This window comes from Rousettus aegyptiacus, unplaced genomic scaffold, assembly GCF_014176215.1.
Source record: "Rousettus aegyptiacus isolate mRouAeg1 unplaced genomic scaffold, mRouAeg1.p scaffold_m13_p_1, whole genome shotgun sequence".
NCBI classification, from domain to species: domain Eukaryota; kingdom Metazoa; phylum Chordata; class Mammalia; order Chiroptera; family Pteropodidae; genus Rousettus; species Rousettus aegyptiacus.
In genome coordinates, this window is record NW_023416284.1 from 2,613,729 (window position 1) to 3,087,319 (window position 473,591).

At 61.4% G+C, this 473,591-nt stretch overlaps 10 protein-coding genes, 1 long non-coding RNA gene and 1 other non-coding gene across 39 annotated transcripts; 5 read left to right on the forward strand and 7 right to left on the reverse strand.

The window, feature by feature from the left end:
• Positions 1 to 112,780: 112,780 nt before the first annotated feature.
• NPHP4 (nephrocystin 4) lies at positions 112,781 to 198,391 on the reverse strand. Of its 12 annotated transcripts, none has more exons than XM_036228021.1 (31): positions 198,198 to 198,307; positions 195,905 to 196,031; positions 193,477 to 193,649; positions 189,756 to 189,908; positions 182,111 to 182,283; positions 181,173 to 181,237; positions 178,641 to 178,796; positions 175,219 to 175,355; positions 173,260 to 173,438; positions 172,435 to 172,561; positions 164,769 to 164,951; positions 157,666 to 157,804; positions 144,763 to 144,824; positions 142,666 to 142,773; positions 141,307 to 141,458; positions 140,979 to 141,170; positions 140,372 to 140,559; positions 133,994 to 134,154; positions 131,268 to 131,448; positions 125,939 to 126,064; positions 123,908 to 124,119; positions 121,239 to 121,465; positions 120,915 to 121,083; positions 120,121 to 120,201; positions 116,929 to 117,085; positions 116,443 to 116,528; positions 115,792 to 115,877; positions 114,658 to 114,829; positions 113,941 to 114,120; positions 113,563 to 113,706; positions 112,781 to 113,278 (listed from the first exon to the last, which is right to left on the reverse strand). In XM_036228021.1, the coding sequence occupies exons 2-31, from the start codon at positions 195,909 to 195,911 to the stop codon at positions 113,138 to 113,140; spliced, it is 4,317 nt and encodes a 1,438-aa protein (XP_036083914.1). In that variant the 5' UTR covers positions 195,912 to 196,031; positions 198,198 to 198,307; the 3' UTR covers positions 112,781 to 113,137. The 12 variants fall into 12 exon arrangements, with proteins under 12 accessions (XP_036083914.1, XP_036083874.1, XP_036083904.1 ...); XM_036227981.1 differs by lacking the exon at positions 198,198 to 198,307 and adding an exon at positions 196,989 to 197,199; XM_036228011.1 differs by lacking the exon at positions 195,905 to 196,031 and having other exon boundaries at positions 198,198 to 198,391.
• Positions 197,383 to 271,054, forward strand: KCNAB2 (potassium voltage-gated channel subfamily A regulatory beta subunit 2). 5 transcript variants are annotated; one of them, XM_016165324.2, is made up of 16 exons: positions 197,383 to 197,527; positions 225,427 to 225,555; positions 226,724 to 226,765; positions 248,173 to 248,216; positions 248,720 to 248,757; positions 253,964 to 254,043; positions 256,837 to 256,881; positions 258,744 to 258,788; positions 259,611 to 259,654; positions 260,640 to 260,726; positions 264,439 to 264,524; positions 265,526 to 265,646; positions 265,765 to 265,859; positions 266,810 to 266,930; positions 267,285 to 267,373; positions 268,407 to 271,054. In XM_016165324.2, the coding sequence occupies exons 2-16, from the start codon at positions 225,479 to 225,481 to the stop codon at positions 268,494 to 268,496; spliced, it is 1,104 nt and encodes a 367-aa protein (XP_016020810.1). In that variant the 5' UTR covers positions 197,383 to 197,527; positions 225,427 to 225,478; the 3' UTR covers positions 268,497 to 271,054. The 5 variants fall into 5 exon arrangements, with proteins under 5 accessions (XP_016020810.1, XP_016020814.1, XP_016020811.1 ...); XM_016165325.2 differs by lacking the exon at positions 197,383 to 197,527 and adding an exon at positions 218,752 to 218,954; XM_016165328.2 differs by lacking the exon at positions 226,724 to 226,765.
• Positions 271,055 to 271,617: 563 nt separating this feature from the next.
• CHD5 (chromodomain helicase DNA binding protein 5) lies at positions 271,618 to 328,823 on the reverse strand. 3 transcript variants are annotated; one of them, XM_016165322.2, is made up of 42 exons: positions 328,448 to 328,823; positions 320,888 to 321,015; positions 315,616 to 315,795; positions 313,353 to 313,471; positions 312,563 to 312,801; positions 310,968 to 311,092; positions 309,377 to 309,500; positions 308,671 to 308,837; positions 308,296 to 308,517; positions 307,072 to 307,278; positions 306,671 to 306,882; positions 304,519 to 304,650; positions 304,325 to 304,433; positions 302,980 to 303,171; positions 302,618 to 302,818; positions 299,883 to 300,020; positions 299,679 to 299,800; positions 298,707 to 298,880; positions 298,158 to 298,299; positions 296,895 to 297,026; positions 294,485 to 294,602; positions 293,144 to 293,268; positions 291,961 to 292,192; positions 291,699 to 291,809; positions 291,321 to 291,493; positions 290,558 to 290,732; positions 290,024 to 290,116; positions 289,744 to 289,832; positions 289,342 to 289,475; positions 288,746 to 288,890; positions 288,209 to 288,368; positions 286,453 to 286,532; positions 286,093 to 286,225; positions 280,836 to 280,925; positions 280,092 to 280,229; positions 279,715 to 279,823; positions 277,998 to 278,130; positions 277,466 to 277,661; positions 276,216 to 276,379; positions 275,976 to 276,090; positions 275,821 to 275,874; positions 271,618 to 275,018 (listed from the first exon to the last, which is right to left on the reverse strand). In XM_016165322.2, exons 1-41 carry the CDS (start codon positions 328,524 to 328,526, stop codon positions 275,867 to 275,869), a joined length of 5,865 nt encoding a protein of 1,954 aa, XP_016020808.2. In that variant the 5' UTR covers positions 328,527 to 328,823; the 3' UTR covers positions 271,618 to 275,018; positions 275,821 to 275,866. The 3 variants fall into 3 exon arrangements, with proteins under 3 accessions (XP_016020808.2, XP_036083863.1, XP_036083865.1); XM_036227970.1 differs by having other exon boundaries at positions 274,837 to 275,018; positions 304,301 to 304,433; positions 328,448 to 328,625; XM_036227972.1 differs by lacking the exons at positions 310,968 to 311,092; positions 312,563 to 312,801; positions 313,353 to 313,471; ... (1 more) ...; positions 320,888 to 321,015; positions 328,448 to 328,823 and having other exon boundaries at positions 274,837 to 275,018; positions 304,301 to 304,433; positions 308,322 to 308,517; positions 309,377 to 309,495.
• Positions 328,824 to 334,723: 5,900 nt separating this feature from the next.
• On the reverse strand, positions 334,724 to 340,854 carry RPL22 (ribosomal protein L22). Its single transcript, XM_016165355.2, has 4 exons — positions 340,764 to 340,854; positions 338,832 to 338,936; positions 336,897 to 337,021; positions 334,724 to 334,926 (listed from the first exon to the last, which is right to left on the reverse strand). Exons 1-4 carry the CDS (start codon positions 340,773 to 340,775, stop codon positions 334,782 to 334,784), a joined length of 387 nt encoding a protein of 128 aa, XP_016020841.1. The 5' UTR covers positions 340,776 to 340,854; the 3' UTR covers positions 334,724 to 334,781.
• A 4,895-nt stretch (positions 340,855 to 345,749) lies between these two features.
• On the forward strand, positions 345,750 to 357,779 carry RNF207 (ring finger protein 207). 3 transcript variants are annotated; one of them, XM_016165350.2, is made up of 17 exons: positions 345,750 to 346,150; positions 346,836 to 346,968; positions 348,094 to 348,238; positions 348,324 to 348,405; positions 348,482 to 348,557; positions 348,645 to 348,770; positions 349,199 to 349,245; positions 349,498 to 349,570; positions 349,665 to 349,733; positions 350,144 to 350,212; positions 350,289 to 350,383; positions 351,024 to 351,210; positions 351,353 to 351,538; positions 351,812 to 351,863; positions 352,191 to 352,308; positions 355,738 to 355,818; positions 356,685 to 357,779. In XM_016165350.2, the coding sequence occupies exons 1-17, from the start codon at positions 345,816 to 345,818 to the stop codon at positions 356,812 to 356,814; spliced, it is 2,004 nt and encodes a 667-aa protein (XP_016020836.2). In that variant the 5' UTR covers positions 345,750 to 345,815; the 3' UTR covers positions 356,815 to 357,779. The 3 variants fall into 3 exon arrangements, with proteins under 3 accessions (XP_016020836.2, XP_016020834.2, XP_016020835.2); XM_016165348.2 differs by having other exon boundaries at positions 356,984 to 357,779; XM_016165349.2 differs by lacking the exons at positions 355,738 to 355,818; positions 356,685 to 357,779 and having other exon boundaries at positions 351,812 to 351,932; positions 352,191 to 352,285.
• Positions 357,780 to 358,017: 238 nt separating this feature from the next.
• ICMT (isoprenylcysteine carboxyl methyltransferase) lies at positions 358,018 to 366,409 on the reverse strand. 2 transcript variants are annotated; one of them, XM_016165351.2, is made up of 5 exons: positions 366,156 to 366,404; positions 365,291 to 365,379; positions 364,198 to 364,367; positions 363,216 to 363,433; positions 358,018 to 361,264 (listed from the first exon to the last, which is right to left on the reverse strand). In XM_016165351.2, the coding sequence occupies exons 1-5, from the start codon at positions 366,348 to 366,350 to the stop codon at positions 361,082 to 361,084; spliced, it is 855 nt and encodes a 284-aa protein (XP_016020837.1). In that variant the 5' UTR covers positions 366,351 to 366,404; the 3' UTR covers positions 358,018 to 361,081. The 2 variants fall into 2 exon arrangements, with proteins under 2 accessions (XP_016020837.1, XP_036083973.1); XM_036228080.1 differs by lacking the exon at positions 358,018 to 361,264 and adding an exon at positions 361,287 to 361,519 and having other exon boundaries at positions 366,156 to 366,409.
• Positions 366,410 to 369,201: 2,792 nt separating this feature from the next.
• Positions 369,202 to 369,305, forward strand: LOC118606453. Its single transcript, XR_004952405.1, has one exon. It is a non-coding gene; the product is annotated as a U6 spliceosomal RNA (small nuclear RNA).
• Positions 369,306 to 373,713: 4,408 nt separating this feature from the next.
• On the forward strand, positions 373,714 to 374,750 carry HES3 (hes family bHLH transcription factor 3). Its single transcript, XM_016165321.2, has 3 exons — positions 373,714 to 373,794; positions 373,898 to 373,979; positions 374,377 to 374,750. The coding sequence occupies exons 1-3, from the start codon at positions 373,714 to 373,716 to the stop codon at positions 374,748 to 374,750; spliced, it is 537 nt and encodes a 178-aa protein (XP_016020807.2).
• A 1,858-nt stretch (positions 374,751 to 376,608) lies between these two features.
• On the reverse strand, positions 376,609 to 387,260 carry GPR153 (G protein-coupled receptor 153). 8 transcript variants are annotated; one of them, XM_036228102.1, is made up of 7 exons: positions 386,988 to 387,260; positions 383,062 to 383,529; positions 382,232 to 382,661; positions 380,394 to 380,586; positions 379,604 to 379,785; positions 379,312 to 379,462; positions 376,609 to 379,171 (listed from the first exon to the last, which is right to left on the reverse strand). In XM_036228102.1, exons 2-7 carry the CDS (start codon positions 383,415 to 383,417, stop codon positions 378,531 to 378,533), a joined length of 1,953 nt encoding a protein of 650 aa, XP_036083995.1. In that variant the 5' UTR covers positions 383,418 to 383,529; positions 386,988 to 387,260; the 3' UTR covers positions 376,609 to 378,530. The 8 variants fall into 8 exon arrangements, with proteins under 8 accessions (XP_036083995.1, XP_036083980.1, XP_036083989.1 ...); XM_036228087.1 differs by having other exon boundaries at positions 380,358 to 380,586; positions 386,988 to 387,201; XM_036228096.1 differs by having other exon boundaries at positions 382,220 to 382,661; positions 386,988 to 387,201.
• A 2,829-nt stretch (positions 387,261 to 390,089) lies between these two features.
• ACOT7 (acyl-CoA thioesterase 7) lies at positions 390,090 to 467,282 on the reverse strand. The gene is given in 10 exon segments (XM_016165338.2): positions 390,090 to 390,468; positions 401,369 to 401,553; positions 410,703 to 410,819; positions 424,399 to 424,485; positions 430,599 to 430,713; positions 432,579 to 432,670; positions 436,684 to 436,840; positions 442,769 to 442,886; positions 467,120 to 467,249; positions 467,252 to 467,282. Coding segments are annotated over 10 exon segments (1,125 nt in total). The 5' UTR covers positions 467,277 to 467,282; the 3' UTR covers positions 390,090 to 390,369.
• Positions 424,494 to 430,486, reverse strand: LOC107521001 (cleavage and polyadenylation specificity factor subunit 6-like). Its single transcript, XM_036228111.1, is given in 2 exon segments — positions 424,494 to 429,575; positions 429,577 to 430,486. Coding segments are annotated over 2 exon segments (1,047 nt in total). The 5' UTR covers positions 430,359 to 430,486; the 3' UTR covers positions 424,494 to 429,310.
• On the forward strand, positions 442,794 to 445,945 carry LOC118608697. The gene is made up of 2 exons (XR_004953143.1): positions 442,794 to 442,912; positions 443,216 to 445,945. It is a non-coding gene; the product is annotated as an uncharacterized LOC118608697 (long non-coding RNA).
• Positions 467,283 to 473,591: the final 6,309 nt, after the last annotated feature.

Genomic DNA, 473,591 nt, shown 5'->3' on the forward strand with positions numbered 1-473,591 from the left:
AGCGCCCCCGCGTGGCCAGCCCGGGGTGCGCCGCGCGGAGCAGGGTCCGCCCTGCGGAATGCACGGGATTCCTCTCTGCTTCACCCCCTCCCCGACTCGCCTACCCACTGCGCTCGCCCGCCGCTCCAGTGTGACCGAAGGCGAGAGAGACTTCTCACGGCTGGAGGACCCTTCCCCAGGGTCAGCTGTCCAGTGTGCATGGGTGAGCACTATAACCGCCAAGTGATGCGTTCCCACAGGGGCCTCCGAGCCTCTGGAAAGTAGTGGGGCAGAAGGGAGCAGAACCCCGCAGACGGCGGGCCGGGTACCGCGACTCCGCCACTGTCGCCCCCCCCCCACACCCCCCAACACACACACACACACACACACACACACACACACACACACTCCTCTCGGGTAGAAGTTCCTCTTTCAGGGACCTTCTGTGGAGGCACTCGGGGAGGTCATACCCAAGCAGCAGCACCTGGGGTCTGACCCTGGAGAACCCCCGTGGGCATCCCTGGGCCTATGTGGGCCCTGCGAGGACAGAGCCCATTTGCTACGAGCCCCGACCACCAGGGCCGGAGATGCCCGACCCCTCCGTTTCTTTCCGACCCCCTCCCGTTTCTTATGCCTCGTTCTTGAACCTGCCTGGGTGATGGCTCATGACTCACCCTCTCCCAGGCTTCCAGCAGCGCCCCCGAGGGTAGAATTCGCAGCTTCTCCGGGGGCTGGCAGACTCGCTGGTGGTTTTCAGATTCCCATGGTCATCCGTGCCCATGGCAACAGCCGCCCTCAGCCCTCCCCACCTCAGCAGTCCTTTCTAATCCCAGTCCGCAAAGGAACCAAGACCACCGGCCTTGCCTGGGTCTCACGCTTCCCCTGCGACCACAGGGGAGCCAGGTAGGCAGAGGCCGCCCTCAGAGCCACCATCGAGGCTTTGGAAAGGTGCCGGTGGGACATGGAGTCTAAAACGCACACATCAGACATCGTCAGAAACGAATCCGGCCTCCACGGTGAGAGCAGAGGAAGGAGTATGCATGCGTTTTAAAAATACAGTCAAAGCAAGGCGGCAGCGCTCCGGCCACGGGGAAGGGGTGGCCACTGCGGGCCTCCCCGCCCGGAGGAGGCGGAACGGATCTGATGGCTATTTCCAGACGGTACCTTGGCAGCACCGCAGGTGCCAGAGCCAAGCCCGAGGAAGACCCCGTGCCCCGAGCGTGGCTCAGAGTTCCTGCATCGGCGACGGTGACCCTACAGGTGAGGCTTACGGTACCTGCAAGCGTGACCGTGAGCTCCGCCCCCTGAGAGGGTCCGAGGGCCAGCCCTGCCCTGCAGCCCCACAGCTCCTTATGTCACCCTGATCATGGCACTTAGGGTTCCAGAAGCTTCTTGGGGGCTGAGTCCATGTTCATTTTGCTCAGCTGACACCCTCATCACCTGGCCCCCTGTTTGACATACAGAATACTCTACCGTGTGCTTTCAAATACGGTGAGGATACACCTCACGTTCTTAGCAAAACCGTACACGCGCGCGCGCACGCACACACACACCCCACGTGCAAGAACACAAGGGAAATGTTGGAGGCGATGAGTGTTTACTACCTCGACGGCTTTGTAGGTATCTGCATATGTTCAAACTCGTCAAACCGTGTACACTAAAAGTGTGTGATTTTTTGCATGTCAATTTTACCTCAATAAAGAAAAGAAAAAGAATGTTCTGAAAATGCACTTGTTGAATGAATGAAAGAATTACTGAGTCAACCAAGCAGTGGAGCAGTTTAACGCTGGGACTAAATCAAACGCTTGTGCATAGTTAGTGGGCACTTAGGGCCTTATCTGCGCCCCCCACCCCTGCCGGCACCTTCACCGTAATTGCGGGGAGCTGGCCTTGGTTGGCTGAGAGGCTTCCTTCTCTGCAGGAGGGGTGCACTGCCTCCCCAAGGCACTCGCCCCATTTGGGGGATACGAATCATATATCAAAGCTATTCTTTATGTTAATCCAAATCTAACACATTAAGACTCAAAGCAGGTCAAGCGTCCTTTGATTTGTTCACTAAACAGAAGGTCAGATGGAAAGGTTACAGTCCTCTTAAAAATAGTCTCGCGACTTTTTTAATCTTAATGTTATCCTTTGCCTTTTCAAAAAAAGGTGTCTATTTATCGGTGATAAATCTCGGATTACTGATGGTGACCTTTTCTTTATCAGCGGGTGATAGAGTGAACAGGCAGATGACAGAAATGTAATTTCGGGATTACAAAATTTATGAGAATGCAACAGCCTGCGGAGGAACGTGGTGACGATTCGAGTGAGAGCGAGAGAAGGGGGAGAAGGGGGAACGGCAAAACCTGTTTCCCCCCCGTATCCGGGGGCCGGGGGTGATTAGGTCTTTCCGCTTGTCGCGGTTCTCTGGGCTTGGTTCGTTCTGCTACCAGTTTTAAACCGGTGACGGATGCCCCAGGAAGCGTTGCGACAGACGCAAGGGGTAAAGGCAGTGAGCAAGGCGCTTGTGTCACTCCAGATGAGCTGCGCACACGCACCTGCGCGCGTCCCCGTCCCCGCCCCCGAGGAGCGGCAGGCCGGAGCGCGGGACGTCGAGCGACGTCTCGCAGGACCGCACAGACCGGCGTGTCCCGCGCAGCCAGCCTCCTTCGAGGCTCGGGTGCTGCGTGGTGGGGTGAGCCTGCGGACCGGCCCGGCGCCCGCCGGGGGACGTTCGGCTCTTTCCGCCCACTCTGCAGCGGCTCCGGCCGCGCGGGCGACTCCACGCGCATGCGCAAGTGCCATCTCCACCGAGGAACCCTGGACGCGGACTCACCGCCACCAACGAGGCCGCCCCCACGAGGCTGCAGCTTCGGATGTGATAGACATCGGCGAACCGCCCTCTCCCCACGGAAGGTCATTCCGATTTACGTGCCCACCCTGAGAAAAACTGTTTCTTTACTATCTTTCTCATCTCAATACATTAAAAAAAACTCCTATTTCAGGGAGGTTTGATACTAAGTATGGTCACTCGCTTTTTAGGCACTTAAGAGCTGCTGCCATTTCCTGTCGTGTGAGATGTGACCTCGGACGATGGCTTCCGGAAGTTGAGAACGTGGGCCCCTGCCCCCGTCTGCCACCGCCACCATTCTCGTCGTCGCCGACCCAGGTTTGTCCACCCAGCCCGTCGCCACCTGCTGTGCCGCACGCACGAACTGCACGGAAAGGAATTGGAACCGGATCCACTGCGATGATCCCGCGTCCTCCTCAGGACAGCTGACGGCACCGTGACGTCATTCAAGACCAGGGGCCGGGAGGCCTGGAGAAATCACGGCGGGCCGGCTGGGGAGGAGGGGCAAAAAGCCAGCAGAAGCACAGCCACCGGCCCCCGCTGGCCACGCTGTAAGGACTGTCCCCCAGGCTGCTGCCCGCGCGCTCGCGGCCGGGTGCTGGGCGCACGGCTGTGCCCTGCTGGCCCAGCACTGGGCCATCTGCGGCTCAGGTAGACGAGCCGCGGAACCGCCGAGCAGGATGCAGACGTCTGCAGGCCGCGTGATCCGTGCAGAGCCGGGACTGCCGGCCGCTCCTGACCAGGACGCGCGCCCAGGGGGCAGCGAGTCTTCTGCGTCCCGCAGACACCACCTGGCCCTCGCCTGGGGTACACCGCTTGGTGCTCTCCCAGGAGGCCGAGCAAGAGGCCCCTGGGAGGGGGCACTCAGGCCAGACCCCCTGAGTTGGAATCCTGGCATGCACCTGGCATGAGGCACAGCTTCTCTGTGCCTCAGTTTCCCCGGCCGGAAGAGGGGGCATTAACCCTTCCTCACAGGATCATGTGTGCATTGGATGGGGGCAGCCTCATGCAGCACGGAGGGCTTAGACCAGGGCTTGCCTCTCTAAGGGGGTGCCCTGAGCCTGGCCTCAAACCGCCTCAGTCTCTGTCCACAACCAAATCGCCAAAGAAAACCAGTCTCAGAGCAGGGCGGAGCGGAGAGCCCCGGGCGTCCCACTAGGGATGGCCCTCCAAACAGCCAGCTGGCACCCCCGCTTCCAGACGCCGTCAGGTAGCCGGCGAGGGCCGCACCTGCAGGTGAGGCCTGGCAGTCAGGCCTGTGCCCTCGGGCACCCAGCTCGTCAGTGGCAGCCCGCGGGAGCACGTGCCAGCTGCCTGGGGTGGCGCGTGCGCCGGAGCACAGGGGTGGCCAAGCACTACCTCCTCGCATCCGCACCTCCTGGGCCAGTCCCCGGAAAGGCACGAACCAGAAAGAGCTGAGGCATCAGTGGGGCCCTGAGCGCACCATGGAGGGGGCCGCCGGGAAGCATTTCTAGGAGACTGAGAGGCGGGGACAGCGGGCACCAGGGCCAGGGGCTCCACGGCCCCTCGGCAGGGACCGCAGCCTGCATCCAAGGAGCAGAGGGTAAATGGACGGAGCGCGTCTCTTGATTTCCATGGACCAGCTCCTGCTGACATTGACCGAGGGCTCTAAGGACCATCCGAGATCGAACAGCGAGGTGTTGTGAGCCGGTATTAGGGCCGTGGCGCTTGGTAAATATCATGGCGCTGCAAACCTGCCCTGAGCCTCTGCGCAAAGTTTACCGGCGCTGCCCTGGCCATGAACAAAGGACACGCAGAAGCCAAAGTGGGGGAGGGGGTGCGCGGTCGAGAGCGTGGGCTCCTGGGAAGGGGATGTGCAGGAAGCCACGAAGCCAAGCCCCTCCAAGACAAGGCTCCCCATCCCAGCCGGTACCTCTTACCCTAGCAAAAAGAGATAATAGATGCGTCAAAATATAAATGAGGGTGGGAGGGAGGAAGAGGAAATTAGAAAAACCACTCAAGTACTTGAAGAAATGATTTAAAAAAAAAAAAAAAAAGAACAATCTCAGAATGGGAAAGATCCTTCTAGCAAAAATACAACGTCTAAGAGTCACAAAAAGATAAATGTTAGAACAACCACATGAGGATGAAACGTCTCTGCCGGGTAAAAGCAACCGTACACAGAGCTTTGTTTTATTTTGTTCCTTAAGGATAAACCGGAGAAATATCTGCAGTTCTTACACACATAGGCTTAATTCCTCTATTAAATAAATAGTTCCTATAAAAATCAATAAGAAAAGCAGCCAAGAGCTCAAGAGAAGATGATAGCTCATGGAAAAAGAAATATAAATGGCTCTTAAATAAATGAAAATATTACCGATCCCCCTCAGAATAAAAGGAAAGCGAAATCAAACTACAACATGATAACGTTTTTTTATCCGTCAGCTTGGCAAAGAGCAAAAGTTTGAAGAAACGTTGTTGCAGACGTTGTGGGGGACATGGTGGCTCTTGTATGGCACTGCTGTCACTGTAAATCAGTAGGTTTCATCGATTGTGACTGAACAATAGCCACCCTAATCCCAAACGCGCACTCTCTGATTCAGCAATTTCACTCCCAGAAATTCACCCCATAGGTAAACTCCTGATGTGTGAAATCGCGTGTGGATGAGACTAATTATTACGCCGTTGTTTTAATGAACAAAAATCCGGAGATTGCCTTGATGTTATTCAACTACAGATAGCTATTTAAATTCTGCTCATCCAAATCGGAGCCCAGAATACGATGCAGCTACACTTTTTTTTAAAGAACGAATGAAGAAAAGATGCTCAGAAATGCTGTCTAAGGTAAGTCGTAAGATAGAAACACCCGCCTGGGGCCATGGACACGATACACCTTTATCTCTCTAAAATATGGGTGTGTCTGGATCCGTTACCTGATAACGTAAGGCTTCAGTCTTGAGTAGGGTCATGTCACACATGGAGAGGGTGCGTCACGGTGTCCCTCTGTGGCAAGCAACTGGCGTCTCAGAGGACCACGCCTTCCGAGCTAAGCAGGAAGCAGCCAGGGGCCCGGCTCCCAGGATCCGTCAGAATCATCAGGATTCCGCTGGAACACGCAACCTCGTGAAGAGCCCACAAACGCAGCCGCCTCACATGGCCCACGTAATCCACAGGTGCCTGTGACGGTGCCGGGCTCCCTGTCAGCCCCATGCAAACCCCATGCACGCACGCGTGTTCAGAGGGACCTCACTGAGGCATTCATCACAGGCCCCCACAGGGCTCGTGCCCTTCGTGCACCGCTGCCCTGCACAGGCAGCGTGACCCCCTGTGCGCCCACGTCCCACGTTCCGTAAGGCGGCCTCGCATTTGCCCAGCAGCCCCGGGCCAGCTCCAGGCTGGCCAGACCCGCAAACTTCTCTTATCCAGTGAACCTGAACCACACCTTCTTCAGCGATGCCCGAAATCTTCAAGTTTGTCCTTCCTCGGCAGCCTCCTGCAGCAGGACTGGGCCTCCTGGACCAAAATATCACCAGATTTTTTAAAAAGATAAAAAATGGAAACTCTCATATAGCAGACATGAAGAAAGGAGGCGAGGCCCAAAGGAGCGGATCCCAAGGCAGCCCGGGGAGCAGGGGCGGAGTGGGACAAGCAAAGTGGCCTTGGTTGTCAAGTGGCAGGAGATCTGGACCCCGCCCACGGCGTAGAGCCTGGAACCATGGGTCTTGTCTACTGACCGGAATCGCTCCGCCCTCTGTCCGGCTCCGGGGATCCAGGAGGAAGCGTGTTTTCTGAGGTTTGGGGACATGACGAGAGAACAATTCAGCCTCAAGAAGTTGAGAGCCCACCGGAGGCTGAAGGCAACCACGACACGCAGAGGTGATGTCCACACCCGAACTTCCCATGCTTTGACCTCTGACGAAGCCATGTGACTTGCCCTGGCCAGTGGAATGCGGTAGCAGCGACAGTGTGCCACTTCTGAGCCCGGGACTTCAGAGACTGCCATGTTCCCCTTTGTGTCTGCGCTTCTGCTATGAGAAAGCTGGCCCCTGGCCTTGGACGGGAGACGCCCAGAGCAGGGGCAGCTCCGTGCTATAGTCTGAACCAAGCTGCCCAGCCAACCCACAGCCTCCGAGGGAGAGGTGGTTGCTCATTATTGCCGGTCTCAGATGTAGGGTCATTTATTATTTCACAATTTCTCCAGAACAAGTAACTAAAGGATTAAAAAAATAAAATATGAAAAACAAATTTTTAATTTTTAGAATAAAACATAGGACAATATATTTAAAGCAACAGAGTAGAGAAGGATGTGTTTTCATTAGGCACACACACAAAAAACAAACACTATAAATGAAAATACTGACGAATGTAACTATATTAAAAGTAGAAATTTTGATCTTCGAAAGAGGCCATGAATGAAGTTAAAGGATGAGGAAAACGCACAAGTAGGGGAAACATATCTGTCATGTATTTGGCCATCGAAGCACAATATCCAGATCACAGAAAAAGTAACACTTACAAGCCAGCAAGGGGAAACCAAAGAGCCCACAGAAAAATGGGCCAGAGCCGAAGAAGCAATTCACGGAGGAGGAAGTGTGAGGGGCAGAGAAACACAATGCCACCGCGCAGGGACCAGGAAATGCCGAACCGAAGTGAGAAGGAAACATTGTTTCCCAGCCATCGGGCTGGCAGATGTTAACGAGCATGGCAACGTGCCGGCGAAGATGAGCGAACGGGAATTTGCGCGCTGCCCGTGACAGTGCTCAGAGTGACAGGCGTATCCCAAGACCCCGAACCCCTCCAGCGACCCGGATGCCAGCATCGCCGGTGGCGAGGAGGCCACCTCCTGCTTGTCAGAAATGTGGAATTCTAGACTCATCTGGAAAATTTTGGTGAAAGGAAAAAAGCAAGTCACGGAAAAATATGTATGGACCGCTATTTGTGTAAAATTTTTAAAACAAAAAAAAAATACCCATTCTTTATGGACATGCATAGTCAGTAAAAAAAAAAAAAAAAAAAACATGATCAGAAAGGGTAAACATCGACTTCAGACGAGCAGGAGGGGAGAGACCCGGGGAACAGATAAAGGGCGTACAACTCGGCATCGAGAGAACCGGTATTGGTCCATTTCCTTAAACATGAACGCGGAAGCAAGTGGGTCATGATGCTGCCACGTGTCACGTTTAACCGACAGGTGCATGAAAGTTCAATATCCTTACTCCACGCACCGTTTCGTATGTTCGTCACACTGCATCACACTTTTGAAGAGTCGACTTGGCGTGAAAGTGAGCATGCCTCGGCGTAACGGGATTATTCTTAGGTGGTGGAGCTAGAATAGGTTCCTTTTTCTTCTTTTCTACTATTCTATCATCCCTGTCTCTTTTTTCGTGGAGATTTATTGCTGCCGTGATGGAAAGGCATGTATTTTTACCTCCCGTGTCATAAGCATGCCGCACGCTGGCAGGGGACAGGGCCATGGGAGAGCGCCGTTCACCTGGCCGGCCCCCAGGCAGCTCTGCAGAGGAAGACACGGACACGTCTCCCCTGCAGCCAACGAGTTAAGAAGGCTGGACATGAAATGAATCGCGCAGGGGAGCTGAATGCCTGCCTTATCTAATTCTGTATCCTGAGGCTGATTAATTTAAACTCCAAAATAAAATAAACATCAGCTTTAAGTAAGGATTAAATACTCAGCAGGGTCCTTAGTCGAACAGACTGACATTGTACATTTTATGGTGTGGACTGAGGGGGCCCGGGGCGGTGACGAGGGAGGGGAGGGGGTGCTCTGAGCCAAGGAACAAAATCACCGGAGCTTTGGGATTCTGGATGCATTCGCCTTTTGTCTCTTGGACGCCAGCAGAAAACCCAAGAGCTGCAGAGTGGCAGTTCTTTAAGCAGGAGGAGATATTGTTCTGTGAACCCTGGCTGCCCCTGGTCCCCACTGGGGAGGGTCCATCAGGGGAGTGGGGTCAGGAGACTGCAGGAAGCCTCTCTGTTCACAGAAAACAAAGGAGAAGAGTTCTCTGTCCTGGCCATTGCTACTAACACCTGCCCAGAGCACAAATTAACAGCAAAGGCCCCTGGCTGCCCACCCAGCCACTGACTGCAAGAGGGACCCGGGAAGGGGGCCTCAGGACAAGGAAGAGGCAGCACTGTCTGACGAGTGAGCCTGGAGGCGCCCGTGAACCTGAGCCAGGGAGGAGGGAGGCAGCGATGGATGCTTCCAGGCCTGCAGCACAGAGAGCAAGCTGGGGCTGCCGAGGCCCCGGGTCCACCTCCGCAGTGGCGGCGCACAGAGCGGAGCCAGACCATCGCGAGAGGCCACGTGGACCGTGAACGGAGCGCCAGAGCGGGGCCCCGAAGGTCCCAGACCCAGGCCGATCTGAGCCTCCGGCCGGCTCTGTGTCCTGAACAACTCACGCAGCCCCCGGTCTCCCACAGGCTCGGCGGTGATGGGATTGCTTCTACAGATGCATATTGAGCACCCGCATTGTACAAGGAGGCACTGTTTATGGTATAAAGCCAGCCGCGGTCCCCAGAGGTAGGCACCGAAACAGCCGAACAGCAAACTCAGGTTGTGCTGCCCGGCTTGGGCGGGGCAGGTGTCAGGTGGGAAGGCAGGAAGTGGGGGAGAGTCTGTTTCTGAGCAACCGGGAATGCTAACTGGATGGTCCCCAAATGCACAGCTTCCCCACTTCCCACCCCAATTTGTAGCTGGCCCTGTAAAGCCTCCCCAGAGATGCAGGGCAGCCGAGAAGCACACAGATCAGAACCGAGGAGAGGCTGGAGACAGCCCTTTCTCAGCATCACCAGCCACAGGCATTTTGCGGGAAGGACAGCAGCCCTCCTGGACCCACGGGGGCAGCTGACGTATAACAGGGCACGGGTTGACTCTTCGCTCAAGAACTCGAAACATTTATAGACTGAGAGGGCAAGAATCTTCCCCAGCCCCGACGGCACAGGGTGCGGAAGTATAGAAAGGGATCCAGGCAGGAGGTGTGGGGAAGCAAGGAGGACCCTGTTAGCATGACCCACACACGCGTGGCTCTGCCGACAGCCATGACAGCCGGCAGGAAGGAGGGCAGCCGTGGGTGCTGAGAGCCCGGGTGCTAGGGACTGCGGCGTCTGGGGCACGGGACTGCCAGAGAGCCACACGCGACTGGTAGAACATCGGACGGCTGGGTTTGAATTTATCGGCTTGTTATTTGCTTTCTATTTCTCCCGTCTGTTCTGGGTTCCCTTTTTCATCTCTTTATTTATTTTTTATCTCCTTTTGGATTGAGGGAGCATTTTTTATTCTATTTTATCTTCTTCACTAGCTTATGAGGTATAACTATTTTGTTCGGTTCGGCTTTGATTTTATAGTTGCTTTATGATTTATGGCATACGCCTTTAACTGAACACAGGGTACTTTCAAAGGCTACGAAGCCACTTCACAGACAGTATAGGGACATTTCGCTTCTACATGTACTTTAAATCCCATGCTATAGTGTTATTATTTTTTTATTTAAATAGCCAACTGTCTTTAAAAGATATTTTTAATGTTTCATTTTTAACCCAGATATTTAGATTTTTGGCGGGTACTCTTCATTCCTTTGTGTAGATCTAAATTTCAACCTGATACCACTCTCTTCCTACCTGAAGCCTTTTTCTTTATATTTCTGGTGTTGATACCCTGCTAGTAATGGATTATTTAAGCTTTTGTACGTCAGAGAGTCTTTATTTTACTCTGTTTATTTGAAAGACATCATGGCTGGGTATAGAATTCTAGGTTGACAATTACTTTTTCCTTAAGTACTTTACAGATGTTGTTCCACTGTCCTCTGGGTAGCATCACTGCTGACTAGAAGTCTGCCACCATTCTTATGTTTATTCCTCTTTATATAATGTATCTTTCTTCTCTAGCTGCTTTTAAGATTTTCTCTTTATCATTGGCTTTGAGAAATTTGATAATATGCCTTGATGTAATTTTCTTCGTGTTTCTTGTAATTGGGGTTCATTGAGATCCTTGGATCCCTGAGTTTATAGCTATTATCAAATTTGAAAATTTTCACCCATAATTTTTTCAAATATATTTTCTTCCCTTCCTTTCCCCCCTCTTTTGGGGACTACAATTGCATATATGTTAGATCTGTCGAAGCTGATTCTCTGTTCATTTTTAAAATTTTTTTTCTCCATTTTATTTTTGATAGTTTCCATTTCTATGTCTTCGAGTTTACTAATCTTCCCTTCTACAGTGTCTACCCTGTTATTAATCCCATCCAGCATATTTTTCAGCTCAAACATTACGTTTTTCATCTCTAGAAGTTCGATCTTGGTCTTCCATGCTTTCACTTAACATGCTTAAACTTTCCTTTACCTTCTTGATTTGAAAAACTATAGTTATGATAACAGTTTTGATGTTCTTTTTACTAATCCTAAACGTGTCATTTCTGTGTATCCATCGATCGACTTTTCTTATTGTTATTGATTGTAGTTTCCTGTTTCTTTGCATGCCTGTTAATTTTTTATTGGATGGCAGATGATCTGAATCCTACTTTATCGTGTACTGGATATTACTGTGTATATCTACACATATTCTTGAATTTTGTTCTAGAATGCAGTTAAATTAACTAAAAATGCGTTAGTCCTATGAAGGCTTTCTTTTAAGCCTTTTTAAGTGGGACTAGAGCAGCGTTAGCTTAGGGCTAATTTTCCGCATGACCGAGGCAATTTATTTTTAGTACTCTCCCAAATGTCCTGGGAAGCATAAGATTTTTACACTGTTTCTGTTGAGAATATCCAATGTGCCGGGTTCCGTGTGAGGTTGAAACACTGTTTCTTCTGTTTCTTCCAGCGGGTTCTTTCTCCAGATGTGGATCATTTACTCGCATAGGTGGATGGATCAGTATTTAACACAAGACTCTGGAGATTCGTCCCTTTGCAACATCCTCCTCTCTGGCACTCTGGACACTCTACCCTGCATGATTTAGCTGCCTTGGTCTCCCCTAGACGCCTGGCTGTAGCTTAACTCGGGAGTCCTACCGGGCTCAGCCTGGGCTTCCCCTCCCTGGCCTGTGTCCTGGGAGCTCTTCGGGTAGCAGGTCGGGACTATCATTTGTTGATTCTCTCTCCGGGATCATTGTCCTGTGCTGCCCGATATCTCACACCCCGTTGCAGAGTGGGAATTTGGTCTGACACAGAGGCCATGCTCTTAGCCACTGAGCCATCTTTGTCCCTCAGTCCTACCCTGAGACTCTCACCAGGTTCCTAGTGAGGAGAAATGGGGAGTTTTCGTCAGGGCTATCCGATATGTCATCAGCAGTTATTGGATCCCTTAGGTTACTGCTTAACAAGGTGCCCGTCGCTCCCTCCATAGCAAGCATCCCATCATTATTAACTGGTCTCAGTCCTTCATATTGTCATTGCAAAGGTTCTGAGCCAGAGCTGCTCAAGGTATCACTAGCAGTCGAGATCTGGGTGTCTAGCAATTACAGTCAAAGCCAGTGCTCAGAGCCCAACACATCAGAGGCAGCCCCTGTGAGAGAGGGGTCCTGGGAAGACCGCTCTCAGCAAGTACCCCACCTACTGCACGTTTGGTCTTAAGGCGTCTGTGGTATCGAATCAGGGAATTGAGTGTGATGACTTCTCAGACTTTCTCCCTTAACAGCTATGAGTTTATAATTATCCATTTTCCCTCAGGGAAAAAAAACTGTGATACTTGATTCACCAGCAGATTTAGGCAAGGGAGGTAGAGAAGACTGGCTCAGACCTATTCCTGGAATATCTAGACAGCTTCTGGAGATTAAAATAATGACCGCTAATGGATATACATGTTTAATGTTTCAGTTACTGGTAAAATTAATGCTCTGCTTAATATTAATGGAAGTGATGTACCTCTCTGGGGACGTTAATCTGCTACCTTTCCACTACATCAGATGTAAAAATAGCTCCCCGTGATTAGCCAGGTGGGCAGAGAAGGGAGGATAGCGGGGAAGAAGGAACAGAGGAGTGATCATGGGACGGCGACGGCTGCGTGCGTCTTAAACGCATTATGGCTCATCGGAATTCTAGGAGAGAACGTTTTCTGCCAAGTACACACACTTATTCAAACTCCGTTTATGCGCTCGTTCTCACTCAACAAGTATTTAGTGAATGTTTTCCGCATGCCGCACTTCTTACTACTGTATCACATTTAATCCCTGTAGCAAACTTTTGATGGAGAGAGATTGAGGCTCGAGGTCCTACAAGTGGGAATGGGGCCCAGTTCTCTCTGACGTCCGAGCTGACACTTCTAACTCCAAGCTCTTAGAGGTTTTTCTTGAACTCTGTGATCATATAAACACTGTAGGAAATAAATAAGAAAAGAGGACAGAAAGTGAGAGAGCTGAGGTCTGTGAGGTCACGTGCTACAGCCGTGACTCCACAGCTGAGAAGGCGTTGGGAAACCGACTTCCTTAACTGCAACTTCAGCGTTTCATCATAAGTGAACAAATACGTGTTGAGCACCTACTATGTGCCCGGCACAGGGCAAGACCAAGAGAATCAAGACAAGCACTGCTTCTGCCTTCAGGAAGCTTATATTTTATGTTCCACTAGGAGAGACAGATGGACAGAGACACAAAGAAATCACTAATAGAAACTAAATAAGCACGTAGACTTAAGAAACACGAGATGCTGATCGCCATTAAGGAAACAAATAGGGGGCCGAGTGGTGGGAGGCCAGCTTGAGGAAGGGCTGTCATCAATGCCCTCTCTGAAGACATCTGTCTGTCAAGAGCCTTTGGGCAGCGAGGGAGACCACCTGTGTCCTTTGGGTTACAGGAAATCTCGGAGGGGCAATGAGTCATTCAGAAACAGGAGAGGGCTGGAGTTGCAGGGAGGTCAAGTGGGGTCCTCTACGTGTCCAGCAGCAGAAACTGCTCCGGGCGGCGCTGCGAGCATGGATGCCTTCCCCCTGTTCGTTCTCCCTTCCCTTCCTCCCTCCGCTCAAGAATAAAATCCTGGGAAATGGGGAGAGGAAGGGGAGAATCCACTGGGCGTGGCTTCAGATATCCCCGCTCTTGGCTGAGTGGCAACAGAACGTCCTAATTTTTGCCTCCCCGGCGAGGCTGTTTGTTCGTGACAGGAGGAGGGAGGAGATTCTCCAGCCAACCCAGGCGCTGCTGGGAGTGGAACATCCAGGCTGCGTATCCGGAAAAGGCAGCCCCGGGAGGAGACGCCAGCGGGAACCGAGGCGGAAGAATAAAGAAGAACGGACGCTCGGAGGTGGAGGGACACGCGGTCTTGGAAGTAGGGGCAGCACGAGCGACGGCCCTGAGGCGCGAGCGTATGTCGGGGGATAAAAGCTAAATTCCATCATCTAAAGGAAAGGGAACCGATCTGTACACAGAGATACACGAATAGAGTAAATACATGGACGTGGATAGATAACGAGGGAGAAGGAGGAGGAGGGCGACAAAGATAGGTTAGATGATATAATGATGGATGGATGGTAGATAGATGATAGATAGATAGGTAAATAGATAGATAGATAGATAGATAGATAGATAGATAGGTAAATAGATAGATAATGGAAGAATTGGTTAAAAATGTAAGTTTACTGAAGTAAGTAGGTAGATGGATTGATGAAAAGTGGAAAGTAGATGGATGGATGGATGGATGGATAGTGGATGGTGGATGGATGGATCAGCAGATCTTCTTGAGTTGGTGATATTGGGGCTTGTTCTCAAGTCTGCGGTCCTTTGACATGGCCTCCCACAGTCCTGGGACATGTGACTGTCAGCACAGGGACGAGGGTGAACTGGGAGAAGCGTCACGGGCATGACCATAGGCAGGACTCACTCTCAGAGGTGGACCAGGGCCCTGCGTGTGAAGGCCTCCTTGACATCGGAGCCCCAGGAACCTTGCTGGCCTCACTGAACATTATGCACACACTTCTGGAGGAGAGATGGACCCTCCATCCGAGACAGACAGCTCTGTCAGCGTGCCTTGGTGCAAATGCTTAGGGTGTTCCAATGGTCCATTTCCCCTCCCATGTTTGGCCCTTCACTGAGACAAGGTAACAGACCACCGTTTGTATGGTTCTAGATCCAGACCCATGCTGCAAGCTTGCCGTGTGGACTTCAAGGAGTCTCTCTCCCTCCCTGGGCTTGGTTTCCTTCCACGTAAAGCAAGGGAAATTGGGCTCCCCTGTGGAATGACACAGCTCAAAAAAAGGCTCCCAAAACCTTCAAGGCAACCCCTCCTTGGAGAGCTTGCACTGTCTCTTACCCACTTTCCTGGTATTTTCTTTATTTGTCGACTTTACAAATATCCTTCCTACATTTCCAGCATTGGACCGGATGCTGTTGCACAACAGTCACGCAGACACCGGCTCTGCCCTCCTGGAGTTTAGAGTCCTGCAAGAAAGTCAGCTAGTGAAACAAGACAGTCGCCAATCGCAGCTGTAACTGCCGTTCTGGGGGCAAAGTCTGGCAGGCAGCAGGACCCTGAGCAAAGAGCCCCACCCAGCCTGCAGCCAGGAGAACTTCCCAGAGGAAGGGGTTTCCCACAGGTGAGCAGGAAGAAATCATGCAGATGACAGGGAGGAAATGGCAGGTGCCCCAGGGTCCTGTCCTGAGGTCTGGGAGTGGGGCGAGACCCAGTTCCCTAGACCCTCGCCAGGCCCCAGGGCCTCGCTTATCCGTGACAGTGATGCTGGCTCCAGCTTAGAGCCCATCATCCTGGGAGTTCGTAAAAGTCCTTTCCTTTGCCTTGCAAGGCTGGGTCTTGCTGGGCACGGGGACGGGCTTGTAAGCTGTGACTTGCTGGAGTGGAAGCAATGGAGGGGGTCATTCTTAACACACAAGCCCTGCGGCAGCCCGGCGTGAGGCCTTAGAAAGATGATTAGGGTGTTTGTTCAAAAGACATGATTGCTACATTTCCTCTTCCCCTTCTGATGCTGATGACTCTCATTCGTCTGTGGCTGCCGCCTAAGCCATGCAAAGCTCTCTCTTCAAACCTCCTCTCATTATCCATTTCCCCCCGAATGTATATTTTAGGGGCTGGTAATAGGGCTGCCTGCGGTGCTATGTCATAGCCAAAGGATCCGCAAGACGCCAACTCCCCCACACTCCCCCGCCATGCAAAAGAGACAAAATATTTTCATTTCTAAACCTCTAAGCCTAGAGGGAAAAAAGTTATACAACCATGTGACTGCTGTAGCTTCTTAAGGGCTTTTGGTAGCTGGGGAACCAATCCGGTCTCAGCTGGCTTTTCTAAGGTCCCAAGTGTCTGGGCTACCGCCAAAGGGGAAGCAAGGTGTTCCTAACGATGTCCACGTCCCTGTCTGCAGATGCCCAGCTCTAGCTCAAGACAGGTATCTCCCGGGATGAGGGCAGAGCCGTGATAATTAAGCACGTGCATATGCATTAGTTACCTGTGCTGTGGAATAAGTTACCATCAACTTAGCAGTTTACAACCCAAGTTTATTATTACCTCACGTGGGTCAGGAGTCTAGGCACAGGTTAGCTGGCTCCCTGACTCAGGGTCTCATCGAGTTGAACTCGGGGTGACAGCCGGCACTGGGATCTCATGGCAGAGGCTCAGGGTTCCCTTGCAAACTCAATGGCTGTCAGATGAATTCGGTTCCTTGCGGCTGAAGGACTGAGGCCCTCCGCTCGCAGGAGATCCCCTCCCTCTTCCGAGCTGCTCCCCCCACCCCCACAACGTGGAAGCTTGCTTCTTTGAGGTCAACAGGGGAGCGTCTGCTGCTTCAAACCTCCCTAGCTTCTTCCTTCTCTGACTTCTAGGCCCTTGTTTAAAAGGACTCACCTGATTAGGTTGGGCCCACTGAGGACAATCTCCCACTTCGTGAATGAAAGTCAGCTGATTAGGGACCTTAATCAAACCTGCAAAATCCTTTCCCTTTGCACGTAACGCGGCCTAATCGAGAGGAAGCATCCCGTTGCATCACGGATTATACAAGGGCATCCTCCAGGGGGGCAGCTGACATTATCTTTGTGCGTGCACAGCCTGGCCTCGACGGCACTGCAGCTCAGGCCAACCTCTGCTCGGACTCCCTCTAGCTGTCCGACCGGGGACAAGCCGCCTAACTTCTCTATGCCTCAGTCTGCTCATCTGTGAAATGGGTTCAATGACAGTGCCCACCTGACAAGCTGTTTCGGAGGTTCGATGACCAAGGCATGTGGCTTGCTGCGCACAGAGCCGAGCGTGCGGACGCTGCCGCTGTGACTTTGCCTGATTCCCTTCGTCCTTCTCCCGTGCGACACCGGAACTGACGCCTTCTCTCCCCCAAGCGTCCGCGCCCTCTCCCCACCTCCAGCGTCCTCCTCCTCCATCCCAGGAGCAGACAGAGGTGGAGCAATTAGCCTCCAGGAATAACAGTACACAGGGCTGTCGGCAGGGGCTAACGGAGGAGTTTATGAACTCCACGGAAGCGTGCGCTGCTGGAGGAGCTTGTCAGGGGACCACTTCCCAGGTAAGAACAGAAACAGCCCATCCATCACTGCCACGTCCTCCCCGTGGCAAGATACGAAAGCGTTGTTCTCCCTTTCCGCACTTCCCGAACCTTCCACAGTGAGCCTGTGTTATTTTTATAATCAAACAGCCACAAAAAAAGAGGCAACGAACCTGCTTTTTTGTAGGAGAGCTTCGTGGTCAGGAACGCCAGCTTCTGCCAGGTCGTGTTGGCAGGCGGAGTCCTGCCAGAGCTTGCATTTCGTTCTCTTCTTTTTTTAAAACAAAGATCCATTATGCAAATTGGTCGTAAAATTTTTAAAGCATCTTGTCCTGTCTCGATTAATTGCTGCCTCCATGGGCTGAGCTGCAACAGCAGCGGAAGCCTTGGGGGTGTGACCCCGAGAGGCAAAGCCGCTGCCCAGCCTTGCCCCGGGCACCCCTCTGTCCCTTCCTGCCCGTGTGGACCTGCGCATCTCTCTAGCCGGCTGGCCAGTACCCTCCACGACCACACACACACACACACACGCACACGCACACACACCAGCCCTGGCAGCAGCTCCAGCTCCATCCTCCTCCGAGACAGGGTCCTTTTCAACCAAAGTGAAACTAATGGTCTCTAATTTATTGCTCAGCCCCTGTGCTGCTGGTTAAGTGACAGTAGCCTCTTGGCTCCACGCGGAGAGGAGAAAATTTGGCCTCCGGAAACACAGGGGCAGTCGCCTCTGTCCTCACGCCTGCCCGCCTGCCACCCCCAGGTCCAAGGGGCTGAGTCTTCTCGGACAAGCAACGTCCCTTTTCTGCAAATCCCCCCCCCCACCACCCCGCTTCCTGCCTCTGGCCATCTCTAGGACCATTTCTGCATCGTTTTATAGAAACTCACTCTCAAGAAAGGAACTCGAAACATTCTCACTGAGGCCCAAGTGGCCAATAAGCACTAAAGGTGTTGGCTGTGAACCTCCTTCCCATTCCATTTGCATCTGAAGAGGAACCAAAGGATGAATTCCTCATGCCAGTTTAATGAAAAGGCTCATCAACGTGTCAAGGCATAAACACGAAGAGTTTTATTTCCCCCGATAACTGCCCCCCACAGTGCTCTGACAGCGTGGCGAGGGTCCAGGTAGCCACCTGAAACAAACACACTCACAGCCCAAAGAACCTGCTGCTCTTCAATGCAGAGAAAGCCCTAAAGATGGGACCCCGCCTCTCTCCCACTGCCCCCACCTGCCCTGTGCTGCGCCCACACAGACCACGAGCCCCAGCCCTGAACGCCCTCAATCCTTCTCCCTGCCAGACTCAAGCTGCCCACCTGCCTCCATCTTTGTGGTCCTCGGGCCAGCAGCATTGGTCTCACCTGGGAGCTTGCTCCTGTGGACCGTCAAAAAAAAAAAAAAAAATACCTACCCGGAAGGGCTCCTGGTGGCTAACTGAGCTAGTTTAAAAGCAGACCTCGGCAGCCATCTCTAAACAAGAACCTTTCCCACAAACCACACTTAAGGGGGAGGCCTATACTAAGCTGCCCCTCTCCCACAGTGAATGGCCTGTCCCCACCTGCCTGCCCTGTGTTCCCACTACTGAGCCAGCCCTTAGAAAGGAGTTCCTGGAATCCTGCTTCTACCATTAGGATAGAGACTCCCCCTTCCCTCCCACATCCAGAGCTCCACAGCTATATCCCTTCTATGGGCATCTCCGCCAACCAATCAGAGTGACTCTGTTCTGACCAATCAAGGCAGTGATTTTTGGACCAATCAAACTGTGAGGATTTGGAGTCCTCATCTGCATGAGAACAAACCAATCAGGGACCAGGGGCGGGACTTCTGTCTATATAAGTCAGCTCCCCGCTGGCTCTGAGAGCGCATTTTCCCTTTCAGGCAATCACTGGCTGGAGCAGAAACACTAAAGATGAAGGTCCAAACACATCTCACCTTCAGAGACATCTCGCCAGACCATAGAGGAGCAGGCTGAGCCCCCTAGCCTAGAGGGGCCTGGCCTCGGGGCCTCCTCGCAGCCATGCTGTTGTACACCACGCTGTTTCATAAATGAGCTCCTAACACTGTGGAGCTGCTGCCTAGCCTTGATGTATCGCCTTGAGCTGTTTGCACTGAATAAAGTTTTATACTTTACCTCACCCCAAATTGTGGATTTCCATTGGTGTTGAATTGATGCCAATAACCCTTAGTGGATACCAGGAATGCAGAGTCTCAGGCTCCGCCCTGAGTCTGCCGGGGCAGAACCCGTCCCTTACCCAGTCACTGGGGGACACCATCTGAGGGGCACCGTTCAGAGAGGCACCTCGCCTCTCGGAAGACGGCACTTCAGCCCACGCACGACACCCTTCCCCACCCTCCAGGATGCGGACAGACCGATGGTTCCCTCCTCTGCATGACACCAGGCCCTGCCCGCCTCTACCCGCCAGCAGACCACGTGCCCCTCGAAGACGAGCATCCAGGCTTGTGCCTCTGGATGCTTGTGCATCCAGGCTTGTGTCACCCCGCCGCCTGGCGCACGTGATGTGTGTTCCGCCACAATGCAGACCTGCCGAATAAACTGTACTTGAGCTGTTTTATCACACACCCCCTTGGGACACTGACCTAAGGAGCTGTGATGACACCGGGTAGAACTATTTTAAAATCATCCGATTTGTTCACTGTCTTTTAAAATGTTCACAGAAGAGAAGGCTGTGACCTTTTTGCAGAGAGCCGATTAATGTCAGGGCCCGGGGCGGCTGCACAGCGCTAAAGCCAGGAGGGAGCCCGGCAAAGCAGCCCTGTGTACAGAGGATGAACAAGACATTCCACTTGTCATTTTCTTCCTTTGTCCAAGAGATTAGACGTTCCCTGAGCTGGCTGCCCTTGGAGCTCTGTGCGGCCCGGATGGGGAGGGGAGCATGCGGCAGATAGCATCTCGCTGCAGTTCTTCCCAGGAACACGACACCTATCTGAAAGGGTAAGTCATCCTCCTTTTCAAAAAAGTTAACTTCCGAAAGCAGGAATCGAGCGATCGCTACGCGTCAGGCACAGAAGTGCAAAGATCTCAAAGACCCAGAGGCGCCTTCTCAGAGAGTTTGAGGTCTGAGCGTCCTGCGCCCACACATCCTTCGAGCTTCGGAAGCTGACCTGAGGGGACCTGGGCTGTCAGGAAGAGTCCAGTGGATTTGGGACACGAAGCCTGAGAGGAGTTGTGTACCAGGGAAGGAGAACACACGTGGGGAGGAGGGAAGGCTGCCGTTACTAATTCACGTGGATGAAACCTCTAAACCGCGATTACAGAAGCCTCTCTCCAGCTTCGGAGCCCGCAGAACAATAAACAGCTGCCGGCTTCGATGACTCGCCAGGGCCTCGCTGAGTCTGGGCCCAGCAGCCGGGGCCTGCGGCGGTGCGCTGACTCGGGAAGGCCCTGGCCGCTGGGCTGGGTCCTGCCACAGCACTGCTCCCAGGGGTCACTCTGCAGACCTGAATGGGCCACCAGAGGACTGTCTCATCAAACAGCTTGAGAGAACACCAAATGAGACAAAAACTAAAGCTCAGGAGGTACCTGGCTTAGGAGGCTCCGCAGAGTGCCAGGCCCATGTCAGTGAGGACTCTCCAAAAGAGGGGGTGCGGGCAGCGATAAGCCCCAGGACGGGCGGCAGGAAGCTGAGGGGGAATCTATGAAAACGGCCTGGAAGAACGCGCCCGCTCCCTCGGGGACACAGCACTCGCGGCTCCTCTGTCCCTCCCGCTTGCCGTCCTGCCACCTGAACTGTTAAGAACTGGACGCGGCGCACCCGGCTTGTCCTCGGCTCTCTCAGTGGCCCAGGTTGAGCTGTAGAGGGCGCGTAAAGGGCGACAGCCGCCGGGTGCGCAGCTAGAGGCGTCTGGAAAAGGCCTCGGAGGCGAGGCTGGGTCTGGAATGCCACGTGATGAACGGTGGCAGGAGCCGGGTCACTAGCCGGCAGGAGGAAGAACCAAGGAGAAACTATCATCGTTTAAACGCTACAACTGTCTTCGGAGCTGCTCCCAACATCCGGCTTCTCTCCTGAGCAGAGTCTGATCCCCCCACTCTCTCTCTGTAGTTAGGTTCGGTCATGTGACTTGTTTAAGCCAGTGGAATGGGAGCAGAAGCTAAGCGTGACCACGTGACTGCTTTGGCCAATGGAATGGGAGAGAGTAAGCATGGCCATGTGACTTATTTTGGCCAATGAAATGAGAGCTGAAGTAAGGGGCGATCACGTGACTTGCTTGTGTTTGGTCACGTGACATGCTTTGGCCAATGGAAGGGGAGCAGAAGAGTGTGTGATGTCCTGTTTCTCTTCCTCAGGCCATTGGTATCCGGCTGCAAATGGTGGAGGGTCTGGAGCCCGCTTCCTGGAGCAAGGACAGTGCGCTTCACAGCCCCCAGACATCCCCGTGTGGACGTGGAGCGCAAATGAAAACTAAACCTTTGCTGTTCAGGCCACTGCAAGCTCAGGACTGGTGGTCAGTGTAGCAAAATCAAGCCAGGTTTAACTAACACGGAGGTCGTCCTAACAGCAAGGTGCTGCTGTAGGAAAAACCCAAACTACGTGGCTCGGCGTCACGATCAGGCAGCAGGAGTTCAGGAAACAGGCGCCTACGCCTAAGGCTGGAGAGACGATGGCCCGTGTTGTGTGGTGGCGAAGTATTTGGGAACAGTGCCACCTGCAGAGACAAGTGGACCATGTACCCAGTGAAGCCGTGGCCCTCAGGGAAGGGGTGGGAAAGGAAGCTCCACAGCCTTGCCGGGCACTGTGGGAATTTGGCAAGGCGTAACAAGAAAGGTGAGATCAGGAAGGAAATGGTTTGCAAACACACATGAGGGGACCACAGAAAATTCCCAAGTTCACGGACCTGTAGGCCCAGAAGAGCTAACTCCCACCCGACCCCAAGGAGTAAAAGACACTTCGAGAAAGGCGTGGAGCCCCAGAGGCGGACTAAAACTGAGCCAGGTAGTGCAGGATCAAGCCAGGGAGTGGCTGTCACGTTCGGAGAGGAACTAATGGATCCGGTGGCCTAGGATGACAGCCTGGCCAAGGGTGCGGCCCCCAGTAGATTCTTCCAGCTGGATAAAGTGGCCCATGACGAGTCTGTATGTGTGGCCTCATACCTCAAGAGGACTATGATTCGCTCCGCAGAGAGGGTGGAGGGAGGCATGGGGTGAGAAGGCAAAGAAATCTGGAAACTCTGAGAGGTGGTATGGCCGTGACTCCCGGAACACGGAGCTGACCGGACTGGAGCCGAGGGAGCCATTACATCCCTGAGAGAGCTTTCTAGCCGCAGGGACTGTCGGGATGGATGACAGGGTGCTGTGTGCATCTGTGACAAGGAGAGCCTCGACCTTCCACAGGCCGTTCATCCCCTAAGCAGTCCCCCAGGCCAGCTTCCGATGCGGCTAAGGACGGTGGTGGGGAAACCAAGTCAGCCTACGGATGTGGCCAGGGACTGCGGAAGCCCAAGGGGCTGCTCCCTGGGCACAGAATCAGGGCCAATCAAAAGACATTCCCCGCCCAGTGGGACAGTCCCGCCCTTAAAACATTTGCCGGGTGGGGTTTCAGGCCTGCTGCGGACCGCCGTGCTCTGCGGCTCCCACTCTGCCCCTTCTGAACGGGACGCCGGTGGAGCCCACGTCCCTGTTCTCCCGCTGGGGGCAGGACTCGGGGTGCAGGTAATTTGGCTTTTTGGCTCATAGAATAATAAGGACCATGTGGCGACCTGAGGCAGAGTCCCCTCGCCCTGGCCCAGGCCCTGCTGGCAGCACGGGAGCCCCAGGACCCTGGTCCCGAGTGGGCCGTGAGCCGGCAGGCCCCTTTATATTTATATTTGGAAATATAGCATTTGCTGATTAAAAATAGAACTAATGATATCTTTGTTCAACACGAGAAGACAATCGTTACGGGGAATTAGCGTTCCCCTCCCTTCAAATGTTCTGCACTCAATGGCTTTTCCAAACATATAGAATTTTGCAGAATATTTCTAAGAATAACTTCTTTCAGGAACCATAGAGAGGTTATAAAATTCCCCTTTTCAGCAAAAGAAAAACGGTTTCCAAGCCCTCAAAAGAGCCTCCCTGTGTTTGAAGCCACATGAAGTCACCAGAACAATAGCGCCTAGAAAAGGTCTCTTTATCACATTTGGGAGGGTTGCCCTTCGGGAGCGCGGATCCCGCGAGCGCCGTGGTGCCCCCAGCACTGCTCTCCCCCTCGCCTGAGCACAGGGGCGGGGGGGGGGGGGGCGGCTGGGACCCTCCAGGGGGATCTCCGGGCTCCGGGGGGGCCAAGACCCCCATGTGGAGCTGGAGCCCGCCGCCCTGTGTGGAGAGCGCGTGAGGGTCGACACGTTCCTCCAAAAATGATTTGCAGTCGCCGGTAATAGAAACACATCTAGAACGAGGCAGTGAAAAATAAAGAGGAACGGAGGCTCGTACAGTCAGTGAACGCGCACGAAACGAGAGTGAAAAGAGGAAGAGCAGCCGCCGGGAATGGCAGCGCCGCCACGCGACCTCGGCGGGCCGCGTCTGCCGGAAGACGCTCCTGAAACGGGGCGCGAGCGGGCCCGAGCCTGGGCGAGCATGTGCGCGCGTGCACGTGCGCTCACGGGAGTGCGCCGATGAGAATCAGGAGCATGAATGCTTGTGAGGGCTCGTGAGTACACGTGTGAGGGCGCGCATGTGCGTGCATGCGTGAGCAGGTGTGTGTGTGAACGCGTGTGTGTGATCGGCCGTGCCTGGCACTACACAGGAGAACCTGAAGCCAGCGCCGTCCCCAAGGGCCGCCATCCCCCGAGGAGCAGCGCGGCGGGAGGCGGGTGGGCTCGGGCGCCGGCTCCGTGGCCGGCTGGCAGCCGGATCCGATGCTCAGCTCGCATGCCCAGCTTTGTCTACCCTCTGGGGGATGAGCAGCCATAAGCTGCGGCCAGCGTGGCGGCAGCGCACCCCACTCTCGCTCCGCGTTGGTGGCTCCGACCTCTGGAGCCGGATAGGAAGATGGCCCCGGAGCGCACGGACTGACCGGGTCTCCCTGCTCATCCATCTCCTGTGATGGCAGAGGCTTGCAGCCAACCCAGGGTGTGACCAGAGACCAGAAGTGGGCCCAGCCGTGCCACACGCGGGGTGGGGGCGGGGGCAGGAACACAGGGTGAGAGTCAGGACCTTCAGCCCACAGCCAAGGTTCAGACCCCGGCTCAGACAGTTCCGGAGGTGTCAGGTGGGCAAGTTCCTCCCCCGGTGGCCGGGACCAAATGAGACAAACCACGGGGTCTGGTGTCCGGTAGAACAAGCTGCTCCCTGTCCTCACGTTGTGGGGACAGGTAGGCTGAGCGTGTGCTCAGAGCCCCACTGAGCGCCTGGTGGGGCCGGCGCACTCCCCACGCGGACTCTAATCGGCATCCACTCCGGCTTGGGAAGGGCTCCGTCCTGCTTCACAGGGACCCCACCTGGCGCTATGGGAACATCCCCGCGACCCCGTGAGTGACGGGGAGAAGGATGAAGGCCGCTGGGGCCATGCGCACAGGGTGACAGCAAAAATACCAGAAGAGAAGTGAACCTCCTTGAATAAAGAAATGCAGAGCACGTGCCGGCGAAGGATGGCTCTCCCTCAGCAGACAAACATTCTCATGGTAACAAGGTTGGGGGACGCCGACATCTTAATATACAGAGAAAGGTCTTGCGATAATTCAATCACCCCTCCCTGGGGCGGGGGGAGCTTAAATAACCATTGGCAGGAACCTCGTGTGGCCATTTATGTGACCGTGAGTGGTTTTTGTCTCTTCACTTATACTTTTCTTTACTTTTTGGGTCATCTATGTCCTATGGTCCAGTAGGCATGATTTCATCAAGAGCAGATGGGTCAACTTTCTAACGTGCGCCTGGGACTCGGAGCTAGGCGCTCGAGGGCAGTGTACGGCATCGTCGGGGTGCAGTGGGGAGCTTGGCCCTTCGTCAGATTTCCTCCAATACAGCTGGGCTGCCACTCTAAGGACAAAGAGAAACTGAGGTACAACCTACCCAGGGTGCCTCTGCTGGGCCCAATTAGCCCAGGCCCCTTCATGACCCGACCCCCTGGCCTTTGACGCTGACTCCAAATGTCCCCCGAGACGTCTGCTCCTCCTCTCCACTGCCGCACCCCCTGTCCCAGCCCCCCCCGCCCCCCCCCCACACACACACACACACCTGGATCATTCTACACAACTCGTCTCTCTGCCTCTCACACTTCCCCTGCCGGCCCTGTTATGGGTTCAACTGTGTCCCGCCAAAAAAGTGAGTCAGAGTCCTCCCTCCCAGCGCCTCAGAATGTGACCTTGTTCGGAGGGAATTACTGAGAGAATCAAGTTAAAAACAGGTCATCGGGGTGGGCTGGTGTCCTTATAAGAGATGAGGACAGACACGCACAGAGGAATGACCACGTGGGGACACACGGCCGTCCACACGCCGAGGAGGCCTCGGCAGGAAGCAGCGCGCCCACACCTGGAACTCGGACTTCCAGCTGCGGGACGTGTGCGGTGGATGTTTCCTGTGGGGTCTCGTTGCTGCAGCCCCGGGAAGTGGACCGAAACCCTTCCTCTGCCAGGCAGCCGAGGGGATTTTCGTAAATCTAAGCGCAGAGCAGCAATGCTTAAAGCCGCCCAGTGGCTTCCCAGAGCAGCCGGTGGAGACTGGAGCCCTGGCACGGACCGCGGCCGCCACTGGCCGGCTTCTTCCTCCTCCCTCCCTGCAGGAGCCCCGGGCTCCTGTCGCCGTCCGGCGTGGCAACTGTCCTTCTGCCTCACACACCTGGGCCATTCTTCTCATTCCCTCCCTCTCTCCCCAACACACAAGTGCATGCACACTCACACACACACACGCACACCCCTCCCCTGCTGATTTCCCCTGCTCGCCCCGCAGGGCGCCAGTTTAAACCGCATCTCAGCAGGCCCTGCGGGAAGCCCCTGTTCCTCCTTCTTCCAGGGGCTCCGTCAACATCTGGGGCTGGATCAGGCGTGGACGGCATCTGCCGTCCTCACCACCGTGTATCCAGCACCAAGGTCAGACCCTGGCACCAGAGCTGTCCCTGTGCGGAGGACAGACGGAGTGACGAACCAGGAATCCGGCACATCCAGCTCACCGCGTGCTGCCGGCTCGGCCGCAGCCTGCCCGTGCTGCTGCTCCAGGCGTTAGAATAACCCCCGCATGCCCCCCAAAGCGCCTGGGGTGCCCACGTGAAACCCCAGGTGGTGACCGTCTCCCGCTCCTTGTTTTCGGCTGTCGCTGAGGCACGTCGCCCATGGAGGTGAAAGCCAGATCAATAAAAATGGACCCTGGGAGGTGTGAACAGCCTCTGATCCCCCCCACGGACCGCTAACTTGCCAACTCTCCAGCAGCCCGTCTCGCCAGCAGCCTGCGGTGCTCCGGACATCTACTCCCACGGGTGAGCCCAGCCGGGCGCGGACTCCTGGGTGCCTGTGGCCGTTCGGCCCCACGGTCTGGGGATCTGACGGCGCCTGGGTCCTCCACGGCCCCCAAACCCTGAGCACCGCCCGCTCGCCCCACTGTGGCCGCACCCAGCTGTCCAGCCTGGGTTTCTCCACCTGGGCACTATGGACACTTTGACCAAGCAGGGGCTTTGCCTCTTGGACGGCCAGGGCCGAGCAGGGCCTGCCCCCTCCTAGGCACTCGGTAAACGTTTTTCTGAATGGCCAGATGGACGCTGTGACGGGGCACGTCTCCAAAGCAATTAGCTCCTGCAATTTCCTACTTGTACTGGGAACTCTTCAAAATGTATGGTCACTTAGCCAGGGAGCGAAAGCTATTATTAGCAGCCTTCTTAAGTCAGACAGACGGAGTCTGAGAACCCAGCTGCCACTTCCCTGCTGCGTGACCTTGGCAAGCCATGCGCATGCCCGGGGGGGGGGGGGGGGGGGGGGGGGAGCCCCAGGTGCTTCCTCGTGGCGTTGCCACGGAGATCGGCTCAGAGAACAGGGCTGGAAGCACCTTAGAACCACAGGGCAGCTCCTCGTTTTCGGCGCTTCAACTCAGCCGCACACCTGTGCGGGCCGCGGCGCGCCAACAGGATCGCCGCACGCCGGGCCTCGTGCGCGAGCGGAGCGGGGCTGCGCCGCGCTGGCCCCGGCGGGGTCTCCCAGCGGCTCCAACGCTGTCCCTTCCCTGGCCCTTCACTCTGCAACCAGCCAGGCTGTCCCCCGGCCCGGGCAGGTGCACAGGTTCCCTGCGAGCGGCGCGCTGCCTCTTCCTCCGCGCGCCCGCGAGGGGCGTGCCTTTGAGTGGGGCCCTGGGTACTTTGCGGGAGAGCCCCACGTCCGCGCCCCACGCTTTCCCAGATCTTTTCTGACGTTATCGGAAAACGTGCACGTGTGTGTGTGTGCGCGCACGCCACAAACAGGGGGGTGGGTCGCGTACATAGGATCGAGCTTTTCTGTTCTTTCGAGAATCCCTGCAAGAAAAGTTGAAAGCCTCATGTCTCGAAAATAATCAGTGGGCATTTTCGAAAAAACCGCATGTAGGAAAAGAAAAAAACAGAAAAAGAGGAAAAGCAGGCCTCGCCCGGCGTCCGGCGCGTCCCCGCGGCGCTTCCTCTGCCGCCTTCGCCCGCCGGTTAGAAACGCAATCCGTGTTTTTAAAATAAACAGGAAAGCCCTCGTGTGACTCAGTGGTGGTTATTTGTCACCCATTCCAGAAGAGGAACAGGTTCCCGTGGCCGCGGAGGCCGGCAGACTTACCTGGGCCGAGATGGAGGCGTCCGGCGCGGAAGTGGCGTCACAGGTCGGGCGAGGGCGGCGCCTGCGGTCGCCCGTGGGTTAACCGCACTCCCGAGTTTTCCCAGAGTGCTCTCAAAGCAGATGGGTGTGTACTTTCTAACCCGCCAAGTGGAAAAGGCAGCAACCTGCCCCGCCGCCAAGGCCATTAACAGGATTTCAGAACTCCGCGTCTGTGTGACAAAGACGTCTCTCAGCAGCGAGGGGTTTCTGTGTGCACCGGTACCCCGACCTTCTCCATCTGTGAGCAGGGACTCAGGATGTGCTCCCGCCAGATACCACCGCACCCCGATCCGGGAAGAGGAAAAAGGCATTAGGGAAAAAACGGTGAAATTTGAATAACGTGTGAAGTTCAGTCAATGCTAATGCATCAGCACTGGCTTATTCATTGTCACGAATGTAGGGCACTAACATGAGCTGTTAACATGGAGAGGACGGAGGGGGGGCTCTGCCTGTCTTTGCGACTTTTCTGTAAATTTAAAACTCTTCTTAAATATATTAAATAAATAGACACACACACCTGCGGTATTTCCTGGGCCCCAGACTGTCGGTAGGTCGGCTAGGAATGTCTGGGGCACTCACCTCAGCTGGTGCTACCTACCCCGAGCCCCACAGACTTGAGCCATTTGGAGCCCATGTTGCAGCTGGACCAGCCCCCCCCCCACCACACACACATTCCCAAATCCTGGGGGTTCTCACTATGCCCTCAGGGCACCCCTCAGCAACAATGTCAGGGGGCTTTGAACAATCAAGTTTTGTTATTCGTAGGGCAGGTAAGCGACACACCTGGGACCACATGGGGAGGCCGGATGGATGGATGGATGATGGATGGATGGACAGATGGACGGACGGACGGACAGATGGACAGATGGACAGAGGTCGCGGGCCTAGGTCTGCCTTTGCCAGGGTCGAGGGTGGGGGCCTAGGATTCCAGGGTTCGCTCTCCATCGGTTTTCTGGGGCCGTAGGAGCCAGAAGGGAAACGCAGGGCCGCTGGGCAGTCGGCCACCGGGGTGCCCATGGCTTTCGGGGAGGCCCACGCAGGCGGCCTGGCTCTGCCTGGAGGTGCAGCTGGCAATCTGTCCATCCGGGACGGAGTCTGGGAGGGACTTACCTCAGGTCACAGGCGAAACAGCTGATTGCCAGACACTTACCATGTACACACACACACACACACACACACATCTGCACAGACAATCCTGGGTGCCCATCCAGAGCTCCCTCCGTCCCCAGCCTGACAGCCAGAATCCTGACAGCCAAACAGAACAGGCACTGGCTCGCCTGGTCCCTCAGGCTCTGTCCCCCAATGCACTTCAAACGAATTTCTCCCGACAGCAGTTAGAATTTTAAAATGCTTTCGCCCTTAAAGGGACAGCCCTCCCCGTGGCGGGTACATTTGAGCGCCTCCTGTGCCAGGTGTTACGTGCGTCATTCCGCTGACCTCGTGGCACCGGAAGTGTTTGTACTGTTCCCATGTGGTGGGTGAGGAAACTGAGACTTGAATCATTTGGAGACATGGCCGGGGTTCCTCAGCCAATCAATGGGGAAGCTGGGATCCGGCCCTCGGGGGTGGGTCACTGTCCCCTCTGCCACCAAGCGATCAGTGGGGGGCAAAGTCAGGTTTGCTTCTGGTCGCCCTGCTGCCAGCCTCGTGCAACAGGGCGCCTCTCCCTTCCCGCACAGAGCACGGGGGGCTGCTCTGAGCAGGAAGGTTCTGAGGCCCCCACGGGGTCAGGGCCCAGCTGTGCATGGCCGAGGAGCCTGAAGCCGCAGCTTCTCACCATCACCCCCGTCCACTGACACTGGGCCCTGCAGCCGTGAGCACGGAGAGCCTGGCGACCCACCGTGGAGGCCCGCTGCGGCCTGGGTTCATCTCACGCCTGCAGCCAACACTGACAAGGAGGTGGCCACGCGGAGTGGGCAGAGCCGCCCAGCCCGGCACCCCGTGCAGATACAGTGTGACAGCTGAACAGTGAAGCCCTCCCCGGGTAAGGGAAGGGGAGCGAGTGGGAGGGGAACCTGCGGAGATTCGGTTCCCCGCAGCCAGAGGCAGGACGCGCCACTCCAGAGAGACAGCAGTTCGCCTGATCTTACTTTAAGGTTTTATTTTGTTTTGTTTTTTAATATGTGAAAAGTCCTGGAGGTCTCCAACAGAGCTTGGCAGGCCAATCCCTCCATCTCGGAAAGGCATCTCATACCGGCCTCTGGTTGCCGTGGCAACCAGCCTGGTCCAGCCTCCCACCCCTCTCTCCTGGGCCTGCCACCGCCTCCCAGGGTGGGTCTGAAGACGTGCAAGGCTGGTCCTTCCTTCTCTGGCCCCCTCCAGTGCCACGACCCCCTCCAAAGTGGGGCATCCAGAAAGGTCTTTATAAAAAGGGAATCCAACAGCTCCTCTTCTGCAAAAGCTGATGCGCTCCCCTCCCACACGGGGCAAGTTTTCCCTCGAGACAGGTGACCTCGCGGCATCCTTCCTCCCCTCGCTCACTCGCTCCGCCCGCCTGCCCCCTTCTGTCTTCCATCGCCCCAAGCCCATTCCCGCCCCAGGACCTCGGCACCTGTCCCCTCTCTGTCATTGCACAACGGGCCTCTCCCTCCCCTCGGCTGACACGTCGCCTTCTCAGAGAAGCCTTCCCGGGTCGCCAACCCCCATCCGCTCACCCGCAGGCCCTCCCCGTCACAACCCAGGTTATTTTCCTCTCGACGCCAGCCCCTGCCTGGTCCCCTCTCGTGTGCAAGGCGGCACGCCGCTGCGGGCTCCGGCTGGCGCTGCCTGGCCCCCCGCCCTGCTCCCAGCATCGGCAGCACTACGCGGAACGCAGTAGGTGCTCAGCTGGCTAGAGACCCCAGGAAGGTGTCCGCTGCAGAGCTCCCTCTCGCTCAGGGGAGGTCAGTCTTTTGCTCCATTCAGACCTTCGACTGAGGCCCACCCACGTTAGGGAGGTCAGTCAGCTTCACTCCAAGGCCACGGACTTCAATACTAATCTCAACCGTAAACACCATCACAGAACATCCAGAATAATGTCTGACCGCATATCTGGGCACCGTGACCCAGACCAGTTGACACGTACATTGATCATCACGGACCCCGAACAGGATAAACCCAAAGGGATCCCTGCCCCAGACACGTGATGTTCGAACTTCTGAAAATCAATGCCGAAGAAAAGTCTGGAAAGCAGGCAGAGGAAAATGAACTTACTTATAGGAGAAAAACTAGCAGAACGAGAGCAGTGTTTTCACTAGAAGCCACGGAGGTTGAAAGGGTGCGGCACAATCCTCTTCAGGTGCCGAAAGGTGAGAACAGGCAGCCGGGACCTCAGAACCCCTGCAGCCAGGACCTCAGAACCCCCGCGGAGATTCTGTGGGAATAACGGGGAGGTTAGACAGGCCCAGAGGGGAAAAAAACAACAGACAAATGAGAGAGAGAGAGAGAGAGAGAGAGAGAGAGAGTCGTCAGCAACAGGCCCGCCCTTCCGAAGGGCTAAAGAAAGTGCTCTAAATGGAAAGAAAGCGTAAGGGAAGGAAACTTGGAGCGTTGGAAAGAAAGACGCAGAGAGACGAAGGAGGGGGAGGCGCACAGAGCAGGTGTTGTTTTCCAACTCAAGTTTTCTAATTATGTGTGAAAGTCGAAGCAAACATAACGCTGTATGTACAGGAAATATTTAAGGCAATTATGTTTTGAACGGGGGACAGTCACAGGACCTAAATGGAGATAAGGTGTCTCTACTTTAAACTCTTAAAATGCCAAAGCCGACGGATTCTGGCGGGCGATGTGTGCACAATGGAATGCCTGGAGAAACCACCGAAAACAGCTCGACAGAAAGATGCGCTCGAGAACACTGCGAATAAACAAGACAGAATTCTGGAAAACGTTCCCGTGAGTCAGAGGACGACAGGAAAAACGCAACAGGGAAGCGAAACACAGAGAGGACGGACATAAAACAAACAACAAAATATGGTATTTGAGACCTGACGTGTAAATAATTACACTGGCTGTAGCAATTAGAAGACACAGATGGGCGCAGTGGACCCCGGAGAGAGAGAGGCTCGACTTGTTCTCCGTTTGATTTCTTTAACGGTGTAGACTACCCACAACATGAAATCTACCATTTTAGCCGTTTTTAAGCGCACGGTTCCTCGGCGTTAAGTACAGTCACGTTGTTGTGCAAACATCACCACCGCGTGTCTTCAGAGCTTCTTATCTCCCCGACTGTACCCCGACCCCAAGAGATGCCAAGCCCCCGCCCCTCGCCCAGCCCCCGGCGCCCACCTTCCCACTTCTGTCCCCGTGAATCTGACTCCTCTGGGAGCCTCCTGGAAGTGGAATCCTACGGCATGTGTCTCCTCTGCGACCGGCTATGTCACCGAGCACCAGGTCCAACCTCACCGAAGCGTGTGACATGTGACAGGATTTCCTTCCTTCTCAAGGCTGAACAATATTCCAGGGGCAGACCTGGGTACGAACCTGCCCCCTAAAAGTCAGGCTGACCCCCTGAGAAGCCTGCCTGGCCGGCGGCAGTCTCCTCCTGAGCCCTGAGCCTGTCCAGGCAGATGACGTAGCCTTTGTTATAAGGCGGTACGTCCGGAGCCTGGAGAAGTGACCCGAGATTGATGAGGAGGCTAAAAACTACGCTGGTTTTGGAGAAGGCGCACAGTCAGCCCCCACCAAGCAGGCGTCCGAGATCCCTGGCCGTGGGGGACAGGGGGCCGGGGGCCGGAGGGCTGACGAGAGGAGGCGGCTGGAGCCAGTGTGAGGATGGAGGAGGCGGACGGCACTGGCGTGGCCCCCGGACGTGTGTCTGTCCCCGGACGTGTATCTCTCCCCACGCCATGCCAGCACCGCGAGGGGCTCAGGCTCCGTGAGTGACACCGGGACCCGCGAGGCAGGAAGGAGGGAGTACAGACTATTTAAGACACCTCTTTGTGTCTAATTCACGCCGTGCCTTTGAAGAGGAAGGGGCCCCAGGCTCGCCATTGGGGAGCGGGCGAGGCGGGGCGTGAATGGCTTAGAACATCTCAGGGAGGGGGGGCCCTCTCCACCCCAGTGACTCTCCACTCAGAATAATTCTACTCCGCCGCATAAAGGAGCCAGGCCTCTCAAAAAAAGTCAGCCTTTCATAAGGTTTCTTGGAAATCTAGTCAAGAAAGTATGCGTGTCTCCTCCAGATAACGCCGCCGTATTACAGGCGTTTGACTCCATCAGGGAGCTCCAGAAAATAAGGAGCTCGCTCGAGCACAGTGTCTGGGAAGGCAGCCAGGCTCGGGGGGGGCCTGGGAGCTGCTGGGGCTCTGGGCGAGCCAGGGGGGCTGCCGCGGTGAGCGCGTGCACCTTCCATTGTGCTGACAACCCCGAAATTCTTGAAGGACCCGGCGCCAGCATCACCCGGCACGCTGGTGAAGCATGCAGGTCCCCTGGCCCCACGCTGGGCCGGCTGCACCCACGTCTCGGGAAGGGGGCCCAGCAGTCTGCATTCTTAGGCTTCTCAGGCAATTCCCGTGCATGCAACAGTCGCATGGGGCGCCTGACTCAGTTTGTCAGGGCCCACGGCGACCCCACCGTCCTCGGCAAAGTGTGCCATTCACAAGAGGGCTGCCCGGCCCTCGGCCTGAGGGAGCCGCCTCGAGGCACAGAGCACTGGGGCCGAAGGGAAGGAAGTGGCTGGAGATCGCCATGTCCTCACGTTCATGAAGAGGTGAGTCTGCCCTGAGCCCCCGCCGCACGCCGCCCTTCTGGGAAGGGGTGGGGTACCTCCCCTCATCTTCAGGAGGCGAGAGGAGCCTCTCAGAGACCCCAGGAGGCCTTGGCATTCGTCCCCAAGAGGGTGCGGGACGGATGGAAGTCAGCTGGCCCCAAAAATGAGTCCAAGGCAGAGGCTGTGCGCAACTTCTGGCCCCCGAAACTGTGAGATGATAAATTTCTGTTGTTCAAGCCACCCAGTGTGTGAAATTTTGTTACGTGACCTCAGCAAACTGATAACAGCAGGCAACACCCACGGCAGCTCGTCCTTCAAGAGTTTACATTCTAAGCATCACAGCGCATGACCGGCTGGCGCCCAGTGTTTCTTGACGAGGAGGACAGGTGGGGGAGGATGGACGAGAGGATGGGAGGATGGGTGGATGGATGGATGGAGGATGGATGATGGATGGATGGAGGGTGGATGGATGGATGGATGGATGGAGGATGGAGGGTGGATGGATGGATGGATGGATGGAGGGTGGGTGGATGGAGGGTGGATGGAGGGTGGATGGATGGACGGACAGACGGACGGACAGATGTGAGTGCATGGATAGACGTGTGGGCAGGTAGATGAGCGGATGAATGAGTGAATGAATGAATAAATGGAGACACAAGGCAGCTACAGATGCACAAGCTCCTGCACAATACAGCATGTGTCCACGGTGCTCACGCACGTCCAGCAGGTGACGAATGGCTGCTCGTGCCCGTGGACCCCACGGGAATCTCAGTGTGACCTCAACCCCAGGAAAGACAGGGCGTCGTCCCCTGTAAAACTGCCGCGAGCTGCCCCGATCAACACTGATGTCCACCCGGTTTACTTTTCACGCCTCTTACTTTTACTCCTCACGAATAGCAAAGGGGTCTGGGAGGAGGAAGCTGTGAGCAAGGTGCGCGGCAAGCGGCCTGGATGCAGAGCCCGAGGGGGGCGAAGGGGCAGACCCCCCCACGAGGGCCACGCCGCGCGGTTTCTCGGCCGAGCCGCGCGAGGTGCAGCAACGGGGAGGTGCCCACCTGCAGCCCACCGGCCCCCACGGGAGGCGCCTCGGTGGCGGGTGCGGCGCTTCTGACGCGAGAGGGTGTGACCGGCAACGAGAATTAGATGGACGCGAGGCATCGGGGCCACAGCCACTTGCCAAGGCTCAAGTCCACGCCCTGCCACCAGGAGCCCCCGGAGGGGCGCCCGTTCAAGTCTCAGCCGGGAGAAGCACCCTTCCTGTTGGCCTTGACCCGGGTCCAGGGGAACGAGGTCCCGAGGCTCCATGAGAGGGACAAGCGGGTCGAGGCCGAGGAGGAAACCCGAGGAGCCAGCCGGCCCTGGGGACGAACCCGCCCTCCGACGCCGGACCAAGACCCCGGGTCTCATGAACACCCCGGGCCCCGGGCGCAGCCCGGACGAAACAAAGTGACCCAGCTGGTGTCACTGTCCCCGAGGCTCCACCCGCTGGGCTGTGCGGGTCCCCAGTGCCCGGGTCCCCAGTGCCCGGGTCCCCCGGCGTCTGCCCTCCAAAAATAATCACTATTGGAAAAAACCCTACGGGCAATGAGAAATCTCTGGAAGCCGCGGCCAGAAGCCGTGAGTTCATCCACTCCCCTCCGAAGCTCGCGCTCGTTTGGCTGGGCTTCTGGGCGCTTGTTGCCAGGGCAGCCTCGGCTCATGAGTAATTAGAAGATAATTAACATTTATAACATGCAGTGAAAAATATCCGGACCTACTGACTTATTAAAACCTAAGAACCTGATTAATCAATTGTGTAGTGAGATGGAAAACAGCCTCGGGGTAGGGGACAGGTCAGCTTTTTCTGGGTTCAGCCCTCCCCCTTCTCCACCCACATCAAGGGCGTCCCCCAACCCCGCCACACCCCTCCGTCAAGTCTCAAAGTCTCCAATGCCAAGTGTGGGCTCTGTCCACCCAGGGCACCCCACCCCCAGCCTCCCCTGGCCCCCCTGCTCCCCGACATGTCTCCAGGGATTAGAGGAGAGCAGAGACCCGGCCCTCTCCCACCAGCCAAAGTCCTGGGATGGAGAGAAAGGCCCCGGACCCGGGCGGGGTGCCAACGAATTCGCAAGGTAAAGGTTTAGTTTGAAGACGCTTCCGACTTAGATGGTCCGACTAAATTTCTGCCCCTTCCTCCCACTTCTCCTTCCCCAGACGGTCACCCAGGAGGAGCTCAAGGAGAGAGGGAGCCCCCCCCCCCCGACAGGATGTGCCACATGTAACCATGCGACCCACGGCGTGGCCCTCAGCCCTCGCACGCACGCACAGGGGAGCAAAACTGACCCGAAGCGAAGCAGCCTCTAGCCAGAGCCAGGGCCCGAGGCTGCGGGTTCAGCCGCCCCCGCGCTGGCCCCCGCCCCAGCCTCCTGCCCGCCAGCCCCCTAGGCCCCTGCTTCTCCTCTCCCGCAGCGGGGCGGGGGGTACGTGGAAGCACGTGGTCTGACGGGCCCCAAGAGCCTGGTTTCCAGCCCGAACATCACCAAGCTGCCGCATCGCCCTCCCTCAGACAGGCAGGCGCTGAGACACCCCGGCCTTGCTGTGAACCGGGGGCCGCCGGTCTCAGCCGGCGGCGGTGACGCTGGCCAGCGAGCTGCACAGAGCGGGCATTCCGAGGTTGCCACTTGGATGACATGCAAAGCCACTTCCCAGGGGTGACTCTCTGAGAAATCTAAGTCCTACACACCTCCATTTTCTCTCTTTGGCAAGGAGGCTGAGGAGAGATCCCCCGGGAGATGCACGCGAGAAGCCCGCCCACCACCACCCCGGGCCAGCTCTGTGCCTCCACTTTCCTGGTCCTTGTTGGGTCCAATCACATGATGGCAGGACCGGGGTGGGGGGTGCCAGCATAGCGTTTGAACCCTGAGGCCACACGGATTGGCCAAGGGGTGGGCGTGTGACATGAGCGGAGCCAGCGACAGGCCTGTCCTGGGAGCTTTCCTCCCTCCAGCGAAGGGAGGAGGCTGCCCCTGCCCCTGGATGGCAGAGGCCCACCCGCAGCCCCAGCGCAGGGCGTGGGAGACAGCCACCAGCAGGGCCGGCGTGGCCCTAGCGAGGCAGGTGGGGCTCCGGGCGGCGGGCAGCGCGCTCACCCCCGGCTCCCCAGAACCAGCTCCACACGGACGCCGGCCCATGCAGTTCGTGAGCCTGTGGGTTCCTGGTTCTTGCTTAAGGCGGCTGGGGCTGTGTTGCCGCAATACCTCTACGTGATCCCCGTCGCCCCCCGGAAAGGCACGGTCACCCTGCTCCAGGTGAGGGCTCAGAAAGCAGACATGAGAAAGTGCTGTCTGGCGAGTGAGTACGGCCAACGGATTCGCAGGGTAAAGGTTTAGTTTGAAGACGCTTCCGACTTAGATGGTCCGACTAGATTTCCGACTTCACGAAGGCGCGAGGGCCATTTGCGGCCAGGACAAACCACCCTTCGCAGTCTGGATCCGCGTCTCCTCCCGGGCCAGCCACGTGATCGCGAGAGTGAATGACCGGCCCGCGGCAGCACCGTGGCCAGCATTTCTCCCATCCTGTGCTCAGTAAAACGCATGAGATCGTCAGCACTTTGCGATAAAGCAGGCTCCGCGTGCGAAGGCCTCGCCCGCGGCAGGCGGGTATGAGTGTGCTGAGCAGGCCCTGGTCGGCCGGGCTGAGCCAGCTGTCCAGCAGGGTTCGGTGCACGACAAGCATGTGCAGCTGAGGATATTTTCAGCTCGCTGTGGCTTTCTCGGGACGGAGCCGCATCGTAAGCCGAGGAGCATCTACTTAGAAAGCCGAACCGCGTTACGCAACCCCCACCCCCCGCGGCTTCTCATTCGCGTGCGGCCTGTGAGCGCTGTGAGCGGCTCACCTGCAGGCAGCCTGTCTCCTACCCCCTCCCATCTTGGGCGTTCAGCACGTTCTGTTTTAAGAATCTTTGCCTGGCTTCGCAGGAAAGCAGATGAGACAGGTGCCTCTCTGGGGAGGACGGAGACCCGCGGGGGAGGGAGAAGATGCTCGCCGCGGAACTTGGAGCAGCCAGTGGGTCTGGCCCCAGGACTCAGGGAGCAAGTAAAGCCCCTCCACGATGCGGGGCCGGCCCTGCGCCCCGGCCGGCCTAGAACCCCGAAGTGTGGGCGAGCGAGCAGAGGCCACCCGCGCAGGACGGCTGTCCGGGCAATTGAGCCAGCGTTGTCCCAGCCCCGTGTTCCTCCCTGGACGCTCGCGGTCCCCACGGTGCCGGGGAAGCACGGGTACGACTAAGCCCCCATTACAGGCCGGGGCCTGGAGCTCACTGCCGAGAAGCGGCGAGTCAGAGTTTCAACTCGGGGCCACCTGTCTTTCACACCTGTGTCCCTTTGGCCACCTGCTCGGGATCACTGTTGGGAATCCTCCCTCATCGAGGTCAATCGAAACGCACCCCACAGCAGCAGGACACTCCCCCAGGGCTGGCTCTCCGTGGCCAACCTGGGGAGGCACAGCAGCCCCCCACCCGCCCCCAGAGGGAAACCGCCCAGGAGAGAAACGCAGTCACTTAGAACCACGAACTCACGAGGCAACCAATTTGCAGAGAGCTCGTCCTTAGCTTGTGCCGCCGGCAAGGTCTCCACCAGCAATTTGGGTCTCCGGCGTCTAGATTACGGACGGCCGTATCGCTCCGTCAGGCTGCCGTGGGGCCCCGCGGAGCAGCTCGGGAGCGAGTGAGTGACAGCTCCAATAACCGCGTTCCTGCCAGGGAAATAGCATTACCACGCAGAGGTGCTTCGGAAAGCATTGAACTTCAGGAAGAAATAAAATAAAATAAAATGGCTCTGCAGCTCCCGGAGCTCCGTCATTATCGCCAGGCGCAGGGGGAGGACACGGAGGCCCCTCGTCACCAGAGGAGCGTCTCGCCGTCCTTGGAGGAGAAGGGCGCCACGTGCCAGCCCCGGAGCCGCTGGCCGGTGGTGCAGCGGGCGTCCGGCAGACGCGGGGAACCCCTGCCCAGCTAGGAAAGCCCTCAGGGGCCCTCTGGTACAGCCCCCTCATTCACAGATGGGGAGACTGAGGCCACCTCATGCAGCAGTAAAGCACGCCACAGCATCCCAGGGGGCACAGGCACCCACAGGCTCCTCAGGACACTCTGAACCGGGGCCGTCGGGAACCAGCTCCCAGCCCCGCCTCGGGGACCCCCACGGCTGCTGCACAGCCCGTGGAGGACACTGTCCACGCCCTCGAAGAGCGGGGAAGGGGACGTAAAACCAGGGCAGCCCCCAGACCCCCCCAGCCCGCTCTTCACTTCTTGCCATTACTGATGCTAGAAGCTTCCTGTCGTGGGCTGGGTTTCAGCACGAAGGTTCGGGCACCTGTCCTTCTGGTCTACCCGATCCTCGCTCCCCGACCCTGGCCCTGTGGTCTTGCCTTTCCTGGCAGGTAGAACCATCCGAGGCCCCCGTCTCGCTCCTTCTCTCCGTACGAGGGTTCTGGGGAGACCAGAGGATCAGCTCAGGGACAACGAGCTCATCCCCACGCACAGCCGCAGCCCCGGCCCTCAAGACGCACAGGACGGGGCAGGGAGCGGGCGGCCCTCACACGCGCCAGGCGAATGGAGGGGCAGAACGCCAGCCGCAGACCGACTGCGACACAATGAGAGGCTGGTTCCCAGACCCTCCTCTCCGCGGCCCCTTCCCCCCTCCCCCACAGCTCCTGCCGCCCTCCGCGCGGGAGACCGGCCGTCTGGGGACCGGACCTCTGTGTGGTCACCAGGTCCACCCCCACACGTGGCCTGTCCTGCCACATGTCCAGACGAGGGGTGGCTGGCTGGGTCTCCCACCCCTGCTTCGCAGGCGGGGAGCCAGGCCGCAGGGAGTCTGGGTGGTGCCCCGAAGGTCACACGGACCGCGAGTCTCATGAGGCGGCCGGTCCCCGGAGCCTGAGCGCACACCGCCCTCCCGCTCATGGCAGAGGCGCGGCCGGCCCGTGTTCGTGTCCACCATGGACCTTGCGGCTCGAAACAGCCCACGTCTTTCCCTTCCAGGTCCAAGGTCAGGGGTCTAAACTGAGTTACGCAGGCTGAGCTGCAGCTGTGGGCAGGGCGGGTTCCTTCTGGAGGCTCCAGGCGAGAATCTGTTCCCGCCTCCTCCAGCTTCCAGAAGCCGCCTTGGCTCGCGGCCGGGTCATTCCAGCCTCTGCTTCCGGGGTCACGCTGCCTTCTCGTCTCCCCAGCCCTTCTCCATCCCTCTTTATGAGGACCCCGTCATGACCTCAAGCCCACCAGGAGAATCCAAGGTCATCTCCCGTCAGGAGATCACGTCTGCAAACCCCCTTCTGCCATAGAATGCGACCGTCACGGGTCTCAGGGAATAGACGAGGTCGTCTCTGGGGCTCCGCCCACCGCGTGGCCCAGTCACGCAGTCACCCCGGGCCTGTGCCTCCGTGGATTCCTCCCCATGGACCTGTGGAGCTGACGCTGTCCCCGGTTTTACGGCTCAGAAACCGAGGCTCAAGAGATTAATCAGCTGGCCCAAGGTCCAAGGTCACCCACCACTTGCTGAGCGGCAGGGCCAGGACTAAGGTCCAGATCTGTCTGACTCTAGGGAAATCCTCGCCTCCTGCTTACTCTGCCCCCCAAATATTCTCCAGAAGCCCACGGCCCCCAGGCCCTACGGGAATCAGTTCTGCCCAGCATGACCCTCACCCACTGGGCTCCTTGACAGGGCCTGGCCTCGGGCTGACCCCGGACTGGGGGTCCTGGCGGGCAGTGGGTTTGCAGAGGGTGATTTAAGGGGTTCTTCCCAGGCAGCCTCTCTGGCGACGTATTTTAAGGAAACTCGGGTTTTGTTTAAATCGAATATGGTATAACACAGAAATAAGAGAGTGACTGCCATGACGAAGAAGTTTGTCACCCTCACAGGCCCCAGCGGAGGAGGGGACATGCCACGCAGAGCTACGCGGGGAGCAGGGGGCGGGGCCGGCGGCGGGGGACCAGGCAAGGCCTTTGCTGAGTGTCTGTGAGAGAGGCCGGAGTGGCCGGGCTGGGTCGCGTCCGTGGGCGCCGAGCACAGGACTGTCCCTGGGTGTGTGGTGCCTGGCCCGGGGATCAGGGCATGAAGCCAGCGGTCCAGAGTGTGACAGCTGAGAGGGGAGGTGGCGGCTGGGGGTTCTGGGTTGGATGGTTTGAATTCGAAAGGCCCACCCCAGGGCCAGCTGTTTCCTGCCTCTGGGGGGTGGCCCAGGGTCAGCAGAGGCCCAGCTATCAAATTGGAACCAGAACACAGAAACTAACAGTTAACACGTGTTTCTTCTGAAATCAGCCCGAGCTCGTCCTGGGGCTGCCGCCCATCTCTGAAGGGCTTTTGTGCCGGGAAGTTGCTGGGCCCTGCAGGCAGGCGCAGCCCTGAGCCAGGCACCAGGCTCGGCTGGACGGGAGCTTCTCCCTCACCCCACCCCACCCCCAACACCTCGCCAGGCCAGGCGCCCTCAACCTGCGCTCCCCCGGGGGCATGATCCACGCAAGCCAGCTCCCCTGGGACCAAGGCCTCTGCTGCTCTGGAAGTGCCCTCAGGACAGACGCCCCGACAGCCTGAGTCCCAGCGGCCGCGCTCCCTACTCCGTGCAGACCTGCCAGGCGAGGCAAAGCTGCGTTTCCAAACCCTCGGGGGGTAAACATCTTGCTCATAAAACACCAGCGGGGAACAGAAACCACCAGAGAGGAGCGGATGGTCTCAGGAGAAGGCTGGAGCTCGGGCTGCTCAGAGCCCGCCCCGCCCCCGCCTCTCAGGCACTGCCTAGGTGGGCTCGGACCTTTCCTGGGGCTTCCCGGAGAACCCCACCTCTGAGTCTTTCCCCCTAAACATGGAGGAGAAAGCAGCAGCCCCCCCTGGAACCAGAAGAGCCAACCTCCCTCCAGTTTCCTGGGGGGGACCGGAAGGGCTGCCATGAGCCCGGAGCGTGGGGGTGCTGCGTCGTCAGGGTGGTGTGTTCTGCTGTGCGGGAGGTTTGGGGGTCCTCCCCGTGCAAAATAACGAAATGAAGCCGTGTCCTAACCTCGGGCTGCGGCACGTTGTGACAAGCGCTTTCAAACCAGCAGCGTCAGCCAGAGGAGATGGCCGCTTCTAAACCGGACCCCGCAGACAAGCTGTCGGCAGGAGGCCACGGGGCACCACCCGGGGTGGGGGGGGGTCGGTTCAGTCAGGACCTGTAAGCGGGGCCTCCGGGCCTGGCAAAGTGCCACTCTTCAGACAGATGTTTCTGAAAGTCACGTGGCCAAGCCAGGAGAGCCAGCTCCGGGGAGCCCGTCTGCCACCCAACCTGGCTTTGGGGAAGGCGGGGACCCCAACGGCTCCTTCTCCTCACCCTGTCGCTCTTGCAGCCATGATGGACGCAGCACTCAGCTCCCGAGGAAGGGGACTCTGCAGGCAGTGCTCCCTTCAGAAAGCGGAGTCCCCCACCCGCCCCAGGCTGGGATGTCCTCCCAAATGCACAGCGTGGAATTTCACCAGCAAATGGTCCCCAAACTGTTTGGGGGAGGGGGAGGTGTCCATAGAGTAACTTAGGACTGAGCAGGACCGCGGAAGCCACCTGGTCCCACGGCCTGTTTTGTGACGGGGACAGGCCCAGACGGGAGAACGTTCCCTCCGAAGTCCCCACGGTGACAGGGACACAGGGCCGGGACTGTGCCGTGTCCCGGCCCCCCGTCCTGTCACGGTGCCCCCTCACCGTGTGCGCCCGCATCCTTCTCCTAAGCCGCCTGGCCCCCGCCTTTGAAATCCCATGTTTTAAACTGCCAGACGAACCAATAGGAATTACCCGGGTGGCACACAGCGTCCCCGAGCCTCCTCGGCCAAGGTATGATGAGGCGGCGGTTAAAAGCAACTCTGCATGTGACCGACCTCGAAAGCAAAGAAAGTCGCAGAGAGCGTCGGGCCTTGCCTTTGTGCCCGGAGATCAGGACGCGGCAGGGAGCTCCGAGAAGCAGGACAGACAGACTGCCAAGAAGATGAAGCCGTCACCCAACAGCCAGTCACCACGTCCTTGTCTCTGGAACCTTCCATCGGCACCGCGGTGGCGACCACCACCAAAGCACAAAATGAATCCGGTCGGGTTCCGAAACAAACGACACATTGGAACATCGGCCTGGGAGCCCCCGGCTCTGAGGGAGGACAGGCTCCGCGGGACACCCCCATGGGCTTCTCGCCCCACCTCGGTGAGGGGTCAGGAGGGACGCCATTGACCCGGGACCCACTCCGGTGCCGAAGCACAGACCGTCCTGCAGAAACGTGACCTGGGCCCCCGGGAATCCCCACAACGGCGGACGGCTCCACGGAAGCCTCGAGCAAGAGAAACCGGAGCGTGCTGAGAGCCAGCTCCTCCTTCGGGGCCACTGGAGCAGGAGGCCACCTCTGCCACCCCTGGGAGACAGGTCACAGCCTGAGGCCACCGCGTGGTCTTCAGCAAGCTGAGCCCATGGTTATCTCAGAGAACCTCAAGCTCAAGCAGACTCGGATCGCAGCCTAAAGACCTACGACCAGCATCCCCAGTGGGGATGAGCGAGAGGCGGCTTCTCGTGGAAGGACAGATATTCAGCAATGCCTCCTCCGGGAAGCTCGCCGTGACTTCCCTCTGCCAGGAGACAGGTGCCCTCTGAGCTCTGGGAGCATCCGGGCACGTGGCTGGCCATCCACGCCCTCGTCCCCCACACAGCTGCCTGAATCCCGTTTGGAGCGAGATGGGTCTAAAAGCCGAGGTCCCACTGCACTGTGTCTGCTCACCTGTCTCAGCCACGGGCAGAGACTGGCTTTGTCACTGCACGTCCGGGACTTGGCGAGCTGCCTGTCCGTCGTTAGGGCTGGAATAACAAACGTCCTAGATCTAATGATGACAGTGACCATGGCCAACACGACCGCAGGCTCTGAGCCAGCGCGGGCAGCCCCTCTACCTGCCCGAGCCCGGAGGGGCTGCCGCGCTGCCATGGGCCGTTTAGACGAGATAAATCGCTCGGCCGAAGTCCCCGCTCAGGGACAGAGGCTGCGGATCCCAGTGCCGGACGCGGGACACTGTGGCCAAGAGCCGAGGGAAGGGGGTTTGGACTCGAGACGGTGAGCACCTGCGAGATCGCTGGGACTCGGGTCGGTTACGTCTTAATCAACTGCCTCCTCAAAACTTCACCGTGGGGTCTGGAGTGGCCAGAGTCGGCTCTGTTCGCTTGCGCGGAGCTGGTGTTTAAACGCAGGGCAGGACGGAGCCCGCGGGGAGGGGCGTGGACAGTGATTGACAGCGCGGGGCGCAGAGGGGTCACGTCCAGTGGGCTCCGGTCGTCCGTGGGGCTGTGAGCATGGCTGCCGGCGTCCCTACTGTCTGCCCAGGCGCCCCCTTCCCCCGCCGCCCCCTGTCGGTAACCGTCCTCTGGCGGCCCCGCCGGCTCCCACACACCACGTTTGGGGTCTTTCATGCCAACCCTCCATCCAGAAGTCGACACGCAACTCAGACCTGGCCAGTCAGAGGACTGCCTTCCTCCGGCCGCTGTGACCGTGGCCCCAGCTGAGCCCACAGGTGCGGCAGGACTTGTGCAGGGCCTACTGGGAGAGAGGCCTGGGGGAAGGGGACGCGGGGCAGCCGCAGCCACGAGGCCACACGAGGCCACCGCGGAGGAGAATGGAAGGGGGCGGAGCTAACACAGGGAGGGGGAGACGGGGCCCGGGGTGCCCGGCGGAGCCCCGGATGATGGCCCCTCTGCCGCCGCGGTTGGGCTTTCTGTCACCAGCAACTAAGGTCCCAACCAGGACTCGCCGGTGCGAGCCGTCCCCTCCCGGTAGGCAGGGCCCGCGACAGGCCTCCAGCACCTTTAAAGGGGCCGCCCTGCAGTGTGCGCTGAGATTCATTCGCCGCACTTCGCAGCCCTCCTTGAGATGCACACGCCCTGGTCAGCGCCGGCCGGTGCAGACCCCGGCCCCAGGCACGCTCTGCCAGGAGGGGCTTGGAACCACGCCGGGTGCCGACTGGGCTCCCCCAGTTTGTCTGCTCCCTGCACTTGCCAGGACCGGGGTGGGAACTGGGGAGAGGCCCCGAGGCGTTTGCCCGACCTGCTCCTCCTGAGAGCGGGGTGTCCCAGCCTCACGCCCTGGGCACCCTGCTGCCTTACTGAGCTCCACCCTGAGCTGCCCTCCCGCCCCTGGCCCCTGGGGGTCTTGGCTTTTCTCACCCGTACCATGGCAGAGGGGACAGGGAGCCTCCTCGCACCCGGCCGGCCTAGGGTGTAGATTCTTCTGAGAGCTCTCAGCAGCAGCCCAGTCCCAAGACCCCAACCCGCCCGCGTGTGGCCAGCCCCCGACAACACAAGCCCCCCCCCCCCCGCCACCTCGGGCCGCTGTGCTGCAAAGATGCTTTCAAACAGGACGTCATTCCCAGCACCCGACAAAACGACCGTTCTCCGCCCTGGCGCCCAGGGACACGGCCACCCCTACGGTCTCTCCAGGCTGGGGAGACGAGCCGAGGGTTCCCGTCCGGCCTCTGGGTCCCTAGCCGTCCTCCTCTGGCCCGAGGGCTGAGCACCACGGCCACCCAGCCGCACAGGGCACTGCATCGAGCCCGCCTCACCCGCTAAGTGCCCCGTGAGCAGTAGCTGATCAACGCCGAGCAAAGCATCAGATGCCGGTCAGTCCCCGGGGACACGGGACACCTCGAAACTCAGGGTGTAATCTGTGGTCTCTCTGCAGGACACGGGCAGCACAGTGTGGGCAGGGGCTCGGCCCCGGCCGGCGAGGGAAGCGGGGGGACCGGGCTGTCGCTCCCCGCACCCCACTATCGCCAGCTCTGAACCTGGAGCGGGTCCTCCTTGGGTGGGAGGAAAGGGCAGGAGGCTCTGATCGGAGCCCCGAGCAGTTTTCCGGGTCCCTCTCATCGCTGCCGCCGGCCGGTCATTGGCGGGCACCCCATAGCTCTGTCACCAACGCCACCCCTCGCCGTGAACTCTCCACTGAGTGCCTGCTATGTGCCCACGGCTGTCCTGGGGACGTGGGAGGCCCTAACAGCAGTGACAAGAGGGTCACCGCGTCACCGCCGAGGGCTGTGATCACACGTGCCCAGCGCTTCACGGGGAGCTCGGAGCGGAGCAAGTGATCGGCAAAGCTGAGCAGCCTCGGCGAGGGGTCCCGGCCCCCGCCACCACCGAGCTGGCGGGCGGTTGAGCAGGCAGCTCTTCCAGGGACACCGAGCACTGAGAAGGGTCCCATCAGCGTCACAGAACAGGGAGGGGCCCTGAGCGTGAACTTCGGGAGAGCACCTTGCAGGGGACACCGAGAAGTCCTAAGGCGGGTGAGGATGGTGCATGGGGGGGGGCAGTGGCTGGGACGCCAGAGGCGAGATGGGGACACACGTTGCCCCTAGTTCCTGTGCTGAGGCCCACGGGCCCCCCCCGAGCTGGGAAGAGAGCCGGGCGGCCTCGGAGGGGGGCTGCCCTGAGCCGCGTCAGCGGGCTGCGCACGAGGACCAGTGGGCGCAGCTGCAGGAGCCGGGGGAGTGCGAAATGCCCGGGGGGCTCCCGAGCCCATGCGCCCCGAACCCCGACCTCCCGCCAAGGCTTTGGGCGAGCAGGAAAGTGAGAGGTGGCCGCAGTGGTCAGCTCCCCGGCAGGTCCCGCCGGACGCCTTTCGCGCCCCTGCTGGGCCTGCATTTCGCACCGCCGCTGGGCCTGCTGCCACCACGGACACCGGAGGTGACAGGTCCTCGCTGTGCATCGCGATGTTTAGCAGCGCCTGTCACCTGCACCCTCCCCCCGACACACCCCCACCGTGACGACCGAAATGTCTTCAGACACTGACAAATGCCCCTTGGAGGGCGCTTGAAGCGGTCCCCGGAGGAGAGCCGCGGGAGGCGCGAGGCAGCGCCCCCGGCTCCTTTCCCAGAGGCAGCCGGGGAGCAGCATGAGGATTTATCAGGGGGCGGCGCTGCGCCGGGCCCCGGCGACACGCGGTGTTCACGGTCTGACCGTGTGCGCGGACAGTAGGCCCGGCGCCCAGATGTGCCCGGACGTTTGCCTCTTTGAGCCCCGCTCTCCGTCGATTACCCTCGCGAACAGGAAACGCAGCCCTCGGGAGCCAGCACGCCCTCTCCGCCCTGACGTCGTCCCCGCGCCCCGAGCGGGGACCCGGCGCCGCTCCGCTGCGGGCCCCCGGCAGCTGTGTCTGCTGCGCCCCGCTCTCCGCCCACTCACCCCCAGCCTGTGTCCCCCTTCACACCCCCCCGTCTCCGTTCGCCTTGCCGTTTATGCTGTTGGATCCTGTGGAGACCGGACTTGTAAGAACTCGAGCACGTCTGCCCAGGGTTGTTGCAGGAGGTGGGATAAGACACCATCGCCCTGTGAGCCGGGCTCACAGCCCTGGCTCTGTTCAGACGAGACCCCGGGGCCCACGGTCCTGCACCGGAGGGCCCGGCAGAGGCACGCGAGACGAGATGCGTGGGCCCTGCTCAGCCACGGGCCCCGGTCCAGGCATCGGGGCCAGGTAAGAGGGGCGTTCATTAGGTCCCGCGCCAATACCTGCGCCAGGAGCCGCCTCGAGAGGGGCGGAGGGAAAGGTGACATGTGAGGGCAACATGACAAGTAAGACCCCGCGCTATTAATTAAAACCTGAAAACGGAGCTTCGGGATTTAATTAACAACCCGAGCGCAAAGACTAGCGGTTTTGTGCGTTTTTCTAACACGTCTATAATCCTTCATTAACAGCTAGAAATGCAGATCGCATGACATAAGTGATGAACAATAAGGCCAAAAAGGCACTTCCGACCCGCCCTGGGCGTCGGTCATCTGTCACACTCTGCCAGAGCAGGCCACGTGCCTCCGGCGGCCACGCGCACGGCACCCACGGCGCGGTCCCAGCAGGCTGGGCCGGAGGGAGACGCAAACTCCACACCGGCAGGAGGATTCGCGAAGTGACCAGAAATTGGCAGACCCCCCCCACCCCCGAGTCTGCAGAGCCCGTGCTCCTCCGCCAGCCCCGCACCACGGGACAGGGTGGTGGACGGTGGTGGGCGTGGGGGGGATGGCCTACGTCCGCGCCTGGCTTGAAATGTTCCTCTAGCCCAGTGGTCCCCAACCTTCGGCACCAGGGACCGGCGCTCCTGAGACTCTAACGCCTGGTGACCTGAGGCGGAGCCGAGGCGGTGACGCCGGCCCTGGGGGGCGGCTGCAGATGCGACGAAGCTTTGCTCGCTCACTCGCCGCTCACCTCCTGCCGTGCGGCCCGGTTCCTCACAGGCCTGTACCGGTCTGCCGCCGGGGGTGGGGGACCCCCGCTCTAGAGGACACGTTCCTGCTGGGACACGGTCCCCCAGAGGCCTCGCGCTCCCGCACGACTTCGGAGGCACCTACCCCGCCTTTGTTCCGGACTGTCCTCTCGAGGGTGATCGAACAGCAGACAGCCTGGGGGGACAGACGCCGTCTCCCTCCAGGGCGGAGGCCCCGCAGGTTTGCCTACAGCCCGTGCAACAAGGTCAGGGCTCCCTAAGCCGGGGTCCTCGGCTGTAAGGCGAAACCCTGCACACACGGCACCTGGTGCTACATCGGGGGGGTTAGGGGGCAACGGGGGACCAAGAAGACCATGAGGCGGGTGGCTCGTTTTCTGCCGAGTCTCTAGCACCTAGAAGAGCATGTGACACACAGGAAGTGCTTGAAACTTCCCGGAGGAAGGGCAGAGGGGACGGGTGGGGGTAGGGAGGAGGGAGGAAGGGAGGCCAGGGCGTCGAGGCCAGATGCTCCCGAGGACAGACTGGGGCTCTTTGGCCGAAGCCCGGGGTCCCGGGTGACACCGGGCAGCTGCTCGCTCCTCCGTGCGCGCGGGCCAGAGCCTCCTGTACCTGCCGGTCCCCACGGCGCCCGGCGCTGGGCTCCCCCTGGAGGGGGTGGGAGAGGAGGAAGCCGGGCTTCCACACCATCCCTGAGAGCCGGCAGGCGAAGGCCACCGACCCCAGGACTCCCCATGCCACTGCATAGAAGTGACCCGCACATCAGACGTGCCCAGCACACTCAGGCTCCCCATAAATCGGATGACGGGGAGACAGGCTCAGAGAACCCAGGTGTCTTGCTCAACAGCAACTTCGAGAATGTGGGGGAGGCAGGGCACTGCCACAGCTCTCCGGCACCCCAAAACGTGGAGAGCCTAGAAAACCTCCTGGCCCCAGCGAGCTCTGCCCCTGACCCGCCCCCCGCCCCCATGCGAGGGAGCGGCTGGGCCGCAGGCCTGCAAGCTGCAGAGTCTCAGGAGGGGCAATCACACTGTGGAGACTGTGTCCTGCCGAGCATCCTGGGCCCTAACGCAACCTTATAAAGCGTTTCCGCTGACCTTAGAGGTCACCCGCGTGCAGTCCCCACCGCGCTCATGGCCAGCACCCCACGCGGCGTGCGTGCTCCGTGATTAAAGGGAGCGCGAAGTCCCAGCAGGGCTGTCTGCCCTTCTCCAGGCCGACACGCCCCCAGGGGGCCAGGGAGGCTCCGCGGTGACTGAGCCCACCTCTCCGCTCCCAGCCGCCTCCCCCGCACCCCGTCAGAGAGCCTCCCCAACACCCCCCCCCCCGGGGCCGGGGCCACAGCCGTGGAAGACACCCCACTCTGCATCTCCCAGCATGGGGTTTGGTTTGCCGACAGCATGGTTTGTCTGGGGAACGTGTCCTCATTGGAATGCTTTCTGATGGGTTTGGTTTGGGGTTTCGGAAAGATACAGATATATGTTTAAAAGCTAATTGTCTGGCTTCCTTCCTGTCTCTGTCCTTGCAGGGGGTTGGGGGCCAGGGCTGCTCTGCCTCCTGTCTGGTCCTCCATTCGAGGGAGGGGTCTCCGTCTTCTCTGCAGACCAGCCTGCCACCGTCGGGGCCCCGACCCTGCGGGGCCGGCTGCAGCCGCGGTCAGGGTGCGCCTGCTTGGATTTGGGGACAGGCAGGCAGCGGACAGCCCTCCCTCCAGCCTCAGACACACCACATGCTCTGCAGGGTCAAGGGTCACCCGTCGGCCAGGCATGGCCTCTGGGAACCCCACGGCCCCGGGGCTCATGGGTAAGCCAGGTGTAGGCCAAGAACACCTTGTCCTTTGAGTTTTGGTATAAATGGATCCCAGTCCCTTTCTCAGGCCTGTGGGGCTTCCTGTGCCCACCTCAAGGTCCCTGCAAGTCCCCGAAGGCGTCCTAAGCTCTGGCATCCCCCGAGCTCCCCGGCTCCGTCTCTCCTCTCTCTCTCTCTCTCTCTCTCTCTCTCTCTCTCTCTATCTATCTATCTCTCTCTCTCCTGGTGTCTGGGATGGAGCTTCAGGGATTCTCAACCCCTACCCGCCCAGCGCCCCACCAGGCACCTTCGTGAATCTGACCTGACGGGTGGTTTCTGCAGGGGGGTGGTCACCTCTCCAAGGAGACAAGTGGAGCCAGCAGAAGTCCTTTGGTCATCTCATTGGGTGTTCCAGAAGATTCTCCAGGGTAATGAAGCAATTAGAAGCACCCAGCACTCAGTTCAACTGGTTCGAGAGAGTTTCCAAAATGAAGCGTGACTCGATGCTTCAGCTTTGGAGGCCGAATCGAGAGCCCTGGGGGAGGCATCGCAGTGAGCATGGCCCTGGCCATCGAACCCGGAGTCACATGGGGGAGGCCCCGGGCCGGCTGTCCATGGAGGGCCCGGGCATGTCGCTCGCCTTGGGCCCACGCGTCCCTGGATCAGCCCTCTGCAGGCTGGGGGGTGCCGGGCAGATCGTAGGGGGCGAGACACAGGTCCCAAAGCTGCTGGGCCCAGTGAGGACTCCTAGCTCTAGGGTTCATTCCAGGCCTGGGAAAGATCCCAGCTGGTCTGCTCAGACGAGTAACACCCGTGGGCAGGTGAGCTCAGGTGAGCGCAGGTGAGCGCAGGTGAGCGCAGGTGAGTGCAGGTGAGCGCAGGTGAGCGGGCAGGCGCTGCCTGGCACTGAGGGGGCAGACGGATGCGTTTGGAAGTGGGAGGCAGCCATGTGTCCCTCGAGGCAGTCGTCACGTGCTGCCTGTCTCTCCCTCGGTGTCCCGCCTTGCGAGAGACCCTCATGCACGGAGACCCTCTCCAACACCGAGCTGGCCTCCGGGAGAGCAGCCGCAGCCCTGCCCGCCCCGCGCTTTAAGGGGCGCATGGCTCCCAACTCCTGCTCCGTCACACCCTGCACTGCCCCGCCTGGCAGCTGGGGGCCGCTGCGTGATCCGGTCCTGTCCACAGCCCAAAGCGTTTGGCCCCGATGATTTGTCACAGCATCCAGAGGAGGCAGAGTTGGAGCCCTGAGCCACCACTTCGGACCCACTGCTGCTGAGCGGCAGCCGCGGGAGCTGCCGACACCCTCCGCCCGGAGCCCGGCCCCCGCGCCCCCTGGGTCCCCGACTGGCTTCACTCCAAAGCAAATTTCATGTTGGAAACTAATGTGAGTGGGCATCACGCCTGAAGACGGGTGCAGAGAAGGTCCTGGCAAAGTGCTTACGTGAGCCTGGGGACAGCCAGCCGCCACAGGGCACGGCCCTGCGCCCGGTCCCAGGCTTCACGCAGGGCCATCGGGAGGCAGCGCGGGCGCTCACAGCGCAGCCGAGACAGAGTTGGTCCATGGGCGCCCGGCTGCCCCAGCTGGGAACTTCCTGCAGGGAATTCTGTGTCCAGGGCTTTGCGGGCCTGTGACGTCTGTGACTCGGGCTCGCCCCGCCCTCGTCTGGGCAGGAGGAAACGAAACTTCTCAGAAACGGGTCTCGTCCATCCTTGTTTTCATCACACGCTATGCACACAGAAGAACGGCTATCGAAAAGAGAAAAGCGGATGAACATTCCGCAGATGCTCGACCTCCCTACTAATCGAAGAAATGGAAATTGAAATGAGATTCCTTTCACCTTTCAAACTGATCAATTTTTTAAAATAAGAGAGATACCATTCCAGGCGGGTAAGGGTACAGCACGGCAGGCACCGGCGATGCTGAGGACGGAGGTGTAAATCGGCATAACCACCTGGAAAACAACCTGTCACTTCGCATCCGTCAGCCGGGCCCGGCCGGAGCGTGCTGCAGGGGAAACAGCCGAAGATCGCAATGGACCCTAACGAAGCTGCGACTCTTTCTCACGCCGCGTGTCCGGAGCAGCTCGGCCGTGCTGCTGGGGAGGAGGGTGGTCAGCGAGTCACTGCGGTCCTCACCCCAGGACCCAAGCCGGCGAAGCGGGCGGCAGCCGGAAGGCTGCCAGCTGCAGCGACGGAGGAAAAAGAAGAGGACGAAGCGGGAACTGGCCCTGAGCCGCCTCCCAGCGCCGGCGGACGCGGCTCCCGCGGGTGTTACGCCGGCCACAGCAAGTGAGCGGCTCGACCCGTTGCCCAGCTACGCGATAAGAGATGGATGGATGGACGAGAGAGAGAGAGAGAGAGAGAGAGAGAGAGATGATAGATAGATAGATAGATAGATAGATAGATAGATAGATAGATAGATAGATAGATGATAGATGATAGATAGATAGATAATAGGTAGATAATACATAATTGATAGGTTTGATAGATAGAATGACAGATAGATAGATGATAGAGAGAGAGAGATGGATAGATGATAGATACATAGATACATAGATACATAGATAGATGGATAGATAGATAGATAGATAGATAGATAGATAGATATAGATAGATGATAGGTAGATAATAGATAATTGATAGGTTTGATAGAGAGAGAGAGAGAGAGATGGATAGATGATAGATACGTAGACACATAGATACAGATAGACAGACATAGATGGTTCTTAGATGGATGGATAGATGTGTACTCCACAAAGGCATGGATGTTTGTCTGTTTTTTCACGGTAATGGATTTTATGTTTGAACAGCACTCTGAGCTTTCCTGGTGGATGGAGAGACGTATGATGGATGGATGGGTGGATGGATGATGGATGGGTGGATGGATGAGAGGGGAAACAAAGGGCCATAACAAAGTAAGCATGAAGGCAGGACTCAGAGAAAACCCGTAAATGGGAAAATAGACCGGAGGGAGGTGGTCTAATCTCAAAATGGCTGGACGGGACAGGGAGAGAAAGCCAGTTTTCAAAAGAAACTCGTTGTGTCCCAGGAGCATGCGTTTGGGGTGTCTGGGGCACTCTGATCTTTCTTTCTTAACTGTAACTCCAGAGGAGGATGACGAGACTCTGGAGAACCTCCCCCACCCCACCCCCCAGCTTCACGAGAGCGCGCTCGGCACCCCTTCTCCGGCACACGCCGGGCACCGGGAACGCAAACACACCTCCCCCCGTTGAGACGCTCACAGGTTAGAGGAAGGCAGAAACGTGTAAGCGGATCTTTATGACACCACGTGGTAGGTCCCATGACGCAGAGGTAAATCTAGGGAGTGTCAGGACCGAGAGGACTGGCACCCGACAGCCCTGGGGGATCGGGGAAGGACACCCAGAAAATGCGCCACCTGAACTAGGTCCTGATCGGTGATGGCCAGTTGGCCAGGTAAAATCCTGGGACAGCAGCGCACAGGTCAAAGGTCGCACAGAGAAAAATCAGATGTAGGAAATGTATTCGTCAGGTTAGACCAGCTGCCGTAACAAACAAGCCCAACATGTTAGTGGATTCACAAAAATCCAGCTTCTCTCTCTGTGAGGCAGCAGCCCAGCCTGTCCTTCCCTGTCAGGTAGTGCCCCCGGCTGGCTCTCCCAAGTGGCCCGGGCTCTCTCCACCTTCCAGGTCCCCGCAGTCACCCTCTGTCCACCCAGAAGACAGGGATAGAGAGCAGAGTCACCCTGGATGGGTATCACTTTCCAGTGTCCAGAAAGCGGTCACTTGGCCGCCCTGGCAGCGAGGGGGACTGGAGACATCATCGGCTGGAGTGCCCAGGAGGAGAGGAAGCAGTGGCATCGAGCCAGTTTGGAGAGATTCGTCCTGACTCCCCACGCCCCCCACTTCCGTCACGCCTTGGGGGCTCGAAGGTGAGCCCCTTGCCCATCCGCACAAACTCTTAGCCGCCCGGCGCCTACTACGCTCTCGTCACAGAGCGTCACGGCGGGGTCTCGAGAGTGAGCAGCAGGGCAGGCTGAGGAAGCGGCTCACTCCCTCGGTCTGGCTTCTAGGCAACGTTAGCGCCCGGGAGACCTCGCCTGGGTGTTCCACACCGACTGAGCAGCGGGGGCCGTGGAAGCGGAGGAGCAGATGTGCGCTCTGTGCCCAGCTCTGTGCGAGGGCCAGGGGTGTGCAGGGTGACAGGAAGATCCAGTCTTACCGGGGGGACAGGCAGTGACACTCCAGGGTGACGTGCCACGGTGGGAGGACAGGGAATGGGGAATCCAGGGCGCTCTGCAGCCTCGAGCCAGCGGGACAGGGGCCACAATCTGAGATTTGCTGGGTGAAGGAAGAGAGAAATCAGTTCAGCCAGAGCCAAGGGCGTGTGCCAGAGAGAGGCTGGGGCTGGGAGCAGCTGCCCGCAGCCAGCCGGGCTGGGGTTGGGGGCACGGGGAGGGGGAAGGGGAGCCTTGGAGGCCTGAGGAGGAGGAGGAACCTGGGGTCAACGTCTTGGAAGGCAATTTCCACAGGCTTCTTTCTCATCGGGACCACCGGCCACAAAAATGATGTGAGGGACTGTTTTCTCAATCGCTCCTGGTGGCCAGAACTGTTCCAGATGCGGAGAAGTCGGTCGCCACGGCAGAGGGTGTCCTCAGGTGTTCGGTCCACCCCGCACTTTACTTGTCTCAGTCCTTGGCTCGGTGAATCCCCGTTTCATCCAGAAAACCAAACTCATTGTTTTCGAAGCCAAACAGTCATTATGAAGAAGTTTAGAGCAAATTTCCAAAATGTAAGAGAAAATATTCCATGAGCGACGGACTGAGGTGGGTCAAAACTCTCACACAGGTGTAAGCACACCTGACCTGCAGGTGAGGCACTGCGCATAAATAAGTCACCCAAAGTCACAAGGGTCAGGTGGTGCAGTGGGGCCCAGAGGCCACCACTGTGCCTTTCCCTGCCTCTCGGGGGCCCCAACAGCACCCAGACATTGGGACGTGGGCTGCTTGGGGGGGGGGGAGGAGGGGCCCAGCGAGTCCACCTTCGTCGTGGGTTCAGAAGCCACAGCAGGGGTGGGGGGCCCCCGAGAGCGACTCCAGCTCTGCGTGGACACCTGCTTCCTCCCGCGTGGCCGAAGCCCGAAGGTCAGCATCCGGCTCAGGTCATTCCAGTCAGTGTTCAGAGCGGGAAGGTGGGGCAGGGACCTACCAGATCCTTCCAGATCCTTCCACAAGACCTGCTGCCTGAACACCGCCAGAGAAAAGCGCCCCCTCCCGAGCACCGAGACCTCTGGGCGGGCCGTCCTTCTGCCTCGAGGGGGGGTCTGGGGGAGGCCCCCCCCGGGAGGGCGGGCGCAGCCGTGGGAGGCCGGCGAGCTCCGTGTGTGCACGAGCGTCTGTGAGTTTGCCTGTCTTCCGTGCGTGCACGGAGTTCTTCCTTTTCTTCCTCCGTCGACCGATTGATTGATTTTTTTCACAAGCTACTCTGACACTCTCAACTGAAAGAGTCCCAGCCCACCCACGCGTGAGGCAGCCCGCCGCCCCCTAGGAAGTCCCAGTGCGGAGCAGGCCCGATGCAGGGAACACAGCCCTTGGGCCTCCCGAAGCCGCTTCCCGCTCAGCCCCGCCCGGGACCCCAGCCAACCCCGGGCCTGAGCGGAGATCAGAATCCTCCCTGTCTGAGATCCAGCTCCAAGGGCCAGCTTGGGACACACGCACACGCACACTCACACACGCACACGCCTGTGACGCTCTAGAGACACAGCAGGGCCGTCCACCACCCCGCACGGCGTCACCCCACCTGCCTGGCTGGACCGGGAGCTGGAGGCCACCGCTGGGGAGGCCCCGTCCGCACGGGGAGCTCACCCTTCCGTCCCGCTGTCGGGCAAAGCCTTCCCCGGGCCGAAGGAGCCTCAGCCCGGCGGCCGGCACCCCGCCCTCCGGCCACCCCTGCCGCCTGCCAGCCAGGCCCCAGGAGGGACACGAGACACACACGCAGAGACCCACATGCTCTCATACACGCGTGTGCACATTCCAGGGAAGAAGTAGGGGCCCCCTCTCGTTTCCGTGGCAACCCGATTCGGAGCGGCAGCGGCTGCGAGCGCTTTAATTGGAAGTGCTTATTTGGCTGAAACCCCAGGAACAATCAACAGGGGATTAGGGACGTTAAAAGCCAGCGCGAGCTGCGGAGTATCCTGCAGGCGCCGGCGGCGGAAAGGACGGCCGCCCTGAGAGCCCGGCCGACGGGCGCGGCGGGCGGCGGTGCTGCCCCGGGCGGTGCTGCCCCGGGCGGCGCCCAGTGCTTCGCGCCCGCGTCCCGCCCGCCGCGTCCTCCCGGCAACGGTTCCGTCCCGCCGTCGCTCCGGCTTTACAGGCGGGGAAACCGAGGCTCAGCGGTGACGGCGGTGGCCCGAGTCTGCACGGGACTTAGCGCCAGCTTGGAGCGACTCCAGAGGCCACCGTGCGCTTGGCGCTGTGTTGGCCCCCGTGTACCCGGAGCGTCACCACCGTCAGGCCCGGGGCCCCGGCACCTGCGGCTCTTGCCGGGCGGCTGCTACCCCAGGGCGCCCCAGCCGCCCATGCCCACGGCTCAGCTGGCCGGAGGACCGGAGCAGGGTTGACCTCGAAGACCCCGACCAACGCCCGCATCGCCGTGGTTGCCGGCTTCCTCCCCCGCTGCGGGGCCGCCAGGGTCCACCCTGCAGCCCGCTGTGGGCCTGGTGACCCCTGGTGGCAGCCATGGGCATTGCGCCAAGACACGGGTTTCCTCTCTGACCCCAGAGGAACCGCTCTGGACCAGGAGGCCCCCTTGGGACGCCTCCGGGAAGGTGCTGGAGCGGGGTGGGCGGGGCAGCTCGCCAGCACCCAGCACATTTGCAGGTGTCCAGGAGTGACGAGAGAGGCAGCAGTGGGCATGAGGCGCCTGTTGGCACCCAGGCACCCCCCGGGCACCTTGGCGCCACCCCCATCCACCAGTCATTGCGCTGAGGCCCAGGGTCCTTCCTGGCGTGCAGCAGACGGCGCACAGGCGCTGGGCACGGGCCCGGGCCCGATGCTGGGCAGCCTCCGGCCGCGGAAGGGTCGCGCTCTCCCGCCCCTGGCTGGGGCTGCCGATGACCGCGGGCCGGGCCCTGGGCCCCGGGACCTCGTGTTTCACGCAGAGTCTCACTGTGCTGCCTGCGGGGGGCTCCCCGGGTGCCACCGCCGCACTCAGCGCCCTGGATCCCCGCCCGGCGTGCGGCACGGCTCCTGCGGGCGCTCGGGGCCCGCCCGGCCGAGCGGCACGGGGCAGCCCCACAGTGCAGGCCTCGGGAAGCACCTTCTTACCCGAGCATTCAGCCACCTGCCAACGTGAATTACACTCTTAAAAGGACTGGCGTTTGCGCAGTCGGCATCTTATTAGATCCCCCCCTGCTCGGACCATTCCAGTGTGTAAGTCACTCTCATTCCGCGTGAGAGGCCGTGCGCTTCGAACAGCGAGGAGCCCTGGGCGGAGCCGCGGCGCTCCGCCCGGCAGTCGCCCGCCAGCCAGGGCGGTACCAACGGGCAGCTCACCTGGGTTCCTGTGCTGACGCCGAGACCTGGGCCAGCAGGGGACCTCGGGGGGGTGCAGGGGGGCGCAGGGTTCAGGGGGCCTCGCACCACTGTCGGGGACGCTGGCCCCGCAGCTGGGAGCTGCGAGCCAAGCTCTCTGCCAAGTTTCCAGAGACACATTGGGGTCACCCTGACATAAAACCCTGGGGAGGCCAGAGACATGCCCACCCCCTAGGCAGACTCGGGGGGCCGCGGTCACCCCCACTCTCTGCCAGCCTGCCTTTGGTGGCAGCGCTCGGTGACCCAGGAAGCTGCGGGGAGACCACGGGTTCTGCTGGCCTTGTTTACATCCCTCACCGAGACGTCAGGACAGGCCGACCTGGCTGAGTAGTTGACTGCTCCTGCAGGCTGTGTGCAGCTCAGGGGACAGGGAGCCCACGGAGAAAGAAACCAGGCCGCCGGGCCAGCAGGCGGGAGGCGGGCACCAGCCGGGGTCGATTTGCTCAGTAAGAAGGATCTCGAAAAGCAGGGGGGCCGGGGCCGGTGGGGGGCCGGGGCCGGTGGGGGGCCGGCGGTCCCAGGGGCAGCGGCCTGGTCTGGGAAGTAATTTTTCATAAACAGAGCGAGACTAAGACGCTTTGAGCACAGGCAGTTACCAGGTCATGGAATTATCTGGAATCCCTCTAAACAGAGCCTCCTCCGCCTGCCGCTGGGACCCAGCATGGGCCACGGCCCCCTTGGCAACGCGTCCCCGGGATTGGAGAGAGCGCGTTCGGGCCTGGAGGAGTGTAAATATTTGCGAATTCCATGCAGGTTTTACTTTTCGCCCCACAAACCAGCTCCTTACACAGTCGTTGGGTAGAACAAGCATGCCAATTAAAAACGCTCATGCGGCCTCTTCATTCCAGGGACGAGAGCTCCCCCCTTTGTCACCTGCTGGCCACATGCACGGGCCTGAGCCGCAGCTGCGCCCTGAGCCGGGACCCCACCACCGTGAGTGTGAGGCCGCAGTGGGGCAGAGGCCCGGGTGCCTCTGGGGCGGGGGACGCGGGGGTGGGTGCAGGGGCGAGAAGACCCGGCTGCCCTCACGGCGGGAAGGCCGGATGGCTCAGCGACGTCGCGCCCGGGGACAGAGAAAGCAGGGCAGTGTCAGAGGCTGCGGGTGGAAGTCAAGGCGGAGCGGGCACAAGACGCCGGACTCGGGAGCGGACGCCCGGAGTGCGGCCGGCCCCCCGGAGAAGCGCCAGCACCCCACGTGACGGCCCCCCAGAACCGCCTGCGGAGCCTGCGGCCGGAGCTCCTAGTGTGTCAGGCCCTCTGGGCCTACGTCAGGGCCCTGCGAAGCAACGCCCACCCTCCTGGCAGGGACGCGGCAGCCGCCTGGGCGCCCGGGGCCGGGTCCTCGGATGCGCCCGGGGCCGGGTCCTCGGATGCGGACCGTCATTCCCGATCTGCCGCCGCGACGGCCACACTCGGGGCCCTGAAGGCCGCCGCGGAGGGCGACCGCAGGCCGTGAGCAGAGGCGTGGACGCGGCCTGGAGGAAGAGAGAGCTAGCTGTCGCTAGCGGTTTCCGTTAAGAGCTCACGGGGCGTTTCATCCCACGACGGCCCTCGGGGCAGGAACCAGCTCGAAGTTCTGCTTTGCAACCCGAGAAACCGAAGCTGAAGGAACCGCGTCATTTCCCCATGTCCCCCATCCCGGGAGGCAGACCCAGCCCCTCTGGCGGGGAGGCCGGCCCACCCCGTCCTGGCCGTGAGCCCCAACCCCCGCTGGAGCCCCTGAGAGGCGCCCGGCCCTCGGGGTCAAGGAAGAAGAGACAACCCTGTGTGCTCCCGGAGCCACGGCCCGGAGCACCTGCTTGCTGGACGCTGAGCTGAGGCGCTGACCAGCCTCCGTTTCTCAGCTTCCCAAGACAGAGCCGGCGGCTGCCCAGGACGGTCCACCTGCAGCCAGGCCGGCCAGGCCTCACAGGAAGGCACAGGAACAGCAGACGTCACCCTGCTGGACGTCTGGTCTCTGAGTGCAAAGTCCTAGGGCAGGGGTCCCCAATCCTGGGCCGTGGACCAGTTCCAGTCCTGGCCTGTCAGGAACCGGGCCGCACGGCAGGAGGCGAGCGGCGGGCGAGCGACTGAAGCCCCATCTGCACCCGCAGCCACCCCGAGCGCCGGCGTCACCGCCTCGGCTCCGCCTCAGTCACCAGGAGTTAGATTCTCAGAGGAGCCCCGGGCCCTGGTGCCACACAGGCTGGGGACCGCTGTCCTAAGGAACATCCCTCCCCTTCCGCAGGCTCTTCCATCCAACGCGTAAACCGGTCCCTGAAGGGCAGGGGGCCAGGCCTGGGGGACGTCAAGGAACAAGCGAGAAAAACCCTGGCCCGTGGGCACCGGACTCCGCAACAGGCCCTCGGGCCCGGCCGGGCTCCCTGCCCCTTCACGGAAACCCCAAACCACGGAGGAGCAGGGCCTTGGATGCGCGAGGCCCTCAGGGACCCCAGACCCTGCCATCTTCAAAGTGTCCTGTTTGACCTTGAAAGCGCACGCTCCTTTTGCATTTCACTCCTCGTACGTTTATATTTTTTAATGTAAAAATAACATTATGCCCCCAAACCTTATTCAACAGGAAGTGGCTCAGAGCAAGACCCTGGACGCTGCCCTGGCCTGGCAGGTGTCCGTGGTCAACGTGTCCCTGGCCGACGTGCCCAGGAGGGTCGGCCCGCAGGCCCCGGGGTCCCAGGGCCTAAGCTCCAGTCCCGGCTCTGCTACTTTCTTGGCTGTGTGGCTTTGAGGAAATGAAGTCGGCTCCCTGTGCTCCATTTTCTCGTCTGTAAAATTGGGACGATCAGAGCGGCCCCTCCGCTCAGAGTCGGGAGGGCGGCACCATCTGATGCAGGTCGCATGCTGGGGACCGTGCCGGACCCGACGGTTCTCACGGAAGTGGTCAGTCGCTGACACTGGGGGAAGTCGGGGGGCTGGGGAGGGGCCCGCAGGGGGTTCCCCGCAGAGCTCAGGGAGCCACGGGTCCTGGCAGACAGGCTGGAGATGGGGAGCAGCGGGTGAGCACCTCCTGCCCAGGCCGGAAGCCAGAGCCGGAGCCAGAGGGGCGGCCAGCCGAGCCTGGCGCCCACAGCGGTGGCCGCCGGGGCCCTGTCTGCAGCTTCCCAGCGGCACTTCCGAAGCTGGGACCTCACAGTGGAGGAGGAGCTCGTGACAACAGGGGCCGCAAACCTGTCCCGCGAGCGTCAGGGCCGCGTGGCCGGCCGTCTCCGCGCGGGTGGCCGGAGGGCTCCTTCACACGCAGCCTGGCCGTCCAGGGCACAGCCTCACTCCGCTCCGAGCATGTGGGAGACGGCTTCACCCCTCCGCACACAGACGGCACCCAGGGGGACGCGAGGTGACCGAGGCAAGCTCTGCGGTCAGATCCCACAGGGGGAGCTTGAGGGGGCCCGCCCACCTCTCCAAGCCTCAGACCCCAGTCCCCAAATCACACCTGGTCAGAGCCGGCGTCTGGGCGGGTAAGGGGGGCTTGGGGCTTGGACACGCTCCCCACACAGGCTGCGGAGGGGCTGCTGGAGGCCTGAGCCCCTGCCCACCTCCCCTGCCCTCTCCGTGGTGAGAGGTGCTGTGGACTCCCCTGTCCCTGCCCTATGACCTGCCAGCTGAGTGACTTAACACGAATCTGTCATTTCGCAGCTGTGTGTTTCCGGAGGTCGACTTGGGCCTCCCGGGGCTGAAATCGGGAGGCGGGCAGGGCGGGCTCCTCTGGGGGGTCCGGGGGGCAACTCCTCTCCTGGCCTTCCCCAGCTTCCGGAGGCCACCCGCATCCCCTGGCTCTCGGCCCTGCCTCCATCTGCAAGGCCAGCAACGCTGGCCCTCTCTGCTCCGGCTTCTGCTGTGACTCCCCTTTCTCTGCCTCTCTGCCTCCTCCTTCCCTTTAGAAGGACCCCATGATGACGCTGGATAATCCAGGACTCCCCCTCATGTCGAGACCAGCTCACGAGCAAACCCGATTCCCTCTGCAACCTAATTCCTCCTCGCCTCATGACCTGACGCATCTCCCGGGTCTGGGGATTCAGATTCAGGCATCTCTGAGGCCGTTTGTCCGCCTCCCAACACACCCATGGCACAGAGGACAATGACCGCAGCCATAAGCACTTGTGTAGAGCTCGTCGCGTGCCAGGAACTATTCTAGGTGCTTCAGATGCGTGGCCAGGGTCCTGCCCTCGAGGCCCCCCGTGCAGCAAACACACTGCTCGTTCCCTGCACGTGACGGAACCCGGGTGCTGGGAGGCTGAGGCCTTCGCCCAGAGGCACCGGCACCGCTGAGCCCTGGAGCCCGGTGTCGATGCCGCTCTTAGCGCCGGGCCCCCAGGGACGAGGAGCACGGCTGAGCACCCTGAGCCGGAGCCGGAGCACGCCCCAGCCCCTCCCTGGAGCTGACCAGGAGTCGGGGCACTGAGGTCCCGGGGGGCACCGGTGGGCTCCCCGACAAGCGCCCAGCCACTGCGAGGGGCCAGCCCCACCTGCGCACCCCAAAAGGACAGACTCAGGCAGCATGAGGGAGGGAGCCGGGGCGTCTTCGAGGAAGCCAGATATTATCCCGGCGAAGCGCGGCCCCCGCAGTCTCTGGGCGTCCGCAGAAGCGAGAACATCTCACAGCCGGTGGCGACTCGAAAGCTGCTCCTCTAAACACTGTCACAGCTCCGGGCCAACTGTTAAAATAACTCCGGGGCTGTTATTACAGAGGAATGGATGTTTATTGTAGAAATTTTAGAAAATGCAGATTAGCCAAAAGAAGGAAATAAAAATTACCCAAAATCCCAAACTGCAAATGTACCGCTTGACATGTTTTTGTATATTCTTCCAGTGATTTTCCTAAGCACTCATTTCTCTGTAATCCTAAGACGCGCTTTCTAAAACTGGGCTCACGCTTCCCTTCCTGTTTGGCAAGACGCCCTTTCTCCTGACTGTATCGTGAACGTGGGGGGAGAGCGAGGAGCTGGCGGGGCCGGAATCTGGGTCCCAAAAGGACTATTTCCTAATGGGCTGCGTTTCCACGAGTGGCCGTGAATTAAGACACCACACACGCATGCACACGCACATGCAGATACACATGTACACATGTACACGCACACACATACACACCATATGCATGCATGCCTATATGCACATATACAAATACATGCATGTTTACAATGCATATGTATGCGTACACGTGTGTGTGCACATGTACAACATGCATGTGTCACGTGCTCGTGTATGCATGCGTGTTTGCATGCATGTGTGCACATGTGCGTGGGTATATGTGCATGCGCATGTGCACTAATGTGTGTATACATGTGTGTACATGTGTGTGCGCTCGTACACATATGCACGTACGCATGCACACACGCACACACACATACGCGCGGGCACCGCCCTCTGCTCTCCCCGCCCGGGGCTGCTCCGGGGCTGGCTCTGACCGTGTGCTCGGCCCTCGCGCGCCCTCGCGTGGGCTCCCTGGTGCTCTCCTCCGTGGCCTCTGCCGTCCGGCAGTGGGCAGAGCCGACCTTGAGAGGGCAGACGAGCTCCGCATCCTCTGTCGCTGAGGCGATCTTTCTCTCACTGAACGGATTTTGCACGTTGGCCAAAAACGCGTCAGGCAGGCGGGGCGGGGGGGGGGGGGGTCAGCCGCCGGGCGCTCCGCTCCGATCCGCCGGCCCGCGCCTCTTCCCATCGTCCCTGTGACACAGTCTTGGTCACGGTGGCTGCACGATCGGTCTCGAATCAGGGGGACTGATTCTTCCCACTTCGTTCTACTGTTTCAAGTTCGTTTTCACGATTCTAGTGCCTTCGCTTTTCCAAGTAAATCTTCAAATGATCTTGTCCGTCTCTACAGAAAAAAGTCTTGCTGAGACTTTCATAAAAATTGCGTTAAACTAGCGTATCGATTTAGGTAGAAACATCGTCTTTACTATGTTGCGTTTTCCAATCCATGAACAAAACGTATTTCTCCATTCACTTAGAGGCCCCTTCATAGGATCACGCAGCATAGGACACACAGTCCTGCACCTGTTTCATCAGATCGACACCGAAGTATTTCGATTCTTGAGCACTCGTAAATGGTGCCGTATTTTTCATTTTGGTGTTCGTGTGTTTGTCGCTAGTAGTTTGAAATACGATTGAGTTTCGTGCATTTATTTTGTATCCCGCAACCTTGCTAAGCTCATTCGCTAGTCCCGGGACATGTTTTCTGTGGACTCCCTGGGGTGTTCTGCCACCGGATTTCTTCCTTTCCATCGCGCATGCTTTTCATGTCCGTCTCCCACCTTGCAGCCCTGTCTGGGTCCCGCAGCACTGAGGCGAGTGAGGACGGCGGCAGGGGACACCTTCGCCTTGTCCCTGAGCTCGCGAGGAAAGCGTTCAGTCTGCCACAAAGAGTCCGCGCTCAGCCACGGGGCTTTTGCCTTTATCAAATCGTGACTCCGTTCCTGATTCTCTGGCGGCTTCATCAGAAACAGGTGTAGAATTCTGTCACATGCTTTCTCCCGCATCAATCGATACAATCGCGGGATTTCTCTTCTCTGGCCTGTTATATGCAGTGGGTGATATTGATTAATTTTAAATATTGCATTTCAGGAATTCCTTGGATATGGTACATAATTCCTTTTGTGTGTTGTCACTAAGTTTTATTTGTTAATGTTTTGTGAAGATTTTTGAATCTGTATTCTTGAGAGAAACTGGTGTGTAGTTTTATTTTTCTTGGCACTGTCATTGGTTTAGGGAACAGGACGACATTGACTTCGTAAAATGAATTGGGATGTTTTCTCTCCATTTCTACTTTCTGGGAAAGGTTGTGTAGAATCGGTATTCTTCTTTAAATTGGTGTAAATTCTCTTTGCGCAGAATTCTCCCATGAAAACTTCAGGGGCTGGAGACATCATTTTTGGTGTTTTTAAGTTACGAATTCACTATCTTTATTGGTTACAGAGCGAGTCATGTTGTCTGTTTCACCTCGGGTGAGTCGCGGAAGTTTTCGTGTTTTGAGGAAGTGGAACGTTTCGTCCAAGTTGCCGAATTTACGTGCACACAGTTTGTAGTTATCCGCTTATCGCTGTCGACGTCTATGGGGTCTGTGGAGATTTTTCGTTTCATTTCTCTGTTTTGGGCCTATCCACTGAGCTTTTCTATTGCAGTTATTGCATTTATTGGTTTTAAAATGTCCGTTTGGTTTCTCTTTACATCTTGCATTCCTCTGCTGAGACCGTCTTCTGCGAGACTTTCCCTTTTGACATTTGTTTCCAGAATGTTCTAATTGCTCATGAAGCGTTTTTATCGTAGCCGCTTTAACATCTTCGCTAAATTATTCCAACGTCTTTGCCTCCCCGCCCCCCAGCATTGGTATTTATTGATTGTAATTTTTCATTCGGTTTGAAATATTCCTGGTCCTTGGCATGAGTGATATTTTTTACTGAAACCTGGACATGGTTGTAGTCTGTCCACACTCTGGTTCTTATTTACACCTTCTGGTTTAGATGACTTTCCCTGGCACCCCTCCGGCCAAGAAGGTGGGAGGGGGTGCTGGCTTCTCATGGCCCCTAAGACCGCAGGCTCCACAGTTTGCCTCTGCTGACAGCTGACTGGGGGTCTCCTCGTCACGGCTGGGCGGGAGTGGGGGTTCAGCTCACCCCAGAGGGGCGAGCTCGTGACCGCTTGGCAGGGTGAAAGTCCAGACTCTGGACCAGGTCTCCTCTAGTTTCACTCCTGAGAGGAAAGGGGGGGTACCTGGGCACAGGGGAGCAGTCCAGGCTCCCCACGTTGCCTCCACTGACACCACAGGACAGGGGGACCGTGTCACAGACGGGCAGGGACGACAGTCTCTGCCCTGCGCTCGGCCTTCTCCGACACGACCCCAGTGGGTGTCTGGGGCACACGCACGCTGTTCCTCATCACAAACGGACCTCTCAGGCTAATGTCCCCCCTTGTCACTGGTCGGTGCGGTGGCACTGTGTTCTCCCGGGTCGGTCCTTGCCCAGGGACAGATGGACGTTCTCTGTGTGAACGGGGTCCTCGCTCATCCTTCCCGCCGGCGTCGATGTTCACAGGGTCCGAGGACTCCCGCACGAAGACCTCGCCCCAAGGACGCGGCGTTACGGCCTGAGGATTCGGGAGGAACGTGGCAGGGAGAGGACTCAGCTCGCGCCTCCGTCACGCAGTTCAAACAGCGGCTCTAACGCGGGAGCCGCGGGGCACGTTTTCGTCCCCATCGTCCTTCATACACTCAGACTCGCATTTGTGGCAGTCGTCAGGGACGCCCAGGGGCCCCGAGAGGGTCCCCGGAAGCCAGGCTTCACCGACGACGTGCTCGATGACGCGGCGTGGCAGGTAACGACGCGGCCGGCATGAAGCGCGCGGAGCTGGGGGCTGCGGAGCCGAGATCTGTGTCGCCTGAATGCGAGCGGACTCTGAAGGCCGTGGCGCTGAGTGAGGACACCCGGCCGCCTCTACCTCACAGCAGGAAAGACGCGGTAAACTGAGACCGTACGCTTAGGACAAAGGCCGGGAGGAGGCGGTCTGCGGCCCCGGCCGGGAGGAGGCGGTGTCGGGGCAGCAGGAGGGACCTCCCCGCGTACCGAGCAGGACGAGCACCCGCGTACCTCCTCGCCCCCTGTTCACCATTCCACACCTCCACCGGCACTTCGGCGCGCCTCGCGGCGGACCCCCGCCCTGCTCGCACCGCCGCGGAGGCGAAGCCGGCACTCCACCAGCCAGGGCGTCTGCTCGGCGTCGCCCCCTCTGACAGGCTTTCCCTCCCCAGATTGACGGGTCCCCCCTCTCCCCACCTCTGCTCCCGTCGCCTCTGCCACAGTCTCTGTTTCTCCGTTCACATCTGTCTCCTTCCGGCAGGAGAAAGACGGGGCCTCTGTTCCAAGCACGCGTACCAGACCAGAAAGAGCCGTGGGTCGGTGGAGGCCCACGGCCTGCGGAGACGGACCCACGCTAGCCCTCCCTCCGCCGCCTGACCGCCGAGAGCCGGACTCTGCCTGGCGGGGGCCGGGGTGTCACAGTGATGCTCCGAGCCCCCTGGAGTCAGGGTCCGCTCACGGTCACCCTTCGAGTTGGACTGGGACAGAGATCAGCAGTATAAGACTTTGGCAGTGTGGCAGGGCCCTCCCCCGAGGGGACCCGGGCCTCCTTCATTCAAGGGGCTGTGAAGCGGCTCAAGTCTGGGGCTGGATGGGAGTCGAGACTCCGAGACAAAACCTGCCCTCGGGTGACTGTCCCAGCAGCGCCCTTCTGAGGAGCAAAGGCAGCGCCGGGTTAGGGCGCGGCCGCCTCCCTCACACTGTCCTGGGAGCAGCAGAAGGTGGCGCAGCGGCGGGCGTCCAGGACAGACAGACGCCGCCCGGCCGACCGGGCAGGGCGGCCACCCCTCTCGGGCCAGACGAGGGTGCAAACACAGATAGCAGGAAAGCTGGACCGGCGGGGGAGGCGCAGACGGAGCTGCCCCTCTCCCGGGGGACCCTCTGCGGGAGGATCGGGCCAGCGGGGGGCCACTTCCCAGACACGAGGCAGAGGAGGAGGCAGCCACACCCCAAGTTCTCCACACCTCACATGGCCCTTCCTCAGAAGGAGCTAAGGGTCGGGGAGAGCGGGGTTCCCTCCCCATGAAGACGAGATTGTGGACAATGGGCCGTGCCCACACCAAGCCCACTGCCCTGTGCCCGGGACAAAAGCCGCCAGCCTAACCTGGGCTTGGCTCACTGAGCTGCACAAAAGGGTAGAAAACAGAGAGTCCATGGGGCCCCAGGCCAAAGCTCCCGGCTTCCCAGCTCCGGGCCTCGCTCCTCCCCGCCTGCCCGGCCCCTCCCGCCGGCCTGCAGCCCCGACGCCGCTGACCCGCATCCCGTCCCCACGGACGCGCCTCTCCTGGGCCCTCCACGGAGACGGGATCAGACGTGCGTGGTCTCTGTGACGGCCTCGTTTCTAACCCAGGTAGCCGGCGTGTGCTGTTTCCGGTGAGAACACAGTCCCTGCTGATCCTTCTGTGTCTGACCGCCGCCCACCCCTCAGGGGCTGAGCCCAGAACTCGGCCACGTCGGGCGTCGCCAACGGATGCATCTGGAGCCAGCCTGGCGTGAACCGGCCATCGGAAGTCGCTGAAGGCGCTGCAGGGTTTCTCCACCTCGGCCCCGGAGACCTGGGTTCGACCCCGGCCCTGCCCCTTGCTGCCGAGTGGCCGGGTGTCGGGCAGCCTCGGTTTCCCATCTGTGAGACCGGCGTCCAGCTCCCAAGGGCGTTATGGGAGTCAGATGCGAAGCGAGCGTAAAGCCCTTGGCGAAGCGTCCGGCCCACACCCGGGCGCCCCAGAGGTCGGCTCGTCCTCGTGATCGGTTTCCTCTTAGGGGCCCATGTTTCCAGCCACGCACCTGCCGGCGGCCCAGGGAACAGGGGCCGATCACAGCCTCAGGGCTCAGCGAGGCCCCAGGCAGCGCCCCCAGCACCGCCGGCCCACGGCCCCCCGCCTGGCCACTGCCCACCGGGAACGGCCATCTGCAGGCTGAAAGGCACGGTGCCCTGCAGCTGGGGACCCTCCCCACCCTCTGACGAGGGGGCCGGACCCTTTCTGCACAAGTAAATTCAATCAGCGGAGGCGGCTTCCGGGGCAGAGGGACAGCTGTGACATTTAACGAGACACACCCCTCCCGGCAGCCGGCCTCGGGACTGGTTCCAGCCAAATGTGTTTTTGTTGTCTCAGAAGGCAAATAAGTGGGTCAGAAGCCAACGAGGGGGACCAGAAGCCGCCTCCGAAGGATAAGTTCCAAAGGGCAAAGTTAGAGACTCGATTAAGGAAGATTTAATGAGTTTGAAAGAGATCAGAAACAGGACAAGCCCAGGGCATAAATCAAATATTAATCACCGAGAAGGCGAGGCTGGCTAAGGCATAAATCAATAACGTGGGGCCGACGTGCAAACATCTGCCTCCGCAAAGAGCTCCAGAAACCCGGGGCCGGCGCGGCGGGGGCGGACGCTGAGGCCGAGGCGTCTCCAGCGGCCAGGGGACAGCGAGCCGTCCCGGAGCGAGGGGCCACGTCGGTGTCCCCCGCCGTCTGCTGGCACGCCTCGCCTCACCCCGAAGGGGCCGGCACGGATGCCGGGCAGGGGGCGCCCCGCGCCCCTCGTCGGCCCGGGCAATGGACGTGCCCTCCCTAGCCCCCCGCCCCGCGGGCTGTCAGCACCGAGGAAACAGGCCGGAGACGGGCGGGCACGGCGAGCAGGGCTCCGACCCGGGGCCTCGGCCCCCCCACCCCCCCGGCCCCCGTGCTGCCCCCGTCCCTCCCGTCCCCCGCGCCCGCCCCGGCCCCCCAGCCCTGCTCGGGGCGGCGGCCCCCCACCTTCTGGGGGAGAAGCGGAGCAGGACGGAAGCAGGGGCCGCGCCCGCCGCCTCGGCACCGACGGCTCCCGGGCCCCGCTCTGCCCCTGCCGCCTCCGCCCGCTCTCGGGTCAGCTGGCCGGGCTGCGGCAGCTCCCCGCCCCCGGGCTGCTGCGCTGGTCTCCTGGGGCGGCTGTGACCAAGGCTCACAAAGCGATGGCCTGAGGCAGCAGGGAGGTGTCTCCCGGTTCTGGCGCGGAAGTCCGAACCGAACGCAGGGGCCGCGGTGCCGTGGCCCCCAGCGGCTCCCGGGGAGGCTCCGTCCTGCCTTTTCCAGCTTCCGGTGGCCCCAGGCGTCCCTCGGCTTACGGGACCTCTGCCTCCCCTGTCACGTGGGGCCTTCCCTCTCCCCTCTGTCTCTACTCCTCTTTGAAGGACACCGGTCACTGGCTCAGCGGTCCCCTTAACCCTATGTGACATACTCTTAACTCAATTACATCGGCGAGACCCCATTTCCAAATAAGACCACATTCTCAGGCCCCAGGTGTGGACCTCGGCGTACCCCTTGGGGACCCAGGTCATGCCCTGGCAGCTAGGAGAGCTCAGGGTGTCCCCTCGATGGTGTGGTGCGTGGGCCTCGGCCTTGTCGGGGAGCATGTCGGCTGCAGGATTCAAGCACCTCCGGGCCTGCTGGGCGAGCGCCGACCTCCAGAGACACAGCCTCCCTCTGCAGCACCCCGCGGAGGTCCCCGGGGGGGGGGGAGCCCGACGGCCTCAGCCCCGCGGCCTTCCCCGCCTGCCACGTCCCCTTCCTTGGGGTTCGCTTCCCCATCAGTCACTCATGCCTAGATCTTCGTCTCAACATCTGCTTTGGGGGACCCCACCCAGACAGGGGTCAAGGGCACAGGGCCGTGCCCCAACGACCTTCACGCTCTCCGGAAACCACTCCTCTCACCACGCACCAACAGCAGGTGACGAAGGATGGGGGAGAGAGGCCAAGGCGGGGGTCTCGGCCCGGGAGGCCCCCTTAGACCCCTGGCACTAAGCGAGCCGCCCGCCTGGGAGACGGAGGTTGGGGACAGGCAGGGTTTGCCGTCACTGCCGGAGAGCAGCCCACCCGCTTCCCCACACCACTCGGCCCCTCCCTTTCCGTGGCCCCGCCTGGGCCGGCTCTGCCCGCCTGGCCCCGCCTGGGACCCAGGACAGGACTAGGGGGAGGGGCCGTAGGGCTCCGTGGAAGCAAAGGACCCCCAGCCCCTGCGAAGGGCCCCCAGCCCCCGCGAAGGACCCCCAGCCCCCGCGAAGGGCCCCCAGCCCCCGCGAAGGACCCCCAGCCCCCGCGAAGGGCCCCCTGCCCCCGCGAAGGGCCCCCAGCCCCCACCTGGCCCGGCGACTGAGCAGGCTGCACCCCGATTTTCCGAGGGACATCTCTGGGGGTGACGTCACCCTTGCCGGCCATGCTTTCATCTCCCCCGGGCCAGGGACAGAGGCAGCAGCCTCTGATCTTCCCCCACTGCCCGGATTCTCTGCATGGGGACGAGGATCCGGACTGGCTCGCTTTCTTCAGAACACACCTCCGGCCTCCTTTAAAGTCTCCCAAAGCACAGGCCGCCCCGGGTGTGGCAGAACTGTCTGAGGTCCCCTCAGACAAGAAAGCCGCCTCTGACGGGGACAAGAAGCTTCCGTCTGAGCGAGTCCGGGGCGGGCCGGCCCCTTTCAGACTCTCGAAGTGTTCTGGGAAATTGTTCCCGGAAGCTTTCTAAAGGTCTCAGGTGCAGCCTCGCCGGGCGCCCGAGGCCTGGCTGCGGGGCGTCCAGTCCCAGCGGTGGACACCAGGGCAGAGTGAGGACCTCTGCGAAGCCCCAGGCGCGGGCGGCACATCCAGTGGAGACTCGGCCCCCAGCGGCCAGACGACCAGACGCGTTCGGTTCAGCAAATTCTTCTTTGGTGACCGTGGTGGGCGGCTGGCTGGGGCCTGGGAGGCGGGGCCCACAGCTGTGGCCTCTGCAGCTGGAGCCTTCCAGGCCACGGGGCCCCCCCAAACCCATCTCAGTGAAAGCAGAAATAAGAACATCTACACCTCAGGGTCATCGTTCATGAGGGGCAGAATTCATGACGCACGCAGCGTGCCAGCAGAGAACCTGGGGACTCGCGTGGAAACCCCACAGACGGGGTGCGCCAGAAAGGGGGTGCATCAGCTCCCACGACTGGGACATCGAGGGGCGGAAGTGGCCTCCAGGGTTCCAAAGACGCCACTGTGTGTGTGCGTGTGTGCACATGCACACACGCACACACACACACACACACACACAGGCTTCCTCCCGCCCTCCCCCTGTCCGGCCCGAGCACAGAGGAGCCAGAGAGCTCCAGGGAGGAGCCGGTCCAAGGCCAGGGTCGGCCCGAGGGGCAGGCGGGGCGCTGAGGAGGACCATCCCCCCACACACACGCGCGCTCAGCCCACCAAGGACGCCCCAGAAGGTACCGGAAGAGGCTCCAGGGCGCACGCACGCCCAGGGACTTGACTCTGACCTGGTCGGCGGGGTGAGGGCGGGATCGCAGCCGCTCACCGGGCCCGGCCGGGACGCGTCACCGTGGCAGAGCGTTTAACCTCGCCCACGCGCGCGGCCCCGCCTCCTCGCACCAAGAGGTCAAGCAGGGCGCCCACAGCCCCGCGGCCATCAGACCGAGCCCGGGGCCAGCCCAGGCCTCTGACTCCGGGGCCCCTCCCCTGGCCACCGCCCGCTGCCCTCTGCCCGGGGCAGCCCGAGAAAGCAGTCGTCAGGCCCGGGGGACAGGCAGCGCCGTCCCTGCCGGGGAGAGAGGAGCCGGCGGTCCAGGCGAAGGACGCCTGCCAGGTGGGGGCCGTGTGGACCGCCCGGGCCTCCGTCCTGCCCGGACGACAGGTGGGGCCGCGCGGTGACAGGCATGGCACCTTCCTCCTGGTCCCGCATTCCCACGAGGCCCAGGGCCCCTGCTCACCTGGGCTGATGCCTCCTGCTGGGAGCTGCCTGACCCTGCTCACCTGGCCATCACACCAGCACAAGCACGGTCTTAGCGGGTGGGGAAACCGAGGCCGAGCAAGGCGGGCCCTGGCCCAGCCCGCCAGCCCCGAGGTGCCAAGAAGGGCCGGGCCCCGCTCAGGTCTGCCCGGCCGCCCGTCTAGCCGCTGGGCGGCCCCACCCGGCCCTCGGTGACAGCTCACCCCCTTTGTCGCGCCGGCCCCAGGGGAGTGACGGACCCTGATCGTTGCCCCTGGCGAGGGCTCAGGCGGAAGGGCCCGGTCGCGAGGCGAGGGGCGACCACCCCTTCCATGTGCCCGCGGCCCGCCTAGCGGCCCCGTCGTCTGCCGCTGAGGGCGCCGTGAGGCCCATGCTGGACACTCCGGCCACACCCTCAGGCCTCACAGAGGGCGCCCGGCGCCAGGTCCGTGAGCCGCGTAACGGGACGAACCCGGCTGCCAAGCTGCCGGCTCCACCGCCTCGCTCCCCGCGTGTGAAGGAGCAGAGGCTGATCTCGGGGTCCCGGCCCCCGTGCTGCCCACGCCGACCAGAGCGCTGGCCGGTCATGCTCGCCCCTGGGACGCTGCGGGTGGGGACGGGACGGAGGCTGGAGGCCCTGGAGCGGGCAGCAGGGACTGACCCCCTGGCTTCGCCCCGAGGCCACGGTCACTCAAGGTCTAGGCACGCCACCCTGACACCCCGCCTTCCCGCCACCCCGGCCCACTCGGCTTCGTCCAGAAAGCGGGGACTCAACACCCACGGGGGCTAAGAGAGCCCCCGGGACAGCTTCAGGCCACAGGTGCTACGGAAGCGTCGGAACCGAGCAGCCTGAGCAGGGGCACCGGGTCCCGGCGGGTCCGTGACGTGGTGACGCATACGCTGAGGCCACCGAGGGGAGAGCCCGAGGCCCGGGTTCAAATCCCGGCTCCGCCACTTCCCGCTGGGCGACGGCCGAGCGCCTCGATCTCCGCCGGCCTCGGCGTCGTCATCCGTAAGGCGGGAGCTGGTGCTGACGGCAAGGCTACCGCCAGGGTGTGACGAGCCAGCTCGGGCCCGGCGTGGGGACAGCGCCCGCCCCAGGGAGCTCACGGCCCGTGCCGGCTGCCGGCATCGCACTGTAACCCACAATCATTATGTCATGCACTGCAATTATTGTATGCGCTGTCATTACATTATGATTGCATATTAGGGCGTTATCACCCAAATTGTGTTGGTATAATCATAACAGGATATCGCCATTCCCGTGGGACGGACAGAGGAGCAGCCTCGTCACACGACTTCCTGTCTCCGTCTCCCACAGCGCTGGGACGGGAAGCGTTTAGCCGCTGTACAGATCAGATCCGAGATTCTACAAGGCCAAGCGACTGCCCCACGGTCTCGTGGCCGCCTTTCCGCGGAACTGGACCCCAGACCCAGCCACCGGACCCCTGGCCGACCTGACCAGCCCCCGACTCTGCCACCGAGGGCTGGAAGCTCAGGGGCCACCGAGCTGCCCAGTGACGTGAAGGACAAGTCAAGGGTCGACGACGAGCCAGCTCAGCATGCAGGCAGCGATGCCGTGGCAAACCAGAGCGGGGGCCCTGCTGACGGGGGCCCGTCCGAGGGGGACCGCGGGGGCCACAGGCCGGGTGTGGCCGGCCTTCCTGTTTCTCAAAAGAAGTAAGGACTTTGCCCTGATTTCTAATCTTTTCAGATTTCCTAAACACAGAATGACCCAAAATATACAAGCTGTGAAGAGCCGTCCGTGGGCCGCACTCGGCCTGCAGGGCCACCCATGGGACATGTGGTTCCGGCCCCCACCCATGGGACACCCGGGTAGGGGGGACGCTGACATGTCCCCCGCGCAGCCTGCTGAGACCCCAGTTCACTAGCCACCAGCTGCCAACCCCGGCAGGTTGGCACGGCGGGCCCCAGAGGAAGGACAGCCTGTGACCCATCAGGGCCCCGTCCCCAGTGCGACCCGAAGCCCAGCCTGGGAAAGACGCCTCCCCTAGCGCCTCGGGGCCTCTCCCCTCCGCCAGGCCCGCAGCCTGGTACAAGCCGCGGTCACCGCCTCCCAAACCACCTCGGACCTCCAAACTCTCTCCCGGACAGCGGCCACGCGGCAGGTTTCCCCCAGTCTAAGCTGAGAGAGAATCTCCTTGATGGTGGGCAGGAAGCCACGGGAGAGTGTGGCCGTGTAGCCTCCGCTCTCTGTGCCCCGGAACAGAAGCAGAGAGGGCGCCAGGCGCCCACGTTCCCTCCCCAGGGAGCAAGCGGGCGGGAGCCGTCATGTCGCACTCGGGGAAGACGGGGCCTGCCGGACCCTGCGCTCAGGGTCCCTGCACAGGTGGGGACAGGACGCAGGGGGGCAGGGCACTGCTGGCCACACAGAGGGCACACGCCACAGGGCACTCCCGGGCCCGGCCACTCCGCACGCGGGGCCACGCAGCAGACGGGCCTGGCCTCCGCCTCCCAGGGCCGGACGGGGAGAGAGCGGCCGCCCGCTCCCCGAGGAAGCGGACTGGACTCCGGGGGCCTCTGCCCGCCAGCCTCCGCCGCCTCCGCCGCCTCCTGCACACTCTCCCTGTCAGAGCCAACAGACGCGCTGCCTTGTATCAAAGAGCGTGAAACCGCTTTGAACGCCCCGTGCTTTGAAGCCGCCTTTGACTCTTGTCCAGGCCTGCAAAGTCTCCCTGCGGAAAAACAGCCTCGATTTGCCATGGCGCATTTTGACACGTTGGTACAGTCCCTTGATCCATCTCCGGGCTGACAATAGTGGCCGGTTTCCCTTTCGATAAGGACATTCACAACACAGACAAGAAGAATGGAGGCGAAACGGGAAATCGCTTGACAAGGAAATGACTCTCACAGACAGAAAGACAGGTTCCATCTGCAGAAGTCAGAGTGCGGCACCCGGCCGGGTGACGGACGCATAGCCGGGCTCCGGCCGCTGCCACCAGGGCCCAGCCGAGCGGGCGGCACGTGAGCGAGGCCGAGGCAGCCGAGGCGGCCGCGGAGCGGGGAATGGGATCGGGAACCTTCGGTCGCAGGTCGCTGGCTTTAATTAGGCCCCGACGCCCTGGCACCGGGAATTGTGACATCTGGCTGTCTGTCGCCTTTCGATCCCCAGACTGGACGACCGAGGTGCATTATTCTGAGAGCTGGTTTGGCGCAGCGGAACCCAAACCGCGGGCGGCGAGCCAGCTGCAGGCGGTGGTGCGGTGCCGAGTGCTGTCGCTGCCCCTTGGCCGCCGGCCGGGGGCGTAGGGCGGATCCCACAGCTCTGCGCCTCCACGCCCTCACCTGTAGGATGCGCAGGCGGAGTCGCTGAGGGTTACGTGGCGCGCAGGTGACCGGAACACCTGGGGCGGTGCCCATGACGTGGCCAGCTGTTTCTGTTCTCGTTCGTGGCTTTTCCTTGAGAGGGATCACGAGGCGCCAGGTGGGTAAACTGAGTCACAAGGCCCAGAAATCTCAAGTCCCAGAGAGGCCTGTATGTCAGGCAAGTTTGCTTGTTTGCGCCCCAAAAATAATCGCAGGAAAGAGGCGGGTCACATCAACTGTACGTACAACATGATCTCCATCAAAACCTCAGCAGGCTTTATGCAGAAATCGACAAAATTCCCAAGTTCGTGTGGCAGTACCGAACACGGGGAGAGGCCCAAACGGCTTGATGCAGAACCGAGCCGGGGGACCGCTCCCTCCCGGTGCCTCCAGCTGCTCCTCCGCGGCACTGTTAGAAGGGAAAGCTGACGAGGGCGTCTCTGACGTGTGTCTTTCCAACGGCTCTTGAAGAGGGTTCCGTGACCTTGTTTTCAGTGACAGTCTTACACGGGAGCTGCCAGGCCAGGTGTGTTAAAACACCATGGACGGGGAAGCCGCAGCGGCCGCAGCTGGGGACCCTGCCCGGGACATCACGGTCACAACGTCTGAGCTGTGGGCGCTGGGGCCGCTTCTCACGTGGGCCGAGGAAGCAGGACCGGGCACCGTGCCGAGACGTTTCTACACACAGTCCTATCGAACTCCCACGTCAGCCTGTGACGTGGGGGCTTCTGCCGTCCTTCCCGCCCACGGGTCAGGACAGCGCCGCTCAGAGAGGCGGAGGGGTTTGCCCAGGGCGCGCAGCCAGCGAGGGACCGAGTCAGAGTCTGAATGCCGCTCGGCCACGAGCCACGGGGTTATGCTGCTCCTGCTGGGAGCCAGGCCCGGGCCGGGGACGTGTCCAGCTCGGTCAGACCCCTCAGCGGCCACGGAGCAAGAACCCCTGGTGATGGAGTCAAGGCTCCAGCCACAGCCACACGGAAACCAGCCTGGAGGCTCCTCGGAAACTCGCAGTCGAGCTGCCGTGCGATCCTGCGCGTCCGCTTCCAGGTAAATACGCGAAGGGAACGGAATTAGGGTCTTGAAGAGACGTCCGCACCCACGCTCAGAGCGGCGGCGTTCACGGCGGACGGGGCTCGGCGCGTCTCCGCGGCCGTGGGAAAGGGAATCCTGCCTTTGGCGCCGCCGGGGATGGGGGTGGCGGGCGCCGGGCAGAGCGGTAAGTCAGAGCCCCGAACCCGGCGACAGCGCGCTGCCTGCGGGACCCCCCTGGGGGGCCTCAGACGACCGCGCCGGAAAGAGAAACGGTGGCCGGGTCGTGCGGGGCCGTCGGCGATGTGTGAGTGGGATGTGCGAGCCATACTGGGACGTGTGTGTCCGTGTGACACGCGTGTCTGTGTGACGTGTGTGTCCGTGTGACGCGGGAGCATGTCGCGCTGTGACGTGTGTGTCCGTGTGACATGTGAGTGTGTCACCCCGTGATGCGAGCATGTGATGCTGTGACACGTGTCCGTGTGACGCGTGTCCGTGTGACGCGGGAGCGTGTCGTGCTGTGATGCGAGTGTGTGACACTGTGACGCGTGTGTCCGTGTGACGCGTGTCCGTGTGACGCGTGTCCGTGTGACGCGTGTCCGTGTGACGCGTGTCCGTGTGATGTGTGTCTGTGTGACGTGTGTCCGTGTGATGTGTGTCTGTGTGACGTGTGTCCGTGTGATGTGTGTCCGTGTGACGCGGGGGCGTGTCACCCCGTGATGCAAGCGTGTGATGCTGTGACGCGTGTGTCCGTGTGACGCGTGTCCGTGTGATGTGTGTCCGTGTGACGCGGGAGCGTGTCGTGCTGTGATGCGAGTGTGTGACACTGTGACACGTGTGTCCGTGTGAAGCATGTCCGTGTGAAGCGTGTCCGTGTGACGCGTGTCCGTGTGACGCGTGTCCGTGTGACGCGGGGGCGTGTCATCCCGTGATGTGAGCGTGTGATGCTGTGACGCGTGTGTCCGTGTGACGCGTGTCCGTGTGACGCGTGTCCGTGTGACGCGTGTCCGTGTGACGCGTGTGTCCGTGTGACGCGTGTCCGTGTGACGCGTGTCCGTGTGACGCGTGTCCGTGTGACGCGGGGGCGTGTCACCCCGTGATGCGAGCGTGTGATGCTGTGACGCGTGTCCGTGTGACGCGTGTCCGTGTGACGCGTGTCCGTGTGACGCGTGTCCGTGTGACGCGGGGGCGTGTCACCCCGTGATGCGAGCGTGTGATGCTGTGACGCGTGTCCGTGTGACGCGTGTCCGTGTGACGCGTGTCCGTGTGACGCGTGTCCGTGTGACGCGTGTCCGTGTGACGCGGGGGCGTGTCATCCCGTGATGCGAGCGTGTGATGCTGTGACGCGTGTGTCCGTGTGACGCGTGTCCGTGTGACGCGTGTCCGTGTGACGCGTGTCCGTGTACGCGTGTCCGTGTGACGCGTGTCCGTGTGACGCGGGGGCGTGTCGCCCCGTGATGCGCGTGGCCCGCGCCGTAACGCGCAGCTGCATCGACTCGGCGTCACACGGTCACCTGCATCGCACCTCGGCGGCTGGGGGGGGGGGGGCAGCGGCCGCGCCGCCGGCGGGTGAGCGGGGAGCAGAGCTCTGGGCGCAGACGGCGCGCGGGGAGGCTCCGCGGCAGCCGGGCCTCGAGCCCCGGCCCCGGCCGCGGCGGGGGCGCCCCTCTGCCGCTTCGCGGCTGTGTGGGGGTGAGTTACCGGGCTCGGCGGCTCGCTGAGGCCGCCTGACAAAATCGCTCTGAAGGGGACAGCGCGAGTCACCACAGGCGCAGGCAAGACCGCCCAGGACTGCGGCGCTCGCTCCTGTATTAGACAGCTGTCCTTATTGGAATGATTTTCCCCAAAACAAACGTACTTCCAGGCGGGTTGAATCGGGCCGGTGCTTGGCTAAATTCCCCAGGGCTTCCCCAGTGCAGCCCCGGGCCGTCACCTCACCTCCAGCCTCACCTGGGCTGCAGCGTGCTAATGCCTCCCCACCCCCCCACCCCGCTTCCCGCACACGCCCCTCGGCCTCGCCCACCTTCCTCGGATGCCCTCAGGCCTGGCTCTCTCCCGTCTTCCTGTCTCGGTGACATCAGCTCCTCATCAGCTCCTTGGATTGGCGTCCCCGGCCACCCGACTCACAGCCACACCTCGCGCCCCTGATTCTCCTGCTCTTTCGCGGCCCTCGGCACGACGTGGAATCACGGTGCTCGGTTTCTTGCTCGTTTCCACGAGGGTTGGGACTGGTTTGCTCTGTCCATTGTTCGCCCTTAGCACCTAGAACTGAAGGTCCTGTTCTAATAATTAGTATAATAGGTGATTAACAGATATGCAGTAGCTGTGGGATGGATGAGTGGGTAGATGGGTGGATGGATGTATGATGGACGGATGAATGTACGTATGGATGGATGGATGGATGGATGATGGATGGATGGAAGGATGGATGGATGGATGGATGGATGGAAGAAGGCTGGATGGGCCATTACCATTAATTCACACTCTCATTCAGTGAATATTTCTAAGTATTTGCTGAAGACAAAATTCTAATCCTATCAACAGGAGTCACGCAGGTCTGGTTGGCCCCACAGCCTGTCAGATATCGAAAGACTTGCAGTCACATCTTCCCTTGATCTTTCCCTGGGCTCCAGGGGAGCAGCTCCCACAACAGCCATGGGTGACCTGTGTCTCCTCTGACCCAACCCCGTTGACCCTGAGCACTCCGTCCAGGCCACCGCGTGGCCACGGACTCCCCTGAGTGCTGTCTGCCCCGAGAAGATGAGCAGGGTTGTTTTCTCATGCAGATTTATTAACGACCTGCGGGAAGGATGCATTTTTTAAATTTCCCATTTGTCACAAATCAGTGCTTTTGTAAACTATAGTAAAAACGGCTGACGAGGGAAATGAAATGAGAAGAGATACGAAATACAAGACCAAATTTTCATTAGATTCAACAGACATAAAATTACCCTGACGATTGCTACAAAAGTCTCTAAACACTTACTCTCAATCTCTGCACTTACCTTGTTAACTGGTGACAGTTTGGGGACCACACTCCGGCAGCTGCAGGAGGCAGCTCCACGAGCCCGTGAAAACTTCTGAGAGTGCGGTGGTGCCCACACCTGCGGGCAGGTGTGAGCCGGGGCCCCCTCCTGTGGGCGGATGGTGCTGTGGCCCAGAGCAGCTCCTCGCACGCCTCCCGGGAGCTGAGAGAGCCACGTCCACGCAGCTCCCCCCTGACCCCGGGGCCGGCCCAGTGTTTTCCACCTGTCTGAGCCCAGCGTCCGCCCAGTCCGGCCATGAAGAAGGCAGTCAACACACCTGCCTTTGGACGGCTGACGTGCTAGCGGGGGAGGCAGAAAAGAATGAATAATTAAACCTGCGGATTCAGGGCGTATACGTGAGCAGAGCCGAGAGGAAACCGGTCTTCGATACGGTGGCCAGGTAGGCCTGATGGAGGACGTCGCGAACACCTGAGGGAGGGCGGGGGGAGCCACGCACGTACCTCCACCCTCCACCGCACGTGCGGAGGGGGCGCAGAGCCGAAGGCCCGGGGAGGGCACTGCGTGAGGAACGTTCCAGGAGACAGCACTCCCAGGAAGAGGGGCGCGGGGAGGAGGGAGGTCGAGGGGTTGCGGTCTGACAGTTCACGGTGGCTGAAAGTCTTCCGCCTGCAAACTGCGCAAGAAGCAAGCACACCTTGCTCTTCGGTCCTAGGTGGGGCTGGTGCAGGTTCGGCCCGGCGGCCTCTCTCTGATGCAGAAAACGCGGAAGGAACCACTGACCTCTCTGAGCCTTGCCTGTAGGAGAAGGGCAGGCTACATGCACACACGCCCAAGAATGCTGGGAAAGTTTAATGAGGTCACAAAAGGTACCTGACATTGAGGTCGGCACAGTCAACGGAATGACTCAGCGAACATTAAAAAGACAAGAGAATGCGAACTTGGCCGGAGACGTACTTCAGGCCTGATCGGTCCCTTCCGCTTTAGTGAGAAGCGGCTTCGGGGTCTTCCCTTGGGACCTCCGGTGGGACGGAAGTGCTGGGGTGGGGACTGGCGTATCAAGGCCCACTTGGCCAGGCCCCTGTCTTCCCAGGGCTCCGCCCCGCGAGTAGGAAGGAGGCCAGCCCATCCGCCACCTGGGAGGGAGGCTCCTCCGGGTTTGAATGCCCCTAGAACGGGGGGTTCACTCTCAGACAGACGGAAAGGCAGGTGGGCGACACTCTTCTCACCCGGAGTCATTCTCTCGAATACGCCTGCTCCTGCTCCCAGGCCCGTCCCCAAGCAGAGAGGATTTGTCTCTCTTCTACCTGATGAAGCGTTGCTTCTGCAGCTGGGTGGGGGGGTGGGGGGGAGCAGCTGCCAGCAGTTCCTTCCTTCACGCCGCCGCCTCCCATCCAGACGCCCGTGTAAACACACACCCACACGCAGGCACACGTGATGAACACGCCCAGGCATAGATGTGCACGTGCATGCACATGCCCCCATCACACATGCACGCACGCGTGCGTACATGCTCACGTGGACTACACACAGGCACACACCCAGACACACGTGCATGAGCATGCACATGTGCACATGCCTCTGTACACCTGTGTGTGTGCTCACGTGCACACATGCCCATGATCACATGCATGTGTGTGTGCATGTGTGTGCATGTGCATGAACACACACGTACATCACAACACGGGCACTCACGCATGCATTCACGCGTGCACGCGCACACACACACACACACAGATGCAGGTTGAAAGGGCGATGAGCAAGCGTCGGCTGAGCTGCTGCTCTGCAAAGGGTTTGAGGGGGGCCCGGCCTCAGGGAGGCCGCGGGGAGGGAGGCCGCGTTCGGCGCCCGCCGCGCAGGAAACATGTGTGGCCCACGCTCGCCAAGGCCCGAGGACGCCTCCGCCTCCGCCTCTGCCTCTGCCTCCGCCTCCGCCTCCCACCCAGGAAGGACCACGCCGGCCGGGGTGCGTGTGTCCCGGGCAGGTCTGCACGAGCCGCCCATTCGTCCAGCGTCTTCGCAGAGAGGGGCTGAACCGAATTGCGCTCCCGGCCGGGAAACAGCAGGCGCTTCGGCCTCCGGACACACAAACCCACCAGTGGCCGCTCCGCACACGTGGACCATTGTGGGGGCGTCACTTCAGCCTGTGACGGTCCCACCCTGAGGCCCCCAGGCCCCTGATGCGTGGTCAGCATTCGAGAACCCAAAGAAGGAAGTCCGACCTGGAGTCCTGCAGCAGAGCTGAGTGCAAGGCGAGCCCGGCGGGAGGAAATGCTCAGAGAAAGAGGCCGCGCTGTCGGGGGGCCCAGCAGCCCTGGACGGGGCTCCCAGGAGCCGAGTCTGGGACGATAGGAGCAGAAAAATAAAGAATGGAAATAATGGATTACAGCCCATTGCAAAAAAATAGGAAGCCATGAATCCATAGCCATATAAATCAAGGAATAAATAAATTTGGTACATAAAAATTTTATAGGCGGTGTAAACGAATTTAATACATATTGAAACGATCACTTTAATGAATTAATGGGAGAGAAGCGAGAGCTCATCCCTCTAATAACTCTGTCGGCCGCGGCCGGGGCCCGTGGGCACGAAGCCGTGTCCAGCGTTCGCCTCGCCTCCAGGCGTCTCCCCACAAGTGACCTGTGCACCGTGAACGGTAGAGGGTGACCTACGGGAGGTAAGAAACGTGGCGGACACCACCTGAACCCAGATGCCGAGGTTAACGTCACCGACACCGGGACGGCGCCCTGTGCCTCCTCGCGTGGTGGCCTGAGGTCACGCAGCACCTCAGGGGTCCGTGTGACCTGAACACATCACCCAGGTGTCCGAGTGGAGAAACGACAGGAAACTCAGATCCAAGGATGTCGCGAAGCAACCTGCCTGTCGGTGTGAAGACGGGAGATCCCGAGGAAGGAAGAGCCTGAGGAAGGAAGATCCCCGAGGAGGACGGCCGCCGAGCCGACAGAGGGAGGGGGAGCAGACGGCTGCAGGCCTGGGGCAGACCCCGGGGGGCGGAGGGCGGACAGGAATGAGGGGCAGGCCTGGGGCAGGCACAGAAATAAGAACGTGTACACACTGAGGAGGAGGCCGATGAGCCGAACCTGGCAGAGTTTGAACAATGGTTGAATGTGGCTAAAGAACTCGAGAATTCCTTGTACTGTTCCTGCGACTTTTGTATGCCTTTGGGATTACATCGGAATTAAAAGTTCTGGGGCGTCTCATTCGGGTCCGGGGACCCTCCAGAGGCAGGTGGTGCTTGGGCGTGCCCGGACCGCCCTGCCCGTCCATCTGACAATTTGCCGGAAGCAGTCACGGAATTCACTCGTGATTACGGTTACAGCAAAGGGAACGGACCCACAGGGACCTGGGAACAGTGCTTCCTTTTCCCGGAAACGACGAGTGACAATATGATCAAAAGTGTCACCAACCCAGGAGGCTCGACCACGTGGCCCCGGGCCCCCGCCCTGAAGCACATTATCACACTCTCTGGTGTGACCTAAGGCCTCAGGCGCACAGACACCCCTTTCAGGCGAGATGTCCCAGTGGGGGCCGCCGGGGGCCAGGCCAAAGCCAGACCTTCCTTGGGCGTGTGCGGGGTGGGCCGCCCGGGCCTGCGGGCAGGTCCTCCACACTCACGCCCTGCAGCAGGGAGCACAAGGCGTGGGAAGGAGTCGGGGTAAAGGCGGGAAGCACGAGGGGCCTTTCAAAGGGCGCGTCAGGTAGGCGCGGGGGGTGGAGGGTGGGAGCAGCCTGGCGAGGCCGGTGGGGGTGGTCCAGGGGGAGCGAGGTCGGCAAGCCTCGCGGGAGACGGGGGCCGGGCTTCCCCTCGAAATCGCAGCCCGCGCTCTCCTCCGGGAGATACGGAGCCTGCAATACGGAGCCTGCAACACACCGGCTCCAGGACAGCAGAAACGGATGGCCGGGTCCCGCCCGCCCGCACCCGGGGTCCAGGACGCAGACAGCCCTACGTGAGCGGATGGTAGAAAACCGAGGCCCCGGGCCCCGCGCCGGGCGCTGCCGTGCCCGCGGGGCCTGCTCTCCCTCCGGCCCGAGGGGGGCCGGCTCCGGGCGGACCCCCGCCTGCCGCTCCAGAGCAGAGCGGCCGCATGCTCCCGCGCACACACGCCCTCGTCTTTCCGTTCACTCACTTCCACGGAGCCGTCCCCGGTGTAGACGCCCGCCTGGCTCACGCCGCGCAGCGCGCCGGCTGGATCCCTGTGTCCGCTGCGGTGTGGTCGCCGCCAGCGCTGGTGACCCCGCCGTGGTCATGCGCCGCAACCCGCAGCTGACCGGGCTCTGCGGATCTAGCGCACGGCACAGTGGGTGTGATCGATGCCGCCGCGCTGTGAGCGCGTTAGGAGCTCAGCGGCCCGATCGATCGCAGTTTCGCCGGCTCACGTTTCAAAGCCGGACCCCGCGGATGTGCGGAGAACTGGTCGGGGGACGCGCAGAAGCAGAGGGGCCTGTAGGGAGCTGTCCCTCCGGCCCAGGACAGCAGTGGGGGCCGCAGGGAGGGCGGCGGCTACAGGGATCAGAGACGCCCCGGGCGCGAACGAGCCGGGCCATTTCCTTCCCCCCCCCCCCCCCGAGCAGGGCGGCCTCGCGCCTCCCACGTGGGTCCTGCCGCCGGCACCCCGGCACCCCGGCACCCCGGCACGAGTACTCAGAGCCGATGCAAAGGGCAAGAAAGGGACTATTCCTAACAGTGTGGAGAGTGTCGGGGTCTCCCTCCCCGGGCCGCCAGGAGCCGAGCGCAAGGCTCCAGCCGCTCAGCTCACCGGGGCTGCGCTGCTGGCCTTGGAACGGGCCACCGAGATGGGCGTCTCACCCGTGGGGACGCCCAGGCCGCATCCCAAAAATGCTGGCGAGAGAAGTAACAGGCCAACCTCCTTTCCCAGTAATAAACACCAAGCCGCTCAGAGCCGCCGAGGAGCAGACCGAGGCATCTGGAGGGCGTTTAGCCCTCGCGGAGTGAAATGTTCTGTTAAATTACTAAGAGGAAAGATTCAGGTTTCTTTGAACCTGGAAGATATAGTAATTACTGAACCAGAACTCACAGCAGGAGATGTTTTATGGGACCTAATTAAAGCCAGGCAGGAGGAGCAAGTCATCAGAACCGTGCAGAAGAATACCTCACGGGGTGCCGAGTGAGCGGGGTGGAGGCAGGGCGGGGGGGGGCTGTGTGGGGCCAGGAGGCGTCCCACCCACGCGGGCGGCCCGCAGGGAGACGGGGGGCGGGAGACGGGGGGCGGGGGGCGCTGCTCCCGGTCCCCGCGGGCAGCCGGGCTCCGAACCGGCATGGGGCTCACAGCGCCCCTTCCAGCATCCCCCTTGGGGGCGTGCACATGCACGCACGCACACACACACACACACGTGCACACGTACATCACGTGCGTGTGTGCGCTGATGTGCACCATGCAAACGTGCGTGCACGCGCAGGCACAGAACGAACGTATACACGTGCACGCACACGCGTGTGTACACGCAGGTGCACATGCACACATGGCTCCCCTCATCGTCACAGGGCCACAAGGTGTACAGCCTCTGTCCTGAAAGGAGGCCCCCAGGGCATCCCCACCATCAGCAGCAGAAAGGGGGGGACAGACGGATGGCTACTTGGTCCCCGTGGAGCAGCGCCCCGTGTCCGCAGACACCAGGAGAAGCTGGAACAGAGCGAACACAACCTCCACCGCACCCCAAGCCGGACGAAAACAGCGGGTGTCGGCGTGGGTGTTCCAGCAAGCCACGCCGGAGGCAGGGGTCACCTGGGCAGGCCGGCCCCAGGGCGAGAAGGGGAAGAGGGAGGGGGCACCGCGGGCTGCTGCCCCTCCCGCCCCGTGGCCGGCTGTCCCCCCGGCTCGCGTGGGTTCGGGGGCAGCCCCTGAGCCCATCGTGTCCCTTGCTGAGGCCCCGGGGCGTGTCCAGGTGGGGGTACCACAGCCACATCGTCTCCTCTGCCTGGGTGGGGCTGGGGTCCCAGAGCTCTGCCCCTGGGGATGCCGTGTGGCACGTGAAACCAACTCAGTGCGAACAGAGGTGTATCCAGCCGGCTGCTGGGGAAAGAGCCTCAAACGGTTGAATTAATCCGACGCCTCCCGCAGAGCCACCTGGAGACCCAGGGAGCCATGTGGGGCCAGCAGGTGAGCTGCGTCGCGGGGCTCTCGGGAGGCTCGGGAGGGTGGCCCTGATGGTGCGACCAGAACGGCTCCGAGGGGCTGCGAACGCGCCCCGCTTCCTGACACTGCCCCTGGCTGGGACCCGGCGTGGGGGCAGCTTCCCCGGCTCCCCCACTGGACGCAGGTCCTCCCGTCCTGCCTGAGACGCCAGCGCTGGGCCAAGGCTCCACGTCCACCAGCAGACAAACCCATGTGCCGTCGGCAGGAGACGGCGTCCTGGGCGCAGGACGGTCCCCCCGCTGCAGGAAAGCAGGCGGCACCCGAACCCAGGTGACCCGAGTCACTGGGAGCACAGGTGACCAGGACGAGGAGGAGGTTAGGGACAGCCTCCTAGGCCAGGCCTTCCACCGAGGGACATGTGGCCTGGGAGAAGCTCCAAGAAGCGGGATGGGGTCGAAGGTCCCCAAGAGAGAACAGACAGCCCCGCCCCTGGGCAGCCATCGGCGGACGGAGAGCCGGACGTCGAGGGCCTGCTGACCCTGCCCGAGCTCCTCTCCTGGCTGCCAGCCCCAGACCGGCCTTCAGCAGAGGCCACCGCGGGCTCAGGCATGGCCCGGCCCCAGCAGCAGGGCACAGCCTTAGACATCAGGTCTCGGCAAACGCCGGGGTCAGTCTGGGCCACGCGGTGGGACAGGTGTCTGCTCCCCTGGAGGCCATGGAAACAAGGGCCTCCTTGGGCTCTGTCACCCGCTGTCACACGAGATCCTGACCACAGAGACCCAGCCTCCAGGGGCGCCGACGACCCTCAGAGTCACCCCACCCCACCCCACCCCACCCCACCCCACGGCTCAGACTTCTGAGTCAGGCGGGGACAATGTCCGGACGGGCCGACAGGCCCGGTGTCTGCGACCTCTTATGGCAAAAGTCCTCGTGGGGGGCACGTCCCGCGCAGCTTCTAAACAAAAGGCAAAATGGGGCGAGCCCGAGAGAACGAGGCCGAGGGCTCACGGGGTCCCCAGGGGCCAGCGACCACACAGCTTGTCATTCCGAGGGGGACTCGAACCAAAGACAGAAAAGCAGGAACTCAAAAACCAGCGGCACCACCCACGATTGCCGAAGGCAGGAACGAGCGAGTGTCCGGCCACGAGGGACGAGCAGGCCAGACGCGGCCCATCCGTGCGCCGGGGCGCCATTCAGCCGTGATGAGGGCGGAGCGGGTCATGCCCACGACACCGACACGCCGCGAACATGTCGTGCTGAGCAGAAGAAGCCAGACGCAGAGGACCCGTGTTCACGTACCCGGAACGTCCAGAATCGGTAACCCACAGGGTGGGGAGTGGATTTGCGGTTCCGAGGGGGGGTGAGGGTGGGGCCGGGGCAGAAACGGCTTAATAAGCTCGGCATTCGCTTTCGGGGTGACGGAGTCCCCTGAAACCGGGTCCAGGTGACAGTTGTGCAACATTGTGAATGTGTCGAATGCCACTGGATTGTACACTTTAAAATGGTTAATTTTACCTTACGTGAATTTTGAAGGAAGGACGGAAGGATGGAAGGAAGGAAGGAAGGAAGGAAGGGAGGGAGGGAGGGAGGGAGGGAGGGAGGGAGGGAGGGAGGGAGGGAGGGAGGGAGGACTGAAGGGGTCATGACCAATTCTAAACAGGAAAGGACACCAGGAGCCAGGCGTAAACCCAGACTGTCCCAGCAAACAGGGGCTCAGAGTCACCTGCCCAGGACCTCACCTGAGGGTGGGTTTGCCCAGGGGCTGCGAGCATGCGCTTGTCAATGCCCCAGCCCCACGCCCACCTGCACCCCCACAAGCAGACCAACTAAGGCACCTCATGCCACCCAGGGGCTACACTGAGCAGAAGCCAGTGGACTCAGGCCCCAACATTCAGCCACTTCCCGATGGGTAAACGCAGCCCCCAGGGAACGGGGTGGGGTCCGATTGGATTACCAAGAAGCCTGAGACCCACGGAATAGCTGAACGGAGATTAGCCGGGGGCTGCGGGCTGGGGCGCCCCCTTTGTAAGACTGGGCGAGAACACCCTGTAACCGGCCCGCGAACCCTCTGACCTCAGCCAAAGCCGCCCCTGCCGACGGCACAGTCGAGTGAGAAATGCTCAGGAACATGTCACGTAAAAGTGCACAGTCCCATCCTGCCCTCGCCGGGGGAGGGGGAAAGAGCCTTCCCGTGAGGGCAAAGCCGTCCTGCCAGGAGCCCAGACTCTGGACAGACCCCCGACACACACACTCGTGCGAGCAGCAGCAATAAATCCAAACGCCCCCCTACACCATAACCCCAAAGGCGCCGGCCTGAGCCCCGAGCGACGGGCTCGCCCCCTGCACTGCCGAGGACGTGCTGGAGACACCCAAATCCGCTTCTGGAAGTTGTCGCGGCCGGAGCCGGATGGGGACTTACCACAGGGACGCTTTGACGTGGACGGACGATGTTTGTCGTGTCGAGGGGCGTGACAAGGCAGCGCAGAGACCGGCCAGTGAGGGACGTGGGGGGGAACGTGCCTGTCCCGAGAAGCCGGGGGCCAGCGCGGGCCCTTCGTGAGGTCCACGCGCTGGCGACACCTGTGATTTCGTTTGTTTCCTCCTCCCCACCGAAGGGAAGAGGGAGAAGAGCCAACGTTTCCCCCTTGGCCCTTTGGATCCATGCAAAGCGCGGAAACACCGTGCGCCCGGCGTTCAAGCCAGGGCTGTCCACGGACAGCGTCGTGGGTCGAGTGGCGGCCCCCCCCAAAAAATATGTCCACGTCCTACCCCCGGAGCCTCTGACTGTGACGAATTTGCAGGTCTGATTTAAGTTCAGGGTCTCAAGGTAGTTCCATCCCGGCTTGCCAGGTGGACCCTGAACCCCACGACAAGCCTCCTCGGAGGGGGCGTGTGGAGGAGACACGTGGGGGTGGGGGGGGCGCCACGTGGAGCCAGGGCGTGCCGCCGTGACGAGGCTCACTGGCCGTCGCGGGGCCAGGAAGCGGCAGGAAGGGGCCCCCTCGCGTCCCCGGACGGGCGTCAGCTGCCGGCGCCTCGCTCGTCTAGCTCACGGACTGTGGCAGAGTAGACTTCCGCTGCTCCAAGGCCTCGGTCCGTGGCCGTTTGTCGCCGAGAGCTTGGCCCCAGCCGGCCTGACCATGGCTCGCGCCTGCTCAAGCGCTTCTGTGAAGGTCATGTTCCTTAGCTGGTCTCCGGGGACTCCTGTGGTCTGCCTCCATGTGCCCTCGCCAGAGTCACCCCGCTGACGAGCCGGGGTGCTGGAAGTGGGGTGAAGACCGGGCCCCTTCTGGGGTGCTCCTAGGTTGGGAGACGCTGGGCCAGGCCACAGCCGGCAGGACCGGGGACCCCGGGGGGACAAGCGACTTCTTCCTTTAACCAGCCATGGTCCCCAGCCCTCTGCCGGCCTTGCGTGACACCATGTCCGGCCGACCTGCCTCGAGGGAGCTTGCAGTTGACAGCGACCCCCTGGCCAGTTTCTGCAGATTTCAGATACGCCCCACTGGCACCAAGCCTCCCGGGCTGCAAGGGCACCGCCTGCCCCGGCCGGCCGCTGGGGACCCGCTGACCCGCGCAGGGCAGGTGGCTCCCAGGCTCAGCCTGCTGCTGTTCTGCGAAACGGCCAGGACCAGCCACGTCACTAACGCGTGTGAGGAGATGGTCACTCCCGGGACCCTCTCCGTCCACAGCAGGGCTCCAAGTCCCAGGGCCAGAAGACTCGGGACTGTGGCCTCAGGTAAGCGGGGCGGCAGCCACGGCCTGCTCCCAGCCAGCTGCCCTGGGACACTCCCATCGTCCTGCCCAGGGAGCGGGCAGAGAGGGGGGAAGGTCGTGGGGAGGCGGAAGCCGACTACTGCTAGTGCCCTTGTGACTGTGGAAATCACGGTCCCCAGATACTCAGCCCGGCCCACGGCGTGGCCCCACACAGCTCCGACTCCGGGGTGGAATCCTGTCTCAGCCACCTACGAGCTGTGTGACCTTGGGTGAGTCACCTGCCCTCTGTGAGCCCTACTTTCCTCATCTGTAATTTGAGAGAGATCCTGACAATACTCATCTCACAGGGTTATTGTGGGGATGCATTAATATTTGGAAAGTTGCAAATATTTGGAAAGCAGAGGCTCATAGTTTATTCCTGAGCCCAGGAATAAAAAAAAAAAAAAAAAAAAAAAACATGAAATGGGCTATGGTGGTGATTGAGCACAATCCTAAAACACAACCCACAATGAAGAGTAGCTACAACCTGTCACCATCGCCATCATCATCATCGGCACCACCACCATCAACATCATCATCTTCACCGTCACCATCGCCACCATCACCGTCATCATCATCATTGTAGTCATCTTGATATTCGTATACAATGGGGACAATGGCGGCTTTCCCATGCACCTCACAGGGCTGGAGGGAAGGGCACTAAATTAAATAACATGTCACAAATGCATTGTTTTTACTGTTTCCGACCCCCAAGAAAGGTGTACTGTGTTTCTTTCAACCCCTGAACGCATCTTCTCAAAAACAGATCTCAAGATCCCATATCACTGTTTTAGAGTATTCCCCATTCAGTTCTCAGTTCCGTGACCCAGAAGTCTCTTGCCTTCCTTAGTTCAGGGGTCGTTACCTCTCTGTCTTTATGGATTAGGGGCTCATCTGTTCCCCATCATCTGAGCAGACTGTCCCAGACCCCACAGAGCCAGAACCGGGTCCCAACAGAAGGAAATACACACTGTATCCCCTCAACCTCTGACCTCTAAGCACTCAGCCGTCCTCCACCTGAATTCTCTCTCATTCTCCCTCTCTCTCACACACACACACACACCACCTCCTTGGCCAAAGAGCCCAGGAATAATTAGAGCGATGACCCAAAACCTCTCTTCTCAAAAACATCGTAACATGTCGTGTTCTCTCCCGTCTGCCACAATGAATGCCACCCAAGTCCCTGACCGCACCCCACCCCCGCCGGTGAACAGCTCTGTCAGTGACATGCATTTAGACAACAGCCGGGACCACGTGACACTCCTGAGAATGTTGAGTCCATTAAGTCAGACGCGAACAACTTCAGAGATGCTGAGTGAGCCTGTCCGGCAGCCTCCATGCTCTTCTGGATGATTTCCCTCCTCAGACAGGGGTCGGTGCTCACCAAGGTGCGTAACAGCCGAGCCCCCCCAAACCCCAGCGAGCGCTTTCTCAGAGCAGGAGTGACGAGAGAGGCAAGAATCGGGGACTCCCACGTTCTTCACTGGAGCCCGAGGGCACGATACAGTGGCTACAGTCCACCGACTTCGTTGCTCTTCCCCTCCCTCCACTCAGGTATCCGTCCATTCCGCCACCATGCTTCCCCTCCCATCTGTCCATCTGTCCATCCGCCCTGCCACCCGCTCATCACCTGTCCATTTCCTTGGTTCACTCAAACGTGATTCTTCCCCGAAGGGTTTCGCCTGTAGCCTGGAGCTGCCCACCTCACGCTGGTCCTTGTAGGAGACTCATCTAAATGTAGACATGTAGAAATGTATGCACTTTGGAATTTCTCCTGCAAAGGGTTCCAGAGGGCAGTTTTAAACAGTGACAAAAATGCAAGTTTTTCTTTTGCAAAAAAAAAAAAAAATAGAAGGCTTTTTTATACATCTCAACAAGAAAATAGTTGTTAGGGATATTTTCGCTTTGTTGCTATTCACGACCCAGGTCTTACAAGGTTATCACAGTATCGGGAAAGCTGGGGGCGGATTATTCGGCAAATGCTAAAATCTGCTCAGATCCCTAGGCCTGTTTCCAGCAGGGGGCCCTACAGACCTGGCCCTCACGGGGGTCCCCTCCGTTTCCACACACGGGCTCCAGTGCGGGACTTCGTTCCCTTAGGCGAGACCATTGAACAGTGTCCACGTGGCTGTCCGCGTGGCTTCCCACTGACCTCAGCATGGCCGCCTGCTGAGTGATCCCAGGTGGTGAAGAGACTGAGCCACACCAGGTCACAATCTCGCCCAGGAATGAGGCGATCATTCACACGAATTAGGAAGAGCGGCATCGGATGTTGCTGTGCGTAACCTTTTTTTAAGTCTCAGGTTAGACAACCAAACTTCCGTATATCTTTTCACAAAAAAATCAACACACGCAGGCTTCAGGTGGCCTTTCCAGTTTGGGCAGGCTCGGGTATCGAAATAAGCAGACCTTGGTGACACTTCCTTCCCGATGCCACCCTGGAGAGAGAGAGCAATCGATTCTATGAGACCAGAATCATTAGAACAAGCCCCAAACTACCCTTATTTTTGACAAGCTGCACCTTCTTCCAAACTTCGCAAAATTAGCTGGCCTAAATATTTTGACTACTTCCATCTCTCTTTCTGCAATTTGGATTGATTTCAATAGGCTTTCAGAATTGATTTGATATGATGTTGCTCTGTTTCATTATCGATTTCAGCTCCAGTGTAAAACGAGAAGTTTATGTCCACATTTAGGGCATAAACAGTACCATGTTGTCTAAATATTACTTCTCACTGTCACCGGGCAACGAGGAAAGCGTAAACGTGCTTTTAATTGACCTTTGGGCACTTAAAGTAAACGTAATGCACAGATATGCCAGGATTCGGAGGCTCCTTTCATCCCTAATACAATATCCTCTGGCTACGCGAACATTCTCAAAGCTGTTTCTCCTCATTCAAAAGCAAGGACGTGTGGACCCCTCCCCTCGACAAGATCCAGCTCCGCCTGCTCATCCCGAGAAGGCCGGCCGGCCGGAGAGACAGGGGCCGTGAGCAGTGTCTCCTCTTACTCCAAGGGCGTGTGGGTTTGTCCCCACCCACCCAGAAATCGTTTTTTCTCCCTGGCGACAAGCAATGCCTTTGACAGTGAAGGGCAAACATGTTCAGCACCATGGACAGAAGAGCCCAGTTCACCCTCCAGTGAGTTTTCTGAAGGGACAATGTTTTAATGGGCTATCCGCCCATTTTCTTCCAGAAAGGAAAAAAAAAAGAGGAAGACTAAGTTAAACCTGAATTACTTTTTTTTTTATTCCGATGCTTTAAACTAGAAGTCAACGAATGTTTTCTTAAAGGACGGGATGTAAAGATTGTGGCTTTGCAGACCACACAGCCTCTGCCGCTCTGCAAAGACTACACGCAGATTAACGGGCATGGTTGTGTTCCAATAAAACCCAGCTTGCAGACGCAGGCAGATCTGGTCTATAGGCTGCAGTCTGCGGACGCCTGCTTGAAGCAAGACGTAAAATTGCTAAGACATGGCGGGGGCCGGGCATCAAAAAGATACGAATTCTAGGGTGTCTCCGATTTGGGGACTGTGGGCTTGCGTCCAGGTCATCACCCGCTTTTCGGTGACGCCAGCTTTGCCGCTCCTGATGCGCAGCGAGGACGGATCAGCCGAGTGTTTTCGGCTCATCCTGCCATTCGACCTCCTCAAGCTTCGCGTCGCGACCTTGACTTTAGAGGTAAGAAGTGAGACAACGAAGAAGGTTCGAGAGACCGGTGAGCATCTTTCTAATGGTCCACCCGCTACCCTCTGCCCAGGCATCTCCCTGGGGCCAGTGAGAGCCCCTGGAGGAGAGCGCCGGTACTCGGCTGCTGATCCCGCGCCGGGACCGACCCCCCACGCACCTCGAAAACGGCACAGGTCCGAACGGGGGGCAGGGGGGTTGGTAAGGGGAGCTGTTCTTTAGAAAACACAACCAGGGAAAACCAAGGAAAGAGCAGGCAGAGAACTGGGCTGAAAAACAGCTTCCGGAAGCTTCTACTCAATTGTAGATCTGAGTGTTTCTCTCATAATTAAACCCTTTAGCAGCTAATTAGCTTCAGTGATTTAAAAAAAGACTAGATTCAATTTCCACTCCCTTAAAATGCAATCTAGACAATTTATGAAGAGCGACCAAGTATACTGCAGAGAGGAATAGACTCTTTTTTTTTTTTTTTTTTTTTTGCCATAACCGTCCTTAAAAGCACTTGGAGAAGTAAAAATATTCTTAAGTCAAAAGGAATGCCACTTAATAAAATGAAAGCCGGCATAATTAATTTAGTGGCTCCTTTATTATAAAGGATGAATAAAAAAGTTCTATTTCTGTTAGTTTTCTTCCTAGATGAATCGATTTAGAACGGGCAATTATGAAATGCAGAAGGATCAAGTTGCTAAAGACACAGGCAAAGCCGATTGTGAATCCCCTGCCAGTCAGGAGAAGCACGTGACCTTGGCAGGAAACACGGCCCTTGGGGAGAGTGAGGCTCAGAGGAATGGCCTCGGGGGGAGGAAAGAGGGGCAGGTGGCAGTCGCTGGGTCTACGAAATCAAGTGCGCAGCTGAGGTGGAAGTTTCCAGAAGAGGGATGAGGGGCGTGATAGACCTGTACACAGGAGAGATGGAGGCGCTGAGGGAGACAGGGCGGGGTGAGGCACCGCCCCCAGGAACCCCTGCACAGGTAGAGACCCCCCTTGTCAGTGACAACGAACATGCGTGCACTCGGCACACACAGAGGCGCAGATCCACACCTCACACACACGCACACACATGCACACACATGCAGTGATACAGCCGACCCGCACAGAGGCAAGAACACAGAGACGAGAGCCGGCCCGGCTGGAACACAGATGCCCAGATGCACACACGCCCGGGCGCCCGCCCGCCGAGGCCACGCACCCCCCGCACCCGGCCGGCGGCGAAGATGCGCGCGCCCGCACGTCCGGGTCCGACGTCAAGGACATCGCTCAAGGCGACTGGGGAAGCTCGGCCTGACGAAGGAGCGAGCACATCTCCCGCGCCTCGCTAGCCATGGCTGCAAAGACGAGGACGCTCTTCTGCGTTGCCGGCGCTCGGCACGTGGCCGGGCACGGGGCGTGCCACACGAGGCGCGGATTGCCTGGCGCGGCCGTCCAGGATCCAGCTGCAGTAGCCTGAGGCTCCTGGCTCGTGACTCCCCGGCCCCCAGGGCGTTTTGGGGTGCCCTTCTGCACTGACCGCTCCTCCCCACACGCGAATGCTCCGGGCAGGGTCACGCCCTCGTTCTGCAGAAGCCGGCAGAGGAAGTGGCGAGTGCGCGGCAGGCCAGCCTTTGCAGCTCAGCGCCGCCCCGCCCAGCTCCGCGACCTCTAGAACGTCCCTCTGCTCTCTTGCCCCCTCTCCTTGTTGACGGCACGAGAAGTTGAGTTTTAGACGGGAGCAAATACCTGAGGCTCTTAGGGGGTCTGCCTGCCAGTCCCACTGGGCCTGCCTTCGAGAGGGACCCGGGATCCTAGCTCTGAGGTCGAGGTGCTATGGTGCATCGGCCGGATCCGCGGAAGCCCTGAAATTCTGCTTCATTGACTCCAAAAGCGAATATAAGACGAAAGCTTTAAAACAAGCCGAAGTCTCCGCTGGGGAAGCTAAGCGTCGGGTCGGGAGATGAGGACTCGGATCTCAGGACGATCTCGCTCACAAGTGGGCGGTGTATTCTTCATCGGTCGGCATAACATGGGAATGTCTTAGGTCGCCAAAGCAGATGCCACATTGAGAAACTTTACCCTGGATCCCCCAGAGCCTCTCGTCGGAGCCTCGCCCTTCCGCGTGCCCGCGCACAGGCCCCAGCGGCAGGCGCTAAGCCCTCCCCCGGATCTCTCCGCGACGCGAGCAGACCAGGAGAATGAGGGCACCCAGCACAAGGACGAGACGACGGGCCCGGGATCGGACGGAGCGGCGCCCGAGCCCCAGCCAGTGTAGACCTCGTCGCCCGTGTAGACCTCGCCGCGTCCTCGTGTTCTCACCCGGAAAGGGGGGAGATCAGCGCCCTCTGCTCCTCGAGTTGTCCTGGACGTCACGTGAAGGATGGACGAAAGACTTCGGCACGGGGTCCGGCCCGCTGAGTGCTGAATAACGCTTCCTGCCTGCGCGAAGGCGGCTCTGCCCCCCGCTTCTCAGCCCTCGTCCGCGGCTCGCAGGAGAGGCGCGCTCGCTGGCCAGCGGCGTTCTCGGGCCCAGCGGACCCCCTTGGCCATTAGCGCCGGCCGCTGCAGCGCACGCCCCCGCACCCCCATGTGCGCCCGCTGACGCGTCCCGGCCCGCTCGTCGGTCAGGACCCCCGGGTGTCTCCTCCGGGCAGCCGCTCAGAACCCCAGGCTCCTTCCATCTCGTGACAATGTCCCCTTGGTACCTGGCCTCTGAGGCTGCCGAGAAGGAGGACGAGCATGGACGGCCGTGGCCTGGCCCGAAAGTGACCCCCATCACTCCTGCCCTCCTCCCATTGGCTAGAACCCGGTCACGTGGCCCCGTCTAGCACAAGGGGGGTTGGGAAACGTAGACTCACCCTGCGCCCAGGAAGAGGTGATGGAATTGGAGACCGGATGGAATTCGATCCTGCCACGGAGGGCCGGAGGGCCGGGTGAAGTCCTTCTCATTCGACCATTGTCTTCTTCGTTTTCTTTTAACGCACGTGGACTTCCTTTGGCTTTAGGAGGCCGAGTCTCACGACTACAGAACATCGTCACCGTCCAAACCGTCGCTGGGGACGTGGAAAATCTGAGAGGTTTGGCCTGTGGCAGCAGCACGTCCTGTGGAAAAGCGGGTACTAAGGGCATGAGAGAGACCGAGCCCGTCTTCCGGACATTTCCTCCCCGCCTTTTGGTTCCTCCCCTGACCTGTGGATGTTGCCGTCTCCCCTTGGGAGCTGGATCCCTGAGGGCGGGGCGTCCCCTCCCACACGCCCCCGGGGCCTGGGGCCCCCAGCACGCCAGGGGCCTGGCGCACCCGGGGTGCGGTCGGTGGCTCCACCGGGGCGCGAACCCAGGACCTTCTGCGTGCAGGCAGACGTGCTGACCGCTACACTGTGGAGCCCCCCCCCACCCCCCCCGGTCATTTTCAAGAGGGAGAAGCGGTCCATTTAAATGCCGCCTTTACTCCAATCTAAACTTCACTCAGGAATCGTATGTGCGAATCAGCCGTATCAGGAATCCACTTTGCTCTCCAGAAAGTTGACCGGATCGGGCAGCCACAAAGAAGGGGCCGCGCACGAGGGAGCGAGGGAGCCGGGCGAGGCGGAGAGCAGGTGTCGGACGTCGCCCTAGAGGCCGGAGTGGGACCCAGGTCGTTAACCGCCAACGCGCTCTACCGGTGCCTGTGGGGCTCAGCGAGGTTCGAGAATCCACCGATGCGCAGAAACCGGAAAGTCTTTAGCCCTTGCGAGGGGAGCCCCTCTGGTGGAGGCACGCGGGTGTCCGACCTCAGTTTCCCCATCAGGAAAGGGACACGAGGCCTCCCCGCAGGTTACTGAGGTGAGTTAACAAGACGGCAGAGAATGGACAGCTCGGAGTTTAGCGAGCTTAGCATCCCACGCACGGCCTGTCGGGGAGGAGGAGCATCTCTGCGCTGAGATCGTGACCCCTGAAACCCAGGGTTCCAGCTTGGAAAACATGACTGCAGAGCTGGTTCGTTTTTACCTGAAAATGTTCCAAAACGCCCGTGGTGAGCAGGAAAGGACGACGGACACACAGAGGGGCCGCCGCTGGTCACCGACGCCTGTGGCTGGTCACGGACGCCTGTGGCGGGCATCGCCGTAAACACGCGACCTTCCCAGAGGAAGCAGGTGCGGGGCGGGGGGAGAGGCGTCCCTCTCACAGCCTCCGAAGCCAGCCGCTCCCCGAGGAGCCGACAGACCAGCCGCACCCAGGCCTCCCAAGGCGACCAGACCAGCCGCACCCAGGCCTCCCAAGGCGACCAGACCAGCCGCACCCAGGCCCTCCGTCCCCAGGTGACCAGACCAGCCATACTCAGGCTCTCTGTCCCAAGGTGGTGCGAGGGGGCCTGGGGAAGGGGCGGGGCAGGGGAGAGAGAGAAGAGTCGAGGAAACACTCACCTTGCAGAGTGTTGGCTCTGGGGAAAGTTCTCCAGAGTGCGGGGTGTCAGAGGCCCAGAGGAGACCCCGGGTGGGGAAGCCAGGCCTACACGCTGCTCCTGACGGGACTCAGGCACCCTCCTCAGAGGGAGGGGGTGGGGGAGGGAGAGGGAGCAGGCAGAAGGAGACAGGAAACAGAGGCGCTCTCAGGTGAACACCGGGATCTGCTGCAGTTAGAAGCATTGTTTTATCTTCTCGTTTTACAGTTGCCTCTTGTTTCGGAAAAGTGGATTCTGGTGTTTCATTCAAGGGCGAGGACACACACACACTCCCCCTTTGAAATAACGGCACTGAACTAAAAAGCGGGAGCATTTAGAGGATGATAACGGTAATGGGTAATGTGGCACCCGCACTAAGAGGATACGGCAAGAACTGCGGAGAAGGAGGAAAGGGCGGGGCCTTGAGACATGCGGCCGGGCGAGGGTGCCCCCCCCCAGCACCCCAGCACGAGGAGAGCAGGGCTGATTGGTCAGAAGCCTGGACACCCGTGGGGCCTCCTGGGGCCACGCGCCTCACCCCTCCAGGCGTAAACATTCCTCTGAGTAAGAACCTCAGCTTCCTCTTCCACTGACGGGCAGGTGGGGCTTTTCATCACACCTGAGGGAACGGATCCGAGGCGCAGGTGTGGGGGTTTGGGGAGAAGGCGGGGTGGTCTGCGCCGTCTGCCCAGCTGGGCCGGCCCGGGAGCCGGGCCGGAGCGGCGGCCGGCGACAAAGCACCACTCTGCTCCCTTCGCCTCCTTCAGCCTCTCTCTCGGGGCCGTGAAGGGAGCAGGGGCTGGACCAAAGCAGAACACAGGGGTCCGGGCTCCCCAGCCAACAACATGTGGTCCTAACAGCTCCCATCCCTAACTTTCACACTGTGCGGCCGACGCTTTGTCAGATGCTGCTGTGCACGTCTCAGCAAAACACGTCCAAGTCCCCCAAGGCTTGTTCAGGTGGCCTTGGCTGCCACATACAAGTTCACGACCAGACACAAAGAAAGGTGAACATCCCACATCGTCTGCCAAGGTGGCTTCCGCCAGCAGCCTGGACAGGACCGGCAGCTCCGACACCCTCGCTTCTCTGCTCCATCGTGAGGCAGGCCGCATCAGAACCAGGGGGCTCCCTCTGCCCAGGGCTGCCCCACCCGGGATGCCCACCCACATAGCAGCATGTCCCCAAGAGCACCTCCCCTATCTTCCAGCCGACAGCAAATCCAGAAGCCCCGCAGCAAGGGCGTCCCTCGAAAGCAGCAGAATCACCCGGCCGTCTTACGGGGGGGGGCCTCTTCCTCTCTATCCTTACGAGGGTAGGAACCTCAGAGGTGTACGTCAACACGAAACATGTAACCCGAACTTGGCCTTGCCGACACCCCGAGTCTGCCTGGGCATCTGAGCCCCCTGACAATGCGTGATAGTCCGGAGCCCACACACGCTGCAGCCCTGTGCACTCAGGGGCCCTAACCTGCAGAAAGCGGCGAGGAGCGACGGCTCTGCGGCCCAGAGGAGAGGACGGACCGAAGGTGATGCTTCCAGTGCCCTCCCAGGCCATTAACGAGCTCGCGATCTGACTTAGCAAGCGTATTTCAGCTCGTCTCTCCCAACTGACTCGTAAGGCCCTGCTCTTCCAATCGGCCGCCTCTAACTTCCTGCCAGTTCATTAAATCATTCAATAGTGAACTAAATTAAACTTTAACATGGTTTCACCAGCTATGTGAATGAGAATTTTGTTTCAAGCAATGTATCGATGTAGGCCAGTCCCTGGAGGACGGATACAAATAATAATAATAATAAACAAAAATCAACATTTATTAAATGCATACTCTCTGCCAGGCAATGTGCTAGGTGCTTTAATGAGAATCATCACAGTAATGCTCATAAAAGCACAATAATGTGTGTAACATAATTATGCCCCTTTTACGGACAGAAAACAGAAATGGAGTAACTTGCCCAAGATCACGCCTCCAGGGGAGGTCGACTAGGATTCAAAACCGGGCAGTGGGGGCCCCCTGCAAAAAAATAAACGAGTCAAAGGTACATTTGACAGGACCCAAGCGAGGAAATCCCGGACTCGCTGAGTTTCCTGCAGACGTGGCGGACCACCGGAGCACGCAGTAGTGCGGAGGAACCCCGGCGGGTGGAGAATGAGCAGCGGCTGGGACGCCCTTGCAGGCCGAGCTCCGGCCGGACGGCTCACGCTCAGTCGCACGTGTCGGGGGCCAGCGTCCCCCTGCTCTGACAGGGCGGGAGATCAGGGCCCCACGGCACGGGGTCCACGCCGTCGACAGGAAAGGCGGTGTCCAGGGCATTATCGGGTGTGCACCTACGGGGCACTGCCTCTCTCTGTTTCTCCATCTTTGAGCGTGGACTACGGAAGCTGGGAAGCTAAAAACTACATTTCCCAGAAGCCCCTGCAGCTGAGTTCAGGGTGCAGCGTAGTTTCCACCAATCAGATGCACTCCTGTGGGGCTCTGCTTAGACCCCTGGGCTCCCCTGGCTTCCAGGACGGTTTCCTAAGCTCCAGGAGGCAGCAGGTCCTGACCAGTCGAATTCTGTGACAGTCGCTTTAAAAGTCTCTGGGGCGAACTCGGCCTCGAGTTTTTTCCTTCAGGCCTCCTGGTGATTCCTTAAATTATCAAGCGCCCTGTAAGGAATCCCTGCACACGTCCACTAACTGGATAGATATTTCCTCTCCCGCTGGAAGCTGAGCCTCACAGAATCGGTCCAGGGAGTGAAATCTGGGCTTGAGCATCTGACCCAGCTGCGGGGCAGAGGAGCCGAGGGCTGGCTGGCATCTGAGCAGAGCCCGCCAGGAGCAAGTCTAGGGCACGCAAGGGGGACGCTGTTGTGCCGGGGTCTCGGAGCAGCGACGCCGACCTCCCAAGGCCGGGGTCACAGTGACCCCCGTGGGCGGCACGGCCAGGATGCGAATCGCCATGGCCTAACCCACAGGGCTCATTGATGGCAGTCGACAGATCAAGGTGCCCCGCGGCCGAACTGGGTGGGCGGCCGCTATGGTCCTGCTCGGTCTGTGTAACCAACAGCAAGGGACGGAATCGTCCAGGCCTGGGGAACGAAGGCCTGACCTGAGGTACCGCAACCATCATTTGATTCGCGAGTCAGCTCGTGGGCCCTGGGGATGGGCACCGGGCTCCCTGCTGCACCTGCCGGCCCCGCGTAAGGGGCCACGCCCAAACCTAGTGGCCCGAAACATCGATTGCTGCTCACGGTCTAGGTCGGCTGGGAGGTCTGCTTCACTAAGCCAGACGCGGCCCGGCCCGGCCGGCCTCTGCCCGGAGGTCTGGAGACTCGGCTGTGCGGGCCTCTCTGCTCCACATGCGCCCCTCCCCCGCGGGTGGACGTGGGCTCCCTCTTCAGAGGAGGTGGGGTCCAAGTCCCCCGAGGCCTTGGCTCAGAGCTGGCACGTCACTTACACTGCATTCTGCCGATCAAAGCGAGTCACAAGGCCACTGCGATCCAAGGACAGACGGTCTCCGCCTCCTGGGAAGGAGCTGCGAAGTCACGTCGCAACGGTGTGGATACGGAGAATAATGGCCTCCCAGGGCACCACATGTGTCCGAGGCCTGCCTTTGTCCTTCACGCCCCAGAGGGACCTGTGACCACGGCCAGTGCGCCGCCCACGAGGGAGGAAATGCCCAGACCTTCGGGCTTGTTAGACTCCGGCTTCGAGCTAACGCTAATCCCTGGACCCCAGGTCCACGGTGGCCCCAGCCAGAGGAGGGGACCCCTGGAGTCAGATCGTGTTGGAACTTAGGCCCGAGTCACATCACGGTGAGCCTGGTGGGCTCACAAACCACATGGGTCACGTCTGCACCTTCTCCGCGTGTGGCTAGAAGACAGGAGGTCTGAGACTGGCCTCCGCCCTCGCGGTGGGCGGTTATGGAAGGGGGCGCGGAGGAGCCTCTGGGACCACCCTTTCTACCAAAGCAGCAAGTGAAAGCAGCCTCCCTGGGGGAGACTCAGGTCCCGTGTCACCGTCTGGGACTTGGGAGAGTCCTCCCACATCCCCGTTAAGCTCGCCTGCCGGACCACGCAGGGCACAGGCGGGTCTCGGAGAATGACAGGCGGCAACTCCATTCGAAGCCGCGCCCCGGCCTGGGCCCCTTGCTGGGGCCCTGATACCCGGCTGCGTCTGGCGGGCTCTTCTCACCTCCGCCACGTTCAGCTCTGCTTCGTGCAACCCTGACGAAGGCGGCCATGCCGGTCCCCGGTGGCGCCAGCAGCTCTGCCGGCCCTGTCTCGCTCGCGGAGCCCCAGTTGCGCCCACAGGGCCTTCGTCACCCAGCGTCCCCCGGACGCCGTGCTGGCCCACTGCGTGGATGACCCCACGGTGGCAGGATCTCGGAACGAGACGTCGTGGGCAGACACGGCAACCTTGCTGGGCCCCAGCTGTGCCCAGAAGGTAGGAGAGAAATCTCCTGAAAATTCAGGGGCCCAATCTGGGGTACAGGCGGGCATCCCCTGCGAAGTTGGGACACCTTGCAGCTCATCACTGAAACGGGCTCACGCTCCCATGCCTTGAGCAAGGGCGTGTCCTCCTGCGCCTCTGAGTGGGGCCCGGAGCGGGAGGAGCCAGCCGGTCCATGGAGCTGCCGACTGCCTTCCACGCGGCTCGCACAGGGCTGCTCCTGCGAAGGACTCGCTTCCCAGACGCGGAAGGGAGGCGATGGTGTGACACGTGGGGCTCACCTGTCTTACCTGCATCTGTCACCCGGAAGCAGCTGGCATCCCAGAACAGTGGAACGTGCTAGAAAGACCTCATCGAGACTCGGTCACAGTGCCGGATGCAAGCCGGTGACCCGTGGGGCCGAGCACTGCCTTTCGCACACAGGATGTTCCCTGACCCGGCGAACAGGGTGTGATGCTCTTTCTCCCGTAGGCAGACTACCGGCTCCGGGAAGTGAGGGGCGTTTGCCCAATGACTCTTTGCAAAACTGTTCATTCTTGCTTCCCATCGCCACAACCTCAGGCTGTCGCTTCGGAGGGCTGTCTGCCCAGGGGGGGACATCCCTGGAGGACAGAGCAACGGCTCTGAGGACGTAAAAGTGCCACCTGGCCATTTGGGGTGAGTCAGGCCACTGGATCAGCAGAGAAAACTCTGGCTGGGGTCATCTGGTGCTGCGAATCGAAGGGAAATCGGGCCGCCCCCTTCAGTGTGGGTGGCAGGGCGTCCCAGATCCCACACGTCTGGGCGGCTGCTTCCTGCTGGCGCAGAATCTGGTGGCGGGGTCGATGGCGTCCGCGGTAACCCCCTGACAGGTGGGACCCCCAGGCCTTCAGACCCAACGGGCAGGAAGCCGTGAGTCGATCCTCCAGGTGAGGAGCCCAGCCCCGCCGAGGCGCTGAGCGAGGACCAAGGGCGCAGGAGAAGCAGCAGGGTCCCGCCGGTGGCCCCTGGGCGGCCGCGGCGACGGCCGCGTCCCGGATCTGCCTCCCGACCTCTCTCATCAGGTGTGCGGTAGGCGTGGGCTGCGCACCTGGGGCGTGGCGACTGGTGGGACCGGTCGTCCCTCGGGGGGATGAGGACCGCGTGTTCCCGTGGGGGGGCGTGTGCCGCATCGCGCACCCGTGGGGGCTGACGCTACGGTGTAGGCGGCGAGGTCCGGGAGGTGTGTTGGGGATCCCGACGGCAGGGGGCGCCCCTGAGAGGCCTGTGGACTGGCCGGCTGCTGTCTGTCTGCTCTGGCCTCCTGCTGGAGACCGTTCTATTCTGCGGAGGCCGCTGGGTAGAAACGCGTCCCCCAGACTCCCTTCCCGCCCAGGCTCCGGGCTGGGGCTGGCGTCTACCGTCATCCTGCAAGGCAGGGACGTGGACCTGAGTCCTGGGAAAGGAAGGTGACACCCGCTCGCCCCTGTGGCTCCGGGCAGAGACCTCGGTGGCTCTGGGGCCTGCGGCGGTAGCGGGGGTCTCCCAGTCCAACAAAAAAAACGACTTCCTGGCCATCCCGGAGGGGCCGAGCGGGGTCGTTCCTCAGCCTTCCCAGCAGTGTAGGCAGCTGTTTAACACCCCGCAACAAGCGCCCTTCCGCGAGACTCCTGGAGCCAAATCCGCTCCCTGCCGACGGACCCGCCGCGTCTGCCGCGACCCTTGCCTGCTGATTTACCGCTTAGAAACTGGAGGTGATGGAAATGGATTTCGCGGTCACGGGAGAGGCGGGGACAGAAGCGGATTTAGAGCGTTTAACTCCCATTTCCCTAGTAGGACCCCTTTCCCTGGCTTCTCTGCAGACGCTGGTAAATCGTCGGCTTAACAAGGACGCGGCCGTGCATGCTGCGGCTTTGAAGGACAAGTCCCTGCGTGCTCGAGCCGCGCGGTTTCGGACGTCGGATCGACAGGCTGGTCAGAGCGCGTTTGGAGGGCGTCCTGCCCCGCCCGCACCGCACCCCCCTCCGCCACCGCGCACCCCGCCTCTCGGGGCCAGGCGCGCCCTGCGCTGGTCCGTTATTGGCCAGGACTGGAGGGTGGTGGCGACGGTGAAGGGGCGGGGGCGGGGAGCAGGGAAGGAAACAGGGTCCCGGAGACAGGGCCGGGCTCCTCGACCCAGAGGGCCGGGAGGAGCTGGAGGAGCCGTGAGGCTGGAGGCCCGGGAAAGAGCCAGGAACGCGGCAAGGCAGTGGACGGCCGGGCCAGGCGGAAAGGGCCGGGATCTTGCTCAACTCCACTATTGCCCAGCGACTCAACCGAGGCCTGGAAATCAGAAGCCACCGGTCCCAGGTCAACGGCCTGCATCAGTGCACAGGCCCGAGCGAGCCCCAGCTCTCGCGACCTAGGGAGGAGTCAATCAGGAGGGAGCTGGGGGCCAACGTGGTACTGGGCCGGGCAGGGCTCCCACTCATAGGCCGAAGCCGCGGAGTCGCGAGGCCGGGCCTGTCCGATGGCTCCATCCGCGCCGCCTCCGGGCCTCCAGGCCCTCCCCTGCCCCCCGCCCAGCCGCCGTCCTCTCTGCCACCGAGGGGGACGGGGGCCTCAGCAAGACTTGGCGGTGGGCTCGGGCCAGGAAGCCCGCGGGGCGTCTGGGAGGAAGAGGGCTCGCTGCCCACCCGCTCCCTTCCCCCGCCGTCCCTGGGCCTGGAGGCTGTGGAGTGGCCGGCCCGGGGCCTGGCACGAGCTGCGAGCCCGCAGCCCCACCGCCAGCCGCCGGCAGGGGGGCCCTCACCCCGCGACGCGAGACCCACACGCAGCGCGGCGGCCCACCTGGGACAAGTCCCGACCGTCCACTAACGAGCGTCGCAGGATGACTCCTCCCAAACTAACCTGAGGGGAGGGGGTGTCGGAGGGGGTGTCGGGGGCCCAAGCCCAGGCCAGGCCCTGCTCCGCATGGGGTACGCAAAGCAGCACCTCAGGCTGCGGGCTCCCCGCGATGGGGCGGGGGTGCGGGATGTGGGGGTGCGGGGTGTGGGGATGAGGAGGTGCGAGATATGGGGTGCAAGATGTGGGGATGTGGGTGCAGGGATGTGGGGGTGCGGTGATGAGGGGGTGCGTGGAGGTGGGGTGCAGGGATATGGGGGTGCGGGATGTGGGGATGGGGTATGTGGGGATGCGGGGATGTAGGGGTTCGGTATGTGGGGGTGCAGGGTGTGCGGACGAGGAGGTGTGAGATATGGGGGTGCGAGATGTGGGGGCGCGGTATGTGGGGTACAGGATATTGGGGTGTGGGATATTGGTGTGCAGTGTGAGGGGTGTGGGATATGGGGGTGCTGGGATGTTGGGGTGCAGTACGTGGGGTACAAGATATTGGGGTGTGGGATATTGGGGTGCAGCGTGAGGGGTGTAGGGTGTGGCAGTGTGGGTTTATGGGGGTGCGGGATGTGGGGCGCGGGATGTGGGGGTGCAGTGCGGGTATGTGTGATAAGGGGGTGCAGGGGTGTGGGGCTGGGAGCGCATGCTAATCGCTGAGGCGGAACCTCTGTGGGGACAGGACCTCTGCTCCCAGGACCCAGGACAGCGCCCGACACAGGACGGATTCAGACGCCCCGCAGTGATCGAAGGGGTCGGCGCCCTCGGGGACACTCGGCGGAAGGGTGCACTCCGGGAAGGAGCAGGTGCCGGCGCGGGCGGGGCACGCTGGCCAGCACTGGCCCCCTGCCGCGTGGAGAGGCCGTGGACGGTCGGCTGCGGTTCCCCCCAGGGCAAGGCAGCCCTGCTCCGGGTCTTCTCAGAACCCCGAGTCCCCCCTCACCGTGGGGGCTGTGCAGGGACAGCTCAGGGGACGGGGCTGCCCAGGCAGGAATCGCCTGCCCGTCTGGGAAACGCCGCTCAGAGGCCAGCGCGGGAGCCTGGACGGGTCCCCAGGGACAGGACTCCCAGGGACAGACGGGGGATCCGCAGCCCCGAACGCAGCCTGGCGACCCGCTGTGCCCTGGGCCCCGCCCCCCACTGTCCCAGACACTCGGTTCCGCTCCAGGCCCAGGGGGACTGCGGGTGTCGGGAGCACCACCCCCGTCCTCCCCCGGCTCTGTCCTCCCCTGGACGCTGGCTCAGGCGCCTTGCCCAGTCACTGTGAGTCAGGAGGCCGGAGCCTCAGGGAGCTCCGAGGCCGGCTCTAGGCCTGCCCGGGGTCACCTTGTCCTTGATTCAGGCTGCGCTCACCCTTCTCCAGACCCCTCACCGTGCGGGCTCTGCAGAGACCACGCCCTCCCCTTGGCTCGCAGGGTCGGGGGTGGGGGGCCCAGGCTCTGGCGGCGGCTGGGCAAGCGAGAAGCAGGGCCGAGGGAGGGAAGGGCCACAAGGCTGGTCACCGGCCTGGCCTCTGGGGCTGGTCTCACTCAGCACGGGCCCCCCCATTCAGCAGGGCCACCCCCTGAGCCCCACGAGTGAACCCGCGACCAGGAGCACCCCCGTCAGCTCCGGCACCCCTGCCTCAGTTCACGTCACCCCGACTCACCCTTCACTTCCTGTCCTAGGTGCCGATCCCACCTGGGCCTGGGCCCCATGTGACGCGCCCACGAAGCTGTCTGCTGGGGAGAAAGTGTCCCCGCCACCACGGGGTTGGCACCCACCACTTGGCTTTCTCTCTGCCGGGGGATCTGAGAACCACGAGCCCCTGGAGGCTGCGATCAGGTTCACTCAGACTCTCACCAACCCGGCTTTCAGTCCCTAGGCTTGGGACAGATGCAGCAACTTCTGCCTCCCAGGCCAGGTGTCCATCCTTGAAGGATGGGGCCGAGGCAGTCACCCCGCTCTGGCCATCTAAGGCCTCCTGCAGGTGCTGGGACTCACCCTGGCTCCTGCCTCTACCTGCCACAGGCCACTGGGGTCCAGGGACAGCACCCCCGCCAAGCACCCACCCCCCAGCTGCAGCCCGGCACACTGCAGAGAGCTGGTCAGAGTCCCCCCAGGACACCCAGAAGTCCTGTGGGGCTGCCCCTGACCGAGGCCGGGCTGCCTGTCCGAGTTGACGGATCGAAGGGCTCTGCAGGGCACGTCTTTGCCGGCCCCCCGCACCGTGGCCCCGGGCGGACGCCACATCCTTGACGGATGCTCTGATCACACCTGCGAGCAAGTGCCTGCATCTCGGCTTCGATCACACTCCCGGCTCCAGGCAACTCTGGGGCCGCCGGTCTAACTCCGGTCCGGTGTCCTCACAGAAGCCTGATGGCCCTGCGGCCCCACACGTGACACGGGTCCACCCTCGACATTTCTGGCGCTCAGGGGCGCAGAGAAAACCAGGGCTCATCCATAATCCTTAAGAAATATCAGCATTCCAGGGAAGTTATTCAGTTAATCCCCTGTAATCACACTGCGTCGGGCCCCGCGGCCTGTGCAGTGCTCATTTCAGAAATATGAGCTGTCACTTTTCATCCAAGGGGAGCAACGGAGGGGCGCCCGGTGCGGGCCGTGAGGGGGGTGCCCGCACGTCAGCTCAGCATGCCAGAAGGAGCAGTGGCGCATGTCTCCCGAGCCCGGCGGGGGGGCTCTGGGGACAGGGAGCGGCTCCTACGTGCCCCCCGGCCAGCAGGAGAGAAGCCCCTCGCCGCCCAGCGCTGCCTCTTCTGGGGCCACCTCACCCCCAGGCAGCCCAGGGCCACCTTCTGCCTGACGCCCAGGGAGCCCAGGGCTCATCTGCATCAGCGCACTGAGCCCAGGGACCGCCGCCGGCGAGTCGGACCCCCTGTGCGCTGGGGGTAGAGAGATGGATGGCGTGTCCGGGACCATGGTCGGTGCCCAGCACGGTGTAGATTCCCGAGACACAGCTGTCGAACAGATGAATGAACGACTTAATGAATGAACGAATGAACGAACCATGGACGCGGCCTCCCAGTGGGGCCCCAGACACCCACTCGCTGGCCTGCAGGGCCACGTGCCCGGGAGGTTTGCAGGTGCAGAGACACTGACCCACCCTCACACCCACCCTCAGCACCCTAAAACCCGCTGCGCCTCTCAGTTGGGGGCCCCCGGCCTGCAGCACACAGCCGAGGCCGCCGGCCCAAGGACTGGCTGTCGCAGATGAAGGCCAGGCCCCGTGGGGCCCCGACGGTCAGGGAGAGGTTCCGGAATGGGGGGCGACAGCTCCCGGAGGGGCCGAGGCCACCCCACCAACGGATCGATGCGAATACACAAGCCCCAGGGCCACCAACCCAGAGCACGCTGCCCCCACCCACCCTCCTCGCTGTTCAAAATTCATTAAAAAACTCATCTGTTCCTTTAAAAAATAATGGATGCAAAATAATCAATCCCTGGGCAAACCCGCGTGAACAGGTAACGAGCTGGAGGGAAGCCAAACCCAGTGTTTGTTTAAATTGTTGACCCAAACTAATCGTCCTTCGCCATGCGCCTCGGCGAGTGGCTGGCAGTCTCAGAAAGGAGGTGCCCCCCACGGGGTCGCCCTGGGGTCCCCAACAGCACCCGTGGCCCCAAGATGACGACACAGGGCAGGACGCTGCTGACCCCGCGAGGGCCTGGCGGCCGGGACGTCACAAAGGCAGGCCGAGCGCTCCCAGGCCCTCTGCTCAGGCCCGGCAGGTCACCGACCCCTCTCCAGGCGCATGGCCCCGTGCCGCCCTCCCCCAAGTCCCCTCCGTGGAACCCTCAGTCCGCACCTCCTCAGACGGGGCACGGGGGTCACAGCAGTTCCGCTTAACGGCGGCACACTGACGGCTTCTTCCCTAAGATCGGGGACAAGCAAGGACGCCCACCGGGCCGCCCCACGGAGCGTCTCCCCAGGAGGGGCAGCCAGGTGCATCGGGGCGAGCGAGAGCGAGAAGGGGGGAGGGGCGGACACGGAGATGGAGAGCTGTCGTTCTCACGGCGATGTGATTTTTCACATGCGGACCCTAAAACGATCTGCAGCCAAAGGGTTATAATTAATAAGGGAACGTAGTGATGTTTCCGGGTACAGATCAATACACATGAGTCGATTATATGCTTGACATGAGCCCAGTGTTTTAAAGTGAAACTTTTAAAAAGAGACCGTGTCGTTACGTGGTGGTTTCACGACGGTCCTCGTGTTATCGTCCTTTAAACCACATTCGGGTTGTATCTATCCTTCTGAATACTCTCCAAGAAGAGCTTTAAAGGCCCACGGTGAGAGGTGGGGGAAACGACTCAGCGAGACCCGTGCCGTTCTGCAAAGACCTCCAGGGTCCAGGATTCAGGGAGCCGCCCCGTGTGCACGCGAACAACGTTTTCCAGAAGGGTCCGCGAGGCGGCGGCGTCTCCCCGGGGCGTGTAACGGGAAGCTGCAGGGGGCGGCGGACACTGTGACTCTCGCTGTGTCCCTGCCGGTTTGTTTTGGCGACTTCTGCGGAGCACACGCGTCACTCGAGAAAGACGTCTCATCCGCCGCGTGACGCCGGGCAGCCGACGGGGCGGGGCGCACTGCGGGAAGCTCATGCTGGCACGCGGCGGAGCCTGGACACGGTCACCGGCCACCGGCTGCGACGGCTCCTCACGGCTCTGCGGGGGGCTGTCGCCTCCTCCCGGCCCCTCCCCGCACCGGGAGCCTGGGCTCTCGCACCTGCTGGGACTCTGCCTTCCCCACATGCCACCGGCCGAAGCAAGTCACACAGTCAAGTCACAGGACCCCCTACGGGGGACACTACCAGGAAGACAGCGCCGGGTAGGACCCACGTGGCCCTGAGCTCCTCGCAGCTCCTCCCCTGCACAAGCTCCTTAGTCCTCCCAGGGGTCTGTGCGGTAGAAGCTACCAGAACCGCACCTCACAGAGCGGCGACGGAGGCACCTCGGAGAGGCCACAGAAGTAGGGATACGAGCCTGGGCCCGGCTGCAGCTCCAGGATCCTGGCCACGCCCACTGCCGGGCCAAGGCGAGAGGAAGGGAGGTCGAGGCCAGGAGAGTCTGGGGCCTCAGACCTCAACCGGCCCCCGCCCTCGTCCCCCCCACGGAAGTGTGTCCACCGGGGACCGCGGGATCAGGCGTGTGTCCCAGCAGGTCACCCTGACTGCTGTGGGGTTGGGCTAGAGGCCAGCGTGGAAGCCAGCCCAGCGAGGAGAGGAGTGCAGGGCCCAGCCCGAGCCTGCAGCCCAGGCCTTTGTGTGCCCTTGGGGACCTGGCCCCGCCCACGATGCCACCCCCCTTTCTTCGGAGAGTCTCTAGCCTCCCCTCCGAGCCCCAGGCCTCACCTCCCCACCTGCACTTCTGCAGGAAGCTGCTGAGCCTTCTCAGTTCATTAGAAGCTCATCTTAGTGACTCTAAGGTAGGAGGCGGCAAGAAGATTAAAATGTTAATGAAGCTGCATTCGGAGCCACGGGAGCCACGGGAGCCACGGGAGCCACGGGAGCCACGGGTGTGCGGATCAGCCCTGCGGCCAGGCGGGGAGGGGGGGGGGACACCTGCAGAACAGAGGGGCGTTTCTGCTGGGATGGCCGGCAACCCGCTCCCCACCCCCACACCGCGAAGGGGAAACCGGGGAAAACAGCCTGTAAGTGGCGCCTACACACGGCCCACGGGGAACGCGGATTAAAGGCTGGGAAGTGCCCCAGCAGCCTTTCAAGCTGCTCTCCCCTTCCCCGCTGCAGGTCCGTATCTAAGGAAATGGGTAACAGCGCCTTCCGTATCTAAGGAAATGGGTAGCAGCGTCTTCCGTATCTAAGGAGATGGGTAGCAGCGCCTCTCAAACCGTGACTCGCGGGAACTGAAGGAGGAGACAGTAACTGAATCCCCACACGCTCCGTCCCTCTCGCTGTCCCTCCTCTGCCTGAGGAGACCTCGCTCTGGGCAGTGTCACCCCTTTGCCAGTACTGAGCTGTGACTCCAACTCTGGCATGCGTGTTGAATTCTTCCTACACTCTCCGCCAAAGGACCCTCTTCCTCTCTCGGGGCAGGGCTTGGTCTCCCCGCCACTCGGGGACATTTGCCCCGTCCTGCACCAGCTGCACCTCCCGGGGACAAACGCACCACCCTGGTGCACGGTTACGTCAAGGCTGAATCTTCTTTAGAACTGTGAGTCACAGATCAGCTCAGGATGGCTGTGGGGCCACAGAGCAGACAGGCGGAGGCTGATGCTGCTCCACGCGGCCCCGCCGCTGGAGGAGGCCACCTCTGAGGGAGGGGACGGCCACCCTGGGACTTCTCCACATGCCCCAGAGGTGCCCGGTAGTGGTGGTGGTTCGTGGGTCCTTCCTGAGATTCACACCCAGCTGTCCTTCCTGCTGGCTGGTTACAGGGATATGTAAGACCCCTGGGGCTGCGTGGGTCCCCGACCCCCCAGTTCCCTAGGGCCAGTAACAAATAACGGGGTGCCTTTAAAACAACAGGAAAGCTCAGAGTGCAGGCGAGGGCGGGGCCGCTTCCCCCCAGGGAGGGTCGGCCCAGGCCTGTCACGGCCCCCGGTGGCTTCCAGCAGTCCTCGATGTCTCCCGGCCAGCCAACGTCACTCAGCCTCTGCCTCCGTCACTGCGTGGCCATCCCGTGTTCCCCCAGTAAGGACACACTACTAAGTTAGGGGACCCCCCAATCCAATGTGATCACACCGCGCTCCTTACCTTACTCATACCTGCGAAGGCCCTAATCCCAAATAAGCTCCCTTTCCAAGATTCTGAGGGGACATGAGTTTTTCTTGGGGGGGACACTACTCAACCTACTACTGGTGGGGTGCCTGTTACTCAGCCCATCCTCCAACTTGCACCCGGCCTTCAAGGCCTCCCAGCCACCTCGGAGCGGCGAGGAGCAGCGTGGGGACACGGCTGACCAGGGCAGGCCCCCCACACGGCCGCCCTCAGCTGGGCACGGCCCCCCACGGCCCAGCGTAGACCTGCTTTGCTTTGGGGCCCACGGGGCGTGGCTGGCAGGTGTGTCCCGCCCAGTTAGGTTCGGGTTGCACGTGGAGCTCGGCCCCCGTCCGCCCGCAGGAAGGGCCTCCGAGTTCATGGCCATCCACCACGCTCAAGGGCAGCGACCCCGCCGGGCCCAGGCCGCCCGGGCCCAGGCTTGCTTGGACTATTCCTCAGGCAGCCGCTGGCTGTCCCCGCCCTCCCTCGCTGGGCCCTTCCTCGTGAAGGCCTCAGCTCACACCCCAGAGCGGCTACGCTCAGGTGGCGGGGGGTCGGCAGCGCACGCACCTCAACCCCGTACGCACCTCGACCCCGTGCACTGGGAGAAAGACCGTCGACGACACACAAGGGTGGTTTTTCCCAACCTCAGGCCACGATTTCAAAAGGCACCTGAATTTATTTCTAAATGGAGACAAACGTGGCATTAAATCATTATCAGACGGGAGGGCGCGAAGCTGCTAATTGGCTTTCATATGACTCCATTTAGTTAGAAGCAGCTTTCGACAGGGGTGGGAGGGGGAGAGCAGGAGGGGAGAGGGGGAGCCACAGTAAAACACGCCCTCGATGGAAACGGCCCGGTCCCCTCTGAAAGACGGGGCGTCTGTGTGCAGGCGACAGCAGCTCGGGGGATCCGCGCCGGGCCCGGCTTCCTCCCGCGGTCACCTGACGCACACGCAGTGGCCGTCGGGGCTCAGAGTCAGGTGCTGGTCTGAGTCTCGGGGTCAGCGCACTGGGTTCTCGCGGGAAGGGTGCAGGCCAGCCTGCCCGGGGCGTTGGGCCCAGAGAAGGGCCCGGAACCGGCCAGATCACAGCCAGGGAACCAGCTTTCCTTTAATGTTGAGAAGTTATCATCAAAGAAACCTCTGTCCTTTGCCAGAAAGGACAAAGGGAGAAAACCACTCACAACAGCACCTGGGGCCTGACTCTTGCTGCCGGAGGCGGCTGCGAGGCCTCACCTGGCCCAGGACAGGGCTGTGTGCCAGAGCGACCAGAAGGCTGGTGGGCCAGGGGCGGGGCCTACAGGAGGGATGGGGAGAGGGGCGGAGGACAAGGACGCGCCGTGCGCGTGTGTGCACACGTGTGTGTGCGTGTGTGCATGTATGTATACATGTGTGTGCGTGAGGACAGCCTGCCTTTCTGACTTAACAGAGCACAGACCCCTCCCCCCACCCCCCTCCCCCGCTGCGGCCAGCGCAGCCTCAGCCCGCGAGCACCAGGTGTGGGTGGCACGGACCCCTCCCCCCGCCAGCCTCGGACGCGTGCCGGGCCAGGTCGCTGAGGAAGGGCGGGGCACTCATGCAGCCCCGGTCCAGGACAGGGCACCGGCCGGTCCCCCCAGCCCATCGGCCCCTTGTCGCCCCCGCTCCCCACTCGTCCTGCCCCCTCTGCCCTCTGCTCAGGGGCCTCGCCGCCTGTCTGAGCGGGCCCCTCTCACGTCCTCCCATGTCCCCATCCCAAACCCTGGAGCCTGGGAAACGGGACTTCACAGCCGGGATGACGTTACGGGACTTGAGATGGAGCTTCTAAGCCAGACTCCCCAGAACCGGGAGGAGATGTGGCAACAGAAGCAGAGGTCACTGTCTGCAGAGGTCACTGTCTGCAGAGGTCACTGTCTCGCCTCGTCTCCCGCCACCCATCAGGCCGGAGCAGGTTCAGGAGGCGGCCATAGGCCACCTGCCTGTCCCTCAGCCACTCTGTCCTCGAGGGAAAACCAGGCTTATGCGTCAGACAGAAAACCTCTAACAACGATGAAATGGCAAGAGAAAACGCAGAAATTTAGTGTTTCGGATATAACTTTTAAAAAAGATAGGAATACCAGTATAAAACACTGCATAGCAAATGATGTTTGTACAAAATCCAGTAAGGAAACATAATTTTATCATTTAAGATGATTCATAAAAATCATTTTGCTAAAAGCAAATCAAACATTCGAGTCTCTCGTGTGCAACAGGAAATGATGAGCCCCACACAGCCTGAGGACGGGGACACCGGGCAGCGGCTCCGCAGGACTTGAGAGCCACTGTGGGTCAGCCAGTGGGGACAAGGCGCTCCCTCCAGGTGGTGGCCCCCTGAGCAGCCGCAGGAACAGTGCCCGCGAGGCCACCGCCTCACTGGTACACGACCTTCACGCAAAACGTCTCCTCGTTCTTGTCTTCGTGGTCGTTGATGTACACCAGCACCTCCTCGGCCCCGGGGCCCCGGCGGGGCGCGAACCGCAGGCCGATCGTGTAGGTCTCTCCGCCGCCCACCTGGGAACGAGCAGCGCAATCCCAGCGTCCAGGCCGCGTCCGCGCAGGCGCACTGACGAGTTCCCACGCTGACCGGACGCGGGCCCGGGGGCGCGGGGAGCAGCGGGGGAGGGGAGCCGGCGGCCTCCCGGGGCCTGCTGAAGGCCGAGGCGGGAGAGGAAGCTGCTCCCCGGAGCCCCGCTGCCCACGCCCGCTGCCCACGGTCACCGCCCCTGCCCCGCCCCGCCCCCGCCCCGCCCCGCGGCCCCGGGAAGAGGCGGAGCCTGCGGGTCGCCGCGCCGCACCTGGAAGGTGTCCTCCTTGAACTGCAGCAGGTCGGGGTGGTCGCTGTGCAGGTGGTACGTCCTCCGGGAGGGGTAGGGGTTGGTGTAGGTGATCCGCTTGTTGGCGCCCTTCCCCTCCCCCGCCGCCATGGTGATCTCGAAGGCCTGTGGGGGGGGCGGGGGGCGGCGGTCAGCCGGGCCCCTCCTCCAGGCTCCTCCTGAGCCCGCTGGGGACATCTCCGTAAGCAGGACCGACAGCGCCCCCCCCCCCAGCCCGGCTGACCGACCTGTCCGGGCAGAGAGAACGGGAGGGGGAAACCCCGCCTGGACCGGTGCGCCTGGGTCAGGGGCCGCTGACAGCTGACACACCCCCCACCCCACACCACCGCCCCTCCAGACCTTGGAAATGAGAGGTGGGCGGCAGGAGAGGCACACGAGCCACGAGGCCACCAGCTGGTGACAGTCCACGTCGACCACGCTGAGATGGACGAACCGGGCGCCCGCCCTGCGGGGCCTCACGGCCACGTGCAGGTCCTGCAGGCCGCGGGGCGGCAGCACGAAGACGCCTTTGGGGTCCATCTGCGAGGAGGCGAGGGGGCGGGTGAGGCGCAGCCCTCGCGCTGCAGGCGGGGCCTCCTGGTGCCCGCGCCGCCCACGGGGAGGGAGGGGAGGGTGGCCCCAAGGGGAGCCCGCCATTCAGGGGAGGCGGACTGCTGGGGGCCACGCGGCCGGCAAGAGGTCAGGATCTGAAGCCGAGCCCAACCTCGCAGTCAGAGCCAGCGCCACCGCGTGCCACTGTCTGTCACGGTCTGCGTCAGCCTCTGAGTCCCGGTCTGGGCCACCGTCCGTCGCGGTGTCTGCCGGGCAAGTCCCCTCCTCCCCCAACGCGGCAACGACCCCCAGTGTCTGCACCACCTTGGCAGAGGGCGTCTCGGCAGCTCGGGCTCTGAGCGCCGCCGGCAGGGTGTGCGCGGCCCCACCACGCAGAGGGACGGCGGTGGCCGGGGGTGTGCGCGGTCCCACCACGCAGAGGGACGGCGGTGGCCCAGCCCATCCCAGGGAAGGGTGACGATGGGGAGGGGCCGGGAAACACCTCGGGGACCCGGTGGCCCGTACCGTCAGCTCCTGGGGGTGCGAGGTGAAAGCCTTCACGTTCCTGACGGTCTGCGTGCCCCGGAGGACGAGGGCCAGGCGGGTCCGCTGGCCCGTGACGCAGGCGACGTCCACACGCTGCAGGGAGTGGAGGCAGACCTGCCAGATCTGGACGGGCGTGGCCAGCCAGCGGTCCCTATGCAGGACAGAGCGGTGGCGGTGTCGGCGAGGACGCGGCACAGACGGGGCCGGGAGGGTGGCGGCCGCCACCTTGCGCCACCCCCCTCCCGGGTGGGAGGCCTCGAGGGGGACGCCACCCCCCCCCAGGCGGGAGGCCTCGGGGGGCTGCAGCTTCGGCCCGACGTCGACACCCCCCAGGGCCCCGAGGGTGAACGAGGACGTGGGCTCGAGCCGTCCGCGCCCTGGGCCGGCGTAACCCCGCACCAGGTCCCAGGCAAGCCCATGGGCGGCCCGATGCGGCAGAGGATGTGGGCTCGGGGGTCACGCAGGCCAGAGCGTGGGAGCCCGCGCCAGCTGCCTGGTGCCCAGGACGCCGGCCCCTCACTGCAGAATGGGCTCCGTCGTGCCTCCCCCATCGTCCTCGGGCTGAGGACAAAGCTCTGTGCGTCCACACAGCAGGTGAAGGCCCTTGGCCGGACAGGCACTGACGCAGGTCACACCCTGCCCCGTTCCGGGAAGCGCCACGCGACCCCCTCCGCCTCCCACCAGTTTTCAAGGTCTTCAAAGAGCTGGGCGCCAGCACTTCTGAGGAACGGGGAAGGCACAGGGTATGTGCGCTGGGTGAGGGAGGCGAAGGGGCAATTCGGTCCGCCTCCGGCATCGAAGGACAATGACGGCACTTTCCCTTGGCCCGCGAGGGGCAGGGGACCACTGCGTAGAGCTCAGGCTCCGTGGGCAGACCGCAGCGACAGGCAGGGGCAGCCGGCGTCCCAGGCACTGTTTGGGGCAGGCGCTGCCTGGCCGTCTCTCCCCGGTGGACTCACTGCATCAGCCCTCAGCCGTTGGTGCCACTCTGAGCAGAGGGCACCCTCTGCCAGGCCCCTGCCAGCCCTGGAGCCTCGGCCCGCAGAGCAAAAGGCCCAGGCCTGCCGCCCCGCCCCCCGCCCGCGCGGCCAGGTTTCCGGGTTCAGCACTCACGCATAAATGGTGATGAAGAAGTCTTTCCTCTCCGGGCTCGGGCCACTAGCCACCTTCAGGAAGACATCCCTCGGCTCCCCAGGGCCCTGCCAGACGGTGGAGCCATTGCTCAGATCCAGATGCCGTCGGTCCCCCGCGCCCCGCCCCCCACGTCCACATGAAGCAAAGGCAGGTTGGAACCAGCCCTGACACCATTTTAATTTTCTGTCCTAGTGAGAATTCACAATTTTTTGTTTTCACTGCAGAAGAGAAAATCATTAACTTCTTGATTTTAGATTGAGTTCAGTGATTATATTCTGCGGGAGATTGTATCCATCTCCTTACCAGCCAAATACAATCTCGGCCATTCTTTACACAATGGCAATTAATAAGTGCCTTAATTACCTGCTCACTTCATTCACTTTGCCTGCTTTTTTTTCTAACTTAAGTTCAGATAATCAATGATCTGCCAGCAGACAAAAATGAAAACTCATTCGTGAAGCTCTGCCAAGTGGCAAAATAGCCATTTAGCACCTTAGAAGCTGCGTGAGGACCTGCAGGGGCCCAGGGTGCGGGCGGGGGCGGGCGGGGGTGGCCAGGGGCCAGCAGTGGCCGGCGGCGGCGGGGACCCTGCGAGGAAGGACTTCCCGAGACAGAGCCCAGCACACTCACCACGCTCTGGGTCTCACAGATGACGTTCGGGTCGCTGCAGCGGACGTGGAGCGGGGGCGCCTCACCTCGCACGCCCACGGGAGCACCTGGCAACACCCGCACGAACGTCTGTCCCGTGGGCCCTGAGGCGGCGGCGGTGCCACCCACCCGGCCCCGCCACGCGGACGCGGGCGCTTCGGGCTTGGCCCCCTCCCGGGGGCTCATCCAAAGGGGGCGGCCGAAGAGTAAGCGGCCGTGCCCGGAGCCAGGCGCCCGGCGTGCGAGGCTTTGCGTGAGCCGCGCCGGACGGAAGCGAGTGTCCCTGGGCGTGACCTGGGGCCCACCCTCCCATCTCAGAGGTGGCAAGAAGGTCGCCGTTTCAGATGCGAAAGGCGGGTGGTAGGATTTACGGATGTGCCACGTCACTGGGAAGACGTCGCCCCAGGGGAAAACCCTTCTGCACCCGCTGAACCCACACGGCCAGCCGCGAGGACGCAGGGCGCCTGCCTGGAAGCGTGTGCCAGGGAGGCAGGCGGATGGCCTTCTTCAGGAAGGTGAGCTCGGGGTGGTAGAAGCGGAAGACCTGGTCCACCACGGGCGGCTGCGGCTCCACCGTCAGGCGCAGCACGGCGATGGGCTGCCCGCCGCTGGCCCGGAACAGGACCTGCCGGCGGGCGAGGCGCGGTGTCGCGGCGTGCACAGCACGGCAGTCCCCGCGGTCCCCTCACCGCCCCCCACGAGGCGGAAGGACCGCCGCGCAGAGGGGACGGCACCCAGCAAGGGTCTGCACGCGCCACGCTCCCCCCACGCGTGTGTCACGCGTGGCTGCTGCTGCTGCCGCCATTCCGTCAGGCGCACGCCTGGGACCGACGTCCACACCACCGCTGCCACTGTGCGCCTGTGACCGGCACGTGCGCGAGCTGGGAGGCGGCCCAGGAGCAGCTGGACGTGAGCCGTGCCGGGTCCTCTGGGGAGGTGCCCGCACGTGGGCGCGCGGTCTTTGATTCCAGGAGGCTGTGCCTAAACCCGAGGGCTAGAAACATAGGCTGCTTTTTCCAAACGAAAGTTGCTTACTAAAAACTTATTTGTCGAGAGAAGTCCTAGTCTGGACAGCTGACCCAATAGGCGTGACTCCACGACTCGGCCAGGCCCCGCGAGCCCCAGGCCGGGCCGCCCCCCATCCATGCAAAACTGGGCCACGGACGAACCTTCCACGTGTGAAGGGCGATCTACTTCAGTAAGTTATGTGGGGGAATCTTTCAGGCGCACGTGTGTCAAAGGATACGCATGTAAACGTGTTTAACTCGCGAACGGTAACGTCGGCCACCTCGGGGCCCGCGTCCCCACCCGGAACGGCACGAGCCCACGCGGCTGCGCCCCCCTGCCCTCCCCCCGCCCCACGGTCACCGTCCCCCGCTCTGCTCTGCCGTCCTCCCGCCTTCGGCCTTCAAGCAGCGGTTTGGTTCTGCGTTTCTGGAGCTTCGTCTGGAGCGTGACATCGTGAGTCTGTCCTGGCTCCTCCTGTGTGCTCACTCGACCTTACGTCCTGGCTGAGGAGCCCCCACCCCAGACCCCTTTCCTGTCATCTGTGCCCCGACAGCCTTGCCAGACTCCCCCGCCATGCTGAGACGTCAAGTCTCAAACGACTGTGAATGCACCTGTGTGCCCATCATGAGCGCGGTCTCCCACCTGGCCCCCCGCTCTGCTCCGGGCCCCTGCAGCCACTCCTGGGGGTCTGACCACAGAGAACACCCAAGCTCAGGGATGAGGGGACCCTGCCCCCTGTCCGCCCCCCGCCTGTCCGCCTGCCCCAGTGACCGTCCCGGCCTCGTCCAGCAGAGGCAGGCCACCTGCGGCGGGACCCGGGTGCGCTCTGCACTTTCCAACGGCGCAGCCCCGGCCTGCACCGGCCAGCGGCACCCTCAGCCCCACGGCCCCTCCTCTGAGCGCCTGAGTCCTAGGTTTCCAGCTCTGTCCCTTGGTGCCCCAGAGCCTGGCATGGCAGGCGGGGGCTTCCCGCCATCTCTGCCCCCTTCGGGTTCTGTTTACTCTTCCGGTCACCCGCTCACGACCTTACACCTAGTCAGCCCTTCACAGCAGGTTCTCTCTGTCCCCCACATGCTGCTGGATGTGCCAGCTTCTGGGGGAGGGACGAGCTGCACCCGGCCCTGCGGACACGGAGCCCGGATCCCCGATGGCCCCCCGGCCCTCCCCGCAGCACAGCCGCCACCCAGGCACACTTCGTGTGTGGCCGTCGGTCCCTCCCCCAGGACGGGGGGCACGAGGGCAGCGACCTGGCCGCTTGTTCCCTGCTGTCCGAGCAGCTGGGGTTCAGGGGACTGAACCCTCAGGGCATAAGCACCGAGCAGGCCATCGGCACCTCAGAGCCGCGGGCCTGTGACAAGAGGGACCCTGCTGGGCTGAACCTCGTTCCAGACTCGGAGCAGTGCTGCTTCTGCACCCGGACCCGCGGGACAACGACCCCGCCTTCCGAGAGCCGGCACCGCAGCTGGGGTCCCCAGACGCAGCTGTCACGCGGGGTCTCGCCCGGGGCCGGGACCGCCACCGGACGTCGCACACGTGGCCGGCGGCGTGCGGGCCGAACGCGTCTGTTTTGCACGGGGGCCACGGGGGCCACTGCCCTGGTCTTCAGGACGCACGCGCTCTGAGCCTCTCAGAGCGGCGGGCAGCACGTCGACAGCCATCCTCGAATCGCTCGGGGAGACAGACACGCACAGACAGAATGAGGAGGCGGCTGTAAGACGCCAACGACCGGGAAGTCCGGGTACGTGACACACAGGAATTCTCCACGCTGTTCTCACGACTTTCCCCTACATTTGGGATTACTTCAAAATAATAAGTTTTAAAGAGAAAGGCACAGGAGCTACCTTGAAAGGGATGCCAGGGCTGGGGTGGGGGACCGTTCCAGCATCCGGGGCCCGTCACGGCCGTGAGACCCAGCAAGCGAAACCCACGCGCTCACAACAAGACGCCAGAACCACCGAGCACCTTCGGGGGGTGCCGGGCCACCGCGCATTACTTTAAAGCGTTATGAATATGACATTTAACAAAACGTTTTACGGATAAACAAAGGGCAAGTGCCCGACGTTTCCCCTGACCCTGTGGTATAAACTGCCGATGAGCTAAAGATCGGATTACCAGAAGCAGCACAGCTCAGGGCAGCAGGGAGGAGGAGCAGGATTTCTCCACTTTCCGCCCTGGTCAGATAATGAGCGTGGGCAACGACCCGCAGGTGGCCCCATCGGGCCACGCGAACGACCAGGCGCCTTCACTGTGCCGGCGACCGAGCTCGGCCCGCAGTGGCCGGCCCACGCCAGCGGCTGCGGAGGCAGAGTGGGGGGACGGGGCGCTCCCAGGGCAGTGCAGCGGGCACCGGGGCGGCTGGCTGCACCCGGAGCGGCCAGGACCTGCTTCCGCGCTAGACGCCCCGCCTGGCAGCCGCACCGGCGTCTGGCGGAAGCTGTCGCCGTCCTGTTCAGACGTGAAAAGTCCACCTCCGAGGGCCCCGCCCCCACGCCCTCCCTCCAGCGGGCACAGAGAAGGACAGAGGGGCCGGGGCCAAGCGGCCCGAGGGAGCGTGGAGCTCCCGACAAACGTCGCTCAGTGCCCTCGGGGGCCGCCTGCTCGCCCCGACCGCGTGCGTACTGGGGCCCGAGGTCTGCAGTGCTGTCCCCGCACCTTGGCGTGTCTGGTGAGCACCGCGCCGGACTTCCCAGGGGGCTTGGCGTCTGCGTCCTCGGATCCCAGCTCAGCGGAGGCCTGTGGCAAACCGATCGGCGCCAGCGGTCACAGGCGTAGCCGTGGCCCGCCAGGCGCCTCTTTCCACCTGCAGGGAAGGCCGCCACCCTGCGTCTCGTTTATTCTCACAGTGGCCCCCCGAAGAGGCCTCGGAGGCCACAGGAGCTCTGCAGCGGGAGTCCCGCACGCTGAGCCGGCTCCACCGGGGGCGGAGGCCTGACGTCTTCACCGCTGTCCTTAGGTCCCCTGTCCCCACAGTGCGTCTAGAGCCTGCACGGAAGTCTGGGAGCCTCTAGGATCCTTTAGGCCACTTAAGGGTGATCCCTAACCCACAAACTGACCTCAAGGGTCAGTATAAAAACAACCACACGCCCACCCCCATCTCTCTCACACACACACCCTCGCATCCTCACGGGGAACCTCAGTCCCGGCACCCCGCGGACGAGAAGGGGCAGAGGGCAGGAACCGCGGGGTACTGGTGCTGGCGACGGCCGCCGCCTCCGGAGGCCCCAGGCCCTGCCGCCAGCTCGGGAGAGGCAGGGATGCCTCGCCCTTCGTGAGGCCCAGCACGTTCGTAGGAAAAGTGAAGTGGCTGGGGCCACTGCGCTCGGCGGAGGTGCCAGGGCGCGTGGGGACAAGTAGAGGAGGCGACCAGCTGGCCACGGCCCGGAGGGGCACCTGCGAAACGCTGGGACCCCTCAAGTCCCCACTGGCTGAGCCAGCGGGGCCCCCACCTGGGGGGCGGAGAAGGTCTGGTACTTGAAGGGCACGTGAGCGGTCTCCCGCGGGCGCAGAAAGAGCTGGGGCGCGGGGCCGCCCAGGCGGAACATGTCCTCCTCCACCGGCGTGTGCAGGTCGGCCGCCTCCTTGAAGTGCCTCCACTCGCGGCTGTCCAGGATGAGGCTGGGGGAGGGGGCGCAGTGCTCAGGAGAAACTGCTCCTCCCCGTGAGACCGCGGGGGAGGGGGGGAGCCGCTCGGGACCCTGGGACGAGCCGCCTGAGTCGCCTCAGCTTTGCGCAGACCTCCGCCCCCCGCCTGGCCTGCTGGGCGCCCCCACCTGAGCTCGGGGCTGTCCACCTCCACGGTGACCGTGTGCGCCGTGCTGTGGGGGTTCCTGAGCGCGAACTCGAAGAACTCGGCGGTGCCCGGCGCGGCGTGCACGGTGTGCTCCGTGGTGATGGCCCGGCGCAGTGCGCAGGCGATGCTCTGCGCCTTCACGCACTCCCGGTAGGCGGCGATGACCTGCAGGTCCCTCGCGTGCCGGGCGCGGACGCTCTGCTGAGCCTGCGGACGACGCGAGGGTCGGGAACGGGAGAGCACCCCCTGCAGGGCGCCCTTCCCGGCCCGACACCCCAAAACCGCATTTCTGGAGTCACCACTGCCCCCTTCCTCAGCACACCGGGCTAGAACGCGGCATGCCTGTCCCTCCGCAGGAGGCCCGCAGGCACCCCGGGCCTCCCCGCCCTGCAGGTGGCAACCCTATGGGAGGAGGGGTCTGCCCTACGAGCTCTTGAAGCCAACCCCGGCATCGGCCCTGCCCACAGCCAAGCAGAGGTCGCGCTCCGGCCCTCTGCTGTTCCTGTCTACCTCTCAATCCCGCCCCGCGCAGGAAAGGGCGATGGTGCTCACTGGGCCCCTCGGGCCCCCACGGGCAGCAGACACCGCTGCAGGCCCCGGTAACGGGTTCGGAGACAGGCATGTGGCCCTGACAGAGGAGAGACGGGCGAGCCGTCTGCGGGGGTTTCTGAGACGGAAAGCTCTCTCTCCCGTGGCACCTGGCAGGGGACGACGGCACCACCACGTGTCACGGCGTGGCACAGGCCTGGGACTGCTGGGAGGTCACTGCACAGGGCTGGTCCCTGGGGACGCTGCCTGAGCCACGGATGCGGCCCCGCGTCGGCACTTCCGGGGGCTGTCAGGTTACTGTGGCAACGGCCTGCATGGTCGCCAAATCGGCACCAGGCCTGGAGAGCCGGGCGTCCGCTGAAATGTGCAGCGAGGCCAGAGTCCAGGCCGAGGGCCCAGCCACCCTGTCCCTGCGCAGACCGCATGGGCCGGGCTGTCACCTGTGGCCCCAAAGAACGACCTGCACGAGGAGATGACCCGCCAGCCCCTCGGCCCAGGCCCACGGAGGAGGAGCTCGGACCAAGGCCTCCTGGGCCCGGAGCCTCCACCACGCACAGCGGCCAGCGCTGGCCAGCGGCAGGCACAGATTACGGTGAGTGACCCTCACAAGAGGCCTGTGACGGAAACGCTGGCATCTGGCCCCACGCTGTGCTCCTGACCCCGGCACAGCACCTTCCGCAAGGAGCCCCGAGCCACTCGCCTCCCTCAAGCCCATAGCGATGGCCGCAGGCCCGACTTGGCGGGGACAGGAAGCCGCACGTCAGGCTGCTCTCTGCTCCCGGTCGTGGCCTCCAGGGCCCACGACGTCCCCATGAAGCCTGGCTCGCATGCGAAGGACTCGGAGGACACGGCGCCTGGGCCCTGACCCGCCCCCGGCCTGCTCCCCGCTGACCGGATCCCCACCCTTCTCCGAGGGAAGGCTGTAAAATCTCTAAAAGGATAGAAACCTTCGTGTATGTGACAAATTGAGTTACTTTCACCTCAAAATTCTCCAGGGCTACCGACCCGGGAATCGTTAGAATTTAGTGGGAAATGCTCTTGAGTTTAGAAACCCAATTGCTTCCCCTTGGCCGCTGTGTTCGCGGAGAGGTTTCTGAGCCTTCAGCTCCTCTAACGGGACCCGTCGAGTAAGAGGAACCAGGCAAACCGGTGACGACCTGCGGCGACGCCGGCGGCTACGCTGACGGGGCTCGTGCCGGCGCCAGGCCCGGCCACCGAGGCGACGCCGACAGCGCCGAGGTGCCTCCGGGCGGCTCCAGGGTCCCCGCCCGCCCTCAGAGGCTGCCGTCGGGGACAGGGGAGAATGCAGGCACACTGGGACCCGAGCGGGAGGCCCGTCCCGGCCCCGGCCACACCGGCCGCCCCCTCGGTCCGTCCTCACGGCGCAGACTCTGCCCCGCTCTGCCCGGCGACCCCGCTTGCCCCGCCAGCTCCGTCCGGGCCCCGGCCCCCGTCCCCGGTGCCCTCTCCTCCCCCGCCAGCCTGAGCCTTCGCCGGCCGATCCATCCGTGCCCCCCACCCACCGCGAGCCCCACGGCCAGGGCCACGGCTCGCTGGCACAGGCTCTGGCCCCTGGAGAAGGGGCGTGGTCTGTCAGGCACCTGCCTTCAGGTACGGGGTCATCTCGAGGACCTTCCTCGAGGCCCCGGCTGGTCACTCTACGAAGCCGCGAGGCAGCGCCGTGCCCTGCTCCCACTTCTCAGCTGCGAAGGGTCGATTTAGATTTCAGCCAAAAACGAACGTTTCCCTGGTCTCAACAGCCCAGGAGACAGAAGCTGGTTACGGCTCCAGTCCCCAAACCCCAGGGGCCCTCGGAATCCCCTGCAGAGCCTTCTTAAAAACCAGGGCTCCCGGAACTCCCCAAACCAACGGGCAAGAGGATCTCCGGAGTGGAGGCTGAGAACGGGCTTTTATCCGGAGCTCTCCAGGTCATCGGCCGTGAGGGCGAAGCCCGGCTCGTACGCTCTCCTCTTGGGGCAGAGACAGCAGGGTCTGGGAGAGGAGCGAGCCTGTGGGGGCGGGGGGGGGGGGCGCTGCTTTCTCTCCAATGACCCTGGTTGGAGCCCGGGGAAGCAAGCGCACAGGGCACAGAGCACTCACCAGCACGCTGGTCACCCGGTGGCCGAGCTCCACTCCAGACTCCCGCAGACGCACGGTCCTCATCCGCTCCAGCTTGCGCCTGCGGGTGGCGTCCGCCTCGCGGCCGGCGCCCTGGGGCCCCCTGCTCCCCGGCGACTGTGTGGGGGTGAAGAGCATGGCGGCCAGCTCACTGTCCACGTCGGCCAGCTTCTGCGCCTGGACCACGCTTTTCCCTGCCGGGCGGGTAAGGTGTCGAGATCCGTGCTGTGAGCAGACGCCGCGCCCGACCTCCCGGGGCCTCCTCGGCCGAGGGGGGCTCAGAGCGGGTCTGGCCTCTGCACGTTCTCAGGTGGCGAGCAAGACGGCGATCACGTGGCTCGGTCTCCACAGCGCCCTCCTTCACCAGCCGGGTCCCCATGCGGTCACCACACACACCTCCGGCCCCCCCGGGGTGCTCCGCGCCGCGGCGAAGCAGAGCCCCCCACACCCGCCCGCCCCTTCTTCCGTCACAAGTAAACCGTCCCCGGGTCCCTCGCCACCGCTCCGTTGTAAAGCACTTAACTGCTTCTCCGATGCCACAGGTTGGTGTACACACCTTAAGTGGTCACCCCCAAAAGAGCATTTCCCGTGTCTCTGGGGCGCAGGTGTGCAGGGTGGGAGGTCCAGCCTGGACCAGGTTCGAGCACCGAGGCGCACGGTCCGGGGAGAGGGACCGGGATAGGAGGCCGGGGCTTAATCGACAAGATCGCGGGTTCAGATGCGTGACCCGCCAGACGCCTCTGCCGGTTCCCAAGAAACCAGATGCGAAACTCCAGGGAGACCGGCGGGCTGCAGCGTGGCCAGGAAGCACTGGACACCTGCTCAGAACTGCACGGCTTCCCGAGTGCACACCTGGCCCGGGGGGCCGGGGTGGGGGGGCGGCCTTCTGACGGAGCGCCTGTCCTCTGGCTCGGTCTGAACAGGGACGCGAGGACTGGCGCTCCAGGGGCCCCCGATTTCCTCGGCAAACCTCACTGGTCACCACTCGAGTGCCACCTGGCGGACCCCGGACCCGCTGGGCCACAGGCTCTACAGACACTCTCAGCCTCTGTCCCTGTGACGGGGGGGCTCCTCCACCCACCCTCTGGGGGGCCAAAGCCATCAGCTGGGGACAGAGGCACACTGGCTCCAAAGCAGTAAATCCAGTTCAAGGTCACATTCAAGTCCCCTTAACCACACAACTGGCTAAGTCACCCGACCTCTCTTGGCCTGTTTCTTGAACGTTAAAATGATGAAGCTGGCCCAAAACAGACTCTCATCCTCCCTGGGTCACGGTCACAGACCCCTCTGAGCCTGTCCCCTGGCGAATGTGCGAGGACCCACAAAGTTCGGGCTGGAGTTTCAGGGGACTCCTGGGACCCTAGAGCTCATATGAGCTGGAACCAAAGGCCCCCCCTAGTTCCAACCGGCCACGGCCCTGGGCCTCCCTCCTGGAGCCCGGGTTCGAGGCCGTCAAAGTCAGAGGAAGCCACGCAGGGTTCATGCGGACGGTCCGCGACGAGAAGGAGAGACTTAAAGGGCCCACCCCACTCTCCATCCCCATGACGAGCATTTCAGTCGGGTCTGTGCATCGCCTTGAGGGGACGGAAAAACTTCCTGCTGTGAAAACTATCTCACTGAGCCTGGATCTCTATTCCCCACGCTTCCCAATTAATTTATGCTTCTTCCCAACACAGGGAGTTTCAAATAAGTTTATAAAAATCAGTCAATGTTCAACCTGACTTTTTCATTTCCTTTAACCAAAAACAAACCCCACTCATGGGATGATTTCTCTATGAAACAGCACGGGCGGCTTCCACGAGCCGGGTCCAGCGTCCCGGGTGTGAGGCGTGGGGAACGGATGTGGCCCGCCGGTCCTCCAACGCAGGACGCTAAGCCGGACAGTGGCAGCCAGCACTCTGCCCCCAGGCCCGAGGGGCCTGGGCACCAGCACCACGCCCGCGTGTTCACGTGTGCGCACACGCAGCCCCCCCCTCGGTGCACACGCGTGCACGACCCGCTGCCCTCACTCACGTGTCGGGCCCCCACGCGAGAGGAGGCTGCCTCCCTCGAAGCGGGCAGCTCCGTCGTTCGAGACGACCCGGGACCTGGACGGTGGCAACGCGCTGGAATCCCTCGCTCTCGGTTCACACAAGTGACCTAAACGGAAAACCCCAGCGCGAGACTTTACTACCGAAACGGAGTCTGGGGAAACACCCGCGTGCCCGCGAGGGTCCGGCTTGCGGACGCCCCCACCCCGACCCGCTAGCGGCCCCGACTTCCACTCGGCGCTGAGTCTGCAGCTGAGGCAGACGGCAGGAGCGGGCCGTCCGCACGCCCCCCGCCCCGGGCGCCCGCCCTCCCTCCCCAGGTGGGTCGAGGCCCCGCGCGCCGCGCCGTCGGGCCCGGCAGCCCCTCCACGCACGCCGGCCCACGCACGTCACACGCCCCAGGAGGGCCTCTGTGCACACGTGCCGGCGCCTGGCTCCCGGCACACGCGGAGGCACAAGGGCGTCGCAGTCTAGAACCTTCTCGAGCTGCTTCCGTGGAGGAGCACCTGCACGAGGCGTGCTCGGGGTGGGGGGTGGGGGGTATAGGGGGACGGGGCTCCGCCCAGAGGCAGCGCTCACGCCCGAGGACCTCTGGCCAGCTCTGAGCAGGTGAGGAGTTCTGGCCACAGGAACACTTCTCCCGGAGGGTGGGGCCCTACCTGGGAACCCTTGGCCTCCCCACGGGGACCTGACAGCCACCTCCCATGAGGCGGCACAGGCTAAGAGAGGTCGAGATCGAGGTCACATTCTGAATCGAGGCGCAGGAAATGCGCATCTGCTGGTCCCCGCAGGGGGGGATGCGCTGGCGAGCTTGCCGATCACTGCTGAGTGCCCCTGAGTGCCCCGGTCAGGGGCCATTTCCTCCTCTCCGCCTCCGCTCCGCCCTGGGAGGGCGAGGCGGCCTCCTCCTCCTCGGAGTTACCTGCTGCTCTTGGCCTGGTGACAAGCGCAGCACCTGCGGGGAGGCGGCTGTCTGCCAGGGCGAGCTCGGTCTGGGACGTCGGCGCACCCACCCGCCCGCAGGGATGAAGGCGATTCTGTGCCCAGCTGCCTGGCAGAAACGGCTGTCGACTCGTTCTGGGCCGAGGGTGGGGAGGGAGTGCCCGCCCTGCCCAGGGAGGCTGGCCGCCCTCTCCAGACCCCAGGGGACAGCGGCTGGAGACCGAGCCCACGCAGGTGAGGACGAAGGCCTGATCCGGCGGTGGGGCGAGGCGGACTCAGCAAGGAGACTCCCCTGCTGACGTGGCGCAAAGGCCGGTGAGCAGCGGGCAGCGTCCTCCCCGTCCTCGCGGGCTGCGCGTTCCTCCGGCCGTCTGGAGCGCGTTCTGAACCTCAGCGCCTGCCGGCCTCCCTGCCAGGCTTCCTGCAAAGGGCCTCCCGGTCGCCTGCCCGGCCGCCGTGCGCTCGGCTCAGGAAGCGGCCCTGGCAAACGTTGCCGTGGTCGCTGCTCCCGCGTCTTCCCTCAAGGCCATCAGAAGCCGGGCGGGGCACGAGCCCATTCGGAGCCCCCCCTCCCCGAGGCAGTGTCCACGGCCCGGGCCGGAGACCCTGGCTCGAGCCCCTGTCCACATGCTGAGAAACCAGGCCTGGAGTCCGGTTCTGCCCGCGAGGCACTCACACCGTCCGGACACCGAACAGCAGGGCTGCCGCCTCCCGTCTGGCCAGCGACAAAGCCACCGGGGGTCTCCCCGGGGTTACGGCCCCTGCTGCTGCGCCCGTCGGCCACCCCGGTGTCGGTCTGGCCCCGTGCTGGACAGCAGCCCTCACGGGAGGCCGGCTCGTCCCACAGAGCCACGGACGCCGCTTCTCCCACAGCCTCGCTCAGGGGTCATCCAGACGCCCCCGCCTCCAGGCTCGGCGATCCCGGCGGACACCGACCCTCCCTCCGGCCCTGTGTCCTGAGAACGAGCTTCGGAACCAGAACCGCCAGGACCCCTCCGCTGTGCTCCAGGCACCCCCACCCCCAGCGGCCCCGTTCCCTCCTGGGGAGTTCATCGTCCCCTGCACACTGAGGCTGGTAAGTCGTTGGCTAAAACACATTTTCTTGTCCCCATGGGACCTATTTTTGACCCCTGACAGCAGCCCACCCTCGTGATGCCTGTCCCAAAAGAATCTGGTGTCAACACCCTTCTCACAGATGAGGTGCTCTGTCACCTGAGGTCTGAGAACAGAGTTCCGAGGCCAGCTGGGCCCCCAGACTTGCTTCTCGACCCGTCCACGAATGCTCCCACCACCGTGGAGGTCACTAGGGACGGGGCGGGGACAAGGAAGGGCTGGCAGCGTTCCCGAGGACCCCAGATCCGCGAAGGAGACAGACGAGCAAAGAAGCGGGGCGGGGCGGGGGCGGGGAGCCTGGCCAAGCAGGGCGGGGGCAGCAGCCCGGTCAGGGCCCGGACAGGCAGGCCTCTCGCACCCAGCTCCCTGCTTTCCGCGCGAGGGGGGTGCAGTGCCCCCGGACCCCCGCCCTCCATCTCTGCCGCCAGCTCAGAGACGGTCCAGGCTCCCAGCACTGCCCCGTCTCTTCCACGGTGAGGGGTGCTCGGGCCCACGGGCCTTGGCGAGCTCTCCCCGGCTCCCCAAGACCCACTGCCCAGTCACCCAGTAGGTCGGCACGTGCCAGCTGCACTCCCCATGGCACAACGGCTTCATGCCACACCGAGGGAAGCCTGACCCTCCCATAGCCTTCTCTACCCCATTAATCTGATGGCTCGGGGTCCCCCTGCATGGCAGGTGAGGCCACCTTCGGTCCTCCACATCTAACCAAAATGAGTGCCGGGCTATTTTAAGCCTCTGAGAGACATGCAGAAGCCAAGGCCAGGATCCAGTCCAGACAGTGTGCAGGTGACCAGCGTCCTTGGAGCTCGGGCCCTCAGGAGGACTGCCGAATGTCACCACCGCGTGTGGGAGCACGTGGTCCCCTCCCAGACAGTCACGGGGCATCCCCGCCCTTCATGACCTTCTCCTCCTCCTGTGTTTGTCCTCAGACCCCCGACTTGTTTAGAAGGGACAATACAGTAGACGAGGTGAATTTACATTTGCATAGCGACTCAAGGGCCGTCCAGGGGCAAAGGTGCCGCACTTCACGGGGACACGACTTGCCACCTGAAACTGCTGCAGTGGGACCGAAGGTCGCAGCCGAGGCCACACACCTGCTACGGGAGGGAAGCCCGGCACGTTCGCACGGCCCCCGATGCAGCCACCCCTGCCCCACGCTCTGCCGCGGGCGCCAAGCACCTCGCCACTGGCTGACCCCAAACGCGGCCGCTTGTCATGGTCCACACCGTCCAGTGCTCCTGCAACCCTGAGGACACGGGACCCTGACCCCGAGCTGGGTGTCGGGGCTGCCTGCGTCCACCAGGGAGGCCCCGAGGACAGGCTGCAGGTACTGGGGACAATGGAGCTCCCGGCTGAACTGCGGGTCACAGGGCACGGCCAGGACCACGGGGTGAAAGGACCCGGCTCCTGGGGCGTCCACGTGACGGAAGGGCCTCGAGAGGCAGACGCGGAGGGGGCTGTGGTGAGCACGAGTGTGCGTGTGCGCCGAGAAGCCGCCAGCCACGGGGACCCCCGTGGAAAGAGTCGCCGGGGGCCGGGGCGCAGGCCCCCTCCGCGGCCTCACGCCCGAACACGCCGCGCGCGCCGTGGCTGCGGAAGGCACGGAGCGCCGCCCAGGCCGGGCCGTCGTCCAGCCCCCCGTCCTGTGCCTGCTGCTTGGCGCGTAAGTTTTACGAAGAAACAAAAGCCACAGCACCTCTGTTTTCCAAAACACGCCAAGCGCGCAGGGGAGACGGCGGCGTGGCCGCACCGGCGCGGCGAGCCACGTGCGGCCTCTGTCCTTGGCGGCCGCGGCCCGGCGCGCACAGCGCAGCCTCTCACGCCGGCATCTCAGATGCCCTCTCCCGGGAGCTTATCTCCCTCTTGCAGGCAAAGTATGAAAATGACAATTTAAGATAACACATAATGGAGCTAATCTTTCTTCTGAAGATAAGATTTTAACACCCGGAGTCACTGCACATTTGTGGGCTGGTGAATTAAATGTAAAAATAAGCCGCCATCGCGGCAGCAGAGGGCCTCCCGCTCCTCCCTCGGCCCTGCGCGCTTTTGAACAACGTCTGCTCCTCACATGTGGCTCATTTATTTCTCAGAACCTAATTGAGTTTTGCTGTTCCCACATTGTCTGCTTCGCAGGCTGCCTGGGATCCTACATTTGTAAACAAGCAGGCAGGAACCTCAGACCCGACTTGATGAGCTGCGCTTCCCGGCGGCGCCCGGCCCCCACTCGCCCGCGCTGTCGGCTGGGGCAGATGTGGCCCAGGGGAGTCGAGCCTTTAAGCTCAGGCTGGGTCCTGAGGAATGGAAAATTCCCCGGTAAAACAGCAGAGGTTTGAGCCCCGCCCAGACAGACACGACGCCACAAGCCTCAGGTGGTTGGCTTTGTCCGGCTTTGGATTCTGCCCAGAAGAATCCAGTCCCTCCACAGCCCCCGCAGGGGAGACAGTGGGCTCGTCACGAGCACACAGGGGCTCACGCTGGCCCACGGCCTGGGGGCAGCCTCGGTCCTGTCCCATGAGGGGCTCAGTCGCGCCCACCCCGGCCACACCCGGCCCTGACCCCCTCCACACCCTGCACGTGGAAGGAGGAGAATCAGGCCGCCTCTCCCAGGAGAAACTCTCGGGACACCATGTGACGAGCTCCCCTCCACGGTGAGGCAGCTCTGTGGGCTGACGCTCCCAACGAAGATCTCTCCTAGAACCCGTCACTTTGAGGACTGTCACCGTGGCACCCCAGGGACAGCACCAGGAAACAAAATGTGGGCAAGACCCAGATGGCCAAGGGTCCCAAGTCCTGATCAGAAATCAGGAACACAGACGACCGGTGCCGGGACAGGCTCAGTGGCCGAGAGCTGACGCCCAAGGGTCAAGGCCAGGCTCAGCGACCAAGGGTAGCCCCAGCGGGCAGGGCAGACGCTCAGCGGTCAGGGCAGACTCAGCGGTCAGGGCAGACTCAGCGGGCAGGGCAGACGCTCAGCGGTCAGGGCAGACTCAGCGGTCAGGGCAGACTCAGCGGTCAGGGCAGACTCAGCGGTCAGGGCAGACGCTCAGTGGTCAGGGCAGACTCAGCGGTCAGGGCAGACTCAGCGGTCAGGGCAGACTCAGTGGTCGAGGACTGATGCTCAGTGGTCAAGCTAATAGTTTTCCTGAACTCCTACCCAGTACACGATGCCCACAGTGCGGCCACTGCCCTGGGAGCTCGTGTTCAGCTGGGAAGGGCAGTGGCTGCCCAGGAAACGACGCAGCTTCGGGGACACTCACCCACGTTGGCCAAGGTCAGGTGCAGCAGGCCCTTCAGCACCGTGTGGACGCCGATGGACTTGACGCTGCCAAACCCGGTCCCGTCTCCACTCACCACCGTGGCGTCCTGTTCGTATTCGGTGGCCACGACCTCGAGCTCGTGTGAGACCTGCACGGCCGGCCGGCCCTGGCGCAGGAGGTGCTGTGGGGGAGGAAGGCGCGGTGAGGGCGCGGGGCAGGGCCCACCGCTGAAACCCTGAGCGCTCCTCCACGATCCTCTGGTGACACGCGGCCCGACTCGCCCGCTGAGTGGGCACCAGGGATGCCCGCCCTGGAGGGCCCCCCGTGGGCAGAGACGAGACGGAGCAGCAGAACAAGGCGGGGACGCCGCGCGAAGCCCCCCTCCGGGTCGGTGGGGGCTCCGTGGCCTGAAGTGGACTTTTCAAAACAAAGATGCACGTGCGGGCAGGAAAGGCCGAGGGGCACGCCAGGTCCGGGTACCGGGTACAGAGCCCCTCCCCCTGCCGGGGCCAGGAGCGGGGGGCTTTAGCACGGCTGGAGGATGGGCGGCGGGGTCAGAGGGGGGCTGTGGGGGCTGGAGCCAGACCACCGGTGTGTCCATGCCAGGCCTGGCTGGCCAGCCCGGGGCGAGAGCAGACACGCGGGATCAGGACCTGGCCTGTTTCCTCAGGTTTGGCCCCTCGGCACAGGGGTGATGGGACCACAGGTCACCTCAGGGCCCGGGGGGACCCGCCTCCCGTGAGGCTGTGGGAAGGTCGCCTGACCTCTCAACTAGTGCTCCTCCCGCACGACCGCGAGCCTGGGCCCAGGCCGCGTCCAGAGTTCTGGCGCCACCACCGCAGCGGACGCCGTCAGCTCCAGGGGCGGTGGCCCGGCCAGCCCCAGCCCAGGGTGCCTGCGGCCACCCTGACGTGGAGCCGCCCCATCTGAGACGCTGCCGCTGGGGGAGGGCACAGCCGCAGAGCTGGCTCTGTGCTGAGAGGCTGGCCCCGCCGCCGTCCGCGTCACCCCGGGTCCGGGCTTCTCAGGACAGCCGCAGCCTGACCTCGAGGCCACCACCACCTCACCCTACAGAAACGCGCTGCAGATGTGGGCAAGGTCACCTCGAGACGTCCCCGCCATAACTCTGGCGGGGAAAGGGCACCCGGACGTCCCAGTACCGGGGACGGGGAAGGCCCTGTGAGGCGCCTGTGTCCTGCAGAAAACCAGCCTCCCAAAGGCACCGTGACCGCCTCCGGACCAGGAGTTAGAGAGGGCTGTCCTTTCTCATACAAACCATCCCTTTCCTACATGAGTTTTAAAGTCGAGAGTTTTTTATTTTTAAAAAGTCAAGTGTAACTGCATTACTCAAATCGGTGTCAGCGAATGTGATGGCGTTTGAGGGTCTCTTCGTGCGGGAAGTTCCGTCTTCACGGTGGCAGCATGCCAGGGACACTAGGGCTCAGCCACCGAGTTCCAAAGCGCCACAGCGGGGGCCCCTCCACGCAGGTCGCTCCCCACCCCCCGTCACCCGCTCTCTGCCACGCAGCACCCGCCACGGCCTGGGCCGCGGGACACGTGGACGGGGACCATCTTGTGCACATCCTCCGGGCCATCACTGGCCAGTGTGAGGGACAGACAAGCGGGGACCACAGTGACCCAGGCGGGGGCTGGGAGGCCCGGGTGAGGAATGAGAACGCCCGTCCTCACTGTGTGGGGGCCCCACCCCGGCACCGCAGCACCCCGAGTCCGCCCGACCCCCGGGCACCGCGCTCAGGGACAGATGTGCGTCGCGGGGCGGGCGGCACAGCCCTGCCGGCCCTGTGGGAGGGGGGAGGGGCAGGCCACGCCCGGAGGAAGAGGACACGGTGCCGGGGGAGCCACGCCCGGCCCGGTCCCTGCATGCGGGAGCCACAAGCACGTCGCAGCGAGGGTCTGCGGTCCAGGACCGGGCCGCTGCTGCAGGCGCTCCGGGAGCCAAGGGGCGCGGGCCGGCGTCAGAGGGAAGCCCGCTGTGTGGGCCGGAGAAGAGCGGGTGCGCGCGGGACTGGGCCGCGGCCGGCTCCGTGCTGCCCTCTCCCACCCCACCCGCGGCCGTGGGCACACGCTCGGGACATCCCGACCCGGCGGCCGGTGAAAGGGGCCCCAGTCCCTGGCCCAGGAGCCGCCACGCCGGCCCCACGCTAACCCCCGGGACCCGATCACGGACCAGAGCCGGCTGGAGAGACCCCGGGGAGGAAGAGAAGTAACGTGCGGGTCCAGGGCTCGCTGCGTGGGGCCGGGGGGGGGGGGACCAGTATGAAAAGGACTGGACCCCAGTTCTGACCAGAACTAGGAAAGCACCACTCACGCCCCGAGGACGGGCACGGGTCACACTGCCACACCCCGACCCCTCCCTCGCACGCCCAAGGCACCCTCGACGGGCCAGGCCCTCGGGAACGCGGCCGGCCTGGAGCTGCTCTCAGGGGCCTTGCAGCCTCCCCGGGGAAGGGACGGGAGGTGACAGACGTCACCTGGTCGATCTGCGGAAGAACCGACACTGAGCAAATACAAGCCAGCGTTACGGAACGTAGGTTTTGTGAAAATTGTAGCCTTTGGGGAATAAGAGAACCTGGCGGTGTTTTTAATTTGTGAGCGAGAAAGCAGGAGCACAGCCCCGCGCTGGGCCGCGGCCAGCCCCACGAGCACACAGGGCCTCTCGGGGGGACGCTGTGCCCTGACCGGGCGGGCCTGCGGGGACCCCCTACCTTCAAGGGCACGGCGGCCGATCCGACGAGAAGCAGAGAGTCTCCGTCCCAGACGTCCACCTGCAGGCTCTGCACGGCCAGGTAGCGGGTGAACCAGCGCCGCTCCCCGGGCTTCAGGAAGCCGGGGCCCACCAGGTACCGCAGCTGGAAGCCGGGGGGCCCTGTCGAGGACAGCCGAGTGAGTCCGCAGGCACTGGACGGTCGCCGTCCTCTCACTTCGAAGGTCTCTGTCTGGCTGCTGCTCCTGACTTCTGTCCCATCACGGCTTCAGTTTAACAAACACGTTCATCAAAACGCCGCGAAACATCCACATTGATGGGATTAGCTGGTGTCAGAACACCCCGTCTCTCCCCGTTAAACTCTTCCCATCCCCTGTCAAGGCCGGCGCGGTCCCAGCACCCACGCCGAGCTCGGCACCGGCCTCCGGGGAGGCCCCGGGCACTCGCCACACCCTACGCCCATCGTCTCCGAGAACCGCAGCCCCGCCGCTGCCGGCCCTCGACCCAGAGCTCCCCCCGCACCTGAAGCCGGCGCATCCCAACGGGACCCGCGGCGCCCCCCCCCCCGACGTCCTGGCACAGCGGCCGGCCCCCCCACCCCCCCGCCCCCCGTCACCGCTGCGGCGTCTCGGCTCCTCCCACTGTCGCCCTCACTGCTCCTCGTCACCACACCCCGTTACCTGCCGGGCCAATACAAGGACGAGTTCACACTCGGCAAACGGTGACTGCGCCTCCACCACATGCCAGGCCCTGCTCGGGGTAACGCGGGAGAAGGTGGAGGGCGGGGAGCCTCCCTGATGGAGCACAGGGTCTCGGGGGTGACACGCTGTGTCCAGAGCTGCCAGTGTGCCGAGCGTCCCGGAGGCGGCGTGCGCTGCACGAGCTACGTCCTGGTCTCGGGCCTCCCCTGCTGGAGGCTCCCAATTCTCCCCTACTGCAGACTTAGGTCCCTTCACGCCTGTCTCAGACAAGCAGCTCGGCAGTGGCCTGGCCTGGGGTCCCAGCTCCCCGCGGTCCAGCCCACACCACTGCCAGAGCACCCACAAAGGGAACCCTGCATCGTCTCTACCCCACTCCAAGGTCTGCAACGACACCGACTACCGACTCGACCGAGATGCACTCCCAGGGGCCCGCACCTGCGCCAGGCTGCCGTCCCCGGCCCTCTTCGCGCACACGCCCCTCCCCCCGCTGGGGCCCTTACTGCCCTGCAGTCAGGCCTCACTCCCGCATCCGAGTCCGGCGAACCTCCCGCTCTGGCCGGACAGTCCTTGTCCCTCCCTCTCCCTCGCCACTCACAAACGCCTCCTGCTCAGTGGAGGCGTCCGCAACCCCCTCCAGGGCAAACGCTTCATAACGTTAGAGCCTGCCATGCACGGTGCAGGTGTGACAGCCATGAACATCCATGCGCCGAGTGGCAACGCGGCGCCGTGGACAGGGAAGGAGCGGCGGGTGAGAGCGCGGTGGGCACAGAGACCGACCGCCCTCCCTTCCGGGCGGGGCGAGCGGAGGACGCGGACGGGCACAGGGGCCGAACCCGTCGGTCCGGAAGACGGGGCGCACACAGCTGACGCCGCGCCCCGGTGAACTCGGAACATCAATAAACATCGGCTGCACGCTACACTGCGAAGGAAACCCGAGCATGCTCTATGAAGTGGAAATAATACAAACGATGTTGCCTGATGACAATGTAACAAACCAGAAGTTGGGAGAAAATTTTAAAAACAAATGTACAACTTACTCTGAAATAATTCCATATCGAAAGAAGAACACATTCGAAACAGACTGTCTAGAAAATAATCAAACTGCTACTTATCAGAACCACCAAAACACAAAGCAGTAATCAAAGGGAAATTCGCAGACTTGAATATTCAATATCCATAAAAACAAAAGAATTAAAATAAGTGAATAAAGCAACTCCGACTCAAACAAATTAGGACAATAACAATAAAGAACACCAAAAAGAAAATAGAAGGAAGGTGATAATAAAGATAGACACAAAATTTAATTGGTTAAAAAACAAGAAAACAACAAAACCTACAAGAGGTACGTTTTTGTGCTTCAGAAGGACAGGGAAGCCAGATGAGCAACTGGGGAGACGTCCCTGTCCCCAAAGGACAGCTCTACCCACGAGGGCGAGCCCCCACGTTCACCTACCAACTCACCAGAGCCCTCTTCTCAGGTCTGGTGATGACTTTTTTAGCTACAACACGAAAGGCATGAAAGAAATGACTGATAAGCTGGATGCCATTAAAATTAAAAACTTCTGCTCCATAAAAGACCCTGCTAGAAGAGAAAAGACACAGACTAGACGGAAACATCTGTATATCTGATAAAGGACTTGAATCCAAAATAGACGAAGAACCCTTAAAACATAACAATGAGAAGACAGCCAACCCACCAAAGAAGATGCACAGATGGCAACTACAACAACAGTGAGGTCCCGCTACATACTGACTGCACAGCTAAAATCCGGACACCGAGGACCGCAGGTGCTGGCGAGGGCCTGGGGCGGCGGGCACCCTGCGCGCCGCTGCTGGGAACGCAGGACCGGCAGCCACCCTGGGAGGCAGCCGCGTGGCTTCTCGCGGAAGTCAGCATGCTCTTCCGCAGGACCCGCAACCGAGCTCCTCGGGGTTTACCAAACTGGGCTGAAAACTCACCCACACCAAGATCTACGCGAGAATGCTCGCGGCAGCTTTCTTCATAAATGCCCCAAACTGAAAGCAACCAAGACGCCCTTCAGTGAGTGATGGATAAACTGTGGTCCATCCAGCACCAAAATTTAACTCAGCACCAAAAAGAAACGAGCTCTCAAGCGGTGGGAAAAAGACACAGAGGAATCTCCAACGCATACTCCTAAGTTAAAGACGACAGTCTGAAAAAGCATATTCTATGTAATTCCGGCTATGTGACACCCTGGTAAAAAGATCAGGGGTTCAGGAAGGAGGGAGGGATGGACGGATGGAGCACAAGGGGCACTTAGGGCTGAGTTATTCTGAATGATACTGTCACGTATGATGCTGTAGTGGAGACTCTGTGAGAGTAGATACAGGATGTTATGCATGTGTCAAAATCTATAGAATGTGTAACACCAAGAGTAACCTTCATGTAAACTATGAGCTCTAACTAAGAACAATGTGTTGGTATTGGTTCATCAACTGTACCAAACACGCCCAGCTACCAAAGTAAGATGTTGATTCCAGAGGAGACTGGGAGGCGGGAACATGAGAGAACTCTGTATCAGCTCCCTTTCTCTATAAAACTGCTCTAAAATTAAAATCTATTAATTTTTCAAAATTCATGTACAGGGAGCTGTACACTTCATTGCATGCACGTGATATTTCGATAACAGGCCAAACATCTTTTAAATGAGCCTGTGCAGGACGCCGGGTCTGCCAGGCAGGCAGACCCTTCACGGAGACTCAACTATGTGAGAAGCTGCAAAGAACTTCTTCTTGGATTTTAACTTAAGGATTCTGGACTTCGAATTTTAATTCATAATGACAAGAAAATTCAATTTGGTAAATTTCTCTGGACTTCAACTGGCAAGGGAATTTGATTTTGGGACCAATTTCTCCCTGGGAAATTCATAATAGACAGGCGTTCGTATTCGAAGCAGGAGCCTCGCTCAGTGGTTGGCTTTCTCTTGCATTACCTTAGCCCTGGCTCGCGGCCTCGCTGCGGGACCCCGGGGGCCATGCTGGGCAGTGACAGGTAGGACTCAGAATAAGAAATGAGCCAGAACGAGCTTTCAGCAATGGGCAGGTGCAGAGGAGCCTTGAAATCGGTGCCTCATTCTTGTCCATCTCAGAGCCTTCTGGGGATATAAACTAAACCGGCCACCGCTGGTCTTGGTAGGATCAGTGATGGACAGGTGGTCTGAGAGCAGCGGTCCCAGGAGGCTGAAAGATGGTGACTGGTGTCCCCCTCGCCCCGACTCCGGGAGCAGGGCCGCACCCCAGCTGGCTGTAACTCAGTGATGAGGCCTGGGAAGTCGCGAGAACAAACGCCGGGCACACGGCAGGAGGACGAGCATCCCCGGCGACAGGCTTCGGCGCAGACCACCCCCCACCCCCCCGCGCGCCCGCCACCCGCCCCGCACACGCTTCGCCCCAGGGCAGGCAGCTCATCGTCTGGGTCGGCTCGCCCTCTCCCCATCTCTTCGAGTTTGCCCACAGAAAGAGAGGATGTGGGGTCCACAGCTCTGCCCAGCGTCTGAGGCGGGCCACGCTGTCCAGCCCTACCCTGCCTGCAGGGGAGCCCCCGATCGGAGGAGAGCGCCAGCACGCACGCTGGCTGTCAGAGGGGCCATGGGCCGCTCCATGACTCTCAACTGGGTCTGATCTCCGACCTGGGGCAGGGGCAGGAATGGCACGCGCTGTACCTGTGACACCTCGCGCCCGGCAATCTGGCTGGCCCCTCTATGGTTTGTTCTGTCAGCACTGGTGCTCATTTTGAAACTCCTCTGCTTCTACACTTATTAGGTTTGTTCTGGTTTTTTTTTTTCATCGAACCTCTTGAGCTAAACAATTAGATCAGCATTTTAGCAGATACTTTCTTCTCCTCCAATATAAGCATTTAAAGCTGTAAATTTCCCTGTAATTACCATTTTACTGGCATCTCGTTAGCTATGATATGCAGGGCTATTTTGTTATTCGGTTTTAAATAGTCATTTCTATTTTGACTTCTTAATTGACCTATGGGATACTTATAAATATGTTTTTAAATTCAAAACATCCAGAAGTTTGGGGATGGGGGGGCGGGGAGGATGGGGGGACAGTGACAGGGACCGATTTCTCTCCTGGTGCTGCTGTGTCACAGAATGCCGTAAAATGGGACTTGCTACGGGACTTGCTATAGGCTCTCTCGGTGCCTGCTGATGACACCTGCTCGGTGGCCTAAAATAGATTCGTGGCTATCTGAATGAGTGGTGATTCTAAGTTGCAAAGCATAGTTGAAAATAATACATATTCTCTAAATTAGTTGTACAGGTTCTTATAAGACCTTTTTTAGTTACATCTTACTATACTTATTAATCTTTTCTGCTTGATCTATCGCTTTCCTGAGTATGTCGCAATCGCCTATGATCGTAGGTATGTCACTTTCTCCTTTATGTTCTGAGGCCGCGCGTGTTAGAACCTGACAGACCCGGAACCGTTCACTTCCCCAGAGACTTTACTCTACTTCACTCGAGCACGGCGACCGCCTTTGTTCTCTCTGGTCTGATATTGATTGTCAAACCACTCGCGTTTAATATTTCGTTGTCTTTTCCCGCCTATTACTGTTCATATCCCGGCTCGTCCTTTACAAGCCGTGAACCTAAGATGGGTCAACTGACCACAAAAAAAAAAAAATCAACATATTTGGTATGTTGCGATCCACCGCCATTGAGATCCATCAGTTTATAATGACACGAGGAAAAAGAAAAAAAGCCACTGGTCCCACTGAAGGATGCTGGGAAATGTCTCATTGTTGTGAATATTAGTAAACTAAAGGGGAGACTCGAGCATTTCCCTGCTTTTCTTATGTGGCTGCACCTCAAGGTAACCAAGTGGTTGGTGAGGGAAGGCGTCTCATTCTGGAACATTCCAGCTGAGAACAAAGGCAGCGTTTAGAGCAAGATGTCGCCGCTGCACAACTCCGGGTGAAGGAATCACGCCATGGGCCCCCGACGCGGCACACGCGGCAGGAGCCAGGGCCACGGAGAACGCCTGCCCCAACTGCAAAGCGCGCGCTGGACTGCGCACCGCGCTCCAGCCCCCGACTCACAGGCGCGCGGGGCACAGAGGGTCACCGCCTGAGTCACCGCCGGGTCACCGCCCGAGTCACCGCCTGAGTCACCGCCCGAGTCACCGCCCGAGTCACCGCCGGGATGCAAAACCAAAGTGCAGACTGCGGGGCGCACTAGGGGACGAGCAACGCGGCCACTTCGACAAATAAGGCAAAGAGCAGGGCCCAGGGGTGGCGGCGGCAGCGCGGACGGGGCACGTGAGGGCCACACCGCCACGCGTGGGCCTTCTGACGTCGCCGGGGAGAAGTCGGCACTGGCTAGATACCTGGTGGCATTGAGAAATGAACACTATTTTTCAGTTTGTTTTTTAAAGACTCCCTGGTTTTCAGACACACGTGCGGAAACGTTTACAGATGAAACGGCACAGCGTCCGGGGTGTGCGTCCACCTCCCCCTGGGCCGGGAAGGAACCGGGGCGGGCCGCGCGTCCGGTTGGTAACTGTTGGAGCCGAGTGGCGGCAGCTGGCTAATGGCAGCGGCCTCTCAAATTCCGTGCTTGAAACGTTTCGTCGCACAGTGTTTTTTAACAATGAAGGTGGCAGACAGCGCTCGGCGCGGGGCTCCCCGGGCGCCAGGGCGCAGCACTCACCGGCATGTGGGGCGCCAGGCTCACCAGCCCGGACGAGGGCGTGCGACAGGGGGCCGGAGCTGCTCTGCCCAGGCTCGTCCAGCTGGACCAGCTGCAGTCGCGGTGTCGTCACGGGCGGGAAGCGGTAGAACTGGAAGGTGAAGAACACGGTCTCCAGCCACGGCGCTCCCTGGTCGTCCTGGGGCACCCTGAACCCAGCGAAGCTCCGAATTAATCAAGTGCCCTCGCAGAGCGCCGGGTGACATGCTGCCTCCTCCCCCACCAGCGGCTCTCCTGTGACCTCGGGGAGCCCGCCGGACACTGACCCCCTGCAGGTGTGGCTGGAGACCCTGCCCGCGGAGGCGCAGCAACACCTGAGGGCTGGGCAGCAACACACGGTCCACATTTTAGCCCAGGACCTGAAGAGCAGGCAACGCAGGTCTCGCAGCGTTTAGAAGTGGCTGCAAATGGCTCCCATACGAACCGAAGCGAAAGCAGATGGCGTCCCTTAATCTAATGGGACCCGAACGCAGAGAGTGCTGCCAGCTCAGCACCACGCGGCGGCTCTGCTCCAATGCGGGAAATGCGAAAGCCGGGTGAAGACAGCACAGAACGCTCCGGAATTCACCTGCTGAAGGCGAGAAACTGCAGCACTATTTCGTTGCTTTGCAGACGGTCTGACTCTTCCTTCTGAGGGTCGAACTGTATGGCATCTGCAGGATCCACGGCCTCGACGGGTCGCTTTTCGGCATCCAGGATCTCAGGAAAGCCACAGGACTGCAGGAGCGCCATTGAGGCTCGCGAGAGCTTACTTCCGGAGCTGCGGCGGGAAGGCGACCTGAGCCAGACTCCGGAATGGGCCAGCGGAGAGGCGGGGCCTGGGAACCCCCCTCTCAGGGGAAAGCAGCTGCTCAGGGAGCCCAACGGGCTTGCTCCCCCCCAGGCCCAGCCCGCACCTCCGGGCCTGGGCTCCAACGACGATGGGGGCGTGCACGGGGGCGAACGGCAGCTCTTGCAACTGCTCAGCAACGGCCGGCCCCGGGGCCGAGGGCGGCTGGCTCAGGTCGGCTTCCAGGTGGGAGACCCCGCCCTCCAAGCGCACCTCCTGCTGAACAAAGCGAGGCCCCAGGTGAGGCCAGCAAGGACCCCACCTGTAACCCAGGATGCTCGGGTACGGGGTCGCCCAGGGAGGCCTCTGCTGCACGGTTAGCTTCAGCAAATAAAAATACAGGCGGCTCAGCTGCGCTTTAAGTTCAGGTAAATGACGAGTAATTTTAGGACAAGTGTGTCCCGTGTAATATTTGGGAATGCTTATACTGAAAAGTTATCTTTCGTCTGAAGTTCAAATTGATCTGAGCAGCCCGCGTTTTATGTGCGTTGAAAAGCAACGGGGAAGGAACTGTCAATTTTATGAACTACTCGGCACCGCGGGAGATGTGTGACGCCTGAGAAGGTGGAGTGACGTTCAAGCCACGTTTCCGGAGGACGAGGACGCAGCCTCCGACGCTGCGGGGCGCGGGGACCCGAGCCCTGGCCGGTGGGCGCCGACCGCCCTTCTCTGGGCCCGTCACTTAATCCCGCCTTCCGCTTCCCTCCGGGGCGGAGACGCGGGTCTGAATGAGGAGCGTGCTCGGGATCCGGGAAGCCCTTCAAGCTTCCCGAGATCTCTGCTTCAGGGCAGAAGGAACGCCATGACCGGAGGGCGCCCCAGCAGGTGTGTCTCGCCGATGGTCAAGGAGACGCACCCTCCCCTTTCGTTCGGACCAGGGCACTGCAGGGCCGTGAGCGTTTGCAAACAGGTCACTCGCTGGAGCTGTTTTTCCTCAACAGACTTCCCATGCGAGACTGGGGACACGGCTTGCTGGGGACCAGCCGTCTTGAGAGACCGGACTCCGTGTGACTTCCCCGAGGCCAGCAGCTCCCCCGGAAGCCAGGAGAGTGGGCCCCGCTACCTCCTTTCGGCCGCTGGCAGCAAGGGGAGTCCTGCGGGGCTGGCGGCGTGGGCCAGCGTTTTAACCGCGGGGCACGTCCCTTCCCCTTCCATGCGCAGACACGTGTGGTTCAGCTTCATCCTCTCGGGCACAGCAAAAGCCTAAACCAAGAAGCTCCCAGACCTAACTGTCCGTGGTCACCGAACCATCACGGTGGCAAACCTGAGTATGGAAGGTCCTGATGCCCGTATCACAGAACCCACAAAGGTCTCAGCCCCCAAGCGAGGACCCACAGGCTCGTAACGACTCCGCAGAAGTCAGGAGCCTGGACAGACACGGGGCGCACTGACCGCCCGGGCCCCTGACGGATGCGGGCGCACTTACCGTCTGGGCGCTGGAGGGCTCCGAGCCTCCTGGCTGCTGTGAGGACGGTCTGGCAGCGCGACACTGAGCCGGGGACCGCGGGGAAGCTGCCAGCTGCGAAAGTGACAACTGAAGGGAAGGAAGCTGGGTGAGAGGACCGCGGGCGCCCAGCCACCCACGAAGGGGCTCCCGCCCACGCTGCCACGACCCCCGCGGAGGAAGGACGCCAGACCGGCCGCGGGCAGCAAGGTCTGCGACCTCTGGTCAGCGGCTGCTCTGGCCCCAACACCGTTTCTGACTTCTCTTATCTGAATTATCGAGAGACACGATTCTGTGATCCCTCCTCACTTATGCAGCAAGTGGCGAGGGGAAGCCCAGGGAGGCCGGGGGCTCGGCCACTCGCGGGCGGCAGGGCCGCTGGTCTTTGAGCCTCTCCGGGCGTCGCCTCCTTCCCTGGACTTAGCATCCCCGAGATCCTTTCCGGTGCTGACCACCTGCGCTCCTGGGAAGTGACCCAGCCGGCGCGGGCTCTGGGGACAGACGGACTCCCCCCTCTGCCAGTTCATCACAGTGTGACCGTGGGCAAGTCACCTAACCTTTCTGCCTCTGTCTCCCCGCCTGTGAAATGGGCGTGTGACAGTGCCTAAGTCACAGGACTGTCGTGAGGACCGACAGAATTCGGGGCAGGGCCCAGCGTGGGGCCCAGCGCACGGCCAGCCCCCCACACGTGGTCGGAGGGCTGGGAAGTGACCCTGCTGCAGGCGGCCGACGCGGGGATGGAGACCACACGCCCCGAACACCCGTCCTCTCTCCAACGTGGACTCTGCGTGACGTGCGCACTTTCACAGGGACGTCTGCTGTCAGCAATGACAGCTGGCCCGAGGGAGGTGCTGGTCTAGGGAAGGACTCGGTACGTGGAGCGGTGCCCAAGAAACGAATGGGGGGGGGTGTAGCAATGGGGGCCCCACCGCATCGCGGGCAGCAGAAAGGACCTTCAGTCTGTGCGGCCACCCCAGGCCCACAGCTGCCGTGGGCCTTTCCTGTCTGTGGAGGTGACGGTGCTGTCCTGTGGTCCCCGAACAGCCGGGGGCACCACGGACACTGCGGGCGGGACAATGCTGGGGCCGGCCGCCCCTGGACCCTCGCTTCCGATCCGGCTTCCAGGCCGCACGGCGCACACCGGAGCCGCTCCCGGGCGCAGCCGTTGATGCTGAATCATCCAGCTCTTCTAGAGTCGGTTTCCAGACTGATGCCGGCAGACAGAGTCATCAGGAGGACAGGCCGACTCTGACCTTGTCCAAAATCACACGACTGGCTCAGGATTCCAGAGGGACAGCTGCTGCACAGGCCGGCCAACGGAGCCTTCCGGCCATGCAGGAGAGCCCGTGTGCCAGGTCGCTGCTGGCCGTGGCCCGTCCTCACCAGCCGCTCAGCCTACCGGGCCCGCTGGCACCTGAGGAAGCCTTGGGTGGGCCCCCTGGGCAGTGGTGAGTGCCGGCACCCTCTCCTAGCAGGGGTGATCTGGGGTGGGGGGTAGGCAGGGAAGACCACGCCTCAGTGTCTCAGAAAAAAAACAAGGCTGTTCGGTCCTGAAGATTCCCAACCATTAGAACCACGGGGGCAAACTCCATTTTTAAAAGTGGTGATGCCACCTGAACGCCCGCTCCCGTCTGCTCTCAGAAGCTAAGCAGGGCCGGGCCTGGTTAGTACTGGGATGGCAGACCACCTAGGAAGACCAGGTGCTGTAGGTGTAAGAAATATGGGATTGTAAGCTGACAAAGTCCTTGCAATCTGTGAAGTCAACCAAGGGTTGTCTCACCAAAAAAAAAAATAAATACAATAAAAATAAAAAATGAAAGTGGTGAAGCGTGCCTTTGACAGCAAAGTGGACGGACTGGCAATCTCCGGAGGCCGCCGCTCCGACCGCGGAAGGACCTCGCCGCACAGCGGGCAGCAGGGGGACAGCGACACCGGCCACCGCGGCAGCCGCCCCGGCCTTCCCGCCGGCCCAGACCCTTCCCGCCCCAGGAGAGCAGGCGGGACATCGCCTGCCCCGCAAGCCGCAGAGACTTTAACCGGTTCTGGAATTCTGAAAAGGCCCGTCCGGCCCGGACTTACCCCCGGTCCCACAGGCGAGTCCTGGGGGGCGACGAGCCCCTGGGCTGCTGGCTCCGGAGGGCCTGCGAGGAAGCACAGGGGCAGGGCGGGGGGCCGTCAGCCTCGGCAGGGCCAAGGCACCCCAAGCCCCCTCTCATCAGAGTCTGACACGTGTCCCCTGGGCGGCGTCCAGTGCGGCCACTCGGGGCTGCACAGCGGGGGTCCCCACGGGCACACACGAAACACATCGGGGCGCTCCCCCAAGTCGCAGCCCCTGGTGGAGCCTGAGCACGACCCACCGCCGCCCCCACGGGCCCCACCTTGCAGGACCCTTGCCCTGACCATGCGGCCCTACTAAGTGCGGGCTTAGGGCCCCACATCCCCGTGTGCGCACCCCGCGGCTTCTCCATCTTCTCACCTGCCCGCACGTCCCGCCTTCGGACAGCAGGCTCTGAAGTCTGCCTGGGCTGGTGCCCCCCGCCTGGGGCCCACTCGCTGGATTTTGGTTTTGTTTTTATTCGGGCCTCCATCAGAAGGACTTGGGCTCTTGACTTGCTATTTTGTTACAGAAACTTCAAAACAGACACATGTGGCAGCTGTGGGCGGCCGGGCTGCTCAGCATCCTGGTTCCCCGTCACCAAGAGCCCATGAAAGCCTGCTGAGCACAGCCTGGCTCGGAGTGCCAGCTGCTCGCGGTGTGGGCCCACTGGTGCCAGGAAGGACCAAGGCCGGTCCTTCACGCCGTCCCCGATGAGCAGCTTAGAGCGTCCTTTGGCCCTGATTCCCGCAGGGCCCAAGGTGCCCGTCGGCGAGGCGATCAGGCACCTCCCACAGGGGCCACCTGTCCAGCACTGTCCGCGCGCACACGGCGGTGGCCCGGGGCGGGGCCGGGCTGCTGTGGGCCTGTGCTGCCCCCGCCCCGGGGCCCTGGCCCCCTGACTCGCCACACCATGCGTGCACATCGGGTACCCACGTCTCACGATCACGTCACCTGTGCACCAACGGCACGACCTCCACCCCGCAGCGGAGGCCCGGCCAAACCCCGAGCCCACTCGGTGCCCAGGGGTCACCAGGCCACTTGCCTACACTCCCTGAGGGCCACGGCACAGCCCCGACCCTGCCGCGCTCACCACACGCCCCTCACGGAGCCCAGGCTCTGTCCAGCAGGTGCGACCACCACCCCACCGACCTTCGGGACAGCCGGGGCCCCTGAGCAAGCACAGTCCTGCGACCTACAGGTGGCCCTGACCGCCTGCCCTGGCTCTCCCTCCTCTGTGGCCTCTGCTGCCGCAGCCCCTGCACAGCCACGTCTGAGCTGGGTGGGCGCGGGGTGGGCCTTCGGCACCTGCTGGCCGGCCACCTGACCCGTGGGGCCGTGACTGCAGACGCCACGCAGGCCTGGAGGATGCCCAGCACCCTCCCACGCCGCTCTGAGTCACCGCGAGGTGAAAACTGCAGCAACAGAGGCTTCGTCCACCGGGCGGAACCGAACACACAAAGCGCCACCTAAGCCCCGCCCTGCTGTGCCCACCAGGCCGACGCGCCACCGAAGCCCCTCCCGGCTGCTTCAGAACCCAACCAGGGAAGGGGCCTCAGGCTCACCGCAGGCTGAGGGGCTGGACTGATGGGGAATGGGGGCCAGAGACTGCAGGAGGGGGGCAGAGAAAGGTCCCCCTCAGGTGAGCCAACCCTCCCGGCAGCCCCTTTCTAACAAGCCAAGTTACGGAGTTCCCAAGAACCCTGGCACGCTCTACCTCGGGGCCTTCGGTTCCTGAAATGAGCATCGGTGGGGGGAAGTGGAAAATCATGGTGCAAGCTCTGCCTCCCGGGAGGACGGACCCTCAGCAGAAGATGCAGCCGAGGGTTCTGCCAGGGCCCGGGCGTCCCCAGAGCCGCGTGCCTCTCCCAGACAGTTTCAGAGCCCTGCGCAGCACTCTGTGTCCCCCCGCCAGTCCCCCCAAAACTGTCCAGAAGATGAAACAGATGAGCAGAAGCAGAGCCTCCTTTGTTCTACTGTAAATGGAGCCTGAAAACGCCACAGGCTGATTTTGGTAACAAGGAAGAAATTGCAGGAAATGACTCCATTTTCCTCTGCTAAGAGAAACCTGGCACTTAGAGCCAGGCCCTCCGTGTGTCCCCTGGCCAAGTAACACCGGAGTGCTGCGGACGTGAAGCCGTCGAAGCGCATTAAACCTGCTCCCCTTCTCAGACTCGGGGCCTGGGTGCGGTACGTGTTTCTGAGATAATTCTTTACATTGCGACTTATGCAACCTTATCTTCCTAGAGAATGAAACTGCGCCACGAAAAGGCTTTGGGAGAGATTAAAGAGACGCCTGCTGGTGATCCGAGGACCAGAACGGCCCAAGCCCACGTACCCCAGGGAGGCGCGGACTGAGAGAAAACACCCCAGAACCACAAAACAACTGAGTTTCACATCTTTCTGCTTCACTGCTCCACGTGGTGACCGTGACCGCAAGCCACACCACCTGGCATCGCACCTGGGGACATCACGTGGTCCAGAGAGCACCCCTTAACTGCCCCGAGAGTCTCAAAAGCCAGGATGAGGGTGTCCGCCTGGGAAGCCCAGCTTCTGCCACGGAGCAGGACAGGCCGAGAGCCGCCTGCGGCCACGCGCACGCGTACCGAGGACGCGTGTGCAGGACCATTGGCAGCGTGCACGAGAGCGCCCGTGGCACGCACGGCACACGCGTGCACACACCCGCCGGGCACCGCTGAGCACGGCCACCCGGCAGAGCGGCCCGCGCGCTCCCGGCGCGGAAGGGACCGCGCACGCGCGCACGACGGGGAAGGGGCGGCGGGCGGGGCCCCAGCATGACAGGCGCCGGGACGCGCCAGGGCGGGGGCGGCCGGTCCCCCGGCAACCTGCGAGACGCAACCCCGACCGCGCTGGGGAGGAGAGAGACAGCCGCGGGGACCCGAGCGCGGGGCCGGGCGCTGACGCCCATGTGCTGCGGCCAGCCGGGCGCGGCGTCCGCCTTTCCGGGGAGTGAGCGCGCATTCTCTGTTACGTGGAAGCAACGCTTGGACTTGAAGACCATGCAGGGACGTCCTCGCGTCCCTGCCCGAACCTGCAAGCACGCCTGGCCGCACCGGCCACCCGGTCGCCAGCCCCGAGAAATGAGGCTCCAGGGGCTCGTCCCAGGTGGCGCTCACACCCCGCACTGGCCTCCCGCGTGAGAGGGACGTCAGGGTGGCCGAGCCACCGCGGGGCTCTGGTTTCAAGCAGTTCACTGGGAAGTTAGAGAAGAACGCAGAAACTCAAGACGGCTCTGCCCCCGGCGCTGTGAGGAGCTCGGGGCTGTGGCCCTGGCGCCGTCGACAACGACAGGACTAAATCTGGGCCCCCACACTGCCAGAGCCAGCTGTGACGGGAACAGGGTCCACGTGGACTGCTCGAGACGGAGACACTCGCACTCCCGGCCGGGGCCGGTCTGGCCACCGGTCAGGGTGACTTTCCCGACATGCCGCCGGCACTGCCCGGCCAGTCCCCACTCACTGGGAATCGAGGCCAACAGAAGCTCGGCCGTCTCCAATCCTTCACACGGCTTCTGGAGGCCCAACCGCCTACTCGTGAGTAAAAGGCAAGGCAGGGGCTTGCAGACTGCGCACCTGGGCTGGCCTCGTCCACCAGGTCACAGAGAGCCCTGCGCCACCCTGCTTCCTCGGCACTCTGCCCAGAGGGGCCCCACGCCCCAGGAAGAGACGGATGCTTTTCGAGGCGACAGTTCTCAGACGCCGTTTTGGCGAGTCAGATGGGTAGGTCGCGGAGGGGTGTAAAGACAAGCGCACTAGTGAGCGACGGGTCGGGCGGCGGGCTTCGTGGAGACGGCCTCTGGCTGGAGAGAGCCGAGGCCGGGACCCCGCGGCAGGACGGGCGGCCGTGACGGACCGCCGACCAGGAGCGGCCGCGTGCCGGGGCGCGCCGTCTCCGGAGGGCGCGTGCGTGGACGGCGCTGGGCGTTCGCTCGCGGGGAGACTGAGGGACGGAGAGCGGGCAGGCGGGCCTGGCAGGGGCACTCTCAGAGGACAGTGCCCCCCGCCGCACAAACCGGCCACGTGTCACTGAAGGGAGGTGGCCGTTGCTTGGTAACCTGCAGTGCGCTCAGGCCGAGGACCAGGGGGAGGGGCTCTGGGGACGTCACAGGACAGAGACCAACAGCTGGCCCCGAAAGGCCAGGGCAAGGAAGGGGTCACCACTGCTAACGACGTGATTTAAGGAGAAAGATGGTAAAAAGCCGCTTTCTTCATCAGACCTTGAAAACTGAAGGTGAGTCAGTTTTCGACACAGAATTCACGAGGCAAACGCACCAAAAAGGTCTCATTCCCAATGACTCGTGCGTGCAGTTCGGAGCACAGGTGGCCGAGGAGGCGGAGGAGCCCCATCTCGGTTACTCGGGCCCAAGGGGGTGGGGCGTGCCATGCCGTGAGGGCTCGGGGCCCCGGGCTGGGGTCCCCTTCCAGGCTGGGCTCAGAACACAAGCCCCGCCCCCCGGCCTCCCCCCGCAGCCTTGGCTGGCAGCTGCCCACCGAGCCACCAACGTCCCCCAGAGGAACGAGCCCTCGGGGTCCTTTAAAGCTGCACCCAACCCCTGACCCCGTGCGCAGCTTCCCACCCTCCCCCCTCCCCCCGCTGCTCTCCTGCGGGGTGGCGGGGACGCTGCACCCCGTCCAAGGGCGGCCCCAGCAGTGCCGACAGCACGGGGTCGCAGCCATGCCGTGCCTCGGAAGCCGCGTACACCGGGAGCCCCACGCCCACGTGTCTCCGATGACCCCTTCCACATGGCTGCTCTAGATCTATTATGCAAACACGAGGAATTCTGACTGCACCAGCACACTCGGAAGCCAAGCGCCGGTCAGGGAAACGCCGAGCTTCAAACACTAGCGACCGAGTGCCCTCTAGTGGCCCCCGAGCTCTCACCTACGGTGACAGACGGCCCTTTGCTCCTGGTCCTTTCACAGAAGAAATAAAAAGGATAATTCTTAACAGAAAGCCACAGTACCTCACTTAAAGTGACAGCCACATGTCATTAAGATTTCCGAAGGACTCGCGTAGGCCGGTGAAATGCTGAAGTAAGGGCAGTTTCCATCATAAGCTAAGCACCAGCGGATCCCAACGTCTCTCACGCTGGGCCTTGGGAGGCGATGGCTCCAGACGCCCGGGACGCGGGAGGCGGGCGGTCACGGCAGTGCGGTGTGACGGCGGCAATAAATCCAAATTAGATGAACCAGGCGCAATCGGGGTCCACCCGTGCAGGTCGGCTCGTCCCCGAACGGCGGCTGAAAAGCAGATGCCGCTGCCACAGGTGTGCACGGAGCCGGACTCCTGACTCTCCCGCCACCAGAGCAGCTGCTCCTGCTGGCCGAGGAGGTGACGCTAAGTCTTCCGGCAAAGGACTGACAGTGTGTTCCCAGCGGCTCTGCCTCTCGAAGCCAAACCGCCCTGCACAGGGGAGAATGACACAGGCCGGCGCGTGCGGGCCCAGAGCTGGCTGCCTCTGTGCGGAGGCCCCGGGAGGGCCCCCGAACCCCCGTAATGCCCCCCAGAGCCCGGGCGCTCGGTGCCCAGCTCCCGTCTGGAGGTCGGGGCAGGGACTTCCGGAGGACAGGCGCTTGTCACTGCCTTTGTCCTTCACGCACGCACAGCAGTGGCAGGAGCGACTATGACCTGCTCATCTGAAGATCTTGAGACACAGGAAGAGCCGGTCAGGGCCGGGCACCGCCGCGCAGCAGAGGCGGCGGTGCGGGGCAAGCCCCTGGGCTTGGACTCCGGCCGGCAGGCCGGCCCTCGGTGCAAGGCAGCCGCGCCTGCGGCTTCTGCCCACCCACGGTCTCCCTCTGGAGCATCACCATGCGCTCAGGATGGGCCGCCCACCCGCTAGCCAAAGGGTGCCACCCCGCCCCCGTGACCATCACCCAGGGCACCAGCAGGTGGCGCCACAGAGCGGTGCCCCCTCATGGTTCTTACTGGCACTGGTAAATAAAAGACACTCTTTCTGCTGGGATCCCTAAGCCAGAGGGTGAGCATGGAGCTCCTGGGCCACCGCGTGGACGGACCCTTCCACAAAGAAGCCAGCACTGCGAGCTGGAGGGGCAAGGGGACAGGCGTGTGGGAGAGAGACGGACAGATAGGAGTTTCCATGATGCGGCCAGGCCTCGAGCCAGCTCTGCCTCTGCGCTCGGTGTCACGTGAGCCCAGAGTCCCGCCCTTGTTTGAGCTGCCGTGGGTTGAGTTTCTGCCCCTCAGACATGAGCCCTCGCTGACTCCACGAACACGGCAGAACGCTCCGCTGCAGGCCAGGGCACTGCTGAGCAACAGAAAGGAGAACGGCCCCAGCCCCCACCTGTGACGTGCTCCTGTGACAGTCTTTACAGGTGAACAAGTGTCCGCACCTCTCACCTTCTGCAGCACGAATCAGGGCATTCCCGGCCCCTGCCACGTGGCTCGCCTGCCAGTGAGTGAGCCGGGAGAAGCGACGTGTGCCATTTCTGGGCCCGTGCCTCTAACTGACGGAACGGGAGTCTCTCCGGTCTCCCCTTCTTTCTGGCCCAGTGGCCAGCAGTACTCAAAATGACAACTGCCATCTGTGACCACGAGGAGCAGAGCCGCCGCCGACCCACAACGGACATGTAGCAAGAGTTGAAAACAAACCTGTTTTGTTTAAGCCAGTGAGACTTGGGAATTACCTGTTACCATAGCAAACCTGACTTACACACTCCCAGAGCAGCAGCACGGAAAACAGACAGTGATAAAACCCAACAGCGGCATCGGCGAGGGCTGTGGGGGGGGGGGGGGGTAGGAGGGGGGGAAGGAGTGGCTAGGCGAGGGGCGGGGGGCACGGGGCGGGGGGGGGGCGGCTCTGCGGAGGGGTGGGAGCCGGCACCCCGAAGGGCGGGAAACGGCGGCCGTGCAGTCTCCACGGCCGGGGTATTTAAAAACACTTCGAAATCTTAGGTGAAAAGAAAACAGAAACTGAAATCAACAACTTAGGAAATAACACTACAGGTCAAAACCAATGAAATAAGGTCCGAGCTGCACTTTGAAGAAAACTGCAGAACCTGAATGCTTTTATTAGTAAATAAATGGGAAATATACTGAGCATTCACCTATTTAAGACTTGAAAAAAATTTAAGAAAAATTAATCAAATTTTAATTAAGTTAATTAAAATTAAAGATACAATTAGAAACTTAAGAAGAACCAGAGAACCAATGAGTAAAACCGAGAGCTGATTCTCTGAAGGGAATAATGAGACATAAAAACTTTGATAAGGCTACCCCGAAACGGGAGGGACCCACCAAAACACTGGAGATGTGGAAGGTAACCTAATAACCATAATTGCAAATCGGAATTTTTAAATTAGACCTAATTTTACCCCAATGTCTTTATAAACTAAATGAAACTGACCGTTTTTTTTTAGAGAGCGTTAACACAAGATGAGGTGGAAAACTTAAACAGATAACCATTACCAGAAATGTAACTAACGGTTGTCAAAAATGTCCTTAAAAAGGCACCAAGTTCCTGATGGTCTTGCAGGTAAGTTTTCTCAGACCGTTGACAGGTCCTGTGCTTTGTTTAAACACTTCTGAGGCACGGAGAAGGCTGGGAAGCTGCCCACCGCGTGAGGGTTGATTTTACAGTTGACCTTCCCGGCTCACGGGTGGGATCAAGGTGCCCAGGCGTCCGCTCCGCACCGTTCCTCGGGGTGTGTGTGCGAGGGTGCTGCGGATACAGCGAGCATCTGACTCCGTGTCTCGGTACAGCTCGCCCTCCCCTGACCGTCCCGATTCGCCGAGCGCAGGACCAGGGCGAACGGAGAGGAAAGGGACAGTGGCCCTCCCTGGCCGACCGCTGAGCTGAGCTGTCATCTTCTCCTGCCCTGGGTGCTCCTGGTTCCCAGGCCCACGCAGGGGACTGGAATCCACGCCACTGGCTCCCCCAGTGCCCCGACCCTGGACGCAGACTATGCCAGGCTGACTTTCCTGGGCCACCGGCTTGCAGACAGCAGATCCTGGGACTTCTCAGCCTCCACGACTGTGTGAGCCAATTTCTTATAATAAATCTTTTACTATTTATATGCCCTCTTGGTCTGTTTCTCAACAGCAGTGGTCCCCAACCTGTTTGGCACCAAGGACCGGTGCTCCCGTGAGATTCTAACACCTGCTGATCTGAGGCGGAGCCGAGGCGGTGATGCTAGTGCTGGGGACCATCTGCAAATACAGATGAAGCTTCACTCGCTTGCCGTTCACCTCCTGCTGTGCGGCCCGGTTCCTAACGGGCCACAAACCAGTACCAGTCCACGGGCTGGGGGGCGAGGACCCCTGCTCTAAGAAACCCTGAAGGAACACACATTTTACGAAACTAGCACACTCCTCATGCCGAACCTAACAAAGATACGGCAAAAAGAAAGCTGCAGACCACGGATTCGACTACAGCCCACAGTCGAATTCGGCCCGCGACCTGTGTTTATAAATAAAGCTTTACTGGAACACAGCCACACTCATCCGTTTACTTGTCATCTTTGCATGGTACACCAGCAAAGCTGAGTAGCTGTGACAGGGGCCACCCAGCCCAGGAAGCCTAAAATGTCCACTATCTGGCCTCGAGGCCTGCAGCCCTCTGCACGGACAAACCTCGTTTATGAAACTGGAAGCAGAAATCCGGAACACAAGTCGCCGGATCGCGACGCCCTGCTGCGAGCTTCCCCACAAGGCATTCTTCTACTCTCTCCTTTCTGATCGACTTTAGACTTCAGAGCAGTTTTATGCTCACAGCAGTACTGAGGGAAAGTACGGAGGGTTCCCGTGTACTCCGCGCCCGCCACAGGACTGGCTTCCCCCACTTGGAAAACCCTGCAGAGAGGGACAGCAGTGTGCCACACTTGTTTTTGCAACTTAAAATACTTGGTGATCAGTTTGTTTGCTGTCTTTTCAAGCTGTGAGCTCCAAGAGGACAGGAGCCTACACAGCACCTGGCGCGTCCCAGCCCTCGGTGAGGCCTGGCCGGGTGGATGAAGAGGGGTGGGAGAGGGCGTCTGGCTGAGAAGATGGTCCCCTCAGGGCGGCGGCAGGGCCAAGCCAGCGATCTGGGCCCAGCAAGAACCTACTGCCCTGGACGGTGTCGGGGCCCTGGCCTGTCCTCATCAAGGACTTTGGGGGCAAAAGACTCTCCATGGAGGTGTGATGCGTTTGCTCCTGACCCCCTGGTCACCTTGTTTCCAGTAAGATTTTGGATCCGTGTTTAACTGGGTCGAAAGGGGTGCGAGCGTGTGGCCACTGCCCACTGGCGCTGCCAGCCGGGGGGACGGCGGCATCGACGACGGCTGACGGCGACCGCGGAGCACGCGCCCCGGGCCAGCCGCGCGCCGACCGTCTGCCCAGCGGCCGCCTCTACCGCCCGGCGCCTCCTCTGCCCGTTTCTCTTGCCAGTTGCTTCTCGACGTCCCATCGAGCTGGAGGCGCTCGTCCTACCGCCTCTCATCTAATTCTCGCGATCGATGTTCTGTGATCATAGGTACTGCGAACACCTCCGACTCCGAGGTCCGGCCTTTACCTGTGCGCCGGGAGTCTTCTCTCACACGCGGGCTTCATATTTTCACACGCTCGTGTCTCTCCGTCTCCTTTCGGTTCACGCTCGGCCCGCCTTGTTAAAGAAGGCCTTCCTAATCCCAGAGGCACAAAACCGTGCTCCGAACTCTTTCCTAAGACTTCGCAAGCTGTGCTGCCCGTGCCCAGGAGCTGAGCTCGTCCGTTCCGCGGCTGAGGACACAGGGGGGCGGGGACGCGAGCGGCGGGTGTCAGGGCTGCAGTCGGCAAGCGCGCGCTCGCAACCTCGGGCACGCACGGGCCGCCACGGCGCACGCGGCCCCGCTCGCCCGCGTCGAGAGGGTCGCCCACCGCGAAACGCCGAGACCTGCTCCCTGCGCTTTAACTGCTTGTCCAGCGAGCGTCCTGTGGTCCAGACAAACCAGTGTGTCTGCCCTGTCCCCGGCCGGGCAGCGGGCAGCCCGCGTCTGTGCCGAGCGCCTGGACGGTGAAGCCCCTCGTCCAGGTCCCATGTGCCGGCGAACGGCTGTCCTCTGCCACGGACACCGGGGAACCCCGTTTGAGTCGAAGGCACTGAGTGAATGTCACAGAGCTGCTCTCCGAAGCGGCGGTCGGGGCGGCACCCTCCCCCCCCCCCGGGCCACGGGTTCCTCGTTTCCTAAACCCTCGTCGGCCTTTGCCACTTGACAGCTAGATTTGTCCAACTGAGGGGGCTGAGATGACTTCCCATTTAATTTTGCATTTCTCTGATTACTAGCAAAACTGAGCACTTCTTCATACGCTTATTGGGTCCCCTGGTTCCTTCTCTGCGAATTCCCCTTCGTGTCGTTGGCCCATTTTTCTTCGCGGCTGTTCGTTAGTTCTTGTTGATTTGGAGAAGCTCTTTCTAACATCCCTCTTCTTTCTAATTTTCCAATTCCGAAATTTCCAAAGTTTTGTTTTTTAATCCATCTAGAATTTATTTTTGTGTGCAACATGAAATTCGGGTCTGACTTTGTTTTCCGTAAGGACAGCCACGCCACAGCCCTGCTGAGGAACTGGTTCACCCTGACCCCTGTGGTCGGCACGGAACGCCCCTGCCCCACAACGTCCACATCCGAGGGGACAAGCTCTGAGGTGAAAACCTCAGTGGACGGGGTCGGTGACAGACCAGACGTTGCAGAAGAGATGAGTGAACACCACGACACAGCAGCAGAACCAGCTAGAATGGAACGCAGAGAGACTACAGGAAGGTGGAGAGGGTACCGGTGAGCTGTGGGGCCGGCGACACCGTGTACTGGGGGCTCCGAAGGGGGGGGGGAGAGAGGGAGACAGAGGAAGTGTTTGAAGAAATAGGATCGAGATTTTTCCAGCTGTGATGAAAACTATGAACCCAGGGACCCAAGGATTCTGCTCAACAAACGCAGAGCAAAAGAAATGAGCTAAAGGCCAACGCGGGGGCGTGGAGGCAGCGGCCGACCAGGCTGTGAACCCCCTCACACCCCCTCATGAAGACGGACAGGGCGACCAGGGAAGCAAGAGCACAGCCCGCAGACCACCGCCCAGCCCTCCCAGGCCGGCAGGAGCCAGTGACAGTGCCGAGGGACAGTGCCGTCCCGCCACGGTTCGTGACGAGCACGATCGGAAGGTCCTCGAAGACAACTAGTGGCTCGTGTCCAGTGCCGTACGTACATCGTAATTAAACGCTTAAAATGCCCTTAAAGCTGGCGGCGCTGGTCCGCTCCCCGAGGAAACGGCCTTGCCGGGCACGTCCACCGACGGGAGTAAACCACGTTTACGCCACCGCTGGCCTTTGAGTAACTTAATCGAAACCCAGAGGAATCCTGTCCATTTTAAATCAAAAAACATATCTGTTTTTATAATCCAGGACACTATGCTTCTTTCACATTTGTTTCCTGGAGATTGATATTTGTTGTATTTTTAAGTGAAACTATATATCGAAAATGTCAAAGAAGGAAAGACAATAGATTTGAAACAGGGAATGGGTTAGAAATAAATTTAACCCTCCGTTTAGTATTTTTAAACTATATGTTCTATGCCATCGATGCAAGTTTATCAAATAAAATTGGAAATTTATTCTAAACTGACTCTGACAGAAAACGCATGCCTCCCACCCACCTCTGCGAGGGATTCCAGCAGATATTCTGGCAATTTCTCAAGGACAAGCAGTGCTGTACATTTCCGTACCACTTATGTAAGATGTTTTTAATGTACACATCGGCGGTAAGCAGCAATCCTGAGAACAGTCTGGTGAGCACAATATGCAAAAAGTGGAAGAACAAAGCAATTAAGCCCACGGAATGCACCGCCTCTCTGAAGAGACTGTTCAGTTTCGGTACCTGACTGCTTTCAGATACCAAGCGTGCTGCTTCCGCCACTGTACAATTAAGTGCAACGAGGCCAGTTTCCAGAAAGTACAATCTCAACTCATGCAGGATCATCCCGGGCGAGACCCAGTGCGCCTATGCATCAGCACCCAGGACCTACAGCCGAGGGGCTGGCATCATGTCGCAGGAAGGCTGTCGGGAGGGGGACAGACACTAAGTCCCTCCGCCAGTTTGCACGTTGGCTCATCCCCTAACGTTCTGAGAAGTCTAACCACTGTGATCCAGAATGTTCCTCTGGCTGGCAAGATCTCACGACGCCTACAGCCGAGGGTTCCCAGCCCCTCGCGGCGGACTTCCCCAGCACGCCCCGCTACCTTCCGTGCCTCTGTTGGCCACAGGAGGAATTCTCCAGCAGGACGCTGGCTCGGAGGTCCTTACACTAGGAGGCCCTGGACACAAGGTGCTGGCCACAGCAGAAGGTGCTGAGACCGCCAAAGAGGAGGCTGAAGCCGCAACTGCCCCCTGGCCACCTACACGCACGCAGAGCCGCCGCCACCCACGGGAAGGACGGCACTCTGCCACATGCCGACATCACAGACCTCACCACCCCCCACCTCCAGGACAGGGCTTCAAGAAATGAGAAATATTTTTTTAAAAACAACAAACTCGGCTGCATTAATAATGCAAGACAGAGCTGGCTGTCTGCGGCTTCCAGCCAAGCTGATTCTCGAAGCCCCGCGTTTGCAGCCATGTAAAATGCCCTTTAAGCGTCACCAACAGACCCTTCCCCAGGCCTTCGGTCAGGGAGCTGCGAGTCACTGAGCTGACTCGTAGCTGAAGCACGGGGACAACTGCTGGGCCATGCTGCAGCACTCTCCACGCTGCACCCCGCAAGCAGCAGAAACTCGCCCAACTGACTCGAGTTGAAGCAATCTGTGGCTCGTGATCAACGCCACCGGCCAGCCGGAGCGCTTCCCTCGGGAACAGATGGGAGTCATGCCACGCTCGAGAAGTCGGCTTTCTGCAAACACTTACTTGGAGGGGACGTGGGAGGCTTCCTGGGGACCCGCCGCTCGGCCGTGGGCGCGCCGACGCGCCCTGCGGGTGTGTCCGGGCGTCCGTCAGGGCGCAGTGAGTACTGGAACTGGACCGTCCCCGACTCCACCTGCTTCACCTACGAATGACCACAGAGCGATGGCACCACGCCCATCGGCGGTGCCCTCTCGTCAGAGAAGTTCAAGCCAGAGCGGCGCCCCGGCCTTTTCTCAGTCTAAGGAAAGCCAGGGATTTCTGAAGCCACGAGCCGTTTTCTGAACAGGAAGCGACTGGCGTGGCACCCAGTTCCCAGAAGACCACATTAGCACAGAACGGCCCTTACACAAGCAGAAACCACGTGTCTGCAGTTTTAAGTGTGCTTTTTAAAATTAACCTATGGAAAAGTGACTTTTTAAATCCGGGCACATGGTCAGCACCACCATAATGAGGGTCCAGAACAGCGCCGTCGCCCCGTGCGGTCTCGGAGTCTCTCCGCGTCCCCCCAGTCCGGCCCTGTCGCGAATGTCACACGCGTGGGCTCGCACGGCATGGAACTCCGGAGGCCGGCGTCGCTCGCTCAGCACGGCGCCGACCAGACTGGCGCGGGTCACGGCGCGGGCCGGGCTCGCTCCCTTTCCTGCGGGGCAGTTCTCGTATTCGTCTGCTCGCCGCTTCGGCACCTCTGGGCTGCCCCCGGCTTGCACGACGGCAGAGGAAGCTGCCACGCACACTGGTGCACATATTTCTGCGGGAACGTAAGTTTTCGTTTCTCCAAGAACAGTATCGCCGCATCATGTGGTTCGTGTATATTTAATCCCACAGGAAATGCCAAGCCGTGAGCTGCTTCTGGGCTCCACTCTGCTCCGTCACTCCGCGTGCCGCTCCTTCCTTCACCGGTGGCTTCGGCGCGACTGTCATGGCTTTGCTGTCATTTAAAAGCGTGCAGTATGGTCCCCCCACGTTACTGTTCTTATCCGAATTGCTCTGACTCTTCTAGCTCCTTCGCCTTCCTATATCGGTTTTAGAATCAGCTTATTTACGCCCACTAAAAACGTCCCGCTGGGACTCCGATAGCAATTGCATTCCTGGCTGATCGATCGAGGGAGAATCTCCGCCTTCCTCATGCCGCGTCGTCCGGCCCGCGTCCCGTCCCCACTCACCCGGGTCTCTGCTTTCACCGAAGTGTCGCGCGAGAGGGACGGCGCGCAGCGGCCGAGCGTTTCGGTTTTCGGCGCACGGACCCTCTGCACATTTGGTTAGACCGGCGTATGGCGGGGAGGCCTCTGTAAACAACTTTTTGACTTTTGCTTTCTGACTTTTCATTGCTAGTCTACAGAAATGTGACTGATTTTTTTCATATCTGCCTTCTTGTATCCTGAACCTCGATAAACTCACTCATTCGGTCTAGTCTTCTTGTAGTTCCCTTTGATTTTCTACATAGACAATCGTGTGGTCTGCAAACGAGCGCAGTTCTGCATCTTCCTTCCCAACCCGCGCGTCTCCTACTTTTGTTTTCTTACCTTATTGCACTGCCCAGCACTTCCGGCGCAAGGCCGAACCAGACTGTGAATGCTGAGAGCGGACACCCTTCGCGTGACCCTGATCTGAGGGGGAAGCACCCAGCCCTCCACCACTAAGCACGAGGCCAGCCGAAGGGTTTTCTAGATGCCCTGGATCAGACTGAAGAAATTCTCTTCTACAACTAAGTTGCTCAGTTTTCATGATAAACGGGTGTTAAATTGTGTCAGACGCTTTTTCTGCATCAATTGCCATGATCGTATGGTTTTCCTTCCTTCGGCTGTTACTATGGTGAACCACACTTACCGATTTTCAAAAAGGAAGCAGCCATACCTCCCTGGGAGAAACCCGCACCTGGTCATGGCACACTGCTTTTTTCCATGTTACTGGGCTCGATGTGCTGATATTTTTGTTGCGTATTTTGCATGTGTGTCCATGAGGGATGTGTGTCCACGGTTTTCTTTTTCTGGTGCCGATATTGGGATAACACGGGTCTCAGCACACAAACTGCGAATTGTTTCCATCTCTTCTATTTTCTGGGAGATATAAAATTGGTATTATTTCTTCTTTAAACGTTTAGTAGAATACAGAGTGAACAGGCCTGCATATTTCTTTTTTCAAAAGTTTTTCAACTATGAATTCAATTTCTATAATAATTACAGGACTCCTCAGGTTATTTACTGCACCTTGGGCACCTTCTGACGGTGTGTTGTTTAGGATGAGTTGATCTGATCCGCCTAAATTGCCAGCCGTGTGGAGCTGTTCCCAGGGCCCCGCTAGGGCCCTGTGGATGCGTGAGCGGCCTGCAGGGACGGCCCTCCTTTCTTCTCGTATCAGTAACTCACGTCTTCTCTTCTTTCTTCTTCGGTCTTGCTAGAGGTTTATCGATTTTATTGATCTTTTCAGAGAATCGGTTTTTGGTTTCATTGGTTTTCTCCATTTTTTTCTCAACTGTTCTTCTGTTTTAATTTCATTGGTTTCTGCTCTTTATCCTTGACTCTGCTTGCTTTAGATCTATTTTGCTCTTCTTTTTCTAGTTTCTAAAGATGGAAGCTTAGATTGAGTTGAGAACTTCCTTCTGTTCTCATATAAGCACTTAATGCTATTAATTGCCATGTCAGCACGCTTTAGCTACATCCTACAAATTCTGACATATTATATTTTCATTTTTTTTCAGTTCAAAATGTAGTCTCTTTATTCCTGAGGTTTCCTCTTTGACTATAGATTATTTGGAAATGTATTGTTTAATTTCCAAGTGTTTGTAATTTCTTATACGATCTGTTATTGATTTCTACTTTAATTCCATTACTATCACAGACCGTACCTTGTATCATTTCAATTCTTTTAAAATTGTTACAGTCTGTCTTGTGACCCAGGATGTGGTCTATTTTGGTGACTATTCCATGTGGCCTTGAGGAGAGTATGTGCCCTGCTGGCGGTGGGTGGAGTGTCTTATGAATGTCACTTGGGTCCAGATGGCTGCTGGCAGTGTTCGGCTCTTCCACGTCCTTGGTGCTTTTCTATCCACGTGTAACCCGGCTGATCTGAGAGGTCTGCAGAAGCCTCCGACGACCCGTCAACCTCCCTCTCCTCTCAGCTCTGTCGGTTTCTGCTGTGTGTACTGTGAAGCTCCGTCTTAAATGTCACACGTCTTTTTGATGAATCGACTCTTTGATTACGTGTGACACCCTCTTAATTCCTGGAAATCTTCTGTGCTCCGAGGCCTATTTTGTCTGGCACTAATAGAGCCATTTGGTTTTCTTTTGATTAGTGTTCGCAGGGAATGTTTTTCCATTCTTTCCCTTTTAACCTCCCCACACCGTTACATTGGACACGCGTTCCTGGTAGACAGCATTTGTCTGGACCTTGAAATGTTCGTGCAGCCTGACAACTGCTATCTTTAAATGGGTGTGTTTAGACTATTCACAGGTAATTATTGGCGTGCTTGGATTCAGGACTGCCGTTTTATTATTATTTGTTCCTTCTGCTTCTCTATCGGGTTTTGTACTATCTCTTTGTATGGTTATTTTTAGTGACTGTTCTGGGGTTACGATGTAAATAAATATGTAACTTTTCACGGTCTACTCAGAATTGATATTTTGTTACTTCAAGTAGAATGTAGAACCCTCGTCGCCACATAGTCTCTCTACCCTCTCCCCTTTTCCACGGTAGTTGTCTTACCTATTATATCTACACACCGTACAAATCCTATCAGTTATAATTTGTTTCAACCATCAACCATACTTCAAAGAACTCAAGAGGAGGCAAACACTGTGTTAGTTATCACTTCTGTTGTCCTTTCTTCATTCCTAATGTGCCAAGTTTCCATCTGTCTCATTCCTGCAGGACTTTCGGAGGACAGCATTCTGAGTTCTGGAGTCTCTCCGCTACTGCTTCTAAAATGTTCCATTTCCTTCTGGCCTCCATGGTTTCCGCTGAGGAATCCACCGTCACAAGTTATTGCTTCTCTGTAAGTAATGCATCATTTTTCTATGTTTGTTTTCAATACTTTGTGTTTACTTTTCAGCAGCTTGATGATGATGAGTCTGGGTGTGAAATACTTTTGCATTTATCTCTGGGGTTCACTGACCCTCTTCAATCTGTACGTTTAGGTCTTTTACCAAATTTGAGAAGTCTTCAGCCATTATTTCTTGAAATATTTTTTCTGCGCTGTACTCTTTCTCCTCTCCTGGGACTCTGGTGACACAGGGTTAGCCTGTCCTGTCGGACAGGTCCCCGAGGCTTCATTCCCCGTCTCCTAACCACGTTTCTCTCTGGGGTTCACCTGGGGCACATTCTATGAGTCTACCTTCCAGTTCACTGACTCTTTCTTCTGTCACCTCCGTTCTGATACTGAGGCCACTGAATGAATTTTTTTTATTTTGGCTATTTATTTTCAGTTTTAAAATGTCCATCTGTTCTTATCGTCCACCTCTTTGCTTGTTTCAAGTATCCCTCTTACATGGTGGAGCGTTTTTATAACACCTGCCTTGAAGTTGTGACAATTCCAACATCTGTGTCCCCTCCGTGTGGTCTGCCGAACGCCTTTTCCCTGGAAGCTGAGATTTTCCGGGTTCTCCGCATGTCATCTGAGTTTGGGTTGTCTCACGGACGTTTTGCACACTGAATTGCGGTTCGGGTCGTAGTTAATACTGGAGTGGGAGGAGAATGCTGACACTTTGTTTACTCAGGAACCGACCCAGCTGGGCTCAGGCCGCAGCTTCTGAGCAGCTTCCTGTGGCCTGTGGTTTCCTCGTCGGCTCCATTTTCGAAGCCTGTGCAGTGCGTTCGCATTTCTCCCGCACGCGGCCCCTCCGGCGGGCGCCGTGCGGCTGGTGGCCGTCCCTCCACAGCCCCGTTCCCCTCGCCTCTGGTATGCGGCCTGGGGGTTAACCCAGCATTTCCCAAACAACTTTCTGGGGGCTGCTCTCCGGGCCCCTCCCGCTCCATGGTCTCTCCGGGACTTCCCCGTTCCCCGGACCCCTTTCCAGTCCTCCGGCCACGGAGCTGCACTTCCGGCGACGGGGCCTGCATCTGCGGCTGAGCGGTGAGAGGACAGAGTTTTTAAAGTCGTGCAGGGTGAATAAAAAGAGCCGGAGCACTCGTCCGTCATCACTGGAAGTCAGTGTGTAATGTCTGAGTCAACAAACTGAGAAACGGCAGTAGGACGTAACATTCAGAAAACAAAGTTAAATACCGAAAGTCACAGCTAAGAGTCGAAAGTGGCCGCTTCTGGAGATATGACTTTTTAAGACGATTATTTGCTCACGGGAAAAATACAAGAGTTAAGAAAGAAAACATAACCATAACATACTACTTACCTTCACAATAAATAACACTGAAATAACCGTAACATAAATCTCAAATTCTACTCAGCCAAAAATTATGGTATGTTTATAATATTTATACTTTTCTTTGATTAATATCTGCTACTCTCATTCAACTGTAAGTTCCATGGGATCAGGGATATTCTTCCTAGAGTATATGTAGGTGCTCGATAAAAATTCACTGACTGAGTCAGATGAGGCATTAGCTGGCACGGGGGCGGAGGATGAGCACCGTCTGGCCTGGCGGGTGCGGGCCTGTCCCGTGAGACCAAGAACACGGGAAGCAGCAGAGGAGTGCTCCGGAGCGTGGCCGGTCCCGGTCCATTATCCCGGTTTGGAGCAGTGGTCCCTGACCGGGGGTGAGGGACCCCTTGGGGGATGCTACTGGCATCCAGGGGTAAGGTCAGGGCTGCTGTTGTCCCCCGATGCCCAGGCAGCCCCACAGCAAAGAATGCTCTGGCCCCAAACGCCAACAGCGCCAATGCAGAGAAACTCTGATTAGAAGTGATACGCCTCGTGAGAAACGGCAGGATTTGAAGTATTTGTGCTCTTCAGATAGTCAACCCTTCAAAACCTTATGCTCTGATACTGTTTACACGCCTAAAAAATGGAGGACGTGTAGTGGCTGAGCTGAAACGGAGTAGCTACTGACCGACGTACGTCCAGGTACGGACAGAACGAGAGAGAGGACAGACTGGCAAGGGCCGTCGCATTTCTAATGGCGATCCTATAATAACTCTATAATAAAGGCCCCAGCTCGACCGGGTGGGGACGCAGCAGAATGTGGTCCCATAATGAGAGACATTCCTCATCGTGAGAAAAGCTGCGCAGTCAGCTGCTCCCTTATTCAGGTCCCCAAAGCACCTCCGAATCGTAAATAACACTGAAAATAATGTTTGTCACTAGAGTCAGCACATAGGCAACATCCTGAAATTACAGGTACGGGCCTTTTACCTAGGAAAAATGAGACAGCTGAGTCCTAACGGGTTCCTATTGGCCTTGCTGAGACAGGCCGGGCGAATTTCGGGAGCGGAAGCAGATAATGCGACTGACGTGGCCAGAGGCTCTGCCCCGACACAGCGGAGGCGGGGGCCTGCAGCGTGAGCAGGCAGAGGTTCCGCGTGGTGTCTGCGGCACCCGCTCTGCGAGGACGGCAGGGGGCCGGCGGGGGCCGGGGGCGGAGGCCCCTGACCCCCCCACACGCTCCAGCCGGCCCCGCCCTGCTTTTTCGCTCTCTATACTGAGGTTCGGAGAAAGTGGAGTTTTAAAATCCTGCTCGGGGCCACCCCTCTGCACCCAGTTGCAGAAAGCCGAGGTCAGAGTGGGTGAGGGACACGTCACAAAGACGAGCCAGGGCTGGACGCTGACGGCCCGACTCGCTCCGCAGCACTCGCGCCACCGAGGCCATCCTCCAGGGCAGCCAGCATGTCAAGGGTCCTTTTTTAAAAGACACACACGGCACAGCGTGGACCTCGTTGCAAAGTGTGTCACAGGCCCAGCACGTCGCCCCGAGAGACAGATACGTGAACAAGGATGTCGGGAGACCCAAGGTAGAGCTGGCCTCAGCGAGCTCACATCTGACTGCGACTCGGCAATCACACACTCTTTAAGGGCAAAGCCACGACGTTTACAAATTCTGCTCGTGAAACACCCACAGAAGTATTTGTAGACTTCTGAAAATGAATGAACCTTTCTAAAATGTAGGAACGTGCTAGCAGCTCACGGTAAGAGAACCATATTGACAAAGCAGTAACTCACCTCTTCGGAGCTCATGCCGGCTGGGGGCGCCTTATAGACCAGACAGTGCGAGGGGTTGGGCTGCGGCCCGCCCCGCAGGGGCAGCGCCACCGTGCCCGAGCCGGCTTCGGGCAAGGGGTTCCACACGGCCCAGCGAACCACGTGCATGCACGCCAGGTTGGACAGGGAGGGGCCGGAAGCCACCTGGAACGGAAACAAAGCACGTGGGTTACCACGAAGCCACCTGGGGGCGAAGCGACCGTGCATTCCCACCCAGTGGAACGAGACACAGTGTGGCGAGGGCTCCTGGCTGTGCGGGTGACGCGGCGGGGAACAACCCCACGCTGGAGGCGGTCACGCGGGGGCGAGCACAGCACCCCCTCCGGATGCTTTCCTCCGGGATGAGGAGGGCAAAAGAATGGGGCACACCCTCACTGCCTCTGGCCAGCGGAGGGGGCAGGGCCGTCCGTCCCTGCTGGCCGAGCGCACCGAGACCGCCCTGCGACTGGTCATAGGCCGTGGTCACGGAGAGGGCGACAGCCTGCCTGGGGCGCCTCGCACCCTGCCTGTGAGGCGAAGGGAGAGGCTGGGGCGCCGACGCCAGCTGTGTCAGGACCCACAGGAAGGCGAGGCTCCAGCGATGTGGCTGGGCTCCTACTACACCCCGCTTGTCTGGCCGGACACGGGTAAACTGCCGGGCCACTGTCACAGCCAGGACTTGACCGCACTCGGGTCCAGGGCAGGCTGCCGCACGCGCACGCCAAGGACTCTGGCTGGGCCCCGACGCGGACGGCTCATGGCCGCGCGTGTGCGTGAGCGGGTCCCGATACAGACAAGGAAACATACTCCTTCCGCCCAGGCCAGACTTTCCAGACTGTCCCTTGCTGGGTGACACCCATCCTGGTCTCGCCTTCGTAGCCGGGTGGGGGAAAACACTCGGATCAGCACGTGGTTTGGAATCAATCTCTTTCCCGAGTCCCGTCGTAACCGGACCTCACACCACCCGCTGATCCTTTACAGGAGCCTAAGTTCAGACAACAGGTGAGCACCCGGTCACGGGGTTGAGCAGAGACCTGTGTCCCTGCCAATTCAGCGCGGAAAAAGCCCACGTCCTGGAAGAACGGGCAGAGCACCAGCCACGTACGCCCCGCGGCAGCCGACCCTGCGACACGCCTGGACCATCTGCCAATGGCAGGGGCGAAGGCAGCCCCTCCCCGTCCGGCAAGTGGCTGCACGGCAGTACACGCGGCACAGAGCCGCCGCCGTGCACCGCCGCCGAGCCGATAGGGACCCGCTGCTCTTTAAAAATAAAAGAATTACAAACGCAGTAGGACAAACAGCGACTAAAACTGTAAGGATTTACTATCTAGGCTACTATTGTAAATGCTCATCTATAAGATCCAGAAATTTGTTACAGGAGCAAAATAAAATAAAATATGCGTCCAAGTTTTCGTGCTATTTGTGTACGTCCTCCTGGTTTAATTGTTCAGATTAGGTGATTCTGATACCTAATTTTCCAATTTCGTAGTTCCTTGTGGCTTTTCAGTTCTCAATCGATTCTGCCCTCTTTGGTGTGAAATGTCTATCAGTTACACATACATCCATTTCCCCTCCCTTTGTTTGTAACAGCTCTAACAAGAAGAGATGGTTAGTGAGTTATTGATCCCTCCTCCACAAAGACTTCAGTGGGACAAGTGGGCCTGGTGGCAATTCAATTGCCGTTTATTAGCCTGCATTCTCTCCCAAGCAGGCCAGGGTGACACCTGCAGGCGAGAACCTCCCGAACCAGCCCCACCCCAGCTCTAAGGAGAAGGTCAGGCGCGTCCATCCGAGCAGGCAGCGAGAGACCAGGCACTGGTTAACTGGTCGAGGTAACGAAGCCCCCGCCCCTCCTCCTACCAGTGAGTTCCAGCGGCTGGGATCAGATCCGGTACTTTATAATGTCTTATCCTACCAAACTGGGTTTGCTTTCGTGCAAGAAAAGAAACGCACTGAATTGCTCCCATTTAGGCTGTAAATATAACGGCAAACGACGTACAAACAGCCAAAGGAACACACTTGGACTACGAGACACATTTGTCATGAAACGGATGAGCCACGAGGACATTCACCAGGCCACGCGCAAACAGAAACAGACACCTGGCCCCCGGGAGTGCTACGGATCAGGGTCCCCCTGGCGTGCTGAGTGGTGGCCCCAGAAGCACAGGTCCCGACCCCTGGGCTGGGACTGCGAGCTTCTTGGGAGAGGTCTGTGCACACGAAACGGAAGCACGCACCGTGAGGGGAGCTCTCGACCCGCCGGGCGGGCCCTCAGCCCAGCGACAAGGGTCCTGAGAAGAGCAGGACAGAGACAGACCTGAGACAGAGACAGCGGAGGCCATAGCGGGAAGGCCACTCGCAGGCGGAGGCGGGAGCCGTGCGGCCACGAGCCACGGAATGCTGGGAGGGGCGGGAAGGGCCCTCCCCGGAGCCCTGGGAGGGGGCCCTGCGACACCTCAGCCTGGGCCCTGTGGTCTCCCACCAGGGAACAGGGTGCACGTCCGTTGTCTCGAGACGAGTTGCTCTGGCAGCCCCAGGACACTGACGGGGTCCCCTCGGCTTATCCTCGGACCACCGCGACACTGACTCAGGGCAGAGACTCCATGTTACTTTATGAGGCTGACTTTCCTCAGATGTGCAGTGAGACCTGCCCTCCTGCCCAGGGCCCCCTGCCGGCAACCGGGGTCCCCTCCACTCCCGCTCCGGCCCGGCTTCCTCTGGAGCGCCTGCCCCCGCCTGGTTCCGTTCCCATCTCCGACGGGGCCCTGCAGAGCCGGGGCTCAGGCTCGGCAGGCCGGCATCCCGTCCTGTGGGCACTGCCGCTCCACTCCCTGGGGCTGCGGCCCCACTGCAGGTCAGCGGGGAACGTCATGCTGTGGAGCGGCGGCCCCCATGGCAGGGAGGCCGTGAGGCCGGTCCTGGCATCCAGCTCTCTCAGCAGTCACCGCAGGGGGAGCAGCAAACCCGAAGCCCTCCAAAGCCACCCCAACCTCCACGGTCACAGCAGGACAGGAAGGTGACAAGCAAAGTCGCAGGGGAGAAGAGGGCACACGGGGGGCGAGGGGGACAGGCAGAGGTCGTGGAGCGGACTCAAAGGCACCAGACGTGAAAGAAAAAGTTGACTAGGTGGACTTAAAATCAGAGAATCTGCTCGTCAGAGGACAGTGCTACCACTAGGGACAGCTGGTAAGGGGGACACGAGGTCTCTCCGCTTCTCACAAGGGCATGCGAATCTGTAATTACCTCGAAGTAGAGCTCAATTTAAAAACCAGTGTGTGGTACGTAAGAGCCACCACGTAAGTGCTGTCAGAAATTCTTTTAATGACTATCCACAAAAAATCCTACAACATTAAGTCAGAAAACATAATGGAAAAGAAAATCCCATTAACAATAGCAGCACGAAAATTAAATACCTATGAATAAACCTAATGAGAACTGTTCAACCGTTTAAAATCTACATTTCAAAACTATAAAAAAAATCATTCCCAGAAGACACAAAAACAGGTTGCAACAAACGGAAAGAAGTCCCTTGTCTTTGGTTAGGACATCGCCACATCCTCGAGATGTTAAAAATCTGTAAATTAACTTATAAATTTAACGTTACCCCAATAAAAATGCAAGTAAGCTCTCTTCATGGGGCTAGGCCAAGGTTCACCCGGAAAACGACCCCTGCGGGGAGGGGGCCGCGTGCAGGGGACGCGGAATCAGGCCGCAGAGCCACCCAAGGAGCCCACCATCCAGGCACAGGCCGGGCAGCCCGTGGAGTGAAGGAAGGTCCAGACGCGGACACAACTGTAAACGGAGAAGTGTCTTAAGTCGCTGCAGCTCAGAAGGATGTTCTCATAAGCGGCATAGGGACAAGTGGATGGCCGCTGGGAAAGGATAAAATGAGATCCCCGCCTCACATGACAAATGAGACCAAACAGTAAAAGACGAAACTGTGCCAGGGCTAGGAGGAAACAAGGAGGCATCCGCCCCTCTCTCTAAAGACGGCTCGAAACCCGGATGCAGCGAAAGACAAGCCTGATAAATCTGACTACATTACAAAGTGTTTTCAAGTTTACACGATGCTATGAATTGACAGTTTCTGTTCCCCCAAAATTCGCATATTGAAGCCCTACCCCCCAAAGCGATGGTACCTGGAGATGGGGCCCTAGGAAGCTATCGGGGATCCTGAGGCCACCAGGGTGGGGCCCCCGGTGGGACTAGTGACCTCATGGGAGGCGGAGACGGGGCTGGAGCTCTCCCGCGCTCTCCGAGCACGCACACCGAGCACAGGCCACGTGGGGACATGGCCCAGGCGGGTCCGCGAGCCAGGAAGACGGTCCTCACCGCCCGCCAAGGCTGCCAGCGCCCTGATCTCGGCCGGCCCGCCCTCCAGGACCGTGAGGAACAAACGGCTGCTGTTCGAGCCACCTGGGGCGTGCGACTTGTTCCAGCGGCCTGAGCTAAGACTCGCGGCCCGGGAAGGGGGAGCGGGGAATAAGTGACACACGGTGAAACTGGGAGACAATACCTGCAACACACGGCACGGCTAAGGAGCGGACGGACGCCCCCAAGACACAAGGACCTCTCGGCACGATGGAAACGGACGCCCCAGGAAGACGGCCAAACACTTCAAACACGGGAAAGCACGTTCGACTTCACTGACAGTCGGAGAAATGCAGATCGGAACGACGCTGTGCTGCCTGCCGCTCCCTGCCCAGCGGGCCAGCGGGGTCTGGAAGGCGGTCGAGGCGCAGGGCGGGGCGCCGGAGGGGCCGTGGCCCCCAGCACCCCGCCAGTGGGAGTCGAATGCTGCACGGTGCCTCCGGAGACACCAGGCTAATGCAGTGACACACACGCTGACCCTTCCGTCCGGCTCAGCCCCAGGACGCCCCTCGTCAAGAGCGCAGCTGGGAAGAGGGTGGGGCGCCCTGCAGACCGCCGGGTGTGACCGCGGAGAGGTGAACGTGAGAGAAAGCGAGGTGCGACCCGCCCAGAGGCGCGCTGCGGGAGCACGCGCGGGGAGGAAAACGATCGCGAGCGCGCGCAGGAGGCGGGACGGGCCGCGGCGGGAGCGGCACCGTCCTCGGATCGGCTCTCCGTACGGCTGTGGCTTTACATCCACGCGTGGTCTAGGGCTGCGCTGACGAGCGCTGTGCTGACGGCGCCCGGAGCCGGGGGTCCCGCCGCGGAGGCGAGGTGGGCCGGGCGGGCCGGGGATGGGGGGCCGGCGAGAACTCGAGCCCGGGCCGCGTCTGCGCACAGGGACGCGTGTGAGCGCGTGCGTCCTGCGCACGCACCTGTATGTGCCCGCACGCGTGCTTCCACGTGCAGAACTTCCACGGCCGTCCACTGGAAGGGGGTAAGAAACGCGCCCGGCGCCCAGGCCTGGGTCCTGACGCCCTCGCTGCTGCGGGAAGAACCGGGCCCAGCGGAAACGAGTGCCGTCTGAGACACCGTCACAGCCCAGAGGGGCCTGAGGGGAGGTGGTGACCAACGGAATGTGGCCTCCCAGACGGGGGCCCGGAACAGACAAGGGCACGAGGAAAGGAAACTCAAATACAGGACGGACTTCGGTTAGTAACAACATATCGACATCGGTCCATCAGTCACGGCAAGTGCGCCACACTGACGACGTCAGCGGTGGGGGACGAGGGTGTGGGCGTGGGGGTCGCTCTGTACCACCGTCAGTTGTTATGTAACTGTGAAACGCGTCTTAGAAGGCGGGGTGGGAAACCGTGGCTCCGACAGGCGTGGGCGATTCCACTGCGGGGCAGGGCGGGTCGAGAGGAGCCTGCAGCACCTTGTGATGCCAGAAAGCAAGAAAACGCGCAAGAAAAACAAATACGAGGGAGGATGTCACACGGACGCAGCCGGAAGCACCTTCGGCCAAATCGGGGTCAATCTGAGCACCAAAGTAATCGGGTGTTCATTTTAAAACAGGCACCCGTGAGTCCGCACCAGTGGGGGCTGCATGGCTGAAGCCACCCTCGATCCGGCCTCAGGAGAGAAGGGAGGGTCCACCAGGTCCCCTGGGGCACATCTGACTCTCAGGTCTGCTGCGTTTATCTTGGAATTTCATATAAAGGTTTTTAAAAAGGAAAGCAAAGGGAGGAGGAACTTTGCCGCCCGAATGCAATGGAGGCCGGGGCTCCGTCAGCGTGGGGAGGTGACCTGTCCCTCCCAGGACAGCCGGGGCCCCAGCCCCACTGCCGCGCAGACGCTCCTGCGGGAAGATCGCGAGCCCACGCCCGCGCCATCGCTGCTGCCCGCTCCCCATCCTCTCGACCTGTCTGCGATGCGGCCGCCTGCCTCCCTCCCCCACTGATGCCTGACGCCTCTGCTGCTCCACGCGGCAAAGTCCCTTGGTGGAAAACCACTTCACATGCTGTAACATTTCCTTTCCAGATTACGCTGATGGAAGGAACTTGGTGACAGTAAATGGAGCCCAGCACGGTGTTAAGATGAACCTCCGCACGGCACAGAACTGATGAGCTGTGCCACAGCCACACGCTAAGGGCTCCGCGAAGCAGCGCACGTCGACACCGCCCGCCGCCAGTGAAGCGTTTCAATCAGGTGTTAAAGAGTAATAAGGTGTCGCCTGAGATATACCAGTTTCAGCACACAGACTTCATAATCGCAAAAGAAATGGAATTATCGTTCTGGAAGGGGCATCACCTAAGCGGGAATGAGGAGCGGATTGCTATACGGCATCCCGGCTGAGCTCAGCTGAGCCATCCCGGTCCCGTCCCCACCCCCCCGACCCCCCCCTCACTTCACGGCCTCAGAAGCCCACCCCTCCTGGTGAAGGCCCTGCCCCCCAGCCCAGAGCGCCCGGCCCAGGCAGCAGGTGCGTTTAGCTGAAACTTCCGGTAACAAGTGAAGAAAAGCAGCGTGTGCCGCGCAGGCGCAGTGAGACCGCCCGCCCCAACCCCGCCGCAGCGGCGACCCGCGGGGACAACGCGAGGGCCGCTTGCGCCCGGCGCAGACGGGGAAACCCGACAGCCCTATGCCCGCCCCCCGCCCTCGGCCCGGGCTCATCCATGGCCACTCGCAGGCCTGTCCTTCGCCCAGCCGCACGGCGACGCGGGCAGGCCGGCCCCCACGGAAGGTGTCTTCTGGGCCTTTTTTCAATTTCCAACTGACTTCTTAAATTGCTATTTACTTCTTCAAACATAAATCTTAAGGGCAGCATGATTTGGGTTTGCCGAAGAATCTACGTCGGCGATGTCTATATGTTGTATTTCTTCCAACCGAATCCTATAAATCCTCACGCTTACGTATGACACGGGCGCATACGAAGCGCATTACGAGAAACCGCTCAGGACTCGCGCGGGTTCGAGCCTTACTACATTTAATGTCACATGAAAAATGCATTGAAATGGCCTCGTTTTTCAAAGTGATTCTAAGTTTGCTAGCTATGAACGGATGCTACCCCGATGCGCGCCTCCTGACAGCCTTATTTCCGTCGGCCAGCAGAACGTGCTGTTGCCCTGAGCACGGGGAGCACCGCGACACGGCTGTCACTAGAGGTCATCTAGGACCACGCCCCCGACTCGGCGTCCGCGTCGCGGATGTAACTGCACTCCTGATGGAAAAACGTTAACGGCAACTGCGTTTCACCCAGCGCCAGGTGGGACCTGAACCCACAGGCGGCACTTACGTTGCCGTCCGCTCCCGGGGGGCTGTTAAACACGTACTCCAGCTGAAAGACGATGGCGAACGCGGGGTGCCGGACCATCTCGGGCAGTCGGAGGCGGCTTCTCAAAACCAGAGCCTGGTTTCCAGAGCTGGACAGGAACACAGGCAGGGGCGCGTCAGGCGGTGGCTCCCGCGGCCCTCCGCCCGCCTCCACCGCCGTCACCCCGGGCGCCGGCGCAGCGAGTCCCCGCCCCGCGCACCACCCAGTGGAGCTTCCAAATCTGGCCCCACGGTAATTCCCCAAACCAGAGCCTTATTTCAGATGCCAGTCAACACTCTCTCCAAACAGCCAGAGCTTGTGTCAGCCAGGAGCACGGCCTGACACGGCCAGGTCTACAGCCCCGTCTCCCCGGAGGCCCCGCCCCCGGGGCGGCCCCTGCCCGCGTTGCGCATGGCGCCTCTCCGGCGTGTCTCTGGTTCTGTTCCGGGGAGCAGGCGCTGCGCGGAGCAGCAAACCTGCGGCTCCCTGGTTCTCCATCATGTGCCAAGCTGCCCACAGGGCACATCTGGAGGGCGGCACGCCAGGGTCCCCACAGACCCTAAGCGACCACGGCTGGAAGCGCCCGTATTGCTAACTGCAAAACTGTCATGGCACACAAACAGGACTTCTCCAACCTCACGACTCTGAGGTCTGCTCCTAACGGGTGCAGCTCAGCCAGGGACAGAGGGAAGGATCCGGGTGAGGGGTGCACGCTGCCCGTGCAAGGACTTCGCTTGGGCCCCTGGTTACGTGCCACTCACGTCTCCTAATCCCACGCAGGTCAGGGCTCGGGCGCTGGGACAATACCTGGCCTTCGAAGAGACGACTTTCCTGCTGAAGCTGGCGGAGCGGGCCAAGGCCACCTCCCCCTCGGGCACCAGCACCACGACCTGTGGCCGCTGCACGAAGCACAGCCCGTTGTGCACGCCCACGCTCAGGCGCCGCTCCAGGACCTGCAGGGCGCCGCCGTCCAGCGGGCTGCCACCCTGCAAGAAGCACACGGCGGACAGAATCAGGCCCTGGGCAGAGGCGCAGGGGTTTTCCCACAAAGCATGATCTTCTCTGAGCAACACACCAAGGCAGCCCCTCAGATGCCTGATCACCAAGGTCTTGCCCTAGGTCTCTGAGGCTGAGCTACAATTCTCAAGACTCAGCAAACTAGCAGCCAGGGCCCTCGGCTCCTCCCACAGAGCCCAGGGCTCCTCCCACAGGGCCCTCAGCTCCTCCCACAGGGCCCAGGGCTCCTCCCACAGGGCCGGGGACTCCAAGGCTGCAGGGCGCAGGAACCCCTGGCCTCGTGGAGGGCGGTGATGGGTGCCTGGAGGAAGAGCACGTCAAGTTTCTCGCCTCTGCCCTGCACAGGGCTCAGACTGGAGACCTGGAGCGGACCAGGCACAGGGAGGAGGGAGCATATTCAAGCATAAGTCATAAACCAATAAAAATGGAATCTGCCCCAAAGTGATCACTGGATATTAAAGTGTTTCATCTTAACAAAAAATGTACGGGCACTCTAACGAATGAGCAAGGATATTCCTCCAGGCTATTATTGTTTATTAAATTATGTGATCATTGCAAAATGATCCCGAATTTTCAAGTTTTCTTCATTGTCCATTAATCAAACCAAAAGGACCTAAATTCGGCCAATTAGCCCTTGAGTAATGCCAGTAAAACGGTGAAGGTGACTTTCTGCCAGCTGAACTGGAAAATACAAAGATAGTAAAAATACATAATAAAGTGATTTTTATGGGAATGTATAAAATTCAACAAGGACATTCTTAACACATTGCTACCCTCATTGGGTCCGCTCCGAGCACCAAGGAAACGGCAGGAGCTGCACGGAGAAAAGGCGCGATGCCGCCTCAGTCCCCTTCGCGTTTCTACTTCCTACGAGACCTCCCTCCACGGAGCTGCATCTTCAAGGATGCGTAGAAAGCAAAAAACCTCCATCTCATTCGTGTACGTGCGTGTGTGTGCGATTAATGATTTGCTAACTGCACATACTGGGATGGGTACCAACTGACTGAATCCATCTCACGGCAAACGACGATTAAAGACCTACTATGCACCCTGCACTGTTTTATGCGCGTCAGATGTCCTCCTGGTGCAAATACGCCCAGAGGGACCGACGATGCACCTGTGACTGGGTGAGGAGGCCGGGTGCTCTGGGAGAGGGCCGAGCCCTGGAGACTCAGCAGCCCCGCGTGCCAGGGAGGGGCCCTAGCAGGAGGGGGAGGGCGCTGCCCGGGCGCCACGGCCAGGGCGGGCAGGTCTGCACTGAGACCCGAAGCCTCAGAGGACCCAGCGTGGATCCGGACGGAGAACGGACAGGAGAGTAAGCCACGTATCGGACGGCCCCCAGTGGCGACGAGGCGCCATCACGTCCTTTCACAGAAAAACTGCCTTGATGGGGTGGAATGATTAAGATTCCTAGCCATCTCCTTGGGATGAGCCAAAAAGCCTCAAAACGTCCTTCGCAAATGCAGATTATTTCATGGATTTCCCTGTGCTTTTTTGGTGACTTAATTTGCTTTTAAATGAGGACTTGTAAGCTGTATCAAAATTAATGTTAATCAATGTCTCAAGATAACAGCACCCTTGTCTCCATCAAAGTTAAGACAGACTCGAGCATCCCTCGTTAGCCTCCTGGGAGGGGAAAGACAGGGCCGTGTCCCCAGGGCTGGACGGCCCGCCGCAGGGGCACCAGAGGCTCTGCCCTGCTGTGGCGTCTCCACTGCTCAGACTAAGTTCCGGGATGGGAGACAGTACCTCCCGGAAGTAATCACTGACAAGCAGTTCCAGAAGCTCCTCCTCAAATTTCTCAAGGGAAGGATAGAGCGTGAAGAATAAGTCATCCAAGTACCACGTGACTGGCTTCTGAAGGCGGGGCTTTCGGAGGGCGTCACCTGAAACAACGAGAGGGCTCAGGCTGGTCATCTGTGGAAGCACAAGCCCAGGAGCATCGGAGGGTCCAGGCCACAGTGAGGGCACCTGCAAGCAGAGAAGGAAGCACGGGCACACCTCACAGAAGGACACCAAATCGGGAGCCACTTCAGTCCAAGCCCCGATGCTAAACTGACTGACTGTACCCCAAACCTCCTCCAGGGACAAAATTTACCATCGGCAACCCAAAGAACGCAGGCTGCAGAATGCAGAGTGACACCGTGCCCTTTGGCTGGGCTCCCCTGTACCGCTTCCTTTCTGGCGAGGACACGGCCGATGATGCCGTTTCTCGCTTTGTTATGTTTACCTTGAAGCACTTGGAAACATGCACGATCCTCTGAGCACGTTAAGGCACACACAGAGTCTGTGCCACAAAAGTCCCTGTCCTGATCGAGAAGCATCCCGGACCATGAGTTCATTAGAACCGAAGGGGACAAGGGCTCCTGGCATCCAGCTCGGTGCCCAGCACAGAGCAGGCGCGTGAAAACTCTCGCTGCAAGAGGCCTTCTCCACCGGCTCCGGAGCAGAGGCCAACGCAGGAGGAAGTGGGCAAAGCCAGCCTCGTCCCGAGAACACACAACCCCAGGGGGACCTCACGTCCCCATCACTGGACTCGTTCTGGTTCTGGTCCTCTGTCTCTTCCTGAGTTTTTATGACTACTGAAATATTTAGGTACAAGATCTTAGATTTGAAAAGCCAATTCCAAAGTTAAAAAAAAAAAAAAACTGACATAAGACTCAGTGATGGAGAAACTGCAGTGAGAAGAACACTGTGCTGTCCAGCCAGAAGTTATACGTCCCAACAGTTAAAGACCATTTTGTCTTTGCCTTCCTAGGTATCGAGACCATTAAAAATATCCACATCCACATTCTGCCCCAGAAATTCCACTTTTTGAACCTATTCAGCAAAATAAGCAAAGCATTCATTGGAACGTTATAATAGAGAAAAACAAGAAACAACAAACGTTCAAAAACAGGCAAAGTTAAGTAAACTGTTCATCCACATAAAATGAGAAGAAAAATCACGTTACCAAAGATTGTGTAATGACTGAAAAGATCATGTTATAGATGAAAAGAAAACATGCAACTGTCCGTTTAATGCCAGTTGTTTTAAAATGCGTGTGTTTACATGTGTACACGCCTATCTGCATGCAGCGATCACAGATTATTCCAGTTCCTTCCTTATGGTTTCCTACGCCTTCCTCATCACAGACATGTATTAGGTTTGATGGTTCTGAGAAAACGTACGAATTCCTTGAGCAGTGTTTTTAAAAAGCAGATGACTCAGAACCAATTAAAGGGCAAGCAGCATTACCCACAGTCACCACAAGGTGGAGACAACCGGCGCGCCCGCCGACAGGGGCAGGGGCCGCAGAGCGGGGCCTACACACCGTGGGATGCCGCTGGGCCCAAAGGAAGGGCCTCCTGACCCGTGACAAACCTGAGGCCATCATGCGGAGGGAAGTGACCCGTCCCAAAAGGGCGGATTCCGGAGGACTCTGTGAGGTCCACCTGGAGCAACCGAACCGAGACGGTGAGAACAGTGGGAGCCAGGCGCCGGGGGAGGGGAGAGGCGGGGAGTGAGTGCTTGATGGACGGACAGCCACCCAGAGCCCCTGAGCGATGGAGCCTACGGAGCCAGGGCTCTCACCAGGTCTCCCCGGAGACCCCGCCGCTCCCGTGCACCCCTACGAGCCCCAAGCAGACGCTTCTGTGGGTGCCAGCCAAGCTCGGGGACGTCCTCAGGTGTGGTCAGGTGCCCGCTTTCCACCAGAGCCCACCAGCCCGCGAGACGTGGGCCTGGGCCATCAGGAAGCCTGGCTCCAGACTCCGCTCGGAGACGTGGGGTCCATCCCAATGGGCTTCCGCCTCGGATTTACCACTCAGCCCCCACAGCGTCGGCCGCTGCACGTGGGCAGGCCGCCCGGCCGAGAGCCCTTCTGGGCCCCTGTCCACCTGCACACGCAGCATACGAAACACAGGCAGAGCGCAAGGCGGGGGCCTGGGAGCAGCCCCCGAGGGGACCGGCCGGAGGCTGTGTCCCCCGCAGCCAGGTGCAGGCCCCACCCGCAAGACGCGGCTTCGTGAGCCGCAGCGCAGAGCGACAACCCGGGTGGTGATGTGCCGCTCGCCGTCCAGGCCACTGAGAACCGAAGGAAGATCGGAGGACGTGCGAGAGGAAGGCCAGACGGACGCCCCAGCTTTGAGAAAGTGTCAGGGAATCAGCGGCCTTTGCCAGACGGGATGATTCTGAGCCCCCTCTAAACCGCTGCTCAGGGAGGAAGGGCTGCCGCCAGGGCGACCGGGCTTGAGGACCGTCATTCCCGGTCACTCCCACGTCGAGAATTACTCTGCAGGTGTGATCCTCACCCAGATGAGAGGCGCGCTGGGGGCCGTGGGGGGGCGCGTGGCTGAGTGGCCGTCACCGTCCTGCCTGTGACGCTGCACTGCGTCTGGGGCACTGGGCAAAGGCACCTGGGTCCCCTCTACGTTGGTTACTAAAGCCACAGTGACTCCACAATGACCTCAGTAAAAACTTCAATTAAAAATCACTCACGCCTCCTATGTCGTGGCATTTTACAAATGAACAAATGTCTAGCTCCCAACACGGCACCAAAATCAAATCGAACCCTCCATGAATTCTGCAGACGGCCCGGCCTGGACCCCAGGCCAGCCCCAGCCTTGGCCCTTCCAGGGCCACCAACACCACCTGGCAACGAGCCCTTCACCAGAGCGGGTCACAAAGCCCTGCGCCCAGGGCGGAGGGTACAGACGCCCGTTAGGAGCAGCTCGGCCTGCGGGGCTGTGAGGGGCACGTGCCGCGCGGCACCCCCACAGGGAGGCTGAGCAGGACAGGTTTCCGCTGTCCTCTCCGATGGTCACCGGGACGTGACGGGAAGCTGTGTCTCTCCATCCATGCTCCCGAGAAGAGCGAGCCGGCTCCCACTCGCCCGCCCACCACAGCACATTCAGCCTCCGCTTCCGAGTCCCTGGTCATTAGTTTTCAGACAACAACATAAATCGCCATCGGTCTCTGTGGCCCGCCAGGGAGAGCCAGCGGCAGGACTTCCCGGCCACGGCCAGGAACAGTCCAGCCCCCTCCCCTGGGAGTGCGCCCGGGAAGAAGACAGACGTGGCCCGTGGGCCGTGAAACACCGCTGGGGGAGGGACCAGCCCTGCAGCCCCGGCCCGAGGGCTGACGGGGACCCGCCCGACTCCCAGCACGGAGGGAAACGAAGCGGCCCTTACCCGCGTCTCCGTGAGCGGGGAGGAGGCCGGGCACGGGCTGCAGACCGGACACCAGGAGGTTCTCGGGCAGGAGGTGCAAGGCGGGCTCCAGGGCCGGGTGCGGCCTCAGCGTGCACTGCAGGCTGCAGCTCTCGATGAGGGTCAGGTGCTTGTTTTCTGGGGGAGAAAACGCCCATGTGACAGCGGAAGCCAAACACACTTACGGCTAAATTAATCAATAAACCGAGAATCCCAGACATAATATCACAAACAGGAAACATTTTTTCTAGAGAAACATGGGAATTATTATTACTCTGTTAGTCCAGCCAAAAGGGGGAGAAAACATCGATCCTCAATAACTCTCTGAGGTGCCCGCTTTTGATGCAACGTAACGACGTAAGTAACAACACAACGCCATGGCAACGCCTGCAGTACTCGCCTCCTCGCCTCTCGGCTGTAATCGGGGGGCTGGAAGGCGCTCCGGCCAGGGGCCCCCCTCGGTCTCAGCACCCGCACCCATGGAGCCCTACCAAGCAGCAGGACCAGGCACTGGGGGGCCAGGGGCTCCAAGACGGAGCCCAGGCCTCAAGGGCAGGTGCGGGGGACATTCTTCTGGGTGACAGCTAAGACACAGGCCATACCCGTGACACGCAGAACAGGATGTGCAGCCTGAGAAAGGGTGAGGTCTGGAGCAAGCGCCAGCTAGGAGGGGCTCGGCCACATGGTGAGGGGAAGGCGGAGGGGACAGGCCCTGCACAGGGCCTAGGGCGCAGGAAGGGGTGTACCCCAGAATCGCGGGGCCCTGGGGTTGGCAGGGATGTAGACATGCCCTCCGCATGCCCCCACCGAGTGGCCGGTCCTGCCTGGGCTTGACTTCCTCCGCAGAGAGGGCCTGGGCACCCGAGGCCCAGGGCGCAGCTTCGCGAGAGGTAGCCGTGACCTTCCTGAGGGGAAGCCGTCAGCGGGGGCTGTGCTGTTCCAGCCTCGCCACTCCAAGCGTGCGACCTGCCCACGTGAACATGGGAAACGCCCTGAAAGGCCCTTCCCACGTGGCTGGTTTACGCGCGCGCTGGCAGGACCTCCGTGGAGAGCACGCAGGAGGGTGACGGATCGTGGCTGCGCGGCCCAGGGACCCAGCGACCCCACTCCCCCGGGAGCTCGTCCGAGACGGTCCGGGGCAGCGAGGCCTGCACGCCTTGGTCCTCCAGCAGACGCCCCGTGGCTGCGAAATGCATGGTGGGCCGTCCGTGCACTGACACGAGCGTTCCCCAGGACGAGGCGTTACAGGGGAAAAGCAAGTCCGGGACAATGAGTAAAGGAGAGCGCAGCGAGACGGGACGGCCACACTCATCTCTGGGTCCGTCAGGACACCTGGGGAGGGTCCGCGGGCGGGCAGAGAACGGTCTCTGCGCGGGCTGCAGGTGAGCGAGGGGAGGGGACGAGAGGGGGCCTCACTCTGAGCCTTTCCATACTTCTTTACACTTGGTGCGTTCGGAACCGCGTGCACACAGTACCCACCAAAAACCCCTGTAAAGCTCTGGCACTGGCGACCGAGGGGACGAGCTCCTGGCCCCGCGGCTGGTCCCCGGCAGCCACTCCCCACCCGCGTGCATTCCCCCCGCGCCCCAGAATCCCAGGCACGAGCAGACGTGGCAGTCCCACGCGCTGGTCAAGGGTCCTGATCCCAAGGGGCCCTCAGGAGACAAGGTGCTGACAAGGTAAGGACCGCGTGCAACTGAAAACCTAAAAGCCCTTCTCCAGCAACGAAAGTGAGTCTGACTGACGCTCCCCTATCGAAATTCAGCAAGGAGTAGCGGGGACGGGTTGGTCTGACTTTTTAACACGGGCCACGTGGCAAACGCACCATTCCCGTCAGAATTCAGGCAGCATCCGGAGGAGCGGCAGCCGCCGTCCCAAACAGACCCACCTCCAACCACCTGGCTGGGCCTCACCCCCACCCCAGCGGGCAGGGAATAGCTGGCGGCCCCCTCCTGCCCATGCCCCACTGGGCCACAGCCAGAGTGGACGCACATCCCTCTCGGCTGGCACCGCCCCGACGGGCCCCTCGGCCGCTGGGCCTGTGGAGAAGGCGGCCAGCGCGGCTATGAGGTGGCGGGGTCCCTGCAGGTCGCTCTGCGGCGAGGCACAGCTGGAAGGCTCTGCCGTGTGGGAGGCGACCGACGGACTTCACCGTCTGTAGTTTCCTGTGACAGCAGTGGCCCGGGATGGACAGCCACTACATCGTCCGGTGGGCGAAGCTGTCACCCTCGAAGCAAGGAAGCCACAGCCTTCCCAGCAGGCGGCTGCCACGGGGCAGAGCCCCTCCCGTGGTCAGCCACACGGGGCAGCGCCTTCCTGTCGGGCCAGTGTGTTTCAGTCCCTTAAGTTATGCCAAAAGCCCAAGCCCAAAATACATTTTGCCAAATCTGTTAAATGAGCTGAGCTGGTAATGAACACTGAGAAGGACCACAGAGCAGGAGTACAGGGGACGAAGCTCAGGAAGGGTGCAAGGTGTGCGGGTGGCGCCGAGGATGGCCGGGCGCCGTTTCTTACGTTCGATGGGGTCCTGCAGCAGCGGGTGCAGCAGGGCTCGAGGGGTGCCGTGGTACAGCCTCAGCCTGCAAAACAAGATTGGGAGGACACCCGTCAGCCTGGGCACCTTGGTCAGCAAACGCCAGCCCCTCCTCCGCCAAGGAAAGCGCAGGTCACGCCCCGTCGCAGCTACTGAACTCAGTCACGACCTCCGCGGAGACAGACCGCTGGGGAGCCTCAGCTCCTCACACGCCCAGTGCTTTCGGCCTGGCGCCTCTGGCATGCCTACGGCACGTCCTAACGCAGCCGGAGAACCCAGGCCCAAGGGGACTAAATCTGGACGCTCTCAAGTGCTCCAAGAAAGACAATGTTTGGGCAGTGTCCACGATCGTGTGCCTAGGGCAGTGGCTCTCCACCAGGAATGACTCGGTAGGATCTGGAGCCATTTTCGGCTGTCACTACGGAGATGCCGCCACCAGCATCCAGTGGGTGGAGGCCAGGGGTGCTGCTAGAGAGCCCACCACAGAGACCCGCCCGGCCCGAAACCTCAGTGGCACCAAGGCTGAGAAGTGCTCCAGAGTGACAACCCGGGCTGAAATGGTCACACCCGCCTTGTCCGCCTTGTGTGCCCAGCTCCTAAACAGAGCCTGGCCGACGGCAGACACCCAGCCTACGTCTGCTGCATGCGTGAGCAGGACGCTAGCCACACACATCTCACGGCAAACCCTGCGCCACGGCCAGCGCCGGTCCCGCTCCGGCCCAAAGACCCATTCCTCGGCTCAGAGTGAAAAGTAAGCCAACCCAATTACAACCTGAACGAAAACTATCCCCTAGTTTACTGTTACAACCGACATAAGCTGACAGACTGAAAGTTGTCTATTATGGCCAAGTGATGAGCGGTTAGGTCAACGCAGAAAAATGCCAGCGAAGCCCGAGGACGGAGAGACACAGGCAGGTACCGCCTGTCCTGGGAGGCAGAGGGGGGAGATTCCGGTTTGCTGCTGAAGATCCGAAGAATTCCGAAGCCGCATGACAAGGTCTGGAGGGAGCCATCCCGCTTCCTGCCTTCGGCGGCCACCTCCACCACAGCCACGATGTTGGGGTGGTTTAGGGACGTGTGAAAGTACACGGGCTGCAAACAGAAACCAGGAGTTACGTGACGGGCTGGGCATTCGCCACGTGCCGAGCAGGAAACGAGGACGCACGGAGCTGCGTGCCCCCTGCTCCCCGGGGCCATCGCCACGGAAACACCGCCAACGCGCCCGTGTGGCGAATGCGTCCCTTCCAGGGCGCCGGAGAAGGCGACGGGCACAGTCACAGCTTCTCGTCCCGGAGCGCCTGACACCCAGGACACCAAGCCGCTTGCTCCTGCTCCAGCAACTTCCCAGCCACAGAAGATGCCTCAGACGCCAGGCCCTGGAGAGAAGGCGGCAGCAGGGAGAAGCCCAGGCCCCCGCCCCGCCACCGGGCAGGACTCCGGCCAAATGAGACACAGACAGACCAACGCCACTGCGGGCACAGGTTCCACGCGGCACTCACTGTACTCAACGTCAGCCACGGCCTGCCAGTACCGACTCCGATCCCCGTTTCCCGTGACTGTTAAGACGCTGCATCTGAACTGACTCTGCTTAGGCCGGCTCCCCGGACTTGCTAAGGTGCTGTGGAATTACCCCCAGTTCAGAGCCCAACCAACGTCTTCTTATGACAAAAACTGCCTTGAGATAATTTTCCTACAAGACTTTTTGGGACCCAAGCCAAGCAGATGATAGTCAAATTGCTCTTGAAATTGCTCTTTCCACTCCCCGACATGCGTATGCAGCCCTCTGCTCCGCGGGGGAGGACGGGGAGGACGGGGGAGGACTGCAAAAGGCAACACAGGTGAGTCTGATCCACCTCGCAGGGATGACAGCACCTGCTCTGCTGCCGTCCTTCCGGTGCATGAAACCCGATGCAGCTGTTTTATGTAAAACCAATAAACGCCACAGACACAGCGGAACAGGGCTGAGGACCTGACTGGGCCTGTGAATCGACAGGGGCCAAGCGTCCACAGGAGCTCAGCTGGGGCTCTGGACCCAGAGTGGCCCCCAGAACCCAGTCCATGCCGGAGGCGAAGCCCGGCTGTAGGGTCACCAGCTGAGCACAAAGACCACCCCCACCCCCCACGCCACCCCCCGCCAAGGCAGAAAGAGGAACGGCAGGGCCAGGCAGGGCTGCCGCCTGGGGATTTAAACTCAGAATAATCCCCTTAACAATCATGGCCATGGTGTCCCCGAGAAAACATTTACCGTAATCACAGACTGTCCGCCCAGGATAACGGAGAGACACGTTAAAACATCAGCCTTGAGATATAAATCGTTATTCTATTATCTTTTATTGCAAAATGATGAAATAATGACCACTTGCAGCTGCCAGGCGGTTGGAGCAAGGGAGAATTATGTGTTTCCAAGACGCGAGAAGCGTTTAAACACGCCGCTGTGAAGTCGAGCTCGTCGTTACCGCGCCTTTCACAGCAGAACCGGCCCGCGCCGTGTTTATGACCACCTCCCGCCTGCCTTTCGACAGTCGCACACACTCCTGAAACCCTGACGCGAAGCCACGACGGCCCCGCAGTTAGGAAGTCACCTTGAAGGAGCTCTGCCCGCAGGCGGCAGGACCAGCGGCTCCGGCGTGTCCCCGCTGCGGTTCACACATGGCTCTTGCCTCTCCCTTGCGTTCACCACCAAAAACAATTATTCTGAGACGAAGCGAGCACAGCAGAGCCATCGGTGTGTGTCCCCAGAGTCCGCTCCGAGGGCCGGCCACTGGAAGGGCAGCACTGGAGCAGTGGCGCGAGGTCGGACGGCTGCCGCTGTCACCCCGACCAGCAGGACGCAAGCTCGTCCCCAAACGTCACTTCCTGACCTTCCGGGCCCAGAACAGCACCGTAAAAACACAACGCGGCTCCACAGCATCCATCCTCGTCACTTGCCGAGTGTCCTCAGGTGGCTCACCTGGTACCCAGGCGCCATTCCCACCTCACGGCACACGCACGGGCTCGGCCGGACGTCCACGGCGCTCAGCTGAGCAAAACCCGCACACGAGCCCTTCAGCCCGAGGGCGGCTAATGAAGGCCGCGAGGCTTGCTCTGAGAGGGGAGCCCATCTGGCAGCCCAGACGGCATGATTAAAAGTTTGAGTCCAGCCTGTCACATCGGCGGCACGAGGAGGCCACCTGAGAGGAGCGGGGCTCTCACTCGGCCCACGCCACCTCGCCCATCCACGCCGGGACAGCTCCCGCCCCGCCAGGATCAACAGATTAATAAATCATTGCGTCGCTCCTGCCTTAATGCCTTCATCTGCAAACACACGGACACCGTTTTGCCGCGGGGCCAAGTCCCCGTTTTTCACCCACACGACAGAATCGAAACTGGGCCTCCGACACTGTGCCTTTATGAAGAGGCTGCGGCCACACGTCGCCACCTGCACTGCCACTGGCCCTCCCCCAGGTGACGTGTAGCTTTTCGGTCCCCAGCAGAAGACAAGGCCAGGGAAGAGAGGAGCAGAAGCTCCACTAGCACCCTCTGAAGGATTTTTTAAAAATAAAACTTTAATAGAACATCTTCAGGAAAGCGAATGTCTCCCAAATGCTTCCTGCCCCCTCTGCCTGCCAGCTCGACTCACCACCTGAGGCTCAGAGGTATTTCCTGGACACAACCCATCCTGAGACTGAGGCTCCAAGCACGGTGAACCCCACGAAGCAAAACTGTCCTCTGGGTAACGTGAGATCTGACTCCAAAGTCAGAAGCTTCCACGCATCCGGGTGGAGCCCACCCCGACCCACGCGAACAGCACGGCCACGGAGACAGCCCCCCACCGAGACTGTCCAGCCCGAAATGTCAGCGCAACGCGGCTGAGGAGGACTGCCCTGGAGTGACAATGCAAACGTCAGCCTGGGCCGAAACGGTCACACCCACCGTGTCCACCCTGTGTCCAGCTCAGCAACAGAGCCTGGCCACGGCAGACACCCAATCTACGTCTGCTGAATGAACACCTCCAGGTAACCGGGCGCCTGCCTGGGACAAACGTGCTATTCGATACTCACGTGACCCTTGTGAGAGGCACACTCTTGTTCCTCCTGCACAGATGAGTGAATCTGGAGTCACGAGTTGAAATGGGTGGCCTGAAATCCCACAGGAATAAGTGACAGAGCAGGTCGTTAGCCCGCACCCACCTCACATCAAACCCGGTCCCGCGCGGGCCCAAGGAACCACTCCTCGGCTCGCCGAGAGAAGTAACCAAGCAAACCCAGCTACGACCTGAACCAGAAACGTCCCCCGGTTTACTGCCGTGAACACACGCCGACACACGGCTGACAGATTTAGAGCTGTGGAACCACCACACTGCTAAGTCCCAGCACAGGGCACGTCATGGAGAGGGCGGCTCTCCTTCTAGAAACCACTTCTGTCAAGCCCTGTTTCTGGCTCCTACTGGGCTGGAGAGGAAAGAGGGCCCTGCGCGAGGGACATGGCCGAGCGGACGACTCCGGCCTTCGCGTGGCCTGCCCCCGGCAGCACGAGGCCGAGAGGCAGTGTGCCCTGCGGGCTGGGGCCAGGGCTGCTGGTGGCGTCCGGCGGGCTCCCCAGAGTCCGCCGTGTTCTCTGGTGACCAGGGGACATCACGGTGCTCTCCCTGACGAGGAAGGATGTGCGAGTCGGCTGTGGGAAGCAGAGGCGACCCAGTTACCTGTGTCCTGCCTGCCCGTGACCCAGCAACACCCGGGCTGGGGGAGCCCCGGAGGACCGAGCCCGGTCTGGTCCCGGCCATCTGCACAGAGCCGCCAGGACCCTCCGCCCCGTCTCAGGGAGAACAAGCCTGTTCCCAGAAGGCTGAGCGCGCTCGGCTAAGGAGAGAATTTATGGGAGAATTACGTCCAACTCCAGAAGGAAATGCAGAAGCTGCACGGGGCTCTGGCCTCCCGGACAGTGTTTAAAGGGTCCTCTGAGAGAGGCTGGATGAGCTGGGCCGCCAGGCGGGAGGGGGACGCGGTCCCTGTCCACGAGCGAAGGTCTGGCTCTGAGCCAAGAGGCCGGGGCCGGTCAGCGGGGCACCACCCGCAGGCCGGGGGTGAGGCCCGGGACCGTGAGCCTGGGCCAGGCCCCCTCCCTGACAGAAACGCCCCCGGCTCGAGTTCAAGGCGAGACTTCAGTTTTCAAAGACTTTCCTGGGGACCTAGTTTGCAAAGTAATGAAACAGCATCTTCTCTCAGGGCTGCAGACGACGCTACAACTCAATAAAACCCCGAGCACACAAGGACGATTCGTTAAGCCCCGTTCGGCGGGACAGACACACAGAATCTGAACGAGGCGCCTGCCACTGGCGGCGGCGACCTGAAACCAGACCACCCCCAAGCCACCGCCGATCGGCAAAGCCCGGAGACACGGGCCATTCGTCAGAGAGAAAGCGGTCACCGCCAAACTCCGAAGAGGGCAAACCGCACCACGTCTGTCTCCGCTGGTGTGTGGCGGGGCCACCACACGGGCCCACCGCACCCATGGGTCCTGACGCAGCCGCAGCAGACCCTCCTGCCTGTCGGCGCCACCGGGGAGCCCCACAGTGCGACGCTCACACGCGTGCAGACACGTGCACACGGGACACCATGCTTAAGCTAACTGAACTTGAACAAAACCTCGTTTCTGTGTTCGGACGTGGAGGAAGCGAGGGGAAGGGCGGGGCGTGGAGGATGCTGCCCAGGGCTCCGGCCTCGTTCCCAGGCCGCCAGTGGCCTCTGCTGCTGGCCGAGGGCATAGCAGCTGGGAACGCCACTTCCCGAGCAGTCCTGCTCCGCCCGCCAGCCGCCAGCAAGGCCCCGTGCACCCCACACCGCCCTGGCTGCATCCTCCCCTTGAGCAACCCCAAGACTGCAGGGTGTAAGGACTGTGGTCCTCGCTGACCCCATGTCCCGTCCTCACACCCAGCACCGCAGGAGCCGAAGGGCAGAACAGCCCCAGGCTCGGGACACGGAACGCATCTCGGTTCTCCCAGCTCAGACCTGCACGGCGGCCTAGCAGGGCCCCATGCATGGCTTCGAGGACAGAGTGACACCAGATGACGGCAGAGCTTCCCCCTGACACGACGCCAAGCCCGGGACCGCCCAGGAGGAGCGTCGGTCTGCGGGTTGTCCCTTCAGGGTGGACAGCAGACCCTCCACTCAGAGCCTGTCGGGTCATGACTGCCACCGCTAGCGGGACAAGGATGGGGCCCAGGCACCCTAAGGTGAAGGACACGGAGAAGGGGCCTCACCTCGGAACCTCGGTGCCGGCCGAGCATTCCTGTCCTGATTGCGGAGTCGGTCCCATCCCGTGACACTTCCAAATGGGCACCGCAGGCCCCTCTGGCCTGCGGGTTAAAAGGCGCCCAGAACCTCCACTGGGGACGGAGCCCGGCTGGGGACGGAGCCCAGCGTGGCGCCAGCCGCCCCAGGCCCGCCTGCCTCACGGCCCGCTGGCGCGCTCTTTACGGGGACGTGATACCAGCCCCCAGGGGAAAGTGCTGGGGACAAAACGGCACAAACGTGCTCGTCCGCGGTGACGCCCCAGGAGCGGACTGAGTCTCCGCCTCCACTGCTCACTGCCACGGTGCCCGGCTTCCTTGGGCCCGGCTGCACACGCGAGAGAGAGAGGCAAACCGCAGGCCCCAGGAGGCCCGCCCCACGGGCGGCGGAGGCCGTGCCCGGGCCGGGCGGCCGGCGACGCCAGGGCCAGGGCCGCGCCCGGCAGCGGGGTGGCGGAGGCGCGCGCCCCGAGCAGCACGGCGCCGGGAGGGCCTGGCCCGTCACACGCGCTTTGCAGCGCACGACCCTTCCCCCGACACGGCTGACCAGACGGGGGCCTCGAGGGGCCTGTACGAGGCGCCTGCACAAGCTGTGGGAACCGCCTGAACGTCAGACGCATTTTCCGTCGCCAGGACACACACTTCCCCACGGCGTCATTTAACCTTCTCCACCTCTGGGGACTTCTGGGGGCTTCACCCCCACCCTGCTCTCCTGCCCTGTTAAGTCAGGGCACTGCCCCGCGCCCGCCACACACCCCCGACTCTGGGAGGCGGCTGAGGCAGACGGCAGCACGGGCTCGGCCAGCCCCTGCGGCCTCGCGTCTGGGCCAGGGCGGTCCCCAGCAGAAAGGGGGCGCCGCGGGCTGGGGTCACACAGAGACGCCTCCAAGGATGACTAGGCTCACCACCACCTCCGTCCTCACTGTGCGAACTGTCACAGAGGGCGTCCGTGGCCTCACTGCGTGCACGAGAAAAATCTCATCGACAGGCAGCAGCCTCTCTGTACCCAGGACCAGCACCCACGTGGCTCAAACCACATGGACCCACCGCGTCCAGAAGCCGCCCTCCCCCCGGGGCTCCTGCCCCCCAGCGCCCGCCCTCACCCCGCCTCCTAGCTGCACACACGCGGGGCCTGCGCGCCCCCCGCCCCCGACAGGGCCCGGCTCGGACGCTGGCTCCCCGCGCGGCCTCCCAGCTGCGCACACGCGGGGCCTGCGCGCCCCCCCAGGGCCCGGCTCGGACGCTGGCTCCCCGCGCGGCCTCCCAGCTGCGCACACGCGGGGCCTGCGCGCCCCCCCAGGGCCCGGCTCGGACGCTGGCTCCCCGCGCGGCCTCCCAGCTGCGCACACGCGGGGCCTGCGCGCCCCCCAGGGCCCGGCTCGGACGCTGGCTCCCCGCGCGGCCTCCCAGCTGCGCACACGCGGGGCCTGCGCGCCCCCCAGGGCCCGGCTCGGACGCTGGCTCCCCGTGCGGCCTCCCGTCCTCCTCTGGGGCCGCAGCACGCCGGTCCCCTCCCGAGAACCGATCACCACTGCGATTACCCCGCGACCTGCTTTTTGAGTGTCGCCCCCGACAGACCCAGAGTCCCGCCTCGTGCGCCATCGGCACCGGGGGTCTGACACGGCGCGGGCAGCGGGCAGCGGGCAGGCCCCGACGAAGTGCGCTGGGCCCGGCGTGGCAGGACGCGGGTGGGAACCGCCCAGGGCGGCCGGGCCCAGAGCCCGTGGGCCACGTCACGCCGTCAGCCTACGCCAGCGCGACCGCCCCGTCTGGAGGCGGGAGGCATGGGTCTGAGTCCAGGCCCTGCCACCAGCTACCTGGGCGGGTCACTCCTGAGTCTCCCCACGCGGCCTCCCAGCTGCGCACACGCGGGGCCTGCGCGCCCCCCCAGTCAATTTGCTCATCTTAAAGAAAGACATGAACTAAAAGGCATGAAAAGGGAGGAGGGGGATGGGGAAGGGGAGGGGGAGGAAAAGCGGGCGAGCGAATGAGATCGGCGGTTTCCTGACTTTGCCCTAAGCACCCCGTGGCCCCTCGACGGCGACCAGAGCCCGAGCGCCCCGCCCCCACCCGTGCCGCGAGCAGGGCAGCGCATGGTCATCGCTCCGAGACACCGTCTGCCACCCCGGGATTCTGTCTGGAAGTGGAGCGCCCGCCCTACGACCGGCTTGGCGACGGCCGGCTCTGCTGCCCAGCGGCGTCCCAGGGGTCTGAGCTGCGCTGGTCACGTCCCCAGGGCAGGGTGCACCTGCACGCCCCAGGGCCCCGCACACGTGCCCTCCGCCACCGGACCCACCTCGTTAAAGACGATCCTGGACGCCGGCCTCGACGGCAGCTCTACAGGCCTCACCGCGGTCCTCCACGTCTTCCCGAAGAAGTGTCGGTAGGTGACATCAAAGAGAGACACCCGAAGATGGCACCCCACCTCCGACAGCACCTCCAGCACCCCCTAGGAGACAGAGTGACCGGCCCTGAAGGGTTCCCAGTGGCCGAGCCATCCCGAGCCCCAGGGGCCGATGGCCATCCTGGTAGAACGGGCCGCATGGCCCCCGACCCCTTGCGGTCCATTTCCTTTCCAGGAGCTCCCTCTCAGGACACTGCAGCCCCCGCCCCCCAGCACTGACCCATCAGAGCCAAAGAGACACAGAGGCCAGGGCCGCAGAGACAGATGCATCTGCTGGCACACGGGGCCCATAGAGAAGTCCGGGTGACATCGCGTGAGACCCTGGATCAAGCTACACCTGAAGCTTATACGAACTGTGGGTTTGTCCGTCATGTGAGTTAATACACTACCTCTACCTTAAGCTACCTTGGATGGGTTTTTTTCATCACGTACAACCAAATCGATCCTTCTGATATAACCACAAACGCTAATAAATCTTCGACTCGCCAGAATTACTTTGGGGTGGGAGCAGCAAAGGAAAAGCTGATCTCTGAGCACCAAGAAGCCGGGGCTACACACGCGGCAGAGGCTCCGCGCCGCCCCGCTGGCAACGGACTCACTAGCACGCACGTTTTTGTAACACCCCGGTCACCCCCGCGCTGTCCGTACGCCGCCTTTCCAGGAAGCGACTTGTAGCTTTGCTGATTCTCTGTATTATTTGCCCGTTATTAATTTCTGCCCACACATTTACTACTTTCTTCTATTTTCCGAGTCTCACTTGTTCTTTTCCTCTAGAGTCTTAAGGAGGAAACAGAGGTCTAAAAAAAAATTTTATACCTTTTTTCTTTTCAATTACAGTCATAAAGTTAAAAGTCTCCCTCGAAGGACTTCAATAGGTGTGCCCCATAAACTGCTATGTTCTTCCTTCACGCAGATTACCTTACAATTTCTCTATGATTTTTTTTGACCTATGGGTTAGTCAGCAGTATGTTAATTTTGTACTATTCGAAAACTTTCTATCTTATCGTATTGACTTCTAATTTAATAACGTATGAGTCAGTGAACACACTCTTTACAATTCCAACCCTTTTAAATTTGACACTCATTTTCACGGCCCAGCACATGGTCTATCCCGGTGAACATTCCACATGCACTTGAGAAGCCGGTGTGCTCTAGCTGTTGGGTGTAGTGTTTGAGAGATGGCGGTTAGGTCCAGGAGCTTGATGGAGGTGTTCAGATCCGAGTCCCTGGGATATTTTTGGTCTATTTGTTCTGTCAAGTACTGAGAGAAGAGAGTTAAAAACCTCTAGTTACGATGGTGATCTGAGAGGAGACCCCTGTAACTACACAGACTTGCTTCACATGTGACTGGGCGCGGTGCACACACCAGTCATCACAGCGGGCCTGACGGTTACACACTGAAAGGCTGGCACACGAGGCTGGCCTTTGGCTAGAGCTGGGAACACAGACTTCGGGGGTCCCCACCACCTGACGGACAAGCGAGGCTCACTGTGCTGGCCTGTGTGTACAGAGGCTATGCCACACGCCGGCCCCCCGCTGGGAACCTGGAATGTGGGTATGCGCAAGGCCGCGGATGCCTACGTGACCGATCCCCAAAATGCCCGAGCTTTTCTTCTTTAGAGACCCTAGGCGCTGCGCCTCTAAGGAGCGTCCTTGGCTGGCACCATTTCCCATGCACCGTCACACCCGTTCCTGGGGATGCAGTGTGTCCCATGGAACCCCACTGGCAGAGGGCCCCTGAAGCTCACGCCCATCTCCCCCAGACGTCCCCCGAGGCCTTTCCCCCGCTGACCTGCCCTGCACCCCTTTGCTGTGATGAGTTGTCCCGGGGAAGCTGACTATACGCTGGGTCACGCTGCGTCCGCCCAGAGCATCGCCACACCTGAGGTGGTCGCAGGGACCCCGACACAGCCACGTACACATCTCGGGCTGTCACATCTTCCAGATTAGCGTCATCATCAAGCCGAGCACCTTCAACTCTGGGAACGCCCTTCACCTTGAAGTCTGCCCGGTCTAGCGTCGGCAGGGCCTCAGGGCTTCCTCGGGCCTAGTGTTCACACAACACGGTTCCTTTTCTGTCCTTTGACTGTCACAACTATAGTTTATGCCTTTACATTTAAAGTGGGCTTTTCTAAACAACCTATAATCGGGTCTTAAATAACTTTTAACATGACTTTGGATGAGGAATTATACTCATAGGAATTATTCTACAGACGCGTGTTCGTGCAAATATGATGTAAATGAAGTCGTTCAGGGAGGCGGTGCCTGTGACGGCAAGAGCAGGGAAAGGCCCGAGCGCTCGTCAGGAAGGAGGGCCTGGGGGGAGGACCCACGGCTACACGTGCAAGTCGACTCCACGCCGCCTTAAGAGAGAGAAACTCCCTGTGATACATGCACAAGATAAAAAACATATCAAGACTATTTTTTAAAGCAAGGCAATACGGATGTATTTACTTGCATTTGCTTAGAATTTCTGGAAAGTTGTACAAAAATCTGGCCACACTGGCTGTATTCTAGGGTGGGACACTGGGTGCCTCAGGGACCCTCTGGGATGATACACTGCCCTGTGTACCTTTGTGAATGTCAAACTATGGGGATTACTTTTTCAAAAATAAATACATAAGAGAAAATGGGAAAAGATAAAATTTCCGTAAAATTCCTAGGGACAAGGAGACTGCTGTCCACTATCTTGTGACTCGCGGAAGGCCGGGGAGTCCCCGCCGGCCAGCCAGAGCCCTGTCACCCTGGGCGACGGCTTCACTTTTCTGATTCTGCTTCCTCCTCTGTGAAACGGGGTGATGACGGTACCTACTTTACAGCGCTGTTGTGAGGATGAGGTGAACTGGTACAAGTCACGAGCCGAGAGAGGAGCTGTAAAAGCAGCAGCCACCGCACGACCCAACGCAGTGGCCCACACAGCAGGTACTGTCACAGGCGTGGCACTGAGCCGTGGGACGCGAGCGACTTAACAGCAGCACGGCCCCCACGGCCCCCGCGGCCCGAGCACTGCGGGCCTGGAGAGTCGCTCTAGCAGCTGCAGAGGCCTGTCTTGCCCTGCCCGGCCAGACTCTCTAGGTGGCTACGCGTTCACAGCAGCAGGCCTGGCCCTTCCTGTGCACGCCCATGGGAAACGGCCTCCCAAGGACACTCGACCACGCGGGGTCCTGTGGGCAGCCGAAGGGCACAGATGGACAGAGCCAGAGCCCGAGCGTGCCGAAGACTGTGGCACGTCCACGCACAGGCCTCCCGCCAGGCTGCCCAGGGCTCTGCCCCTGCAGCTCTAACGGCCAGACCAAAAGCGGATGGCGCTCGGCCATGCTCGAGGCCACTTCCTGCCAGCGACCAGCTCAGAAATCACCCAGGAAATCGGATTACCTGGGGTCTGCGACTGCTGCCCTGTGGGCGGAAAGAATCCTTCGCCCAGTGTCAGAAGTGCTGACCGGGTCGCTGAGTCATCTGCTCTCTGCTGACGGGCCATTTGGCCTCCGAACACGGCCAAGGCCCAAGGGAGTGGGAACAGCGGTAAGGCTCAAATCAATGAGGGAAAACCAATAACCTCCCGGCGGGGCGCGGCGACGATGCGTGTCTGTCAACAAGTAGCAAACGTCCTTACCTGCTTGCTCAGGGGCCCATCGAGCCACTTCAGGACACCCTGGAACGCCGTCGACGCCCCTCCGGGCCGGCGCGCTCTCTGTGGGTGCGGAGGCACCAGCACGTTCTGGTCGAAAACCCTGTGCCAGTCATGCATGCTGCCGCTCGGAGCGTCGCTTGGCCCTCGAGGGTCACCTGCACCATTTGCGTTCAAATAAGTAAAAGCTGTAAGCACTCGAGCAGCTCTGAGTTTCCCACCTCCCGCCGAATCCCAGAGGAGCCACCACCCCGAAACCTGCACCGCGATGCCACGCGGCAGACTGGCACCCACACCGCCTTCCCTGGGCAACCGTGCCCCTCCGCCCACGCGCCGGCCAGAGCACCACTACCCCGGCCTCGGCGCCCAGCTGCTCGGTACAGCTGTGGGGGTCCAGCACTGCACAAGGGCAGCAGGCCCTGGGGACTAGGGCTGCCTTAGAAGGGACTGGGGAGCGTGACCCGGTCAAAGCCACTGCTGGTTCTGCGGAGGGAAATATTCTGTTCTGCAGGCCTTGGAGGCCATCAGCTTGAAGCTGCCAGGGGCCACCAAGGGAGCACCCACCTTGAGGCACGTACGGAAAGCAAGCAAAATAAAGACCAGTGGGTCCGGATGTCATCAAATGGACCCTAAAGCCAATCGCCCAGGAAGGCCCGACTGCATGGAATGCCTCCTGCTGCTAAAGCAGCTAGGGACAGGTTCTGAGCGTGACGGGCTTCTCGGAGACCTGGCGCACTGGGGATGTCGCCTGCCTCCCAGCCAGGCAGGGATCCAAACCTCCTTGAGGCTCCCTTCGGCTAACGCAGAAGCTTAAGATCTTGGCTTTGGTAAGAGGCTGAATTCTGTCCACGAAAATAACAAGCAGGAAGAATCCTAAGACAGCAGTTCTCTACGTGTGGTCCCCAAACCCGAGGGTCCCCAGGGTATCCAAGGGCTCCACAAGGTCAAAGCTACCGTCGCCATGCCCAGAGGAAATCTGCCTTTTTCACCGTGTTGACACTGGCGCGGAGGGAGCAAGGGCAGTGGTGGCCGAAACTGTGGGGCCTCAGCACGCCCGAGGCCACGGCACCAGGCCCTGCTGGCCGTCCCGCGTCCCTCCCCGCTCCCAGCAAGAAACGGATCGGCTTCACCTAAGAACATCCTTGGCGAAACTGAAAACTATGAGTTTTACTACATGTCGACCCTTGAGTATGGGCATTTTCAACATCCTGTGACGAAATGGGAAATGCCAAAAATAAAAAATCTGCCGGGAAATGAAGGGCGGCGGCCCTCTCGGCCAGGCAGGCCCCACTGCGGGCGGGAACTCACGCGGAACCGGCTGCTTCGGTCCTGCGGCCACGCCGTGTTTACCGAAGAGAATGGCCGAGAATCAGAACATGGTCATTCGGACTCGTGCTTGGCAGACACCTCTCCAACGTGAACAAAATGAGCCTGTCACTTCGATGAAGACTCATAATTAAAAATCAAGCTTTCAGGCAGGAATCAGAATTGGGAAACTGGACCCTCCGGTGTGAGCCTGACAGCTTCATACCTCCCAGACTTCCCCGAAGACAGGGGTAGTGCCGGCCGTGAAAGTGAGCTTTGGAAACCGTGATTACATGTGTCAAGATCTGGAAGATGTGATAACTCGGAAGCAGTATTTTCCAAGAGAACAACGCAGAACGACACAAGCTCCTACGAGAGGGAAAGATCCATCCAAAATGCGAGACAGACCAAAGGGCTTAAATGTAGCAGCGTACGAAAAGCTCACGGGTAGGGTGTCACCCAACGCCGCATTTGTGTCACTTGTACACGTGATTAATGCTGAGGACCCTGGAGTGGGAGATTATCCTGCATTACCCCTGTGGGCCGGATGTAGTCAGAAGGATCCCTACAAGAGAGGCAGGAGGGGCCAGAGAAGAGGCCAGGTGACAGCAGAAGCAGGGAGAGATGGGAAGATGAAGGGGCCACCAGCCAACGATGCACATACGTTTTCCTCAAGGGCTCAGCTGCTACTCATCTACGCGGCAAACATTTACCAAGAATCTGTTCTGTGCCAGGATGCATGACAGCGAAGGAGACTGACCAATGCCCCATCTTCAAGAACCTAAAGATCCAGTGGGAGGGACAGACCAGGGACGAGTGGGAGCAGCAAGAGATGAGAAGCCTAATCTAACCTCCTGCCTGGGGGAGAGGGGGGGGAGGAGGGAACCCGGGAGCTGAAGAGGTCAGCGGCCAAGGCCTCATACAGGTTTCGCCAGGGAGTGGGAGGGGCAGGAGCCGCGAGGGGAGGTCCAGGCACAGCAAAGCTTCCTTCCCAGAAATGAACAAGATCTTGAATGCTGACACCCAAAAAGCTTTTCCCAAAGGGGAGTTGAGTGGAAGTCTAAGTAATCACTGCCTGGAATTCCCTCATTCAAGAAATATTGAGTACCTTCCATGAGCTGGGCCCTGGAGAAACTGTGCTGACTACAGCAGACAAGCTCCTGCCCTCGGGAACTGTATCTGGAGGCAGACAGAAAGACAGGATCCAAGTCAGCAGGAAGACACCCGGCTGCAACCTATGGGAGCAACAGAGAGGCACGGAGGATGCAGTGAGCAATGATGGGGACCTGGCTTAGAGCCCCGGGGAGCCATGTACAGTCCCCTTTTTTCTATCTACTCAAGCGTGAGGCTGGGCTTCCTTCACATACTTCAACCCAAACCAGAGGCTGCTACAGTGAAGGCAGTGGGTCTGAGAACACAGCTGTGTCCTGTAAAGACAGGTATTACAGAGATGTGCACAGGTGGCACTTTCAAGTCTGAAGGAGCAGCAGGCAAGAGAGCGAGCATTCAGGCCACAGAAAGTGGCCAGGTAGTGCGCAGAGAGCCAGTTGGGCCAGCTGGCTGGACAGCAGAGGGTAAAGGCAGGAGCCGTTTCAGGGGCGCCTGGGGCAAGCAGCAGGGCAGCCTCCTGCGAGGGCCAGAGTCTGGAGACATCCATGGGCGGCGGCCCCGCAACAGGCCAGCTGGGAACAGGCACCCAAACCAGGACAGGCATCCCGGAGGGAGACAGACATCCAGGAGGGGGACAGGCACCCAGCAAGGGTCCCGCTGGGTCGGGGGGTGGGGTGGGGGGGGAAACGCCGACTTGGGGAGGGCCAACGCCGGGGCTCTCAGCAAAGCTCAGGCTTTCGGCACTGCGTTCTCCCTAAGCTCGGGAATGTACAGCGACAAGGTGTCAAGAGGCAAAGGGCGGAGGTTGAGCACCAACCAGCCCGAGACACCCAAAGAACGGGCGGTCCGGGCCGAACCAAGTATCAGGCAGGGGATGAGATGCGACTGACGTGGACACGACCTTGCGCCCCGCCTGGCCGTCGCGTCCCGAAGGCACGAGGGTCCCGCGGAGAGCTGTACGGAGCATCCCTACCCAAAGCGCGAGGACCCGACCCGCTCCGCGGCCCCCACGTCTCGAGGCCTTGTCCAGCCTCCCCTTCAGCGCCAGCCAACATGGTTCCGCCCGCCGCAGGCCGCGTTACCTAGGAGACGGGTCAGCCGCGCCCACCCACGGCTGACGAGGCCCGCGCTTTCGATGAGGTGCCCCGCGACGGACCCCGACCCCTGGCGACCGGCTTGTGCCCACCAGAACCCAGGGCTCGCGGACCAAAGGCCGAGCAAAGGCTGCCCTGGCCGCTGCCAGTGCGGGAGGAGCCTCGCAAGGCAGCGGGCCGCGCGCTCAGGCCGAAAACCCGCCCGGCGTCGCCGTCGTCCGCGGGTGCCGGACCAATCAGAGCCCAAGCCGAGGGGCTCCGCTCCGCAAGCGCCAGCCAATCGGCGCGGCGGCGGGCCCGTCCTGATTTGCATGCCCGGCCATCCTTCAGCCAATGGGAATGCGATTGGCGTGAAGGACAGCCAGTGATCAACTGGCAGAGGCGTGGCCCGTGGTGTCCCACGAGGTGAAGATGCTGCGGGCGGAACCTTGCCGAACGAGCGGGATTCGGGGGCGCTAAAGTCGCAGGGGCAAGGCGGGAAGGAAGATCCGGAACGGGACACAGGATCTGGAGCTGGAGCCCCCCAGGTGAGTGCAGGGGGAGACCCCGGCGGAACGCCTCTGTCCGCGGCCGTGCCCCGGGAGAGCGGCGGCGGGCCCCCGCGAGGTCGCCGGCGATTACCCATCTCTTCCCCAGCGCGTCCTCGCGCCCGCCTCCGTTCTTACCTCCTCTCCAGCCGGCTGGCTCACCTCATCTCCCTTCCCCATCATCTCCCTTCCCCCATCCTGTCCTCGCTTGCCTGCCCTTTCTGCACCGCGCCCGACCTTTCAGCTCCCATCCGCGACCCGTGCCCCAAACTTCGCCCCTCCCCACATCCTGGTGCCCCCCTGCCCCGTCTCAACCCCCTCCTCTGCCTGCAGCCTCGCCTCCCCTTTCCCCATCCCTCCTCGCCATCCCATCTCCCGGCCTCTGCGCAGCCCCAGCGGAGCATCGCTGGTCCTGGTCCTCCCCATCTCTCCTTTCCGGTCCTGAAGCCTCACCCTGCCTGTCCCTCCTAGCTCCTGACCCCATCTTCTCACCCGTTCTGCTCCCAGTGCTTCCGATGTCTCCCCGTGGGCGGTCTCTCCACCTTGCCGAACTCCCCAGGACCTTGGCACTCACTGCCTACTCCAGTTCTCCTGGCTACCTGCAGCCTCCCATCCCCCTCCCTATACCCCTGCCCCGTCTTTGGCTTCTCTTCCCTTCTCTCCTCCCTACCTGATGCTGCTCCCAGCAGGATGCAGGGACCCGAGGCTGCACCGCTCTCTGCTGCAGTAGCAGCAGCGGGGCACCCTGCTCCGCTCCTCCTGGCTTTTGTCCTTGAGGCCCCTGTGGGGGCTACACTTTGCCTATCGCATCCTGGGGGGTGCTCCAGGTGAGAAACCCTTAGCACCCTTTCCTGCCTTCCTCCCTGGCCACCATCTCCCTCCCCACCCCGCCCCCACTTTCCTGCTCAGCCTCACTTTGTGATTCAGCATTTTTAGGAGTGGTAACTTTCTTTGCTTCCTGGCATGATAAGGGCCAGACTGCGGGGCTGAAGGCAGGGGGACTTGACCCTGCAGTTAGCAGGTCCACCTTGGGAAACAGACCGAGCTGTCCAGGTGGGAAGCGGGGACCGCTAGTGGGGGCTGCCTCTTCCTCCCTTTCATTTGTACTGTGTTGAACCACATCCAGGGGGAGATGACATAAGTAATAGCTCTTGGGGAAATGGACTATTAACATTTATGGAAATTAATACATCCACATCCGAGGAGTAGGAACACCAAGTTCAGGCCACAGCTGTCCCACTGTCTGTCATTTTAGGATTTTTTTTCTTTCTCTGCAACTTCTCCTCCCCCTCAAAGACGCCAGCCCCCATCCAATGCCAAAAGCAAGCTCCAGCTCCGCTAAGGAAGCCGTGTTGAGGCCCCACATTGCGGGGTTTGGGGACCTGCTTATACAGAGTCCCATCTGCCCTCCTGATTGTTGCTTGGCAAACACATCCACCTGCAGAGCCCAGGCTCACGTGCAGCCCCTGGGCTCCTGCCCCTGTGCCCTTGCAGTGGGGGCCACAGAGGGCATTTGTTTCCTGGGTTATATCTGTAGGGATGCCCTCCAATGCACACCTGGCTTCAATGGCAGTGAGGGCGTCTGGGGGAGACCACATTCCTGCTGCAAAAGCTTCTCATGCAAAACCCAGGTCCAGTTCCTTGTGCCTCTCTGCTGGTCTACAGACAACATGGGATCTGAGCCAGGCTGTGGGCAGGGGGCATGAAAAGTGTGGAATCTGATCTCATGCTCAAAACCCTGTCGAGTCCGAATGTAGAGCCTAGATGGAAAGAAGCGGGCACAGAGGTGATTGTGCACTGGAGGTGTGGCAAGGCAGGACAGCAGCTCTCGTCTGCTGAAGGTCATAGGCCGTGGGCACCACGGATCAGTGGGGCCGTGAGCTCTGGGCGGGGCAGCTCGAGCCTTCATACTCTGCGGCTTTCTCTCCTTCCTTTCCTTTTTCAGCGATCTGAGCCTCACATGAGTCGGGAGGAAGTGAGAGGCGCTGAGTTCTGATTTGGCAGTTTCCGGGAGGGGTAGGAAGGAGGGGCCGCCTCTAGACTTGCCTGTTGGTCGGTGCCAGGCCGGTGGCAACTGGGCAGCAGGTGTGGGGCAAAGGAGGGCCTCCTTCCCCATCAGAACTTCAGGGAATGGGCTTCGTTTGTGGGGACCCCGACAGGAAGCAGTGTGTCTTTAGTCCTTGACTAAATTCTCAGTGACCTTCATGTCACCATAAGTCCCAGAGCCAGAACAGGATCCTGGGGTCCCTGAATAACGGGGCTGCAGGCATGTTCAGGCAGGGCCGCCTCTGACAGTGTCTAGGGCCAGAGGCCCCCACCTCCCTGCACCTCCTCCCAACAGCCGGGGGGCTCGCTTCACCTCGCCTCATAGTGCTGCCAGGGTCGGGGCGGGGAAGCCCAGCGGCAGTGACTTCACCAAGGTCACTGAGAGGCAGGGGCAGGGTCGGGTTGGAGCCCAGGGCACTTTGAGAAGGCCTCTCTGGAGGTGTCCCTGACGCGTAGAGGAAGCCAACACCTCGGGGTACATCTGAGTCACTGGGGAGCCGTTGGGAGCAGGAGGTGCCACCAACCATGGGGAATGCTGCAGCGCCATTTTGCCCAGCCGGGCAGGCGCCCAAAGCAAGGACACTGGTTCCAGTAGGTCAGAGAGCTGGCAGGGGCCAGGCCACTGGGTAAGACGACGGGGAGAAGGGACCCTGACCGTGTAGGACCCACCGTTCCAACCTGGCTTCAAGGCGAGTCTGTAAATAACCCTGTGAGGTAGGCCGCTTAGCCTGGGTGGGGAAACTGAGGCACAGGGCACCGGGAAGACTGACCCCGCTTTGCTTCTGCCCTGCCGTGCCCAGGCTCAGGCAGCCACGGCCTCCCCGTGAATCTGACCCGCCACACGGACGCGCTTCAGACGCACAGGAGGCTAAAGATCCCATCCCAGCTCCCGAGGACATGGAAACCCCCACTTTTCATGAGGGGGAACCTAGCATGCTCAGATCCCCCACTCACTGCACGGCCCCTGTTCTTTGGGGTAACTGTGAGATGTGGTCCTGGGCTCAGCCAGGTCATGGGAGTGAAAGGGAGCAGGGCCTCCCAGGAGAGAGCACACCTTGGGCCAGGTGGGAATGTCGCCCACCTGGTCACGTGTCACGGCAGGGGTAGCTCGAGGCTTTCCGTTCGGCCTCGCTCGGCAGGTACCGGCGTCTCCCTGCTGGGTGGACGTGAGCAAGGCCGCGTCTTCGTACCCTCTGCCACGTCCGTGGGGCTCAAAAGGCCGGGCTTCCTCTCTCTGTGTGTACCGGGAGTGAGCTCTGCACTCAGTGTCCCGCGGCCTGTGCCCGCGCACCCAGCTTTCCGACTCATAGTCCGACCAGAGGCCACACCCCGCTTTACCAAACCGCCACACGATTTCCTATAGACTGGGGGCACGCGCACAGGCTCGCGAGCGTCCCTCGTCACAGAGCCAGCCCCCCCCAACACCTGCCTCGCCCACACCCCTGGCACCTGCCTTCCCTGAGCTTTCTCCTTGCACACGGGCACCTGCAGAACTGCCTCAGTGCCAAGCAAGGTGCAAAGAAAGTAGAACCGGGTAACAGGAAAGAGCAGGAAAAGCTTCACATCCATGCCACAGACGCCGTTGGGGCCTTTTCCCCGCCCGGGTCCCGAGCCCTGGCCACTGAGGAGTTGAGATCCGTCACCCAGCTCAAGGCTGAAAGCCAAGAGGACGTTTTTCCTTCTCAGATCCCTGCGCCAGGTTCAAAGACAAACCAGAAATCCATGCGCGATTGAGCCGGTTTCCCCAGTAAGCAAGAGACGTCCCAGGTCCTGTGAACACCAGGTCTTGTCCACGGGGCCCCCTGTTGCCAGCCTGGCCCGTGGCCCCTGGTGGGGAGTTAGCCCTCTGAGCATCTGGCGCTGTCCCTGCCGACTACTTGGCTCCGTTGTCACATCTCTGTTTTCCTGGATCGGTGGAACGAGGCAGCTCGAGTAGACGCATAGGGTCAGTCCTTGGTATACGTGGGCACTCAGTAAATGTCACTGATTCTGCGACTTCTAATCATAGACTGAGCCTGAGCCATCGCCGACGTGGAGCCCAGGAAAGCTCGAGCAGTGTGGCTTGGGTCCCCTTCTGAGTCATTTTGAGATCCCGCTCTGAGCACCTCAGAAGGGGGACGGCCTGGGGCTGCGTTTGCAGAGGGAGGGAAGAGGGCCTGGTTCGTGGAGAACGGCCTCCCTGTGGGGGGAGGGGCACGGCTTGCCCTGCCCCCCCCTTACCTCTGGCCTAGAAGGCCCAGGCGCGCCGGCCGGTGCCCATCTGGACACCTGGGCACTGCGGGGCTGCAGAGCCGCTCCGAGCACGTGCGCCCCCCCACCACAGCATGTTTTCCCGTCCCACACCCCCCGGCAGCTCTTCGACCTTTCAGAGCGAACCCCCACCCTGATGCCCACACGTTGTCGGACGCAGCTCAGGGCAGAGGCATCTCCAGGAGCCTGGCCATCCCGAGCACTCCGCGGTGGCCAGGCCCCTGGAAACGGCGCCCTTCCTGGGCCCTGTAGGTGGAACAGGTCAGAAAGAACGAACACACGCGGACAAGGGAGACTCCAACGGAGCCAGGCGTCGACAGATGAATTAGAATGTAAACATTGTTTGGAACGGATTGGTGCCGGCGATGGGTAATGGCCTGCGCTGCAGCCGGCAAGCAGGACCCACCCGCCTCCACTTCCAGGGGCCGCGGGCCAGGAAGAGGATGGATAACCACATGCCAGAGGCACCCCTGCCTGCGATGGAGACCGAGAGATGGGGGAGGGGTGTGACATTTGACGGAGACCTTGAAAGAGGCAGGGCGTGATGGGCCAGGAGTGGCCGGGGCCCAGGAGGCGCACAGGCAGGACTTACATATGACAGGCATGGAGGGCGGGCAGGAAGCAGGGTCCAGAGGACCCAGCGTCGGGCCTCTGGGGACTTTGGAGCAGGGAAGTGACATGCCCACGACAGGATGGAGACAGTGGAACGTGTCCATAGCGAGGGGCAAGGGCCACGTTGGTCCAAGGTCTGCGCCTCAGCCGGTCGTGCCTGCAGTGAGAGGGTAGGCCTGGGGCTCAAACGAGAGGTGATTGCCACCCACTCGTGACAGTCCTGATGGCAGACGACGTCACCGAGAGCTGGGGACAAGAGTGAAGGGGACTGGAGACAGCTAGGAGCAACCGTAAGCACAGAATGTGAGAGGGAAGGTCAAGGTCAAAACAGGCAGGAGGAAACCCTGGATCACCCCAGCCCAGGAGGAGGGGAAGTAGAGGATGGGGCAGGTGTCCTGTGCGCCGGGCAGCCCGCTGCTGGGGGAGGCAAAGCTGGGCTCCCCGCGTGGCTGGCGGCCACAGAGGTGCCCCCCGCCCCGTAACGGGCGCACCTGCCCTCACACCCCCCGTAACGGGCGCGCGGCGTCCTGGCTGTCTTCCATGTCATCTCGTTCCCTCCTCACTGGCCACGGGCACGTAGCTGCCCCTGTCCCCGTCCCGCGGGCGCAGGAACAGGTGCTGGGAGGCAAGGCGACGCCCTAAGGTCACAGAGAGCACAGCAGGAGGAGCCAGGACCTGGAGCCAGGCCGTTGGGCACCCAAATCCCCGCCGCCCCCCGCCGTTTAGCCTTTGCACTTTGCCGTGGACTCGGCTCTCGGGAAACGTGACCGTGAGGGACAGGAGCCGAGGGGGTCGCTGTGCGCTCACGGGGTTAGCACGTGGGGCGAGGAAAAGGTTTCCGTGGCTGGTGACCGTGTCCCGCCCTAATGGGGCGTCTCTGGGGACACCTGTGAAGTGTGGGGTCAGGGCTCAGCTTCGGTGTGAGAACGGGGGACATGCAGGGGCAGCAGAGAGAGGAGCCGGGAAACAGCCCCCCGAGGTCCCCGTGCCGCCCAGCGGGCACCGTCCCTCGCCAGCCCCCGATCCGGGTCCTGAGACCGCCCTTTGAGAGACGCGCGCCAGCTCTTTGGGTTTGTGGGCGCGCTTTCCCGCGTACAGTGGCACGCACGAGGCGCCGGGCCCTCGGGGGCTCCACCGGGGGGAGCTCAGGCCGCGTTCCCGGGGAAGGACGCTTGTCAGCTCTGAATCCCGCCGCACTTCGCCCTGAGCTCCGCGGTGACAGGCGGCTGTCAGCAGCGTCCCAGTGCCTTCGGGGCGAGGGCCGGCGGGGCCCGCGGGGAGACCGCCACCAGCCTGGGTGGGGGCGGGGGCGCTCCTCAGGGGCGCTGAGCTGGGCATCCGGCCAGGGTGGGAGGGGAAGCTGACCAGGTCCCCGGATCCCCAGCCATGGTTCCCTCGGGGAGCCCTGAGCTGCTCCAGCTGCCGTGGTCACCGCCACGCCCCCAAACACGCACGCACACGCAGCCTGCACGTCTGGCTGGGCACCCGGCCCCTGCCTCACCCGGCGCAGGGAGGTTTTGACAAAGCCCTCCGGGGTGTTGCTGGGAGGGGTGCAGAGAGGGGTTTCCCCCACCCTGCCACAGCTTGGTAACCGTGGTAACCAAGGGGCACTGCTGGAGGCCCCAGCCACCTGCCGGGCTGTATGGGTGCCGAGGGCTCAGCCGGGCCCCACGGTCTGCCCACTGGGTCCCTGGGTGGCTCCCAGTGGGCAGCAGGAGAGGGCTGGCACTCTGTAAGCGAAGGCGTCAAAGACCAGGCCCTGGAGGGACTGCCCCAGGCTCCGGCAGAATCCCTGCCCTCTAAAGCAGGGCGGGGTGGGGGCGGCATTGAACCAACACAGGGCTTCATTTCACCCAGCGTGCGAGGCTGGGGTCCCAGGCCCCTCCAGCCTGTGGGCCTCCAGGACGCCCCTTCAGCCTCCTGACTCAGACGCCGTGTGCTCCAGCCTCCTGGTTTTAGGGAGAGGGAAACTGAGGCTCGAGGAGGAATCACACTTGATGGCAGAGCTGGGGTCACAGTGGGGTCCCGCGAGGATGGGGCGTGTCTACCCCAGCTCGGCCCGCAGGCAGGCACACGGCCGGAGGCTCTCGGCCGCGGTCAGGGGTCACGGGCTCGCTCAGCGGTCACGTGGGAAGTGGCACACGTCGCACCATCCACCTGGCCAGAGCCGCCATCTGCAGAGCAGGAAGGGGCGTGGGGCCCCGATGCAGACTCGGCAGCCGCCGCTCGGCTGGGACAGTCAGGGAGCAGAGCCCCCAGGCAGGACCCGGACCTGTGGCAGATCCTCCCTAGGACCCCGCTCCATGCACCCAGCCTTCCTTGGGAGGGGTCCACCCACGGGGGATGCTTCCATGCCCACCAACCAGGCCACCCGCTCCTAAGCCAGACCAGGGAGACGCTCGTGTCCCTGTCCGTGTGGCGGAATTTTGTCGGTGCAAGGGCCGGGGCCACCGTGAACCCCGCCACCCCCCACCGGGCCGGAGATGCACTGGCCTCACCCGGGCTGACCTCACAGGCTCCAGAGGCCCACAGCCCTCTGAGGCCAGCACGCTGCCAGCTTCGGATGGCCAACCTCACCCCAGCTCCCTCGGGACATTGATGTCCAGGGCTCAGAGCTGTGGGGAGGCTAATGCCACAGTCCTGACGAGTCCACAGGCTCCCTGTGAGGCTTGGCCCAGAGAATGGGTCATCCTGGTGGCCCTGGCGCTGCCCTCGGCCAGGACTGCTCTCCCACCTCCCCTCTGTCCACTCCTCCGTCCCTGGAGCCTTCAGAGTCCCCACTTGGAGGAGCTGACCTGCCATGCACCCTCCACCTCGTGAGCAAAGGGTCCTGAAGCCGAAGCCACGGACCAAGCCTGGGATCCTGGGGGCGGGCCGAGGCCGTCCGCACCACGGGCTCCCTGATTTCATCGTCTCCAGCCCGGTCGCTTCCCCCGGTCGCTCCCCCGAGGCACACTCCTGCCACACCACGATCAGCGGGCAGTGTTCCAGGGAGGGCGGAGTAGCCATGGCCTCTGGGACCTGGCGCCCAGCCAGAAATGGCAGCAGGCGGGGACATTCCCTGCAGCTGAGACAAGGCCAGGTGCTCCGGGCCTGTGTGCTGAGGCAGCTGCTCTCCTGGGGCTGGCATCACAGGCCGATGGCCACGGGCTCCCGACTGCCTGGCGTCTGGCCGCGCGCCTCCGTCCTGCTACCCCTCAGCTTCCCTGCACAGTCCGCTTGCCAGCCAGCGCCCGGCAGCCAGGACGCGGCTCGTGTTTTTATAGCTGAGCCACTTAATTATGCAGCGATGATTCCTCCTCCTGCAGAAACTGTCCCAGAGCGACCAGACTGAGTGGTCCCAAGAGCAGATTCCCCGGGGGCACGCCGGACAGCTGCGAGCCGGTGCCCTGCTCCAGGAGGGAGCGGGCACTCCATCTGAAGCTAGAGGACGAGGACAGTGGTGGTGGTGGGGACGGTGGTGGCGATGGGGATGGGGGCGACACGGGTGACGGAGGTGGCGGTGAGGATGACGGGGGTGAGGGCGAGGGTGACGATGATGGTGACGATGATGGTGACGATGATGGTGCTGGCGATGGTGCCGACGATGGCGCTGACGACGATGACGGGGGTGCTGGTGCTGGTGCCGACGATCGTGATGACGGTGATGATGGTGATGGTGGTGGTGACGATGATGGTGCCGATGATGGTGATGGTGGTGATGGTGGTGATGATGGTGATGGTGGCGGTGCTGGTGCTGGTGCCGACGATCGTGATGACGGTGACGGTGACGGCAGCGATGACGACAGCCACAGCTATCGTTCGTATCGGCAGCCGCCATCAGTCACCCATCTGCCCTTCGCCGGGCTCCTCCTTAAACCCGGCAGGCATGTCTTCTGACCCCCCCAGCCACCCGGGCGCAGGTGTCGCTATGATCTGCGCCTCGCAGGTGAGAACTGGTGCTATGCTTCACCTCCGGCCACGCAGCTACCAGAGGACAGCGCTCGAATGTGACCGCCAGAGGCTCCTGACCCCGCACCCTAGACCACCTCCTTAACAGGGCAGGTGGCCGCCCTTGGCCTTGCTCCTGACTAGAGTCCCCAGGGTGCCTAGTCAGAGGAGACCGTGAGAGGCGCTGCCTGGCCTCCCACCGGCCGCCCCGCTCCAGCTCAGAGCTGGCCGCGCCTCCTGGGGGTTCCCCAAGTTACCGCTGGGGCCTTCCTCTCCCTGCTCCCCGTGCCCTCGGGGGGCTGTATTACCGGAAGGTTGTGCCACGGACCCCAGAAGCAGCAAGGGGCATGCCCATTTAAAATCACACTTTTCTGTTAATTGCGTGACTGCAAAGGCACGGTGCCCAGTGGCTTTCTCCCGCACAGCTCCTAATTCGGCGGGCCCTCGATGGATGCGGCGCAAAGCCATCTGGCACTGGGGAAGTACGAATCGTTCACGGCTGCCACGTGGGGCCGGGGCCGACGCCTCTTTGAAACCATTTGTTGTTTATCTTTACAGTCCCCCAGAGATCCAGGGAGCCCCAGGAGCCAGGTCACTGACGCTTACGCAGAAAGCTCAAGACATTCCCTCCCCCGCCCCCCCGCCAAGTCCCCCATCCTCTAGGGTGTGGAACGGAGCTGGGGCTGGAGACACCGGGCCCAGGCCCCCGACAAAGGGTCGCTCCCCCCAAGAGAAGGTCACTTCTCTGCACCCTGTACCACCTGCTGAGGTTGGAGGTTTATGAGGTTAGGCGGGTGTGTGTCTCCTAGACTTCCAGAACAAATTCTCACAAGTGGGGCGGCTCAGAATAGCCATATTGATTCTCTCATGGGTCTGAGGTCCAAAACCCAGGTGCGGTCAGGTGGGCTCCTCCTGAAGGGCTGTCACCGGCCTCTCCCAGCTCTGGTGTTTGCCCACGGTCCTTGGCGGTCCTCGGCATGTCACGTCACTCTGATCTCCGCCTCTGTTGTCACATTGCTTTTGCCTGTGTGTCTCTTCCTACCTCTTCTAAGGACACCCGTCGTTGGTTTAGGGCCCACCCTAATCCAGGATGACTTCTGGCTCAGCGGTGGGCTCAGCAGCCCAGGGGAACTATGAGGAGCCCAGGTCCACCGCCTCTTGCAGGAGCTCACCCGAGGGGTGACAGGGCAAGCAGGTCCCTCTGGGGATGGACGGGAGGCCCAGGTTCACCTGCTTTTCAGGATGCCAGCCTGTGTCTCTCCGGGAGGGCGGGTCTGTGCTAGGGCTCGGAGCCGCCGGTCTATCAGACATGCTGCCTGGCGAACGTCCTGCCAGGCTGCCGGTTCTACTCTGCAGACGGAACCGGGGCCTGTCCCCCCGACTTCTTCCGAGGGCCCTGAAATCCACCTGTAGTGCTACCCAGGGCTCCAGCGCCCGCCGTGTAGAATCGGTGTGGGGTCTCGGGGTCAGCTGGGACGGCCAGCCTTACACCATGCCAGGCACTGTGCTACACACAGGGGAGGGGCCCTGGCTGGACGTGATGGCCAGAGCGTCCCTGTGCAGAGCTGGCCAGGAGGAGGTGGCGCCCATCCCGCCCCTCTGCTGCTGCTGCAGGAACTCTCACCAGCTTGGAGATGGGGACACCCGCCCCTCCCCAAGCAGGCCGCACCTCCTGGTGACCAAATGCCGCCCCCCACCACCCCTGGTCCCCGAATGCCGCCCCCACAGCCCCCTGTGGACTCATCCAGGGCTCCAGGGAGGGAGAGACCCCAACCACACCCAAGGATAGGCCGAGCGTCCAGGGGACGGGCCGCTTTGTTTAGAGAGACTTCTGACATGGCCCATCTGGGAAACGGCAGAGTGCTGGCCTCCCTCCGTCCAGTCTGAGGGGCGAGTGGTTAAAGCGCACCCCCTACCCAGGAGGCCGAGGAGGCAGCTCGGAGCCTCTCCCTCCATCCCTCATCTGTCCGTCAGTCCATCTGCCCATCCGTCCACGGAGCTGGGGCCGGCTCCGCTTCCCCCCGGGCCAGCTGCTCCCCTCTGCTGAGTCAGGCAACGCAGTCATCGCAGACACGAGTCGCCCACTTTCTCCCCACCCCACCCCCCGAACTCTGTGTTTTTCCTACTTTGACTCCATTTGAAAGATTGCAGTCTGGCTGTGAGAGGAGAGGCAGCACTTCCTTTTCCCTTTCTATCGTGGATCCCCCCCAAGGAGTGGGGGGAGCCGGGCCCCCACATACTGCTTCGCTAAGGCTCCTTCCACTGCCCCGAGTCCCAGGAGAAGGGGGATGGGGAATGGGAACAGGGACCTCGTCCCCTGTGGCCCCGCGCCTACCGGTGCTCCAGCTCAGAGGTTGGTGCAGAGGTTCCCTGTCCGCCACTCCAGCCAGGTCCCCAAGTCACTGCCACTGCAGCCGTGGTGGCGGCGGTGGCGGTGGTGGCGGCGGGGGTGGCGGTGGTGGCAGTGTTGGTGGTGGTGTTGGTGGCGGCGGTGGTGGCGGTGATGGTGGCGGTGGCAGTGTTGGTGGCGGTGGCAGCGGCGGTGGTGGCGGCGGCGGTGGCGGTGGCGGTGATGGCAGTGGCGGCGGCGGTCTTGATGATGATGGTGATGGTGGTGGCGGTGTTGTTGGCGATGGGGGTGGTGTTGGTGGTGGTGGCGGCGGCGGTCTTGGTGATGATGGTGATGGTGGCGGCAGCGGTGGCGGTGGTGGCGGTGGCGGTGATGGCGGTGGTGACGGAGCCACAGGGCACCCTCGGTTCAGTGCGTCCTGCAGGTGCTGCCTGGAGTCCTCTGGGCTTGCAGGGCCACCCCCATGTTGCGGGTGAGTGTGGGGGGCCAGGAGGCGGCCTCAGCAGATCCCCCTCACTGGCACCTATGGGGAGCAACCCCTGGGGGCGGCTTTCCACTCGGCGTGAAGGGCGGGGCGTGGGCTTCCTGAGGGAAGTGCCCTCCAGGCCCCTGTCCTGCAGAGAAGCCCCGTCCCCCGGACAGTGGCCCGTCTGAGAGGGCCAGCACCGGGGGCAGGCGGCTGTCCTTCCACTGCTCATTGTCTTTCTGAGCCTCTCTGAAGGGCAAGATCAGCCATTTCCGACCCCGGAATGGGAGAGAGATGCTCTTGGTGTGAAAAGACCAGCAACGGATTGGGAAAGGGAGCTGGGGCTGGGGGAGGGGGCATGAGGCCCCGGGCACTCCATGCTGCCCACGCGCGCACGCACACGTGCACTCGCACACTCGGACGCGCCGTTGTCTCCCAGTGGTGTAACCTCCCCCTCCCCGGCCACCAAGGAGCGGCTGCCCACTGGGGACTCAGGCCCTGGGCCGCCCGCCGGGGAGATGCCTGTGGCCCTGATCGTGGCCTGGGTCCCCAAGGAGGCTCTGAGGCAGCCTGCCTGTCCCCCTGGGCATGCTGCAGTAAGAGCTGTCCAGGCCAGAAAGCAAACGCGCCCCCGGGTGCACTCGGTCCCCGGGGAGGTGGACACCGGCCCACCCCTGCGCCCCCGGAAGTGTGGGCCACGCTCCCTGGGTCAGTGTTTAGAACATGCCCTAGCTGGGCGGTCACTTCTGGAGACAAGGTCCAGGGTCGCCCGACGGCATTGCTGGTTCTCAAAATCCTGGCCACATTGCACCCCCTGTGGGGTTCAGGGCCCTTGGTCTTTACCCCTTGACCCCCGCCGAGCATCTGCTTTTCAGAGCAGCAGGGGCCTGGGACCGTGGTGAGGCTGTGGTGAGGTCGTGGTGAGGCTGTGGTCCCAGCCCCGGGCGGAGGATCAGCCTGAGCGAGAAGAGGCCTTTCCTCGGCTTCGGCCTGGGCACACGCGTGAGCCGCAGCCCGCTTGGCTGATGGGCAGAGCAGGCCTGTGCGTGTGAGCGCGCACGGGCATACACGCACACCCCTTCGGTTGCACAGCCCTGCGTAGACGCCCCGTGAGGACTCACCCGGGCCCGAGGAGCAGGCCGTCCTGCAGAGATGCCGGTCTCTCCCTAGGTGTTCTCCACAAACTTCCTGAAAGGGGAGGAAGTCCGGTGCGCTCTCACAAAAAGGGCCGTAAAGTTAGTTGGAAGGGAAAAGACCCCGCGGTGACCTGGAATTCACTCTTCCCCTGGGGTTCCTTCCGCAGCGGGGTCTCTGAGCCTTCCCCCGGGGCTTGGCCTTCGGGTTGCGGGGCACGCGCTGTGCTCTGCTCGCGTGCGCGCTCTCTCTCTCTCTCTCTCTCTCTCTCTCTCTCTCTCTCGCAATCCTACACTTCCGTCACTGGCCTTTCATCCTGGATGTGGGTCAGATGTGCATACTACCAGTCCTGCCTCTGAGTTTGCGTTGTTCTTTTCATGGGTTAAACTTTTTTTAAAATAAGTTTATTTTGAAACAAAACTCGCTATCCCTGCAATAAAGACCCAGCATAATTTGTCATAATTCCAGGGTAACTGGAACAGTAGGTAGATAGCTGTCAGAGTCAAGGACCATCTCAGGTGTGACCAGGGCGCAGACTTTGAAGTCCGTGCCTTAGCGGATCCAGGATGAGCTCTCGGCTTGTTTTCTGGGAACTGGGGAGCCTGCCGCCCGCCTCTCCCCCTCCGGTCATCCGCACCCCACCCCCAGGTCGCAGGGGCAATGCCTGGTGGGCAGGGCAGAGTTCAGGGGTCCCTCCTCATCCCTGCTCAGGTGAATATAAGAGGTGGGAAGCCTGGGGGCATCAGCCCCGTGTACCCCCTAGTGTTATTGAGGATGGGGTGCCCACGGGCTGAGCTGGCCCTCACGTGTTGAAGATTGAAACCAGGCAGTGTAGGGAGCGTCTGCAGAAACCATCGCGGAGGCCTGAGTCGTGGACAAGGCTGCATTTCCAGGGTGCTGGCTCTGAGTCCCGCAGACCTGCCCCCGCTCTTGGCCTCTTGGAGTCAGGTGACATCGGGCAGCTTGTTTAGAAGATGCCGTGACGTGACGGAGTGTCAGAAATGGGAGGCGCCAGCCCCTGCCGCCGTCACCCATCCCCGGGGGAACCACCGGGAGCAGTGTGGGATGATCCATCCTGGCCTGGGAAAGGGGCCGCGACTCCAGGGGCGGGGAGGTGCAGCAGCCCCCCAAGGAACAGCAGGAGCAGGGCGCGGCCAGGGGTGCAGGAGCGCGGGCACACGAGGCAGGCAGGCATGCCGGATGTCGGCCGCACGGGAGGGCGGGAGAGGCGAGAGGAGGCCGGAAAGTGGACGGGGCCAGCTGCGAAGGGGTCAGCGGGCCGGGCCGAGGCGCTCGGACCTGATGCGGGAGGCCCTGGGCGGCCACGGAGGCCTGTGGAGACGGGCATGACCTGGTAGGCCTGCGGCTGAAAGACAGCAGTGGCGCTCTGGTGACAGGCGGGCCACCGGAGGCCGGCAGCGGAGATGGGCAGAGGAGGGGATGTTCTGGCGGTACTTGGGCGAGGGAGCCACCAGGCAGCCAGGTCTCAAGCTGGAGCTGGGGGCAGAGGAGGGGGCCGCAGGTGCCGCTCTGGGGCTCAGGTACGGAGGTGGGAACTGACGCTCTGCGATGCCCCCAGGGGCCGAAGAATCGTCCCGGGGGTCGCTCAGGGGGGAGGCACCAAGAGCAGAACGCGGAAAGTGGGGGCGCTCGGGGGCGGGGCCAGGCCCGGGCGGAGGCGGAGGCGGTGGCGGAGGCAGAGGTCAAGGGGGTGGGAGTGCTGGAGGCAGAGGTGCAGATGACGGCAGGGACACGTGGCGGCGGCGGCGGCGGCGGCGGTGGCGGTGGCGGCGTGGCGGCGTGGAGTCGGAGGTGAGGGGGCGGACGTGCGGACGTCTGCGTGTGTCCGTGCGCCGGCACACGCGTGCCGTGCCGAGCGGCGCCTGCTTCCGTGCGTGCTTCGTGAACAGGCGTCGTCCGGGCCGGGCACTCCCGGCCTGGGGAGGCCGCGGGGCTGAGCCGCAGCCCGAGGCGCCCACGTGAGCCAGTGCGGGCTGCGCGCTCCGACCCGAAGCCCGTGGCGGAGGCCGTTGAGGCTGCCGGAGCAGCGGCCGAAGGCCCCGCTCTGCCCCCGCCGCCTGCTCTGCCCCACTGCAGCCTGGGTTCACCGGAGGGGACGTGCCACCTGCCCAGCCCAGGGCACCGTGACAGCCTCTGCGCGTCCACAGAGGCCCCGCCTGGGCACGAGGGGGCCTGCAGGGAACGGGAGTCCCAGCTGCCGCCCCCTGGGGCTTGCCGTCCGGCGGGGGGACAGCCAGGTGAACAGCCGCCACAGGTGGAGGCGGCCGCCCCGCAGGAGACGCACATGCTGACCCGCTGGACAGGACGCCGGAGCGAGCGCTCCCGGAGCCCTTCTGGAGAGGCGATGTTTGATGAGCGACGCAAAGGAAGAGTGTCCCGGGCAGAGGGACCGCACCTGCGGGAGGAGGGGAACTATTCCAGCTGGGCACTGGCAAGGAGCCGGAGGAGGGCCGCACCAGCTGCACCCAGTGTCCAAAGGGCACTTCCCAGGACAGACACCGCCCGGCTCCCGGACGCCCCCTGCCGCTGCACCCACCATTCTCCACCTCAGGAACTGACAGCTCTTCTTCAGAACCCCGGGGGTCGCCCTGCACCCCATCTTCCCTTAACACCCCACGCCCGCCCACCAGCCGACTGTTCTCACCCTCCCAGCTCCACCAGCCGCGGGTGCTTCACCCTGGCCCAGGGCACCCCGGCTAGCACCTGGAGCATCGCGAGGTCTCCCAACGAGCCCCCTGCTCCTGCCTTGGCCCCCTGGCCCGGTCACTGGGGTCTGGGAACGCGGAGATGAGTCCAGCCACTGGGGAGGAGGCCTTCGTTGCTTTTTCTCTGCCGGTGCCAGCAGAGGGCCGTGGTTCAGGGGACGGACTCCAAGGACTGCCACTTACTGGGTGACGTGGTCAAGCCAAGTCAAACACACCGAGCCTCGTTTCCTCAGCTGTCCTCCGCGGTTAGCGACAAATAGCTCTGACCTCCCGGCGTCTGGGGCAAGGCTCGGGCGAGTGGATGCACGGGAAAACCAGGCCCCAGGGCCTCGCACACGCCGCCCCGTCACCAGCAGCCTTGCCTGGTGCCCGCCCAGGGCCTGGCCTGGGGCTGCTGCTCGGGTGGGTGGGTCCCTGCACCTCCTCCAGCCACAGCGCTAGGCGGACACTCAGATGTCTCTGGACCCCCAGCCACTGAAAGCCCAGCGCTAGGGCGGGACCCCGGAGGCCCGGCCTTTTTCCCAGGGCTGGACGGGTCACCAGGGGCAGGAGAGTGAAGCCTGGCATCTCTGTCCGGCCGTGTTTACAGCAGAGGCTGCAGGCGGCGGGGCAGAGAGGCCAGCGGCCGCACCTGGAACGGCGCCCTGCAGGTGCCCTGGCTCCTCCGCACCGATCCCAAGGCAGCACGAACAGGGTTTAAAGACGCTACGCTTCTTTCCCGTCATTGCAGGAGCGAGAAAGAGAGCGTGCAGTCTGTATGAGCAACGCAAATCAAAAATAAACGAGGCAAAAACAGGAACCAAAAATAGTCCGGCATCAGAGGCAGCAGCCTCGTCCCCCGGCCAGCTGTCCCCGGCAAGCAGCGTCGCGGAGGGCGGCTGGGAGGGCGGCTTTGGTGTTTACTCAGGAACGGCTTAATCAGGCCTGCGATCCGAAGATGAATCAGAATTAAGCAGCAAGGGAAAGCGGGTTAATGAGGATCAGGGCCTCTGCGCCTCCTCCCCGGCGCCCCGACGCCCCCCGCCCAGCCGCGGGGCCAGGGGCTCAGCCAACAGGCAACGCGGGGGTCATCCTGACCTGGGGGCACCCCTTCCTGACACCGAACGCCCCACCAAGGACGGGGCCCAGCACCCTGCAGAGCGGAGCTTCAGCGCTGTGGACTGCACCTCTGTCTTAATTCCAGAGATGGGTGTCGCCCAGTTTTTTTCAATGTCACAGATCCGAGGTCTGCAAACTATGGCCCGAGGGCCAAATCCGCCCCGACCTGTTTTTGTGAATAAAGTTTTATCGGCACACAGCCGTGCCCTTCCGCTCACCCGAGTCGGAGTCCTGACAGCCCTACTGGCCCGTGAAGCCTACGACACCGACCTTGTGGCCCCTTCTGGCACAGTGTGCGGCCCCCTGCCACGGATGTGTCCGTCGTGGGCGGGTTCCCCGTCCGCCGCCCACCTAAAGGCAGCTGACGATGGGGCTTTTTGTTTGGCATTTCCTTCCGCGTGCTGGTGTTGATTTGGGGCTTCAGAGATACTGCTTTTTGGTTTTTGGTTTTATTTTTTTTAAGTCTGTAATAATTGGGATTTTCTCATGTAAGGAACATCTTCTCGGCAGGGACGTTGAGTCACACGATTAGCCTCCCTGAGAGGGAGGCGTACGCGGTGGCACCCGCGATGACCGCGACTGTCAGGGTAAAGGGGGCCCCCTACCAACGCCCGGGGCCGGGCGGGGCCCCCCGGGCCCACCTGCTGCCGCCCTGCTTGCTCCGCGCCCCGGACAGCTCAGGGGGAGGAGCAGGCGGGACCCCGCAGGGCCAGGAGGGGCTCCTTCTCGGGGCTCCTTCTCGGGGACATCATCGTTCAAGCCCTCACCCCACTCTCCTCCCGGCTTCCGTGAGTCATGGTGGAGCCGTTTTAAACTTCAGGGTGTGGCAACGGGTCCACCCCCTCTGGTGGCGCAAGGCCTTCAGGAGAGGGGACACAGACCACAGAGCCAAGTCCTGAATTCGATTAGGTGTTTTTACGTGGCTTGTCTTAAATGCTCGTAACATGTACACATGTCATCGGGCACGTGTCTACCAGAAAAAAGTTTCAGGAAGCTTTTTAACCTCGGAGGTTTGCGTTTGTGTGAAGGCTCCGGGAGGCCTCCCACACGATGCGACTGGCGTGGGGTTCATGGGCCGCGGCGGTGGCACCAACGGTAAATCCCGCCGGACGGTGGCGCGCGGCCCCTCCAGGCACCAGCGTCCACCGCGCCCCGCCGTACTGAGGTTTCGAGCAGAGGTGGGCAGATGCTTCGATCATGTGGCCGCCGAGCCGGCTCTGCCTTCTGGTGCCGGTTGTTAAGGTGGATTAGCGTGTCCAGTCCCTGGGGGCAGGCTGTGCTGCCATGAGACAAGAGCTCAGAATCCCAGGGCTGGCTCGAAAGTCACTGAACCCCCCAAAATCCCCCCAAAACCCCGGAAACCAGGAGTGTCTTGGAGGGCGGTGCCGAGTGCTTCGTGGGGTGCTGAGGGCGGTGCCGAGTGCTTCGTGGGGTGACAGGTACAGTCCCAGGCGTGAGCCGGGAGGACGGGCGGGGGCGGGGGCAGGGCGGTGGGTGGCCCTACAGCGTGCATGCGAAGTGCCTGCGGGAGGTTCGGCGTCTGAGGCCCGTCGCTCCAGGAAGGAGGTGGCCTTCTACGAGGCGCGGGGACAGGCCGCGTTGTCCCAGAGCAGGGCGCAGCAAGCCTTCCGCAGAGGCCCGGAGCGTGGGCGTCAGCCTCTGTCACGGGTCCTCGGCTGTGCCCTGTCGCCCGAAGGCAGTCGGCGCGTGTCGTGCCCCGAGCGTGTGTCCCCCCAAGTTCCCGGGTTGAAACCCTGATTCCCAGTGGCTGGCATTAGGGGGTGTGGCCTCGGGGCAGTGACTAGGGTTAGATGAGGTCGCGAGGGTGGGTCCCATGAGGACTGGCACCTCGTGAGAGGAAGAACCCGGAGGAAGCGGCGCTCGCTGCCCACCGCGCGAGAACCTAATGAGACGGCGGCTGGCCGCTCGCCGGACGCCCGCCCTGCCGGCTCCCTGGCCGTGGACCTCCAGCCCCCAGAGCCGCGAGAGGCCCTGCCCTGCCTGCCGTCGAAAGGCCGGCGGCATGTGGTTACGGCGGCCCGAGCGGGCGGGACGGGCGCGCGAGCCTCCGTGCCCGTGACGCCGCGTGGAGACACGGCGCTTAGATCCTGCGTCGTCTTCGCTCATTCGTTTTTCTCCCAAACACTTGACGTGAGAACTGTTCTTCGCTGGGAGCCATGCGAACGCCACGGCTGGACGGGGTCCGAGGCCCTCGGGGTTCGCTCAGCCGCGTCCTGGAGCGAGGGGGAGGCCGGGGCCCCTCGAGGGCAAACCGGAGCGCCGGGGAGGAGGCGACGCGGGTCTCGCTGCAGAGAGAGGCCACCTGAGGGCGGCTCTGACCGAGTGCCCGTGCCGAGCCGGCGCCCCGCACCAGCCCCCGGCCGCCTTCAGGGTTGCATAGGGCCCGTGCGACAGCCACGTGACGCGTGTTGCGTGACGTCGGCCCACGTCACACTTGGTCGTTAAGCCGGGGACCTTGCGGGAAGCTTCGGAAGAAGCGGTGTCGGTGACTCCCGCGGGAGAGCCAGGCGCCCTCAGATGCCCCTGCTGGGAGTCACGGGCAGCTGATTTCACACCAACGTGAGGACCTTTCTGTGACCTCGGCTGTCCCCGGGGGCTCGACCTGCCCAGCTCCCCTGGGTGGGGACCCCACGAGGACCCCTCAGTGCGGGGACCTTGCGGAAGGAGCCGGAGTCGGGCCCCTGGCCCCGCTCTGCTCCTCGGGCCGGGGAGCCCGGGACACGTGAGCCCAGCGCTCTTGCTGCACACGAGGGACGCGCCCGAAGGCACGCGGGTTACGTCACGGCAGATTCGTTCCGGGCCTGCCGCTCACGTCGCAGCAACGTCCGGAACCACTGTGAGGGCCACGCTCAGCAGCAGGGCATCTTCCGCGGTTCCAGAACCGGCCCGCACACCGTCTTGTCTGCGGCTCAGTCGGGGGGACGCTACGAGCCTACTCGCTGCACTGGGTCACCCCGCCCCGGGCCTTCGCGCTCCTCCTCCTGACCCCCCAGTATCGCTCTCGCTGCTGAAATGAAGCCAGAACGGGGTCAGCAGCCTCCTCCGTGAGGGGGAAGGTACCAGAAGTCTGTCCGTCTCCAGTCTCCATCGGGGGAGCAAAACTTTCCTGGGCGCCCCACCCGCCAGGAGGACTCTGCTGAGGGGCAGTCCCAGGCTGGAGGATGGTGCCGGAGGGGAGCGAGCTCGGGGTGGCCGCGGGCCAGTCAGCAGCTCCGGCGCCTCTGTCCGCCCCGCTGGGACCTGGGGCCGGGCGCAGGGAGGCAGGAGGGTGCCGCCTGTCGCCCGGTGAGGCGTTTGTCTCCAGCATGGCCACCCGGCGTGAGCAGTCGTTGCTCTCCTGGTCCAAGGTAACTTTTAAGACGACTGGCGGATACCTGGAGGCCTGCGATTAGCGTGGAGGAGCCGGGCGGAAGCTGCGGCTGCGGGCCGGTTCACCGGTTCACCGAGGCCCCGGTTCACCGAGGCCGATGCTGCAGGCAGCTGGGCTTGGTCTGAAATGCCCGTTCGTTACCGGCCCCTGGGAAATCTGTGGCGGCGGGAATTCGGTCTGCATCCCAGGACACACGGGGTCACGGAAACTGTCCCTCTCTTACTGGCGTGCGGCGGGGGGTGCCTGTCCTGAGTCAAGCCGCGGGGACCTCCAAGGCAGGGGGCGGGGGCTGGCGTAGGGTGGGGGAAACGCCTCCTCCGGAGCCAGACCGGCCGGCTCCGCCCCCACCCTGCCGGGAGGGGCCGCGGGGCCCTGGGGAGAGCCGAGTCCGAGCACTCCTCCGCAGACCTTGATTTCCTCGTCTGCATGAGTGCTCTCGCCGGCGCGGGTCAGCGGTGGGGAGGGCTGGGGCTCAGCCGTGGGGGACCCCACCGTCCCTCCCGGTCTCCTCCGCTCCTCTGCCTTCTCTCTTCTCCCTCCTGGTGCCTCTCCACGCCTCTGCTCTCTTCAGTCAGTCAGGAACTCTTAGCGAGCACCCCAAACTGTTGGCTTCTCCCCTCTTTCCCCCTTCTCCCCTATCGCCCCGTCGGGGACCCACAGCGGCACTCCGCCCCCCATCCGACTGGCTGATGCTGACTGACTCCCCACAGAGCCCTGTCACAGGTGTGGGGCGCAGAGTGTTCCCGCCGAGTCTGCCCCAGGTGCCCTGCAAAGGGAGGGCGGAGCAGGGAGAAGCCGCAGAGGAACAAGCCGACCTGCCCAGCAAGGGCGTCCCCCGCACCTGTCCTCCCACGCCCCGCCCCCCCCACGGGGTCCAGGGGCGCCTGCTGTGTCCCCACTGCCGGGCCTGGGGATGGGGCTCGGGCGAGGCAGCGCCCGCCTGGGCTCCCCGTCCACTCGGGGGCGTCGGCAGCGTCCGGCTCAGCACACAGCTTTGGAGTCAGCCAGCGCCGGGCTGCAACCCCAGCCTGACCTCTGACCCTCAGTGTCGTGGCCAGTGGCGTGCGGGGGCAGCAGCACCACGTAGGGCTGTGGGGACAGCCCTGGCACGGAGCCAGACAGGAACCAGGCGCTCCCGCATCACCAGGGCCAGCGGTAGCTGTGGGATCTGTCCCTCGCCCTCCGTGAGGAAGGGGCCCCCAGCCTGCCTCGGGGGTCTACATCCTGGCACGAGGGCCGGGTGTCAGGGCCTCCTCCCACAAGCCTGGGACTGGAGGCCACACCCCGGCTCCGGGGCCCGGCCTGCCGGGCGTCCTCCCCTCGGGCACTCGCTGCCACCGACTTCCTGGTCGGCCCCGTCGGCCCTCAGACGTCCGCCTTCTACCAGAATGGTCTTGTCTCTGGCCGTTCTGACCCAGGAGCAGGTACCAGGGGTGTTTCAGGGACCCTGTTTCCCAAGATGGGTTTTGTGCTTGAGGGGACGGCACCCCAGCTCCCCTGACATCCAGGGTTACCAGGCCAGCTGCCCCGGAGACTGGCTCGGCCAGGCCAGCCACTTCCCTGCTGGCCCCGGGCGAAGCCCGCGAGGCCGCCTGTCAGCAGAGCAGCTGCAGGCATCCCTCCTGCGAGGGGGCGCGGCGGGCGCCCCAGGCCCCGTGGCCGCTGGGCGGGCAGGTAGAGCGCAGCAGCCGGCGACGTGGGTCTGCCGCTGGAGCGGCTGGCTTCTGCTTCCATCCCTGGGGCAACAGGGCGCCCGGAGATCGTGCGCTCTGTGGGGCCACCTCTGTCCCCACTGTGGGGGACCGGGGGTGGGGGGGTGCCAGCTGCTCAGCAGCCCCTTCGAGCTCCTGGAAAGGTTCCTGCACCTCTGCTGTCTCCCGGGACCCCTGGCATTAGCCGTCCCCGTTTGCAAAGTAGTAGGGGAAGGAGTGTGGGTCCCTGCCTTAAAAACAAAACGGAGGGATCCCCGTTCCTCCCCCTGCAGGGCCAAGGGCACAGCAAGAGCAAGGGGCAGGGCAGCTGGAGGACCCCTGAGCCCCAGGGGCACTGTGGGGTGGGGGGGGTGCAGGGAGCTCCCTGGTGCCTGGAGGACTTCCTCCCCACCCAGAGGAGCCAGGTGGCTCTCGTGAGCGCTCCCCTCCCCCACCTGCCTCCCTGCTGGGCCCTGCAGGATGTCAGTGCGGTGCAGGGCGTGCCAGACCAGGGTGGCTCCGGGAGGCGGAGGCCAGGAGTGATGATGACACGTTTGCTGAATGAATGACTGACGGAAGTGGCCTGGGCTCCGGGACGGTTACAGGGAGGCCAGGGCACATGTAGGCTGCTGCGGCTCACGCGGCCTGCGAAGCGCTGCGGTCCCCTCTACCCAGCGACGGGGGGCGGGCCCTGCATGGCACCCATCCACGGTGGTTGCAGGGGCCGGAGTGGAGCTGGGGGGCCACGGCCAAAGGATGAGGCCCCCACCCCGTGGCCTGAGTCTCCGTTCCCTCTCAGGGAGGGAGGGCGGCTGTTCCCAGCATGTGGGGCCTCGGGCTGCTGACCCCACGGACCCCCAGCCATGGCTATGCTCAGCCCCAGCCTAGCCGGGAGCCACGGCGAGGCTTCCGCCTTGGCCCCCTGTGGGAAGGCCCCCAGCCCACGGGCCGTGAGACGGGCTGGGGCCTGGCGGGCTGCAGCCGTCGCTTTGGGAAGGCTGGAATTCCTTGGCCGTGACCTTTTTTTCAGCGTCGGCATATCTGTGACCGGGGCTCCCCTCCGCAGTCCAGACCTGGGCTCTGTGTCTGGTTCACGTGTTCGTAGGCAGCCGACAGGCTTTCGAATGTGGCTTTGAAAAGATTGAAATTTTCAGTCTGTGACCTTTCAAAGGAATTCTTAGCGGCCCACGGTTTCGGGTGTCGTCTGACCACGTGAAGTCCACGCTGCTTGGTGTCAGGTCGGGCTGCTAGGCTCCCCTGGCGCAGACGTCGGGAGCTTGGAGGAGAGACAGGCCTCTCCGTGGCAAAGGGCGGCGGTTCCGGCTGGGACCCCACCCCGGTCACACTGGTGCCCTCGTCCACGCCCTTCCCTCTGAGTCTGAGCCAGGTCCGAGGTGCAGCCGGGAAGCTAGCCGTTGGCATTCCAGCAGCGGGGCGCCCCCCGCTCCCTGCCCCAGATGACCCCCAGGCAGAACCGATACCCCACGCGCACCCAGGTTCGGCAGCCGCCCCTGTCCCGGGCACTCGGCCTGTGCCGCCGCCCTGCTCCGAGCAGGGGGGTGGGCTCCGTCTCTCTGGGGGCAGGAGGAAGGGCGTGTTATGCAAGCACCTTCCGGATCCGTGTGGTTTCCCGCGGTTGCACCTCTTCCTGTCTCTCTGGGGCGCACAGTCCCCGCTGTGGCTGCCGCCAGCCGAGGCCCCGCAGAAGGCTACGGTTCTGGGCCGGTGACAGTCGCAGCAGTAATTTCGGGCTGCGGCAGGAGGGATTTCCAGCCATCGAGAGCAACGTGCAAAGTAAGGCCGGTTCGAGGAGCGGGGCCTGGAGTCCTGAGCCCGAGGCTTCCGGGAAGATCACCCATGTCGGTCACGCCTGGCCGCACGAGCCTCCGTCTGTGTGTCTGGCTGCCCTGGCCCTCGGTCCACCTGCAAACCGAAGAGATGAAGCCCCCGCCCCAGTGGAGCCGACGTCCCCGTGGCCTCAGGGCACGTGGAGAGGGAGTGACTGTGGGTGTCACAGTCGTGGCCTCTCAGCCAGGTGGCCCCACCTCCAGGTCCTCACACCCTCCCTCATGTATTAGGGTTGATCTCTGCGACCAATGGAACAAAACTTCTCATATTCAGTTATAAAAGATGTCGCGGCTTCGCTCTCTCGGCTGGTCACCCTGGGGGAAGCCAGCCGCCTTGGCGTGAGAGACCAGTGGCCAGGAACGGAGGCCCCGGCCTGCAGCCATGCGCATAAGACTGGAGAAGAGAGGCCCTGAGCCCCAGTCCAGCCTCCAGACGAGGCTGCAGCCCCGGCCGACATCCTGGCTGCAATCTGAGGGTACACCCGAGCCAGAGCCGCCGCCAGTCAGTTCCCGATCCCAACTCTCCAAAACCACCTGAAAAAGACTTATTGGTTTAAGCTGCCGACCCCTGACACGTGTCGACAGATGATTCATACCATGTTATGGTTCTTAAGACCTTAGCTATTGAGTGACAAGCTTTCAGGAACCTTTGAGCTTCCAGGATGACCCCGACCTTGGATGCAGCCACAGAGGTTCCAAGAGGCACGGGTTCCCCCATGACACAGAGTCACACTTACGTACGATAGTCACTCCTACAAGATGTTAGCCTTTTCCCGGGAAAGTGGGAAAGACAAGCAGCCTTCCGAGCGCAAAGGAAAGAGAGGCAGCGAGGGAAAATTAGCCACAGCAAGTCCGCGAACCCCAAGAAGTGATCTTCTGGAAGGTAAGACCAGCGCCGGGGAGCAGCCCAGCTCAGGGACTCGCCTGAGCAGGAGCCACTTCATCTGCCTTTTGCACATGGTGCAAAGCTTCAGGGCGGAGCTGTGATGGGCGGCTTTCCAAGACGCACTCTCGGGCTTTGGACCAGCACCTCCCGCCCACAGGGCCAGGCTCCGGCCCAGCCCCTGGCCCTCGCCGCACCCCCGCCTGTCAGCACATTGGCTCCCACCGTCATTTCACAGACGCGGACACCCACACTTGGAAACAATTGAGAGATTTGCCCAAGGTCATATGCCAATAAGGTCAGAGTTAGAACTCGAACCCAGGGCCAGACCTGGATGCCGGCTGGGCCTCACTGCCCTCCCCGGCACTGGAAGGACCTCCTTAGGTCCCCCAGGGAGGGTGGACTTGCGTCATCGACCCGGCCCGAGAAGACGGCAGATGCACCTGGGGGCTCTGGCGAGACCTCGATTTAGAAACAGCTGCGTCCCCTGCGCTCAGAGCGCTGGCGTCGATGGGGAAAGCTCGCGGAAGGAAGGTCCCCGCCGCCCGGGTTTTGTTCCCCGGCATCTGTCCGCTGTGGAGAGACAAACACAGCCTTCTCTTCCGGAAACGTAGCTCCCGCCACTCACCGGACTTACAATTCAGCGTGAAAGGCGGGTCCGGAAGATGAAAGCCCCAGGCCCTGCTCCTCCGCTCGCCCGCAGGGCAGTCTGCCTTCATCACGCACTGGGGAGTGAGTGTCCCCCAGCTGGCCGAGGCCGGAGCTGGCCATCATCATCCCGCCCACTCTCCACTGGCCAGAGTGTGTGCGTGCATGTGAGTGTGTGTGCGCGTGTTCAAGGAGGTGACGCAGTCACACGGCCAAGGGCGTGGATCCTAGAGAAACGAGGGCTGGGCACCAACACTTCCATCTCCTGTACCCTCACACCCTCCTTCTGTGCAAATCAGGTGCCAGCTCAGTCATTCAGAACATCCGGGTGACAGAGCTGTCCCCGACCGGGCGCGATCGGAAAGTGTCTTCTGTTATCTGTGTCTCCGGCCGGATTCACAGTCTTAGGTCTGCCCTTCCTTCGTGGGTTCTAGGTTTAAAAGTCGTGTGTTCATCTTCCTCTCCCTCCTGGGTGCAGATCCTTCTCATCCCGTGCGAGCGTCTCCCGTACAGGGAGAGACAGAGGGAGACGACTCACGGCTCCGACTGGAACACCCCCGGGTGCACTCACCCCAGGAAAATACAGTCGTTTGTCCTTAGCTCCGACAGAGCCTTCGAGGGTCACGGAGGCCAGGCCCCCCATTTTGCAGATGAGGAAACCGAGGCTCAAAGAGAGAGAGTACTCGTGTGTCTGGTCCGGGGCGCCTCCCCTTGGCCCGTGCTGACCCAGAACTTTGCACACGGTTCATCTGGTTTATTCCGGTGCTTTCCCGCTGCACGTGTATAAACACGGTCATCCGTGTTAAAATCGCGTCGTGGGTCCACTTTTCCTGAGTCTCACGGTTAATCCCAGGCCCCAGAGTTGCACAGAGGGGCCCCATGGGGCTCTGGGCTGTCCCCGAAGAGCGTGAACAGCGAGGCCTCACAGTGCTGCAGTCCGAAGCCTCCAGAAACACGTTTGGGTGTTTTCCTCCCGTTTGACAGCCTGGTGTGGGCAGTGCCCCCCAGCCCCCCGTTACCCCGGGCGTTCTACCTGCCGCCCAGCCACCGCCCTGTGCTTTCTGCGGGTGAGCCTGCGGCAGGCCAAGTTACAGTCATTCGTTCATTCATTCATTCAGTGAATATCTGAGCGTCTGCCGTGGGCCAGACACAGCCGTGCACACAGCAGATGAAGAACCGGCAACTCCACGGGAGGGAAACACAGATCACAACAAGACAGGAAGTGAAGCGCGGGGTATATCGGGAGGTGACAAGTGCTAGGGAGAAAAGTTATGCCGAGAAGGACAAGGGGAGTGTAGGGGAGACGGGGTTTGCAGTTTAAGGCAAGGTGTCCAGGAAGGACTCTGTGAGGTGACCTGGGAAGAAAGAGGCAAAGGTCGGGGGCAGGGAGCCCTCAGATGGATCTCGGGGGTCCGAGAGCTCGAGGGGAGAAAAGAGCAGGTGCGAACGCCCCCAGGTTGGAGTGTCTGCGGGCCCATGGGACCCCAAGGAGCGAAGGGGTGGGGCGAGCGAGGGGGAGGCGGGGGGTGAAGTCCGGCAGGTCATGGGCGGGTCAGGGGGGCAGGAGGCGGCTGTTGGGATTTGGGCTTTCGCTCTGGGTAGAATGGGAAACCACTGGAAGGTTTTGAGCAGAGCAATGACATCATCTGATTTATGTTCTAGAAGGCTCTTTCTGGCTCCTGTAAAGTAGAGCATAAGGGGGTAAAGGGGGAAGCCAGGAGACCCATCAGAAAGCTGTTCCGGGGCCCTACGAGAGAGAAGGTGGCGGCCTGGGCCAGGGAGGAGTGGTGGGGACCATTGCGAGAAACGTGGGGTTCTGGGTGTTTCTGAAGGCGATCGATGATATACCTTTACTGGGCTGGGACCAGCTGTGACAACAGGGCGTGTCGGGAGCTCAGCACGGTCTGTTGTGCCCAAAATAGTGCCGCAAACTTCGAGGCTCGAAACAGCTTTCCGGGCCCCGGTTTCTGGGTCGGGAGTTGGGGCGCTGCTTGCCCACGTCCTTTGCTTCAGGGCCTCGCCCGGCAGCGGGCAGGGTTTTGGTCGGGCTGGCTCGTATGGAAGGCTCGACTGGGGAGGGGTCCCCCCAAGCCCCCGTGTGGTTTAAGGGGTTCCCTCTCTGTGGGCTGTTGGCCAGAGGCCACCCTCAGTTCCTTGCCACGTGGGGCTCTTGCTTCCTGAGAGCCAGCAAGGGAGTCAGCTTGCAAGACAGGAGGCATGATCTGTGTCACCTGTCACGGAAGTGACGTCCCGTCACCTGTGCCACGTTCTGTTGTGGGAAGCAGTCACCAGGTCTCATGCAGACCCAAGGGGAAGGGGCCACACAAGGGCGCGAGTCCCAGGAGCTGGGGGGTCACGGGGCCTGTGACAAGCCGCTTCCTTAAAGCTGAGCAGCAGTGCCGGCGAGCTGCAGCGACTGGAGTAGGAGTCAGGGGAGGCGAGGCCGCACGGGTGACCCTGGGTGACGCTGGCGCCACCTCCTCGGATCGGGGAGGACAGGCCAGGGGTCCGAGTCCATAGACTCTCCAGGACCCCCCTGTCTGCAGGGTGGGGGCAAGTGCTCCCAGCGCCTCAGAAAGGCAGTCAGGGGGAGGCGGAGGGTCCCTGTGGAGCGCCGGGGTGGGGGAGAGGGAGAGCCTCAGTCACTGCACCCAATCGTCACCCCCATCCGAGCCCCCGAGGGTCGGTCTGTCTGTCCGTCTGTCCGTCTGTCTGATGAGGGACGTGCAGATGCCCCCTGAATGGGACCTTCACCTCACAGAGCCTCCTGGCCAGACCTGAGTGGAGTGTCTTAACCGTCTCCCCTCTACCTCTGCTTTTCCTCCAGAACCTTCCCTCGGTGAAGAACAGAGCAGGTGGAGGCACGTGAGGCCGGCCCCATGTATCCGGAATCGACCACGGGCTCCCCAGCTCGGCTCTCCCTGCGGCAGACGGGCTCCCCCGGCATGATCTACAGGTGACGCCCGCCCCCCGGGTCCCCAGGGCCAGTGCTTCCTCTAGGAGGGGTCCCGAGGCCACTGTCCTCCCTGACCTGGAGGGAAGGACAGAGCGAGGCCTGCAGGGCTGTGAGGTGCAGTGACGTGCATTTCCTCCAAGGGAAGGGCCGGAAGCTTCTAAGGCCAAAGCAGCAAAGGAAAACCCGAGATTTCCCGGGTGGGATGGAGCCCGCACTAGACTCTCACCTTGTCCTCGCCTCTCCTGCAATGTTCCACTGGAGGCGACAGAGGCCCGGGGGGGGGGGGGGGGCGTCCTTCTGGGCCTCCGTTTCTCTCATCTTACACATCGAGGCTTCTGGAGACCCTGTGGCTGCCTCCCTGATGCCAAGTGAGGCTCAAGGCCTTGCAGGGCCCGGGGAAGCCGTGTCTGCCCATCTTCAAACGCGGGAAGGGCGGGGTCAGCCAGGTGCTCACTGGTTCCCAGGGGGCCGCTTCCAAATCGGCTCTGGCCTCCCGTCTGGGTCTGTCCCAGGCAGAACCACAGGGAGGGTGAGCAGGAAGCACAGGGTGAGCGCCGCTGGCTCCACGCCCGGAGCACAAAACCCAGATAGCTGTCCCTGTCACTGTCAGGAAAGGCTGGGGCTCAGGTGGAACCCCAGGTTGGAGGGGGCCGTCAGCGCTCCAGCGGTTGGACCTTTCTAGATGATTGTCAGGGCCTGAGCCACAATGGGTGTCCATGGAAACTACAAGGAAAGGGGTGTCCCTCCTTCGGCATCCTAAAAAGAACCCCACGGTCACAGGCAGATTTGCCCGTGAGTGGGCTGGCTGGCATGTCTTGGTTTGAGGGTTTTCAACTGTTATCCTAAACCGTATTGCATTAAAACAAAACGGCCCATCCCCCAGGGTCACCTCCCGCCTGCACGCCCCACTCCGTGCGGGGGCGGGGCAGGCATGGACGGCCCCCCGCGTGCCGACGAACAGGCCTCTGCCTCCGCGCGCCACTGGGTGGCGCTGCCGCCGAGCGCTCGGTACCCGGCGCGTCCTCCCGCCAGCCCTGAGCCGAGCGGGGTGGGGCGGGGCCGCGGGGTGTCGCCGATGCTTCCCGGCGGGCACCTCCCTGTGGTTAATCCGTTTGTAGACTCTCTCTCTTTTCTCCCTCTCCTTTCTCTCCTCCATTGCTGTCCGCAGTACTCGGTATGGGAGCCCCAAAAGACAGCTCCAGTTTTACAGGTAACGAGCCCTCCGTTTCCCTAAACCCGCGAGCTGAAGGCGGGGGACCTGGTGGGAGGGCCAGGCGCCCAGGACGGGGCGCTGATGGTTCCTCGGAGGTCAAGTCCCCCGACGAGGTCCAGGCTCCTGTTCTCCCCGGTGCCCGCCCCCGGGCGTTTGTAACGGCCGATGGAAAACGTGCAGCCGGGTTCGTTGTGCTGATCGAGAATCTGCTTCGCTTCGAGCAAAGGGCCTGGGTGCCCGCTCGGCTCCCGCGAGCTCTGCGTCCTCAGGCAGCGCGCGGGGCGTCTCCCGAAAGGCGGGGCGGCCGTCCCCACCCCCGCTCTTGGATTTGAGCTGATTTGCAGCCTGCAGAGCTCTCGCGGCGATCAAAGGCCAGCACCTCCTGGGGGGTGTGGCCCCAACGTGACCTGGATGGCGTGGGGGGGACTCAACTCGTGGACTCTGATCTGGGTGAGGGTCTGTGTCCTGAGGGACGGGGTGCCACAGGGGTGAGCATGTCAGTCGGCAGGGTCCTCTCGAGCTGTCCCTTCCTGACCCGCCCGGTAGGAGGTGCTCCATGAGGACACATGCTTCCTGGAAAGTGACTAGAAATGTTGACATTTTTTCCTGTAGAGAAAATGTCAGGGTTCAGAACCCGCCGGTCGGCGCCGCCAGCCTTGCGGTGCGTGGGGCTCGTCGTGGCTCTTGGGGGCAGGGTCTTGGTGTCTGTTGTGTGTCTTGGCATTCAGGCCTGGCGTCACGCGCACCCGCCAGTGACGGGGCGTGGGACGGCTCCTGCCGACTCGCCGGGAATCTCGAGCAGCGGGTACAGTGTCGGCGCTGGATTCCGCATGGCTGTGGCGTGACCGCGGGTCTGGGTCCTCAGGCTAACTTTGCCGCCGCTCCAGTGCCCCCCAAGCAGCCTTGCTCCTTGCAGAGACCTCTAAAGGGGTACCCAGGTGTTCGATCCTACTGAAACTTTTGCTAGATAAGATTTTGCCTGCAACAGGTTTGAATGTGGGCTCACAGATGCATTTATTGGGTGAATGTCTGTTACATAGGTATGCAATAGCACAACATGTCACTGTGAACGTGTGACACGTGTCCCAGCAGGATCTGACCAGTGAGATCGAACACACACTCGAACTGCGTGCTCAGACACCCCGAGCCCCACCTCACACCTGGAAGGAAAGGAGTGAGCCGACACAGGCAGGGAGAGAGCTCGGGGCCCAGGCCCGCCGCAGGAGGGGCGGAGGGGGTGTCGGATGGGATGGGCGGATGGGATGGGCGAGTGGAAGTGAGTGCGCCACGCCCCTCGCTGGCCACGCCCATCGCTGGCCACGCCCATCGCTGGCCCTCCAGACGCTGTGGGTCCAAGGACTTCTCCACCCCTCTGGGGACCCTCCCTATGAGCACCCGTCCCCACCAGGCCTCCTTGCCCCAAGAGCAAGCTCCCCTGGAGAGCTGTGTCCCCACAGCCCTCCCCACCTCCCAGCTCCTGTCCCGTGCCCCGGGCTCTCGCCATCCTGCCTTTGGATCTCCAGTGTGGTTTCTTCACGGACACCCGGTGTCTCTGGTGGAGCCTCTGATGATGACCCCCAAGGAGGTGGGGTCTTTGCCAGCGTACTGGGTGCCACTCCCAGTGGGGCACCCTTGTCACCCGGGCACTGACGTGGCCCCGGTGGTTATGTGCGTCAGCCATGGTAGGGTGTTCACCGTAGCCCTGCCCTCAGGCAGCCCGCAGACGACTGAGGGAGCTAAGACCCCAGAGTGCCGCACGGCAGACAGCCCCAAAACTCAAGGCCGCTGGGCAGGGAGCGTCCGCTTCTTTCTTGGGCGTCGGTGGTTTGACCAAGGCAGCTTGTCTAGGCTGGGCCGGCTGTGGGTGCAGGCTGAGTGCGGGCTCATCTGTCCGCACCCTTAACCAGGGCCTGTCCCGGTCTATGGCAGATGCGCCGGAGGCGGAGCAGACACGTGGCTCTCTCCAGCGTCTGGGGGCCCTTAGAACCGGTGCCCTGTCTGTCACTCTGCTCGTTCTGTTGGCCAAAGCGTGGGTATCGTGACCCAGCCCATGTCTGAGGCCAGGGAAGATGCTCTCCTCCCGACCGCCCACCCCGCCCCCCGCCGTGAGAGGGACCAGTCACGTGATACAGAGAGAGGGAGAGGGGCAAGCAGCAGTATGCGAGCTACCTACCCCAGAGCCTGGGTAACTCCAGTGGCACCTGGGAGGTCGAAGGCGTCTGGGTGAACTCCAGAGGGCCGCTGGGCTTCCGAGGAGGGCGGGGTCCCAGCCGACCGAGAGTCCAGGGGGCACTTCACGCAGGAGGCAGCACAGGGCCTCTGAGCTGGACCTGGGCAGGGGTCGGCACGGAAACGAGGCAGGACATTCCAGTAGGTGCACCAGCCTGAGCCACACCTCGGAGAGGTGCACAGACAGGCTGTCCGCCGGAGGCCGGCTGGAGCGTGCCGAGAGCCAGACTGTGGAGGTAAACGGGGGTCCGACGCAGGAGGGCCCGATGCCGGGCGAAGGCGCTCGGCGGCATTCGGTGGGCGCCGGGGAGCCATCGGCGGTGTCTGAGCAAGGCGGGGACCAGAGCACCGTTGTAGGAATGGAGCCAGGAGCAGCGAGTAAGCCGGGACAGACAGACTCGGGGTGGGGGACCCCGAGAGATGTGGAGGGGCTGAACTGCGGCGGCCGCAGGAAGGGGAGTGAAGGGGCACAGTGCACAGAAACGGGCGTCAGTGGCCCAGGGGAAGGACTCGGGTCCCGTTCCAATCGCACCAGGCTGATGACCCAACGGCGAGGCCCAGGGCCACCTCCGGCCAAGCGGGCGCGTGTCGTGTTGGGCTTGACCTTTGAGCAAAACCGTCCCATTTCCATCTGTGAGGCCTTTCCAGATGACGGCCACCGCCAGCCACCTCCCACTCCATGTCCTCGCCCGGCCTCACACTCATGCACTTCCTGCTCTGACCCCGGGGCAGAGACCCCCCGTCACCCGGCCCGTGGAAGGCGACAGCCACCGTTTGCAGGTTTATCGCAGGGCGAACAGCTCAGCCTCCTTCCAAAGCCCCACTCATACTGGCCGCCTCTCTGGCTGGACTTTCTGACATCACGGGGTAACGCGAAGCGCCCCTGGAGTCGTGACCCCAGAATGGGGTATCAGCATAGCCTGACCCCAGAGCTCAGCTCATCCTCGAAGCACTTCCCAAACCCCAGCTCAGGACCGTGCTGCGAGGGAGAGTCCCTGTACCCTGCATGGGGAGTGTAGCGGAGTGGTGTCCAATAGCGGGCTTCTGGAACCTTCCAGAGCCATTCGTGGGCACTGGAGGCACAGCCTAGTGGTGGTGGGGGGGAACCCATCTGCATGTGCTGAGGAGAGCTCTCCTGAGACCCCAACCCCTTCACGCGGGTGGCGGTCACATGCTGTGACGCCTGGGCTCCCCCCGCACCCCCAGCCCGACAGACACAGCTGGGGACGCGACAGGCAGGGGGGCTGCAAGCTGGAGACCCACCCCAAATAACAAACGCCCACCCGCCCTCTCCACCTGCAGTTCCCAGGGCGTGTGCCTGGCACTGGGGGCGGGGTGGTCAGTGGAGACAGGGCCTGGACCTGAGGGGCCTGCAGGACCCCGGCCAGCCCCGGTGCTGGAGCCGGCCCGGCCAGCCGCTTGGTGGATGCGCACTTGCCTGGGCTTTCAGGGGCAATGGTGCTCGTGAATAATTCAGCCTCTTTCACCGAGTCGAAAATGCCCTAATAGGACTAATGGGCTCGCTGACTCCGAGCCCGACCCCAGGGGACGGTGTTCATTCACCAACCGCCTCTGCCTTCTGCAGCGACACTCCCTAATGAAACAGCTCCTGCCCCAGCTCCTCAGAGCGGCTGGCGAACCTGGCGAGCTAGACTGTCCTTAGCAAGCGGACTCCGGGAGGCCAGGTGAGTGGCCCCCTCAGGATCACGCCGCGGCCTCTTCGGGGGTGCCGCCCGGGAACGGAGTCACGGAGCGGGGGTTCAGGGGTGCACTTGGCTGCTCGGAAATCAGACTCTGGATATTTTTCCAAAGCAAAAAAAAAAAAAAAGAAACTCCCGAAAAGCGGCCCAAGTAACCCAGGGGAAGGAAGGGGAGGGCAGGCCACCACCGAGCCTGCTTGCTCCGGGGACCTGCGGGCGGGGACCGTCTGTCCCCCATCTCTGGAGGCCCGGGCACCCCGCTTGCTCCCCGTCGGGCTCACCACCAGTATGCAGCGTTTTCAGGCTTCCAGGTGACAGCAGGCTGTCCGGGGGCTGGCTGGTTCCAGGTGACAGCGGCCCATCGGGGGGCTGGCCGGTTCCAGTGACAGCAGGCTGTCCGGAGGCTGGCTGGTTCCGGGTGACAGCGGGCCGCCCGGGGGCTGGCCAGATGCACGCAGGCCTGCGCGCCGGGCTGCTGGGCTGGGCCTTGGCTTGCTGGCCGCACTGGACCAAAAACAGTAGCGTTTCTGCCCTGACCCGCTTCCTCCGCCCTCCCGCGTCCAGGAGCTCGGGCCGCTTTCCCCAACGTCCAGACGAACGTTGCTGTGTAGAGAGGTCCGGGCTCCCTCCCACACCTCACGCTTTGGCGGCTTCCGGTAGACAGACCCCAGTTCAGAAATTCCAGGCGAAGGCTCTCCAGGGAGGTCAGGTTCCCAGTCACTTAATGAGGTCGGCGTCTCATCTCCTCTTTCCGAGTCACACGCTCATCGGCCTGTGAGTCCCCCGAGCGCCCCCTCACCCCCCGCCCTCCACAAGAACAGATCTGCAAAAGGCAGGCCCCAGGCGGGAGGAACCTAGGGCGCCCCGTAATTAGTAATGGCTACTGAGGAGGGAGAGATTTGGGGTCACTGTGCTTTCCAGCTCCAGGAGCCCCAAGGACGGCTGGGCTTGCCCTCCGTCCTCCCAGCACTGTCCCCTGTCTGAGGACCCAACCCTGCCCCGGCGGCCGTCAGAGGAAGCGGGAGCAAGCCCCAGCGGGAGGAGGACGTGCGGCGAGCCGGACTGTGTCCTCTCCCGCTGGCCACACTGGCGGCTGTCGGGGTCCCTCTGTGCTGTCCACGGCCTCCCTCCTGCGGGGCCACACCTCCCTCCGGGACTCAGGAAGGGGACGCTTCCCAGCCACACCCTGCCCTGTGCCCGTCTGCTCGGGAAAGTGTGTCCTCCGCAAGACGGGGCCACCGGCAACACCCGCGTCTCGTCCTCGCGAACGCCTTGCGGGGACGCGGCCCCTGCGTGGCTGCCTCGCGCCCCCCGAGCCCGTGCTCGCGGCTGCGGTCTCGCGAGGCCCGCCCTGCCTGCCGGCCCCTGTAGCCTCCACCCTGTTCGGTGAATCTTTGTCCCCGCGCCATTTATCATTCCTGGTGCCACATCCCACACTTCGTTGCTGGCGGCCACCTTCCTTCCCACACGGGGCTCCTGCTACAGCACCGGCCCCTGCCCCGCTGCCCAGGCTGGCCCCGTGCAGCCCGAGGCAGCCTATGAGGGGGCCTCTGCTCGACCCGCTTCAGGGCCATGGAGACTGAGACTTAGAGCCACCAGGTGCCTGCACTGAGCGGGCGACAGGCGGGACACTTAGTACACTGTCATCCCAGGCCCAGGGCCTTAGCCAGGCTTCCAGAGCTGAACTAAACCAGGGCGCTTTTCCGTGGGTGACGTCGTGAAAGCTAATGGCTATCGATCTCTGCCTGGCTGGGCCCTGCCTGTCGGGCGGAGCCCCTGCAGCTGCAGCCAGCCCACTGGCCTCCCCGAACGCAAGCCCCGGGGAAGACGGGACCAGGCTGCTTTTGCCCCACACAGGGCTGGCAGCAGGCCACACGGTGGCCCCCGACCGCGCCTGGAGGTGGCGGGGGGAGGGAACTGACGCTGTCTTCCCTGAGACGACCCGCCACCCCGGGCCCCCCCCTTCCGGCCCCCAGAGCTCCCTCGCCTCCCAGCCCTTCCCGGGGAAAGTCAGACTTGTTGTCCCGTAAGGACACCAGAGCCGGGGACAGTGCTGCTTCCTCCAGCCCAGGGCCCCGCTCTGCAGCCGACCCGGCCGGAATGGCGGCTCCCCGCGTCACCTTCACTCCCCGGTCACGGGGACAGTGCTGAGGCCACGGTGCTGGCGCCGGGCCGGGCAGAGGGCTGTGGTCAGGTGCAGGGAGGTGCCCCTACTCTGCAGACCTGTAGACCACCCCGGCCCCTGTGACCGGGTCCTTGTGACCAGTCCAGGATGCTACAGGCGTGGGCACGGGCGCGGAGCACCCCATGCCGACTCACGCACCTCGTCCCCGAATCGACACACGCGGCCACACTCCGTGCACGCGCCCGCCCCGGCCTTCGCCCACTGTCTCGTAGGGCACGTTGCGCTCAGCCCATGTAGAGACGCCTGGCTCTTGGAGGCAGCGCAAGGCCCCGTGTGCGACCGTCATTTCCATCCCCAGCTTCCCTGTCGATGGACGTCTGCGTTGCTTTTCGCTTCCGAGGAAGCGTCGCCAGCGTTCGGGACACGGCTCTTAGCGATCCCACCTGAGCTTATCCTGCCCGTCACGCCCCCTCAAGTGCATCCCGCTCAGCCTTTCCGTTGCAAGAATTCGTGGACTGGGACGTGCTTAGTGACCGCGGAGCATGGAGCCCACCGCTCTGCTGGTGCAAAGGCGCTGTCCCCAAGCCCAGAGCGTGTGCGGGTGGCGGTCCCGCCCCACGGCCTGTGAGCGGATGCGTGGGGCCTTCCTGGGCCGCGCCCCCCGCACGTGGGCGAGGCGCTGCCCGGCATAACCGTGCTGGAGTTCGCTCCTGGGACAGGTGCGCTCATGCTGCTCCCCGCGCACGTCCGTCCCCTGCCCGGGCCTCACCGGGAACACCTCCAGAGGGCGGCGTGCCGGCCCGCCTTCGGCTTTGGGACTCGGGCTCCCTGCATGCTTTGTGCCTCGTTTTTATTTGGAGTGGCCTGAGCTGTCCCACCTGTGCCTAACCCACGTCGCGGGGGGCAGAGCAGGGGGGACTTAGCCAGAGTCCCCAGGCGCCATGTCCCTGCACCCCCTGCCCCCGGGCCAGCGTCCGGCCTGAGCCCTGGGGACAGCGGCGCGCTCGCTAACCCGCCGCCACCCGGCGTTTCCCGTCTGGACAGTGGCAGCTCCCGGGCCAGGCGGCGCCATGTTGTCCATGACGTACAGCGAGAGCCTGAGGAGCGTGAGCAGCAGGTGTCACTCGGACTGGGCCCTGCACCCCGTCCGCCAGACCGACACGCTGGAGCTGCAGCGGCTGCGGGAGGTGCGGGCGGCCGCCCAGGCCAGGAACATGGAGAGCTTCCTCCGCATGCACGGCCTGTCCCTGGACAGCTGCACTGCCCGGCGCACGGGCATGAAGTACCGGTAAGGGCCGTGCGGGGCCGGGCGGGGCGCACACGGCTGGGGCAGGTCCTGCGGGGGGCCCGGGAGACCGGATGACCGGCTCGTGGCACGTCGCGGTGAATCTCTGTGTCTAAGACTTGCAACCTCGTAGTAGAAACGTGTAAGCGAGGAGTCACTTGGTCATTGGGACGAAGTAACTATTAGGGCTCGACGACACAGGAATTACTGAAAAGGCTTTGTTTATCGTCCTGCTCGATGGACAAATCCATCCCAGCACTAGAAACCCAGGGCGTGTCCTGGGGGCAAAGGTGTGCCCCCGTTCCCATCCTAAAATTGGGCTGTCCTTGTGGGACATGGTCTTCAACAGGTGGCCTCTGGACCGGCCGCTGTAGCTACGGCAGCGAAGGCTGTGAATTCACTGTCCGTGTTCTCTGGATGACAGGCGCACAGAGCTGTTCGGAACCTCAGAGGGGCAGTTAGAAATCAGCATCTGGGACAGCGCTCCGGCCGGCCCACTTTCTGCTCTGAAGGCATCGGAAAGGCCGCGGCCCCAGAGCTGTGTTTTCCTTCATTAACTGCACGTTCGCAGCTATTTGAGCCTCCCAGGGACAGGCCCTCGCCAGAGCCACTAGGCCAGCGGGGACCCTCCCTGCCCAGTCTCTGGACCGTTGCCGGATTTAGCAAATAAAAATACAAGATGCCCAATTACATCTAAATTTCAAATAAACAACAGATTTATTATACTTCTTTTAGTGTAAGGATGTCCCGTACAACATTTGGAGCATCTTTATACAAAATATATATATTCGTTGTCTAGCTGAAGTTCAGATTTAACTGGGTATCCTATATTTGACCTGACACCCTAAGTCTTTGGCGCCCACCTAACAGAGGCCCTGGGGTTACCTGGCCGGTCTCTGGAGAGCAGAGCAGAGACCAGCCCTGCGGCTTTACCATTTTCTCCTAAGGACAGTGCTTTTGGTGCATGGCTTGAATAAGTGCTTGTGGTTTAAAGAAACAAAATACTTCTGCCCGGATCCATGAGATGGCAGAATCCTGACTCTCTGTAAGTCCAGCTGTACGGGGAGGACAGAGGGTCAGCTAGCTGGCCCCGGCGAGCACCTCACTCTGATGGAAGTTTCTCACGAGGGAGAGGAGACACTGCGTTTTTTCTCTTTCTGGCTAGTCATTGGTGCTTTGCATTAATTCCGCCAATGTTTGTGGAAGGTCCACGTGGCTGCAGGCAACCAGCCAGATGCGGTCTGAACTAGACCAACCCAGTCCCCACCCTAAGCAGTAACGGAGGCCAGGACAGCTGAGACCCGACCCTCTGAAGGCGGCCACTTGGAAATGTGGGGAGAAGCTTCGAGGAGGAGAGGAGAGGCGAGAAGGCCTGGGGGCTGGGCCAGAGCGGGGTGGTGAGAGCAGAAAGGACGAGGCCGGCAGGGGCTGGAGCCTGCGGAGAGCCCAGCTCCCTCCGCTGTGTATCCGGCTTGAGTGGACTGTGTCCCTGAAATCCTACGCCTACCTAGCACCTCGGACTGTGATCTTATTCAGACATAGGGTCTTTGCAGATGTCATTAGTTAAGATGAGGTCACACTGGGGTGGGGTGGGCCTTCAGTCCAGTGACTGGTGTCCTTCTTAAAAAGGCCGTGTGAAGACACACGTGGAAGAGGCCATGAGGCAGCGGAAGTAGAGACTGGGGCGCTATGACCACAGCGTGACCACAAGCTGAGGGGCGCCTGCGGCCCCCAGACGCTGAGAGAGGCAGGAGGACCGTCCCCTAGAGCGCTCCGAGGGGTCCCAGCCCTGCCGACACCGTGACCCCAGACCTCTGGGAGAAAACCCGTTCCTGTTGTTCGAAGCCTGTTGTTGTAGAAGCCCCAAGAGGCTGCCACGGGTAGGGAGACAGTGACAAGACTCTCATGTGCCTGACACCCCCGGAAAGTCTGCACGTCTGAGGCATGCTGAACCAACTGTGCGGCCCAAATACCCGGGACACTGGCTGCCCGAGGCCTTGACAGGACGGCCAGAGGTCGTCATACCTGCAGGGCCCCGGCTCGATCTGGCGGATTTCACCTTGCTGCATCTGGGGGTGGGGGGTGGGGGGGTGGGGACCGCACTGAGGCCACCAGTCATTAAAGAGCCCAGACGCGTGCCGTTTCTGTTGCCACCCCCGCCTGCGGCTGGGCCAGGACCCAGTCACCCTGGTCTTAAACATTAATACGGCATCAGTGACGTCTCTAGATGGCTGCTCGGGGACCGGGGAGACCCTGTGCCGTGCGCCTCCTGTTTCGTCCACTGGGGAAAAGCTTTCTTGGTGACTTACCTGGTTTTTTAAAAACTGTCCTCAACTCTTGCTGCTTAAAACAGACGCGCTAAGTTTTTAAAGCCACCCAGTGCCCGAGTAAGCTGCTCCTCAGCGTGTCCACGTGGCCGTAGTGTGGGAGGGCCCAGAGACCGGCCTCAGACGGAGCAGCAGCTGCGGCCCCAGGAGGCTGGAGGCTGTGGCCCGGGCCCACGCGGGGCCAGCAGACACCAGACCTGGCTTCGGGGTGACCCGGCTCTGCCCCCCGAGGCCCCAGGGATCAACTCGAACGCCCGCAGTGCCCCTCGCGGCCCTCGCCCGCCTCTGATTCCAGCCCGGACCCCTTGCCCTCGACTCGGGATGCTCGAAGGTGCGGCGCCCACTGCGCCCGCGCGGTCCTCGCGCATGCGCCCCAGCCGTCCACCCGCTGCTGCGCTCGCGTCACCGACACCTCGGTCCTCGCAGAGGCCCCCGACCTCCCGTCTGCGCGAACGCCCGGCGGGTCGCCCGCTCCCCTCCCCCCGCCGTCAGCTTGTTTCTGCCCCTCTGCACCCCACCGAGAGCAGGGCCTTTGTCTGTTCCCTGCACCCAGAACATTCCGAGCCTCGATAAGTACCGGCTGAGGGGGTTGGGTGATCTCGGTCGTAACACACGTTCCGGAACGTTCCCCCGTGAAGCGCGTCGCCTTGGTGCCTCCTTGACAGCAGGACGGGAAGCGGCGGCTGAGCCTCTCCCGCAGCCCCGGCCGGAGGGCGGGGAGCCCTGGCCGTGCACTGCCGGCGGCGCGAGGAGGCCCGCGTGGCCCTCAGCACGAGCCAGGACGCGCACCAGGCGGCGTCCGACTGATGGTTGAGTCCGTGGAGTCCGAGTTGCTGGGTCACTCGCTCCCCTCCAGCCGGGCCAGTCACAGAGGGCTTCCTGGAAGAGCCGGGAAGCGGGTGTGACTTCCAGGACAGTGGGAAAGGACGCCGCGGCAGGAAGCGAGACAGGAGAGAAAGAGCAGAGGATGGAGAGGGACGGGGCGTGGACCCGGCTGGGAGGCTAAGCGGGGACGTGTCCGCCTGGAGAAGCGTCCTGGACCGGAGGCCCAAGGCTGCCGTCCCAAAGCCCTGTCACCAAAACGGTGGCTTGAAACAGCAGACGCATTCTCTCACAGCCTGGAGGCCGGAGTCTGAAACCCAGGCGCTGGCCGAGCCGTGCTCCCTCTGAAGGCTCAGGGGGCGGGTCCTTCCTGCCTCTCCCAGCATTAGGTGGCCCATCAGGTGGCTGGTGGCTGCCGAGTGCTCCAGGCTTATAGACACGTCCCTCCAGTCCCCGCCCCCCGTCTTCACGGCTGCTTTCCCTCCGTGTGTCTGTCTCTAAATCTCTCTCTGTAAGGCCCGCCCGGATCCACTGGGACCTCATCTACAAAGACCTCATATCCAGATAAGGTCACAGTCACCTGCTCAGGGCAGTAGCGCTGGCCCTGACCAGGGCGTGAGCTCCCGAAGGAATCGACAGCCATGGCACTCAGCCCCTGAGGGGTCTTCCTTCAGCCCTCGCCTACCAGGTGACACCTCCTGCAGAAAGGCCACCAGTCTGCCACCGTCTGCTCTTAGAAACGCCGGGGGCCGAGGACCTTCCGTCCACTGCCCCGCGGGGGCGGCCCCCAACCCTTCAGCATCTGCCGCTCCGTCCTGGGCGGGAAGTCACCTTTGCGTGCAAACCATGCTCCATTCGGCCCCACTGCTCATGGGCAGCTGCTCCCCTTACCCTTGAGTCGCTGCCGCAGTCTGAGCCTTCAAAGCCATCTGTAAAACTTCCGCTCCAGGCGTGGCGGCCGCTGCGGGCCACGTGCCGTGCAGGGAGGGTGTCTGTCCCCTCCCCACTGTGCGCCGGTCCCCATCTTGGGGAAGGGCCCAGCTTTTCCAGAAGCTTCTGTTCCGGAAGCTCCTTTGCGGCCGTCTGTGGACCAGAGCGGAGCTTGCACTTGTGGTGGCCACACCACTGATTGGTCGCCTCAGGAAGCAGCTGCTTCATTTCCACCACGACAGGTACCCGAGAGGCAGGAGTGGAGCCCAAAATTTGGTTGTGAGTCAAAAGCCACCACCTGCGCCCCACGCTTCTGCCCGGGGCTCACTTCAGGTCAGCGAGGCTCCGCCCTCCTCTCCACCTAAGCACACTTGAAAGCAGAGACGCTTTCGCTGGCGCCGAACCGTGGCAAGTCTAGGTCGAGGTTTTAGAGCTCTCGCTTTCCACCTTATCAGTCCTGGTGACTTTCTAAGAACATAAGGGATCGTGACCCCCGTTTGGGGCAAGTGGAAAGTGACCAGCTGTGTCCAGCCTTTAAAAATCCACCTTGCGGTTCTCTGCTGGGTACAGCGCACATGCCCTGGGCTCCCCAGGAGAGTCCGGAGGTCAAGTTCGCATTCCCGTGGCCCCTACAGCGCGGCACAGCGGGCAGAGGGCAGGGGTCCGGCCCGGGGCCCCGTGACAGTGGAGTCTTGACTCCCCGTGACGCCCGAGGAGCCAGGGAGTGGTTCCCCGCGCCCTGCTGTCCCCGGAGAGAGTGTGGTCGTGGCGCTCAGAGTCGGGGCGGGTACCGGCGCTCGAGGGCTGGCCTCGCACCGCAGCGTCCGTCTGAGCTGATGTCACAGTGCGGGGAGTTCGGGGCGGAGACTCGGGGAGGGCACCCCCCCTCCCCAGGGAACAGCAAGCGCGAAGAAGGCCCGGAGGCTTGTGAGGCACCTGCTTTTTGTTTTTAGTAACGGCCTCGTCGAGAGAGAACTCATATATGCTGGCTATCTAAAGCGTACAATCCTTAGACTTGTGCAAAAAGTCACATGACATTCCATTTTCGAGCGTTTTCATACCCCTGAAAAGAAACCCTGTAGCCTCATCAGCTACCCATCCCCCAGTTCCCCAACTCCCCACTGCCCCCAGCCTGCGGCAACGGCTAATCCGCCTTCTGTCCCCGGATTTGCCTGCTCCGTATGAGGGAACCGTAGCACGGCGAGGCCGTCTGCACCCCGGGCTCCCCGCTGAGCGCCACGTCCCCAGGTTCATTCGTCCGCAGGGCGCGTTGGCGCTGCCTTCCTGCGTGTGGCCGGACGTTCCGTTGTACGGACGGACCTCGTTTTGCGTATCCGTTCGTCAGTCAGTGGACATTTATTTGGGTGGTTTCCAGTTTTTGGCTGTCGCGAATAATGCTGCTGTGGACATTTGCCTTCGAGTTCTCGCGGGGACATACGTTTTCAGTTGTCCGGGCACAGACCGAGGAGTGGAACTGCTGGGTCCTGTGATGAGGCAGGTGACATTTTACACACTGTGGTGACCCGGCCTCTGTGGAGCCCACTTAGCTGGGTGCTGCTTATGACACAGCCATCTGGCGGAGAGCAGCCCCCGAGGGGGCGTGAGACGCCGGCCTGCGGGATCCCACGGTTTGCCAGAGCAGAGAAATGCATAAGCAGGAATGAAGCCGGAGGCCCCCACACCCCCCTCGACGTTGGCTCTCGATGCTCTCGATAAAAATGCAGCTTCCCTGGGCCTGGCCCCAGATCTACCAATTCCGGAGGTATGGGCGGGGCTCAGGGGTCTGCGTGTATAACAAGCCCCCTGGAACCCTGGTCACATGTTGAGCAGCCCTGCCTGGGACCATGAGCTCCGTGAGCCCTGGAAGGGGCCAGAGGCTGTCAGCCGTCTCCGGCCTCTTCAGCAGGCCCCAGGGCTCCCCGCAGGCCAGGGCCTGTCGTCCTTGCGTACCAGGGTCCAGCTCAAGGAGAGGCTCAGCTGGTGAGCGGGTCAGTGCTGCAGGCTGCCCTTCTACCTTCCCCGCCCCCGCCAGCCAGGCCCCAAGGCTTACGTGGGCAGGTGCAAGAGGAAGGCGCAGCCGAGCCTCCAGGTGCTGGGACCCCCTGCTGGCCTCTGTGGGTGTCATCCGTGACCTGCCGGGCCCCATAGGCATAGGCACCAGCTCTTCCCTCAAGACCCTCTGTCCCCAGGTAGGTCCTGTCCCACCCCCGGAGTGGCCCCAGCTGCCGACTTAGGCCCGTGTTCGTGGGGAGGGCGCAAGGGTGCACTAACTTGTGGGGAGACTCCCATTCGGGCCTCCGCCGACTTCCGTCTCGTCTCCACGCTGAGGGATGTGGAACACGTAGCACCTGCGATCGCTTCCCAAGGGCCAGGCCCCGGGCGAGTGCTTTGCGGGCTTGATCCGACCCTGCCCTTGGGACCTGCACTGGACCCTGAGAACGCTGAGGTGCGAGGAGGGGGCTCCACTGAGGTGTGAGCAGGAGCCCCAGACCAGACGAGCTTGTGTCCTTCTATGTCAAAAAGGCCGGGCCGGTGCGGGCAGCAAGCTCAGCCACCAGCCGTCCCCTGCAAACAGGTCGGGGGGCTCTCCTCTGGGTCCTGTCAGAGCAGAGGGCGGACTGGACAGCCAGCAGGTGTGGAAGGCCCCCGGGGGTCCAAGCTGGGAGGCGCAGAGCAGCTCCTCAGCCCACGCCCCTCATTTTGTCAGAGGCCCAGAGAGGGCAGGACACTCACCTGTGATCACACAGGGCGTTAGTGGCAGAGCCTGAGCTAGACCCCTGACCGCCCGCCCTCGCCTCCAGCGCTCGGTCTCAGCCCCTCCGAAAGGGCAAGGAAGGGACCCAAAGGCAGCTTCGGCCAGGGCCCCCCTGCAGGGTAGGGGTGGCACGCTCGGGGTCAGAGGGCAGCACCAGCCCCTCCTGCCAACAGGGGCATCTGTCTGGCTTTCAGGGAACCCTAAAAGCCATGAGTGTGGAAAAAGAGGACTGTATCGGGCGGGGGGGGGAGGTCTTGATTCAGTCATTCACGCATCCATCGCCAAACTTCAAGCACCTGCTGTGAGCCAGGGGCCGTGCAGTGCTGAGGTGCGAGGAGGGGGCCCTGAGGCCTGGGGCCTGGGTTCCTCCCTCAGGTCGTCTGTGTCATTATCACCCGGACAAAGTGGTCTTTCCTCCCCCACATTTTGGTGACTTGGCTTCTCCTTGTGCCAAACCTCACTTTCCTGGGCAAGAGCCACGAGCCGGTGGAGCTGGCCGGAGCCGCAAGCTCCATCATCCGCTGGCCGCACGGCTGCCTGGCCCGCGCCTGGGCGAGCAGCTGTCGGCCGGGAGCAGCCAGCGCCGGCCCCCCGGGACCTGCCCGGGCAGCGGCTTCTGCGTCGCCCCTCGTTAATAATGAATCAGCGGACACCTCCTGCGCCTCTCTCCGGTCGCCTAATTGACTCGGTGGGAGTCCCAAGAGCCCACACCATGCAGTGCTAAGAGCGAAACGCCAGGCCCCCTCCGAGGGACCCGGGGAAGCCTGGAGAAGCAACCGCTCCCCGAAACCCCCAGGCCACCACCCCAGGAGAGCAGGCCCAGCTCGGCTGCCCCCCAGCTGCCCTCCCTCCCCCTTCTCCCGTCAGAGGCCACGATGTCTCTCATTGGTCAGGAGTGACTGGCAGCCTGGCCCTGCTGGGCGCTGCTGGGCTGAGGGCCGGGCCGCCAGAGACAGAGCAGGTAGGGACAGAGGAGGGTCCCCCAGAGGTGAGGAGGAGGGGCGAGGGGACGGCCAGCGGCTCCCACCCTCGGTGTCGGGGTTTTCCCTGGAGGAGCCTTTCCCAGGTCATTTCTGGAAATCTGACTCCTTTCCCTGGGAAGCGGCACGGTTCTTCCTGCGTAGCTGCCTCCGGAAACCCCCGCTCCTGGAGGAAGGCCCCGCGGCGTCTTCGCTGTCTGGGGTGAAGTCTTGTCGGACAGAGACGGGGCTCCAGGGCCAGAGAGCGGGCTGCGGGGCCGGACAACCTCAGGCCCCGGAGGGAGGGGGCACGCGGCCGGGCGCTGAGGGCCAGCGCGGCCACGGCATGCAGGTGTCTTTTGCGTGCTCGGAGCATGGCCTCAAGGGCCGGGGCCCCGACGAGCGGCCGGGCCGGCCGGCAGCCAGCAGCCCCAGCCTGGGCAGCCGCGGCCGCTTCCGCGCCGTGGCCATGGTGGCCCGGAGCCTGGGACAGCTGTCAGTGCAGAGCCACTCGAGCACCCACGATGCCAGCGTGAAGCAGCCGGGCATGAATTATAGGTAGGAGGCTCGGGGGCTTCGCGGCACAGGGTCCCCCCCACACACACACGCACCTGGCAGCTGCGAACCCCCTCAGGCGTGGGCGGTTTGGGGCTGAGAGGCCAGGAGGGGCTTCGTCTGGCCTCGGTAGACCGGGCCAGAAAGAGCACCGGGGCCCAAGCTTCTTCAGCTGCAGGGAGAGGGGCATGGCGGCTCCTCTTCTTTCTGCCCATTCGTTTGTGTTCCGCGGGGCGGCAGGTACAATTGCCAGGCCCCCCACGTTGGTCTCTGGTGCTGCCTCTTCCTGGCACCCCCGGGCACTGGCCGCAGTCCCCTGCTCTCCCCCGGAAGCGGCCCGTGGGTGGTCTGCTGTCTTTGCATCCAGGCCGACGTGACAAGCATTGGTTTGACAGGCAGGGACTATCGGGTGACCCACGGGATGGAATTAACCTTCGTTCCCCGACCTGAGCCAGACCCCAGGCCCCGGCTCCTCTGCGAGCAGGACGGACACTCCACGGGACACGGAGACGCGTCTGGAGTCCCCCTGCTGGTGGCATGCTGCTGACCCAGGCTGTCACGTGCCCCTCTGCTTGGGGCGCAGTCCTCCAGGGCTGCAGAGTCTCTCGCTGTGACTTGTTCGTGGAGCGGTGCAAAGCTCAAGCGTCAGGGGCCGGGACCCTGCTGCCGCGCCCAGGGTCCCGCTCAGACGCTCCGTGGAAAGGGAGTGTCCCGCTTCGTGCGCAGGGCCCCTGGGGGCAGGGTCGTGCGCCCGCGCTGGGGTCTGGCCCCTCTCGTTCCTTGCGAGTCTCCCTGTGCCCAGAGCCCCTTGTTGCTTCGAGATCAGTGTTTCCGACTCCTCGCGACAACCATCCGCGTGAACCGGGAACGCTCGGCCAGGCCTCTGGTTCCCAGGGCCCCGGAAAGTGTTCCCCCCTCTTCTTTCTGTGACTCGGTCACATGGCCACCAGCCTCAGAAAAAGCCACAGACGAGTCTAGGTGCATTTGAGGAGAATGTCCAGGTTGTTAGCTGGTGTTGGTGCAACTCAAAAGTGAGAATCGACCCTAACGACCGAGACATACGGTTAAACCTGCCCAAAGCGGCTGTCCCCAAGCCGGACCTCACGCGAAACAACCAAGCCGTGAGTCCCATGCCTCCTCAAGACAGGGTCTCGAATAACGGTCCTGCGGCTGCTTCTCCCGTATCCCTTCTGTCCCCGCCCTTGGGGGAGGTTTGGCATCCTATAAAAGGCTTTTGTCCCATCCTGCAAGCTCAGCGAGACCACCCAGGACAGTGTTGTCTGTTCTGCACTCTGGGGGCGTATATCTTTTAAGTAGGTATCAAAAGCTAAGAGTAAGCAGAATGTACTTGTCTAGTTCGAGACCTGTTACTTGCTATGATTTCTTATCAATCGTAGGCTCCTCAAAGGAGTTCATACAAGTGAGACCATTTCTAAACACCTAAAGCGCTGTGTGAGTGGAAAGTGTACCGTTAACACGATGCCCCTCCCGAGACCCTAAGGCCCATTGAGGAATAGCCGGCGAAGTGTCCACGTGCTCGGGATGGCTGTGTGTGTCTCTGTGTGCACGCGCCTGTGTGTACGCACCTGTGTGTGCACGCGCCTGTGTGTGTGTGAGCCTGTGTGTGTGAGCCTGTGTGCACGCGCCTGTGTGCACCTGTGCGTACAAGCTCCATGTGCATACGTATGTGCCGTCGTGTGTGCACATGTGCGCGTGTGACACGTGCTGAGGCGGGAGGGTGACAGGCGGTGAAGAGCGCCACTCGCTGCACTGGCGGGGGCGGAGGTCACAGTCTGAGGACCTGCGTGCAGATCTCGGCCCCAGCACCTCCTAAGTGCAGGACCCCACGTGTCCTCACGAGTGGCAGAGCCAGGTGAGCTTCGCCTGGAAACAGGAAGGGGAGGTGGGTTCATACGCCTGTGGGGTGTTCCGTGCCGCGCTGAGCATGGGGTTTCTGCCTCATGGGGCACCTGCCCCGCAGGGCTGCTGTATCGTGACTGCCCCAGCTCCACAGCCAGGGTGCAGGTGGAGGCCGTGCAGGACCTGATTGCCACCTGCCGCACCCTGACTGTCCCCTCAGGAAGTTGGCCTTTCCTAGCAGTGAGCTCCAGGGCCAAGAGGAGGCCTCCAGACACACCTGTCCGTGTCAGAGCTAAAGGGATGTGGCCAGCACCAGGACGCCACAGTCTTGCCAGGGGTCCCAACGGGTGCTCAGTGTGAGGGGAGCAGGGAGGCCAAGCGCTGTGAGTAAAGGCAGGAAGGAGCCAACGTCCAGTCCCCAGGTCTGTCCCAGAGCCTGGCTTCTCACACACTCACTCCCCCCCAAACCCGAGTTACACCCTGGGGACCCTGTGCTGCTGGCTGCAGTCTGAAGACCCAGAAGCCCAGGCCCGTCCTTGGAGCAGGCCAGGCCTGGAAAACACCCCGGTCCCTTCATCAGACGAGCTCATCAGGGCCGTGCCGCTTTCCGTCACGCGGTCGGATGTTTGTCCTCTGCCCAGACGGCTGAAGCCAAAGGCCCTGAACCATCCTTAAAGGATCTGTGACTGCCTGGAGCCTGAGGCGCGGTGCTCAGGGCTATGGGGCGTCCGGTGGCTGCTTGACGCGCCTCCGCGCTTCCCTCTGCGGAGGTTAAATCCCGAGTCTCGTTAGCATTTCACCAGAGCCCGGGAGAGACGGAGCCAGACCGATGCGGACGAACGTTCTCTGGGTTCAGAGGTGTGGCCAGCTGTCTTATCGCTGTGTCGAGTTACGGTCAGTGGAGCAGGGTCTGTGGGAAATGACTTCTGCGATGCGGAAGCGTCACGTGGCAGCGTGTCACCCGCCGTGGCCCACGAGGCCGCAGTTTGCTGGGAGCCCCGCCCCCAGGAGCGGCGTAGCTCTACAGAAAGCTTTTAGCCGAAGACACCCGTCCCTTCTCATTCCTTCTCCCACAGCCCGGAGCGACGGCAGAACTAATACCATCATCTCGATGGGGAAGCAACTTGAGCGGGGTAATTTCAGCGTCACGCGGTGTCCTAGTTTTGCTAAATTATTCCTGTTGGGCAGTGGGTGGAGAAGCAGCTGGAGAGCCACGTGCCCTCGGCGCGGCCCTGGGTGCCGCCGTGGGTGCTGCCCGGGCGTGGGAGGACACGCCGCGTGTTCGGGTGGGCGAGAGGCCAAGCCGTCTCTGGCCACGGACACGGGTGGGCTCGGCCTGGTGCCCTGTGTCCTCGGCTGTCTTGCCAGATCCACTCGTCACCCGAACATGTCATAGCACATTCTGGCGCTTGGCTCCACGCTGATAAAAGGGAAAATTCAGGAGGACACTCAAAAACCCGGCCTTCAACAGAGCCTGGCCAGGAAACGCTCCCCCACAGTCAGACATGGGGGCGGTTTTGCAGAGCGGGGGTCGCAGCCCCAGTCCAGCACCTGGATCATCTAGACCAGGTGCCCTGGGGCTCTGTGGACACCTGGGTACCGCACTCGAGGCCTGAGCGTTTTCATGTCCGCGCACAGGCCCACGGGAGGGCTCGCACAGAGGGGCCTGCTTTCGTCCCCAAACAGCCGAGAAGCACCAGTCAGAGCCTCCGGGCCCTTTCGCTTGGCTACCAGACTGCTCACGAGCAACTTCTCGCCTCTCGCCACAATGTCCCAATTTCTAGGCAGTGTGGGAAAAATCACCTGACAGCTGAGCGCAGCCGGCCCGACGTGAGCGCCGTGGTGACAGCCGGCCCGACGTGAGCGCGCGGTGACGCGGTCGTGCCTCCTTTTCTAGAGCGAAACGCGGGCTGCTGTGGGTTGGCGCGCCCGAGTGATGCTGAGGCACCGTCCGCCATTTCACTGACTCGGGGGGACGAGGCGAGGGGGACTTCCGTCCCCTTCTTAACGCCACAGTGTTTAAAGCCTCTCTGGGTTGTCGTTTTTCGTGTAAGGAAGACAGACGGCCACCGTCCCGTGTTCTGTGCCGTCTCTCTCGGAAACGAGGCACATGCAGAGTCCGTGTCCCGCGCCCCTGCGCCCCGGGGTGCGACATCACGGCACGCCTGAGGGCGGCGGCGCTGTGAGCCCGCCGTGCAGACGAGCACGCGGTGGGGACGCACAGCCGGGGAGGCCGGGCGGGATCCGGGCTCCAGCTTCAGAGCCCCTGCCCGGCTTCTCCCCGCCCCAGAAGGGAAGCCAGCCGCCCTGCCGTCCCGTTTAGGGACGGTCCCCCGCACCCGTAGGAAGAGCAGGCCGGCAGCCGCGCTGGTTTTAAAGGGAAGTTGACACGAAAGCTGGGCAGTTTCGAACTACCTTAAATTTGGTGACACGTTAAACTGTTTTCAGACTGTTTCCACCCACCCCCACCGGTGACCGCCTGTGATCTGGGGCGTCCAGAGGTCTCGTAACCAGGGAGACCGAGGCTGCGGCCTTCCCAGGGGGCCCGGTTCGGGCGGGGAAAGTGGGGACATGAGGGCACAGCACATCCTGAGGTCGGAAGTGGGGCGGCCTCGGGGGGCGCCGGGGGGCGCGGGGGGCGCCGGGGCCCCCGGGGAAGGAAGCGGGGCTGACCGCCGCGTCTCTCGCTGCTCTCCGACCTCCCGCCGCCTAGAGGGCGTCACACCCCGGGCTGGTGCCAGCAGCGAGACCCCAGGAGGGCAGTGGAGTCCAACGCCCAGGAACTCAGAGCCCACCTGTGGCCGGCACACCCATCAGCTTCCGCGTCTGGGCAGGTGCCATGCTGTGTGGCAGTCAGAGGGAGGGCGGGGGGGCGGGGGGTGCCGCCCTGGCTGGGAGTAGGCTCCCCAGCCACCTGCCGGGTGGACTCCGCCTCGTCCACTCCTGCAGGGCGTTAGCACGCTCTCGCGTAAAATGGGAGTCGTGGCAGCAGGAAAAGGAGGGTGGCTGTCCCACAGAGCTGTCGGGGTCGGTGGCAGGTGCTTGAGGGCCAGCCGGCCTGCCGCGGCCCCCGAGGCTCCCCGGACAGACGGGCATGCCACTGCTCGGCAGGGTGCCACCACCGCCATGTCCCCTGAGGACGCTGGTGACGGCCCATGGCCCGTTCACCGGGACGTGCCCCACAGCGGGCGCTCAGCGGGCCTGTGACGGAGCCCTGGGCAGCTCGCGTGGCTGTGGCCGCTGGGCCTGATCGGGAGGTGTGCTCTCGGGGTGTCTGGACCTCACCCTTCTAAGTGGCCTTGGCTGAGGGGTCACAACAGAGCTGGGGCTCAGCCTGGTGCAAGAACTGGCACCCCACAATGGAGCCCTCATCTCCCCGCATTCCTACTGCATGGGGACAGACAGGTTCGCTGGCCACGCAGCTCAGAGAGAGGGAGTAAGGATACACAAGTCACAAATGTGACACTACGGCATCAAGACAGGGACTTCTTTCGAGAGGATGCCCACGGCTGCTACCGCGAAGCCCAGATCCGTCTTGTCTCAGCCCGTGAAACAAGACGTGTCCATTCACCGCCTCTCTGAGGTGGCTCTCCGGCCCCTGCCTGGTCACCGGCGTGGTCACCAGCATAGCCTGTCCCGGCAGTGTGCTTAAGCCCTGGTGTGGGGTGGGGGAACAGTTGGCCCTCTGCCCCCAGGGGCAGGCGAGCCGTAGGTCCCCCTTGCCATCGGAGCCTCAGGACACAGACACGGGGTGCTGGGGTCGGAGTTCAGGGCCGGGCACTGCGAGCCCCGGGGGCGCCGCGCCTGGCCGGCGGGTCCCTTCTGGCCGCCGAGGGCTCACAGCGTTTGTTTTTCAGGAACCTGGGTAAGTCGGGCCTGCGCGTCTCCTGTCTGGGGCTCGGTGAGTATGGGGGCCCTTGGTCCAGGGCCACCAAGGAAGCAGGGGCTGTGGGGGGGCTGGGCAGGGCGGAAGGGGGTCACCCCCAGCAGGGTGGGGTGGGGGGTGCCCAGGAGCGGGAGGGGGACAGCGATACAGCCTTTTTCCTCTTTCTTAAGATGTGGGCTCCATTCCCAGACCACGCCGTTCCTCCGCCTCCACGGTGCACACAGTATCCGCCCCCGACACACACACTGTCCAGCGAGGCCGAGGCCGCAGACCTCGCCCCGCGCCCTGCGGCTTGTGCTGCAGCTGGCCGCCTGCTCTGGGCATTCACTGCCCCCTCTGTTTCGTGGCCCCAAGACAGGGAGACGTGAAGGCCAGGGACCGACACATGCCCGAGACATGCTCACCGTAGAGCAGAGCGCTGTGACGGCCGGCGGCTGTCCCCTGGGCCCCGCAGGGGGAGGGGAGCGGCCAGCTTCCTGTGCAGGTGCTCTGACTCGGGCCTGTGTGTCTCCTTCCAGGAACATGGGTGACCTTCGGAGGCCAGATCACCGACGAGGTAAGACGAGGCTCCTTCGTTCCCGCAGGCCCCGTGAGGGCGGCCCGTGCGGGGCGCATGGGACACACCAGTGAGTCTGTCCCCCAGCTTTCCTCTGCGTGTTCCCCAGGGTGCCCTGGCCTCGGGGGCAGCAGGAAGGGGGAGCCGCAGCCGCGGCACCACACTGAGCAGCCCAGTGGGTGGCTCGGGGCTTCGGCAAGTCCCCTGAGGTCCCAGAGACTCAGGTGGCTGGCCCACAGGGCACCAGGGTTCAGGGAGCTCCGGGTTTCCCGGTTATAACGCCTGACGCCACTCGGAGCGGCTCCCACAGCGTCTGCCGAGCTCACAGAGCCGCGGATCCCGCAGCCGCCGCTGAGGGCGGAGGCTGAGCAGGTGTCCGTTTGCCTCTGGCCGCAGCTCCCCCCGCTGTCGCCGGCCGAGTGCACCGCAGTCAGACATACTTGCTGGGGCGTCTCGCCTCACGCCTGGGCTGCGCCTCGGTCTGTCCTGGAGGGGACGGCGCGTTCTCAGGCTGCTGTGCGCTCGGGGGCAGTGAGCGGACAGCTGGGAAGTGAGGACGGTGGCATTTGCTCAGAGAGCTCCGGACATGAGCCCAAGAAGCCGTCTTCACATTTGCCCAACTTACTGTTGGGTTTAAACATTAATGCGTGAGTCCATCTGAGACCCCGCTTGCTGTGACTGCTCAGTTAGTTTTCGAAGGAAAACCTTTGCTTCTGTCGAAATCTAAATGCACGTGATGTATATTTTCGTTCCTTTGTCTTCTACGACAGCCTGGGTTCGAGAACTCTTCGCCCCCGCTTTGCGGGTCTGGGTCCGGGCTGGCTCAGGGTGAAGGCGGCAGTTTTTACGGTGCAGGGAACCGTTCTGCCTTCGGCCACGGAGACTGGCAGCGCAGCCCCAGAGCCCACGTGGTTCACCCGACTCGCCTTTTTCCCTTTCCACATGGTCACCAAATTCGTAGAAAGAATCATGGGAGGGCGTGAGTCCATCTCCACACGGCGTGTGTTGTCCTTGTGGAAAAGACAGAAGAGGCGGGTGGTGGCCACGCAGCTCGGTGACTCCTTCACCAGCAGGTCATGCGCCCAGAGAGTGTTGATTAAGGAGACTCCGGCTGGCTCTGCCACGTCCCACGTACACGCACAGTGACACGTACGAAGATGCCGGAAGTCATTTCCGGGTGACGCGAAGCTGGGAGGACAGCGGACCCGACAGGTGACAGGCTCAGGATTCTGCAAGGTCCTGGCCGGCGAAAGCGACAGAGCGAAGGAGCCAGCAGCGTTTTCGAGCGAAGCCTTACAGCTGGTGTCCGAGTGCGAGGGCCACGTGCCGCCACGCCGGGGTGGGGACGGCCGGGGCCTTCGTCGTGGCCTGGCTGGCGGCCCGCTGGGTGTGAGCCAGCGCGGAGCCGCCGGACGCGAGGGCTTCGTGTGCGGCCCAGACGCGGGGGGCCGCCGCGCCGCCGGGCGTGAGGACGGGCGGCCCCGTCCGGCGCGCCGTGCTCCTCGCGAAGGCCGCACGTGCCCAGAGGTCCGGAAGCAGAGCCCTGTTTTCAGAGCGGCCTCTCGCCTGCCAGACGCTGCGCCCGGGCGCGACGGAGACACCGACGTGAGAGGCGGTGGCCGTGCCGCAGCCGACGGGGGTCCCTGGCAGGGCCGCGCCGGTGGACGTGAGTGGCGGCCTGCGGGCCAGGTCCGGCCCCCGCCTGCGTTTTCTCTCATTTTAGTTTTTTCCATTAAATATACGAAACATAAAATGTGCCATTTTAACCATTGCATTGTGGTTAAAACACGCAGAACGTGACGCTTACCGTGTTAACCATTCTTAGCGCACAGCTCAGCGGTTTAAGGACGTTCGCTTTGCTCCGCGGCCGTCACCACTGTCCGTTCCAGAATTTTTCATCACCCCAAACAAGAGAGTCTGTGCCCGTTAAGCAATAACTCCCCGGCCGCCGGCAACTTCTCATCTGTTCTCTGTCTCCGTGAAGTCCACGGCCCGTTTTTATAAACAGAACTTTGCTGTCAGGCAGCCGTCCGCATCAGCCTGGGTATTGTCTGCGGCGGCTTTAACGATGCAAGGCAGAGCCGGGTCCCTGCCACGGAGACCGTCTGGCCCTGTACAGCAAAGCTTTGCCATCCCCCAGCCTGCGGGGTCACATCGGCTGCCCTCTGTGGGGCCATCGTCCCAGGCAGGGGGGCCCCCGTGGGCCAGGCAAAGAGAAGCCAGCCACGGAGGAAGCAGACGGTGAGCTAGCGCTCCGATCTCGTGACCACGTCTCGGCACTGCCCTGGTCAGAGTCCGGTTTCCGACCCCAGGTTCAGAGCCCCTTCCGTGACCTCATGCAAGGCTCCGGCGGAAACTCCCGTCAGAAGCCCGAGCACAGTGGCCAAGAACGTGACCTTCGTTTTCGCGCTCGGCCCTCCACGACCCCGGGCGGCAGGCATCCTCGTGCCCGCCTCGAGGAAGCAGAGCCTCGGGGACAGGGCAGGTCCCCAGGTCGCCCCGCCTGGGCCCTGGCCTCCAGCTCTCAGCTCTCGGGGAACCCTCCTGGGGCCGGATGGGTTCCCTGAGCCCCGGGCGGTAGCGCCAGGGAGGTGGCCCACATGTCTCCCGAGGGTCCCTCTGCCCCGTTTCTGGGACTCTGACATTGGAAGTAATGGAAGGGTCGCAAAATAGAGGCTGTCCCGTGAGGTAGGCTGTACCCATGGAGCGGGCGTGAGGAAGGCCCCCGAGAGCTCGCGGAAAGCGGCGGTCTCTCTGTACGTTAGACTTGCAGTTTTGTTGGGGAAAAGCATACAGTCACATAGAAAACTCTGGAAGAAGAATCACAACCAAATCGTAGCAGTTAACGGAAGAAGAAGGCGTGGCCCTCAGGACCCCGCGCTCCCTCGTTCTTTCTGTCGCTGTCCGGGCGGCCGTCCCGGGGGTGAGCACGAGCGCGCTCGCGCCGTTCTTCCTGTGCAGGGACCGGCGGAACGAGCGCCATGTCCCCTCCACGTCAGCGCGCTCGGCCAGCCTCTCCCGCCTCCTCCGCTGCTGGGGGAGCCAGGCGTGGTCACGGTGGTCGCTCTGACTCCACTCGCGGGAGCCACCGAGAAGAGCCAGAGTCCTGGAGACAAAGGAGCGGCGTGGGCGCGGGCGGCTGGCGGGGGGCAGGTGCGGAGTGCGTGCGCGGCGGGCCGGGCTTTCCGTTTGGAAGATGAAGACGTTCCGGAGGAAGATGAAGACGTTCCGGAGATGATGGTGCGGACGGTTGCACAGCACTGTAGATCGGCTCACTGCCGCCGACTGCACACTTAAAAATGGTTAAAATGATCACGTTTAAGTGTATTTTACCACCATTTAAAATTTTTTAATAATTTAAAAAAAAAAAAAAAAAAGGAACGCAGGAATTCTTCATGGCCTGCTATGGATTGATTTCCAGGACGTATTGTAAGTGAAATAAAAAGCCAAGTGCAGGAGACACCTGTCGCGTGCTGCCCTCCGTGTAGGAAAACACGCGTGTGCCCGAAACATGACAACGGAAGCCCTAGCTGAGTCGCCGCCACGCAGAATGCGCCCCAGGGGACAGCGTGCCCCGAAACCGCTTTACCACCCCGTTTGGGGCCCAACACACAGTGCCACCTGGGCAGGGCTCGGCGGCCTGGTGCGATGCATCCGGAAAGTTGGGAGGAAGATAAGGATGCCTGTGAAGGAGCCCCGCCCCCGCGGGAGGAGGGGCGAGGAGAGGTCAGGATGCTTCTGATACATCGTTACACTTGAGCTACAGAGGGGGCCAAGGGACCAGAAAAGTCCTTCCTCACTGGCCGTCACACGCCCTGGGCTGTCTCGCTCAGATGCCAGCAACTGACTAATGGGGCTTAGCTACCTGCTCAGTATCTGAAATCTTTAGGGTTCATTGCCGACATTTGAAAATCAGATTCTCTTCCAATAAAAATGTCCTGGATTTCTGGCTTATCTTGAAAAACAGAGAGATCTGGTCACACCTGGCCACCTTCCTTCGGGCAGCAAGCGAGCCCACCTCCACCCCCCTGATCCCCACCAGCCGCCAGCCCCACTCTCTATACCTGCCTGGCAGGTGGGGCTAAATTTGGCGTTGGGAGCAGCTTTGTGAAGCTTCTGTCCTGCGGTTTTCGAGGACTTACGCATCGTTCACCCCCGTCCACAGGCGAGCTGGGAGGGAGGCTCAGTGTCCCAAGCTGAGCTTCGAGAAGTCAGGACTCAGGGAGTTTGCACCTGTGACACTCAGGGACACCTGCCCTGTGCAGAGTGCCCGCAGAGTTCAGGGGGCCCTGCTCCATTGCATCTTGGAGGGGGCTACCAATTGCATGTTGGCTTCCCCCACCCCCCATCCTCAGTCCTCGCCGCCACTACCTGTCACTCACCATTCAGCAGTCCTGGCCTGCAAGGCTTCGGCGCAATGGGGGCCCAGGTGGAGTGCTGGCCGAGGACGGCGGTTTCTCCCTCTGCAGACGGGAGCAGTCGCATCCCCACGTGGTTGCTGGAGGGTTTGGGGGGCTACACGCTCTAGCCATAGCTTTAAAACATTCATTCTGCCAAGACCAGACAGTCGCGTCGCTGTGGCGGGCTGGTAGTCTCCCCGAACTGCCATTACGAAGGCCCCCACACTGAACGGCTTAAAACAACAGGAGTTTCTTCTCTCATGGTTCTGGATGCCAGCAGGTGGGCCGTGCTCCCGCCAGGCTCTGAAGGACCCAGGTCCATTTTCCTCCCCCCGCTGGGTGCTGGCAGTGCTGGGCGCACCTTAGCGTGTAGACGCGTCACCCCAATCTCTGCTCCATCTTCACGCGGCCTCCTCCCTGTGTGTCTGCGTCTTATAACGGCACCACTCGTATGGCGTTTGGGGTCTGCCCCAACGCAGTGTGGCCTCATCTAAATTTAACTAACGGCATCTGCAAAGACCCCCTTGTCCGAATGCGGCCACATTCTGAGGTCCCGGGTGGATATAAATTAAAGGGACCCTATGCAACCCGGTTCCGGCGCAAAGCTCTGTGATGATCCACCTGACGGGGTGCCTGCTCCAAAGAAACTCTCAGTCCATAGGCTGTTTCCTCATCCTTCTTCCTTCTCCGTGGGTCCGCTCCTCAGCGCTACCTGCAGCAGGAGAGGACGAGGGGGCCCGCTGGGCACGCCCCCCGGGCCGGTGGGACAGTGCCGCCTGTGAGCAACCGCGGTTTTCCCATTTCAGATGGCAGAGCAGCTAATGACCTTGGCCTATGACAACGGCATCAACCTCTTTGACACCGCAGAAGTCTACGCAGCCGGCAAGTATGTGTCCTTCCTCGGGGGAAGACGTGGCGCATGCGCCGGCTTCCCCCGTGGCTCTCGGGCAGAGGGTCCACGCACGCGCCGGCTTCCCCCCGTGGCTCTCGGGCGGAGGGTCCACGCACGCGCCGGCTTCCCCCGTGGCTCTCGGGCAGAGGGTGAACACATGCGCCGGCTTCCCCCGCGGCTCTCGGGCAGAGGGTCCACGCATGCGCCAGCTTCCCAGTGGCTCTCGGGCGGAGGGTCCACGCACGCGCCGGCTTCCCCCGCGGCTCTCGGGCGGAGGGTCCGCGCACGCGCCGGCTTCCCCCGTGGCTCTCGGGCAGAGGGTCCGCGCACGCGCCGGCTTCCCCCCGCGGCTCTCGGGCAGAGGGTCCACACGTGCGCTTCCCACTTAGCCAGCTTTTCTAAATTCTAACCAGCTCGGGGACGTGTTGTTCTCCTGGGGCCAGACTCTCAGAACACTTGGGCATTGGTCCCTAAACTCCCCATGTGTCCACTCGCCGAGGTTGACCACAGTCCCTCTGGTGCCAAAGATGCTGCGCTAGGCGAGGGCCAAGATTAAGCTGTCACCGGGGTCCTCCTGCCGCGCCCGTGACCTGCGGCCAGCACCTGACATTTTCACGTCTTAATGGTGCCATTAGGGCTGCAGGGACTCGGGGCCTCTGGAGCTGGGAAGAGCAGGACCTGGCAAGCTGAGCGCTGTAGGAAGCACTTCGCATCTTGGCAATGAACTTTCCTACTCAATTATGTAAAAGCCCCTTCAGCCAAGACTGCTGGTTTCGGTTTTAAAGACCGGCTGTAATCAAATCATCCACTCTCTTGCATCAGGTTTCCAAAAGTCAGCTTTTGTTCGTGAAGTCATTTGTTGGCTCTCTCCTCCTCCCTGTGGCCCCTCCTGCCTGGGCTAAGCCTCGTTCCCATCAGCTGGGCCGGCTGCAGCCTGGCCTGCTATGCACCCTGGCCATGGGGCCAGCACCTGCCTCCCCAGGCTCTGGGTTATTGCCTGCAGCCAGCAATGAGCCCAATTCAGAGAACCTGGCTGGGTCTCTGCTCAAGCCTGACAGCCCTGGGGGCTTCTGCTGGGTCCCCCAAACCTACTCTAATGCCTATCAGAGGGGCAGCCCTCTGCCCTTCCTGATGCCACAGCCCCTCCCAGCCCCTAGGAACAGGCAGCTGCTCTCCAGACAGATGAGCTACCAAAGGGTCAGAGACGCAGAGGCCACACCCGCAGGCACCCGCACCCTGTTCTGAGCACCCTAGCCTGTTCCCTGACCCGGTGCCTGCTGTGGTTTTGCTGTCCACGAGGGCGTGTGGGAGGCAGCTCCGTGCAGCCTCCTGCAGCTCCAGATGGCCCAGCCCGGCACAGCCTGGCACGGCTCACTTCACAGTAGCCACACAATGTCACTGATTAAAGGACACTAGGCTGGCATGCTGGGCAAGTACAGTGGGTCCTGAGCAGTCTTGAGGCCTCTGGGAAGTCCCCGGCCAGAAGCCGAGGACTCGGGGAGCAGCCTCTCATGGGTTGTTGCCCCAGAGCCCGTTGCCTTCATCCTGCCCCCTGTCCTCTGGAGGCCTCTGAACCTGCCTGGTCCCCCCATCAATGCTCGGTATCAGCAGCCACCCGCACGAGGAAGCTGGGCATCGCGTGCCAAGGGACAGGCTGGGTGGAGCTTCTCAGGGCCAGGGCTGCAAAGCAGCTCTAGCAGGTGGTGGGCCAGGTGCTGTCCCTCTTGCTAACCAGAGTGCCAGCCACATAGCTTGCTGAGTCCCCTGCTTCATATTGACACTCACTGGGCACCTCCCAGAGAGCAGCCTTACCACGAGAGTCCACAGCCACGAGCACCAGGCTTTGGTGAATTCTGCCTACAGATCCTGTACCCGCAGGACCCCACTTGCTTTTCTGTCTTCCTCCTTTCCTGATCCTTTGTCCCACAAATGAGGGACCAAGGAATAGAAGGAAGAGGCTCAGGGCTGAGTGAATTTCCGCGCATCTTCATAAACAGCATTCAGAATACATTCTAAACAGCTTGCAAATTAGGGCCCATTATTTCTGAGCGGATGACTCAGGCGTTTTATAACTGGAATGCAGTGCTGGGTGTGGGTCGTTCTCCCTCTGCTGTTTTTGCTCAGAAACAAGCAAAAAGTTCTCAAAAGTTAAAAATTAAAAAATAAAATCCAGCAGTGTCGTGTCAAGCGAGGCTGGAACGGTTCCCGTGACGCCGGCTGGCCCGAGTTTGGGGTGGGGCCTGGAGTGACGCCAAGCAGAGCAGACACCATGGCATCTGTCGAAGAGCGAGAAACAAGAGGGACACGCACACGCACACGCGCACACACACACAAACACACGCATACACACGCACCCGCCCACACTCCGCTGGAAATTCAGCCCTGGCCCTAAATTCCTGTCGATTGTCTGAAAACAGATGCATAATTTACCTTTTAAAAAACATACTTGCCTGGAAGCTTCGCCCGGGTAACTTGGCCACGCGTTTTACCCAGGGAATTCCCAGCGGGCCAGGGAAGCGGGTGCTGCTGGCTGGCCCCGCCGTGCAGGGCATGGGCCCCTTCCTTCTCTGCCCACGGCCACCTTCGCGGGGCACAATACAGCCACTCCCAGGCTCTCCTCTCCGGAGCGAGCTGCTTGAGCCAAGACGGGCGCTACCAGCCTGACTCTCTGACCCCACGGGCATTTTCAGGGAGGGACCGAGTGGCCACTGTCACGGCGGGGTGGGGTCTGGTGTTTCTGTTGTGCTGCAATGAACTCCCCCCCACCCCATCTTGTGTTTTTTGCAGAGCCGAAGCTGTTTTAGGGAACATCATTAAGAAGAAAGGATGGAGGTAATGGCCGTGCTCTCTGTGGCCAGTGTCCAGGGCGCAGACGCCTGGTGGAGGCCAGCAGGCGGGATAAGGGCTCCATGAGAGGCAGATGCATTCTGGGGTCTGGGTGGGGGTGGGCCAGCTGCCTGGGGCGAGCATTGGCTGGTTCCCTGTCGCTATTTTTTCCTGCTTACCAGGGGAGAGCCCGGGTTGGCTTCATCAGCCCTGTGCAGCCAGCCCATCGTTCTAAGGCCAGGAAGTCTCAGAATTTTTCTTGCTGGGAAGGGAAGAATGTCCCAGGATGGAGGCAGCCCTCTGCCTCCTGCAGAGGGAGTGGGGTTCACACTGTGGGTGGCCACCCCCAAGAAGCCAACAGCTTCAGTGAGGTGGAGGAGCTTCCACATAGTCACCAAGTGGGGTCCCCACATCAGCTTTCTAAGATAGGAGGCGTCTGTACAACAGTGAAGTCAAGCGGAGGCCCTGCCCCCCGGCTCTGCCCCCTCCACCTCGAACCCCGCTTGTCTGCTTGTCCTCAGCGACACAGAGGCCCAGGGTCCCAGGTGCAAAGTTGACCTGGATTGGGCCAAAAGAGCTGAAGATAAATCTTCCCAGGTGGCCCTTTTAGGGGATGTTCGGGGACATGCTGCCGGCGGGGAGGGAGCAGAGTCCGTCCGGGGCTGGAGTCCACCTGCTCCTGTCCCCAGTGCTTGGCGAGCACCTCACCTCCCTGGAGCTCATGGTCCCCACCATTAGAGGGCCCACTGTCCGACCTTCCTGGGCTGGCCTGAAGCTCAAACAGCCCAAGTCTGTAAAACGCTCACCAGCCCAGGGCCAGACGTGTCATGATTGCCTGGGACGTGGCAGCTCTTAACACTGATCTTCACCTCAGGACCCCATCGTGTCCCTCTGGGTTGACCCCCAGGAAGCAGGTCAGGAGCCCAGTGCCCCCGTCAGGCAGAGTCCCCACCCTCCTAGGACAGGCCAGGATGGGCCTGCCAAGCCCCAGCCCCCAGCTCCGTCTGAAGTGGCAGACGCGCCCTGTGGCCCAAGCATCTTTGTCTTCGGGAACAGCAGCAGCAGTTATAACGGGGCCTCCCGCTCCCGGCCTAGCGAGTGCCACTCAGAATCCCCAGCCTCCACGTGGGTGGCTGACACCCCCCCTCCTGCCCCACCCAAGTCGTTTCTTCGTGGCTCTCATCAATCCCCAAATAAATTCTCCCTCGCCCCTAATTCAAGGGAATGCGCGTACCAGCAAGGCCCCCGATGACGTCTTGGGAGAATGCACGGGTAGAATCACACAAGGTCACCCCTCTTGCCTGGAGGTGACGCTGGGCGTCTGTGCCGGTGGCTTTGAGGAGCTGTTTCCTGAGCAGCCCTGGCGTGGGAAGTTCCCAGCCCCTCCGTCGGGAAGGGTCGAGGACAACCATCATGACCCCCCACCATCCCTCCAGGACAGAGTCAAAGGGTCCGCGGCCCCCAGCCCTGACTTGACCCTCTCGAGTCTCGTCCCCCACTGTTCCCTCAACCTGCTTCCGATTCCCTGATCTGTGACCCCCCATGGCCCCCGAGGCCCCGTCTACGTCATGCCAAATGCGCTTCCTCCTCCGGCTCGTCTGTCGGCCCCCGCTGCCTGCCTTAGTTACACAGCCGGTTAGTTGCATCCACGGGGTTAGTGAGATCCATCTGTGGGTTGTCGTCTGACCCCATGAGGAGCCCCAGGAGCCGGGCTGAGCACATCGAATGATGGACAGGGCCCCCCGTTGCACACCTGTGGTCCCAGATGGGAAGGGTGTTAAAACCCCTGTGAGAGCGGAGATGGTCAGGGGGTGGGGGGCCACCGGGGGCCACACCCAGTAACGCCCCTCCCTCTTTTCTGTCCACAGACGATCCAGCCTGGTCATCACCACCAAGATCTTCTGGGGAGGAAAGTAGGTGCCGCCACCGGCAATGCTCCCGGCGGGGTTGGGTCCGGCGGCCGCAGCCCCACGTCCTGCCGACACCCCTGATTTAGGGGGCTCCGGGGGGAGGGCAGTCGTCCTGGAGGAGCAGAGTGTCTGGAGTCTGTCCTGGACAGGCCGGCCTCAGCCAGGAGCCCCCCGGAGGTCAGGAGCCCGACCCAGTGCGGTCTCCTGTCCCCTGGTGCCTGAAGCAGGGGCGTGCTCTCATTTGTGCAGCTAGTACTTGTCCCTATTAAGGGACACCGAATTGCAAAAAAGCAGCTTTAGTTGAGTTTGTCTTTTACTCAAACCCTGTTTAATTTTTATTTTTACTTTCACGGGTATTTTTGGTTTTGTTTTTGTTTTTCTGATTGCAAAAGTGACATCCTAAAAATTCCGGAAAACACAGAAAATCTGTGAACTGTCCAAACCACTCCACCTTCCTTAGGCCATAGAACAAACACCCCTGCCGGCCTCCAGGTGGCCGGCCCCACATCCTCCCTGGGACTGGACAAAACCAGCTTCATAGAAATTATAAACATGACTCCTTCTTAAGCTTAAAAAAGTCCAGGCCAAGGAGAAGAGCGAATTAGGAAACAGAAGCCTCCATGCTCACCACCCCCCACCCCCGGGATGCAGCCCGGGCCTGCTCCCGGCCTGTGTGAGTGCACCCCCACCTCACGGTTTCATCCCAGGGTGCAGCAAGACCACACGCAGCAGTGCTGACCCACTTTTTTTTGCCTAGCATTTGCATCATAAACATTTTCCCCAAAACTGCTCGCGACATCACACGCGCTGTGGCCTGTTTTTCAGAGCGGAGACGGAGAGGGGCCTCTCCAGGAAGCACATAATAGAAGGTGAGGCGGCCCCGGCCCCACGCGGCCCCCGACCCCACGCGGCCCCTGACCCCACAGCATCCTCTCCAGGTGCAGCAGCCAGGGAAGCGCAGCGCCCCAGCCCCAGCGGTGGCCCGGCCCAGGGCCCTACGCCCGGGGACACCCAGGGCGCCGGCGCGACCTTCTCCTCCCACCCAGGCCCTCCGCGGCCTGAGGGAGGGGGCAGGGGCCAGCGTCGTCCTCGGATGGGCAGTGCTGTCTGGGGGAGATGCAGACAGGCCCGGGTTCCCATCGGCGCTGACTGGGTGACCATGAGCAAGGGACGTCGGTCCCCAAGCCTCTGAGGCATCGTCTGTAGAATCGGCGCCGTGGGGTCACTGGGAACCGGGCAGACCCAGGAGAGGGTGGGTGTCGCACGCGCAGCCCCAGGCTCGGCGCGCGGGAGGTGGGTCAGCTGGGGCGTCTCGCTGGTCCTGCGTTTTCACCGCCTTCCTGCTTTTTCCATCCCTGTTCATTTTCGTGAGGTGACCCCGCCCGCCTCCACCTGCGAGCAGCTTCGGCCTCCCCGCCCGCCCCCTGCCACCCCCCAGCCCCGCACCCCACTCTGCGGCTCTGTCCCGAACCGCTGCCAGGCACCGGTCCATGCCTCGTGCGTCTCAGACCCCACCGGCCTCGGGCGTGGCCGGCACCGTGCGGCTCTCCATCCGCGCCAGCCTGGCCCTCCCAGCCTCTTCCCTGGGCCCCCGGGAGCAGAGCAGGGCCCCCCTTCATTCAGTTACAGGGCCTTCGGCCTGGGGATCCCCCGAGTCCTCTGGAATGGGCAGAAGTCCCCTTGGCGGTGCGCCCCCTCTTCCACCTGGCCTTGGGCGACCCTGGGTGTTACTCGTCCGTATGTGCCTCCCTGCTCTCTGCCGACTCCCAGTGCCAGGGGCCTCATCCCTTTCCTTTCTAAGGGCCCAGAAAAGTCTGTGAAGATGGTGACGGTCCCTCCCAACTCCTCCCCCAGGTCTGAAGGCCTCCCTGGAGCGGCTACAGCTGGAATATGTGGACGTGGTGTTTGCCAACCGCCCGGACCCCAACACCCCCATGGAAGGTAGGTTGTCCACTCGCTGGCTGGGCCCGGCGCCATTCCCCAAGCACGGAAGGTTCTGAACCTGAGGCTCTGGTGGCCACCAGCACAGGCCCCCAGGCCGGGCACCCAGGCCAGGGGGGAGGGGAGGACCAGCCTTCCCGGTGTGGGGCAGGGGTGGGCAGGCGAGGAGAGCCTGGGCTCAGCCTCTGCCGTCCCCCTGCCCCGGGTGCACCCTGACGCCTCCAGACTGAGGCCCCGTCCTTGCTCTGGGTCCGCGCCTGGTCCACACCCGGTTTCATGCCCCTCCTGGGTTTAGAGTTCTGAGGTCCTTCTCCCCTCTCAGCTGTTAATATTTTGTAGCTAAATGAAATTACAACGTGACGACTTGTTGCCACTGCTTCCTCCCCTTCAATCATTCCGGGTCTTTCGCTCTGAGGGAAAAAGCGTTACTTGGCAGGGAAAAAGCACACAGGGCTCTGAAAAGCGGTTTTGGTTTCCGGGGCGCGTATTTATTCTTCCAACTCCCGCCACCTCCGGCCCTCCCGTCTCTCCCGAATTCTTGCTTCCGGCGGCTTCTCATTTGTGCTTTTGTGCTTCAAAGACTTGGAAGATTAAGTTGTGTTTGAGTTATGTTTTTCACTTATTTATATATGTGTGTGTATACACACACACACACACATATACACGTATATGTACTGTCGCGGGTGCGTGCGTGCGTGCGTGCGCGTGCGCGTGTGTTCTAACAAAGCGAGTATCCTGCAAAGTGATTTGTGCCCCCTTCCCGTGCCCTTCGTCATACCACGCCTCCCGTGTTCCCACAGCTATAAACTCTGGTCTCTTTAAATCTTTCTTTTATCACCAGGGGACCCATTTAGTTCCTCCAAGTCCAGGACATTCATCATAGAAGGTACACAGTACCCTTGGCCCGACTATTGACTTCTGTGTCCAAGCTGCATTTTATGAGACAGTGATTTTATTTACACGACTCTTTCCCCCGATGACAAACTTCTTCATAAAATGCACACGGGGAAAACGAGTGCCCTCTGAGAACATGTCGCAAGTGGAGGGACAGCCCCCTGCCCAGGCCGCGCTGCCCTTCCACTCCTCCCGTCCTCCCGTGCGCATGGCCCCTCCCCGCCTGGCATTGCTGTGACCTTCAGGGGCCGGCCGGCTGTCTGCCGGGGCCTTCTCTTGAATTGGGGATGCTGTGATCGGCGCCTGAAACCTTGAGCCTGATGGCCTGGGAGGGGGCTGGGGGAGACCGGGTTCCCACCAGAGTGAACACATCGGGGACCCCAGAACATGCGGCCCCAACACGTCTCTGTGCTTCTCATAGTTCGTACTCGCTAAGCTCCCACCTCGGCCAAAAGCAGTAAGCCCCAGGTCCAGCCGCCCCGTCCAGAGCACGCTGGCTCCTCCATGGGCGTCCCGGCGGGGGGAAGGGGGTGCTCGCATCCCCGGGCGGGCTGGGCCACCTGCCACTCTCACCCCATGCCGTGTGGCCAGATCTTGCCACTGAAATGCAGTCATTCTCCCCCTGGGAGACACAAGACCCAGGACAACCTGTGGCCCTGCTCGGTCTCTCCCGCCCTGAAGCTGAGGGGTGCCCGGACCCCCACGCCGAGGGCAGGCCTTGGCCGCCCTGGGAACTGGGCTGCGTCCCACAAGGACAAGTCTGCCTACCAGCCGGCGCTGCCACCTGACACCTCCGTGTGTCGTTCGTGACACGGCAGGAGACGCCACGGGGCTGGCGGCAGCCGCGGGATCCGGCCCTCCCCTCTCGGTCCCACAGCGTTCAATATTGCGGTGAAGGGCAGTTGTCCCCAACTGTCCTGTTTCTGGGGCCACCGGCCTCACGCTTGGGCAGAGGTGCAGAGTGCCGCACTCCTGGGCGTGAGCTCCATGCCCAGCTTGCCACTGCCCGGGACCCTCGGGGAACGCAGGAGCCTTTGCCCAGGACCCCACCCCCCGCTCTGAGGCCAGCCGCAGGCTCCCGCCGCGGCCTTGTCCCCCAGGTGCCAGGGGACCCCCTCCCTGCATGAAAGGTGCGCTGCAGTGCCTCGTGCCGGCCCCCCGTCCCCCGAGGGCCACACGAGGGGCCAGGCTGGCGGACGGGGTGCCCTCGGCTTCCCTCTCCAGCATGCGGGCCTGCGCCTTGGCTGACTAATCGGGCAGTGACGCTGCACAGCCACAGGTGTCCCCAACAGTGTTTCTAAACCACAGGTGTCCCCACGGGTGTTTCTAAAGAACCCGACGAGAAAAGCCGGGCCAGGGTGTGGGCAGCTATCTCCCCAAGACCCCCGGCGAGACCCTAACCAGGCACTGTTCTCAGCGAATGGTGTCGGCATTAAAGGAGCGGCCCATGGCCAGTCCCAGGGTCCTCGGGCTCCCCCCCCCCCCACCAGCCAGCCCTCCTCCCTGGGACGGGCGAGAGGAGCCCAGTCCCTGACCTTGGAAGGAAGGAGAGGGCAGGGCAGGCGTGGAAGCCCAGGCGTGACTTTTCAGGAGTCCTGGGTGAACCCGCTGAGACCACCACCCCAGGAGCCCCAGGGGACCTCGGGCGAGGGTCCACGTCATGCTTTGTTTTAGAAACACTTGTTCTCCAATTCTACTCCCCACATGGCCTTGGGCAGCCAAACTTGCAAGCACTGTATGGGGCCTGGGAGAAATCTAGGGGAGCAGCCCTCACCCCCCCAAAGCTAAGAGGCATTGGAAATTTAAAAATTCAGGGCCAAGTTCTGTTTTAAAAACCACGACATCCTCGTGAGGCTGAAACAGCCTAGGAGGGAACTATGCAACAGATCTTTATTTCTCGAAAACTTTCTAGAGTCCTAGGAAGAATCTACTGTAAAGGCCAGGGGGCGGGGCTTCTCTCCGATCTAAAAGGCAGGCCCGGGGTTTCAGTGGTGTGGTCCTCAGGACACTGCAGTTCTCACCGGTCCAGTGTTCAGAGCACATGCGCACTGTGACCCTTCATAGGAGGGCGCCCACACCCCCATTGTCCTGGGAGCAGACGCCACTGCTGTCCCGTGCTGGGGGGACCCTCTTCAGCCTGGGCACGGGCTGCCTGGCCCAAGCGGGGCTGTCCATGTATTCCGGCTCCCCTGGACGTGAAGCGAGATCCAGCCTGCCGCCCCCACCTCCGGTGCCACCCAGGGCCCCCCACACCATGCCCGTCGCCCCTACAGATGCCATCGTCGCCTCCCCCTACAGTTCCCAGATGCCACCGAGAATCAGGAATAGCCCAAAGCAGCAGACCGGAAACAGGCAACATGTGTGTCTGCTTCCTGCTCCTTGAGCCAGTCTGATTATAACCTTGTCCGTACCTGGTTCTCCCTGACCATCGGGGTCTGGGTCTGGGACTGGAGAACTACCCCTCTCCGAGTCTAGAATGCCATTCCTCGGTCTCCCCTCCCCTCGTCCCTCTAATCTGCCACAGAAACCCCCCAGTCCACCCATAGCCCGTTCTTCAAGGATTCTGTATGACCTGTAACTATTCAGGAAAATGGTTTTCAAGACCAGCTTCTTGGGTCTGGGGTTCACTGTTTCCTGTCATCCCAGTGACCCCCTGCCGCACGACTTCGGAGCCAGGAAGTACACTGCTTGCAAGACACCTTCGCAGCGCCCTCTGCCTGCTCCTGGCGCCCCGCCCGCATTTGCAGAATGTCCCCAGGCTGGGCCCCAGGCCCCCGGCCACCCCCCCCACCTGCGATTTCCCCTTCTCTCATGACAGAGACCGTGCGTGCCATGACCCACGTCATCAACCAGGGGATGGCCATGTACTGGGGCACGTCACGCTGGAGCTCCATGGAGATCATGGTACGGCGACTCCCGTGTGCGCGTGTGCGTGCGTATGTGTGCGTGTGTGTGTCCGCGGGCGCGGGCTCCCTGCCCCCACTCTGTGGATCCAGCTCCCAGGTTCCTGGCCGGTTCCGATCGCACAGATAACTGTGACGTGTGGCTGTCAGGGCTTCAGCACTGGGTGGGGCTTGTCTGTGTGCCCCACCTCCCAGAATCCCATATCCTGGCACCCCTGGAAGGGGGTTCTCCCGTGGTGAGCCCCAGGTTTCCAGTCCATCCAAGAAATTAAGCAGGATTTTCGTCCCGAGTTAAACACAACCCTAGCGGCCCCTGGCATTGCTCAGCTTTGATGTTAATGAGAATCCGGCATCTTCCTGGAGCTGCCTGAAGCCAACAGCATCTTCTCCCCGCTTTACAGCTGAGAAGGCCGAGTCTGCGGCTGAGGGGAGGGGCCCCCCCCACCGGGCTGGCCGACAGGGCTTCCCAGGGCTCTGTCCGCAGACCTCCGCCCCACCTTAGCTCATCTGGCCTGCCCCGTGGCGGCCTTTGGGTGGCAAGTTCCGGAAAGGGGCCGATGCCAGCCACTCTGGCTCCTGACCTAGCGTATTCTGCCACCGCTGTCGTCCCAAGCCCCGGGCCCCGGAGTGACCATCGTGATAAAAACAGTAACCGTGCAGCCCGCAGGCACTGTTGTGGGGGCTGCGAATGCCACCGGCTCATTCGACTGTCACGACAGATGGGGAAACTGAGGCACGGGGGCTTGAGCCTCTTGCCCAAAGCCTCCCAGCCAGAAAGTGCCGGAACCCAAGTCTCACTCGTGGGTGTGCTCCCCTGTCAATCCCATCACCCTCGGCCGGACACCCCAGACCCTTTCCCAGGCCCCCAGGGAAGCCGGGAGCCGGGAGGGGCAGGCAGCCCAGCCCTTCCCTGGGGATGCGTTTGCGTCTCCTCCCTGCTTCCCAGGAGGTCCCCAGACCCGCTGACGGGCAGGGACCACCGAGCCCCCTTTGCACCCGCAGGAGGCCTACTCCGTGGCCCGGCAGTTCAACCTGATCCCGCCCATCTGCGAGCAGGCGGAGTACCACATGTTCCAGCGCGAGAAGGTGGAGGTGCAGCTGCCCGAGCTCTTCCACAAGATCGGTGGGCGCCGCCGCCGCCCCGCCTCCCGCCCCGCCCCTCGCCCTTCCGCCCCGCCCCCCAGGCCCCGGGGCCCAGGGCCTTGACCTGGCCTTGACCCAGCCTGGCTTTCCTCTCCCAGGAGTGGGCGCCATGACCTGGTCCCCGCTGGCCTGCGGCATCGTGTCCGGAAAGTACGACAGTGGCATCCCGCCCTACTCCAGAGCCTCCTTGAAGGTAAAGGAGAGGCCGGCCCCTGGGCTAGGGGAGGGGACGGGCAGGGGACGCGCAGTTTTGGAGAGCCGAGGCCTTGGCGCAGGTGGCCATGGCGCTGGGCGGGGCTTCCCTGGGCCCCTGTCTGCGGGGTGGTTCCGGGCCAAGCCACCGGCAGCCCCTGCTGGCCTGAGCCCATGGCTAGAAGCGCTGCCCACCCATGGGATAGGCCCCGGGTGAAGAGGCCGCTCCGCTCCTGCCGGCGCCACCACAGGCGCCGCCACCGCGTCCCTGCGCCCCTGCCGCAGTCCAGCCTTCGCAGCCCCAGCGGGGTCCGCACGCGCCTCTGGGATGCCCCTCCCCCACAGACATGCGCGCTGAGAGCTCCGGGCTGGGGGCAGCGGAGTCCCTCTGGGGATGCGACTCAAGCAGGGCCCCGTGAATGCAGGGTGCGGGGGACGAGGAGCGGGCAGGGCAAGGCCTGCCCGGGCCAGGGCAGATCCGGCCCCGGAAACCCTGGCCCCGGGTTCAAGGACAGCATGTCTAGCCCTCCCTCACTCCTCCCCAACCCTGAAAACGAGGCCGGGGAGCCTCTGGGAGGCAACCCCGGGGCGGGATGGGGAGACAGCGCCTTCCCAGAGCTGGGCCTGAGGCAGCAGCGCGCCACCCCGGGGTGCGGGGTCTCCTGGGAGGAGGGAAAGTCAGCACGCCCACCTCCCTGTCGCGGCTCAGGGGCCCTGCCTCAGCTCCCCGCAGACTTGGGGTCAGAGTGCAGCAGGTCCCACGCTTCCGCCTGTGCCCACGGCGGCCATGGGCAGGCTGGGGGCGGGGGCGGGGGGCTGCTGCCCTGTCTCCAAGTGGGGATGAGAGCTGCTGTTTGAGGAGAAAGTCCTGGAAGAAACAGCCCTCTGCATACAGAGGTCCAGGTGACCCGCCCTCACCTGTGCGCTGTGCTCTCCCCCTCCCCCGACCAGGGCTACCAGTGGCTAAAGGACAAGATCCTGAGTGAGGAGGGCCGCCGGCAGCAGGCCAAGCTGAAGGAGCTGCAGGCCATCGCGGAGCGCCTGGGCTGCACCCTCCCGCAGCTGGCCATAGGTGACCGGGCGAGGAGCGGGGCGGGGGCGGGGTTGGGACATGTCGGGAGTCCTGACGCCTGCGCGGCCGCCTCAGTCAGCCAGTCATGGGTAATGGGAGGACCACATCCTCGGGAAGAGGATGGCGGTCTCCGAGCGCTGGGGCCACCTCTCCACACGGGGGCGCTCTGCCAGGCCTCCCCCAGCGACCTCCCCCAGCACCACTAAGCCCTGGGCTTGCCAGGCCCGGTCCTAGGCACCCTGAGCCCCCAGACCCAGAGGCTGGGCGTCTCTGGCCCAGCGAGGGGCAGGGCAGAACCGGAAGGGCCCCCCGCAGTGGTGCGTCCCCCTCACCTCTGGTCTCGCTGCCCCCCAGCCTGGTGCCTGAGGAACGAGGGGGTCAGCTCCGTGCTCCTGGGTGCTTCCAGTGCGGACCAGCTGATGGAGAACATCGGAGCAATACAGGTGAGCGGGGCTTCCTGCCAGGTGCTAGGCCGCCCGGGCCCTTGAGCAGAGCTCAGGGGCCCATCAGTCATCTGTCCAGCACATACTTGTTGAGCACCTACTACGTGCCAGGCACCATCCTAGGTACCTGGGCTCCATCGGTGAGCCACCAACAAGCCCTGCTCCGGAAGAGCTGGCATTCCAGCCAGAATGGACTGTAAACAGTAAATTCGAGAATTAAGAAAATTAGAGTCTGTGTCAGACAAGCTCTATGGAAAACAGCAGAGCAAGGTGGGGGTGTCCGGCGGGGCAGACGGAAGGGCGGGCTGTGGGCCCAGGGCGAAGAGGCCGCCAGAGTGGGCTTGGGGAGGAAGTGGCATGTGAGCAGAGGCTTGCAGGCTGGGGGTCGGGGGTGCAGGGTGGAGGGCGGGCCCTGCAAAGACTTGGGAGAATGCCCACGGCAAGCACCAGGCCAGGGGCCAGCAGAGGGCTGGGCGGGAGCCAGGTGGACCCTACAGGACACTGCAAGCCCTCTGGGGATTTCGGTGATGACTGGGAGCGAGGTGGCAGCCATGCGATTCTGAGCAGAGGAGGGGCATGGTCTAACTTAGGTTTTGAAAGTGTCCCTCTGGCTCCTGTCCCTCTGAGGGAGGACTGGGGGGCAGGAGAGGCAGGGAGATGTGCTCGGAGGTGACGGCAACGGGGTGGGGGTGGGGACTGAGGCGGAGATGGGAGCAGTGGGCGTCCCCTGGGAGTTCGGATGGTGGGGCGTGAGAGTCAGTGAGTCACAGACGGCCCCTGGGTTCTTGTCACCCGAGAGGGCGAAGTAGGAAAGGCTGGGAAAAGCTCTTTGGGGGTGTAGAAATCAGGCTTCGGGGCCTGCAGTCTGCATCTCATGCCTCCCGGAAGATTCTGGAACACTCTGGAGTTTGAGGGGCAGCGTATAAGCCAGGGCAGGCCCCCCCTCCGCTTCGAGCTGGAGCTGAATGCGCTGAGGGCAGGACCGGCCTGGGCCAGTCTTGCTGGGACTCTCATGCGTTCTTGTCACACACAGGTCCTTCCCAAACTGTCGTCTTCCATTATCCACGAGATCGATAGTATTTTGGGCAATAAACCCTACAGCAAAAAGGACTACAGGTCCTAAGAAGCCCCACCGCTGGCCAGGACACCTTCCGCTCCCCTCCCAGTCTCTCTGTTCCCCGCCGCTCGCTTACGCTGTTTCGAAGCCAAGAGTGTGGTTTGCGTCAAAAAGAAAACAAGGCACCCAGACTTCGTCAGGAAGACATCTCGAAGGTCTCCGCACACACCATCCTCTGCCTCGAGGGACCCACATCATCCTGAGGAGACGGCCTTGGTCATTAGAACATTCTCGCCTGCAGCCTCTACTTGTCCTCTGCGAAGAAACCACCGCGACTAGTCCCAGCCGGGGCCCTTCTCCGAGACTCCTCGAGTCCCGCCAGGCCGGACCAGTCGGGGCGGGGGCAGGCAGGGCTGTCCTGTCCTCTGCCGAGAGCCGCCCCCTGGTGCGTTTAAGTGTCCAGAGGGACGCTTTTAAAATCTCGGACCAGGTCTGGTCTTCCTGTCCCCGTTTCCAGGGCCCTGGACGTTGGGGTCTCCCTCAGGCCAAGGGTTCCGGGTACTTTCCCAGGAATCCAGGGGGACTAGCTCCGCAATTTGGGACCCATAAAAAGTTTGGGGGTCTGATTTCAAGCTCTTCGCCCCACCATCTTGCTCCCTGCACGCCGTGGACGAGTCTCGTGTCGGAGCTGCTTGGAGCGCTCGGCGGGGGGTCTGGTGGAGCAGGCTCCAGCCCGGGCCCCCCAGGGCCCCACCTGCCCTCCCTGCCAGGTACCTGGTCCGCTGCCCCTCTGACCTTGCCCCGGAAGGCCGCGAGGTCATGCACGCTTAGCTGGACTATGGCCGCTGACCACTCTCAGGAGCGGGTGGCGCCTCTGCTCGGCCCAGGGTGGTGGCCTTGGGCTCTACAGAGAACATGCTTAGATCTCAGTGAGGGAGGGTCCCTGGGGTGGTCTTTACTGCTTCCCCGAGGCCAGGGGCTGCATGCCCGGCAGCATTCCCCCGCAATGCAGGAAAAGGCCCCAGGAGCCTCGCCCGGGAGAGGCGCCCCTTGCGAGGCCTCGATCGGGTGCGTCGAGGTGCGCTTCCTCGGGGTGCTCAGTGTCTGTGTGCGCGGAGCTTGCGACCCGGGCAGACGGGCAGCCGGGCCACCCCCAGGATCCCCCCAGCCCCCGTGAAGAGTAAGGAGAGCTCGGGTTGGTCATGCGTCCATCGCGCCGCCCCCCAGCCCGGAACGGACTACACGGTCAGACCCTCTGCAGCCCCCGCCCGCACCGGAGGGGTGGGACCGGCAGGGGACAGCTGCGGCCAGGAGCTGCAGCCCCCGCCGTCCGCAGCGGGACCACGGCCTTTGCGGGCCGCGCGGGCGGGGGCGGGAGCCGGGCCCTACAGACGCGCCCACCCACGCTGGGCGCCCCGCCCGCTCACGCTCACCCGGTAGGCAGGCACAGCGCTGCTTTCGGAGAGGCTCCTCCCGCCGTCCTCGGGGGGCCTGCCACCAGTCCTGGCCCGGCCGAGGCCAAGGAAGTCGGCTCCGAGGACGCTGCAGAGGCAGGGGGTGGGGGAGCAGCCCTCTCCTCTCCTGACCTTTGTGCCGACCCTGGAGTCTGGAACCTTCCCTGGCGTAGACCTGCCCGTTGGGGTCTTCCCCACCTGGCTCCCTACAGGCTTCGCCCCGTGGGTGTGGGGCGGAGGTGCCTGGCCTTCAGCCGCTCCCCATCACGCAGGTGGGGGTGCCCCGTGAGGCGGGAGGCCCTGTGGGGGGCGTTTTGGCCCAGGCCCACCCCTCACTGGGGATCGTGGTTCGGTCCCCTCCACCCCCATGAAAAGGGGCCAGGACTTGCAGTGGGGCCCAAGGAGGCGGGGCCACGGCCCAGGTGAGCCACACTGGGGAAGGCTGAGCCCCTTCCGGCCACGAGTGTGCCAAACAGGGGCACGAGGAGCCCCAGGGTTGCGCTCGGCCAAGCCCGAACGGCCAGTGCCAGGACCCAGCAGCCCGGGCCCCGGGGCTCCGTCCTCGGCCCAGCTCCGAGGTGTCCTCTTCTTCCGCACCCGCTGCAGGGAGGACGTCTTTCCCTGGGGAGGGTCCAAGTCAGGAGGGGGCTGGGATGGTGGGGAGGAAGGTAGATGGAAGCCCAGGGCAGTCAGGGCCTGGAGAGGGAAGCGCTGGGCAGAGTGGGCCCCAAGGAGCGGGGCGCAGGGCCCCAGCACGGGTTCGGAGCCAGCCGCCCCCCTCCAATCCCACCTCCAGCCTCTCGCCCTCGCCTTGAAGCAGAATTTGTCCCGGGAGGCCCGGCGGAGTACCTGGTCCAGGAACGAGGCCTGGTTCGGGGGGGCAGGGCTGGGTCAGCCTTCCCCCTCCGTTTCTCGTCCCACATCTGCGGTCAAAGCCAAGGTCAAGGCCAAGGTCCGAGAGGCGACAGGCTGCGCTCCGTCTGCTGTTCTCGTCCATCTTGTAAATAACGCGTCCTTCCTTCTTCTTCCCAACGGCCGTGGCTCCTCCGCCCACCGCACTCGGTCCGTCCGCAGGCGAGACCGCCGTCCGCCTCGCGCTTCCAGACGCTCGGCCGAGACACAGGCCCCGTATTTATGGAATGACAAAATAAAGGCCAAGCCCGTAGGGTCCTCAGCCTCCTGCTCCCCTCATTTCCAGGCACACGGCGCCCCAGGTCAGGGCCGGGGCGGGGGGCAGCGGGGAAGGGAGGAGGCGGCCACCATTCCGCAGACGGGGGCCCCCCCGAATCCTGAGCCTGGGGCCAAGGGTGGGTTGGGAGAGATGGACCCCGGAGCAGAGGCAAAGATTGAGGACCAAGACCCCACCCCAACCCCGTCTCTCCCCCGTGACTGAGGAGTGGGAGTGCCCCCAACACGTTCTCAGGTCTCTCAGGTCGCTGGGAGGCTGCTGTGCCCTCTGGGGACAGGCGGGGTCCGAGGAGGGCCGCAGGCAGGCTGTCACTCGGAGCTCAGTGTTTGTCTGAGGCAACAGGGCGTGTGTTTACGGGTGTGGGTGGGAGAAGTAGGTGCCACCCCTACACAGTCCTTCTTGGGGTGCCCCTCCCCAGCTAGCCCCTCACCCCGTGGGGCCAGGTCTTCTCCAACACCCCGTTCCCACTGCAGTCCTCCCCCACCCCCAGCCTGCACCCCCCTCCCCAGCTCAGTGAGAATTTCAGGAAAACACTCAGATTCCGTCCTTTCCCAAAGGATTTATTAAAACACAGAAAACCAAGACATACACACAGTACAAAGCGAAGGGGATCGTGTCAGTGACAGGCTCTGTCGGGGTGTCCCTAGCGTCCTCCCGAGGGGGGGACAAGTCCGCACTTACAGGGGCTCGGCTTCCAAAGCTCCGGCCCCCCCCAAGCTGGCCCCCCCCACTACCGGGACCCTCCAACTTGCCCGAAGCACCCCCAGCCCCTTGGCTGGCCTGGGGCGGTCCCCGGGCGGGGGTCCACGCCGTCATACTCCCCACTGTGACTCGGGGAGTGGGACCCCTCCCTCATCTCCGGACTCAGGCTCAGGCTCCCACCGCGATGTCAGGGGCTCGGGACACACACACGCGCCCAACAGGCCCTTTCTGGGTTATCACACCTAAAAAAATACTTTGTTTAAAAAAAAAAATCTGAAAACTAAGAAAAAAATCCAAAACACAACGCAAATGACTTTGGGCTGATATACCACAACCTGTAAACTTCCAGAAGTATAAAATGGGGCTGGAGCCAGCTCCCTTGCCCGAGACGGCGGCAGGCACAGGACAGCCACGGGTGCGGGGTGCACCCTAGGCTGCGAGCAGGCCCGGTCTCAGCCCCTGCGTCCTCCCCCCGAGAGCCCTGCCCCGCCACCACGCTCCGGGCTGCCTGCTCCCGGGTCCCCGAGCCCACCTCCTACACCAGCGCCCCAAGACCTGACACCTGGGAACGAGGGCTACAGGTCGTACTGGCGCCAGACTCGGCCGGCCCCCACCTTGGGCAGGGGAGGCCCCAGCGGACCCTCGGGGGGCTCCGACGAGCTGGAGGGTGGCGTCTGCACCAGCCGTGGGTATCAGCAGGACCTTGGCCATAATTTGTAGAAAACAAAGGAATGTCTGTAGGCGGCCTGCAGGGCGGGGGCCCTCACAGCATGGCGGGGTGCGCTTCCGTGGCAGATGGCAGGCGCGTGCGAGTGGGGGGCCTTGCGGACACGGCCGCTCCAGCCCGAACTCCCCACGCCACCCGGGAGCCCAGGAGGTAATGCCTTCGAAGACCATGGCCCAAAGGTGGTTCAACAGAAAGCCTGCTCGGCACTGGTTCAAATAATAACGTGGCTGCAAACGAAACTGCGGGCTGGCGCTTTGGGATTCCGCTTGCACACGACAACCCTCGTTCTGCCAGCAGCAAAAACCAAACCCAGCCTGAAGATGCCGCAGACAGTGGGCACCCCCACCCACCGCCGCTGCTGGGAGATAACGGATAAACCAAGGAGAAAACATTCTGAAGATCCTTTTTCCTCTCCCAAACCAGTCAACCAGAAACCCGCTCCCCAGCTGTCCACGACCCTTCCCGGGACCAGCAGCGCTCGGCCTTGGCATGGCGAGGAGAATGGCAGAGGGGAGCCTGGCGGGGCCTGGGAAGGGCGTGGGGATGGTGGGGACAAAGACAGGCTCCCTGGGGACAAGGGGTTGGAAGGGGAGGGACCGCAGGCCCTTGGGTGGGAGCGGGGAGAGCAGACCCCTGTCCTGCCGCCATGTGCCTCCCAGCCTGACACTCGAGACCGCCCACTGCGTCCAGGCAAGGCCGGCACTGTGCCCAGCAAGGCCAACCACGGGGATGACCACGGTCTGGGAGGAGGGCGTCTCCAGGCCCTGGCTAGAGGGGGCTCGTGACTGTCGCCCTGCCTGTGGCCTGAGTCAGGAGCCTACACGGGGCCGCACTGACCAGGGGGCACACACGCACGTGCACCGAAGTGGCCGGGGCTGACCCGCCTTCGCGGGGGACCCTGCCGCACCTGGGTGCCCCGCCCCAGGACACTCCCCGCTCCACCCATCCGAAACGCCAGGGCTGGTTCGGCCTTAGAGATTTGATCAAGGTGGAGTGGGGGGCCACCGAGATGGAAGGGGCCAGCCCTCCAGGGTTTAGAGTGAGCCATTTACAGATGAGGACATCTGGGGCTCTATGAGGGCTGGTCAGTCACCTAACTGTCCCCAAGATGAGTCACCAATCCTAGCTCCAGTCCTGGCCCAGGGAGCCGAGCCCGAGCCCCTCCTGGCACCCCCAACCCCAGGCACAGCTTGTCCACTGTTCAAACAGAATTCTTACCCAGAGCCACTCCCCAGGAAGCCCAAGGCTCAGCAATCCCTCTGGGGCTGAGCTGGGGCCAGAGGGGGCGTGAGACACGACAGGCCCAAGCCCGGGCCGCTGCCCCCGACGCCCACGCCTGGCCGAGGGCGAGGGCCAGTGCTCCTGGCGGGACACAAGGTAGGAAGCCTGGGAGGCTCCCGCGGGTGGGCTGGAGGGGCCCTCAGGTCCAGCCCCCTGCCCCCCGGCGGAGCTCTGCCCAGGCCATCCGAGGACACAGCGAGGGCAGCTCTGGCCCCGCCCTGGGTGGCAGGTGCCTGGATCGAGGGCTCTGCGCGGACGGGACAGCGTACGTCCGGGCTCCGGGGCTGCCTGGTTTCCCCATATCTGCAGCCCACGAGCCCCCAGGGGCAAGTGTGTGCCTGGAGATGGGTGTGACAGATCTCCTAGGGCACAGGGCAAGGCCAAGGGCTCCTGGGCCACCTTCGATGCCGCTGTGACCTCTGCAGAGACACTGACCACCACTTGCCCGAAACCACACCCGAAGGCCCCACGGACGGCCCCCACGGACGGCCCCCACGCCACGACGCACACAGGCCTCGCCTCCGCTCCCAGGAGCCCACGCTGCGGGGGCCACACAGGGCAGTGGCCACAGGCCGCCACCGGTGCCAACGCAGCCCCTCCCCCAAGGAGACCGACCGCACGACCCCGGTGGTCTCCAGCCCTAGCTGAAACGGGGTGGGGAAGCCGCCCCACCCCGCCCCGGGCACCAGCCAGGTCTCCACCATCCAGCCGGGCACCTGCCCCCCGCACCTGGCCCTGGGGGGCCCCACTCAGCAGGGGCAGCACAGACGGGACAGGGCGGGGCTCTGGGGCGCACGCTGCATCCTCCCTGCGTGCCCAGCGCCCGGGCGGCAGCAGGGCTTCCGGGCGTCCGTCTGTCGGGGGCCCGTGGACAGACAGACGTGGCGCTTCGGGTTAGACCCCTTCAGATGTCACTCAACTTCAACAAGACAAACTTGTTCAAGTCTTCAATAGGAAAAGTGCAAAAGATGGACAAATAAACGAAATCTCCTCTAAGAAGTCATCTGGCGAAGGTGGCCCAGGGCACAGCCCGTGTGGCGTGGGCGTGACGCTGTGTGGAACACTTGGGTTACGATGAGGTGGCACTTCTGGGCTCCGGCCCCGCCGGGCCGGGCCCCGTCCCCTCGGCGGTGGCAGTACTTGGGTTCCCTTCTGTGCCAAGGTGACGATGCCTCCTAAAAAGGCGGTAGCTTTTCTCTCCTGTGGGGGTCGGGCAGGTGACCCGGCAGGTGTGGCTGCAAGAGGCAGATCACGGGTTATGCAGGCGGGTGGTCAGGGAGCACCCCAAACCCTGCAGCCGCCTCACCCCTGCTCATCACAGGCAGCCGCAATCACGGGGGCTCCCTGGCCAAGGCCCCCCAGCCTCACGCTGCAGGACGGGCCAAGGTCCCACCCGGAATGCCAGACAGCACCGCCGGAGGAAGTGGCAGCCGGGGCAGGAGGCGGGTGCGGCCAGTCCGGTCACCCTCCCCTCCCACACCTCCACCCTGAAGCCCTGAAGCCCAGACAGGGCTCAGTGGGAGCTGGGGTGAAATGGCAGATTTGGGGGAACAAGCTTCCCTCTCCTAGCCGGGAACATTTAACCCCTCCAACCCTGAGCCGCCCTCCTGGTCCTGGGCAGGGCCTGGGGGTGATGCGAGGGGTGACGACGTCCCAGGCACCTGCTACCCAGCAGGACAGTGGCGGCAGAGTCCCCAGCTGGAGGTGGCGGCCCCTGGCTCACTCCCACGGGCACGTGTGCACACACAGGAGCACGCCCCAAGGGCCCCCCCTTTGTGTCCTGCCCCCTGGCCTCTCAGGGAAGTATCTGGAAACCCGGGCACACACACCGGCCCCAGGACGGCCCCCAGGGCAGCGGGGGCTGGGGCAAGGGGCTCCAGACAAGTGGGAGAGACCCTCGGAGCCCCAGAAGGCAGTGAAGACCCCAACGCTGAGGGGCGTGAGTCGAGCGCATGGGCCGAGGCTGGTTCCGGCCAGGCCCGACTTGCAGAGCCAAGGAAGGGACGAAGGACACCGGGGCACCCAGAGGGGCCTCACCTCAGCCGGGCAGGAACGCTGCACCAGAGGGAAGTCACGGGGACGGCTAGATATCTGTCAGGGAGAGAACACCTCAGCTCGCCCAGGGCGGCGGCGAGCGGGCGAGGCGGCCGGGGCGCCCCTGTGCATGCTGCCCGGGGCAGACGGGCACCTACCGGTCACATAGGGGCCCAGGGGCATCTGGTTGTAGTTGACAATCCCTCCCGGTCCAGGGCCCCGGAAGTTGGGCCCAAAGTTGTTGTTGTACATCTGGGAGGAGCCGAAAGCGCCCTGGAGGCAAGCACTCAGGTTTAAAGGTGGTGGGCAGGCCCACGCCGCGACCCGGGCCCCAGCCAGGGGCACCCAGGACGTGCGCGAGGGGCACTCGGGCCCAGGGCCTGCGGGCAGAAGCTGACCTGCTGGATGGTGGGGTCGCCCGCTCGGTTGGTCAGGCGGCTCAGGATGCTGCGCTCCGACATCTGGAGGCGGGCGGCCACCGGGGGGATGCGGGACAGCATGGAGGGCAGGCGCGTCACGTCCGCCTTCATGTCACTCAGCAGCTCCTCCAGCTGGTTCAAGACTGCGGGAGGGAGGGGGAGGGCAGGAGGGGGAGGGGAGGGGAGGAGGGGGAGGGGATGGGAGGACGGGGAGGAGGGGAGGGGGAGGGGAGGAGGGGAGGGGGGATGGCGAGAGGGGAGGAGGGGGAGGGGAGGGGAGGAGGGGAGGGGATGGGAGGAGGGGGAGGGGAGGGGAAGGAGGGGAGGGGGAGGAGGGAAGAGGGGGCGGGTGAGGAGGGAGGGGAGGAGGGGGGAGGAGGGGAGGAGGGGAGGGGATGGGAGGAGGGAGAGGGGAGGAGGGGAGGGGGAGGAGGGAAGAGGGGGCGGTGAGGAGGGAGGAGGAGGGAGGAGGAGGGGGAGGAGGGGAGGAGGGGAGGAGAAGGGAGAGAGGAGGGAGAGGGCAGGGGAGGAGGGAGGGGAGAGTGAGGAGGGGTTAGGGACGGGGAGGAGCTGGCGGCTCAGGTGGGCCCTCATCTACAGGGTGGGTTACCACATGCCGCGGGCAGCGGGCACCAGGGGGCGCTCTCACCCTGCCCTCCTGGCCTGCGAACACAGCTGCCGCCTGGGGGGGAGAACGGGGTTTCCCAAACGGCCGCCCCCAGGGGCCTGTGGGCCGCAGAGGGGGCCAGAATCTGAGCCAGCCGGGCTTCCCTCCAGGCCCACAGGGAGGCCTGCGGTTCCTGACCACCGCTGGGGACAAGGCGGGGGCCTCGCAGGCAGAGTGGCCTCGGGCGACATCTCCCAGACAGCAGGGGCCTGCAAGGCCAGGGGGTCCCTCCCCGTGTCCCTCCACAGCACGAGGGGCAGAGGTCTGCACGGGGGCGGCTGGCAATGACGGCCACCTCCCTGAGCTCGACGTCCAGGCTTTAACACAGGATAACAAGCCTCGCGCCTGAGAGAATTCCCAGGACCGTAGAGAGAATGTATTTAAAGCATATTGTCAGGGCTTGAGGGACCGGACGGTGGACTGTGCCATCCCGGCCAGGGGGCTCTGCCCCCCAACACTCTGTCTCCGGTCGCATGTCCTCATTTGTGCCCTCGTCCACGGCCAAGGGGCCACCGGGCAGGAAGCAGGCAGGCGGGCTGACCCCAGGCAGTGGTCTGCTCACCCTTGTGCAGGACAGCATTGGCAGGCTTGTTCCCAGCGAGGGACTCCTTGGACAGGTGCTGGTGGCTCTCGGCAAGGCACTCCACCTCAGCCAGGCGGGCGTTGAGGGCCATGGCTGGGTGGTTGGGGTCCTGGGTCATGTTGAGGTACGCGGCCCTCCGGAGCTGCTCCTCAATGACCAGCGCCTGCTCCAGCAGCTGGGGGAAGGGCGGCGGGGGGCTGAGCGTCGGCCTGGCCCCTTCTCCTGGGCACCCGCCCAGGCCGAGGCTCTCAGCAGAAAGGAGAGAGGACACGTCCCCACCCAGAAGTCCAGCTGAACCTGACCCTGGCCGCCCCCTGGAGCCTCACCCAGCTGGATTCTCTGCACCTATCAGCCAGCCAGTGGGGCCTGACCCAGGGCCAGGACCCGGCACCCCATTAATTGACTGACTAAATGACTCCTCTTCGGGGACAGCCTGGCCCAGCTGCAGATATATCCGGGGAGCGGGGTGCTGCCCGCAGCCGCCATCGCCCCAGGCTTGCCGGAGACTGACCTTGAACCTGCGGGCCAGGAACTTGTTCTTCATCTCCAGGTAGTTGCCCTTGTGCACCTCAGACTTGAAGGGCTCGTTGAGGATCACGTACCTCGGGTCGTTCTGGATGTCCTGCCAGCGGGCGTAGCCGTGCCTGGGCCTCCGTCAAGGGCAAACCTGGCCAGGGCGCGGGGGGCGGGGGGCCAGCCCAGGGCCGGAGCCCTGACTGGGCACCCTCGGGCAAGTCGTTCACCGTGGCGGCAGGATGTGCGTGCCAATGACGACGATGCAACAATCTGCAGACTCTAAGAGGCACCCGCAGGGGCCCAGACGGGGCACTGAGGCTTCAGACGGTTACCTCCACCCCTGCGACCCAGGCGGAGGCAAGGTGGGGAAATACGTCCACGTCTGAAGCTCGGTACCTGTGACTGACCTCGTTGGGAAGTGGGGTCTTTAAAAGGGTGCGCGTTAAGAACGGCTCATACGGGGTCAGGGCGGGCCCTGACCCAGCGACTGGTGGCCTCGTAAGAGGAAACTTGGACACAGACACTCGGGCACCAGGGAGGAAGGCCCCGTGAAACGGAGACAGCAATTGGGGTGATGCGGCTGCAGGCCAAGGGTTGATGGCCGCCGGAAGCGGGGGACGCACGAGAAAGAGTCCTCCCCTAAAACTCTCAGAGGGAACAGGAGACACGGTACAGCCACCCTGCCCAAAGGCCCACAGTCAGGACTGGAACCCAGGCAGCCTGGCCCCAGTACCTTAGCCTTCATGACTGTGGCCCACCACCTGCCTTTGTAAATAAAGTTTTATTGTAACACGGCCACGCTCACTGGTTTACACTATCTACAGCTACTCCGCAAAGCCTGAAAATCCACTCTGGCCCCTTGAGGACCGGGCTGCCAACCCCCACCCACAACACTCCGCCTCCCGTGATAACAGCCAGCCACACTCAAGGCCGTCGTGAAGGCCACCTTTGCTGGGGGGGCTCTCCGGGGTAACTGTGTGGCCCTCTCCTTGCTTCTCGGAGGTCTGTGCTCAAATGCCACCTTCCCTGACCATCCCACTGGAAATGCAGCCCCACCCCCAAAGGTCCCTTCTCCCTGCCCCCGCTCTATCACACCCATCGAACCCCACACTTTGCTAACTTAGGGCGTCGGCCGCCTATCCTCCGTAGAACGTGAGCTCCAAGGCGGCAGGGGTTTGGGGCTGTTCTGTTTGTTCGCAGCTGCACCCTCCATGCCTGGCACATGGCAGGTGATCAATAAGGACTGAACTGAAGATTGAATGAGTGACTGAATGAATGGATGGATGGATGAATGAATGAATGAATGAAAGCCGTTGTGAACAGTGAAGCACTCTTCAGGTGTCATTAAAGGGAGGTGTCATTATGTAGGAGTTGGGAGCATTGGTTGGGGAGTCAGATGGATGGGTTGTGACATTTTAGCTGTGTGTCCTGGGCAAGTCACTTGGCCTCTCTGAGCATGTTTCTTCCTCTGTATAATAGAGGAGGAGTGGTGTCCCTCTTGGAAAGCTGCTGTGAGGTTAGAGTGAGTATTGAGGGTAAAGGGACGAGCCTCTACTATGGTCACCATCACCATCATCATCAACAGGAACGGGTCTTGGCACCTGGTCAGGAGCACTGGCTCCTGGCTCCTCATCCCACAGGCCCACATCCCTCCCCGAGGGCCACAGAGGAACACGCCAGGGTCCTGCCCAGCCTGGGTTGGCCAAGGATACGTCACGATGCCCGCCAGCAGCCAGTAGTCATGGCGCCGGTGCCAGATGTCGTAGATTTTCCCCGAGGACACAGCAGCACGTTCCTCATTCTGCCACAGTGTGTGCAGCTCTAGGAAGTCAGCCAGCGGGAGCAGAATGAGGCGCCTCCCCAGTCCCTAGGCGGGCCCAGGAAAGCCTCTCTCTCACTACCTACCATCTTCCCACCCCTGGAGGGTCAGTGTTCCAGTGTTACTAGGAAAAGGTACACAATGAACTCTCGTCAACCATTCACACTTTAGTATAAAATAACCACCAGCCCAGATTCCAAGGACCCACACTAACAGGAAGCCTGTGACACCAACCACCGCAGGTCTCTGCCTGTCGCCCTCCTCCAATACCTGTGAAGCCACCATCTGCAATGTTGAACATGAATTTGAACTTCCCACTCTTGTCTTCCTTCTTCCCCTCTTCGTCTTCCTCTTTGTCTCCATTTTGCTGTGTTTCAATGGGCTCCTTCTCCTCCGCTTTGGTGTCATCTGTGGGAAGACGGACCCACATTCATTTATGCATCTGAAAGGCACCGCCGAGGGGCCCCTCTCGGCAAGCTCTGGGGACCCAGAGGCGAGGGGAAACACATCTCCCCATCCTCCGGGGATGTTAAGCAGACAAACCAGCAGCCCCCTCGCTCCACCCGGGCAGGCGGGGCTGGCTCCCGGCCCAGGTGCCCCTTGCGCACCAAGCCAGGGGCCCTGGGGACGAGGGGAGAGCACCGTGAGAAGCGTGGCTTATGTTTAAGGAAGGCAGAGCCGCTTTAGGAGTCTGAGCAGAGAGCGGCTGCTCCAGAACATTCCAGGGCCCAGAAGCACATGAGGCTTCCAGCTGCGCCCCAAATGCTCCGGGCGAAGCTCGACAGCCAGCTCTCCTTCCTCCCGGTGGTGGCCAGGCCGCAGGAGGGGTCAGGAGGGAGGAAGGGGTTCTGTCCCCTGAAGGACTAGCGAGTCCAGGTCCCCACCCACCAGCTCCAATTGGAGCTTAGGGCCGAGGGAATGGTGCCCAGGAGGCTGCGGGAGGCCCAACGTGGCCCAGGTGGCGCCCCCAAGAGACAAAGGACACAGGACAGAGCACACGCGAGAGCCCCAAACCTGGCCTGAAGTCGCCGTCATCCCCTCTGCCGTGAATCAAGCTTAGCTCCAGCTTGTCCAGAATCTTCTCCTTCTCAGGAAGCGCTTCCTCTGCACGACAAAGGGTGTGCATGGGGGTGGGCAGGGGAGCCTGGGCTGGTGGCTTTCCAGCTCCGCTTTAGCCACGCACAAAACCCTAGCCACCACTTCGCTCAAGAGTCCAACAGGTGCCACCAAGGAGAGCTCCTCTGGGGAGGCAGGGCGGGGGCACAGGCACCCCCACCCGCCCGCCATCGGCTCACCCTTCCCCTTTCGTCCCCGGCCTAGCTGCACCCTTCCCATCAAAGCCCCCAAGGCACAGACTTGAAATCCTCCCAACCCCGCGAAAACCCCAAGTTGTGGCAACGCGGTAGGCCTTCGTTAGCACAAAACCCCTCTTACGAATACCGGAAATGTCAGGCAAACCTTCGCCCTGCACGACGCAAGCGCGAGCTCCCAGGAAGAAAAGGAAACGTTTTGTCAGGTGCCATAAACGAAGGGAAAGTAAAAGCTCGAGAAGCATAAGCCGGCAGCAGGTCAGGGATCGGGCAGGTCTCAACACACAGACAGGCGGGATGAGGCCTCCATCCCCAGGGACGCAGAGAACTGGAATTAAACCGTCACCTCCAGCCACTGAGCCCTCTGCGGAAGACGGGAAATTCCTTGCGCGGGCCCCCGGCCACACTCACGAAGCACGGCTCCTGCGTGAAACCTGGGGGTGCTACGTGCCCGGCGAGGGCTCCAAACCCAACGCGAAGCCCGTGTCCACCCCCGCAGAGGGAGTGCCGAGAGACAGACTGGCCCCGGCCCAGCGACACCACCAGTGAGAACGCTGTGCCCTGGGCCTCCGGAAATGGGGAAGGCGGGGACACTCCCGTGACCCGGGTGACATGGGATCCCGCAGACAAAAACCAACCCGACGAAGACGCACCCAACCAAAACTTAGAAAACAATTATCCACCCACCAGAGAAACAGGAAGAGAATCCACAGGAAAAGACGAGGCGGAAAAAAAGGAAATTAGAAAAAGCCATATAAAACTTGTAGAAATGAAACATACAATCATTAACACTCTAAACACTTTCATTACAGATTTCTAAGTTGTCCTCCAAGCCACCCTGGCCCTGGAGACGAGCCTCACACAGTCCTCAAGACTGGATATGCTGGGTGCTACCCCCTGGGTGAGTCACACAATGGGGCACAGGTGACCTGAAAAGAGGACTCTTATCCAGATGGCCCTGACCTCATCACACCGGCCCTTTAAAAGCAGAATTTTTTCAGGCTGGTCACAGAGAAGGACATCAGCTATTCAAAGCATGAAGGGGGTTGGGTGTACCACTCCCGGCTTAAAGATGGAGTGGACCCACAGCAAGAACGTGGCAGCTTCTAGGTGCAGAGAACAGCCCCCGGTGACAGCCAGCAAGGAGACGAGACCGCAGTCCTCCGACCCCAAGGAGCTGAGGTCAGCCGACAAGAGGAGTGGACATGGAGATGGATATCCCCAGCCTCCAGACGAGAACTTGATTTCAGTCTCGTGAGACCCTGAGCAGAGAGCCCAGCCACCCCGTGCTAGGATTCTGGCCCACAGAATCACGAACCAATACGCGGGTGTGGCTTTACGCCGCTAAGGTGGCAATAATTTGTCCGGCAGCCATAGAGAATACCACAGATGAGTGGGTTAAGAGCAGCTGGACCAAGAAAGCGAAACCTGAAGCTAGACGGGACGATGCCTCAAGGAGCCTTGCGGAGGGAGAGGGAACGTGCAAGGCGTGAAAGACACGTCGGCCCGACTTTCGCTAACCTTTTCGCTAACCTTGCGCTCGCTTCGTTTCCTCGCTGCCTCTGGAGTCCGCCGTCAAACGAGACACGCTCCGTTTACGGCTGGCCGCCTGTCGCCCCCGCCGGAATCCCACCCCCACGGGAAGGCGCCGCTCGCCTGGCTGTGTGTCCTCGGTGCCTTGGACAGCCCCCGACACGCGGCAGGCCTGCGACACGCGTGTGCGGGGCGAATGCACACGCACACGCGACGAGTGACAGGGTCGCCGGGGAGCGACGCGGAGCGAAGACGGCGTGTCGAGAGGGAACGACTGTGACGGAGACGGACGAACGGCGGAGAATCCCGGCTGCAGGCGCGGGAAGCAAAACCTCCGCTTATGCGCGCGCGCCTGGCACCCGAGAGGGACGCGCCGTCCGACAAGGAACCTTCCCGCGCTAGGAAAGGCAGCTTTCCCGCGCGGCGACGGCCCGAGGGGCGGCCCTTCCCCGCGGCCCGAGGGAGGCCAGGAGACAAAGCGGCCACACTTCCAGAGGGACAGGGAGAACCCCAGCCCACCTCGAATCCGAACCACGTCCAGGAGTAAAGCGAACACGACACCCGATTAGCCATCACGGGAATGTGCCGAAAGCACCAGTCAGGGGTGTACGTCGGGCCGGCGAACGGAGCCGCGAAGAACAAGCGCGCGATCGTCAAACTGCTCAGCGCATGGGAGGGTCTGAACGAGGACTAAAGAGTCGGAGATAAGCATGACGACACATGTAGAGGATGAAATCAAACCGAAACTAAAGCGCTGGGCAACGGCTCAGGGAAGGAGGAGCGACACTGGCTTAGAGCCGAACCTGCTACAGCTCTTACTACGTTCAGGACACACGCGGAGAAGTTGGAAGGCTACGACGGAACTGGCCATAAGCTTCCCAAAAGACTCGAGGAGGAAAGGAACATATAAAGAAAACTTAAAATTTAATCAATCCAAGAGATGGCAGCCAAGGAGGAAAAGAACCGAAGGCAAGGGTAATACAAAACAGAAAACGAGGCAGTAGGAATTCATCCGAACGGCTAGCTGTCGTTACAATAAATGTAAAGAGATTAAACTCGACAGCTAAAAGGTAGAGATTCTAAGATGAAGTTTAAAATAAAACATATGCTGTTCACAAGTGATAGACCTAAAGCATTATTACACAGATAAACTATAAAGGAATGGAAGAAAACACGTGCGAATCATACCTCTGATGAGATACACGTATCTATGAAGAACTAGCACAACTCAGTAACAAAAAGGCAAACAGTCCGATAAGGATCTGAAAAGACTTGTTCCCGATAAAGATATACGAATGGCCCATAAACACATTAAAAGATACTCAACATCTTCATGCATACGGGAAATACAAACCAAAACCACGTGAGACCCTTCTCGCCCACTAGGATGCCCGTCGTCAAGAAGACCGATGCCATCGAGCAGGGGCGGGGTGTGGAGGAAGTGGGCCCCTCGCACAACGTTGGTGGGACCGTCACACGGTGCGGCTGCTACAGAAAACGCCTGGCAGTTGCTCAAAGTACCAAGCACGGCGTTACCGCACGAGCCGGCAATTCCGCTCCCAGGTACACGCCCAGGAGCACTAAACCCTACGTCCGCTCAAAAACGTGCACACAAACGGATACGGTAGCTGAGAACTAGAAACCACCCGGACGGCGTCGACGGGCGGACGGGCGAGCGGAAGGCGGGGTGCGCGCGCACCGGGGCACGGCTCCGCCACGACGAGAAATGCAGCGCTGATTCGAGCGGCGTCCCCCGCGCCACGACGCCTCGAAGCGTCGAGTCGAAGAGGCCGGACACACGAGGGCACGCGCTTTACGCTTCCATTTACGCAGAACGTCCAGGATAGGCACATCCACAGAGGCAGAACGCAGACTGGTGTTCGCCGGGGCTGGCGGCAGAAGCCGTGGAGAGTGATGGGCGTGGGGTTTCTCTCTGGACTGAGGAAAATGTTCTAAAATTATTTGTGCGGATGGTGGCACAACTCTGCGCACACACTAAAGACAGCTGGATGGTGCACTTTAAACAGGTGAACTGCCCGGCGTGTGAGCTGCAGCAGAACAAAGCTGATACACATGCACACGATTGCTACCATGAGCCTAAATACGCCTTCAAGTAAAAAGTATCAGCAGGGATGAGAAAGTCATTACACAATAATTACAGTCGCACTTCATCAGGAAAATGTAAAAATCCTGAACCAATATGCACCTGACAACCTAGACCCTAACAGCATGAAGCAAAATCTGGCCTTATAAGGAGAAAGAGACGAATCCACAATCACACTGAGAGATTTTAATACGAATCTCTCGGACCCGACTGACCAAAGCAAACCAAAAACGAGGAAGTGTATAAAAAATTCGAACGTAATCAACAAGCATTATCTAATGGTCTAACGCACAGCTGCAGAAACGTACTCCCAGGAATTAGGGAACACATGTTCTGTGTTTATTCCTAACAAAAAACCTTTTAATACAGGAATCGACATGTGAACATTATATTAGGTGGTAAAATTAAGGTTACAAATATAAGATAAGTATCAAATACCATACTTCTGGGTTAATGGAAAACTTAACGAATGTGACAGTCAGGCTGGCGCCCTGGTTGAGAGAAATGGGCAGGTGTCGAACAGGTGCACCAAGGTTTAACAGTTCACGTAATCCTTGGCCCTTCAGAGAAACTACAGGTGGAGAATGAATATCTGGCCAATATTCCTATAATGTGGTTTCAGCCCACGAGTGATCATTCTGCTCACGTGTTTAAAATCACTGCACTTGCTCTGAGCACTGGAAACTAGATTCGGAGTATGTTGTGCTCAGCAAGCTAACGATACTGACTCCCTTACATTCAAAAGAACAGATGTTCTCCGCGAGCACACGTGAGCATCGCAAAGTCTGACCACGTTGAGCCAGAAAGCCAGTTCCGACAACGTCGCATAGAAACAACATCACACAGACCCACGTTTTCAGACCGCGGTGCAAACCGAGTTTAGAGATCGCTGATGAAAAAGGAGCCCACGAACCCCAACCTCCGGTGCCGGGAAAAGTGGGAGCTCGCGTGCAGAGCCCCGAGCCCCTGCCTCTCCCCGCACCCGGGGCCTGCTGGGGCAGGCGGGCAGCCACATCGCGTGCAGAGCCCCGAGCCCCTGCCTCTCCCCGCACCCGGGGCCCGCTGGGGCAGGCGGGCAGCCACATCGCGTGCAGAGCCCCGAGCCCCTGCCTCTCCCCGCACCCGGGGCCTGCTGGGGCAGGCGGGCAGCCACATCGCGTGCAGAGCCCCGAGCCCCTGCCTCTCCCCGCACCCGGGGCCTGCTGGGGCAGGCGGGCAGCCACACGCAGCCCAGCACTCGGCCAGGGAGGCGGAGTGACGCACGGCCTGGCCGCCCGCCTCGGACCCGGGGGCGCACTGGGGTGGGTGGCCGAGGAAGCCGCACCTTTCAGCAGCTGCTCCGGGGAGGGCTGGGCCTTCTCCGTCTCCTCTGGTCGCTCCTCCCGGGCCCTCTCCTTGCCCTCCGAGCTCTCGCGCTTGTCCTCGCCCTCCACTCTGTCCAGGGCAGTCGGTAGGGCCTACGGAGGACGGGCTGGGGGAGCTGCCGAGCCTGGGGCCTCCGCAGGAGGGCGGGGGCCAGGCTGGGCTGGGAACCCGGTCTCCTGGCTCCCAGCCTGCCCCCCCGACCCCAGACCCAGAGGCCCAAACTTGGAGCCAGAAGAAGTCCTGGGAAGGGCCTGAGACGAACCCACACCCAACCCCCACCCCGCATCCACCGGGACTCAGCTACCGGCGGCTTCCATACCTGGACGTCTGGGGGTTTCTTTGGCTTCTGCACCCCCAGCTCCTTCTCATCCATGTAGCCCAGCTGGGCTTCCATTTTGTCTAAAAGGCCAAGGGGAGGAGGTGAGGCAGGCGGGCACAGGGAGGGGGCAGGAGGCGGACGGCAGAGAAGACACGTAGGGTCCGGCCTTCGGGAAGCTCCGCCTGGGCCAGGCACCCCTAGGAGACGGACGGGACCCCCGGGGAGCCAGAAAGCCCACCACAGACCCACGATGTGGGGGTCCTTGGAGGACCTTGGGCCCAGGGAGGCCAAAACCAGGGGCCGACAGGGCTGGGCTGCACATCAAGGGGACCCGCCCCACCCACCGGAAGCAGGGAAGAGAGGTGGCTGGAGGCCTGGACAGGGAGCCGGGCTTCTGGGGAGCCCTGTCAGACGGGCTAACTGGCCCTGCGCCTCCTCCATGCCAAGTCAATTCTCAACTGACTGCCACGTGCTGGTGGCCCAGGGGCTCCAAGTGCCCTGGGGGTGGGCACTATCCCATCTCCATCACGAATGAGAAAACAGGGCTCATGGGGTGAGCCACCTGCCCAAGGTCACACAGCACCAGGAAGCAAAGCCAGGAGTGTACGCCTCCAGAGAGCACACTGTGCTCAGAAGCAGGATGTCCTCGGAGTCGCCATGCCTCTCAGGGCCTCCCCGGTCACCTGGGGACAGGTAGGTCTGTCCCAGGCCTGAGAGGTAGGTCCCACTGAGCAGATGCTTTGCCCAGGTAAATACATGGATCACCGAAAAGATGCTCAGGAACAAATACCCCATTAAAGACAGGCAAAGGATCTGATAAGCTCCTTCCCCAAAGAGAAACAATGGTTCACTGGTTTCATCTTCAGAAAAATATGCAAACCCAAACCACAGTGAGAGCCACCACCCACCCTTAAGCAAAAAGTCAGATGACAAATGCTGGCAAAGACGCGGAGAAACCAGAACCCTCACATGCTGCCTGCGAGACAGTAAAAAGATGTGGTCACTATGAAAGTCAGGGCAGTGGTTCCTGAGAAAGGCATGTCACGTGACCCAGCAATTCCACTCTGAGCTGCATACCCACGTGAGAAAAACACACACGTCCACATAAAAACGTGAGCACAAATGTTCATAGCAACGTCATTCACAGCAGTCAGAAAGGAGAAACCACCCAAAATCCATCGGCTGGCATATGGATTCACAAAAAGTGCTCGCGCTGCTCAAGGGAGTATTACTCGGCCATGAAAAAGGAACGCGGCACTGACACAGGCTAGGACACAGGCGGACCGTGAAAACACGATGCCAAGTAAAAGCAGCCAGTCACAAAAGGTTGCACAATGTACGACTCCATTTACACCAAATGTCCGGAAGAGACAGCTCCATAGACACCTAAAGCGATCAGTGGCTGCCCGGGGCTGGGGTCTGGGGAGCAGGAACGGGGAGTGACTGCTGATGGGTACGTGTGTCTTCTGGAGGCGATGAAGACGTTCTGGGGTTAGACAGAGGTGACAGCTGCACACCCCTGCGAATACTCCAAAAACTACCGAACAGTACACTTATCAAGACTCATCGCTGTGGGACGTGAATTATACCTCAAAGCTGTCATTAAAAAGAGAAACTCTCAGGAGAGTGACGCATCTGCAGGAAGCAGCTTCGGGGAGAGGCTATCCTCTGTGGGGCGTGCAGAGGCCCTGGGGTCTCCCGGAGCCTTGCCACACCCCATGACCCAGGCGCCACCCCCGCCCGTCTGAGCCCAGACCTGGCAGGCCCAGCGGGGCGGGCAGCAAGTGAGCGGGGCTGGCAGGTACAGGCGTGGTGGGGTCCGAGGAGACGGCCTCGCCCGGCTTCTTGCCCTCGGGCCCCTCGGGGATCAGGTCTGGGGTGCTGTACTTCCCGTTGACGTGCTCAAACTCCTGAACCTGGGGCCGGCGGGAGGGAAGGGTGGTCATGGTTCAGACGTAAGGGCCTCGGAGCTGCCATCGGGACTGGGGGCATCCCACACCTCTGCCCGAGGCTGGCCAAGCCAGACGCGCTCCCGCCCACAACCCACATTCCAGACCCCACCACAGAGTCCCGCTGTCCTCTGCCCTGTGACATGCCATCCTGGCACCCAGACCCCCCGAACTCCCCACCCAGAGAGGCATTCTGGGCTGGTCCCTCCAGCCTGGCTCGGACCCCAGGCCGCCGTGTGCTCTGGGCCAGGCACTTGCCCTTGGCCCACTGACGCGCACCCCAGAAGCGCACCGGGGCCGTGGGCGACCCGCAGGAAGGGCCCGGCGGAGGCTGATGCACCCACCTTCTTCCGCACCAGCGACATGACGCCGATGCGCGTGAGCACGTGCTGCCTCGACAGACCCTCGCGGGGCACGCCGTCCGCAAAGGTCTCCGCGCCGTCAGCCCCCGGCTCACACAGGTGCCGCATGAAGAGGGACACATAGGCTCTGGGGTGGGGGGGACTGGGGCTCAGGGAGTGGGGGGCCAGCAAGGACCCCCTGCGAGGGCTGGCAGGACCCCCAGGGCCCTCCTGGCTGGAAACGTCCTCCATCGCCTGCCTCCCAAGCAGGCCTGCTGCACCGAGCCCCCAAAGGAGGGCGGTGGGGTGGGAGGTAGGGGTGCTCCCCTGGCAGAGGAGCCTCTTAGGACAGCCCCCCCAACCCCGGGCAACCCAGACCTTTCCGCCCCATCACCACCAGCCGCTCTGGCAGAGGTGGCCGTCAGCACTTTCTGCAAATCAGCCCTGCCCAGGCCTGGAGCCCAGCCACCCAAGACCACACGGCGGAGAATTCTCCAGACGCCCTCAGCCCGGTGGGAGCAGAAACGCTGCCCGTGGCGCGGGTCCCCCCACTCCGCGGTGGGCGGCCACCGCCTGGGCCGCCGCCTCGGCCCCTTTACCTGAACTCCTTCTCGCTCTTCCCGCGGAGGTCCCGCACCAGCCAGTGGGAGCTGAAGGCGTCCTGGGGGGGCATGCCCCAGCGCATGATGGCGTTGAGGAAGGCCTTCCGCTGGCGCGCGTTGAAGCCCAGCACCTGGGCAGGGCGGGGAGCGGGCTGGGGCCGGCGGCAGGGACGGGGCGCGGAGGAGGCCGGGGCGGGGCCGGCGGGTGCCCCCCACTGGGGCAGGGCGTCCCGAGTCTGTCCCAGCCCCACCTCGCCCTGGCGCGCGGCCCGGGCGGGCCCCAGCCCTCCTGCCCCCCGCCTGTGCTCCGCACCCCGGGGGCGAGCTCTTTGTCCTGAGAGGGGAGCCGATACACCAAGGGACCGGGAATGGGAACGTGGGGGTGCAGCTGGGCCCCACCTCGATATTGCCACCAACGCGCGCAAGAAGAGGTGGCAGGGGCTTGTCCCTGTCGCTCTTGAGCTGTCTCCTGGACTGTCGCCGACCACCTGGGGGAAGTCCCACCACGGCCTCTCAGAGGGGCCCAGAGCACCCTGACCCCACCCCGCCCACCAACTCACCCAGGACAGTGAGCCCGCTCAGGGAGACCTCCACAGCTGCCCTCCCACCTGTCCTGACCGCCCGGGGGTACCCCAACTGGCCTCCGCACCCCCCTAGGGTCGCCAGCGCTGACACTCACTCTGCCCTTCCGGTCTTTCCTCAAAGTCCTCATCTTCATCCTCGGAGCCAATGGAATATTCCGACTGGTTGTCCGAGAGCTCGTCCTGCCACTCTGGGGGGCCCGGCAGAGGGGCGCAGAGTGAGCTGTGCCAGCGGAAGCCCATCCCGAGGCCCCCACACTCTGGGCCACGCCGAGGCCCTGCAGACCCGCCCGGTCACGGCGACCACGAAAGCGGCCACCACCCACTTCTCCCCACGAGCTCCCTTAGTAACCCCAGCGACCCGGCACAGTTCGCTAACACTTCAGACTACAGCATCCGTGTTTCTCAGACGTGGACACTGAGGCTCGCCCAAGGTCACACCACCAGCAATGAGGTCACGGGACCACTCACTGCCCACCTCGTCCCCCCAAACGCCCGGCCCCAGGGACCGCCCACAAGGCCCCCCTTTCTCCAGGAAGCCCTCCCCGCTGCCTCCCGGCCCCTGCTCTCGCCCAGGGGGCTCCCTGTGGGGCTGCGGGCACCCGGCCCGGCCCTCCCGAGCCGGGGCGCACCCTGGTCCTCCTGCGACGCGTCGTTGTAGTTGACTTGCTTGCGGATGCGCTTGCCCTTGCCCAGGTTCCGGGCCAGGTCCTCCTGCTGCTGCTCGTAGTGGTGCCGGAGCAGCTTCTCCCAGTAGTCAGGGTCCACGTTCTCCTCCTGCTTGATGATCTCCCGCTCCACCTCCTCCTGCAGACACAGCGCCACGGGTCCAGTGAGGGCAGGGCCCGCGGCTGGGCGACCAGCAGACGCCGGAGGAGGCCCCCAGGGAGGCCTCATGCTGCCCCCACCGCGCCTTACCTTCTCAGGCTCAAGGTGCACTGAAAGGCCTACCGGGAAGCCTCCCCTGCTCACCCAGGGCCGGCTGGCCCTCCTCTTCCTGCCCCCATCACATCCACTTGTTCATTTTCTCCCTAAGTATTTCCTGTCCTCGTGCCAGGCACTGAGGTACAGCGTGGCATAAGCCCCACCCCGGCCCTCGGGGGCTCCCCGCTTCAAAAACACCACCAGCACGCAGGCCAAGGAGCACCCAGGGTCTGCATGGAGGCCAGTGGGAGCCGAGGAGGCCACGGAGGGGTCCCCCGAGAGAGAGTCAGGAGCTGGCCTTTGGGGGGCTTGCCCGGCGGCGGCGGCGCAGCGAGCAGGTGCGAGCAGGTGCGGAGGGTGGAGGAGGGGGCGGTCCAGGCGGCCCGGAGCGGGGGGCGCGGGCGGGAGCGCGAGGGGCCGGAAGTGGGGGCGGGGCCGGCGCAGCGGCTGCGCATGCGCGGACCGGCTTACCACGCCGTCCTCCTCGCGCACCACGTACTGCGCCACCTTGAAGGAGCTCAGGTACTCGTTCATGTTCTGCAGCTCCGTATCGTCCGTGGCGTCCTGGTTCCGGTCCAGCAGCTTGGAGATGGCCGCATCGTCGTAGTGGATCACGCTGCTGTCCTCCACGTCCTTGTTGTCACCTGGGGACAGACGGGGAGCCCGGTTGGGCCGCGGAGCTCCGCTGACCACGGTGCCCCCCGGGGTCCCGCCGGCGCTGCGGCAGAGCAGCAGGGTGACCGGCGCCCACCGCAGTCCCCGAGCACACACGCGGGCAGACCCCCTTCCCCTCCGGGAGCAGCCCCCCAGGCACAGGACGAGCTGGGGCTGGGCCAGGCCGGCCCCTACCTGGCGGGGTGCTGCCGTGCTTCTTCTTCACGCCGGCAGCCAGGGCTCCCCCTCTGGAGGACTGGACATCGGGGATGGGAGTGATGGGCCTCTGGCCCTGGGACATCATGCCTGCAGGGCAGAGGCGGAGGGGCTGCAGGGCTCCGGGCAGCACCCACACTGGCCAGGAGCCCGGGTGGCGCAGAGGGGAGAGGGGCCAGGCTGGGGCCGGCCGGGGACAGGCGCATCTCAAGCGGCCCCGCCCCGGGCCCCAGACACCCACCCTCCACGTCATCCTTGAAGAGCTCCTCCGTGCCGAACTTGAGGATGTCGTCCAGCTCCTGCTTGGTCATGGAGCCCGACTTGGAGCCGAGGCCGGGCCGCACCACCAGGTGGGTGAGCATCATCTTGCGCTTGGCCACCTGTGTGATGCGCTCCTCCACGGAGGCGCGCGTCACGAAGCGGTAGATCATCACCTTCTTGTTCTGCCCGATGCGGTGGGCTCGGCTGAAGGCCTGGGGGGACCTGCAGCTCAGCACCCAATGCTCAACCGGTCGGGGGGTGGCATGCAAGTGTGCTCGTGAGGTGTTGGGCGCGGGAAGGGCCACGTGACTCTGCGTGGAGGTGCGCACGCACCAGGGTGGCCGTGCTCACTTCCGGACTGCGTGTGGTCTCGGGTGGGCTTAGGTCCCTGTGCAGGTGGGTCTAAGCGTGCCTCCAGGCATGCAGGGTGCCGGCTGTCACGCAGCCACGTGGGGCCCTCATGGTGGGCGTGAGCCAAGAGTGGGACCGCGAGCCCCCGTGTCGGAGACACACGGCCGCCCTGCAAGGGCAGCGAGGCCCGGAGGCGGCCCAGTGTGACATGAGGACCACCTGAGGCTCCGTGCATCGCCTCGCTGCATGACATGGGTCTGAGTGACCACGCCCGTGTCGGGGACGGTGCACAGGTGCACACGCCTGCACAGGAGACGCCCGCGTGTGTGTGTGCCCCCGAGAGCTGAAGCACTCGGTGTGTGTGTGGCTCTGCTCCCATGCCCCTAGCCCCCAACCCGCCCGCCCTTCCTTACCCCTCCTCCTCCTCCTCCTCTCCCCAGCCTCCAACAGGCCTTGTCCCCCCCCCCCATTCTGTTCTCCTTGTCCCCTCCCAAACTGGCCCCCTCTGGGTCACCAGACTGACTCCCTCATCTGGCCTTCCTCCATGGCCTTGGTCCTGAGGGTGAGGGGACAGACTCCCGGTTGCTGTGTGTCCTTGGGCACATCCCCTGCCCTCTCTGGGCCTTTTCCTCCTCCGAAAAGTGAGGAGTTGGAGAGGTGGACAAAGCCTCCAGGAGCCTCCCCAGGTCCCTTTTGGGGCTGAGAGCCCACAGGGCTGGCCCGGGAGGCGAGCCCCTGAGACAGCCACGGGAAGGCCCACAAAACCAGGGCCGCCGAGACACCCACAAGGGGCTCGGCGTCGGGCCACCGACCTGGATGTCATTGTGCGGGTTCCAGTCCGAGTCGTAGATGATGACCGTGTCCGCCGTGGCCAGGTTGATGCCCAGGCCGCCCGCCCGGGTCGAGAGGAGGAAGCAGAACTGCTGGGCCCCAGGGGCTGGGAAAGAGAGGTGAGCACCGGGCGCTGAGTGGGCGCGAGTCCAGAGCCGGGGGGTGGGCGCGGGGGCACGGCAGACGGGGCAGAGACCGCGGGGAAGCGGCGGTGGCCACACCTGCACTCGGAGGACCCGGAGGAGGACCAGGGCCCAGGGTGGGGATGGCAGCCCCCCGAGCCCCCGCTGTGCTCTGAGCCCTGACCCAACGGAAGGAGCTAGAATGAGAAGGAGCTAGAATGAGAAGCCCAGACGCAGCCCGAGCTGCAAACGGTCAGCCAGTCTGGGCGGGGCCCCTGGCGAGGCCCTGGAGTGCCTTGTCCTCCGTGCCCTCCAGCGCCCCCGGCCCAGGGTGCTGTCGGGGCGGCCAAGACCACTCGGGGTCACAGCTCCGGGCCCGGGCCACCCGCAGGCATCCTGACTGGGTCTCAGGGCCATCGTGCCCTTCGTTAAGTGACCCTGGGCTGACCACAGCACCCACTGTGGCTGCAGAGTTTCCCCAGCTCCCCGGTGCTTGAGCCGCCCGGGCTTCCACGCGTGGCCGGGGCCACGCCTACAGGCACTGCACTCGTTCCCCGTCCGACACGAGTGGCGACAGGAATCGCTGCTCGGGACGTTTGGGCGGTGGCCCCGGCCCTGTTCCGAGGGTGGAAGCCGGGAATGGGCACAAGCCCCAGGGGAAGCGAGCCCACGGGCACTTGTGACAAACTCAACAGTGAAGAGGCACCGTTGGGCTGAGGATTCCCCGACTCCATGCGCCTCCTTCACCGTGAGCTCCCTCCCTGGCCTCTCCGCCCTCACCTCTCCCCAGGGAGGCTCGAGCGGACCGGCGTGTGTGTGCACGTGCGTGTGGCCTCGCCCCTTCCCCTCGGCCCTCTGGGACGCAGCCCACGTGCCGCGTGCGCTCAGCTCCGTCCGCACTGCTTGTAACTGGTGGTTTATCTGGTGTCAGTATGAGGAGCGCGCAGGCGCCGGCCAGCCTCCTGGGCACCAGCTTCATTTATAACACAGGCGACACTCTCCTCCCCTCTGCCTCTCTCCTGTCTGCTTCCCAGCTCCAAGCAGGTGTTACCCACCGCGCCCCTTAGCGCCTGGGCGGGCCCCCAGAAGCTCCCGTGGAGGGAATTCCTTTTGGTATAAAACTACGGGGCGGCCGTTAGGACGGAAGGACTGGCGGGCTGCACGGGGCCCCAGGCGAGAGCCCCCGGGCAGGGCGGGTACCGTTGAATCTGTCGATCGCCTCCTGCCGGAGGCCTCCGGTGATGCCGCCATCGATCCGCTCGTACTTGTAACCCTCGTACTCCAGGAAGTCCTCCAGGAGGTCCAGCATCTTGGTCATCTGCAAGGGACAGGATTTGCCTGAGGAGCTGCCAAAGGCAAGGACCCCACAAGGACCGCATGACAGCTGGGGGAGGACAGAGCAGCCTGCTGAGCGGGGAGACGGGGGAACCCCAGGCAGAGCTGACAAAGGCTCTCTGGGAGGGAACAGTCTCCAGCCTCGAACCCCAGAGCCACTCACTCCATCCCCCGCAGCCAACCTGAGCCTGAGCCCCTCTGCTCTCCCCTCACAGAACAAAGTCCCAGCTCCCACCACTTGGCATTCAGGCTGGCAGGACTCGGTGCCCAGTCCACCTGGGCTTCATTCCCCAATGCTTTCTATCCCCAACCATCCCGAATGACCTGGACTCTCTTTCTGGAATGCCAACCTCCCCTTACTGCCTAGAGAACTCAAACAGCACCTCCTCCGTGCAGTCTTCCCTGACTTCACTCCCCGCTATGAGAGGAGAAAGGCAACCCCTCCTGAGCTCCCACAACCCTGTGTATTTCCCTTCACTCCCAAAATAGTTTCGCTGGGTGTGAAACTCTCGGTTGCCGCTGTCCCACGGCCCGCTGGCGATTCCGCAAGGGTCTCCTGCCAGCTGCTGTTGCTGACGAGAAGGCTGAGGACAGTGACCGTCAGCCCCACGCAGGCGGCCGGTCTGAAGTGCTGCGGCTTCGCTGCGGCACGTCCGGGGGCGCGTCTGCGTCACTGCGGCACGTCCGGGGGCGCGTCTGCGTCACTGCGGCACGTCCGGGGGCGCGTCTGCGTCACTGCGGCACGTCCGGGGGCGCGTCTGCGTCACTGCGGCACGTCCAGGGGTGCGTCTGCTCATATTTATGTTTCCCCGGCGTGGTACTCCGGACCGCACTTCAGATCTGCGCGCTCGGGTCTTCCCCGGGTCCACAAACTCGCACCGAATCCGGCTGCTTCGTCATTTCCCGCTTCTCCTGCGACCCCCGTCGGAAGGCTGTCGGGGCCGCTCGAGGCGCCCGCCGCGCTCCTTCGTCTCTCCCTGCTGCAGCCGGGCGGGCGGGGCTTCCCGGTGCCGTGTTCCCACGCACCCGCGCGCTCTCCGACAGGGCCAAGACTTTGTCCAGTCTGTTGAAATGTTCTGTTTCACTTCCACACGTTTCCCTAGACAATTATTCTTGTTTCATTTCCTTCTGCTCGTGCTTGATCGAATTCTTCGTTTACAGGTGTTCCTCTGTTACTCTGAGGATCCGAAACACGATTACGTAAAGTCTTTCCCAGGCTTTTCTGTTCTATTTTTTCTGTGGGTCTTACTTACTGCTCTGTCGGATATCTTAGCATTCAGCCTTAACGTGAGCTTTGGACGGGAGGTTCCACCTGTAACGTTCCCTCTGTGCGCATTTCCTGGGCTCGTGCAGTTCCTCCCGCTCGGTCCCTGGAGGCCTCAGGCCAGAATCACGTCTTGTGTTCCAGAGGGGCTGGAGGACTGTGGATCCCATCTCCGGGCCAGCCGAGGGTCCCAGCCTTGGCCAGCTTCCCCCAGACCCCGCGGCCTGCTGCAGCCCCCAGTGGCAGTGGCTATTCCCAGTGTACTTTGCGCACAGAGAAGCCACATCCCCCAGCCTCTGGCTTTGAGCAATGGCTTGGCCCCACTCTAAGGGAGCACTGTTGGCACCCGGACCCTACCGGACCACCACTGTGACCTACGTCGCAGAGCTGACCACAGGGTCACATAACTGACTCCCACATAGACGACGAGTGTCTGGGGGACAGGGACCTGCCCCTGGTGCCTAGCACAGATCCTGATGAACCACAGACACTACTAAGGGACGAAGGAACCGTGAATACACAAACACATAAAGCCCCAAGGCTGGACAGCCTGGCCTCTGACCCCCTAAAATGCAATGCTAAAAGTGCGACTTCAAGATCGGGCTGGAGAGAGGGCCCCTTGGTGCTGCCCCCACCTCGGGGCTCCCTCCCGACCTCACCCCAGAGCCCAGTGTTCATGAGAAGCCAGGCTGCAGGGGCGAGGGGTGGGGGCTATCGACCCAGCCAGGACACGATGGTGGGCCCTGCACATTCCAGGAGCACCCCAGGAGGAAGGTGGGTGGTCTCTATAACCCACGTGCTGAGTGCCTCAAGCCTGGCACCCAGCCAGCTTTCCTGGGCCGCGTCACGCCAGGGCACAGAGGAATGGCCTGAACGCAGCCCACGTGGGGACGGCATCGGCCCCGAGGGGCGGCCAGCAGGCTGTACCCTCGGCTGGCAGGGGCGGAAGGCCCCCTGCGGGCTGCGGAGTCGGGGCGGGGGGGGCCAGGCAGCCATCCGGGGGCAGCTCACCTGGGAGAAGATCAGCACACGGTGCCCTTCATCTCGCAGTTTCTTGAGCATCTTCTGCAGCAGCATGAGCTTCCCTGACGACTTGACCAGGGAGCTGCCATCGTAGGAGCCATTGGGCAAGACGGGGGCCTCCTGCAGACATGGCAGAAGATGGGCGCGCACTCCCCTCTCTGGCTCTGCACCAGAGAGGCCCCCAGGGGCAGACAAGACGAGCCCAGCGGTGGGCTGAGCCCCAAGCACACACCCGGGTCAGGCCAGGCTCAGCAAGGGCCCAGCACCACGGCCGCACGCTGGGCTCAGACCCGCCAGCCCCACCCTCTGTGGCCCTGCTGCCGGCACCCCAAGACCAGAGACATCAGTGAACGATGGTGACAGCTAAGCCGGCCTTCCCAGCAGGCGTAGGGCCCGGTCTCTGCGGTCACCGCACGGTGCGCCAGGCAGGGCTAAACCCTGAAGCCCAGCGGGGCAGAACGTCGATCAGAAGGCCTCTGCCACGCCGGGGTCGTGAGGGCAATCTGCAGCCACCACGGCATGGCCTCCCACTCCTGACTCTGCGCTGGCCTTTTTGTTGGGGGCCGGGAATAGACTGTGGGCGCTTAAATCAGAACCAGAAAAGCGACAATGGCCAGGGTTTCCTGAGAGCTGACATGCTGGGCTCCTCGTGAGGGCACTTGACGTTAACCATCTCGTCTGGTCCCCCTCTTCCAGGTAGATGCTGTCATTGTCTCATTTTATAAACAAAAAACTGAGGCTCAGAGTGGATCACTAACTTTCTTGAGACCGCAGGGCACGAGCCAGACGTCCGGGGCCCACCCAGGCCTTCCCCAATCCCTTGGTGGCCAAGTGCAGCCAGGTCGGCCCTCAGAACCCTGGCCTGGGGGGGACCTTGGAGTGACCCAAGGCCCCCCATTACTTCGTGAGTTACAAGGAAGAGCCAAGGGAAGGAGAGGACCTGCCTGAGCAGTGAGCAGAAACAGGTTTTCAGAAACTGACACATCACCCCCAGGTCCCCGTACTCAGGAAGTACTGGGGCTGAGGACCTGAGCACCTGCCACAGTGGCCAGGGACACCACGGCGGCCAGAGACACCATGATGGCCCTGGGAAACCTCCCGCTGCAGCCGTAAGCCCCTCCCACAGCAGCCATAAGCCCCTCCCACAGCAAACAGGGAACCTCTCACAGAAGCCGTAAGCCCCTCCCATGGCGGCCAGCCGGCTCCTCCCACAGCGGACAGGGAGCCTCCCGCAGAAGCCAGGGCACCCACCACGGCAGCCACCGGGAAGAGGTAGGGATGATTGCAGCACTTCTTCAGGTCCATCATGATGTTCAGCAGCGACACCTGGTTCCCGCCGCCCTTGGAGTTCAGTGCCTCAAAGTTCCGCGTGAGGATGAACTTGTAGTACTTCCTGCAGCAGGGCACCGAGGGGAGCCAGCTGCACGCACACGGGCTGCACCAGCCTCCCAGGGGGCACTCTCTTCAGGGGTGCTGGGGGCTGGCGGCCAAGCACCCACACACAGAGCGATCGGGGGAGCCCCAAGGCCTGGAGTCACCCAGCAAGTGGCCAGGGACACTGTGAGAACTCACGCAGCCCCCGACCCTGCTCGCCGAAATCGGCCTCGAGAGGGAAGCGGGTACAGGAGGTGAGTCAAGAACTCGGCAAGGCTGAAGGACCCTCCCCCCAACCCTGGGAAGCAGCCCAGGAAGGCGAGGTGGGGGCCCTTTGGGGGAGGGCGGCTGTGGAGGCAAGCCAGGGGGAGATGGAGGAGGCGGCCCCAGGGCAGGCCCCACCCCCCACGGCCAAGCCCCGCTCACTTCTGCATCTGACTCAGCTCCACACGGACGATCAGCTCGGTCTTGGCCGGCATGTTCTTGAACACGTCCGCCTTGAGCCGCCTCAGCATGTGGGGCCCCAGCAGATCATGCAGCTTCTTGATCTGGTCTTCTTTGGAGATGTCGGCAAACTCTTCCAGGAAGCCCTCCAGGTTGCTACGAAAAAAGAGTTGGGATGAGAGTCAGAAGCAGGGGACCGAAACAGGCCAAAGCCCCTCTGCCAGGACAGGCAGGATTAGGGCGAGCAAGCAGGCCGGCCCGGCCCTGCCGCCTGACGGGGGGTCACAGGGCAGGCCGGCCGGCTGGTGGCCAGGGGCGCCGGCCCTGCCCTCGGTGTCCCCTCGGTCCCCATCCGTGCCTGTGTCACCCACCCACCACAGCCCCCCCAGCCACTGAGGACACCTTCCCGTCCGCAAGGCTGTCCTGGACGTGAGCTCTGACACGCCCACCCATGCTAGGCTGACGAGGCCCAGAGTGCGCACCGATCCACATCCCCTGGTTCTGAACTCGGCCCCCGCCACCCCAAACCCCCCCATTCTGAACAGGAAAATGGAGAGGCGGGTGAAGACAAGGAGGCCGGGTAAGGATTCCCCGCCGACCCGCGCGCCTTTGCTCCCCGTCTCCGCCCCGCATCCCCCGCCCCCCCTCTCCCTTCGCTGCTGCCACGGGGTCACTTTAGGTCTTTATGGAGGAAGAGCAGTGAGCCAGGGACAGGGACGGGAACCCTGGTCTTGTGGAGCAGAGCCAAGAAAACAATCGGAATGTTCCCCAGCACTGAGCAGGCGGCGCGCCCCCAAACGGGCTGCTCGTGGTGGGCACCGCTAACGCTCCCACTTTACTGGTGGGAAACCCAGGCCCAGCGCGCACCCCTGGAGCTGCACGCAGACACGGCTTCCTGGCTGCCCCCCCGCCCCGGCCCCGCCGGCCACCCCACCCCCCGCCGCCCTGGCTCACTTGAAACGCTCTGGAGTCAAGAAGTTGAGGAGGTGGAACAGCTCCTCCAGGTTGTTCTGAAGGGGGGTCCCCGTCAGCAGCAGCTTGTAATCAATCTTGTAGCTGTTCAGGACCCTAAAGAACTTAGGGAAGGAGACGGGGCCATCAGGGGCTCGGTGGCCGGCCCACCCCGGGTGGCTCGGGGCCCAGGTCAGCGCCGCCTACCTTGGACTGATTGTTCTTGAGGCGATGGGCCTCGTCCACCACCAGGCAGGCCCACTCGATGGAGCCCAGGATGGCTTGGTCGATGGTGATGAGCTCGTAGGACGTGAGCAGGACGTGGAATTTGATCTGCACTTCTTTCTGGAGGGAGAGAGTGGTGTCTGGGGCAGAGCCGGGGGGCAGGCGGGTCGAGCCGCCCAGAGGCGGAGGTGAGGAGGAGTGGACAGGAGCCTCCAGGCTCCAGGGAACCCCCGGGACTGAGAGGAAGACACCGGCCAACAAGTGGAGGGTTGAGCCGAGGCCCGGAGCGCTGACGGTCCCCGGGACAGAGGTGGCACTGGGAACGGAGCACTGCCATCACTGCGCGGACCGCGAGAGCCGCCGCGTGCAGAAGGAGCTGCGCGAACAGGCCGCGGCCTCGCGACGCGCATCCCACCCTCACGAGCCACGCCCACTACATGGCCATCGTCCCCCTGTGCCGCTCCCCGGGGTCTCGGGCTGGATAACTTTCCCCAGGTCCCCAAGGCCAACAAATGACAGAGCCAGGATGTGAACAGAGAAGGGGGCCCCACACTTGGGGCTTAATGCTGTGCAGTCGCCGACTTCAAATTCTTAGTTATGCTCTTGTTGAATTAAGTTGTTTTGTAAGACAAGGCCCGTGGGACAGTGGGATGTGTGCTGGGGGCTTGGAGCCCGGGCTCACGCGAAGTCCCACAACCTGAAAGGGTTCTCGGCCACCTGCTCCCTCCTCTGCCCGGGGAACACCGCGGCCTGCAGCAGGGGCTGGCCACAGGCATGGGGGGTGGGGAAGTCACCCCGTGAGTACCCCAGTAAATGGCAAATAAAAAATACCACAGCGGGTCAACACACAGCCCGCAGAAGAAAGGAGAGCCGTTTCCTGCATTTTCGTTCTGTGCTGAGCCTCACAGGACGTGGCCCGTCCTGGCCAAGCCACGCCGGCCCTCCCAGCGACCCTGCAGGCAGGGGTCAGGGACGGGCAGGGGGAAGCCTCGGCACACGCTTTGCCTGTGGACGGTGCCTGGGTGTGCACCCGGCCCCAGACTTTTGAGCCAGACCTTGGTCAGGTTAACGAACCGCCCCGAGCCTGTCCTCCGACCTGTAAAAAGGGAGCAACGCTGTCTCCAGGAGGAACGGCGTGAGAACAGCGGAGCCCACGCTGCTCCTCAAAGCATCGCATGTAGAACGAGCCTGGACTAGGGGCCAGGCCCAAAGGAAGTGAAAAGCAGGGACCGTTCACACCCACGTTCACGGGATCATTCACAACCGCCAAAAGGCGGAAACGACCCAAAAATCCACAGGCAGATGGACAGACAGATGGACAACAGAATATCATCCAGCCTAAAAAAGGAAGGACAGCCTGACACAGGCTACGACACAGACGGACCTCGAGGACGCAGTGAAACAAGCCAGTCACAAAGGACAACTACCGTCTGACCCCACTCATGCGAGGTACTCAGACTAGTCAAATGCACAGAGACCGGAGGCAGAGGAGGCTGCCCGGGGGCAGGGAAGCGGGGGGCGGGGGGGGGCAGGGTTTGGTTTTTCAGGATCAAGGGGTTCTGGACACGGACGGGCGGTGGTCATGGCTGCACAACAGCGCAAATGTACTTAAGGCCTGAACCGTACACCTAGGAACGGTTAAGATGGTAAATTTTATGTTTATCTACATTTCGCTGCAATTTTTAAAAATAAATAAAAGAGCTGAGTCTGCGGAGCAGCCAGCCTCTCACAGGACCCTGGCAAGAGCTCAGGGGAAGTTCCCTCTGTGACTGACTGGCCCACGGGCCCGTCCACCTGCGGTCACCTCTGGGATCACGAAGTCACCCCCTCATCAGCAAACAGTCACCGAGCGTCTCCTGGGGCCACGACTGCTCTGAGCCAATGGAGAAACCGAGGTGAGCGGCCTGGGGAGGCCGGGCGATCACGGCCACGGCCACCGCCGGCACCTACAGGACCTGCCACAGCCAGGCGCTGTCCCGGGTGCTTCTTGAAGTGTGGTTCAGGGACCAGAAGTGTCTGGGACTTTGTCACAAGTACAGTCTCAGGCCCCACCCCCGAGCTGGCGTGAGTTGGGGGGCCCTCCCAGGGCTTATGGTCACCCCTCTACAGCTCAGTGTGGCAAGTCTCCCATCTCGTCTCCTGAGAAGACTCCGAGGCACAGAGTGACTCGCCAGAGGTGACGCAGCTGGTGCCCAGGGGTGATTCGTGTCCCCCCAAAATTCATGTCTACCCAGAACCTCGGAATGGGGCCTTTCTTGGGGCTACGGTCCTTGCAGGTGTTATTAGTTGAGGTCACACCAGACCAGAGTGAGCCCTAAATCCAACGACGGGCGTCCTTATGGCACGGACGCAAAGGGGAAATGCCCGTGTGGCGGTCGAGGCAGAGACAGAGCGAGGCATCTGCAAGCCAAGGAGAGCCGGTAGCCCCCAGACGCTGGAAGAGGCAGGAAGGACCCTCCCGGCCCTCAGAAGGCACGACGCTGCTGCCCCCTCGACGGCAGACTTCGGGCCTCCGGAGCTGGGGAGCGTGAGTTTCTGCCGCTCTCCACCTCGGGCCTGTGCTGCGCTGTTGTGGCAGCCCCCAGGGCGCTGCGGACGGAGCCGGTAACGGCCTGCGAGAACCCCTCCGCCAGCCCTGGCCTGCTCGGCCACCAGAGCACAGGAACCGGGGTGCGGGGGCCCTGCCGGGGTCCTCCCGGGGGACGAGGGGCGCTCACCTTCATGCGGAACACCTTCTTCCCGCTGCGGACAGCATTGTCCTCAAAGGAGAACTCATTCTCCCGGATCACGGAGCGGCTCTCCTTGTCCCCCGTGTAGGTGACCACGTAGAAGTCGGGCGCCCACATCTCGAACTCGCGCTCCCAGTTGATGATGGTGGACAGGGGCGCGCTGACCAGGTAGGGCCCCTTGGAGTGGCCCTGGAGAGGGAGACGAGGCCAGCTTGGCCGCCCAGGGCCGGCGCCGGCCGCCCCGCCCCGCCCCGCCCGGCCGCCCCGCCCCGCCCCGCCCGGCCCCGCCCCGCCCCGCCGGCCCCGCCCCGCCCAGCCCCGCCCAGCCGGCCCCGCCCGCCCGCCCGCACCTCCTTGTACAGGGAGTACAGGAAGACGATGGTCTGCACCGTCTTGCCCAGCCCCATCTCGTCGGCCAGGATGGTGTCGGTGCCCTGGGCCCAGGAGAAGCGCAGCCAGTTGAGGCCCTCCAGCTGGTAGGGGTGCAGCGTGCCGCCCGTGGCGTCGATGTACCACGGCTGCTTGTCGAACTTGACGGTGGGCTGCGGAGCACGCGGACGTGAGACGCACGCGCGCGGATCCTGGGCCGCCGGAGCCCGCCCTTCCGTCTGCACGGGCCGCTCCTGCTGCCCGCGACGCTCCCGCCGCTCCTTTCCTGCCTGCGACCGCACTCACCTGTCAGCGCTCAGCCCGAATGCCTCTTCCTCCAGGACGCCCTCCCGGACTCCCACCCTGGCTCAGGCGTTCCCATTGCGTCCGCCCGCGGCCGCCCCATACTTCTCCCATCTGGGCGGTTTCCCAAGCGTGAGACTCTCTGGCTTTAAGGCCAGGTCGCGGTCTCTACACTGGTCCTGCTCCACACCCAGGGCATGAGGGCACCCGTTGCCGCTGAGGCGAGCCTACAGTGCTGCACCCGCTTGATCCAGAACATCGCCCACCCCGCCTCTTTTACCCTGTGGCTCAAGGCCACCTCCCCCATGAAGTCCCCTTGACGTACCAGACCCATTCACCTTCCCTGGCGCCCCACAGTCCCAGGACAAACGTTCTGTGTGTATCTACCATGGGTCTCTGGGAGATGGGCACTTCTCAAATCCAGGGCCCTTGTGTCCCCAGAGCCACCCCAGGGCCAGGTGCTGGCAGACATCCCAGAAGGTTTTGCTAAATGAGTAAGTCAACCTTCTACTCTCTGATAGTCCAAAACTCCCAGGGGCAAACTGGGGGTCCCCTCCCAGAGAACAGATAAGAATGACGTGTGATTTGCATATCAGCTGTGGCACCCCTGAAGTTAGAGACACTTTTTGATTTAAACACTGGGAATTAGCTCATCTAAAGTGATGTAAATTCACAAGCTGATTCAGACTACTTGCCCCCTGGCTTGTGCATGGATAATCTAAGTTTCAACTCACACAGGAAACCAAGACCTTGAGCCCCCAAGGGCTGGGGAGTGAGGCTGAGGGACCTAGACCCCAGGGTGTGAGGTCTCCCCTGCAGGGAGGGGCTGGGTCTTATCATCCTGTCCCATGGGGTCCCAGGCATTAGTGAGTGGTCTGAACTGCAGGGCCCCGGGCATGGCTCTGTGCGTACAGGTCACTACGGCCCAAGCTAGAGTCCCCTGGAGAACACGACCTGCTCCACTGCCCAGCCAAGGGCGGCGGGCCTTGCTGACCTTACCCCGCTGCCCCCTCCCCCGCTCACATCCACGACAGGCGTGTCCGGCGGCTTCTCCTGTTTGTCGTCCTTGAGCTTCTTGCCCTTCTTGATCAGCCTCTTAGGCAGCCGGGCATCTTCTCCCAGCATCAGCTCCCTGGAAAGAGCATGAGATGCAGGTGGGCACAGCTCGGGCTGTAGAAGACCAGAGCCCCGGGGCGGGGCCCGGGCCGGCGGCCCACCTGTGGCCCCAGTAGGCTTGCTTCAGGTTGTCATAGTAGGGGATGTCAATGTCGTCAATCTCCCAGGTGCACTGGTCGTAGGGCAGGTCTTTCCACTTGATCAGGTAGTGCACGTCCCCCTTTTTGTCGAAGCTGCAACACAGGAGACAGGTGGCCAAGGAGGGCGGGTCACTTGGGCAGCAGCCGCAGTTGAGAGTCCAGGAAAGGCACCTTGCAGGATGCAAGCCTCCTGCTCCCACTGCTGCCTGGGACCCTAGCCCCAGGTGGGAGCACGGCAGGAGGACAGGCACTCCGGCTACTCCAGCGAGGGGAGGCAGCTTGCCCCAGGCCACACGGCCAGTGAGGAGGAGGGCGGGGGTGGCAGAGAGGCCGCATCCTCGGCTGCACCCCGAGTCCCATTCGCTCGTGGCGTCTGGACAAGGAAATCCTGAATTTCTGAATTGGGCAGTTCTCTCCCCCGACCAGGGGTCTCTGTTCTCTAACTTAAAAGTCGAGCATCGCGGTCCACGGCCTGACTCCACAAAGAAGACAAGGATGTGATCCCTACAGGTGGCATGCCCTCTTTTAGAGTTCCCTGGGGACGCAGGGACCTAATGACCAAGCCGGCAACACAGAAGGATACTCCAAAGAAGTACCATGGCCTTCGGCTTGATTCAAGCCCCTGGGGAGGGGGCCTCGGGGCCTCTCACCCAACCTGAGTTGATCGGGACCCCAAGCCAGGAAGCGCTAGGGGCCAGACAATGCTGCGAACCTAGGTGGTGGTGACTAGCCTGGAGGCCGTTAAGAGAAAGATAAACCCCAAGTCACCATGGAAACTGATGGATTTGTCTCCATAAATAACTGTTACTCAGACCTCGTTTGGGTAAAAAATTTAGGGGAAATGCACCTGTCATGCTTCTGAGACAGAGAGTAAGACTACGACTTACATTTCAACTTTTGACAAAGGTAAACAACTGTGAGTCAGTCCAAGGGGGGCTCAGGTTCCCATGGGAACTGACCCCTTTCTAGGGGTCATTCTCAGCGAGGGCTGTTCACCTGCTCCCGCCCCCTCTGAGGAAAGGCCCAGGCCACAGTAGCTGGCGCCGGCCTGCTCCCTTTGCCCCACGACAGCCCCGCAGGGTTCTCTCGCTATTCCATTTGATGTGACAAACACCAAAGCCCTGAGCCCAGAAAGCAGGAGCCGGAACCGGAATCCGAGTGGGTGGCTCCGGTTTGTAACCTCCGCGCTACCCGGCGGCCGCCTCCCAAGAAGCCTGTGGTCTGCCGGATCCCACGTAAGTCCCTCCGAGGCAGTACCCATGCGTCAAGACGAGGTGGCAAGCTCAAAGCTCTGAGCCTGCAACCAGGCAGCAGGCACTGAGGGCCCCGCCCTGCGCCCACCTGTCGGCCACCGCCCGCTCGCAGGCACCTGAGCCCCCATCACCCCCTAAACCAAAGCCCGGCCAGCGGGGTCGACAGGCCTCCTGCCTCGGTCTCTTCCTCCAGCCTTTCGCAGCCTCTGACCACTACCACCTGGGAACTTCCAGATTTCTGAACAAAGAGTCGCTACAGAGGTGCTGGGGCTGGGAACAATAGGGAAGCAAGCAAGTCCCGCCGTCAGAAAGCACTGGGCTCAGCTCCCCGCCCCGCCGCCTCCTGGCTGTGTGGCTCTGGCCGAACAAGTGACTTCAGCTTGCCCGCCTGCTCTCAAGTCCACAAAAGGAAGGCAGAAATAAAGCGCTACCCCTTGGGATAGACAGCGCTCCGGCTCCGCGTTGTCAGCCATCGTTTGTAAACACAGAGCGCGTGAGGATACGCGCCCTCCACGCATCAGGTTCACCTCGGTCCCTGGGACCTTCCAACAGGCATCGAGCACTAAGGTCGGCAGGAACCCAGGAGCACGAGGATGTCCGAACCACTCGGGGCAAGTTTCACAAGCCGTTCATCAAGTTGCCCCTTTTGATTTATGACTTTGGAACTGTCCTCCAAGCAGGACATGCGTGTCCACGTGCGTGACAACCCCTCCAGGTGAACGGCCAAATGGCCCCTTCCTCCCGCCCCCACCGCACCCACGCGTGGCCCCGTGCCCATTCTACAGAGCGGGGCGGAGCATCCCGGCCTGCAGGCGCCCAGCTCCAGCAAGGCCCAGAGCCGCGCCCCGTCGGGCACACACCTGTGGTTCAGGATGCGGTGGATGGTCATCCACTCGGGCTTGATGCCGTAGCGATAGAAGCGCTCCTCCATCTTGGCGTAGAGAGGGTCCTTGCTCTTCCTCTTCTCGCTCTTGCTGTCCTCGTCGCCCGAGCCGTAATCGAAGGGCGGAGGCTCGTCCATGTCGTTCTTTCTTTGGTAGTTCCGATACATCACTGTGTGGTACAGCTCCAGCTGTTCCCGGAGGATACAAGAGGGAGATGTGCTGTGGCCCCCTTGTCCCCCGACCCAGCTCCCTCTTCCCCCAGCCAGGGTCCCAGGCCGGACAATCCTCACCTTCAGTCTCCCCCTCCCCAACCCCCGACAGTGTCCCGCATTCGGGGAGCTGAGCCTTCGTGCAGCCACGCCATCCAGGTGCCTTACCTGCAGCTCCTTCACCCAGGAGCAGTGCCAGTAGGAGAGCCCAGCCCACTTCACAAAGAACTCTCTCTCTGGGATGCCCTCCAGGGGCTTGGGCGGGGGGACGCTGGGCTCCATGTCGGGCCCCGACAGCCCCACCATGAAGGGGGCGGGGGGCTCCGTCCACCTCCAGTGTAGGATCCGCTGGACTTTGCCCTTCAGTGGGGGACACTGTGGACAGAGGAGGGTTCCCAAGTTCAGGGCTTAGCCACAGGTCCCCACCCTGAGGCTCCTGTGACAGCAGGCAGGGAGCTACACTGCTTCCCAAGTCAGAAACCACCATGTGACTCCACGACACGGCCTTGTCCTCAGAAGCCCACGTGTGCTATGCACACAGGAGATGGGCAGTGTGGGTCTGCATGCACACGTGTGCACGCATGCGCACATGCACACGCACACGCACACACCCCATAAGCCCGGATACACACAGGTAACTGAGGGCTGGCCACAGCACGGCCCAGGACCCCAGGGGTGGGAGACCCAGAACTGGGGTGGGCCTGGGGGACAACTCAGAGCACAGGAGCATTTGGTGACTGGGGGTGTCAGTGGGGGGTGCTCTCTTCTCCCTGCAGAAACAGGCTCCAGCCCCAGGGGACTCCTACCCTCTCGCCACCCCCAGCCACGGGACAGAAGCCAGGTGCAGAGTGGGTCTGAGTGGACAGCTGTGCCATCGTGTGGCCCTGAGCCTCAGTGTCTCATCTAAAAATGGGAATAACAAAAGGCTTGGCGCTTGGAAACCCAGTAAGAGTTAAAGGGGTGGCCAAGAACCAGCGAGTGGGTCACGACTATCGCCACCACCTGTCTGTTTTCACAGTGGCTCCGTTTTCAGGTTTAGGCTCGTGGGTAACAAAACTGCACCTAAGTCTTACAGGGATTGAGAAGCAAAGCGAGTCGGGGTGAGGTGTATGGGAACCCGTGGCGGGCGGAGGCTCCAGCTCAGGGCTCAGGCTAGCAGCTGGCGGAGCGGAGCGGGACCTTCGTGGGCGTGGCCCGGGCCAACGGAGGCGGGGCCTTTTGTGGGCGGGGTGGTGCTGGTGGGGGCGTGGCCTGGCTGGCGTGAAGGGTTTGTGAGTGGGCACGGCCTTGGTCCCCTGGTGTGGGCGGGGCCTGGTGGGCGGGGCGGGTTTTCGTGGTGGGCGTGGTGGTGGGCGGGGCATTGGGCGCGGGCGGGACGGGCGTAACACTCACAGTACAGCGCGGGCAGAGCCATTCACCGTTTGGGATCTCGGGCAGCGGCGGGTTGAGGCAGTGCAGGTGGTAGGAGGAGGGGCAGGCGTCGCAGCAGAGCAGCTCGCCCCCGTCCTTGCACACGCGGCAGAACTCCATGTGGTCGTCCTCCTCCTCCTCGCAGCCCGCCTCGTCCTCCTCCTCGTCGTCGTCCTTGGGCTCCCACTGGACCCCCTCCTTCTCCTGGCAGGGGGAGCACAGGTAGGGGCAGCTGGGCTGGACGCCCCCCACCAGGGTGCGCCTCCCTCCCTCCAACTCGGTGCCTCCCAAGACGACCGCACAGGGGCCGAGGGGCCGGGCACAGGCCCCACAGGCCAGGCTCCCCCGAGGGCTTACACAGTGGGGACAGCTCCACTTGCCCTCGGGAGCCTTCTCCAGCTCTGGGTCCAGGCAGACAAGGTGGTAGGCCCGCGGGCAGGTGTCACACAGGATGATCTCCCCGCCCTGCTGGCACACCTCGCAGTAGTCCTGGTGGTCCGTCTCATAGCCGTCACCGTCATCGACTGGGGAGGGGGCAGAGGCGGTCATGCAGGACGCAGCCCCACTCCCAGCCACTCCCCGCCCCGGGCTGCACGGGCACGCAGCTGGTGTCTAACAGCTGCTAGATGAATGGTGGACGGTGGACAGACAGCGTGAGCAAATGGGGGGTTGAGCGTGTAGAGGGGTGAAGAGACGGCTAGAAGACGGATAGATGATGAACGGGGCGACGGCTAAAAGGAAGGGCGGGAGGGAAGGAGGGATGGAGAGAGGATGGGTGACTGAGTGGGCGGATGGCGGATGAGGTCAAGACGCACTTCCTCCTCCAGCGCCCCCTTCTGCTAGTGCAAACGCCCTGGGGTGGCTCGCCTCTTGGGTGTGGAATTTAGCCTCACTGGGACAGGACCCCCCTCTCCAGGGTGGTTGAAGCAGCACAGGGGAACTGACTGGCTGAGGCCAGGAGAGGCGAGGGAAGAGGCGGCCTGCCCTGCCCCCCGGGGAGACTGTGCACCCCCCGCGTGCACCGCGGCAGCCCGGGGGCCCTGCCAACAGGAAGTCCTCCTACTCCTCTTCTTCTTGCGCCTCCTCTTGCTCTTCTTCCCCAGGGCCGCGGAGCACTCGGAGCGCACGGAGGAGCTGTGGATGCTGGCGCTGTCGAAGTCCGACTCCTCCCGCTCGTCCTCCTCGCTCTGCGGGGCGGGAGAGGGCCCTGTGAGCCCAGGGCGGTGTGGGGCGCTCTCCCCGAGGCCCTCACTGGGTGGGGGGCGTGGGGCGTGGGGCAGGCCTCGCTGGAGGCTCAGAGGCTCAGTGTCTCTGTGGTCCATCGCGCCTCTCCACCCAGCTAGAAACCGACAGGTCGAACCTGATGTCCTACAGCTGTCCCCAAGGCCTGCTCTCCAGCCTCATTTTCCACCTCGATACCTCTCCCCAGGCCGCGCCCTCCACCCTGCCAAACTCCTACACGTCCCTCAAAGGGAAACCTCGAGGACCCTGCGCCCAAGGAGCCTTCCCAGGTCTCTCCTTAATCGAACCTGTTGCACAGCCTGTGTGCCAGGTCCCGCCTGCCCCACCTCCCGTCACTGGCCCTCTCCCAGCGTACATGCCCACGCCCCTTCCGGACTGACTCTCCAGAGCAGGGCCGCTGCGGCCGAGCAGGAAGCCCAGCACAGCGGCGTGCTCAACAAATATTTGCTGAGCTGAGCTGGTCCACCAACCCCAAGCCAGGCCACATCGGCTGCTGCGTTCTCCCCTCCAGAGCAGCTAAACTCGAGACCTGTCACTCGCCTCTACCAAGCGACAAGAAATGGCCTCCATTTCTGCTCCTCTACGAGGCTGGGGCTGGGAGAGGGAATCGAGTGCCCTGTGCAGGTGGGTGTGTGAATGTCCCACCTATGGAGAAGGGAGGGCCCGAGGTGCCTACTGCGGGGAGGTGACAGAAAATGCTCCTAGGTGAGCTCCCCTAGGGTCAACCCGATCCTGGGGCCAGAAGCATCGGGCTCCAACCCAGCCTGATCCACCTACGTGCCACCTCCCTGGGGTCCAGCCTCCCGGCAGACATGGGCACCCAGGTCCCGTCAGGACTCCTAAGGGCCAGCTGACGCTCCCACCTTCTGCACAGATGGAGTGGCAGCTGGTGACTGCCAGAGCCGAGACTGAGCCCCCAGCTCTGCGGAGTGGGCTCCACACCCAGAGTCCAAGCTGCAGGGGCCCTGGGAGGGACCCTGTCTGAACCCCTCACTCATCAGGCTGGGAAACTGAGGCCCAGCAGGCCTGCATGTAAGATGGGAAGAGAGGATGGCGGAGAGGGGGGACCTGCCCCCAGGCGACCTCGGAACGAGCCGACAGCCCTGCTTTCGTTCCGTGGCCACCTCCACCTTCGCGTGGCATGCACGTGCGACACACGCGCGCACACGCAGAGGCATGAAAAACGCATCTCAAGGCGGCTCCTAGACACACACAGACACTCCCAAGTACGTGTGGTCTCGCACACCTCCCAGCCCACCCTCTCAGACTCAATCACACAACACGCACCTACACACACGCTCACCCACACACGTCGTGCTCACACACACGCACAATCACACACACCCACTCACGCGTGGCCATGCTCACACACACGCTCGCACTCACGCACACTCACACTCGCCCACGCTCACCGAGGAGCCCTTCTTCCTCTTGCCGCTGACGCCTCCAAGGCGGAACTTGAGTCCGGCCACCTTCCTGCCTTTGCCCTTCTTCTTGGCGTCCTTGGAGCCTCTGATCTTCTTCCTGACCCCAGGCCCTGAAAAGCCACAGCGGAATACGCAACACTTACGGCCACAAGCAGCTCAGTCCTCACGATAAGCCGACCAGCACAGGGTCGCGCCTGCCACCGCCCCTCTCAGCTGGGACAACGGAGGCCCAGGGAGGTGAGGTCCTGCTGACAGTCACACGGCACAGATGCTGCCGCTCCCACCCGTGGCAGAAACACCAGCCGTCTCGGGAACAACCCTGTCCCCTCTCCCCAGAATGGGGCTGTCCGCCACGGAGCCACAGCCGGCAGGGCCCCAAGGCCACACCTGGGCCCTGGAGGAATATTCTGGGGCAGGAAGTCCCTGGCCCAGGCCACATGGGGATCACTCGAAACTGCCTCTCCAATCCCCCTGGGAAACACTGGCTCCCAAGTGCCAGGAGGGTGTTGGCCACATGACAATTAACCACCTGAAAAGTAATGACCCTCCAGCAGCCCCCCGTCTGGGCTGAGCAGGGAAGATGGGGGCTGGAGGCAGGCGGCCATGCCCAGGGCCCTCCTCCAGCCACGTCACTTGTAGGAAGAGGCTGGGGGCCCAGCTGTAACCTCGGCACCACCACGGAAAATCTATTTCAATTGTTTAGGCTCTGAATAGGCAGCCCACAGAATCAATAGCTCAGCGGCTAGAGAGGAATGGAGAAAACCGGGCAGGCAGTGCAGGACCCTGGACAGAGACCCTGCAGAGAGGCAGGCAGAGTGGTCCTACCCCATGTCGCCTTGCCCCCCACCCCGGCTCCCCAGGCTCTGCGGGGACCTGGCAAAGGGGTGCATCATCCCAGAAACCAAAGTCTCTTGGGGTCAAAACAAGGGGTCCCAGAGTCCCCTCACCCCCCATCAAAGTCCGATCAGGGTACCAAGAAAGGCTGAGCTGCCGGTGCCCCTACCACTGAGAGCGTTGGGGGGATTAATGTCCCTACCGGCAATGGGGCCACAAATCCTCCACCCAGGAGACGTCCCTCCCCTGGGACCTCAAGTCACAGAGAGCCTCTGCTGTCCCTGTTCCCACCACCGAGTCCAGCTTCATATCTGCTCCTCCTTCCAAGCCTCCCAGAGCCGCCCCCATGCATGTCCGTTACCCCAGGGCCCGATGCTCAGGCAAGAGGGGTTGTGGGCTAACCCTGGACCCCTTCTCCCTAGGAATGGCACGGCCTCAAACTCCAGAGACCCCGACTCCCAGCAGCCTGGTCTCCCCTCTCTCTCCCTTCCCCAAGTCAGAGGGGACCAGGGCAAAACCCCTAAAGCTCTGGGCAACATCTCCTCTGCTTCGCCCCCGGCCCTGACAGGGGGCCGTGACAGAAGCTCCACCACTGCAGAACAGCCATGAAAGGCAGGGCGGGCCAAGGCCCTCGAAGGCACGGGCTCCTCCCCAGAGACCGCAGGGCTGCCACAGCCACCCGAGGCCACAGAGCCTGGGCGGGCCTCTGCCAGCAGGGCCGGGTGCCTGCACCCCCACGGCCTTACCCTTGCCCTCCTTGGTCTTGGCCTTGCGGATGGGCACCGGCTGGGGCGCCTGCTGGGGACTGATGGCCAGCGGGGGGGCGATGGTGACCGTCTCCACAGCGGCAGCCACTGCCGCCGCCGCCGCCGCCGCCGAGCTGCCCTTGAAGGGGTTGTTGGCGCTGAACTCCCGCCACTTGGCCCCCAGGACGGTCATCATTTTGGACATGGGGATCTTCGGGTTCTTCTTGGCAATGAGCGGCCTGTGTGGGGGGCAAGGCAGGAGGGTGAGGCCAGTGCCGCAGAGGGCATTAAAACCCGCCTCGCCGAAGTTAAGCAGGGTCGGGCCTGGTGAGTACTTGGATGGGAGACCACCTAGGAAGCCCAGGTGCTGTAGGCGTGAAAAATACAAATTAAATTAAAAAGTAAAGCAGCCCCGTGCTTCAGGTCGGGAAAACCAGGCAGAAAGTGAGAACAAAGCTTGAGACGGCAGCCCACCCCCGAAACCCCCGAGTCCCTGCCTGTGAACTGGCGGCCGGGCCCTCTCAGTAGTTGGGTTTCAGATCTGCAGGGCCAGAGGGAGCAGCCGGCAGCGGACGCGGCTCTCTCCCAGAGCTGAGCGGGGCGCGGGGTTGGCTGGGGCCACCACTCCCAGGCGCAGGGCAAGCGAGGGAGGCAGGACCATGTGCTAGAGTGAAAGGGGTCCCTGCCCTCCGGCCAGCTCTGCCCAGCATGGTCAGTGCCAGCCACGAGCCGAGCTCGGTCCCTCTGGCCGCCCGCGGATGCACAGCCGCGGCGCCGGCCCCTGGCCCACCTGAGGAACTGGCTGAAGGCCTTGTAGTTGGTCAGCGTGTGGTAGTCGGCCTCCGAGAACAGGTAGTCCACGTCGTCCAGGCCCCACTCAGCCATGAGCTGCCCCGAGGACTTGGGCTCCTAAGGACACACAGGCCAGAGGTGGAATTGGAGGTGGGGTCCTTCTAACTGGCACCTCCCTCCCCAGGTCCCACACCTAGGAGGCCTCGGAACAAGGGGGAGGAGGAGCATGTTAAGGAGAGCAATTCCCACCACCGTCCAGACACCATAACACACCCCGCCTCCAGGCCCGGGTCGGCTCAGACGCCAGGTGCGAGCGAGTGCGGGGGCTCAGTGCCCAGGGGCGCATGCGGGGGTCAGGGCAGGCCAGGCGCGTGCCCAGGAAGGGAAGAGCGACAGGCCCACTCTCCAGAAAAAACGTGTTCCAGGAATCTGGGCCGTGGGGCAGAACAGCGGCCCGAAGACGGGTTTTAGGGGGCAGATGTCCCCAGGGACACGGCAGGCTAAAGGGCTGCCTAAGGCATGCTGGGGAGAAATGAGGCCGCCCAGGACGTCCCCTGGTACAGTCACACACGGGTCCCATGCAAAAGGACAGGCCACTGCCAGGTTCCAGGGCCAGCGATGTGTGCCCTGGCCAGGGTAGCGGCATGGGACGAACCCCAAGAGGGTCCCTCAGCTACTGCCTCACTTTCCAGAGGGGCACTGAGGCTCAGGGAGGTGTGTGACTTCCCAGGGGCACAGTGAGCTTGTGAGACAGTCCGCCTGAGTGTCAGATCGCAGAGCTGGCGGGGGCGGGGCGGGGCAGGGGTGCTGACTGCGAGCGAGCGCGGACTCTAGAGTCAGACAGATGCTGCTTCTAATCCTGGTCCCCTACCGGCAGTGAGAGGCGGGGGACAAGCTAGTCCAGCTCTCTATGCCTCAGTCTCCCCATCTATAAAAGGAGAATAACAGTGCCCGCCTCACAGAAGCGAGTGCCCCGGCCCCACCCACTGACCCACTCAGCCAATCAGCACACGCCGCCCCAGGCCACAGTCCCAGGTCCAGGTGGACACCTGGGACACAGGCCCGCTTTCCGTGATGCAGGACAGGCAGGGATGGCCAAGGAGGCCTGAGCGGCCGCTTCCGCCGCTCTCCGTCCCACCCAGAGCTCCGGGCCTCGCACACTCTGCGACACTTCGGAGGTGCTCCCTGTGGGACCTCCTCCCGCGGCCGGCCTGCCCCCTCGCCACGCAGCCATTCCGGGGCGCATCGGGCCTTCAGTCCCAGCAGGACGCCGAGCAGCGTGGGAGCGCGCAGACCGCATTGTAGAACACACCGAGTCGCTCCCCTAAGCTCGTCCCTCAAAGCCGTCAGCGCCTCACAACACGGGCGCCGACTGGCAACATCCCGTGGGCGCGAGGACACCACAACCGGGGCCGCCGCCCGGCTGCCACCCCCAGTCGCCACCCCCCCCCCCCGGCCTCTGCACCACCTTTACGCAGCACTTATCTTTAAACCCAGGCGGCCCGAGCGCAGCCTGGGTGCCCGGGCGGCAAGCCAAAGGGAGCGGGGTGGTCCTGGACGACAAGCCGCCTGCGGTCCCCCGCGGTCCCCCGCCCCAGAGCTGGGCCCGGGCCGTCCGCAGGCCTGACCTGCAGCCCCTGCCCGAGGAGCCCGCTCAGCACAGCTGGGAGGCTCATGCACCTCACTCCCCACACGCGTGGAGAAGGCGCTCTGCCGCCGGGAGCGCCCGGCCCTTCACAGCGCTTTCCTGACTGCGCTCCCGGGGGCGGAAGTTCGGAACCTGGGCTCGGTGACAAGGGCCCCCTTCCGCTCTCCGAGGAGCTCCCCAGCTGCGTCTCCCTGGCACAGGCTCCATTTGCTGGTGCGTTTTCCCAAACTGCTCCAAGCAAGAGGCTCCTGACAGGAAACCGAAGCTCAGACCACCCATCGATTCAAAGTGAGCGGCGCGCTCCATGGGGGGCGGGACCGCAGACACCCCTCGAAGAGGCTGCTCGACTTCCTTCCACCCTGAACTCCTCCACGCTGTCTGTCACCCTGTCAAACGTGTCCCCGAGACTTGTGGCTACGGATTTCTACCGAGCGTGTGTCTGGCCTCCACGTGTGCACATAGGCACACGCACTCACACCCACAGACCCGTCGGCTCCCAGCTGCCACCTGCAGGAAGGACAGCCGGCCCTTTCGCTGGGGGGCTCCCAGGCAGGGACAGCGGTGGGGGGGGGGGGCTGTGCGGGCAGGTGTCCCGCGGGGCCCCAGGGCTCACCTTCAGGCAGGCCTCGTCATTGTCATCCTCTTCATCACCCTTCTTTTTTCGCTTGGCTTTTTTCTCCTTCTTGTCCTTGAGTTTTTTCTTCTTCTTTTTGTTAGGGGAGTAGTCGCTGCCCTCACTCTCCGACTTCTCCTCCAGATCCTCTTCATTTTCTGACAGCTCATCATGGCTCCCCTGGAAGAGAAAGGGGGACAGTGAGGGCAACGGGGACCCAAAGAAAACCTGGAGTCGCGGGCGACCTCCTAGCACAGTCAGCCATGCCTTCTGGATCACTCAGCATCCTGGGGCTCGCAGCTTAGCACCCAAGCCCAGCCAGAGGGGCTGCCCCAAGCCAGCATGGTCGAGGGTCCCTCCCTGATGACGGGGCCGCAGTGGCCGAGGTGTGTGCAGGTGAGGCCTCCTGTGAAGGCGGGCTCCCCACCAGGCCAGCTCAGAGCAGCCTGTCTGAACCACCCTGGGGTGAGGCTCAGGTTCTGCTCCAATCAGAATCAGGTTTCTGTGGACTTTGGGATTTTGACGAGTGTTGCATGATGGCACTTGGACCCAGGAGCTTGAAGCGGGAGATGTGACACCCAGAACCAAAAGCAAAGTGCGCAAGAAAAGCCAGGGAAGCGCTGGCTCCCACCAGGCTCCGGGACACACCCCTCACACCCCTCTGCTGCGCGTGTGCGCCCTGTGTTGGAACGGGGGAGAGTGCACAGCCGGCTTTAACTGCCGGTGGGCTCTCCAGTCGTGAGCCCACCCTCCCCTCACCTCCACGCTGGCTGCTGTGCCTCAGTGCCAGGCGAGGCAATTTAGGCAGCTCTAGGCTTGGCTCCCTTGATTTAGTTCCCCCTCCAGTACAGGCACAAAATGCTCCATTTATATGGAGATAAGGGCGTTTACAGGCAGAGCATCCCTGCCGGAAGGCACTGCCCCTCCCTCGGAAAAAGCTGTTTACTCTCAGCCTTTCCGGAGACAAGTGGGCTGGCAAAGCCCTTCCGAGCCCCTCCTGGCTGGGTGTGGGGGGGCAGGGGGGCGGGGGGGGGGTGATGCTCCAGTTACCAGCACAGGCTTGCCATCTTTCTGTTTGCTGTTTTTAAGGTGAGCAAAAAGGGGCATGGAAGGGATGGAAAGAGAACCGGAAAGATGAAAAATGAGCTCAGAAACAGCAATGGGGGAGAGGAGCGTGAGAGGAATCGGGAGGGAGGAGGAAAGGGGAGGGAAGGAAGGGGAGGAGGAGGGGAGGAGAAAGGGGGAGGAGGGGAAGGAGGGAGGAGGGAAGGGAGGGGGCAAGAGGAGGGAGCAGGGGCAGAAGGGAAGAGGAGGAGGGCAGAGAAGACAATGCGGTCATCCGATGACTCTGGGAGGTCCTCAGCCTGGTCTGTGGCCTCTGCGGCCACACCGTAAGGTATGGAAAGTCCTGTCCCAGGAGGGGGCTCTCCCTGGGACGCAGCTGGGAAAGGACCCACCCGCAGACTCCCAGAACCTCCCGACTCTCCTGGATGCTCAGCTCGCCCTCTGCCTGCTGCCTGCTGCCAGCTCCCCGTGCCCTGCACCCACGCCTTCCACGCCCATCAGCCACGCACGGAGTCCGCATGCCGGCTGGCGGCGGGCCCGCAGGACGGCCTCTAAGCCTTTCTGGAGCCCCGGTGTTTCCTGGAATACTGACCGGCCATGCTGGGCCCCAGGGGCAGCACAGATGCCGCCGGCTGCTGCCCAGAGCGGGACAGACTTGTAGGCAGGCGTTTCTGCTCCCAGGGCTGGTGGCCACCGAGCCCAGCTCTGCCTCAGTCCTTTGGGGAAGCAGGGGTCAGAGAGGGATGCCATTTCCCCTGAGGGTGCAGAGTTAGGCCAGCTGGAAGAGGCCACCTTTCGAGTGACCTGAGAGGTGAGGATGGCAGGAAGTGCCACAAACTTCAGCACCACGGACAGAGGCTGCAGAAGGAACCGAGGCTGGGGTGCAGGGCTTGCCCTCGGCTGCCCATAAATCAGACCAGGGATGAGGCAGGAAGGCCCACGGCGGGTCCTGGGCTTCCCTGGGGAGGCTGCAGGACAGGGCGCCTCAGAGCGGACCTTCGCTAGCCTGGGAACAAGGCAAGCCACCGCAGCCGCCACCCAGCTTCCTCATCTGTTAGTGGAGACACCGCCGAGAGCGATAAGCCTGGCGGGAAATCCTCAGAGCACCTTAAGCCCTCTGACACGGGAGCACCCCGCGTACCCAGACGCTGAGCCCAGCCCTGTTTGGAAGCGCACGGCGGAGCCCGATGACAAACCGAAGGGCACAACCAGCCTCATGCCCGTCCCCACAAAGCGGACAGCGCTGGAGCTGAGTGCACAGACGGCAGCGGCTCCAGCAGACAGACGGCGGTCTGATGCTGACAGACGGGCTGCTGCAGCCACACCTGGCGGGGAGCGGACCTGAGCCTGACAGGAGGCCACGCCACCTCTTCCCAAGTGCAGGAGAGGCGCGGAGCGACCAGCTCCCAGCGCAGGACGCAGAGGGAGCTGGGGGGAGGGAGGGAAGGACGGGGAGGAGGGGCCGGCGGCTCCAGCAGATTTCTGTGTGTGCACAGGGCAGGGGGCGCAGGCCGGGCAGGAGGCCCCGAGCCAGGCGCTGCCAGAAGGCCTGGCGCAGCGTCCACTCCAGGGCGGTGTGGGAAAGCAGGGGGGCGAAGACTCTCCTCGAGGAACGAGCAAGAGCTTTGGCAGGGCCCCTCATTGCAGGGAAAGGGGAGACTAACTGCTCCCTCCGCTGTGACCAGCACTGGGGAGAACTCCAGTCCGAGAGAAGGCTGACTCCCCAGCTCCCCCGGCTCCTCCCCCTGAGCCTCTCTGTTCCCTACCTTCTCCCCCACCGAATGAAGCTCTGAAGCTCGCACCACCTGGGCCCACCCCCAGCCGTACCCCAATCTCGTCTAAGCCCTCCTGCCACACCAGGGGGCTGGTGGAGGGTGCGGGTGCAGGACAGGTCTGTGGAGACTGGTTTCCCACTGATGTGACATCGTATCCACAGCACCTCTACCCCCAGGTCTCCTTTTTTTCCCAAAAAATCTTTCCTGGCAGAGAACGGGCAAGGGGAAGGGCAGCCAGTCGTTCTGAAGACAGCTCGAGGAGCAGGGACCCATCAGCGGGATGTGTGTGGGGGGGGGGGGTGCAGCCTCGGCCAGTGACAAGGAAGGGACCAATGACCGAGAATTAGGAGCAGCTGAGCATCTTGAAATGTCCAGAGCGGGGTGCAGGCCGAGCCAGGCTCAGGGGAGAAGACGCAGGCATGGAGCAGTAAGGCCCTAGGCAAGGCTCGGCCCCAGAGACACACCGTGCCCCGGACGCCAGGACACCGGCCAGGGATTTGACCCTGACGCTGTGGCAGACGGGCTGACAGACTTGGGTGTGGCTCTGGGGAATGCGCCTGGTGGCAGAAGACCCTCGGTGGGCTCGGAGTCCCCAACAGAATCCTTCTGCAAAGCTGCCTCAACCGCGACACCCAGGCTCCGTGCGCACGCAGCTGGGGACGGGTCGGAGGGGTCTCTGCCCAGAGCCCCAGGCCGGGGGACAGACATGCCACCAGCGCAGACCCCGGGGACCCCGCGGGGGCAGTCCCTGCCTGCCCCTCCCCCTCCCCAGCTCTGCGGATGTTTCTCGGGCCTCCCGTCCCCTCCCGCTCCCTTCCCTCCATGCTTAGCGCCCTGCACACGCAACGTCTCGAGAAAGGAGGCGTTTCAACTCAAAAGGAAGGGCTCGGAGACTTGGTCATCCTCGATTTGGGGTCCTTCAAGACTGAGAGGGAAAAAGAAAGAATGAAATATGAGCCTTCCCATTCACGACTGTTCTAAACAGTTATAATTTAGCACTGAATAATTGGTTGCTATGGTAACTGCTGCAGTACAGGTTGAAATCATTTCTCCTTCCTGCGCTGGGCCTGACAAGGCGCTTCATCTACATATGCTCAGGTTCTGGCCTGAGTCCGGTTATTTATGTAAATCGGAATCCACGACTTGCTGCCTGTCCCCTTCCCTCGCCAGGAAAAAAAAAAAAAAAGTTGCTGCACAGGTCCCTCTGCCTAGGTCCCCCTGCTTCCTCTCTCCCCATCGCCTTGTCCTGCAGCCACCTGGCCAGAGACGGACAGCAGAAAAGGGTTGACTTCCTCTCCCCGTCCTCAGGACGCCAGTCTGCAGGGGTGGGGACCTGGCGGTCAGAATCCTGCCCTCCGGCCGCAGTGTGCTCCGGCCCCTCTAAGGCCTGGCAGCTGGTCAAGCCAGGCTCTCAGGGATGCAGGGGAGGGGGCAGCAGTGGCCCCAGAGTCACCTTGAGGGCCTATTGGGCACTGTCCGTCATCTGCAGGCCTCTAGGCCCCCAGCCTGCCACCCCTTTTGAGAACCCCTACTGCGTCTAGATGGAGAGGAAGACAGGAGAGTAAGGGAGGGAGGAAGGGAGGGAGGGAGGTGGGGAGGGAGGGAGGGAGGTGGGGGAAACGAGGAAGGGGAAGAAGAAACGGATGGAAAGAAGAAAAAGAGCGAGGAAGGCAGGAGACGGCGCGAGGTGGAGAAGGGAGGGAGGCCCAGCTCCGGCCGCAAAAGCGAAGGCCACGCAGTCAGAGACGAGACAGGAAAAAACAGACAGACAGACAGGCGAGGGCCAGAGAGACAGAGACACACGGACGTGCGCTCGCAGGTCCAGAGGAAGAAGGGAGGGAGGAGGCCTGAGTGCCCGTGGCGCCGGGTGTGGGGGAGGCAAGCACCGGCCGGCCCAGGCCTCGGAGGTCGCTGGCCGCCCCCTCCACACTGCCGGGTTCTGGCCACCACGGCCACCATCCTGCCGCTGGCCAGAGGGCACGCGCCTCCGGCCTCCTGCCTGGCCAGGGTGCTGGAAGGGTCCTGCTGGGCCCCGAGCCCAGGGGGAGAGAGGAACTTCAGCCCTGCCTGGGGTGGGGAGAGGAGGAAGGGGGCACCCATGGGCCCATGGCACCCCTGTCCCTCTGCCACGAACCAGAGGAACAGAGGCCGGTAGAGGGGCCGGGAGCAGACAGGAGGCAGTGGAGGCATGCTTCAGGCAGGAACGTGAGTCCTCCCGCGAGGGGGCGTGCGGGGGCCCCATGTTGCCAAGACCAGTGGAAGGATAAGGGACCCCTGAACCCGGCTTAAGGAGACAGCACACTTCAGGCCCGTCTTGGAACGCTGCCCACGCTCACCGCTCAGCACCAAGCTTCTCACGCGCGCGGGTCTCGGGACCCCTGCCCCCCAGAAGGCCGCGGGAGGCGCCAAGGCCTCCACGCCAGCCCACGCACCTCCTTCTTCTTCCGCTTCCCTTTGGACCGGCTCTCCTTGAGCTTCTTGGATTTCTTCTTCTTGGGAAGGCTCATGGGCTCCTCAGGGAAGAAGTCATCGAAGCCTTCAAGGCCACCATCTTCCTCTTCTGGACAAATGGCAAGAAAGCAAGGGGGGTTACCTGCCGCTCCTCTCCCGGAGATAAGGGGGAGAGGCGGGGCCCACGGGGACAGCCAGCTCCTCTGCCACGCAACCCTGCCGGGTCACACCCCCGCAGCCCCCAGCCCACCCTTCTCCCTCCCTCTCCCACTGAGATCCCCAGTCCCCCGGCCACCCCTTTTCATTCCAGACAGTTCCCGACCCAGCCTCCTCCCACCCCCTCAAAGACAGCCCCCCAGACTCGATGAGTGGATCCCAGCTCTGGTGGGATGTGTCTGTCACCTCCCCTCTGGACCGCTCCCCACATCTGTAAAATGGGATGTCACTACCACCCACCCCAGTAGGACGGCGCTCAGAAACGTGCTAAACCAAGCCGAGTGACGACTAGGCCTCGCTGACATGGCTCCCGGGGAGCGAGCAGCCCCATGGGGCCGCAGCCCACCTCCAGCTGGCAGGAGAGGGCGCAGGCCCACCTCCACCCTCCGGGGGCCCACAGTGTGGCTGAGAAAAGACTCATGAATGCACGATAACGGGCACACAGGTCACATCACCCCAGGGCCACAGACAGCCAGACAGCAAGTGCCTGGGCCTTTGGGGGGAAGACCAACAAGGAGGGTGCTGGGACCCCCTTAATGGGGGACCGACGGCCGCGCGGCCTCTCCCGGCCAGTCCTGTACGTGCGGCCCCACAGGTGCCCGCACCCGGCACACCCCCACAGGTGCGCACCTCACACAGGTGCACACCGCTCCGCCACACACACACAGGTGCCCGCGCCCCGGTCACACTCCTCAGTCGCACCCACAAAAGCACACACTAGTACAGTCCAGTCACGTTCACACAGGTACATGAAACCCCATCACACCCTCGCACCCCGTCGCACGCCCGAATGCACAGGCGGACATGCCAAGCACTCTCCGGCTGACCCCAGGAAGATGCGGAATACAGAGCCCGCCCGCCATTCCGGAGCCCACCATGCCCGGAGCCCACCATGCCCGGAGCCCACCATGCCCGGAGCCGGCGCTCCGCGCTGAGTTTGAGAGGCCCAGAGGGGCGGGAAGCAGCAGCTGGCTGTGGACCTCTCACCAGCCCCAAAGGGGACAGGGCTTGACATGCGGCCCTCGCCTCGGGGCCCCCTCCAGGGTGGCCAAGGGCCTGTGGCCGACCCACGGAGGGAGCAAGTGCCATCCCTGTCCTCTACCGCCTCCTGGGAGCCCTCCGCACCCTGCTGGGCAAACAGACCTGGAGGGAGGCCGACTCCAGCCAGGGCCGGAGCTGTCCCAGGGGAGGCGCCCTGAGGCCGGCGGTCCCTGGGAGTCCAGCTCAGCGTTCCTGACCAGCAGAGGGGGGCGCTGCTGAGGCCGGGACCACGTGCAAGGCACAGCTGCTGTGGCCCTGGCCAGGGCTGGGGGTGCGGGGGCGGGCCCCGAACTGGGGGGATGCGAGCCGGCCTCCTCGCTGGAGTAGTATGGGACCGAGGCTGCACGGGTGACCCTGTCCTGTCCCCAGCCCTGAAGCGGGAGGGCCAAGGATTTTTTGAGCCAGTTGAACCGTGCACGGGGTCCCCCAGAATCGCCCTGGAGCGGAGGGATCTGGGCTGGGGGGGGGGGTCAGTGACGGCGCTGGTGAGGTTCCCGGCTGGAGATCAGCAGTCGAACCACACCCGCCCACGCCACCCGCCGCCCACGCCCCTCCCCCACCCCCAACCCCCCCGCCCCCCCGAGGCCGCAGGGAGGCCGCCCGGGCAGAGCCAGCCCCGCGTCTGGGCGATGCCCAGCCCAGGTTATGTAACGGGCTCGGCTGACGCCATGGGGGGGTGCCTCTCCCTCCTGCCTCCTGTCCACATCCCTGTCCCCCTCCGCGGGGCGGTCCCACGACTGGAAAGGCGAGCCTAGCACGAGGTCACTGACTGACCGGCGGAACAGACAAGGAGATGCACAAGCAGCTGCAGAAGGTTCTAGAAGGAAGTCTGTGGCCAGCAGTGGGCTGTGTCCCTCCCCAGCTCCGCCGCCCCCCCCCTCCTACCCACCCCTCAGGGCGCACATCCAGTGGTAAGGAGAGACCCCAGGAAGACGCAGCCTCAGGACTCCTTGTCCTGGCTGCCCCTGGCCGCCCCACCACCCTGCCCCCGCCTGGCAGGGCCCTCCCACACCGGCCCTGCCCCCCAGCCCAAGGCTCCATCGATCCAAGAAGGCTATAATTAGGACCCATCAGCCTTGTTATCTCTCCTACCTGCTGGGCTCCCAGGTCAGAGCAGGCCTGGGGACAGGGGAGGGCACAGGGGGGCCCATGGAGACAGGCAGGGGGACCAGTTGGGGACCAAGGGGTACAGGCCGCCGGCGTAAAGGAAAGGACTGCCTTTTCTTAAATCCCTCCCAGCCACCCCCTGCCCAGCACCAAGCAGGGCATAAGACCACCGGGGAGCCAGGAGGAGGGAGGCGCAGGGAAGCACAGGCGTGGCCCCGCAGCCCCTCCCAGCAGCCACCCCCCCCCCACCCCGAGCCCATTTCTTCATCTCTAAAATGGGCCTAAGGCTGCCAGGCGTGGATGATGGAGAATGTGAAACCGGGAGTGAGAGGAGCCAGCGCTGCCCGGCAACGGCGGGCAGAGCCCCGGGAGGCCCAAGGGGGTTAGGACAGTGGGAGCAGAGAGTGAGGGGTCTCTGGCTCCGCAGCACTGCTGGGCCAGGGGTGCTCAGGGCCACCCTAAAGCTGGCCAGGAAAGAGAAGCCAGAACTAAGGTTCTCGTCAGTCCTTGGAGCGCCCCCCCGCCCCATGTCACAGGCCCTCCGCTGATAACGGGGGCAGTACTCTCGCCCAAGAGAGAATTAATAATTTATTTATGACATTTAACAAAACCCAGACATCACCTCATTGGCGGCTCATCAAAGAAAGCGTCAGTCAGTCCGGAGCACCCGGAGTGGGTAGGCGGGGGAGGGTACGCAGGAGCAGGTGAGGCTTTTTACCCTAAGGGACTGGTTGGGGGGGTGGTTACAGTGGGGTGGGGGGGCCCGGGGCAGACAGGGAGCGGCCCCCATGCAAACCCAGAGCACTGGTGGGGAAAAGGAGGCAAGAGAGGCGAGGAGAAAGGAGGTGGGGTGACGCACACGCCAGGAGGGCCAGGGAGAGGCGGGGGCGGGAGAGGGACGGAGAGGCAGCCGGACACACAGAAGCAGAGGTAAGGACTGGGGACGGCAGACTGGCAGGCCCGGAGACAGAGCCAGGCATGGGCGCAGAGCAAGGGGAAGGGCCAGGGAGAGAGAACCAAGGACAGAGCCACACGGATAAAGCAGAAAGTCTCAAAAGTTTTACCTGCAAAAGCAAGTTAGATGCCCAACACTGTTCAGTACCTGGCTCAGAGAAGATACTCAAGAAATCTATGCTGGGTGGGTGGATCGATGCATGGATGGATAGATGGAGGGAGGAAGGGAGGGACGGAGGGAGGGAGGGACGGACGGACGGACGGATGGTGGGTGTGTGGCTGGCTGGCTGGCTGGATGGATGGAAGGACGGATGGTCGGATGGGGATGGATGGAGAGTCAGTAGGATGAATGGATGTTGCATGGGCTGGCTGGCTGGCTGGCTGGCTGGCTGGCTGGGTAGACGGTTGGTTGTTTTTATGGCTGGACGGGTAGATGTTTGGGTGGGTGGGTGAACAGGTGGAGGGGTGATCGAATGAATGAATAAAATGATAGATACATCTTCGTCTCTGACCAATTTAGAATGAGGTGGATTTGCCAAGCCACTGGGCAAACCGCACTGGTCACTTTGCCTCCCACCGCCCAGCACAGAGTATTAAACACGATCAGGCCCGCTGGGACCCCACCACCACCACCACCAAACCCGCACCACCCCAGAGGGAAGGAGGGGCAAGCTAAGATCTTGGGAATTGTAGCCATCACTCCCTCCTGGCCCTCAGCTCAAGAGAGCCTAAGATGCTCACATGGCTGGGGCCAGTCCTGTGGGCACAGGGGGCTCAGGCCATGCATATGTCCCTTTGGCCGGAGTGGTCACACCACCTGGCCAGTAGAGAGGCTGGACTTCCCCAGCTCTGGAAAACCCACCCCTCTTTGGCTCTATGTGATTGAGAAAGGGCTGGGTCAATCGGGCAGGAAACTTCTGAGGATAAGGCCCAGGTGCCAAGCCCCTCCCTCCCGGCCCACGGGTCTCTACTCTGAGCCCTCTTGCAGCCCTGGTTCCCATGCCCCCCAGCTTACTAGATAGGGGTGCAAGTCTCAGAAGCATTTCCTTGGGGAAGGCAGGTCCACTGCCACACCTTGGATGGCACTAATTTTAACAGTCAGTTTCTTGGGCACCTATTATGTGTGTGCTGGGCACTGTGACCTAAATGTTCCACGTGCCCCGTCTCACCCGTCCTCACAATAACCCTCTGTGAGGTAGCTAGTGCTAAACCCCCATTCCACAAGTAGGGACACGGGGGCAGAGGGCCGGGGAGCTGGCCCAAGGTCAGGCAGCTAATGGGCAGAAGAGCCAGGAGTCGCCTGACTCCTGAGTGCTCGCTTTGCCTGCCCTTCCGAGCCCCCAGGAGAATGGCAGCTGCCGGAACAGGCGGGCGCCCGCCCGGCCCTCCTCCTGGAGGCAGGCTCACCCACCTGCCCCTGTACCAGGGAGCTGGTCAGGCAAAGCCCTGCGTGGGGCACAAGGACCCTGCTGAGCAGGGGGCGGGAAACGGACGGAATGAGGAGAACGTGGATTTGATGAGTAACAAGCCCGGTGGCTGCAGGTTCAAAAATTACCCTGACGGTTCCCAACGCATTAGCCCTTCCAGTCACAAAACTAAGGTGTTCTGGAACCCGCTGGCTCTAGGTCCATGCAGGTCACGGCCATGGGCTAAGGCCGAGGGCTGCGGAACGGCTGTAATGGTGGGGGGTGGGGGGAGTTAAGGGGCCAGCTGGAGTAACCTGAGGGCTGAGGCTGTCACCACATTTGGGGACCAGAGTGGCCAAGGACCTCCCAGCATTCAGACGCTGAGATCGCAACCACCTCTGGAGCACCCATGGTGCCGGGTGCCGGGCACAGCTGGCGACCAAGGGAGTCACACCCAAGTGACTTCCATCGACACAGAAGTAAGCTGATGACAATATTCCAGGGACCAGAAAGTTCCACCAAGAAAATAAAGCATGAAAATGGGTCTGAGAGAAACAGTGGTGGGGCCGCCCTGGAGCCCAGAGGTCAAGGAGGGCCTCCCAGCGGTGACATTGAGCGGGACCTAAATGACAGAAAGGAGGCAGCTGTGAGCAGGGGAAAGAACAAGTCAGGCAGAGGTCACCGCCGGCACTCAAGGGCAGGATGGAAACTGGGGGGCTCCGGAAGCAGCGAGGGGGCCGCAGCGGGGAGAGGGTGGGGCGGAACGCGCCTCACAGGCATCCAAGGCCTGGGGTCTGATCTGAGCTACGGGGGGACCCCATCCGCTGAACAGAGGGCGGTCAGCGAGGACTGGTCAGGAAGCTATGGGGCGGACTGGCAGGAGGGGACAGTGGCTTGAACCGGGAACACGGAGAAGAGCCGGGAGCCCGGGGAAGCTCGGACGTGCCGTGGAGGTCAAGCGTGCGGTCCTGCTGGAGGGGAAGAGGGTGCTGCAGTCCCCAGGCCACAGGCGACGAAGCAGGACCTCTCCTCTGCGGGGCTTTGGGGGCCATCCTGGGGGCAGCTCCCCCCCGACCCCAGCAACGAGCACAAGCGGGGGGGGGGGACCCGTGGGGGGGCAGGTGGCCCTGGCGCAGATAGCAGGAGCTGGGGGCCTGCAGGCCTGAGGGCACTTCCCAGGGCTGCGCCCCTCCCCACGCTCCGCACCCGGGGAGCGGCGCAATATTCGGGAACCAGGGACAGGGAACCCCATTAAGGGGGTCAGTGAAATCCTGGAAATAAACCTAGTAATGCACGTTCAGCTGTCCGCTGCCCCCAGCGGTGCCACCAGGGGCCACGCCCAGAGCGCCACTGAGGGCCACTCACTGGGCAAGCGTGTGACGACGGCTCACTAACGGGCCAGCCTCCTGGGCAGAACAAGCCACGGACTCCACGCCTGTGCTGGGCCTCTGTGCTCCCTCCCAGGAAGTGGGCCTGCCTCGCTGGACCCAGACGCAGCAGGCAACCATTGCCAAGAGCCCTGCCCATGTGGGCCACCTCATCCCCACGCCCCTCAGCCCGGCAGGCGCTTCGCAAAGCTGGCCAGGCTGCCTGAAAGGCCAGGTGAGACCAGGCTCCTGCAGACACCCTGGCCACAGTGTCAAAGCAAGAAAAAAGTGGGGAAGGGGAGGCGGCCCCCCAGTGGCCATAGCCACCTGATGGGAAACCCCTCCTGGCCAAGACACAGCAGCCTGGGCAGCTGCTGCCTGTCAGGTACCCCCTTCTCACCTCATGCCACAGGAGTTGGGGTACCAATTTGTGGCATATCCTCCCCCATGGGAAAGGCACTCCTGGGGCCAGACAGCACACTGCTGGTCCAGGGACGGCCCCTGACCTCCGTGAGTCTCTCAGGAGCACAGAGGAAGGTATGAAGTAAGAGGGTCTCCCAGAACGGGGGCGGGGAGGCGGGCTGACAGAGCCAGGGCCCTGCCTGGTTGTGCCAAGACGGGAACCGTCCCAACCAAAAGGTGAGCAGTTAACTCGAGAACGATCCTGCAAGGTTAGCCCTGACAAACACGCCGTGCGGATGCTCAGTTCTGACAGCGACGGCAAGGGCAGGGGCGGTGGCCTGGGCGTCAGGCCCGGAGCCAGGGCAGGGTGGGCTGGGCACGCCGCTGACCCAGGGGTGGAGGGCTGAGGACGGCGGCGGCGAGGCGTGCCAGGACCACGCCGGCTGCCCCAGCAAAGTGCTCGGGAGCGGCGGTCGCAGCACCCGGCGGCCGGGGAACCCGTGCGCCCCAGCCCGCAGCCCTTGTCGGCCCTGAAGGCAGCCGCCCCAGGCAGAGCGCTCGCCGGGGCCCCGAGCACAGCCGTTCCCGCCCCGCTCCCGGCCCCACCCAGCCTGCCCTGGGGCCGAGGTGGACCGCGGCCTGGGGCCCGCCAGCGCCCGGGAGACCGGACGCGCGCGGCGCGGGGCGAGAGCGCAGGGTGCCCGGCGCCGAGAGCCGAGCGCGATTCCCGCCCCATTCAAGGGCACGCGAGCTGACCCGGCGGCGTCGCGCCCCCGCCCCGCCGGGGGGGCCAGCGCAGCCCTGCCCCCGCCCAGAGGTCCCCCGCCAGCGCGGCCCGGGTGGCCCCGACCGTACCCCGCCCTTGGCCGCCCGAGCGCCGCGCCCCTGCGTTCGCCCGGCCCCGCGCCCTTGGCCGCGCGGCGCCAGCAGGGCGGGAGCGCAGCCCGCAGCCCGGGCGCGCCCTCCCGCGCGCGCCCCGCGCCGCCCGCGCCGCCCGGCCCCGGGGCCCGGCCGCCCCCCGCGCCGCCGCCGCCCGCGCCCCGCTCACCTGACATTTCGTCCTCGTTCTCCATCTCGTCCGCGAACAGCCGCGGCAGCTCCTCCTCGGTGCCCAGCGGGCCCCGCATGCCCGGCGCGGGGGGGAGGGGAGGTGGGCGCCCCCCCTCCCGCCGGGCGCGGTGCCAGCCTTAACCCGTGCGCTGCCGGACTGGTGCGCGCGGCGGGCGAGGCGGCCTCGGCGAGAAGATGGCGGCCGCCTGCCCCCCCACCCCCCAAAACCTCCACCCCCCCGTCTCGACCCCCTTGCTCTGGGCCGCCTTCGCTCTGCTCCCGCAAAGCCCGGGCCGCTCCGCCCACCGCGCCCCGCAGCCGGAGTCCGCAGCCCGCCGAGGGTGGCGGCGGCAGCGCCGGCGGCACGGCTGCACAGCGGGGGGGCGGCACACATGCCCGGATTGTGACGTCCAGTCTGGTTGCTGTGGCAACCCCATCCCATCGTTCCGGCAGCGCGACTAGTTAACAGCGGAGAACAAGTTGGGGGACTAGTCCTGAGCCGCCGGGTGCAGGGTGGGGACAGCGCGCGCCGGCAGGGGGAGCCGTGGAGGCGCCCGCGCGCCCAGGGACCCGACGGCGGGGCGGGCAGCTGGGCCTCGGGCGAGCCGGGCCCCGCGGGAGGCCGGGAAGCGCCGCCCGCCGACCCGCAGGGCCTGCCCTCGCCCCCGCCCCCGCCCCCGCCCCCGCCAGGAGGGTGCTCAGCTCCGGGGTCCCCAAGGGCGCGGAAGCAGGGTCCCCGGGCGGCGCACGGCTCCTACGCACCGGGACCCTCGCCGCTCCTCACACGGTTCCGGCCTCTACCTGTTCCTAATCCCCGTTCGAAAGAGGATGAGAAGGGAAACGTGTCCCGCACTTGGCGAAGGGCCGCCCCGGCGACCCGCGGTCTGAGCCCCCCAGAAACCCTGGGGCGGGCTGGCTCCTCCCTCCCTCGGTCGCACTCGCCTCCCCCCACCCACCTGCCTTCTCCCAGGACGCCCCTCCAAGGCCGGCCCGGAGCTCTGACGGGTGGTGCGGATCTGCGTTCTCCGTGCCCAAAACTCCCGCTCAGAAGCGACACCTGTGGCGGAGCGGGAGGCGCCGCCACCAGCCGTGGGTCGTTAAAGGTGAAGACGGGAGGCCAAAGCCTTCGGGAGCAAGACTGGAATTTTAAATGGGCGCCGCCAGCCAGTCTCGGCGGCAGCAGGTCTCAAAGCTACTGTAAGACCGTGGAAGTTTCCGTGGCCGGCAGGATGGCCAGTGAAGTGAGGGCGTCGTCAGCTCACCGCCTCCGGCCAGACACGTTGGGGCACCCCACCGGAGCCCCAGGTCGCTGCCAGAGACCCCCAGGATCTGCCTGACTTGCGAAGTCAAAAGCAGAGGGGGAGGGGGCCCGGTCGCACCAGCCTCTCTGGTTCTGGCTGAGCCCCTGTGCCCCATCCAGGCCACACTGACAGCATCAGGAGGGCTCTCCCTTTCCTGGGGTCTTTGGGGAACCAAAAGAGCTGTGCCTGTTTTGGGAGAGCACCCTAGTCTGTGCAAGACCTCTTAGGGAGGTGGCCATGACCCAAGCCATGGTGAGTAGAAGCTGTGTCCAAGCTGTGACGGGAAGGAGATGGATAACCTGGGGACAGCTAGAAAGATGTCCAGCCGATTTTCCCTCCCCCTTCCCATCCAAATTAATTGTGGAGAGACCCAAACAATAGCTCATCATCATTCATTCTGGACAGGGGCAGGTCTGTGCAGCCCCCTGGATCACAGTGCAGGGACCTGGGAATCTTTTCTCCTCCCGGGTCCCTTGAAACCAAACTAGAGATGTCGGACGAGCCCAGTGCAAGGGCAAAGGGAAAGGCGGCAGGGAGGCAGGCTGGGACAGCGAAGGGCTGCCGGTGGTCCAGAGCCGTGTTTCACATCTCTGGCATCGAGCCGAGGGGCCTCTGAACTCTGGATGCTCTATACAGCAAGCTGCACTTTCCCTGACGAGGCTGCCTGGCTCTTTCAAGACCTGTTAACTATCTAGGGAAAAAAAAAAAAGCCCTAAGCGCTGCCAAACGTGCCCACCCCTCAGTCTCCAGCCCCAGCCCACGCCCCGCCACCCGGCAGGATGAGGCCAGCACATGTCCACGGGGCGCCTGCTCCACCTTAGAGAAATTGCCTCACCGTATTTGCCATCACCAGAAACTCCCCCGACACACACACGCACACGCACACGCACGCGCGCACATACATACACACATACCGTTAACCTTGGCTCGGATTCCCAAGGCCAGGCTGAGAAAGTCAAGCCATAATTGAAGAACGAACAGTTCCAACTGCCTCATTTGGCAAAAATTAGTTGATGTTCATCGCTCATGACCCGCTCCCCACCGTGGTCTCGCTGACCGCTGCGGCTAGCGGCCAGGTAACACAGCTTAAGGACCAAAAGCAGAACGAAACGTGGAATGGCAGAGGAAAACGGACTCTCGATGGAAATCCGTAACATTTTAAGGAGAGCTCTTCTTATCGTTGAACTATAGCTGTGCGTTTTATTGACGATGGGTCAAAAATGTCTGACGTTAAAAGCCATCCCTAAAAAAAGTGAAAATGCAATAAACTCTGCAATTCTGAGAATGCGGAATTAGTAATTACGGTTACAGCTTCAGGAAAGGAGATGCTTGCATTTGCGGGTCTCAGAGCTTGTAATTACACCTCCGTAACAATTCAAAATCAAAATGTTTTCTAATATATTGGTGATAAAAGCACCATGAGAAAAATGTTTTTCAGAGAGCAGAGCTGCAGTGGCTAATTATCTCAGACACATACCCTCCTCAGCCCCCGACTCCTGCCGGGACCCTCCCTTCAGCAGCATATTCCACCATGGCCACCTGATGGCCCCGTGACCCCAGGCCTCTGAAGGGCAGTGCCGTGCTTGTTTCTCGCACCCCTCACAGTCAGCACGCAGCTCAGAGTTCTGACCCAGCCTCGTCAAAAGCAGGTGAGTCTGTCACTGGCAGGATGAGGGGTGAAATGAAGGCCGAGCACCCCTGTATATCAACTTCACCTTTACCAAAGCCCACTTCTCAAGGGGGTGCCTGGCCCCACCAGAATTCAAATTACTTGGGGTTGCGGGGGAGAGAAAGGGGGCTTCTCAGAGAGGCATACCCTGGTGGTGCGCCCTGAACCCGAGGAAGTACTGTGTAAGCTTCATGCTGAAGCATCCTAGGAGTCAACGCTGGCAGCGGCCGACCCGCCCGGACAACCAGCACAGCCTTCGAGCTGTTTTGGCTTGGCCTGAAATAGCCTAGAAAAAAGAACGTGGACTCTCAAATCCTCCCAAAGGTGGGCAAGTGCTTGGATTGCAAAACCTTAGGTTTTAGTTTCCTGGGGTCGGCAGCCATCAGTGACAAGGCAGACCAGGCTGCCTGCTTGACCTTCCAGAAAGAAGCCACCGCCAAGCTTAGTGCCCCAAACAAGAGTCAGCCAGAGATGGCCTGTGACTCCTGCCAGCCCTGTGCTCTGTCCAAGGTTCCCAAGGGGAGGGCTGTCCCCTTGGCACTGCCAAATCTGTAGTTTCGTGTCAGGGACCCATGGACTAGGCACGTGCCCCTTCCGTGGCGGGGATGACAGGTGCTCAGCACCCAGCTGTGTCTCCAACACTTGATAAGCTTGGGGTGGGGGTGAGTCATGAGGACCACGCTGGCTACAAGTGGGCCACCAAAGCCACCTTTGAGGCTCTCTGCTGAAGTTATCGGTGACCTGACAGGGGACCATCATGGCCTCCCTGGGGTCCTGCTCACCTTCCGAGAAAGTGTCCCCTTAAAATTAAAAGGCTGAGGTCTAAACACCGCAGGACATTCTGTGATTTTGACCAATTTTCTTAAAAATACTTGATATGATTGAGCCCCTCCCTGCCCCGTTTCTGACACAGATGGTTCTGCACACCCCCGTGCCAGGCACCGCTGGTGACCAGTTTGGACCTGTGTATTTCAACATTTGGCTCTTCCTGGAGAGCTCCTAGGTGCCACCACCACTCAGAAAAGCACCTGCACGACTAAGTCACAGGAAGGGGGCTGCTGAGGCTTTTAAAAGGAAAAATATTAAACCTGCAGACGAGATGCCAGATGTGGTACTGGCGAGCGGAGTCGGCTGAGGATAAGACCGCCAACGTCCCACTTCGCTTATCTTAAATCTCAGCCTGAAACTCCCCATGACTCGATCTGTTCCTGTGCCTTGAATATTTCCGATCAGGCAGCTGAGGCAAGACAGGAATAAAGGAAACTGGTCAAGAACCTGGTTCAGGCACAGCCGGTATAATAATGGGTGTAATGAAATTCGGTTCATACTGCACCTCGCCGCTCAGAAAAAGTCATTGGTTTGCAAAGATCTGGAGAAATTCTACATGGAGAGTTATTCTGTCACCTGCAAAATCCCGCTGAGGCACAGCTACAGTGGAAAAAATGGGAATTAAGGGTATTCTCAAGCTTAATGAAGACCAAGGTCATTGTCAGTACAGCAGTTAATCACCGAGGACAAACACAACTTTCGTTGCTAAACAGATTGACATGACAATCCTTTAAAAAAAAAAAAAAAAAAAAAAAAAAAAACCCTTGCACAGTAGCCATGTGTTAGCCACTTTAATATAAAATGTGATCAAAACTCAATTACAAGAGCTCAAAAAGACATAGAAAAACCAGTTAAGTTTCCATTTTATTACAAGTTTTAAAATCTGGGAGTGGTTTAAAGAAACTTAAATGCTAATTCCAGCCCAGGGTTAAAAGTGTATAACCACACTAGGAATTTAAGAATTATCACAGGGAAACATCAGCGCGACAAGCAAGTCAAAATTGCAAACTCAATACATAAACTTACTTAGTCAGGTGAGGGGCAGCGCCCACGAGCAAGTGATGCCTCTGTTAAATAGGAAAGAAGCCCTGCCTCCTGTGAGGGCAGAGAAACGTGCGAACGATTCTGCTTCGGGAAATTTGCATAGAAATAGAAAACGCTGGAGCCTTCTGCACAAATGAAATTGCAAAACCTCCACACATTAAATTCAACCCAACCAGCACTGAATGTCAAGTTGGAGCCAGCGTAGGATTCGAACATCTAATTTCCAGCTCTGCAACTGGCAGACGCAAGAATCTCAGGTGTGGAAATCAGCTGTAGGCAAGCTCTTTAAAACACGGATTTTATACACCATCATTATAAAACAATGCAGACACTTCTGCAGAATTGTTTAAAGGATTTTACAAGGGCACCATAAGGCATCCGGGTCTCTTTCCAAAGTCACCTGCAAACATTCTTGATTTTCTGTCAGTGACAATTACATCTTCATAGCCTCTAAGGTAGCCCTCTGCAGACCTCTCGCCTCTGCACCCGAATCGTCGTGTTTTCCTCCCCGATATCACGCGGGAACGCCTGTCATTTCGGCCTGCTTAATGTCAGTTTGTACAATGACTTGATGTTAAATCTAGTCATGGCCTAAGTGACATGGAAGCGACTAGTCCCTGGGCATCTCAACACTTCTTTCCGCCTGAGCTGTCTCCCAATCATTTGGCCTTTGTGTCTTGCCCCATGAAGACTCAGCTCTGCGCAGCGAAGAACTCCCACCCAGGACACACTCAGGTGCTGACGGCTGGAAACTCTGCTCTAGCCCGTCTCCAGCTCCCCCTGCTGGCGGCCAAAGGGACAGTGTGTTGCAGTGACACGGAGAAACAACCATTATTTACAAATTCATTTTCGGCACTTTATTTAATTTTAAAACCTGGGACTTTTAGTCACTCTCCAAACCCTTTCCTGGGGGGGGACAGCAGAATACGCAGCAACGCCAAGGACCACAGTTTATTTCTAGAGGAAGAAAACATCGACATACATAATTATGGGCATCGAGAGTAACCTGCAATCAAAACACAGACACATGCCCCAGGCCCCTGCGTTCCTATCAACGCTGCCACCTTCCCACAGAGAGAACCTCAGAAAGAAGTCCCGGTTTGGCTCTCCCTAGGAGTCCCGACGTTTATACTCCTGAATCTGGGAAAAGCACCGTATGAAATTGTCGCTTTTTAAAGTAAAACGGTGACTGACTGCAGCTCACACCTCCACACCCTCCTCCACCTGCTCAAGGTCAAGGTGCCGTCAGCTCCCTTACAGGAGACTGGCTTGCTCTTCTAGTTTGGCATCGCTACCTCGAGAACTGACATTTTCAAGCCAGAAGAAAAGTCTAATTACAAAGAAGTGAGTGGCAGCCCAAGTGAAGCCCTTTTACTATGATTGCCAATTTTCTGTTCAATCCACACTGCAGAGATACAAGGAAAACCACCGATTTGGTTCCCAAGTTTTATTCAAGGTACTTGTACAAATAATTGCAGATAAAGCGAATTTTAATCCTCATCTTCCTCCTCCTCTTCATCCTGGTTAATCTGGAAGTAACGCAATTCGTAACTCTCTTTGCTGTTAGCAACTACGCGCAACCAATCACGTAGATTATTCTTCTTCAAATACTTTTTGGTGAGATATTTCAAATACCTGCAGAGAAAGAACACTTGAGAACTCCCCTGGACACCCGGCCCGCTTGCATTCGGAAACACTGTAACTTTTACGAAAAACCCGTGTAGGAAATCGTTACCATTCGAGGTGTTTTCCCACCTTTCAAAAATGGCTAAGATAAGGGAAATATACCCAGCCAATGATCTAACAAGAATAAGTAGCCACAGTCGTCTAAACTGGGAATAAAAATGAGGACAGGTGAGAAGATCTAAGAGTCGTCTATGAAGCAATAGCGAACACCCGAAAGATGGTTTTCAGTGACATTCGGAGAAAGACAGGGCGGCCACTGGACAATCGAGCACACAGCCGCCACACGGTTCGTGGAGAAGCCACTGGGTTTCCGGGGGGCTCCGGCACACCCTCCTTGTCGCCTCACTGATTCAGACCTCCTTTAGAGGCTGCTCAGATTACGGGCACCACTTCCTAGAGCTGTCACACACAAACGCTCCTGCGGTGTGACATGCACTACCCAACGCTAGGACAGGGTACCACCCCGCCCCAACTCCAGCTCTGCCACCAGAGCGCCTTTCTCCTGGTGTTCATCTATGCCAGGAAACCCACCGCTGGGCCGAGTGGCCTGCCCGAACCTCCACAGCCCGGGCTCTGATACTCACCTCTTCCGACTGAGGATAAATGAGCCGCACGGGCAAACTAGCATGTGAGCAAAGACCCAATTGTTAAGGAATCAACAGTCACTCTTCTAAGAAATGCATAATACTGTTCAACAGTGTTACTTACGCCAACAAAGCAATCTTCACAAAGATGTGAAGATCTCTGTTCAATTCTATCCACTTTTCCCTACATAAAAATAAATCAATCTGGTCGTTCCATCTAAAAAAGTATTCTTTTTCTTTCGTTTATTATTTCTATCATATCATATTTGGGTGAGGTGGATAATTCCAATGTTCAGGGAGTTTGAAACTTTTCATAACAGAAAACAGAGGGGAAGCAAAGTGAAAAGCTGAGGAGTTCAGAAACCAGCAAGAGAAGGTTCTAGATTAGAAACACCTTGAATGTTTTATTCTCTTGAAACTATTGCCATTAAGACAGGAAAGCTTTAATGGAAGACGAAGTTTCCTTCCTTTCTCCGCTGGGTGAAGAACAGAAAATTTGTGCAAACTGAAGTGGCATGAGAGGTCACCCCGCGCCAGGCTGGCAGACGCGGGGAGAGGTCGCAGAAGGTTACGGGACCGTCCCCGGGGGCTCCGCAAGGCCCGGCGAGTCGGTCGCCTGGTAAACCTGGGGTCCCTCCCCACAGTCGCAGAGATCAAATCGCCTTCTGCACAAATAAAATAACTCAACCAGGTGGAACGAGACCTTCGCGTACGCTTTCAAGTCATCTCCTGATTGATCTCATTAAAGATAAAAGTAAAGGCTTAACTGTAAGTTTGTCCTGACACACCTTCGTATTTTCCACTACTTGATTCGCTTTGATTAGAAGCTCCCAAGAACACCCCAGGCTCTGGGCAAGCGAGGTATAAATGTGCCCGATTCTTTAGTGACTTGGAAAGTGCTTTAAGCTCATCCTCAAAAGACGAGCTGTATAATAGGGCATAGCAGGTGAACTGATGTCTCTGACTCAGGAAAAAACCAGACCCCCAGGAATTAAATGGAATGGCTTCGGTCTCAATCACAATTCTGATTCCTCATAATCAGAGGGACACTTACAGAGAAAAGAAATAGAGTTAAAAATGAAAGCTCCTCAGTGTGATCTAGATGCAGAAGCAGCATTATCTTCATTTTTAAGAATGCAGTCTAAGCAAGTCTGAGCGTCTTTACTGCTTGAAATACTTTAGCCTGTGAAAACAAATTTTTTAAAGCTACCAAAAGTCGAGTACTTTTAACTACCGTGATAACGTTCGCGCCATGGTCCATGCACTGCGCCCAGGATGAGGGGAATCTCAGGGCTAGGACGCAGGCGAGGAACGCTCAGCATACGTCCTCCATACCTTTTGGAAAAAGGCACCTCGGAAGTTACAGTGATCTTGCTCTTGCTCCTTTCAATGGTGACAACCCCGCCACCGAGATTCCCAGCCTTTCCGTTCACTTTGATTCTCTCCTGAAGAAACTGCTCCTGTAAAAATCGTCAAATTGACCCATTAGTGAAGTAGCAAGTTCACTCACCTCACCAGAACATTTTTTCCACTCCTTACACTGAACAAATATAGTTTTTTAAATGTTCAATCTTTTCAAAAATGATAGATCATTAGCTATTGATATAGGTCTGAAATCTAGGAATAGCAATTAGAAAAAGGCACCATTCGACTTTACGTATCTATTATAAAACAAAATCCTAGTGTGAACATACTTGACTGCTCCACGCAGTTCAAATGTGCCTCTACATGGAAGATTTTGACTTGTGGGTCAAAGGTAAAGCAGAGTAGACGAGAAACCCTGAGCTAAACAGCTATAAGCTTGGGACAGGTGACCAGGTTGCAAGCAATTTCTCAACCTAAGAAGTTCGAAGCCCTGTCCTCGGTACAACCAGAGAAAGCCAGTCTTCAACCTAGTAAAAGGAGCACAAACAGTGACCAAAGCAATCACAGATCTGCTCAGGGGCCACGTGCATGGTGCAGAAGGGGCCGCGGCCAAGGGGCAAAGCCCTGTGGCAGCCTGGGCTGCTCACTCGCCTCTGTGGACTTTAAGAGTCTTTATCCAAAAAAGGCACTTTCTAGTTTTCTTTCCATTGCAAGGATGAGGTCTCTTTCAGCTCCAAAACTCCTACAATCCTCTATTTAAAAACTCCCATGCGCACACAGCATGCTAACGAGGAAAAGTCACCAGGTCCGAACTCTTGGCTTTTGCATCTGAGACTCCTTAAGTGACTCAGGTTTTCTATCCTAAGGAAACTTCAAGAAGGAAAGACGAGCACATGTGCAGATGAGCACGGAGGGAGGGAGGAGGGAATGACGGACGGAGCCCCCACAGACACACTGGGAGAAGCCACAAAGCTTAGGAGGGAAAGAGGCCACAGAGAAAAAGCGGCAAGTCAATGGATAGAGAAGGAGCTGTGGAGCGAGAGAGGGGCTTCTTACAGGACGGGGATACAAAAGGCGTCTCCACAAGGGCAGAGAACTGCAAGAGGTCACCTGACTTCCATTCTGTGTAACCAGGGCCCAAAGGCGAAGCTCTTAACTTTTTATTTGAAAATTATTCCTGTTGAATTGTTATCTTGGCAATAGTCGACCTTCTGGAGTCTGAGAACAAATGTACATTTAGAAGTTTCTGCCCAAGAGGCCCGAATTCCCCAAGTGTGATTATTAAAGAGGAAAATGCCAAACCAAGGTACAGACTCAAAATGTGGCAACAAGGCTGACTTCCTAGAGTTAAGCAGAGGAATGCTGGGGAATGGGCCAAATACAGGGACAAAAAAAATCAGTACAGAGCAAGGTCTGAAAAACACCAAGCTCCCAAAGTCGGCATGTAGGATTTCGAACACCAACATGACGCCCCGAGGCTGTGCTGCCATCTGCCCGGTGCCCCAGGTCCCAGCAGTCGGGCCCAGGCGGGGGGCAGCCCCTTGCCCGTGAGGATAAGGGCCCATCGCTTATAATTTAGGCACAGCAAAGTGCACGGCGAAGCTGGACCCAAGGCTGTTTGCCTGTTTCCTGGTAACTTTTAAGTAAAACTATTTTTGGACGCCAATGGAGGAAAAGAAAGTTTTCCAGCGCTGATGTGCTAGAGCCCAACTCGTTTATTCCTCATGACTGTTCCACGAGAGAAGGCTGAGACACAAGCGACTAGAACACACTCCAGAGTTCCCGCGCCGAGCCAGAACCGCAGAGCTGCCTATGCGCCCGGAAGCAGAAACGTGCTCCACATTTTCCCAGCGACGGCCGCAAAGGTCCATGACCGCCCCGCCTGGCACGCAGGGTGTGACTTACAAAGTTGGCAGCATCCATGATTCCATCTTCTACAGGATGAGTGCAGTCGAGGGTAAACTTCAGAACCTGCTTCTTTTTTTTGCCCCCCTTCGCCACAAGCTTTTTCTAAGAAAGTACACAAACAGAGATGAAGGCACGACCAGCCGCCCTGCCCGCCCCCCAAAAAATTAAAAGAACTCAAAACACCAGAGGCGTAGAAGCCCATACAAATGCAAAACCCGTGGGGAGCTGTGCTCCCTTGCAGAGGTGCCAAGAGCCATGCTCTGCCCAAGAATGGAGATGGGATAATGCCTAAGCCTCGGGGAGTGGGGTCACCGCATTATGGAGGGGAATCAGGGGAAATCATTCTGGCACTTTTGAACCATTCACACCATCCTGCCTCCTCGATCTGTACAGGCATGGAGGTCCGTTACTTTACGAACCACAGCAAGGTAAACTTTTCCTTTTATTTGCCATCAAATTTTCAAAAACTAAAATTGCAAGAAAGACTCCTTTTATGCCAGGGCTCGGGCACAGGCATTCGAATGCCTGGCATACCTAAAACAATTTTAATCTGAAACCAGTACTCATCCGAACTCTCCAGCCTAGGGTCCTGATCCGGCCTAGCTCTCCTGCCTTAATTCGGTCCCACCTCCGCTCTCAAGCACAGCAACCCTCAGTGAACATCCATCCCAGCAGCACGCCCGCCCAGCTGTGCTAAGGGCAAGGCCAAAACTGAGGTTTTAACTGCAACACTAGTAGCAACAAACTGTGGCCTTTTTGACTAATTTTGTCTATGAATTAGCACTTTCGAACCACCAGTTGCCACATATCCTACAAAGGAATAGCTCCTTTACTCTCACAAAGCTTAATCTTCTTCCTCTACAAATTCTAACACCATTAAAAAAGCATTTGTACAACCTACTTAACTACACTTCTGCTCAAAAAGCTTTTGCAGGAGCTAAAAAGACCTTTCCAAGAACACATCTTACTGCCCCCTTCACGTTTAAAAGAACTTCATCTAAAACACATTAACTGGGTCGACTTTTCAAACATTTAGCTACTGCAAAAATCATTGATTTTTTTTCATCTCTTCCTAGTTAGAAGCAGAAGGGCTGCTTTAAGATCTAGCACCGGAAATATACAATCAGCAAGTAAAAGACCTGCCATAACGGGCTCCATACCTCCCATCGTGGTTTTAAACCAAAATTATACAAATGCATAGAAGCATTAGGAGCCCACCCAAGGAGAAACAGCAGGTGAACCGCAAATGTTAACAAGGCTGTCCCAACAAAAAGGGAGGGTAGGAAACTAAGTTTTCCCTAGAAACGTGGGATGCTGGCAGAGTGACACGAGGACGCCGCACGGCCGAGTGCCAGCCCGGCTGAGACGAAAGCCCAACACCAAAAAGGTTCTGTACGGCGGCGCCCCGAGGGGCTAACTTCCTACAGAGACGCTACAGGGGTCCTCACACTCTGGCTTCTCCCTGAAATCAGACATGCCAGGCCGCCTTCCACTCGTCCCCGAGTCCTGGCCATAGGCTTCCCGGATGCTCAAGTCCCAAGGATGGCAGGTCCCCTTCACCTTCCCCGCCCTCCGCCCAGGTAACCAGGCCGGGGCCCTGGCTGCCTCACGCCGGCCGGGCTCCAAGGACCGCTGACCTGCCCAGGCCGCAGCCTCGGCACTGCAGCTCCCTGCTGGCCGCAGGCAGAGGCCCGATTCCAAGCGGCGGCTCCGGGAGCTGCGGCTCTCCCTCTCGGGCCCCAGGCCGCGGCCTCCTCCGCCCACAACGTGCTGAGCCCGGCGGCGGCCCTGGCCCGATCTGGCCAGCCTACCAGCCCAGCCTCGGACGGACGCTGCAGAGCGCCGTCCCGCGCGGGCCCGGCATGAGCCGGGCCGGCGAAGCCCACGTGCCCGTCCCGGAGCCGAGGCCTCACGCGGAGCCATACTAACCACAGGCGCCATGGCGGCAGCGGAGGCAGAAAGGGAGTTGAGCGAACTGCGCAGACGCAAAGAGGCCGCAGCGCACGGAGCTCACAGGGCTCAGACCGCGCCAATCGCTCGGCCACGCCCCTCTGTCGCCACCGTCTCGCCCGGGGCTGCACGATCGGGGAGCGATTGCTTTTCCCTGCTTGCGAGACCTGTACTCTCGCAGGCCTGGGGGGAGGAAGAGGGAGGAAAGAGGCGTGTGGCCTGTCTCACCGAGAAAGATCGGGGTAGGGGAGCCAGACAGGATTTGCTCAAAGAGAAATAAAGGGTTTCGCTCTACTTTTGAAAGGCTTGGAAAGAAAAAGAGGGAAATTCACCAAACTTTAAATTGCCAGCTAATAGGATGGGAGTCAAACCCACGAACTTAGGGGAGGTGAAGCCCTCTGGCCCTGGGATGGCAATGCCGGAGAGCACTTTGGCTGCCTCCTACCGAATAGCCTGGAAGCCGGTGCCCAGGGGCTGTGTCTCGCAGCCGTTGCCCTTGCCGCAGTCAGGTACACTCTCCAATTTGACCCCTTCACACAATCTCAAATTCAAGCCGCCCACCCACCGATCACCATTTCCCGGCTTTCCCAGCGCACGCCTTCTGGTTTCCCAGTTCTGCCAGTGCTGCTCAAACTGGCCGGTAGACAGGAACCTCCTGGGGATCCTATTAAAATGCAGATGCCTAGTCAGTGGGCCTCGGTTGAGACTGTGCATTTCTCACAAGCTCCCAGGAGATGCTGCAGCTGGTCCGTGGACCACAGTTGAGTAGCAAGGGTCTCCTTCCCCAGGCCTAACACTCCAATGACTGTGACAAAAAAAAAAAATTCAGATGTTCCAAACTAAATTCACAAAGGCTGGAGAGAGAAAGAAGAGTTTCCTTGTCAATGCCTGTGGACCAGTTATAGCAAGACTGCTCGCGTTCCCCTATATCAGTTGGAATTTAGGATTGATTTTCAGGGGGCTCTCTCTCTGGTCTAGAACCCCAGGAGCCCTTGCTTTACACATGAACTTTCCCATCTGCTGCCCATAGCTGACCCACAGGAGCGAGTTTTTCTTCCTTTCCCACCCTGCAGAACTAGCCCCAATTCGGCTTCTTCCACCCCCTGTGTCTAAAGCTAATGTAAAGCCTTTCAGAAGGGCTTAACATCTTCCTCCCCACTACTTGAGTTATAAAAATGCTTGCAAAACTCCCAAAGCTGGTGGTTTAGACTCCATGCCCCAAGAGGCGCCGTCTTTGTTTTCTAGAATAGCCTAATAAACCCTTTCTTTTAAAAAGATCTTCAACCGTGAAAGTTCAAAGTTTTTTCTTTAATAACTGGAATATTTTTCATCCACCGTCACCCTCCCGTCCTTACCAATTATATGCCAGAGTCCTGCTGTTATAATCACTCATCGCTTAGACCCTGCACTCCCTTTATCTGGCTGACAGGTACTCATCTAGCCAAGGACCAATCCCGGCTTACCATGGTCAGAGGAAACACACCACGCTGACAGGTTTTAAACTCAGGCTTCCTGTGCCAGTTATAGCCCCCCCTGCAATTCTGGGGTGCAAACCATGTTCCTGCTTTGCCAGTCGCCGGGGCTCAGGTTCTTCCTATGGGGGGCTACGGAAGAGACCACGGGCCGAGGGAGAAAGGAGAGACTCCTTCCTGTTCGCTTCCTGCTCATTTCTGTTGGTGTCACCCACTCTGGCTTCTTCATCTGGGTAGTGGCAGTTGGAACATTCCAGAAGCAGCAGTTGAATCCGGTTTGCTGTTATTCCAACATTGGTAGAACCAGCCTCCTGTTCTTTCCCACGGAGACCTCAGCAGAGCAGCCCCTCCTTTAGGGCACCCCCCTTCAAGCTGCTGCATCTTAATAACACTACTCCAGAGGTGGTCGCTGCTTCCCGAAGTTTCTACTGTTTTTATTTTGCCCCTTCAGTGACCTAGTTTACAAGTCTTTATTCCTAGTTGACGATCCTTCATGTTAAATTTTATGTGAAAACTAGTGTATGTTCTCCTGATACAACTCTAACCCTGAGCAAACCCTTGGGATGCCCGCCAACCCTAGAATCCTCTCCTGGGTGACTGTTTGACCCTTCTGGTCCAGACGCCAGGTCCTCCCGGCAAACCACCCTCTCAGCTGATAACTTCCATGGCTCTCTCTTTGAAAACAGAGAAGCAGTCCAAAGGGAATTCACAGACACCCCTGCCTCCACATCCAGCATCTATCCCCCCGACTCTGCCCTTCCTCCTGTTACTGTGGAAGCGTCCTTGCCTCCATCTAAGGCGCACGTGGACACTTAGGCATTAATCTCATACACTTCCGCCTACTTGGAACGCTCCGACAGCACTCACCCCTCCCATGAAATCATCAATGTACCTTTTTTTCTGGACCATTCTTTCACAGCCCCCATCTTACGCCCCAACATTTCCCTTCAGTTACTACCTCTTTTGTCTCCATCTGTTACCAACTGCATGTTCGTGGCCCCCCATGATTCCCGTGTTGATGCCCTGACCTGCAATGTGCTGGCATTGGGAGGTGGGGCCTCTAGGAGGTGATTAGGTTTAGATGACGTCACGAGGGTGGGGCCCACGATGGGACTGGTGCCCTTATGAAATGAGGAGACACAAGATCTCTTTCTACCATGTGAGGAGAGTCAGCTTGCCAGCTACAAGCCAGGAAGAAAGTCCTCACCGGAAACCAAATCCGCCGCCACCTTGATCTTGAACTGCCCAGACTCCAGAACTGTGGGAAATACACGTGTGTTGTTTAAGTCACCCAGTCTGTGGTATTTTTGTTATAGCAGCCTGAGAAAAAGACCATCTCCCTACACCAATTTTCCTAGAAGAATTGCCACTGTGAGCTTTCTGCGATTTCTGTCCTCCCATCTTTGAGGAACCCGCTCTGGTCAGGTGTTTGCCCAACAGCTGCCTGGACAGTTTGCAGAGTCAAGGTCGCTGGCCCCTGCTAGGCGCCAAGGGCAGGTCCTCCTCTTCCTGCTTCCCTTAGCAGCATCTGGCACCGTAGGTCCCTCCATCCTCCTTGCTGAGGCAGGGCCTTCTCCATCCTGTTGCTGCTCCCTCCTTCCTGAACTTGAAGGGCTGCAGGGCTACGAGCTCCTCTCATCTCTATCCACACTTGACCTTTGTCAATGACCCAGGGCATGCCTTTAAATATGACCCCCTGCCTCGACCCCGGCCTGCATTGCTGACTCACATAGCCAGTGTCCTCCTGACTTTAGAGTGTCAAGAAGGCCACTGTCACCTTCCCCACACCCCCCGCCCTTACTTCCAGCCCCGCCCCGCCCCCATCGCTTCATCTTCACTCTCACTGATCTTCTTTTCTTTCCTCCAAATTTATTCCAGCTTCGGGGGCCTTGTACTCGCTGCTCCCTCTGCTTTGAACCTTTCCTGGCTGTTCTTGTGTCTGACTTCTTCTCATCCTGCGGGGCTCGGGTTTTGCGTCCCTCTCTGCCCGCGGTTATTCAGTGGGGTCCCAGCTCCACCTTCCTAGCTGCCCCCTCCCCCAAGTCATCCTGATCATGTAACACAGTCTGCATTATTGTACTTGTGTACTTGGTTGACCTTGACTGACGTGTTCCCATGACGTGTGTATGGCCTACAGCAGATGCTCAATAAATATTACTCAAATAGATGAAGACAGGAATGGATGGTTTAAATAAGCTTGAGTATCAGGAACCGCACACCCACCTCCTACTGCCCCTCCAGAGGGAACTAATGTGTCTGTCATTCATGTACCAAGCACCCGTCCAGTTTTGTATAGCCGCTCGACCACCGACTGGGGTCACAGTTTCTACCTCCTGAGGTTGTCATCAGGAGCAGATGAGTTAATACAAGTAGAAGGACTTGGAGTAGTACTTTTGGCCCATAGACATTACCCCTTGTTATTGTTACCATGACCTGAAGCACAAATGGAACCAAGGTTAGAGAGGACCCTTAAAAGAATAGGTAGTTTCTCCCTAGAATTCACTTCCTTTCTTCCCCCTGGAGAACTCCTACACATCTTTCAAAACCCAGCTCGAATATTATCTCCTAGTTTTTTCTAACTGATTAGTTGAGACTTTATTGAGCACCTTCTGTGGGTCTGGCTCTGCCCTTGACTCCTTGATTTCAAGAGGGGCAGGGACAGGGGGCTGTTTTCCCAGAGTTCAGGATAAGGTGTGCAAAGAGGGCAGATAATGACCTAGGAACAAAGGGCAGTGGTGAAAATCACTCTGCGATAAAGGATCACTAGCCAAGCCTCAAAGGGCAGAAGAGGCCCTGCTGGAAAGGCCTCTTCCCCAGCCCTCCTACCCAAACCCCATCCTGGGACCGCACCTGCTGGTGGGGTGGGGCCTGCTTGTTTGGAAGCCTTGTTTGCACATTTCACTTTAGAAAGTCTCACCCCATCACTGACAAGTTCCAGAGGTCAATTACTTAGCCAAGAGCCCCGATCAGCCAAAGGGAGCCTGGGGATCCCAAGCGCTCTCACGCCCTCTCCCCAGCACTGGGATGTCTGTGGAGGGGCATCCTCTGCTCTCTGTCACCCCCAATTGGCCGTGGAGGAAATGAGGCCACGCAGACCCACTCCTGTCCCTGCTTAGGTTCGGCGGGTGCAGCCCCTGAGCTCCTGCAGCTGCGCGCTGGGGGCTCTGTAACCCGCGGCGGGGTCCAGTCCCAGCCTCGGACCCTCACCCGGCGCCATCCTTTGCAGCCGTGGCGTCCCCACCTCTCCTCCTCGCAGACTGGGCATGGAGTGGCCGCCGCCGTGGCCTTGACCGGAACAAGAGAGCAGAGCATAGTCCCGGCCCTTGGCCCTCGCTGTGAGGCCTCGGGCAGTCTGGAGCTGGTGGACTAGAGCGCCTCTCCTGGGCGCCGCGGGGCCCCAGCGCGGAAGGGGTGTCGCCTGCGGGTCACCCAGAGGACACAGAGAGGGGAATTCCTGGGGTGGGAGTGAGGATTGGTGGGAGAGGTGGAGGCCGGGGGAGCCACCGAGTAGGAAGCTCTGTTGGGTCCGGCGGCCTGACCTTTTAGGGCCACCGCGCGGATGCGGGAGAGGTGGGGACAGAGCACCAGGCCGGCCCCTCCGCACGCCTCCCCGCCTGGTGCTCCAAAACCCGCCCGGGGACCTTGCCGCTCCCAGCTCTGGGCCCGCCGGACGCCTTGCCCCCGCCCTGCGCTGTCCTCGCAGATGTCGGGAGCTATCTTCGCGCCCCTGGAGGGCCCAGGCGCCCTGGACGCCGCGAGCGGCCACCCGCTCGTGTGCCCGCTGTGCCACGCGCAGTACGAACGCCCTTGCCTGCTCGACTGCTTCCACCACTTCTGCGCCGGCTGCCTGCGCGGCCGCGCCAGCGACGGCCGCCTAGCCTGCCCGCTGTGCCAGTGAGTGCCCGGAAGCCCTCGCGGTCCCCTCCCCGGGCCCGGAGCCTGGCTCCGCCGGGGCCAGGGCCTAGGTGCAGGGAGGACAAGGCTCCGACTCCCAGCGCGGACTGGGAGAGGCCGCGCCCAGCCGGAACCTCTGCGCTGGGGAATGCGCGAGCTCCCGCCCATTCTCCAGGTCAGGTTCACTGAGGCCCGGGATTACTGGCCCAAGGCCTCCCGCACAAAGCTAGGGACAAGGGGCGGGGCTAGAGCACTGTCATGCAGGACTTAGTACTAATGGCGGACCTGACCTCAGCGCAGCGTCAGGATACTCTCTGTAACTCACTTGGTTGGTCCCCGAAGTCTTAGGTCAACATTAGCAGATGATGTAGGATCAAGTCGGGGGCGGGGGTGGGGGGTGGGGACATGGCTGTAATTGTGCCCAGTGCAATGAGAGGGGCTTGAGGGCAGGCTTCTGCCTTGTCGCCAACCCCAAGACCTCCCAGGATTCCCCCAGGACTGGACAGGGGGAGGGACAGGGGTCGGAGTGAGCACTGGCCGAGATATTTATAGCAGATGCCAGCGGGCTAAGCACCCCATCCCCCACCCGCTCTGTGTTTAGTCCCAGCCTGGAATGTGGGGGGCGGGAGCGGACAGGGAGCCCTGGGGAAGGGGCATCTGGATCTTGGCTGCAGCTTCTCCGCAGACACCAGACGGTGGTGAAGGGCCCTAGCGGGCTCCCGCCAGTGGACCGGCTGCTGCAGTTCCTCGTGGACAGCTCCGGGGACGGCCTGGAGGTGGTGTGCTGTGCCAACTGTGACCTGGAGTGCAGCAAGCAGGCAGGGGCGCCGGGGGCGGGGGGAGGCAAGGGTGCCAGGTCACAGGGTCCAGGTGCTGGCAGAGTGTACCCCGCATGTCCTCAGAGGATTATCCATTCGTGGATGCTCCAACACCTCCCTAGCGCACCTGGATCCCAAAGGTGGCCATTTTACAGGTAGGGAGACTGAGTTCCAGAACGAGGTCACTTGAGCTAAGAGCCAGGTAATGACAGAGGTTAAGGCCATTTGATCTGGGGAGAGCTCACTGGTCCCCAGCTCAGAGTGGGCCTGCCCAAGAGGGCCACCGATACATAGGTAGCTACCTATAGCCCTAGCGAAAGTGAGGACAGTGCGCTGTCGGGGAGGGATGACCTGCCCGCTGAGCCTAGGAAAGACTGAGGAGCAGAGGCCAGGCTTCGGGCTGGGCTGCGAAGGGCACGCGGGACTCTGGCCTGTGGAGGCTGCGTAGGTATTCCCAGTCCTGGGAGGATGGCCTTGCAGGAGCAGAAGTTTAGAGGTACCGATCAAAGAGCTAGGACACGTGTGACACAGCAGCACAGAGGTGCCCATCTGGAGGTAGGGGGAACAGGGGAGGAAGTGGCCTTGAGTGCCAGAGTAAGGACTTGAGGTCTGTGCATTCACAGCCATTGCTGGGGTCAGTGCCAGGGCTGCAGCCCATGCCCTGGGCTCTCAGCCCTGGGTCTGTCCTGGGGAACAAAACCTCCAGCCCACACCCCGTTTTCCCTCCCGGCCACATTTAGCCTCCACATGGCCAGGGTGGGCACTATTTGGCTGCTGTTGAGGGTGCCCGAGGGTGGCTTGAGAGGTCACACACACACACACACACACACACACACTTTTGGTTCCAGTAAAATGGTTTGCAAGTGCAGTTTCTGCCCTCTCCCCAACCCCACGTAATTGCCTCCCCAAGCCCATCCTGGTACCTGCCTGTTACTGCGCTGCTCACCTCTCTGAGCCTCAGTGCTCTCATCCGTAAGCTGGGCGTGTTAGGGCGGCAGGATTACACGGAAGGGCTGCGCTGAGCCGCATCCCTGCCCCAGGGGGTGACTGACCAGCTCGGTGACACCGAGGAGACGGTCGGTGGGCGCAGGCGGCGGTAGCACTGAGCCTGCGCTGGGCCCGCAGGACTCCGAGACCACGTACTTCTGCAACACCTGCGGGCAGCCGCTGTGCGCGCGCTGCCGCGACGAGACGCACCGGGCACGCATGTTCGCCAGCCACGAAATCGTGGCCCTGGGCCAGCGCAGCCGCGACGTGCTCCCCAAGTGCAGTGAGTGCGGCGTGGCGACCGGCCCGGGTAGGGGCCGGGACAGGGCAGGGCGGTGCCCCAGCCCTAACCACCAACCCCTCTGCAGCTCTGCACGCGGAGGCCTACATCATGTTCTCCACCGACAAGAAGTCGCTGCTGTGCATCCGCTGCTTCCGGGACATGCAGGGGTGGGTACGGGGAGCTGGAGGCCAGAGGGGCTCGCGGTGCGGCGCGGAGCCGGGCTCACCTGCAGGCCTCCCGCAGGGAGAGCCGGGCCCACTGCGTGGACCTCGAGTCAGCCTATGTGCAGGGCTGCGAGCGGCTGGAGCAGGCGGTGCTGGTGAGCGCGGGGTGCCCTGCACGCCCCGGCAGGGGCAGGGTTGGGGATGCGCGCGCGTCCAGGAGGCTGACGCCGCCTCTTCCCCAGGCTGTGAAGGCCCTGCAGACCGCCACACGGGAGGCCATCGCGCTGCTGCAGGCCATGGTGGAGGAGGTGCGCCGCAGCGCTGCGGAGGAGGAGGCGGCCATCCACGCCCTATTCGGCAGCATGCAGGTGCGTGGTGTGCGGACCTGACGGCCATAGGCTGAGCATCCTTATCAGCCGTGACTCGCTGCCTGCGACATGGGGCTGGCCCCGCAGGGCCCACCCGGAGTTCCCAGCGTAGCGGGCGGCAGGCATGGAATTGCTTTACAGGAATTAATCACAGCCGCCAGGAGAGTTCCAGCCGGGAAGCCAGGGCCTACCCTAGCTGGCGCTGGTGGTGGGGTTGGTCAGGGAGGACTTCCCCCAGGAGGTGGTGTTTGAGGCGAGGACTCTGGGACTCCCAGGCAGCGGGATGCAGGCAGGCAGGCCGCAGGCTCAGGGAGACGGGCCTGCAGGCTGGGCAGAGAGCCTGTGTGCACCTGAGGCCCAGCGGAGCGCCGGAGCTGGGTGGCCGCAGGGCTGGGCGTGCCCGGTCGGTAGCAGACTGTCCCTCCCAGGACAAACTGGCGGAGAGGAGAGCGCTGCTGCTGCAGGCTGTGCAGAGGTGAGTGGGGTCCCCGCCTGGCCCCCCAGCCTCCTTTCAGATAGCCTGGCCAGGCCCCGCCCCGCCCCGCCCCGCCCTGGGGAGCGAACAGCCCAGTGGCCAGTGAGGAAGGCAGGGAGGCTCAGGGCACAGGGAGGCTGGCGGGGAAGGGTACGCAAAGCTGGCAGGGCAGTGGCACCGCCCTATCCTGTGGTCCCCAGGGGAGGCGAGCTGCCCTCCCCTGGGAGACGAGGCTGCCTGCCCCTCCCCCAGCCAGTATGAGGAGAAGGACAAGGCCTTCAAGGAGCAGCTCTCCCAACTGGCCGCTCTGCTGCCCACCCTGCAGGTAGGGGCAGCTGGGGGTGCGGGGCTGGGGAACCCGACCCAGAGGGTCCCCGGCCCCCGCCCCCACGGGGCGCTGAGCAGTGGCCTTCCCACAGGTCCACCTTGTCATCTGCTCCTCCTTCCTCAGCTTGGCCAACAAGGCCGAGTTCCTGGATCTGGGCTATGTGAGTCCCCCAGCTCCAACACTCCAGGAGCCCGCTGGGCACAGCCCAGACTGCCACCTGGGGGCTGAACCAGGGGTCTCTGGGCTTACCTTCTTCCCTTCCTCCACACCGTCATCTACAAGCCATTTAGGGGCCAGCTGAGTCCCTTTTAAAAGGACACTGAAGCCTGGAAGGGCGCATAAGCCTCTTCTCCCCCAAAGTGCAGTGTCTGCTGGAGTCCAGCCCCCCAACCTTTCCTGTGGGAGGGGGGAGGGTGTGTGGGGGTTCCCAGCCAGACCCAGGGAAGAATTGGAGCCTCCCACACCAGGTAAGGTGCCAAAGAGACTTGCCCTCAGGGCCTCCCCCTCACTGTCACCACCCCCATCAGCCAGAGCAACCCCCTCCTCCCCCATCTCCCATCCCGGGCACAGGAGCTGATCGAGAGGCTGCAGGGCATCGCCACGCGGCCGCATCGCCTCCGGCCGGCGCAGAGCAGCAAGGTGCGCGCGCGCCGGGTGGGCGGGGGGCGGAGGCTGCGCGTCTGGAAGCCGCTTCACGACTTGTCCCGCTGTCCAGATCGCCAGCGACCACCGCGCCGAGTTCGCACGCTGCCTGGAGCCGCTGCTGCTGGGGCCTCGCTGGGCGGCGGGAGCGGGCGGCGGCACCAACACGTGAGCAACAAGGTCCCCGTCAGAGTGGGCGGGGGGCGCTGGCGAGGCCGGGACGGGGGCGCTCTGCCCTTCCCTGCTTGCTGAGCCCCCGCGCCAACGACGCCAACGACGCCACGCGGGAGAGCGAGTGTGCCGGCCGGGGAGCGGAGGTCGGGGCTCCCGGGTCTGAAGCCCAGGACAAATCTGGCGCGGCATCTGGTCGGGGGGGGGGGGGGGATGGGGAGGACCCGGGGGCTTCGCCCAACCGCTGCTGCAGCCTCGCGGCCCGGGCCGGGACACCAAGACACTGAGGGAGGGAGCGGCGGGGGGCAGAGCCTGACTCCCCCCCACACCCGGCAGGAGTTAGGGCAAATGCGCAGGCCAAGGCCCCAGGCCCCAGTGAGTGAGGGTGCACAGCGTCCTCTGGGGACCCACCCTGACGGAGTCCTGATTGATTCTTTTCTGTACATTGGCATCGTCCTATAGTGCTGATGTCGCTGGTCGTGGGTGCAGCCTTGCATCGGGCTTTTTTAGAGCTCCCGCGGCGGTTTTGGGGTGCAGTCTGGGGTGAGCGGGCTGAGAGAGCACTGGAGGCTGGAGGAGGGGAAGGCCCGCCCACCCCCAGGGCCCCCATCTGCGCCCACACTGGCTCTCTCCCCAGGCTAGCAGGGGTCTCAGGCCCCAAGGTGCTGATGGGGCCCAACTGCCCTTCCCCGGTGGGGAAGATGTTGGGGTCGCCGGTCCAAAAGCCCACAATGCACCGGTCCATCAGCACCAAGGTGCTGCTGGCCGAGGGCGAGGACACACCCTTCACGGAGCATTGCCGCCATTACGAGGACTCCTACCGGGTGAGGGGAGCTGGGGACCTGCGGGCTCGGAGGCCCCGCCCCTTACCCACCCAGGGGCCGCTCCTGCAGCCGGCCCTTCCCGGTGGCGGGCAGTGACCCCGCCCGCCGGAACTGACAGGCGCTCACGTGGTCTCTCACACAGCACCTGCAGGCTGAGATGCAGAGCCTGAAGGACCAGGTGCAGGAGTTGCACCGGGACCTCACCAAGCACCACTCGCTCATCAAGGCCGAGATCATGGGAGACATCCTGCACAAGTCCCTGCAGGTGGACGCGGCGATCGCCTCGGAGTACGCTTCCGTGGAGGGCATGCGAGCTGCCTTCCAGGAGGTAGCCCCGCCCCAGGCCCTAACCCCCCTCAGCCCACCTGTCGGCGTGTACGTGGGCTACTTCAAGACAGGAAGCGGGAGAAAGAGGACTTTGGCCCGTGCCCCATGAGGCCCTCGTGTGGCGGGCTCTGGAACTTTGGGTCTTCGCTGCCTGGAACCAAGCCAGCCAGCTGTGGCTGGGGCATGTGGCTCTAAGTAGCTAGAGGACAGAAATGTCACCAATGGAAATTGCGACTAACACCATATGTAACGTCCAACTTACTTTCTCTTTCAGATGTGGGAGGAATCCTACCAGCGGGTGGCTAACGAGCAGGAGATTTATGAAGGTCCCAGGCAGCCACTGCTGAATGCCCCCCTGTCCTGGAGCTAACCCACATGCCAGCAGGAGCAGAAAGGCAGTTACCCACTAACCAGATATGAACCCCCATGCTCGTCCCCTTAGCCCTTGACTTTGCCTCACAGCTGCTAACTGGCCCCAAAATGATGCATCTGAGGTCAGGATTCAGTGAGTAGATTGCCCTCACGTCTTACCTTGCTCTTTGATTAAAGAGTCAATTAGTGAATTAGTTGAGATACGTAGATGGTGTGAGCCTCGAGAGTAAGAATCTAAATAAAGCCAACAAGACCCAACGCTCTGGCCTTGGCCCCTACAGCCCAGCTCCATGACCTCCTGCAGCTGAAGCAGGAGAATGCCTACCTGACCACCATCACCAGGCAGATCACGCCCTATGTCCGCTCCATTGCCAAGGTGAAGGAGCGGCTAGAGCCCAGGTGAGACCAGGGGGTGGCTGCAGGGGAGCCAAGACATCTCAGAATTTGGGTGTGAAAGAGCCCTTTTTGGCAGTCAGTGGGCCAGGCCGTAAGGCTTATTGGGACACCTGTGCATACCTGGGAAGAGTGTGCCGCTCTGAGTTTCTGCTTCCAGTCACACAGGCACCCACCTCTAGCCCTCAGGAGTTCGCAGCAGAAGACACTTTTGGGGCATGTAATCAGGGTCCTCAGCTGACCCGCACAGCAGAACACGGACCGGAGAGCGGACGGCTAAGTCCGCACAGCTAAGTCCAGTCTGGACAAGAACCCAGACCAGGCCCTCAAAGCCTGACACGGGCAATGAAGAACGTTACAGTGGCAGGTCCTCACCGTGCCCTGTCTCTTGAGTCACTCCACCCCAAGGTGGGCTGGTTGCCCCATAGGTCTGGTGCACGGCAGTCGGCCTTATCCCCCTCTGCCACCTTCCTGGGGACTTGTTCCTGCCAGATTTCATGTTTTCTATATCCCATGTTGCCTCTTTCATTGTTTGGTGGAGCCCATTCCCCAGTAACTCCTCGAGAAAGGGCACGTGTTTCGGACAGGCACGAAATGTCTATTCTGCATTCACACTTGACCGATGGTTTTTCTGGGTGTGAAATACTAGACTGAAATTCTAGGTTGGAGATGATCCTCCTTTGAAGGCGTCGCTCGATTGTCCTCTAGCTTCCATGGTTGTCTTTGAGGAACTGGAAGGCGTTCTAAGCCCTAATCCTTGCAATGTGACCTGATTCTCTTTAGAAGCTTATGGAATCTTCTCTGCTCCCCGTGTTCTGAGATTTCGCAGTGGTGAGGGCCTTTTTCTGCCCATGAGGTTGGATACTGGTGGGTCCCTCCAATCTGGAAATTCATCCCTTTTTTTTTTTTTGAGCGTTAGGTTTCCTGCTTCTCTTTCCGGCATGCTTGTGGTCGGGCATCAGTCCTCACTTACATTGCCCTGACAGCGCTGTTCCCCAGCTTTGTCTTTTTGCTCTTTCTCTGGAGAGTTCCTCACGCATCTTCCAATCATTCTATTGAGTCCTTCATTTTTAAAGAAAATTCCCTAGAGCTTTTTAAACAATAGTTAATTTCTAGTAGTTTTTTATTATTTTTTTTAATTTCCAAGACTCCTTTTTTCGGTATCTGGTTCTTTTTACACGGCATTCTGCTGTTTCATAGCCACAGTGTCTCACCTGAGCCTGACAGGTGCTAAGTTCCTTTTCTTAAGTCTGTTTCCTCCAACTTACTTTTTGCTCATTTAGGTTTCCATCTTCCATGCCAAAGGCTTTCCTCAGGCGTCGGGATAGCTTAGATTATCTGCTCGTTTGATGACGGGAGCGGACCGGCAGCTCTGGGTGTGTGGGCCGCGCTTCGCTGTGAGGGGCCCGGGTGGGCGGGGTGTTGTTCCTTCTGCTTCGTGTTCTTGAAGGCCCCAGTGTCAGTTTTAGGACTCTCCCCAGTTTTCTTCCTGGAAGGTGACCATGTGGAGGGCTTATATGCACACCTGGTTTTCTGGTTCTTAGTAGTTCTCCCCTGTGGGTCACACCCTCAGAGACTGACCCTGGGACGCTTGCGGGGTGGGGGTCTGGCTCATCACCTCCCTCATCGGCTCAGTCCCTGGGCCCTGAGGCGCTGTGAACCGGGTGGGGCCTCAGCGTGTCCCTTGGACTGAGGTTTCTCAGGCCTGCGCGGTCACCTGGCGCTCGCCTGCGTCTCTCTGGCTTCCCGATCCGTCGTGGTGTTACCCTTTCCTGTTCTCAAACCGCGGGGAGTTTGTTCTCCCTCGACGTATGGTCCCTTTTGCTAGAGCCTCAGTGAGTTTGGGAAAGAAGAGAAATGAGAGTGTGTGTGTGCGACTGCCACGTTAGCTCAGAACTGCCAGGTCGCCTGTTGAGTGACTATTTCAACACCTCGCGCGGAGGACTTAAACCATCATGCCTTTTGCACAATTCTGATCAGACCTGTCTCCCTGAGACTGGCTGCAGTGTTTCCTCATAAGCTGACAATCAGAGTAGTTTATTCCAGACACTGATTCCATTTATAAAGCCTCAAAACCAGGCAGAACTCGCCTCTGGTGTTCGCACTTGGGTTGGTGGTTGACTATCCTGGGGGGGCCTCTGGATGGAGGTGATGTTCTGGGTGCCGCCTACCCAGCTTGTCCACGCTGTGTGCACATAGCAAGCCACACTCTCGTCATTTGCACGCTTGCCCTTCTGTGTGCTCTGCCCGGGTGAGACGCTGGCTTCAGATAGTGTGCTCCTGCCCGCCTGCCAAGGGGCAACACGAGTGGGCGGAGCCCTGTCTCTGCACGGACATGGCGGCTGCGGTCAGTTTCTGCAAAGAGCTGCAGCCCGGCTCCATCCCGGCTCCGGGAGGTTTGCGGCAAGAAGGAGGCTGCCTCTACCTCTCTTCACAGCGCCGCTTTCCCGGGGTCTGGAGCTGCCGCCCCCGCGTCCTCCCCCTCCCACGGCAGCCCCACCCGTGGGAGCTCTCCACCGTCGCCAGCCTCCCTCCCTTGGCCTCGGCAGCACTCCTAAGTGAGACCTTGCCGTCACCTTCACTGCACTCTTGCCTCTGAAGCAGCCCACTCTCCGGGGCTCCCGCCTCCCTCTCCAGCCCTGTGCCTTCTTCGTCTTGAGCTGGCGCTGCCTCCCGGGCCCAGTGCCCAAGGGCCAGTTTTCCTCCGGGCTCAGTTCAGACTTCTTCTCATTCTACACCCTCTCCTTAAGGGGCTTCGCCCAGTCCACTGGCCTTCACCTCCCCTGGCGACGAGCCCTCCCTCCTCCCCAGCCACCCCTTCCTGGGCTGTCTGCTTGGATGGCCCACTGGTGTGTCACATCCCCCCGGGGGCCCGCGGACCTTGATTACCCACCCCTGCCCCCCGATCGTGCTGTTCCTGTTTTACTTCAGTAAATGACATCAGTCACCCAAGTGATTCAGTAAAAAGCCTGGAGGACACCCTGGATTCACTTCTTCCCTTCACCCCCATGTCCAGCCCATCCCCAACTCCTGTTGCCTGTTTCAATCCACCTGCTTTGTCTCCACTGCCAGCCCCAATCCAAGCCACCATCTTCGACCCCCTCCCTGCGGCCCTCCGGCTTGTCACACAGCCTGTGTTCTTTGTAAAGCCTAGACTTCCGATCACAAATCGCCCCATTCAAAGCAAGTCTCCAGTCACTCTCCTTCCCCATCACCTGGCCCCACCCTGCCGCCTCCCAACCTTGGCGTGGATTCCGTGAGAGCAGGGCCTGGCCTCTCACTCGCTGCCTCAGCCCTGGCCCAGGAAGCGTCTGACCACCAAAGCCCTCGAGCGTTTGCTTAAGTTTGATTTCCGGGCAAAGAGTGCGCGTCAGGGCGCGGGGTGGGCTGGCTCGGCCGCCTTCGGGTTCCCAGGATGCACCTGCTCCTGCGCAGGTTCCAGGTGCCCGCGGATGAAGACGCACCGCATCTGCAGAGCGCGTACGATGACGGCGCGGACGGTGAGACCCAGGCCAGGTAAAGCGTCTTCTCCAGCCCGAGTGGGCAGGCGGTTCCCTCTCGGAGACAAGTGCGGTCGAGAAAGGCAGGGCCCAGGTTTTCGCTCCCCGTTTGGTCCCGGCAGCCTCGGTTTGTAAAACACACAGAGAAGTTCATAATCTGGGTGGCGACTTCGAACCAGTGACTTCATACATGACACACGTGACGCCGGTAGACACGACCCGCGTTTCCAGCCGTCGTCGGCACGGTCGCGGCCTGTGCCACTGACCACCGAGAGCTCCCGGCTCTGCAGACTGGCTCCTGGGCACTCGCGCCACGCGACACAAATCCGCTTCAATGCGGACAAGTGACTGCGGGTTATTTCTGTATGAGAGCATGTCTATTTATTGGAGCCACAGCGTTTGCCAAAACACTTGCCAGAGGGAGGAGGGAATGTGCAGTAACAGACGCGTCACTGTCACAAGCCGGTCCTTCCGCGTTTCACTCTCAGTAAAATGTGTTGGTCACAGGGCAGAGGGCGAAGCTGCAGACGGAACGGGAAGAGCCTAGGGGGCGGGGACGGGACGCAAACTAGTCCGCCCCCCACGCCCCACTGCGGGCACCACATTTAGCTCAGATGCTGGGGGGGCTGGGCGGGCTGTCAACTCACAGCTCCTTGTCACCACAAGCTGCTGAAATAGCCTGAACAGCTGATGTCCACAGCACTAAACATCACCAGATACAAGACAGCAGCCCTTTAGGAGACCATACGGTCCTTGTGGCCAGCCCGTGCCTTCCAGAAAGGCCTTCCATTCCGAAAGCCTGGGCTGGCGGGGTTTTGGTGCTGGCACGTGGCAAGGTGGGCGTTGTGAGGCCGAAGAGCCCAAGCTCAAGTCTTCCTTTAGGAATGGTCCAGTAAGTGTCATGGAAAGGAGAGAGAAGGCCTCAGAGCCGAGAGGGAGCAGTGGACTCTGGGCAGCCTCCCAGGGAGCCTCCACTGAACAAAGACCCTCATGGACCCAAATCAAAGTCTAGGGATGGGGGTGGGGGGTGGGAATGTCCCCCATCATGAAGGGAGCAACCAAACGGGGCTGGTCCCAGGGGCTTGGGCATTTTGCAACATGCATATGGAGATCCGGACCTTCAGAAGGAAAAGGTTGTCCGCGTCATGGTGATTTTCTAAAGGGTGATCATTTGTCTACAGCAAAACCCGGAAACCCTCCGAAGGCCTTCCCGACGGAGCCTTCGGCTTGGGCTAAGCTTCCTTCCCCATGTTGGCGAGGCACAAAGTCTTGGTCGTCGCCGCAGTGGCAGGGGATGACGCCCCCGTCCACGTGGACAATGCTGAATGTGTAACGCCCGGCCCGGAGCCCCTCACTCATCCGGCATCTCCCCAGTGCCTGCTGACCTGATGCCCCCGAGGGCCTGCGGCTCTGACTTTCCTTAACGAGGCTCCATCCACCACGGTGGCGCGCCTGCCCCACCTCGGAGGAATCCGGCTTCTCCTGAATCACCGCCCCACTGTTACCTGGGTGCCACTGGAAAGTTCCACCCAGTCATCTGAACACTGACTCAGCAAAAAGCAAAACCCTGCGCTCCAGCCTTTCACCCTTCACGGCAAGGGCTGAGCTCAACAGGCAGACCCAGGACGAGGAAAAGCACCCAGCCGCGGCGTGGGGGCAGGAGACGGTCCCCGTCACAGCTTCTCCGCTGATTTTCCAGGCCGCTGCACGCTCCCGGGTTCATCTTCTGTCGTTAAAGCACGATGCAGCTCTGCTCCAGTAGTCCATCCTCACACGGGTCCCTTTTAATCAAGTGGAACTGAATACGATGCTTTTTAAAAAGGAAGGTTAACCTGAATGACCTAAAATTTAAAGTTTTGGAGGCAAAGTAATGCCCAGAGCTGTATTTTAAGCAAATGTCCATCCCGATTCGGTGGTTCAGACGGCGAGTGGCCTGGACGTGTCGGGTGGGCGTGCGTGTCAGTGCTCCGAGGCAGAGCCCCTCCACCAGCGCGCCTGCAGGTGCCAGCCCGGCGTGCGCGGGCCAGGGCATCGCCAACTCCCCGGCAGCCAGGAGGGCGGGAAAGCCCGCCGCTGCCAACCGGTGAGAGGCGGCTGTTGGGAACTGAATCGAGTAGGCAAAACACCTCTGGTTTTATGCTGTACATTCTGGACATTGCTTAGCTGGAAGGGACGTGACCTTAGCGCTTCTGCATCCCAAACAATCACACTGTCATTCGTAGTGAAATCAAGTACAGTTTTATTTACGAATCGGAAAGAATATCAGTATCTGTGAAAGAAAATCTAATTTAAAATATTTAAATAAACATTTCTGCATGTAAAAAGAAGAGTAGAATAATTACTCCATTAAGTTACTCTCCTGGCTACGGGCAGCTTCCCAGAGCCGGCGCTCGGGGCGCCCCCGCCCGGCAGCCGGTCTTCCAGGCCCAGGACGCTGCTGTCAAGCTTTCGTAGCAGGGGACAGAGCAAGCCTCTCCCACCACGCCTGCGAGGCTGAGGCTGCTTAGCCTCACCGCGTCACTACGGAAGCAAAAATGGCGGGAGATCACAGCTAGCTAAGGCAGTAAGAAAGTGCAGAGGAGGGACAGTGGTTTCCTGTACCTCTTGCTGAGGGACCGCCACCACCACGAGCTGTGCCGAGACCCCACTGAGCCTAGCCTGTTACCGCGGCGTGGATGGAGGAGCTGAACCGATTACTTTTAGGCTCCAGAAGCAGTTCACGCCAACGCAGGGCGCTGGGGCTGTGCCCTCTGGCTCTCTGCCAGGCTCACCCCTCTTCCCCGCAAACCGCCCTCCTCAGCGCAACCTGCGATTCCTTGTACAAGGTGTCATTTTACGCGGCTTCCAAGGAGCTTTGTTCCGTGCAGTGCCTGTGTTCCACTTAAGATTTTCCACCTTAAAACCCATGATGGAAAACAAAATCTCCTGACAGTTTCTTAATTTGAGGGAGCTGGAGACGTGGCCTTAACCCGAAAAGCTTTCGGGAATACCCAAAAGCCTGCACCTCATTAACCTGATTCTCTGCGTGCACAGTCACTGCTAAATTTATACAGTTAAAAATAATCTGAAGGTCTCAGTACTAGATGAAAGTCAATCGCTTGTCAAACCCTGTCCCTAAAGAGCTCATCTTTTATCCCTAAGTAATTGCCCACTTCCGCCCTGGGGTTACAAAGCTGGGTGTGAATGTCCTCGCTACCTGCACCCACAGGATTGCTCTTTGAAGCAGAGCATGTCAAGCCTCCGGTGGCATAAGGGCAGCGTCTCCCTGGAGCGCCCCTGCTGAGCTCCTGGCCCAGCAGAACGGTGGAGGCCACTGCCTCCGACTTCCCACCCATGAAGCTAGAGCTGCCCATCCGCTGCTCCCCGGCTACTAAAAAGACAACTTCACAGCCCGGAAGCATCGCTAGAGCTGGGCCCACGCCCACTCGATGCAGCAAGGAAGCGGCCTTCCTCAAGGACCTGGGGACGGCGGCCACCCCCAACCGCCCCTCCACTCTGTAGTCCTACTGAGTGGCATTTGCTTCGCCAAGCGCGGTCTGGAGAACACACTTAGAACCCATCCGGCTTGAGTTTGCAAAGTGCATGCTGACGTCCCATGGGGAGTGACGTCCCAGGGAAGCTGCCGCCAAGGGCTCCGGCATCAGCGGCCGTGGCCAGCTGACCACACCACCCCCCTGAGGGCCGCTGGTCAGGTCTCTAGTTCCTCACGCTAGCGAGTGTCACAGCAGTAATCGACAAACCCAAAAACCTCTTTGGTATACTTAACAAAGAAGAATTACTTAGGCCATGAAATCTAGAAATCAGTACTATTTTGAGTTGGTAAAATGCTCTTTTGAACACACATGTCCGGGATCTGGTACAGTTCACCGAATGTCCATTTTTGTGTAACTCTTAGACAGTATCCATTCCATTCATGTCCTCTCTCTCATCTAAGTATTAAAAACGTTTGACATCGTTCCTCTAAGTCTTCACGACTCCCTTGTGAGGTAGGTGGTATTGACCCCATTCTACAAATGGGGGGTCTAGGCACAGAAAGGTAAAGTGGCTGCTCAAAAGCTGTGTGGCGTGGCCGAGTTGTGCCCGGCTAGGGGCCATGGCCGCCTTCACGTTCACACGTCCTCAGTGCCGCTCTCACACTGAGACCAAGTTCCCATGCAGTCCAGGATGAGCGAGGGTCTTCAAAGTGTGTCTGCTTGACTCATAAAGCCAACCGATCTCCCCAAACTTGAAAAACAAAAATATGACTAAATCTCAGTTGGGATAAGTTGCTCTATTTCAGACTTTCATGAGTCAGCCTGCCTGAATTTTGTAGTGTGTGTTCCCCTTCGGAAGACAGTTTGAAATAGCGTTAGGGACGATGAACTTTTGAGAACAACACATAGAAATCAATAGTTAATAGATTTAAATCAAAACACAAAACTATTGGCTATAAAATATGAATAAAACCTCAAGAAAATGGAGAGCAGTATTTGTTAGCATTTACCAACGCCTTGCACAGAGGTGATCCGTGAGCATTTCTTAGGCTAAAGGGAAATGACACACTTTGACATGCCTGTCACTGATAACAGCCCCTTCTTGGGAGACAAGCAGGAGCCCGTGGTCGCCCAGAGCTGCTCGGCCCAACGGTCTGCGTGTTGGTGCTTCCCTTCTGCCAAATAAAGGTTGGAGTCCCCTTTGAATTTATACTGCGATTTATAAAAAATAGATATGTAAATACAGTTAAATATACGAAAAGCCAAAGTGCCTTATAAGGAAGTGTCTATAAAACTGCAGAGATGCTCATGCACTCACAGACAGAAATGAGGGGGTTAAAGCTCTGCTGTTTGTGTTTCTCGGTTGAAGATTCTGAATGTATTTCTAACGCTAAAAGCACTGATGCCCACGCCCCGCTCCTGCTGAAGAAGCCTCACTCACAGGAATGAGTCCGCCTCTCCCAAGGGGTCCTGGTCACAGCCTGAACATGCTGTGGCCTGGAAGGGACGGCACGTGGCCTGGGTTCGCGCCGGGGCACGTCTGGAGGGCGCTGCTGGATATTGCTGTTATTCGCTCCTTGTCCGTCTTGAACCTACACCCCATCTTGACTCAGCCCCAAGACAGACTGCTCTGGGAAGTCGGTGGGGCCGTTGGGCCTCCGCCCTTCTGACCATCTGGCCCTGAGCGATATTCCAGAGAGTAATTGAGGAATTGAAAATTAAGAAAATCTGTTCCGCGGAGTGGCCGACCACAGGTCGTTCTGTCCTGGGCTGCGTGTGGCGGGAGGCGCCCCGGCCCGCGGTGTGTCATAGGCCCACCTTGACCCCGTTTATAAAAGGCAGGCCCGTGGGCACCCGCTTCTTATACTCCAGGTACTCATCGCCAAAGAAGTGAATCAGTGAGATTTCCTCCTCTTCTGTTCGATCGCGGAAGAAGCGCCACACCGTCAGGGCGTAGCCAACGCCACAGATGGGGTTGCACAGCACCACCTGGCAGGGACCACAAAGGTGACCAGGGTCAGGGGGACCGCCGCTGTGAGCCCGCGCGCCGTCTGCTCGTCAAACACCCACAGGGGGCTTCCCGCCAAGGGCCCGCGAGGCTGGGAAACGAGAAGGGTCTGCGGGCCGCCGCCAGGGAGCCATGACGGGAAATCACGCAGTCACTTCCCCACTGGAACGGAACCCTCGTCGCTGTGGCTTCTCTCACACCCTTTTCAGACACTCGTCCCCCGTGCCCGAGGTCATCTATTAAAAGGAAAGACTAAGCTCCCGGACGTCAACCCTCAAGTCAGGGGGCAACAGCTACCCCTACTCCCACCTCCACTGATTCACGCGGTGCACACTGCCTTCCCGCATGGCTCCTAGCCTGTCGCCTGCCCGTCCCACCTCACGGCTGCTTGGCCCCCTGCCTCCAGCCCCAGAGCCTACCCATGCCCCCTGCTGCCAACTGAGCTTCCAAAATCACTCATCATCAAATCGCCTCGGGGCACAAAGGGGCCTAACCCGGCCGCCTTTGGCCTGCCCCTGCCCCCACCGCAGCGCGTCCCCTTTGGCTGCCTCGTCCCTCCCTACTCCTGTGGTCTCATCACTTCTTTTGGGAACTGACCAAGCGCCTAACAGTCCCTCCAGGCCAAGAGCATCCCCCAGCTCTCGGGGAACTTCCGTGCTGCTCGGAGCTTCCGTGCTGCTTGGAGAGCCCACCGCCCACTTCTGCCCTCGGGACGTGTATCCTCCCCAAGTGCATGACGTCCCCTAAGAGAGCCAGGCACATGGCCTCAACTTCTCATTCTTGCCACTGTACAGTTCCCAGCACACGCTCGGCCACGCAGCACCCACAGCGGACAGGAGGTGCTGCTGCCGCCCCACCTAACTCGCGAGGAAAGGGAGGCCGATCAGTGAATGCCAGAGCCACGGCGGGCCTGGTCAGCGAGTCCAGGGCCCGTGCCCACGCGCGGGGCAGGCACGCGCAGCCTCTCGGCCCCCCGGCGGGGTTTCCCAGCCTCGGGCCACGACCTGTTACTGAGCCCTGGAACCAATCTGTGCGTTATAACCAGCATTCCAGACAGTAACGAGATAGAAACCAGGCTGCTCTGTACGCAGCGAGGGTGTCACTCGTTCCGGGAAAGACTCGCTCCGTTTTCACACATACGTGTGTGCTGGGTCAAAGTGTGAAAAGGTGTATGGTCAAGTATAAAAACTCTCAACTTAGTCCTTAGGTGTACAGTTAACATTTATGCAGATTACACGACTCGACTGTAACTGATTGGTTCCCAGGGAATATGACTGATTGTTAATGCAGGAATCTTAAATTTCAGAAATGCAAGTTTTTCAGTAGATGCTGTGGAGTGACCACTAGAGAGTCCCCAAGGGACCATGCATGCAGGACAGAGTTTTCTAAACTCTATTCACATTCTCTGGCCAAGCCCTTCCCGGACCAAGACAACAAGGCTCCGTCTTCAGCCTGAGAGGGAACAAACCTCTGTAGCTCAGGTTAAGCCCAATACATGACCTTGGCCTCATCGAAAGCAGCTTCTAATGAAAATCAGCTAAGCTGCCACTCGAATGGCAGCGCCATCTCCGTCCTCACCCCAATGGGGTGCTCCAGATCGAAGGTAAAGAGGCAGAGAAGGGTAGGCAGATGGGGTGACGGCACTCAGTCACCGAGAGCTTACACGTTTAGGACGCCCAGATTTTAAGTACATGGTAAAAAATGTTAAGGACTTTTTTTTACCTTTGGACTTGTGTTTAGTTATCGGTTGCAATATGACAGGGAGCACACACACCTATTTAAAGAGAACCAAAGACCCTGTGAACACTCTGAAACCTGCTGCATGGTGCACTTTGAAATGGTGGGTTTTACGGTATATGAATTATATGTTGATTAAAAAAAGTAAAAAAAGAAAAAGATCCAAGGAGACCAGTATCACATCTGACACTGTACCTGAGTTCCAATGCTCCAGTAAAACCACCCGACGTAAGAAGGATGCCGGAACCAGGCGTACACTCCACTTGTCACTAGGGTATGGGTTTCCGATTTCTCATTCTGCACCACGTGGTTGAAATTGGAACCAGCTGTGAACATTGCTGCTTTCCTCAGACACTCTCCAAAGACCACCATGAGCAGGCCCGTGGCGCTGAGCCAGGTGATCTGCTTCAGCTCTGCAGGAGACGGGGGGACAAACGGGAGGTGAAGACACGGGACTGTTGAGTTTCCCCTCTGGATGCTTAAAATGAACCTGTTTTCCCAAAGACAGGAACAGCTGCAAGCACGCTAGTGGGCAATTAGCACTCGCCATCACATTAAAATTTAAGTCTAAGCATAATACATTCCCCGGAGTTGCGCTGTCCATCCATTTAAAGTGCCAATAATGCAATTACAGCGCCATGGCACAGAGCTGATGGACTCTCATTCCACCTCCTCCGCCACATGCTCCCGTCCTCCCCTTGGAGACTAGGACAGCTAAGTGATACAGAGAAGGACCCAGTGTTTCCCGCCTTGGCCCCTTATCGAATCCTGGGAACTACACCATTTGATTGAATTTGTTATGGGAAGTTCGACTGGAGAGTAGGTTCCTGACACAGAGGCTTTTGCTAATACAATCTTCATATGGAAGGTCTCAAGTCACAGAAAACGAAGAGATCCAAATCTCGTCTGACTGTAAAATTAGGATTACAGCTATCAACGGTAGGAACTTCCTATCAGATGGCGTACTACATTATGCAAGGCTTAGGACAGAAGGTCAATCTGTCCTCGATTCGAAATCCAGAAGCGGAATTCACAAGCCCGTCCTTTATAAAGAGCTTAGTGAGGATAGAGGTCTGGGGAAAGTCACTCGGGGAGATTAGATCTGAGAGGTGAACCCACATCACTGTCCTCAGCCTGCGTGGAAGCCACCCACCTCCCCTCCAAAGGGCACACTGACCTGGCCAGAAGAAGTTTTCAAGTGTGAACTCTATCCAAGAAGAAAGAGCAGCTACTGTGTACTCCAGACTGTGATTCAGGAGAAAGGAATCCAAGGACAGACTCTTGGGATTATTGACTGCTGTGACTAAGTATTCAGAATAGTGGAACAGTGACAGGGAGCACATATACCTATTTAAAACAAACAAAAAAAGGTAAGTTGGAGCAAGGGAATCAAGTTAGCTATAAGTCAAAGTACAAATGTGGGTCTGTGGAACTGGCCCTGAATTCTATTTTGAGGTCCTGTTATCACCTGTCTGAGAGTGGACCTCAGGCACCTATATGTAGCATTCATTACTCCCTCAGATTTGCAGAAACTGGGGTTTTAAAGAGACTACACTTTGAATGTCATAGGCAAAAAACAAACATAGGTGAGGAAGGCATTATGGGCCCTTCGGACCTTTAAAAATTACTCTACACACAGTAAAACATGAAAAAGGGGAATCACAAAATACAGTAGTGATGTATGTCAAATACAAAAATTCAAAAAACTGAAAGTATCCCAGCAACAAAGGTTTAGATGGCTCACAGTGTTGATAATAGGAGATAAAGCTTTTTATATTGAAGCTGCTGGTTTATATCCAGGTCACGGACTAGAAGGCTCAAGGGACTGAAATCCGTGTAGGGAAAAATCCTACACAGGCCGTGGGGGACACGCTTAATGAGACCGAGGAGAAACTGGAGATGGAAGGGGCCTGTGAAGGTGAGCCAGAGCCCTGCCCCTTCCCATCACTGAGGAACTGGACCCTCTTCCAGGAAGGGCTCATCACATTACTGAATGGGTCCCAGCAGCTGCAGCTCCAGGTGAGGACACCTGTGGGAAGGGTGCCAGGGAGACCCATTTCTGCTTGCAGCAGAAGCCAACAGATGGGCACAAGCTCTTAAGGTCCAAGATGTGGGAATCTAGGTGGAAGATAGAGACCTCATTTCCACAGACCCCTAAACAGCCTTCAGTCAGTCAGAGACAAGGAGATCCAAGGATAATGGAATGCCACCACTGACCCTCGATCCGCCCACCCCAGCCTCAATCCCACTGTTCCCAAAGGACTTCTTACCAGCCAAAGTGATTCCAAGAAGACTGGCTAAAACTTAGCAGCACCCCGCAGCCAAACACGAAGCCAAGGAAGCAAGCTCGGATGGCTATCTAAAAGGGACCCAAAGAAGCTGTCACCTGGCTGTTCTATGAGCATACATCCTACTTCCTGGGATAAGTATGCCACTGGCAAGCACGGAGAGCCATTTACTCAGAAGTTAAGAGGGCCAAGCACGGGTGCCTCGGGTCCAATCCCGCACCCACCCCTCTCTGAGGTGCAGCCTCGGGCGGCTTAACCTCTCTGGACCTTGTTTTCCCCACCTACACGATGGGGGCAATGACAGTACCTACCTTTTAGAAATGCCGTGAGGGTAACCCATGTAAAGCACTTTAAGAGTAAATGCTACATAAGTTTTAGCTGCCATCATAATTATTGTCGCTATTATTAATCAGGGCCGTGGGGAAACTGCCAGAACCTAATTCATCGGCAGGATTCTCCCAAGTCCACGCAGCGAACCACGTCGGGGCTCCCGGGACTCTGAGCCCGGCCCCCTTCCCGTAACTGCGGGGCCTCTGACCTCGGCCTTGGCAGCAGGTATGTCTCCACACCTTAAATTACGTAAAAGAACTCGTAGGCTGGCTGGCTCACTCCCCAACCCACGCGCAGCTGCCGCACCGCTCCCACTGCCGTTTCCCACCGGCTCCGCCGAGTAGGGGGGCCTGCGCCCCACGCCCCCGAGCCTGCGAGGCGGAGTCCCTCCTGCCACCTGGACACGCGGCTAACGAACACGCCGGGGAAAGGAGCCCCTCTCCCGGTCGCCCCCGACCCGGACCCCGGGAGCAAGGTGCCCGCGCGCCGCGCCCAGCCCGCCCGGCCCCGGCCGCACCTGGTAGCGCGGCGGCCGGTAGAGCAGCAGCAGCAGCGCGTTGAGCCCCGTCACGTAGAGCACCAGCCCGGTGCGGCCCTGCAGGCCGGCGCGCGTGAGCAGCGGCAGCGCGAGCACCGAGGCGCCCAGCAGGAAGGTGGCGAGGCTGAGGCGCGCCTCGGAGCCCGGCGGAGCCCGCGCCGAGCAGCCCGCCATGGCGCAGGGCGGCCGACGAGCGGGCGGCGGCGCCAGCTGTAGCCAGGGGAAACCCGCCCGCCACGCCTGCGCACTGCGCCGCCGCCGCCGGCCCGGAAGGAGCTGCCGGGCGCCTCGCGCCGCGCGTGAGCTCTCGCGATACCGCCGCGCCGCGCGGCTGGGGCCCGAATTTGGCGGGAGCGCCCCGCCCCCGGGGACGCCCCGCCCCTCGTCCCCGCCCCTTGGGGACCTGCGCACACAGGCCCAGCCGCGGCCGGCGGGGCGGGGGCTGCAGGGCGCCTGGGTCCCGGGCCGAGGAGGAACCGCTGGCGTGTGCCAGGCGTCGGCCCCAACTCCAGGACGTCCCTGACCGAGGAATCGTGCGAAATATGAAGAGACCCCACCCCCGCGCGGTTCTGTCCCAAACTGACACCTTCCGCGAGCAGCCGCGAGCGGGGCCGGTCCCATCCCCCACCCCTAGGAGTCCGCACGCAGGGACCCAGCGCGGTGACCCTTCCCCGCCCGCCTTCGGCAGGGTCCCTGAGCGCCCGCTGAGAGCTCACGCTGCGCCGGCCTGGGTACACTGCCCTTAGGGCACCCTAAAACCCAGCCCTGGGCATCCACGAATGACCGCCCACTTCAGTTCCGGTTGAGGAAGAATATTGGCGGATGGTGAAACGACTCATGTATTACGTTTCTTAAAAGGCAGAATTCAAAACTTTACAGTATGACTCCGACTTCACTTAGGAAAAAAAGTTATGTGCGAGTTTGACTGAAATAGAAGCCAAAATTATTTAACAATGGTTACTTTCAGGTAGTAAAACTCCAAGTGACTTTTATTTTCTTTTTTATGTTTTTCTATTTTCCATATTGCCTACAATCAACATATATTGCTTTTGTAATCAGAAACTGCTCTTTACTTTTTTAAAGGGTTACTGCCCCCACCTGGGGAGCTACAGAGCCCTGGTGGAGGAGAAAGGCAGGTCAGCAAAATGACTAGAAAAAACTATGGCGGGGTGAGAGTGAGGCAGGAGCCCAGTAAGGATGGAGAGAGGGACAGCAGCAAGGGACCATGGGTGAGCGGGCCAGAGGGTTAAAAGTCTGCATGGAAGAGATGCCGCAGCTAGGTCTTGGGGCCCTCGGGGACCTGCAGCCTGCCTGCCGCTGGAAATTAGAGCAAGGGCATTTAAGGGAAGGGAGGGAGGGAAAGCGGGCACAGTTTGCAGTCACAGAAGCAGGAGAAAACAAACCTGAGACAAAATAGGGGACAGGCCCCACGGGAGGCTGGAACCCAGTATCCTGGGTCAGACAGCACTGAGGCCAGGCAGGCTGAGCCCCTGGCTGCTCTCTCTCCTCTGTCCCCACAGGATCTGACAAAAGGAGGCCTGGCATTTGGGCGGCCGGGCTTAGGGAGGGACAGAGAGCCTGGGCTAGAATCTTGGCTAGAATCACTGCTGCAGTCCTGCTTTGTGACCTTGGGCAAATCAACTCTACGAGCCTCAGTTTCTGTAAAGTGATGATCCCGATTTCACTGTCAGGTATTGACAACATTTTTTAAAGCCTAGTGTCACATTTAAATGGTGCTCAGAAGACATTTGCTAAACTCAGTTGATGGTAATTGAAAGATTTAATGTTTTAAAACCCAAAGTTACTTAGTACTATGTAGGAAGGAGGCCTGGCCACTATGCCAAGCTCCTGCCTTTGCCCAGTTTCTCAGTCTCCCCAACTCAAGAATTCGCCCTCTGCACCAGGATGCTTCGGCGCCACTAGAGGGCACTCGTTGCATACTCACTCCTGGGAATGAGTCTGGTCCTCACGCAGAGAGCTAGCTGCTCCTAGGAAGCTCCGTCTCTGGCCATTGGCTTCTGCTCTGCACAATGACTTTTGGCCCTGATTCCCCACCCTCCCCCCATGACCATCCCTGTTCTGGGGACAGAGTAATGTAATCCAGACTGGAGAGCCTAAGCAATCCTCTCTCCTCTTCCCATCACTTCCCCTTAGACCCTACCAACCACATCTTGGAGAAAGGAAAAAGGGAAGACAGTCCTCTCCCAGATAGGGCCAGACCAGAGGGAGGGGGAATTTTTAGAAGTCACTGGAGTTGCTGAATCTATCAGGGCCCAGGGCTCACAGGCCAGTGATGGAGGAGAAATGCAAGTAAGCAAATATGCACACACTGGCACAGGCCCAGAGACAGTAACGCAGAGATACACACAGGCATACAGAGAAACAGCAATTCACACAGAAATACAGGCAGAAACACACACAGACCTGCTTTCCCACTAGAGAGGAAAGCAATCGGATCAGACAAATCCACTCTGCACCCAGCTCTCCCGTGTGATCCGTTTGTCATGCCCCGGGCCAGGGGAAAAACAAGCCTATAAAAACATAAGAAAATAAAAGAGAACTCAGCCCTGGGATGCCTCAATGCCTTTTTTTTTTTTTTTTTTTTTTTTTTTTTTGTAAATAAGCATTTGAATGTGTTTTGTTCTAGGAGTTGTGAGGCAAGCACAAAGGCAGCCCTTTCTCATGCAGGAAGATCCCTCTGTAGGCTCCCCCCAAACTCCCTCCCCCACCCCTGCCCCCGCCCCCCCATCCTGCTTTCCACCCACCACTTGAGGTGGCTCTCCATCCTGCCTGAAGTCAGATTCCCTCCTGTTTAAAGAGTCCTAAGGACCACCTCAATTTTTCCAAGTTAAACTGCAGGCTGAGACGGAACCAGGTTTCCTTTTCTTAAATCGGGTGGCTTTACGGAGCAGGAGAGACCATGGGGAGGGGGCGCTGCTGCAGAGCAAGCGGGAGGCAGGTGCGAGGACGAGCGTTAATGAAGCACCTCGACCCACCCAGCTCCCCGGGAGGAGGTTCGCTCCTCGTGCTCACTTTGACAGCACATATACTAACACTGGGATGCTGCGGAGATTAGCACGGCCCCTGCCCAAGGACGACGCGCAGGTTCATGAAGCGCTCTGTGTTTAAAAAAAAAAAAAAAAAAAAAAGTTTGCTCCTCTCCAAGCTTGACGACAAGTAGAAAAAAGTCCAAGAGCTGGCCTCTCCCTCCTCCCCGCTGGTGGGTCACCAGTCAGTTGTTGTTAGAGTGGCCTCCTGGGCCCCTTGTCACTCACAGGCCTGGGCCTGTCCAGTTCCCACGTAGATGCCTGAAGGGGCCTGTCCAGTGTGGCTGCAGTTCTTCCCTGGAGGGAATACTGGTCCTCCAAAAGTTTTCTTTCCCCTCCCCTGGCCATCCTGGGCTCCAGGCATGAAAGCCTCCTCTCTCTAGGCAGGAAATGGGTAAATGACGCGTAATTTATGAGCACATCGGCCCCAAGTGCGTAAGTCATAAGTGTACAAAGCGGCCGGGTAAATATTTAAAGATTAGAGCCAACTGGGGAGAAACACAAAAGGCTGGGACAATGGGGGTCTCTCTGAATTCACTCTCCCCGAGCTGGGCCAGCCCGGTTCAGTGTTGATGCACTCACCGGAGTCCCAGCTTTTGTTTCTGGAGGACCCTTGGCTGCCAGGCTATTCGGAGGCCCAACACAGCTAAAGAGAGTTAAACAATTGCAGCCTCTCCAACCCCATCTGCTGACAATCGGCGGAGTCTCTCCAGTGCTTTCGCTGTGTCCCAATAGTTAATTACAGGAGCAATCCATCCCTTCATTCTGCTTTGAAATGCAACCGCAGCGAGAGACAATGCATTCCTCCCGCCAGTCGCCACACCCGCAGTGGCCTTTGCCACATTCACTGGTTGCTTTAAATGCCTGGGGACCGCAGGAAGGAAGGGGTTCACATCCAGTGTGCACAGGGCCGTTACCAGGGATGGCCGTCTAACAAGGCTCTTGTCCGGGGGCCTGCAAACCCCCTCTCCACCTCCTTTCTAGACCTGACCCGTTCTGTAATGTTCTTCTTCTTTTTTTTTTCTTCTTTTGCCAAAGTCAAGAAAGCCAAATGGGGAAGGGAGAACAAAGACACTAGTCGCTTCTCACTTTAAATCCCCCAGCGTGAGCAAGCAGAGGGCTCGGAGTGCTCCTGGCTGACCGCAGGGCTCCGGGATGAGTGACAGCGACCCGGGGCTCCCAAAGCTCTATCTGGACTTGTGCTCCTTTCCAGGCGTCCTGGGGACTCTAGATCCTAAATATGGAAAGGACGTCAGTGGCCTACATCCCAGCTTGCGTAAGCCTGGCTCCTCAGTTGGTCCATGGCCTTCCTGGCAGCTCGAGAGCGCTTCGCCCTGCTAGCTGCCGCAGAGGGCGCGGGGCGAAGCCGCTGCAGCTGTCCCGCCTCGGAAAACGCCTCCCCGCCCTTGCCTGAGTGTGCGTAAGATGCCCAGGCGCGGGACAGGCCAACAGCTTGGGGGAGGGACCGAATCAGGTCCCCAGCCTGGTTTTCCGAGAGCGATCTCGGCACAGACTTATCTACTATTTTTTCCAATGACCTTGCCCGATGCAAAGATCTGTCTTAACTTAGAGGGGGAAGTGGCTGCCCAGAAGAAGGAGCCCAAATTGCAGTAAAGTGGGGATGGGGTGGAGGAAGCTGTCTTCGAGCACAGGAAAATGGGGAGCTGGAGCGTGCACGGGACTCCTTGCAGCCGTGAGGTCTGCGCCACCCTCGGCCGGGGGAGCCGCGCTAGGACTGGGTAAACTCGGAAAGTAGGTTGCAGGAAATCAGCCTAGGTGGCGAGACCCCACCCGGAGGACATGCCGAGCCGGGAAGGAGCGCAGAGCGCGGTGCCGGGGTGGGAGCGGAGGGCAGCGGAGGCGGATGCCGGTGGCGCGGCCGGGGGCGGAGCTTGACGGCTGCGATTCCCGCGCTAGCCAGCCCCGCGGGCCTCGCCTCCTACAGTCAAAGCAGAACATTGCGAATTAGCGCATTTTGCGGTCAATTTTCCACTGCTTAAGAAACATTAAGCCACCTACGTGAGCGGCCCCACCCAGCGCAGCCGGGATCCCGGGGCACGGGCTCGAGAGGAGTGGAGGCCCGAGGGGCTGCAGGTGCGGAGCGAGGGCGGGAGTGGCCCGCTGGCCCCTTTTCGGCGGCCCTAACTCTAAAGCTCTAAAGAGGGGGCGGGCCCGCGCCCCCGCTGCGGGCGGCCAGAGCACGAGTGCCATTGGTTTGCTAATGCACCGGAGTTGAAAGGCGCGGGTGGCGGTTTATGGGGATGGATCATAATTAGAGGACAAATTGCCCCGCTGCTCACGCAGCTCGGAAGCGGGCGCGGGAGGGCGGGGGGCCGCCAGAGCGAGGCGCGCGCCGGGCCTCGGTGCAGATGTGCAGCAGCTGGAAGCCTGCGCGCGGCGGGGCGCCCCGAGTATGGCCCCGAGGGGGCGGGCTCGGACGCAGCTTTGTGGAGCCAGCACAATGCCCTTAACACTCGACTGCCCCCTTTGTGCCGGGCCGCGCCTCCCGCCCTCCCCACAGCATCTTTGTACGGTGCCGCCGCCACCCCGAGCCAGAGTGAGTGCACGGAGGCCGCTCCGGCCCGGCCGGCCTCGGCGCTTTCAAGCTGCCTGGCGCGTGCCAGCGCCCGCCGTCCGGCCTCAGCCGCGTCGCGCGCCCCGGGCCCGGCCCGGATCTGGCTCTCCGGCCCCGCAGCCGGGGGAGAGAAGCACCCCTGGAGCCGCCGGAGCCGCCGGAGCCGCAGCCTCAGCCTGAAAGGAGGGCGGGGCGCGATTCTCCACGCTGCCTGGCGCCTGGGAACGCTGCTCCAGCGCAGGGCCTCCAATATCCCGCGCGGAGGTGGGGGCGGGAGGGATGCCCCGGCCGCAGGGAGCTGGCGTCCCACCCAGAACCTAGCAATTTCCTCTCGCCTTCGCGCGGAGGCCCTGCAAAGGCCGTTTTGTTCATGCTTTTTTCGCAGGGCTCCACCGCAGAACTTCTGCGTCGGCGCGACTGCCCCACCGACCTCCTAAGCAGCGGTGGGGGTCTGCATTACTCGAAATCCCATTTTTCCAACCCTAAAACTGAGGCTATGAGAGCCCAGGAAAGGGAGTTGTGTAGGTGTGAACGCAGGGTCTCTCCTGGACCTCAGCCTTCTTGTCTGTCACATCTACTGGAGTCCGGCTCCCACCGCCATACTCGGCCAGCGAGGGAGTCCTGGAGTGGGGCCTAACCTGTCCCAGGGCAGGCCTTCCTCCAGTGAGCCCCTTGGGCCTCCAGCTAAGGCCAGAATAATGAAAAGGGGTTGGGGTCCCCGACCTCCTAAAGTGCAAAATGGCGCTCTCCCCAGATGCTGGGTGGTCTTCCCCACGCCACCTCCCGTCTGTTGGGACTCAGAGAAGGCCGGAGGAAAGAAAACCCCAGGCCCTGTGGGGGAGGGGAAAGGTCCTCAGGGTCTGAATTGTCCGGCCTGGAAACCCAGGACTGGAGGTGGGGAAGGCAGTTCTGACTCCCTGGCCTGAGGCTGCCGCAGCTTGCCCCTCACCCCCAAGCTGGAAGAGTGAGTTGGGTCCTAACCAGGCCAGAGGACACCTGAGCCTAGGGTGCACTCTGGTGCAGGGGTGCGCCCAGTCCCAAGGCCCTGAGGTGTAAGCCTGGCTGTGGTCCTGCGGGCGGGCTGCACGCTTTAATGGGACACATGTCGCTGTGTGGCCCCCGCAGGCCCAGCCTGCGCCTGGCTTTGAGTGGCCACAGGCAGAAAATCGCTGCATTGTCCCAACATTAGGGCTGCTAATGCAGCGTTGCCAGTGAGGCCAGAGTGTGAAGCCCGCAGAACGGCCTCGCTAGTGGGTGCTCCCTGCCTCTGCGTCTTCATCAGGCCCAGTGCTCTGACATTAGCAGGGCCCAAAGCTGGCTGGGCCCTTGGTCCCTCCCAGTGGGTGACCCCCACGATGCTCAGAGACAAGAGCAGCAAGGACTAGGCAAGTGGGCCTTGGCCTAGAACCGAGGGACACTGGGAGGGGACAAGGCGAGGAGGGGATGAGCATGGGAGAGGACCCCAGACTTGGGGAGTGGCAGGGGCGAAAGGGATGAAGGAAAGACTGAGAAAGGGTAAAAGGGGTCCTTTGGGAGGGAGGGGGTCTTGGAGGCAAGGCTGAATGAAGCCTGAGCTATGGGAGGGGGTCAGGCAGAGGGAGGTGGGGAATTTCCCAGTGTGTCCCCCTCTTGTCTCCTCCCCCTAGGGGTTCCATGAGTCCAGAATTGTCTCATTGACATGTAAACGAGGGGCCCCTATAAAGGCTGTGCCGCCTCCTGTGGGCGCGAATACGACAACATGGGCACTGAGCCCGAGATCCCGGGCAGCTCCGGCGGCCCCGCCCGCAGATTCCGCAAGGTCTGGGGTTCCGAGGGGCTCAGGGTGGGGGCCCTGCCAGGCCAGTGGGGGCGAAGGGAGAGAGGGCGGTGGCTCTGTCCTCTAACAGCCGCTCGCTCACAGATCTCCAAGCCGCTGATGGAGAAGAAGCGACGGGCACGCATCAATGTGTCGCTGGAGCAGCTCAGGTCGTTGCTGGAGAAACACTATTCACACCAGGTGGGACACAGGGATGTGGCGGTGGTGGCGGGTGACGTGGTCCCCAGCCTCATCCCTTCCAACCCGGGCTGCCCAGCTATGAGCCCTTCCCACGGATCCACAGATCCGGAAACGCAAGTTGGAGAAGGCGGACATCCTGGAGCTGAGCGTCAAGTACATGAAAAGCCTTCAGAACTCGACGCAAGGTAGAAGTGGGCCCTGGAGTGGGTGCGGCGGGGGGTGGGTGGTGGGGGGTGGGAGTGGTGATTTGTGGGAGTCTGAGCCATGCATAAGACAAGGCCAGATAAAGAGGGATGGATGGAGAAGAAAGCTCAGGGCACTGGGCAGCTGGGTGAGTAGAGGAGTCCCGGATCACTGGAGGGAGGAAGTAGCAAAGGCCCGGCAGGCTGTGGAGTTGTAATCTCAATGGGAGACGGTCTGGACCCCCGGGGGGACGTTCGGGTTGCTTCCCTCCCCTCCCGTCTTCTCCGCCCTCCCCCTCCATACTTCTCTCCTCCCCTTCTCTACAACTCTCCTTTTTTTCCTTCTTCTACTCTCCCCTCCCCTTCACATTTCTCGCATCTGCTCCCTTCCTCCCCCCAGGTCTCTGGCCGGTTCCCAGCGGAGCCGAGTACCCGTCCCGCTTCGGAGGCTGTTTATCCGGCGTTCGCCAGCTTCTGCGGCGCGGGGAGGAGGCCGGCGGCGGCCTGCCCTGCCCCCTGGTGCACGAGTGCGCTGTTGGCAGCACCACGGACAGCGTCAGCCCGAGCCCGGATGCTCCTGCCCCGCGCAGCCTCTGCGCCGCTGCTGTTTGGGCCCCTGACCCGGCCGCTGGCGGCTCGCAGTCCCGGCCACCTCTGCTCTTTCTCTCCGGAGGTCTCCCCGGCCTGCCCAGCAGCGTCCCGGCACCGCAGCCGGCGTCTCGCCACTGCGCCGAGAGCCCCGGGCCGAGGCTGCGCCTGTGGCGGCCCTGGTGAAGCGTAGGCGCGTGGCCACGGACTCAAGAGGCCCCTGTCTGCTCTGCGGGCGCAGAGACTGTTTTGAGCGATCCCGTGATGATGGCCGGGACCCCAAACGTCCGTCCTGGTCCCGGGCGCGGGTGGCTGGAAGGGTACCGCGTACCCGCAAACGCGGGAAAATGCACGGAGCCATGGTGGATCCCGGCCTGCGCGCCTAGGCTTAAGCCACCCCCCACCCCAGCCCCGCCTACTCAGGCTAGACCCGCTCTCTTCTCCCACTTCTAGAGGGGCTGGAAGGATGTGCCCGGGACTGCGCCCTTCTCCCAGGGTCCCTGGCGGGCAGCACGCCCTAGCCCCCGCCTCGCAGCCGCGCCGCGGTGGGAAGGTCGCAGTCGGCAGCAGCGCAGAGCAGACCCCTCGCTGCGAGGAGAATCGCCGCCCCGCCCCGGGCCATTCAGCGGGCCGCGGACGCCTGGTTCCCACCGGCACAAAGAGCGCCAGGCCGCGCCCGACCCCGCCCCGCCCCGCGAACCGGGGGCCCCCAGCCTACCCCTACCCTGGACCCTTTCGGCTTCCACGGATGCCCACCCACTCCACGTGGCACCGCCCACCCCGTAGGCGCGCTCCAAGGCCCGCCCCTCCAAGAAGCACCGCCCCGAGCTCCCCCTGCTCTTCTGCGCGCTCCGCACTCTGGCCCCGCCCCGCGAGGTGCTCCGCCCACCTCCCCGCCCACTCGGTGCCTTGCTTCACGCGGCTCCTGGGGCGACCCCGCGCACTGCCGCGCCAGCTTGAGGGCCGCCGAAGTCAAGTCAGGCTCCTTCCGTAAGAGTTCACCATTTCCCACTCAGCAAAGACCAAGGCCCTGCAGAGCCCCGGCCTCGGGACCTCTGGGGCCGCCAGGGAGCTCACAACGCTCAGCAGACCTCTGAGTGCTCGGCACCTGTTTATTTCTCTGAAAATGAAGTCATTGCTGTGATCCAACTCTAGCCTGGGGGTCTCGGCCCGCGAGGGCCAGCCTCGGGGTGGGAGATGCGGATCTCGCGCCCAGCCTAGGAGAGATCTCGGCACTTCCTCTCGCCATCTTCAAATTCAGAATAAAGAAACTGCAAACCTGTGAAATGGGTGTAAAGAAACTACAGTTTCTAATTTTAACCACGATGCCTACTTAAAGTGCATATTTCTGAACTAGAAATATCAACTTTCTATGAAACATTTCTCGTTTGGGGCTGATCCTGTCTTGCCGGTGTGATAACCCATCCCGATCAGTCCGCAGGGAGAGGGCGGCGTGACTCCCCCACCCCACCCAGCAAGCGCTCCAGAGCGGGGTCGGGGGTCTGGGTTGTGGGGGTCCTGGGGCGGCCTGCCGGGTTTCGGTTTCCCACAGCACTAGGTATTGTATTTGGGGGGCGAAGGCGAGGGGTTCGGACCGCAGCGCTAATACCTCTTCCGGCCACCAGGTAGCGATCTCGCACCACAGACCCTGGGCGCGGCCTCCAAATTCCAACCCAGGCTAGCGGGCTGGTCACCTGTCACAATAGGTCTGGCATTCCCCAGGTTCGGATCCAGTTTCCCTGCCCTTCTCGCCCTCCTGAATCGACCTCACAGGGGTAGAGGTCCCTGAAGTCATCCCCAGGTCAGGGGCTGCCATCTGTGTTCATACGGCTTCTCCTGCTGTTAGGTCCTTGGTCCCCACCCCGCTGCTCCAGGCCACGTTGCATAGAAAGCGGCACGTGCGAGAAGAAAGGGGCAAGTCCGACCTGAAGAAATGGTGCCCTAGCAGAGGAATTGGGGACCCGGAGAGAGAGACATTTGGGGGCAGCCGGCCAGGAATGTTCTTAGATTCTAGAAAGGCGTTTCCATGAAACCAGCCTAGAAATGCTAGGTGCAAATCATAGGAAGTTTTTATTGGATTCTGTACATTAGAGAAATGCTTAGTCGTCAAAAAACTACAAACGGATCCCTGGCTTTGAGCTCGGTGGTGGTCTGAGGACACTGAGCCCAGGGTCGAGCTGCTTTTCAATGCAGCCAGTAGGCCCGGAGGCTGCACGAAGCATGAGAGGGAACCCCAGCCCCAGGGTCCTCTGCTTGGGGTCCTCCCTCCTCTTTATTTTTGTAAAAACCAGGTCTAGAGGGACTTCAGGTACCATGTCCCCCTACCAGTATTGCTGTGGGATATGAAATAGAGTGAAAACCCAAGGTGAGAAATGGGCCAGCCTAAGGGGGGACAGTGGCTAGTTGATGATTTCATGACATGTCAGTCCTTGAAGGCACAGCAACGCTGGCTGGGGCTGGACTGCAGTCCCCTGCCTTGCTTACCTGTGGCCAGCTCATCCCCCAGGTTACCCAACAGCCAGGGACCACAGGGGCCTCCACAACAGAGATGGAGCCAGGTAGTCCCACTTCCCTGCTCTCAGCAGCCTCTGCTGGGGCTGGGACCCAGGCTCGGGGGCGGGGGGGGGGAGGAGAAGGGCTTGGCCAGCAGAGGGGCAGAGGCAGTGCTGCAGTCCAGTGAGCAGGTGGGCTCCGTGCTGGCCCTGGACCAGATCGTCGAGTGTAGGGGCCACTGCACGGAGGAAGGGCTAGGATGAGAAGCCTCTGCACTTTCCCCTGGCCCCCCAACTCAGAGTTCCTGAGCCTCTCAGCCTGCATCTAGAGGCTTCCCCCAGAGAAGACCCAGCAGTCCCCTCCTCAGGGGCCGTGCCCCCCAGGCTTGCAAGGAGCCTGCCAGGAGGGAGAGCAAAAAGGAGGCCTGCCCACTGGGTGGGAGACCCTCACCAGAAACCGGGCCTTCCACCTAGAACCTGTGAGGCCGTAAGCCAGGATCCCTTCCCAGCCACACCTGCAGGGCGATGGGCACCAGAGTTAGGAAGGCCACTCGCCCTTTGCTTCAGTCCTTCCCACCATGCACCCACACCCTTCACGGTGAGCGTCATGGAGGTGGCCAACGGGCAATGATGGCGGAGAGATGAGAGTGAGGATGCTGACAGCCGTCGAGACGGGTGCGGTGCCAACAGGGATGATGCAAAAGTGTTGTGCTTGAGCTGGGTGTGGAGAGTTCCCAAGGGGCCAGGGCACTGAGTGGGAGGCCTCGGGCCTGGGGCCGCACCAGGCCGGACGCTGAAGACCGAGCTCCACGAAGGACCTCTGGGGGGCCCCAGACTACCTCTCACGCCCTGGTGACCCAGGGGCCAGGGCACACGGACCAGCAGATGTCTTCAAACAGTCCTGAGAGTTAACACCGTCACCTGCTTGTCATAGATAGGGAAACCGAGGCAGAACCAGTCAGCAAGGAGACCTGCTCCGAGAGCTTGTTTGGGCTCTGAAGACCCCTGTGCTTAGAGACCCTCTGAGTGAGAGCTTCAGTGCAGAGTGGAGTGGAAAAGCAGGTGCAGTCTGGTGGCCCCATTACTGCAGAACCAGGCTTTGCTCGGTCTGGTGGTGGCCCTGTCCTGCCCCCACCCCCACCCCCACCCCCACCCCAGCTGCCCCAGGAGTAGGCACGTGCAGAGCTCACCTTTGCCCAAGCCCAGTCTCACTCTGCCCCAGAGATGAGGCGCCCAGCACGGTCGTCCAGAGTAGGCGTCACCCTGTCAGCCAACGCCCGCTTCCCAGGCGACAATTCTGCTCCCCCACGACCTGGGAGGGCTGGCACACGTCCTGGCGCCACTGGCGGGCTCAGTGCGGCCCTGCCCCCAGCCCTGCAGGGACTGGTGGCATCTTTGGTTCTTAGGTCCCGCAGGCGACACTTAGGTCGCCGAGCCCAGCGAGTCCGAGTGCAGTGTGACGTACCCCGAAGACTCAGACGGCGAGCTCAGGAAGCTGCTGGTGCTGCCGCCGCCATCGGTCACACGCAGGCCCCCAGGCTCGACCCACGAAGTGCTCAGGCCCGTCGTCGTCCGCAAGGGTTCGACGTGCCCATGAGCGGCCGGGCGTGGCGCGGAGCTCGGCTGTGCGGCGGCGCCGCCAGGGGGGGCCGTGTCCTCGGCAGGAGGGGCGCCGTCGGGGGCGCCGTCGGGGGCGTCCGCGGCGCGCGCGGGGAAGGGCGCCCGCGGGGCGGGCGGGCGGCGCAGGGCCTGCGGCTCGCGCTCGAAGGCTGTCAGCGCGAAGGCGTCGGGCAGCAGCGAGGCCGAGGCCGAGCGGGCGCCAGGCCCCGGGCGGCGGCGCGGGCTGTTGTGGGGCGAGTCGCGGGCTCGGCGCTGGCCGCCGTCCAGGGCCGGGGGGCGCAGCGACAGCAGGCTCTCGGCCGAGCGGCGGCGCGCATGGAACGGGGGCGCGTCCTCCGTGAAAGCCAGCAGGCTGTCGCGGCGTCGGTCGGGCCCGGCGGGCAACACCAGAGTGGCCAAGTCCTCGCCGGACCCCCAGCGCGGCAGGAAGGTGGGCAGCGGGACGGCGGCCCACACATCCGCATCGTCGTGCGAGAGGCGTCGCGTGGGCGGGACCTGTCAGGACCCGCGGGGTTAACTTGGGTTGCCCTCCTGGAAAACAGGGACCCAAGCTTCGCCTCCCGACCCGGGGCAGGGTGGCCTGCTTCTATTTAGGGCAAGTGACAATCTCTCTGAGCCTGTATTGTCATTTGTACCTTGGGTCGGTTGGGGAGAAGACACCTTGAATGGGGTGCTCAGCACCAAGGAAGAAACACAGACACCAGCTGGACCACTTGCCCAGAACACAAGGGGACGCGGGGGCAGGGACTGGGGACCCCCGTTCACGGGCTCTGGGGCCAGTCCATCCTGGGAGTGAGTAGGAAAGCCACCCTGGAGAGCAGGCATGACACGGGCTCGGAGGGGAAAAGGCAAAGGCTTTGGATGCGGGGGCGGGAGGGGGGGTCAGGACGCCCCACGCGCATGCTCGGATCCCTGCCCTGTCCCCACCTGCAGGTACTGCATCTTGTCCTCCTGCAGGGGCCGCAGCGGGTAGAACTGCGGCAGGCCGCCTTCCGCGGAGAGCTCATAGCTGGCCATCCGGTCCAGGGCCACGAAGTCGCCCCCGTAGTTGTAGTCGAGGGAGCGCTCCAGCACCAAGTCCCCGGGCATGGCACCCTCCAGGCTGGTATCTGCAGGGTGGGGCAGCTTAGGGTCATGGGAACTTGGGAAGAGCCAAGAATGAGCCCAAGGACCCCCACAGGCACCCACAGGGCAGAGGGCTGGTTATGGAAAAGACAAAGGGCAGGGTCCTGGATTCGAATCCTGACTCTGCCACCTTTGAGCTGTGGGGTTGGAAAACTTATGCACTGAACCAGTTTCCTTATCAACGGGGTGGGGCCCGAGGTTACCTTGTGAACTTAGTGGGGATGAAATACACAAGGGGCTGACAGTGCCTGGCACATAGCAAGGCTCGGCCTGGGGTTACACCGTCATTGCTGGGGGGGAAGGATCGGGGTCTGCAGGAGCCACCGGGGACCCCCAAGGTTGCAAGCTTGGAATACAGGCAGTCTGGTGTCCACGGCCACTGCCTGGGGCAGGCCGGCAGGACCGGGGAGTGCCCTGGGGTGCAGTTCAGTCCCTCGGCTGCTTGAGCACATTTGGGGGTAATACTGGGGCTGTCTGGCAGCAGAGGATGGGATCGCCGCAGGGCCATGGGGTGGCCACCTGACAGCTGCTATCCCGATGACTCCAGTGACCTCACCTAGATGCCACTCTCTCAGGGCACCCTCACCCTCACCGTCGTCCGAATCCTCGTCGTTGGCCATGAGGGCCACACACTTCTCCCAGACGGCCTTGAGGTCGGCACGGTAGCGGTCACAGGCCCAGAGGAAGACGGGCAGCAGGAGTGCCTGGGTCACCGAGCACCACAGCACACACAGCGCCATCCAGGGTGCCGAGGCGTCGGCCCGCAGGCTGCTGAAGCTCACCACCTGTGGGCACAGTGCTCGGCCTGGCACCCTGCAGGTCCCCATCACACGGCGTTTCCTCCCCGCTGGATGGCAGGTCTGTGTGCCCACCGGCCAAGGAGGAGGTGGTGGTGGCAGACAGAGCTCTAGGCTCTAGCGCAGGGAAGAGCCAGACCGTGAGGGCAGAAGTCCCTGCCCACTGGGAGCTGCTGGCTCCCAAGATGAAGTCCCGGCCTCACGAATGCACAGCCCTTCACGGGGCATGCGTTTCCTCACGCACCCGCACGACTGCCTGAGGACAGAGGCGGGGGCAGAGGTTCCCACCCCCATTTAGGAAGGGGAAACTCAAAGGACCAGGTCTCAAGCCTCCCAGTGCAGGGAGCTTCCTGCCCTCCCGGCCCTGCCATGGCCAGCGGCTTCCTTGGCCCTGCCCCTGTTCTGGGGGCCTTGGCCTGGAACCCCAGAGGAGGAGAGTCAGAGCAGTTTCTGGGGATCAGAGGGTCCAGCCAGGCAGCCTTTCGGTCACTGCCCAGGGTCCCTCCGTCCTCATCCCCGACTCCCCCACCCAGGGTGACATTTAACTACTTCCTCATCGGAGAGGAAGTGGGTGTGATGCAGACGTCATCTTGGCTCTGCCATGCGAGCTATGTGCCCCCCGGAAAGCTGCTGCACCTCTCTGGGGCTCAGAGTCTTCATCCGTGAAATGGGCCAAGAACACCCCACAGGGTGAGACCAAGATTCCAGACCCCAAACCACGGATGGGCTCCACAGGTGGCACCCCTTTTCCCGCCCCGAAGAGGTGTGTGCGTCAGGGGGAGCTTCCCCTGCTTTTGCGCCCTGCCGGCTCTGCAACTTCTCACACACTGCCCCCTCCACCAGCACAGGGAGTGCACACAGGAGCACCCCCATACTGTGGGGGTGCTGGGCCCACTGAGGGCGGGACGGCACGTCCCCAGGGGTTGCAGCCCGAGTGTGTTCCCTGACGATGAGTCTGCCCTTCCACTCGCCACCTTCTTCAGTTCGTGTCTTACAGCAGCTCCTAGCCGCTTGCACGAAACCTCTGGCTCAGCCTCGCCCCATACCCGCGCCTGCTCCAGGCCCTTCAGGAAACTGGGCCAAAGCCCCAGGGGCGGGAAGGCATGGCTGCTGGGTCCAGACTTCATTCCTGGGCCAGGCCTCACTGGCGGGAGCTCTGGACTTTGGACCTGACCTTCCTCAGACCAGCCCTCACCTTGATCTTCCTGGGATCAAGTCCAACTCTTCAGCGGACATTCTCAGCCTGCCCCACCTCCCGGTTCAGGACTAAAGCTGATTCTGCTCTGTCCGTCCTAGGACCTGGACCCACCAGGAAGCCTGTGGACATGTTGCCCACCTTCCATATCCTCTGCATCAGATGGGCCTTGTTCAGGTGAGGCAAGTCCCCTGCAGTGCGGCAGAAAGACCCTGGGCCCTATGGTCACCTGAAGTGGGTTCAAGTCCCACCACAGCAGCCCCAACTTTAGTGGCTTGTTCTACCTCTCTGAACCTCGATTTCCAAGTCTGTACAATGGGGATGCTGAGCATGACCCCGCTTAAAGAGTCAGGTGTGAGGATTCAGCGCCTAACGCCTGCAGTGTGTCTACCCCGGGGCTGTCTCCCGGCTCCCCCGCCAACTGACCGGCTCACCCACCAGCACGGGGAAGCCCATGAGGCAGTCGTAGAGGACGACGATGGTGGCCACCAGGCCCGTGATCTGCAGCGAGGTCTTGGCGGGCTCGGAGCCGTCAATGGAGGAGCGGCGCTTGCCCTGCGCGTCCTCCACCACGATGGTGGGCACCGTGAAGGCGCGGCGGTCGGCCCGGCGCCCCGCCCGCCCGGCCAGCGTCTGGAACAGGGCGATGGCCGTGCAGACCACGCCCATGGCCACGCTGCCGCCCACCAGCAGCAGGAAGCAGACGCCGAAGCCCAGGCCGATCTCAGCTGCGATGAAGCGGCAGCCGCGGGCGTAGAAGCGCTCCCTGGTGTCATGCCAGCCGACGGCAGGCAGAGCCGACAGGACGAAGGACGCCATCCAGATGCCCACGACCGTGTGCACCGCCTGCTTCTTGGCATTGCTCAGCCTGGCGCGTGGGGCAGGGCGTAGGGCAGAGGGACCCAGTGTTACTCACGGGGCGACCTGTAGAGGATCCCCCAATGGTCCTGGCCCCCAGTACGTGACAGGCGTGGCACGGCCCGCATGGCGGGGTTCGTCGCTTACGCAGGTGACATTCATGCACACGTCACACGTCCCTCTCACCAAGCACTTCCGCGCTGGACCCCGCACAGCCACGTGCACCCCTGCGGCCCGGGGCAGCCCGTCCTGAGCCTCCCCGCCCGCACCCACGGGCAACACAGCTGGGGCCGACCACCTCGGGCCCGGCCACCACACCGCCAGCCTCTGTGCACACAGGGACACCAGGTGGTCTCCACGTTAGTGCCCGAGGACACCAGACAGCTGAGCGCGCGCGCCCGGGAGCTCACCGGTAGTTGACGGGCCAGCGGACCATCCACATGCGGTGGTAGGAGAGGGAGGTGACGGAGAAGCATGTGGCCAGCGTGAGGGTGTAGAAGGCGGAGACGAAGACCTTGCACAGGCCCTCGCTCCACTCGTAGTCCGGGCGCTGCCGCCGCAGCTGCACCACGGCGTAGGTGGCGATGGGCACCGCCACGTTGAGCATGTGGGTGGCCGCGAGCGCGCACAGCAGGAATTCCAGGGGCTTCCACTTCTTCTGCTTGGCGCCCACGCTGAGGATGCCCCAGGCGTTGGCCAGCAGCGAGAGGCCTCCGCACGCCAGCCAGCCCACCGCGCTGCCGGGCAGCCGCCGCTCATCACTCATGGTGCAGGCGGGAGCTGCCGGGCGGCTGGGGCATCCTCCTCAGAGCCCGGCCCCGGCTTGGAGCAGCAGCCCTCACGCCCGGCGGCCCGGGGACACCAGGGCCCACGAGCCTCTGCAGTGGAGGAAAAGCCAACGAGCGCTCAGTCACTCCCGCTCCGGCTAAAGCGTCGGGACTCCGGGGAATGTGAGGTGGAGGGTTCCCCCCAGGATGCCACCACCTGTCTGGCCCTGGCTTGGGGTGGGCTGCCCCACCCTCCTCTCCACTCTCTGTGCCTCCTGCCCATGTCTCTGGTACCCCAGGGGACACACAACAGAGGTGCCTACTAAGTGCACATTCTATCACTTCCGCCCACTCCTGGTCAAGGCACGGCATCCGGGCTTCCTTCCAGGCCACCCACATCCTTCGGGAACCAGCCAGGCTGGGCCCAGATGGGCATTCTTCCCCCTTGTGTGTCCTGGCCCTGTCCCACAAGCAGCCCTCTTGCCAACAAACGTCCCTAAATCCTTGCACAGCCCTCACGAGGCTTCCCCGGTGAATGTCGGGGCCCTCACCTTACCCTGTCCCACGTCATTTGGCCAAATGAGGATGTGTGAGTCCCCCAAACCTCTCCTGTGAGGTAGGGGTGATCTGGTGAGCACTTTCATGCCCACCCTGGGAAAGGGCAGCCTGCGCTGCCCAGCGCAGCCCAGGCCGGCCTCCCACACCCAGGCACTGCCACAGGCCGGGGTTTGACCTAAGCGCGAACGTTCTGGCTGTGTGGCTGGCACAGGGTCTCTGCACCCATGTCCTCCTCTGTAACAGGACAGTGGCGTTTCCTTCAGGGGTAGACAGGGGCAGACAGACGTCCCGCCTCTTACGCCTATGGTCGGGCCTTGCACACAGGGGTGCCCTGCGCCGTGGTTGCCATTTGCTATGGATGCCGTGGGCAGCATGGGCTTGCAGACAGCCCAGGGACCACACCTTGACCCAGGGAGGAAGCACCAACAACCTGTGGATGTGAGCCGGAGATGAGGATGCTGGGCAGGAGGCACCTGTCAGGGAGTCGCCCCATCCTGCCAGAGGGCTGGGCGGTGAGTTCCTCCCTGCCCCTCTCCAACCCCGCAGCCTTAGCTGCCCCCCCGGTGGGGAGTGCTGGCCAGTCCCTGTGATGTGAGGTTCCCCAGAATAGGATCCTCCGGCCACAGTCCTGAGCAGGCGGCGGGGGAAGCAGCACATGCTAAGTGAAGGTCCACTGTGCGCTCTGCCTACACTCGGCCCTTCTCGCCTGTTTAAAATCACCAGCTGCACTTCTGCCCCCAATACTTATGGGGCCTACTATACCAGACAGAGCCACACGATCCCCCAGGGGCTGTTTCCAGCTTGGGATGGACAGGCCCGCGCAGGACCCTGGTGCTAAGGGCAGAGGAGGCAACAGCTCTCAGCACGCTGCTGGCACCCGTTCGTCTAGTCCGAGTTTCTTTTGGTTTGTCTGTGGCCTGACCCCCCCCGGGACATCGAGGGACCTCCGAGGGATATGTCTCATTCATCTTGGTGCCCGTGCTTTGGGCCTGCCCAGACCCCTGCCCCAGGGGAGGAGTTCATTCTGGACCCCACCAGTGCCCATTAAGTGTCTCCTAAGGGGCTCGGGGGACTCCTGGGACTTCCTTCCCAAACATGAGGCTTCTGCTTGCAGAGCGGCCTTTCTTTCCCCACCCCAGACCCTCGACCATTCCGGTGTCCAGCAAACCTCCTTGACCTCGGCACATGGAGGCCACACAGTGAGGGGTGAGAGCTGCGAGGCTCCAGCTTCAGCTCCTGGGTTACTTGACTCAGCTGGGCCTTAGTTTTCTTATCTGTAAGCTAGATATAATAGTACCTACCTCGAGAAGCATTGTGGGTAGTTAATAAGCTATGCTGGGTACGCAGTAAGCGCTCAATAGATGCTTGCCATCTGGATGTCTGTACCAAAGCCCTCCCAGCTCACTGAGCTATGCTGTTTCCTAAGGACTAAGACACTGGACTTTGTTTGTGAACCTCAGACCTGCAAGCAGACACACAGTCACCCCAACTAGAACCTGGGACAGCCCAGCTTTGGGGGTGAGTGGCCACAGGGCTGCCCCCAGCCCTGTGGGGTGCCTAGCAGTCTGCTGGGGTTCCAGAGTGTGGGCCAAAGACACCAGTGATCTTTGCATTATCAAACAGGAAATTGGATTCAGCATGCACCTGGCTGGCCAGCATCTTTTTCGCATCTGCGCTGGGTCACCTCAGCTGTCAGACTGGGAGGCCTTCCAGCAGATGCCCAAGCAAGCTCTGTCTGACCCATGCGACCCTGGGCCCAGCCCAGCCCGCCCGCCAGTTGGTCACAGGTGCAGGGTGCTGTGGACAGAGCCTCAGGCCACACTGGCACAACCCACCCAGCAGGGTGCCAGTCTGCTCCGGGTCCTGAGTGTGGTTGGTGGTCCTGGGCTGAGAGAAGAATGTCACCAGGGGAGGCTGGGGAGTGGACACCAAGGTCTCCAAACATGAAGTGAGAGGGGGCCGACTCTGTGGGAACAGGGGGTCCCCCTTCCTCCAGAGACCCACAGATCACACACCTGCTGTTCTCTCCCGACAGGGAGCAGCAGACGCTTGGGGCCAGACTGCAGGCTGGGCTCTGGCCAGTGGGGTCTACACCCGGGGAGTCACCACTCTTAGCTGGGAACTTTCTCCTGCATCGCACTCACAGTGACCCCACAGCATTTCAGGGTGGAGCTTCCCCCTTCCCTCCAACCTGCAGACCGTCCCTTCCTCCTCTGCCCACCTAGCGCACGGCAAAGCAGGGCTCAGGTGTGACAGGCCTGGGACCCACCGAGTCCAGAAGCCTCCCTCCCTCCGCAGGGTCTGCGGGCAGGGCCCCGGCGTGACGTCACGGCCCGCGGCCAATGAGGCCGCGTGGCCCCAGGGCTCTATTGCGCAACAAAGGGGACCCAGAACTTGAAAGGATTCCCCGGGCTGGTCGGCTGCCCGAGGTGCTTTCCTGCAGTGCCTGGCCCGGCCACCGCCCAGGGCAAGGCTCTCAGCGCCCGCCGAGCCTCCGCATCTCCGGCACGCCCCCACCCCCACAGTCCCCCGGTCCGGCGAGCTCGCACCCCAGTGCCTGACCCGGCGCGCCCCTGCCCGCTGGTCCGGCCCCAGCCCGGGCCCGCAGCCCTGGCCCGCCCCCGAGGGCGCGTCCGAGCGACCGCCCAGGGAGCCAGGCGCAGGCGGGACCGCGGTCCCTGGACGCCCCCCTCCCCCCGCCCCGCCACGGGCTACGCTGGGCAGGGGTGGGCCCAGGACCCCCATGCGGCCGTCCCTGCCCGCTGCAAGTAAGCCCACCGGGACGCTGCTAGGCCGGGAGGCTGGGGGACGGAGGAAGGAGCCAGCCCCGGGGAAGTTACCCCGAAGGTCCCTAAGTTGGGGGTGCTGCGCAGCCCTAAAAGGTGCCCGCGGCCTCTTGGACAGACCTCGCGACCGACAGACCGCGAACAGCCCCTCCGCGCCCGGAGTCCTCCCGCTGCGGGTCCCTGCCCGGGGTCCTCCCGCCCCCGGGCCAGGGCGGAGTCGCTCACCCTGCGCTCGGGCGCCCGGGGCTCCTGCTCGCTGCTCCCGCCTCCGGCTGGGGCTGTGGCTCCCGCGCTCCCGGGCCGAGCGCGGGCCGACGGGGACAGTGGGGACGGCTGGAGGCGGAGCGGCCCGCGGGCCGGATCATCCTGGCGGCGGCCGCCCGTGGCCGGCGCGCTCCGCTCCGCTCGGCCCGGCCCCGCCGCCCTCCGCTCCCTCCCGCCCCGCGCCACCGCCGCCGCGCTCGGCTCGCGCCGCTCGGCTGGCTGCGCTCGGCGGCCGGGGGCGGGGGGCGGAGCAGGGCGCATGCCTCCGCGGGCGCTCCGCGCCGCCCCTAGGACCGCTCCGCCCCCGACCCTCGGAGGCGCGGCCGGTGGCCGTCTTTCCTCTCGTCGGCCCGCTGTCCCTCCCGCACCTGCGGAGGCGCGCCCTCCCCACCCCCGCCCCACGGAGGCCAGCGGCTCCTGGGGTGCCTGGACCACGCCGCCGCCCCTCGCAGCCGTCTGGGGTCGGCCCACACTCTCGACACCGCCTCTGACCCCTCTGGGGGCGACCCAGGCCTGGAGGCAAGAGGGTCAGGGACAGAAATGGACAGTGGGAACCTAGGGCCCGGCGGGTTGGGGGCTCAGAAAGGCCGTCGCATCTAAGGTGAACAATAGGGCGTGGCACCGAAAGCCGCCGGTGCGGGGGTGCTGAGGACCAGCAGCCTCTAGGAACTGGGGACTCGTGCGGGCCAGGGGCCCGGGCAGGGAGAGGAGAGGCCGGGCCAGCTAAGGCTGCGAACTTATCCTTGGGTCTTGGCCGAGCGCCCGCGCGCGGACGGTGGGGCTGGCCCGCGGTTGTCCTTCCCCCCACCCCTCCCGGATGTTCTTTCTGAAGTTGGGACCACGACCACGCAGCCGGGGGAGCCCAGGACCTACAACCTGGCACCCTGGGCCCTCTCCCGTCCCTCACTCTTCAGGAGCTGCCCCAACAGCACTCTCGGGGGGATATAGGCTGTCATTCATAGGCTAGGGGACCTCTGAGGGAAACCCATTAGTCCCCTTGATAGGGGCCTCTGGAGACCCCTTGAGTCACGATTGGCACTGGCATGTCCACCTTCTATCCAGGCAGAGGATCCTGCCTGCCTCTTCTAGGAAGCCCGGGGCCATGCACGTCCTGGACACAAGGCCTCCAGGGTCGGTCTGGACTGTCCAGCACGGCACTGTCCTGCCCGGGCAGATGGAAGCACCGGTGAGTGGGCAGCCCTGTGTCTGGGGGAAGGGAGGTGGGCACCTGCCCAGGACCAGACCCAACCGAATGCGGCCAGTGCTGCCCGCGGCCCCCCACAGCCTGGCTCCTGCTCCTGTCCACACCATCTCCACACCCCAGGAGCAGCTGGGGAGTTAAGCGCAGCTTTTAGGGGGTCCAGAGTGGGCCTTGGGGTCAGTCCTGTGAGACAGAAGGTGTCTGTATAGGAAGCCTTCACCGTGAAGGGGGCTTAGCGGATGGGGAGCCATGCACTCTGCGTGTGCCCCTGGGCAGCCGGGGCTCCTAGCGAGCCCTCTGTGGCCAGGCCGGCTCCCTGCCCAAGTGGCCCTGTGTATAAATAGGCCACCGGCAGTAGGAGGCTGACACAGGGAGGCTGGTAGTCAAGTGTGGCATTTCGAAGACAAACTGGCGATTCAGCCATCCACGGCCTTGGGCCACGCTGCTGCCCAGCGGGCAGAGGGCAGCCTGCCCCGGGCCTGTGCCCTTAGGAGCCCCTCCAGCAGCCCTGCTCACCCACTGTAGCCTGTAATAGCACCCCGACCCGGGCTCAGTGGGCTGGTCGGAAATGCCTCCAGTGGCCGCCCTGGGGCCTTGGGCTAAGTGCTTTGCTAGCTTGGCTCCTCCCAGCTGCCCTGGGAGGTGGTTTTTAGGTACCTAAGTCACCCAAAGCCACGCAGATGAGTGGCAAAGCCAAGACTGAACCAGGGAGCCTGAGGCCAAGGCCCACCTTCTTATGAAGGATGTAGGTGCCCTGGGGACCCAACTCCCACAGGAAGTCACTTGGAGGGGCCTGTGTGGCTGGCTCGCTCGGGCCTTGGTTTGGCCAGTCTGGGCTGGACGGTCTGCATGGGGAGGCCTCATTGCTCTCAGCAAAGGGCACCATCCACCTCAGGGCGGTTAGCGCAGGGTGTGGGTGGAGCTGAGGAGGCCCCCAGTGGGGGGGCTGAGGGGCAGTGGGGGTGGCTGTGGCCTCCGGTGGTGAGCATGTTCCCTCCCCCTGCTCCCAGGCAGGAAATCGCCCGTCAGCTGGGGCCTGAGACAGATTCCGAAGCCCTTGGCAGTGTTTTCTGCACATCTGGAGCCGCGTTCCCTCTCTGGGCCAAGGCGGCCCTGGGAGGCTGCAGCTGTCCGCGGCCAGTCTCCACCCCCGGGCCTGGGGGACAAGCCGAGTGGGGAACGTTCTTCCAGGCACTGCCACCAGGTGTGCTTGGCGCAGGGATTTTGCTCAGCTGCGGGTGGGGTTCGGGAGTGGCCTTGGCAGCTCACCTGCCCCGAGGCTGCCAGACCAGACGTGCAGTGACATGCATGCACACGGTGTACACACACACACACAAACGCGTCCGACACAACCGTACTGATCCCACTCACACGCTGCTCGGCAGACCCCGAACCCACAAGCCTCCCCAACAACGCCCCTGTCCGTGTGGCCGAGGGGATTCCTCTTCCCCCACCCACAGAACCCCTGCATCCAGCTCCAAGCTGGGGACGCTGCTTCCGGTGGGAAGAGCCGCATGCTGGGCAGCAGCTGCTCGGCCTGCACACCCCCACACCCTGACTCCTCTCAAGCACTTCCCGTCTATGAGAAGGCCACCGGGAAGGCCACGCAAGGCTCGGAGCTGCCATTCTGCTGAAGCTGGATGGGGGCGAGTGGGCAGGGCCTTGGCCAGGACTCGAACCGGGGGAAAGGGATGTGTGCTCCGGCCAGTGAGCGAGTCACTGGCGAGCATGAGCGGGCACGGCTGCACCTGAGCTTCTGGGGTGCACACAGCTGCTGGCGGCCAGGGAGTGGGAGGGGGCAGGCCCAGGAGGCAGGCGCGCCCATGGGCGCCCCCAAGACAAAAGAGCACCCAGGACCGAGGTCCAGCCAAACAGCAGCTTTATTAGTGATGCTGGATTCTTTACATACATACAGTAAACATGGAATGCTCCCCAGGGCGCCAGGGGTGCCTCTGAGGGTCGGGGACAAGACTGTGTAGCATTTATACTGAAGTGACATAAATAAAGCTTTGGTGGACAGGTTTTCAGGAGTTAACACTGCGAGACCAACACTGCACACGACTGGCTCTCAACGTGAACTGGGTTTTTGGCCAGGGGTAACTTCCGGGCGGCGGCCGCGGCGGCCCTGCAGCGGGAGGGCGCCTAGGGCTGAGGCTCCGCTTTGCCCTGCCGCTTGGCCTTCATCTGCAGGTACCGCCCTTTGCCTTCCTCGAAGCGCTTCTTTTCGTCCTCTGTCTCGGGCTGTGGATCAGACACAGAAACAGGCAGGTCAGATACGCTGCAGAAATGGGGACCGTGAGCCCCGCCCCGGCTCTGCTGGCCGCCTGGGGCCGCCTGGGTGCCAAGCGCCAGCCTCAAGCCCCAACCTCCTGACAGGCCCGTCAGCCAGCCGAGATGCTTGGAAGGGCCGAGAGCCGAGAGCAGGGCCCCTCCGAGGGGCACCGGGAAGGGGCCGAGTCCCGTGGGCACCCCCACGTCACCTTTCGTAACCATGGGGCTCCACGGGCGGTGGTGCCCGTTTGACAATGAACTTGGGCTAGAAATGTAGCTGATACGAAACAGGCAGGAGCCTGCGGCAGAGCCGGAGAGAGGAAGGAAAAGGGGGCCCCGCTGGGGACTCCCACGTCTGCTGCACCCCCAGGAACGCCAGCTGCTCAGGGCCTCTGGCCGAAAGGGTGGCGGGGACAAACACTGTGCTGGCCATGTGACCTTGGCAAGGCCACTTTGCTGTTCCGGGAGTGAGGGGCGAGTGACCGCTTTGTGGGCAGGACAGCATGGGGGCCCGGGAAGTGGCACCGGGAGGCCTCGTCACCCCTTCTGGGCTTTCTGCCGCTGAGCAAGCCGAGAAGCCTGGTCCCTACACGAAGCAGAGCCGACTGGCCAGCTGGGACTTGGCCAAAGGCTGGTTTTGCCCAGGATGGTTCTGGTTCTTGCCTGCTGACCTGGGGGAGTAGGAAACAGCTCCCCTTTCATCTCGAGAGTGGCCTGGCCTGGCCTGGCCGCTGAGTGGTGTGGCCCCTGCACAGAGGTCACTACAGCAGCACCACACGGTCACTTCCCGGGGCCCCCCGTCTCGCCGCAGAGCTCTCATTTGCCCGCCTGCCTGGGGATTCAGGTTTAAAGAACAGCGCGAGCTCCTCTGGGATGACATTTCCTTGTGGCACTCGGAAGGCGTCTGACAGCCAAAGAAATGGGGCAGCTGCCCTTCATCCACAGTGACACCGGGCCCCGGCCGCTATTTTTAGGCCCAAGTGTTTTACAGACAAATGGTATATTGGCAAAGAGAGTGCACTCGGCCAGAGAATGTAATGCCAGGTTAGACCAAATACTCCTCCCTCGTGGCCTTCGCAGGAATTCTTCAAATGCCACCAGGTGTCAACTGTCAAAACCGTGTGGCCTGGGGCCAACGGAGCACTCGGGTGCCTCAAGGACGAGGCCCGCGCTCCTCGCAGGGGTCCGGCGCCTGCTGCGGCCTCTGGAGCACACGTGGAAAATGGTGGCCTTTCCAAGACACCGCACTGCTCGGGTTTCATCTCCGACTTTTTTTTAAAAAAATGAAATTTGAGGCTATGTAATTTGACCTGAAACAGCCCAGGGAAAAAGAAATGTTCTATCTCACTCTGAGCAGGCAGTTCTAAGGGGTCAAGACCCCTGAGCTTCCTGGGGGCTGGGAGACTCAGAGCCTAGCCCCCACTGCGGAAGGCGCCCCACGAGGCCAAGGGAGAATGTGCTCGAGTGGGGCTTGCAGGTGCAGAGTGTGGTCCAGCGGCTCTGAGACGCAGTTCTAACAAATGTCCGGATGACGCAATGCTGCTGGCCCGTGGACCCCTTTGAGTAGCTGGGCCCTGGACCCTCTCCATCCATCCCTGCCTCAAATGGGGGTCAGATGACGTGGCCGAGAAGACCTGTGGCTCCCCTCCTGTGGCTTCACAGAGGACCCCTCTGCGGGCAGTGCATGAGTCCCGGGGCTGGGAAACGGGGAGTCGGCGCCCGGTGGGGCTGGCCGGGAGCAGGATTGCTGGGCGAGGGGTGAGCGTGCGCCGGACCCGGGGCTCTGGCTCCTCCCGGCTGAGCTGCCCCCTGCTTGGGGTTCTGGAGCAGGTGGCCCTCTGTCCAGCAGGTGGAGTCCCCATGCCCGGGGCAGGAGAAGAAAGGCAGGAGGCTTGGAAATAAAAGGACTTCTCAAAAGCAAGAGAGCATGAGACTGGCCAGCCTGGTCTGAGTCTGGCTTCGCCACTGACCGGTCCAGAGGTCCTGCAGACCGACCCTCATTCCTCTTCTGTATCCGGTGTCCACCCCCAGCGCTGCTAAGCAGACCAAAGTCCTCCTAGCTGTCTGCGTTTCACACCGGTCATTAAACCAACACAGAGAGAGGAGGGAGCCGGCATGGAGGCCCGCCTCGGGTCGGCACGTCACGTGAATCCAGAGAGCAGCCGAGTGGCTGCCAGGGGCCGAGGGGCGCGGCGCTTGCCTTGTGATGACGTGTTCTAAGATCCATTGTGGTGACGGGTGCACACACCGGCACCCACTGGACGCACACCCCGAACAGCAGGACGGCAGGGCAGGACTGCCTCAGTGAAGCTGCTCCACACCCACAGCACCCCGGGACTGACGCACCCGTCCGGCTCCCAGGGAGCAGGGGCAGGTTTGCACGGCACGGGCAACAGCCATGTGCCCCGCGGCCTCGCCCCGACGGCCTCGCCCCAGGGAGCTGACCGCACAGCAGCCCTGGCGGATTGTGCACCACGGAGGGCAGGGAAACCGTGGCGCCCAGACACGCAGAGCGACGGGCGGGGCGCGCCAGGGCTGGGAGGGGCCTAAGAAAGTTGCCATCTACGCGAGGTCCCGAGGGTGCTCTGTCCAGAGCAAACAGCAGAGCCAGGCCCGTTCGGGAGGCCAAGCCACCCAGGGGACGGCCTCCTTGGAAGGGAGCAGAGGACAGCGTGTCTGGAACAGCTTAGCGCAGACCCTCGGGCAGCTCCTGCCACCCTGGGCCTCAGTGTCCTCATCCGTGAGCGGACCCCTCCCAGGTCTGTGCGGATCCGAGCAGCAGGGAGCGCGCCCGTGCCGTCCCCGACCGGAGGCCGCGGCACGTGGAGGCCTGTGCGCTAACAGGGCGGCGTTCGACCCTGACGCCAGCCGACTCCTCTCCCGCAGCAGCCGTGGGAGGGCAGGCCGGAGGCTGGGGCCCGCTGGCTGGAGTCCTGTCCACTAGCGAGAACAAGCCAGCGACAAGGAGCCCTCGTGTCGGAGAAGCCAGCTCCCCACGCGGTGGCGGTGGGGGAGGGATGGGGGGCGCGCTTGGCCCGCATTGGCGACCACAGGAATTCTTCTGACCATCGCATGTTATTTGAACTTTCTGTAATTGGTAAGAACGGAAAACTGACTAGACCCGTGAGGACGGCTGCAGCCCTAGGAAGCTCAGCCCATCCCCTGTCCCCTGGCACACAGGACATAAGCTTCGGGGTGCGGGGTGGGCCTGGGGAGCCCTGCGTGGGAACGCCGGTGTCTGGGTCCTCGTTGGGCCGCTGTCCTTCCCAAGGAGGCGTTTGCTGTCGGGGCTGTGCACGTGCAGTGTGGGCAACCCCCCCCCCCCGGCCCTCAGGTGCAGCTGTGATGGCCCAGTCTCACAGAGCCTTCCCGAGCTCGTCCCCCGGTCAGGCCCTCAGCCAGACGACCCCCGCCGTCGGCAGCTACTCACCCCTCGGCACCAACGAGATTCCCAGAGAGCGTGTGCCAAAGGCTCCGGATGCTTCCCTCACTAGTCAGTCACTGTGGGACCCGGAGTAGGGGAGGCGCACCAGCCAGGTGCAGGGACCTGCCGTCTATGCTGCGGGCGCCACGCACTGAATTCTCAGTCTGCCCAGAGAAGAAAGACGCCGGCGACCTGCCCCGGGCCTCAGGGCCGCTCCGAAGCCTGACATCTCACAGCAAGCGCATCCGCCAGGACCTGCCCTCAGGAAGAACTGGCATAGCCTAGGGACGGGCGCGGAGGCGGGCGGCCAGCTGGCTGGGCGGCCAGGACACTGGCGAGGCCTGGGGCGGGAGCCAGCGCAGGGCGCGGCCGCCTCGTCCCTGGGGACGGCGGTGTGTGCCGAGTGCTCCGGGCTCCAGAGCCCAGCCAGGCCCCGGAGCAGGGCCCGCTGTGCGGGTGCTGCCGCCCCCAGGCGCTGACGGCCTTCCTCACCTAGCCGCCCGGAAGGTGTCCAGCCAGGGTAGAAGTCTACGAAGACGGGCAAGGGCAGTGAGGTTCCCGCTGCCGCCCGGAAGGGCAACGGAGGCGGACACCGGCCGGGAGGGTGGCGTCCCTGGTCCCTGCCTGGCTTGAGCGCTGGTAAGCGGCCCTACTCGCCAAGTGGCTGAGAGGAGCTACCGCTCCCCTGCCGAGCGTGGGGCTGACGAGACAGATGGCTCCCCGCGCGCGGCCCCCGCCGCAGCCCGCCGCCGCCTCCCTCCCTCCGGCGGAGTAAACAAACATTCGCTTCTGGCTGCGGCTTGTCGGCGAGGCCTGGGGCTGGCGGGCAGCAGGAAGAAGCCCCTCCGTGGGAAGTCACGATTTCTGCCGAGGGCCTGAAGCTGTTGGCACAAAGCAGCGCCGAGGACCACGGCAGGCACCTCGGGCGGTCTGCACGCACGTCCGCCGTCCGGGGGGGCGCGGGCCTCAGGGGACTCCCTGTGCGCACGCCACGGAGGAAACGGGAGGGGACCGCGAGGGGGACTGCAGCCGTGCCGGGCGCGGCGACCCCGCTTCCCAAGGCGCAGGCACGAGGGGTCACCTGCCGGGAGTCGGGGTGGTGGGGATGCAGCGCTGGGTCACGGGGCCTGGCCAGGGGGCCTCAGGGATGCTGCCCACTGTCCCAGAGCCAGGGTCTCGCCCCTGCACGTGGGCATGCGGGACGGCGGCGTGACCCGTGCTCTCCACGCGTGGCGGGGACGTGCGCGCGCCGGGGTGTGTGTGTGCCAGTGTGGTGCCCTCGCTAAAAACAGCTTCCGAGACCAAGCGTGCTCCTGTCTGTGACCTACGGCACTGCCCCGGGAGGGGGCGGGCGGCTCTGAGCGTCATCTTGAGGTAGCGGGGCCTCTGGAGCTTTGTGCTCAGCCACGGGGACGGGGTGAGGGGAGGGGCCCAGGGCAGGTGGGAACGTCCGTCCCCTGCGCGCGGGAGCCCCGTGCCCGCCCGCTGGCTGCAGGGGCCCCCGATCTGCCATCCGCCTCTTCTCCGCTCCCCTTCCTGCCAGCTGCGGTCTGCCCGGCCCCCTCCACGGGAGAGAAGCCTGTGGCTTTCACAGCCTCACGGCGCAGGCCAAACGCTTCCCGTCTCCGCTCTCCTGTGCTGTGAGCACACACGTTTGGAACTTGGCACACAGGGCGAGTGACGAAGTTCCACCCTCGGCGAAATCAAGAGCTTGTCCTTTTTTTTTTTTGTAATTAACGAATGTCTGGTGGGAAGAGGGCTTCCAGTGGTGATGTAATGACTTCCTGTGAGCCTCGGGGACGCAGAGCATCTTAATTAGGAAGCCACGCGGCTGGCCCTCTCCTGTCTTCATAACGGGAGACGGGAGGGACCCTGGGACAGCCACGCAGGTGATTAAGACGTCTTCTCGTGCCTGGGGCCACGCAGCATGGCCTGGCGAGGGGCGCGTGCAGGCCAGGCGCGGACGAGCTCGGCGTCCAGGGAGCAGCTGTGGCCCCCACGTGCAGCTCCGGCCTCGGACCCTGAGCGCGAGGGGGGGGTGGCTGGGGGCCGGAAGCTACTCTCCGCCGCTGGATGTCTCCAGCAGGGAGCTTGCTGTGGAGTCACAATGTCACAATCACTGTCACCAGGGGCTCCCCTCACCCGGCAATGCTGCCTCGGCCCCACGTCGACTGCCGCGTGCGTGGCTGTGAAGTCGTCGCATGGGGGTCAATGGGAGGCTGCGCAAGAGGCGGGGGCCTGGGCGCCGCCCAGGGAGGAGGCCGCCAAGGGGACGCAGGTCTCGGGCCTGCCCCACCGGCCCCTCCGCAGCTCACGCCACAGGCCCTGCGCGCCCGTCCACACACATCCGGGCACCGCCTGTCCCACCTGCCAGAGGCAGCACCGCGCCACGGGGGGAGCCGGTGCTCGCGTGCCCGGGGGCGGCCCCGTGCTCCACCTCAGGCCGCCCCGGGCTTGTGCTCGCCCCGCTGAGAAACCCTCTCTGGGCCCGATGGCTCTCGTCGCAGGCCGCAGTGGAAGGTGGGGGCGGGGAATGCTCCAGCTGGGCCCCCTCCCTGCTTCTGCTGCGCCCTCTGCAGGCCCCGCCCCTGCTCCCCTCCTGCAGCGGATTCCCCAGCACCACCCGGGGTCGGGCCAAAAGGTGACCAAGAGGCGGCCTCGGGTTTTCGCGTTCCACACAAATCAGAATAGCAAGAGGTCGAGTGGACTCGAAGCCACAGCGCGGGAGCCGCGAGCAGCTGATGCTCCAGGCGCGCCACCCGGGCACGTCCCGAGGAGGAAAGGCGGCCCCGGCGCAGTGGCCGCCCTCTTCTGGGGCGTTTCCGGGGCAGCTGCTCCAGCACAGGCCGGGGCGCGCCGCCAGGGACGGAGCGGACCTTCAGGCGCCGTCTGCAGACTGACCGGCTAGGGCGGCCCCAGGAGGAGCCTGGGCTCCTGGCAGCCACAGAAAACACTTCCTCGTCCTTTCTGGGGCTGAAGACTGAGGCTCGGGGCCGGGCACCGGCCAGGGCGGGCGCAGGCCGTGGTGTCGGGCCTCACGTTCCCAAGACCCGTGGGAGGCGCTGAGTTGAAACGCGCTTCCCAGACCCGCCTCTGCCACAGCCCCGAGCTCCTCCGTGCCGCCCCCCGCCCCGGCACACAGCTCCTCACACTCACGCCAGGCTGGGATGCTGCCACCTCCAACCTCAGCCGGCTCCCTGGGCCCCTACGGCTCAGAGGCTGGAGGCCAGGTGGCAGCCAGGACGGTACCTGCTGGGGCTTCGCATGCCCGGGCTGGGAAAAAAATCACCATCGGAGGAGGTGCCAGGCCCCAGGGAGCCGTCACGGTGCTCCTCCTGTGTCCCTCTGCACGAGCCGCCTCCCAGCCTGTCGGCAGTCTGGGGCTTGCCCCCACGCCCAAGGTCAGACGGCACGGCCACAGGGAGGCCGTCGGAGAAAGGCAGGGAGGCCAGCGGGGCCTGGGCCGAGGGTCCCGCCTGGCTGTCGGGCTCCGGGCTCCCTGCTTGCCTCGCCTGGTGACGAGCCTGGGAAGGCGGGACGCGGTGCGCAGACCCGCCCGGCACAAAATATTCATCAAGAAATACTCCCAACAGCAGCGCCACTGCCTCCGCGTGGTCGGCCCTGGGGATCGACGCTAAAAATAGACAGGAAGTCGAAGAACCGCTGACAGTGGGGGAGGCGGGCGGAGGGCGGCCGAGCAGAGCAGAGCGCACGTGCGCTGAGGCGCAGGCGGCCTGCGTGGTGGCGGTCCCCAGGTCGGCGCCGCGGCCACCGGGCGGGAGCTGAACACCGGGAGCTGAACACCGGCTCTGGGCCGCGGACCCTCCCTGCCAGAGCTATTTTTAACCGACTGCGGTGAGCCCGGGCCACCTCGGCGAAGGCTCAGAGACCATCTCTTCCCGGGTGAGAAGCAGCAGCGGGACCAGAAGAAGGCGTGGCTACCCATGCCCGAGGGATCTGGTGGTCACTGCCTCCACTGGGCAGGTGTCATTCCTCACACCCCTGTGGTCCCCGCCCGCAGGGCTGAGGGCCTCCTCCTGCACCCGACCCTGGCCCCAGGCCGTGGTTTCTGGAAAGGGCACTGAGACTGGCCAGGCCCCAGAAGGGTCATGGGCACCCACAAAGGGCTCCCTGGTTGCACACCATTCCCCATGGGAGGCCAGACCCTGGTGTGCCGAGGCCCTGCTCCCCGAGCCCACAGACCGCTGACCCCTCTTGGCTGTGGCGCTGGTCTCGGGGGCTGTGTGGGCAGCAGGGGCGGCCCCGGCGCCTTTGCTCAAGCCCGCGGCAGCTGCTGGACCCCTGGCCAGCGTCGCAGACCCTGCCACTTCGCGCTTATCAGTAAGAGCCGTTTCAAAATGAAGATGTCCCGACTCCCTGGGTATCTCGGGTCCTCCGCCCCCTAGCGCCAGCTAGGCAGCCTCGGCCGCGTGACTCCTCTCCTATCACGGGCAGCTGGCTCTGCCCCCAGCTTCCTCACCCGAGGGTCCTGAGAATCGGCTCGCTCTCCCGCCAACCCCAGGCCCCACGGGAATGCAGCCGGCCCACTGAGGGCCTCCTCACGAGGAGGACATTTACGATGTGGCTGCCCCCCCCCCCAGGAAAAACCTGCCCCTTCTGCTGTCTCCACTCTGCCACCGTCTGACAGTCCCCACGTGCCCTGCCTGGGCACTGCCTCCCCCTCCAGGGAGGAGGGTCCTAGGAGGGACGTCACGGAGCTCCTGATACAAATCGGCTCGAAGAGTTCTCGCCCACCCGTCGTGGCATGTAGCACGGCCGGCGGCACTGCACAGAGGAGGAAACTGAGGCACACAGGAAGCACCTGCCTGAAGTCACACTAGAACCCAGGCAGCGGGAAGCCTGTTCCTGCGTCTGGGCCCGCAGAGAGGGGAGGGGCCGTGGGGAGGGAGGGGTCGGTGGCTGCCACTCCAACGGCCCTGCCCGGATGCAGAGACGCGGCCGGGGAGGCGAGCGAGCCGGTGACCGCTCTCAGGCATCTCCTGAGCCCCGCTCTGCTCCAGGCACCTGCAGCCGCACCTGGGGCCTGCTCTGGACACAGAACGACGCACGCACACTGGACAACCTCACGGTGCCGAGTGCCTGCAGAGCCGCCGGGAGGCGGTGCGGGAAGGCTTCACCTAGCATGGTGAGGGATGGCCCTCCAAGGACGGATGCCTGAGAAACAGTGGTTGGAGCTGGCTCCATGCCGATCTGAGAGCAGGTGTCTGGGCAGGAGCAGAGCACGTGCAAAGGCCCCGAGGCAGGAATGAGTCTGGGGTTGAGGCGCGAAAGCCAGCTTGGCTGGACCCCAGGCCAAGGGCACTGAGGAGCCGCTGAGCGGTTTCGGTGGGAGAGGGAGCAAATCTGTTTTAACAGACACGAAGGCCTCAGCGCAGAGCTGGGCGGAGGGCGGCAGGAAGGGAGCAGGGAGGACAGCCCGGGTCGGAGCGGGAGGGGAGGAGAGGAGCCAGCCAGCCGGGTCCCGGAATCACGGGGGTGGGGGGGATGATGAGCTCAGTCGGACGTCTCTGGAGACGCGGCGGAGTGAGGTGAGCTGGCAAAGCCCTTGGGAGTGAACAGACGAGGCGCGGGGCCTGGACCCAACCACCCGAGGGGGAGGAGGCGGGGGCCAGGGCCTCTTGGGGCCTTGTGTTTCGGGGGACCGTGGGGGGGCCGTCCAGACACTGCAGAAGCCCGTGTCACGGGTGCGCAGGCTTCACTGCGGTCCAGCGAGCTGTGCCAAAGGCAGCAATAAAGACAGAGAGTGTCCTTGGCTCTGGCCACCCTGCTGAAGCCAGAGGTCAAGGACTCCTGTGTGTGACAGCTGAGGCTTCTCCAGCCGTGACAGAGGCCCTGCTGCCACGGTGGCCTTGGAGAGGCCTGACAGCCCGCCCCCCCACTGCGGGTCCCGTGAGGCCCTAGAAGGAGGAGCAGGGGTCATGAACATCTCCAGGGGGGTGCCCTGGAGGCCTCAGCTGCCACTGGACCCGACTCGGGGGACTGGCAGCCAGGGGGTCCCCCTCAGCCACCGGAGGGAGCATGTGGAGGCCGCGCTGCTGCCTGCGTGAGGAAACAGGGTCTCAGACGCAGCGTGTTTGTCGGCCGCAGGCGTTCTCAGCATGTTTTTCTCCAGGAGCCACGGGGGCCCTGCAGGGTGCTGGGCGACCCCACCCTGCCCGGCGCTGCGTTCCCCAGGCCCTCCCCCAGCAGAGGGCAGGGCGCCTCGCCTACAGCCCACACTTCCGGGCTCCCTCTGGCCCAGGGACAGGCAGTCCTGCCGGGGAGAGCCAGGGGCAGCTGCACCCAGCACCAGCATCGTGAGCCGGCCCGGCCCCCCATGACTAGCGGTGTGGCCTGGGCCTGGCCGGTCTGGGGCTGCTGGTCTGTGTAATTGGGGTGGGGGGTGAGACAGGCAGAGGGCTCAGAGCTGGCAGGCGCTGGGACGCGCTCCAGGCTGGGCGCCCTAACGGGCACCGGTAAGGAATTCATGGGGCTTATTATAAAACCATCATCAGCCTCAAGAAAAATCCGGAAGTTTTCTTCTTCCCTTCAGCACACAATTACCAAGTGCCTCTCAGCCAAGCATCCTCACCACCACCCCCGTCTTCCCCGTCCCCACCTGGGACCCTCAGCCCCTCTGGCTTCCCTGCGGCCAGCATTTGCCAAGATGTTGGGACTCCAGCCCCTGGACCCGCCAACGATGCCCCACCCCTCCTAGGGAACGCTGCCCACTCTGGAGGTCACTTCACACCTGGCCTCCCAGCTGGAAGGCCACCTGCAGGCACTCTCCCCGTGCCCCTCCGAGCACCTGCACTGCCCGTCTCGCCCCGGCGTGGCCAGCCTTGGACACAGTGGGAGGCACCCACTGAGCGCCAAGTCTGCTCCAGGCCCTGGTGACCCACGGGAGCGAACGCGGTGGGGCCACACCCCCAGCCCTCGGCGGCCCAGACAACGGCCTGGGGAGTGTGCTCTGCGTCCTCAGTGGGGAGCCCTGCTGGGGGCCGTGAGCCCTCCGGGATCCGCGCCTGGGCCAGGGATGGGACTCTCTCTCTGCACACCCAGGATGGAGCCCAGTGGGTGGCCAAGGCAGGGAAAGGCCACGAAGCCTGGGCGCCCAGCTCCGCGGGGCGGGGAGGGGCAGGGCAGGGGTCTGGGCCGGGCCACACCAGGTGCCCGCCATGGGGAGGGCCCTCACCCCACCAGCGTTTGCACAGAGTATCAGGAGCACCGAGGCACTGTCACCCTCGGGAGGGCATGCTGCCGACCAGGAGCTCGCAAAGGGTCCATCTCGTCCCCTCTGCCCGGTCCCTTCACGCTTGACCTGCAGCGCAGCCAAGGTCGCGGGAGGTGGCCAGGCTGGGGCCCGGCGGCCCGGAAAGGGCTCCCGTGACTCGGTTTCTCCCGGGAGCCCAGCGAGCGCTGAGGGGGACCGAGGGGTACACTCACCACGAGCTGAGGCACGGGCAGCGACCTGCCCTCCTGGCTCAGAGACACGTAGGTGAAGAAGGCACTGGCGGCCCGGTAGCGCTTCGGCGTGTTGGTCAGCACGGGGTTGGCGTCCACCAGAACCTCGATCTCCATGGACTTGTTGCTCGTGAAGGTCATGCGTCCGGAGATGGTGATGATGAAGCCTGCGGAGTGGACGGCGGGTTAGGGAGGCAGCCAGGCCGGGGACCAGGCTGGCGGGCAGGGCACAGACCCCGGTGTCACCGAGGATGTTAGAAGGCACCCGGTTAGGTAGCACAGGTCATTCTGCTAACCACCACGTTATTAAACAAGACGACGTTAGTACCCACGAACGTCTGTGTGTTTAGTGAGCAGACACACTCTTATCACGTGTAAAGTTAGCGCGGAAGTGACCTTGGTGGCCATCGCCTAACCCTCTGCCCAAGCGTAGGTCTCTATCCCCTGGGAGTGGCCTGTCTGCTGGAAAAATCCTTCTCCTCACTCCTGGCCCTGGGGGCAAGCCCCCAACTTGCTTGCAGGTAGCCCCGGTGGGGGCGCCCACACACAGGCCAAGGTCAAATGTGCAACTTGCACCGTACGCTGTGGCCTCGCGCCCACTGGACCCACGCTGCTGCCCTACGTTGCTCTGAGCACTAAAGAACCTTCTTGCGCCTTCCCAGGCCCCTTCCCAGCACCCTGGCTGCACCGTCCCTGATGCTGCGCTGACGGGCGCACGTGACTTGACTGGGCCAAGGTGCCCCCTGACCACTGTGCTACGTGCCCCTGGAGTTACTGTCTGCGCTTCAGCCCGCGCGACCCTGGGCACACCAGTCGTCCCTCTGTCCAGGCAGGACCTCGGTGTCTGGTCAGGCCCTCCTCCTCCCTGTCGCTGTGGCCCATGAGACCAGAGCTCTCCTCCGGTCTGGGGACGTCTGCCTTCCTGGGACACGCCTGGGGCCCCGTCCTTGGGCAGAGGCCACTGGCGTGCACCACGCCCCGCACCGGCAGGCTCCCTGGTGGACTACGACAACGTCTGAAGTCACGCATTCCCGCCACACTGTCCTGGGGGTCACACTGTCTCCCCCTCAACCTAGCCCGACCTCTGCACTCCCCCCGGCCCTGGGGTCGCGAACGTCCACCTGGCGGCTGCTTCCTGACCTGGAGCCCCCCTCCGCCCCCACCCTGCAGGCCACAGGCTCGTCCTGTGACATGACTCCTCCACCTCACAGACAGCAGCGTTTCCCCGACACACAGACGCACTGCCTCGCCGAGCAACTATGGGGACAGCACGAGATGAGCCAGGGCCCGAGCCTCGCGCCCGGCGGGGGGAGGCACTTGCTGCAGCCGTGACCGCCACCGGCGATGTCTGGCCCACGAAGCCGTGCTGACCCTCGGGGGAGCTCAGGGGAGGGGCTGGCACCTGGCTGGGCCTCTGCCATCAACTGGCCAGACCACCCCTCACAGCACGGCCTGGCTCTGGCCTGAGCCCCACGTACACGGCTGGGACCTGCTCCTCGAAGCAGTGCTGGCTGCGAGGACCTTTAACACCCCGGGAACCCCCGTCCTAGCTCCAGGGAGACAGGCCCCACGAGACACGGTTAGAGACCACGGGAGACAGACGAGTCGGGGCAGCACAGCAGACGGTTAGGCGTGAGCGTGTGGGCGGGCCAGAGGCGGGAGCGGTTATTCCGTGTTATGAAGTTCCCGAACATTCCATACCAGGGAGCGTTTCATGCCGGAGGCAGCCACGTCTGGGGGAAGGCAGGCCACGCGGTCAGCAACCAGGGGCATCACGTGAGTGACGAGGGCGCAGAGCCCCACGCAGGGCACCCAGGGCACACCCCGGGGTCCGCCCTGGTAACGGCCAGAGCTGGGGCTGGTCGGCTTCCACTGAGGCCCCAGCGCCTCAGCGGCCCAGCCAGGCAGCGTCCCGGGGTCGTGTCCTCAGCTTCAGAGCCAGTGACTCGTCAGGGTGATGACGTCGCCGCCTCTGAAAGGTGAACGGGCTGGCGTCGGGGCTGCGGCTGAGACGGGGACTTTGGGGAAGGAGCCGCTGCATTCGGCACCTTAAGTGACCCGTGAGACTGCTCGCGGTCAACCCACTTCGTTGTCTAAATCTGTTTTAGTTAAAGTTACATGTTTCCTTGGATTTCTAACCTGGAAGGTAATCACGAGCAGCCACGAGTCTGTCACGGTCACTGGGGGGAAGTCACATGGGGGACAAGGCAAGGGCGCACGGCCAGCTGTCCTTCGGCTGGCTGTCCCCGTGACGGTGGCCCTCAGCACACCTCTTGCCAGGGAACTCCTGTGGGTTTCCTCTCGTGGGAAGAGCCTGCGTTCCCTGTGCCATGGCCGTGGGAAGGATGCTGGCCGGGTGCCGGGGAGGAGGCAGAGGCCTTGGGGTTCAGACCCTGGGCGACCCGCTTCTCCTCCCACTCCCTGGCTCATAGGTTAAGACAGCAGGAAGGGAAGAAGCAGAGCTCAGGAACGGGCTGGAGCCCTGCTTGCCTGTGTCAGGTGCCGTCAATGAACTATTCTGGCAGGTGAAATGTCGGCCCCCAAAGACGTCCGCGTCGTAATCCCCAGAACCTGTGCATTATGTGACCCGACTTGGCAAAGGGACTTTACAGATGTGATTAGGTTAAGGGCCTGGAGATGGCAGGTCGGCCTGGGTCATCCAGGTGGGCCCAGTGGCATTGCGAGGGTTGTCACGAGTGGCTGCGGGAGGTGGGAGGTGAGGGTCAGCGAGAGGTGGAAAGATGCTTTGCGGCTGACTTGGAAGTGGAGGGTGCGGCCACAAGCGAGGAACGCAGGTGCTTCTAGAAGCAGGAAGCCGAGAAACAGATTTCCCCCTGGAGCCTCCAGAAGGAACCCACCCCACCACACCTGGGTTTTAGCCTCTGAGACCCGAACAAATTTGAGTTGTTTGAGCCACTAAATTTTTGGTAAACTGCTACAGAAACCATAGAAACCACCAAGGTTTCCACCACTCGGCTGGGGAATATTAATGTAGTTTCTTATTCTTTTGGCCTCTTCTACTAAATTGTAACTATAAATCAGGAACACAATACTCCATGGAGCTCAGAGAATATTATCGTTTAAAAAGTTCTATGGTACGTTTCTACCAAGGAACGTGACATTTCTAGGCTTCAAGAGGGGCCCTATCACACCAAAAAGCATCTGGAAACTCAAGACGAACTTGCAAGGGGAAAGGAAGGAGGCCTGGTGGCCACTCAGGCCCAGGTCTCGGCAGCAGAGCACACAGCTGCGGGGCTCCCGCCGGCCCGACGAGGGTGTCCTGCCGAAGACGCGTCCGGCCGGGGCGCGAGGTCAGGCCTGCGTCGCGCTGCACACGTCCTGCCGGGCTCTCCTTGGGTGGCTCTGACCATCGGATTTCTGACCCAGTTTGGGAGCTGGGTCTAAAATCAAGCTCCTCCCAATTCCACAAAGGAGCAGAGTCCACGGGCGCCACCAAGCAGCCGGCCCTTCTGGTAAACCCCAAGGTCTGAGGGGTGCCCCGGTGCAGACCGAGCGCTAACGGGGCTGTGGGCAGAGGGGTTTTGTGCGCGGGCTCTGGTGGGTGGAGCCGGTGCCGCGCTGCAGGGGGCACTGGGGTGCAGGGCACCGTGCCAGAGCGCTCGCGGGTTTGCAGGGGTCTAAGGAAATCCCTCTGAGGGCCTTGCACCCTGCGCGCGGCACCTGGGATGCTAGGGACCGAGCCCACAGTCCAGAGACAGCCCGCCCAGCGGCATGCTCTGCAGTGGTAGAAATGCTCCCCGTCGGCACGGCACGGCACGATACGGGGGGCGCCGGCCAGTGTGGCCGCTGAGCACGGGCACGTTCCTCTCCCAGGATGCAGTCCTACGGACAGAGCCGACGTCACCAGTCTGCCTTGGACACTCTGAGCCCAGCAGGAGGAGGGCCCTGGGCCGAGGCCGACGAGAGGGACGCAGCAGAGCAGTGCCTTCTCCGGGGCTGGACGCCGCCGCCTGTCGGAACCCTCCCCGAGCAGCGACTCCGAGCCGCTGTAGGAGCCACGAGTGTCGTGCACACGCGCGTGGGACAGCTGCCACCCGGGAGTGCGGGCCGAGCCCCCGCGTGGGCGGCCCGTGCAGCGGGGGAAGGGAGGCCTGCGCGGGGAGCCTCGCTGCTGGGCTGCTCGGGTGCTCGCCCCTCTCCCCGGGCAGACGGGCAGACGGGCAGATGTCAGCGGCATGCCAGGGACTTGCGAAGGAGGACGGAGTAACTGCCCGGACCACGGCTGAGACGCTGCCAAGCGCTTAAGGCTCTTAGGAACACCTCAGAGCTTCAGCTCCAAAACGAGCCGTGGCAGTGAACTTTATCAAGAAAAGCACAGAGTGAAGTAGCTTTGGTGTTTCTTACGTAACACACCCCAAAGCACCTTCTAGAAGATTCCTCACTTTCCACCCCAAGAGTTTGAAGAGATCATTTCTCCACAAGAAAATTTTAGCTTTTGGTTTCTGCACCCAAGGCCTCCAAATCGTTATGTCAAAGGTAACGCTGACCCCCCCTTCAACTTTTCTTAACGGTTGCCTTGGCAACTGCTTTTACATCTCATCTGAAGGAGAAAGAGAGAGGCAGAGCGAGCGACCCGTAAAAGGCAGGCTCGTGCTCTGAGCTCCAGCGCTCACGGGGCAGGCGGCTTCGGCGCCGACACCCACTTTCTGACAAGTCGCCGCGTCGCTGCCACTAGGGTCTCACGGACAAAGTGCCCCTCGGCGCACCCCGGCTGAGGGCCCTGCACCCCGGCTGGCACACAGGGCTGGCACACAGGGCTCTGAGCCCCGGGCAGCCATCCCAGCCGTGAGGAGAGAAACGACAGGCCACCAGCGTTAGACCATGGACACAGGGCGGTATGGGAACGAGGGTCCAGGTCCCGAGCCAGGTGGCCCTCTGTGGCCGAGGCAAGGAGTGACGCACCCTAGCAGACGTCGTCTGTGAAGAGCAAACCGGCCCCCGAAGGAGGACGGCCACCCGCGTCCGGGTGCAGGCTGCCCCGCCCCCTCACGTTGCAGGGTGGGTGCCGTGAGCCACCTCCTCTTCAGCACGCACCCTCTAAGGCTGAAATTCAAAGCTGTCATCTGACTTTCCATGACACAAAGCTGCAGGTATAGCTTTCTGATGGACACCCCCTCCCCCTCGCGTGACAGGCGAGGCCACAGACCGGCGTCTGCCTGACTCTTCAGAGCGAGAAGCGTTGCAGAGGGTGGAGGGAGACAGGCCGGAGCGTCCGCTGCCTCAGGCCTCAGCTGTTTCTCTACCAAAGTACAGCGAAACGGCTAAGTCCGAATGTCACACTCCGTCTCCTAAGATGCCACCTACGGTCATCAGAAAGGTGGTCCCCAAAGATGCCCAAGTCCTAATGCAGGGGACCCTGGACTGGCAGATGGGACTATGGACCGCGAGATGGCAGTCCCGATGTCACCAGGGTCCTTGTAAGAGGGAAGCAGGAGGTCAGAGGAGGAGGGGGGGGTGGCCGTAATGGGGGGCTGAAGGAAGGAGCCGGGAGCCGAGGAATGCCAGTGCCTCGACAGGCGGGAAGAGGCTCGGCCCCGGCCCCCCGGAGCCTCCGGGAGGAACACGCAGGCCGGCGGACCTCGCCCGACCTCCGCCCGGGTCAGAGAACGAACCTGCTACTCTCGGCCACGAGTTGGCGGTAGCTCCTTATGGCAGCCACACGAGACCCACACACGGCGTGTCTGGCTGGCAACAAGGCTTAATTCCTGGCTGTCCCCTCACTGTGTCAGACCAGGAAGGAAGGGTGCTCAGGGGTGGTGGCAGGGGAGGGGGGGCCCCCAGGGCTGTGTGTCCGAGAGGTGGGGCGTGGTCAGGGTGGCGCGGGCACCCCCATCGGGCGGGGAGCTGGCCGTGGACGGCAGCTGCACTCTGGCCCTGGGGTGCTACGGGCTGACTCCGCCCATGTGTGCCCGGGACCACCTGCTGCTCTGTCCCGTGAAAACGTCATCCCTTAAGGGACAGTCCTCATGCTCGACTCGGGAACGAGTCAGCACCACGCCCCAGAGGGGGCAGGCCTGGCGGCGCGCCGCGTTTCCCGGGCTGCTTGGTCCGGCTCTCCTTGGGGGCCGACCCCGTTTCCCTGCCATGCAAAGGCCTCACTGGTCCCTCAGGGTCCCCGAGCCAGGGAAGCACATCGCCCCTTATTTCTGTTCCAGGGGGCTGCTCTCTGTAGTCAGGTCCCAGGGCTCAGCTCGCCCCGGCTGTACGACTGTCTTCCTCAAAATAGGGCCCTCGCTTCTGTACCCCTCAGGGCCCCCCATCTCTGGCTCGGGCCCCGACTTTATCACTGGCTCTCACAAAAGAGGGGCTGGCGCCCCCACGGGCAGAGACGCAAGGGGGTTTTACCAAGCTTGTGAGTCTGTACAAGAGAAAGTGGGCTGTGGCTGAAGAGTTAGGCTGAAAGAGAGCAGGTGTCTGCAGTGGGCTGGACGGTGGCTTCCCCAAAAGATGAGTCCATTTAGAACCTCAGAACGTGACCTGATTCGACACAAGGGTCTTTGCAGATGTCACCGAGCTCGGGATCGCGAGGTGAGACCCTCCTGGACTCTCCAGGTGAGCCCTGACTCGTGCGACGCGTGTCTGGATGAGAGGTGGGACAGGACGAGGAGGGGCCGCACGAAGACGGAGCAGCGTGTGGGTGCAGCCAGGACACGGGGGACGCCCGGGGACCCCCGAGCTGGGGGCTTGGAGGGGGCGTGGCTTTGCTCGGCCTTCCGGCCTCCCTGACTGTGGGACAGGAAACTTCCGTTGCTCTAAGCCACCAGCTGTGGCCGTCTGCTGCACGGCATGGGGACCCTTGCTCGCCGCCCTTCACAGGCCAGGCCCCGCCGCCGGCAAGCAGACACCGCAGTCCTGGGGCTCGGCAGAGCCGCCTCGCACCCGTGGGGTGCCAGGCCCGGCCCTCGTGGCCCCTGCACATTATGGCAGCACCGCGAGGCGACGGCGGAAGGCGCTGGGCCAGAGGACAGCAGCAGCGGGGGGTCCGCACCCCAGAGAGTCCCGCGGGTGCAACGTGACCTCGGCGGATTCACGTCAGGGAGTCAAAGCAGAACGAGCAGGGGCGTCGAGCCCAAGGTTGTGAAACGCCTGCACCGTCTGCTGTGCAGCGGGGCCACCCCAGGCGAGCCCGGCCCCGCTCTGCGGCCCCCATGACGGAGCGCAGGAGCCACGTGAAGTGGCAGCGCCTGCAGGGGCCTCTGTCCCCCGGGGCTGGAGACAAAGTGTGACAATTCTGCCTGAATTGTGCACTGCCCGAGCTGAGCCGGGCAGGCTCGGCGACAGGGCCACGGCACGGAGAGCGGGCTGCCCGACACAGGCACGGTCCCCTGGGAAACCGCAAATGAGGGGTGACAGCGTCTAAACGGCCCCTGGGGTCACTGGCCCAGAACTAGGCCAGACTATGTCGCTGTTATTTTAGTTTTGGCCCAAATTCCTTCATACACAAAACAAGACGTGACTCGAGAAAACAGCCGCGCCTCTGACCCCCAGGGCCCAGGGGCCAGCAGAGTGCGAGGCCAAGGCGGCCCCCCGCCACGCAGTCCACCCCCCGGCCTCCGCCCGGACAGAACCGATCCGCAGTGCGGCGTCGCCGGAAGTCACGGCTTCTGAACATGAAGCCCCAGTTCTGTTCTGTGCCGGGAACACGAGGGACCTCTCGGAAGCGGAGTCTCTGTGCAGCAGCTCCCTAAATCGAGCCCTAGAAGAAGCCCTCCAGCCAGTGTGCACGGGGGACCCAGCCGTGCCCCCCAGACCCTCCCCGGGAGGTGAATTCTGGTCTCGGGGTGCAGGGTGGGGGAAATCGCCCGACGGGCTTCCTTTCTGTGGGAACTTCCCTCAACGGCAAAGCGCAGCTGCTGACCAGGCCGACGCCCAGGAGCCGCTCGGCCCTCTGGGGAAGCCTAGCTCTCCTCTCGGCTGGCGGCTCCTGACGGGCACAGGGGAGACACGGCGCGAGGCGGGGTTCACAGAAAGTCACTGGCTTCCACTGTGGATGCTGAGGCCGCATTTAACAGCCAAGCCCTGGTCACGGTCGCTTGCCCAGGGAGTCACTCCAGGAAAGGAGAGCGTGAATCGTGGCACGAGAGGCACCACCCCGTCCCAAAGACTCACGCCAGCACCGCGCACCACACCCAAGGCCCACGAAGGACGAGCCAAGGCGGCCAAGACTCCCGTCCTGGGCAGACTCTGGGACCCACGTCCATGGCAAGCACTGCCAGTCAAGAAGGGATCTGCAGAGCAGAGGGGAGCAGGGCTGGGACCACCCTCTTCATACCCTAAAAGCACCCCAAATCCAACTCGGTAAGCCTACTTACTCGCAATGCGTCCAGTCTCGGGGGCTTCGCCCCAGCACTCAGGCACTCGGTGGCCAAGCGTGGCCTGAGGAGCCACTGCAGGAACAGCGCAGTGGCCAGGCTGGGCCTCGGCGGGACCTGGGGGAGCGCTGGGGGGTCCGGAGGGGGCCTTTGTGGCTCTGGACACAGCACTGCTCAGAGCAGTGCTTCTTGAGGGCCCGCCAAGGTCAGTCTAGCTTGCCTTCCTCCTACTTTGTCACCTGCCACAGGCAGTGGCCGGCCTGACCCCACAGGGGTTTTCACAGCGAGGCTCCCCCAGAACTGACGCCAGGCTCTGGCAGCCCTGACACCACCCGACCCCCAGCGAAGTGCTACGTTTCAGGGGCGAAGACGCAGCACAACAGACATCGCCGCGTGTCGGAGGGGGCAGTCGCTCGGCTCCAGGCCGGCAGCGAGGTGGGCTGAGCGTGGGGAGCTGCGTGCGCGTGGGCAGAGGCGAGGCGAGCGCACCCAGACACTGCAGCACGGTCCCCAGGTGCGGCCTGCATCGCTGGGACTGGATCCCTGTGTCGGGAAAGGCAGCAAAGCCAGCACCGCCCGGGAGCAGGCCGGCCGGCCACGGGGCTGCAGGCGGTGCCGCCCCCTCCTTCCGGGGAGGCGGCGGGCGCCACGACCATCGTGGTGGCTGCGCGCGCGGAACCTTTGGCACTTTCGCAGCGTTCTGTTCGTGGGGCCTTTTAAGAGGACGAGTTTACGCCTGTCTCTAGCAGGATAAAGGCTCTAATCACAGCGGAGTTGCACATTTTACCAGACCGAGGAGTCACATCGGCGGGCCCCAGGCGTGGGGGTGGACTCGTACGACAGGGCGCGAGACTCCGGCTTCCCGCTTCCCGTGGCGAACGGGCAGATGCCAGGGCCCGGGCATCGCCGGGTGCGAGCCAACAGCCAGAGGTGCAGGGGGCGCAGGCCGCCGCCCCCTCCCATTCTCCGCAGAGTTCTCGTACCTTTCTTGATCTTGTCGTGAAAGTTAATGGCGTCCACAGAAGCCGTGACCACGTTGGTCTTGCAGTGACGTGTGGCCACGATCCCGGCCACGTCGTCCATGAGCTTCATGGTGACACCTGCGCACAGAAAGGGGACAGGGCAGGTCAGACTATTTCCCAGGCTGGACACGAGGCGCCGCACACACAGCTACCCGTCAGCAGGTGCCACACCGGAGCCAGACACCTGGCTTCCCGGGGAGCTCCCGCAAAATGACCGCGGCCACTCCTGGCCGCTAACAAAGTGGCAATGCTTTTCCGAACCTCTACGGACACCTTATCCTGCCAGAAAGTTCCGTCGCGACCCCCACTGGGGCAGCTGCACCAGAGGCAGGCGGCCCACCTGGGTGACAGGGGGCGGCGTCGGAGCCTCGCACGCTGCTGGTGGGGGGTAAGCGGGGCGGCTGCCTGGGAGGAGGTTTGGGGGTTCCTCAAACGGCGGAACCGTCACCACGCAACCCAGCAACCCCACTTCTGGGTGTACGCCCGAGAGAGCGGAACACGTGTGCACGTGAACACCTGCGCCCAGGTGCACGACGGCTCCACTCACGGAAGCCAGAAAGGAGACACGGCACAGAGGCCCACCGACCGGCGAGCGGACAGGGAAAGCGGGCCCGGCCCCACAGCGCGAGGACCAGGGCCGCCGCGCGCCACATGGGCGGGCCGGGCTGCGAAGACTCGCCGAGGGCGGGGGTCAGGCGCACGGGCCGGCACCGCGCAGCGCCGGGCACCGCAGGGCGAATGCGCAGAGGCGGAGAGCGGGTCAGCAGCGTCGGGCGGGGGCGGTGGGGGGCGCGTGCTGAAGAGCAGAGTTCCCCCGGGGTTATGAGAACGCTCTAAAATTGACTGCGGTGGTGATTGTGTAACTGGGATTACACTAGAGATCAATGACTTGTAACGGGTGACTTGCATGGCACGTGGCCACCATCTCCACAAAGCTGTTGTGCGAACCAAACGACAGACGCCCGCTCACGGAGGACCCAGGCCGCAGGCCGCCTTCTGCTCAGCGCCCCCCCATGGTCGGGTGGGGTCCTGCCTGCATGCCTGCTAGTCCCCAAACCTCCAATCTTGGACCCCCAGGACAGCACAACATTAAATTTACTTCATATTTAAAATGTAAACCATATCATTACGTTGCACTACATGAAACCACCAACATTCGTTTTTAACCCACAAAAGCAGTAAAGTGACATCAACCGACCTCACGGAAGTCTTAGAAAGCCTTGCAGACTCACCTCAGGAAACAATGATTTCTAAAAATCCAGGGGCAGAGAGCCAAGCTCCCAGGGAATCATGTTTAGGGAAGACTTGCAGATGCCAATGCCTGCAGGGCTCGGCAGGTGACCGGCAGGTGACCGCACGTGACAGGAGGGCAGGGGGGCTGGAGGGGCCCTGCTACTGACCCCCCCCTCCCCCCAGGGACGAGGGACCCCACTACCAGCACTTCAGAGAAGCCTGGAACCTGCACGTTTGAGAGGAATCTACCCATCTTTAGACACTGGTGATTAAAACGCTCTCTCCTGTGCAAGGAAAACAAAATACGATATAACTAGAACAAGAACAGAAGGTCCTGCTGCCCTGGCCGAGGCCTCACGCAAACGCAGTGGAACCTGGGAGACAGAGCACTGTGACCCCGTAGGACAGGGCACACGGGTGCGGGAGGGGGCGCGTGGGTGCGGGAGGGGGCTCCACACGCTCTACCCTCCATTTGTGCGCATGTTTGCGCTCCTCTAGAATAAAAAGTTTTGCTTAGTGTTCGTGATTAAATAAAAATTTCACACTCTTACTACCGAGACTTCTAAATGACAACCATGAGTGACACCGACAGCCCCCGAGCTCCATCCTGCTCAGCCCGTGCGGGAAGGCAGCAGCACCCCCACCTTTCAATCAACAGCAAGGCCGGAATCACAGGGAAGTCAAGGGAAACGGAATGCAAACGAAATGCTGGGAAAAAGGGTCTTCAGAAGGGGCCGCGCCGCGGGCGCCAGGCTCAGCCCCAGCCTCGAGTCTGGGGGCCGTGGGGGCCGCGGGAGGTCAGGGGAGCTGGCTCCAAGCAGCTCCAAGCAGCTCTGAACTCAAGGTCTAAGACAAGGAGTCACGACCTGCCCTGCAAGGAGTCTGTCGGGTTAAGCGGTTGCTGGCAATGGGCTGGAAGGCGCGGCCTGGCCTGAGCCCACCTCCCGGCCGTCCTGCCCGCAGCAGCCGCAGCCTCGGCCGTCCGTGGAGCCCCTGGCCCGGGCTAGAGAGGAGGTGAGGCCATTGTGCGCAGTGAGCTGGACGCCAAGAACAGCACCTGGCGCGTCCTGGGGGCCCAGGAGGCTCGGCTCAAGCACAGTGCGGAGCTGCTCGGAGGCCGGCTCGTGGGGGGAGGGAGCTGCTCTGCTCCATGACGCTTCCTGGGTGCCCGGACAGACGGACGGATGTTGACCCTCCCTGGACAGCAGCCCTGTAGGGCAGACACATGACTGACTGTCTCCATTTTTCAGGCCACCTGCGGCCACCCGTGCCGACTCTCGGCCCGGCACTGGAGAGGCTGAAACCCCCGTGGAACTCCTGACCGAGACACAGTGCGAACGTTGAGACCACGGCGAGGTGGGGGCCACGGGGGGGTCACCATGGTGTCACATGGGAAGACGGACATTCATGGCTGAACTCACGCCCGTGGACTGGGAGGTCAGGGGCAGGCCTGACGCCACCATGTGCGCCTACGGGCAGCCGCTGCCCCAGACCGGGGGTTGTCAGCAGCGGGTGAGGAGACCGCCGGCAGTCACCCTGCGAGACAGGGGGGTCTGGAAAGAACTGGGTCTGCTGCACGGCCCTGGGCCTGGGGGAGCTCCTGGAGGCTCCCGCCGGACCAGCTCACCCGCTGCCATGCACCGTCCTTCCCGGGGAGGCCACAGTGGGTCGATGGGAAGTGACAACGAGACAGAGGTGAGGGCTCGCTACATGGAAGCTTTGTCCCAAACTCCAGCACTGGCCTTGGACAGGCGTGTGAGGGGCGCATGGATCGCACGGGCTCAGACATCTCTGCCGGAGGAGACAGGCCCCGGGAAACCTCCCTGCGGCCCCTGGCCGCCCCAGCCGTCCGTGCGGCAATGGACGCACGTCTCAGGGCTGCCACAGCGGACCTGCAGATGAGCGAAGGGTCACCGTGGCCCTCTGGGGTCCCCTATGTAAGGGGGACTCTGGGGGCTAATCAGGCGGGAGGGAACCGAGATTACAAAGCGTTGATTTCTAGCCCCCTTCGCCTCTTCCCGGGGAGGAGCAGGCCTGGACCTGGCCCTGTGGGGCGGGTGGGTCCCGAGACCCCCTGCGACCCACTGCTGGGAGACAATGACGGGGCGGCAGCCTGCGCAATGGCTACCGAAATTTCAGTGAGCTATGACGATGACACGACATGTCACCATCAGTGCGCAGAATGAGGAAAATGTATTTAGTTAGAGAGAAATAAAGCGGAACCCCACCTGCCTGGTGTGTGGCTGGTCCCCCCTATCCGCCCGCAGGGCCCTGTCCCGCCGGACGAAGCCAGCAGCCCCCCCGACACTCGGAGCCACCGTCTCTCCCCGTCACACGGCAAGTAAAAACATCAAGTATCCGAGTTTCCCCAAAAACGCCTTTATCCAGGTTCCTACTGAAGAACCCCACCAATTTCTTCCCATTTAGGCACGATGGGTGTGGCTGACGACAGGAAAATAACTTTGGCAAAGGACACTCTGCCGCGTGCTGCCCTCGTGGCACGAGACTCACGCCGTAAAGCGAACGCGGCGACAGGATCGTGGGCCCTGCCGGCCTCGGGCGCCGCCCCCATGCCAGGCATCACGTCGGACTCGCTCGGCCACCGACGCACGGGGAAACATCGGCCACCAGAGATATGTTAGAACCCACCATTAAAGTGCTCGCAGGCTTTTTAAGAAGTACTGACGACATGTCGACTGGACTAAAAATAGAGGCTGGGTTTCCTTTTCCAGGCCCGGCTGGCGGGCTGGGTCACGCTCGCCGACAGACCCGAGCAGCAGGCAGCAGCTCGGAGCCCGGCGCACCAACTGCGCTGTGGGCGGCGACCGAGATGCCCCCGCTTCTATATTTAACTCCAAGTGACGGCGCTTGGGTGCCGGCCTCCCATATTAAGAAAACGATAGTAAGTTCATCGCATCGTAAAGAGCCGAGCCCACCCTCTGGTAATCAGACAGGTTATTCTAAGCGCCGGCTGAATGGCAGCCTCCCCAGACAAGTCTGGCTCCTCCCTCCCAGGTTCCGCCGGTACCCGCAGCAGCTCCGTGAATCAGGACCAAGGGCAGCGGAATATTAATTACGGTAACAAGGAAGGATTATTTTTGGCGATTAACGCACAGTGCGTTAAAGATGAAGGGTTTCTAACACCAAAATGTCAAGAGCAGGGACTCTGGCGGGGGCTTCAGACACAGGACGGCGGCTCCTGTGTGCAGCGCATACGTGGCCCCGGGCGGCCGGGGGAAGGGGCTGCTTACTTTTTATCCCTCATGTTCTGTGTGAGGGAACGCGAAAAGGTCATGGTCACATGTGCCTGCTGCTACGTGACAATCGATACTTTCCCTATTTTGAACGAAGCAGGAGAGAAAGTAGGGCAGGCCACGTCCCGTCTCGACTGCCACAGAGTCCAGGGGAAAGGTGGCGGCCGCCGTGGAGGAGATCCCTCCCCGCGCCGCTCTGGGGCGGGGAGGGGGGGGGGGTGCGGACTGGCCCGGAGCCCACGCCAGGCAGCACATCTCCGAAGGCCAAGAACCACCACAGGGGGCGTGTGTCCTCCAAGGAGTCTCGGGGCTGAAGTCAGGGGTGAAGGCGAACACTTGCGAATTCCCTGCTCGTGAGATTGAACAGGGAAGACACTGTCGGGGACCATCGTGCGTGCGTGTGCTAAAGAGGAAGCAAAAGGGACTTTCTACGGCACCGGAACCAGAGGACGCCAGGACGTTCTCACGCTGTGTGGCCGACCGGCTTTTCTCAAGCAGAATGCTTCGAATTTCTGGCCGAGGGAGGACTGCTGGCCGGCAGGGGCCCGGGAGCACGTGGCCCCGGCCAGAGACCGCGGAGAGCACCGACGTGGGCGGGAAGACGCTGGTCTCTCAGATCGGGGTCAGCAGGTCCTCTGGCTGGGGGCACAAGCCCCACGGCCAGCCGGGGAGGGGCGGGCGGGCCAGGGTTTCCGGTTGTAACTGGACCTCCCACTCCTGCCCTGGTCCCCTCGGGCCACTGTCTGGGAGTGTTGAAGCTGCTCTTTGAGGCGTTAGCTGCAGAGAACCACGTTTTCACAAACAAGAGTTCTTAGAAAGCGAGAACTGGAAGGCGTGTGGCTGTCACACGCCGCGGCCCTCGGCCTGACGGCAGCGTGTGCCTGCCGCCTCGACCCCGCGGGGCCAGCCGCTCCTCACAGGCAGGAGACGTGCGCTGCTCGGCGACGTCTTCCTTGTCCCCTAAGCGAGGGCTCGGCTCACTGTCGACTACACAGCGGGAGCTCCGTTAAATGAGGCCACGGAGCTGGAAAGGAGCATCTGTGCCTTAGTCCGTATTTGTCAGTGAAATAAATTCCTCCCACAGGTGCAAGATAACTGCTCCTTCACAACCGCCCGTGAAAAGCAGGCGAATCAGAGCGTCGGGGCGGGCGGCCGCGTCCCGCACCTCGCCTCCTGGCCGCCCTCTGCTTGGGCCGCCACGCTGCTCTCTGCCCCGCAGCCCCTCCCCCAGGGACCTGCCATGTCTTCCCCTGCCCGCCTCCAGGTCCTGGCCGACTGCGCAGCCCCCCAGCCCTGGGACCCTTGGGTGGCCACGGGCGTCCCCTTGGCTGCTGGACTTGGGTGCAGAGGACATGTTGTAAGAGGTTTGCCTCCTCGCATCTCAGTGGGGCAGGGTCTGCATCGCGCTCTGCCACCTCCGGGGCCCCGCGCCGGGCTTGGCGTGAGCGGTCAGTGAGCGAGGGAGCGGCCGCCGCGCGTTCTCGGGGGAAGCGTGTGCATGGCCTCCTCGCACGCTGCCCTGGGGGGACTGAGCCCGTCACCCCTCGCGGTGGTTCTGTGTTCGCTCTTTCCAGCGCATGCATCCAGCACTTTGCATGTCTGCTCTGAGCCAGGCCCCGGGCTCCGTGCTGCGGATGCGGCAGTGAGAAACACAGACCGCAGCCGCCGCCCAGCGAGCCTCCTTTCTGGTGGGGGTGGCGAGCCCACAGGAGAAAGGCCTGTCGAGGGGTGAGGCGCGCTCCGGAACACAGGCAAGCAGGTTCGGGGGACGTGGGTCTGCTTTGTCCAGGGTGGCAGGAAAGGCTGCCTCTTCCCCAGAGACCCGAAGTGAAAGAGACGGCTGTGCAGTGGTCGAGGGCACCGCAGCCCGGGAGGAGGGGACGGCAGGCGCGAAGCCGGCAGGCGTCCCGGGGACAGCGGCAGTGGGGGCGAGGGGCCGGTGGGGGTGACAGGCGGCGGAGGGTGGGGCGGCGCGCGGGGAGACGGGCTCCCGAGGGCCTGCACAGGGAGAAACGGCGGCGGGAAGAGGCGCGTGAGACGGGAGCCGCCGGCCGGGCTCCTGCTGACCCTGAGGTCACGGCCGCGCTGAGGAGGCCGGTCGGGGACGGCGGGAGGCTGGGCAAGCGGCCATTTCGCTGGCAGTGGGCAGCCCGGAGGCGACGCCGGAGGTGGCGAGAACGCAGCCTGATGTTCTGAAGGCAGAGGCCAGAGGCCTGGCGGGCGCGGGAGGCGGTGGAGGGTCTACGAGAGGGCGGCCGGGGGAGGGCGTGGCCGCCACTGAGGCGGGGACGCTGGGAGGCTTGGGCTGGGGACGAAAGCTGTGTCTGACACCAAACTGGAGCGACCCGCCAGCCATGCCAGGGAGCTCGTCCCGAGGGGGCGGCTGGAGCCGCTGGCCTAGGGCAGCGGGAAACCCGAGGAGTCGCGGAGCAGAGGCTGCACGCAGGGGGGGGGGGGGGACGCGCCCAGGCGCCGGTGTGGGACGGGATGTGGGAGGCCGCAGGGTCGCCCTCCCAGACCTGGGAAGGCGGCTGAGCGGAGGGGCCGGGTGCCAGGCCAGGGTGGGGGCCGGAGACCCTGGCAGAGGGGAGCGCCTGGAGCAGGATCCAGAGGGGACAGGAAGGGCGCGTGCGTGCAGACGCTGTCCGAGGTGCTGAAGGGAAGGGGTCGCGGGGTGCAGGGGCGCAGGCGGGGGTGGGGAGGGAGGAGCGGTCTCCAGCTAGAGGGAGGACCGCGTCTGCCTGGACACTGTGACCGTGCACACCCCGCGACCCCACCGAGTCACTGTCAGGTCACTTTCCCAGCACAAGTGGACCACAGAGCTGGGGGCCCTCTGGGGTTGGCGTGGCCGCCCTGCAATCGGCCCAGTAGAGCCGGCAGCTCCCCAGCCCATCATGGCTGGGGAGTCCTAGCACGTGGACTTGTTTCAGACTCCCGATAGCGCAGGACGGGAAAGAGCTCGTCCTGGCCACTTATTTTCTGAAACGACAGCCAGTCAACACTCATGATCCAGACATGGTCCCAACTGGCCAGGCCCTGGTCTGGTTCTGGAGGCAGAGTCACTCCACGTAAGGGGTCAGTGACCCCTCGCAGCTATGGAATGGCAGCCCACGAGCCAGGGCAGGGTCGGGCAGAGCGCAGTGGGTTCCTCTGAGGAGCGTGGCCACCGCAGGGCACCGTGGAGCCCAGGGCAGAGCCCGTCCTCCGAGTGAGAAAGGCCCAACCTGGCAGCTCCAAGCAAGGACACCGGAGCCACGTGGCCAGTTTGACTGAGTGCCCGTGATTCCAACAGAGGAAAGGACACAGCGCCTGGCAACGCCGACTCGAGCCGACTTCCCGAACGACTCCCTCCTCCGGGGCAGACATTCAAGCGAGTTCCGGGCACGAGGCCCCGAGGGAGGGGTGAGCCAGGACGCGACAGCGCGACCTCCGGGAAACGAGCGGGCACCAGAGGCAGAAAAGCCAGAGGCGCGTTCAGAGGAGCGGAGCCCTGGGCTGAGCGAGGAGAGCCGCGAGCCGCTCCGGACTGCAGCCGGGGGGCGGCGGGGGCGCCCGTGGCGTGACGGCCAAGACCGGGCCGGTGGGAGGGGGAGCGGGGTCCCCGCAGGTGCGGAGCCCCAGGACATGGCAGCCGGGGAGGGACGGGACAGGTGGCAGGGCCCTGATGGCTCGAAACGCGCAGGTGGCACGGCCATGAGGATCTGGACCCGGGGCCGGGGCGAGGGGACAGTCGGAGCCGCGGCCTGCGCCCCAGAGACGAGGGTGTGGGGTGAGGCCCCCTCCCTCCTCCCTGCTTCTTTCCGGGGGCGGATTTTGTTACTCTTTTTCCAGTTCCAACACTTCTGGGTATTTTTAACTTTTCTTTTTAAGCAACACAACCTCCAAGTTACCCACTTTTTCTCTGAAAACATCCTTAGCCATACCCTGATTTTAGGAGGAAGCAGCCTCCTTTTCAATAGTTTCTAGAAGAGTCAAGATTTTACATTCTGACCAGGAGATATCTGGAGGAATGTGTCGTCACTGCTGGGCCGCTCAGTTCTTGACATGAATGTTTAGCTTAATGGGGCCCGAGTCGGGAAATTTACAACCAAAACCCTCTTTGGGGTCACGTGCGTGATTATGTTTTATAAACGCCTCACTGGGTAGGAGAAAAAAGCGTATGTTCTCCATGTAATAGGACGTTCTCTCGCTCTTTCTCTGAACTCGCAACAATAAAACTAATAAGTCAAATAAGAACTATAAAAATAACTAACCCCAAGTACTTCCTAAGTGCCAGTCGCCTCCCTGTGTCATCTCACTTAGCACCCCCAACCCCAGAGCACCTGACAGGGAAACCGAGGCTGAGGGAGGGTAAGTGAGAGAAGCTAGCTGCAGCCCCAGGTGGCACCGTCCACACAGCAGCTTCACAGGTGTGAGAAGACCAGCTGAGGAAGGAAATCGAGAGACATCAGGTCCGCGGGCCACTGTCCCAGACGAGGTGCCCACGGCCTCCAGGGTGCGAGGGGACACCCGAGCAGGGAACAAACACCGGCCGGTGCCCACGGAGGGGGCCACGGAGTCCACGGGGCTGGGTGGGTCACGGGGAGAAAAGAGGGTGTGAGGGAGGAGGCCAGGACGGACCTCGGGGAAAAACTCCACTCGGGGCAGGTGAGGGGACAATCGAGACTCAGGGGACCCGCCCGGACGTCCCTGCTCGCAGATGCCGGGGCCCATCTCACCCAGCCACTCGACGCCACCCCCGCGTGGAGGACCGTGGTTTCAGAGCATGTGGGGGCAGGAGACACGTGGGGACAGCAGGGTGGCGGGGTCAGTGGTGCCCGAAGCTCTCGAGAGGCCGAGGGAATAGGGTGTGGGGGCCTGGCCGCTGGGTTTGTTGAGACAAAGGCATACTTTGGCCGTGAGTCTCTGGGGACTGCAGACCATCAGAACCACCAGTGTGGGACACTCGTTATTAAACACATGGGTGCCCAGGCCCCAGCCCAGGCCGGCTGCACCGAACCCTCCAGGAGGGGGGTCCAGACGACTGTTGGGGTGTCCACCACTGCCCTTCAGGCTGGAACGCTGACGCAAGGGCGTCATCGTGTGCCACACAGAAGGCGACCCCCGGGGAAGGCGCGACGGGAGGAGGAGGCCTGGGTCCCCGACAGCACAGCGGCCAGGCCAGCCCTGGAGCACACACGGCTGCATCGTCACACGGGACACGGTGCTCGCCGCTCCCGAAGTCGCTGCTGGGGCCTTCACAGCAGCGGGGCCTCGGCCCTGGTCAGTGCACCGCCTTCTGTAGGGAGCCGCTCGGGGACATGCTCCACCGAAACCAGCCAAGGGGACAGTGCGAGACACACGAGTCAGGGCAGCCCTGGTGGCGGGCAGAGGCCGCCCAGGCAGGCAGTGCAGAGCAGTGCACCCCGAGAACCTGCAGGGGCGGGGGCGGCTCTCCCCAGGGGAACGCCGGCAGCGGCGACTATCGGACAGGCGTAACTGTGCCGAGAAGCGTTTCACGCAGCTGCTGGAGGGTGGGGGACCTGGTGTTCGGCGTGGGCAACAAGGCCGCGGAGCACGTGGCGGCGGCGCCCAGGCCCGCCCCGGCGGCAGCCGCAGCGCCGCGAGGTGGACAGGCCAGAGCGAAGGGAGGACAAGCGGTGGCTGTGTTCTGTCAAAACCCTTCTGGACTCCTCCTGCCGAATACTCCGGTTTAAAGTAATTTTAAAATAAAGTGCCAAAGAAAAGCCCAAGGCTGCCAACGGCTCAGAAGCAAGGAGTTCCTGTTTAAGGTGCCGGGGCGGGCCCCACGCGGACCCCCCGCCGGCCTCCTGCTCCCGCGGTCTGGCCGCAGCCAGCGGATTTGGGGGGCCTTTCCTCTCAACGTCTGTCTGGCCGTGAGCGGGGACTGTCCCTCTCAGGCTGGGGAATGCATGTGGAAACCGCTGACTGGGGGCAGGCGAGGGGAGTCCCAGAGGGAAAAAATCTGAGCAAACAGCATCTTGGGAACTGACAGAAAGAGAACAAGACCTTTAAAAAGAATCAAATGAACAGACACAAAACCACTCTACTTTTCTACCAAATTACTAAAACGTGATGTTTGGTGATACAGCTAAAACCTGAGACATAGAAACATCTTTGAAAACAAACATACCTGCAAACGAAAATAATGAAAAGTAGTTTTTCTATTTCAGATGTTCTTTCCTTTAAGTATCATTCATCTTATATGATGTTGCCTACTGGATTCTTTAATGATCTGAGTTATTTTTATCACTGAATCTCGGGTCCTCTGGGTTTGTCACTGGGCCATCTGCAAAGACAGGCAGCTTTCCTTTCTTGCTGATTCCTGTGCCTCTTACGTTTTCCTCTTGCTTAACTGCAGTGGCAAAAGTCTCCAAAACAACGCTAACTCAGCAACGAGAGACTGGGCGCCCTCGCCTCGCTGCCAACCTCTTCCAGCGAGACGTGTTTTGTCACGTTCGAGGACCCCCGCCAATTCCCATTCTTGCTGAGGGCTTTTGTCAGGGGCGGGTGTCTGGATGAGTTTATAAGGTCATGACTTGCATGAATCTAAACACACCACAGCCGACGGTGGGGGAGGGGAGAGCAGGGGGGAGCGGCCTCTTGGGGCTGAGATCCCAGCACTCGCAAGAGGAGGAAGGGAGGACCACGCACAGCTCACTCGGGACTCGGGGACGCAGGAGCCACAAGCCAGCCTGGCACCTCTGCATGGAGGCCCTGACACTCAGGGCCATGGGGATGGGCCGGCCACCCTCTCGCACACCCAGCGCCCCTGCTGCCCTTGCTCACTCCCTGCGCCTTTTCTGCTCCCTCAAGGAATCATGGGAGTCCTGTCCACGTGCCCGGGGACAGAGGGGAGCCCTCGCGCCTGACTGCAGCCCGGCTTCCCTGTGATCTCCAGCCCTTCCCAACATGGTTCGCCGCTCAGCATCGCCAATGTGTGTGTGTGTGTGTGTGTGTGTGTGCGCGCGCGCGCGCGCGCGCACGCGCATGCACGCATATGGCGAGCCAGGAGTTAGTCCTCAAGATCAAGACTATCTAATGTACGAAAATCACAGAAAATGAGGCACAAAAGTTTTCAGAGGCCATGCGCGTGGCGCAGAATCGCTGCATAAAACCTGGACCAGCGTGCACGTGGGCCCCGCGCTCCCCTGCGCCCAGCGTCCACGGACGCATGGGCCCCGCACTCCCCTGCACCCGGCATCCACGGACGCGTGGGCCCCGCGCTCCCCTGCGCCCAGCATCCACGGAACCACGGGTGCAGGGAGGCCCTACTGTCGGGCGAGGGTCAACCCCGCTCCTGCCGGCAGCATTCTCGCCACAGGAAAACGCCGCGGAGCCACAGCCCTCGGTGTCGGCGCGGGCTGACCCTGCTCCTGCTGGGCGCTAGGCGCCGTGAGAGACGATGGGGTCTCGTGCAATGATTAGGCGTTTTCCCCTTCATTTTGGGCACGAGGCCCTACGAAAATAGGCATTAATTTTGCAAAGCCGTTATACACGCTTCCAAAATGCACATTATAAAACGTGTCTGCCCCAACAAGGCGGCCAGGTGCTGCAGACGGAGGACACGCCGCTGACTTCCAGGGGGTCCCCACGATTTCTCACTCCTCGCATTTCACTGCCACCTCCGCTCGCAAAGATTAAGTGTGGACTTTTCACCCAGGAGAGAGCGGTGACGGAAATGCCACATTTCGTGAACTTGAACGTGTGGACGAAATGAGCAAAGATCCTAGCCTGGCACTTTGCACGTTTCAGGTAGAAGGGAGCTCTGCAAGGCTCAGAGACAGTCCTTAGCAGTTACAGAAGCCCGGGCCCCTGATGGGTAGGCTCAGAAGAGGGGGTTGCCCCCATTTCCGGGAGGGAGACAGGGCTGGTGAAGATGAACAAGAAAGCATGTGAGGCCATAGCTGTACAAGGTCGTCGCTGTCCCCAGGGCAGACACCCTGATTGCCACAAAAGTACAATTTGCTGTAAAATAGGGCTATCCTTGGGCAGGACCCAAGTCAAGCAGATCCAAGGGTGCTGCAGCCAGCATTTAGTTAAAAGAGGAGAGCAATCATGAAATTGAAAACAGAAATACACATAAGAGGATTTGTTAAAAAAAAAAAAAAAAAAGAAGCCAACTTTGAAAACATCTCAAATCAGAGCCCACTCTCCAATCGCGACAGGCCCAGGGTACACCTTCCCCAGCTTCTCAGCCTGAATGTGACCTGAGCCCCTCATGCACGGGCAAGCTTGTGCAGGGGCCTGACTGTGTGTGAGGCACCGGAGCCCACATGATGGAGGAGACCGGGCCCTGCTCCCGACGCGTCCCCTGGGGACCCCGCACGGCGTGGTGCCCCGGAGCTGGGTTTCGAGGGATGAGCAGGAGTCTCCTGAGTGGAGAAGCGCCCCAGGCAACTGGAAACGACAGTGCACGTGAGCGACACTGTGCGAGAGCCTGCCACGCCCGGGGAGCGGGGGCGCGAGAGCCCACGCTTCCAGCCCCCACGCACCGCCGTGCTGACGTCAGCGGCCGCCCGGACCACCCGGCGGCTTCTCCCCTTACGGTTTCCTTTCAATCGACTTGTTTTTTAAAGTTTACTTTGCTCTCATCTGAGATGATAATATCCATTAATTTGCAGGCTTAATGTACTAAATTTTCCCAAATCACAAAAAAAATAATCACACTATTAAAGTACACAAGTGTCCTTCCGCGACCCCGGGGCCGAGTGCCCTCGTGTTTGGCCACGTGTCCCAAGCTAAGACCCTCAAGGCCTGCGCCGTGTGGGCTGGAACTTGACAGAAGGAAAAGCAAATGCCACCATCGGCAGCAGAAACGTTTTCTATTAGCGACTGCCAGTGGGTCTTGACGTTACTCCCGGGGGACGTCGGCATCCCCACCCCCAAGAGGCCCTGGCCTGCCCCCCGGGCAGCCTGCACACCTCCCGGCTTCAAGCTCCCTAGGTCGCCAGTGGCCCTCCGCTAGAAAGCCTTCCGTCCAACTTTCGCTCCAATGTTAAAAACAGGCGCCGATGGTGTTTCAGTAACTTGTTACGCAACCCCTGAAAAGACCTCAGCGTGTGCTCCATCACGCTCGGGAGCCTGAACTGGGTCAGGTAGCACACGCCTTCCCGGGGGACTGACGAGGACCCGGCAAGCGGGAAGGGGCCGGGGCGGGCTCTCCTTACCTCCGTGCACGAAGCCGTGCAGCGTACAGTCCGAGGGCCCCACCAGGTGGATCAGGCTGGACTGGCTGTAGCTGACCGTGTTCGGCTCTGTAATTGCAAAGCAGAGAGGTTAGGCCGTGAGGCAGGCCGACTCCCGCCCTGAATGGTGTGACCGCACTGACACCCGCCGACATTCGCACGGTCACCAACAGCTGACCAACTTCTCTAAGGAAAACTGGCCTCCCGTCTGCACAGGGGCCGGCTTTCCAGCATCGATCGGCCGCTCTATTAGTGGGTCACGGCGCTATTCCCTGGAGACGCCAGTGCCCCCAGCAAGGCCCTGCCCCAACCCATGGTCAGCCACGAAGCACTTCGCGGCGACAAGCTCCCGGGTTTCGAGGGGCCCTCTGTTCGTTAGGCCAGCCTTCCATCTAACTTTCACTCCAATCGTATAAACAGGCGCCGACAGCATTTCAGCAATTTGTTACGCAACCTCCTGAAAGTCCCAACTCATACGCCATTAAACACAGTGGCAGGCTGGCCTTCCCGGGCCCCGCCCTGGGACGCCTGCCAGCCCCCAGTCCCGGGACTGGCCCCGCGAGACACGGAGCTCACAGGCACGGAGCTCACAGGCAGCCGGCTTTCCCCTCCCACCTGGCAGCCTGCTAATCCCAGCTCATCTTCCAAGATGAGTGATGCGCTCACTCACTCAGTGCTGCAGCTGAAATCTCTGCAGGAGGCCTCCAGGGGAGAGCGCCACGCCTTGACCTGACTCCTGCGGCTCCTGCGGCCTGGCCCATGCTGCGCGCACCTCTGCCTTCCCTAAGCCTCTGGGGGGATGACGCTCACCTGTTTCCTTCCGCTGCACAAGGGGTGACCCATTCCTGCCCCAGCAAATCCCAAGCTCTGCTGGGGCCAACCCAACGGGCCATCGCTAGGACACGCTGCGGAGGGAGAAAGGTCCTTTCTATTTTTGGCCGGAGACAGAACGTCTGAGCAGCCAGGGCTGGTGGCGTGAGCGTGGTCGAGACCCAGAGTCGGGCGCCTGGGCCCCTTAAGCATCAGTGGTCGCCTCCGAGACTGTCTGAAGCTGCCCAAAGGGTCCAGAGCAGGGCAACCAGAGCTCGGGCGCGCGGAGGCCACGCTGTTTACTTCCCGACTCAGACGCTTCCTGCTCGTCCTCCAGCCTCACAGCGCAGTGATTTAGACTCGGGTTTCGAGATCACCTGTGAAGCGCCAACTGCTCTGAGAGGTTCTGTGGGGAGCATAGGGAGCCAAAACCACTGCTCCAGCACCCTGGGGTGCTCCCAGCCGGAGGGGCCCCTGGCGGCATGAGAAGCCGCGAGTGGGTCCGGCTCGGGAGAGGGGTCTCGTTTTCACTCGCGGTCAGCTCCCGTCTCTGGGCTTCCGGCTGCTAGGCTGCTCTCCGCCTCCTTCTCCAGCCCACCGAGGGACTGTCAGAGGCAGGTGCCCTGCCACATGAGGTCCCTCGGGCCTGCCCTGGGCTCACCCTAGTGCTGGGCACAGGAAACAGCCTCCCCTCAAGTCAGGAGCTGGTGGGCAGCCGCGGCGTGAATCCCCGAGATGCCGCACTCTGAGGACTCCCCATCCAGCCACCCATCGATACGGGGCCGAGTGGTCCGCCCGTGTGGATAGCTTAACGCAAGGGGGCAGGGGGGCACCAAAGGCTCCCGGAGAGGCATTCCAGGTGTCCCCCGGCGTCTGCTGGAACTGTAATCAGTGCAGATGACCTGCGGCCTTGACCTGGGGACAGGATGCTCCTGCTCCCAGCTGCTGGTTCAGTAAAGGCCTCCTGGGACCTAGGGGTGTCTGGAACAGCCTGGAGTGTGAGACTGGGCTTTGGGACAATGTGGCACGCCCTGACATGCTACATGGGGCGAGAGGCTCCAAGAAACGTCCAGGACACTGTGCTCTGCAGTTCCTAACGTCACCCAGAGTAGATAAGACATACCTGAAGTCCCTGTGCTATGGGAAGGGCAGGGGACAGTCCCTGCTGCTCCGGGGACACCCAGGGCCACGCTGACAGAGGCCTCGCGTGCTCCAGTGCCCGGACCCTGCCGAGGGAGACTGGTGGAGGGGCGCAGCCCCAGAAGCCATGAGGGATGCCCAACCATCAGAGAACGCCCTTCCCCACACTGCCAGCCCACGCGCCCGAGTCAAAGACCCTCCCTTGGCCTGTCCCTCCACAAAGCACGGGGCCTGACGGCATCGCGGCTTGAGGACAAAGGGTCCCCCATGCTGCTTTCGTCTGTGTCCCGCTCGACAAAGACGGGGAAACAACTATTTCACAGCAAGGACGGAAGCTGAAAGCCACATCCGGCCCCTCCCTGGGGCCACTTTGGCCGTCGGACAGTTTTTGCGTGGGAATAACGACCAAAGCATTTTTAAAAATTTCAAACAATGGAAAATTTCAGATAAAAATCTTTTTCATGTTCAATACCTACTTATTCGAGTGATAATCTGAAATAACTATAACCTAGTCAGAAATACTCCATTTCTGTAGTAATGTTTACAAATATCAATTAAGCGATGTCTGTGTCTAATAATTTAATGTTCTTAGGACTGTTGAGGTCTTAATAAGTGAAAGCGCCAAGACCCCGATGGTGAATACAGCCATGCGTCCCCCCCACCCCACCGCCACCTGACCGTGACATGTTACCCCACAGGCGCTCCAGGGGTGGGGACCGACTCTCAAGACCCAAGTGTGTGAGCCTCCCTGTTTTTCCCCTTTCAAGGTAACCCCAAAAGCTACCAATTAAAGGTGGGGAGCCACAAGACAGAAAGGGCCTGAATCCCCTCCCCTGGAGGGAAGACCGATTTGGACTCTATAAGACACAAACCTCTACCAAGTTCTCAGGGTTTTAGGGTTTAGCAGCCTCCATGACCTTGATGAACACAGTGCCTAATTTTGAACCTGTAATTTCAAAATGATGTCGAGAGCCTGAGCTAGATACTCAGGGCGCCACCAGGCGGGGTTCGGCCCAGCCGTAAGCAAATACAAAGCTGCCCTCTCTTTTCCAGGGGAAGTTTCCAGCTTGGGGGACCGAGGCACAGAGGGGCTCAGTCCGCAGAGGCAGAGCTGGGATTCAGACCCAGTGGTGTGACCGCAGGACCTATGAGCCTCTGCTCCCTGTGCCCACCCGCTCCTGCCCCAGATCCAACGCTGATGGGAGCCGGACGCTGGGGCCTGTCCAGACCCGGGGGAGAAGGCGCACCGGCCCTGGGTGAGCCCATGACGGGCACCGAGCACTCTCCTGGCTGGCCCGGAGCTGGAAAGCCTGAGGAGTGTCAGCACGGCTCAGGAGCCAGGGCTGGGCTGGCTTCCGAAGACCCTAGCTGTACTGGCAGGGGGACCAGACCTCAAGGTGAACACCGTTTTAAACCCAGGGGTGGGGATGAGGGCAGGGTTGATTGTGTCATAAACCCAAAAGCCCACAAAATGGATGGTCACATGGCCAGATAATCCATCCGCAGCTGAAGCTGGATAACTGATGGCCACGGATGGAAGCGTGTAAGGTAATCGTGTGTTCTGTCAGATGGAGAAAACAATAAGAAAGGCTAGGTTTTAGGAAACTCCCAGACTCTCTGAAGACACCTGAAGGATGAGGTGGGCCCCCTGTGGGGGTTGCTAGGCAACAGCTGCAGACAGCTGAAATCTGGTCCTGGTTTCAAAGGCATGAACGGCTCCAGATGCAGGGGGCTCGCGGGTGGAGGGTGGGGAGCACGGGCAAGGAGGGCGGCGGTCCTGGGCCTGAGCCTGCCAAACCAGGGCGGGCAGGCGGTCCTCCCACGGGAACGGGCTCCGCAAGACCCCCAGTGCCAAGGGCACGCTCGGCCCTTCACTCCGACCTGCTGTCCCCAATCAGCACGAGCACACCCGCCAGACCCAGCCCATGCCGACCACCACGCAGGCTGGGCCCGCCCCTGCTCTGGGCACGGGAGCCCAGCCAGGGGAGACCCAGCCCTACCCGCCCGGCCAGGACGATGCCGGTTCCAACAGGAAACTGAGGCCCAAAACGTAGAGAACATTCAAAAAGGATAAAGAAAGAACAGAGAAGTGACTTCCTTCAGAAATGTTTAAAAGCCAGCCCCTAATCCAATCATTTTTACAAAAATGCATTTGTAGTGAAATACAGCAAGGTAAAAAACAAAAGCCTGTAAAAATTTATCAAAAAACCTGGAAATTCAGAATGCCACCTTTCATTAATATCGCTGGAGAATAGAGACTCTGAAAATTATAAATCAGATTTATAATCAGAGAACAGCAGGCGGAAAGTAATCTCATTGGTGAAGGGAGTACTGGTTAAAAACCTCGAGGAATTTTAGTTTCCCAGTCAGTCAGGCGTACACCAGCACCTCGCCTCCTGGTCCTCGAAGGCTGAGACTTGGCCTTGGCCCCCTGGTGTCCAGTGTCCGCCCAGGCCAAAAATCAGAACCACAGAGGGGCGGGTCCAAGCAGGCCACACGCCACTCAGCACGGCTTCCCAGCTGCCCTCTCGCTGCTGGGAGGCTGACACTCTCTCCCTGCTCCATCTCTTACAAGGACACCTGTCACAGGATTCGGGGCCCTCTGGGTAACACGGGATGGCCTCATCTCCAGAGCTTTAACGTGATCACATCTGCAAAGGCCCTTTTTGCAAATAAGGTCGTAGTCACAGGGTCCGGGCATTCAGATGGGGAGGAGCCCACTCCGGCTTCCCCCTCCTGGCACGGAGTTTGTACCTTTCCTAAGGCCCTTGTGTCGCTCTGCCGTCGTCTGGGCCCCTGCCTAACCCGCCTACCCACCCAAAAGCAGAGCCTGGGCTCGGGGTCGCCGGGGCCTGGTCGGTCATCACAAGAGACGGCAGGCCTGTCCTGGATCACCACTATAAACTGATCGTCTTTTTATATTTCATTTTAAAAAGATACCAGCTCATTGGGGTTTCGTCAAGGCAACAACATTCTTATTAATACTGGCCGGAAATTTTTGTTGCTGTTGGTGTTTGTTGAAAAGCAGATATACAAACAGAACAGAAACCAACCTCCGCCCAATCCGCTGGCCTTTGCTCTGGGCACGTGGAGGTCGGAACACGGGAAAGGGGTGCAGAGCACGAGGAAACCGAACATCTGCAGACTTGGGGGCAAGCGCGCAGGCCCCGCCCGGGAAGCCCAGTGCACACAGCTGGATGGCTGAACTCAGGGACCCGCAGCCCTGCACACCCGCGGGGGGTCCACCAGCCCCCACGCCGTGCGGACCACACCGGGAAGGCGGGCGGGCGGCCAGCACCAGCCAGGCCATGCCCCGGAGCGGCCCGGGCCCTCGGCAGCAGCCCTCGCAGAGCCCGGGGCCTGGGCCTGCCGCCCATCGAGGCAGCACCACCGAGAGGGAGGGGCAGGTCCTCAGACGGCTGCCAAGGGCCAAGCCAGAGACCCAAACGTCGCCCGAGGCCAGGGCTCCTGGGGGTGCCCCCCTCCGGGGGGACCCAGCGCAGAACAGGGACGCTCATCACAGGCGCCTGCACTGCCGGCAGAGGCGCAGAGCACGTTCTCAGGTCCCGCCGCACTGACACGATGTGGCCACCGCGTGCAGCGGAGGGGTGACGCGCGGGACCGGAAGGCCCCTCCCGGGGTTCGCCATGTCCCGGAGGGAACAGCGCACCAGAGGCCCTGCCCCCGGCTGCGTCTGCACCAGGGGGTCCTGTGTCCGGGACTCGGAGGAAAAGGCCCCTCTGGGGGAAGAATATCCCCGACCTGGTCTGGATTTGGGGTGGATGCTTTCTTAAAGCTGGACCGCCCTGGATGACGGACAGGGGGGACGATGCCCTAAAGGCAGGCTGCGCACCCCGCACAGCTTTCCTGCCCACGCGGCCGGTCTGTTCGCCATGGCGACGGCTGGGTGGGCGGGCCGGCCAGGGACGCCGGGGAAGCCGCCGCCACCCTCGGGTCAGTTTTTTGCAAGGTGGAGATCGCATCATAGGCATGCTCCTGGGGGAACTTGGGGACGCCCCAGCAAAGCCTCGTCTCCGTGAGCAGGCGCGCCCCCGCCTGGGCGGCGGGCCGGCCGCACACACGCCATGCCCGTAGCGCCACAGAAGGAGCCGCCCTGCCGTCCGGGTTGGCCGTGGTGGCGGGAAGGGGTCCGGATGGTGCCCGGGCCCCGCGGGGAGGCCCGCGGGGAGGCCCGCGGGGAGGCCCAGGAGCCGGCCGCCGCGCGCTCTCACCTGGGTTCAGGACGGGCTGGACGATGTCCCCGTTCCTCCACTTGGTCTCCATGCGCTCCAGCTTCTGGGCCTCGTACCGCTTGCGGCCCTCCTGCTCCTGCTCCTGTCGGGAGTACTGCGGGGAGCAGACGGAGGGTCGGCCGAGGCCTGGGGCTCAGGGCCCCACCCCCAGGCTCGGGGCTCCCCTTTTGATAGCTGGAAACACCCTTTTTCTGATAACATGTCTTTAATGTGAATGAGAAAAACACGGAGAAGGTGAAAAGCTCAGGTAGCCCCCGCCGAGGTCAGCTGGGTCGCATCCTCCCTGGAATTGCTCTCAGACCCGCGTGAGCGCGAGCCCTGCCGTGCTGTGAGGGACGTTTCCTCCTCTGGCTACGCCCACAGAACTTACGCGATGGACCCACCACAGAGGGGCGTTTAGCCTGCTCCCCATGCTTCACCATGAAAACATCACACCGACAATCTCGGCCCCTCATTACCACTTCGCACCGGCCCCATCCCCTCCCAGGATTCATTCCTGGACACGAAACTACAGAATCAAGGCCACGCCCACCCTCCCGAGAGGGCAGGTGTCCCGAGTGCCCCCAGCACCTGGCGGCCTCGCTCTTCAGCCAGTCGAAGAAGTTGCACGTTTGCAGAGAACATGCAGTTAAAGCTAAGAGGCCCCAAAAGCTCTCCAAGAAGTTAAAAATAAACACGAATATAAAACTTGGCATAAAAACTGGGGCTCCTGAATCCTTTGGGTGAAAGGGGGTGATGAGCCCTCTGTGGGCTGTCCTCCTGTCCAGTGCAGGAATGCCCCGCAGGGAGGCCCCAGGCAGGTCCCGGGCCCTCTTGATGGCCCACCTCCCCCAGGCCCCCTCTCCCTCGCTGCTGACCGCTGCCTGGCTGCTCTCCTCTGGTTAGCTGACCTCTGCCCTTTCTGCCATTCGGCCAGCATTTCTGTGGAAGAGCCGCTGAGCTCCGGGCCCCTCACGCTCCTCTCTGCAATCCGCTGAAGCCCCTCCAACTTAGGCAGATTCATTTCAGACGGCGATTTCAGACTTTCTTTCAAAAGCCACTTCTGAACATTCTGATGTCCCTGCTCGTGGCTCTGCTCCAGATTTGCACAGGGTCTGAACACCGTTCTGTGGCTTAACTGCCCTTATCTCAGGCGTCAGAGCCCATTGCCAAAGGCGGCTGCGAAAGGACCTGAGTGGTTTGCTCGAAAGAGGGGACAGAGCGCTGGGTTGAGCGGTGTCCTGTCAGCATTCCTGTCCCCTGGGACCTGTGCAGGTGACCTTGTTTGGAACTGGGGTCTGTGCAGGTGTAATTAATTGAGGTCATACTGGAGCAGGATGGGCTCTAAATACAATGATTTCTGTCCGTGTAAGGAGAGTCAGACACACATGAATTCACACACGTGGGCACACATGGGAAAACTGGCCACGTGACTGTGGAGGCAGAGACTGGAGTGACGTGGCCACATGCCGAAGACGCCTGTAGTCACCAGGAGCCACCAGAGGCTGAGGAGGTGAGGACCGCCCTCGCCCAGAGCCATCGGACAGACTGACTCCGTGGTTTTGGCCTTCTGGCCTCCAGACATGAGAGCGTAAAGGTCCACTGCTCTAGGCCTGGGGACTTCGCCAGCGCAGCCCGCAAGCTCGCAGGTGGGCCTGTCGGGCCGCATACCCCGGCCCTCGGCTCCCACCCACTCTCCTCGCAGGCAGAGTGCTGGGCTCCAGTGACACTGAGTGGGTGCTCTTGGGGTGCCCAAGAATGGGCCCAGCGACCTGGCCCGGACCAAGGCCTAGGCGCCCCTCCTGGCCCACACGGAGGCTCCCCGGTCATCCCGAGCTTGAATCACACCTGTACTGAGGGGCCCCAGACAAGGACTCCACCCGCCACTGCTCTCCCAGGATGCCTCCTTGGCGAACGAGCCTGCCCCTGTCACAGGGTGACCAGGCCTCCACCCGGTGGGGAATGGGAGGGGCTCCTTACCACGACCGGAGGCACCTCCAGGACCCTGTCCACGTCCTCCAGCGACAGGGGCACGTACCACAGCGTGGCTTTGTTGGTCAGCTTCGTGACGCCTTCAGAGGAGAGAAGCACGTGCGTGATGACCAAGGCAGAGGCAGAGGACAGGGCCACCGGGGACCCGGCGGGCGGCGAGGCGCTTGGCCTGTGACCCCCGACCCCCAACGCTGCCCCTGGCCAGAGGCTGCTGGAAAGACTTCAGGTCACCTGGTTTAAGCCTGGGAACTCCCAGGCCACCGGCTTCCTAGCACTTTCTACACAAGAGGGCTCACGCTTGGAGGCGCCCAAACCAGGCAACCTCGTCTTTGCGGGTGCATTTACAGAAGGAGCTTCGGTCATTCGCACACCCCAGAAGCCTCTGAGGAGGAGCAACCAGACAGAGAAGGGATGTGGGGAGGGGCGGACCAGCCTCCGGGTGGACACCTCGCTCAGCCACCTCCCAGAGAAGAGGGGGACCGGGCCCCGGGGCGTGCCAGGCTGAGCTTGCGACCCCATCAGCAGATCAGGCTGACACTGATTTCAAACTCAAACCCCCTGCTGAGAACCTCCAGTCACTGCGAGTCACTGCTGGATCTGCCCTGCCCACCTGTCTAAAGGCTGCCAAGAGCGCCTCCCACAAGGGGGTGGGAGGACAGGACACAAGGCCAGGGGGCGGGACACACACACACACACACACACATACCACCCCCACCCCCACCCCCATCCCCCAGCATCCAGGCAGGGGGATGGGGCACAGCTTTGTGGCCGGCTGTCAAGGCCCGTCCCTGCAGCTCAGTGCGCCCCACCTCAGAGGCCTGGATTTACTGCCAGCCTACTCACACCTGCAACCCAGAAGCTTCTGAATGGAGTGCTGAGATGGGTGGCGGGCTGATGACCGCCACTCTGGGCGGAAGGGAGCAGAACCTTCCTGGGGGCACTGAGCCCGGCCTCAGGGTGGAGTGGGGCTGCCCCACCTGCTGAGAACCACAGGCCAAAAGAAATCGTCCGTCCATAGCTCTCACTTGTACAGAAGGTGCCTGGGGCCCAGAGAGATCAAGGCATTTTCCTAGGGTCACACAGCAACCCACTGCCATTCCAAGCACAGACCCAGGCCTCCTGGAAAGCGTTTACAAGGATATCTTTGGAAAGCTGCCTCTTCAACATGGACACAGCATCCCAAAGCAGAGGAGCACAGTGAAACGGGGGAAGAGAGGAAGTGGGAGAGGTGGGGAGCAGCCCAGCAACCCCCAAAAGCCCAAGGTGAACCCGGGGCTTCAGCTTCCTCCCCCTGGGGACCAAGCCCTGGGGGGTCAATTAGAAGCATGGCACCCTCGGGACGGCAGGCTCCCCGCGCTCGGAAACCACAGGCAAACATGGAAACAGATCTTCACTGCACTCTGACTGAAAGTGAATCTGACAACCTGCTTTGGGGAATAAAGATTTCCTGTTTGACTCAGCGAGAGCCAGCCTGACAAGCCGGTTTCCATGGAAACCCCGAGTGGCCCTCCTCTAGACCTAAATGAACGCCATGGAGCAAACGAGGCAAAACATACTAATTGTACGTTCTCCATCTTTTAATAAAACCATCAAAAGATAACTGCGGCATTAAAAATATCTGTTTTACAATCTTAAGAGGACCCAGCTATTTTCTGGAACCATCTGCGGCCATCACGTCCCAGTTAGCTTAATATTTTGACAGCTGCCGGAGATGAACGAGGCGTCTCAAAGGCGTAAAGGCTGTCATCTGCCTGGGTGTGTGCTTGCCCAACCGCCTCCTGATAGGGAACGTGGCCGCGGTGGAAGGGGAGACACCAAACAGGGGCCCCCGCCTCCGGGGTCGAGAGACGCAGAGACATCACTTGAACAGCTTCACGGCTCAGCCCCGCGGGCTCCCCACCTGTCAGCGCTCACCTGCCTGCCCAGCCAGCCTGCAGGGGGCTGCTGGCCCGCCGCCGCCCTAGGCGCTGGGAGAGCTACAGCGGCTAAGGCGCCGTGAGCCCTGCCCTCAGAGGGCTCCCACGTGAGCCGGCACGTGGGCCGGAGCCACGACACGGAGGGAAGGCCTCGCGACCCGAGGCCCCAGGACAGGAGATTCAAGCAGCTCCGGATGTGGAGAGACAAGAGGGAGGATGACAGAGAGACAGACGCGGAGGGGGGGGCGGGCACGGAGCGGGGGGCCCCGAGAGGAAGACCCAGAAACGAGAGGGAGAGAGGAGCCGCCGGCTCTTCAGCAGGGCTCCGGGGCGAGACGACCCGGGACCCGGACGTGGGGAAAAGCCGCAGCCCTCGCCTCACTGTCCCCGCCCCGAGCTACGGGGCGGATAGGGGTAAGCCGGGACCCCCCGCGTCCCTATGATGCTGTTGCAGAGATGCACGCACATGTCTGGGGAGGTGGCGTGGCAGTGGGTGCCAAGCCCGGGGACAACGGGAGCTGGGCAGAGGCTCCCGGCTCAGGTGTGCCGAGAGCCACGACGCCACGGCCAGAAGGTGTGACGTGTGCTCCCACGAGGCGTGGGAGGCTTCCCCAGGCCCCCGGAGCCAGGACTGGGGCGCGTCCTACAGACCACCCGGCCGGCCTCCCAGCCGATCACGCACCTGGGGACTCTCGCGCTACCTGGGGTTAAGGCTCAGCGCGACCCACAGGGGCTGCTGACTCCCCCTTCGCTCCCAGAGACGGGCACCTCCAAACCTGCCCCGACCCCATGCCCAGGGAGGCGCAAGCCCTTTCTCTCGCCCCAAGCATCTGACGGGCTCGGGACCAGGGGCAGCCGGTAGGGTCCCTACGGGGCCCAGAGAGGCCCTCTGGCTCCTCAGCCCCCGACCCGCACTCTGTCCCCGGGGGCTGCGGCCTCTTACGTGACAGAAGGGGGACCTCGATGCCAGGAATCTGTAAAGCCGGCCTCACCCCTACTTGTGAAGGCGCCGATTCTCGGACACTGGAAAACCACGATGGCAAGACGCCACCGCCGTGGCTGCCATCGGCGCGCAGGCGGGGGGTCCGGGAGAGGGGCGCGGCCACGGCCCCCGTCGGAGGGACGGTCAGCCCCCAGCACGGCCTGGGGGGAGGGGGCGGGCCACCCATGGGCGAGACAAACTGCAGGTGGAGGAGCGACAGGAGCCCCAAGACCCCGACGTGGAAGGGCAGTGCCTGGCCCCCCTTTCCATCCCGCAGCCTGAGACCTACAGCGAAGGAGTCTCTGACGGCTGCGTGCGGGGCGCGGGGCCCGGGCCGCAGACACGCGAGCGCTGACCGCTCCCCCGGCCAGGTCTCTGCTCAGCTAATGTGTTCACTGTGCTGCAGCCGAGCCTGCTGGGGCCCCGGAACGTTCCGGGCGGGTAAGTGTGCTCCGGCCCCTGCGGCAGAAGCCTGGATCCCTTTACGGAGCTCTGGGCACAGCACTGTGCAAATTGGAAGGTGCGAGACCCGCCCGCTCCTCCCACAAGCCATGTGGACTCTCCCACATGGCGTGGGGGGGGGGGGTGGCCTGGGCTGGGAGGTGGGCAGCAAGGGGACAAAGGGGCCTGCCTTCCTCGGCTGCAACCAGGTTATAAAAAGCCAGCACCAGTGGGAACTGGAGCCACACTCCCCTGCAGCGCCCAGTGGGAGGAAGGAAAGGGGTTTCCATGGTTACCACACCAAGGAAAAGAATATTCAGATCAAACTGGAGTCAAAGGTTCGCACAGTGAGCTTCAGCCTGAGCCTGGTTTTTGGGCGGGGGAAGGGGGCAGGGGGCAGGGGGCAGGGGGCGGGGCGGGGCAGCCCCACTGTCGGGAAGGGCAAGGCGGGTGGGGAGAGGCCGCAGAGGGGCCAGAGGGTGCCTGTGCCCGCCAGCCGCTCCCACCCTCTGCCTCTCTGCCTGGCACGAGCTGGTGGCAGGCGAGGTGGGCAGCAACTGCACGCGCAGGGCCGGAGCCCGAAGGCCAGGCTGAAGCCCTACTCTGGGCACACGGCCTCAGCTCGCTGCTCAGCCGGCCTGCGCCCCGCTCCCGCCCACAGCGCGCGGGCGGAGGTGGAAGGACAGGAGGCCATCGCGGGCAGTGTTTGGGCCTGCCCTGCGCACAGCCAGCCCGCGGTCCGCGCACGGCTTACCTGTGAGGATGTTCTCGGACGTCACGTTGACCTGGACCTCCACGGAGTGCTTGGACGTGTAGGTGATCTCGGCGCTGGCGTGCACCACCTCGCCGATGCACAAGGGCGACAGGAAGTCGGTGCGCTCCACCCGGGCCAGGGCGGCCACACAGCGCTCCTGCAGAGACGGGGGGCGGGTCAGCCTGGCCTGCGGGCCCCCCGCCCCAGAGATGCACCCCCAGAACTGCCGTGGCTTTTTTGCCACTGTGTAAGTAATGCGATTCATTGACACCACACAGTCCTAAGTGTAAAACCACAGGCGTCCGAAGGCGCCCGGAGCCCTCCTGGGCAAACCGCAGGTGGTCCTGAGCACAGGGATCACACACAGCTTTTTCCTTCCATCTAACGTTGCAACGAAAGACACGCAGTACTTGCATGATGACAAGGGAAAGGGGCCACGCACACGTGTTACGGAAAACATAGGAAACACAGAAAAGTCAGGGAGGGAGGAAAAACGCTCCTCCCGCCCAAAGACAAGCACTGTTCCTATTTCGGGATCTTCCTTTCCAGGCTTTTCCCCCGGAGAACGGGCGTTTTACTGGCTTGTTTGTTCCTTTGCCTTGATCTCTGTTTTGTCGTTTGAGTCTTACATAGTTGCACAAAAGCTAAATTTACACTTCCACGGTCTGCTTTGTTCACACGACGGGAAGAAAAATAATCTGCCATGTTATGACAGGCCCTGAGCGATCACTGTTCTTTTATTTAAATTGTATGTATCCTTCAACACAGCAATCCAGCCTTACGACTCGAAATTCAAGAGGAACAAAAGGGTCTCAGGTCTGCCTCTGGCCACTTGTCCCCGCCACTCAGGATGCCCTCAAGTAGTGGAGGAACAGAGCCAGGTAGTGCCCGGCACTGGGGTTCCGGCACTGGGGTTTGGCTGGGGGCATCTCGACAGCCCTCCGGGGCGTACACCCCCTACGGAATGTGAAGGACCTCCTCATGCCCTTCACGCATTTTCCACGACTGCCTCTTCCCAGCACTCCATTTCAAAACAGCGTTAATGGCCAAATAGAATCGAGTAGTCTTCTGTCGGTAGAGATTTAGGTCAACCCCCACTGTTTATTATGAATAACTCTGCAATGAGCAACCTCCCACTTACGCTGTTCTCAATACTGGGCGCTGTTTCCTGGGTGGGAGGGACAGACGCTGTGACACATGTCCCCAGAGCACGCGACAGGACAGCAACGCCTGGTGCGGCGGAGGCACCGGCGTCCCTTCTGCATCTGCGCTGAGAGAGACGCCTTGTGCTCGAGCGGAGACTGCGGGTCTCCACCGCCAAACAGAGCACCTAAGGCTTTTACCACTTTTACCCGAAAGCAATCATCTCTTCAGGATGTTGGACGTGCGCGTCTGAGACACTGTCCCGACGACTGGGCAGGGAGCAAGGAACAGGAGACGGGGTTCAAGTTCGAGAGCCTGTCGGCCCCTTGCCGGCCTCGGCACCCGCTTTCCCAGTTAGTCCTCACGGTGGCCCTTTTGCGAGGGCCGGAGGATCTGGCTTAAGCCACTGTCGGTTCGAGCCACGCCGTCAGCCACCTGCTGCCACCGTGGCACCAACACACGGCTCCCCCACCTGCCCGAAACTCACCTGGCACCTGGCAAATGTGCCAGTCCCCTGGCCCACCCCATGGAGGATCTCCAAGGGACCCCCGTTTTCACCCTCCCAGGGGATTCCTGGGCACGCAGACCAAGGCTCTGGGACAGCTCCTGCTCCTCCTCCTGTCGCCGTCCTAAGGCAGGCCCCGGGAGGCAGGCAGCGAGGGCACCTGGGGACGGGCCCAGGGCCAGGCCAGGCTGTCCCGCTGCTGTGTGCTTGTCCCCCTCGCCCCAACGCGCGCGCACGTACACACACACACACCCATGTGAAAACACAAGGAATGCGGCTCAGCTTTGGGTAAACTCGTGTGGCCACAGCACCACCCACTGGCCGAACGCGGGAAACGCAGCACGGTGGAGGGGCGGGGCATGGCCGAGCACGGCCGCAGGGCCAACGCCGGCCGCACGAGCCGCCCTTGTTACTGGAGAGTGGGGGTGCGCGTGCCCACACGCACACACGCAGACAACACAGACAACACAGACACACGCCTGAACGCTTTCACAGGGAACGCGGCCCATGTCTCGCTCCCCTGCACGTCTGAGGCGTGCGCGGACCCTTCGCCCACAGTGCTCACGCCGCCAGGCCCTGAGCCTGGCCAGGGCTCTGGCGGGGGGCGGATGATCAGGACCCACGCTGGGCGATGCCACACGGCAGTGGGTCTCCAAAGACGGCGTGTGGTGGTAGGGGACGGCTTCAGATGAGGGGGCTGGGTGGCCTCTCTAGGGAAGGCGCATTGGAGCTGAGACCCAAACGACCAGGCGTCGCGTGACCGGTGCGGGGGTGTGGGCACCCCAGGCAGAAGGAGGGCAGGGCAGGCCCTGGGGGCCGAGCTGGAGGCCAGGCTGCGTGCCAGGACGAGCGCGACCGGCACAGGCAGGAAGGCGGCAGGGCCAGGCAGGCCCCTCTGGAAGGCGTCCGCGAGGCGCAGGAACGGGAGGGCTCGCTTTCTAGTCTGCACGCTTCGGAGCTGCATGAATTCCTAGCAAAGGGCATTTGTGTCCCCTCTGTAACCCGAACACGCGTGGAGTGACGTGAGGCAGAGGACACGGACGCCTCCCGGTGCTGTCCCAAGGGATGCTCTTAACGCAGACCTGTCCTGAGCCTTCGGGACGGGCACAGGGACACCTGGGGACAGCCTCGTGCCTGCTCTTCCGAGGCGAGGCCACTTACAAACATGAAGCTTGGTCCTCTCTCAGCTTAAAACGTTACAGGAGAGGACACTGTCTGCCGGGCAGACGAGACGGGCTCCCACGCTCTCGTCTCATGATCACGCGACCCTGTGACAGAGTGTCTGCTGTTCTGAGAGCTGGCTGCGCTGCTGGTGAGTCCACATCCAGCTGAGGACGACACAGGCCCGGGACCTAGGGCGGCTCTAACCTGACCGTGAGCTGCTGTCTCCCGGGACTGAGCAGGGCGCCAGGCCTGCCCCAGGCATTCCAGAGACCAGTGCGATCCAAACATTCAAAGTATGGACTGAGGGGTGCAGGCACACATCAGACACTGGGGGTTCAGTTCCAACAGAGCAAGTCACACTCTTCCTGCTGGTGGCGGGCCTGGCCTTCAGCATGCAAAAACGCACCCTCTCAGGGTGCAAGGCGGCGGGGCGAGCCTGCATCTGCCCCTGCTGTGAGGCCCTGCGAGCCGCCTCGGACTCTGGCTCCTGTGCGTCCCGTGCCCTGTGACTGCTTCCAGGGCTCAGGGCGGGAGGGACGGCCCCACCCTGGGGACGGCCGCCAGCATCTGGATCACCATCTGCCCTAAGACGCGCCCTCTGCCATGCTCCCAGAGGTGGCCGTCACCGCACTGCCCGTTAGATGACGGTGCCCTGGCAAACCACGCGGTCTGGGCTCCTGAGTGACCACAGGGCTTTGAACGAGGACCAGAGCCTCAGAGGCAGAGCCAGAGAGGACAGTGCTGGGGCCTGGGCTCAAATCCGAGCTCTTCCGCTGACTAGCTTGTGACCTGGGGCAGTGACTCCTCCACTCCACGTCTGTCTCCTCGTAAAATGCAGACAATGCACGGCGGCTGCCAGAAATCACGTACAGAGAGGACCGGGAGAGGGAGCAGGTGAGTGACCCAACAGACGAGTCCAGAGCCAGCTCATCATGCTGTTTGTATCCTGCGCGCGCGCCAGCGCCATGCCCACCCACGCCACCCTCGGCTGACGCCCACTTAGAGGACACGGCCCTGCACGGCCTTTGAAAGCCACCTAACTCGTAAGCCTCTGTTTCCGGCCTTACAGAGTGGGGATAAGAAGACTGTAGGGGAGACCCCCCCCCAAAAAAAAGGAAGGCCGGGCACCCAGCGTGTCCCTGGCACAATTGAAAGCTCCTGCAAGTGGCTCCTGCAGACACACGGTTCCGGCGGCCGCAGGTGGCTCACGGCTTGATGCTGAGCACCCGCCCGGTGGGGAGTCGACGGGCAGAAGTCCCTGCCCTCATGGGGCCCAAAGACTGATGAGCACAGTGCACAGCATGCAGGGGCGACAGTGCTGGGGGAGCCGCAGCCGGCCGCAGCGGGGATTCGGGCACCTGGAAGGCGTGAGCAGAGGGCGTGCTCACACAGAGGCTGGAAGGAGGCGGGGCGGCCGGGGGTCCGGTGAAGAGCAGCCCTGGCAGAGGGATGAGCCAGTGCAAAGGCCCTGGGGCAGGAGAGCCGGTGCAGCCCGAGGGGGTGCCAAGGCTCAGAAGAGGACTGGGAGCCGGGTAGGGGCGCGGGGGGTGGGACAGGGCCCGGGACCTGCGTGTATTCAGGCTCCTACTCTGTGTGAGACGCGGTCGGTCTCAGTGATGTGCTGTGACTTCACAGCTGAAGGGTCTCTCCTAGCTGGGACAAAGCAGGGAGACCAGTTGGGAGGCTGCTGGTAATTCAGCCAGGACGTGACCGTGGCTCGAACTGGGTGGCAGCGTACCTGGGCGGCAGCGTACCTGGGCGGCAGTGTACCTGGGCAGCAGTGTACCTGGGTGGCAGCGTACCTGGGCGGCAGCGCTCAGATCTGGAAATACGCAGCAGAAGGAGCCAGCAGGACTGGACACCAGCGTCCACGGGCACGAGAGCAAGAGCAGGGTCAACAAAGGCTCTGGGTTTGAGCCTGAGTAACTGGTGGCCACAGAGGCCACTGAACCGAGCGGAGGGGGACCACAGGGGTGGCAGTCTGGACTGTGTTTCTGGGCCCGTCACGGTTAAGGTGCTAATTAGCATCCAGGTGGAGTTGGACCGTGGGGCCACGTCATGGTGCCCAACCACACACAGGGTGAGACCACCGGGGAGAGTGCACAGGGGTGTCCCCTGCCCTGCCCAGAGACCCAGCAAAGCCCCTCAAAGGTAATCACCAGCCCCCAGGCCAGCAGCCAGCCACCTGGAGCTGCCTCGGGCCCACGAGCCCCTCCTGGACCTGCAACTTGCGCATACTATCCTGGGACCACCAGCCCAGAGGCATCGCCAAGCCAACATGTTCCCTTCGGACCCCCAGAGAAGTAAAGAGGAGCTGGGGCTCAAAGCACAGGCTCGAGGCCTGGATTCACAACCCAGACCAACCACCTACCTCCCCACGTGGCTTCAGGCCGGTGGTCAACCTCTCTGTGCCTCAGTTTCCCCATCTGTGCAATGGGGAGAGTACAGCCGACCTCTACCTCTTAGGGCGGCGAGAGCACTGCATCCACTTACAGCACGGTCTCCCGCTGGCTCCCAACACCTCCTGGGGCTTCTCCCCGGAGGTCCAGCCTCTCTTGCCAGGCCTCCTGGGACCCTCACTGTCCCTCCGAGAGTCTACCAAGGCACTTGGCCCCCACCCCACCCCTCAGGCTCAAGCACATCCTCTCCATGGCCACCAGAGGGCGCACTGAACGTGGCTGCGCTCCGGATCAAACCAAACTCCCAGGGAGGCGGGGCGGCCCTCTTCACATTCCGGCCCGCCAGCCCACGTCCATTCCACCGCAGGAGGTGACCAGCCAGGCCCACAGCTGCCCCGATGTCCTCAACCCAGAAAGTCCCGCCCTCGTCCTCAGCATCTCCGTGCCTGCGTGGGCCTGCCGGGTCCACGGGCCACAGTGCCAACACCTGCCACGGCCACCCAGGGGTAGGGCAGGGGAGGGACTAGGCCCAGGGCAGTCTGCAGGCATGGCTCTGTAAGAGCTGGACTTCAGGAAGATTCTAGAAACCAAGCCTCTTCCAGACAGGAAGGAAAGTGTTAAGAGGCAGCTGTTGGCAGGCTACCAACTTAGTCCCCACCCTTCCCAGCTGAGCGCTAAACCAATCGCCACTCCCAGGAGTCCCGACCAGGGCTGGGGGGGTGGAGCTTCCGGAAGTGCCTAGAGCCGAGGAGCGGGGAGGGGACGGCTCCTCCTCCCAAACTCCTCCCTGACCCAACAGGGGGGCAGTCCTGAGCACAGCAGGCCCGCCTGCAGGCGGGCGCTCCCAGGCTGGGGAGCGGCCCCAGACACCTACCCTGTTCTGGCTGTTGCAGTGCCGAGTGCTGATGATGGCCCCCGCCTCCTCGATCATCTTCAGGATCGTCCCTCCGTGGACATTGCCGGCCACGTTGGCATCATCTGGCCGCATGATCCTAGGCAGAGGGGAGAGAAGTGGCAGGTGAGGCCCCTGGACAGGATGGCACTCGGCACTCGGAACAGCGACAACCCCGGGAGAGAAGTTGCTCCTCCAGAGGGCCCAACGGCTCTCAGAGGAGAAAGGACTTCCACGTGTCTGGTCAGGGTGGGATGCTCACTGACAGGCCAGACCAGGGGCTGGGCGCTGTTTCCTCGGGGGAGAGGAGGGCAGGAAGGGGGACCTACCCCTGGAGCCTGGGGTGACGGCAGGGACTTTTGGTAAAGGCAGCAAGGCGTAGGCATGGTTGTGGGGGCTCCTGACATGCCTGTCCCTACTGGTTCCCAGGTCCTCAAATGGCCAGCAGAGCCGAATGAGCACAAGGACAGAGGCTGTGGCCACTTGGAAGATGGACAAATCTCTGAGAGTACCGCCTTCAGTTCTGAGTACCAGAAATGCATCACAGCCTGGAGACCTGTCAGCACACACCTGCCCGCTCACCACCTGCCCCTGGCGAGCTCCTTGCCGGCACCAGAGGAAGCCGAGTCCCCGGGACTGAGAGCCAGGAGCTCCCCAAGGTCAAGAACTAAAACGCCACCCCATTTCCCTAAAGAGGGAAAACCATGCCCTCGCGCGGGCAACCAGTGGAGGGAAAGCCCCCGGAGCCCCAAAGAGCCAGCATGGTGCCCCCCCCCTGTGTCCCGCCCCCACAGGGCCTGGAACTTTCCCAGACAACCATCTGGCCTGTGAAATCTGTCCAAAGAAGCCTCAGGCCCAGAGGGAGGTGACAGGCAATGACAGGCCATGGTTCCAGTATGCCCAGCATCCACCTGCGGGCCACCCGGCCTGCCAACGTGCCCTCAGAACAGCACCCTCCACGCTGGGCCACGGAGCTCCGCCACCCTCTGGCCTGGCATCGTCCAATGACTCCATTTGGCAGCTCAGAGGCAGTCAGACTGCGGTTGGTCCTGGCTTTCCTCTTACTATCTGGTTGACCCGGGCAAGCTGCCAAAACTGTCATGCCTCCACTTTCTTGTCTGTAAAACAAGCATAACAGAACTTCCTACTCGACTGTGCGAGGAACTAGATCACACGAAACAACGCGGATAACCGACCCAACAGGTAAGCCTGGCACACAGCCAGCAAGGTAAGTGCCACCTGTGGTGGGATCGGCGCTGCTTCCTAGGAAGTTAGCTAGCCTACTCCAAGGAAGCTGGAAGCTCCAAGAATGAGCCAGAAAATGAACACCCGCACCCCAGGGTGACTGGAAGCTGTCTGTGTCTGTCACTCGTGCCCAAGGTTGCCCCTTCATTCCGGAAGATCTGGCTAGGGAAATCACAGCCTGTTTGGGCCTCCTGGCTTCTTGCCCTGCATCACTCGCTCAGGGGCAGCAGCGGCCGTGGGAACCACCCGAGCACAAGAAAGAAGCTCCACTTGGCTTCTCAAATGTTCATTTAAGAATATTTCAAATCAACTCAAAATGGATTAAAGACTTGAACCTAAGACCTAGGACCAAAAAGCTCCTGGAAGAAAACGCAGGCAGGAAGTGCCTTGCCGCCAGTCTCCGCAAGGATTCTTTTGGGGGTGGGGATTTGACACTAAGAAGCAAAAATAAACCAGTGCGACCACACCAAGCTAAAAAGCTTCTGCAAAGCATAAGGAACCATCAGCAAAATGAAAAAGACTACCTATGGAATGGGAGAAAATATTTGCACATCGTATATTGGTAAGGGGTTAAGTAATATCCAAAATATATAAAGAAGTCATAAAACTCAAAACAAAAAAAATCAAGCCAATTTAAAGATGGGCAGAGGAACTAATAGACCTTTTTTCCAAAGAAGACATACAAAGGACCAGCAAGTACATGGCTCCCCATCACCAATCAGCAGGGAAACGCAAAGCGAAACCCAGTGAGCCCACAGCCGCGCCGCCCTGAACGCGCCTTATCTCGTCTCATCTCGTCGGTAAGCAGGGCTGGGCCCGGTTAGTACTTGTATGGGAGACCGTCCAGGAATACTGGGTGCTGTAGGCGTTTAAGTAAAAAAAATAAAAATAAAGCTCAGTGAGATATCGCCTCGCACCTGCCAGAATGAATCACCTGTAAGTGAACAAACGACCGGCGCTGGCGAGGATGGACAGAAACAGAAGTGGACGCTGGAGCACCGCGGGCGGCATGGCGGGAAGGCAAACGGGCGGGCGCGGCCGGGCGGCAAGTGGGGCTTCCTCTCCCGCTAACCACGGAACCACCGTCCGGCCCACGGCCCCACGTCTGGGTCCTCATCCGAAGGAAACGGAATCGCTCCCTAGCAGGGATGTTCCCTGTGGCATTCGTCGTCTGTGACAGTCAGGATGTGAAACGGCCTGCGTGTCCATCCGTGGAGGAGTGGACAGAGAGGCGCTGCGTACAGACCACGGACTGTCAGCCACGACCAGGAAGGAAGCCCTGCCATCCACGGCAAGAGGGGACGCACTGGAGGGCATTATCCTGAGTGACACGAGTCAGAGAAATACAAATACTGTAGGATCTTGCATATACGTGGAATCTTTAAAAAAAAAAAAAAATCAAAGATGCACAGAACAGATTAGTAGTTGCCAGAGGTGGGGGAGGGGCGGGGTGGGTGATGGAGGTTTTCAGACTTCCGGTTAGAAGAGAACTGTGTCACTGGGATGTAAGGTGTTGCTTGGCGACTGCAGTTAACAACGTTGTATCACATGTTTGAAAGTTGCTTAGACCTTAAAAGTTAGACCTTAAAAGTTCTCATCACAGAAGTTGAACACAAAATGCAATATATACATGCCTTACTGTTGAATTGTACACTTGAAACCTACTGGATTTCATGAACCAATGTCACCGTGATAAAAAATAATTAATTTTAAGAAGTTCTCATCGCAAGAAAAAAAAATTGTACCTATGTAAGGCGATGGATGCTTACTTGTCGCGATCGTCTGCAGCAATACATACATGAAATCCCCATGTTGTACCCCTGAAACTGATACGTGTTATATGTCAGTTACTTCTCAACAAAACTGAAAAATAAAACCGCTAAAAATTTTAAAAATATTTTTGAGTTTTAAAAATTTAAGCTTATACTGCTATGCTGGGTTTTTGTTTTTGTTTTTAAGTTTGAGTTAAAAAATAGCCAATTTAAATAACAAAACTGCTATATCGACCTCTTTTGCTTTTGTCCATCTGTGTGCGGGCCGGTCCTCCCGTGGACACAGGTGCCACATGGAGGCTGCGGAGCTGCAGGCGACGGGGCCGCGGCCGGGCGAGGCGAGGACACAGGTCCGTCCTTGTCCTTGCCCACGAGCGCCAGCGCCTGCCCTCTGGGGAAGCCTGACTCCCGGGGCGGGCTGCGCTCTCTGTCAGCGGCTGGGAAGAGAGGCGCCCACGGAGGCCCGGGCACAGGGGACGGAGCGCCGACAGCCAGACAGGCCGCGACGAGGGACGGAGGGGAGCGAGCGGCCTCTGAGACAGAGCAGGGGCCAGCGCCTGAGGCCGGAGACAGTCTCAAGTCACCTGCAACACGAGGGGTCCCCAGAGACCCTGGGCCACCAGCCTCCCACTGCCCCCAGGACTGGGGCGCGTGGGGCACTCCCAGTGGGAGCGGATGCCAGGAACAGCAGACTGCCTGCTCCGCGGACGAAGGCCCACAGAGGCCAGCAGGCCCCCAGCCGCCTTGGTCACTCTGGGTCCCGCACCAAGCACCGTCCCAACTCCCCAGGCCAGCCGACCACCCAGGCACATGGTGCAGGCACAAACCTCTGCCCAGTAGGGCCTGATCCTGACCAGGCACCGCGCAGTACCACGGAAGCAGGCTCTCCCCTCCCCCTCGGCCCCCGACCAGACGCCCTCCCCGCAGCCCTCGCCGCAGCCGCGGCTGTGGCCGCTGCCTTCCCGGCCTCCATCCCACAGCCCAGCACCGGCACCTGCCCCCGTCTGCCTCTGCTCCTTCCTTCCTTCCAAACGGCTCCGGAGCTGCCGGGCGGGGCTGTCCCCCAGGACCTCCCAAACTGCCCGGTCAATCTCCCAGGCCCTTCTTCCTTGACTCGCCTCCCCGCCATGGCCTGGTCATCCAGGGGAACAGCCAGGAGAACGCGTAGCCTAATGCAAGCTTCCTTTTTCCATTCTAAAAAAAGACACGGGTATGAAAAGGGCCTCGCTTTCCACTTTGCTGTTATTACAAAAGAAAACAGAGCCCAGCGCCCCGTCTCCTGGCCAGGGAGGCGGCAGGGCGGCTGGCAGACTGACCACGCAGGACTGAGTCCAGGATGCCAAAGCTTTGGGATTTTCAAGGCAGCCCAGAGACGCGGAGTTTAGCGTGAAAGCCCCCGTTGCTGGGGCGGCGGCCCCTGACTGGAGGGTTCCAACGCCACAGGGGTCGCTCAGGCGGCGGGCGGGGCCATCCCGGGAAGCTGCGACCAGCCACCAGCTGTCTCTCCCAGCTCTGTCTGCCCCGCCCCTCGCCCAGCTACCCTGTGCATCGCCCGCTCCTGGACCCCACAGACTTCGGGGAAAGGAAGGCCGTCTTGGGGGCATTCCTATCCCCCCTCACCCTGTCCTCTCAGCTGGCCGGTGGCATGGCAGCCTTCCCTCTGCAGGCGCAGGCCCTTAGCGTCCCCTGCCCCATTTCCTGCCCTCCCCACCCTCCCAGCCACTGGCCAGCAGCCCTTCCCCTCTGTGCCAGCTGCTCCTGCCCCAGAGCACAGGGTGACCAGGCCAGGGCCGGGGCCTAAGGCTAATGGAAGTGGGTCCCCTGCCCCCTCTGAAGCAGAGGCCAGACTGACAGCAAGAATTCTAATGGGACCATCAAACCCAGGGCCAGGGGTCACTCCCAGGAAGGGCGGCCACCCCACATGGACTCTGGAACACTTTCCAGAGGAAGTGACACCCGGGCCATGGGAATGTTCCAGAAAGTGGGGGTGGGGCACCTCAGCCAGGAGAATTCAGTGAGTCCAGAGGCAGAAGACAACACCCTGAAGCTGGCCAGTGGCCCCTGTGTGTGTGTGTGTGTGTGTGTGTGTGTGTGTGTGTCCGTGTGTGTCTATCTGTGGCTCTGCGTCTGTGTCCGTGTGTCTGTGTGTGCAGAGAAGGGCAGGAGCTTGTCGCCCAGGACTGGGACCAGGGCGGGCTGGGGAGCCTCAGGAGACACCGGAGCCGGTGGTGTGCAGGGAGGTCCCCCCCAGGGTGGGGCAGACAGCGGGCTTCCAACCCATGCTTATCCAGTGTCCCGAGAGTGACCTCCTTGAGCAGGAGTAGTTGTCACGCCCTGCTCAGACCCTGCGGGGCCCCTCCCACCTACAAAATGAAGCCGCAGGCCTGCGGCCAGGCCTCTGCAGGCCCCAGACTGCCCTGTTTCATCTCCCGCTGCCCTGCAGGGTTCCACGCTGCGCCTGCCCAAACCAGTTCCAGGGACCAGTCCCCACCGCCAGGCCCGTGCCCGCCCATCCCTGCAGCATCCGACCTCTGCTCTGTGAAGGAAGGGGCCCCATAACTGATCCTACAGACCCTTCCCCCCAGGATTAACCCAGGTGTATTCAAAGTCACTCGCCGCAGAGCTGTTCATAATCAGAAGACGGGCCATGTCATAGATGCGCCAATGAGGGACCAGTTAGACTGCGCTACAGCCACATCTGTGACAGTGCACAGTCCTAAGCGCGAGGGAGGACCAGAGGGGAAACCCGCGACACGATGGGGACCAGGAGGCTACACCTGCGGGGCCGGTGCCGACGGTCTCCGGGAGTGGGGCCTGGAAGCTACTGCCGGTCCTGGAAAAGGGACCAAGCGCTGGAGCCGGGAGGGGACGTCGCCAAGACGCCTCCCGGGCATTGGGACTTTAAAGCCCCGTCACACTGGTCTTTAAAATTTCTTCAAAGCACAGCTCAAATGCACGTCCTCAGCAAGGCCTTCCCTGATCTCACCTCCCCGAAGCCGCTGTCCCCTGGACCGGCCAGCACCTGGCCCCAGGGCCGTCTGCAGCAGGGGCTCTCGGGTCCAGCCTACCCTGTCCTAGACAGCACCGTGGGCAAGGGCAGGAGAGGAGAGGGAATGGAGCGAGAAAGGGCGGACAACTGAGGGGCTGGGGACCCGGCGGGGCCACCCCGTCCCCTGCTGTGTGCTCCCTGTGGCCAGTCTCACTGCAGACACTCCGAGGGCCAGCCCCGTCCCCCTGCAACTCAGGGCCTTCCGAAGCCCAGGCCAGTACAGGCCCCACACTGAGACCTTGTCCTGTTGAACTGCGTCCCCCAAAGAGGTACGTCCAGGTCCTCACCCCCGGCCCCTGTGACTGTGACCTTGTTGGGAAATAGGGTCTTCACAGGTGTAATCGAGCTCAGATGAGGTCACGAGGGTGGGCTCTATTGCGGAGTAAATGGTGTCCTTAGAAGAGGGAAATGTGGACATGTGAGAAGGACATATGGACAGAGAGAAGGCCACATGACCATGGAGCCAGAGACCGCGGGGATTCCTCTCCAAGCCAGGAAGCACGGGCCTCGCCAGCAGCCACCGGATGCTGGAAGAGGAGGGAGGACCTGCCCTCAGGGCCGCCTTGGTCTGGGGGCGTGTGGCCTCGGGGGGGGGGGGTGAGCACATATGTTTCTGTTGTGTTAAGCCACTCAGCTTGCCATCATCTGTTCCAGTACCCCCAAAGGCTCCCACAGGCTGTGCCCCTGGCGGCCCCGGGAGGCAGCAGTGAGCGGCAGGGGCCCCAAAGGCCTGCTGCAGTGGCCCCAGCTCCAGCCTGGCTCGGCTCCTGCTCCCCGAGCCCGGCCAACCCAGGCAGGGCCCCTGCTGGCCTTGTGGCAGCTCCACAGGCGCCGACCCCTGCCTGCCCCTCCCGCAGCCGCCCCCCGCCCCCTACCCCCCAGCATGGGCCAGCATCTCCAATTCGCAGCGAAAATGTCACTGCTAAATCAAACGCTGCTGTGTGAGTTCCACGGTTTTCTGTATCTGACCCTGAAAGCCGACAAGCCTGTCTGACACGGGTGGTGGCGGCAGCCAGCACAGCAGCTTCCGCGCCAGGTGCCAGGTGCGCCCTTCTCAGGGCCAGCTGCGGAGGTCCCGGCGGGGCCTGGAGGTGCCGGAAGCTCCCTGGACACGTCCTTTCTGAATTAGGCCTAAACCAGAAAGGCAGCAGCAGACCCTCCCTCCCCGTGGGGCCGCAGGTGGCCGCGGGGCCTCCTCCCCACTCAGCGCAGGGAGCAGTGCCCTGGCGGGACCGGAGCCGGGCTCTGCGGACGCGGGGAGGAAGAGCCGGAGCTGCCACTCCAGGCAGCAGAGGAGCTGCGGGCTCGCCTCTCGCCGGGACGTACCAGGAGGACTGCCTGGGGGACAGGCTGATTCGCCAGCAGCCTCGACCTTGGGACCTGGAAGCCAGGGTCAGGCGCACGTGAACACCTCATCTTGCCCCAGGGCCACCGCTCATCCTCTCCAATGTGCTGCCTGAGAAGGCTGTGGCGAAAGTCCGACCCCGCTACACTGCCCAGAAGAGGCAGGGGCACAAAAGCCAGCTGGGCCAGGAAACAGTCCCTGGGGCCCAACGAGACCCCGAGCAGGACAGGGAACGGACAGCAGAAGCTCTCCGTGCGGCCCACCAGCCGGCCCCACCGGCCCCAAGCGCCCGGGGCTCTGGGCTGAGGCAGGCGCTCCACAGCACTCAGCCTAACCCAAGAAGCCCACCAGGGTGACAAAGGGGAGCACCGGGCAGCAAGGCCTAAGGAGAAGCAGCTGCCATCATCCTGGGGGCTCGGACTGGGTGGGAGTGTGCCACGCCAAGGTGCCTCGCTCTACTGAGCACCCACAACCTAACCCTGCCGGGAGCCCAAGTGGCCTCCCGAGGTGGGACTTCCTGTCTCAGCTTTGGTTAACGACCCGACAACCACGGCCGACAAGAACCGGGCCAGGGACAGTGCTGCTGGCCGCATGAAGCCAGCCAGCCTGCTGGACGCAGGGGCCACCTCCCTTCTGCCACCCGACCAGCCCCTTCAGTGCCCCCAGACAGACCACCTGCCACACTGGCAGCCACACAGGGACCTGTGACCAGATGTACCTGCTCAGCTGGGAAGCCACGCCGGCTGGGACTTCCCAGGTCCGGAGAGGCAAGGGGAGCAGCTGGCGTCACCGAGTCACCCATCCTCCCCACCAAAAACATCTTTACAACTTCCTGCCGTGCCGGGTCTAGTGGGGGGCCCCCTGGCCCCCTGGGCTACCACTGAACCAAGAAGAGGCTGCCTCGCCAACCTAAGGAGTCCACAAGAAGCCAGTGTCACAAAAACCTCGTTTTGTAAATCCTCACAAGAAGCGAATCTGTGGGCCCTCCAGCTGCCCTGCCACGACATCCAGAAGTCACAGGGGCCGCCTCTGAGAGGCCCCGGAGAGGCCAGCGGAGAGGGCGACGCCCGCCCGGCCTTGCTCTGGGGCCGCTGCAAAGGCCCGGCCCCGGGCCCGGCCCCACGCTGCACGCCCTCCAGAGCTTCCTGATCGGCAGGTGGGAGGAGGGTCATGGGCCAGAGCGCGGCTCACAGGGACAGCGCCCAGCACGCACGCAGCCCGGCTTCCCGCTCAAGGGCGCTGGCATGTCACACCATGCCCGAGCTCTAGGGTCCAATGAACCACTGGCAGGAGAAGTGGGCAGGCAGTGCCACAAGCTCCGCCAGCCTCGGCTGTCCTGCGGCCAGTCCCTCCTCCCCCTTAACCTCGTCCCCTCCCGGGTGTGTGGGCTGCCAGCCGCGGCCCTGCCTGGCCCCTCCGCCTCCTTCCGCCCACCTTCCAAGTTAGAAAGAAAGCAGTCCAAAGATCAGGGTGGCTCTGAGGCTACACGTGTGACGACTGTGGCCGTGCCCAACGCCATCCCCAGAGACGTCGCCTCCCAGGAAGCTGCAGCAAGAATGAAATCGCAAGCCCCCAGCCAGTCACTGGGCACGGGACAGCCTTGTCAATCAGGAGAGGCTCTGGCCACCACGAATGAATGAATCAGCCTGAGGACCATTCAAGGCATGCTCCCAAAACCTGCCTCCTGGCCACCGGTCCTCCTGGCCACCGGTCCACCTGACCTGTGGGGCAAGTCTGGCAGGTGTGCCGTCAGGGGTAAAGTCAGGGCAGAGCACCACTTAGACTTAGCACACACGGCCTGCACACTGGCTCACACAGACCCCTCGTCAAAGGTGAGCACACTTCTGCCCTTTAAACAGGCCCCAGTCCAAGGACGTCCCTAAATATAATTACCAAAAGCACCAGCGCCATTGCACAAGACCTCCCACCTTTACGTAAAGAGAGAAAGAAAATTCCAGACTGGCCGACACCACAGCACCAGGTTCCACAGGGAGGCCGGCGGCACCTGGACCCAGGCCTGGGCCAGGCGGGTGGGAGCAAGGCCGCTCGTGGGCGCTGCCAGCCTGGGGCGCGTCGTACCTAGAAGCCAGGCAGGGGAGGGGGCTCTGAAGGGGCAAAGGGGCTTCATCATACCCAAGACGTCCACCTGGAAGGAGGTCAGGGCTGAAACCTTCCCAGAGAGCCTTCCCAAACGACATGGCTGAGCAGGGGTCCCTCGGCGCCTCACTGCTCCCCAGGGTGTTCCGCTGTGAGTAGAAGTGACCCCCTTTATGGGCGGCTCCCCAGCCATTCCCGTGACGCAAGGCCAGCAGTCCCTCCCACCCCTGTGCCCCCAGCACCTGGCCCCGTGCCGGGCACAGCACAGCACCCTGAGTATGTGCCAAGCTGCAGAGTGAGTGGGGAGATGTCCCCACCCCGCCCTCACTCACCCCGGACCCTGAGTCCCCTTGGGTCATCTGGACACTCAAGACCTTTACATTCCTGGTCGGCAGCCCGTCCTGCCCCCCACGAAAAGCCTGGACCAAGAGGCCAAATGTGTGGCTTCCACAGGTCACGCTGGACACAGACCACCACAAAGGGCACTAGTGACTCCCAAGAGGGCTGCGCGCCAGGTGTGGCCCAGACACCTCTCACCTTCAGGTGGAAAAAAGGTCCCCAAGGCTGTGAGGCACCCCCGAGCCAAGTGTCTAGACACCTCAGCTCTGCCCGCACCAGACCGGGGCCGCCCCCGGACACCCCACCACTGGACAGCCCAGGTTTCCCCACAGCTTGGCCTTCCCTCAAGGACAGACCTCATCGCTAACTTCGGAAGAATTTTAGGGACGAGCCTTCCCGAAGCAGGAACAGGGTCTCTGCCGGCTCCACCTGTCCCTCCCGAAGCCGCCGCGGCCAGATGGGACTAGAAGGGGCCCCTCTCCTTGAAGCAGTGCCCTTCGAACTTGGCCCCTCCCTGCACGTGGGCCCCGAGCCTCCCAACGCAACCCTGGCTTCTCTCCCGCCAGGGCATGCTTGGCACGCCGCCAGCCACAGGAGGGGCAGCCAGAGCATCACCGCCGGCCCCGACCTTCCACAGGACATCGGGGCTGACAGACATCCACGAAACTGCCTGGCTCGAGCCCCAGCTCGCACCCGTGAGGGAGGGAAGAACGGAGAAGGGAGGACGCTTGCCCCAGGCCATGGCTCAGGCAGGTCAACAAAGGGCCACACACTGTCCGGATGGGTCCCCAGAAGCAAGGTCGGCCAGAGGGAGGCGCACCCCACCCCACCCCACTGCGAAGATCCACTGTGCTTGCTACGAAAACACCAAACAGGTAACAAAATGAAGTGAGTTAAAACGACTCACATACAGGAGAAGAGGTACAATCTGCCTCATCAGGCTCTTTTTAAGATACAGAAAAATCATTAAGATACCGCGAGACTGGCTTAAAGATAAAGCCGTCCTCACTGCAGCAAAAGGCAGAATCCGACACAACCCTCAACCGGGTAAGAATTTTCTAAATAAGTCAGCCAACAGTGGACTGAGGATTTGCACCCGATACTGAGGCACAGGCTAGTAATATGCAGAAAAGAACCTCGACACCCATGACTGAGAATACGCTGCCCAGAGGAAGCTTTTCAGCGAACCGCAGAAGTTAAAACCAAAACGAGGCGTCCTCAGAGGGAAGACTCTTCAGCTTTGGAATGACCCCTTCGATGGTGGGCTCTCTAGGACATCTAGAAACTGAACAAGGTCTCGAGATGGCAGCACCTGACCTGCTCCCTCGCCTGTCCCACACCTGCCCGAGCACCAGGGGCAGGGTCGGCCCAGAGCCGAGCAGACAGGCAGGAAGAGTGACGGCAGGGACGCAGAGCTCCGAAGGTCGGCCGGCCCGACCTTCCACAGGACATCGGACCGGCGGGCCCTGGGACGAGGGGCCGTCCAGGGAACCCCGCGGCACTTCTCCTGGAACCGGAGGCCGCTCGGCTCCCACCGCAGCTCACTCCCCGTGCCAGGACGCGGAGGGGCGGGGCTCGGATCCAGACCCCGGGAGACCTCCCACAGGTGGGAAAACGAATGACCCCGTTTTCTAAATGGGCAAAAGACTGGAACAGATACTTCGCCAGACAAGGTACGCAGGCGGCAAATATACACACGTGGAGATGCTCGGTGTCACCGGACGACTGGGAAGCGCAGTCGAAGCCACAGTGCGGCCCCCCACACGCCCGGGAACGACTGGCATCGGGACGCCTGGGCCACGCGCCGCCGAGGGGCTGGGGGCGCCGGAAGCGCGGCTGCTGGGCTTGACGTGTCTCCCCAGCACCCGCCTGAGCGCGCCGACAGGGCGCAGGGCCCCGCGCACTCCCACGGCCGCCCCCGGATGCCCCGCGAGGCTCCCGGCCACGGGTCGAGGGTGCTGCGGTGGTTTGTTACACGTGGACTGAGTTTATTTGCCCCTGTGTGAACTAGATTTAAATTATACTACATGTGTGTAAAATGGCTCCACCCATGTTAGTCCTTGGAAATGTAACCAACTTGTTTTGCCGAAGTGAAGTTGTTTACCCCAAGAGTGAAACTGTTTTGATCAAGAGTGATGATAACCAGACACCTGCGCACCTGGCTGATAAGACACTGAAGACGTCACCGCTACACATAAAACCTCCAGGACTCTGCCCGAATCAGAGCTCTCTGTCTCACAAGCGTGTGTCTCTCCGTCCCTTGATTTCCTTCTTGGCCCAAGACTCTGCCCATCCGAACGAGAGGCCTCTTTGCCGATCCACGGTTGATCGACCGGCAGCTGACCCGGCATCGATACGGCGCCGTTCCTGCTCGTCGTGTGTCCGGCTCGGCCAGCATCGCCGGGTGCTCTGCCAGGACTGATGTGGCATGCATGACCCGAGCATGCTTGCAATCTTATTCGTTTGTGTGTCTGCACCCTTACTTAGTTGTCGTCTCGCTGGGCTCTTCATGCTTAAGCATATTAAGCGCAGTGCTGTCGCGGGTTCGAACTGGCTCAAGGGCCTTAGGGAACAAGCGAAGCCACCTGTGCGTAAGTGCAAAAATGAGCTTGACTTGGACAGACAGCATGAGAAGAAGGGCATAGAGGGGGTCCCTTGTGATGCCCCGAACTGGAAACAACCGGGCGCCCACGCTCAATGGACGCGCAGAGCGTGGCCCGGGGCGCGCGCCACCCGGCGACAGGAGGGAAGGCCACGGGCAGTGTGGCAGCGTGGGCGGGTCTCTGGAGTGACCCGCTGGGGGAGGCAGGGCGAGCTGGGGAGGAGCACATGGTGCTCCCACTCTAGAAAATGTAAACTCAGCGGCAGGTCGGCGGCCGCCTGGGGCGGGCAGGGCAGAGGAAGGGATTCCTGCGGGGCAGGAAGGCCTCCTACAAGGCTGGGCACGGTCATCGCCCGACTGCGAGCCGGCATCACAGGTGCGCCCACGTGGCAATTTACCAAGCTGCTCACTTGAAGGAGGAGCGGCCACATGAAGCACACCTCGGCACAGCATCGAGGTGAAGAGTCGTGCCTCTCACCCCAGCCCCACCGCACAAACGCCCTCCGTCCCGACTTGACTCTATGGCCCAAGGAGAGCTTACTGGAACTCAGCCCACTTCTCCAAGAGGTGGCAGCGACTGCCACGAAGTCCCCAGGGAGCTGAGCTGTGCTGGAAGTAGGGTCCCCCAAGTGCCCCGGCCACCAGAAAAGGCGGGAGGGAGGTCGCAGATGGCCCTGGGAGCCCCAGGTGTGCCCTGGCTGAGAGCCCGACCCGCCGAGCACAGCCAGGTGCCACTGTGGCACCAATCAGAGGCACGACACACCCACAGTGCTGGCAGTGAAGCCACAGTGGGCGGACGAGCTGGTCCTGAGGGCTCCTCCAGAGCAACTGAGTCACAGGCCTGTGCTCCACATGGCCACGCCAAGCCTCGCCTGGCAGGACTTCCAGGTCCCCCTGGGAGATGCCCGCTGAAGACACCGGGCCTGAAGGCCTTGCGGGGGGAGAGTTAGGCTGGCCCGTGAAGGGGCCCAGGAGAGAGCAGGGCGACCCTCTCAGCCTCTGGAACTCCAGCCCGGCCCACTGGGCGTCACCCGCAGACCACGGGCACAGGTGCCCCGAGAGGCAGCATGGAAACACCCAGGGCCACTGTTCCAGGAAACCTGATCCGGGCCGGAGTCGTGGCTCTGCCACCCCCGCCATGTGCCTGTAAGTCAGTCGCTGCACCTGTAGGGGCAATTTCTTCACCTGTACTGTGGAGGCTAAGCGCAGAGCTGGGAGTTCCCTGCACTGTCACACCTTACATTACCTGCTACGCTCCCTGGATCTAGGAAAAGCCCCCGACGTGGCTGAGCACCAAGGCTGGGCCACTTGGAGGAACCAGCCAAGGACGCTGCCGAGAGAATAAAGACGCAAGCCACAACCTGAAAATGGGCGAGGGACGGGTAGAGACGCCCGAAGGCGCACGGAGGGCACGCGACACGCGAGCCGTGAACTCAGGCCACTGCGCACTCACCGGCATGGCCGGAATCCGGGCCCCGGCACCGCCAAGGCTGGCGAGCACGCGGAGAAAAGGGGACCCGCGCGCACTGTCTGCCGGCGGGAGTGCGAGCTGATGCGGCCGCAGTGGGGAACGGTGTGGGGGTTCCTCAAAAATTAAAAGTACAACTATCGTATGGTCCAGCAATTCCACTTCTGGGTATTGAGCTGAAGAAAAATAAAGGAGTAACTTAAAGAGATCTATAACACCACGTTCACTGCAGCAGTATTCATAATGGCCAAAACATGGACACAACCTGGTGTCCATCCACGGAATGATGGGTACAAAAATTGGGTGTATTTATATGTGTATATATATGTACATATCCATATATGCACATGTATGTGTATATGTGTAACGGAATATTATTCAGCCATAAAAAAGAATGAGATCTTGCCATTTGTTACAACATGAATGGACCCTGAGGGCATTATGCTAAGTAAAACAAGTCAGAAAAGGCAAGCTATAATTTCACTTACATGTGGAATCTTTAAAAAAACAAAACAAAACAAAACAGTTCAGAGAGAACAGACTGGTGGCTTCCAGAGGCAGGGGGCAGATGGATGGGGAAATGGTCGAAAGGGGTCAAAACACGGAAATTTCCAGTTATAAAATAAAGTCACGAGGCTGTAATGCGCAGTGTGGTAGCTGGGGCCAATCCCACTGCATTGCAAATTTGAAGCGTCTAAGAGAACAAAAGTTCTCATCACAAGAAAAAATCTTTTCTAACCGTGTGTGGTGGGGGGTGTTGGCGACCGGCTGTGCTGATCCTCTCGCGATATATGCAAATATTGAGTCATTACATTTTACACCTGAAACTGCACCCCAATTTTTTAAAAAGTGAAAAGACAACCCACCGAATGGGAGACGAATCTTTGCAATCACATATCTGAGAAAGAATATATCTAGAATATAGAAGGAACTCTAACGAAAGAAAAATAAAGACAAATAAGCCAACTAAAAAAAAGGTCAAGGATCTTAATAGACATTTGTCCAAAAACGTATAAACGACCCATAAGCACATGAAAAGATACTCGGTGTCGGCCGTCAGGAAAATTCAAATCGAAACCATCACGCAGTGAGATACCACTTCCCACCCATAAGGATGATTAGAACCAAAAAGGCAGATAACATCTAACGAGTGTCGAGTGTCGGCGGCGGTGTGGAGAAACCGGAATGCCTGCAGGGCTGGGACAGCCACTTATCGGGACACAGTCCGACAAGTCGTCTAAGGGTGAAATCCAGATGTGGGATCAACAAAAGGGGTACTGTGGAGAGTGACCTCACGGGGCGATCCGACTGTAAATTCCTGCCTGGACGGGTCATGGTGAGTCGCCATGCCCCGGGCCTGTGACTTCTTCTTCAGTGAAAGGTTCTAAGCCAGCCCTGTCCTGTTTTCCTTGTGCATCTAAGTTAACACACAGCAGAAGGGGCATCAGCCCTCGAGAGAGCACATGACCTTGGCAACTAGCCTGTTATCCAGTCCCTGCCTGGCTTTCTCCCACCACCGTGTAATTTTACCTTCCCTCCTTAATTTCAAATGCATAAAAGAAACTGTAAAACAGTTGTTCTCAGGAGCATTTGCGATCTTCCTCCCCAGCATATGTCGTCGGTTTGGCTCAAATAAAATCTTACAGAAATTCTCTACAGTTTAAATGTTTCCTACGTCAACACAGAATTACCATACGACCCAGCAATTCCATCCCTGGGTGAGCGGATTTTACTCATCTCTTTCTCACACTAACCAGTTCCCTAACTCTCCAACACCAGCTGGGTGTCCTACAATTCAATGCAGTTTCGACACAGAAGAGCTCAGAGCTGGCGCAGACCCCACGTTGAAGGGCTCAGTCCCATAAAACTGTCCCCACTTTCGACACCCATCACAAGTCCCAGACCACCTGTGCTTCTGATGGACCAGCTAAGTGAGGGGTTCCCACAATCTCCGCCTCAGGTTGGATGATTTACTGGAGCGGCTCACAGGACTCAGGAAAACATTTAATTTTACTGGTTTATTATAAAGAAAGCGTACCACTCAGGAACAGCAAATGCAAGAGATGTCCAGGGCAAGGAAGTCCGGGCTGGGGAGGCCTGAAGCACCTGAAGGGCCTCCAGGCACCCGCCCCCCCCCAGCACCCAGAAGTACTCCCAGGAAGCGCTCTGTTTCATCACAGAGGGAGGCTCAATCAAATTGCAGGTGACACTCAACCGCCAGCCCTTTGTCCCCGACATCTGGGTCAAAGGCGGGGCTGAAAGTTCCCACTTCAATCCTACCCAGGTCTCTCTAGCTACCGGCACCCATCCCAAAGCTATCTTGGGGTCCCCAGGCACCAGCCATCTCATTAGCATACAAAAGACACTACCGCAGGGTTTTAGGAGCTATGTGCAGGGACCCAAGGGCAAAAACCAAATAAATATTTCAACATCTGTCCACACAAAAAATTGTACACGGATGTACATAGCACCATTATGAGTAATAGCCAAAAGGTGGAACATGGACGTGCCCACTAAGCCATCTTCCGTTCACCCACACTGGGACATCACGCCTACCGGCTACCATGAAGACGAATTTGACAACATCAGGCTAAGTGAAAAAAGCCAGTCTCTTGAGTTCATTTATTTGAAATGTCCAGATAGGCAAATCTATAGAGGAAGACTATAGATTACTGGCCCTGGGGGCAGTGGGGTCAATGAGGAGAAAGAGCTAAAGCGGGGGTCCTTAACCCCACCCCAACCCCAGCCATGCGGCCGGAGGTGAGTGGCGAGCGAAGAGTCATCTGTGTCCGCGGCCGCCCCCCAGCGCCGGCATCACCGCCTCAGCTCCGCCTCAGGTCCTCAGGCATTAGATTCTCATAGGAGCACTGGTCCCTGGTGCCACAAAGGTTGGGGACCACTGGGCTAAAGGGTACAGGGGTTTCTTTTCCGGGACGTGAAAATGTTCTAAAATTGATAGCGGTGATGGTTGCTCTCAACAGACTCACGGCCACTGAACTGTACACTTCACTGGAGAAACCATGGGATGTGCATTGTGCCCCAGTAAAGCTGGCACAAACAGGGGTACGCACAGCCACTCGACAGTTTCTGTAAAGCTGTGAAGAAAGAAAACCCATGAACCGATCACTCAAAGAAAGCCTCCTCTGGCCCTAGAACAAGACCACACGAAACCGCAGCGCGCTCCTCCAGGGGAGAGGGGACGCCCGCGTCGCGTGGGAGCGACCGGGCAGCGCAGCTGTTGGCACGCGGGGCGCTTTCGCCTCCACACCTGTCTCAAGCCCCCGAAGGTGCCAGCTTCCCAGAGTCCAGCCTGGAAGCCCACCTCCACCGAGCAGCCCAGAGAGCCTCTCATGGACCAGGAGGCAAGAGGATCAAATTGTTAACGGAGCCACAGTCAGAGGCTGTGAAGTGCTGACTGGGCCTGCGGCCAGGCCAGGGGCACACCTGCAGAGCAAAGGGACTTTTCTGCTGGGATTGCTGACGACTCGTCCCCCACACCACGAAGGGGAAACAGGAACAGAGAGTCATTCCCTGTGACGGAGACCGTGGGGGACTTAGGGACAGATTAAAGGCTGGGGACTGGCTGGGGACAGCCAGCGGGCCTTCAGCACTACACACCCTTCCCTGCCTCATGGTCCGTCTGTGGCAAAGGAACAGGCTAACAAAGTCTTTTAAACTATAACTCCCAGGAACTAAAGAATGAGATCGTGTAACAGTGTAAAAAAAAATGCTTTTCAATAACATCTTCCCTGTTCACATCTCCCCTCTTTACTCAGGCCAGTACCACTTTGGAAAATATGTTGTTATGGTTATTGGGATCAATTCCTCAGTGAGTCAGCCCCAAGGTCAGGGCAGAGAGTGATCTCTCCAGGTGCCAGCTGCCCAGGAGTAAATAGCTCCAAGGCTCCCAAGAAGAACAATAAAACAATATTGCCTCCGGAGTACAGATAACATAGCTGTCCGCCAGAGCCAGAAACCACATTTCTTTGTGCTAGATGCTAACGGCTAACTTTTGCTTTCGTAGTCTGCTTGCTTGCTTGATCGAGGCCAACCAGGACGTAATTCTACAAGCTGCCTCCTCCAGAGGCTCTGACTCTCTAGTGGGGAGGGTCAGTCTCCAGCTGGCTAGTAAAGGCTCGTAATTAATCTCAATTGGCTCTGTGGGTCTTAGATTTGAATGCGCCATAACAATAGTAACTGAATTCCCGAACACTCCGGCTTTTTCTTCTCCTTGTCTTATACTTTTGTCTTTGCTTTCCCCCTTCTTTAATACATTTCCTTCTGACTCTAAGTTTGGCGTGTGTGTTGAATTCTTTCTATACTCTCTGCCAAAGAACCCTTCTCTCCTTCTCTTGGGGTGGGGCTTGGTCCCCCAGCCACTCGGGGCCACCTCGTCCTATACCAGCTGCACTGGTCTCTAAGGGGAAAACGTGCCAGGTCCCCACCGAGGATGAACACGCACGTGGGCACACTCACTCTGACAGAACCCCGAACACCCGGCACCCACTGTCCAAGCCATTTCCAGTACATCTTCAGGCAGCCCAGGTGGCCTCACATGCTAGGTGCCACGGGTGGAGATGGCACTGCCATGGGCGCAGTGCCCCAGGCGTCCCACTGCGGCAGAAAAGTTGCAAAAACTCAGACCAGCGAGAAATCAAGCAGCACCCAGATGTTCGGAGTAACTTCAATTTTATGACGCCAGCGGTCCCAGAGGTGCTACTGCTCTGGAAATCTGGGCCCCAAGCTTAGGGGAAATTTTATTTTTATACTCATGTTGTTACAGTCGGCACGGGCTGATTTACAGACCCCTGAAGTTGCTATGGGCTACCGGCAGTTACAGATCATAGGATTTTCTGTCTAACAAGCACTAAAGCGATACATCTTCAGGGGAGGATGAGTTCTCAGCTGACCCAGAGATCTCTGGCCTTGCAATGAGCAGGTTTACAGAAGCAGAAAGGAACTGATTAGGAATGCCAGCCAAGTAAGTGGGAAATTCCTCTTCACTACCTTCCAGAGACACGGGATCCAGACAGCATTTCAGACTTGGTTGCAACGGCCCAGCCAGAAGCCAGTCATCTCTCAGCTCCCCTGGGGTCGTGGGTCCGAGACACAACCCTTCCCCACCCCCCTACAAAAGCCCTGTGCAGGCAGAGAGTCCGTGCCAGCAGCTTTATCCCGTGGTGACAGGGACAGGCAGTTTGCCCAGTCCCTGCACAAGGCTTAGCAGCCCCACCCTGCAGGAACCCAGCCTGTCTCCTTCCGGAAGCCCTTTCCTGGGGCCACCCTCCCCCAGCCATTCCCACAGACACACGGAAGCCATGACTTATCACGAGTGTCAAAGTTTCCTGAGGGTTGTTGCCGAAGGTCGTCTCGCAAGACTGGTTATTGGGAGACTGAGACACTCACAAAACACCAGGCCCCACTGGGCAGCAGCTCCGCCAGGGCTGGAAGGGCCTCCACACAGCACGGATCAGGGTGGCCGGGGGCTGCCGACTCACACAGGGTCCCGGGACAGCAGGGAGGCGGAGGGAAGACACGCCCCACGGCAGACGGTTCCGTTCCTACTTCAGCCTGGCTCTCGAGTTCCCCTGGGGGCAGAGGAAGGTGCTGGGTGGGAGTTCAAGAGCCTGTTTTTATTTTATTCTTTAATTGTAGAAAACATCAAAGGCTTATAAGAGTGGAGAAAAAAGGAAATGAATCCCTGAGCCCCGTCGAACAGCTCCCAACTATCAACTCTGGCCCCTCTGCCCCCCACCCCACCCCGCTGTCCCCCACGGCACAGGGGCTCGGCAGCCACAATTATCTCAGCGTTCCTTCTAAAAGACAAAGACTCCTTTTAAAAACAGAACCATAAAACACTTATTCACCTAAAATACAACACGAATCCCTTACAATCATTAACTAGCAAGGGACTATTCAAGTTTCCCCAAATATCTCATCAATGCTTTAAAATCTGCATTTTGTTGACTTTCTACCAAAGCATAATTTGGGTGCGGAAAATGTGCATTTATAACAAGCTTCCTCAGTGATTCAGATGTAGGCAGTCCAAGAGTCAAGAGCAGAGTGACCAGGTCGGGTGATCATTTATTCCCCTCCCCAGGGCACCTCTGAGAGTGAAAGGAGAAGCTAAGCGGACAGGAGGCATGTAACAGTGTGGTCACCTTGGCTCGGACCCCACCTGGAGAAGCCCCGTCCCCAGAAGGAAGCAGCCTGTGGCCTGACTGAAACCTGGACGCTGGTCGGTGCCGATGCTAAGCCAAGGGTGACGGCAGGCTGCCCGGCCCACTTACAGGGAGAGACTGGGCAGCGGATGCGCACGGCCTCCCACCCACAGGCTCTCTGAGCTGCAAAGGCTCGGCCTCGCCCAGGGCCCACACATCCCAGCAGGCCCCAGTAGTCTGCATTGTTTTATGGAATGTTCCAGAACACCAGCTCTGAATGTGGTTTCTGTAAATCAGGTTTTATGTTTTCAATAATTCCACTATAAATCCAAAGATAGAGCCCCAATGAGAAAAACTCCAACCCTCTAACACGCTAATATTCAGGTCCCGCCCGCTATGATTAATTAGCCCATGTACTAGATGCCAGGACTTGTCTAGGTGTTCATGGTTCAGCAGAGAACGAAATCCCTGATCTCGAAACATTTCTAAGTAGATCTACATCGAAAGCTCATAGGCCTCACATAGCTACTTGTGAAGCAAGGGTTCCGGGTGACCTGCCCTGGGCCACGCCCATTCCACCTCTGTTAGTTCGGTTGTTTAAAACCTGACTGCGGTCCCCAGAGAGCTCCCAAGCTCCCCCAGGAAATGTCTTCTCCCCAGAAACCTACCAGGAATTCATTTTTAAATCCTTCTACATACTGCACTGTCCCATAAGGCATCCACCAGACCCAGGAGGCTCTCTATATTTACATTTCAATAAACTTAAATAAAAGTAATTAAAAATTCAGTTTTTCCAGGGCTGGCCACATTCTGAGCACTCGGAGGTTTCCTGTGACTAGTGGCTACTCTACTGAGCAGTACAAACGTGAAGCATTTCCATCGCTGCAGAAAGTTCTAGTGGATGTGCTGCTCCACAATGCCCCACTCTCCAACAACCTGTTCCGTGACAACATCCTTCGACTTTATTTCGACAAACGCTCCTACGAGGACCATACAGTGATCCCGCAATTAAGCCACACAACGGAATGCAAACCTAAACCCGGGCGAACAGTGGAATAATCCAACAGCTGCCTTCAGCTCCCTCGAAGGTCAAGGTCACGTTGGCCAAGTCTTTAACCTCTGAGAGCCTCACTTTCCTCATCTGTAAAATAACAGAGCTGGGCTGGAGATCTGTAAGGGTCCTTCTGAGTCTGACATTCTAGAACTCTGAGTCCAACAAGGAAAATGTAATTCACTAACTACACATTTAATTATTAACTCAAAAAGAAAACCAACAGGAAAACGCTCTTCTGAGACTTTAAAACGTTGTCCCAGAACGTCCATCTGTAGGGCTGGATCAAAGGAAGGCGGGAAGAGCACCCCGCAGTGCCCTGGCATCCAAAGTCCAGGCTCTCGAAGGCCGAATGTTCCCTTTGGAGCTCACATTTACAAATGCCCAGCACAGTGCCAAATGTGTTCATCCTCACAGTAACCCTAAAACAGGCGCAATTATCCAATTCACAGATAAGAAGCCCGGGCCCAGTGAGGTTAAGGAGCACACCTAAAGCTACACACCTGCAAGAGAGGGCGCTGCGCTTCAAACCCAGGCTGTCGGCCTCCTGAGCCTGTGTCCCACTTTTCGGACAAAAAAAAAAGTTTCCATTGACTTACAATGAGCCAGTCATTCCACCAGGCGCTAGATGCACTTTCTTTTCTTAAACACTCAGAACGACCCATGAGAGCACGGGGGCACGGAAGGGTCAGGCAGCCAAGTAGCAGAGGCAGAATTCACGGCCAGGCCTAGGACTGCAAAGGTGGCTCTCACCACTGTCCTCCCCAGCCTTTAGAGCCCCTATCCATCTTGGATACCTCCTTCCTGGGCCCAAAGCACTTGACCACTCTTAACTATCCAGGTTGGTGAGGTTTCGGGCATCCCCTCCCTGCCCAACTGTGAAACCCCATTGGGTAGGGACCAAATTTACCAGGTCAGTATCCCTCCCTCAACGAACTCAGCTTCTTGGAAGCATCTGGTGAAACTCATTAAATTCATGGGCTCCGCAGACCTAGGCCAAGAGGCTCCTCTTTCAACACAGGGTGTCAGCTTAGATGTCCTTAAAGGGCTCCCCGCCCTGGAGAGTACATTCTTACATGTCCTGGGGTTTCTCTGAGCCAAGCCCTTGTTATCACGGCCCACATCACAGGCACCCCACCCCCATCCCCTGCCGGCAGTTATGCTGGGCACCCAGTTATGCTGGGCACCGGAGGCTCACCTCAGGCAGGTATCCTGCACAAGTGACCCACAGCCAAGGTGGCCACTCAGGAGACAATATGCAATTGTGAATACGCAAGGGACAGCCCTGAAAGCATGGTGGGTAAGAAAAGCCCATGCACGGAAGCCTCGAAAACTATCCAAAATCAATCGACTATTGCAAACTGTGTTTTTTGATAATTATTTTTCAAATTTAATTTATTGGAGTAGCACTGACTAATAACATTATGTAAATTTCAGATGCTTTTTTCATTTTCTTTTCATAATTATTACTTTTAATTAAATTTACTAAATTAAATGTATTAACATTGGTTAATAACAAATTTCAGGTATTTCTTTATTTTTAATAAGTATTTTTTAATTAAATTTATTGGAGTAACACCAGTTAATAGCATTATGTAAATTTCAGGTGAGAAGCTGCTTTTAAAAGATAATATGTAGTGACTATTCACCATCGCCACGAAGTAAATAAACACCCGGCCTTCCACAGATAGACTTGAAATCGGTATCTCCTTTTTGAGGGGAGCACAGTGGAAAAAACACGGGTCTAGAGACACAGACGTGGTAGGCGCTGCCGCTCAGGCTCTAGTGGCTGAATGAAATTAGAAAGGCTCTGGGTATCCGGAACTCAATTTCCCTCTCCACACACAGGGAGCTGTGGAGATCTCTGCCTCCCATCTGGGAAAGCTGGCCGGAACCAAGTCAAATAAGAGATGTACAAACCCTCTGCAACAGATGAACCCCAAGGTCACCTAGCCAATACAGGCACGGCCTGATGGAAGGACCTGATTGCAGGCTTGTCTGTCTCAAGTATCAGCTATTTCTATCATTGCTGCCCACAAACTGGGAGTGAGTGGGGCCAAGACCACCCCACAGCGGATAATAACAAGGAGAATAAAGCAAGGCTCTCCCAAAGATTTCCTCTCCCTAGAAAAGTCAAAATTGGCCTTAATGTCAGTAAAGGCCCTGGACTAGGCCAGACGCGGGGGTGCAGTCAAGACACCCCACTGATCTAGCACTCTTCCAGAGAGATGTAACCGCCCACAAATGTGTGGCACTTGCTCCCAAACAGGAAGCAGTGTGCATCAAACAGGATGGGCCTGTTGCAGGCCACAGTGCGTGTGTGACCTTCCCATACTTGCCCTTACTTAGCTCACGCACCCTCGAAGATCAGCGTGCCCTGCTTCCAATTCCGCCCAAAGGAATAGAGAGTAACCTTGAAGCTACCCTCCGTCCTCCGGTGGGAAATGGGCCAGCTCCCAATCTGCCGCTTCCATCTAGCCGGCGCCCGCGGAGGAAGGCAGGGGTGGTCCGCTGAGAACCGTTTTCCCCCATTGTGTGAGATGCTTCCACGCTCAACGGACCGTTCCCTCTTCTTAGCAGTAAACTATTAGAGGGGAAGGGTATTTTCTGCTCTTCAGGTGCACAATGACTGCCCCCAAAAACCGAGACGGGGCACTGAAAGGGACTGTACACCTGCAGCCCCCGCCCACCTGGGCAACCGCCGATGGGCTCGCCGGACTCCGGACGCCGACCCGCCAACTGGTTACCTGCGTCCCACATCTCGGGGAGGGGGACACGGTGGAATCTGCACCACCGCCCAGAGGACAACCCCGAGTTAGGGGGCTCAACAGGACCTGGACTGGGGCTCCAGAGTGCTGGGGGACCAGCGGGGCGGGGCTGGGCGGGGCGCCGGGGGCTACACTCCCGACCCCCGCCGGGCAAGAGCGCCGCGCGGGACCGTCGCGCAAACGGCCTGCGTGAGCGCGGCACCGCCCCCGGGATGCGCCAGAGGCCGACCCCGGGGCGCGCGGGGAGGCCGCCGGCTCTGCGGCACCCGAGGCGGGCCCGGCGCGGGGGCCGGGCGGGCTGGGTGCGGGGCAGGGCGCCGGGAGGGCGCTGACGGGCCCGGCCCGAGTCGGGGGCGGGGAGAGCGCGGAGGGACGCAGAGCGGGCCGGGGCGGCGCCTCGGAGTGGCGGCCGCCCCGCGCCGCGCGCCCCTCTTACCGGCAGATCTGGATGGTGGACGGGGTCTCGGCGGTGGGGCCCGACATGCTGGCGGCGGCGGCGGCGGCGGCGGCGGCGGCGGTGGCGGCGGGCGGCTGAAGGAGAGCGCGGGTGTCGGGCGTGAGAGGGTGGAATGAATGAGCTGGGGCGGCACCATGGAGGGGGCGGGGGAGGCGGGGCCGCGGCGCCGGCGGGGCGGGGCCCGCGGGCCGGCGGCGAATCGGAGCGGCGTCCTGCGCAGGCCCCGCCCCGCCCGCGCCGCCTGCGCGAGCGGGCGTTCGGGCGGTGGGGCGCAGCTTCTAGAAGGTTCGGCGGCCGTTGGGCGGTGCCAGCGGGCCAGCCTCTCCTCGCGAGGCACAGCTCATGCGTGGCGTTCCGGCCGCCCGCCCGGCAGCTCGCGGTCTAACGGCGCGGCCAGGGGCGGGCGGGCCGGACGCGGAGGCCTCGCCGCCGTTGCACGGCAGGAAGGCCTGCGGGAGCGAGCGTGGAGGTCTCGCCTTCTAAAATCAGCCCCTAGAGGAAATCAGAGGCGGTTTCCCGTAAACGGGCGATCATGGCCGAGCTGCCGTGGGGCGTTGTGCAGGATGCACGTGGGTGCACAAAACGGGAAGTCAGGAGCCGGCAGCCCCAGCAAGTGCCGGAGCCGCAGCAGCAGCGCAAAGCTGCCCAGTTGGACTGAAGAGAAACAAGGAACGGGGGTCTGTGTATACGGCCCGCTGCAAACACGGCAGAGCTAGCCAGGCACCATGACAGCCCGGGCCGGATGTTGTTGTGTCCTGGGTTCTGTAAAGAGAAAATGATGCTCCGGGGTTAATCACTTGTGTATGACTGCCATCCGTTTATGAGGCTGCCCTGTTTTCAAGGAGGCTGGTAGTGGGGGTGGGGAACACCAATCCCTTAGCAAAAACACCATGAGTTATTTTTGCTATAGTGCTAATGGATTTACACGGTCTCCTTACACAGCCTGACTTTAGTTTTTTTCGACTTTCTCCTCAAACTACTAAGCCATTTCTACCCTTCTCTTTTGGCCAAACCCAGAGCTGTTTATCCTCTTCTCTTTCTTATTCATTCCCTTCTGTTTTTTTTTTTTTTCTACTGGTCAATTATTAAGGTCACTAATTCCTTCCAAGTTGCTAAATCCAGTAATCTGTCAGAAGTCATTTTACCTGACTTCTCAACAGCACTGAACAGACACATAACCCCTCCTCGAAACCATTACTCCAGGCCTTGGGAGCCACCGCATGTTCCTGTTTTTCTGACCACCTACTCAGCCTTCTCTGCTGGTTCTGCCTCACCTCCTTCCTCTTAGGACTTTGGAGAAGACCTGAGCAGTGCTTGGACTCTTGAGGTCTCACCTTGTCTCATAACTTTTAAGTCCCATCGATTCAGTAACTGCCACACATCTGTGGCTCGGACTGCATCCCTGAATTCCAGATTCATATCTGCTCTTGGCACAGCTTGCTTGGGTTATATAATAGGCATCGGGCATCCACCAAGCCTTCCCATCTGAGGACATTTCCATCCCTTCCTGCCAGTGCTCAAGCTAACCCAGGAGTCATCTTTGACCCCAGTCTCTCTCAAACCCATCAGCACATTCTGTGGCCTTTACATTCAAAATCAGTGTAGAATGTGGTTACTTCCCATGATATTCAAGAATCTGCCTACACCTACCTCCCAAAGTCTGGCCTCAACTACCTCAGCCTCCACCTCCCCACTGAGCTCCAGCCTCTCTGCCCTCCCTGATAATCCTTGAATATGCTGGGATCACTCTACCCTGGGGACCCATGTGGCCCGTCCATTCACATCTTTAGTGCATTACCCTAAAATTACAGTTCCCCAAAACCCCCTGACCTCCTCCTTGGGTTTTTCCCTTAGTACTTACTACCATTAAACATATCTTTTGCTCATCTGTTCGTTGAGTCTCCCTCGACTAGGATATATGTACCCCGCGGGCGTGAATATTTGACTGTTTTGTTCATTGCCGTATCCCAAGCTCCTAGAAGAGTCCTTAAAACGTAATAGGTGCTCACTAAATATTTTATGGACGATTGAATAAGTAAGGGTTTACAACAGCAATATATTTAACAACAGATATTATATCTCATTTGCACACTCTCTTTGGACTAGAAGTATTATCCAAAAATAGTCATTTTAAAAAATTAAATGTATTTAAATAATTTCATCTAATATTTATGGAAAGGTACTGAAGAAACTTGATACTGATAACCTTTTGGAAGGAGGACTAGGGGTAAGGCCTTTACTTTTCACTCCTATGTTTTTGTACTATTATCTAACCTCTCATATATTTTATTATCTTTTTATGTCAATATGGAATATCTGATGTGAAGCAGTAGGAACTCTTCTACACTGATGTTGGGAGTATAAATTGGTATAATCTCTGGAAAATAGATTTTAAAAGTTTAGACTGAAGTTAAAAATAGCCATACCCTCTACCCAGCAATTCCACTCCTAGGTGTACATCCTATATATTGAGTCTGAGCGCCCCCATATATACTTCAAAGAAGGTTCATAGCAACACTGTAATAACCTCAACTAGAAATAACTCAAATGCCCATCAACAGTAGACTGCATCGGTAGAACCTAGTATGCTCATCAATGGAGGACCATGAAATAGCCATGAAAAACAATGAAATTCATTTACACACATCAAGGGAGAATTGCAACGTAGAGGAAAAGAGATCCAGAAGGATGTAATAGTATCAAGCCGTGAACAGAAAGATCTACCCTGCATTTGTGCCGTTATCAAAAAGACACCAGATAACGAATGTGGGCGAGGATGTGGAGAGAAGGGGACTCTGGTGCATTGTTGGTAGGAATATAAGTGGGTCCAGCCCCTGTGAAAAATAGTATGGAGGCTCCTTAAGAAATCACAAATGGAATTACTATATGACTCAGCAATCCCACTTCTGGGTGTCTATCTGAAGGAAACAAAACCATTATCTCAAAGAGCTATCTACACTCCTGTGTTCATCGAAGCATTATTCACAATAGCCAATATATGGAAACAACCCGTGTCCAATGGTGGATGAATATTTGAGATATGCAGTCGGCCCTCTGTATCCATGGGTTCCTCATCCGTGGATATGGAAGGCTAAGGGACTTGAGCATCTTCAGATTCTGATATCCTTAGGGGTTCCTGTAACCACTCCTGTGCGGATACAGAGGGATGACTGTATATGTACATACCTGTGATGGAATATTATTCAGCTTTAAAAGGAAGGAAATCCTGTCATTTGAGGCAACATGAATGAACCCAGAAGGCATCACACCAAGTGAAATTAAGCCAGACAGAGAAGAACAAATAATGCATGGTATTGCTTATACAGTATGTGGAATCTAAAAAAAAAAAAAAAAAAAAATCGAACTCATAGAAACAGTTAGAACGTGGTTGCCGGGACTAGGGGGTGGGGAGAATAGGGGGAGGTTGATGAAAGAGTATGTACTTTCAGCTCTAAGGTGAGTAAGGTCTGAGGATCCGATGTAAAACATGGCGACTCCAGTTGATACCACGGTATTGCATAATCGAAGATTCCTAAGGATAAATAATTAGGAAAACATAAGTAGGTGGTAAAGCTCTAAAGAAAAACAAGGAAATGACTGTCACGAAAGTCAAGATTGTGGTTCTTTCTCAATGAGAGAGGGTTGTCATCAGGGTGAGTCACACAGGGTAGGGAGAATGGGGGAGGACTCGCTTTTTGTCTCTTGACCTGAGTGATGGCGTACAGGCTTATAATTGTTTTTTAATTGCACATATGTGTATTATGCATTTTTCTAGCCATTATAAGTCACAACTTTAAAAACTAACATATCTGGGAAGTGAGATTACGGCCCTTTTTTTTTCTTTATATTTTTAGGGAAGGAGTGAGCCTAGTGGTTATGGGTGGGGACTGTGTAGTCAAATCTGTGCACTCATATTTTATCTTCAGTATTTATTACTTAGGCAAATCACTTACCTACTCTGCCCAAGTTACTTCATCAGTACTGTAATTGCAGTGGTGAAATAGGATAGATTACGAATGAGAAGCAACAAGCATTCTAAAAGATTAACTATTAGTATACTTCACTCCATTAGACATAAATATTTTTTTAAACTGAAAATCGGGTTCTTGTGTATGTTTGAATTTATAACTCAGAGCTATGAAAGAGAAGGGGCATGATGATCGCAAGGCTCGTGCCCCCCAAACTGCTCAGCACTTACCCGAGCACTGTCGTCTGACCCATGTCTGGGCAAGGCGTGAGACAGGGCAGCAGGCCCGCTGTGGATCCCAGGGAAGATGCTTACAGCTCCGAGGGCCACTGCTTGTCACTTCCTTTGCGTGGGCGAGCAGGAGCTCTGAGTAAACAGAGGGACCTTCCGGCAAGCCTGTGTCTAAAAGTCACCTTAGGGTCACCACTTGGAGAGGTTCGATAGGCGGACAGAGTCAAGAGGCCTTATGAGAGGGACGTGGAGAGTAATTGCAGGCAGAGGGAGTGCCAATCAGAGAGGGAGGTAACGCGATGCTCAGTTCTGAGCAGGGCCCCTAGTCCTGCCGCCTGAGCGCCCCCCAGGGCTGTACGGCCTTGAACAAGCTCTTCATACATCTGTGCCTTGCTTCTCAAATTGGGAAGAATGGGGAAACAGTAGTGTTTGCCTATTGGGTTACGAAGCACTTGGGACAGTGCTTGGCATGGGAAAAGGACAGCGTGAAGCAGGGCTTTATGAGCTAGCTCCCGGTCAAAGCCAAGCTGCTCTGAGGTGCAGAGGGCGTTCAGACCGCCCTCGTTGGGCACCCAGGAAAGAAGACTCCAAGTTCAAGCTGGGATTCCAGTTCTCCAGGGCCCCTCCATGTCCTTCTGGGCGTCAGGGATAGGATGCAGCCAAAAGAGGGGACCTGGCCCTTTTGCTCACACAGCCTGTTTCTTTTCATGCTAATAACATTTCGCTGTTTTACTAAAGATTTGTATTTTCCTCATAAGATTATACCTCTCGTCCACTAAATTCGTGTGGATGAGACTCAGTACATTTCCAGCAGGAAATTTATGTAAGTACGGAAGTGGAGCTCTCTGTTCTTAGGGGACCCCAAACCTTTCGAGGAGAATGGGCCCCATGACCTCATTTGTACCCTGCTCCTAACACCTTCCAAATCAAGCCGTGGGGTTCTGACCCCAGAAGGAACCACTCTGAGGAAACCTGATCAACGGCCCGTGTGAAAGCGGGACCATGCCAAGAACAAACGGAACGAAGGGAGGAGAAAAACACCCTTGAGTGCGGAATAGGCGTGGACCGATTTTCCAAAAGCATCACGTGGCAGTCATCGCTTCGACTTTAAATAGATCGGACTTTGCGTCTAGAATCACAGCCCGGCCCGGTGCCCGCATGTCGGCGGCTTAGCGGAGAGAGATCTTCCGGGTGCCCTGGCCTGTGCCGTCGTGGCTCCCCTCGCAGGCCCCAGGCACCCAGTCTCTGAGCCTGAATGAAACTCGCTGGCTCTACCTAGGGGCTGAATGACTTCCTCGTTGTGGCTCCCTTCCCTCTGCCGGGCCCCCCAGCCTGGGCTCCACCCTCCCTGAGGTCTTGCTAAAAAGCAGAATACACTTCCCCTTGTTCAAATGTATGCCAGGAACCCCGTGATTGCAACGAAAGCCACCCAGAGTCGAGTAATTCTACTTTTCTCACACGTATGATAAAAAGCTGGGGAATACTTACGTTTCTCAAGGGTCCTGGAGAATAGCGGTATTGGTTTCATGCAGGAGTAGTTGCTGTTGGAAGAACCCAAGGGCTTTTATTTGCTGGAGACGCTTAAACTGAGCTGCTGCACACGAATGTGTGGGCTGTGAGGGGCACTGCGGCCCCGCCCCCCCTGCTCCCAGCTTCCCAGCCCCGCCGGGCAGAGCGGGGCCCCTGAGCGCCGTGTCTGGAAGTCACCGCGTTCCCTGCCGGCCAGCGCACTCTGACTCGTGACCGAGCTCCTGCCTGGCACAGATTTGGGTGAAGCCTCTGACAATCATCACTCAGGGCCCGCTGTCCACAGGTCAGATTTTACATCAGTGTGCACGTCCCTGAAGGGGATTCATGACTGGTCATGGGGAAGCTCACCAGTTTGGTGGCCAAGGTAATCAAGGCATCCCAAGCAGTCCCCAGGGGCCTCCTGGCTGTGCAGCCTCAGGTAAGTTCCTCGACCCCTCTGAGCTCTCACATGTTTTTCCTTCGTTCTGTTAATGTGGTAGATTACACAGATTGATTTTTTTTAATGTTACTAAAACGTTGGATTTCTAATAGAAATCGCACTTGGTCGTGATGTGTTTTATAGAATGCTGTATTTGATTTGGTGACATTAAGGACGTTCGCATCCGTGTTCATTTGTAGTTTTGTTTTCTTGCCATTTTTCCACCTGGTTTTGGTATCAGGTTAATGTTGGCCTCATAAGATGAGTTAGTATAGAATTGATATATTCTTTCTTGTTTTAAAAAT

Bases quoted from the DNA above. Each gene is read 5' to 3' on its own strand.
- CHD5 (XM_036227970.1), bottom strand. From the start codon at position 328,526: ATGCGGGGCCCGCTGGGCACCGAGGAGGAGCTGCCGCGGCTGTTCGCG. The intron at 291,494-291,698 runs GTAGGGGCCGGC...GTCTGTCCCCAG, and splicing joins GCACGGCAGCACCCCGCCAG to GTGACAACAAGGACGTGGAG. The intron at 288,369-288,745 runs GTGGGTGCATCA...CGCCGGCCCCAG, and splicing joins TGTCGCTGGTGCGGAAGAAG to GTTCAGGAGTTTGAGCACGT.
- RPL22 (XM_016165355.2), bottom strand. The intron at 337,022-338,831 runs GTAAGTCACACC...CGATTTTTACAG, and splicing joins TCATGGATGCTGCCAACTTT to GAGCAGTTTCTTCAGGAGAG. The intron at 334,927-336,896 runs GTATGGAGGACG...CTTTCTCTGCAG, and splicing joins GAGGTGCCTTTTTCCAAAAG to GTATTTGAAATATCTCACCA.
- KCNAB2 (XM_016165330.2), top strand. From the start codon at position 233,893: ATGTTGTCCATGACGTACAGCGAGAGCCTGAGGAGCGTGAGCAGCAGG. The intron at 258,789-259,610 runs GTAGGTGCCGCC...CCTGTTTTTCAG, and splicing joins AAGATCTTCTGGGGAGGAAA to AGCGGAGACGGAGAGGGGCC. The intron at 265,860-266,809 runs GTAAAGGAGAGG...TCCCCCGACCAG, and splicing joins ACTCCAGAGCCTCCTTGAAG to GGCTACCAGTGGCTAAAGGA.
- NPHP4 (XM_036228021.1), bottom strand. The intron at 172,562-173,259 runs GTATTGTCCCAG...GTTCCTGTCCAG, and splicing joins GTCGTCTCTTCGAAGGCCAG to CTCTGGAAACCAGGCTCTGG. The intron at 120,202-120,914 runs GTGGGGGCCCCG...GGTTTGCCACAG, and splicing joins AGACCTTCTCCGCCCCCCAG to GCCTCCGCTGAGCTGGGATC.
- RNF207 (XM_016165350.2), top strand. From the start codon at position 345,816: ATGCGGGAGAGGTGGGGACAGAGCACCAGGCCGGCCCCTCCGCACGCC. The intron at 348,406-348,481 runs GTGGGTACGGGG...GGCCTCCCGCAG, and splicing joins TGCTTCCGGGACATGCAGGG to GGAGAGCCGGGCCCACTGCG. The intron at 349,246-349,497 runs GTGAGTGGGGTC...CCCCTCCCCCAG, and splicing joins CTGCTGCAGGCTGTGCAGAG to CCAGTATGAGGAGAAGGACA.
- HES3 (XM_016165321.2), top strand. From the start codon at position 373,714: ATGGAGAAGAAGCGACGGGCACGCATCAATGTGTCGCTGGAGCAGCTC. The intron at 373,795-373,897 runs GTGGGACACAGG...ACGGATCCACAG, and splicing joins AGAAACACTATTCACACCAG to ATCCGGAAACGCAAGTTGGA. The intron at 373,980-374,376 runs GTAGAAGTGGGC...TCCTCCCCCCAG, and splicing joins CCTTCAGAACTCGACGCAAG to GTCTCTGGCCGGTTCCCAGC.
- ICMT (XM_016165351.2), bottom strand. From the start codon at position 366,350: ATGGCGGGCTGCTCGGCGCGGGCTCCGCCGGGCTCCGAGGCGCGCCTC. The intron at 365,380-366,155 runs GTGCGGCCGGGG...GGTCCCTTTTAG, and splicing joins ACCGGCCGCCGCGCTACCAG to ATAGCCATCCGAGCTTGCTT. The intron at 361,265-363,215 runs GTACAGTGTCAG...GGTCCCTGCCAG, and splicing joins ACTGGAGCATTGGAACTCAG to GTGGTGCTGTGCAACCCCAT.
- GPR153 (XM_036228083.1), bottom strand. From the start codon at position 383,417: ATGAGTGATGAGCGGCGGCTGCCCGGCAGCGCGGTGGGCTGGCTGGCG. The intron at 380,587-382,219 runs GTCAGTTGGCGG...CTGTGCCCACAG, and splicing joins CCGTGCTGGTGGGTGAGCCG to GTGGTGAGCTTCAGCAGCCT. The intron at 379,463-379,603 runs GTGGGGACAGGG...ACTCACTCCCAG, and splicing joins ACAAGATGCAGTACCTGCAG to GATGGACTGGCCCCAGAGCC.